This window comes from Drosophila grimshawi, unplaced genomic scaffold, assembly GCF_018153295.1.
Source record: "Drosophila grimshawi isolate 15287-2541.00 unplaced genomic scaffold, ASM1815329v1 contig_44, whole genome shotgun sequence".
Lineage (NCBI taxonomy): Eukaryota > Metazoa > Arthropoda > Insecta > Diptera > Drosophilidae > Drosophila > Drosophila grimshawi.
In genome coordinates, this window is record NW_025063240.1 from 3822611 (window position 1) to 4399326 (window position 576716).

Consider the following 576716-nt stretch of genomic DNA (forward strand, 5'->3'; position numbering starts at 1 on the left):
CAATTAGTAACAACAAATCAAAAACAAACAACAAAAAAAGTAAGAAGCAGAGTTTAAAATATTCAGAGCACATTTGTTTTAAATTTACTGCGGCTTCAATATATCAATGTGTAGCAAAGTTTCAACATTATCAATATACATTATATTTATCTAGTACATAATAATGCACTTTACATTTATGTATATGTATATGTGTTAGGCGTTGCGTTTCTGCCATGAATACAGCGGCCAAAAATCACAAATAGAGTTTTAAATAGCTCAAATAATATAATAAATAACAAAAAAAAAACTAATCAGTATTAATACAAAAAAATGTAACGAACAACATCATCATCAATTACAAACAAGATTTTTGTTTCTCGTAATTGGCATTGCACTGATGCCAGAGTGTAACATCAGCAACAAGCGATTTAACAAAAATACTATTAGCAAAAGGAACAAACAGTTAATAATATAATTGTAATCGCAAGCTTAAATAGGGTAGTCAAAATCCATTTACTGCAAAAACAACCATAAAGAGAAATTTAAAGACAATTCCATATTAATAACCGTAATACAGAACAACCCTACATAAAAGTCAAATAAATATATTATGTGTTAAATGTTGTAAAGCCCCTCTAAAAATCTGAGCTTTATTCAATCTTTTACTGGTTGGGAATGTATGTAGTTAAGTGGGCGAGAGAGGCTTGGCATATATGCTTTTGCTTTTATCAGTGATCTAAATGCGGTGTCCCATTCTCCTGTGCGAATTGAACTGAACAAACAATTTGAAAATCAATATAATCCAATCGACTTGTTTCGAATTATATTTTTGTCTCCAAGTCGGTGTATTATTGTCAAAGGTTTGTGCAACGGATTATTTGCCAGTCACTGCCAACGTTTTATCGTTTTTGTACTAAATGTGTACTGCTTTCATCTTATTTTGACGCACACCATATACGATATTCAACTGCTTGCCGCGAGCAGTAATCATCATGACCGTATGCACTGCTTGCTGACACAGCTTACAATTATTTGAATGAAAACGAACGCTTTTAATAATTCCATTGTTAATATGTTTATTTCAATATTTTCATACGCATTTTGTAAAAGAAAATATATACTTAGAGTGGACGTGTTTCACATTATATAAAAATCAAGTTACGTAAACTCATTAGTGTTTAATTAAGTCGTGTACAATTATTTAACAAAAAGGTTCGGCAAGATCAATTTAGTTGCCAAAAATTCTTGAGTTAAACATTTAAACTAATTTATAAAAACAAGGAAGATGCAAGTATTGTGCTTTACGCCTTAGACGTTAGTGTTTTTTGTTTTTTCTTTTGTTTTCTTGTTAAGTACAAAATAAGGCTAGTGTGGCGTTATTAATATTATTTCGATCTCTTTGAACTGGTGTCTAGTGTAGAAAACAATATAAAAACGAAATACGCTTGGATAACAAACAAATTGAAATTTGAATAAACGTCGATAGCGTATAAGTTCTTATTTAGTTGATACAATTTCTAATAATTCTCATATGCATATTGTACGTTTGTATTTTTATATGTATGTATGTATATATGTATGGATGTGTGTATGTATTGTATATGTAATTTACCTAAACACATTATTCACTTAGCAAAATATGCATTTTATCAATGCTTATAAAAGTTAACATTATTACAGTTACAATTGGCAAGTATAGTTGAAATATTTTTGTTTTGTTTGTAATTCGTTAGAATTGTTAGTACAATAATTCGAGTCGTCAGTGTTTGAGTGTCTTTTTATCTTTACCTAACATCCGTCTTGCAATTATCATTTAGAATTTCGAGTGAGTTAGCTAATCGACATGCGATTAGATATTCGTCTTCATCATTCGCCCGCCAGCTCATCGATGCGACAGCGGACTGCGTGCTCCAATACCTCCAGGCTGCCATAATCCAGTTCCTTGACCAAGCACAATGTGGCAGACAGCAAATTGGAGTTCTGCGAAAAGTGATTCACTGTATATAACTTAATAATCAAGCCGATTCATTAAGTGTTACTCACTCGATTCACGGGCCGTCGATGACAGCCTGCAAAATGATTCATGACTGTAGCCGAAACGTTGCTAACCGAATCACTGTAGCGACCCTCGGGACGTCTTCAATATAGATAAGAGAAAAAGAAGGAAGATTACAAACCCCGTCATGAGCTTATCAAGTGCACTTACCTAGATCGGGGTCGCTCTTCCCCTTCCCATTCGCCACCATTCTCTCGCGCACTTCCATTTCTATAGGCATAACGATCGGGTCCAGTCTCGGGTCCGGCACTGCGACGCTGTGGATAATGCAACTGCATTGTGCTGCCATAGGGATTGTGATGAACCTGGGGTGCCTGATGCTGTTGATGCTCCTCCCATTCGGTCAGATCGGTTTGACTGTGACGATAATGCGCCGGATATGGTTGCCGATCCGTCTGATAGTATTCCTGAATGGGAGACAAAGGAATACCATAATTAAAATGCGTATACATTCTGGCCTTAATTGGGTGTACCGATTTATCTACCGATGCTTACCTTCATCGAGTGTGTGGACATGCTGGGTGGCAGAGGCGTTGGACGCGTCTCTCTGTAGCCAACATTCGGGCTCTCCTGATCGGAGCCCGGCGATTGCTAATCGTTATTTAAGTGTCGGTTAGCGATCGGTGCGTTTATTGGTTTTAGTTGTGGATGCAAGTTTATGGGCAAGGAGCACAAAGAGATCGTTAGTGGTGTTATCAGGCATCTCTTCTTATGAATTATGAATGCTGAGCTTATTGCCATGGGTTCAAACTAAAAAAATGCTGCTCAATAAGTTTAGTCTGAGGCTTCTTGAATACATTATGACCCATTTGATTAGTTTGCTTTTGGTTTCTGAGCTACTTCTGTGGCAATTATGTTTCGTCTCGGTTTGAGTTTCTCTCTTCCCCTTTCTCTCTTTCTCTCTCTTTCTCTCTCTATTGTTCTGTGTTTGCTCAAAGTCAAACGCTGTTGCTGCACGACTTAACCCAGAAACGAAAGCCCCATCCATTAAACTGACAATGGGCCAAGCGGGGCCGAGTTGGAAATGAAGAACCTTAACCATGCCAGTGCCACATCGCGTGACTCGTTCACGCGTAACACGGCGCCCCAAAAGGGCGAAGGGCACAAGGGGCCTGTGGAAAAGGGGTGAGTGCGACTCAAGTGTGACGTGTCCACGCCCAAAAATAAGAACTTGAGGGAGCACTTATGTTCAGAACACACGACCAGCAAAAACTCTATAATAAGGTCTAACAAATACAGATATTTATATACTTTCCCTTATCTTTTTACAAAGTATGGTATTCAAATAACTCCAAGCTATCCAAAATAATATATATATATACTGAACTGACATTTCTCAGATGCTACACAAACATCTACCTACCAATTATCAGCTCTCTACACTTGACATCTTGTTGTGAAATATATCTTCTTCCGTCTTTTATGTGTATCTGCACAAATCTATGCTACCTTTTCCCAACTTGTAATGGGTGTAGGGTATTATTATACAAAGAATATAAGCCAACTAGCTCTACATTGACTAGGCACGGCAATAAGCTCATCATTCCGCATAAAATAAATGCTAAAATGGTTGCTTGATAGTAGTAGTTTGTGAATCTTACATCATATTGATGAATGGAAGTGCGTTGCTCTTTAGTAATGGTGTTATATTTGGGCGATGGCGGATGTGCGGGTTCCTGGGAAATAGTTTAGAATTTGAAAAGCCAAAAAGGAAAAGGGTTAGTGTTAGTTCTCAATTTGGTGAATACATATTTTAATAAATAACCTTTTCTCTGACTACGTATATTTAACTGTGATAGATCCTTAACTAACTGAGCATATACTGATTAGAATTCCTGGGCTAACTTTAGGTTGATAGTTAATAACTATATACAATTCAATAAAGAAATAACATCACCTTTTTAAGTAATTTTCGGTCTATAATATGTCTTTGCTTCAATTAATTATGAATAATCCTTTCTAAACTAGTTTCGTAACTCAATTTGTAGCCAGCTTTTTAGCTAATTAGGAGGTTTCCAGCTAATGTAATAACATACTTTAGTATACAGTCCCAATGCCAATTCTATAATAGGTTATTCCCATTAATAACCAACCCACCCACTCCCTTTTCCCACCAGTCGTGAAACCCAATTAGGGCCAGTCATAAACTGCTGCGCCCTGTTCGCTCGCTGTTCGTTTACCTTTGTGGGTGTTGGGGGCATTGAGTTTTGCAATTGATTGATATATAAATCGCTGACATTATTGGTTAAAGTCGGAGTTCCATCGATGTTATTAGCAAGTGGACTTGCTAATTGTGGCGGCTTGTTAATAATTATTGGGTAAAAGAGACTTGGTTAAATGCGTTAAGGCGTAATTAATGTCTAAATTAAGGGGCGAGTGTGTAATCGACGATTTGGCTTTGGCAAACAATAAAGGAATTCAGTTACCTCTTTCATGGGACTGGAGCTGCTCCTATGCTGCTGCTGCTGCTGCTGTTGTTGTTGTTGTTGCTGCTGTTGTTGTGCTGGCCGATGTGGTTGGTGCTGCTCCGGAGGTGAGTGCTGTGGATAGCTTTGCTGCTGCTGCTGTGGCTGCTGATGTATCTGCTGGGGTGATGTACGCTGCTGTTGCTGTCTTGCCTCATAGGCATCCTCATAGACATCATCCTCGGTCACTTGTGCGCCGCCGCTGCGCAAAGCATCATCGATCTCCTCCTGAGTGACTTCCACATTATCAAGTTTCTTGAGGTTGGGCAATGCGCGTAAAACCATTGCACGATAGCTGTGTTTATCAAAGAGTTGGATGTTAAATGTCCGCTTTTATTTAGCTCTTAGTTCTAAACATCTACTTACTTTGGTCCCACCCGCTCGCAGCATGGGTTCTCTTCCAGCCACAGATATTTAAGCGCTGGCAGATTTTGTAGATAAGCAATTTCATTGATATTTTGTATATTGTTCTTTCTTAAATACAACTCCTGTAGTTTTGTGCAGTCTTCAAAGGGTGCCAAAGTGGAGATTTTGTTGACGCTGCAAAAAGAGCAGGGGCAGTTTTAAATGTCTTATAAATTTACATTATTTTCATTTATATTTGTACTTTTATTTTCAGTTTCAAAAGCTTTTGATTAATTTTATGTAAATATAAACATGTTTTATTGATTTGTTCTATTTAAACAAATAACACATTGATTAGCATTTGATGTAAATTCCAAGCGTATTTATCAATTTCTTTTGAGACCCAACTTCAGAGATTGGGTAGTGGCTTTTCTCAGTGTACCATATTAAGTGACAAAGTGACAAAGCGACGCCCCGGTTAAGTGCCATGAATCATTTTAAAGTTATGCTGCGGCGGCCAAACAAAAGCCACAACAGATTTGGCTGCTGCACGACAGACAGAAAGACAGACAGAAAGACAGACAGGCAGACAGACAGGCAGACAGCCAGAAAGAAAGAGAGTTCATTAACACCAGGAAAGCAAACTTTCTTTGTGGCATTCATAGCATGCGTACCGTTAGGGAACAAGCGGAGATAATGGCATATTAAGCTCTGGGCGAAGCCAGATGGGTAAGTAGTAAGTAAGTAAACAAGTAGCAAGCCAAAACCACATTGTTTATCATTAGTCTAGCTGGTCATGATCGTCTAGGTCAGTTCGCGAAATGTTTATTGTTAGCCATCGCACGGTAATTACAGTGAAACATTGGCAATTTGATGATGGTGCGCGTGCTTTGATTGTTTTTTTAGCTGTTGCCCATGTTCTTGTGGCGGAGATAAGATAGACATTGATAGAGCTCTGTGCAACGTGTCTTTTTTAAGGGTACCTCGGGCAATTGAAGCGACCGCAAGAAAAATGTGTGTATGAGTATAAAAATAAAACCGCAGCAGACGCTTCTATACATAGCAGATCCAATTCCCATACCCGATCGTAAATGGCACACGGGTGCATTGCCATGGCAAGTTTTTGGAGACTATTTATAGGGTTTGAAAGTGGCACAGAATACGCAAATGAAACCAAAGTACCATCAAGCTAAAGTATACACTACTAATATGCATAGTTAGACTCACATTAGAGTTATCAATTCCCCTCAAGGTTAGCAGCACTCGGCTCTCAAGTGGTGAGGGGGAATAATGTTTATGGAAGCCAGCTAAGTGCCAACAGCACGCAATGCAAATCAATACCGAAGTTGTGCTCATAGAAAATTCCCCGAGCATGCAATGAGTAAGACTCGAGACGTGGGCATAAGAACTGATTTATGGATAGCTATAGTCGACTATAGCTGCACAAGCTGACTGACAACCGACCTACGCCTGCCATTGCCTAGCACAACAATTCAAACAACTTTCGACTCCATGGGGAGACCATAAATGGTAAACAAAGCAGGCATAACAGTAACTTTGTTAAGACAGCTCAGCGCAATGAAACAAAAGGGTTTCCTTGTTAACTGCAATCTACAATTGGCCTATAATTGCCCCTTGGTATGCTGTACTTATTCTTAACAATATTCACTGATAATTTTATACAATTTACCAGTAAGTGTGTTAATAATTGAATAGCCTCCCAAGTAGGTTACAACACAAGTTTTTTAAACAAATGAATGCGTGTTTTAAATACATATACAATAAATAGCTCAAGTTTATGTGGATTTAAAATTTTACAAAAGATACGCATTTAGCAAATGTGATTTCAGTTATGGGTTACAATATATTTTTTAAAGACTGTGCAGATTTAAAATCAATAAGTGAGCAAATCTTTTGGCCAGTCAGTTGAAATCTCTGCATGAGCCTTAAAAAATATATAAGCACATCTGTTGGCCACAAGTTTATTTGCTAAGCCTTGCTTTACAGCGCTTATAAGGCAGTGAACATAATAAAAACATTATAGCAACTTGATAAATGTATTTGTTGTTGTGTTGTGCAATATGTTGTCCAGATGACAGGCAGACAGACAGACAGTTGACTTGCAAATCGATCGAAACGACCTTGACAGTCAAAACAATGATGCCTGCCTTAAAAGGCCACAATATGCACAAAGCAGCAAAGCAGCAAAAACGAGGCAAGAAAACTTAAAGATACTTGGCACAATCAGCACCTACATGCAAGCAGCAAGTATCTGTATTATGTGCTATAGTATCTCAATAAGAGCATATTGTATATTGTATCTAGTCTCTTGTATCTGGTATCTTGCAGCAGCAAGTGCGCTCTGCCCCTACGCACGATGCCCCCACGCTATTGCTGGGCTCTCCGGCCACTGGACGCCAGTACAGAAAACCTACAAAGGAAAAAAACGAACACAAAGTTGTTGTTGCCAATTTTGGTGCTCCCACGACTTTTGTTATGTTTTTGTTGTTACTATAGTTGTTGTTGTTGTAGTTATAGTTGTAGTTGTTGCTGCTGCTTTTTGCATTAATTACGCGCTTGAGCGTGCCAAAGTTTTTTCGCTTGCTTGCCTGCGGATGATGAGATGCCGCTGCCACTCGCTGTGCGAATGATGTCATTTGAGCACAAGTATCTTATGGATAGCCACTTATGGCACAAAAAGCTTTCTACATCTCTCACTCTCCTACACACTCGGCGAAGATTTATTAAACGTAGCCGGCGGGTTAATTGAATTTTTGAAATCAATCAAAAACAGAGCTCAGGAAATGAGCGTAAAATTTGCTCTAATCTATTGCCAAATCCAAATCCAAATTGGTAAATTGTACAAATTGTGGAAACTTACCTAAGCGCCAGAACTTCAACACCACGCATGCGTTTGATTATATTGACATCGGTGAGATCACTGCCCCTATAAAGACAAGCGAGAAATATATACAAAGGAATATCAGAAAATATATTTTCGATTATTGCTTTCCATTAATGTTTTCTTAATGGTAATATAATTAGTATCGTTTAGTTTACAGTTCAAAATTGGATATAATGACGAAATCGATCTATGTATAACATAATGGAAAGTTATTTCTATTTGTAATCAATTTGCGAAGCCAGATTCCAAAACTCGTTCTTGTGAACTTGAGTCTAAAATTAAAATCTTCAATATCAAATAAATACATTGATTCAAGGTAATTCATTCTTGAACAAACTGACGCAATATATTGTAATAATATTCTTGATTTATGATTTTTGGAGTTCTGTTTCCTTAAATTTGGAATATTTTTCACTTCGTAGTATAAATATTATTATATATAATATAATCAGCTATTTTTTGTGTTTTTGCTCTGTAAACATGAATAAAAATTAATAGTTTATTTCGTCTTTGACAAATATGATTTGTTTAAAGCTTAAAGATGCCTTTTTTAAAATATGGCTGAGATGCATGTCTTTTGCGGCACTTGAAGCTTTCAAGTGCATCACTAGCATCATTAGCAACACTAGAAAAAAGCTCCAGAGTTCTAAGCCATTTTCCCACTTAACCCCTTCTTAGGAGTCGTGACTCGGCACAGAATGGTGAACGAGAACTGGTTAGGAGCTGGTTGCTAGCTGCTGGCTGCTTCGATTGAGGGATTTGGGTCAGCCAGGCTGCAAGTGAAGTGAAAGCGCACAAGTGGGCAGATCCCCCAGATCATGGGCAATATACAACTATATGATATATGACTATGGCTAGCCTTTCACTGCAATTGATTAGCACAATACATATATATATATATATATATATGTATATATGTTCTCTTAACTTACCAGCAATTTAGTTTTTTAATTAGACTCAGATCCGATTGCTTTGCACGGGCAATCACCATTTCCTCCGTTAGGCGCGACATTCTAACAATTTAATGCTGTTGGCCAAATAACAAAACGTTGTAAGTACAATGCCTGCAAACAGGTGTGTTCCAACTTCAGTTTTTGTTATGAAAACTCTCTCTAGGTAGCTAGGTGTGTGTGTGTGTGTGTGTATGCATGTGTGTATGAGGGCTTGTGTTTAGATCTGAACGTTTTTAGACAGCGAAAGGTGAACAACAAAAGTCCATAGAACATACAACAGGTTACAGCGATAATTGTTGTTATTGAAATCAGTAGCGCGGCGTAGGCGAAGTGCACAATTAACCGTCACCAGTTCCAGCGTTGCGTTCTTTGTATCTTACAGATAGCACAGGTATATATATATATATATATATATATATATATATATATGTGTATATAAAAACCAAAATAAAACCGTGAACAGAAAGCTGGAACTGCGCTGGCGTAACTCACACGGATGACTAAGCGCCTCTTGTTGCTGTTGTTGATGTTGTTGTTATTGTGTTGCAGCGGCTGTTGCTTTTTTAAACTATTGCGCGTTTTTGTTTTTTTGTTTTTGCTGTTGTTGTTTGTTGTTAGCTATTAACGTAATTCACATTTGAAGTTGCTCACTCATCATCTGTCTCACTCTCACTATATCTCATACCTTTTACTAACGTTAATGGTAGTTGTTGTTTTTGGTCGTGGTTTTAGCTGGCCAGACAATATTAAAAATTTGGATTTTCTCGTGTGCATCGATTTTTCCTGTGTTGAATGAAGTTGAAATATAAGTTTATTATATTGTATACATTTACTGTTGTGTCAGTTGTTTGTATTGGACCTCAGTTTTGTTATTTGACACAAGTTTAGACATATTTGTAGTCTCATGGCTTATTTTTACAATGATTTTCTGATTTTTCATGCACAATTTTCCTAGCTGACTTGTACACATGCACACACATACACCACACACTGGCGCGCTCGCTTACAGGTATTCGTATTGTGTGTGGGTCTGAGCGAGATAGCATACGGGCGCGTATTGAACTGGATGTTCGGGTAGCCGAGAGACAGTTTCTGTGATACGTGCGCTCGAAGAGACAGCGCCGCAACGACTGGCGCTTTGGGGCTAAACGGGAGCTTTCATTGTGTTTGTTTACGAATGTCGTGCGAAAGGCAACGGACATTGCCTTGTGTGCGTGCGTGGCAGTGTCAATGGCAGCAATTGCCGTGAACTGCGTTACAGCAATTTCACTCTGTAAGAACCAAGTAAAAAGTCAAAATTTTGCCTTTTTGTTTTGTGTTGGGGTTATTTTTCCTACATTCATATTTTAATTATTTGCTACCGTAAGTAAATTGGAAGCACTGCATTCAATTGGGATAATTAAGTGGTATCGATACATCGATAAAGAACCAACCTGACGATGTTTGCAATGTATCGAATGGTCTGTACATTCAAAGTGTGAATATAATCTTAAAAGCAAATATATAAATCTTCTACCGCTCTCTTTTAGTTATTTGGCTCTCTTTATATTAAATATGATGAGGATTTTGTATGAGCTATTTAGTTACTTTTGAATGGCAAGAATTGTAGTAAATTCGTAGTATGTATTTAATGGTTATTTGTTTATGTGTGATAGAGAATTTATCATTAGTTTCAATAAAATTTAATCTCACGATACTATCGCCATGATCCGCGACTTTTGGGGAATCGATAACAACGCGAAATACTATTTATTCGATTCTAGCGACAGTCGACAGACTGATGACGAACGTGAAAAATCTTCTAAAAATAAATTAACAATATTAAACGACGCATTATAGATGCTGGGCAAATACAAATTGCCAAATATACGTTGTATTTAACCAAATAAACACGCCAAATACAAACAAACGTACATACATACATCAGCAGACAAGTTGTAAGCAAAGTCAACTGAAAACACGTCGCGTCGTTCGCCGTTTCGTGTTGATTTATTTATGAATTAATTTCTCTCTCTATCTCGCGTAGCTGGCTTTGTTCACGATTTGCTCACTCTCGTCGTCGCAGTCGCAGTCGCAGTCATCGTTGTCGTTTTCGCTCGTATGTGTATGGAATTTTGCAGCATTCGTTAGTATTTGTTGCGCCGTGGGACGACAACGACGTCTCCACTTCTTCCTCAAAGAAAAGCAACACAGCCGAACGAAACGCTAGCAATAACCTTGGACATATGAATATTGTGACGGGGTGCAAAGGGAGCAACAACAATTGAGCGTGTCCATTAGAAGTGAAGCTAGAGAGCTGGAGCTGTGCGAGCCGAAGCAAACATCTGGCGAGATAAGGGCGCCAACAGCAACACCATTTACTCTATTTATGTATGTATTGCAAAAACGGCGCAAAATATCTATATATATATATATATATATATATATACATATGTATATCTATGTATATGTATATTGGGCTAGAACGATGAACGTACTCCGATTACGTCATCGTTTGAGCTTATTTGTTGCTTTCTTGTTATTGTATGTCGTTCAAAAATCAAATGATTTTCTTGTTCACTATTCACTATTTGTAGTTATTGGCTCAGTGTGTGTGTGTGTGTGCTGTGCACAGATTGGCAATACGCCTAAAATAGGAAAATCGTCGTCGCATCAAGATGATTCATGTGGGTGAGAACACCTGGAATCTGCGGATACTGATCACAGATCTGCAAGTGGAGAAGACACTTCGTGTTCGTGGCGATCAGCATATTGGTGGCGTCATGTTGCAGCTGGTCGATCCGGAGATGCCCAAGGATTGGTCCGATCATGCACTGTGGTGGCCAGCGAAAAATGTGTGGTTAACGCGCACGCGCTCCACCCTCGACCAGGCAGGCGTCCAATCGGATTCGTTTCTGTACTTCACGCCCATGCACAAAACGTTGCGGGTGCAGATGCCCGATTTGCGTCTACTGGACTACCGTGTCAATTTCTCGATTAAAACGTTTGGCGCTGTGGTCAATCTGTGTAAAGATGCGGACATACGCTATCCGGAGGAGCTGTCGCTGTGCAAACCGGTCGAACAGGAGCATCTCAAGAAGAACTTCTCCAAGCTGCCGCAGAAGATGATACCCGTTGCCGAGGCGAATGGCACCGCATATCTTCAGCCGGCGCCGGACACAAATTCGTTTGTGCCCATGACAAATGCCTACAATGGCAGCAACGGCAGCCTGGACAGATCCCATGGCAATGGCAATCTGTTGTGCGCCCCAGCATCACCATACGCAACGACACCGCGGCGTCCAGCGACAGCGCCTGGCACACCCATCAGTTCACCAACGGGCACATGGCGTCAAAATACAAGCCAAAATGGATATGGCGCCGCCTACGATTCGGGTTCCAGTTTTGGTGATCTGCAGGAGAATCTGGCCGTTTCGGCGCGCTCGCCCAGTCCCGATGTACGTGCTCGGCTCGTGCGGCCCAAGACGCTGGTGCAGAAGGCGCGCCTCAATGTCGGCTGGCTGGACTCGTCGCTGTCCATCATGGAGCAGGGTGTGCGCGAATTTGATACGCTCTGTTTGCGCTTCAAATACTACACGTTCTTCGATCTGAATCCCAAGTACGATCAGGTGCGCATCAATCAGCTGTACGAGCAGGCCAAGTGGTCCATACTCAACGAGGAGCTGGACTGCACCGAGGAGGAGACCCTGATGTTTGCCGCCCTCCAGTTTCAAGTCAATCATCAGACGGACATAAATCCACTTGGCATCGATTCGCCCAATAATACGTCCGGTCAAAGTAATGGCGGCGGTGGAGACGATGACATCGATTCGGCACTCAATGAGCTCCAGATCACGCTGGAGGGCCCAAATTCTGGAGGGGATGCCGGCAACATTACACGCATACCGGAGCTATCCGATTACTTGCGCTTCCTGAAGCCACAGCTGTTCACACTGAAGGGTTACAAGCGTTACTTCTTCACATATCGTGATTTGCATCTGCATCTGTACAAATCGCAGGAGGACTCGCGACGCGGTGCGCCCACCATCAGCATCAATCTGCGCGGCTGCGAGGTCACACCCGATGTGCAATTGGCCCAGGGCAAGTTTGCCATACGACTGGAGGTGCCGCCCGAGGGACGCAACGGACCGAACAGCGAGTTCTGGGTGCGTTGCGAGAACGACGAGCAATATGCCAAATGGATGGCCGCCTGCCGACTGGCCGCCAAGGGACGCTCCCTGGCCGACAGCAGTTACGAGAGCGAGGTGAGCAGCATACGCTCCCTGCTCCAAATGCAGAAGCCCCAGGCTCGAGCAGCACCCCTGAATATCAATCCGCGCAGCGTGGACGCCAACGATTATCTGTCACCCAAAATGCTGCGCAAGTTGTCCAGCAAAGCGGTGCAGCGGATACTGGAGGCGCATGCCAATGTCCGTCAGCTGCAGCTAATGGACGCCAAGTTGAAGTATATCCAGGCCTGGCAATCGCTGCCGGACTTTGGTGTCACGCTCTTCGTCATTAAGTTCGATGGCCACAAGAAGGAGGAGTTGTTGGGTGTGGCACACAATCGCATCATGCGCATGGATCTGAATACCGGTGATCACCTGAAGACCTGGCGCTACAACAATATGAAGGCCTGGAACGTTAATTGGGGCATCAAGTGCATGATGATTCAGTTCCACGATGAGAACGTCGTCTTCTCTTGCCTATCCGCCGACTGTAAGGTGGTCCATGAGTTTATCGGTGGCTACATCTTCATGTCGATGCGCTCCAAAGAAAACAACCAGACGCTCAACGAGGAAATGTTCCACAAATTGACGGGCGGCTGGTCATAAATCCAGATGCAGATGCAGTTGATGATGAGGATGTGTCCTTATCGTCGTCCACCTCTTTCAATCTTAACAAGTGCCAAGCACAAAATGTCGCATGTTTTATAAAACGTATATGAAATAATTAATTTTTCTGTGTGTGTGCCTGTGTGGGTGTGTGTGTGTGTATGCGTATGTAAATGTTATGAGCATTGGATAGCCACCTTGGGATATTCTATTGCCGATCGTTAATATCTAGACTAATATATGTAATGCCTGTAATACCCTGTAATACATAACGAAAACCCAAATTGTGCCTTCAAACGAAACAGTTGTCATTTTACAGTCAAAACTAATAATGTAACAAAAGTTTGTGTGTTAATCGTGTCAATGTGCCTTCGTCGTTATCAGTGTGTTTAATAGTCGATATTTGAAATTGGGTAGCAAAATAATAACTTGTCGAACAGCTAATCAGCATTTTTGTACCACAAACATTTTTTTTATATTATGATTAAACCGGAATCGAGTGGCCTTTCAAAAAGAATGCTTTGCAAAACTAACCAGAAATTTGATATATATATATTGTATATTTATTAAACAAATTAATAAGTCAATAAATTATTTTTATGTTTTTAATGATTGTAAAACAGAATTAAAAAAAAGAATAATAAATAAGAAAGGAATGTTTTACTTTCTGTCGTCAAGCAAATTGAATTGAAATTTGAGATAGCAGCTGGAAACTTGCGATTACTCATTGAGGGGCGTGCTTCAGTCGCAAATTGATGTTGATGTTGCAACAGCGTTTTATAAAGCCAGCTATTGTTATTAATAAATTCAATTGAATTGATAAGCGGAGTCGTCACGCCAAAAGGCAAAGTATTTGCACAGCAGTTGCCATTTAAGTGGATTTACAAATACCATTAAGCGCAAGTATCTTGTTGATTGATGAGTTGTGCATGGTCCGCTGTCAACTGTTGGGGGCAACTTCTCACAGTTCGGTCTGGCGCAAGGTCAGGCAGCCGATGCAAATCTGAAGCTGCAGCAAATTAAACTCAATTAAATGCTGACTGCAGTGTGACTTCAGAGATCAAAAGTTGAAGCAGTTTGCGCGCGCCCAACGGCTCTATTTGAAATGTGAATAATCGAGTAATCGGTCGATTCGCACATCTGGCAGCGCTGACGTGAAAACCGATATACCGCCACAGCTAGTTAGTGTATTTAGTTAAATAGAATCTGGTCAGATTGGAAACATCGCCGCATGATTTCTAGCAGATAATAACAAATTAAAGTATTAATTCCTAACTGAAATGGACGACGAGGAGGATCCCATTGTGGAGGAGATCCCAGTGTTTCTATCGAAGAACCTGCAGGACAATCTCTACCTCTTCCAGTACCCCACAAAAACCGAACTGCCAAATCTGGACGATGCCATCGTCGTCAATTGTTGTGTGAAACCCTTCACACAAGAAGTCAAAGTGGATTTTGGGTTGAACATTGAGTCCAAAAGCTACGATCGTTTCAAGGGCGAACAATTCGCTGTGGCGGCAGATGGCAAGAACACGTATGGCGCTGCCACGCCCAAGGGCGGTGAACGGCCGACGTATAAGCGTGGCGTAATGGATAAACAGGCGTTTACCAGCACCCGATCCCTGACGGACATATCCAAGTATGTGGTGGGCATCTATATGGACAAAGAGATGCATTTGTCGCCGTTGGCGAGCATTGTGCAACTGCGTCCCTCGCTCAACTATTTCGACAAGGAGGACAAACGACGCAAGGCGGAGCAAAAGGCCCAAACCGAGGATGTGGACGATGAGGAAGTGGCTCAGCAGGTCACCGTGAAATTTGCACGTGGTACTGGTGCCGGAGCCGCCGCTGGCAAGAAGACAAAGGAGCAACGCGGCACCTACGATTCATTTATGCAACGCATCTCAGAGGAGCCGTGGTGCGAGACATATTGGCATTCCAGGGATAAACCCATAGCGCAACTGGAACGCCAGAAACTCTTCACCACGAATCATCAAGCGAATCAGTCGCTTTCGCTGCCAGCCGGCGAATATCTAAACAAGCTGCTGCCTCACGACGAGCATGTGCAACAGGTGGACGAGGCGAATGTGCTGCCCGTTTACAACAAGGCAATGCTGAAGACGCTGGCGCTGCTGGATCAGTTGCGTGTGCTGCTCAAGGATGCCCGGATGCTCTCGTTTTCGGATCTATTGAACATCCTCTGCGAGCACGTTGATCCGCATGTGAATGCGGATAAAGTGCTCGCGTTGCTGCCACAAGTGGGAATTCTGCTGCACGGCAACTGGGTGCCCAAGTCGGAGCTGGTCTATCCCGAGAAGATGCTGTCACATGCCAACGGCGTTACGGCGGAACAAATGATACGCGCCCGGGATTATATCGTAAGCCATGAGTTAATGTGAAGTGGTCCACTTATTCATGAGTATTCCTCTCGGTCTTATAGCTTTATAGATTCTCGCGAACGCAGTGCTTGCATCGGAATCAGGTGATGACCGCCACCCAATTGCCGCCGGCGGAGACGTTGGATGTGCTCAGCACCGTGGCGCGGGTGAATACAACAAAACGTTGGGAGCTCCTCCTGCCGCCCGACAAGGAGTTCGAGCAGCGGCATGTGGAGCTGGTGCAGCGACAAGAGTTGCACTGGCGCGCCACGGAGCAGTCCTACAATGAAATGGACTGGGCCAAGGAGACGAAACGGGTTCGCAAGCGTTCCATGCGCAAAAGTGAATCGCAACAATCACAACAATCGACAATGGCTATGCCGCCGCCTGCCCCTCATCTGCCCTCAGAGACGTAGCAGCTCTCACACTTTAAATATAATAAAACAGAAAAATATAATTGATTTACGTTTTGGTTAGTCTTTTCAACAATTTTAAATAATTTAACAGCAGGCGCGATTTCAACACTTGTACTTTAACAGCTGACAATTTATAGCTAGCGCTGGCACTGTCACGATAATCATTGCATTTTACAGTATATTTGATCGGTATTTTTTGTCGAAAGCATTGTGTATATTTGAACTTAGTAGCTACGGTCACATCGCTCGCCGTATTCGTGTATTCGTTTTTGTTGTCCGTGGATCAAGTAGCACGTCGTTCGCGCATGGTATAAATATCCAAAAAAAAATAAAAATAAAAATTGAATTAGTTGTCAAAGAGCAGACGAGACAAGTGCAACAATAAATAATAAATATTTATATTACAAAAGCAATACACATACATATAAATTTAGTGAGAGTGCGTCAAGTGCAGCAGCGAGTGAAGTTCAAATCAAAGCACACTTTTGTCGCTTCAAACTGCGGCGGCGTCGCTTTCGGTCGTGTTTTGTGTTCTTTCGTTCGCCTTTTATTTTTTTTGATATTCAAAGTTGCTGTTGTATTTCATATCTTTCTCTCTCGCGCTGTTCTCTGTCTTCTCGCTGTTGGTCGCGAGTGCGTTTGCGTGGCGCGATGTTCTGTTCAACTCCATAATAATAATATAAGTTCATTCGAGAGTTGCTTTTCACACATTTATTTCAACAATGTCGGAGGCTGAATACAAAACCTTGTCCTCGTCCCCCAAGCGCAGCGAGCCTGACGCCCTGACTGAGATGCAACAACAGCAGCAGCACCAGCACCAACAACTGCAGCAGCAACAGCATCAACAGCAACAACAACACCAGCAGCAACAGCAGCAACAATTGTTGCTGCATCAAACGACACAATCGCTGCTCATGGCCAGCTCGATGCTTTGTCCCGTGTCGGCGCCCGTGCCACTTGCACCACCAGCCGCACCACAAATCAAATTCAATGTTGAGGATTTGCTGCACGAGAACAGTTTGCTGCATGCCAGGATCAAGGAGTTGAGCCTCGAACGTGATCGCCTGCTCTGCGAAGTCTCCAATTTGCGTCTGGAGCTGGACATGTCAGAGCTGAAGCGTTTGCCATTCGATTTGGATGAAGGGTGAGTTCATAACTTGTTTTCTTTGCTTTTTGAGTGGTGGCAGGATTGGGGGGAAGTGGGGAGGGGGGCGCAATGAGTCAACGTGCTGCGTCATGCGTTGTCCTCTCGGCCCAGCTGTCAAATTGGCTGCAGGGCATTAAGGCGCTCGGCTTCTCGTTTTTGCAACCCCATTCATTTAATGTGCATTTCTCGACTCGGCTCTACCTGTGTCCATGTGTGTGTGTGTGCGTCACAGTCATGGCCAAAATAATGCACAAGCTTGCGATCACCTCGCTGAATAATGTATTTCATTTTGAAGTTGTGAAGATATAAGATAAGATAATAATTAATTTGATAGATAACTTCAACACTTTTCTTAACATTTATAAGAATCGATTTACAAGCCTTGGTAGTTATCAAAGTTGATGTGTCTTATCAGCTAACACAGATCAAGATTGTTTCCATTAATTATGCACTGCTTGCTTTATGTTACTACAAATGTATATCAATGCTGTCTACAGGGTATCTCCAAGTTAAGCTTAGTGGGGCACAACACCCATTCTTTTTTTGCAACTCTGACTCACATTTGTTAGTTTTTTTAGCTCACCTTTTACGCTTATCGATCGCAGTCGCAGTCGCATTTGTTTGCTTTGCTCTATGCTACACCTTTGTTCCTTTTGGTTTTTCCCTTATCACACACTCGGCTTGCCAATGCTGATAAGCAGGCACACACACAAAACTATAGCCGATAAGGGTCCCCAACAAAAAAATAAAAAAATAAAAATAAAAATAATCTTCAAAACAAGGAATTTAACAACGGAAATTCAATGGCAAGTTTGGGGCAACTATAACTGCTAATGCTGCCGCTGCTGCTGCTTCTTCTTCTTGCGCTTGTACTTGCGACTAGAGAAGCGCACGGTTTGTGCCAAGGGCGTCACCATGACCCAAAAAAAACAAAAAAACACCGATAAAATACCCAAGTCATATATACGATATACGAAATAAATATTAAGTCTTTTCGTTACTTAAGTAAATCATAATGCGAGTATGATGGGTGTTTCTAAAATTAGAAATATTAATGAGCTATTTGCGAATGAAAAATATGAATAAATCTTAGCATGAATTCCACGAAATCTAAAATTAGAAATAGAACTTATAGATTTCTCAGCAATGGTGCTATATTAAACATTTCGAAATCCAACGGAGCTAAATTTAACTTATAATGATATTTCAATAATTCTTTGATAGAGGAAGTAATGTTTTTTAAAGCTCAGCTAGAAACATAGTGTGTAGTTTGTATTACTTCTATTACGCTATATTTCGATCGGAATAATATTTAACCCTCGACCATATAATAATATTTAAATAAATCTTTAATGGGCGGAGTAAATCTTGTAAAACTCAGATAAAAATTTAAATCCTGGTAAATGAGTTTGTATATATAAAACTATTTGAAATTTAACGAAGGAAAATTTAACTTTCGCCCATATAATAATAAAATATTTCAATTACATCGTCAATCGGCGAAGTGCATTTTTAAAACCTAGCTAAAGACATAAATCCCAGTTACGAGCCTGTTAAAATGCCAATCAACAACTTTTCACCGATTTTCCAGCCGCAAGTGTGTAATTTTAACCGTAACCGCAATCAGTTCATTTAATATATCTTTTATATGTGCATGCATACATAGATAGTTAAATCATTTGTTACGACCTGACTCTCCCCAGCGCTAACTAACTGCTATACACAAATGAAATCAGAGATTACCCGCACTAAATGCAAAGCAAACACGCAAAGTACCCAAAGATAAATTGACACGGAGCCAGCGACACATATCGGCATTGAGATTCATAGATACAAAAACATCTACACATAATTTAGCTACAAACACGGCAACTACAACACCAGAAAGATAGCCAAGTTGTGGGTTAATTGGGTTTGTTTTGCCTTGTGGTCATGCCCAGCGTTGAACCCATTTACGCAAATAAGCGCAAGTGTTGTTCAGTTATCTTTACTAACTGTTGTTTTCTGCTTTTGTTTTTTTTTTTTATTTTTGTTTTTTCTTCTATTTTTCTGTTTTTTTTTTTTTTTTGGCTGCCCGCTTAACCTCCACTTAGCAGCAGCAGCAGCAGCAGCCGAGATCGTCTTGAAAGGTTCTTGTGCAAAATATTTGGCGTTGTTCACCTTCGCTTAAGCATTAAATATACAACAAAAAAATTCTCAAGATGAAAACGTTGAAAATGCGCGGGCAGCTCAAATAAAGTTGTTGTCGTGGTTGTTGCGTTTTGTTGCTGTTGCTTTTTTGGTCAACCAACACAATTCACAATGTCGTTGGCTTTTCGCCTAGTAGTGCCGCTGCCAGTCCAACAACTCATTAGCCAAGTTATCATCAACTAATAAAGCCAGCCAGCAGCTCCGGCTGTGTGTCTGCTATGGAAATGCCTGCATAGAAAGAAAACGAAAAACGAGAAAAGAAAAAGGAAAAAGCAAAACATTTGCCCATTTTCAAATGTCTGCTGAGTGAGATAATTAAGCGACTTGGAGAGTCTATTAATTTTATACGCCCCTTTTAAGCGGCTCATCACGACTATGACAGTGTCGGTGGAGGTGGAGGTGAAGGGGGAAGCACTGCGATTGTGAATGAGCGATAGTTACTAGCACAAAGGGATGGGATGCTGAGCAACGCTCTTATTTTCTCTTGGGTGTGCACTAACTACATACATCAAAGAAAGAGGGAGGAGAAAAAACATATGTACTCAGTAAGTGGGTGAAATTGACACTCAAAAAAGAGTGTCCAAGCACTTTTGTAGCAACTGTGTTTGCAGGAAATTGACCAGCTATAAATACAGCACACTCAATAAAACACTTCACACTGGAAAGTAATCAGAAAAAATGAAAGAGTTAAAAATACAAGTATTATTATGTAGAAATGCAATGCAAGAATGAATAGTTTATTTAATACGCAACTTTTTTTCTACTTTTCTCAGACTGAGTGTTTTTATCGACTTACGTGTTCTATTGCAAAATTCCATGGAATTACTTACTTAAAAAATGTCATATATTAGAATTTTAGATAAGTATTTGCGTACAGTCGCCAATAAAAGTTAGACATATGTATACAATTTTAATGAATAAAATGACTTAAGCAATTGCCAGTAGTTGGAAAAGAACTATAAAATTAAGGTGTGTTCTGAATGATTTGTATATTATCAAATGCATAAAGCTGTCTGCTTTTTTGCCCTTGTAAATATACACTGTTGCTCTTGTTGGGGCTAAAAGTATTTCATAAACAACTCTTTACACGGTTATTTATTTAAATATGCATTGTTCAATAGTAAGTTAATTATACACAGGCAATTTTTAGCCATGAATGTAAATTATATAACTGCACAGCCGTCTGCTCTAATATTATAATAAAAGTGTACTTAAACTTCGGCTCATATATAAATATATATTTATGAAAGAACGAACATTAAATACCCTTGCAGACTGGAGTCAACTTGTCGACATGTAAATTTATATATATGTTTAAGAAACTGATCGATTGTTCCTATGAAATATTTATAGTGATACTCGGGGAGGAATTTGCTAGTAATGTTGATCGAGAATATATATATAATTTATGGTGTGGAAGACGTAACCTTGAATGCATCACAAATTTTACGAATAAATTATATGATACGCTCTGCAGGGTTAAGTGTATTTAAAGTTCGGTTGAGACACGCTTACTATATCCAAAGATAATTTTAGTACTCTCTTCATTTGCATGCAACATGCGTTGTAGTTGCTGATGTTGGTGTCATTGTTGTTGTTGCTAGGGGGCAGACTGTGGCTCCTAATTTCAAAACATGCGTGCTGCAAAAGTTTTTTCTTTAATTATTTCTTTCTGTTGTAATTTTTAATTAAAAGTTATGCTAAATGGACATGCACTGTGCGCTAAAGAGTGGGGGATGGGAGGCGTGGAAAACGGGGTGGGCGGTGTCCAGGCAGCGGTGCTGATCTAAGCGTGCAACAAGCAGGCGGAAGACTGAGTCCCCCCAAAAGCGGTTTAAACTACAGCTCGTAAAAAATATATATAGATATGAATAAATACATATGTGTGTATTTTTTTTACGCATATGATAAACAAAAACTTTTCACATGAGCCGCCAAAGTTTTCAATTGAAAAATGAGATCATCGTGCAACCAGCAGCAAAGAATAATAATTAAAATCACTTGGCTATATCATTTTGATATGTTTAATAAACAATGCCATTGGCGTTCGGAGCTGTTAAAGTTGTTGTTGTTGTTGCTTTTGTTGTTTTGTTTTTTATTCATATTGTTGTTGGCCTTCGCTTCCTATGCGAATTTCACATGGCAAAAGCGCTTTGCCAAACAAAACCAGCAAGCTTAAGTCCTCAGTCTTAGCGGATTAGTTTTCGACTACATAAAGACGCACAATGTAATCAATTTGGTTAAACTCTGTTGCATTTACCATATGTCAGTTTATAGCTCTGACAATGATTGATGGACCATGTAAATTCAACTGTTACACTAACTGTAAAGATTGTAAAAATTGTACATTTTGTTTGTGGCTCGTTATTATTGTTGCCAACTTCCGACTCGTGCTGCGTTTGTTTTCATGTCAGTTCAACGACAACAACAACAACAAAAGCATGCAACATGCCTTTCACGATCATCGGCTAAGTTCTTCAGTCCAGTCGCGCCTGCGCAATGCGTGACCCAAAAATGGCAAAAAGTCCGCGTTAGTTGGCTTTTTGGGCAAATAAAGAAGAACCAAAAATGAACAAAAACAAAAAATAACTGTGGGATTTGCATTTGATTTGATTTCATTATGGAAAAGTATAAACCAGACCAGTTACTTAAACTGCTCGTTATTATGAACCAAAAAACCGTGCCCATAAAGCAGCTAACAGCAAATTTATATGTCTCATCTAAGATAAAGAATAGTCGAAGAGTTGTGAAAATCGCATTAAAACACCAATTTCATAGGTGTTAAAAATGTCATAGTGTTTTAGAGCTGAATTTAAATCATATTAAACAGTGTTTTTAGTGGTGCAGAGTTCACTGTTGGACACCATTTAAACCCACGTTGTTCAATTTGGTGTGGAAACCGTTGACATATATTATAATATAGAAAAAATATAATAACAGAAAAACAAATTATCTTTTTATTAACACACTTTAAAATCAGATGCTCAAGAACTTATTAGTATAATTATTATACAAGCGTTCAATTTGGGTAGAAGAGTGAATGAAGTTGTGCAGAAAACAGGAAATAGAAAGCATTTCCGACACCATAAATTATATATATTCTTGATCAGCATCAAAGTCAAGGCGATTTAGCCATGTCCGCCTGTGTGAAGTACTGAGAACTACAGAACTTAGTTTCGTATTTAACTAACTATCATCTGCAAGGCGATTATATATTTAACAGCTGTGCCTCGACTAGAGCAGCATGATGATGCTAATCTAAAATGAAATTGCTATTTTCATGCTTATATGTACATCATAGAACATCACCCAAGAGCAATGCAAATAAGTCCGAGTTCAACATTAGCATCATCAATTTAAGTCAATATTTGGTAAATCTTATCTACAGATAAGATTAAGTCCATTATCTCTCTGACACGTCCGCAAGCGGAAACTGTGTCTACTAGTTGCTTCCACTAATTCCATAATGCTCGAGTTCTTCACAAGCAGCAAAGTGCTCTCTTATAAGCATATATCGTGACTTGGGTTGTAGGAAACGCTTTAGGAATGTGGCTGGCAACAACTGACAGGCACTTCCGTTTTCTGTTTTCAGTGCTTTTGCAATCATTACCAGCTGCATTTGGTTTGTGGCACTTTTTTTTCTTTGTTTTTTATGTTTCGCCTCTTTGGGGTCATTTGTTAAGGGCGCGCGGATCCGCCCAAAGCCGTCAATCAATTAACAGCGCCAGCCATTAAAATAAAATTCCGAGCAAAAAAGAAAATTTGTTTTCAAACAGCAATTAATAAGATGCATTGACTTATTTTCTTGTTGTTGTAGCTGCTGCTGCGTTTTTTTTTTTTGTAGGAAAAATGAAATTTGTTAAAAAATTATAAAGACATTAAAAAAGAGCAGCGTATTTTGATGAACGGCGAGTGTTGTGTTGGGTTTTTATTGTTGTTGCTGCTGTCATTGTTGTTGCTGCTGTTGTTGTTGCTGTTGTACATTGACCTAAATTGTATGCTTGCTGCCCCTCGAGAGTATCTTTCGAGTATCACGAGTATCTTTTGGTACTTCCTTCGGCTGACTCCACCACGCACTCTCTCCGAGCGAGCAATAGCACGCCCCAATTGCTGCTGGTGCCAAGAAAATGCGTCGTTGCTTAATTTTCACGCACACAACACACGCACTCATACACACACACATACACACTCTCTCGACACCCCAGTGCCGCCTCCGTTCAACACTTTAGCGGTCTTAGAGTGCAGCGACATCATTGGGCGCCTCTTCCCCTTGCCACCAAGCACAATATTCAAATTTAATTTTGTCGAAAATTAAAAGCACGTAAATTTAACAGCTGTGTGTGTGTTGGTGTGTGTGTGCGTGTGTGTGTTGGTGTGTGTGCGTGTGTTTTGGTGTGTGTGCGTGTGTGCGTTTATCTGTGTGTAGGCGCATCAACAACAAACGCTTTGCGATTTATATTTTTAGGTTTTTCTTGTCAGTTTCAATATTTGGGCTTTGTGTCACATGCCAGCAACAGCAACAGCAACAACAAAACTATTGCTCATCACTCATCGCCCGAGGCATTTGGGGCTTGACCTTAGCTCTCTCAGCTGCTGCAGCCTCAGCAGTCTCAAGTTGTGTGGCCGCTGTTGCTGTTGCCGTCGCTGTCCACTCGCCAACGTCAATGCACTTCCCTCTGCGTGCCTCTTCCTCCCTCTCTCTCTGGCATGCCCCGTTGATTGGTGACCAGCAGCGACAGCTAAAAACTCCAAAAAGCGTCGTCGCAACGGCGCCGCTGTGAGCGCATTCAATAAACGCCCACAATAAATACGTATATGAAAATACATATACAAATCCATATAGTATTTACATGTATTTTGTTTTTAAAGCTGCTGCTTATGTCGATTTCATTCATACAAAAGTTTTTAAAAGCGAAACCGACGAAAAGCGTAAAACGAAAACATGCAAATTGAAAGCGAATTTAATTTTTAGACCCAACAAACCGCCAAGTTGGTCAACCAGCAACAACAATAACAACAGCAACAAGAACAGCTAACAAGCCAGCGAAGCGGCCAACCAACCAACCAACCAGAAGATAGCCATTTATGTGGCCCATTAATCGATTGTCAGCAACGTCGTCATACTATATAGCCCGTTTACCGCTCTCCTCGTCTGTCCACTTGTCCACCAGCTGCTGCTGCTGCTGCTGCTGCCCAGCACTGACAACCAGTTGTTGCATACACTAACCGGCAAGTGGGGCATATTGATACAGATGATTAATAGCAACAGAGATACCTCGTAGAAACCTGATAATTATTGTCTGCATTTCACAGCTTGCTGCTTATCAACCATATTCACTTAATCATTACATTTTTTCCTTATTACATAATTTATTTAAATACTTGTGTACATAGAAAATATAATGTGAAAGACTATATTTGTATTAAATGCATTTCGATGAGTGAATCTTTTGTGTTTTATTGTCATATCCAGTTTTATAAAGCATTTGCTTATTGCTTCATTCATTTCAACTTAAGCAAAATCACTTAACTCTTCAACACTATGAATATATTCAAATTTCTTGCCTATCTTGGATTCTCCCAACTCTTCAACGCATTCTGTGGGAATAATTTCCTAATCAGCACAGATTTTTTGAAAGATGAGTCAACAGGTTTTTTTCAAACCCATTTTCTACTCTCCATTTATTTCCCTTGCTCCAATTTAATTGAGAAATTCAATCCATTTTAAAGTGCATTCAAACGTCGTGAGATGCGATTAATTGTGCTTTGATTTCTTGTTACTGTTTGGCTTTTGTTATTTGTGGTCTAAGTTGTGGTTGCAGTTGCAAATGCAGTTTCTACTTAGTAGTTAGTTGCTCGCATTATGACTCTCTTTGGCTGTTTAGAGAGTTGCTTTTGCCTGCCGGACCTCTGATTATATTACTACATACAGCCAGGCACTGTGTGCACTCGGTTTGTGGCTAGAAATCGTCAACGTCATCATTATAGACATCATTATCATTATCGTCAATGAGCTCTCATCGTGTGGCCGTGGGAAGGCAAACAGACTCTCTTGTATCGATTTGGATTCAGTTTTGTCAGGCATCACCCACACCCCAAGTAGGATGTATACATATATATATGTATTGGTATAGTGTGTACATATATACCACACTTTTATAGTTATTGCATGCCTCATTCATTGGCACTTTCATGTAAATCAAGTTACTGTTAATTGCGTCGCAGCGTCGTCTGCAACACCCCCAACGAGACACACCTTTCTCTCTGCCTCTGAGTCTGTGCATTTTAATTACGCCACCCAATTAACATGCTCTCTGCCCCACACTTGGGATGCTGCCGCTGCCGCTGTCGCTGCTGATGCTGCCACTCGACGTGACAAATTGGAGCACAAGCTTCATTTCCAAATACTTTTTTTGACTAGCATTTTAAAGTCTTGATTCGTGTTTGTCATATTAACAGCATGCAACACGTTCTCCGTAACTAAGCCAACAAGCGCCCCCACACACACACACACACACCAGTCTAATGTAAATATATACTTTAGATATATATATATATATACCAAAAACAACATCAAGGCAACAACGCAGATTTTCCTTGTGGCCGCCGCGTCGCATACGCTCTATAAATAGAGTTTAACAAACTGTAAAAGCATTCCACCACATACAAAGAGACGAGCCAGCAACCAGCAACCAGCAACGCACCCAAAAACACTCACACACAACAACAACACACACACAACAACACACACACACATTTATACATTTGGGGATGACGCGTTGATGCAACCAAAAACCGCCTGCGACTGCTGAAGAGTATTCTGTGTGTGTGCGCCCATTTTCACATCTCTCATTCGCTTCACTCAAATTTGCGAATATGATGGAAAATCTCTGCACACTTTTCCCTATTATACCTACAACGAAACGTCATCGTCCTGAATATGCCACAAAGCCCCTGCCCCTGTCCCTGTCCCAGCCCTACTCTTTGTCCTCGTTGCAGCTCCCAGCTGAGTGACTGCAGGGCTCACTGGAGGGCCTCTGACTGAGCATTTGGGTGTGGGATGTTGGGGGGGTTGGCGGGCGTTCACATACATCTTTCCCAGTGGCACAACGCTCTGGTGTATGAGCACACTTATTCTTTCAGTGTACATATATTTGTTTTTCTGTTTTTTTTTTTTTTTTTGCATCTCATTGCACATCTGATAAAAGCTTAAACGCTTGCAGATAAAGTTTGTCATGTTTTCTTAGCCGAGTATGGCAGAAATTTCACTTTCTCAAGCAAATAGCAAAAACTGACTTGGAAAATCAAACTGATCTATTTACACATTTAAAAGTTATCTACATTTTTATGTATCTTTAGATACTTAGGAAACTAAATGTTTAAGCGCTTACAGATTAAGTTTGTCATTGTCATATTTGTATTGGTGAAACTTAACTTTCTTTAGCATATAAAAAAATGACTTAAAAAATCAATCTAATCAATTTACATATACAAAAGTTGGGTTGCGAATTCAATTTTTAATGTATCTTTAGGTACTTAAGAATTAATTTTTATTATTATAGACATTCTAATTTTATTAAACTTGGGTTTCAAAAGTGCCACTTGTTTAAATAGTTTTAATCTTTTAGTTTTTTGTTTGATGATTCTTAGTATTAAACAATCAGTTTTTGTAGGCATTAAAAATCGTTTGTTCATCATAAGAGTGCCGATAAGATTTGTTGTCAAGTGCAAGGCAGATAAGTTAAGGAAGTTAGAGAGATATATGCATGATATAATATGATTTTTGTAAGCATAAAAAACACTTGTGTTTTCTGCATTTTATAGAAAATGTTATTACTTGTGCTGCCTTATTAGAATGTCAATGCTTAACTATTTACAAGCTTTACTACACTATCTTATATAAATGAAATATATATTTATATCTAGACACAGCTTTACACAAGGGTATTTGACATTTTAATATGACATTGCGGCTGTTTTCAAAATGAGTCAAAGACCGTATTTTCAGGCGCCTCCTCCATGCCATATGCATGTTCTCCAGCATGTTCTGCATCATAAAGTGCACTCTGTGCGCTGTTTCAATTCTTCTGCTCCACCCTTCTCTCCTCGCACACCCACTGCTGGTGAGCTCTTTAGCGTTTGCTGACTTTTACACGGATGACAAAGCGGCACAGTGCGAGCATGACCAGGGGGATTTACTTGACTCGACTGGCAGCTGCTCTATTTTCACAACTTTTGTGCAACTGACTGATGGGGATGCATTCTATTCTCCTAGAGTCTCCTAGATTTGCCTCTTGTTCCTTGGTAACGCAACAGCTTCGATTATTTTACATACTTAATTAGCTGGCAACGAACAAAAGACAACTTGGCCAGCTATGATTGCTGTGCAGTCAAATCATCTTAACTCATCTCAAATACACCACTCGGCCAGCTAATAACTTGTCATCTTGCAACGAATGTTTTGACAGCCACAACACAGAGAGAGAGAGAGAGAGACCAAAAATGGAAATTTTGTTTTCAGCTCTGGCATTTGCCCACTCGAAGTTGGTCGTCTCATCCTCTTCCACGCCCTAGTCTGATTGTCTTTATGGCTGCCAGCAGCTCCATTTTCCATTTTCATTTCGAGTTCATTTCGTTGATAATTCTGTGAGATGCGTTGAGGATTCTGCTTTTATTTCTGCTTAGCTGCTGCGCTTTTGTTTACACTTGAGCGCATTGTGTGAGTTTGATGTTATTCCATCTGTCTGCTGTTTGTTTGTTTTTTTGTTTTTGGTTCTGTCTGTCTTTTTATCTAGTTCAAAGTTGGTTGCAAGTTGCATTTTTGATGCACTCTTCTGCGCTGCATTGTCGTGCGGCTAATGCGTTTGACCCATTTCAATGGAGGGGGAGGAAGGGTCGTGCACTCACTGCTGCTAGCTCCCACACTTTGTCAAATTCCCCGCACCCTCTGCCTACCGCACAGTGTAACTTATCCACTTGTCTTGGTCTGCGCTTCAAAAAAAATAAATAAAAAACTAAAATTATTATTATTATTATCCATGAGAAGCGCATTCAATGTTTGAACTTCTTTTTTTTAGCTCTTTTTTCACACAATAATATGCACAGAGAAACGGCTAGAAGTGAGTGAGAAAAGGTAAAGGGAGGAGCTGGTGGGGCAGTGGGTGGCAATGTTTGCGGTGTCGTCTCACAATTACAGTTTGCAGTATGCAGTTGGCAATTACCCGCGCCGCTCACTTCTTGTTATTGTTACTATTGTTGTTGTTGTTGTTGTTTGTGATTAATAAATACTTGTGTCTATATATTTGAAAAGCGCGCTCTAGAATTGGAGTCGAAGGCGAACTCAATGTGGATGTCTCAACGAGAAGAGGAGGGCAACCTCGTCAAGTGGTTGTCGCTGTTGTGGCTGTTGTTGTTGTGGGTGGGTGCATTGCATGCAACGGGGCCATAGAAAGTACACCAAACAGAGGCCTATCCCGCAGACACTCGAGCACGCACAGCTCGTGGCAAGGAGTGCTCCACGAACTTTACAATTCAACACTTTATGGGCTTTGCATGGTCTCGACTAGGTCTCAAACAGGGTTACGACTGGAAATAAGAACTGTACGCCTGGGAATTGTGTGCAAAATGATTTGTTAATGTTGACAACCTGTGTATTATGTGGGCTATCTAAATATATACATATGTGTGCTACAAACCTTAAAAAAAAAGAAATAGAAAAGGCGAAAAATAATTAATTAGTTTAGATACAAATATTATTTGATTTTATTGTTGCAAACAGTTTTGCAATAAAAATAAAACTGCCAAAATTTTGCAACATGCTTGAAGTTTTTTTTTAGCAATTAGCAATAAGCAATAAATAGTTATTGTTTTTCAATAACAAAAATGTATAATTTAATTACCTAATGCCTTATCAAATACAGTGCTTATTGCGACAATGCAATCGTTTGTTTACTGCAACATTTTTATACACACTCTAATAATATATAATAATTAATAAGTGCATCATATAATTTATAAAAAATAAATAGGAATAAATCACGTAAAATATATATAATTTTCAAATAATAAATAACATAATTTCAAATCAAGTCTTATATTTATACACACTTTAATTATAAGTAAATTGCAATACATACAAATAAATCAAGTCTTCATATTATTTACAAATGAGAAATCAAGTCTGATACTCAACTCAAATCAGCTTATTATTGCCAAGAATTAATGTAGATTTGTAATTAATTTCTCTCTGTGTAATTGGCTACAATTGAAGTTGGCAATGCCATGCCGCACACGTTCGCTCTTTCGCTCAGTTGGCTGGCTCGCGCTCAGTTCACCCCAATTTTGGCTGGCAAATAAGGGTGTGCAATAAATTGCCCTTAAGTCTTGTCCTTTTGTCTGTGCAGCATCTTAAGGAGCACTCTAAAGCTGTTTTCCTTTGGCAAGCCCAAGACACACATTCCGGATTCGTTTCGCTCATGTTTATCGCATTACTCGCAACTGTGCGACGGCATTCACATCTACCCTTAAGTAAACGCTCTCTCTCTCTCTCTCTCTCTCACTCCCTCTCTGTCTCTGTCTGAGCCCCCCTTTGCGCTCCAAAACAACAACAATAGCAAAGTGCTCTCTCTCAGTGGCTCTCGGCAATTGTTGTTAATGGTACTCGTACTTTCAATTGTAATGACTTTAATGGACACATAAAACTATTTAGCCAGACAATTGCGATATTAATTAAATGAACTGAAATTACTGCTGCAGTCTGCTGTTGACCTGGCCATAATAAACGGGAGCTGGAGCAGCCGTTGCTGCAGCAGCTGTCCTGCAATGCAGTTGCATTGTTGCAGTTGCAATTGCAAGTCTGCAACTTGAAGAAGCAACCACCGGGGCACAGGCAACTCGAAAAACAACACTCACACACATCTGTCTGTCCCATCTGAGCAAGTCTCTCTCGCTTTCGCTCTCTTTTTATACCCTCTCTCACTGTTCGGAGGGTCGTTGTCACTCTCTCTCTCTCTCTATCTCGCTGTTACTCTCTCATCTGACGCCGCTGTGGCTCTGTCGACGCCTTTAGTAATCCTCAGTAGTCAGTCTCACAATACAGTTAGCCGACGTTAGTTTTTCGCAGACGCTTTTCCGACTAGCAACATTTTTACATATACATATAGATATATATATATATGTATATACATATACATGTGCATACATATGTATATACCGATTAAGAGACCCATGTAGATCTAGTCTGTAGCACTAGTATCGAGTCTAGTTAGTGCATATTTATATATATATATCGCAATTTCGAAGTCGTCGTATCCTTTTTAATCCGTCGCGTGGGGAGCCAGCCCCGTTTTCCTCGTCGTCGTCTTCTTCTTCATTTTTTTTGCAATCGTTTCGCTCGTTCGTTCGTTCATTCGTTGATTCGTTTGTTCGTCCATTCGCCCGCCCCTTCGTCGCCGCGGTCTATGTGTATGTATTCGTTTGTCTGCGGCCAACCCCGGCAATTTCGTCGTCCTCCTTTTGCCCACTGGGCGTTAATAATGTCAGATTTCTTTTACTAACTACATGTATATGTATACATATATAAATATATTTATATATACATACGTGATTATAAATATCGCGAAATTGGCCCGCCGCTGTATACAGACAGAGATATCAAAGTGAACATTGTTTGCCGCTGTCTATTGATTTTTGAACATCATCATCATTATCATCGTAATCATCTCAACCGTTGGGTGCCAAAAGTGTTGTTAAACCGTCCATAATACAAAACTGAACTTAGTTCCACAGTAACCAAAACACCAAAAACAAAAACAACAACAACAACCATTCCGTTTCATTAGACACTGCCCGACACAGCACTGAAGGGCCTCTGTCTGCCTTAACTAGCACAAATCGTGTACTCGCTGCATAAAGAGTATATATATATATATATATATATCTACATACACACATATATACATTATATATCTACAAAATGAGTAGCTACACGGCCGCCCAATACTACAAGACCACCAATATGATTACCTCCAATGAGATCTACTGGTAAGTCTCACTTTACATATATATTCTATTTGTATATTTTTTGGCATTATCCTTTTTGAGAATTGGCCTGGTTGCACTTGTGGGGCATCTGTGCGTGAAAGCACATACGGTACACACCACAAAAACCATGCACACCCCACAACCACCCCTCATCTCCGCTGGTCTCTCTTCGTAGCCGGCAGTTCAAGGTTTCCTCGCCACAGCGAGGCCAATTGTGACGCAAGAGTTGGCCACAATAAGCATTTGAGTGAAGCTGCGGCGGTCGCCTAAGCAAAAATCAATGATATCTCCGTTGTTTCGGGTATTTCCCCTCCCCCTGTTCTGCCTGCGCGTCCACCTCCTGCCCCTCCTCTTGGCGTTGCCCACACATTTAGTTGTTCGCCCACTCCTCCTGAGAGCCCACACACCACGAACTTCATGGCTGGTGGGCTGACAGCAGCAACAAAAGGCAAGCGACGCACTTCAGTCGTCGCCCACACAAATGCACTTTTTGTCTCTGTTCGAATTCGACTCGATTAATCATATAAGTAGGCAACAGTGTTTTCCATTAGCTAATCACTCACTTAACAGCTAAATGTATGCCACGATTTAAATACTCCGCTGACAGCACAAAAGTATGCTATGAATTCATTTGTGGATCGTAAGTGCTGCCACTATCAATCTCAACTTGAAGTCGTTCATTTATTCACCATGGTGCAGCATTTTCTGTGGTTGTACTATAATAAAACCTTGTGCGATATAAATACTAAAAGTATTCATTTTTTATTCAAACAACACTTCAAGTTTTGGCCTATATATAAATTGAGCCTAACATGTAATTTTGTGTGGCAGTTTTTCGACAAGTTTGCTTCATTTGACATTCAATTCAAGCGGAAAGTATTGATTATATTTGCACGAAGCGCTGCTTATAACCCATAACTTTCATCTATCTATGTACGAACATGTATGTATGTATGTATGGATATATGTATTTAATGTGAACAGCATTTATTTTCCAGCTAACAGTTACATAAATGTATATACACAAACCTTGAACTCTGACATTTTCGACACAGCAAAAGAACCCATGACACATGAACATTTTGCAAGTATATATGTATATAAATATATATACATTTTTTCGATAGATATACACGTGTATATTGGTTTATCGCCCACGCTGAGACACGCGCATATAAATTCCAAGATAAACACGTGATTGAATGTACAACAGCTGCCAATAGGTATTCGCTCCAATTGTAGAGGAGGATTATCATGAGAGATAATGCCGCAAGGCACTACAATTTACGAGTAGTGTCTAATTGGTGTACAACATTTCCGCACAAAATAAAAACAATGTAAAATTACTAGCAGTTGGGCCATAAAATGGTCTTTAAACTGGGCCCTAAAAATCGCATTGTATTTATCTATGAAACAATATTGTTAAAGAAAGTCAAAGTAAATGCAAAATGAAATATTTTTTTATTGGCCCACATAATAAATGTAAATAGTAATTTAACTAATCATATCAAATTCCATATTATATAAGTACATTACTTAAAAACAAATTGATAAAAACAAGATTAATTCAATAATTGCGTTGACTTCATTTTCCTTTTAATAAAAAGTTCATTTTTTAATGTGACCCTTACGTTATGGCCATGACTGTTTTTTTCGTTGCTGAAGCTGACAATTATAATAATTATTACCACTTTGTTGTAATTATCATACTCGAAAGACCTCAATACTAACCGTAAATGACATACAAATGAAGCTAAGCGCTCAATTAATATTATTTAAGATTTCTTGACGCAAAGCTATGCATTTTTTTGAAATCTATACCAAAATCATAAACAAAAGCCCAATAAGGAACTGCATGGTCTGCTGCATAGTGTCATAAAAAAAAACCTGAATTACTCAACATCTTGTTAAGTCAAATAAAACCAAACTAGATTTCTTGTTATACAAAAAAATATATATATGATATCATATCAGCTTTTTTGTGGTGTTGCTGATGTATCAATAACGTGATCGCTTCTTCACCTACTCGAACAAATTATAACTCTTAGAGCATTTTGCATATTTACACATCTAAACTATGCAAATAGAAGTTTCCACACACATGTCTATATATAATTTGTACTTAGTAACTAGTTATCATATCTAATCAAATAAAAAGCTCATGGAATTGTATATGATTATATAAATCTGATCTTTAAGACTGGCTGATCTTGAGACTTTGTGCCCTGAAGTAGCCGTTCTTATTTCGAAAGTCATGCCTTTTAAATACGATACGTTCTTCATTTTATTGATATTGTTAACGTGAGATGCAAATATGAAGTTAAACTGTGACTCAAATGATCCACGTGATATTTGCCATTTGTTCACTGTAGATTTCTCTGCTTTTGCTCTCTTCGCTTTTCCCTGTCACTTGCTAATTGCCAGCAGATTGAGTAAATCAATTGATAAAAAAAAAAAAAAAATTAAAAAATGGACATTGATTTTTCAGTATGCGTCTCTTTTAGTAGGCTTCTGGGTTTGTAGGCCTACGCAAATGTGTAAATAAATTCAGAAATTCTACAGCCAAAAACTTGGCGAGCATCCAGAAAGCATCTAAATTAATGTAAAAACCAGTTGAACAAAAAAAAAAAAGAGTTGCCAACCGGCTGACGTCATGTGTGTGTGCGTGTGTGTGTGTGTGTGTGAGTATTTGTGTGCTTGTGGCAAAGAGGGAGTTGTTGCCTCAGTTGGGGCTGCCGGTTACCGGCAGACCAGTTACCAGTTCTTGCAGCAGTGGCCGTTGTCATTGTTGTTGTGATTCTTGTTGCAGTTGTTGTTGTCGTCCTAGTTGTGTGCCAAATTTCTTGAGTTCCAGTTAGTCGGTCGACGCTTTGCTCTTGCTGTGAGTGAGATATGCAAAGTAACGAACTAACTCAATAATGCTTTAGCCTGGCCATGCCCTGTAATCAGCAGACGTCAAAATTGGGTATGCTTTTAATAATAATAGATAGGAAAAGTTATCCGCAAACCTTTTTATTTTGATAAGCCAAAAACCATAAAGTATCTAAAAATACATTTGCAATCTTTAAATTGATAGTCATGTCTAGTAATAATAATAAATTAAGTATGGCCAAATGATATACTGAAAGTGAAATTTATTATGAATTGGGATTTATTTGTTTGGTAAATAAACAATATTTGTTGCATTAAGAATCGTATCTACTTTATTACCATTTACTATTCATTATTACTATTTACCATGCTCGATTCCTGAAGTAAACTTGTAAATGAAATAACGAGTTAAAATTTGTACGCAACTTTACAACTTTTTTGCAGGGCATATGTGATTTGAGCACACAAACACTTTAAGGTTCTTACTTGGATTTTTTCTGTATATTTGGTTGCACAATAGCGGTAATTGTTGGTGTTGTTATTGTTGTTGCTGTGCTGTTGCTGCTGTTGCTTTCTCGACGGAGCGTGCAGTTTGGCATTGTTGTCAGTGATTTGCATTGAATTGGAAGCTGACGAAATGTGCGACATGCTAATGCACTGTTCGCAACTTCCAAATCATTCAAAAGGGTTGCAAATTGCACAAGACTCTCTACAACTCTCAACAAGCACCTAACAAGGTTCATTAGCTTCTGTGGAAAGCTGCGTCATGTTTTGCCAAAAATAGACATAAAACAAAAACAACTAAATTTCACATAATGATGTCCAATTTGGGAACTGATTATGCAAAGCTGACGATTTGTTTTGTCTCACTTGAATTGATGTTGATGTTGAAGTTGATGATGATAATCTCAATCACAAATCTTGGACTCCAGCAGCAGCAGCTGCCTGGCTGGAGATATTCAATTGCTTGAAACAGACACACATATATACGTAGTAAGTAAATAATAGGCTGCTAATCGCTTGTTAACATGCATTTTTTCCAATGAACACTTCAACGCAATTCGATGAGAAAGTAGACACGGCTTATGCTGCACTCTTTCTGCCAGAAGAGGTGTGGTTGGGGGATTGTTGGGGGGTTTGGGGAGGGGCGCCAGCTGGCCCGGCTACGTGATTTAGAGCCTAACGAGCATAGAACCCTTGTGGGCGCACTTTCCCAAAAAGCAAGCAGACAGGCAGCAAAAGCAAGCGAGCAACAACAACAACAACAACAACAGCAATCACATCGTGCCACATGAGAGCCAGCAAACAACAACAGCTACAACATTACATTGTTGCTTAGCCCCCGGCGTACGCTGCTCATTATTATTGTTTTTGTGATTGATGAAGGCAACGCCAGTGGGCAGCCAAAAGCTGCAAATAGCCAGCCAACAAGCCAGCGCACAACATAAGCAGCAGCAGTAGGAGCAGCAGCAACAAGCCACAAGCAACAACAAATATAGCAATCGCTTCATTCATGGCCAAGAAGAAACAAGTGAGGTGTGTGTGTGTCTGTGTGCCGTGAAGTGCAAGTGAAAGTGAAGTTTTTGCCGTGTACTTCATTGGCAACCACAAAATAAAAATTTCCCACTAACATAATTTTCAACAACAGCACAAAAATAAACAACAAAAAAAAAAAGAAAAAATCATTGCCCATTTTCATTTTGTTGTTGCTGATGTTGACTGATGTGATTTACTGCTGCTGCTGCTGCTGCTGTTGCTCTAGCTGCTGTTGATCATCATTGTGGCTGCTCATCTTCATCCGCAGCAGCAGTGTTTGTTACACATTTAATTAATTGCCTGGCCCAGTGAGAGTGAATCTGTTCGTCTCGCAGCATTGTGTTGATCTCTGCTCACCTTGGATCAGCGATGAGGGCACAAGCGTTTGAACCCTATGAGGCACGACTTGTATACTTTGGGCACACAATTAAACCGAAAGGTGTCGCCGAGTTCAGCTCTTATTGCTACAGTGAATCAATTTAGTATATGTGGGTTTTTACTTACTTACCCCTTACTGATGAACTTTGCAGCACAAATATTGTTCGCACATTGATTAAAATGAATGACAGCCAAAAATGTAATAAAGTCTATATCGTGCTACGATAAAAGCACGCAATCGGGCCCTTCTCTAATTTCTGGATAGGCACGCTTCATTAACCAAAGCTGCTTGTCTCGGAGCATTGTCTCAGTGCGCCCAGTGCGTCCATTGCCCATTGTCCATGGCCCAGCGTTCACTTTCTAATCACCAAAGCAACCGTCAACCGTCAACCGTTGCCATCGCCATCGTCATCGTCATGTGGCAGCCATGACCGAATGCAATCAGCGACGGCCACGGGGCAAACACGCAAGTTGAAGGTGGTACCAACCGTACACATGTATATGGTAAGGGAGAAGAGGGTTGCGAGACATAAACAGTAGGAGAGAGAGAGAGAGCCGTGGGGAGCAGCTCTCGCAATCGTTGTTCGCCTTTCGGGGAGGTTTGAAGGTCTTTTAGCCCTATGACATATGCATGCACAGTGTATGTGTACACACACGCACTCGCACACACACACACACATTTATTCATTCATATGTACATATTTTGCCACAAATTGGGTTCAGCAGCCTAAGGTCAAGTCAACAAACAGCAACTTATCAAGTCAGACAGTCAGTAAGCGTAATCGTAATCGCATTGTTAGTAACTACATTCGCGATGTTTACTAATGAAAGCCACAAAACGATTCATATGCGAGCTTAGCCCGGGTAGGGTGGTTCAAGCGATTGTGAAAAGAAAGTATGTGTTGAATGAATGTGATAAGATAAGATTACTAATTATACTATATGGAATTGTGTACTTGTGAACAAGTAGCTAGAATACTAGAAATATAGATAAATCGATACATTTGTGTACTTAATATGGGTACATCAAAAACATCAAAAACATGTATCTAAACACAGATTAGATAACTAAAATGCGATAAACACAACACAAATGTGTTTCACACAATCTTAGAACAATATAAAGTTTGCTGTTTTCATCATAGATACTTCTTCCCCCGGCATTCAATGCGAAATGGATATGACAGCAATTGCATTGAGCTACCCTCGTTCGTATAAAGTTTTTGTTGCTTTTGGTTTGCTTGTCATCAGCGTTGGCAGTTGTTTATTGTTTCATAACAGCTGAGACAAAGTCAGGCAAAAGGTAAATGGGTTTTGTGTACCTTGTGCCTAATGCGTTAATATCATCATCAAGCTTGCAAGCTTTGCTCCAAGATACTATCAGATATACTCACAAGCATATGTATTGTAAGTTTTAGTTTATTATATATATATATGAGAGTTGTGTGTGTATGTGTGTGTGGCGCAGTGGGCACAATTTTTTTTGGGTTTTATGACTTTAGTTTTAACGATGGCAGTGACAACAATGTCCGACAACAACAATAACAACAAGCGAGTTTCAATGAGAAGTCAAAACAGGCCGCAGGCCCGGATATAAATGGTTTGTTGTTCACACACTCAAAAAAACACATACACACACACATGCACACACATACACTACAAAAACACACACACACACGTTGAAAACCATATGCAGAGGAATACTCATCATTGCGCTTAACGCTTGGCTCAGTCCCAGACCCAGTCAGCCATTACGAATCCCATTTTGTTAGTAGCCAGCCGCAAGCGACTAACTACCAAAACTACTACTGCCTCACAGTTTTCGTTTACAGCGGCGGCCATAATGTACTCGCTCGTACGTAGTACGACGTACAGCACATGCATTAAAACAGAGTCAGACAGAGAGCGAAAGAGAGAGAACGTCAGGCAACAGCAGCAACAGCAGCAGAAGCGCCCCCGTTCAGTGCCCGCCCGCCCTTCACAGACATGGGGTCGTGAGTCACCTGAGCGTAACGTAAGCGCAGCTTATTGTTTGCTCATGTGCCTCGTCGTCTCCGTCGGCGTCGTCATCGCGTTGTACTTGTGTGCTCGTTATTATTTTGGCACTCACTCACATTCGTTCATTCGTCTGTTTTGACTCTCCCAGTGCTCTCTCCCAATGCAGTTTTGTTTCACACAGAGCAGAGCAGCTGTTTTGGTAGCTGCCTGTTTACTGCCATTGTGATCGCCTTTCTGGCAATGAGCGTGTGTGAGTGTGTGTGTGTGTCGTTTGCATACACAAATTTCCACCTCTTTTTTTTTGTAAGTGTTTCACAATTGACAATGGAAAGATAGATGTGAGTGTAATTCCATTATAAAGCTCTTAATTGTGACTGTCAAAAAACTGGTGCATTGCAGATGTTTTCAGATGAGTTAAAGCTCAAATAAAAACACTTGTCTTGATTGCTTTCAATTTTGCTTTAAGGCTCAGCCCCATTCTGCCTCCGTATATACGTCAATGATCAGTGTAAATACAGGTGTATGTAGATATGTGTGTGATTGTGTCTGTGTGTGTCAGTGTCTGTTAGCTAGACTGCAAGTGTTTTGATTGTACTCTTCCAATTCTTTTCGGTAGATCAAATGGAAAAGAATAGCTTAAAACAACACCAGAACAGCAGCAGCAGCAGCAGCCGCAACAATAACTGGCACACAAGCTTGCCTATTGGCAATACACACACACCAACACACACACACGAGACTCATTCACTCTCTCCATTCGCTCTCTCACACACACACTCACACACACAAAGATGGAAACCAGCCAGTCGATTGACGGCTTGGAAGCTCGCGCACTTTTGTCTGTTAATTTAGTCTCTCTCAAAGTTTCGTCGAGGCAGGCAGCATAGCAGAGCAAGCAGAGAAAACGTGCGCGCGCTTTTCTGTTCAAAACGAGAGTCGACGTCGCAGTCGCTGCCCGATCGTGCATTTTGTTGTTTAATATTAACTTGGCTCGCTCAGCTCACTCTATGTTTGTGAGTGTTAGTCACAATTTGTTGTTGGCATCCATTATTATTGAATATGGATTGTTGTTGTGGTTGCCACTTTGCATACGCAAAATAAGCAACAAAATTTGAAAATTGGATAACAATTTTTTTTGCAGCGCGCGAATTGATTTGCAAACAAAAGTTTGTGTGCGAAATATGTGAGTGAGTGAGTGAGTGTTGAAAATTGAGAAATAAATCAACAACAAAAACAACTCAATAATATAATAAATTGAAAAAATACACACATATGTGCAGATCACGACTCGACAGCGCGTGTGCCTTCTTCTGCGTCTACTTCTTCTTGTTGTTGTTGTTGCATGTTGTTGTTATTGTTGTAACTCACCAATTTGCTTAAATGTCGTAGTTGTTGTAGCTGCTGTCGAGGCAGGGCCGGTTTATTAATTTGACATCGCCACATAAAACAAAAACCACAACAGCAATGAAAAACCCAACGAGTAACGAATAAAACAAAACGGAAACTATGAAAACAAAAAAAGGCAGCAACTGTATTGCATACAATTTTTTTAATGTAAAAAAATAAAATATAATTAAAGAGAAAATCGCCTTTCTCTGCGCGCGTATCACAAAAACAATAGTGCCGCCAACAACAACAGCAACGAAAAACAGGCAACGACAGCGGGAACAGCAGCAGCAGCAGCAAAAGCCACGGCCACTGCCCCGTTACGTTTCGGCAAGCACACAACCAAAGCGTCCCAAGTGTGTGTGTGTGTGTGTGTAGTTGGGATGTGTGTGTATGTTGTGGACTCGACTGGAAATTTCTGCTACACATTTTTTTAATTGAAATTGTGGGCTAGTGCTGAGAGCATAAGCTTTAGCCCTCCCTTCTCAAATAGAAGCGCGCAGTTAAAATAACAGTCTAGTAATCGCTTAAAAGCTGCGATCAAAAGTCCTTTCGCAAAGCTTAAAATCATGTTAGTCAAAGCTTGCGTTCACATTAAATGAGCTTAACAGCTGATTGCTCCAGCTCAGCTGCAGTTGCAGCTGGTGCCCTGCAGAGAAAGCACAAATTGAAGTCACAGTTACACAGTTAACGGTGTGCTGCGCTTCCCCAAAAACAAACAAAAGCTGCACTCGATATCTGTCTCTCTCTCGCTCTTTCTATCTCTCTCTCTCTCTCTCGCTCTTTCTCTCTCTCTCTCTCTCTCTCTCACGAAGTTTGCAAGGCGATCTGAACTGTTTTTCATGCTGCTTCTGTTACTGCTGCTGCTGCTGCTGCATTGCTTGTGTAACTAACCCCCCCCCCCCCACTTGCCAACCAATTACGCTGCGTCGCGGCCGCAGTCGCAGTTGCGTTGCGTTGTGCAGTTAACGTTGTTGCATATTGTGTTTCCACTTCCTCTTCCGCTCATTTTGGAGCCGCCCGGCTGCAGTTGTTAGACAGAGAGAAAGAGAGAGAGAGAGAGAGTGCAAGCGAAGGAGAGTTGGATTACGTGCGCCGCAACTAATGACACGAAAGTGAATAAAGTGACGACGAGCTGCGAGCTGCGAGCTGCGAGTTGCGAGTTGCGAACAGCAACTGGAAACTGCTGCCCATTGTGAACCCACTTTGACGCCGCCCAACCACAGCGCGCCCAGCTGCATTTATTAAGCTATCTCTCCCTTTCGCTCTTGCGTTAGTGAATGTGTTTAATGTGTGTGTGTGTGTAATAATTATAATTTAACAATTATACAATGCAAGCAACAAAACAACTTGGAACAGATTGCAACTGTTGTTGCTGCTGCAGCAATGTTGTTGCTCGTGCAGTGGAACACCTGTAAAACAAAGGCAGCTCTATCTACAACAACAATGGCAACAACACTATTATAATAACAACTACAACTGCAACAACTTCGCTATTGTCGTGCACTGTGGCGGATGCAGTCAGCTTTAAGCATAACGAAAATTAAGATCAACGACAAACGCTAAAAAACTTGTTCAACAAAAATTGCAATTACAAGTAGAATGTTTCTCAGAAACAAGTTGGCTACAAAATCAACAACTTCTCGATAGTTGTTAAATGAAACAGAAACATATTGGAAGCTTTTTTATGAGTGGGTTTTTCGGGGCAGCGTTCTCACAGTAGAACGACGAGAATTCTGCTTAGAACAAAATCGAACAACAGTTGTTTTGGTTGTAGGCGACTTGTTTTGGCCAATAGCGCCATGACTTGTTGTGGAATCCAAGGCAAGGCTGGCTAACACAGTGGCTTAGGGAGAGAAGTGGTGGGCTAATGGCTTATCGACACAGCGAAATTCGTTGGCTTAAACAGCATTTTCATGTCGTATTGTCGTTCTCAATTCTGGGTAACAGCGGCCAAAATGACGAAACAGTCAGTGACAGTCTCTCAGTCATTATGGGTTTGTCTAGAATTGTAACGAATCCGAGACGTGTTACGCTCTTCATATTAATGATGAAGACATCAGCGATCGTTTTCGCAAAAAAACAAAAAACAACAACATAACAACACAAAAAAAGGCTCTTGAGGTTCTTGAACTTGCCAAAAAATAACAAATAAAGCAAATTTAGAGCTGAAAAGTGTGGGGGATTTCAGCGACTTCTTCGTCTTTTTCCTACGTATTCAATCCGAAATTAGCATAGCGATCTTGATCTTGTCAGCCCGATAAACAAATGAATATTATTTTTCCCTTTCTATGCGCCCATTGTCTACACAATTGGCAATATTCTCACGTAAATTTCCATATGATTTATGGGTCTCCATTAAAGTGGATCAGGTCAGTCCGGCTCGGCTCGGCTCGACTCGGCTGGCTGCCAAAAAGCTTTCTCAGCTGTCAGCTGTCTGGCAAGCTTTTGCCAACAGTTAACGGTTCACATCCCTGTCTCTTATACATGTTTAGTGTATATAGCATGTGTATCTAGTGTGTGTCTGACATATGAATAAACGAATACAATCATTCAATTTGAATATTGTTTACTTGGCACTCACTCGACACTCGGCGGCGACAGAGTTTCATTTATTTTCTAGCTATGCGACTTTTACTTGCGATCACAGCGATCGCTGACCTAAAAAGCTACAAAAGCTGATTGAATGAATGCGCTCCGAGAGAGCCGTGAGATTGCAATTCACTCTCTCGTAAGCTCAAACTATACAAACATTTTGCAAGTGTCACGCAACCCACTTGCTTCATTAGCGATAGTCTCTGTCTCCTTCTCCCTCTATCTCTTTCTCACTCTTTCTCTTTCTCTGTGTCACTGTTGTATTCGCTGTATTTATTACAGTGTTTTTTTTGAAGGGCGTTCGACAAATGCTGGCGAACTTTGTGTTTGTTGGGTTAACAGTGGGTGCGCAATGCGCAAAAAAAGAAAGAAAATCGTTTGGAATGTCTGCTAAAGGTGTTTAACTAATATTATCGCTTAGCGCCAACAAAAGAACGTTATCTACTACGACATGTAGCCAAGAACAAAAAAAAAAAAAAACTGCGAGAGGAAAACAACGAAAATAAATTCCACAACTAAACCAAAGATATAATGGCAAAGAAATCGAAGTATGTGCAAGCAAACAACAAAATTTAAACAAAAATATATGTGCATAAATTAAAACGAAAGCAAGAACAATAAATTCAAATCGAAATATATAACAACAACAACAATAACAACCAACTCAGCAGCAAGAAATCAATTTTGCAAATGAATGAAACGAAAGCAAAACAAAAGCAAAATACACAAACAATACGAAGAAACCAGCAGCAGCAACCACAATCACAATCACAACAACAACAAGGCAAAAACAAACCTACGTAAAGTAAAGGCGAAAGTATAACCACGCCCATTGGCGCTACCGTTCGCCCCACTAAACCACCACGCACCACTCGATATTGTAACTGTGTGTTTCTCGTCTCAAGTGCTTCGAATGTGAAGCAACGCTGTTGTTGCTCTTGGAATCATCATCCACTACGATCATGTCCAAGACAAGTAAAAACAATCACAACAGCCACAGCAACAGCAGCTGCAACAGTAGCAGTCAACACAATAATCGTCGGCATTTGCCAGTGCCGGCGTCTGCCTCCCTCCTCGAGGACAGTGAATCCTTTCTGCAGTACAGCGACAGCGAGAAGAAGCCGCCGCCAATTGTGGTTGTCGTCGGCGATGGCAGGAGTCGTGTGCGTCGCGTGGTACGCACAGCCACGCGGCACGTGACAGTTGTGAGCCTGTCGACGCGCCACAAGGAGACGCAAACGCACACCTCGCACCATGTGACGGCTGTCAGGTAAGGGTCTCAGCAGACAGCAGCAGAAGCAGCGGAAAACACAGTCAACGCTTATCGTTATCTCTGTGCGATTTGGCTCTGCTCATGACTGTATTAATAAGTATTTATGGCTGCTATTTTAATTGGTCTGCATGAAGTGGCTCTAAAACGTTATCTTCGTTTTTAATTCCACTGCATTTCTCTTCATAAGCGCTGACTGCTGTGGAACTTGTTGTGTATTGTATTGTATTTAATTGTAATGTGTGCCAGTTGCTGTGGTATATTTAACTTTAACCGCACACCTTTTGCATAAAAGTAGTGCATACTTTGGGGCTGTGGCAGAAAGTGTTAATGCGCTGTTAATTTGACATCGCTGTTAGCTAACATTGATTTATGTGATACACACGAACTGATAACTCCAGAATGATTTATGAACCAAATAAATTAAAAAATTAAAAGCATTCATTTTTAAATTAAGTGTTTTAAATGTAAGTGATGCGAAACGACCACCCAGCTCAGTTGAAATAGAATCTGTGACAAAAGTTTAATTTTTGTTTCATTTCAGAAAAAAATAAATATAAATATAAAAAAAAAGAAAAATAAATAAGAAGAAAATCTAACAAAATAAAAGGCATATTGATTACCTCTTTTTTTTTACAAAGAAAAAAAACTTTAATCATATTTAGAACTGCGTTCTTTTTTTTTGTGAAGGCGCCCACTTTTGGTGTGAATAAATTTGACAACAAAATCAATTCACGTCTCCCGCAGCGGTTTCCCTGTCACATTGTCTAGCAGCTGTCTGCCTGTATTTTTGTTTGTTGTTTTTGGCTTTTGCTTTTGCTTTTGCTGCACAGTTGTTTGGGGCACACTCCATAAAGCATAAGCCCATCAAAATAACACTAATGTAAAATCAATAACAATTACGGGTGCGCTTTGTGGGTAAAAGGCAACCGCCGCCGACGCCGTTGTCTTCTGCCTGTTCTTCTTCTTATATTACGTGCAGGTCACGCAAGTCGCCAAAGGCCGTCAAAAGACGGACGCAGTCGACACTTGTTGCATATTAAGCAGTCAGCGCGAGGAAGTGGGCGATTGAGAGAACGAGGCAATATCCGACTCTCTGCCACAAAATGTGTTAACTTGTTGGCTCGCGAGCAAAGCGCACTTTCGACACAAGATACAACTCTTGAGTATCCAGCGGATACATCAGATACAGATACAGATACAGCTACAGATATGCCGCGGGCAAACAAACAGCTGGACACATGTGCAACGGCAAACAATTACATGCGACGTGTGGCAGATGTTTTTCTCCTTTTTCTTTTTTTTTTTTTTTTGCTGCTCTTGGACTCAATTTTCAAAGCAGGACTTTTGAGCACTTAAATCGTGGCAGAGTCCGAGGAGAGAGCGAGAGGGGGGAGAATGCGTCAAGTTGCTTAGCTGGCAACAATAACAAGCGGGTTGTTGTTGTTGTTGCTGTCAGGCAACTTCTACCTGCAGCAAGGACAACAACAAACACTGAACAACGCCAGGTGCATTGGGAAACTGGTAAAATACAGAAATGAAAGACGAAGAAAAAAAACAATCGCACACGGATGGTATTTTCCTGTCTATACAAAATCGTATTGTGCATTGCTCCTGCCACTCTGATTATCCTGCGAATCCTGTTTTATTTTTATTCCCCGAGCGCTGCTTGCTAGGTGCAAAATGCAGCTGCTCATTGTTCCGTTGCTGGTCTTTGGGAGTGTAGCAAACTCGTTTATGCCCTAACTTATTGCGTTTGCTTTGGCCATTGGCCAAACAACTTTTTAGGCCACCAACTGAGCCATGATTCGAAAACGTTCGTTCCATGCAGACAGCTATACGAATCGTATAATCGATGATCTAAGCAATGCAATGCAAATCGATTTCTAGTTTGAAATAGATCACACAGATTCTTTGGCTTTGTTCTGAAACTAATATTTATAGCTATAAATCGATTAATCTAGAAAAGTTATCTTTTGTTTATGCGAATTTCAAATGAAGAGAAATTTAAAAAAAAAATGCCTTTGTTAAAAGTATGAATGATTCTTCTTTATGTTGGATCGTTTAAAGCAAATCATAACTGAATAAGAATGAGGAACTTGAACCTAATAAGCATCGTAATATATTTGGATATAAATTAATAATATTTCTTGTTAAATCAAATGTATAAAATCAGATCATTTTTAATATTCAATATTTCTATACAATATTTTTCCAATCAATTATCACAACAATTGTTGCTCAATCAGCGCAATCGATAGCTTCATTAATTACCCCGACAAATTCCGCTGATCTGTCAACAATTTTTTTTCAATACTTATTTCTATTTTGAAAAATCACACTTTCTTCTCTAAGGGAACTCTGTATGTGTATGTTAACGTTGGCTAATCATTTCCTTCAAATTCACTTTACTCTCGAAATCCCTTCCCATGCCATATGGCATTAAGCAGCACTCTGAATCTTTTTTCCCCCCTCATCTCTGCTCTTTCGCCTTTGGTATAATGGATCCTTTTACGCTTAGGATCTGCTCTTTTGTTGTAGTCTGTTCATATTGTCTATGGCTTCGTTAAGGGTAGCAAACAAAACAGATGCATTTATTTTTTCGGATGCGTAGGCAGCTGACACACACACCTACACACACACACACACAAACACAGACACACACACGCACACTCAGACAAAATGAGGTATGCGAAACACGTTTCTCGAGTCGAAATACTTCCTATGCCTTCTTCGATTTTGAGCAGCTTGTCGAGCTCTTTGGGCAGGCGCTCGGTTTAGTTGAAACGCGAACGTTGCTGGGCGACGACGTGATCTTCCGCTTATTCCAAAATGCTTAAGTGCTTCCCGTGCAGTGGCTCGGTCTAACCGACAATCGACAGAAACCGACAAACCAACCAACTACGTGAAAATACAGCGAGCACGAATATCAATTTGAATAATATTAAAATTAACAAACGACTGCTCATAACTGGGTCTCTCTGTGTTTGAGTGTTTTTTCTATTAAGAAACTTAAGATCGTAGAATATTGTCAAGATGATCATTTGCATTTCGGGTTTTATAATTGGCGAAAGGTGGGCATTAAAAAACTGAAAACTAAAAACTACAAATTAAAAACTAAAAACTAAAATTCACAAATGAAAGTCGTGTTTAATAACTGATCCTAATCCTTACTAATTCTACTCTCTCTCTTTGTCTTTGCCCTCTGCTTGCAGCTTTCCCCAGAAGAGCATTGAGCGCAGCGGCTCCACCCAATATGATCTGGCTGGAGCACCGGTGGCTGCCACACACGGCTCCAGCAGCTCGACCACGGACAGCGTCGGTGGTTATGTTTACCTGCAGAATCATTATGCGGCTGGCGGTGTTGGTGGTGGTCATAATAATGCCGCTACCATCAATTATCCCGCACCACAGCATCCACAGATGATCTATCAGATCCAGCAGTATCCCACGTGCCATCAGCAGCAGCAGCAGCAGCAACAACAGCAGCAGCAGCAACACCTGCAACAGCAGCACTATATGCAACTGCAGGCGGCACCAGGGGGCGCTGGCCATTACCATCATCACAATCATCACCTGCTGCACAATCACCATGGGCATCATCATCATCATGGTGGCGCTGTAGTCATTGCTGGCAGTGGCGTCGGCACCGGTGCCGGAGCAGCAGCTGCCGTCGTGTTGCAACAACAGCAGCAGCAGCAGCATCAACAAAACATGCACAAAAAGAACTCCATACGCAACGGTGGCGATGTTCTCAAGCGCACGCGCGCCCAGTCAGCGTAAGTACGACCGATAACAAGTAGAATGTATATATATATATATATATATATATATACACATGGATATATATGTAGAACCGATTTACAGTCGTGCAATCAGTTGTCATACAGTGGAGGCCCAGACTCAGACTGGCAGCCTAATGAGTTTGGACTTTGAACTGCGCCAATTTTGTATATAAGCGTAAAGCATGGCAAACTTCCACCTTTCCCTCGTTAGGCCCCTCTCTGCTGATATCTACTATTCGGTACACTGACGCACGATAACAAATAAAATGTAAATATTTAAGAATATGCCACTGGAGCCCATCAGCTGACAACAGATCTTTATGACGATGTGTGGTGATTCAACAGAAACTACAAACTGCACTTGCGCTCAAGGTGCTCAAGGAATACTTGACAAACAGAGCAAGTTGGAGCATCCTCTGTGCAGCTGTTTCTCTTCGAGATGCACCTGATAAGCGTCTTTCCACTTGTCAGTCACATAACAGTCACATTGTCGGCCGTAATTTTCCCCTGTGTCAAAACTGTTATCTTGCATGCAGACGAATCTCTGCTTCTAATTGCTAAAACTGCTACACTTCACCTGTGGCTTGTTCTTGCTCGCAGACTCACCGAATTCTAGAACAAATAGACAATTAGCTTCTGCGAAGCATATCAGACAATCAATGTTTAAAGTGGTTGGGAATTAACAATGTCAAATTGGCACTTGAAAGAGACATGAATTAGATAGCCTTGTAAGGACAGACGAACTCTCCGACTCCATAAATATATATGTATATATATATGATCAGCTTCATTATCTGAGTCGATATATCACCATCCATCATCATATAGCTGTCATATGAACAATCGGTCCACATCTGGATAGGCTTAGACATACTGATATGATTGAACTACATTAATGTCGAGAAACAGCAATAAAGTAAGCTTAATAATACTTCAAACCCCGTGCTAAAATTGAAATGTAAGCAGATTAACTCCAGTCGAGAAGCGAATGTAAACTTCGGTGTGTCTGAGATGGAAGTGTCTTCTCAGAATCAGACGTCTTTTGTATAAACAGGTCATCAGCAAATATTGTTGTCAAATCTCTGCTGTCACAGATTTTATTAGCCCAATTTGGTCTCTCTGTTTAATCAGAAGTATCTTGATTGTAATCAGATCTAGCTAACTATTAATTAATAGCCAGTCCGATGACTTTCAGTTTCTTTCTATCGTGCGCCAAATTAAAAGTGTGTGGAGGAGGGATGAGGGTGCGACGTTTTTATGGCAATAACCAAATTCTGGTGGCGTCCTCCCCCCGCGTGGGGCAACATTTTAATCAGGTCGATAGCAAACGTTGACGAACTGTATTTCAAAGATACCCGTACAAACAAAATCCAAAAACGACACAGCAGACGCTATCTTATCAGACGGAGCTGCGGGCGAACAACTTGCGCCAGTTATGCGCAAATTTCCAAGCTGTAAAAGCCACGCAGCGGCGTAGTTCCTCTTGTCTACTTCTATTATAATTCTATTCTTTTGTTTTTTGTGAAATTCAGTTAAGTGCAATCTCCTCTCTCTCTCTCTCTCTCTCTCTCTCTGCGTGCGCAGCTACGAGCTATCGCAGGATCTGCTGGACAAACAGATCGAGCTGCTGGAACGCAAATACGGCGGAGTTCGGGCGCGCAATGCGGCGGTCACAATTCAGCGCGCCTTCCGACACTACATGATGGTCAAGAAATTTGCCTCCATTACAGCAATGGCCAAGGCTGAGAAGCGTCTCAGCCGGCGCATGGTCGTCACCGCATCGAGCATGACGCTCGCGGAGGAGAGCGCGAATGCCTCGTTATCATCTGCCTATGGCAGCACCACAGAATCTCAGCTCGAGCAGCAGCAGCAACAGCTGCAGCAGGCGGCTCAGCAGCAGCAGCCACGTGTCACCATTATGGCTGGTCCGCCGGGCGCTGCCTCGCCAGGTCTGTCCAGGACGCCACCGACACGTTCGCTGTCGATGCGCGAGCGTCGCCAACTGGACTGCAGTCCCATACCACGCAGTCAATCGGGTGAGTTGCAGATTGGCAATTGAGTGTGGCATGAGTATTGAGTGTTCCTCAAGAATAGACTCTGTCTACCAAATCAAAGCTAGCATTGTCAGAGAGAAATACAATTTGCTAACAGTTTTGTTTTTGTTGTTTTTATAGGCGCCTCACCCGTCTCCATAACCAGCTCCAACACCTCCATTTCCGGCTTGGCCTCGCATCCGCACGTAAACCTGTTGCATGCCGCCGAGCCGCATTATTACAACACTCAGGCAATGCCCTCGGCAGCGGCATATTACACCAGCTACCATGGATCGCCGCATGAGTTGAGCTATGCCAGCTCGGCGGACACCTCGCTGAATGCGTCGTGGGTGAACACGAGCGGACACTCGCCACACACGCCCTACTATTCGGCGGCACAGATCTATATGCGACCCAAGGGTGGCAGCACAACGCCAACGCCCAGCTGCGGCAGTCAGGGCAGCGGCAGTGGTGGCAGCAGCAGCAAGAAGGTACCACCGGAGGTGCCCAAGCGCACCTCCTCCATCACCGCACAGCAGCAGAGCCAGCTGCTGATGATGCAGCGACAGACGCCGCCGCCACCCTCCCTGCTGCGCACCAATGGACTCTGCAAGACCGCCGAGAATGGCAGCTTGACCTCCGTGCAGAGCTCTGGCTCTGATTCGAGCGTCACGTCAGCGGAGCGGAATATCAACAGTGATCTGGGCTCGGATCGCAGCAACTCGCCACACACGTGGAAACGTGGCACTGCCCTCAATAGCTCACAGCAGTTCTCCACGCATTCGGCGGACTCGACAACTGGCGTTGGTGGAGTCGGCGTTGGCGTTGGTGTCTGCGTCTCTGGCCAAATGCAGGCGGCAGTTGTGGCAGCCACAACTGTTGGCGGTGTGCCGCCAACCGATGATCATGCCGTTTCCTCGCACACCAGCGCCGCACAGTACGAGCAGCACGAGCAGCAGCAGCACGAACAGCAGCAGCTGCAAGCAGCCGCTTCAGCTGTGGGCGTGGCACAGAACTACAAGATGTCGGAGACGATACGGAAGCGTCAGTATCGCGTCGGTCTCAATCTGTTCAACAAGAAGCCGGAGAAGGGCATCACATACTTGATTCGTCGTGGTTTCCTCGAGAATACGCCACAAGGTGTTGCACGCTTCCTGATCACACGCAAGGGACTCTCGCGGCAGATGATCGGCGAGTATCTGGGCAATCTACAGAATCAGTTCAATATGGCGGTGCTGGGCTGCTTTGCCATGGAACTGGATTTGTCTGGGCGACAGGTGGATGTGGCGCTGCGCAAATTCCAGGCCTATTTCCGTATGCCGGGCGAGGCCCAAAAGATTGAGCGACTGATGGAGATCTTCTCGCAGCGCTACTGCGAATGCAATGCAGATATTGTCGGCAGACTGAGATCATCCGATACGGTAAGCAGAACTATTTCAACTATGACTGACTGTATTTACTTAAACCAATCCTCCCCTGAATTCTTTAGATCTTTGTGCTGGCATTTGCCATCATCATGCTGAACACGGATCTGCATACGCCAAATTTGAAGCCGGAGCGTCGCATGCGCGTCGAGGACTTTATCAAGAATTTGCGCGGCATTGATGACTGTCACGATATCGACAAGGATATGCTTAGTGGCATTTTCGAGCGCGTCAAGTCGGATGAATTTAAGCCGGGCAGCGATCACGTCACCCAAGTGATGAAGGTCCAAGCGACCATTGTCGGCAAGAAGCCGAATCTTGCGTTGCCGCATCGTCGCTTGGTCTGCTATTGCCGACTGTATGAAATACCCGATGTGAACAAGAAGGAACGTCCTGGCGTCCATCAGCGTGAGGTGTTCCTGTTCAACGATCTGCTGGTCATCACCAAAATCTTTAGCAAGAAGAAAACATCTGTGACGTACACGTTCCGCAACAGTTTCCCGCTCTGCGGCGCCGTTGTCAGCCTGCTGGACTTGCCCAACTATCCATTCTGCATTCAGCTGTCGCAGAAGGTCGACGGCAAAATTCTAATCACATTCAATGCGCGCAACGAGCACGATCGCTGCAAGTTTGCCGAGGATCTCAAGGAGTCTATCAGTGAAATGGATGAAATGGAATCGCTGCGCATTGAGGCGGAACTGGAGCGTCAGAAATCGGCACGCAATCGCGCCCCAAACAATGCCGATAATCGTGACAGTGGCGTTGCCGATGTGGAGGTGTGTCCTTGTCCCTATCAGCCAGGTGGCACTCAGGCTGCCGGCGAGCAGGCGGCCAACTCGACGGATTCCACACAGCTGAAGCGCAGCGCGCTCAGCAACAGTCTGCTGGACATGCACGAGCAATGTGAGTTTAACTGGGATTAACTGACAAGCTAAATAGTTGCTAACTCTCTATTTATCTTTCCCTATCCAGTTGGCAATGAGAAGCCACAGCGACGTGGCAGCGTTGGCTCCTTGGATAGCGGCATGAGCATCTCATTCCAATCCACAACCACATCGAGTGCATCGCGGGAAAATGCAGCGGCAATTGCAGCTGCCGCCAATGCAGCCAATGCAGCGTCCAAGATCCGTTTCAATCTTCAAGCCACAACCAGCAATGTGTATGCCGCACCTGGAATGCAGGCCTATACGCATGCCAACTTCGTGCAGCAGTCGCAGGCGTCGTATTTGCTGCAGCAACAACAGATGCTGCAACAGCAGCAGCTGGCACAGGCTCAAATGCAGGCTCATGCCCAGGCACAAGCTCAAGCGCAGGCTCAAGCTCAGGCTCAAGCTCAGGCCCAGGCTCAAGCGCAGGCGCAGTCGGGCGCTGTGGTCATGGGACGCATACCAGGACGTGAGCGGAAGGCTTCGCGTTCGGATGACTCGCGCTCCACAGAGGTCTAAAGTTAGGCGCAACATTTGTACATTGAGTTCTGCAGCTAGCGACTAATATATATAAACATATATGATATTTGTATGATCCAAATCGAAACGAACCGAACCGAACCGATCGCCATTTTTTTCAAAAGCACCTAACACCTAACAAAAACAACAAAAAACAGCAGCTCTACATTATGAATTCTTAAAATGTTCCTTCGTTCTCTGCTAATATTATTAATGTATATAAATGACATATTTTGTCGATTAACGCGATTCAAACAAATACGGTTTAAGTAAGTTTTCAAAACTAATTGTACATACTACACATACTACATTTATATATATATACATATATATATATCTATCTAATATCTCTATATCTACATACAAATATGTATTCAAATACCCCCTATGATAAACGCAAACTCGGGCATTGCATAACTCGGGACTGCAGGCAGGTAGCTATGAATACCCTCCCCTTGGCAGTTAATAACATTGCTAGCATTTTTTCTTTTGTATCTAATCCCGTTCAATCGACAAGTACACATACGATATACTTAAAACAGTAGTTCTCTAAAACTAAAACCAACCAACCAAGCCACTACCGATAAGTGCGCGCTTTGTAAATTACATATTTCTTATCCCACAATTATGTTTTTGTTTAACTAAAAAAACGATCGTATATACCGCGTGTGTGTGTATATACCAGGAATATTAACTTAAAAGCAATTAGCTATAATTATTCATATTTATAGAGCCAAAACTACCCAAAACCTAAAATATTAAATAATAATTATAATAAATCGCAAAAGTGTATGGAAAACAAAACACCACAAAAACACACATCTATATATATATATACATAAATATATATGAAAAAAAGCAAAAGACTTAAAAATTTAAATAAATGAAAAGAAATAATACCAATCAACTTTGTATTCTAATTTTAAATCCCATTTAGATACCCTGAACCCATTGAAAATGGCTAAACGAGGATAAAATTGTTTTGTGCAAATGTATGTAACAAACAGAGGGAAGTATCTCTGACCATAAAGTATATATATATTCTTGATCAGGATCAACAGACGAGTCGACATAGCCATGTCCGTCTGTCTCTCAGAGAGCTAGTCTTCAAATGTGGTAAATAAGTTCTCGCAGAATAAGTTTGCTTCATTTTATCGATAACTGCCTTCGTTTCTCGAATATCGATACATTTCGATTGGGGTATATCGTAGCGAGCTCATCCGTCTACAGCATTCTTATTTGTTTCGACAAATTGTAAGTGGAATAAGTGTGATTAAATACGCACATACTCTTAGGCTGAAAAATAAAATCACAGCTCCAATAATCTGTACTCGGACAATGGAGTCATAAAAAAGTTCAAAAAGTCACATTTTACTTGTATAAATTTATATATTTCATATTAGTGATTTCAACTTATTTATATTATTGCTGACTCTACTAATTAAGGCCTTGTACAAAATTATTGTATTTATTGTTGTAGGTGCTAAATTCTATATTCGTAGTAATTTTCTTATAATGTCTGAGTGTGTGTGTGTGTGTGTCTGTGTGTGTTGGGTGTGTATGTCGTATGTATGTATGTATGTATATAGATATAGGGTTGCCTGAACAACATGTTAGTCTAAACAATTATTGCTTTAAGAAAAATATACAAAAACTAAGAGTTCAATTGGAGGGATCTAGACAGAGGTAACGAAGAAGTTTACACAAAATATTTCGGGGAGAAAGGGATAGCTCTCTACTTACAATAAATTGCACTTGCAAACATTTTCAGATGCATTCGGATGATTCGCGAGTGTTATTTTGGGTGCGTCTGGTTTTTGGGATACAAAGTATAAACATTATAATTAAACTAAACATATTTTGGCACTGTAAATTAAAAATTGCTTTCGATACATCAAATAGAAAATTCGTAAGACCAAAAAAAAAAAATAATTGCTGCTAACGGAAACATTCAAAATAATCCCATATTCGTTAGTCGATAATAAATTACAAAGTTTTTTTTTTTGTTGCAAGAATTGTTTCAATTTCAGTTGCTGCTGCTCGTCTAAGGTTTCGTTTTGATTATGCTAAGATGAAGATGAAGCTTCCAAGGGCCAACAGAGCTGCTCTGTTTGGCTGGAGGCGCCTCCACTACTACTGCTCCGCTGATTAGAACTAGACCATGCCAAAGTCGGTGCAAACGGATGGGGCTGTTGTTGCCGTCGCCGGCTGGTTATTCTGTTGCTTCTCCTGTGCCGTGCTGGCCGCCACCGCAGCTGCCGCAGCCGCAGCCATGTTAAGCTCCACTAGCGTATCGATGCTGTTCAGACTGACACCTTGTAGAATCTTGCGCGCCGCAAGCGATGTAAAGTTAAACGATAAATCCGTCAAGCTGGGAAAATTGTAGAGTTCCTCACTGCCAGCGGCGAGAACGGAGCCCATGCCCATGCCATGCTGCTCCAGCGACTCCTTGGTCAGACTTAGCCGCCGATCCATGGCCTCCTTGTCAATGGACTTGTCATTCGTATGATCCTTCAGTGCAAGATTGGGTTCACTGCCCAACGGATTGCTTGATTGCTTGTGCAGCAGATGCGCCAGCGCCAGCTCATCTCCATTCATGTTGCACTTCTGCAGCTGGCAGACAGACTCGTAGCAGAGATTCTTTAGATCGCTGCTGCTGTTCATCAGCTTGTGATTGCTCTGCGACGGCGCCAAATCCTTCGAGTGCTTCTCATAGAAATGCAAATTGCCCACAGAGCCCGCTATCTCAAAGTCCTGCTTGGCCAGGGCAGCCAACTTGAGGGGTTGCTGCTGCTCGGCGTTAGGTGAATTTGGCTGTGATTCATTCTTGAGCACATTGTTCTTGTAGGCAATGCCATTGGCCAGCTGCAGGCAGAGCTTGCGACTGTTGTTCATCGTTGCATCGTTGTTGGTATTCTTGGCATACTTGCCGCCATCATACGAAGGCGTCTCTGTCGCCGTATTCTCTGGCGAGCTCTCGCTGATGAATGAAATGGAATCGCATGTCTCTGAGTTGGCCTCCGTTTCGCTGAGTGGCTGCTCCGGCACGGATTCAGGACGAACTGGCGTCGAGGTGGCCATAGGCACAGGCACTGTTGATGCTGCTGTGGTTGTCTGCTTCGAGAGCGTCTTCTTGATGATCTCACCCTTCTCATTGGTCATCGTTTCATTGTTAATGATGAACACATTCGAGTTCTCCAGCATCTTGCCATTCTCCAGGGTGATCACACTCCGCACAGGCGAGTTCTGCACAAAGATCTTGGTGCTGGGTATGCTTTGTCCGCTGCCATTCGAGCTTGTCGTGACCTGTAATGTTATCGAGTTGCTGCTGCTCGAATTGGGCACATTCCCGTTACTTGGCGGATAGCTAAGCTCCTCCATGATGCGACTGGGCGTGCTCGACCGTTGTCTTTGCGCCTGTGCCTCTGCCACACGCGCTCGCATCGCCTGATGCCGTGGCGTGCCACGCGGCGAACCATTCAACACCAAGATGGAACGTGTGCTGCCACCACTGCCAGTTGTTGTGGTAGTTGTTGTTGTTGTGGGTGCCACCACTGCGGTATTTGTGGAGCATTGCGAGTCGAGACTAGAGTGACCGCTGGTCTTCTGGCTAAAGGACACCTTGCCGCTATCAATGCTGGAGGGTCCACTCGCAAGCATCGATGTCTTGCAGGACTCCAGACTGGATGGTCCACTGCTCTGCAGACTGCGATACGTTGCCTTGTTGTCCATGCAGCCATTGATAATCAATCCATCCGTTTGCCGCTTGGCCGGCGTGACAGACTTCAGCGTGGAGGAGCGCGCCGGCGAGCACTCAAAGATGTGTTTGCCAATCACCGACTTTTGTGCGGTCTTCTGCGGCGTGGGCGTTGCTGCGTGCAGACGCGACAACGTCGCCGACGAATGATTCATTTTGGTGTGATTGACGGCGCTATTGCTGCTGCTGCTGGCCGGTATGGACTGCGTGGAACGAGGTAGCGAGCTACTGCAGTAGACGGGCGAACGGCGGCGTATCGGCGAACAGTCCCTGGAAGATATCAGAAACGTCGACTCGCTGGACATGTGACGGCGATGGCGGCGCGGCAGCGTTGACGATCGTTGACTTAGCTCGGAGCCATCGTAGAACGTCGAATTGGACAGTGTATGTACAGCGGGCATGTCCTGCAACAGGAGCAACAATGAATAGGCATAAGATCAGTGCTGGCAGTAAACTTACGTGATCTGCAGTTTGGGTGCCCACACTATGCAGATGCACGGCACGCGAATTGAACCACTCGGCGGGTGGAAATTGTGCCGAATATGTCTCAATCTGTCGCTGCTTGGCGCGTCCACTGCGTCGGAAAAGCCTCGAGAGCAAAGATCCTTTTTCTGCGATTGCCAAAGAAAAATGTGTTAAGCATTTAAAGTTTGAATTGGCATTGCTTGCTGCTGCCGCTAACTCACTGGGTGATGACGAATCTGTGCTTTGGTATTCCGAGCTGCTGCTGTCCGTCGTGTTGAGCGTTTGGGCATAGGTCTTGGACAGGCTGCGTGTGGAGGCGCAGCGTTGCAGGCGCTTAGATGATCCAAAGAGCCGCAAACTGTGCCGTCGTTCCAAGCTGCGTGGCGTCGGAAATGATGCACTGCGTCGCTTGGCCGCACGCGGATAAATGATCTTGTCATTGGGATTACCTGTACACAAATGCAAATTTACACTTAGTAGTTTAAGGCTGATGTAATTTCGATTTAGAGTTTAAAATTGGAAACGCGATTCTATCACGAAATTCATAAGTAAGTCTTGTATTTAAAAATCGCTTTTTAATATATGTAATTATTTCCAGCTGATTCGGATTAATCAGATCAAAAAAAAAGAATGTGTTTCTATTGGCGAAATTCTAAAGTATTTTATTTGAACATATTTGTTGCCAAACTTTAAAAGACAAACTTATCTTACCACTCTACAACTGCTAAAAATCTTTAAAAGACAGAGACAGAGAGAGAGAGGACTTACCGCCACAGATGACATCAGCCAGATTGGTCTGTATGCATTGATGCGTTAGATCACCATCCCGTTCCGTGGATATTTCGCCGTAGAGCGAATGCAACGCCTCAGCATTGGACATGAGCATTGTACGGGCCTCGGGCGGTATTATGTCGTGCTGCTGCTCCTCCTCAGCCAGCTGGGAGTAGACCAAACTGCCATTTGTGCTGTGACCGCCGTTCAGCTGGTGATGATTGCTACGCGGACGCGAGCGACTGCGACGACGTCTAACAAAGATCAGAGAGTTAAGGAGTTTAAGGTCATGTGCGATGATGTTAAGCAATTAGCTGTTGTTACTTACTCTGGCGTGAAGATGAAGTAACCCTTTGCGGTCTGGTAGATCTTCTGCTCCTGCATCAGCTGCGCCAGCGTATCATAGATGACCTCTGTCGCTGGCGTGGTCATGTGCGGAAATCGAATGCCCAGCTTGCAGCGCACATGCTCAATGGTCGCCGATTGACCCTCGGCTGTTAGGTCCATGATGACGTCACACAGTGCCTCAGGCAGCGGCGTGAACTGTCCCTGAACCGTCGGCGTCACAATGCAATCGTCAATGTCACCTGCAAGATGGCAAAACAAGAGAAGAGACGGTCAGCATATATGGCTAATGATAGTCCGCTCAACAGCCACATTTGGTCAAATAAACTTGCTCGCATTTTTGCCAAGACAAATCAAAGCAAAGCAGCATTGGCAACATTTGGGGTGGCCCACCCGGGCAGTCGGGTGACCGTTTGACCAAACCAAAGCGAATGTTTCAAAAACCAAACTGAAAACCTTGACTGCAAATGGCATTTGGGCATTTTGATGTTACATCTATGAGGTAATTAAACGGAGTGCCACACATGCGACATGCGTCGAGTGGCTGCGCTGGAGGCTGAGGCTGAGGCTGAGTGGTGCGACTAAGTGGTTTGTTCCACTTTTCATGTGGCTGATGCTGTTTTTGACACTGAACTATTGCGCATTCGCTTCAACAAGTGAATGTCTAATGATTTTCCATTTAATTGTAATTTTACTTTTACTTATACTTATCATTTTGGATTTCAGTTGTCAGTTTACAGCTTTCCCAATTGCTTCAATGCAATTGGTGTATTCTTTGTGATTAGCCAATTTGCGTTAGATTAATAAGTTTATATTAAATTAAAAATGTTCTCAATTCAAAATATATATAGCATTTTTATAAGCATCATCTGTTATTAGATTGGCTTCATTTGTCTTCTTTTAGCTTCGTTTTCTTTCATCACAAATTCTTGTCCTCTTATTTATATCCTTTTATGATAAATCAATAATATTTCCAGACATATTCTTCGCAATTTGCCAGACAATTTTCGCCTCTGGATATCTGGATATCTCTTTCGATGTCTCCCAATTAGTCGGTAATCAGTTATCGTTGTGATTACAATATGTTTATCGATCACACCTCGTTGCTGTAAACATTATCTTTCACGTCAACACAACATCATCATTATAATCGTTGAAGGAGCGTCTATTCACAAGCAAACGAAGACAACGATTATCGCCACACCACACAGGCTGCCACTTGTGCGGCACATGATGTTGCAGTCAGTTTGCCAGTAATGCCTAATATGGTATGCGGCAAATAATAATTTATCTATATACTTGTATTTTGTGCAGTGTTCACGCGTCGTATGCTTAATTAAAATGCGCACCCAGCAACAAGAAAAATTGAACAACTCTGTTGTCGCATGGGCTTCAATCTTGTCTACCGCATTGTGGCCAACAATTTGTGGAGGCGCCGCCACAATGCTTCCTACTTGTCAGCTTAACCTCCAAAAAGCAGTCACAAGCAACAACAATAACAACAACAACAGCAATAACTGCAACAACTGCAACAGCATCAACGCCCCCGAAGCAAGCACTAAAATTGCAACTCACTCCAAAAGCAAAGAGAAGGAGTAAGAGATTGAGAAAAAGAGAGAAGGGGAAGGGTAAGTGCTCGTACAGCAAAATGAGACCAAGTGTGTGACGACCTCCATCGTGGTTGCTGTTGTTGTTGTTGTTGTTACTATCGCCGAACTCTATCTCAGTCTGTGGCTCAGCCTCGTGGCAACAACGTCCTTGCGGCAATTGCATAATTTTTCAAGTTTTCACTTTCTGCTGTTGCAATTACAGCTGCCGCTGATGCTGTTGTTGTTATTGTTGTTGTTGTTGTTGTTGTTGCGTATCCGGCAGCAATTTGGCACTGCAGACGCAATATCCAACAGCCGTGTGGGATGTCATCATCGTCAAGGACAATTAGCGCCATTTGACGAGCGACTGCAAAAATCGTTATAAAAAAAAATAAAATACATTTGCCAGTCACCAAATGCTGCTGCTGCTGCTGCTCCTGCAGTAGTGTCCCTCTCCTCTGACCCTGTATCCCCTCCAAAAACCATTTAATACTACGAACAACAACAACAACACACTTGCCACATTTGCACTTTCACATCGCGCACGTCAAACAATTTATTTGAGTTTAATCGTTCACTTTTTGTAGTTACAAATGCATTTGATAAAAAAATAAAAAAGATATAGATTTATATTGCACTCAATCTCAATCTGCAAACTTCAAGGCGCCATAGAAATTGGCTGGCACCACCTCATTGTTGCAGCACCGATGCCTGCCCCAATGGCAATTTATTTGCCTTGGCCTTATCAGCTGGCACATTTTGGATTTTTGCTGTTCATTTGGCAGCGACTCCCTGACCATAAATTGCCGGCACAATAGCCAAATGGGCACTGCACACAAAATATATGCATATATGCATATTAGAAGTATATCATACATCATATCACATGTGCCATTTATAACACACATATACATTTGAGATTGTTTGTTGACTTGGTTGGCGGCCAAACACACTTGCCAGCTGTTGTTTATTTTTAGTTGGCAAGGGTTGCTGGGAAATATATTTTGGTGCCTTGACCTCTACAGCAGGCCAAACAGATGGATGGCTGCTAGAATGAATTGCATAAGCTTCATAAATAAAGCTTCCCTCCAATCAATAGACTTGGCCAAAAAATCTTCTTTACAGATGTTAAATATTAGTTAAAGTCTTGTGTATAGATGTGTGTTTAGACTGTGGCTTGATGCTTCAACTTGTCAGCCATCTAAATTGTATTTTCTTCATTTTAATATACCTTTTTTTATGTAGCAATCATATTTAAACATTAATCAACCTATTGAAAGGCTATAAAACATTGAATTAAAATCTATAACATAAACATTGAACTGGTTTTAGCAGATAATAAATAACAATAGCAATAATAATCATATTCTGTGGCTTACAGTGATAAACTACAAATAAGAAATAGTCGCCTACTATTGCCCTTAGCATACTAAGTCTTAGCAACAATCAAACACAAACCTGAATGCGAACCTTAATATTAGCTTACACATCAACTCGGCATTTATATATTTAGCTAATTTCTAAAAATATAATTTCAATTAAATTTTAATGGAATTTATTTTATAACCTGAACTAATTGGAATTTTCTATTTAGTTTTTAATCTACTTCTTGTGATTGCTTTTCAAAAAGTTTGGCTGCTGAACTCAGTGGGATGTCAAACGGTTTCGTCTCAAATTGATTGTTTGATTGATCGGCCGGCAATGAGGAGTTGTGTTCATGCAAATGATAATCTGTGCCTCGTTGCAGCGCAGTGCAAGGAAAGCAGCGCCAAATGATAATAAATATCGATAGAGAGAGGGAGTTGAAGAGGTGAAAAACGATCGCTGCACTTTCCCACCAACGCGATCTCGTCTCAAAGGCAAACAGCCTGCACCCCCGCACTCCCGCAAGTCCCTCCTGACTCAGTAGTTGTAATGCTGAAGCTGCTCCTCCCTCAATCGCCTCATCCGTCTTAAGTAGAGTGAAAGTGTTGCGTTTTGCCTCAAATTGTAGACGTTGCCTGCCATTGTTGTTGTTGTTTTTGTTTTTGTTGTAGTTTTTTGCTTAAGCTGTTGATCTGTGTTGCTGTCAGTGTTGCAGCTTAGTTGTTGCTATTGCTATTGCTATTGCTATTGCTATTGCTATTGCCGTTAACTTGACTGCACTTTGGTTTATGTTATTGTTGTTGGCATTGCTCTGACTCTGACTCCAACTCCAACTCCAACTCTGACTCTGACTCTGTGGCTGTTGCCCGGCGGACACATATCCTTGTGTTCAATCAAACCAAAGCGACGTCAACGCCGCCGCCGCTGCCGCCGCCGCTGCCGCCGCCGCCGCCGCTTTTGCCGGCTCAGACACTGCAGCGTAGTCAAGTGTTTTGTAGCTTGAAGGTTGCTTCGTCTACCTCCCACAACCGGCCCCCTATCACAGTCACCCCCTCAGTCTGTTCGCTGTCCACCCCTTGTCACGCTGAGCAACATGCGGCAAAACATTTTTAGCGCTTGTAGTTTTTGCCATGCATTTTTATGCAAATGAAAAATGTTTCTTGCGATTTCTATTTTTTTTTCTTTTCTATTTGTTGTTGTTGTTTTGTTGTTGTTGTTGTTTTTGTTTTACTAGCCGATTTGCAGCCTCTGACTTGCGTTGCTGTGGTTGTTGGCCATTATTGTGATGCAATTGCCGCGAGTTACAATAATCTTGATGTATGATTTTTTCTCTCCCTCGCTGCTGCTGCTGCTGTTGCTGTTGTTGTTGTTGTTGACTTGCTTGTATTATTATTAGAAAAAGAAAATACAAAAAATAAAAAATAAAAAAAAGGCAAAAAAGAAACCAAATCGCAAGACATTAAAATAAAAGAGGAAATCTGCGCACCTATCGTGTTGTTGGCACATTTTCGCGTTGTTTTGTTTGATCTCATAACCGCCAGCGATTCGACCAGCAACAACAGCAACAACAACAATGAATCAACAACAACACCAACAACAACAGCAACAACAACAACAGCAACGACCACTGCGGACACCATAAACATTTAAACGCTGTCCATTTCGAAATAATCAATAATTTTTAGCTATCAGTGGCAATTTATTATTTTTTTTCTTGATTTTTTCTCCTCTGGGGGCCGCAATCAATGAAAAGAGAGAAGCAAATAAATTAACACTTCCTTAAACGATAAACGCAAAAGCGCCAAAAAAAAAAAACAAAATGAAAAAAAAAAACCAGCCAACTAAAATCTTGAAATCAACAATTGAGCATCAAAAAGCCGGCTTACAATTGCAATCCATAATTGTCGGTGGGGCATCGTTTGATTTTCGTTTATTAATTTTAATTGCATTAGCCGACAAATGGCAAACGAAGGAGGTGGGGGGAGGTGCCACAAACTACGCCCCGCAGGCGTTTATATGTTTTGGTTATGAAGTGAGCCAACACCGATCAAAATAAAGACAGCAAAAGATGAGGAGAAAGATGAGGAGAAAGAGAGGGAAGCTCTCTCTCCCTCTCTCTCTCTCTCTCTCTCTACCTTTCTCTGTTGGATATTCAAACAGCCAACACTTGATACTTAAGGAATTCTTAGTAAAAGTATTTAAAAGCACACAGAAAACACTTTTAAGCGCGCTTCAAGTCTTAATTAACAATCAAAGCAATGGTACAATAAAATGGCCTAATTTGTCTTCTCTTAAAGGCTTGCTTCAGAAAAGACCTCTGGCTCTTAAGCTTACCGATTTTCTTATCGAACTTCAAGCGATGACCGATTATCATGGATATGCAGAACTTAAGACTGGTTAATGATCTTTGCTCAGAAGCTCACTTTTAGTCATTTGTCATTGGGCAAAAGGGCGTATGCCATCAATCTATGAAAATAGTATCCCATTACTTTGACACGAGATAACACTTTCCACTCTTCCACTCTTTTATGAAAATATTGCTATTCTGTTATCTTGGCATCTTGAATTTGTTCGATTTTTACAATTACTTAAAATGTCGTTTTATCTATTCATTCAATCAATCATGATTGTTCTGGCATAACAACATACTTGATAAAAGTTCGTAGCATCTTTCAAGACTTTTGGCTCTCATAACTTTGTCAAAGCCAAACAGATTTTCAGGTTCAAGGCCATTTAGTCAGGGTTGGTTCTCTTGTACTATTTTCATTGATTTATTAGTCAGAGGGATAGCAACTATAATCGACTCTTAGCAACAGCTGCCAGAGCTTTGCAAGAACTAAGCTTAACTACCAAGTAGCTGTCAAACTGTAAACTGTCAGATTTAGAGATTATAGTTAGTCTTTAAATCTTGGTTCATTCCCAGTTTACAGAAGCTGTCGCCCACACAGCGCCACCTATTGCCTATTACGATCGCAAATGAACAGCGATATTTCTCTATTTGGCCTGGCTTCCACCGCGCCATGACGACGACGACGACGACGACGACATGTAGAGCAGTCGACAGTCGGCAGCCAAAAAATGTCTAGCGGCAAACGACAATCACGATTTTGTGTCTGAAATGTTTTTTGCGCGTTTTCAATTTCCACTTTTTCTTAAAAGGGGAAAAAGGCCACGCAGCAGCAGCAGCAGCAACAGCAACAGCAAGAGCAACAGCAACAGCAAGAGCAGCAGCAACATCAGCGTCCCGCAATTGAAAAGATACGCCTGTCCAAGCAAAATGCATACGACCAATTTTTATATATGCACAAATTTCTTTTGTATGTTGTTAGCAAGGCGACGCTAATTGTTTCCGTCGGTTAATAAAAATATTTCAGGCCAGTTACAAATTGAAACGAAACAGGGGCTGCTGCTGCTGCTGCTGTTTATGCAACGCCTCAGTTTAGCACGACGGAGGCACAACAAAATGCAAATTGACATTTACGTGGTTGCAACACCAACAACAACTATAAACAACAATAACAAACAACAGCAGCCCAATGTTGCTGGCAAATAAGGAGCAACACGACGTCAATGATGGCCAAAATAAGAAAAAAACCAAACAATACTTTTGGCGACACTTTTTGGCTAAAATCTCTTGGCAAGCGCCGCAACCGCCGCCGCCGGCAGTGTTAAAGGTCAATGAGTTTTGTGTTGTGCCGCAAGGCACTGGACCTGAACCTGGAACTAGCGCTGTCGATATTCGTTGCCAAGAAAAAGAAAAACTCCTTGTTTTTTTTATATGCCTGCCTGTTGTGCAATAATGCCAAAAGCAAATGCGAGCAATTTCATATAGAAATGAGCGTTCAGGTTGACACTAGATGATGGCAGATATTGTCTGTCAAAATGGCCAAATGTGGACGGCAAATGCTTTTGTTCCCCTTTCAGAAAACAAAAAAACTGATTGTGTGAAATTTGTTAGCTGGCAATTTGTTTGCAAGACAATGCAAAAAGAAAAAAGATAAAAGAAAAATAAGAAAAAAGATGGGGGCGAGAACACTTTCCCGTCGACTGGCAAAATGCTCTGAAGCGTAACCACTTATAAAAGACTCTGAACAGAAACCCCAAGTCGAAACCGAACCCGAACCCAAACCCGAACCCGTAGACAAACGGGTTGACCTCATTAAAGGCAGTCCGTCAGTCGCAGGCCGCAGCAATCAGCGAGTTGCTAGCTGGCGCAAAAGTCATAGTCACAGTCTGGAGGCGAGAAGAAGAACAACAGCGAAACAACAATAAAATTACAATAATCGCTCTCGAGAGGGTGGCGCGGGAGGTGGAGGAGGAGCGGGAGGAGAATGAAGATGATGATGATGATATGAACTTGCAGTGGGACCAACACAAAGACAATGATGAAACGATAGCGATAGCGTTAATATGAACTCCGCCAAAGACTTGACTTGACTTAACTTGACTGATGAATGGCTGGATGAAGAATTGTACTGAGTATGATGGGTATTTTTTTATATTTTTTTTTGTATATATATTTTTTTGGCGCACTTGGTTGCTCTGGTTACGCTTTGGCGAATTCTTTAACGATTTTGGGTTTGTTAACCTCTTCAATGCGCACTTGGCCTGTTGTTGGCAGCGTGAAATTGACTCATGATTTGAAGAATCAGAGAGTAGAGAATCAGCTTAACGGTATATTGCATTCCCAAAATTAAATGCCAAATTATGATTGTGTGTGTGTGTGTGTTTGTGTGTGTGTATTGTGTGGGAAACGACACATAAAGCTTGCTGGCTGCCTGCAATGGGCAACTGTTTTCGCTCATTTGTTTCGTTAATGGCACAAATATTAAGTTGCCATTAACGGGTCGATCGACGCCAACAATCATTTTGGCCATTGCCATGGCCACATTTCACTTTCAGCGGGTCATCATCTCAACGAGAAATCGTGATGAAATTGATTTGTGGCTTTTAATGTTTGTCGTTTTTTTTTCTTTTGCATTCACAATGATAGTCAACGACAGCTGGCAGCCATACCCCACTCCCCGCCGCAATAGCCACATCATTTTCTCGCTTTCCAGCTATTTTGCATTTTACATTTTGCAACAAAGTAGCAGCAACTTCAAGGAAAGACGCAAAATGATCATTTGTCTGTTTTGCTGTATTTTGATATTCCGCTGTCAAATTGCCAATGTCTGATGCCACATTGTAGCTCCCTACCCGCCCGCCGCTACCCCATCCCGTTTGCATTTGCCACTTTAACACGAAATTGAATTTAATTTCGTTACATTTGTTGTTGTTGTTGCTGTTGTTACTGTTGCTGTCTGTTTCTTTGTTTCTTTTGTTTGGCATGTTTTCTGTCTAATTGAGCGAGAAATTGCCGCTGATTGATCGTTTTGCATGCAATTTGTTATTGCTGCACTTTTGCTGTCAGCTCAATTGATAATTGATAATGAGTAGCAATTAAAATCGCTGATGGTTAACATTGCTGATAAAAACAGTAAGATATAAATATGAATTCTGCTTTGAACTTTCAAATTCCAACTTAAGGACAAAGTTTGCCACTATTTTTTATTAATTTACCTAGTCGAAAATCCCGTTTGAATAGAAGATTAAAGCAGAAAAAGATAAATAACTTAACGTCTCTGCTAGTACAAATCAAAAGCGTATTTAATCATAAAATATACCATATATATTTATAATTTTAAAAAGTTAAAAAAAGTGCGTACTGCAAGAATGTTGCCAGAAACAATATTGTGCAGTGCACTGCTTGCTGCACTGCTTGCCAGCTTGTTTACAAACGGAATTGTCATGTTTATGGTAATTAAAAGCTAATGGGTTCTACGCCATTGCGAGCGTTAATTAACAACATGAAGTTGATGCTGCATGCCACAAGCAAAAATGTGTGGCAGCTATGCCTTGCGCCTCCAGCCACATGTACATCAGCATTGCTTGTTTGTGTAATATATACTATTTCCTCAATTGAATTGCACAGAGAGAGAGAAACCGCCAGGCAAACGCTTTTAACTGTTGTTTTGTGGCGCCCCTTGAGGCAGCCGAATCGAAACTTATTAATTTTGTGAAACGGGTTCGCCAAAAGGCCGACAAAATCTAAGCAACAAACAAGCAGCCAGCCAGCTAGTCAGCAATTGAGGAGCCTCGTTGCCGAGAGATCTCTGGCCGGCCATTTATCAATTCAAGAGCTTGCCATCGATTTTGGTTGGTAGCCGATGGTTCACGACAAGGTTCAAGCAGACTCCATAAACTAGCATTCAACGTCCATCCGTTGCAAGTGTGAAAAGAGGCAAACTGTCCGGCGGAAGGGTGAAATGGGGGAGTTGTGTTGTCGCATTAGGCGTGCAGGTGTCCATTTAATTGACAGCTAACGAGCCACAATGGACACAGTGCCTAAGTGCTGAAATACGCGAACAGAGAGACCCATCAAATTGTGATTAAGTATCCAAGCAAAGAGGCCGCAACTCTGATCTTTCAACTTGCAGCAGTCAATAATCAAAAAAAACACGACTTCAATTGCAATTGATTATCGACTATTTCATTTTGCCAATGCTTGAGATTCAACTCTGGTTCTTGCTCCGAATCAGAGGAGTGCAATGAGCAATAAGAATCATCCGAAGAGGTTTCCTGTGGAATGCTACTTTGCGATAGTTTAAGAATATTTGTTTCATTACTCGGCATCTGCTGTTGTTCAAATAACATTTGAATCATGCTATCCCAATGCACAGTGGAATGCTTGATGTCATTCAATTCGTGGCGTATACAAAGATCTTCGGCGGACACAAAGCTATCCTGCTGTATGCCACTCCCATTTAAGGACGCCAGCTTGATTTTAGGTATGCTGCTACTAGAAGAAGCTTGTTTCTCAAGCTTTATTTGGGTTTTCACTTTCTGCTCGACTTGCTCCATCTTTTTCTGCTCCTGCTGCTTTTCCTTTATAGGCGTACCGCCTAATTTCTTGCCGGTACTCGATTGACCATTGTTCAGGCCCGTAATTATAGATTTCACTGGCGTTAGCATATCATTTCGACCAGCCACCTCACGTTCCGTTTCCATGACAGACATGGGTGAGGGAAAACGTTGACAACTGCCCCATAGCTCTGGCATCTGCAGCTCCGTCTCCAGCTCCCGTTGCGCCAAGGATAAAATGTGCCAGATGGACGCATCCGTTGCCTCATTGCCACATTTTTCATTGTATTTGCGCTGCTCCTCGTACATTAGCCAGCGCAACTCGTTGAGATTCTGCCAGCGCTTGAATTGCTCCCTACGCATCTGGTGTGCCTCCTCCGATTGCTGCACCAACGAATTGCGCTGCTGTAACTCCTCTCGCGACAGTCGCTGCACCTCCTCAGGCAATATATTTAATTGGCGCGACCAGTAAAGCAAACGTTTTGTTTCCAGCTCTCGCGCACGATTTGCAACACCTCTCGGACTATCCTCCAACTTGACGTTCATTGTGGCACAGGATACAATTTTGGGTGTTTTTTTACTTTTAACAACGAATTTGTTCACCTAACAACTTTTAAAATCATGTTTACTACATTTGTGTGTTTGTCAACTTACCCACAGAGCTGATGATGTAGGTGGCCGGCGGCTTGAGGACACTGCGAGCAAAGGCGCCGCGCAGCACCTCCAATGCGCAGGGCTCAGCGGTGACCAGCAGCATTCCTGGTGCCACATGGCCGGCATATTTGAGCGCACGTGTCGCCGCAGTCAGTGGGGCATTCCACCAGCATTGCGCATTCGCGGCAAGGAAATTCTGTAAAGGCCAAAGCAGAAATGGATTAAGTATGGGTTGCTAATAGAGCAATTTGGAGGTGAAGGCAGCAGCTTAGTAGAGCTTAAATGGGTTTCGTTTTGTAAGCTAATTAAATTTAAATTACAAATTTCCTAGATGATGTGAACATGAAAGTAGTGCAGTTATAGGATATCAAAGAGAGCCGCCCAATTATTGCCAGTTATCTAGTATCTGCAAAGTGAAACTCAGCTTCTTGGCTGTTGCTTTCTAGATTAATTATCAAAAATCTAATAAAAGTTTGAAAAAAAAGGTTTAATAGGAAGTATGCAATCAAATTTCAATAAAAACTAAACGAAAAGAAAACAATCAAATTTTGATCTTTACTATACAGCTGTAGGAAGTGGTAATAAAGATGTTATTCGACCGAACAACATTTCCAAAAACCAGAATCGGAAATTAACAATCATCATTCGATGGTAGCTCAATAAAAGTAGGAGAGAATCAATTTCAGTGCAACTTATGTGGAGGCAGCTGCACTAATTGACAAATTGCAGTGCGGCAAGTGGCATAATTGAGTTAAGCCGCCTGCCTGCTGCCTGAGTGCCTGCCCGCCTGGCGGGGCATGCTTAAGCATTATCCATCTGTGGGCGTTGAGCGTATAGCCGTATAAAACCCCAAACCAGTTGGCAGCCGTCAATTAGCTAAGCGGATCGCAGCACGCCCCTGAACAACAACTGAAAACAGACAGCCTACCAGCAACTGCAACATATTTGTTGAGGTGGCGCCACAAAGTCGCTGCATCATTGCCTCAATTGTTGTACTCGTTGATGTTGTTGTTGTGGCGAATGAAATGCCAAATCCTCGACACGTTCTGGCCCATATAATTCCACAGAAAATGGCAGAGTTGCATTTATTTCTTCACTATTTTTTTTTTTACCGCTTTTCTTCTGTGGATTCCCAACACTTTTCAAAAACTTTTTAGCCGCTGGCAACAAATAAATGTCCAATTTGTGCGGTGACAGGAACACTTGAGGCACGTTTCTGATGTAAACATCGACCAGAGATCGAGTAAAAAAAGAAATAAAAAATAAAAATAAAGACACAGGTCTAGGATGTAGTAGTAAAATGGGAACATTGCCATTGGGTGGTAGGGTGTGCAGTCGGGGTGGGGTGGAGTGGAGGTGCCTAGGAAATGCATGTTTAAAGTGCAGTCAAAGGTTCAGCTTAAAGTTTCTCTCTCCATTGAGTTTCACTCAAACATTACCTTTCCGTGTGCTTTTTATAGCTTCATGCTAATGAACATCACCCACTTTTAGATATATATATATATATATATATATATATATATGATTTTGTGGTCGCCGCTGCAATTTGACCTTTTGTGATGGCTCTTTTTCTGTTTTTGTCTCGATGTGGTCACTCCTTGGCTTTGATGTCGCCAGAGCATCGAGAGTAGTGTTATGCAATGTGGACATATAAGACCACTGTCTGTCTGTCTGTCTGTCTTTCGATCAGTCCATCCGAGCCCCTCAACTAATGCATGAGCTGGCGCAAAAATTAACTCGTCATTGCCTGATGCTGGTGTCAGCGCATCCATACACATCTATGTATATGTATATGTATATATGTACATATATACCCTGGTCGACAGTAAATGGGGCGTCTTTGGTTGTCACGCGCCGCCATCGGAGATGACAACGTCCAAGCTGCATTATCTATGCAATCATAAGCCCCACTAACTGAGCTCTGTGCTCACTAATTTCTGCTGCATCATCATCAAAATCATCATTGGAAGACTTGGCGAAGAAGAAGAGGAAGTGGGAGGAGCTGATGGCATCCCAAAATGTTTATGTCCCAGTCGTGTTTCATTTTGAAGCAAAGTTTTTGGTTTTTGGCTTTTCGGAAGTAATGCAAAACTTTTAATAATCGAATTAAAAGTGCACGCCGCTGTATGGAAAGTCTTTAAGCCTCAACTTTGAAGTGACTTTGGCGTTTTCTCAACGCTGCTGTTTGATGGCGCTTTCATTGGACTTTTACTTACTGCCGCCAAGCAATGGAAAACTGAACAACTGAAACTCCCACCAAAAACATAAGAAAAAGTCAACACCAACAACACCAACAACAACTGCAACAACAAATATCAGTAATAATTTGAAATTTGCGACGTGCGGTGGCTTTAAAAAGACAAAACTATCGCCAGAGACACACGGGGCTGAGATGAGTTAAGTTGACTTGAGTGGGTATTGAAGCAGCTGGGGGGAATTGGGGGCGGGGCAGGCGGAGGCGGAGGCGCATGTGACTGAGTGCAGCTGTATCTTTCACTGTGTGTAAAGATAATAGCAATCTACAAACAAATGTGCAGTTAGACAGCAGACACAACACAACACACACAGTTTGAGATCCGGGGACGAGCCTAATAGAGTGAAGATGAAGTATAATAATCCTTGACCTTACCACTAAAAACAATCATCTTGCTGCAGCCACAGAGAAAAATAGTGGAAAAATTCAATAAAGACAACAGTTAGTCGCAAATAGTTTGTAATTTCTTGTGGTTAAATTTAAGTTGCGTTCATTTGATTATAAAATGAGAATTTATCGCTGCATTTGGCAAGTGATGAATGTAAATAAATCCTATTAAGCTAATTAGCTTTAGACTACCAAATATGTGCTACCAAAGATATGTAATTAAAATCAAATTATAATCTTAGTTTTGTCCCAATGTTTTAAGAAATCATAATTATAATTATTAGCATTAGTTATTTCTCATTAAAAGGCCATATCAACATTAGTCGGCGCATTTATATCTGGCACTCTGAAGTTACTAAATTATCTACCAAGATAAATGCCGTCACATTTTTGTTGAACAAAAACAAATCAAGCTTAAAAATATACATTTAAAAACTAATCTTTAAATCAGTTTTGTTTACTTTTTGAAAATAAATCATTAAACTTATTACAAAACATAGCTTTCAACAAGCATCATTAAATTTATATATGTACATACAACGACTATAATTATTTAAGTGACTAATGAGTTTAGCTAGGTTCCTCATTCCAAGAGCTCATTCTTATAATTATAGAACACGCTCAACCCCAGGCATGTATATTGGAGTGGTACTTCTATCTGAGGGCTTCATCATTGTTTATTTGTCTGGTCATTTCATGCCGTGGTCAATGGTTGACGTTGTGTGTTCAGTTTCGGACTGAGCTCGAGGATTGGAGTTGTGTTAAGTCCATAAAACTAAGCGCTTGTCGGAAGCGGCTGCTTGCATAAATATGCCAGCGTACAATTCCAATCAATGCGGCAAACTGATAAGCGTACAAATTGCATATATAGTCCACAGTGGGGCACAAGAGCAACGCCCACTTCAAATAGAACCACCCTTGACTAACCACTGCGAGGTGTGGGGAGGGGTGCTGAGGTGGTTGGGCTGGAATAAGGGAATAAGGGCGTTGGCGGCTTCGTCTTTACAGCGTCTCAGCAATTTGCACTGCACTTAAACTGCCAACTCGATTTGGTCAGTCGGGCGTAGCTCCTTTGAAGCCTTCGGCATTGAGTGTGGTCGTCAGTCGAGGGGTGGGGGGGATTGGGGTTGTTATTGGGTTCTGGAGCAGTTCATTGACCAGAGAAATCTACAGAATCTACTACTTGGCCTGCACATGCGATTTGTTTTATTAGTTTTTGCCCCAGGCAAACTAAAGCAATGTGTTTGTATTGCCAAAACAAATTGCGATGGCAGCTGTTGGCAAAAACTCCTTTCTAGCCAGGATACATAAAAAGTATCTCTGACAGCGTAAACGTTGTTTTTGGCAACCCCTTTTGCTGCCTGCCATCAATTAATAACAAATATCAACTCAACTAAATCCAACTCAATTTAAATCAATGCAACTCAACTCGCTTTAAGCGGGCAACAATCCGTTGAGCTCCATCCACGTTTTCTTCTATTTGGTAGAAACCCACTTGTCTATATCTCAGACTGTCAGTTGTTTGCAAAACTTTTCCGAATTGCAAAACTTCTGCTGGCAAATAAAACGAGAAACTCTACGGAAAAAATACAAATAAAAAAACGAAGAGTAAAAATATCAGCTGCTAAAAATCAGCGCCTCAATTTAAAACCGAAGCGTGAAAAGTCTATTAGGTTGACGCGACGTTCGAAATACTGTGGGAACAATAAAGTCTGTTGCAGTCAGCTCCAATTCCAACCATCTCCCATGCCACGTTTTTAAGCCCCTCCCCTTCCCCCACCCATCCCGCATCGCATCCACTATTGGAGCTGCCACCGCATTGCACCTGCCCCGTTGTGTTCTGGCGCTGCTTTTGAATTTGATTTGTTGTCGTTGTTGTCGCTTCTGTTGGCATTGTTGCCTTAAATTGTAATACCCTTTAAATAAGTACATCAAATATTTGGAAAACCATTGAATAAGAAGACCCATATTGAAGCAGTCTGCGTGTTGATTTTTTTTTAAAAGTTTATCAGGCACTTAGATTGCAATTGAATTGTTATATTTGTGTAATGAATAAAATATTTAAGTTTTGTGTCAGATGAATCTCTATTAAATTTTGACAATAAAAAGGTAAAAATTAAAATTTTTAATGCAATTTTAGCGAGACTTAATACAAGGTATTCCGTAGTCCAGCACTTTCAAGTGGAGCGAGCACTCTTGTTGTAATTGTTGCTGTTGTTATTATTGCAATTGTTATTGTTATTGTTGCCTTTTGTATTTTGGCGTTGATGCGCAGCTGGCACTTGCTGAAATGTCTGGCCGGATTGGCTGTGGGCTCTGTCATTCATAGCAGTTAGTTAAATAGCTGCAGTTACACATATATACCTATATATGTACTTATGTGTCTGTGTCTGAATCTGTATCTGTTTACGTATGTATCTATGGAAGTACCTTTGTGCCTGTATCTGGCATTTAGCACGCAATTTCTATGTGCTATGTGCCGCACTCTGGCTGTCATTCAATCAATCTGGCAATCATGCAATGCATCCAAGTGCTGCTAAGGGCATTAAATATGAAGTAACACCCCAAATTTACCCACATTAGCCATAGAGACTTGACGCGACTAAAATGGTTGCCTTGGTTGTCAACATTTAATGGGAATAGATGAGACTGCTGTCAGAATTTCTAATTGGAATGTAATGCCAGAGAGTACACATACATACTCATCGAAGAAGATAATCTATCTTAACTTAAGACAATTAGCAATATAGTTATTGAGTTTTAATTGAGATGAATGCCGCCTGTAATATCTTAAAATATAAATTAAAATGACTCAACATATACATACGCACGAGAAAAGTCGCAAGATGTACTTTGGCTTATGGCCTTCTCATTGTGATTATGTGATTATGTGCTTAAGAATGTATATTCTGTTTAACTAGTTAAGACATTAAATGGCATTAAGTTGAAAGCTAATTTGTATAGCATTTGTGATAGTAGAACACAAATAAATACTAAGCTAATTTCCAGCAGTTGCAAATCGTTAAACAGCTTTCCACATTTGTAATTATTTAATGATGACTTTATGGCAAGAAGATTATTACGTGGTTGTAAACAGAGAAAGCGACAACGAGTCTATATATAAATGGTAAAAAAAAAACAAAGTAAACAGTATATTCAAGTGCCAGTAAGTTATTCAAATGTGAGTTATAAGCAGAACTGAAAGCGGAGTAAATGAAGTTGAATTTGAACCAGTAAATAAAATACTTGGCAAAATGAAGAGGAAAGCAATTAGATCAAATAGTCGCCAAGCTGATACACTGTAACCATTTAGACATTTTGAGGCGCTACATAGGAGATTATTGTCTTTTTATGGCTAGTAAATTGTATATTCCAATTGTTTTCAGGTTAGTTTATTGACTTTTTGCTCTAACATCCATTTAAAATGCCGCATAAAATATGCCTTTAAAGTCAAATGTCGAAAGTTGCGCCCCACAATTAAATCGAACACAAGCCATAAATAGAGGCATCTTAATTAAGTTTTGGCATTTGCAGAGGGCATGCAAAAAATGTTTCAGCTCTTAACTGTAACAAAACGGTTAACAGATACCACATATGAGCAAATTGAAATGTATATATTTCGCATTTTGTTGCCGGTTGCCCGAAGGGGGCAATTATTGTTGGCGTCGTGACTCGAACTCAAGCAGTTGCCAATGGCCATAGGAGAAACCACACACCCCAACACAGACTGGACGTAATCCAAGACGACCTTGTTGCCGTCTCGGGTTCATCAGTTAGTTAACTTGCATAATCCACAATTGAGAAAATGTGAAGCCCACACACAATTCGCGCTGCTCTCTTTCGTTTTTATTGGACTTGGTTTGTTTAGTTGTGTTTCGATTTGTTTGCCAATCAAATTAGTCACTCAAAGCAATTGCAAATGAAATCGAAATTAATATCAATTAGGCTATAAGGCGCTTGCCAACGCTAACCAATTAAAGCATTCAACTTTAACTCGAGCCAGGCGACAAATATAAATTTACGTTTAAATGTTGCGCCATCGTTAAAATTTCATTTAACTCAATCAGCTCAACTGGGCACTGTGGGGAGAGGGGGCAGATGGGGCAGAGGAGGCAGAGGAGGAGAACAATCAAAGCTCATAACAATTCGAGTTGCCGCGTGCCGATAAATCAATTTGCTTGGCTTGCTTCGCCTTTGCTTTATTTTCATTTTGATTGCACATGAAATTGTATTTGAACAGCTACAGCCCCGGAAAGTTGGAGTCATCGAAGTCAGCCACTGGCAGTGTGTAAAGAGGCAGATAGTGAGAGGGGGCAGTGGGGAGTAGGAGGGAGGGGTGAGTGCTTACACTTAACAAGCTGTCTTTGTGAGTGCCGGTGAATGGCGGCGTTTTGTTATGGGCCAGATCAAGATCGTTACCAACAGAGAGAGAGAAAGACTGCAACTACAACTGCAACCGAAACAGGAACGTTTCATGATGTCGATTATGATGATGTTGTGGTTCTCATTCATTTCTCAGTCTCCACCAGCACCCCACACTCCGAAGGCAAACCAGATTAACTCTAAAATGGTTTATTGTGTGGCCTTCGTTCTAGGCGAATCGCCAACGCATTTCACTTTTCAATTATTTTGTATTGTTTCCACGAACATATTCAGTGCCAAATTTGATGGGTGTTGGCATTGAGTGATTCTCGGAGCAGCCTGTCCGTTCTTCTTTTTGTCTGTATATGACGTCATTTTGCATTTGAAAACTCGTTGCAATCTCTCGCGTTGACCGTAAATAATAGAAACTATAATAAAATATCACGAAATACAAAATAATTTACTCTTAGCTGAAGTCATTTGCGTGTGGCAAACATTAGCAGCTAATACATAAAAAAAAATCAAAATGTAATTGCGAAAAAACAACAAGTAAAAACGGATCAGTTAAGCTTGAAATTGCTTGTTAGTAAAAAAAATACACATCGAGCCTAGGCTTATATTATTCTATTGCCTCATTCACTTAAAACAAAAAAATAAAGAAATTACGCTTTGTACATATTTTTATGATAATTGAAGATAAATGGCTTTTTCAACTTATGGCTGAATATATATTACGCGTTTGCTAATTTACATAAAAGATTATGGAAAACTTACGGATTAGTTTTGTTTAACTAAATTGAGAAATTGTAAAATTTTACTTAAGCTATTTATCATCTAAATACAATTTCGTTTGTGGCTGTCATAAAAACTATTTATTTTAAAAGGCGCGTAACTCTTTTTTTTTCCCAATTTGAATGTTAGCTTTAATTAGATTTCAATAGATTGCATAAGAGCATTAATTTCGTCACACTGATATGCCCATAATTTCTCATCATTCTCTGCCCGGAAGCTACTTCAAACTAACCATTAAAATAAAAATATATCTGTAGGTTTTTGATATGCCCATTAAATCAACTGTCCCTGGGAAACGCCCTTAAAATATAAATACAAGTACTATAAATATATATGTATTTACGAAATAGGGTGCTTTGAGAAGGTAGCAAGAAGTCAACGCAACATTAACTTCTGCCTTGAGACTGGTGACCCTATCGACCCATAACTTCCTACCCCCGTCACTCTAATACGGCCCAGCCCCAGCATAATTCACACTCCATTGCACTGGCACACAATGAATTGGCATTCAAAAGCGAGTTGAGAACTTTATCATGTCTGTTTCAGTGGAACAGTTGCTTCTAAAGAAGTGTTCTTGAACTTTGCTTCAGTCACTTCCTGTTCTCTCACATAATTTTCAATAATTTGTGAGGCATTTCTTCGTCGCTTGCCCCAAATTGGCATTGTTTATTGGCCCTAAATATCAAAAGCATTTTTTGGCCGCTTCCGATTCACATTCAGGGCACGCTTCATACGCTCTGCTCGTCTTATCTCGACAGACGACGAAACACATGAGAAACTCTACAAATCGGAGCCAAAGAAGCACGTAATATTAATTAGCACATACACACACAAACAGAAGTCCAACTGGGCTCTTGATGAAAGCGCGTTGTTGGATTTTGTAATTGATGTGCTTGTTTCTGAGTGAGTGTGTGTGTGTGTGTGTTGGCGTGTGTGTGTTTGCGTGTGTGAGTTTTTCCGTGTGTGTGTGTGAAAATGCATACGGCAACGTACAACTCAAGGGAATTGTTGGTATGCAAAATATGGTTGCAAAAATAAAGTTAAGTAAACAAAAGATAAGAACGCGGCTGCCTTTTTGAAGTGTCGTTGACCAACTCACGAAAATACATTTTTATTAGTCATTGTTATGGCAATTGCACGCCATTAAATTGAATCTTAATGAACAGTAAAACCAACCAAAAATAGTTATATGTGCCGTAAGTAGAAGTTCATCCAATCCAATCTAGTTAAATCGAAATTGCTTTATGTAGTTGAATCTTTCCCATGACGGCATTTAAAAAACACGCCTTGATGCGGTTTAGCCGGTTCGACTTAAATACATAATTTTATTACTCATAGCCAAGTTTTTGAAAGTGTCTATAAAACGAGTTTGTATAAAATAAACAAACGTCGTTTTAAATATGAATATATATATATATATATATATATATCTTATATATTTATATCTTATAGAATCTATGTAGGAGCTAGCTTGATCTTCAATATACGCATTAATTAGCGTACAATCGACATAAATTATACTATTTGTAGGAAGTGCTGCAGGAAAATAGGCTCGACTTGACATTTATTTTGTTTAATTTTACATTTTTATTTTGTCAATTTCATTTGTGCTCATTTGCAGCGCCACATAAATTAATGCTTCAAACTTGAACTTGACTAATGACGTCATTCGGCAATCAAGTTGCAATAAACAATGAACAGAACAACAAAACAACAACATCAATGAAAACTCAGCCACCGAAAAACTGAATTAACATTTCAGACGGAGCAGCGAACAAAACAAAAACAAAAATAAAAAAACAAAATCTAATTTTATATTCCAATTTCTTGTCAACGCCATATTGGCGGAAACTCGAGCTACATAAATACGTGATTTCGACTGCTTTTAGTGCTGCAATTTATAATGAACTGCAGGAATATGAAACCCAGGCGATTTATTTGCCATTGCGCTTATCTATGTTGCAACTTGCAACTGGCAACTTGTGAGCTTATTTTTTTTTAGGTAGCAACTTATTGCCAACTACTTTCAAAGTCATCAATAAAAGTCGACGATAATAATACATAAAAAAAAAGAATGAAAGAAAAGCAGAGCATACACAAACCGACAGACAGACACCAGCTTTTTCTGTGGATAGAGGGAGCAAAGTGCAAGTACAACAAATGGATTCCAAAGTTCTTCTATCCAAGTGCAGTTGCAATTGCAGGCAAATATTTTAGATGTTACTTCTATGGCTGTAGTTGTTATAGTTATTGTTATTGTTGTTGCTGTGCTGTGTGGATTGTCTAGTCTGAAAGACGCCAACAGATTTGCCGTAATTTCAAGTGTAAACTGACAACGTTACAACCTGTACTACTCCATCGTTCCAAGTCATTTGTCGTCATGGGAAGTGGACACAACCCAGAAAAAAAAGCAAAAAAACAAACAAAAAAACAACGCACAACGGCGGCCTTGAAATGTAGTTTCATACATACATAAATACCACTCACCTACACCTAGGAAAATGGATTATGTATTTTTAGCTTATAGCCCGGTATAAATTTAATCACTATTTTTTTTTAATAGCTAAAACATAAATTGTAGGCTTTAGTTAACTCAACTCTTTGGCTGTGGAGGCAATCTTCATCAGCGATCTTTCCTTACTTGGGGCTTTAACCGTTTCAGAATTTTAAGCGCACTCTTGCAGCAAATCTCCGTTTGTAAATCACATTTTATTTTAGTTTTATTGCATGTATATATTTAGGTTTATGTATGTGTACAGTGCCAGGCCTCCCCGTTGCACATTCTCGAACATCCTCACGCACTTTGGGGAGCTAAAGCGCCGCCTGAACTGAACACTGGACACATGGACACATGGACAGTGGATTTTTTTTGTGGCTGTGAACAACTAACTAACTGGCAACTGGTTGTGTCCAGAAACCAGTTCGCAGTTTGCAGTTCTTCTGCTGCTGCTGCTGCTGCTGCTGCTGCTAGCTGACTAACTGGCAAGCAGGCAACAACAATTCGTTCAACTCACCTGAAATATCATATATCCCGAGTCGTACATCCAAAAGTCCTCGGGCGTGTGGCCCGGCTTGCTCAGCTGGATGGCCAGGCAGCGTTGCAGTATGAGGCGGCAGCGCTGCGGACCACCGGGTGACTTGGTGCCCATTGCGTTTGCGATTTTTGTCTAAAAATAACACGAGACGAGGCAAAACGCCGGACAAACTGAAGTTCAAGTTGAAGGAAGACTCGACGAACGGGGCGGCTCAATTCGTTTGTTGTTGTTGTCGATTGGATTTTATTTTTATTTTATTTTTGTTGTTTTGTTTTTGTTTTTGTTGGTATTTTTGTGCGTTCAAAGCTTCATTACAGCGTCACTTTTAATGGTCAACGAAAAACACAAGAGACAGCGAGACAGAGAGAGAGAGAAGAGCTAAAGAATGAAGTAAGAACGAGACTCGTAGTTAACTGTTGGTTGGTTGGTTAGTTGGTTGTTTGGTTGTTTGGTTGCTTGGTCGATTAGTTGTTGATGCTTTTTAGCGTAGTTGTTACATTTTTTATTTGTTTTTTCGCACACTTTTATTTTCGACTTTGTTGCTCTTCACTTTATGGCTTTTACATTGAGTCGGATGAACTTTTGGGCTGGAGCGACGACACATCAACCGCCGCAGCAGCAACAAAAACACGCAACGACAACGACAACAACGAAGCGGCGCACGCGCAACAAGCGAAAGCAACGACGAACGACGAGGTGGACGGAGACGCAGCTAAAAAATAGCGACGGCAAACGAACGACCACAGCGCGAGTGGCAACCGAACGTACCGAGCGACACAAACAAACTGAGCGCCAACTGCTAATGCGACTCTGCTGCTGCCGCCGCTGCTGCTGCTGCTGCTGTTGCTGGTGCTGCTATTGCTGCTTCTCACGGCTGCTGCTGCTGCTGTCGTCGCACAGCACGAGCGCCAACGAAGTGGCAGCGACGCAAGCTGCTTCGGCTGCGCAAGTGGCGTTTGCATTGGCGGGTAGCTTTTTTCGCACACGTTTGGAGAGTCTCGACTTTGAAGTTTTGCCTGCTTGCCTGCCTGCCTGCCTGCCTGCGTTGTGGAGACTTTTGTTGCGGCTTACTGAAATGACAATAATCAAAACGAGAAGCGGCATTAAAACCTTGATTATAAATTCAATTAGGCGAACCAAAAAAAAAAAAAGGAAAGAAAAAATAAATAAATAAATAAATGAATATAAATAATTATAAGCGCGTCGTCTTACTGTCTACAACTGCTCCTAATACGATGTTATTATCATCATCATCATTAGCAATCAAGCTTAACGGTATGGCAAAAAACAAAAAATTTGGCAACTGTTTGGCACAAAAGATATTTGAAACTCTCCCACCGTTCGGTCGTAGCTCATTTCCTGCCCAAATCACCGGATATACTAATGACTATAAATGGGTTAATTAAATCAAAACTTGCAACTTTATGTTCCAGCTATTTTTAAGGGTACTTAGCCTTAGATATACATATTTATATAATATATACCAGAAATGTATTTACGCACACCATTTTCAATTCAAATCAAATTCAATTTGCATGTAAGCAGCTAGGAAGCGCAAGCAGCAGATTACTTATAATTGCGCATACGCCATGTATGACAACTGTCAATCAAAACAACGACTGCGTTTCCAAATGCAAATGAATTTAATCATAAATGGCACACAAAACGAGAAGAAGAAAAAATCGTACGCTGCGTCAGCATTAGAAATTTACATCGACAATTATCAGATTACGAACTTGCGAGATTTTACACGATTATTTGATTCGTGTCGCGTTGCGAGTCTGTCGCTTATCTTTGGCATTTGTCGCACATTCATCTTCCGAATTCGGTCAACGCGCGCGCTTCGCCAGGTCCATAAAAAACAGCCGACAGCCAAGCAGAGGGAGAAATATGGGTATGGAGTGGATGGAAGAGAGAACTTCACTCAGTGGCTGTGGCTGTGGTTGTGCAGTTGTAAAAGGCAAAGGCAAAGGCAGACGCAAAGGCAAAGGCAAAGTCAAAGTCGCAGCCAATTAAATGGCGATGATCTCATCGCCCACGTTTCGTTTCGTGGCACATTTCGATTCTCAGCGCCTTGGCATTTTGGCCAGATCAAGTGTCGTAGTTGTGGTGTAAGTCTGTCTGTCGTTTGGACGTTGGTCGTTGGAGCCTAGCTTTGCCCCGACCCCTTACGCATTTTCCTTTTACTATTTATTTATTATACTTTTATTTGTCGACCCATTAAGAGGCGGCCTTTTGTTAAGAAACACGTTTCTCGAAAAACCGAAGCGAACCCAGCCAAGACAAGCCAACTCAGTTGACCACATTCCATAAGAAAGAGAATTCGCCAGCTGTGTGTGCCGCCTGTGAGTTTCAGCTTTTGTTTATCTCAACATATTCAGTTGTTGTTTCTGTTTGTCTTACAAATCCCAAACATTTAAAATTGGTGAAACCAAACCTAAAAAAAAAAGGTGCTAAAAAAATCTACATCAATTATTACTATTAATAATAAGCTGTCCAACATTGGGATTTGCATATATTTAGCTTTGGAAATGCCAAAGTAATTTTTTCCCCATCTATTTGGCTGTTAGCGCCCCGGGCCCAAGTCCAATCGCTGGCTGAGTCAGTAATTTAATTTGCACATGTCTTCGAGTTGCGCTTGAATTTGAATACGAATTCGAGTCTTAAGAGTTTTCAAGTTGAACAATTGAGGAAATCAACAAAACAATGTCCTTAACTGACCTTCATGGTGCTAAAAATAGAGCCTATACCCAACCGTAACTTAGCTTAAGCGATGATGAAATTATGTTGCGGAAGATCATGAGATCATGGACTTCTATACTTGTAGTTTTTTTGGCCTTGCTAATTTGCCAGCCAACTTTCTATTTAATTCTGTCTATGCCAAAAGCATTTCTGTCCCTGATCTTTGGCTCATTGTCATAAGAATGAAATCAGCATGGTCTACTTTTAATATTGTATGTATAACCCTGATCTGTTATTCAAAATTTGAAGTCTGCTTCTGACAAAAAGTTTTATTGATTTATGCAAAAGCTAAATGAAGTGTTAACTATAACTGAACAGAGCGTTATGTTAACTTAAAGCAAATACAATTTATAATTGATATTGACAAACTATTAACGAGAATTTACAGAGGTTATTTACCCTAAACTCCGCTGGAAGGCCACTCAAATCAAGTTTTGTCTAATATTATTGCTTACGTTATTGGCCAAGCGAAAGCTGATGAATGTTATTCGAATCAGAAATAAGAATCGATTTTATATGGACTATATATTACACCCACTCTCATTAAGCTCCCGCTGATGCTGGAATATTGACAGCTTACTTTCAATTGCGACATCTAGTTAGCGCAAAAATTTAAGAGACAAATAAAACGACACGATCGACTGCTGCGTCGGGGTTGCATGAATGAATCGCTTAATGAAGCGGCGCTGTGGCAATTGTGGACAGGCTGGCTAACTCTGGCCAGGAGCTGGCACTGACTCGCTGTGTGTTGTGGTTGTGGTTGTGGTCAATCGTCAGTCGTTGTCAGCCGTTATCCACCCGCAAAAAAAAAAAAATGAAAAAGAAAAAAACCGTCAAAGTCGCTTCGTTTGCTTTCCCCGCCCGCAATTCGCTCGTCGCTACATAATTCAGTTTTACGGTTCAGCGATGGCGTTCGTTTTGTTTGCCCCACGATCCGGAGAGCCTCGCTGCATGCTAGCCAATTGCAGCAATGTGGCAAAGCAATCGATTTAAGCGCCGCCGCATAAATTGAAGGCGCAACGTTGCTTGCAAACGACTTACTGCTGGCTGCTGCCAAAAGGTTCCTCCAATCTACAACAACATGATGAATTGTTTTTCTTTGTCGAGTTGTTGACTGCCAACTACAGTTGAAGCAGTTGCAGTGCATTGTTGTTGTTGTTGTTGTTACTGTTGCTGCTGCCCCTGCTGCTGTTGCTGCTGTTGATGTGAATGATGAAGTAGGAAAAAATTGCAAATTGTATCAAAAATTTAAATTTTCGCTTTCATTATGCGGTGGTGGTGGCGTCGTTCGCTGAATCCAATCCCTCGTCTGCCACTCAGCGGCGGCATTTGCTAATGGACTGAATGCTACTTGTTGTTGTTGCTGCTGCTGCTGCTGCTGCTGTCGTCGTTGGCTGCTGCCTGCTGCCATTGTTTTTGGTTTATTTCTTCAGCTTTTCCCTATTTTCAATTTTGACAGCCGCGTTTTTCACAAATAATGAGCTGCTTTTGTGTTCGTTCGCCTCCGATAAAACAAAACAAAAAAAAAAAACCAAGTAAAGAAAAGCTAAAGCGTTCAAATAATTTATAGCCTTTGACCACACGTCTGATCCGCGGCAACATGCCTGCCACCGACAGTTAACCGCCAGTTACGCATGCAGTTCATTCTGTAGCAGCAAACAGCTGTTGCACGGCGCGTATACGCAATACTAACACTGCCAATACTACTTGCTACTTGCATTCACTTTCAACTAATTACGTGCATAAATTAAATGCAAAACATGCTTTATTGCAAATATAAATATATATATATATATATATATATATATATATATATATATATATATGTGTGTGTGTGTTGATGTGCAACAAAAGTAAAATGAGGAACACATTCGCAGCTGGAAAAAGACAAAGACAAAGAGACAGCAAGCGAGAGAAAATGAGACTTTGCAGATGCTTGACTAGGAGACTTGAGGAATGCCAAAGATGTTTGGCAAAGCCAAGAAATGACATGCCATGCTCATGCTCAGAGACCCTCTGCTCCGCTGCTTCGCTGCACTCCTGCAGCCCGTGCTTCATTTGCTCCTGCAACATACAACTTCTGCTGCAAACGTGTGGCACAGCCACAGTGGAGACGTCTAAGACAACGACGACGCCGTCTACCAAACGGAGACATTGCGGCAGACGTTGCAATAACAATCACAATCACAACAACAACAACAACAACCACAACCACAACAAATCAAGCAAATTTTGAAATATGCTGTTGAGTCAAAGCTCAGATACTCTTTTAGAAAAGCCGCATTGATTTAATGTACATGCTAATATATATTGAAAGCTTCTTTTAACAAATAAAGCGCATTTCAACAGAAGTGTTTGTTTAATTCAGTTATAAATAAACAATCCTTAATACTAAAATCCTCTTCTTTCCATATATTAACAATTTGAAACTAGGTCATTGCATACAAATTTTTGGTATTCTTTTTATAGAATTTCTTTAGATATGTTTCTAAAAAGAGTTGCTGGAACACTTGCCGCATTTATTTTTAAATTATATACATAAGAAATATTTCATATGCACTAAAATTTTAATAAATTAATTTAATTACCAAGTATAAATTAAACGTCTTTTAAATATATTTGTAAATTTACACATATATAAGTGTAAATACATATATAAATAATAATGAATATCGTTACAATCAGATTATTGATTAAGACAGTTGATTTTTTAATTATATGTATACGTTAAAACATTATGCACTTGAACTACTATTTTAAACATTTATTTTAAGACAGTTGCAACGTAACTGCAACAATTATGACAGCATCGACCTCGCTGCGCTATATATTTATTTAATAATAAATATTAATATTTTAAAGCGAATTTTCGAAAGCGTTTTAAACATTAATCTTGTTAATCCGTAAGAGACATCACATTAATGAATGCAAAGTCAACAAACTGCATGTGAAACGCGTAATACCCCGTATAATGGCAAGGGCAGGCAAACATATGACAGCAACAACAGCAACAACAGCAACAACACCAACACCAATAGCAACAGCAACAATAATAACAACTGCAGCTGCCGCAGGAGCTGTGACAATGCCGTTGATAACAACAACAACTACCCAACAACAAATTGTTGTATATGTGTTGGCTATGCAATTTTTCGTAGCCTCTTCAATTTCAGCATTCTTTTGACCGTCTGCATATTTGCAGTGGTTGCTGATGTGGGCAGCAGCAGTTGATTGCATCGATCGTTTGTGTTTTTGCTGCTGTTCATTGTCGTATGATGCGTATGCGTAATCTGCCCCAATGAATTGCTTTGGCGCATTGTATTTGAGGCATGGCCAATTTGACGCTGTCAGCAGCCAAACAATTTCGGGAAGTTGTTATCAAACATTTTGTGTCAGCTGGTTGTCGCATTTTTGTTATTTGTGTGTCTGCTGTTGTTGTTGCTGCTGCCATTGTTGTTGTTAATGCAATATGAGCAGCGGTTTTCTTGGTCTACCAATGAGCAAATTCATTTAGGCCGTGTATTGCAGTCTTTCTCTCTTACTTGGCTAACATATATCATGTGTATTGCTGCTGTTGTATTTGGTTTTTGGTTTTGTCTGTTGTGTGTGTACGAGTGTGTGTGTGTGTGAGTGTGTGTGTGTGTGTCTGTGTGTGTAGTTGTGTCTTTTCCTTGTCTCGTTTGTCAGACATTTGACAGTTGTTTGTTATTTTTGCACGTTGACTTTTTTTGTTGCCTGTCTGTCTGACTCTGTATGTGTGTATCTGTTATCTGTGTGTGTGTATGTATGTTGGTCTGTGGCATATTTTCCATACCCCTCTGAGTGACTGCTAGTTGCCTAACAGCCGCCCACATCATCAACGCAACCCTCCGCTGGGCCCCCGCTTACCTTGTTTTCGATTTCAATTTTTATGGCAAGTCAAATTTTTGTGATGCTCGTTTCAGTTTTATTTTGTTTTGTTTGTTGCCATTTTGGAGTGTGCAACATTTTCGAGGAAGTTAAAATTTGCATAGAAAAATGGAAATTAACAAGACCATTTGACTGGCTGTCTGCCCCCACCAGCACTTGTTCCCCTCATCCCCTCTCGAAACATCTCTTCTCTGTGTGTTTCCAGTGAGTTCGTCCTGTTTGTACATTTGTCTGTGTCTATATTTAGGCTGGGTAACATGTTTGACCAACTGAACTGACTGAATGAATGACTGACTGCCACAGTTGGTGGAAGTTGCATAGCCTATATCCCCACCACCCGTTCCCCACACCGTCACACACAAACATAAAAAAACACACACAAACTCACACACATCTCTGCAGTGATGTAATCAACGTAATGCATGCGACAAAAATTGCAGCTCGAATTTCAATTTCAAGTCTCGATAGCTGGTAACAAACAAAAACAAAAACAAAAAAAGAAGAAAATAATAAAAGTAAAAAAGAGATCAAAGATCGCAAACGATTGCATCGCATTGCATGCATAATCGAATAATTAATAATTAATATTTAATACAATTTTCCTCTGCTATCTTTCGTGATTGGCAAAAGTTTCACTTGTGTTTACATAAATGCACTTTTATGTTTCTTGCTTTCAGTTTCAAAGTCTATTTCTCACAGTCCTGAGTGACTGTTGTTGTTTTCTCGCACGTGACCTCCAAGGTAAACCTCACGTACAAGGATTTTATGATCAGCCCACACCACTTGCACACTTACATAAAAAAAGACAACATAAACGTATCTTTTGTATCTGTCTTGTGCATCTCGTGTATCTTGTTCATATCTTGGAAAAGTGAAAATTGATGCATACCCAGGCACATAAAGGAAGCGACAGTGAAACCCCTTCCCCACCCCACCCGGCCACCCCCCGGCAAGGCTGAATACACCCCCGCCTCACAACTATTTCCTTATGGATTTTAATTTTTTTTTATAAGTCAGTCACGGAAATTCGCTTAAAGACTTAATGAAAATAAGGCAGGCGCCAAAAGACGTGCGCATCTAGTAAAGAGCAAGGGGGGTGGTGTGTGGGACAGGGAGTGGGGGTGGGGGGGATGCAGCCACATCTATAGATTTAGCGTGACAACAAGATACGAACGTTGCACACGAAAAGATGCCTCACATTGCAATAGCAAATGTTAATTGAGTTTTGTCGCATTTCTGAGAAAAACTCAAGCACATTAAAAGTTATTGAGTTTGTTAATGCCAAATATAAACAACAACCATTGCCATTACAGTGATGTCATAATCCAAAATCTAATGTCTTTGGAATGCCGAATATTAGATACTCTTTCCGAAGTCTCGTAACTAATTTGGTAAGCAGAAAAGGTTTCCATATAAATATATTAGGTTTCAACCGGAGCAATCGTTACGGACAGCTCCGACATCTCCAGCAAAAATTCCGATCTTTCAACTTTTATAGGTATATGTTAAAAATTGATTGTTGTCAATGCGTTACAAACCTCAAGATAAACTTACAATATCCTACGTCAGGGTATACAAAAAAAAAAACTGGCAAATAAAAGCCAACTCTGAAAAGCGGACTCAAAGAGACGCGCCAAAAAGTCAAATTAGTACACGTTAAACACAAAACTAACCAAAGCAAATGCGCCAAATTGAAACACAAACTCAGAGTGAAGTGAATGAAGTAGAAACAGGAGAAGCACCAAATGAACGAACCACAAAGGCGAGAGGCGAGGTGTTGTGAGCGGCAAAGGAGGTGAAGCAGGAGTTGGTTGCACTGATGGAAAATTGGGAGCTTCAGAGAGACGGAGTTGGAGACGAGGAGCTGGCACAACGAATGTCTAAACAGGCTTGGCAGCCAAATGAGCGGAGGCTGTTCAGGCCAGTTGAGCTGGAGGATAGAGGACAGACGAGGTGAGAGGAGGAGAGGGGCAGCTTAAAGTTTGTTGCGGCTGTAGGAGGCAACACTGCTGGCAACTGGCAACTGGCAACAACGGACAGCAAATACAATAATTAGATCACAAACAGACAGCCGACTCAGAGTGCAAAAGCAGCGGGAACGAAACTGACAAGGAGAGGGTACGCCGGACGAAATGACGGACGGACGGACGGTCTATTGGTCAGAGGTGGAGCAGCAGCAGCCAGAAGGAGGAAGTGAAGTGGATGTTAGGAGTAGCTAAACAGGGACCATGCACTTTAGATATTACTCGTTCGTTCTCTGCAGACACAGCAGAGCACAGCAGCAGGGCAGCCAAGTAACTAAGTTGTTAATATTATGAACTTTAGGACAGTGGCTACACTTTGTATGATTAAATACGCTGTAAGCTAAACAGCAATGGGGTATATATGAAGATCATTTTAATGGGGCGAATAAGTAAATACACATTCATATATATATATTTTTAGTTAATATATACATACATATATAAAGTTAATCTTTAGCTTAGTTATAGCGGAACTGGATAAATAATAAAATTATGAATAACTTGTGGAATCGATCTAGAATAAGTGAACCAACGAATAAGAAGAACCCATTGTTGAATCAGTGAGCGGAACTCAAAATAAAGTCATTCTTTGATCACAATTTATTTATATATATACACCAAATTAATATTTTTTTAATTCTACTAGGTTCGAGATACAGATAAAATAAATATTCTTTTTTTCATAGAACTAACTGTTATTTTTCATCTACATCGGCATCTACAGTCAGTTTTTGAACTAATAAAGGAGTTTACTATCGGTCGCATTTGTGCGTATATATCACTATATGGATCTGGACTGTTTCAGAGATCCGCTCAGAAAATATTGAACTTTTTAAGCGTATTTTATAAGTATAAACATATATAAACGAAATATGAGTGGGTTACTTTATAAAGACACCTTTCCTTATCGATCCCTTAACCAATTTTATTATGATTTAAATCATTAAATTGTGCATTAAATTTATTTGTGATTTATTCTAGTCAATAGTCCTTCATCCACTTTAAAGAATCTTTAACTAATTGAAAACCAGCCCTGCCTATCTATAATTCTAATTTTCCCACCCAATTCGCAAATAAAAACATTAGTGAAAATCAGCTTCAACTAGACATTATGATTGTCGAGTGTAGTTAGGCTTTACTGTAGGGTCTTATGACATTCTATAGCCGATTGTGGCAACTATGGGGCCGCAATTTTTGTAAGACAAGCAAGCTGCTTGTTGTGCCTTAAGACATGCAAATCTGTTGCCGAGTTGCCAAGTTGCCAAGTTGCATGTGCAGCAGCTTCCTACAACTGCAGCAACAACAGCATTAACGGCAACAACAACAACAACAACAGACACTTGTGTGTGAAAAACAAAACTCAATTACTCAACAAACATAGTAACCTACTTCATAAAAGCAACAACAATAACAACAATAACAACAAGCGCTGTTAACAACTGCAACAAGCAACAAACAACAAGAAAAGCAACAAATTCATTTTCGCTTTTATATCTTTTTTTCGACACGAAGCGAAAGAGTCCTTCAAGCGTGACAATCACATGAAACAGTTGTAGTTGTTGCTGTTGTTGTTGCTGTGGTTGTTGTTGTTGCTGTTGTTGTTGCTGCTGCTGCTGCTGATTTATAGTTTTCATTTTGCACAGCTTGTGCAGCTTGTTGTATGTTGTAAAAGGAAATGTCAATTCTGTTTGCCCGCTTGCCAAAAACAATGCACGAAACATTTTGCGGCATCGGCGGCCAATGTGTAATGTCGGAGCAGAGGGACAGCAGCATCAGCAGCAGCAGCAGCAGGGGGTGGCAGGTGGGCGTATAGGGCGTTTCTTAATATTGTGTAGGTAAGCGAGCATCCGCTAATGTAAGTCATATAACAAATTTTGCAACTGGATTTCAAATGCGCCAAGCTGCAACAGCTGTGGGAGGAACTGCAGAAAGGCAAGCGAAACAAGGCAAGCAGGGGAAGCAAGGGGAGGTGGGGAGGAGGTTAGGTTACAGTAAGCAATGAGAATGAGAATCAGTTCCTATGCGAAACAAGCATCAAACGGAATCGCCAGCATCTGTCTGCATGCTGGGCACCAGAGGCTTTCTCCTTATGCGGCCAGCGCCAGGCGGTGGCCCAAAACCGGCTGACGGCGACTCCTTCGCGTGCTGGCCAACACTTTGCTCAAATATGTGCCCAAGCCAGTTTTTTTTTTGTGCCTAAATGGCCGCCTTGCCAGAATTTGTTAGCTTAAGAGCTGGGTAACAACAAAAACAGCAAAAACAAAAAAAAAAAGAATACATGAGAAGAAAAAAAAACACACACAAAGCAAGGCGTCCATCGATGGAAGACTGGGCCTGCGAATGGGAATAAGAATGAGAATAAGACGGGACCTGGAAGTCGAACTCAAACCGGGAATGGGAATGGGAATGGGTATGGGAATGGGACAGAGACTGAGACTGAGACAGGCAACGAGACTGAGACTGAGACTGGATCGTGAGTCAGCAGCAAAGCCAAATGCGCAAAAACTAAAAATCAATGTTGATTTATTGGTGGCTTATTAGAATGAGAATGTGCGAAAGAGATAAATGGATAGAGTGTGTCTGTGTGTGTGAGAGAGAGAGCAAGCGAAAGTAGCGAGCAGAGAAAGAGTCATGTTATACCCAGTTCTTGGAAGAATAGGTACTCAAAGAAATTCGCAATAGGCTTTTTTGCGGTAAAGCTCTAAAACATGTATTTCTAATGCCACACTCAGCAAAAAATCAGAGTTAGTTACTTAGATGCCCTTTCGGTGCAGTTAAATAAGTCCAATTTCTTTTGGCCGGAAAGGATTAATAAAGAGATTAGCTGTTTATTTTTCTATTTTATAGATACTATCTTACCAAATATTTATTGTAAAAATTGCTAATTGTAATTGGCAACTTTAAAGCCTAATCATAAATATATATAACAATAACAATGACAATATTCAGTTAATTAATCTTTGAAATATTGTTTGTAATAAGACTTTATTTTTTCTAGATTCCAATCCATTTAAATCACTTTCTAATAGTTTGTAGGCAAGCGTATTAAGCGTTCGTTATTGCCAAGTTATGTCGCTAAACATTCTTGTAGCAGACGCTTGCTGGCCTTTGGTTATGTTTCTTGGAACTCTTTTTGATTCGTATTCAATAACATCGAGAATACACATGTACATATTGTTGAGACGTAGATATTTATGTATTGGCCATGGCAATCTAATATAAAGCACAATAAAAAACTCGAATATTGCTATTTGCAACACGTCAACAACACAACAACACAACAACACAAGCAATACCAATAGCAATAGCAAAAACAACAACAACAACAACAACAGCAATGACAACAACAATCACGCCAAGGCAATGAACGAAACGTGCCAACGGCTGACGATCGCTGATAAGCTGGAACTGTGGCTGGAAAGGAGTGAGACTGAAGCCGGAGTTGGATCTGCGACTGGAGCTGGAACTCGAGTTTGGACTCGCAGCTAAAGTTGGTGGCAAAGAAAGTTTTGTTTTTTTTTTTTAGTTTTCTTCAGGACGAGAGGTTTGGGCTGCTCATGCAGATAACTGTTGAACGCAGGCAGCAGGCGGCAGCAGCAGCAGCAGCAGCAGCAACTCGTGTTGACCATTTTTATGGTTATATTTTTTTGGTTTTTTGCTGACTGCCATTACCAATTAATAGTCGCGGCGAGAAATTTGCATGACCAAAAGGAAAGTGACAAAAATACAAAAGCTGTAGTTACAGTAAAAATCGGCTATAGATTGTAAGCGTCAAACGACGCGATAATTTCTGTCCCAACACTGTCAGCCACAAAAAAAAAAAGCAAAAAAAAACGAAATGCCTAATTGTTATGTATGTATATAGGGTAACGCACGTTGCAAGCTGGGTTTGGGGCAACTATGAGTAGAAGACGTGCAGCAAATTAGATTTTGGCGCCTCGAAAGTGAGAGTGACACCTGTTGCGAGCTGCGTGCGTGAGCTGTGCACTTGGCCAACCAACAAATGTGGCAACTTCATAAGCAGCAGCAGCAGCAGCAGCAACGGCAACAACAACTGTTTGCCGCATCGCCGCTGGCTATTGATCGCTAAGCAAAGATCCGAGACGGGTCGGGTCAGCCGACAGGGTAGAGCTGTCGAGGTGCAGACGAAACGCATTAAGTTTCATATGCCGATCATTATTTTAAATTATGCGCACGAGCGAACGCAACTCAGCGAGGGGACACAGACAGATGAAGGGGCAGCGGAAGCGGGGGGCCAATGAGGCAGCGCATAAGTCGAATGGCATTCAATGGGTTCATTTGCATGGCATGTGAGAAAAAACTGATTTAAGTAAAAAAAAAAAAAAGGTTAAAAAAATACAGATACAAAACAAAACACTTTTGCTTTTCAATTGGTTGATGGATTGCCCCGGCCAACAGTTGATGGTTTCATTACTAGACGCTGAGAGTGAAAGATCAAAGCATTCATATATCGTATTTACCCCCAGTGTAACAGGTGTTGGCAGTGTTAAAAAATTACATTTAATTATAAATATCCACAAGGAAGATGGTAAGAGTTTAAAGAGAAAGACTGAGATACTTTAAGGAGTATATCTGTATAATTTTCAGACTGATGAAGGCAGATGATATGTTCCATAATAAGCTGCGACCACACGCTATGCTCTAACTATATATCTTATATAAGCTATCAAAAGACCTCTGGCGATCTTTATCCATTCGAAACTGAGTCGAGTAAACAAAGTTTACCTCTTGTTGCCACTTTCCCAAATCTCAACAACTTCATCGCTGTGGAATAGCATTACTAAACCGCAAAACACCCACAACTCAGAGAATCCCCCCATAGTTCATTAGAAAACATTTTACACTGATGACACATTAGTGTCAGACGGCGTTATGAGCTAAATTTATTGACGACGCCTAAAAAGAATATTTTCGTGTCAGCGCATGCCAAGTACTCGTTTATTTTCGAGAGAGAGAGATGCAGCAGCCCCCATTTGAGAATGTCACATGCATATTGCTGCAGGCATTTGAGCATTTGAGCATTTGATTTGTGTGCGTATGCCACAAACACAAACGGGAAAGGCACAAGAGAAAGCCCATCAATGGCATGACGAGACACTAATACCCTTGCTGTGTCATTCAAATACAATGTATCAAATAAATCGCATTAAAGAAAATTAACTAGAAAAATTAAAAAAAAAAAACAAAAACAGTGGTTTTTATAAAAGGCAAATAAATATCTAAGAAAATGTTAAGAAAAAATCGATTAATTCAGCTATTTAATTATCTTAAGTTAAAGGAGACAATAGCAATAAAAATCAAATTAAGCTATGATTTCTCACTTCCTCTAATACAAATAAAGCTGTTTTTGTTAATTGAGAGTCTTATGATTATTACGTTTAAATAGTGTGAATAAAATTTAAAAAATGCATCTGCCAAGTTCCATTAAAAAACTGTGTAGAGCTGGCAAAGAAAACGTTTGTCATGCTGCTTATATATAAATATAATTTAGTCTGTCACGGGGTTAAAGATGCCACATTTTGTGCGTTGCAAGCTAGATGAGAATGTGATCAAAACCGCTGGCGGACACAAACTTGCATAAGTCTCAACAAGATCTCAATGTGGGAGGCAAAAAAAATCATTTCGAAATGTTGAAAGCCAAAAAAATACAAAATAACAAAAAGTAAAAAGCGTTGACAACTTTGGCTAACAACAAACAGCGGCAGACGAGAAAAATGTATAGTTAGTGAAATAATAAATTCCATGGGGAATTTATGTGCAGAATTTGGTAAATCGTCGGGCTTCGCTTGACGTGACATAAATTAAGTGGTGTTTGGGTTAGTGGTGCACCGTTTGCTAGTTGGTGGTTGGTGGTCGGTGGTCGGTGGTGCAGCGATGCGATCAACGCCTTCTGATGCAACCGCTCGCGCAAGTTTTTTATGTTTTATATATTAATTATTATAACCATTATAATTATTGCTAATTATTCAACATTTTGTAAAGCGCGTGCAACTAATAGCACTATTTTCTTCCCCCTAGCTCGAGCTCTAGGCGTAATATAGTCGTAGCAAAATGTAGAAAAGTTAACTGAGTAAAAGAGAAAAAAACCATCGATAAGTTTGTGCAGCGATGCGTTCGTCTCTCGATCTCTCGGTTACTGGTGCCTCTGCTGCTGTAATCATTTAATTTAAAATCAGAGTCTTTTGGTTTTTTATGTAATTGCTGCTTAATTACGTGCAATTAAAATGCGACGCATTAAGTCTTAGTTTGAGGCGGGCGGAGTTTTTTTGGTTTTTAGTTTCAATTTCAGTTTCAGTTTCGGTTTCGGTTTCTGTTTCGGTTGTCTTCATGCGTTTAAATGCCGCCATTTTACCAAAAATTATGTATTTCTGTTAAATTTAACGAGCAAACGCCACGTAAACGAGGTCAAGAGCTGACAGGAGCCGCCGCACAGCTTCAATTCATTCATTCATTCGATTCTCCACTTCTAGCCTTGCTTTTTCCATTGCGTAATCATCATCATAATTTGTTGTTGCTGTTGTCCACTTGCTGCACCAACTTCCCAACTGTCCACTTGAAGTGCATTTCAGTTTTTTTATGTTTTAACGTTTTTTTTATCTTCTCCCCAGTTGATCAAGTGCATGCTGCAAAGGTTGAAGACAGCTCCACTTGCATATGCACATAAGTAATTAATGTTTTTTTTATACACTAACAAAAAATATATACAGTAATGGAGAAATTATGTAACCATATTTATAACGTAAAGTTGACTTCTCTAACATAATAACTTGACGGATAATACGATTGGTAAGTAAGAATTAGCCGATTTTTTGAGTGCCTTATGAAAGTAATTTTGATCATGGATTTGTATCCAAATTAGCAATGCATTTAAGTCTGAAAATTTAATTTTTTCTAAAAATACAGCTTCTTTTGAGCCATAAAAACAATTGTGGGCACGAGTCGGAGTTTTCCAAAAAGTTCTTTAATGAAAGTGTATACAAATGTGCAGTCATATTACTTGACTTTCCTCTTATTACGGTTTAAAGTTGTGTTTGTTTTTCACAACTGGCGGGCATTTAAATTGTCTTCAATTGCGCCCATTGCATAATTAAGACAGCACTTCCAACTGGCCACAAAAACTCAGTCTGTCTCTCTGTCCGACTGGTCTGTCTTTCTCGCCCATTTGACTGACTAACTGACTGACAGGCCATCAACATCAACAAAATGCTCAACACCAAACGGACAACTACAACTGCAACGACAACAGCAGCAACAACAACCAGATAGACTGGCGGCTTTCCCGTTGTCTGGGCCGGACTTTGTGTTAATCCGTGGCCGCTTTTCGATGCATCATCGCATAATCAAAGAGCCATAAAAACCAATAATCATTATTAAGCAAAACAAGCCAATTAATGATGCAGCAGCAGAGGCAGCAGCAGAAATAGCAAAAGCCACAACAGTAATTAAATGAAAATAAAACACAAAGATTCGGTCAACTTTAGAGCCAAGCTGTGGAAAAAAATAACAAAACGGGTCTACCCTGGAGAGTTGCAGTCTATGCTTAGTCTGGCAGGAGTAGGCGGGGACGGGGCGCTACGGCAGGGTATCTATAATTGCAGCTGGCCAGCTACACCGTTGCTAATTTTGCCATTTGCGTGCAATAATAAAGCGATAAATTGTGGCCGCAGCCATAACAATAATAACGAAAATAAAACAAAAACCAAACTGAAAACCGGGAAGAATATAAAACTCACAATAGCAATTAAAGATGTAAAATTGGCTTTTAAAATAACTACCGAACTTGCATATCGAGCTGAAATCGTGTATTATGCGCAATATATAATATAACATTTAATAAAATAAGACATTTTGAAATAGCGTATACGCAGCTTGGCAAATGATATTCGATAATCGCGCGTTGATGAATAATAAATAACGAATCAAAGTGCGTCCTTTTAAACAATTTAAAACTTGAATTTGCAGTGAAAGTTGCGCCCAAGTGGTTGTTGTTGGTGTTGTTGTTACAGCTACTGTTCAGTAACAACAACTACAACAACAACAACAACAACAGCAATCACTGCGAAGCGAATTGTAGCCCAACCTAGGGCAATATCGTGTTGCCGATCGTTTGAATTGATAATACAAAAACCAAAAAACCAAAACAACAAAAAAAAAAAACAGAAGAAAAGAAAAGAAAAATAATAAAACTGAGCAGTGGCCGGCGGGGCATTTGGAAAATACTTTTGGCTTTTAATGCGAGCTGCAGGTAACACTTGGGGTCAACGCTAATTGATTTGGAAAGGCTTTTCAGACCGGCTACAAATTGCTATAGTAAGGTCCACACAATTATCAAAATGATACGCCTTAGGTGCGGCACCAAAAATTCAGTTTCCGCAAAGAATCCATTCAAGTTTAATTGGATAATCAACAATATGTTGAACATAATGCTAGGAGAGAAGAAGTTAAAGGCATCGTGTGGGTCAATATCTGTGCTGGATTATAGAATTAAAGTAATTATTAAAAACTTGGCTATCAAATGCCTAATGATATTAATATCTACCTAATGGTGATTAGCTGGAATTTGTTCAACAGTTATTAAATGTTAATCTGTTTGCCATTGAAGCATATAAATATATTTATATATATTAATATGTCTCTGTATCGATTATGGTAATCTTATCAATTTATACTATTCGAATTTAGTATTTGTGAAGAATTCTACACAATAGAGCCATAACCCATTAGCCAATTTGTTATTTGCCATTTCACCAAACCAAAGAAATATCTAAATGATTTGAAAAGTATGCCAATTAGTTGCAGCTAAATGTGGTTGTTTCCCATGGCCACCAATGTGAACCGCTGCACCACCAAACTCGGGAGTAGCCGACTCTTTCACTTGGGTACAAATTCACTGATTTGATGTACATTTCAAATTTGAAATATTTCTCAGTGCGTTTCATTTGAGAGTGTTGTGTTTTTGGCTCTGGCTTTTGACTGGCATTTGAAATTGTCCGGTTGTCCGGCTGTCCGGTTTACCATTTGAAGTGCTGAATTTTTCATGTGCATTTAATTAGTTGAATTATGGCTGTGAAATGTGGCAACGACTGTGGACGGCTGACTGCTGACTGCTGACTGCAGACTGCTACTGAAAAGACAGTGGAGCATAAACCGAAAACAATCTAATAGTAAAAGAAACTAACTGAAAGATAATAAAGTAAACACTTTTGCCATATTATGCGACAACTTTCGCAAAAATAATTTAATAGACTGACCGACGGTCAGTTGACTGCTTGTCTTTGTGTTTTTGTTTTTTTTTTTTGATGGCAATCAATTGGACAATTGTCACCTTTCGAATTTCGTGGAAAGTTGCCACAGCGCTTGCCGGGTTGAGAGGTTAGGGGGTAAGGCCGTATGCAAAATGTTCAGTTGCAAGGACGTGTCAGAAGACACACAAGCGGCATTCCCCCAACACGCCGCAAACACTTGTCGTGCACTAAATTGAGCTTAATTTCAATTTGTGATCTCTGTGGAGTGTGGGGAGCTTCCCCTGTGAGCTAAGCAACCTCCGAGCGCACTAAGCAACAAAAAAATAAAAATAAAACACACAGCATACAAACTGAAATAAAACCGCAGATAAAAATCTTGAGTTTTTTCACAATTTTCCTCCACATTTATCTTATTTTTTTCGTTAGTCTGACGGCAACTTGACCCAGTTACATTTGTTGATGTTTTTCGGTTTTCTCGGCGTTTTATTTTTTTTATTATTTGTTCTTCTACATTGTAATTAGTGACGAGAATTGTTTATAATGAGACTGAAACTGAAACTAAGACTGCAAGGTATTAAAAAAAAAAAAACAAAAAAAAAAAGAACACAATTTTGTGGGTCGCACTTATCCAAATTGCAGGCATAATTAAAAGATTGTCGACATAATTAGCGAAACACTTGAGTACATTATATATAAATGTGTTTGTATATGTGTGTGTGTGTGTTGGACAAGTTTAAAGTTCAAGCTGGCGAGCACAGCTAAGTCATTTAAGTAAGGCGCCAACCATACAGTTTGAAGGACATTCCAAATACCGTTTATGGCTTCGGGTCAACGGTTGGGTTATCTAGTTCGAGTGCGAGTTGAGTCAACAGTATGATGAAGCTAAAGATTCTGGTGTTGCAGCTGCAGCCTACTGATTGCCAGCAACACGCATTTCCGGTTAACGTGAGCTTAAACGCTCTTGGTTGGGGGTTAGGGCCGGGGTGAGGTGGTTTTTTTTCTTCGTTTTTTTTTTTTTGTGGCTTGGGGAGGGGCACCAGTTAATTTAACGGGCACGTGCCCATAGATAAGTCAATGGAAATCTGAGCTCGTTAACTGAAAGTGAGTAAACGAAAGTGAAAACGCAGATATATCAACAAAAGTCTAATCAGTGCAACTAAGTAAGTAAACAAAAAAAGTGGGCAACAAGCAAAGTACACACAAAACAGCAACAACAAGCCACATATCATGCTTAAAACTCTCTTTCTGTGTCATTGACAGACGATGGGTTCGTTTTTACGTACGGCTTTGACTGACTGACAAATGAAAACTCAATTGGCTATCGCAAGACAATCAAAAGACGCGAAACGAAGACGAAGGCAACGATGACAACGAAGCTGCTGTTACTGCTGTTGTAGTTGTTGTAGTTGTTGTTTTTGTTGGTCCCGCGTTGCTGACATCTTTTGTCTACGTAAAACATATGACCGCTTAGACTTTTGTTGATGCATTTGCGGTGTCAGTGCCGTCGTCTACCTCAACGTCATAAGAGGGTCATGTTCACTGACCTATCTGTTGGAGTCCTGAAAGCGTCATCTTGTCTTTTGCCACACAAAATAAAAACAACAATAACAACAACAACGTATAAAAGATGTCGCTGATTGATGGCCAACAAACACCGTGTTATGCCGCCAGGGGGCGCTTTAAACTAGAACAAACGAAATTTGTCAACGCCTACCCCTTTTTGCAACGCCACCCCTCCCGTCGCCAACCCCCCTATCCATCTCCATCCTCCCCACAATGCCTGCCGCTTGCCTGCCTGCCTCAGCTTGTCCAATTAAATGCAAATTTTTTTAGAAATCGTTGCCAGCGGCAACAAGCAACCAAATTCAAAAAGATGCAAATGTCTGTGAAGAGAGAGAGAGAGAGAGAGATTCCCCAAAAAGAGTGTGAGTGAGAGCGAGCGACAGAGAAAGAGGCAGAGGGGGAGGGAGGGATGCGGGAAAGCCCTGGACGACTGAGATCTGCAGCTATAGAGCTGTGGGTCCAGTTGTTGTTCCACTGGGTGACCACCCACATGGACGTTTTTGTTGGCGCTACAAACGTCTCACTTCGCCGAGGCAGTTGCTGAAATTTATGCGCATTTTGATGAAAGCGCCAACATCGTGTGGGCGTAGATGCGATGCACACACAAGAGGTGCTCCCTCGACCAAAGAAAGAAAAAAAGCATTTGTATTTCATTGCTATTGACCGCAGGCGGGAGGGGAGATGGGGTGAAGAGATCTCTTCAATATTTATAACATTTATTGCTTGTCGTCTTTTGGTGCTTAGCGATTTCTCGCATTGGCAACGGCTGTCTTTTGGGCCATTGGAAATTTAAATGTACATTTTATAGGTTATGGCAGAGAGCTGCCAGCGAAAGCAATTTTAGTATTTTGGTATCGCGCTAGAGATTTTTAAGTGCGAACTTGAATTGATTTGCGATTATGCAAGAAGTTTTTTATGTTTCAGTTGGTTTTTGGCAGCACATTTGGAGAGGAGCACGCCATAAAGTATCATTTAGGTAGCTCACATATAAAATACTTCTGTTATGAAAGCAAAAGATGTGATCTAAGCAAGATCGACTAGCGGATACACTAACCCCAAGTCTTTTTCCAGTGTATCTCAAGCGATCTGTATAATTTTTTTTTAAAGAGCTATACAATGTCTTCGTATATGTATACAGTATCGATTAGAAAGATATACATTTAAACTTCTGCTTTTCCTATCTGAAATGGATTTATATAAAGAAACTTTCCGATACCCAATCAGAGCAAAAAAATAGTAATTAAGTCCAAATAAAGGTACAAGTTTAATGCTTGCCAAAAAACTATTAAGTTTTATATTTATGCATATAAATTGGACAAAGCTATGGAGTCAAAAGGTCAATATTTAAATTACTTGAGATTGGGAAACTTTAATTACAAGAAAGACTTATCTAATTTCATTCACATTGAAACTCAATTATTTATTTTAAAAGAAATAACAAAATTTAATATTAATAATGAGCAGCAAGAAGAACGGAGAACAACTTGTAAAGTTGACATAGATTTAAGATTAGTTTGGCTCCAATAATTTTTACAGCTAAGCAGCCTTAGCACAAACTTTGTCTGTCTGCTACACATAGAATTTGGCCAAGAGCTGTGCATGTTGCATTGCCAACAGCAACAGCCAGAGCAACTGCAATAACAACAACAACAAATATCGTTGTTTGCCCTAAGACAGCATCAACATTAAAAACAGACGGCAACAATTTATGAGTAAAGCAAACGAAGTCGAGAGTTGGAGTCGAGAGTTCGGGGAGTTGAAGTTGAAGTCCAAGTCATTGGCTGGCATTGCAGTTTTCGTTGAGCCATAGAAAACTGCTAAATCTTTTGGCTGGTTTTCTGCAAGAGCTTCGTCATCATCATCAGTTTGATCATCATCAGCGTTAAGTAAGTCTTGGTCTTTGGTCTGTTAACTGTAGGGCTTGCCATTGCTAATAATGTGGCTCATTTCAATTGTTCGAAATTAATTTGTTTCCGTTTGTAATTAAATTGCGAACTTAGCTTTTCTCATTGTTTGTTGTGGTTGTTCTTTTAATTTGATTGTTTGTTGTTGTGCAGCAATACAAATCGGGTCAAGCTGCTCAGCTGACCTTAATCGCAACTTGTGCGCAATTTATAGTTTTTTTTTTATGTTTTTGTTTTGAAGTCGCTTGAGTTACCTTCAAAACCAATTCCACTTGGCCCATACAGATAATGTGTTTCTCTACTTGAAGTGTGTGGCAAATCAGCTGCCAGCATTTCTTTCCAAGAGAATGTGAAATCCGATCCAAGTGCGTCCGACTCAATCCACCTAGAGCCTCACCCACCTTCTCATTTGTTGTATTTTTTCTACTTTTATTTGCTGTTGCTGTGGCTGATTTTATTGTAAATTTCTTGTCAATTCATGAACTTTAATTGCCAGTTGTTATGAGCGGCTTAGACAACTGGGCCCATGGCCATACCAAGCTCTAGCTGCAGGCCCAGTGGCGAATATATATGGCTGATATATGGCCTGCGGCAAAGAGTTCACCCTCTCTCTCCCCCCCTCTCGGCTCCGTCTGTCTATTTTTAACTCTTCCTGCCGGGCTGTCTGGTCCAACGATTGATGTGCTTATGCAATGCAACCCTTGCCCCAGTCTATAGTTTTCAGTTTGTGCAAACCTTATCGGCATTATGCGCATCGCTGGCTTTGAAGTTCAGTTTCAGGCACGCAAATATCAAAAAGCAATGCGGGCTTAATAACAAAAACAATTATGAATGTTTGAGGGCGGGTATGCGCAACTGACCAACAGCTTGGCAATAAAAATACAACTTTAGCAAGTGATAATTAAATGTATAATCACGAAAGTAAAATAAATAACGATAGGTAAATATTATCCATTTTTTTTAAACCTATCAAAAGCTTTTAGCACGATTGATGGATAAGATATTGATAAAATACAAAAAAAAAGCAAGTTTGTTACAAAAACAACTGAACAACTAATACTTATTGAAGCTATCCTAAATAAGTGAAAAAACCTAAATTAGTTTTTACATTAAGTGATCTTTGAGGGACAAAGTTCAGCTACAATAAATAACATTTTGCTTAACGCCAAACAGAATAAAGACCAGACAGTACAGGGTATTTAAAACTAAACTATTCAAGCCTGAGACTGCAAATTCTGTCCCCATCCCGCACACCCACAACACAAATGAAAAGTCAACACAACACAAAACAACTGCAGGCGAAGGCGACGCTGAAAATCCGCTTCGAAATGAAATTAAAATTGTTATCATTTTGTCTAATTTTTGCTGCATGCAAAAGGAAAACCAAAGTCCAAAGTCGAGAGCCAAAAGCCGGCAGCAAAACACGCAAAACTAAAGTGCAAAATGTCGCGGTGCGATAAATTGAAACGCCCGGAGCGGAAATGGATGTATGAAGGTCCTTAAGCGACCCCGGGCACTGGCGTCCATGTAGCCAAACCCAATTCCTATATAAAAAAAAAAACGCAACGCGAAACAAAACAAAACTCACTTTTCGAGCGCCAGAAACGAAGTTCAGAGCCCGGAAAAAAGTTCATTTTGCCGCAGTCTAGACAACAAAAATTTACAACTGCAAAGCATGAGGACTGACTGAGGACTGAGCGACCCCATAGAATGGCTAGTAGCTACCCCCTAGTTAGGGTTGAGGTTAAGGTGTGACGTGGCTGCCAAAAAGGACATTAAATCATTCAGCACGTAAAAGCCAGACCCTGGCCGAGGCTCTTCACAACGGTCGAGGCCAGACAAAACAAGGCTAACAATTTCGAGTGTCTATCTAGAAGTATGTGTGTGTCTGTGTGTGTGTGTGTGTGTATCTCTGTGTGTTTATACAAACACATTTGATTGTATATACATGTGTTTGTGTGTGCGCTGCGCCAAATAATAGTAATTTGGCTAATTCAAAAATTGCAGCTATCGACGCGCCGTTATTGTTGTTGTTGCTGCTGCTTCTAGCCATGAACTTGAAATTGGTTTTTGTTTAGTTTTTGCTTCTCTACCGTTTTTCGTTTGCTGACAAAGTGAAAATTAACAAGCATTCTTGTTATTGTTTCTTTTTTTTGGGCTTTAGTTATTATTGCTGCTGTTGCTGCTGTAATAAAAAGCCATTTTCAATGCACCGCACCGCTTATGCCCTTGAAAATCTGCTTAAATTTAACAAATAAAATAAAAAAGCATTTTTTACAAGACAACAAATTGTTTAGCTGATTGTTGCTATGGCAGCCATGTGATATAGTGACACTTGAAGGGTTTATTTTTCAGTCTGTTTGCAACGTGATTAATAAGTAGAGATTAGGCTTGGGGAACTTTGAAAATAATATTAATTGAATGAAAAGATTTATGAAATGGTTAGGAATTGGATCTAGTAAGGTAGACTACAATTGAAACACTGAGCCACCTAAATCCTAAGTAATTTACAAATTATTAGACTTTTACCAAAGTGAACTAGGTATTATGACTTTTACCAAAGTGAACTTAGTATTATGACTTTTAATTATATTGTTATAATAAATAATCAATTTTCTTATATTTCAAATTCTGGTTAAAATTGAACAATAACGTAAAGAACTTGAAAAGTTCATAAGCTTACAAAACTAAACTTCATTCTCAAGTAAATTAATTGAATTGCGAAAATAATTTAATTCGTATACAATGAGGCGTATGAGTAATTTACACACGTTGTACATAAACCATACGCCCAGTTGGCTGGCTAGACAGACAAATAGACAGACAGGTAGAGAGAGGAGGAGAACGAAGCGGAGACCGGACAGCTCAGGCAGTTATAAAGTGTTTTTAATGACCAAATCGCCAGCCAAAGCAAATAATCTTTGTGGCTTTAATTAAAGAGCAAATGCTGCAAGGCAGCAAAAAATTTGCATTACCAAAGAGCCAAACAGAAATTGTGTAATTGAATTGAATGCAGATGCAGATGCAGCAACAGCAGCAGCAGCAGACTGCTTAACAACGCGGAAATGTGGCTGACTAGTCGAGTCACTAACTAAGACAGACTAAGGCAGTTGATTCGATTGAATTATTATGCAATTAGCAATTAGCATAAATTGAATGAAAGAGACTTAAGAATGCCAAAAGCAGCAGCACTCGACTGGGTCAACCATTCATCATCATTCACATAACCAATTGCACAACGGGGTGCGTTGTGTGAGGGGGCCAAGGTAACATTTATCGAGGCATCTGCTCATTTGCTTTGTTTGCCCATTTGACGCAACACACACATACACATTTTGTTTTTTTGTCAGGCAAATAATGAAAATTTGTTTCATTGTTGATATTTGCATTGTGCAATTGAGACCACATGGCACAAGAACACAAGACATGGAACCATCTTCAACTCCAACTCAAGTGGCTGCGATTTCATCATCTATAGATGCGGGCACGAGTCTCAGATTCTTCTCTTCTCCTCTCACATCTCTCTCTCTCTGTCTCTCTCTCTCTGTCTCTCTCTGGTTTGGCATTAAACAATGCTTGAAGAACTTAGCCAACATCTTCTCGAGTGCATTTTATGTGTATGATGTAAATCGTAACAGCAATCGTTGGCTAGCACATCCATAGTTGCATGGCCCAAAGGCGCTGCGTCATGGGCCCATGGTTCTTAGCCAAAGTGAGTTCAAAGTCCAAACCAGCGAGTGTGCTATAAATAGGCAAAGAGCTGCTGGCAAGAAGACATCAGGCAACAGGCAACTGACAAAAAGCGCTGAGGCTCTGTAAGCAATCTGGCTTAATCATGTGAGAAACGTTCAAAGCACCAACTACTAACCAGGCCAAAATCAACAATAAAACCAAAACCAAAAGCAATACTAAACAAAACTGAAAGAAAACAAAACGCAACCTACAACAAAACCCAAAGCAAACTTGCAATAACGTTGCACTCACACTAAAATCAAGTTTTCTGCAAAGCCGATGATGATGATGATGACGACAACAATAATAACAACAACAGTGTTCTGGCCAGGTCTTTCTATATGTATGACTCAACAGACTCAGCATATATTTATGTATGTATGTATGTATGCACAAACAATAATAAACAATAAGAAGAAGAAAAGAGATACACAAGTCGAAGCTGAGATACACTTGAAATTGAAGTACTTTGGTACTTTCGGAAAATATTTGCCAATTTTTAGATAAGCGCTTCAAGATTTGAATTTTGAACAAATTTTACTTAGTTCGTACTCTGTGTTATGCATATAAAAGCACAAATATTATTTTAAATATTTTTGTTCTAGGGTAATAATAATATCTTGCACTATTTAAAAGCTTGTTTGCTTTGGCAACTTTTTAAAAAATACATATTTATTTTAAGTTAAGGTAAAAAGAAGGAATGAAAACAGATAAATATTTTACTTTTAGAAAGAAGTTCAAAGAATTCGCTGATTTGTAAAAAGCAATTTTGTTAAATATATTAATAAAAATGTTTTCATTAACAATTTTATCAATTTAACTTAATATAATAATCCTCTTGATTATATGCTTGCTTGCTTTTCGCTTATTTGCAACTTGAAGTATATTAAAATTAAATAATATAGTTGTTTATTGCTTGGTGATCTCATTTTATAATTTAAATGTGGTTTTTGCTACTTTCAGGTAATTTGTGGAGTTGCTAGCTAACGAAACGTGGCAAGGTGTTTATATTTGAAGTGAGCAACTTGCAACGGGCAACGGGCAACTGGCAACTGGCAACTGGCGAATCTGAGTGGCCGAGGGAGGAAACGGTATTTCCTGGAAATGCGCTGAGTCGAGCTGAACAGCTTTTCGGGCTGGTAAGCCGCCAAAGTTGTGAGTTTTCAGGAGCAGCATCAGGAATGATGTTGATGTTGTTTGTATGAGTGAATCACAGGAAACAGTGTTTGTGTGAATGTGAATAACTTGGGAAATTCCGTTGATGGTTGTGAGAACGAAAGCGAAACAAGCGAAGCGTTGGCAAATATGTACATACGTCTAAAAGGCATAGACCTTTCAGTTGAACCAACCCAACCCAACCCAAACCCAAACACAGCCCTCAGCTAATTAGGCGACTCGCATGAGTTGTGAGAGCGGGCGGCTGGTGAAGAGTGGCTTGCAACAACACACAATGAAAAATCGCCGGTTTCCTGGCCAAAAAAGAAAAAAAAAATCGAGAGGGGAGGAGGGCAAAGAAAATGAAGAAAAACAAACTTGTTCATCTTCAGCTAACGAGCCAGCTTCACTTGTGAAAGAGGGGCTGGGGCGTGTGTGTCTGCGGAAGGTGGACAGGTAAGAGTCAGATAAGTAAGTTGGAAAAACTGAAACTCAACTCAACTCGACTCGAACTGAATGTGTGCTGCAAGTGCAAATGTAACAACAGCTGCTGGAGGTGGGTGTAGGCCGGCAAGACAATAAACAAATAAATTACATGAAAGCGGCTGCCAGTTTTTCTTTTTTATGCGCTGCAAGCAGAAAAATGTGCAACGCTCTCGCTCGTGAGTGAGAGTGTGTGTGAGAGAGAGAGGGGTATAGCGATAATCACAATAAAGCGACACGAAATGTGCAGCAGCAGTGTGGCATCCTCATTAACCCAGACTGCAACGGAGTCGTCTATGCCGCCCCCGCCTCCGCCATCTCCATCTTCCCTCCCGCGGTGCACAGCTCCTGAAAGTGAAAGTCATGGCGCAAATGTGAAACGTACTTCATGCCACCCCGAAGATGGCTGGCAACAAAGTCAAAGTAATTGGCCAGTTGAGCTCATGGGTTAATTAAAACGCCAGCCACGCACTTTTATTTTTAATGTCTCTATAAATCTATGAAGTCTATAGCTCAATATGTATGTAGATATTTGTGCCACCGCAAAAGCCACAAAATCAACAACAACAACAACACCACCAACAACAGCAACATCAACAAAGATGAGACGCATCCGTGAGATGCCTTTGAAATGTTTTGCAAAAAAGAGCAATGCGTTAGATTTGCATTGGATTTTTATTTGTCTTGGCTTGACTTGGCTTGGCTTGAATCACTTTTCACTTCCATCTTCCGCATCAGCTGAGAAAGTGTGTAAATGTGTGTGTGTGTGTGCGTGTGTGTGTATACATGATATATAGAAAGCTGCTCTGAATGAGATTCAATAAATTTGCGAGGCGCTGGCAACCACTTAAAAACTGATAGCTATATTTAAGTCCAGCCAGCAGAGAGTGCAAGGGGACGGACAGCGGATGGAGGGGTGGGGCATATGGCCAGTGGCAAGGCTCTTTTGTGGGTCAGTCGGGCGCGCATCAGGTGTGTACGTCTGTGTGTGTGTTTTAAGAGAGGTGGGCAGTCAATTGGGTCGAAGCGGTTGCCCAGCTCATTACCAGCGTATTGATATATGTATACAACAGCAGCAGCAGCAGTCGCTTCCGCTCGAACCTGCCACTCGAGGCAGCAACATTAGATTGAAATTTAATCAACGACACTTGGCGATGTGAGACAGAGACAATGCAAAAATACACAAATAGCAAAAGATAATAAAACAAGCCGAGAAATATAAAAAAAAATATACAGAAAAAATGAATTGCCACTTGGACACTTGGGCACTTGGCCACTTGGCTGCTTGGCAGCTTGGCTGCTTGGCTGCTTTGCCTGTGCTTGGCCTCGTCACGTGGGCATGACAGTTAACAAACCCTCCTAGACGACGACTCAATAAACTAGGCACTGGCCTATTGACAGAGCACACACACGGCGCACACAGATTGAGATTGTGCAATTGGGTGGGCACAAGAATCTGAGCCAGAGACCCCAGCTGGTCTGGCCTGACAGACCTTGCCAAACGGTAAATGTTATAGTCGCTTATATATAAATATATATATATATATATATAGACATATATATGTATATGTGTGTATGTGTGGGGGTTGGGGAAGGGGTGCTGCAGCTGCCGGTAGGGGTGGGCTGGCTGGCTGGCTGGCTGGCTAACATTACCATAGCCCACATCCACATGAACATAAGTAAGTAGATTTAGAGTACTCGGCATGTAAGTAGTATGCAATAGCTGCATTCTGCATTGACATGCTCTGAATACGGGCCGATTGTTGTGAACGCTGCTTGCTGCTCTAATACCCTGTACATAATTTGCATAAGTGGTGCAGACCTTCTAATGTCAACAAAATGATGAAATTTAAAGAAAAATAAATACCTATTTAGACTTGTTTTCATTTCAAATATTTCTTTTTATTTATGGATTGCGCAACAAATAATACAGGAAGCTGTCAAATAGATTCATTTATACTTGATTTACCATAATATATAAATGGATTTTGAGGATTCAGGCAGCTGTCAGATGCAATAATAAATAGTTGATTTACTGGAAAAATTAAATTGATTTCGAGGATTCAGGAAGCTGTCAAAGGCATTACTACGTTTCTTAGAAAATTTAAATTAATTTCGATTTGGATCCAAAAAGCATTCAAATATTTAATTGTATGGTGTTTTTACGTAATAACACACTTGGAATTTTGTGTTTTCATATCATTATTTAATTCAAATTCGAATCATATATCTTTATTGATATATGTATATATTTCTCTATGAGATATACATCATATAATTTCCTTATTCCGATATCATATTCACAGCTAAGCATAATTCTCTTTGAGCTATAATAATTTTAATCAATCTATTTAAATGTTCATAATTCTATCTCCAACCAGTGAGTTAGCATGCTTAAGGGTATCTTCAAGTCGAGCTTTCTTGCAGCTAGATGCTGCAGCACCTGAGCACTTGCAGCAGCCGCTGTTGCTATTGGCTTGAGAATGGCAATTTGATTTATTGGCTTGTTTTTGCGCTCAGTTTCGGCGACAGCGGCTTAGGTAAATTATGCAACAGACTATAAAATGCAGTCAGTGAAACCAGCCAGCCAGGCGCTATAAATTCTCGAAATGCGTTATTTGGCTCACTGATTTTTCCCACAATTTGCAAACAATAATGAAAAAGGCTTTGGCTGTTGCTAGTGCCGCCTAATTAAATTCAAATCGCTGCAACGAATAAAATGAAAAAACTATAACAAAAACTAAGAAAAAAGCATAGTTTGTTGCATGCCACAAGTGGCCGGCCGGCCGGTAGCGACCAACGACCGATAACAGCGGCACAAAACAACAAAATTGGCAGCAAAAAAGGCAGCCAATTAAGGCCAATTTAGTTGCAGCAACGCCGTGCGGCGACACAAAAAATAATCAGTGGAAAAACGACAGCAACAACAGCTAGAAATATGCACAACTCTGTATGCAAATGAGAGCAGAGCAGGCGAGCACCAACCAAAAGTAACTCAATACTGCCAACAACAAAAACAACAACGATGGCAAAAAATTATGTATGCACAGATATTTGTACAAATTTTCTCATTTTTTTAATGCGTCTCTTGCAGACTGTGAGAAAAATGCCAAGCAGCAATTTTGAGTGTTGTTGTCGTTATTGTTAGCATCGCCATATATGAGATTTTATGCTTATGCAAAATGTGTGTGGCTAAGGGAGAGAGAGAGAGATAGGCGAAGCTTTGATATCGATAACGCGCTGCCTGCAATCGAATGCAATCGAAGCCTTTTGATTAATGTGACCAGGCGTTGACAACAACAGCAAAAACAACTACAAGTGTGTCAGCGTCAAGTGCAGTTGCCGCAGTGAAATCTTTTCTACTTGTTGGTGTTGCTGTTGCTCTTTACAATAACAATTGTTAAATGCGACTGCGCAGCAGGCGGAGCGCAGCTTTGAAGCCTGAAAAACCAACAACAACAACAGCAATAACGGGTCGGTAACGAGCAACGGCCTGAGATTTGTTTTTTTTTTTTGGCATGTAAAAGGCCTCGCGCTGCGCCCATTAAGCTTTAACTCAGACCTAAGGCCGGCAAGTGCCGTGGATGACCTTTTCGTTTTAATTCCAATTCTGACTGTTTCTTTTGTGGTTTTTTTGTTTTGTTTTTTGGTGTGCCCGCAGAGCCGAATCTAATTGTTAGTGCAATCAGCTTAAAAGCAACTCTCAAGTGTTGCAAGGCGCGCAAACTGAGCAGCTCAGTCAGCCTGACGGCATTGTCACGCACTGTTGCTGTTAACAGCAGCCAGAAACGGACATAATCATCATAACAAAATTAACAATCAATTTGGACAAAGCACACACACACAAGCACACCTACGCAGTCGAGATATAAATGATGCTGCAGGTGGCAGCACAGCTTTGGCCTCAACTCGTTTTTGGTCAGAAGAAGCAGTAAAATATTCGCACACACTTGTTCACTTTCTTCTTCAGCTTCTTCGTATGTGTGTGCTTGTGTATGAGAGTCGCTATCATCCCAACAAGCAGCTGAAAGTAACTGTAACTCGTTGCAACTTTAGTTTACCTGTTCAATGGAATATGTGTCGCTTTCAATTGCAATTGTAGTCATCTCGAACTTTAGCCCAAACTCTCTCAAAACATAAACACACTTCGATGCACTTGTAAACAAATGCGCGGCACGTCGCGTCGCGTTCGCATCCAAACAAAAAAAAGCGAACAACACTTGCACAAATATTGGTCCAAAAATATGAGAAAATGTCAAGAAAGGCCCAGCGTTCTATGCAAAATGCATGCGGCACGCGCTGTCAAATGCAGCGCCAAACGAAAGCAACAACAAAATGCGGCGCTCTTTGAAAGATGCGCTTCAATACAGTGTAATCTCCTAAAATGTTATGCTCAAGAAAGCTCTGTTAGCCAGCACTATGTTAAGTGGTATTTCATTTTGGTATTTAATTTGTAAGCTTGCCAGACTATAAAGTGTTAAGGCGCCAAAATAGAATGAACTTTTGAAGACTATTTCACTGCCGTACATACTGTGCCACTGCTTGTTTGCTTTAACTGTGTGGCAATAAGTGAATATCATAAATAAGACAATCGAATTGATAGCTTTTGATTGATTTGCCAATTTGAATTTATGACGTTGTCACCTTGTATAATGGAGAGTGGAGAGTTCTGGCTACATAATTGACAGATGTGGCAACGCCAATGTAACTGAATTTCGCTTCGGCGCAAAGCAGTCGACTTCATCTGAGCTTTATCTTTCGTAGCCAGACATTTTTTCAGCCTTCTGGGAAATTTTGTGAAACGCAAATATGTTAAAGTCGGAGGTGCAACACCAATACTGGATAACCAAAAAGGTTGTGCAGCGCAAGCTGGGCAGCAAGGAGGACAAGCACATCATCTCCTCCGATGCCGAACTAGATGCCAAAATCGAGGTATTCAAATCGATAAGCGACACTAGCACGGAGCTCTGCAAAATCATTGACCAGTACCAGGAGCGTCTCTGCATCCTGTCACAGGAGGAGTGCGTCTTCGGTCGCTTCCTCAAGGAGGCGGGCAAGCGCAGCAAGACAACGGGTGGCAGCATCACAAACGCTGGCAAAGCCATGTCCTTTGCAGGACAACAGAGGATGTGCGTCCGTGTGCCGCTGCTGCGTCTCCAGCACGAGGTCGATGTGTATCGCTGTCGTGCCGTCAAGGATACGGAGCTGACGCTGCAGACGATGGAAAAGGAGCGTACCGAGTATCGGGCGGCTCTGTCATGGATGAAGCACACGGCCAGCCAGGACATGGATCCAGATACAGGCAAGGGACTCGATAAATTTCGCACCGCTCAGGCTCATGTGCGCGCCGCCAAGCACAATTTTGATGGCTACTCCATGGACTCCATACAGAAGGTGCTAACTCAATCTTAGTTCTATATACATTTTATCTGTTAATCCCTCAAATCTCTGCCATAGATTGATCTTCTGGCCGCTGCCCGTTGCAACATGTATTCCCATGCGCTGGTCGCCTATTTGGCGGAGCTGAAAACATTTGCCCAAAAAGCCGCCTCCACATTTCAGACAATTTCCAAGGCGCTGATTGTGAAACCTAAATATGATTTTTGTGTGCTCAAGGAACTGTCCCAGAACGAAGGTGCGGACACCGTTGAAACTCATGAGTCAGCGCCTATTGAGGCTGTCGACAAGGACCAATCGCTGTTCTTTGCGGTATATATTTAACATTATATGGCAAAGATGAAAGATTGCTAGGATTTGTGTTTGTTTTTCTTTTGTGCAGGATGCGTATGAGGATAAGCCGCAGTCCAAGTCTGAGGTGCAGCCACCAGCTGAAGAATCGTCCACGGATGCAATTGATAACTGTGGCGACAATGAGGCGCTGCTTATTGAACTCTCCAAGCATATGGAGGAGGACAGTCCGCTGATTGAGGCGCCGCTGCTCGACTGCAGCAGTGGGAATAACAAATTCTGGTCACGCATGTTCAGCCAGCAACAGCAACAGTCGCCCATTCCAAGCACTCTTCCGCCCGCTGCAGGTGCTCTTGCTGCTGCTCCAATCCAGACCAACAATAAACAGAGCCAGGCGAGCAGCAGCAGTTCAAACAACAATCCCTGGTTGGAGCTGTTTGCCGATCTGGATCCGCTAGCCAATCCACAGGCTTTCGATCTGAAACTGAGCGGCGGACGACGCGTTGCGGAGCAAACATAAAACTGGACATTTGTCGTCGTGGGCAGACTACGAGGTTTCCAGCAAAACAACCACAACAAGAAACAACAACAAACGAAAGGAGTAAATGTCTATCGCTAGTATTAAATAGTTTATAAAATTCCCTTTCCACCATCGATCGCTGAGGCGTTTTTCACGATGTCGATTGGCTTTAGCTTTTTCACTAGTAATCAGTTTGTCAATAAAAATCCATCTTTTGTGTGTTTCAAATGTTTTGCAATCGGCGCCTAAACAAAACAAAACTATCGATAAATGCATATAAAATCGATTGGCATGTAACTTTTCGCTAAACGTTCAAAACTTTTTATAGTTTATTTATTTAAATAAAATGTATATTGGACACAGCAGCTAGGGCAGAGGAGTACGAGGAGGAGGACGAGTAGAAGGAAGAGGAGGAAATGTGGCAACTCATGCAGTGGCAATCATTTAACAGCCGCCTGCGCCTCCTTCTTGGAGTTGACCAGCTCGACGAGCTCCTTGACGCGACGCAAACAATCCTTTTTACTGCGATTCGGTATGCAGGCCGCAATGCAATCCCAGCGATCGGGCGTTGTCGTTGGATACGTTTTAATTGCCTGCTCCAGCAAGGCCTGCTCCTCCTTGGTCCAAGTCTTCGATGCCACACCATTGCTGGTCGGTGCTGGCGTTGTGGGCGTGGCAGCTGCCGCAGCTGCAGCTGGAGTCGCATTACCATTTTGCTTGGATTCTGGCAGCAACGGTTGTTGCTGCGGGTGATGATGATTGCTGCTCGTCAGATGATCGCCACCATTCTGTTTAACATTCTCCTTGGTATCCGCCGGCGCATCGCCGAGCGTAATGTCATTCGTTGTTTGCACCTCCTTCTTTGATCTCTCGAAACTCTGGAACGCTGCATCGTTGGCGTGCGCCTTGAGCGTGCTCTTCGAGTGATCACTGTTCTGCAGCGCCTTCGCCTTGTTGAGCACATCGCGTGCACTGACCGGACTACAGTCGGCACCACAATGTTGATTGATAAACGTGGCAATCACATCCCAGCGTTGCGCTGTTCCAGCGGGAAACAGATTGACCGCTTTGATCAGCAGCTGCACATTCTCATTGCTCCAGAGTTCACCCTTCTTCACCTCTTTAATGGTGGATGAGGAGGCCGCTGATTTGGGCGTGTTATTCATCTGCTGTTTCTTTTGCGCCATATTCAACTCTTCCAGTTGGGCGGCAATCTTTTGATCTGCCGTCTGCATTGCAACCATGAAGGATTCACGGCCCTTCGATTCCATGGCCTTGTTGAGGGATTGCAGTTCGGTTAGGGTGAATGTTTCGCATATCTTTTCGGTGGCCTCCATGTGCTTGAGTTGATCCTTGTCGTTTTTGGCATAGTACTTGCAATCCTTAATCTTGTCGCGCAACGTTTTGCGCTCCTTTTTGAGCACCTTCTTCTGCTGCTCCCGCTCGATGCGTATCTGCTCGATGCGCTTCTGTTCGGCCTTGTCCGCCTTCTCTTTGACCAGCGCCGCCTCGCGCACCGCTCGCTCCTGTTCGGCCTTTTGGGCCTGAGCCGCGTCCATTTTGGCCCGTTTCGCCGCCGCCTTGCGATCCTTCTCCTCCTGCTTGAATCGCTGGATCCGCTTGTCATTGTTGTAGGCCAGATCGACGAGCGCCCGAATGCGCGTCATTTCCTCCTTTTTGCGTTTGATGCGTGCCACTTTGTTCTCCTTCTCGATCCAGCGCCGCTCGTCACGATCCTGCCCCTTCTCCTTGTCCTCCTCGTCCAGGTAGCTGAACTCGCGCCATGACTTGAAATCGTACCAAAAATTGTAGAATCGTTCGACTTCCTCACGTTTGGCGTCCACATCGCCAAATGGCGGCACGCTCGTCTTTTCGCTCCAGCGCGCGTTCAGATTGAAATACTTGTTAAAAGCGTTAAAATAGTCGCTATCAATGTCCGTCTGTGTGGGAAAGGCGTCATCGAATTCCGGATCCACTGAGTCGTAGCTGCGGCGCAGCTTTGAAGTGCCTGCAATTGAACAATAAAAGAAATCATAATAATCGAAGCGAGTGAAATGTGCAAAGTAAATCTTAATTTATGGATCACGTTGCGGAAATGACTATAATTTCGTTATGAAATACGTTGCGAATAAGTATATTATATATTTTTGAACAGCCTCAACAGATGAAATACAATTTAGTGCTGCATTGTTACACAATATCTCATAAAGATTCTACAATCTCCGCCATGCTGAATAGTATTTTGAAAAGTATTTTTCGCGAGCAAAACTTATCCGGGTTTTGGGTTTACCTACCGAGTATTTCGTAGGCCTTTGTTATGCATGTAAAGTAGTCGTCATCGGTGATAACTTCCTCGCCTTTGGCTTTCCGCTTGTCAGGATGATGCTGGAGGACCATTCGTCTGTAGGCACGCCGTATGTCATCATCGCTCGCCTCGTATCTGTGTGTAGGTGTTCATCACAAAAAAAAGAGCATTTAATACACGTGCAACACACACATAGAGAGAAAGAGAGTAAGAGAGAGAGAGAGGCAAAGATATATAGTATAGATTTATATATATAATTTGTTGTTGGTGCATTACCTCAATTTGCCAAGGCCGAGCACGCTGTAATGGTCCTGATCCTTCCACTCTTTGGGATCGAGAGATTTGAGGTAGCTAATATCGACATCTTCGCCAGCGCCCGCCAATTTCTCATCGGAATCGCTGCGCTCGACGCCGCTTGAATCGCCAATTTGGCGGCGTGCATTGAAATATGCGCAGCCAACGCGTTCGATTTTATGACGCACAACCTTCAGTGCTGAACACTCCAATTCTATGCTGTTGGTCATTATGGTTGGGCGCGTGTGTGGCTGCTTGTTTAGCAAGAAACTAGTAATTTTAATTACATAAATCACACTGCACTACCTCGAATTTTGTTTGCAAAACCCGAAAAAATTGTGAAAATTAATTCACTTCACTACCGCATGCTAGGAGCTAAGTGTGGGCAAGCGACATAAAAGGCACAGTCAAGTCAAATTGCGATAGTCAACAATACGCTTTTCAACACTACTTTGTGGCGGCTGGTCGACTGTGAATAAATTAATATTAATAACGAATTATAACGAAATAGCTGACTTTAAAAACTAAGAAATGTCTTTGTAAATTTATGAATTAATGTAGTCTCTTCAAAGAATTATTTTTATATTTTTCGAAAAATGTGTTATTTTTATCGATAGCTTTTGCAAGGTTTCTGGCATTTGGGGAATGTCACTATTTATTTTATATGTGTAGGTTTATATACGTAAAGTAAATAAAGAATGCTGCGAAAAAAGAATCTCTTTGAAACATGAGCAAATCTCAGGAGAGGAGCACAAGCTCCGCTACCTCCACACCCAACAACAACACATCCGACGACCTTCACAATGTCTCCGACACATTCTACACCAGCCAGCGCAAAGGCAGCCACGTATTTCGCGTTCGCCTCGATGCCAGCGGATTCACGCTGCAGCGCGAATCTCCCAGTGGGGTCACCATCAAGGAGCAGACGGTGAAAATATGTGATATTGTCGGTGCACGCTGCATGCGCCTGAAGAAATCACCACGCAGTCTGACCAGATGTGCCTGCGTCAATCCCGGTACTCCGGCAGCAGCTGCGGCCGCTGCCAGCCATCGCAAAACTGGCACACCGAGCAGGTGCAGCACGGCCAGCAAGGAGGATTATGGTGCCTGCGATGGCGGCGATGGTAGCGCCTATCTGTATCTCTTTGCCTATGTGCTGAAGAAGAAGAGCTTGAGGAGCACCCTGCACCGGGAGCGCACTGTGCTGACACTGCGCTTTCGCTCCTTTGACACGTTTGAGGATAATATGCGTGAGGCGGATCGCTGGTATCGTGCCCTGCGCTGGCAGCTCCATCACACGCTGGAGCCCACGTTTGTGGAGCGACTGGATGAGGCACGGCGTCGTCGCATCCTCGTCATGCTCAATCCCAAGTCGGGGTCGGGCAATGCGCGCGAGGTGTTCAACATGCATGTGGCGCCCGTGCTCAACGAGGCTGAGGTGCCCTACGATCTGTACGTAACGAAGCATTCCAACTATGCCATCGAATTTATGGGCAATCGTCGCCTGGATGACTGGTGCACCATTTTGTCCGTGGGCGGCGACGGTCTCTTCCACGAGATTATCAACGGGCTGTTGCGACGCCCGGACTGGTCTCAAGTCCTCGACAGCATTGCACTGGCCATCATACCCTGTGGCTCCGGCAATGGACTGGCCCGTTCCATAGCGCATGGCTACAAGTGAGTGGGTGGAGCATATAATAAATATATGATTAAATATTACAACTGTTGTTAATCCTTCTGTTCATTGCAGTGAACCGTATTTCAGTAATCCTGTTCTGGGTGCCGCACTGACCGCCATCAGCGGACGCAGCTCGCCGTTGGATGTGGTGCGTGTGCAGCTGGAGAGTCGCGTCATGTTCTCGTTCCTCTCCATTGGCTGGGGCCTGATCTCGGATGTGGACATTGAGAGCGAGTGCATACGCATGTTTGGCTATCAGCGCTTCACCATTTGGACGCTTTATCGCCTGGCCAATTTGCGCACGTACAATGGCAAGATTAGCTATCTGCTCGCTGACGAGGCGACGGAGCCGCATGCTGGACACGCTGCGCAGTCGGAGCAGCTGCTAAAGATGCCGTCGAGTCGCAGCTGCAACATGCATATCGATAAGCTGTCCAATGCGACCAGTTATCGCCGCTCCACGGAATATTTGCCGTCTGAATTCGAGGACGTCATCTCACTGGAGACGTCCATAAATCAGTCGTTCCGATCGCGTTGCGACAGTTGGCTATCGGGTGGTTCGCGTCGCAGCTGCTACTATTCCATATCAGAGAGTGTCTATCACAGCTTGGCGGACGAAAGCGAATTCACTCAGCCATCGACGGCAACTGTGACGGGCTTGGAGACGAGCCAGCTGAGCTTTGGGCCGAGCAGCAGTCTGCCAGCGTTGGATGAGCCGTTACCGGCAGCGGACGGCTGGCTGGTGGAGGAGGGTGAATTCGTAATGATGCATGCCGTCTATCAGTCGCATCTGGGCATCGATTGCCATTTTGCGCCCAAGGCGCAATTGAACGATGGCAAAATCTATTTGGTTTTAATACGCGGCGGCATCAGTCGACCGCATCTGTTGAGCTTCCTATACAATATGAGCACGGGCACCCACCTGCCCGAGAAGAACAACGACTATGTGAAGGTGCTCCAGGTACGTGCGTTCCGCTTGGAGCCGCACGACAATCACGGCATCATCACCGTCGATGGCGAACAGATCGAATTTGGTCCACTTCAGGCCGAAATACTTCCAGGCATTTCACGTGTCATGATACCAAAATAGGACGAGGATTGGCCACTGTTTGGGGAGTGTGACAGGGCAAGGCATGAATCTTAAAAGCAACGAACGTACATTCGAGCAATAATTATTAATCACTACTTGGGAATCTCTGCATTTGTATATGTATTTGTCGAGGCAATTCTGTTCTTAGATTGTCTGCGTTTCAAACAAGTTGCATGTTAAATACGTTTTTATTATTATTCCTGCAGTTATGGGCTACAAATGGGTTTATTTTCTTGTTAACATTCATCAATATTATTGTAGTTATTAACACAATATATACACATATATACGAATAAGCCAAAACAATTGTAACTAATATTGTGGAAAAAAAAGAAATAAAATCTCAAAGGGAAATTTGAATGAAATTGTGTTTATTATTTTCAAACGTAATGGCTGTTATTGTTTTGTCAAATTGCTGGCAACCCTGGCCGGGTCCCACACATATTATCGATAACTCAGTTGAAGCGCAGTAGAAAAAAAAAGTTGTGAAAAAACTTAATTGTAGCGAAGAAATTGAGATAGCGCAGCAGATAAGCAACTAATAGTTGTGTCTGAGAAAATAGTAGTGATTCAGAGACGCTAAGAGTATCCCACAAGCAGAAGCTGTTATCGGGCAAGGCCAGCGTCCATAAAATAATCGTGACAATATGTCAGCCGAGGAGCTGGCGCCAATTAACGAGCAGGACTTGAAGGATCTGAAGCAGCGGATGAAATTAATAGCTGAGGCCGATCCCAGCCAGTATCACAATGAGTTCTCGCTGCGACGTTATCTGCGCGCCTTCAAGACCACAGATGACGCATTCCAAGTGAGTCGATATCGTTTTTTCATCTTGACATTGACTTATGCACTGATTGATATAATTGATTTGCCCACTTGCTCAACCAGGCCATATTGAAGACGAACAAGTGGCGTGAATCGTATGGCGTTGCCAAGCTGCATGAGATGGACCGCAGCCAGTTGGATAATAAGGCGCGGCTGTTGCGGCATCGCGACTGCGTTGGCCGTCCCGTCATCTACATTCCGGCCAAGAATCACAGCGCATCGGCCCGTGACATCGATGAGCTGACCCGTTTCATTGTCTACAATCTGGATGAGGCGTGCAAGAAGTGCTTCGAGGAGGTCACCGATCGTCTGTGCATCATCTTCGATCTGGCCGAGTTCAGCACCTCGTGCATGGACTATCAACTGGTGCAGAATTTAATCTGGCTGCTGGGCAAACACTTTCCGGAACGATTGGGCGTCTGTCTAATCATAAATGCCCCCGGAATCTTCTCCACCGTTTGGCCGGCAGTTCGTGTGCTGCTGGACGATAACACCGCGAAGAAGGTGAAGTTCGTTAGTAACGAGGTGGATCTGTGTCAATATGTGATACCGGATATTTTACCAACGGATATGTAAAAACATATATATATATATAAATATTATGACATTCTTTTGTTGCAATTAGTCATAGACAAACATATCTCCATATGAGGCACTCTTGACATTATACACTAAGAGCAGGCAACGTGTACCTACTAGAAACCAGTACCTAATCAGCTGTATTTAATATAGATGCATATATCTATCTATCTATATTTATACATCTAACTATATATATATGTATTTATATATATATATATCTATCGAGGAGGAGGCTTCTGAAAAGCTTTTACAGAGTTTGTACTCCACACACATATATATTGTTTATAAAATGAATGTCTTTAACTTGTAGTTGCGTACGTTGTTTGTAATTGCATTGTGCATATTATGAAATATTTTAGATAAGTATTTATCTATGCATATTATTGTTTATAATATCTATATATATGTGAGTAATCATATTGGTATACGTCTATCTGTATAATAAAGTTGTAAAACACAATCAAATCGCTTTATTTATAGGCAAACGCACTGATAGCGTTGTGCTCCACATTCAGCGTTTTTTTGAATCAGAAATGATAACGACATTAATCAGTGGAATCATAGGTGAAACACATTGACGCCAATCTAAACAATTTGTTTACTTGACATTTTAAATGCTTATCGCGTTTGCGGCAGAACTCGTAGTGCTGCCAGACTGTAAAAGTATATTTAATAAAAGTGTGGCAACTTTAAAATTACCGCAGGGCATGAAGCTGGAGAAGGTGACGCCAAATTCGTGGCAGATGCTGTATATAAATCATATATTTATATATGTACATACTTTTTTCTTTTTTTAGATATTAAAATCGTACAATCAAAAGCATGTAATTTACATAACCTGAAAGTGTGACGTAACAAGTTGTTATTGCTGAAGTGTGCCACAAATTTACAGCACCTATTCACAATCACATTGCATGATGTTCGGCACCAACTGGTTTCGTTATCGAAAACTCGGTCATTTGATAACGAATTAGGAGGCAATCAATATGAAACGAATTTGTAACGATAATAAACGCAGCGCAAGCTCAGTTTGCCAACGATCCCCGTTCCCCAATCAGTGAGCAACGGAGCGTGCGGCGAGCAGCAAAATGACAACAGCTTCTCATATTGCTTCATTGGACGTTGGGACTACTTATTTGCGTTGCTTTGTGCTCGACGAGAACTGTACGGTCAAGGGGTCAGCGGCGTATGCAGTAAGTTAGTCAACTGCCATCACCAATCAAAGTTCAATGTTGTCAATGAATAATGCTTGATGGGCTTTTCTGTAGGTGGAGCTACTAAATCCGCAGCCGGGTTACTTTGAGATCGAGCCCGAAGGTCTTTGGCGCAACATAATCAAGGTGATAACAGAATCGATACGCAGTAAGTACTTAACAAACAAACAAACGCAAATTTCCGATTAAGTTACTAATCCTTATCAATATTTAATGTAGATGCCAGGCTGACACCCGCAGATATTACTTGCCTCACAATTTCGACGCAACGCTGCACGTTTCTCACGTGGAACCATCGGACGAATGAATACTATCATAATTTCATCACATGGAAGGACTTGCGTGCCGATGATCTTGTCGAGCAGTGGAACTCGAGCTGCTCGCTGCGTACAATGAATGGAATCTCGTATGCTTTGTATCTCCTGACAAGGAATGCCCGCTTTCTGGCCGGCAGCGTGCTCAAGCTGATGAATGGTCAGGTGACGGCGAGGCTGCTCCACGAAATCGCTCACAATAAACGCTTGCAGCAGGCGTTGCGTGAGAAGAAGGCACGCTTAGAGCTGCTCGACTCTTGGATATTGCACAAGCTACGCTCCGGCAATGGGCTGAATACGGATGTTGAACATATCACTGATATTACCTCAAGCACTGCCACCGGTCTCTATGATCCGTTCACCTTAAGCTGGTCGCCACTCATGCGCTGGTTGTTTGGCATCGATGTAAGCAGAGAATCAAATACTTATCATTATTAGCTGATCTAAACTCTCGATCTTTCAGTCCAATCTACTGCCACGCGTCGTTCCCAACAGCTATGAGAACTTTGGACACGTGCATCCCGCCGCCTTTGGTCCGGACTGGGGCCAGACGAAGATTCCAATTGCCGCCTCGCTGAGCGATCAGACGGCTGCCATGTGGGGCTCCCAGTGCTTTGCGACGGGCGATGTCAAGGTCACTATGGGCACGGGTGCGTTCCTTAATCTGGTCACCGGTAAGGAGTGTAAGGCCGTCATCAGTGGTATGTATCCATTGGTCGCTTGGCAGCTGAAGCGCAAGAACAAACACCTGGATACCATCTACTGCGTTGAGGGTGCCGCTCATGACTTTGGCACAGTGGTCTCGTGGGCGCAATCCTGTGAGCTGTTCGCGACACCAGCAGATACCTCAGATATAGCCGAATCCGTGCCAGACTCAAATGATGTTTACTTTATGCCTGCATTTAGCGGCCTGGGTGTGAGTTAAATATCGCAATCGAAGCTGTTCCGAATTGTAGAAAGATATAGGACTCGATTGTAATTCACTACTATAAAACTTTAACTATATATCTATTCCGTTAAGGATATACATATATATAACTGTATAACCAGATCTGCAAGTCTGTCTGTTTGAGAATTTTATCTACATTTGGATATTTCCGCTTGATAAGTCTGCCCATTTCCCTAAGATGTATAAAACTCTATTTTCGATACTCCTCACTTTAGAATACTCGTATAATTTAAAGATTATATGCTGCTCCTCTTTTCGTAACTCGGAACATGCTCTCAGCTTTTGCAAACTATTTTTAACCAAAAGAACTCTTCCTTTTAGCCGCCTGTAAATGACCATCGTGCCGCGAGTGGATTTATTGGGATGACGCCGTCCACAACCAAGGCACACATGGTGCGTGCGCTCCTCGAGAGCATCGTGTTTCGAGTGGTGCAGCTCATCGAGAGCGCTCAAAAGGAAACGGGTCAGCAACTAAAAGTAATCAAGTAAGTAACCATCTCTCTCTCTCTCCTTGTGCCCAGCAAGTAATCCCTAATCGATTCCTTCACAGAGTGGATGGCGGCGTGTCTCGCAATGATTTTGTGTGCCAGTTTCTGGCGGATGCCTGCCGTTTGCGGGTGGAGCGTGCCGAGTGCGTCGAGTCGAGCATTATGGGCGCCACTTATCTGGCTGGGTTTAATCATGGCATCTGGCACACACTCGATGATCTCAAGCGTTTCCGTCGTGTGGAGCGCATTTTTGAACCGCAACCAAAGCAATATGAGATCATTGCCAGCCGCATGCAGAAATGGAGCAGTGCAATTGAACGCTTCAGTGGCTGGTACTAAAGATAAGAGAGTATAGATTATTACAGGGCTTGTTTTTGTTATGTTTTGTTTTGTTTTTTATCTTACAATTGTTGTAGTGTATTGAAATTGTTACAATTATATTATCATAAATGTAAACGGGGCAGTGAAACGATTAACTCACGAAACATAAACCCCCAGTCTAAAAACTAAACTGTTTAAAAACTAAACCTTATTCCAAGGGCCAAGATTTGAGGACGGCTTTTCAGTCTCAGTCTCAGTTGAAGCGCTGCTGGAAACTCTGCTGCTGATTGAAGATCATTTGTTGCTGCTGCTGTTGTTGTTGTTGCTGTTGTTGTTGTTGCTGCTGCTGCTGTTGTTGCTGCTGCTGCTGTTGCTGATGATGGAAATCCTGTTGATTGCCCGTGCCAGAGAGACGCACACGTTTCGCATTTGGCTCATTGGGGTTCATTTGTTGTTGCTGCTGCTGTTGTTGTTGCTGCTGCTGCTGTTGTTGTTGCTGTTGCTGCTGTTGTTGTTGCTGCCGCTTGTTATCCGACTTGTCCTCCTGATCGTCATCGGTGAGGAACTCACGCTTGGGATATGGTATGGGACAGCCGGCGAAAACGTCCTGCGTCGGCAGCGGCTCCTCTTGGAAGTACTGATCCTGCATGGCCTGCTCGGAGGTTATGCGCTTGTTGGGATCCATCAGCAACAGCTTCTGCAGCAGATGGAATGCTTTGCTGTCTGGCTTGATCTTGTGCCGTTCCATGTACTTGGCCAGCGAGCAGGCCGAGTAAGTGGATCGCTTGAAGTCCTTGGTGAGCGTGTGGTGTTCAGGCATCTTTTTGATGTCTTCCCAGTCCTTGTCCTGCGGAAAGCCCATCACATTGAAGATGCGATCCAGCTGATCGTGGTGATAGGGATTACTAGTCTTAATATCTTCCTGGCGACAATGGAAGATGGGCTCCGATGTCAGCAGCTCCGCGAAGATGCAGCCAATGGCCCAAATATCAATGGCCTTGGTGTAATGTCGGGCGCCCAGCAGCAGTTCCGGTGCACGATACCAAAAGGTGACCACCACCGGATCCAAGTCGGCCAGCGGCTTCAACGGTGCATTGAACAGACGGGCAAAGCCCATGTCGGCAATCTTAACGCGTCCCCGCTCATTACCATCGCCCATGACCAGTATGTTAGCCGGTTTGAGATCCCGATGCAGCACCCAGTTGCTATGCAGATAATGAATGCCATCGAGGATTTGATAGAGCAGGCTCTTCACCATGCCGCGCGGCACCACCACCTGTTTCTTGGTGGCCTTCGCCGCCCGATGGAACTTAATGATGTGCCAGAGATCGTGCTCAGCGTAGTCAATCAGCAGAAACACCTTCCGATCATTGTGTGACAGAAAGACGCGAATCAGCGTTATCACATTCTGATGTTTCAGCTCGCGCAGCAGGGCGATCTCACGGCAAGCGGACATGGAGAGGCCGGTGCCATCGATCTGCTTCAAAGCGTATTCCTTGCCATCGCTGGGAGAATCAAACACAACAAGAATAATAACAAATTTGGGTGTAGATGTGGCTTGACGCAGCTGAAACTTTGCTTACCTCGTCTCCTTCCACTTGGCTTTGTACACATGGCCGTAGGTGCCGCGGCCCACTTTGCAGCCCTCATAGTTGAAGAGATCCTCCACTTTGGTTCTCTCCATTTGCGTTTTCATCTTAAAATCGTAGTCCATTTTTCCGCAATATAAAAAAACTTTTTAGCATTTATTTGGGTCGCTTAGCCGCACAGCTGTTTGCTAAATTTGCCAAAATGTTATTAGCAGATTGTTAACAGATTCACAATAGTACAGTTGTTGTTTACATTCATCGATATGTTATATCGGTGAGTTTCGTAATTAAATATCGATAGAACAGCTGTCAAACAAAACTGCTTCCAAACAACGTGAGTCCAAGAACTTATCGACGCGCAACATTTGATAATAATAAACATAATAAATGGCTAAGCGAAATATACGTGCAAAGGCCAAGAGTGCCGTGGGAGTTGCAAAGCAGAAGACGCAGGAAGTGCAGGCGAAGTTAAATAAAGCTGCACGCCAGGACAAATTGCTGCACAAGACCCTGACGCCGAAGAAGACGACAACAAAAAAGGAAAAATCAGCCCAAAAGCACAAGAAATTGATAAAGCGTTTTGTCGAGATGAAAAAGGAGTTGAAGGAGGAGCATGCACGCAAGAATCGAGAGAAGACCAAAGTTATTGGCGATTTGAAACCGCTGAGAGACGATTTGCCCTCGCTGGGCGACATCTACAAGCTGGTGAAGAGCCAGAAGAGGGAAAAGATCGGAGAGAGCACTTTGCCAGCAGAATCCGAGCCGCTGAGTGCAAAGGAAAAGATCAAAAAGAAACGCATCGAGTGTGTGAACAAAGTGCAGTCCTTTGAGAGACTGATCAAGGACAAGAAATTCAAACGGAATCCACGCGAAGTGATTGCGAATCACATACGCAACAGGTATCAGGCCATGGAGGAGGACGACATGGAATAGGAATCACTATAAATTAAGGGATTGTAATTTGCACTTTGATTTTATTTATTAAGAGTTATCAGTAATACATATGCATTATGTATAGCTTTATCATTTAACGATATTACACATAAGAATGTAAAATTGTAAGCATTATAAAGTAAGTGGGAGTCAACAGAACGCAAATAGAGAGGTTTTTATAATGTATAAATAAAGCAAATGGAGAACTGTTACTTTGTATTTTTGTTGTTGTTATCTTTAGACTCTACAGAATAGATGCTAATATCATAGCCATAGAGAGCATTTCTTGTAAACTCTTGTTAGTTTTGGATCAGCTTGGTGTTGTTCTTCTTACAGTTTATTTGCACAGCATTTGAAATCTGTGACTTCAGATATTCCTATAGATATATGTATTTATGCATATATGTTATTACTGCTTAAATTCATCGTGTCCAATATTCGGAATCAGACATTTCGAAAATGAAGCTTGTGTATTGTTGGTTTGTTTATTCGAGTGAGATCATTAAAATATTATATGTTTTTCTTGTTATTATTTTAAAGACACACACACTACACGAATTCTCCACTTGCACTAATAGCAAGATTAACATAGTTTTTATCGTGAAATTATTGAATAAGTTACTTCTTCAAATGGCAATTTCTGATGTGTTTATACATATATATATAGATATATTTAAATAAGCTGTAGTTTAGATTTGTACATTGAGCTATTTAAATGTACATTATACATATAGTATATTATTTAATGCGTATGGCTCTCTGTGTTTACGGCGATAAACGGATTTAAACTTAATCAGGGGGTTTCAGTTACATTCATTTATGTCTGTTCTTATTATTAAATATATATCTCGCATCTGTTTACATTTGCTTCAGTAATGTCGTCTTACCACCCAAGCAATTGAGGGACAATTTTTGAATTATTTTTTTTTTTTTTGCCAGCAATATAAAGCTTAAAACTCGACTAAATTTAGGTTACAGTTACAACCTACCGCGTTACAGTGCTTTCGTGATTTGATTGTGATTGTATTATAAGGGGGAGGAGGGGCATAGAGTGGTTTTTCAATTTCCTTTTTCTCTTTTTTTTTTTTGGGTTCTGGTTGAAAGTACATTTACATTAATATAAAGAAAATATATATATGTATTTGTATATAGCTATATCTAGATTTTGCACAATTATGAGTTAGAAACAACAACTTAAACTAGTTTCAAAATCTGTACTACGCGAATTGAACGAACGCCTTACTTATTCAGGAGAAACATCAGTAAACTGCAAAGAGAATTAAGTAACCAATTAGATACACATTGAAATATATAATATAGCTAAACATTACTCACCGGAAATTAATGCCCTTGTTTGCCAGCATTCTATTGCACTCACTAGAGCCTGAAATACCATTGCCATCTGGCAAGGGCAACACATAATAATCGCTTTCAGTGCTCTGTAAATATTTGTAAATTGAAGTGTTAAGTTCTACTTTATATTAGTTGTTCAGTTGGATTTACCGTCTCTGTAAACTCATGCTTGTAGATCTGCGTGGAGACCTTCATGTCCGAGAACGGACCCTTGAGCGCAAAGAAATGTATGCTCATTGGTGTGCTGGTTTTCGTCTTCAGTATCAGTTGATAGGTAATGGTGCGATCGTTCGACTGATGTGGATCGCGTTGGCTGTTATTAATGCGCGCTTTAACGACCCACTGCTGATTGAAGGCCGAGAAGCGAGCGGTCTCGTAGAACAGCTTGTGGACGTACTCATCCGTGCGATACGGTTTCATTTGTAGATCTTTAAAAAAACATACAAGGTTATAGCAAAGTCTTTGACTTTGTTTTGGGGGGTACACAAATTACCGTTGAATATAATTTTCTCGTAGCTGAGCAGATCAATCAATGTGCTAAACATTTTCTTCTCTTCCTTGATCTTGGCATCGTGCGCCTCCAATGCAGCCATTACCTCATAACCAGATTTCTGCGGATGCAAACAGTTGCGTTCGTGCTCGGTTGCTGTGTGATGAGATTGATTGAGATTGATCGTCAGCAGGCTTCCTAAGATTAGATATAAACAGTTACTCCAGCTACTCACTCTCATGAAAGGGTCCACGCCACTGGCAGCCAATGCGATGATATTTGCATTTTGTGGGTCTCTCCTGGCACTCGTGCTGCTCATGGCGCTCCAGCGATTTGTATGGGAACTCCTTGTTGCAAAACTAGATACCGTCAAGGTTATCGGTAAGTTGAGATTTATATAATATACAATTGATTGTTATTTTGGTGTTTCACCTGACACTCGCTGGGCAGCTCAGAGGCTGCCTTCTCCACGGCTAGATTACGGGATGCGGTGCTCTTTGATATTTCCACACGGCAATTGGGGCATGTGGCGATCTGATCGCGTAGGCTGCACATGATCGATAACGAGAAAGAGAAACGAAGAAGAAAAGATAGAATATTATTAAGTTTATCATCGCGACCAGTTAAGATAGTAAATAAAATGAGTTGCGTCAATTCACAGGTAATAATTTCTCAAGTCGTTTAATTTTCGCTTGTTTTTTATTTCATACCGGGCGTCCGCCAGGAGGTGGGTGAAGCAGGCGGCGCACATCAGATGACCACTTTGGCACTGAAATTAAAGAGAGCAGAGTGGAAACAAGAGAGGTTTTAGTGCGGGCGCATGTCACGATTATACTAAGTTGGAAATATGTACGTATATAGGTATATATATGCATTATATAGTAGATGTACTATGTAGTAGAAACTAAATAAAAAAATATATAGTGGAATACAAATAAACCTGCAATTAAAGAAAAAAGAAGAAAAAGTTGCTATTAGTCAAAATACGCCTTTTGCATAGTTGAAAATGTATGAGAAATTTGTCAAATGCTATTTTTAATGGTGGGCTGGGTGGGAAAAGTGGTTGTGAAAAGTGTAACGGATTTTCATTCGATGGGAGCGAAAATATCTGAAATGGATGGAGAGGCTTAGTGGCTGGGTGGACGTTTTTTTTTTTTTTTTAGTTGATTGGTTGTTCCTGTGGGTTGATTGATTATTACTCAGTTCCATATTTTGTTGTTGAAATAAAAACGCTTATTTTGTATTCAGTTTTGAATTTATCAATTTGCACTGTCTGCAAAATTTATTGAAATCATTTTTCTTTTTTCAGTTTTTTTATTTGTATTTTTTTTTTCATTTAATATTTGTACATTTCAAATATATATCAACAGTTTACAGTTACTGCCTCTCTTTGTCGCTAAATTGCTAATGATGTTTCTTTTTTTTATTGTTTTTTTTTTTTATACTTAGCGGTAAGAATTCATTACAATACTTGTGGCTGTGTGTGTGTGTTTGTTGAGTGTATGTGTACGTGTGTGTGTGTGTGTGCTTACAACAGTTTGCTAAGTAGGTAGAAAAGTTTCATTTTAATGTAATTATTAAGTTTACTTAACTAGATTATTCATTAGAAAGAAAGATATAGTTAAGATAGAGAAAGACAGATGTTAAGTCTAAGTCTAAGCATATACTGGACTAGACGTGTGTATTCAGCTCCATGACAAAAATCATAAGATAATCTTTTCTTTTTTCTTTTTTTTTTTTGTGGAAAATAAAAAATTATTTAAAGATTGTGTGTAGATTATGAGAGTGATTGGGAAGCAGTTGAAAACACTTCAGGGAGAGTAAATGATATTTTTCCATTCAATTTGCCGGGTCAGTCGATAAGTAAATAAAAATCCCAAGGCATTAACTGTAAAGGTCAGGCCTGGCATACCCTCTCTGCTGGTAATTTCCATTATACAATCTCTTTTTATATACATACATATATATATATATATATATATATTTTTTTTTGTATTGGCATAGAATGCGGGCGACGGACGCGACGCGACATTTTGTCAATTATCGTCGCTGAAGCGTGATAAAAACGCATTTTTGGGCTGCTGTCTTCTTTCTTGTTGCCTGCTTTTGGATTTTCTATTTACGGAGTGACATGTGCGAGATATGCCCAGAAAAAAAAACACACATACACACAATTACATATATGTTGCTATTCCAGAGATAAGAGCACGTCTGTTATTCATCTTTTGACTTCTTGTGTGCGTGTGTGAGTAGGAAAAAATGTTCTCCCAGATCCCGAAAGATTTTGATTTCGACTTCCATTCCCAATTTCCCCCAATTGTCAGGTTGAATGAACTTCCAAATATTATTCCAGTGTTAGGCGCATTAAGCAAACCAAAAAAAAAAAAAAGCCAATCGCTATTTATGACCTACAGTAAGCGATAGGCAGCAGCTGCGACAATTGTTTAAAACAAACCTCAAAGATGTTTAACTTGTTTTGTATCTGTGTGTGTACATGATGTCAATTCCATTCGATTATTCTTTCGTTCTCTCTATTTGTTACTCACTCGCTTGCTCGCTCAATTTTTGCTGCTCCCCTTTTCGATACGCTCATGCGTTGATAGACATAACAAAACCCAGCTGATGATGTTTTGGTAGGTGTATGTATGTATGCGTGTGTGTGTGTATAAGTAGCTCTGTCAAAAGCAAAGCAGCAGAAAAGCGAACAGTGGCTGATGGAGATACAACAACACCAAGAGCGATAACAACAACGTAGCGTAGGTAAAAGAAAAAACACACTCACGCTAGATTTTACAGGTTTCAGGTATTGGCTGGCTGGCTTAAACTGGTAAAACGAGTTTGTCTTAGATTACAGGTCACTGCAAATAACAACAATAACAACCTGCACTCAACACATATTTTTTTTATAATGCTGCCCTTGCATATATAGCTATATACATACCTGCTTATACACACGTATATATATATAGCCCTGACAGCCGGAGACGAAAAACTTTCAAAGTGCGTAGTTTTTTTTACCCATTTTTCATTTTCTGCCAATTGCCCACAAACAGCTGACTCTGGTACGCTATGCGCTGCGTGTGTGAGTGTGAGCAGGACAATACGAATGTTGAGGAAAAGAACAACTGGCAGCAAAAGCAAAACAATAACAGAGAGCGTGAATATGAATAAACGAGAGTGGAAGACATTTCATATGTATGTGTGTGTGAACTTATTGTGTGTTTTTGTATGTATGCATGTATGTATGTGTGTGTAGAAATGCAAAAATGGCTTTTGTTGAACTAGTCGCCATATACATATTTAAATTATTGAAGTGTATTATTTAGTTCAATACAATTTAATGACGTAGCATGTTTTTGTTGCTGGGTCAAAGCTATGACGCAGTTATATTTATACTCGCGTATGCATGTGTGTTAATTGGGGGATGGGGGCCACAGAAATAGAGAGTATGAAAACGAGCCAGAGAGAGAGTCGTAGACAAGAACGCAGCACAATTGAGAAAAAGGCGAAAAGGCTTAGGAAAGCAAACGTAGAAATCAACAAGAATCCACACATACATTTATATATTTGTATATAAATATTATACACATGTACAAAGATATTACGTAAAGCGTTAGTTGTTAATAAATTGGCACAATTATTTATTAAATGGACAAATAAAGCGCTGCCGAATTAAGCAACGAGTGTATCAATGAATGATAGAAAAAAAAAGAAGTCGTTTTGTTTGTTTGCATGTGTGTTTGTGTGTGTATGGTTTAAAAGCGAATTGAATGAAAGAGGAAACGACTGACAAGCAGCAGACAGACAGACAGACAATTGGACTTTTCAATGACTGCGTGTGTGTGTGTGAACAAAGCAAACAAACATTGAGTTTGCTGCTGCTGTGTTGTTAGCATATTTATTTTTTGATTGCGGGCGGGGCTCGCTTGTTGGAGGGGGTTGCGGATTAGGTGGCGACAACGTTGGGGCGCCGCTGCGGAGGTCGCACGGCCAACAACACAGCAGCTATAAATAGGCCACGAACAAAAAAGAATACATAGTCTCCCATTTCACAATATATATGTATGTAAATAAAGCATTCGTTGCGAAGCATTCGCTATTTTTCTTATATACACACTCAAATACATAAGCATTTGCATATATTAGTGCGTATGTATGTGTATAAAGAATGCACAACGCATATGAAATTTATGACGCAACAGCGGAAAACGTCAGCTTCGCTTTTGCAGCTGAGCAGCTGTAAAGAGAGTGTTACTGTAAATGTAACTGCGCAAATAGTTGTAAGGTGGAGGCAGCGGGGAGTGGCAACTGGGGTGAGCATAGAAATTGAGCAGGGTTGCTTTGGCTGCGTTGTTTCACGTACGTACCTAAAACGCAATAAAAGTGCAGCAACAGCAGCAGCATTTCGAGAACTGCATGCGTGCGAGTGAGTGCGCTATACATACATACTTGGAAAACTGATCGAACGGGCGGGGAATAGTAGATAGTAGAGGGAGGGGGGATTGCTGCAAGTGCCTGGCATTGTCAAAATCAAGGCAAACGTCCAACGTAACCAAAGACAAGGCATTAAATACACCGTTGTTTTGTTTCCTTCTCTCTTTGCTTTTACGTTATAGTTCTCTCGCAAGCGAGGCCAGCTGCTGCCTAACGATGACAAGCTAGGGGGGCAGTGGCTGCTTACAGCTGAGTTTTCGTTTGCTTTTTGCTCGATTTGTTTTGTGTACAGAGATATGTCACGCACCCACACACACACACACGCAGACGCACATACATTTACTTCCTTGTGCACACATATTTATATATTATATATACGCATATAATTAACATTTTTTTATTTGATTTTTTTGGTAGTTCTGCATGCAGCAATCAACTCACCTGATACATGGCCGTTTTGGGCAGATCCAAGCAGACGGCACAGCAGAGTGCTGTGGAAATGCGATAGGCGAGCTTCTCCGTTATTGCGCTTCCAGTTCCAGCTGAGCCACCGCCACCACCACCCGAACTGGAGGGGGAGGAGGCTGCATTTGTATCGAGCATTTGCTTTTTCGCAGGCGGTTCACCGCTGCTCTGCGTATCCAGTGGCACGCCCACTGATGACATGCTGCTGCTGCCTCCGCCCCCAACACCTCCCGAGGTAGAGGTTGAGGCCTGCATTTGCATTTGCATTGTGGTCACCTGGTTGTCGCCCAGCATGGGCAGCGTGGACGAGGGGGGCTGCTGCACCGCCGAACTGGACGATTCTACAGTGGACATTTTTGTTTTTTTTTTTAATCTAATTTTGCGAGTTTTCTTTTTTGCTTTTGGCTTCGACAATATTTCAAATTAAGTTGATTAAAATCGCTTTCTCTCTCTCTCTCTCCAACACATACACACACACACATACAGCTATGCACACTGCACTTTTGCGATTTTTCCTATTCTCACACACACAACTTTCTTTGCTCTCCACTCCCACTTTTTTTTAGAGAAATATTCCGCTGAACGTCCGTTCGTTTGAAATGTTGAAGCTACAATGAGAACTGACAGAAGAGAGGTGTATATAAAATGAGAACAAACTGACAGACACTAACAGAATGTTAAGAAAGTATTTAACAGTATTTTAAAGTTAGGTACAATGGGCAAATCGAGCACAATTGCTTACATTCAATGCAGCACAAAGATCTGCAATAAAGTTATAAATATGAATTTACAAAATTGAAATAGTCTGGTCGAAATGTGGTCGCGCTTAACAAAATTAAATTTTATATGAGATAACGTATTGCATTGCAATATGCGTGTTTGCTGTATTTACTTACTGTCCCTTTCCTAATGTTATACTCAAATTGGCTATGTTAGTGAGGCGATAAGCAGCAGCTGTTTTTGTTTTGGTTTTATTTAATGATTTCAATTTGATATATTTGCAGATTGCAAGAATATATTACACATATCAGCAATTTCTCGTCTGCTTTTCGTCCATTCCCCTCAAAAGACAGATTTTATTCAAACACAAAAGCATACATTTATTCAGCACTTATGTAATCTTATGTATTTTACAAGTAAGGCCGGTCCATGGGCGTCTTTTTGGCCTTCTTGTCGCGTGCTCGGGGGAACCAGCGATGCTTTGTGGTGTGCGTCAGCTTCATCAGCTCCTGGCGGGCAACTTCGGGATGCTTGTTCTTAAATGCACTCATTGCCGATTGCATCGCAGTTTCCTTAATATATTCCGAACTCTGCTTCTCGACAGTATGCGGCAATGGCTTTGTGTGTTCGTAGGGGAACTTGGTCTCTGGATGCCAGGCAACAATTGTTCTGCCATTTCTAGTTACTGCCACACTGTCGACAAGGCTTTGGCCACCCACTGCATTCTTATTTATGGCATTTTTTGTGACATTTGTTGAAAACAAACGACAGACGGAATAGAAACGTGCCGACATCTTAAACAGTGTGACCAACTTTCGTTGATTAACATTTTTCAAATTGTAAATTATCGACAGACAGCCACAAAATGTTAATCGATTGCAAAAACAGCTGTTGTACACGGCACAACAAAGAACGCGCAAACATTTTTAATTAATTTTTACGAAATCTATTTGAAAAGTGCAATTTACTTTGTATATGTCATACTTACTCGATTTGTGCACACAATATATGCATTTTGCAACAAAAACAGGAGCAAGCAACTACGCCAAATGATGCTCCCCAAGTGGGGCTGCGTGTTGCATTTGTTTTGCAAATAAATCTCATGCTTATTTACAAACATTAGTTACAATCGTGTTAACACATGCAAAATGCACAAAAAATATGAGGAGTAACTTCCAAAAAGTACATCATTGACAACGAAAAATAACAGCATTCTGAATAAGCTGAGACTTTAGAATCAGCATAAATTACTTTGTAAGTGCTTACATTCCGACTTGATCTTTAAACTATTACTTATTAATATATCTGGTTAATTAATTAGTGCCTGGCAAAAGAAAGAGAATTCAACTAATATGAGTGGTCGATGCCGTGGACGTGGTCGTGGGAATGCTCGTAGGCGTACCGTACGCAATTCCCCAGAAAGGGATGAGGGAGATGAATTCGATGCTTATGAAGATCCGCTCGATATTGGCATTACCGTGAAGAATGAAGTGATATGCCCCGAAATGTTCCAAACCGAAGATGAAGTTTTTGGTATGGTCGACAGTCAGAATTTGGTTGAGGAACAGCAAAGAATGCAGCAGGCTTATCATCTGGAGGCGGGTTCGACTGATTACCACATTTCCCAACGCCTGAGCAGCCTGGAGCGCAAAATGGATTTCCTGCTTAATATAAATACCAGAATTCTGGCGCGCGTCGATAAAATCTGTGAGAATATGAGGACGGTGACCAAGCCAACAGATTTTCCCGTCAAAACAAAAGAAGGCCTGGAAACGGTCGACGTGAAGATCGCCAATAATATGGATAAATACGTTAGTTGTTTTGTCATGTGTTTTTTCGACACTTATTCAAGAAAATATTTGTTTCGTTTTCTTACACAGATCGAGTTGTTTAAATCTCTTTTAAAGCCAAGCGGTATTATTAAAAACATTGGTCGCATCCTCGACCAGAAACTGCTAATGGAAATGAACTATGCAGGATGCAGTTCAAAAACTGGTCTAAGCAACTATGTCAACTTGAACACTGCTTTATATGGTAAGTAAAATATTCCTCTTGAATTATGCTCAATATGTTAATGTATTTGGCTTTCCACAGAATCTACAAGTACTGAAGGATATACTTTTGATGATTATAAAAGGGATGTTCGCCTGGCTTTTGCGAAAGCAAAAAATCGCGTCTACAAGGCCAAATCGGAGGCAAGAAGGCTGGAAAAAATGAATGAAGATGTCAACGACAGCAAAAGTGAAAAAAAGGTTAAGACCAAAAGTAATGGAATGATATAGTGAATCTTAGGTAGCCAAATGTCTAAGCCTAGTAATCATTATAAGTAATTTTTATTAGTTGTATCAAAATGAACAGACTTGTATGCGTCTCCTATATATATTATATATATTTAATATATTTATGTACATCAATTTCCGCACACTAAACTTATGAACATACAAACATTAATCTAATCGTTTTCTCACTGTTCTTATGTTAGCTCACAAACGTGGGAATTGATATCTCCCATTTATCAAACGATGCAGCTAAAAGCCGTAGAAACATGCGGACGGTGGGCAAACAAAATGATTTTCCCGTCAAAACAATGGAAGCATTGACAGCACTTGACAAGAAGATCGCGAATAATATGCAAAGCTATGTTAGTTGTTAAATCAATTTCCGTACTCAGCTCCAGAAAATGTTTATATATGTTTGTTTTTGTTCCTTATTAACAGATCGAGTTGTTTAGAATACTTTTGTTCCCAAATGGTATTGTTAAAAATATCGGCCTCATTCTCGACGAGGAACTATTTATGGAAATGAACTATGCAGGATACGGTTCGAAAACTGGTCTAAGCAACTATGTAAATTTCAACAATGCTTTATATGGTAAATTATAATTATTGCAATTATTTATTACATTTTACTTGATATGTCAAATTATTCGTTTTTCTACAGAGTCGCTTAGAACGGAAGGATACTCTTTCGATGACTACAAAAAGGATGTCCGAATGGCTTTTGCCAAAGCAAAAAACCGCGTCTACAAAGCCAAATTCGAAGCGAATAGGCTGAAGAAACTGTTTGAAGATAACGATGACAGCTCAAATGACAAAGAGGCGCAAAATAATAGCAATGTAAGGATATTGGGAACATATGCATATATCAATTTATATAATCCGTACATGTTAATTAGTGAATTAGTATGTAAGAACATACAAATATTAATACCTGTAATTTTTCATATTGTGTTTAGCTAAACGTCGAGATCATCGATAATTCCCATTTATCAAAAATTGCTGTTAAGTGCCGTGAAAAGATGAAAACTTTGATAAAGTCAAATGACTTTCCCGTGAAGACTGCGGAAGAGTTGGAAGCGCTTGATGTCAAGGTCGCAAATAATATGGAACAATATGTTAGTAGTTCTATCAATACTTGTATTTTAATTAAGGAAATCATTTTTACGTTTCTTCTCATAATCAGATCGACTTGTTCAAAAATGTTTTAATGCCCAGTGGTATTGTAAAACATATAATTCGCGTCATTGACGTGACTCTGGTTATGGAGATGAACTATGGCGGATTCGGTTCAAAAACTGGCCTAAGCAGCTATACTAACTTGGATAACGCGTTATATAGTAATTAATAATGCGTTTTTTATATAATATTTAATATAAACATATATATTTCGACATTCAACAGGATCTCAGAAGACTGAGGGGTACTCTTTCGATGACTATAAAAAGGATGTTCGCTTGGCCTTTCAAAGAGCCAAAAATCGCGTCTACAAGGCCAAACACGAGGCAAATAGGCTGAAAAAATTAAAAGCAAATAACTATGGAAGTAAAAAAGAGTTCTAAGACAATGTAAATGTAATTATAAAATTAACATTACTTAGCCATATATATATATATATATATATATATGATTCCATATAAGCCGTACACATTACCAATTATTATAAGTCATTAATATTGATGAAGCGGCGTTTTGGGTTGTCTTATGTAAATATATATATTTAATGTATAATCCTCATTGACCTATCATTTTCTCACTGTATTTGTGTTCGTTAATAGTCCTGCATACCAAATGCTTCCATTTATCGTACGAAAGTGAAGGAAAATTTAAATTGTTTTGTGGGACTTAATGCGTTGCTTAACTTGATTGGGGTTAAGTTAATTTAAACTTAGCAATTTGAGGACTTTTAGCTACTTGGCATAGTTGGGTGGGCATTGAATATTTGACATAAGGTGTATGCATTTTACTGAAATGACCATCATTGTGCCAAAGTTCAACATTTCACAGTCACGCAGCTTGACTGCCAGAAGGTCCATTGAAGTTTTGACATTTCAGCTCTTTTGCTGCACGTCTGAAGCTGTTTTCATTCCATTGCGTCACTTGACTGCCAAGCGCTGCTATATATTATTAAGTGCTTCAAATTTATTTTGAATAAACACAAAATGTCAGCGACTTTGGGTCGTCGTCATAGGAGCCTTGCTCTTGCTCTTGCTCAGCCAGTTTCACACTTCACAAGAAGAACGTCTCCTTTTATCGACTATCAGCCGCATTCATTGTTTGCCTGCGGCAAGCGTTTATTTATGTTGTATATTTTTATTTATTTTATTTTATTTTCTTTTCTTTTATTTTGGTCTGGAACCATGTCAACAAGCACTCCAATTCGTAACTATGGCAAATAAAAAATATTTTATTTATTGCGGAGAAGTTGTTATTTTGTATTTTGATTTTTATTTAATTTACATTCTATGGCTCAATTAATTGGCGAGGCGATATGAACCAAAGTGTCCCCAAAAGTTTTAATATGTGGCCATTGCCTTAGGGCTAACATCAAGAGAGCCAACTGAATATCTGTCATTCACATGCCGGTGTCGTCGGTTATGAGCCATAAAAATGGCTCAATGGCACAAAAACACACCGAAAACATTGCCCCGAAACACCCAAACACCGAAATGTCGAAAATTCATTGCGTATACGCACGGTTATCGCTCATATATACAATTTCCATCGCAATTTATTACAATACAAAAAGCCGGAGGGGCCGAAACTATGTCCATGCTGACACGCCCACGTCCGCCTTTTTCGCCATTGATTTAACGCCCTTGCTTTGGGTGGGCGATACATAAAAGGCGGCACACCATTGCTGCAAATTGTCCCCCATTTGTTTTGTCTGATAATGTCTCAATAAAATCTGTAAGGCATCCGTAGGTGTTCACGTATACACACGTATATATATATATATATACATATATATACATGTATATATATATATATGTATATATATATATATATATGCCAGTGTTATAGGTGTGTGTTATTACCAATACGCCTGCTACCTAGTTAAGCTCTCTCTGCATGTATATTGGTCCTCTGCACCGAAACTATTTTGTAATTACTAAAGTTGTTAAATTTAACAACCGTTGTCCCTGCCTTGTATCTACCAAACTCTGTGCATCGCATTTTGTTAGCCATATCGCCACGCTGCCTTTTAATTAAATGGTTTTCATTCATTTCATTATAACTGCAACCAGTTGGTTTTATTTGCCTTACGAGGAGAGAGAAGAAAAAACGGTGGCTGAATTTCTTTTATTTTTTTCTGTTTGTTTTTGTGATGTTCTCGGTAATAATTTAAAGTCCATTTCTCAAATATTTCTTAAAGTTCGAATACTTGATAATAATTTTTATGCGCTGCACTCATGAATAACAAAAAAAAAGTGTATAAATAAATATTGTTTATCAGCATCAAGAACCAATTTGAATATTGCTATAAATTCAGAACTTGTTTATCTGGTTTATATGAACTAGATGTCAATTTAATTTTATTCACCATATCCTTTTGTGACCGTTTTCAGTTACAGTTATTGCAAAATAATGCTGTTTTTATGATTTATATGCTGAAGTGAATCATGGAATATCTTTCATTTGTGTCATATTTTTAGCAACTTAAACCCATTTCTAATTTTCAAATTGTCCGCCGTTTTGCTGTCGTCAAGGACCTCGCTGAGTAATTTATGCATTCGAGTAAAAATAACTGAGCTCGAGCTTGGTTATAAATAAAGTTTTCATTGTCAAGGTTTTGTCGCTCAGCAACTTTTGTGAATTGTGTTAAATTGGACTTTACATATTTGTTATTGTCAGCTACTCCATCTAATTAGTCAGGTAGTCAGCCGAGAATTTTCCATTACCTCTTTAACATTAAGTATGTATTGATTTTGCTTAGAAATTAACTAAAATGGATTGTTGTCTTGTTTTATTGTCTAGACAGATAGGAAAAAAAAGTTTTGTCGAACGGTGCGTATGATTAATTTAGAGTAAATGTAGAGTTATTTAGTGAATATGGGCATACAAAATACGTGACTTGTTCTGCTCTGTCTGTAACGACGCATCGTTAATCGAAAGATATAAATTTAAGCTAATCAATTTATGTCTTTGGACGCCACAAATTGCACATAATCCCTTGTCGAAACAAAAGCAGACACCGAAACATAAACCGCTGCCGAATCAGTAGAAAAAGTAAACAACAAATTACAGATGCATGAGGCAAAAAGTTGTCTCTTTTCAATTTCGATAAAGAGCCGTGCCGATTTGGTCGCCTAAGCCCCCATTCAAATCATGGGCATACTCCCCACATAGTCGTTATACTCAATCGAATGTGTGAAATTTCCTTTTCATAGCTGAATTAAATTCCAATGCGCACGCACTAAAACACACTCAGACTCACCCACACCAACCATACACACACACACACACACACACATATACATATGTGTATGTGCATATCTATGGATATATGCCAATATATACAAGGGCGATTTTAAGCCACTCCAAATGGTGCACAGTGGGTATCCCAATACCAAAAGGCATTGTTTTATATTTTTATTTTAATTACAGCTTCCCATTTTGTAAGAGTGAAATGAATTTAAATTTCAGCTGAAACTGTACCCTACGAAACTTCAGACAAGACAAGAGCAATTTCCATAAACTTATCAAAACTGATGCAATTTAAATGAAAGTTTTATGCAACTTTATTATTTAGATTAAAATATTGCCCCCCAGGATCAAGATCATTAATTTCAGCTATTTAGGCTTTGCTCAATCGTTGACAAATTTTTTGAATAAAATTTGGAAACCAATTTAAAATTCGTAGCTACTGTGCAGGCTTTTGGTTTTGCTACGTTTTTCCTTTGAGTTGTCGTTCAATTTGAATGTCTTTCCCTTCTAATTTCCTTTATCGAATTTACGATTTGTTGGCCATGTCATCAACTCAGCCCAGATATATGTGTGTGACAACAAAAGCAATATGTTTTTCATGTTAGTTTGCATGTTAGGGGTACCCTGCCTTTTTATTTTTAACATTCTCATCTTTCTCTTTCTCTTTTTTTTTTTGTGTTTTACTCGAATTTCAAAATAATGCTGCGTATGTCAGTCGATCGATTGTTGTTTTATCGTCAAGGGTCCGCTTTCAGGCTGACAAATGGAGTTTTCTGAAAAATACATACATCCGCATGAGAAATGTGCCAACTATAACCAAAAAACAAAAATGTCAGAAGCTAAAGGTGACCTACAACCTTTGCTAGCCTTGCCATTGTCGCTGTCCTTTGCGGCCCACGCATTGCCATTTTAAAAGTGCAGATGAAACTGCATCAACTCTTCTTCCCTTTCCATCCCCAACCCCAGCACCCAAACCTACTGTGTGGAAAGCAAATAAGACAGTAGCCAAGTTTACTTGCCAAGCTTATCCGCACACACAAATAGACATAACCACATATACACAACAGTTTTGCGTAAACACGGAATAATACTAACTTCAATGGTGAGCTCAGAACAGCAGCAGCAGCAGCAACAGCAACAATAATAAAATTGCGCATACGACGAGTTGTACGCCAAGTAAGTAAATGGTCACGTTTTGTGTGGAAAATTGTGTGTGCTTGGGTATATATGTATGTGTTTGGGAAATCCGTTCACCTTATAAACAGCTAAGGTAGTTAGTGATAAAGTTATGCAAGTTGGGGTCGCGTCAGCGCAGCTATGATTATTAGAAACTATAATCATAACTCAAATATGTTGAAATGACAGCGGGCGTAATTAGATAATATAGTAATCATAAAGTAGAACTCTAAATGATGTCTACGAAATTTATGCATGGGGTGTGACCTTTATTCCCAAATGCTTTAAGTGCTATGTGCTATAAATATTATGTTGAATGATTTTGATTGTCTGAATATAAACACCATTTTGGTTTAATTCTGAAAAAAATGAATTAAAGTAGGAAAATTATGTAGTTATAATAACAATGAAAGTAATGAAAGATAAGTTCTTGTCATGTAAAGATCGATGAAAACTTTTCAGCAGGCTTTACTCTATAATAATACTTCATTAAAATGTTAGAAAATCGATCTAACAGAAAGTTCCTCAGAACGGGTGAAATCTTTCCAGTGTCTTTGTCAAAACTGCTCCGATTTATAAAAAACCATTTCTTTTTTTCTTATCATGATTTGACCTCTAAAATAATACTATATTTAAGGATCGAAACACTATGCTTACTCGAAATTTATATCAATAATGCTCAACAATGCAACCATAAGACAGTTCCACACACACTCATACACACACTAAATTATATATTTTTAGTGTTAATTTTTGTTGTTTTTTAAGTGCGTGTTTTTTTGTTGGTGCCTGAGAACTTTGCAGCTGTCTTTTTGACTGTATTTTGTTAGTACTTTTGTGGCATGGCTAAGTGACTTGGCTTAAAGTTGCCCGACACTGTGTGGCACGTTGAGTGTCAAAAATAGCTGCTTGAACAGATCTTAGATAGGACTACGGGTATATGCAAATTTTAGTCTTATATAAACGCTATAAAAATTGCGGAAGCAAAGGCGACTTGTGGTGCCTGTGGCAATTTAGTCATAAAAAATATTGCTTCATCTGCTCGCTGGCTGCTTTGCTGGTTTACTGGTTTGCTGGTTGCATGCCACAGAGTATAGCGGATGGCTTTAGCTTTACACGTTTTGACAGGCCACGGCTTTAGTAGCGAAGGGTTGTGGAAAGGGAAGGAAATTCAACTAAGCTGATTGACTTAAGCGTAGCACTTCCTTCCACTCAATAGCTGTTGCCAAAGTTATTGCAAATACAACAAAAGCAATGGCAGTGTCAATGACTTGGTCGCTGAGTCTTTGACTTTTTCCTGGAGGAAGGACGATGGCTAATGGACGATGGTTCGTATCAAAGATGCGCTTAAGTCGATTTCAGTTTTTCTCAATTTCTGAAAGCAAAAGCAAAGCAGTGGCTGGGCTGTCAGTAAACTCAAAGTTCAGTGAAAGTTGGCAGACACTGAGACGCGTGTTTCCGCTTAAAAGTTTGGCGCCCGAGCGGAAACAAATCCCCAGTCAATTGGCTTGTCGAATTTGGCCTGCACTCACTCGACTAATTGCCATTTAATGAGAATGACCATTTGTTAGGTGGCCAGTTGCATTTTTGGCCAAAAGCTGAAAGCCAACATGATAACTAAGTCAAGTGAAATATTGGCAGGAACACAATCGGAAAATAGTACTCCACAAAATTGAATTCTTTAAGCTGGTTCAAAGAAAACAATGCAATCACATGAACATTTTCCAGTGCATTGCCCAAGGGGGGTTGGAAAAGAAAGAAGACTCGCTATAACAGCATCATCATCAGCAATCGCACGAGTGCCACAAACAATGGCCGTAAAGTGAGTAAGAAATTGAACAAGAATTGAAATAAAATCTATTGTAATTGAAATTGAAAAATAAATTTGACAGCCACTATCGTGAGATCAGTGAACAAACTTGGTTTTATTTTAAAAAATTTCCGTTCAACAATGACTTGTGACAAGCAATTACATTTGATTTTATTTGGTGAGTGGCTTCAAGGACTTGGTAAAGCATATAAGAGTATCTAAATAACAAGGATGTTAAGTTCATAATACGATTAGTTTAACCAGATAACTATCGGAAGAAAGAGTTGGCAATCTGTTGCTTTCTTTAGAGTCAAAGGCCAAGTTAAGTTTAAAGAGTTTCTAGCTTTTTATAAAGGATGTCCCCGTTGGTTTGCCTAATACACCTTTTAGAGTTTATTCAGAGGTCGCATAATATTTTTGTAACTAAATTGCTGATTTACTTGATGTGGGTTTGTATTTATGAATGTCTACCTATTTATGTCAATAATTGTAATTGGCATTTGCAGCACCCTTGATAAAGTGCTTTACAACCCGTTCTGACCCTTAAAAGTTTATTTTTTTTATTTTATTTTATTTTTTATTTTTTGTGATAACGGTCGAGTTGATTTCTGTCACATTAAGTTTTAATAAAAATAAACATACAAAAGAAAAGTTTGTCGCACAATTTTTTTGTTTGGTCAAAAAAAAAAAAAAAGAAGAAGAACTTTACAATTTTCACGCTTTCAATATTAAAAATTGTTGAAATACTTATATTTAACGTGAAATGATTTGCGGCAGTGAGTCAATAACTTTTGTCTGCTTCTAAGCAGCTTTGTCCCAGCTTTGAAATGAACTTAAGCTCCAAATGTAAACTCAACTTCCAATGAAAACAATGCGAAATCTTTAAAAATTTTACAAACTGAAAATATCTACTAAAAATCAGTGGAAGCACTGAACCAGAATCAGGCAGCCCAACAACGTTGTCTTGTGTAAGGGGTGTAAAATAATTTTGTGAGTGTTGTGGATTTATTATTTACAATAACTGACAAGCATAAGTCAAATATTTTAGATCGATTTAAGTACAAAAAAAATAAAAACAACAAATTAGGGTATTAAAATTTATAATATGAGACTTACTAGATATTTATCAAAGCTTAAGATCATTGAACTTTCTACTTTATGGTTGGTTTACAAAACGCTTTATACTTGGAGGCCCTAAATGTGGTGCCTCCTGTTTCGGACGTAAAAGGTTTAGCTGAATGCATTAAAATCTTAAGTTCAATGGGCAATATAAGTATTCTTGTTGGGGTCTGTCAAGATGCCAGTGACTCAGTCAAACAGTCAATATAAAGCAGCCAACGAATATTTCAATGCAAGAGTAGTGTATGTTTATACCAATATATATATATATATATATACTCTACACACACAAACATCCACACTCACACACACAGACGGACACGTAAATGAGTTCGTTGAAATAACCCTTTGGAATGGCATATCAGCAGGGTTGCTGGAATTTCATTGCCTGCAGCTTTCATTAGTTCAATGCCAATGTTGTGTTGTGCTTTTGTGTCTTGGAGCATATTGCGCCGCTGCTGGGCCTGAACCCCAACTGGGGGACACTGCCATTTGACATGAGCAGTTCGCCTCTGCTTGATGCTCTGCTGTAGTTTTTGTTCCTGTTTATTTCGTCTTCCTTCTTTTTTTTTTTTAATTTTAAGTGCTTGTCGTCTTTCAATGTCTGGCTGGCTGCGGCTGCTGTGCTTCGTGTTCGCTTGTTCCCTGATTAAATGAGCACCAGGTGATGCGATGCACCATCCAGCACCACCTGCAGTCATGGCAGCGGACTCAAATAGTATGCAAATTAAAAATGTCGTTTTGACATGTTGGCACCAAAGTTATTTGAGCTGCTGTAAACATGAGTTGAACATTTCTTTTGCGGTTGTATAAAGCTTATGCGTTATATTGAATGTTGTACAGCACCAGAGCACCAAAAGGCAAATGCTGCTTAGTTCTCATGCTTGGATATATTATTTATAACCTCGACGATCTCATTATAAAACTACTTGAGTAGAATACTTTTCAAAATTTACCTAGTGTGCGAAATACGTAAGAGATACAAAAACATATTGGCCAGCTTACAACTGGCTTAAATAGAAAATCATGTGAGTTACACAGTTTCAATATGACCAGCACATCTTGTAGCTCTTGGCTAAATTGGCATCGGTTGATTAGCGTCATAACAAAATGCAAATTAATTTGCTGACTGCGAAACGAATGCGCTGCCTCCTTAGGCAAAATGTATTCGCAAAGTGAGTTTTGTTTCCCTATGCCCCTGGATGTATGCAAACTTTCCTAATTATCCGCCCCAATGGCCAATGGCCAAGTGAGTCAGAATGTTTCGTGGAAACTGACCGCCTTTTGCTGATTATCGAAAAACTTTTGCTGTTTAGTATTTTTAGCATTTGCATCTGAGCAAATTCCAAATACAATTTTTTAAATTTAATGTACAACATTTCTTGAGAATAAATGCTTTGAATAGAAGATACATAAGTAAATTTATGGTTGTAGGAGTTTCTTAGATTCATATGTCAAAAGGAAACTTTTCTAAGATTACTTTTAAGAAGTTGTTTTGGACTTAAGATTCTATCAATTCCATTTAATTTCAATCTCAAAACGATTGCATAGTAAACAATGAATTTATTTATAAAGCGGATTTGTATTCGACTTATATTTCAGCTTCCCAATATACATTTTAAATATATACATATATTATATATACATTTTAAATCTTTTGAAGAGATTTCATGCAAGTCCAATAGAATTTAATGGGTTTCATATGTTAAACATTTATTTAAATACTCAGCAACAAAAACGTTGACGATGTGATAGCTTATTCTTGGAAATTTTTCCTTTGGCATTTATTAAAAGTACAACATTTAATATATATCGTTTGAGAGCTCTTGGTGTGGTTAAGCCAGAGGCTAATATATCAGGTACTTGGTCAAATATTTATAGGAATATTTTATGGGTTGCTGTTTTTATGTACAGCCAACTCGTTGGCCAAATAAAGTGTCTTTTATTTATGGCGCAATTAAGTGGCAAATGCATTAGAAATTGCCATTGAGCAGATGGTGTTGCACTTTGGCTATCTAAATAGCCAGAAGAACATTATTGGAAGAGTGCAGAAATGTGCTAAAATTAAAATTAAAAATTAATTCATTTGCAATCGTTAACTCAGCATATATACGACAAAGTATAGTTAAACTGGCCATTTAATTAACTGGCTGTCAGATCATAAGCCTAGTGTAGCCACAACTTTTATATAACTGAGTTGTGCACATAAAATATGTGCTATTAAGCACTGCGCGGCAAAGTTGTACTGGCTGCCAAACAGTTGGCTATAAATTAGACCCTAAAGGGTATTCTATTTTTTAATTACAAGATAAATGCACGAAGCTCATAAATTGTCGGGGTAAGTCACTAAAAAACTTTTACCAATAGTTGCAGTCGCCTCCTTTGGGTGGCGTCCATAAACACGTCATTGCCCAGCAAGCCACCCACTGGCAACAAAAATAATCAACAAATTAGCAGGAGGAGGATGGGGAGGTGATTTTGCTTAGACTGAAGCATCATGTGGCACATGTTCTAAGATGTCTCGTAAATATTTGCAAAGCATTAGATTAACGTGAGGGCTTTTTCGCCACTTAAGTCGCGAAACAAAGCTTCCTAAATTGGGGCTTTGTCAGAAATGTACAAAGACCAACTCTATTCAATTTGGGCACAATTATCTTTTAAATCTGCTGAAAGTGTGAAAGTATGGAATGTGGGTCATTACGAAGTAGATTAAGGCTTAATTAAAGCAGAGAGTTAATATAAATTTAAGTGACATTAATACAAGAAACAGCAGTAAGATTCTTGCTCTGTCAAATGTAGATGAGAAGTGGCAGTAAGATTCATGGTCAACATACTCTGTAAAAAGAAGACAAAGAATATACTTGATTACAAAATGAAGAACGAATTAAGGCGCGGAGGGGCTTTGTATAGGTCTAAATACGCCATTAGTCCATTAACCCCAATATTAAAATATGAATAAATCGTTCTTAATTAAGCAAGAAGCTGTGGAGTGAAAGAAGAAATGATAAAATTATATTGTACAACAGATGCTTACATAACTGAAAATGTGAAATGGCTTCAGCAACTCTACTCTTCATTAAATACTTAAATACCTCGTCACTACTACTACCACCACTACTCTTAAGCCAAGTTTGGTTGTCAAGGTAAAAAGTTGAGCCACGCGCTGCCAATTATGGTTTGGCCCAAAACGAAGTTCAATTCGCCGCAATACTACGCGAATAGCACATATACAATAAGTATAAATATTATATAAGATATTTCAGATTATTGGCGCTTCTTGTTGACACTTGATCATTAATTATATTTGCGCGTGGCGGGGCTTCATTTCCACGCATACACACAAGTCACTGAGTACTCGCGTGCAATCATATAAAAAGCTTCAAAGTTAATTGATTAACGATGGATGGCAGCAGGGACGACGATGAGGGGAGGGATGAGGAACGTTTGCGGTTGCCGGATGTGCGTTGGACTTGAGCGAAAGTTGGGCAACAATTCGCAACAGGAGCACAATTTGCCTTATTAAATTGCCGTTAATACGGTCCTTGGCTAAAACGGCCTCTCGCTAACTAGGTCGGCAATAAGCCTACTAACTTAATCGTATACGCCATGTGGTATGTCGAAACTACTGATTAAGTCCTGTGCGTAGCATGACGTCTTGTTTGCAAAAGTTCTGGCATTTAACACAATTGGTTGTGGCCAGAGCGAAACTGCAACTAGTCTGTTGGCCACGCCCCTAAATCAATGCATACCCCCCATATGCCGTCCACACACTGAGTGTGGCTAAAATGATTTATGACTCGCCGGTGGACACGAATGCAAATGAAAATGGCAACAGCAAATACATACGGAAAACAGCAAACAAATACATAAGCAAATATACACACACATACACATGGAAAACACATACATAGTTGGGTGGAAAAAATTATGAAAAACAGATACGGATATGGATATGGATACGTGACCCAGCCGTATAGCTGGATATGCACTCATTGCACATAAGCGGAAATTACGGCTACAAGTTTGTTTTGACGGCAGTATAAATTTCAGTGATTGACGTTGCGTGGCTACTCTTAATTATAAAATACGAGTGAGTAAACATTAAATATTACTGCGAGAAGTTAAGCGTTAAGAGAGGCCATTCAAACTGTGCCCCCCTTGACACAGATAAACAGTAAACAGATACAAATATGGATACACGTAAGTCCACATCATTTTCCTACATATATATATATAACCCTTGGCCTGGCCTGAGTTGAACCAAACTTATGATATTTAAATAAATTTCTTTAACTATAAGTGGTTTTAAGTGTGGCTTCTCTTTAGTTGCCGTGCTGGCTTCGTGAACTGTTTGACTGAGGCAGTTGTACTATAAAAGGACTTCGTCTGGGGGTTAGATGTTGTCGTCGCTATGATAAAGAAACTTTATACGACTTTATTAAACATATATTTGTTATTTTTAAGATTATTTGCTTCAAAGTGTCGCAAATCTATTTTCCACAACTGACTTTAGATGGCAACACCGCGTTTTTATGAAATGTTCTAAGGTTTCTTCAATTCAAGGAATAAATTACTTTTCGCGGTTTTTCTAGGGTATCTAATATTATAATATATTATAGCAAAAGCGTCAACCACTGTGCAGCACTACATTATAGAATTTCACTATGTCATCCATCATCGTAAGTGTTGCAACCAGATTTCAGTTTAGTTTAAGTGCTCACTTCAAATAAATATTCAACTTTTCCTTAAATGCTTTGCCGTGTATGCTAAAAAATTAACTGCAACGTTCAAGGATTCAAGGCGTTTGCATAAAATACATATGCATTATTTATATACATAATTTGTCCTTGTCGGAATGTCGGCATTGACTTAAATTATGCACTCTTTACTGCTGACACCTTGTCAGCTAAATTTTATCAAAGTAAATAGAACAAGAGCAAATTGCTTCTTGATTAAAAACTTGTTTAGTCAGTTTTAGAAAATCCTTTGAAAAAATGCAAATTCGAAGTTTAGTTGAAAGTGTTGCTATTGTTACCAATTATTTTTTGCATTTAATTGTTTCACTAATTTTTTTTAAGTGAGTTGCTTCTAAACATAATTATGGACTCGATTTTCAATGCCTAAATGCACCAAGATAAAAATGAAGTACATATTTAAATGTTAATCTGGCAGATTTCAGATGTCTGCTGTCCATAGGCCTTTTGTGCCAGTGCGGCTAAGCTGATAAATGGAAAATATGGAGCGTGCACCCTGAAGCAAATGGATTTCTCTTACTCAATGAGCGGCGCCGGAGAAAAAGTGGTTTTCTTTTTTCTTTGTAAGGCAAAATGATTGCTTTTTGGTGTACTCGACTGTGCAGCTGGTAAAGGTAACTGTTCGTATTTCTTGATTTTACTCTGCCAGAGGGTATAGTATTTCTCTCTTGATAAGTGAAATGCTATGACAAGAGTATGCTTATGGATCCGATTGGCTGTCTGCCATTCTGTCGGCTTAAAGGACTTAAATATATGAATCACTTGAGCCGTTGCTTGGCTGTTACATGAATATTTGACATAGAATAAAACGCATTTCTATGGCTCAAGTAAAAACGGGATCAATATCAAGTCAATTACGAATTGCTTTAAGGAAGCGTATTTGATCATCGACATGCTAAACATGTAAATTCTTAGACGGAGTTTGTAAACACTTTGGTATTTATTGCCTGGAAAATATTTTAATTTTGTAAGGAAATTGCAGGCAAAGTGCAATATTGATTGCACACCTCATTGTTGCCATCAGTCAATGTGGTAAATACTCACTCAGATAGATTGTTTTCGCTCGATGGAATACTTGCGCAATTCCAGGCGAAGCCAATCACAGACCTGGCGTCCATTTCATCCATTTACAATCCGCACTTGCCACCGAGACAGCTAATGATGCTATCTGTGCATGATTTATGCGTCGATGTTCGATAATTTAAAGTCGTTGGCATTGTTCTGACTGTTGCCTGCTGCCTGCTGCCTTCTGGCTGTTGTCTGATAAGCAGCAAGTGTCAGAAATGGCACAAGTGGCAACAGCCTCAGCAATCATTTGGGCGTTAAGCTTTAATTTTAATTTTAGCTTGACAAGGACTGTAATTGGTCTTGGCTTGGCTGCAATGCACTAATTAGCATATAAATCAAGTCAGTTTTTCAAGGTATTAATTAGAGTACACAGCGCCAAAGCAGTTAACTTGCTCTTTGCTAACTCAATACAAAAGTTTCGCTTTGTGCCTCATTTCTTAGGGTTGTACGGCTTGTTAAATGGGTGGCTGTGTTTATTGACAACTACGCCTGGTCTGACAAAGTCTAACAAAGTCTGGCAAAATCTGGCCAAGTCTAGCCTGCTTTGGCCTTAAGTAGATTGCCAAAAAAAAAACTCCTTGTACTTTTCTGTACTCTTAATGGGTGAAAAGAGATCTCTTACAAATTGTTAAATTACTTTTTGTTGCATTTCTTATAAACGGATTGGAAATCATGCAAGTGGAAAATAAAAGCGATTCAAGCTCAAAGAAATTAATGTAAAATTCATTAAATACACTTGTTTGACTCTTCACTGCGCACATTCATAGCTTCCTGTATTTATCTGAGAATTGGTTTTATTTTAGTCAATGAAATAGTTGTCTGATAAAAATTATAAATAAAAACAAAAAGGGAAATTTAATTGAACTCAAGTTTTTGCCGTCTAATCCACATCTACGGTCCAAATATACATAGCATACTCTTAAGCTGTTTCAAAAAAATGTTTGCGGTCTCGTGTTTGGCCAAAAGCTTTGCCGCTTAACAAGCTTTCGAAATTGGTCAACTAATTTGCGCCGGAACTTCAATGAGCCGGCATAGCTGACGGCTATTTGACACGAGTAACGCCGTAGTCAAGGAAATCCGCCAAATTGTCGCAGATTTATGCGAATTCCAAAACACAAATAGCCGGTGTACAAACAAGTTTCCATGAATTAATGCCCAGGTACGCTTGGAAAAGTGTCGGATTTTTGGTCACGCTTAGGAGAACAATAACAACAACAACGGAATCATTAGGAACAGCAAAGTCAAATGCCAATTTAATTTAACGCCGCGGGTGTTGACCGCTTGACGCTTACATCCTTCTTGCCTCTCCGGCGGTCTCAAAACGCCGCCTGACGCCATTCCAAATTCGCGACTCTCCTTTTAAGTTGGTAATTTCATTGCGCTCAATTAAAAGTTGCTCCAATGCCACAACTTTGTGTTTCGGTTATTTTTTTTTTTTTTTTTTTTGGCAGTCTTCTTTCTGTTTTCTACTGTCCCAATAAGAAATGTTCAAAGTTTAGTGAATTAAATGCGCCACCGATGACCTTGTGAGCCACTCTCCTGGGCAAAACGACTGTCAACCAAAGCGTCGTCAAGTTGTGCACCGAGGCGTTAAGTAACTTTTTGCAAATGATTTGAACGGATGTTCTAAAAACCTTCTAGAAGTTGAAAAATCTGAATAGAACTTCAGCTTACGCAGATAAATAAGTTTAATTATATTTTGGACATAGTAAAAGGCGTGGCTTTAGTGGTTGGCTTGCGGTTTTGTTGTGCTTCACAACTTGAAAGTGATGCAAAAACTTCTTGCCATTAGTCGAATCATTTGTGGCGAGTTATAAAATGACCTTGGAAGTCGTATTAATTTTGATAGAAGGTGATAAGTATTAAAAGTATTACGCGTAAATCGTTAATCGTTAAGATTATTTTATCTCAAACATAGTTTTCGATGATTTTGCTGTAGTTTCAAAATAAATAATAAAATACATTATATTTCTACTGCTAGTAATACACAAATCAAAGCTGAACTTACTACGAACTATGCTGATACCTGGCATTACAATAAAGAAGGGTGTCTGTCAACTGCTTGCCTTGAACAAGTTTAGTGTGGGGCAATGGCTGAAGACCTTCGATACGATCATCTTTGATGCAGATGGCGTACTGTGGCGCGGGCAGCAGGCAATCGATGGCGCCCCAGACACATTCAATGCTTTACGTGCTATGGGCAAACAGGCATTCATCTGCACAAATACATCGGAAACGTCGCGGGAGAAACTGTGCGCCAAGGCACAAGATCTGGACTTCCTCATAGCCGAGGATGAGGTGATGTCGTCATCAGAGGCATTGGCCCGCTATCTGCAGCAACGCAAGTTTAATCGCAAAGTCTACATCATGGGTGGACAGGGCATCGCCGATGAACTTGAGTGCGTGGGCATTGAGTCTTTGCCACTGGACGAAGGCAAGATGATAGGATCCCAAATGGTTGATTATGTTAAGAATATAACATTGGATCCGCAAGTGGGTGCTGTAGCCGTTGGATTAGACAAGGATTTCGATATGCTTAAGCTCGCGAAAGTCGGCTGCTATTTGATGGATCCAAAGGTGCTCTTCCTGGCTACCAATCGTGATCACTCATTTCCTGTGGCCCCAGGTCACTTCATTCCCGGCTCTGGTGCCATGGTTGCTGCAGTGGAATCGTTGGCTAAACGAGCACCATTCAGCTGTGGCAAGCCAAATACGTTCATCTGTTTGCATCTGCTACGCCAGGGAGTCATCAAGCCGGAACGCACTCTGATGGTGGGCGACACGTAAGCAACTGTGCCTCAACTCTGCCTTCAATTAACACCAAATGTTGCTTTCAGTTTGTACACAGATATTCAGCTTGGGTACAATTGCGGCTTCCAGACACTGCTGGTTGGCACAGGCAACAATAGTCTTCAGGATGTGGCCAAGCTGCAGAGATCCAAGCTGCCTCTGATGTACCAGCAAATACCTGATCTGTATTTGCCCAAACTGTCCGACTTGCTCAAGTTTCTACCCTCCAGAAATTGTTAATCAAGTATTTATAAACATATATATAAGTTGTATATAATATGTGTGTATATATGGTATATAAATACTAAATAAATAATAAAAATAGTTGCATATTTGCGGACTTCACTATTTGATTGTTTAAAAATAAACAATTTTCAAGTTTCATCAAGATAGAAACAGAATGACGAACATGCGGACATGTCTGACTTGACACTAGCTTGTCGTCCTGATCAAGAACAGATAAACTTTGTGGAGGTCGGAAATGCGTCCCTTTAATGTGTTACAAATTTTGTGACGAAATTATAATACCCTCGGCAAGGTTACAGTGAGACAAAGACTGTGGCTTTAGCAAAAAAACGAACTGAAAACATGTTTTGTTTACTCTAAACATTTTCACATGCCATGCCTATACTAAAAATCAACTAACACCGCCAATCTCTGAGAGGTGACTAATTGTTACTCTGTGCTCAGCAGCGTACTTACTTTTTTCACATGCAGAATAATCTAAAAAAAAAAATCAAATACGTTGAATGCTGTTCATAGCTTTTCTCTAAAGTTTTTTGTTTTAAAATAACTTTTTCGTTTATTTACTTTTTAATAATATTTTCATATATACATATATATGTATGTACTTAATATAGTTATCTCCTTCCACTTGTTACATGCATTTGCACAGTTTCACTATTCCTCTGTTTACCAATTTTCAGGGTATAATAATAACAACAACAACAACAACCTTAAGTACTGAGACACTCGAAAAGTATTTGCGGTTTGTAAGCAATGCCGAAGCTGGGCTCTCTGCGCTGGCTTCAGGTAACCGCTTGTTGTTGTTAATTGTGCGTCTCTTTCGCACCAGCATTGCAGCGATGAGCATTGTTGTAATTTGTGCTGAGAGACAACAAAGCACAAGACAACAACGAAGCTCTTTGTCAGCGAAACTAATAAAAAACCGAGCTTCCAAACTGTTCCCATAACCAGTTCCAAGCCAGTGTTCGTGCGGTGGAGACGGTGGAGTAGCATTTTGGGAAGACGGCTGTTGACGCTTGGTTTTTGTTTTCGCAAAATTCATATACAACAAAATTACTAGAAATAAAACATAAAGTGAGTTTCATATTAAAATAAAAAATATATGCCGTTAACTAAATGATAAATAAAGTGATCTAGTTGGAGAAAGATGCAAAGATACCAAAGGATAAGTTGAAAGAGAAACACAATTGCACAACAGACACCAAGTAAATATCAAATTGAAAAAGTTGTTTGCCATGGATATGACAACAACACGAAAAGCAATAACAACAACAATTATAAAACTTAATAACAATTATCAACGGCAAGAGGCCGACCAATTTAAAATTACACAGAAAATATGAATTACAAAATTCAAAAATAATATGGAAATGAAAACTATATGGCATTTACAAATTGATTAAATAAATATTTGTACAAATTAAAATTATTAATTATAACATAAATACATGCGTTATGAAATGCATACATATATGCATATTACAGTTTCAACAGTAAACTCAATAAATCCGCAAGAGCAAAAAAAAAAACCGAAAACAAATGTAAAGGGAAAAGTCAAATCGTTGCAGCATGAAGATCCCAACGGCGCGATACTCTGTTATCAGCGCAAAATAAATTTAAAAAAGAATGTATTCCGGCGGGAAAAACGCATCGGTGAATAAAATTGCAAAAGTGGGCGTAGTTTATAGTTTTAGCTGTCAAGGGTATATTAAATTTGGCGTAGATAGGTTTAATAGTAGTAACAACTGGTGGGCGGTAGTAATTGTGATAGATAAAAGTCAAAGCAAACATCAAACATAGTTCATAAAGTTAGCGGAAAAACCACTTCGCTGTGATAATATAAAACCAAACAGTCAATTAGCTGTTCTTAATCAATACAACAAATGTAGAGCTGCATATTGAAATCAGTTTATTCAATATTTGTTTTTGTTTGTTTGCAGTTTTTGCCGAACTTCCTGCCATTTGCCGAACAGCAAAAAAAAATCCCCGTAATCAGCGCTTTTTGTAGTGCAACAATTCAACTTGTTGATTATTAAATAAACCGTCAAAATTGGTTACCTAACGAAAACCTCGTTTGTGCTAAGGGAAGGCGACCGAGTAAGTCACATTTTTAATAATCCTCCGATTAATTAATTCAATGCAATTAGGTTGTGAATTATATTGTTGATTGATTAATCGCCTGAGGTTTTGAATTTCTCTTTCTCATTAATATCATAGCTATTTTATTTTACATGAAATATCCGATTTTTTTTAATTGCGTTCAAAATTATGATTAAAATTAAGATTTGAGTTGTTGTGAATGAATCTTATCTTATCTACATAATATTTGCATATAAAGTACATTTTAAGATTGCAATCTGAGACAGCCCCAATAATACGAATTCATGACTAGTTTTGCACGTGCTGTTCAAAACAAATTTGCTCGGTTGTATAATGAACATATTTAAGTAATAATAAATGAGGTTTGCTAATTCGTTTGCATTTACATTCGTCAGTAAAAAAATCACTTGAGCTCGTCTGACAACGCCCCATAATTAATAGATAGTTCAATTGCTTGGATGACTTACTGACATCTAAGACACGATTCTACCTAAATAGAAGTACTTACATATATGTAAATGGTTGTTGTTGTTATTCATATGACACGACAAATTTCACATACTAACAGTGTGAGAAAATTATTTAATAACCGCAAATAACAGACACGCTTCAGGGGCACATTTAAATTTTCAAATCAAACTCAAACTGAGATGCCGTTCAGATACGAATAAGTAATACATATGTAAATATATATATATATATTAATGTGTGCGTATATATATATATATGTAGAGGAACATTACGATGCGTCAGAACGTCGCGTAGAGTCTAATTACATATAATTTATGTAGAAGTCGAAGCAAGCAATTAAAATGATTAACATTTACGAGGTTTGCTTTAGAATAGCGCATGTACTTCAATTACCTACCTACCTGATTACTTAAAGTACAACAGCAACAACAGAAAAATAAAAATGAATTTAATTTTATAACTGAGTATTTTTATGACTCGTCGATTTTCGCGCTCCTTCCGATACCGAAACATATTCCCAGCTCACAAATAGATTGGTGAAAAGCTCAATATTTCAAGTTGTTTTTTACACAAAGTAAGCTTTAAAGCAAGTACATCAACTAACAACAACAACAACAACAATAACAACAACAACAACAGTTGTCTAGCGCTTCGCCTTGGTTACGTCAACGACGACAACGTCTAAAAGTGGGTCATGGTTAAGTGTATTTTAGCCCAAGCTGCGATCGTTGCCACAAATGCGCCGTTCATTCACTGTTTACGCATTGCTCGCAACGCTACCGTTTTTGAACACAGCCTAACTGTTGTTAAGACTCTCTTTATCTCATTGAAGCTAGCACATTCCACACTCCACACTCCACATTCCACACTCCACACACCACATTCCAAATTTCACCTCTCACTCCATCTCTCTCTCTCTCTCTCCCTCTCTCGCTCGCTGTATCTCTCTCCCGCACCAGGACGACATGGGGTTTAGTTCGCGCATGGACTGCTGCGGGCAGTTCGTCAAATACAGTTTGTTCATAGCGAACTTTGTGATGTTTGTAAGTATTATCTTGACTTGGCTCTAAAGTAGTGCTCATCTTAGTTCATTATTTGTTCACTCGATTTTTAGGTTGGCGGTGCGATTGTCTTCTGCTTGACGCTCTGGACTCTGGTGGATCGCAGTTTTGTTAATGAGCTGCTGGGCACGAATCTCTTCTCGGGCGCCGTCTATGTCCTGCTGGTCACATCGGTCATCATTTGCCTGGTCTCGTTTTTGGGCTGTGTGGGCGCTGGCAAGGAAGTCAAATGTTTGCTCTTATCGGTAAGTTGTGAAGTGGCAGTGGACTATATTAAGATATATAATATAATTATAATTCTTATTTCTTTAATTGTTATTAACAAGTATTTATTTGAAGTTAAGTTGCAATCGGATTTATTTATTCAAACGCTATCTTAATCAGGCTTATTTAAAAAATGTTAAAGTTTTATGATTTTAGAGATTTTTACATGAGACTTATGGAAATATTAATAACATTATTTTTCAATCATACATTTTCATATATTTGGAAATGCGAATATATATATATAGTATACGCTGTTACCCAGATAATCTTTTCGATATACTCCAGCTTCGGCTTACTTCTTATTCTGTAAATAGGTCAAATACACGCATAATTAGTTTGTTATTTATGAAGATTAGATTTATGTATGTATTGGCATACATAGACATATGTATTTATTATTCGCTGCTTGTCTTAGCAGCACAGGTGTTAACCACATATACATTTACTTACCATCTCCAGTATTTCATCATTGTTGCGTTGGTTTTCGTGACCATGCTAATTGGCGGTGTTTTGGGCTACGTATTTCGTGAGCGAGTGCAGCAGACAATGCGACAGGTAAGTAGCTTATGGTCAGCATTCAAGTAGAGTACTAATCCATGATGGGTGAAATTGTAGGAAATGCGCTCCACAATGGCACTGTACGGAAGTCGACGTGAGATTACACAGGCATGGGATTTGACGCAGGAGCGTTTGCAGTGTTGTGGCGTCGATACCTGGCACGACTGGAATCGTTACGGACCGGTGCCGGAGTCCTGCTGCCAGGAGTTATTTGGCGGACAGCGCAAGGAGTGCACCATCTTTCCCACCATCACGAATCTGTATAATCAGGGCTGCCTCTATGTGACAACCAATTTCATTCGAGATCATGCGGCAGTCATTGGAGGCACATCCATTGGTGTCGCTATACTCATGGTAAATACTCCCCGCTTCAGCTTAGCTAGCCAGTTTCTTGATCTACATGTTTCATCTTACAGATCTTTGGCATGATATTCTCTTGTTTGCTCTTCAATATGATTGAATAGTACCACATTGGAGAGGAGCTGATGCCGCAGGTGGAAAAATGAAAACCATTTTTATATGTATTCCATAATGTTAACTTAAGAGTATTATCCACGTGTATGATATGTGTGTGAGATCTGTTACGCAAAAGTTTTCTGCGTCTTCTGTATTATGTATATAGGCTTATATACTTAAACTTATGTATGTACGATACATCTATACTGTAATGTATGCCAAGTGGTTTGTCAATTTGTACTTGTGCGTACTTTTGTTACATAATATTGTAGTATCTTTTTATACGTTTTGTAATGATGTAAGACCCAAAAATGCAACCTCTATATAAAATTGTTATATTTAAAAGAATACTTGCTAATCTTAATAATAGTAGCTATTAAAAAGTAATCAGTATTTCTATAGAGGGAATTATGAATTTTTAAGGCGATCAAACTAAGGTATTATTCTTGATTTTTTTCGATGGTATTCAACAGTCAAATTTATAATATTATATAGCAGAAGCAGGAACTATAGCATTTGAAAGATATATTTATTAAATTTGATATTTAATGCATTATTCATTTTCATAACTCTCGAGTAAAAATACTTTAAAATCAGACAACCATTTCATACACTAACCTTGCACATTAATTTCTTGTCCGAAACATTTTGAAATTTGCCTGAAGGAATATTTAATGCTTAAGACCCTAAAATATATTTTTTTTGCTTGCTTAAGTGAACGGAAAATATTTCATGTAATATGGCTTTGTGGCTTCAAAAATTTGTAGTGGTTTTGCTGTCTAGGTTGTGTAGACATAAAAATCCAAATTTTCGACTCAGAAATGTTCAATTGTATTTGCTAACGATAGATGATGTTTAAGCATAGCTGTACTCACCTGACCACATTGACCAAGCAACGTGTGCTCCAATGGTTGGGCACCATTGAGACGGTGCTATTCGATGCGGATGGGGTACTCTGGGACAATGACAAACCAATTGCTAGCGCCGTGAATGCCTTCAATACGTTGCGTGCTGCTGGCAAGCGTAACTATATTGTGACTAACAATACGACTGTTTCGTGCGATGGTATTCTGAAAAAGGCCATCAGCCTTGGGCTGGAGACGGATAAGGACCATATTATAAGTGCATCGCTGTCGGTGGCCGACTATTTGGCAAACAAGAAGTTTCAGAAGAAGGTGTTCCTTGTGGGCGAGTCGGGCATTAGTGAGGAACTAGCCAATTTGGACATTTGTTCATTTACTGTTAAGCCGGAGCCAATGAATAAATCGATGAAAGATTTCACTTTGGAATTGAAGCTGGATCCAGATGTCGGGGCCATTGTCGTTGGCAGGGATGATAACTTCAATGTGCCCACACTTATTCGAGCAAATAGCTATCTGCAAAATCGCCGCATTCTTTTTCTGGGCGCTGGCATGGACAAGGGCTATCCTATCGGTGAAAATAGAAGAATGGTTGTTGGTGGAGGACCAATTATAGCCGCGATTAAAACTGTCAGTGAGCGTAAGCCACTTATTCTGGGCAAGCCCAATCCATGGATGCTGAGGCGGCCAATAAGCGCTGGTCTCATTAATCCGGAAACAACGCTCATGATTGGCGATACGTATGTAAAAAGTGGGTCAACTAATAATTTCATTTATTTATTCTTCACTCTTAAAGCATCCAAACTGATATAATGTTTGCCTATAACACTGGATGTCAATCGCTTCTGGTGGGCACGGGGGTCAGCAGCTTGAAAGATGTGGCCAAGATACGGAATAGCGGTAACGACAAAATGATGGTGATGGTACCGGATTTCTATTTGCCCAATCTGGAGCCTATTTCCGAGCACCTTTGTTAGTTCAATTTTTGAATAAACCGGAAAAGGGATGACCTAAACAGTAGGAGTATGCTGCCAAGCTAATCTCGATCCTTTTCAGTTTCCATTTTACCTTGTTAACTAGCATTTCCGCATATAAAAATCAATATTTTGCCAATAGCTGAATCAAAATTCATTCACAGTTTGTCGCCATTCACTTTTCACTTTTCCCTTTATTCTGTTTTTTTATTCTCTTGTCTGAAATGTCTGCCATAATCTTTACTCTGGCTGCGGCGGAATCCTCGTCAAAAGTTAGACAAGTGCAGCCACCGCAGAGCTCGACACATTGTCAACGCAATGAGGGTTGCCTGTGGTGCGGCTGTGGTGCAGCCTCTTTTGCCTCTTATTTCCCACCCATGCACTTAAGCTGCCACTTGCTCTTGCCACTTGCCACGGACAGATGACGCATTTTTTTTCCAAGTGCTGTTTCCCGAAATAGAATCCTTCAATGACCAGTGGCCACTGTTAGCGACATCTGTGCACGGCATTAAAAATATATATGACCCTGCGAAGTGTGTGGAGCACACTTGTTTAGGGTTCCGTTGTCCTTTTTTATACCCTGTATAGGTATGCAGCATGTGTTAAGCCGGTTTATTACCTAACTGTTGGTTGGTGTAACAATTTGGCATTTTATATTGTGTACTCATAAGCAATTCTTTAAGTGCTGGGCTTGCTTAAAGTTTGCTGTTTGCTGTGTTTTTCTAAAATCGATAAACATGATAATTGCTGTAAGGGAAGCACCGAAAGTCTTCTGCTAAAAATTAAAATTATGCAATAAATGTTTAATTATTCACTATTCAAATTAAGAGTGAAAGCTAGCAAATTTGTTAACCGACTTTCAGGAGCAATATATTTAAACTTATGGCTTGACAGTGCATGTCCAAATTCTATTTGGACTTGGAGAGGTTTCCACAATCTCACTGCCATACTTTCCCCAACAGTTAAGCGATTTTCAGAAGTAATCGATATTAATCAAATATTAACAATATAAACACTTGAATAAACCTTTTCTAGTTAAAATTCCTGTCATAGTTCTACAACTTTACTTTTATTTTGTTAAGTTTCTTTCTTCCTTCTGGTTCCTTATAAAAGACTTGCCCTACAATACACGTCTGTTCTCTTAACAAATTTAAGTCTATTTAGCTGCAAAATAAAACAAAAGGAATTTGCGTTATTTAAAGTATACTGCAATCTCTTAACATAATATAAAAATGATGTGAGCTTAAAACAGATTAAGGCCCGAGGGCCCACCAAGATTGCACTCCTATTGCTATTTAGATAGGGTAGAATCATTTCGCTTAATGAAATTTACGATTTGCATTCTATTTTCAACTGTTATTTTGGGCTTGTTTTTTTTTGGCCATTCACGAGCCACATGCCACATACATATCTCGCATTCTGTCATTGTTTGTCTGCCATTGTTTATATTTTGGCTATGGTACATTGGACCCTAAACAAAGCAGCCAGCCATGTGGATGAGACTGTTGCTTGGATGGGCTGAGGGTTGTCGCTGTAATTGCGAGCGCTCAAAACTAATTGTGTACGCAGAGTTGTGGGGGAGTCCAATGCTCAATGTTTGGTGCCCAAGTATAGTTGTACTTATACTCAAACTAATAGCTCGTAGAGCAGCAGCCGCAAGGCAGTTAAGATGTCGATGGTAGATGGCAGATAGGAGACAGGAGGCGCCTGGTGCCACACCCTAGCTGCTACCACACCCTAGCTGCAAGTGTTTGTCGTTTGTGAGAAAGTAGAGTCTTGGGAGTTCACTGGCGTACAAAAGGCGGAAATCGAGTGTGTCCTGTAAATCCTTTGCAGCAGCGTTGACAAGGCTTTTTGTGTGCGTTGAAAACTTGTCTGAAAACTTGTGGAAGACAGCAACCGCGCCACAGCAGCAGTGTAGGACGAACACATGGCCAACATTAATTAAATTTGAAGTTTTGCAGCTTTTGATGGGCATGTAGCTGACAAGAGGCAGCTAATTAATTTGACAGCACCATGACGGGGTCAATAAAGCTACTGCAAGGGCATCACTGACAGCCACTGACAAAGCAGAACTGAATATCGTTTGACAAAGGCTGCTACAACGACAACAACAATAACAGCGACAGCAGCAATATAAACCCATCATCATCATATTTTGGGGGTGCTACGACTGATAATCCGCATGGCATTAAAAACACATCAAACTGTTAAGGCACCGGTGACAAACACACAAAGTCATCAGCACCAAAAATAACTCTACTCTGGTTGGTTTTGTCTGCGGTTGGCTTTGTTGCGTTTCTGCAGCGCCTTCCAAACGACCTCTCACTGTTGACATTATCCAAACTGATTTATTGTCTTTATCACAAAGCCATGGCGACACTCAAATGCGGCTGGCATAATAAATATAATAATAACAAAAAAAATGAGTGAGTGAATTGCTTTTGTCTTTGTTGTCGCAACAATTTTATATCTTTGCTGCAAAATATCATAGCACACTTTTCAGCGTCAAGATATTTACATGTAAACGTGCCAAATTATTAAGCTATGCATAAATTTACCAATTTTAATTAGCTCTGCGTTTAGTAGAATCCTGGCTGCTTCTGCTGCCATCACACGTAACACGTATAATTCAACTTATGCCCGATTATCACATGGCTAAGCGCGACAGCTTTTATTATAGGGTATGTGTTGCTAAGAGGGTATATAGTTTGCTTAAATGAAAGCTTCTGCTAAATTAGTAACAGGGTATTTTGCAGTACATCTGTGGTTGGACATTTTTATGGTTATTATAAGTAAATTCCTTTGTGTCCTGACATTGGAGACATAAACTCTGAACTCTCACCACGTGCTTAGCATAGGCAAATGCGAAAAGCTCTTAAGACCCACCCAGCTCAAGACCCCATCCACCATATCCACCACGCACACCCACATATCAGGTGGTGCTGAGATTTCGACCCAGTTGAGCATATCGCCTTAGCCACGCCCTCTTGTGGGCAGGGCTTATAAATTGAATTGTAAGTGGCCATTAGGAATGCTCATTGGCCATTTCATTCCGCCTACGCTGAGAATAGTCGGCCCCAACTATAACGACTATATTTGCATTTAGTATCTGTCCCAGAAAATAAATGAAAAGCTGATTAGCATATTTTAATATTTTCACAATTTTTTAAATATATTTTTATTTAATTTCTCGAGCAAATTTGAACTTGAGTTTTGGTTTGTATGGTTTTATTTAAAACTAAACTAAGTCTAAGTAAAATTAATATTTAATCTGCACTCTCTTTGTATCCGCCATATATGCTTTGCATTCGTTATATATATATATATATGTATATATAATTATCATATACGAAATATTTACAGAGTCAGTTTTTTTGGTATTTATACAATAGCAATAGTATTGGGAGGTAAGTTGAATAAATTCAATTTATGAACACCTGAAAATGTCTTTTTACTATAGCAAAGTGTGTGTGTTTATGTGTAATTGTTAAATTGAGCTACTTTCAGTTGATTAGAGTTTTTATGAACCCATTTATTCGAATAGTACCTTTTTGCAAAATGAACTTCGTGGCAACTTTATAACTTTTCACTTTCCGACAATTTGACATATTGCAACGTCGACCCAAAGCCCAATCGCAAGAAAGCAGAGCAAAAAAATTATAAATATAAACTGCTTTCGATAACAAAATGAAAAAGTTTTTTTTTTTTTTTTTAAACAAGAATAAAAAGGAAACAAATAAAAAGGAAATGAGAAAAATCATTTATAAAGTTTTCTTAAAAAAAATGCAGTGGAAAGTATATTTAATTAAAAGCCAAAACTTGAAGCCAATAAATAAAAGTTCTTCTTGGCAAACGCATAGCATTAAATTTTTAGGTCAGCTCAGTTTCCCGGACATTAATCTATTGAGTGACCTATAAAAGTTTAGCAGCTTAATTTAGTGCAAAATTGAAACAAACTCAGTTGCTTGAGAAACTGTAATTCGAAAATAAATAATAAGTGGAGGCTTTCCCTTTTTTTTTTGTGTCAATTGAGAGTACAGCAAAATTTCGTATCGAACTTGTTCATGAAGTTTGTATAATCAAATAGATTAATGTTCGGATGGTTGGTTTCATTAATCAAGAATGCTGAAAAAGGTTAAAATGGAAATTTCTACAACGATTTTAATTAAAACTCAATTCGAATCTGTTGCGTAGAATATTTGATATTACGACGTCGTATAGTATCACATATCGAGGACGTACTTGATTTAAGATAGACACTTTCACTATTTATACTAAATATAGCTATATTATACAGTGTTTAGCAATAAATATAGTTACACATTGGGTATGGATGATATACACATATTTTATATTAAGAGTTATAATAGTAGTAAGCCTCTTACTTTGGCTATATTTATCCATCTCAGTCTAGCAACTATTTGCTCAATCTGTGCCTTCTAAAGTCAGTCTTTCATCTAGAAAACTGCTAGCAAAACATATGTGATTATATGTATATAGATATTGATAAATTTGACTATAGACTTTAAAAATAACTCAACAGAGCTGAAAAATAATTTGTATTGAGCTTTTATTTAGAAGGAAAACTGTTTTATTTGGATACGAAACTTTTGCTGTACTTTTATTGTTTAGTTTCAGTTTACTAATAAAAGATTTGATGGAGGATTACTTGGATTAGAGAGAAGAGCGAAAGAGAAAGAGAAAGGTAAAGAGAGAAACACTTAACGCTTATCACAAAGTAACGCGACGCTTGGCGCGCTCAGTTTTATACACTCTAAGCATATATATATATATAGTTATTTACATATATGGATCTGACTAGTTGACATTACTTCATTACTATGTACATGGTGTCGCCTCAAAAGCCCGACGAGGCATGTCCGAGTTTCTTGCCATCCACCGTCCAGTCGTAGCCCAGTGCCGTATTATTGTTCGTTGTCGAATTGCTGGTGGACACGGACCGCTGCATTTCTCGTGGACCCGGATAGTAGACAACCGGACCGGGTGAGGGGGCGCGACTGCGTTTGATCGTGACCAGTCCCGGTGAGCCGTAGACTTGGGTGAGTCGAACGCTGTTCAGTGAGTTGTTGCCGCCGCCCGTGGCAACCAGGTAGGTGGTGGTGGTGCTGGCGGTGCGCTGAGTGCCGTGCCGGGAGAATCGACCGGATGACCGATGGTTCATGGTCCCGTCGCCATTCGAAATGGAGCTCTCGTAGTGTATAAGATCCGGCTGGTCACGACTCAAGCGTCGCTTGAAAAAAATGAGTAAAAAAATGCGCTTGAACTTCTCGCCGAAAATGATATAGATGAGAAAGTTGACGCTGCTATTGGTCGTGATCAGCAGATTCGACACCTTGGTCACCTTGTGATCGACCACACTATAGAATGCCTCCGAAATGTTCAGCACCAGTGGCAAAAAGTTCAGCATAAAGAACACGATGACCACACACAACAGCATCGTGGCCAGTCCAATCTCGCGTCTCTCCGATCTGGACAAACGCTGGCGTTCCCGATTCGCACGCTTCACCTGCCTGTAGATCAGGCAATTGAGTATGGCCACCGTGAGAAAGGGTATGATATAGTTGACAATCAGATAGCACCAGTGTATATAGATATTGATGTAGGTCGGATTGCGTCGCAGTGCCGATGGATGGACGCAGTGCAGCACAATGTCCGTATCGGGCACATGGTACGTCACCTGCATCACCTCCCAGAATCTGGGCATGTTATATGCCAGCGAGAAGCAGACACAAACTATAAAATATATCCGGGCACGTCCATAGGTGCATAGGGCACGCGCTCTCAGCGGATGGCAGACGGCCACATATCGTTCCAGGGTGACGGTGAAGGTCATATAGATGCTAGCCGTTTGTGAAATCATGCCGATGGGAAATATCGCTGGCGATATGAACGGATACACATAGTTGAAGTAGCCAAACAAATGACCGGTGTATGGATAAATTGAGGGTATGCCAAAGAGCAGCATCGAGCTAATAATCAACATTGTGTCGCAGCGTGCCAGCCCCGTGAGCAAATAATTAATACTCGAGCGCATTTGTGGACGTGACAATATAATCATGGTTATCACATTGCCCAGTATGCCCAGGATGCCGACAATGTTCAGCATGACGCCGCATACCCAAAACTCAATGCGATTATCGTCTATCAGCGGATTATAAACATCCTCACAGATGCGCGTCCAATTGCCCATATCATCGATGAGATTCGTTGAATTCTCATTGTGGGTGCCGTTGCCATCGCTGTTCGCCAAGCTGCCGTTGAACAGCAGCCATTCACCCACATCGTAGAGCAGCGGTGACAGTGTGCTGCCCACTGGATCTGTCAGCTCATATCGTTCCGCATCCTCCTCCTGACTTTGCCCCGTCGCACTGGCCAAAAATTGATTCACACTGATGGGCGTATCATATTCGAATTCGAATGCGGCCGGCACGGGTGGTGGCATTACCCCAAGTTCTGGCTGCTCCAAGCGCAGCAGCAGCCTGGCCATTTAAATTATTGACGTCTCTCTACTTTGCACACTTGCGGTTCACCAGCAGAGATCGGTGGAGGCAACACAACAACGACGACGACGACGACGCCGACGACTGTGTGGCATTTAAACACTTATTTCGCAACTTTTGCCGTAACATAAATTGTTGTGGTTGTAGTTATTATTGTTGTTGCAGGGTCACACCTGTGTGTGCACTCACTTGCCACTTGCTACGTCCAGTGTCCTGTTCGTCCTTCGCAGCTGCTTTTTGCAATTCTCGTTATTCGTAATGCCAGTGTGGGCGTGACTTTGACTTTTTGCCGCTTTTTGCTTGCCTTTCCGCTTAATGCTCACACTGGTGGCCAGTGTTGTTAATAGTTTCGTTGTCGCTGCTATTGTTGCTATTGTACTTGTTGCAAGCATGCGTCGTTGACACTTTAAGCTGCAAAAGAGGAAATGAGAAATGAAAAGACTTTAGTACAAGGCTTTTGTTCATGTGGTTCTTGTTGGTCAGGTGACATCTTAGCGCTCAATTCGTGAACAAAACTTTTCGCCCCTAAGTTGCTTATTTGTCCAGCAATCGGCGATAAGGCGCAGAGTGGCCAAAGTTTTGTTTTCTTTTGGCCACCTCTCACAATTTTAATTGCCATTGCCAGCAGAGTAGCGTAACGACTACTTAAATACTTGTATACTAAAAGTAACTACCCGGGATTAAAGTATACTTCTATAACTTTACCAAAACCAAACTGATTATCAAGTTGGAGACCACTTAGGTTATGGTTTGTACTCCTAATTTATTTAATTTAAAAATTGTGTATTTTTTTAAAGTAAGCGTTGCAGGGAGAATATCTTGTTTTCTCTATGTAAATCTCACCCTTGCGAAACCTTTTCCATAATCAACAAAAGTACAGCTGTTAAACAAAGTTTTCTTTTATTTTGCAACAAAGGGTGTGCATTTTTGGAATTTCCATTTGGAAGCTGTCTGAAATGAAATTTGTACATGGATCTCTGCAAAATGCCAGTCCGTTGGCCAGTCAAGCCTAAGTGTTTTATTTATCCAGATTAAAGTTTACTTTTTGTTAAGAAAAAAGTGTAATTGCCCGCACTGAATAAATAAGAATGTTTTGAGACAGCTGTTCGATGCGGCTGTCGTTTTTCATGTCTCATTAAAATTCACTCAATTTCGTTTGGCCAACGAATTTCTAAATGCATTTTAAACATGAGCAAATATTTTGTTTCAACACTTGGTTTTAATTTAAATTAGAAAGTGAATCAATATATTAATAAATTTATAACGATTTATTATTTTTTTTGATTTCCACTTTTGATATTTATAATAAACATTTGCTCGCTTTTATCAATTAATTGTTTATTATGCAAATAAGATAAGATAGATAGATTATGAGTAAATTTATAGATATATAATAAGCATGTGCTCGATTTTATCACTTAATTGTTTATTATATATATATATATACAGTTACCCACAATCTATCTATCCTATCTTCCTTGTCAATTTGTTACCATTGAGACACGATTGCCGGCTGCGAGTGCCAGGAATCTGATACTTCGTCAGGGACTCAGTCTTGCATATGCATATAATCCTATTATGCCACCTTTTCACACATCAATCAAATTATATTGTCCACATTTAAGCCACACAGCTGACACACACTCACCTACTGCCATGTTCGCTTTAATTCAGCCCAGACAGCCCACCAATTAGGCAAACAAATCAACCAAAAACACGCGCATGTAGTATATAAGTAGCCAAGATAACTGTGATCGACTTGCCGATGCCCTGTAGCCATGCCAAAAGTAAACTCCTCTCGCTTATATTTCAATTTCATTATGCGAACATATTAGAACTTCTTTCTTTGTTTTTATACCTTGCCAGATTATATCGTTAGATTTGATTAAATAAATTATCACTAAAAATAAGAAAACATGTCAGTCATATCGACTCTTAGTTTTTTATTGCTGCAGGCTATAAATAAGAACATTACCTACTAAATAAAGCGTGCGCGTCTATTGTATAATCAAATCAATATAACACATGGAAACATATTGAGTTTAATGCTCATTTGCCGGCATGATTTGTGGCTACTGCTCAAAGTAAAAATGAAAATACACAAACAGCTTTGCGCACATTGTGTCATTGTGGTTGTTGTTCGATTGTGGTTGTGGCCGCAGTAAAGCAACAACAATAGCAACAGCAACCACACGGAAAGGAGTGGTGCGCTGTTCAACATGACGTATGCGTGTTTTGCATTAAGCATTTGTTATCCAAACAGCTGCAGTAAATCGGCCGTGTGTCTGACATGTTTCATAGTAGCTGTAACTGTATCCGAAACTAGTGTCTCTTGGGATGTTAAGTGGCCAACGATTTGTAGCAGCCACGTGTTCAGCAGGTGGCATTTGCCACACCGAATCAGAGTGGCTCAAGCTCAAATTCGTCTTCGTATTTCTGCTAAGGCGATTATGGCAATTATATGCTAAAATTGCCCTGTGCGTGTGTGTGGGCTGTGGCCACTGGTTGCTGCGTGTCGGCAATTATAATGTCAATTAATTTTAATGTCTGCGACCCTTTTTACCACTTGGCACTGGACGACTTGCACGTGCCTACACTTCCGAACTTTTTTTTATGACCCATAAAGCACTTGGCCAACCAATTGGTCTGTGTCCAGGCAACCGTGTGGACTGACACCCGTTTGTTTATTGTGACTTTTTGATGACAACTTTCAATTTGTTTGCCCCATGGCCTTTCGCTTTTTTATGCTGCCAGCTAAGAATCAAGAGCAAATTAACAATTTAAGTTTTGAAAGAGATTGTTGAATAGTTTGTATAATTTTGTTTAAAAAAAATCACTTAAATATGATGCAAATTTATACGAGCATCAGGAATTCTTTACTCTCGTTATTTATTAGTGAAAAGCGTAAAGCATAAAAAACACATTGCAAAATAACTCTTGAATCGAACAAACTAATGTTAATTCACTGAAATAATAGATCCACAATTTGAAAGTTTCTATTCATAATGCAGGCAATTCAATGTTTGAATTATTTCAGAGTTGATAAACACACCGAATTGCCCACAAACCTTAATTAAGTTCAGACAATGCAATAAATGCTTGTTGCATATACACAGCATGTCCTTTATATCCTAACATTTGTTAATTAAGTGCCAAATGACAAAACACTGAGGGGATTGGGTTAATGTGTAAAAGCGCTTATAGGGATCGGTGTTGTACAAGGACATGTTTTCGAAAACATTGATAAAATCAATGCGTATTCGGCCCATTAAATCCAATGAAAGTAAGCCTGATAGCTATTACAGAAAATGTTTATTAAAACATGCATTGACAATAGTTCCAATTAATGACAATGAACTTTATTGTTAAGCAAGCAATTTGCATGTAAAAATTGCAGTTGGGAACGTGTCCAGCTACAATTTTCATAACGACTGGGCGAGAAAGGAAAACCAACAACTATGTGGATATTGCATACTTTAGTCGGCTAACGAGGCGACTGCCAGTCTGCATTTCATTTCTCTTCCTCAAAATCAACCTTACCATTTCTCCCAAACACCCTCTACCTCTCTCTCTCTCTGTCTTTCTCTGTTTCTCTTATCTCTCTCTCTCTATATCTCTCTATCTCTGTTCTTCTCACATTGCTGTGTGTGTCGCTGTGAATCTTTTGGCAAGTGCTCTTATATATACTTTGTTGTTGTTATTTTTTTTGTGTCAACTAGCAAGCAGAGACGTGCTCTTTTGGCTCCACTGGGCGTATGCTTAATATTTAAAAATGTGGGATTGCTACTGTTTGCTTGCACTCAATGAAAGCGCCAAACTCAATGCAACACAAATTTTCCACGGCATTAATTTTAAAGCTTCATAAATTATTAACGACGAAAAGGCAGTCCGCATAAACGAATAGCAACAAAAAAAAAAAAAAATGGGACAAACAATGAATGTGCAATTTATGCTATCTTAATGAATTGTAGTTTATTTAGCGGCTTAGCTTCATTGGGTTGTCATGCTGGTTCTATTATATAAAGATTTAGACTGTGTATGCCAAGAATGGTAATTCTCTCATTCAATCGATAATTAAGTTCGATTTGTGGTATACAGCTTAATTGGTAGAATATTATTATTGATGAAGGTTATCTGTTCAATAAAATATAAATGCAGAGAAAATTTAAAGATTCTTTTGCAACTTTAAATATTATAAGCGATTCATTAGCTAAAAATATTGTTGTAAATTTCGAAACCCTGCAATTAGTTCATTTGTAAAATTTCAAAATGCTTGAAGTGCCTGATAAACTCTTAAATAAGTTTCCCTTTCCGGCGGCGCCACTGTGTGTGTGGCGCATGTTTCAGATCGGTTCGGATTTTCTTGAGAATGTTTCTTAAATTTATTTAATTAAAAGCTTAAGTATACTAATTTATGTGCACCGCTGGACAGCTGTAAATGATGTGAGCCCAACGAACTAGGCGACATGGTCTCTGCGTGATTCTATTGTGTTTTCCCCATATGCGAGTCATGTATGTAGTTGGTAGCCAAGTTATCAGCGATTTTGGAGGCAACATTGCCGTTTGCTCTTCTTTACATAATGTTGTCGAGTAATTTATGCATGTATGTGGTATATACGAGCGTGTTGTATAAATGGGCCAGTATAAAATTTATAGCACGCTAAGAGCATGCGACAAATCATATAAATTAAAATAAATACTAATGCTCACACGAGTGAGAGTATAAGTATATTGAACCACAAAATGAAAACAGCAGATAATATAATTATTATTTTTCGGCGTTCGCTTATGAGCAAAACAAAGAAAAAATGAAAAATGAAATAAACGCTTGAAAGAGAGGCAGAAAAACCAAAAAGAAGAAACTCTTGCGATTTATTTTTAGTTGACAGTTTCAAGGCTTTTGCTGTGTGGATTCTCAGCGAAAGCAACGCAAACAAGAAAATTGTGAAAGCAATGCGATGAAAATTCGCATAAGCACATCATGTCTGTCCCAAGTAATTCTTCAATTTACATATTATTAAGCAAACATTTTTAATGAGCACCTCGCAATGCAGATGAGGAATGCAAAGGGATCAGAGAGCACATTTGTTAGAATAGCTGTACGAATTCGCGCAATTTGATTGCTCAATGAGCAGGTGCCCAACGCTGAATGGCCCTCTCCCTCTCCTATATAAGTGTCCTGTACACATAAAGCTGCTGATTTATGCCTGGGTGCTTCTATTATCCTTTTCGGCGCATTGTCTGCGGCCGGCTGCCTACATAGTTACAAGTGTATGAAAGTGTATCTGTCTGCCAAAGCTGTGGTAATGTGTTTTGGGCTACCCATTATGGGCAACGCAGTTATTTTTGAAATGCCTTTTATGTAAATGACTGCTGCATCGTGATATGCGACATAGCATGCAGCGCATACTTAATCATCTTGCCATTAAGTGGCAGGCATCACACAGCGCTACACAGTACCATCCAGCATTACAATTTGCAATGCCAGCACTTAGCCCCAAGGCCACTTTACACATCTCGTGGCTTAAGCCCGCATTTGGCACCAGTCCTCAGTCCTCAGTCCTCAAAGTAACTCAATGTTACCAATGCGAATCCAAGAAAAATATACAAGCTTTTACCTGCAAGTGAGTGCTTATGTGGTTGCTTATAAGTGGTGAATACATGTGTGTGTATTTATATTTACTTATATTTCAATTTGTACACAAAAACTTTATCTGCAGATGAAGTTAACCTTTTCTGAATTTTATTTACATTTTACTTTGCAGATTACAAATGAAATGGCCTAATTCCTTAGATTTAAGACATTACCAAAATAATTTATAGCTGACAGAATTTTATTGTTTTTGTTTGTTGGTTTGGCAAAGTTAGGAAACATTTGGCTTACGCATAGTATGTAAATAAAGCTTGTAACTATTAAAAAGTGCATTAGCTTAATAGTTTTTCATGTTATCTGACCCAACAACTAATTTGAAATATTTTAATTCGGCTTTTACAACTAACTAATTATAGATGAATTAAGCAAATATATCAAGAGTAAGTTTACCTGCAGAGAGAGATTTATAATTCCGTTTATGAAAATATATTGTACAGAGATTAATATTAATACATTTTTGATAGTCACTTTCTCGAAATCAAGTCTCTCACAAATGGAAAATAAATATACTTTCAACCTACTTCAGTTTAATGTAATTTGAAAGTAATTTACCTGCCGCAGCATATTTAATCTGATGAACAGTCGAATCTGGCATAACATAAAAAGAAATTTACTCAATCTAAATGTATAATAGCTTTGTACATTCTTAAAACTTGACACAATATGTTTCTCAAGTTTTAATATCCAATTGCTTGTCGACAATGCTGACACAAAAAACTTTCATTTTGCGTAAAGACTTTTGTTGTTCAAACAACAAAATATAAAAAAAGCCACTTGACATTTTGCATATTAATATATAATTTTTACAAGCGGGTTTTTTAATAGTCTTATTAAGATATGTGCAATTACCTTGGGAATTTAATTTACAATGTGACCGACTGTCTCGTTCTCCTTATCTGAATCAGTTATATCGGCGTTTTTTCTTCCAAACGAATTCCCAGGCGGCAGAGTGTTGACTCATTTGCATATTTTATAAAGAAATATGTCAGCCATGAAAGACAGGGGATGCCATCACTTGCAGGTAATTACCAAGCATCCATATATGGGGAGAATTTTACAAACTGACACAAAACACAAACACATACAAACAAGTGCACATCTACTCTCAGATGCGAATTCTTTTGACGAGATTTCGTTTGGTTGACAAGGCTAATTTGTTGATATGATTTCACGGTTCGAATATGTTTTGTGGATTTCTTTTTCACAGCGAGACACACACATACACACAATACTTCACTGAGTATTTATTTAATTTATTTATAAATTTACGCACTGCTCGTAGACCATTTTTTTTTTTTTTTGCGTTTTATTGCGTATAAGTATTTTAATTTACTTAGAACTTATTTATTGCGTTGCTCGCTTTTATTGCAAGCGATTTGAACTTGTTTTCAACATGTTGCAGCACTCATGCACTTTACACATATTTCACTCCTTTACATCTTTATTGGGCAGCATTTAAAAACTTGTTTAGTTTGCTGTTGTAAACAATTTTGGTTAATTGTCTTTAGTATATTTTGTTTAATTTATGTTTGTCTTGACTAAAGACTATGTGCATATCAACAAAAATATCAGCACTTTATCTCTCTCTCTCTCTCTTTCGCTCTGTGTTACGCACTCTCTTTCTCTTGGTCACTCGGATGGGCTCTTTGTTGTCATCTTGCTCTCCGCTTCGCAAGTGATATTTTTAAACATACACAGCGTTACCGCGAGGTGTACCCACTATGTATATGTTGGATAGGTGTACCCCTGAGGCAGGTCCACGTTGCGCACGAACACGTTGAACGCTGACAGCCAACTGCGCCGCCAGCCAAATTCCGCTAGATTTTCCGGCTGACGTCAAATTGAATTCATATTTTTGATTGCGCATGCGCCATGTTGCCAGGCTCGTGGTCCACTGTTTAGCCAGCTGTTTGGCATTTCATTCATAAATAACATTGGCGCCGCTCTATTACCTTGGTGTGTGTGTGGGTGTGCGCTCGAGTGTTGATGCAACATTGTTGCGCGGCTATTGAAAGACTGTTGACTGTTGGCTGTTGGCTGCCTGTCCCATGCTTATTTTTATGTGAATTGCCATGTGCAATCATAGACTTATTTAAAACGAACGAACCACTGAATGACTACTCCAATAAAATATTTGTACTTGCAATTGCATTTCTACGCACTTTTCCCTCTGGTGCGCTTCCTTCACTTTTAGTGTCGGAAATGCACAACAAGAAGCCAACCCCAACAACGACAATGACAATCATAGAATCGAAATTGAGTTTGCTGTGTGCCTCTGAGGCGGACATTAATTTAATGTTTGTTGTGCACTTTACAGTTTACAGTTTGGGGCCATGTTGTTTTACTTCTTCTGTGAGTTTTCTTTGTAGTATTTCATTTTGCAGTTTCAGTTAATATTTTGAGTAAAATATGACTTAAGGCTCGTTGATTTTCTGCCGAAACTGCTGAAGTCTTAGAACTTAACTTTGTTCCTAAACAATTTAATTGAATTTGTGCATTTATTCTAACTAAAAATGTAATATAAGAGAGATATATGTTGTATGCTAAACTTTCCGCCTTTTCTTTGAAAGGACTTCTTTTTCAATATCCCTGATCAACTTTTGCCACTGTCAAATCCAAAATGTTGACATCTTTATGTGGTCGCTTGCAACTGTTGAAAGCCGACCAAATCCTCAATTTGTTTGCATCAGCAAAACTAAGCCCAATACATGCTGGAGTTCAATTTAAGTTGCTTTGTCGCATTATCAACTTTTCGCATTTTCTTTTTTGCTTTTTGTTTTCTTCCGTTCACCTTTTCAATTTTGTTTGATTTTGTTTTGGTGCTGTTTTAGGCACGCAGCACGAAAAGCCATAGAAACGTTAAAGGACTGAATAATAAATATATATGTACATATAAAAAATGTGTAAATATTAAAACTTCAGACAGATGGAAAACAAATTGATTGTAAACCCTTCTCATTGACAAGCTGAAGACAGAGCCAATGAAATATATTCAGTATAGATTAAAGCAACTTACGGTTTAGGGTATCTTTCAATTATCCTGTTTTCTTAGTTGTCTTTGCCTCACTAGAAACAGTTACACTACATTTTTTAAGTATAAGTATATTTTTATATATCTGACATGAGTGGCGCCTGTCTGTCTGCTATATTATCTTTTCTGAGTGCCCCTTCTGTGGTTAGCTTAAAAACAACTTGAATTGTATTTTTATTAGTTCTTTCTTTATTAGTTCTTCTCGAGCGCATAAATGCTCCATATGAGAGGAATGACAGTTATCTGCATAATGTGGTTATTGTGTATATATTATCTCTGCCTATTTATATTGGCCGATTCAGCATCAGCTGCGGGAAAGTAATATAGTGAAAGTTCTAATTTTATTTCGCCATTGTTCGATACTTTATTTGAGCATTTGATGTTGAAAGTGGTGCTGAAATGAGCGTTGTGGGAATTTAAAAATAATCACCTTGACATTTCCACATGATTTAGCAGACGGGCAACGAATTGAAACTGTTATTTCACGCAATTACACAACACAACGGAGACAAAATCCGAGGCAGCTGGATACGCAGAACACACTGGACACAGTGGACACGCTGTTGCCACCCACGGGCATTGAATTTATTGGCAACTGACCGCAGACCGAAAACTTAATTCACATCCAGTGGCTTTGGCTGCCGGCGAGATTTACGGACGGGTCCCGGTCAAAGTCGCAACTTGAGCTCGTGCAACGCCTGATAAACTAAAATATCTGTCCCCTGGGCACGTGGGGTGGGAGGAGCCCAAGCGGTTGCTACTGATGGCAGCTGCCTGTTCAGCTCTTGTCAGCTGTTGGTCCTTGTTTAAAGAGTGTACATGAAAATTGACTTGATCCCAAATGCAGACAGTCGACTAGCTCAGGCAGTTTGTCAGGCAGCTAAGTAAATGCAATATTTATTATCTTTTGCAATTTCGCATGCCTCAACAATGCTGCTGCAGCATAATGTATACAACAAGTCTACGAACGCTGTGCAATAACTGTCTTTTTTTGAGTTGCGCTCGGGCGACGCGCGTGCCAAATTCAAGTACGAATTTTGGCATTGTCAAGCAAGGAGCCGCAAGAATTGCAATGCATTGAAAATGTGAGTTAAGTTCCTTGCCAAGTATCACAGCCATATGTGGGGGAATATAGATTAAAGCGAGTGTGCTTGCAAGAGTGTGTGTGTGTATGGAACACGAAGAAAAGGCGGGTATGCTTTAATTTTAAGGTAATTTAATGCCATTTATGACATACATATTTCATTATTTCATATTTATAAGACATGAAATTTTATTTGGCCAGAACTGAATAAATATAACAATAGGGTTAGAAAAAATAGCGAATAGTTGTAAATAAAGTACTTGAAAATTAAGAGATATATATTTTTTTGTGGGAATTTTATTACAACAGATATTAATATAATGAATATAATCTTTCTCATCATTTCTCATCTTAAGACACAGCTCTCGCAACCTATTCCGTCAAAGGATGAACTGAGACTATCTTCCTCTCCGTCATCGCATGCGAATCTCGCTCTTCGTCGATCGTCTTCTTTACGCAGATTCTTTGCTCGTCGTTGTTGTCCAAGGATCATCGTTGTTCTTGTTTACGTTCGTCGTTCTTATTGGGATTGCCCGCAGAAGCCACAAGTCAACCCACATATATCTATATACTTAAGTCTGGAGACTAAAGAAGGGCTGAGTGTTTGCTTTATAATGATGATTTATTAATCATAATTTGTGCGCTTCGTCGCTCAGTGGAAATGTGCATGGTGCTGAACACTGACAAATAATTAAAATAGTTGATTAATCGAAGCAGGCGGCGAAGTGACAGGACCTCAATTTATAACATCACAAAGACAACTGCGAGCAGACTTTGAAGTGCTCAAAAAACCGTAATATTTCAATAAATTGCGTTATAAAAAAATCATGTGGACAAGTCTGCAAGAAAGTTACTTAAAGCGCAAAACAAACAGATTGGTTTGTTACTTTTTTTCTTGGTTTGTCTGGCTTATTGCTGTTCGATTGCCACGTGCTTTATCAAAGTCATTCCCCGGCACCGGGTTTGCCTCAGTGACCTTTCCGCTTGGCCAGCTTCTGGATTTTGTTACTGTTTTTATTCTCCTGAGAGTGCCGACTTGTAAATAAATATAAATATATAAATACACACGTAAGCACGAAAACAGAAAAACAAACTTAATATATCAAGAAAAAGTTTGAAGCAGTCCAGAAGAAAAACAATAATCTAATAGATGGCATTACTTGACAATCATAAACAATCAGGCATAATATATAACATATTTGTGGTGAATTAAATCATACGAATCTTAACGATTATATATTATATAGATTTTAGAAACTGGCCAACATTTCCATAAAAGTCCAATTCAATGGAATTTGCGTCATTGGCGTCGTCTGCAAAGTTTTCTTTAGCCATATTTAGTTTTTGGCAGCGGTTTTATCATTCGCTTTATACATAATTTTTATGTATATTGCCTTGCTTGCTTGCTGCGCAAATGTTGAGTATCATAATGAGCAGCCTGCGTTTCCACTGCGATGGCGATGGTGATGGCGATGGCGATGGCGATGGCGATGGCGATGGCGCCTTGACCCAGCCAAATGGGTGCAACCTTAAATCGACCCTATCGAAGACTGTCAAATGCGAACTGGCTTCTGTCTATTGTCTCTGGCCTATTGTCTGTCACATTTATGTGGCTTGGCTTATCAACTGTTAAATGACTGTTTTACGATTTTGGTTGTCTAACAGCCGAGCAAAGGTTTCATTTTGCGTTTTTGTTTCTGACAATGCTGATGCGTCCCTTTGGTTACGCGCTCGACCTTAGTGTGCTAATCAAAAACAGCTTACCACCTTCTTGTGTTGCCTTGTTGCGAAATCCTTTTAGAAAACAGCATAGCAACACAGGCGAGTCGAGCGACGAGCGCAGAGAACAACGCGACTGCGAAGGTGACAGTAGCTTGGAAAATATCGCCGGAAACGGAAGCTTGCAATGTGCAACTGTGTGCTCAGTTTACGTCCTTTAACGACCATCATCACGAAATGGTCATAAATCAGCTACCAGTTTTGACGGAAATTTAAGTCAAGAGCTCAGAGAGTGGCGCATTCGCGAGGCGCTTCTGGATTCTGGCTGTGGAAGTTTTAATAAAATGTACTTATTTATTAAAGGCAGCAAAGAAATACATAAAAAGGTTAAGAACGTTTAAAAAATAAGACATCATATCAAAGAAAAGACTCAATTTAAGTCATAATTTAAAGCTTTCAATTGCTATAGAATCAGCTGAAGACATTTGACTTCACCGGCTCCTTAAATATTCAATATTTTGCAAGCCGTAAATAATATATAGTGTCCTCAATGAGGTCTTCACTCGACAGACTTTAAACAGAAGCCAAATGTTAATACGCCTAATGTGGTCTTACAAAGTGGATAGCTCCATAATTTATATGCAATATGCTTCGGGACATGTGGGCGTGAATTTATAAGCTAAATTATGCATACAAGCTGTGCTCTGTCCCACTCACAAGTCAAATGTTAAACTACGCACAACACAACACAACACAACGCAACACAACTCAACACACACATGCGATGACAACACAGTTCGCATATGTTGTCCAATTCTATTGTTTACCTTCGCTGAAATGTGAAACTGTGATTTGGCGGCCTCGCTAAGGGATCGATGTAAATTACTAAAAGCCCACACAGCAAACAAAGGAAAAAAGTCGCACGTAGACAATTTTCAAACTGCACTACACACACACACACACACACACACACAGATACATTTATTGTATGGTGTTTTGTGCGTTTTTCTTTGGCCTCGACCCTCGGTTGAAGTTGGCTGCGATAAATGTATGAAAATGGTGCACAACGATCCGCTTCCTGACATTTGCATAAAAAAGAATCCAGTGCCAAAAACGGAAACATTTTTTTTTATCGATACATTTTTGACATGCGCTCCGCCTTTTTACAATTATGTGACTGAAATTAAAACAAAAAAAAAAAGAAAATGGTATGTGTCAGACAGAACTGACAGCAGGCTGACGTCAATTTGAAAGCCGGTGTGCGGAAGGACTCCCGTGAGAACTGCGGATTCCGCCTTACATATAAATTACGCTTGTTTCATGTTGAATTAGGCATACATAATGTCAGGCGCCCACCGAGTTAAATGTACGACTACCTCCGCAAATGTGAAAGCAATCAGGTGGGTTGCAGGAGCAACGAGACAACAATATACCAGAGGGCTCTGCCACCAGCAGCAAAAGCAGCAACAGCAGCAGGAGCAGCCACAGCATTTCGTCTTTAAATCAAATCAACAGTACATTAGTCGCGCATTCACACCCAGCTGTTGTGCGGGGGAGGTTGCTGGGGGTGGTTGCGAACAGTGGGCGAAGAAAATACTTAATTACACCCAAGAGGAGGAAGCAACTGTTCGACAGCAAAATGAATGTTGATGAATAAAAGAAACTAATTAGCAATTTGAAATAATTCCCATTTTGTTGCATCATTGTATTTAAAAAGAGCTTATTATGTATTATTAATTAAAAACAAACTTTCTTTTATGAATATTGAATAAATGACTTTACTATTTACTGTTTTGATGCTATTTATGTTTATATATTTATTGGCAAATCTTTTGAATAATGCGTTCCAAGTGTGCTTCGAAATGTTGACTATATCAGAAGTTACTTCTTGCTCTTATCGCCATAGCATTACAGCATTTATTCATTATTCAAAGTAATGGACAGCTGTGATTAGGGAGTCACTTAGTCAGAGCTTATCCTCTTATTTATCGCTTGTATTGTGCCCACTGTATGCATTGCATGAATAAATGGCCTAATGACTTACAAATTGAAATGTATATATACTGTACACACTGTGAATATATATTTACAAAGATTTGGTTACTGTGCGGAAAGGCATCGCTTTGATGTCTATCTGCGGCAGATGTGGCATGCTGTTGCGATTTACAACAGGCTAAGACGGTTCAATATTATTTATTTGCATATACGAATGTTGGCTGAAATGCGATAGCAATATATTGGCCACAATTTGACAGTCAGGTGCTTTGGACAGGGCACAGTTGGCGTGCTGAGCATAAGCATAGGTTACCGGGGCCAAAGCCTTTTGTGCAAAGGTTGCCAAAATGTTAATTGAATTAACTGTTAAAGGCTTAGAAAGGCGCGCGTGCCGAAACTGTGGTTCGTGCCAACAAAATGATACGGGTCGGTGATCCCTACATACCGCCCCCTACAGGGAAAGTGACAATCTGACAGCCACGTGGCTCGTGCCCTAGCTGAAGTGGGCACCACACAGTTCCGGGTGCTCCTCGGGCTCGGTTTTCTCAACCGAAATGCAACGCAGGCTCTCAATCTTGGATACCAGGTCCTGTCGCAGCTGGTCGAAGGGACGCACAAGACGAACGGTCTGGGTATCATCACGTCCCTGGAAAAGCGTCTCACCCTCGAAGTCAACGTAGTTGTGCTTACGGGCGCATAGAAGCGTGCCCAGCAACTTGTCCGAGATGTGGCTATACAGCTAAATGGAAAGTTGGGTCAATGATGGAAAGGATTGCTTGGTATAATGTGGGCAGGCAGCTACCTCGAACAGCTCTCCAAACTTGAGGCTGACCTCTGCCGTTTCATCGGTTGAATCGTTTCCGCCCTTCTCATTGACCAGCTCACAGAGCTGTAGTATTTCCTGCAATGAGAGCACTTGTGCCTGCAGTGCCCGCTGCTCTGAGAGGCTGCCCGCGGGAGCAGTTCCATATTGCTCCTTTTGAATGCTTCGCTTGGGCATATCGCGCACGCTGCAATGGGCGAAAGGATTGATACGCTGCCACTGCATATGCTCCTCCACATGATTATTAAAGAGCGTAATGCGTGATGAAACGCTGTTCCCATCCTAAGCTCAAAAATATGAAGAGTAACACGCATCAATGCTGATAACTAAGACCTACCTCGTGGCTATCCTGTTCTGCCATTTTAAGTCCTACCAAAATTTACTTTTTTTCCTAATAATTTAGAATGATTGATATGTCAAAATCTAACTCTCATTTTGAAATGAAGGTCTACTATGCTGTGGCATATGTGGAGCACAGTTTGCACAACTACTTTTCAAACAAATCAACGCTCTATCAGTGGATAACACATACAGACTTGACTGCAGGTCAGGAGAATAGTCCTGCTCGATAGCCGACTGGCTGAGTTAATGGCACGCATTAGCATCGAATAACAGATAGGCAATTGAAAGGTCAGAAGTCGACCACAGCGTATACCAATTAATTTGCGATTTAGTTAAACTTAAAGCCATATCCTGCGGCAACCATGTGGCAAATGCGGCGGAAACAGTCTGCAAACAAGCGCCATAAATTTTGACCCACAGTGCCGCGCAAGCAGGCGGAAGTATTTCAGCTTAGTAGCGCAGGAAATACAAAACAAATTTCAGAAACCGACTGCACACAGAGTACAGACCAGAATTAATGTAACCAAACAGATGAGGATAAAAGAAACAAAGCAAAACAGGAAAAAAGAACCAATATCTATCCGGAGTTTGTCGCTACTTAAATACTCTAAAAGACGAATAGTCAATAAATGCTCAAATTGAACAGTTGTAGAATCTTTAAAAGTAACTCAAGAGTTTAACTGAAGTAGTAATAAAATTAATAATCATGGAATTCTAGTAATAATTAAAATATTCTTTCTATTAAATAAGAATTGTAAAATTATAAGATTAATTAATTATTAGTATTATCCCTTATGCTGTAGCTATTGGAAGTTCTGAATAGTTCGCAGAGTTATTGACAGCAATAAAAACAAAGATGCAAAAGCTGAAATGGGGCTATTTCAGGCAATTAATTTCTGTTGTGAGCACTGCCCACAAACTGAAACTATGATTATAATGAATTCCTGCTAGTCAATTTCCCTTACACAATATTTGACTGATGTCAAGTGCTTGTCCTTTTTTTCCGAGAAATACACTTAATGTATTTCAAATACTGAGAATTCTGATTTATTGCCATTGCCATGAAGCACACACACTTAACTCAATTTCTTAGTAATTCCACTTGTAAGCTCTGAGATGTTGCTTACTTAGGGTTATACTTTTCTCTCCCTTCCCCACACCCCTCGCTATTTCCTTAAATCTGTTTGCTTTAAGACAATCTTAGGAGCGAAGTGTTGTGCGCAGCTGAACACAAGTGCACCTTTAGGGCGAACATCTGTTCGAATAGTTTAATGGTCAGCTTTTGGGTTTCTGCCAAAGTAAGCATTCCCTCGACAAAGGGTATTTCCAGCGAAGACCCACAGACAACTGTCGGAATTTTTGGTGGCGGAAATAGGGAAATGGCGCCACTTCCGCCAAGCAATAAACATTAATGCGCAATTAAAGCTGGTGTCTGTCGCCTCGACTAACACGGTTTGTTGTGCCGGAGGGTGGGTGCAGTGTCTGTGTTTGATTTCTGGCACTTGGGGTGATTAATATTTGGCGCCTTATATTAGCGTTTAGTAATCTATGGCAAACACATCGATTTAATTATTAATGCATGCTGCTCAAACGGCTTTTGTGTATTTTATGGATATGTGGATTACTATTAGTGTGGCAGTTGCCATGGCTGTAATGTAATGATTAAAAATCATTTGAAGACAAGACAAGAGTGCAGTTCGAGTGCTTGCATAATATCTATTGAAGCTGATTGAAATGTTTACTCGGGACCAGCTGCTAAAGGTTGACAGCTTTCATTTATGCCCGGCTGTCAATTGTGTGTGCTCAGCTTGTTTGCATCTTTCAACAAGGCTTAGTTACGAGTTTGGCTGCCTTCCGTTGGACGAACGGAAGTGCTCTGTACATGCCAAGGAAGCAGCAGGCAGAAGCAGTTCCAGACCCAGTCCCTGAGCAAGTCTAAGTAATATTCCTTGTGCAAGCCGACTCGACTCTATTTCATAGCATGGCTCTTAAATATATATTGAGCTTATACTTATTTACAAGGAGAGCAAAGAACCGCTGCATAATTCAATTTCGAAATGAAATAGCTTTGGTAGTGCATTGGTTGTGTTAGGGTTCACATGTACGGCATTGTGGTGCGACTGTCGCAGTCGAGTTATTTTATGTGCGTTTGGCAATCGGAGCACGTTCCTCAATAAATTTTCGTGCAGTTCAGATGGGGTGCGTCTGATATTGGATATTGGATTTGCGATTTGCTACTTAATTTAGAATATATTTATATTGTGGGTGTGGCCTTGATTGTTTCCCCGTGGTTAACACCTGTTTTCACAATCTGTCTCCAACAAAAAAATAAAAAAAAAAAAGACAAATAAAAAAGTGTCACTGCCTTTAAATCCGTTACAAGCCATCAGCCTGTCCTCGTATTTGGAATGTGTCATTAATAACCTTGGCAACCGATTCGGCTGATTCATTTTGTTGACTTTGTCTTGTCTGGCTCCGTCAAACTTTGAAAAATGAACGCATTTCGCATTCGCATTTTGCATATTGGCCTGGCCAACAGTTTGGTTTGCCGCTCGGACGTTAAACGTTTTATGGTTATCACAGCTGGCAGTTGCACTTTTTCAGCTCCATTTGGCTCTGGTCACAACTGACAATCATCTAATGAGCGCTCTCGCTGTCCACTGACCATAAAAAAAGTCAAATCAAGATCCCTTTGACTATCGACAGGCGATGACCCCACATAAAAATTCCCTTCAGCGAGTACACAGCAAAAAATTACAACAATCAAGCACTTGGAGGTCTGCAAAATTTATGCTATATATATCCTAGAATAGTAGTAATGATTCTACGATTTTCATTAATTTAAAGAGATATATTTTCAGCAATAAAACTATAACAGATCATTTCTTTCATACTTGTATCTCTTTTAATTTTCAGAAAATCTTTCTAAAACTATATTCTTTTGGAAATATTGTTTCTCTTAAGTTTTTCTCTACTCTATAAGCTTAGATTTAAATTCGGCTTAAATTTGTATACCTAGAAGCAATAGAGAGTGCATTTAATCTTCAGCATTCGGTCAGCAACACTTTGAACTTTCTTCTTTTGCTGACGCAGAATAGAGGTCGCTCACTAAAGTGTGCAACAGCAGGCGCATATTTCACACACATGTGTGTGTGTGTGTGTGTGTGTGTGTGCGTGTGTATGTGTGTGTGTGTGGGCAAGTATAAAAAATGGTCGTATGTTGCTTGTCATTGATTTGATTGACACTTTTATTGACACACAGCTTTTGCTTGTTGTTATATTTGCTGTTGGAGCTGTCAAGAGTTTTATGACCTACGCCTTTAAGCCAATATTCTGGTGTAGACCATAAAGATTGTACAATTTGTTGAGTTTATTCCCATATTTTTGGTCATGCATTATTTATTACGCACAAATTGAAAGTTTACCTTTTATTTTCTAAGCGAATGGCTAGCTTGAAATAAAGTCTTACATATTTGTGACTATTAAGTGATGATTATTTCGTTTTTATTACCTTTTGCTTTATTAAGCATCAAAGGATCATTTAATAATAGTAAAAATAATACGTTTGATGTAATAATAATAATAATAATATCATTAAATCCAACATTACTTAGTCTCTGAATACAACCAAATTGTTCTCATTTTCTTTTTGTTATTAAATTCAAACGGTTCGATAATTGTTTTAACGACTAATTTATACTTTTAAAGCCATCTAATATTTATGATTATTATTTAAAACTCAACTACGGTGAAATCAAATACTTTAACTATTTAAAGCAATGCCAAAAGTATTTTGTGTATATTATTTTAGAACTTTGGCAAACTTGTCTGTATTCTTGGCTCTTATCTTGGCCCGCCTAATTGCCAGCTCGGAGTGTGGGGAGGCAAAAGGACCAGCAGCTAATTAAATTTTGTGGCCACCAGTGGTGTTTTTTGGCTGTAAAGTGGCTGTAATAAAATTTCATGGCACTCACACTTTGCCACACTTGCGGCGCCTGCTTTTATGCGTGTCCTTAACAATAAATGTGCTCAATGGAAAAATATGACATTTGTAGCCCTTTGTTTGTATTAATCTGGCACGAAGAATGTGTAATTAATCAGGCTTAATTTTCATTTAATCGCGACCATGATTTGCACGCAACTGCGACATTCGATTGTATCCGTAAAGTTCTGCCATTTAATTCAAATTTTCATGATGTTGCTGGGGCACCACAGCGTGGGCCAAACTGCTTGTCATGCGTCAAAAAAAATAAATAAAAAAATATATTGCCTTGCGTCCTTGGTCTTTGTTTCCCCGAAAATAAAACACACAAAAATAATTCCAATTTAAATATGCATTACATAGCTACCGCCATTTGACATTGTCGGTCCCGTTGTTCGGCTTGTTCCCGTAGCCACTTAATTACCTATTTAAATTCCAACTGTGCCGACCTCAATAGCAATATGGCTCCAAGAAGGCATCTTTGATGTTAGCGTCATGTTGTGCAACGAAAGACGCCAAAATTGTCAATTCTTTTGCAAATAATTGACAAGTCTGAGTGTATCTAACTGCCAGGCATTGTATTCTGATTCATGACAATGCTAATACGTATACCCAGTGCCTGCGAGTCAGATGCGTAGGGTTGATTACACTATTTGTTGCACGACAAATATTTTACTTGAGGCAAAACAACAAGTCAAAACATGTACATACAGTCACTAATCTTGATAAATGTCAGACAGATGGGCGTAACCGACTGATGAATACGCATTACAGTTGACAAAACCTTTCCAGAGCTTTATCAAACTTAAAGTCAGGTCTTTTTAATCATGGTTTGTCCTCTAGAATAATATTACATTTAAATCATCATCATAAAGATGGATGAAAACCTTTCAGAGTCATACCATTCCCTGTTAAAATTATAATCTCTTTAAGAGTGCTTGGATGGTCATGTAAGTGCTTTTTATAGGTCTTTTTGAGTATGGTTTGACATTGTTGCTGCAAAGATAGATTACTTCCAATTAAATAAAAGAATTATATTTGAGTTGACATTGTTTAGTAATTTGCATTAATATAAAGAATGAATAAGCAGGAATATAACCAAAATATCTTCCACAAAACACCTCCTATTTATAAATTTATTCACTTAAATGCTTTACTTTTTAAACAACATTTTTTTAACAATAGCACACTCAATCAATTTAAATAAACAAAGTAAACAATCAGATTTTCAAAAAAGGTTGCAAAATTCAAGAAAATATATAAAAAGCATCCTCAATGCTGATTCTAAAAATGTTTACCCTTTTTTTAGCGTATGTTTTCCTACACAGACTACAATAAATATGAATACATTGCCTGTCATAACAAAAACAGTGTAAAAAAAGAAAATCACATTGAATTTCCCGGAAAGATGTGCGAGTCTTCAATGTATTCGTTTTGCATCTGGAATTCGTTTGCTCTTTGCTGAAATTTGTACAAATTTTCGTTTAATTCCCGAGGCATTGCGTGGCTTGAGTTGATTTATTAAAGTCGGGGTTTCAGAATCAACATTTGCTTTTATGTTTGGCCTACGCACTTTTCGTTACGAATCCATTCTTATGGGTTTTCGCTTTAGGCCATGTGGCAAGTTTTGCTGTTGCTACGCCAGGGTTTGGTTTTCCGACACATTGATTTATCGCGAATTTATGCTAATTGTCGGGCATTTCTTTTCTGGCTAAAAATAGCCAGTGCTAGAGCTCCTTAGTTCTTTTGATTAGCTGCCTCGATTTTAATTTGATGACATTAATTAGCGTTGCCTTTAAATTAATTATAATTAATCAACTTGAATGTCTCGCAGCTTAGCTGCCTAAAAGTGTTATTCTGCAGAAGCTGTTCTTGTTGTTGTTTGCTACGTTGTTCGGGGCGTATGCGTAATATATTATCAACACATCAATTGTGGCGTGTGGAAGCGCTAACAATGGAAAAAGTTTTGAGTGTTAACGCCAGAATCTTAAAGTGAATATTTCATAGAAAAAACAAGAAGAAACTTACACACACACGCCCACAAAACTATTAACAATGGCGTGCTGGAAGCGAAGTAAAACTCTGGTCAGCTTACGAAACGATGACGCGGCCCTTGTTGTTGCTACAAAAATCGGAAACACAGCCACACACACACACACGCACACACACACACACACATCCACAAACAAAACAAAAAACATTGTGTAGTGAAAGACCTTGATGGTCAACATACTAAAGCTCTTACGCTTCAAGTTTATATAAGCTGAAACTTTGGCTTCTGGCATTTTGTGAGCGTCATTGTTCTCACAAGGCGCAGCAGCTGGCGACGCAATGCTCCACGCTCACTTACTCACACCCCTCTGCTATTTCAACCCCTCGCTCTCCCTCTCTCTCCAACCTAGTTGCTTTTGCTGTGCAATGACTAAACTTGAGCTGCAATAATCCATTGGCAAGTGACAATTGATCGAATACAGAGTGCAACATGCACTTTGATAAGATGTCACAAAGCCGACATCGAGAAAGCCGAGACGATAACGTCTTGGCTGCAACAGTAAGCGAAACTCAAAGCTAAACACGAAATGTAATTACAACTATGAAATACAGGACACTTGACCCAGTTCCACACAAGTTCGCTTCAGCTGGGTTGAGGGGGGAGAGCGGTCGGGAATTACTTGCGCACGTTTGAAGCCAACAAAGGCTTCACCCAACTGGTGGAAAAAGGTTGCCGGCGCCTTTTGTGTAAGTCCCTGTGTCTGTGCGGCCAATGAAAATTATTGCATGCCTTGCAATATTCTCAGGCTCTTCGACGACCCAGACATAAAAAGAGGTCAATGTATTTCGTGTAGTTTATTTGCGAATCCTGCAACTACGACCGTTTCACTCTCCACCCTCCGGCTCGGTGTCGCTCGTAAAATCCTTAAGCATACGAGAACCATTTCATGTGCTGAGAATCGGTTGCCTTTGCGTCGGCTTCTGTCACAAATTCAAAGCTCTAAATATAAATTTACGTTACGTGCGAGGGTGTGGAACGCCTCAAGTCATCATAACTTCTGCTTCCAGGCGAGCCAACTTCTTCTATTGCCTCAGTCTCCGCCTAGGGTAACCCCTCCCATAGTTACCAAGCCCACTGTCCATAAATCAAATGTCGCTTTGAAGTTGCAGAATGCTTATGCTCGTTGTTAAGGACATGCGAAGATAAATGAAACTATGTATTTGCTGCTAGGCGAAAGCTAAAACAAAAAACCCACCAAACAACAAAAACAAACAGCAAATAACAAAGTATGCGACGCTGCGAGCTGTAAATGTTCAAATAGGTTTTAGGAATGTGAAGCTGAATATATAAGTTGAATATTAAATATCCTGTAATTGTTCAATGAATATATTGATAAGTGGATACGTAAATAATACGAAATACTTATGATGAAGGTTGATATTCTTATTAAAAATTCAAGGAATGGTTACGAAACCTGAGTAAAGTTCATTTTTTGCAATTCATTTTAAGTTTTAAAATATTTAATTGAGACAGAGTGATAAGTATGAGTTGATGTACCAATACTTGGAATACTGATATAAGCACCAAGTTGCACTGAGTTGCATTCTTAAGTCTTTAATAAATATAAAGCGGATCCAAGCAAAAGTAAGGCATACATTCATAGACATATATGCCCATTTCGCGTACGTACAGGATATAGAAAATTGCCATTACAACTCGATGCACATTGGAGCATAGAACACACACTTTTGCGGCTGTGGATATGGATATGGATATGGAAAGTCGGCAAAGCTGACATTTCTCGTTACACACCATTTGCCTTGGCGCACATTTTCGCACTAGGGGTAAGAGCGATTTGAGGTCTGCAAAATGACTCGACGAAATTGGAGTCGGTCTAGTTTTTGGGTGCCGATTTGTGTCCTACAATTTGCTGGTTTTTGGAATGCGTTTTGCGTTGCTTGGTGATGGTGATGGTTTAAAACGTGACACGGATCATATGCAAAATTCGTTTGGGAAAATGCAAATTTAATGCATAAATTACACATCCAAATGTCTGGCGATAAGGACGGCTCATAATTTTGTGTAACGCTGTCCCGTTATAAGGCAATCAAAGTGGCGGCCAACTGGCACATCAGCTGTAAATTGAATTAACTCAGGCCGCGCCACTACTCTCCACCCCTCCACACACCTAGCACTCGCCGAAAAAGAGACGAAGCATTAAGTAAATTTTGAAAGGAGGCCCAAAAACACATCCTTCACATCCTTATGGCTGCCACTTTATTCCTTTTTCGCTTGCGTGCACAACACCATAATGAACATTCCGAGCAGGATGAAAAGTCAGCCGGGGCAGGCAAGCTGCCACACGGTATGGTATGATAATAAAAACTGTGCCACACTCACACAAATACCAAACTCAAAACACGTGTGATATGCTCAATAGATACAATTACAAAGACGCTGTGTATATGTGTGTGTGAGTGGCAGTGTGTGTGTGTGTGTGTGTATGCATTGCTGTTGTTGTAGCTCAAGTTAATTGTCCCAGTCCTTCGGGTTGCATTGAGTTAATCGAGCCAGTGCGAGTAAATACTCCATTGATGGCGTGTATGCTCTCTGCTCGCATTGTGGAGATAAGTCACGGCACGAGCTATATTGCGCATTGTCATTCTCGCAGTATCACAATATAAAACCCTCCACACACATAACTGACATGTTAATTAAGATTACTTACGGCTGGAAGCAGACAAAGAAACCATATCAACATGCTGCACACAACAAGTGTTTTGGCAACATTAAATGTTGCTTGGCTACATTTGTTTCAGTGCTCGAGCAACACTTATGTGTTTCAGCAACTTTTGTGTCTGGGCAACATTTGAGTGTTTCGACAACATTTTAGTGTTTCGACAACATTTGTGGCTAAGCAAATTTGTTGCGGTTGCCAAAGTTGGCTCCCAAAATTGTTTAATATTTGTTTTAAAGGTATTTTGAATTTTAAACTAAGTTTGTAACAGAGAAAACTTAAAGTTTTATGTAAAAGTGAAAATATCGTATTTAAGCTCTAATAAGCAATAAGCAATAATTAAAAAAATGGTTTATAGATTTAGTTAAAGGTCATCGCATAGTCAAGCAAAATCGGTTTTTAAATTTTCTCTTGGCCTCTTTGACCACAAAATATCAACACTCAAGCTGCTGGCGCGCTGCCATGAGGAAAAATAAGCGTATTGTGGGACAACAAAATAAATCTGCAAATATTTAACGAAAAATCTTTACTCAATTTGTTTCTCGATTTTCTTTCCTCTTCTGTCGTCTGTCGTCTGCAGCAATTTTAGCGTTGCTTTTGTTTTTGCGTTTATTTGCACGCTTTTTCTTTCGTTGCCGGTGCGTTTGTTAATTTCATAAATAATTAGTTGCAATTAGCTCGCTTTTGTGTGTAGCCTAGGTAAGTTGATTGCTTTTGGCCTGACTGCCTGCTCTTGATGTTTATCGAAATGGATTTTCTTAAGTATTACGTTTATTTTGTTATTTTGTTGTTCTCAAACGTAGCTTTGCTTTAATAATAATAATGCAAATCTGTTCCAATTATTATACTTATTTGTTTATATTTATAATAATATCTGAATACATGTTGTTTCAGCCAATGTTTTGCCAGTTTTAGGCCATTTCAATTAGCTGAACCCGAAAAAACACCATTTTCCGTGTAAAATTGAATTTTCTAGTGACACGTTTAAAGTTGTTTTTGATTTTGTTGTTGTTGCTGTGCAGACTGCCATTCTGCTTGAATTGTTCATAAATTTTATGGTAATTGCTTCAGGACATGCCTGCCAGCATATGGCCTAAAGGCGCACGTGTATCTTTTTGGCTTTAAGCTGTTCGCAACTGAAAGTCGGAGACACCAATTAAATTGTAATAGGATTTTGCAAAGAAGTAGCTTACGGCGCTTGGAACTATGCAACAGTTTCCGTGCAGAGTTGATTAAACTTCCACGGGGCCAAAGTTCTTATAACTTGTTGACAAGCAACAGCTAAATTATGGCCTCTTATCTGTGGATGTATGTGTATGTGTGTGTGTGTGTGTGTGCGGTAAATATGCAGTTGCCAATTTACGGGGCTTGTGATTAACATAATTTGTGGACAAGGCATCTGGCGTTGCAACTTTCACATGTTCAGGCAATTAGTTTCATGAGGCTGTGTGTGGCATAATCAGCATTTAATTAATGCCCAACTTATGGCAAAATAAATGACCTTTACTCTGATTTCCATATTAATTGGTAAATTGCTTGCTCGATCACAGGGCTTACGCATACGAGATGACAGGCAGACAGACAACATGACAGACAGAAACAACCGCACGGATGATGCTGAAAATCGTTTTCAATGTGGCTTGCGGCTTCTGCAGTCTCTGTTGGCTTTCCATCCTCATTTTGTTTTGTTTGTTTTTTGTTTTTTGTTTTATTTTTTGCTGGGGTTTTGCCAGCCGCACATTGAGGTCTGTGCTAAGGCGTCAAGTTTCTAAATTCACACACAAGTGCCTTGTCTGAAACATAAATCAGACGAGAGCAAGAGGGGCACAAAAATTGCGCTCCTCATCGCCTGGCTAATGAGGTGGTACAAATAAATTGCAAATTAATATTCAATTATGGGGCAAATCATTGATTCTTGGGACTATGTTGCATTTTACTTTATTTATGTGGCAAAAACATGTTGCCTGCTTTGGCATTCACTCATCAGAGAGGCCAGTCACGTTATGACTTATTATTATGTGGCACATGTCGTATATTTTATGAACTCTGCCTGCCGACGCTTAACTCGTACAAAACTATGGTGACGCCGTCTATCCCAGACAGACAGATAGGCAGACCTACAGAGAGATCCTCATTCATTTTGAATAATTTAATGAGTGTGTTCGTTATATTAAATCCGTCGTGCGACCGCACATTTATCATACACACACACATACACACACACACACACATGCTTCTGGAGTCCTTAACCTTAGCCAGATGCACCGTAGCAGCTTTGCCTTTCTTTGTTGCTGCTGTGGTATTTTAATGCGTTTTTAATTGTTGCCCCACACACACACACACACACACACACACACACACACACACAAACAGCGGAAGTGTCGTTTTAATGGCATACAGTGGCTGTCGGAGCCATTTCCATCGTGTATTTTAAATGTTGTTCATTAAAGTCCAGAAAAATGGAATGTAAGTCCAACCAATGAAATATACTCTTTGCCATACATCAGTCTGTAAATTATAAGCCGAAATAAAAGTAAGAATAAAGAAAAGCGAAATTCAGTCGACAGTTAAGCGAGTTAATTAATTTTAACTACGCCTCCCAAGTATGCATTTGCCGCAAAAGCTGTCGTCGGCGCTGCTTAAAAAATTGTTTCCAAGCTAAATTTTGTTTATGTATTTTCCGCGACATATTTATACGCGTTCGCACGAAAGGCAGTTGGCAAACAAAATTGGCGATAAATCAACTGATAATGTCAGCACATTTAACGACAACAACATGGTGCTAGCTGGTACAATGAGGTCGGGACCTAGAATTGGATTCGGGGTCTGGGTCCGGGTAGATATCATTCGAGTTGCTTGCGGCTGTAAAAGCGACATCAACTTTTGCATTGCTTCAAACCGTAGCGAAACCAAACGAAACGAAACGATTCCGAGCATTGGAAGTGCGCACACAAATCAGCTGCTTGGCAGTTGTCACAAGTTTTGGGTTTTTGGCTTTCGTCAGGCCCCAATCAGTGGACTATTTCCCTTTTGCGTTTGCATAGCAAATTAAGGTGAGGCGTCCGAAAACAAGAATAGGAAATTACCAGACGGCAAACTTTCCCGAAAAGGGGCAACAAATTCTATAATTAAAGCGGGACAACAACCATTTTATTTATAGAAAATTCAAACAAATAATTGCCTATGTAAATACATATTTGACAGAGGGAAATGTGTTGGCGCTATAACCAATAAAATTGTAGAGCCTTGGAATAAGTTATTTTAACTCAGACACCTGGGTTGCATTGTAAAACTATCTAAATAAACCAATGACATTTTCTCTCATACTACTACATTTTAGGCAACTCAATAGGCATTGCTCTCCTTTTCTTTAGTTCCTTGTCTCGGCCTTAGCGGATTTGCTGCTTTGCTCAATGATTGCTAATATTTGTTCAAATGCTGATGCCAAGCTATCCACAAATTCCTTGCCTTGAGCCTGATTCTTATATGAGGTCACAATGGCCCCAGCAAATTCGTTTTGAATCGAGTAGCTGCAAGAAAAGGCAGAAAACAGTTAAAGGTCTGCAGTAATAAATGCGAAAGGATTTGGACTCACCCCACGCCCAGGCCATCCTTGACGACGGGACCAAAGGCACCGGCTACTACAGTGTCGGTGCCCAACGTTGAGGTGCTTATAATGTTATAATTGATGCGCTTATAGGCCTCTGTCTCGAATAGTGCCGGCATCGGTAGCCCCTCCAGCATCGCCGTATGCCTCAAGGAGAACAGGTGACGATCGAAACCCTGTCCCATGGCAGCCTCCTTGGTTAGCTGACCGTGCACAATGCTGCACTTGTCAATCATGGCCCGCAGCTCCACTGCGCTTGGTTGCTTCTGTGATGGCTGCAGCACTGCCTCGCAAAAGGCTTTGGTGGCAATTGTGCAGGGACGCATTGTCTCTGTGCGACCATGACGGAATGCCGATGTGCTGCAGGACTCATAGGTGCCCACATAGCGTTTGAAGGCTTGCCGGTAGGCCAGCTGGAAGGCAAGCTGTATGATGGAGTCAGGACTTAAGCCATGATGCTTACAGGTGCCCTTAGTCAGATGCGGGTACTGCAAATAATTCATATCCAAACTATCCACAATTTCAGCGTTGTGTGCATAGGCTGCTTCGACATCTGCACGTGTCCTGTCATCAATCTCAAAGTTCAAGGGTCGCACATTGCTGGCATCGCCCTCAGCTGGCGTGTGCGGCGAGGTTGCTGACACAAACGGCTGCTTCTGTGTGTCCCAGTACATCTCATTGAAGTAGCGCAGCACAGCGACACCATCGCCCCACGAGTGCTCAAAGTTGACAGCAGCTACTCCATCCGCACTGATCAGCAGCGAAATCGATTTATCAAACCACCTTCCAGTGAATTGTTTTTAGTTAAAATTACTACATTTACGATATGGTTTGTTTCTTTGCACTCACCGATTCGTTGCCTTGCCCGCCAGTTGATGCTTTATTAAGGGCACCTGATCAGCCTCATTGTACATTCCATCCTCTTCGCTGTCCAAACACACACAAAACAGCGCCGCATCCACCTCTCGCTCTAGGAGATCTGCATTCTTTGGATTGCTAACAAAATGTGTCCGCGCTCTTGCCCACTGATCACGCTGTTGCGTTGTCAATACGCCCAGAGGCACGCTGGCGGACTGCTTTTGTGCATCCAGCGCAAGGATGCTCTTAAGACGGCCCAGTATAACGCTGGGACTCTCTATGTAACCACTGCTGTCGAGCACATTCATTGCGTACATGTTACCGCGTCGCATGACCAGTATGTGCTTAGAGTCCGCCGACTGCACCAGCTCATCCTTGCCCAGCTTGGGTAGCCGTGTCGTACCAAACAGCCGACTATATTGACTCATGTCCAGCGGGAAGGCCTTGAATGCATACGAGGCGTACGTGGCAAAGGCCTTGGGCGAGATGGCCATCCAGCGTCGATAGTTGTCCGTGTTCGTCTTCTTGGGATTCATATGATAGACCTCTGGCTCCAGGATGTTAGCCTGTAGCGAGCGCCAGAAGCGCAGCGAACTGATGATCAGATTTGTGGCACGAGTCACCTGTGGCTGATATGCTGGCCGCGTATCGTCACGCATCACTATCAACGGGTTATAGTTGAGCGGCAGTGGCGCCCGATCCGAGAGGTACATATCGAACCAGGGCTGCGAGATGTAGCTGGTGTGTTTGTTGGCTTCATCGCTCTGTTTTAGTCGAGCATGCAACTCCATGCCAACGCCCTGGCGAAACTGGTCGACCACCTGTTGCGTGTCTCGTTGCTCCTCAGCACTGAGTAGGGGCTGGACGGCGGCCAGGAAACGCTCGCATGTCTTCTCCAGCAGTGGTATGGGCAACCTGGGCAGCGAACGTTGAAAATAGAGCGTTGGCAGTTTGGAATTCTGTAGGTACTGATAGTGATTGCCGTGCGTTGTTGTTGTTGTTGCGTATCGTACGCCAGCCAAATTGGTGCCAAAGCGCCATTTATTTACTTTTAGTCTAAACATTATTTGTAGTGAAAGCCGCTTACTGCAAATAAAGCGCACTAAAAGCCAAAGTCCACTAATCCACGCAAACAGCTAACAGCAACAGCAACAATTGCCATATTCATTCATATCAGACTCAGCTGTTTAGTATTTCTTTTGGTATTTATTGCAGATCACAGCTGATCGCACGAGTGAAATGCTATCGATATATCGCATGATTGCCATAAAACAATCGAAATCGCTTTAACCATAATTTAAATTGAAATTCAACTGAAACCGCATCGATTCCGTTTCGTTTCGATTTGATATTCTTTGTTTAAATGAAGCTTAAGCTCACTTTAACCTTTCGAACGGCGACAAACTACAACGATTTATTTGCATTTGCTTAGACGTCTGTCTTCTGTCTGACTGCCGCTTGTTGCTTTTCCGAGGGTTTGGCGACTCGCCCAGTCAAGTGAGCCGTCTGCTTGTGCTATTATTGACTTGGCCAACGGACAAAGAGGGTCGCTCGTTCGTTGTACAGGTGTATTAGATAAATAAACTGCACATAAAAAAAAATTAGAATAACAAATATGCAAATTTGCATAAACATTTTATGCTTTGTCGAATTTAACGAGCCAACCTTGGCATATCGATTTCGTTCACAAATTGGCGTATATGCATATGTATGTGTGTAGTATATTTTTGTATCCCCAATTTTTCGTATTAAGAAATGTGCGCTGGATGCTCTGTTCTACTTTGCTCCCTGTCCAGTCTCACAGTTCCATTAGCATTTGCATAAAATCGAAAATCGCCTTCAACGCACCGGATGCGAACTGCGAACTGCGAGTGCGGATGGGTTGCAGTGTAATTGGCCAAAGTGGAATTGCGTTAATATTTAACAAGCCAAGAAATGTGTAACAGTGTAGCCTGGCAGAGCAGAGGATCTGGCTGCAAAACCCCGGAGCCTTGGGTAAGAAGCGCGAAAATAAGCGCTAAACGACGAAGGCTATGAATTGTAAAGGGCGCTTCGGAACTGGAGTTTGGATGCTTAATTCAGCCACAGGAAGATTAAATGTTAAATTGTTGCAAAAGGACATCGAAAGCGAGGCCATTGAATTGAACCTACCACCAAGCGTTGCCAACTTATTTACATATTCGCTTATACGTGTTTTAAAGCCGTGCGAGTTGTGCGATATAATATGAAATTTTCTGAGAATAAAACATAATTTAATTTTAAGCTGACAGTTGATATTTGCGATTTTGCATTATTAATATGCATTGACACTTGTGCATTCCAAATTAAATTTTCGAGTCAAATTAAATGATAAATCCAATTAATCAAATTAATTGTGATCTGATTTTCCAATATATTGGAGGCAGCTTTTTATTGGAATAAAAAGAAAATGATTTACGAGAAACTTGTGAAATTAATTAATTGAAGAAAGATTTTAATAGTTTCGATCAATATTAAAGAACAACAAAAACATAGATATTAATACTAAAAACCAATTTGAGTTTGAGCTTTCCTACACTTCGAGGGTATTTAGTATTCGTCTCTACTGGTATTGACGCGTAAGCTACCCGACCTTTTTTGCATTTTAATATTCAAATTGGTTTACATTATTAATTGATGCTATTCAGAGACCGTGAGCTGTGGTTATTCATTAAATACTGTGGGAAAGCGGACAGAAATCGTATTAAACAAAGAGTCCCCAGTTCTTGACAGTTTTAAGCACAACTGTCGCCGCCAGCCAGAGTCAAGAGAAAATAACTCGCAGAAAATGTAGCGAAAATATTTGTGAATGGCAAATCAACATTTCTGTTCAGTGTTTGCGCGACACAATAAAACTTTTGTTCCTTTCGGTTGAGCTGGGCGAAACAAATGGGGGGAAAAGGACATAATTTTTCTACACCCCCCAAAAGAATTTCAATGCGGGCATGAAAAAGGTCAAATTGCCAAGGAATCGTGACCAAATATGGGGTAAATACAAACTGTCAGACAATTGTTAGTTTAGTGTTGAACCGTGTGAAAAATAAGTCGATTTCTGTTCTTCCTTTAACAGGCTATTGAGCAAATGTAGGAAATGGCAACAATGGCCACTCTAAACAATAAAGTTGGCTCAGGTGACTCAACTAAACACGAAATATCCATTTCCACCAGTATTCGAATGACAAAAAGGATTTAACTTGGCTAACTTGACTTGCTGGAAGTCACAGATATAAATTTGCATATATGCGTCAGCGAAATACTGTGGGTACAAATAATCGAGAATAGGGAATCGAGGATCTTGAATAACCTACAAAATGGCAAAGTGAACAGCAATTTGCTTATGAAGCTACGTCATCATCAACTTCCTTGAGGATTCGGGCTATGGAGCATGAGTATACATATTATATACATATGGTTCAGTGCACCGCAACGAGATTATAAAGCTAAATCACAAGCGGAGAGAAACAAAAAATTAAATATACAAAGGATGTCGTTGTTCTGTGTGCCTCGGGCATGTCCTGATGCGAATTTCCTTTGTTAGCGTTACAATTTGCGCTGCAGGCATTCGAAAGTCAATTTAAATTTAATTTCTCGGTTGGGGCGTGCATGATAAATAAGTAAAGCCAGCTGCTGGATAGGGCAAAATCAACGCTGCCTCAAGCCAGAGGACGTTTCAGCAGTTGCTTCAAATTTCACTTGGATTTGTGCATGTTCATTTTGATAATTTGAAATGCCAATGCTTAATTATATTATACCCCCCAGTCAATTAAATAATGCAGATAATTGCTTAATTTAATGTACACTGAACTTTCACACACACTTTGCCTAAATTAATTTATGCCCAGTAGACGAAAGCTGCTCAGCAGCGCCGTTAATATACAACAGGTGAGAGAGGGACAGCATAAATAATAATGACAATGTCTGAGTTCAATGTCATCCTATAATCAATACTTGAAGTAGTCTCTGTTACAGAATGCCCTAATAGTACTTTAAAGATTGATGAATGACAAATTGCATTATGTCCAACTGAAGTGTTGAGCACATTGCAACTGAACTTTGACTTGCCCATGAAAAGGTAAACAACATTTTAATGTTTATACATTGGTTGCCATGTCAAGGGTGAAAGCCCGCTAAAGCCCTTGGGTGTGTGTACAGAAACAACAAATGCCAAATCGATGAGGAATTACTGTTTTCTGGTTTTAGCTTTCAATTGAAATAATAACTAATCTATCGGTCTGCTGCCATAAGTGCCCCTTAGATAAGATTATATTGTTCACTGGTCATACAATAGAGCATAAGTTAATGGCAGTTGGCAATTGATTTTTAGATGAACGAAACTTGATATGACTCTTATTGGGAACAAATATATTTGGCTTATAATCCACTTATATTTGCCTAAACGAAAGTACTTAGCATTAATATTAAGTTACTTGGCATAAAGTACTTCTATTTTCAGACACAGAAATTGGTTGAGTGACTGAAAATCTGAATAGGTAATGTAGGTGTTTTTAAGGAAAAGATTCAAATGGCATACGATTAATATTTAATTAAAAATCCAAATTTTTGCTTATCATTAAGCGTTGGCTTATACATATTTTCGAAAATTGCTGACAAATGTGTGTGTGTGCGGGTGTGTGATTTTAAGGAACGTGTGGAAGAGGCTAAATAATCAGCGCCACATCATTTGATGAAAGCCAGACAAATTACCGCTTGCTGTGCTTTGTTGGGCTTGGCTTGGCCCATGGCAGATTGCCGGGGCGTGCCCAGCGAACAGAAAACGGTACAAGAAATAAAAAACACAATATCATTTTTCACAGCGGCAACAGCAGCACCGAAATGAGGCACATTAAATTGCTATAAAGTCATCGTGCAGGAAGTCGCACTGACATGTGAAAGAGGAGTGCTGTGGAGAGATATGGCCAAATAGAGAGAGAGAGAGAGAGATAGAGAGATAGAGAGAGAGGGACATGTAACTTTTGCTTGTTATAAATTCAATTTCTCACGACTGAAGGAGCTCGGGGTCAGCCATGCTCTTAGAAAGCTGAATGTCTGAGCTGGCATGGTCGTAATTACATGAAATTTTAGGGCTAAAAGCAGATTGAAATGTTTTCTTTGTGATTTCATCGTTGTATTTGCTATTATTTTGTTGTGTTCTTTTTTTTTTGCGTGTCAGCGAGCGCTTTGGAAAATTTTATGGCCAACAATTAACAACTTGAGTGGGCCAAAAGTAGGCAACGATTTGCACACGTGCCGTGCTGCCCGCCATTAATCAAGATGGCGTCGGCTGCTGCTACTGCTGCTACTGCTGCTGTTGTTGCAGCAACTATATTCCAACTCTCCTCTCGCGCAGCACTTAAGTTGGCGAACGAGTGTAATGGCCCTTAAATTGCCTGTTACGCGGCAATCGGAATGAAATCCAAATGAAGGGGGAAATGCGAACAAATAAATCAACGCACTACAAAGCAAAAAAACAAAAAAAACAATACGATAACCGTACAAAATGTTTATGACTGTGCGTCAGCATCAACATTCAACATTCAACATTCAACAACAACAACATTGAGCTCGACCATTGCCAAGCTGGCCATTAAAAAGCCAATAAGCACGCGTCATTTGTTTATTGGGTGGCGACGCTTATGTGTTGGTTTTTCATTAAAATTATTATAGCTGCGTTATGCGCATGCAAAAATTTGGCTTATTGAATTATTTTTGCGAATTTTTCATCAGCCATGCGCGTGATAGCCAAATTGAAAATACCAGTGATTGACGTCAAGAGCCTGGCCTAAAACCATTGCTCGAATTTTCGAGGACACGTTGCCATTTTGATGAATTACACAGCTTACGGGATTTATTTGATAGCTCTTTTGAGAGGTAGTTTTTGTATTTCCCTGTGGATAATTGGAAAATGTTCAAAGTGACAGACCGTGAAGTAATCTAAATCTAAATTGAACTCGACTTAATTGACCGCTGATTGAATTTAGATGCGACAAGCAATTGTTTAATTGCAATGCAGTTTCAGAAATTGCTAAACAAAATGCACCTGATTAGTTTTCAAAGAAATGTAAAATGAGTATCCAAAATATATAAAATTAATTTAACATTAAATTCCCATTTTTAAGAAATTTTAAGTAATAAAAAAATATGAAATAGATTACATATATGTGTAAGTAGGATCATGTTTAAAATGTGGCACATTAAGTAAATATTTCCTTATTTACATTTATTTTATTTACATTCTTCAGCTTGAACGCCATAAAGCAGAGATACATATTTACGTAACTAAATGTTTCTTGATGTCTGCCAATATTTGTCAACCAATTTTGTAATGCAATCAGTTTTTCAATTTTTACCTTATTTTTCGTATTTACCAATCGTTACTGTATGCTTTTTGAAACACGATCTGTTTGCAAGCGACGCTCTTCGATTTAATTATATTGATAAAATATTGTTTGCATTTACTATTAAATGAATACAACTTAATTTCCGCAACGACTGGTAAATTGAAAAACGACAACAAATTGAAAAGCCATTGCTGGACACAACAAAAGAAAAAAATGCATCAGAATAAAATAAAGAACATCTCCTGCTTTTTGGAATTACGTATGCAGTCCACCACTGTTCTCGTTGCTTCGTATATTGTATTTTGGGAGAACGTGATTGCCTTTGTCATGCATTAATTTGCATATTTACCTGCTGCAGATGACGGCAGTGCAGATTGTTTGACATCTACAATGTACGAGTATGTTGCACCGAGTCCGCATTCTTGACTTCTACTGACTGCTGCTCCTGAGATTGAAAAGCAGTTGAGGTGCTTTGAATGCAAATTGAATGGCTAGACAGTTGCCACTTGAGTTGACTCGGTTCACTTAAGAAGAAGGCCAACAAGCAAAGTTGTCAGAATGTATGAACACGTCGATTATTAAACGAGTGTTTGAATTGTTGCTTCTCCACTTGCTGATACGGACTAGCCGATAAATGTAATTGGCTTTTGTCTGTATTTGTATTAAATTATTGCTGTCCATTATATCTTAGCGTGGCCGGGCCACATTTGCTGATTAATACTAATTTGCTTAATTGTAATTGTAATGATAATAGTATTTGAATAAGGTTTTATATTCGTCTGCCTAAGGCACTTAATGTGCGCAAAGTAGATACTTACTGCCTGACGAAGCTGTTAGTATTCGGAATGCATGATGGTCATTTATCACCTGCTATGTGATGGCTGCAAGGAAGCAGTTCCGTGAAGATTTAAGAGAAATAATCACGGTTCGTCTGCACACACACATGATACCATTTTAAGACATTTAATATGTGCAAATCGCATGTTTTCCACATCAATAACGTTGTCAAACCTGAACCGATTTTCAAAGGCGTTGCTAAACATTTTTCTTTAAATTTGTACTGGTTTGATTAGATGTCGAATGGAAAGGTCTGTTTAACATAACCTAATAGACTAAAAACATACAGGTACTGAAGCAGAAGATATGTTAAATTCCGTGTAGGAGAGCCGCATTAATAATTGAGTCAAGTACTCCTTGGCCACGGTCTGGGCCGCATTGCACAAGGTTGCCTTACGGCAACTTGCTCGTTGTCTGCATCGCGAAATGTAGCGTGTTTGCATTACGTTCTTGTTAAAGCCAGCTTAAATTACCAATTGAGATGTATATGATGTTCTGTCAGCTTGCCGTATTTGTAGTTGTTGATGTTGTTTTTGGTTCTCTTCTCATTTGCACAGAAAGTGAGCTACAGCAGCAGGAAGCGAAAAGTAAGAGAATTGCGCGGTTCCAGCAGCTTAGTGTTGATTCCCAAGAAACTCAAACTATGCACAGCCGGCTGTAGTTACTATATACATATATTTACTGACACACAAGTATATATAAACACACACAAGCAACACAGAAATAACTGAGGACATCAAATGCCATTTTGCATGAGTAAGTTGAGCGAAATTAAAAACAGAAGAAGCGAATTGCACAAAACTCGCTTAAGAGCCGTGCGTAAAATAAAATGCTACGGCTACGTCCTGGCACAAGGATGAAGTCACAAGGGATATGAAACAGCATTGCGGCGCCAGTAGATTAAAGTGCAGCAAATTTAATTTAGCCACTTGTTTTTGCTATTACAGCAAACGCCATGAAACATGTTAAGCTGTGAATGCTTTAATATAAGTGTGGAGTTGGTATACGTGAACAAATTCCAAAAATTTAAATATTAAATTCATTGTATTATCTGAGCATAAATTTATGTGTGTTATACGAATTAAATATGCAGCCAATCTTTAGTATATACTTATAGTATATATTCAGTGGCTGCATATTTTATGGCATTTACATATTTTCTTCATGTGAAATTTGTAAGTGGCTTCAATTATACTATTACACACTCAACACATTCCGTTGTATTATGTACGCTCACAGCCAACAATTATGGCTTTCGTTTCATAGCTTGGTTTAACATTCGTTTGGCCATTTTCGCTCCATTGTGTTGGCACTCAGTTAGCCAGTTTGCCAGACTTTGCTGCTGGCCCAGCTCTCGGGCATTCGAAAAATGCATACTCACAGTTACATGCACACCCACCCACTCGGATGTGTTGTGTTGTGTTTTGCATGAAGGTTTTGTGGCCAAGAGGATATCCGCATGAAGTGTGCGTAACTGTTAGCTGTTGGTTGTATCTGTGTTTTGGCAGTTGGCCAGTTTTCTTTTTGGAACCCACTTTAAGGCAACTTATATTGCATTCTGGTGGGCGGCTTAAGGGATTTGTGCGTTACTTGCCAGCAGGAAAACCAAACAGGGGCTGACGTAAAATACGATATGGGAAATTTGATTAATTTGATGGAAATAGCATTTGATAAATTCGTGCTGGGAGGGAACTAATAAATTTAGCATTGTATTAGTGAATTTAGCTTGATTATGTACTGAACTGGGGATGGCCACTTAAAATAACAAGTAAAATATCAAAAGTCCTGTGGGACACTGTACTCATTGGTCACTCAGCATAAAGTCAAAAAGGTTGTCCCTGGACACACACACACACAATGTGATGCCCGTTTACATGTACGCCTCTTTGAGTTTGATCAAAGGCAGCAACAACATATTAATTCCATTATGGCCAAGACAATCTGGCTAAAAAGAAGGGCAAAAAGAAAAACGAACGAAGAACAGCAGCCTGTGCTCTGCTGCTGTGCAGAGGCTCGTCAACATTTTTCTAATGCGACACGCAGGCGGATTTGTCAACACACTGCGTATACGCAATATGTTTGTTTGTATATTCTTACTAGTCACTTTTTGCTTTGCTTTCGCATTGTATAAGTAGATGGACATGAACGAATTTGCTACTGATTACGCATCAACTGTCATGGGGTCCGACTCCGTCTGATACACACACTCACACACACAAACTTAACCAAAAAAAAAAAAGAAAAGAAGAAAATGCACAACTTCAGGCTACTTGCAATTCCGGTGGGACAATGCTTCTCAGGGGCAAATAAAATACAAACAATATGTTTGCCATTGTGTGGCAATATGTAGATAGTTTCCGATTACGTGACCACAAATAACAAAATCAGAACTGGCATTGAAGAGATGCATTTAAGATATAAATATAAGCATAGTTATACATCAGACACGAGACGAGTATTTGTTTTATGAAATGTATAAGCTGCTTTTACAAACGCATTGCTTTCAGTTTTGCCTATAATTAAATTGTTTTCATATCTGATTCAACATTATCCTGTTATGTTGAATGCATTTGTTATGCTTAGTTGAGTATGGCAGCAATAATAGTAAAATGTTGCGGCCTATAGCTTTGCCACATATGCATTGCAAAAACATTTATTTTCAATTGTTTGATTATTTAATGAGCCATTTTTCAGGGTATTCCATTACGCACACGCCACATGTCACTCAGTTGTACAAGTGCAATGCCTGTACAGAAAACGCTGAGCACAGCCAAATGACTTTTTAGACATCAAAAGTGGCTTTATGGGCGTAAAGCATGTTAAGGGGGCGTCACATTTTGTGCTTTATGTGTGCGCTCGTGTGCTGGTAATTTATCATGTCATCGTTTTGCTTCTGTTGATAAATGAAAAGTTCGAATTTGTACTGTATTTATTGTCCAGCTAACCTTGAACTTGAAATTTCCTCTTGAATTTATTGGCACAGAAGCTTTAAAATACCAAAGTAAAGCTTTGACTTGTCAGATAAGAAAACGCACAGTTTATTTAAATAGTGTATAAGAGTTATTCGTATTTCAAAAATTCTCGCGATGTCTTGATTGATGTGATACTTTCAGGGATAAATGCATAAAATGAATGGGTTGGATTAATTTGAGTTTCTTTGCGCAGTAACAATTCCCTCCTCAATTTATTCATATTTATCAATATGCTAATTCCATTATTTACTCTTTAACGGACAAAAAGGCGCCATCCCAAGCGAATGGAATAAATAATGTCCGACAACTATTGTTGGACAGCACAATAAAAATCATAATGCAAGAAATATCATAATAATAAATTTTCAAATCAAGCTGCCAAAGTGTAAATAATATGTATACACTCACACACACATACCTAAGCACATCACTTGGACAAGGACATATATACATATAAATATATATGAAAGGCTGTAAAATATTCATGCGCCTCAATAAACTGACAAGCTAAGAAAAGATGTCCACACCGAGAACCAAAACAGAAAAAAAGGAAAGGCAAATGAAAAAAAGCATTTGAAATAAAACGAGAAGGATAAGAAAAAAATAGCAGCACAAAAGAAAACTGCGCCAACGAACAGCGAATATGCATTAAAAGTATTGCAGATACGCGTCCAAGGGCACAGAAGATGGCTAAAACGAGCACCAGTTCCTGGGGAATGAAACTATTCAGCAATTATGGGCGCAGCGCAAATGCCATTTAAAGCATGAAATGGCATAAGATGGCATAAAATGGCAACCACAAGGCCCAAAGTGTCTTTAAGTGCCTTGACGGGATAAATAAATAAAATTGATTGGGCAAGTGCATGACTTTGGCAGGCTGGGGTCACTGGTGTTATCAACGACTCGTTATCATCTGGCAATTTCATTATTTTAATGCGTTAAATGAATTATCAGTTTGTCCAACGACTAGCCAAACACCCAACCAACACCCCGTAGCCCCCATCAAAATTAATGGGCGTGACGACAGACTGCCTGAAGTATTGATTGTCTGGCGAGTGTTTCTGACGGATACAAAAATGCTTAAGTAAAATTCAATGAATTCAAGTGATACTTTTGTTTATTTAACTCGGATGATTTATTTTTTTTGCATTATATTCTGCAATAAAACAAAATATTGCCCACTTGCTCGGATCATCTGCAAATGTGTTGTGTGAAATAATAATTCTTAAGCACATGTGTACATATTTCAAATGACAGCCACTCACCGACACCAGTGTGGGCAGCGACATTTTTGTGAACCAGGATACATCCAGACTAAAGCCAAGATTGGTGCGCATTATCATCATTTTGACCAGCCGTCGAAATTCGCGGCATTCCTCGTACCAAGCACACTCATAGAATGCCATTGGTATGCGCTCGCTCTGTGTTAAAACAAAATGAACAAAAGAGTTGACCAAGTATTATAAATAATAGCGAAAGATGCAAATAACGTACAGCAGTTGAAAAGCTTTGGCCATTATAACAATAGATGACGATTTGATAGCCGCCGGCTGCGAGATACAGAAACATGCGGAGCGCCGTCGTAAAACTTGTGGCCTGTGTTGAGATAAAACAAAAATAGACGCATTTAAAGGACATTGTTAAGGACACAAGTGGGAGATGATCCGTACAATACCAATGCTTATTTGAAATAAAACAAGACCCCAGCAAAAAAGGCTAAGCACAAATTGTACAATTATAATTTGCCTAAAGCTGCTGTTGAGCTCCATGGCATAGCTGTCATAGATAAGGAGAGAAAGATGGATAGTCAGAGAGAGAGAGTGAATGACAGACGTCTTATAGTCTATTGTTTATTAGACTTACGCTGCCACACGTTGATATTGATAGATGCAATTGCGTAGGTACTCAAGTCTACGCTCCTGCGGCACCAACGGTGAAGTGGAGCAGTCAATCATGTAGCTGAGTGTCTTCATAAGACCAATGCCATGCAGGCACAGCACACCGAATAATCCTTCGAAGGCAACTGCACCTGTGAATGCAAAATTCAGTAAGACAATACTTCAGTACACCAATCAATGCAATTTCACACACCCATGCCACAAACATACAGGTTGCAGGTCTCGAGAAACCATGGCAGATAATAGTAGGGATAGGTCATCCAGTTGGGATATAGAGAAGGCAGTGCTAAAATCGAAAACTTGCTATGTGTTTTTCAACTATTATATAATGATGGCTGACTCACGCAGCGTAACCTCAACGTTGTCGTCGGATTCGGATATGAAGCGATAGATAATTACAATCAGAGAGTTGAGAAAGTAGTTCAAACAAATGGCACTGCAACTGAACAGGAAGAACAGCACTTGGCGACGCGTGCTGATCCAGACCTTATTCATGATCTTATCTACATTCTGGCGCAGTTCCTTCGCAATTGGCAGATCTGTAAGGAAAAAATTAGCACTATATACAAATTTCAAATCCAGATCAGCACAGGCAGACCTGCGACAGCTTCGAATAGTTCGCAGCTCTGCAGGAGCTCATGACGACAGGCGCAACGTAGCATGATGTAGAATTTTCGCGGTGCCGTTAGAGTGTATAACATTTTCACAACGGACATAAACGATTGGAATATCGTACTAATGGACTGAAAAAATTAATCAATTTATATGTATGGATTAACATTGCAGACCGGACACTATGTGTAAGCAACCTCTGAAATGCGCGGTATGTCCTTGATGTAGGTTACAATCAGCTGCATGTGGCCGTAGTAAGATGCCAGAGTACTTCCTATAAGCACCAGGCACCACCTATCGAATTAAATAGAAAATCTTAAGATATAAAGAAAACAAAAGATTACGGATGGATTTTTAGTACACACAGCTTCAAAATAAAGTCGTAGCGCGTTGCTTTCTTTAGATTGTAGCCCATAATATAATTGACGTGTATCAACTCTTTGATCCGATGATAGTTGTGCTTCTCCAAAGCTATTGCCTCATTCGGTGAATACATGTTGACTAATCGACAGCTAACTGCTCAAATCAGCCATTTATAAAGTTATTAAAGGGGCGTGGCAATGAATCAGATTAATTATGTAACACTCAACACACCCGAAATAAGGACAGTGCCAGGGTTACGCCCCATTACGTGTGAAGCTGCACTTTAATTATTGAAAAGGTATTGAGTTGGTAATTGCTAATTAGTGCTCTTTATAAATTACCACATTAAAGGTTCTTGTAAAAGGTTGAAAGTCGGAATGTATTTTTGTGCTGAAGCCTGACGACCCTTAAAAGCTCAGTCTTACAAGCTGTATAGCTCAAATCTACTCAAACTTTGAAGAGCTTTAAGCTTTAATCCTGATAACTGCACCAGGAGCAGCTTTTTGTCAAGCAAAAAATCATTAAGCGCTTTGCATTAAAAAACGAATTCTCTTAATTTTGCTCAATGATTTATATATTTTCATGGTATTTCGCTCAATATAGTTTTTAATATGTTTTAATAAATTTGATTTTGCTTTTTGTTTTTTTTTTCAACGATTTTGCTTATGGTTTTTGTAGTGAATGTTATTCACTTTTGCTGATTTACAATCGCCGCTGGCAGGCTACATTAAAATGTACATATCGTTTAGTAAATAATTTTAATTTAATAATTAATATTACATAATAACATTTCGCGTTTGTTGTTGTTGTTCTTGTTGTTGTTGCAGTTCGGCTTATTCAATTTAATTTTAATGCATTTACAGCTGCAGCTCTTTAAAAATAATTTAGAAAAATAGTAACAATTTTAAACCGAAACGATTTTTGTATAAAAATTGCAGTGCCATTTGTTTTAACTTTTATTTGATTTTGTTTTGTTTTTATATATTTAATAAATAAAGACTATTATGATAAACGGCGCGATTTTGAATGTTGTCTGTGTGTGTGTGTGTGTGTGAAACAAATATTTACAAAAGTTATTTTCCTGCTTTATGGCTGTCAATTACAAATTAGATATACGCAATGTGGAATGTGGCCAGTGCTCACCACAATTGTGTAGAAGGTTCTAAACGAATTGCTAACAAAATGTGGTTGCATTAAGCATTTAATTATAATTCTTATGATTTTAATTACATATACATACTTTAAATTGCATTTTTGGCTTTAATTAATTTCGATTTTATTTAATTTATCCATTTCTCTTTGCGTCTTAAGTTGAAAAAGCGGACGTTGAGATTGCTGGCATCTCATAAAAAAACTTTTCCGTGAATTTACAGTGTATGTGTGTTGGTGCATGTGTCACAATGAATGCATGTGTGTGGGTGAATGAATTCGTATTCTTTTACTGATATGTTTCTAAGAGGCTAATTTGCATTTGATTTTTATATCCAATTGTCGCTTTCTATACACCTTCTAAATATTTGTGTTTTTAAATGTTGCTTCGAGAATTACATAGATTTGTTGTTAGGTTTACTGTTAGGACTCGTAAAGATATTTTACAACCGATAGAACCCAACAAAGATCATGTTGGATACATCGAGGCTTCAACTTGGTATTCAACTTATTCGTCTTCTTTCCAAATGATGATTAATTTTAATTAAATTTATTTAAGTTTATTCTTGAATTTAGACAATATCCTGTTTACTTTATGTTTATATCTGTAGGAATAATCTTTAATTATTTAATAAATGCTTGAATTTATTGGTTTAGCATTAAAAATCTGCTTGCATAAAAACTTTAGTTTTAATTTTCGATTGCTGGCCTTGCGATTAGCCTAGAATATTATCAAATGCGTATTTTAGATGCGAATTCAGTTAATTTACCAACGTTTTGAAGGATTTGCAGTTTTAATCAGACCAATCCCAACTATCGATTATCATTACCAATAATATCAATACACACAACATGGAATGTTTCGGGCACAACTTATAGAAGGGACTCACATGAAGACTCACACGAACTTTGGGTTTTTAAATAATTGACTAAAAATATGTTTTTTTTTCATTTTATTTTTTTATGGAAACTCAAGCAAACCAATAATCCACTAGTCTTCGGTGCTCAAATATGTTAAAATATATTGCTTACAGGTATGTGTGTAATTGTAATTGAAAAATAACAAAAACAACGCAGAAAATACCGTTTTGCTCATTTTAATTCTAAGTTCTAAGTAAATGGAACCAGGTGACACGCCTAAATACTTATATGATCTTACATTGAGTAATTTTGTAACTTTTGAAGTACTTGTTTAACTTTCAACTAACACACGGGACGCACACATATAAAAAGCTGAGACTAACGCATAAAATATCACTATGCAATTTCTCGATAAACAAACTAAATCAAATCTCATTCTCATTTAATGTTCAACGTTTACTACTACACCGAAACAAACTCATTAGTCAATTAATTACGTCTAATATGATAGTTACTATATACGGGGTTAAAGTCAAAAATAAAAGCCTCATACGAGTCTGATGTCGATTAGTTTCTAGTCGAATTCTTTTGAAGCTCTGTATTTTTTACAATCGGATTTGATTTGAATTCCTACTGAAGTGCAGCATAAATCGACTTTATACTTGGGGGCCGATACTCATATGAGGTTTCTTTCTGAGTTCCATAACTTACAATTCTGCAGCAGGATAGAGGGGGGAGGAGGTGGAACAAAGCACTAACAAGAAGCCTTTTACCCTTACACATACATATAAACGAACTTTTGCGTAACGATTTTAACTACTTTTGTTTTATGAATTCTCAAACTATTTTAACTGGCATGGTGTATATATAATGTATATGGATCTGTGGTAAATTTCCTATTATCATATAAGTATGTATATAATATATATATATATATATAAAACGGCATAATGTCTTTTGTTGCGAGCTTTCGAATAAAAAATATTACTATTACTCGTATTTAACGTTAAGATGTAAATATGCTGCGAATTGTAATTGCAATATGTGTGTATATATTATTGTATTTGTATTTGTATATTTATGTATGTGTGTATATATATGAATATTATGCTCTTTTGTTGTTGCTTTGGTTTATTTGCTATTTTACTCTACAGTTTAGGCTTTTGTGGTGATTTCGTTTATATGCTGTAAGCTGTAAATAAATGTTGCACTTTAGCACATTAGCTTAGGGTACTATTTACATGTTAAATGTATTCTCTTCTTTTGCTGAATATTTTTGTGTTTGCTGGTAAGGTTAAGTTACGGGATACTTTCACACACAATATGTCTATATTAATTTAATTTTGTACGGCATACGCGGCTTCGCAACAATTTGCATTGATTTGTGTTTTTTTGTTGGTTTTTTTTGTGCTTGGAGTTTTTTTTTGTATTTTTTTTTGGTTTCTAGTTCAAGTTTTCAGTTTCAGTTAGAGTTTTTGTAAAAATATTCAACTTCAACGCTCTTCATCTGCTTTTCAAATTAGACTAGGATACTGTTCATTGCTTTTATATAATTCACATTCCATTTTTGCTAATTTTGCTATCACTTTGAGTTTTTTGTTTGTATTTTGTGTTGGATTCTCCATAGGTTTAGGTTTTAGTGTTTCCTAGTTTTTTTTTCTTTTTTTTTATTTGGTTTATATATAATACAATAACTACTAAGCGCTTTTGGTGTGTTTTGTGGTGTTAACTAATTGCTACGTGGCCCCACCGCCGCCGCCAGCGCTCCCGCTGCCGCCGCCGCCCTCAGCCTTGCCTGACTCCTCAGCATTCTGCGGCTGCAGCAACGCTCTCTGCTCATCGTTGGCCTCGCTCTCGCCTTCAGCATCTGCCTCACCATCGCCATCGGCTTTGTCCTGTGTCTCCGACTGTGTCGCCTCCAACCCTTGAGTCTGTCGCGCTGGCGAGATGAATGTCGTCTCCGAATCTATTGTGTATTTTGGGGACAGAGAGATAACTATTAAAATCGATTTGGTGGATATATGTCAAACAAAGGTGCTACAAAATAATAATAATGCTTTACAGAAAGCTGCGTGTTTGTGTGTGGGAATGTGTGTGTGTGAGTTTGTGTTTTGTATTTAAAGGCCGACTGCTACAGCTTCACATAGATAACGATCAAATTACGACAACAATCGCGAGTGTTTGTGGTTTAAGTTGGTGCAGGACGACGGCTGGCAAAGCAACCAACTTTTTGTTAACTCTAGACTACGACTCGGGTGTACGAGGTGTACAGGAGTGCGGTACTTAGTGCTATATATATGTATATATCTATGTAGTATTCCACGATCCGTTTGCTGGTAGTACATCAAATGTGTGTGTGAATTGTAACTAGCAAATTTGCTCGCCTTGCCTGCATTTGTGAGTCCTTCAGTGTGTGGTACATACATATTATAGTATCTGTGTCTGTGGGTGGTGGGTTATTGTGCGGGCTATTCTGGCTAATCAGGTGTATTCAGAATGCAGCATCGAAGGCGGTAACTTGAGGAAGTTGAGTTGATCGGCGCGTTGATGATAGATATAGCGAGAGAGAATAGAACAGAATTGTTGTTGTTGTTGTTGTTTTGTATGGGTATTCACAGCCAAATGTCTGGATTACTCAGTGACGTACTCAATGAGAGATTTTGCCTTTATCAATTCAAATTACAAACTGAACCTACCCAGACTGCTGTCCCTCGTCTGACTGGCATCGTATCGTCCGTCCGTTGACGTCTGAGCCGCCACCAAGGTGCGCGCGAGGACGGGCTTAACCTGACGCAGTGCCTGCTCCTCGGGATAGCGGGGTGTTTGGAATTTGGTTGGCTTCGATTGCAATGTCGCTGGCCCGGAGCGCTGATGCAGTAAGGTACGATGCCTGAGGGGTGGTGGGGATATAGACTTAGCTAAAACTGAATGAGGTAATTTATTCGGTGAGTAATCGCTGCCAGATTCGCCCTGCAATGCAAAATATGTTAGCTAATAATAATTATCAGTGGATGGATAGATAGATATATATACCATGACGGTGCCATTATCAGACACGCCCGAGCCTGACATATTGTCCGCCAACAGACGCTCACTCTCCGGATCGGACAGCACGCGCGAGATATCAGACTTGTTTTTCAGTATCGACTTGGAGCGTCGGTGGTGCTCCAGATTCGGCGATGCATCAATCGAGTCTATCGATGAGGAATGCTTACTCTCAAATTTGGCTGCAAGATAAAAAGAAAATTGGATAATTGATTGGGTTTTTCTTTTTCATATTTGTATATCTCTTTTTGAATTTAAATTTGTTTAATTTTTTTTCCTCCGATTTTGAAATGGACCCTCTCCATCCCCTATGGATTATTCACCTTTGGCGCCTGCATTTTGTATGCCAAACAAACGCTGGTTAATCAGTTTGGTGGCAGTGGCTAAACTCTTGCCCGGCATAAAGGCCGAGCGCTTCTTTTTGCTGCCCGCGGCGGCAGCGCTGCTTGCACCTGCTCCTCCCGCCGAGCCAGCAGCACCATCTAGACGCACAATGTCTTCGCACAGCTTAGTGTCCTCGAAGCGGGCGCGGGGCTTGCTGGTGCTGCCGCTGCTCGTGCTGGGCCGGATGGCCGTGAAACTTTGCTGGAAACGCGTCTTGCGATGCTTTGGCACTGAGTTCTCGTTCAGGCTGACACGGCTGCCCCGCTCTTGCACATCGAAGTTCTGATAGACTTCATCCAGTGGACTGATGCCCCCGGCAGCCAGATTCCTTAGGGCCGTATCGCCCGAGGCGCTCTTCTTCACCTGAGCGCGCATTGAGAGACCAGAGGTGGAAATTGTGGGCGGGAGGCCCACTATAAAGCCCGTAGAGCTGCTGATGTTGGCGCCGCGGTGGCACGACTCCTTTTCCAACGGATTTATATACAGATTATCCATGTCAATGTCCAGGGCGCAGGCCTCGTCGTTGAAGTCCGCTGTGAGATCGCCCTGCGACAGAAACGGATGCGTCTGGCAACTGGCGTACGTATCCGAGCTGTCGACGCTGGCCAGATCCGCATTGTTGTTGTTGTTGTTGCTGTGGCTGGTGCTGATGCCGCCAGCAAAGTTGCCATTGCCAAACAGCAGCAGCCCATTGGCCACCCCACCAGCGCCCACAGTTGTCGTATTGAAGTTGTTGTTGAAATTGTGATTGAAATTGCTGGCAATGGGCTCCCCGTAACGCTGTGTGGCATCTAGCGGCAGTGCAATGGTCGTCGATGTGGTCGTCCCATACGACGAGGACGTCGACGAAGACTGTGAGATGATGGGCATAATGCTGGCGCTGGTGAAAACTGGCAACAGCACAACATCGCCCGGTGCCGTCAGTTGCAGTGGCTGTGAGGCCACGGCCGGCGATAGTAGACCGAACTGATTGGCCTGACGATTGGCGGCAGCCAAGCGCATCTCCAGACAGATGGGCTTGTGGAAGTCGGAAGTGGGCAGCGAGATGACGCCCTCCGCATCGGTGTACTCCTTGAAGTCCTGCAAGGCAGAGAGTGAGTCGAGGAATGATGAATGTGCTTTAACCAAGCCATAAGCCAGGCCCAGTACCTTAACAGTTTGTTTGTTATTGTTTGCCTTAGGTGCACTTGAAATTGCTGTAAATTTGTTGCTGTTTCTCAAGAGCATTCAACATGCAACTAAAATGCATCGAGTTAAAGTCAAACGTGCTAGATTTTTTAATACAATTTTAATTCGATTGAATTATCAAACACAAAACATTTTAAATACAAATTAATACAAAAAGTATCGAAAAGTTAATAAAATCAAAGAGATCTTTTTACTTACCCAGTTACGGCACATTGCCCGAGTGTTTAACGGTATTTCCAGATCTCAATATATTGAAATAAAATTATACGACTAATTGAAATAATAATTGTATTTTCAAAGTTTTCTTGGCGAGCAATACAAAAAAGAATCGGTAGATAAATAGATAAATAGTGCTAATAAAAAATTGTGCTTAATGTGGAAATCAATAATTGATTACTTTATTTATTGCAGTTTTGTTGTATTGTTTCCATAACATTGTTTCAATTAATTCATTTAAATATTTTTGGTTTGATATTTGTTTATATATTTTGCATTGCTGATAAGCGATTAATTTAAAACTAGTTTTATTAATTATGTGCTTAGTGTAAAAAGAATTGTTTGAAACTCATCTCAAGGCCTTAAGCTAAAACACTCGATAGATAATATATAATAATAGATAATAACACATGCTGCTTTGGTTTTTTTTTTCATATTGTGTGTGGAGTAGAAATAAATTAATTAAATTCTTAGAATTTTCTATGTCTTTCTTTAGCTTTTACGTCACGCACGAAGATAATAATAATAATAATAATAATAATAATAATAATAATTGATTTAATTAAATTTAAACTTTGTGTTTAGAATTAAAGCTAGTTAACGCGTTGGTTGTTGTGATTTCGATAGTAATTTAATTTGGTTTGTAAAGCACATTCAATGTGATTTGCATATCGTTCAGTTGATGTTTTAAATTAATCATTGTGTGTAGCGGGTGTGTGTGTGTGTGTTTGTTTTCTTAGTATTCGTCGTTATTGACCGATTGACAGCCATTGCCAATCAATTTGCCAAGCTCTAAAGAAATAGTTTCTAAACGCTATTCGCACGCAATGGAATACATTCGCCTTGACATCCTGGCAAACCCTTTAAGTAAAAGAAATTAAAAAGAAACAAAGTCAACATAAAATTGCCATATTTCTCTGCGGCATTTGCTCAGCTTTGCACACAAATGAAAACAAAATAGAAAGTATAACAATAATAACACAATACACTTGTTTACACAGTTTTGCACACAGGTCACAGGTGCAGTTTTGCTTTCTTTCTTTTTTTTTTTTACCATCACATTCTTAAAAGAGAATCACAGATAAAAGAGATCGACAGAGCCCTCCTCGATCATGCGCTTGAGTGCCAGGTAATTTTTGGGCGATGGCGGCGGTCGCGCCAACCTCTTCATGCTATACTCCCTGTCGTGAAAGACACAAATGCGATCCTGCAATATTTACGCAGTCCTCTTCAGTAAATGTAAATCGAATACCAAAGGGAGGTACTTGGGATCGGTATACTTGCGAGTACTGATTGGGAATGCAGCAGAGTACGGGGCCTATATTAAGCATGATCTAGCATTTAAATATGAGCTCCAATTGTTGTCCTAATGCTAACTGTTTCAGATTTCACTGTGAATGATTTTGCATTTACTTAGTTAGTTAAGTATTAAAAATCAAACAAAAACATAAACACGTAAAACTGGTGCAGGTGCAGTTAAAATACTCAGATACAGTAGGTGTCAGTATATTAAGAAAAAAGAGCATGCGGACTACACAGAAAGCAGAGATTTCAGAGATTTCAGAGATTCATAGTGACAAGTGTTAGAGGGATTTAAATCGATTGTCTTGGTTGTCGATTTTACCTTGGTTGTGCAGAAGCAGCATTCGAATTCCACTGGCACATCCTGTTCCAGATTGTCCATGCGCTGGTTTTGTAGGTTCTCGAGAGCCACCTGGCGGCGCAACTCGGCCACTTCCTATAAGTATGGTTTAGGGTTTTGGCAAAATGTAAATGCATAAATCGAAATACAACAAAAATACGAATATATGCAGAACATGCAGCATACACTTAAATGAAACTAATTATATAGTTACAAGTTATTTATAAATTAATTAAAATTGTTCATGCACATGCCCAAAAAAATTAAAAATTCCCCTAACAAACTTCAGGCCTAAAATGTGCGTTGCAAGGTGGAAAGCATTTGGTGGAGGCTTGTGAGGCAGTTAGATGATAGTTTAGTTGGTTGATGTTGTGTCCAGGCAACTGTTCGGTCGGGGGAGTCAAAAACTAAGTAAGTTTGAATTGTTTATCAGAGCATATAATCAAGACTTTTCTATTAGCAAGCTAAATAATCTACGCTAAATGTGCTCTCAATGCGCCTAAGCATTCTGCTTTGTACTGGTATGTATTATGTGGCAAGAATTCTTATTTGGAAATACTAAATAATGTTTAAACACTATCCCAGTCGCACTGATTCTCGCCTTACAGGCAGAACTCACTCAACAGCTGTCCATTATGTTGGGCAAACTCACCCACGACAACCAGGATGTGGACGACAATATTGATGATTATTCGAAGCGTCAAGGCCAGTACGACATGAAGAGCTGGGATGAAGCGGGGGACGAGGGTGAGTTGTCCTTGAACAATTGAGTTGCTGTTTATTTCTCAGTTGCAATACTCTACAGCGTTTCAAGGCAGCAGCCCATGCGACTCAGTGCCACAACCCATGTGCAGCAGCACCACCTGTATGCCGCCATATCCCACCACTGCTAGTTGCAATCCGTTGGAGCCAGCAAATCAGAATGTAGGCATGCAGCAGCCACAGCAGCAGCAGCAGCAGCAGCAGCAACAACAACAGCAACAATATCAACAGCAGCAACAGCAATATCCTCAGCAGCAACAATATCCTTCTGGGGCCGATGACTCTGAGACACGGGGCAAGGAGCTGCGCACATTGGTGCAACATTTGTATGTGGCACAGGCACGGGTTCAGCTCGAGGCCACGGAAATACACAAAGCGCAGGCAGTGGCCACATCAGCACAGTCACTGCTCGAGGATTCGGCGAATCATGTGCGCATCATTACCGCCACTCTGCACAATGCACAGCAGGAAGTCGCTGCTGCTGCTATACGGGCACAAATAGCTCAACTGCAGCTGGCGGCGCATGATCAGCTGTTGTTTGCTGCTCGGCAGGATGTGGACGCACTGTCCTCCCAGGTGGTTGGGTTGCAGGCAGCAGAGGGCATTGTGCAGCCCAAATTGACGGTGGATCTGCATGCCCTGCTAGAGAAGCTGCGACAGCCGCTTCAACACTTTGACCGACCCACGCCGGTGCCGATGATTATCACCTTGCCGCCGGGGCCGGCTGGATTAGACGATGTGACTGAGGGTAGTAACAATAAGGGCCTCTTCAAAGAGGAGCAACATGAGCCTGCCACACTCCATATGGACTACACTTAATACTCACTTCTGAATTGTGCGCTACATATATTTTTTATGATTCTATCCGTTCTATATTCTAAATAATTAAAAGCTATACTTGCTTATATGTGTGTATGTATGTAGTTTCACTTGTTTGTGTGTCTTTTCTGTTTGTGGGTTGATGTTGGGTTCATTGTGGATTGTTGATGAACAGAATGCATATATTCTAGGTAGATGCTGCAGTTATTATTTATAAGAAGCAAAATATAAGACGTTAAGAGGAATCAACAGAAAGATACATCTGCACAAACCTAATTAAGCTTTGAGCTCATAGAAAAAATCCATAATGAAGACTTTCAAGTACTTGTTTTACTACTATCCCTCACTTGCTTGCTCAGCTCATGAAGTAAAGGAATTTATTCATTGCACGAATTGCAATTTCCTTTTTAATCATGACTAATCATGCACTTAAGTTTTGAAATACTGAGTCAAATATATATTCTATCCAAGTAAAGAATACATTCCTTGCAAAGCTACGATTTTGGCTAATTTTTTATAAGTTGTAATCTTGGTTCGTTTATACATATTTACATGTGTATATTTATTGAAAGCTTATTATCAATAAATGTAGTTAAATAATTTAATTTAAATTTATTTTAAATTTAAATATATTTAAAATAAAACTTTCTACTATTTAAATTTAATATATTTTTAAGCAATTTTTGATTCGTTACAAAAATAAAGATATTGGCTAAATTTATTTACAATACATGTTTATTTACACTTCAATCAATTGTAAAGTACAAATCTTTATTAACGTTGAATGGCTCGAAGGGTCTAGCTTGTAAGAGCCCACTGCAGCTAACTATCTATGTGAATATGAATAGAGTATAAGGCAAAAGGTAAACAAGACAGAATCAAGAACTGATAAGGAAAACGTATAAAATAAAAATACGAGCACTTATGCAAAATCTCTTAAGCATTCTAGCAGCTGAAATGCACTCATATGGAGAACTTGGAGACATTCTTAAAATGCAAATATAATAGCTCGAATTTCGATCATTTTTTTATTTTTTTGATGTCCAAAGAAAGAGGAAAAAATAAAGTTTAGCAATATATTCAGCCTCTGAAAATCGATCCAGGGAAAATAATTAAATTCGTTTCCATTTTGCATTATACATTAAAGTCGAATTGGATATTTGATAGATAGATTAAAGAGTAGCAGTGGCAAGTAGTATGCATTAGAGTAGAGTAGTTTGAGTTCTTTGTGTATACTTTGAATGTACCTCCTTACTGCGTCCCCGTAAAATCTAAAAGTTGAAATGTGTTGTTGTTATCGAACTTGACAATAGCTAGCTCTTGCATGTAGTATGGTAAGTAAGTAGTTAAGTTTTTAGTTTGCTTTTAGTTTTTTTTTTTCGTTTTTTTTTGCGATTGAGTAATTACATAAAATCAAAAATATGAGTCATGAAGTAAGAAATAACGAGGCCACAAAACTACCAAAATTTTTAACCGATTTGAGACAACTAAAAATCAATTTGAACCTAATTTCACCAGTCCTGGCTTGAAAACAGCTTTTTGCTTTATTAAAGAGTTTTAGAACTAAACGTGTGATGGACAATAATTATATGGCAAGTGTATCGTTTACAATAGTTGAAATATTTAGATCCAGTTAACGGCTTCACATTTACTAATACATAGTTACGATTTAAGAACTTTGAAAACATTAAGATATTCAAGATATACGAGTACTTGGCTTTGGACTACACACTTAGTCGGTACTCCCGCAGTACCAGCCCCAGTTTACCCCAACTTACCCCAGGCGTTATCATCATCTGTATGGGCAATCCCTTCTGATTTGATGCTATGGTCATCGCATCATCCGCTTGCGACGCGGAGGCCGCTCCTCCTGTGTCCTGCCCAGCACTACTGGAGGTTGCCACAGCTGTTGCTGCACTGGATGCTGCCACCATCGCTAGGTTGTTGGCCACTCCTACAGCAGGCAACTGAACAGTTTGTTGAGGCTTCTGTTGCTGCTGTTGTGGCTGCTGTTGCAGTTGCTGTGGCTGCTGTGGCAGCTGCTGCTGCTTTTGGAGCTGCTGCTGCTGAGCCAGGAGCAGCGCCTGCTGCTCGCGCCTGTAGCTCTCCATGGCCATCATTGAGGTCTGCCTGGCATTCGGATTATCGAAGCTATAAGGCGGCACTGCATCCTGCTCAGAGCTGGAGCCTCGACGCTGCATGGAATTGGCAAAAATGTCAGTAAATCTCAGTCAAATTGGGATGTGTTTCTTTTTTTCAAATTTGCAATCAGGATTTTTATGGTTTTTCCAACAGCTGCCAAAAGACAAAACTAAACCCATCGAAATAGGGTTCGACTCAAGGTTTGTGCATTAAATTGGCTGTGCGGCTATAACTACTAGTTTTCTTCAAAATACATATATATTTTCAAAAATATGTCTAACATAATACTTTTCTGTACAAAAATTAGTCGAAGACAACGTTGTAAAATCGATTTTGCCGTCTTTCTCAATAATTAGTAAAATTAATATAAAAAGGTTCATTTGCCATTTAAGTAAAATGCATTTGTGAAGATTTTTACCTTTTATCGATAATGCATTAAAATTGATTAATGGGGTAAATTGAGGATATTTGTTGGTTGATGCTTTATAAATTTTGTGAATGTTGATTTGTAATAATCACTTACGTGCTGCATGTTCGAGTTGCGCAGATTGGCAACGTGCTCATAGTTCTTGTAGCAGCCAGGGCCAGTGGTTGCCGGATTGCGACCGCTGGTGGATTCACCTTCGGTGCTAATGCCATCACCATCAACATCCCCATCCGTTTGGGAGAGATTGTGTCCTGTGGGCGATCCGCGAAGCGCGTGGGTTAAACGGTGCCAATTTTTTAGTGATCGTGTGTGACTTTCGCGCTTTTCTGCATTGCGTGTTTTGTATGTGTGGTGTGTATGTGTGTGTGTGTGTGTGTGTTCGTGGGTGTGCGTATGTGTGAGAGTTGTTTAGTGTGTGTGTGTTGGGAGTGTTTCAGTTTAGGTGGGTTGTTTCATATGTGCATTTATTAGTGTGGATTCATCGCGACACATTTGTGTTGTTTGAAATATGTTGTTGTGATAGTTGTTGTTGTTGTCGTTGGTAGTACGCGCAAAAAGCCATGAATGCATTTTGTCGCCATTTTCAAAAAAAGGGGTTTTCGTTTTTTTTGTTTTTTTTTTTTTAATTATATTGGATGTTTGCATTTGTTTAGCCGTTTTGCAATTGTTTTGTTTTCGCCATGTTTAGAATTTTTTGTTTTATTTATGATTTAGGTTGAGCATTTTCAGATATTCGTTTGTTTTGTTGTTGAGAGCGTAAATGAGACGAAATTCAAATTAAAAGGAATAAAAGAAAGAGATATGCATTTTATGAATGTCGTTATACGATTATGTTAGTATGTTATGGGGTTATGCTATTATTGCTGTTGTTATTGTTGTTAAAACTATTAGTTTTAATGACGACGACAAATAACAACGACGACGACGAAGACGACGACGACGATGATGGTTTAAATGATGACGACCAAAAAACTTTCACTTTAATTAGTATTTTAGTAGTTAGTTACAGTAAAACAACATTGAACGGTCAACAACTGGGAGAGTACAGTACGACGATAATATGTATATATTTATAGATATAGATATGTTTAGAGTGAACTATATGGCTATTTACTGCATGTTTGAAGTTTAAATAATTTGTATATAGATACAATTTAGTAAGCTATTAGTTAGTAGTACTTTATGTGTATGTGTCTGCGGGTGAGTGTCTGTATGAATGTGTGTATATATTTATTGTATTTAAGAACAACATTTAGTTTGATAGTGAGACTAGTAGTAACAAGTAACTGTGGGCTATTTTGAGTAGCTAATTAAATATATTTATGTTAGTTGGCACAACGAAAAACTGCTATGGGAATAAACAGAGATAGCGCCTATCTGCTCAAGATTAACATGGGATAGAGCATAGCAGATAAGCAACAATCAACGAAATACCCAATTAAGTAGTGCTTTATTTGAATAGCAACTGTACTTGTTTTTATTATGTATTGCTAATTGAAAGTAATTTATATACTTCTGCTGTTTGTCTCTCTAACAAATGTGTATTTCTTTCTGGGACCTCAAGTGTTTGATCATATGATAAAAATGAGTGAATGTTAAAATTATAATAATATGTACGATTTTTGATCACTCTCTTTTTTCTTTTCGGGTGAATTGCTCTAACAAAGTCAGTAAAACAAATGTTCGAGACATGACAGGCTCTCATTGCTTAGAAATGTATGTAAGTGCATGTTTATGGTAATTAGTTATTGTAGTATTATAGTTTTGGACAAAATACTGCTGAACAAAATCACATTTCATGGTCATTTACGCAATCTCATGTTTCTGCTATAATGGCAAAAAATGCTTAACGGAAAACAACACAAAAACATGATCAGCAATAATACTCTCACCAAATAAATGTATGGTAAATGAGTAAGCAGATAAGAATTTATCTTGGTGTCCTCTGTTTTTTTTTTTTTTCGTATTTGAAAAATAAAATTATGTATTGAAAATGCTTCAATTGGTTTGGGTTTTGGGAAGCAGTTAAAACTTTTTCCTTGTCATTTCAGGTAAATGAGAAGCTTAAGTTAATTGAGTAACAATTAAATTGTTTACCTTTTCATTGGCTTTATATAGAATAATGATTATTAAGTTTATATTTAAGTTTAAGGCTTGACAAAGGAGCTCTCTTAAAGCAAATCTAAATATATAGATATTGATCAAATATGTATAATTTAAGGCTTCTTGTCAAGCTTTAAACATGTTCGATACAAAAGGGTTTTATAAAATGAAATACAGCGCATTAGGTTTTGGTTTTATTGCTAATTCACATACACACAGAGTTGACGTTTTACAGTAGTTCAGATACAAGATACGAGTACACAGAATGTATGAGTACAGACACAAGTATTTGGGATAAGTACGTGTAATAATAATAATAATAATAATAATAGGTATGTTGTAGTTGTTGTTTTAGTTATTGTTCATACACATGGCTTGAGCATAAGGAGCGTAGAGTTTCTATACGAGTATAGAGTATGTATGTAGATAATAGTTTGATAGATATTTGAGATTAGATGCATGCAGCGTTTTTGCGAGCAGATACAGTTATAGTAAAACTTCACTCTCTGACACTTTGAGTTTGAGTACGAGTATTAACAAAATAAGGAAATGAAAGAGATAGAGAGAGATAGAGACACACACACGGAACGAAAGGTGTTGGGGGGACAAAAGTATAAAAGAGTCTGGAAGTAAAAGGCACGTAAAAGGCTTTCTATGCGCTTGAAGCGCTATGTTATAGATTTATAATCCGATCCGATTACTAAGTAGTAACTGTTAATATGCAATTTCGAACTGTGCACTATGATAGAAATATTTGAACAATATATCAATGCAAATCAAGAGAAATTTAAACTTTTACTTTTACTGAAATCAAAGATAAATGGGGAACAATGTTTTACGGTTAAATTATTAAGTCACTTATTTAGTTTTTCATATATGGGCATTATATATTTGTGTATAACTTCATTGAACTGCTCAGCGCGTTTTTTCTTAGCTTAGATCTACAATTGTTGAACACTTAACAAAATTAAATTTCTGCTCGTGCTTACATGCTCTGCAACTGCTATGGCTAAATAGCCTTACGAGTACACATCGATTTTATAGTTCCATTTTTGGAAAAAAAAACATTAAAACATTTTGTTGCTGCAAACTAAGCGCGTTATGCATTAAATAAGGCAATTTATTTCATTTATTTTCTTAGCTTGTTAGTATTTTCTGTTTTATTTGATTTCTTTTTTTTTTTTTGCTTTTTGTTTGGGCTTTTTGTTCTGACTTTGAATTATGCATTTCTAGGAACATTGCGCCATCATTTGCTAAGTAATAATCTATAAATATATATGTATGTGTATATATGTTTACCTACATACAATTTTGATGTCCACGTTGTGCGTGGAGCACGCTCTCTAAATTATAAACTAAGCTTAGTCTCTTTCAGCTACAACAACTAATTTCATAAATAAGGCTGGTATTTTTTTGCATAAATGTGGCCGGATCATTGAGCACACCTTTATTTTTTGCTGGCCCAGGATCAGTACTACAGCAAGTATATTTATCTGCAATCAATTTTGGAGGGAATCTCATTGTATGCCCTTGTAGGTCTGTCTATGTATTTTGGTTTCTCTTGTCGAATTCATCTATTTGTCTGGCTCGCATTTCTCTTCATAGCTGCAAAATGTTGCCTGCAAGGGAATATAAGCTTCGATGCGCCGAAGATTGCTTTCCATTTTTGACTATTGTGCTCAACAGATGCTTGGGAAGTTTTATATAAGCCTAGTTAATAGCTAAGTATATACTAAATTAAAATTGTGCTTACGCGGATTGTTTTCAACGTTTGGTTTCTCGACGTGTTTTTTTTTTTCTTTGTTGGCGTGCTGTTAGCATTTTTGGAATGGGAACTGTGCATTGGTCCCACACTCCATTCGAGTTTGAGTTCGCCACATACACACAGACGCACGACACCAGCTCACGTTTCCACCACCGGATGCAACCACAGAGGAAACGTCGTAAATTAACATTTATACACACGCAGCGGTGCTTTTCAGGGGCTCTTGAAAGTTTTGCTTACTTTGCAAAGTGTGTAGCAGAAGGAAAATAGTTTGCGATAAAATAAATGTATAAGCTAGCAGCAAAATAAGTTAAGTGGAATCATCAGCAAATTTGAGCAGTTGCGAAACCGAATGATCAGTGTTATCGATATACATACATATTTGAATATCGATACAGCATTTTTTTCTTTCCTTTCTTTTGTTTTTTTTTAACATTCTTTTCTTAGACATTTCAATAATATTTTCAAGTGCTGATGGCATTTATGTAAAGAAAATGCAAATACGACAATTAGCAAAACTTTCAATACAGCGTACAGCATAAAGTCAAGAGCAAAGGAAAACTTCACACGAGCTGCGCACGCGCATAGCTGGCTACAAAACTGTTGGGGCCAACGTTGCGTATGCGCAATGCGAATACTGCTTGGTGTTTAAAAGCAGAGCGGCATATGTGTGTCTATGAGCGTGTTGTGTGTGTACATAAGTGTATGTGGCAGAGTGTTATGATAGGGTGTATCACTGTGTGTGCGTGTTTGTGTGTTTATGGCGCCTAGAAGCAGTTACATATAATCACAACATTTAATTTCGATAGCCTCGCCTAATTCATTTTGATTGGGATTTCTTTTTTCTTTTGTTACTTGCTTATAAATAGCAAGAGGCAAATTGGAAGCCGATGTCTAAAAACTAGCACTAACTATGAACAGTGAACTGGAGGATTACTGGATTACTGGAGTATCTTTGTAGGAAGTACTTGGTTGCTCTCTCTCTCATACACATTTACAATAACAATTCGTTTACAGTTTTTGCATTTTCACATTGCCTATAACTAAGTTGTGTGTATGTTTGTGTGTGTGTGTGTGTGTGTGTGTTTGTGTGTATGTGGCATGTAAGTATGTGGTATGTGTTTTATTTGGTAGATAACAAGTTGCATTGCCTAATTTACATATACAATAACAGTTTTAGCTTTAAGGATACTTTTCGACTAGTAATTATTTTTTAGGCTTAGTGTTACGGGCTCTGCTCTGCATTTGTGGTCTGTTGGTTGGGTATCGGTTGTTGTTGCTGTGGTTGCACGCTCGGCTACCTGCCGCCACCTTTTTGTCGCTCTCTGCTCTGTGCTCGGCTAACGACTGTCCTCGTTGTCGCTGGAGCTGTTCTGCTGCTGGGCGTCGCGCTCCTCTAACAGGCTGCGATTCAGCTCCTGTATGCGAGCGGATAACGCCCGTCGACGGGGCGTGCCGAACGAGGGCAACGGCGGCGGCTCAATCAGTGTATTTTTCTCGCCTGGTTCGATTTTCCGGAATATTTTTGTTATTTTTTTTTTGTTTTGGTTAGAAAGTTGTTTTTGTGATTAGCAACGATAATCAAATTGCAACCAAAGTGCGTCGGTGTGTGTAAGTGTGGTGTGTGTGTTTTGTGAGGGTGTGGCAAGATATTGAGATTTTTGTGATATTGATCGCGTCGAAGTTTTTTTTTTTCATTTTTTTTTTTTGGGTAAATTGGTTCAAGTTAACATTGTGTGTAAAAGTAGAAAAAGAAGAGCAGAGAAAAGAACAAGTTGTAGGTATAAATTGGAGCTTGGTTGGTTCTTCAATTCAGCTCTAAGGATAGACTTATTTTTGGAGTGTTGAGCGTGTTTGTTATTTATGTTTATTTATTTTTTATTTTTTGTTTTTTTTTTTTTGGATTTGGTACACAAATTGATTGGTTTGTTGTTCGTATGCATAAATAACTCTATCCAACAAGGCTTTTTTGGTTCGCTTTTGCTAGTTCATTTGCTAAATTATAAACTACAATTGTCTAATAGGATGATTATAATATATGCATGTATATATATGGTTTATGTAATCAGCACTTGAAAATTCACTAAAATGTACTCAAAAATTGTTTAAAACTTTTTGGTTTTGTTTTTAATATATATTTTTTAATTTTGTTTTTTTTTTTTTTTGTTTTTAATACTGTAGTATAATTCGAAATGGCAACTCTATATTGAACATTCAAATTTGCTATGTATAGTTGTGATATAATAATAGTTTATAAATATGAAAATAAAGCTCAGCATTTAATTTCAATCTTTCAGTCGTACAACAGAACAATTTATGAACAAATTTGTCTCGGCGAAAATGTGAAATAAATTTCCAACTAATTTATGAAGGAAGCAAATTTACGATTAATGCAAACTTAAATTAATAATGCAACCAATTTTAGAGCATGTTCTATATTTTTTGAGTAAGGAATAAAACTAAGACTTATGTCTCATAATATTGGTATCGTTGGCAAATATACAGACTCCTATAACTACGGGGGTTCTTATAAACATATATAAATTTGTTGTCCAATATAAATGTGGGATTGGAAAGCCCAAATATTACAATTTAATCGAGCTACAAGCTACTAAGTATCTGAAAGTCGTTATAATCAAATGACCTAACCTGTGCATTTCGGTTATATTTACAAGAGTGGATTGTAGGAGATGTGAGACTTTAAGAGAAGATAAAAAATATTTAAGTTTGTTGTATAATTATTGTTTAAGCTTGTGTGTTATCTAAATCGGCGGGTATTGCCAAATCTTACGTAAGCGCTAGGCAGGTATCAAAGACTACAACTTGTAAATAGTTGAGTTTGAGCTAAGTTTGAGTTGAGTGATTTATTACTGGATTGATTGCTTGATATACGCAACGTATACGCAATGTTAGTCACCTGGAGCGCTTTGCACATCAAGGGTTTGCCTGCCTATATTGGGGGTGCTTTGTCTTTTACCTTTCGGATGCACAACATTTGTTTGCTTGCCTAAAATTAGATACGAGGGGGAAGTTTACGTAAATGTTTGGCGTTACAAAAATAGCTTGCCTACTTGCAGGCGTGTTTCATTGTATAAATATTTGTCTGTGTGGCGCTGTGTGTCGCTGTGTATCTGTGTATCTGTGGCTGTGTGTGAGTATAGTGTGCTTCTGAGCTTTGTACAAGTGAAATCCCCACTAATTTCTTGTTTAAACGCGATAAGTACAAAAGCATTTCTCTAATTGACCTTTGTGGGAATATGAGAATGTGTATCAAGTGTGTTTAGTGTGTTGGGGGCTTAGTGTTGGCTTTGTAACCGGCGGTGTTTAGTGTCCGTTTTGGGCTTAAGGCGGCTGCTAAATTGAGCAGGTGCCAATTAATGGTAAGGCCTAGAGAGGCTACAGAAACTTAAAAGTAATTCAATTTGCTTAACTATGTTTACAATTGATCGAATTCCATATGTTTACTTAGTATTAACAATAAATTAATTGATTTGCCCGAAAATTTCTATCATTTTACGGCAGTCTATTAAGAGAATTTTATTGAATCGGCTATTTAATACTATTTACACGCCTTCTTTTTTGAAAGTTGAAATAAATGAATTGAATAAAATGGAAAATAAAATGAGAAGCCAACGACATGCAGCATATGAGAAATATATAAGGAATCCAGAAGCGACGTAAAGTTTGTAACAATCAAGCAAACAAAGACATAAATTTGAGATAGATAGTAAGGAAGCATGTACAGCGAGTGGGGAAAAACTAAAGATTGAACGTAACAATAGCATTGCGGGGCAAACAACTACATTCATTACAATGTTAACAACAGTAGTACATATATATATATGTACACTATATAGCATGTTTAGTTCAGGCATATAGAGAGATTGATATATATATATATAGAGAGAGAGAGAGAGTGAGTGAGCTTTGTTGCAACATTCGCACTTACCTGTGTCGACAATCACATCGATGAGATCCATTGATTTGGCGAAGGCATCTTTAAGATTGATATGATGGAAGGAGACAATGCTACCCTCGCGTTTGGCACGATCGAGCGCCTCGCGTCGCTTGAGGGCCTTCTCGCGTCGCATCTGATTCTTATAAAATTCAGCAAAATTGTTAACGATGATGGGAATAGGCAAAGCGATTACCAGAACACCGCATATGCAACACACAGTACCAATAACCTTTCCCAGTGCAGTAGTGGGATAGATGTCCCCGTAGCCAACAGTTGTCATTGTAATACCCGCCCACCAAAATGTTTCCGGTATTGAAACGAATTTTGTATCCTTTTCATCCTTTTCGGCAAAATATGCCAGCGAAGAAAATATGAGAACGCCCATGGCCAGGAACAGCATTAGTAGACCGAGTTCCTTATATGAGTTACGCAGCGTAAAGCCTAACGACTGCAGGCCCGTTGAGTGACGGGCCAGCTTAAGGATTCGCAGGATGCGCATGATGCGGAATACTTGCACCACCCGGCGCACATCCTGGAACTGGTCCGTTGCATTCTTATTCGTTTCCAATAAAAATAACGAAACAAAGTATGGGAGTATTGCCAATAGATCGATTATGTTAAGGCCGCCCTTAAAGAACTTCCACTTGTCCGGTGAGGCGCTAAACCTAAGTATGTACTCTAGGGTAAACCACGTGATACACACGGCCTCAACCATTGCCAATTGCGGATTATCCTGTGGTGTACCATTGTCAATGTGTTGTAGTTGTGGTAGGGTGTTCAACGTCAGGGCTATGGTAGACAGGACTATGAATAGTATGGATATCACTGCGATAACCTGTGAACGGTAAAGAACAATCGAAACTTTGTCGAGACCATCATCAACAACAACATCACAACGATTACATCTATTTAATTAATCAAACATACAAAGTTACAACAATCAGCGCTTGCTTCGCCTTTTCATTATCATTTTGGGTTTTCGTTTCGTTTCGTTACGTTCCGTTTCATTTCATTTCATTTCATATCGTTTCGTTTCATGTTTCACTTGTTGCATTATTCCATTTGTTAATTTCGTGAGGGAATTTGAATCGTTTGATTCAACGTTGTTATATTGATTGAAGCAAACATTTAGTTAGCTGAGAGCAAAACGTTTAGTTTTCTGGGAGAACTTTAAGAACTGGGTCTCTAAAACCGTTTGTAGAGATGTTGTTGATCGTTGGATAACTGGTACTGAATACTTATAAGATGGGTACACTCGTTAATTGGGGTTTCCTGCTGGGTATTAGATGGGTATTTATTATATTTCTCTTTTTGGTGGTACTACTTATTCAAAGGCTGCTGTACTATATGTGAAGTATATCATTTGTAATCCTTCTTTATTCTTATTAAAAACAAAACTAAACAATCAACACAAACATTTAAATAAAGTCAAATTAGGCGTAAATAAAAATAAAATCTCAGGTTTTTGTCATCATAAATCAATCGAATTCTAGAATTCTTTGGAGTTAGTAAGTTGAGCAGTTGTTGAAAGGATAGTTTGAATACATCGAGAGACTAGGAAGTTGAGTAAATGTATTCGAAACATGTCTCGCATTTAAGTGTGGGCGTGTTTCCTTGTCGGCATTGTGTGGTTGAGTGGCTGTGATTTTTGTGGATGTGGTTGTGGTTGGTGGGTGGATTGTTGTTTGTGCGTGTATCGTATGATTGGATAGTGTATCGGGTATTCGGGTGTATTAGCAGTTAGCGCTGTTAGACAGATGCGCTTGTAAGTGGGCTGAGCTAGTTTCCGTGTGTGTGTGTGTGTGACTTTAGTAGTATCATTGTGTGTGTATTGGACGTAAGACATGACGTAACACAAAGTGTAAGACATTTACGCAATTACTAGCTACGCATATATGTAGAGAGAGAAACGAGAAGTAGGCTTTGGCTTCTTGATTGGATCGTTGGCTGGATATACTACAACTTATATGTATGTATAAGTGTTTAAGGGGCAAAGAGGTGGTCTATGTTAAATAAGAGACGCTACCATCGGGTCTGCAGTCGACATTTGTGTAATCAATTTTTCATTTTCATAATCATGAATGGACAAAACGCTTTGTTCTACATCGTATTGTTGTTCGTTTCGCTGTCTGTGTTTTGATTGTTTTCATTTTTGTTTTCTTTTGTTGGAATCGGAGTTTGTATATTAAACGATGAGTATAAACTTAAAATGCCTTTGAGTTAATTGGAAAAGTACACATAGTAAGTATGTTGTATGGCGCTGTGGTAGGTCAAAATGAAATTACGTACTAGCATATTACAAAGAAATTCAATGCATAATAACTTTCGATTCAAACGGGCTAGAAATTACAAGTACTTACACTAATGGGAACCAAATCAATTCAAATCAAAACAAATCAAGATATATTATGTAGAACCATCAAATAATTGCAGTTCATTAAACTAGACAATTAGATTGAGTAAATGCATAAATTATGTACTCGTAATTTTTAGAAATTGTGTGCAATTATTTTGAGGTCATATATAAATGAATGCATTCGAATAGAAACATATAAACAATTTCAAAACTATAGAATTTGTTGTCTTTTTATTATTTAGTTGGTTTTGTAAATATTTCATGTAATTTGCTGAGAACTGCAAATTGCATTTTGTCTAAGTTTAGGGGCGTGGCAGGGGTCTTATCTATTTTGCATTTTGAAGTGGCTAAATGACAAAATGTTTTGGCAGCAATACAATTGCAATTGCAAATTCAATGCCAGAAACAGCCAGTCAAAAAAAGAGAGAGATGGAGACAGAGATAGAGACAGAGAGAGAGAGAGAGAGAGATGGAAGGGGAAGTCTGATTGCCACATTAGGTCACAATTCCATATATTGTATTTGGGTAATGTAAATGTGCGTGTTTGTGTGTGAAACTGACATTTGATTTGGCAGTACAATTTTGGTAGGTGGAAGAAGAGGGGAATTGCGGCTGACACAATATTAAACATGAGGAAACCTTTTAAACAATTGACTAAATTGCTTTTGCTGATTTATTTAAAATGTGTGCAACACAACGCCCGACTACACACACACACACACACACACACAAATGCACAGCTTGATAAACTGCTTGTGTGTGTCTGCGTGTGTGTATGAATGCGCCCATGTATATGTGAATGTGTGTTATGTATGTGTATGTGGTATGTGGTATGTGTGTGGCACAAATTAGCTGTGTCCAGATCTACCATAGTAGGCCACTGTACGCAACCACGCATTTCTCTTTACTTTACTTTCGCCTCAATACGAGCACTATTGCAAGTAAATGAAAATAATTTTGCATGGTACATGGTACGAGAGGGGGAGAAGAGAGAGTAATATATAGATAGAGAGAGAGAGAGAGAGAGAGAAAGGGTCTTCACTTTTTGTTGGCAGGGAACAATGCTAGATTATTATTGAATTTTGGTATATGTAAATGATACAATGCTACAATAAATAGATAGATACAGATAAGTATAATAAGATTGTAGGAAACATACTTAGTTACGCGTTACGCGTTACGAGGAAACCATTACGTAAAGGAAATACATAATTAATAATATGATAATTAAAAATATGATTGTAAACAAGAGGTAAGATATAGTAAGAGATATCATAACATAAAATGAATTCAAAACAGAAAGATAAAGACGAAAGGGTGCTTTCATTTAGCAGCTTTCAAGCACTCGGGCAGTACAAACTATGAGTTGGGTGGTAGAAATTTTACAAAGATATATACTTAACTTTATTTAAAGAGATTTAGAGAGATAAATAGACAAATAGAGATAGTCAGAGTTCGACAAAAAGAGAGACAGACAGAGAGAGAGAGAGAGAGAGAGAGAGAAAGAGAGAGATAGTGTGAGTGTGAGAGAGGGGGCAGCCTACTGATTTATATTCTAATATACACTTTGGCCGCAATCGATTGCAATTTAAGTGGTATTCGATGGACTGTCAAACTTCGGGAAAGTTAATTAAATTTGAATAAAGGTTTTTAGGCAGGTTTAGAGGGGTGGTGGTAGGTCATGTGGGACGCGGGAAGTACTGGGTACAACTTACTACTTGATATGATTTGATTTATGCATGATATATAAATAATTTACTTAGCTAACTTTTGATTTAATTTAACTTATCTTTTGTTTAATTATATTTCTTGTCGATTGAATAGAATGCATTGGAGATGTTTAAAAACAATAAGCTAATTGTACGTGTTCGGGTTGTGCGAATTTTGGAACTGCTACCACTGCTGCTCAGTCATGATTGAGAGGGGGGATTTTTTTTTGTTTTTTGGGGGGGTTGGTATAGGTTGAAAGTAAAACATGATATCGCAATACGCATAATACGCAAGTTGGGCGCAGCTTGAAGACACAATTTGGCTAGTTTGCTATACGCTGACTATAGGGTTGAGTATAAAATATATGGGATTTTTACTAAACAAAAAGAACTAGAAGCACGGCGGATGCTCAGCAGGTGAGCAACAAACAGAGTTAAGCGTTTTGCGTCTAAGAAATAACTCACTACGATTATTGATCAAAAGCCAAAAAAAAAAAAAACCATAATCCAACACACAAAAGCGTCTGAGTTTAAAAAACATAATATGAATATATATATATATTTGAAGAGCACTTAATAACTATTATCTTACAGGCGTAAATTTGAATTAACTTCCCTGTAGTCTTTGGTTAATCCACTTGAATTACAAGACAGGGCGCGATTATGGTACAAAACTCAAATGTGGACTGGAAAATGTGGCAACAAAATGGGGAAAGTAAATCAAAAGACACAAAAGAATAGAATTCGAAATATGTGAGGAGATCAATAAAGGCATGCGGCAGGAAGTCTGTACGAGTATCATAAGTATATATGCAAGACACTTGATATCCGACTTACAGCACTATTTACTATACAAGACAATATATTTACATAGATAAAGTTGGTAAAAACTGGATGGTTAAAAGAAAAAACATTCAATTTTTCAAGTATATTTTGTTTGTTTGTATTAAATTGGAAAGTGCGCATACGCCATGTGGGCATAAACTTTAAATTGTTTATGGTTGTGTGGAAGTTTGTGTATACGTGTGTATTTGTGTGTGTATGTGCAGGTGCAAGGAGGTGAATTTCAATACATAAATGAGCAAGGGCCAAAGTAACGCACCGTGTTGCACTACAAAACTAGCTCACTAGATTTTTTGATCGGGATTGTTGCAATGGACTTATTGGGTTAACGGTGGATTGTCGGTTTGTTTTTTGTTTTTAATGGTTTTCGGGTATCGATATTGTATTCTAGTATTCGGTTTTTGTTGTTTTTACTTATTTTATTATTTTTTTTTTTGGGTTGGGGTGCACGAGTTGGTTCGCATACTTTGTTCGACTTACTAAAAAACAAACAAAATTCGATACAAACTGGCTATAGAAGTCAGTATAACCGACTACGTCATTCTATACTAGGCATTCAAATGCAGCAAATTTGGTGGGTTAATATTTCAAGTTTATTTTTTATGGGATATACATATATAGTTTTTTTTTACGGTTTTCCAAGAACTAAAAATGAAATCAAAAGAGAATGCTGTGAAATTTACTGACTGAATTCAATTTGATGGCTGCCACTGACACTACATCGAAGTTATATATTTATATATATATATATAGGATTTAGAGTGATTTTTTTTTAATATATTAGTTGAAGACATTGAAGCACCGTATACATTGGGTTTGTTTGTGTGTGTGTGTATGTTTGTGTATAAGGGATAGTAGTAGTAGTATATAAGTGTGTTTGTTGAGGCTGATTCAATTGGAGGTATTTAGTATTTGAAGAAGCCAGGAGACCAATAGTTACAACAATCAATGTCAAAGATAAGATAAGATACGTTAAAACACAACAATAAGTTAAAGAAATTTTGGTATGCAATAGACAACAAGACATCAAATACGATTATCGAGAACGTACGATTATATATACGATAGATAAATGGTATATATATATCGTGCCGCAAAGGAAACACAAAAGGGTACACAAAAAAACATCGAGTTGAATTTTGTTGGGTTTTGAGTTTGCGTGTTTTATAAACAAAATATATGTTAGATTTTTTGGTTTTATGTATTCTGTTTTTTTTCTTGTTGTACACGGCAAATGTTTGTCTTGTGAGCGCGTTTTTCTTGCCATCAGTTTTTTGGGTATTTATTGTATTGGTGTTTTAGATTTTCAGTCTCTTTCAACGCGGGTAAAAACTGGAGTAGCTCTGAGTATTTCGAAATACCACTCTTTACTTTTTACTGTCTTTTGTTTTGGTTCTCATATTTATCTTTTTCGTATAAAAAAGGATGTGTTTAGGCGTGGTATTAAAAAGAAATTAAAATATACAAAACTAAAAAGTTATTATTTTTATTTTCCTCTTCTGACTCGGTTAGTAGTTGAAGAAAAATTTAAATAAAAAGTTTAAGTGTACAACTGGCAAAGAGCTCTGGAAATTTTTCATTACCTTTATAAAATGACAAAATCATAAATTTGTTAATATTTTTCCCAAATTCTAATTCGAAAATTACATTGGCTACTATATTAATTTAGAATTAGATCATTTTATTCATTTAAATATGATTTATTTGAACAGTATAAATTTTAATTAGAATTCCAAAATATTTTGAAATTGTTGGTAAGTTATGATTTTGAAAATAATTTAGAATATGAAAAGTAATTTTTATTGAATTTAATTTGCGTAGCCAATGCAAAATATTTAATAGATATTTTTTTAACTGAAAAATAAAAATAAATAATAATACCTAACAACATTAGTTTGTTTTTTCAAAAACAAAAAAGTACATAATGTAAATAAAAAGGAAATAATAATCGAATGAAAAATTATTAGAGATGCACCCAAATATGTTGTAATTATTTCCATTTTCGGTCATTGGCTAAAGCTAAAGCTAACTGAAATTGGGTCAATGGCAACTTATCGGCTGTATAATACAAGCTAAAGCCAAGATTGTGTGTGTGTGTGTGTGTGTATGAGAGTATGTGTCGAGTTATATTTATAGATGTGTTGGTGGGCTAAGTCTAGAGTCTTGATAGCAGGTAGTGGGTATATTACAAGAGCGGGCGGGTCAAGCCAACTGACAGCACAGCAAATGAAAAGCGCCAGCGAGGGGCGCTCGAAGTCTTGTGGATGTTGTGCTGCCAATGGCCAAAAGCTATAGATTTGATTTACGTTCTTAATTACATTTCTTAATTGCACCCTCTATGGAAAATGGAAATGTATTACAACACGTCTTTGGCCACTTCTCCCCAGAGTTCCTTTTCTTTACAATATTTTCGAGGATTTCTACAGCACACCTGCCGCCTGGTCATATCGCTTATTGCCCATTCCCAAACATTGTTACAGGGGTATTTTTTGTTTAGGAGGTAGAAGACATTGGAGATAAACAGAGAGATTACTTCACCATCATCATCAACAATTATGAGATTAAAATATATAATATATATATAGAGTATAAAAAGTTTGTTTTGTATTTATAGATATATGTATGTAAATTTGTTCATTTACTGTGTGTGATTAAAAAAAGATTAGATTAGAAAACGATTAGTAAACAATTTGGTTGTCTTTTTTCCATTTTGCACTTTGTGCGCGATTGCTCATTAATAATAATAATGTAAATGTTGGATCAATTTTAGCGACAAACTCGGTGTCGGTGTCACGTGGCGTCTTGTGTTTAGTGACAGATACTTATACGACTGATTACGAAACAAAACAAAAATACGTAATAATTCATCTGTGATGCCGTAAGGACTAAAAAGGTGGGTAAGTGTAACTCAACAACGAAAAAAAAACATGTAACGAAAATACTCTGGCGTAACCGTCAATGGGACTCTTCGAGAGTGCTCACGTGGCATTCGGTTATGTAGCAAGAACAAGAACAAGAAGAACAAGAACGAGAAGGAGGAGGAGGAGTACGAGAACGCGAACTGAATGTCCGTCCTGTTAGAGTGTGCCCTGTACTTTGTTAGTTGCCCTTGAATGTGACGCTGTTTAAGGCACAAACACAAAAGCAATCGAGTACACTGAACGAAACTTATGAGCTGAGTTACTTGACACAAGTAGTCATAGTTATATAGAAGTATATATATATATATTGTTAAAGATTTGTACAGTGTCACAGTCACAACATTTAACTGTCGCCAAACTCGGAGCACATTCAAATTGGCAACTGCTTCTCAAAATAATCAATTCGCTTCAGTTGCAGTTGCAGTTAATGGCGGCAATCTCTGGCTCTGAATTATGTACAGCGGCAGCAGCAGCAAAAGCTGACTTAACTAGCACTTAAATAACGAACGAAGCAGTATATGTAAAACAGACTGTTTGAAATGGTTATAGAAATATTTACTTAAGTTTATGAGTTACTTTTGTGCAAGCATTTATCAAACGCAAAGCAAATCGGCAAATTGGCAGCTTCGTCGAGTTTTAAAATATGTATACTATATGTATAAAAGTGGTTGTGATATATATGTATATATATATAGAGGCAATTTATGGTACAGCATTTGGGATCTTTTTTTTTTTTTGGGACGGTTTGTTGTTATTTTTACACTATTTTCGTTTTGCTTGGCAGTGAAATTTATATTACAAAGTGCTGCGAATGCCGAGCTAAATGCAATACGATAGTGTAAAAATAATATTCTGAACTGAAAACTGGCACAGAACAAAGAACGAATCAAAAAGAAACTGAGAAATTAGATATACATATATATAAAACAGGAACTGAATGAAAACTTAAGATTGTAATTGTAATGAGAAACTTAGGACGACGAATAGGTAATGGAGTAAAGGTTTATATTTATTTTTAAGTTTTTTGTTTTTTGTTTTTTGATTTTTTTTTTTGCTTACGCTGGACACTTGACATTGACACACACGGTTTACGGATACGGATATATAGTAGTTAGGTAAGTAAAACACATTTAGAGTTAAGGAGGAGCACCAGTTGAGCATGGCAACTGATTGGACTTACCCGAGCCGCAAAACTGGTTGTTGGCTTTTCTAGCAGTTCCCAGAGATACTTTTGGTATTCGGCGCATTTACCTTCGCCGAACTCTTCCTCGTCCCGCTGCCTCAACGATTCGGCCTCCTTGCGCATCTCCTCGTGAACGTTCTCCTTGCGCTGATGGTACTTATGCTGGCAACACGACTCCAGATACAGTTCGTCAACACCCCAATACTCCAGATCATCACTAAACGCAAGCACGCACATCTCATCCACAATGTGCAGTTTCCCGGTGCGATAGAAATTTAATATCGAGCTGAAGCTCTTCGGATGACGATCAAAGAAATACTCGTTGTCGACCAGCGAGTAATCATCGCACAGCTCTATTATCGACTCGTGGGTGGTGCACTCTCGAAGCCGGCCCAGCCGCGTGTGTGGCAGACGTTCCAATGTGCGCCAGAGCACCTCGTGCTTCACACCGCCCACATTGATGGAGACGCGGCTGTTCATCTGCTTCGATTGTGCTATCATGAACGGCTCCGGCGGCGGTATGGAGGACATGGATCTGGAATGTGTCCGCTGCAGTGCGCCGATTGTATTGCTCTGGCTAAAGCCAGCATTTGAACCGGCTCCGGGTGGCAACATGACAACACCGACACCGATGCCAGCACCACCACCGCCGCCGCCACCGCCACCGCCGAGGCTGAGGCTGCCAGTGGGGCCGCCAATGCTGCCACCACCAATGCCGCTGCCGGCTCCCCCACCACCACCACTACCACTGAGTGCAATTTGCTGCTGATGCTGTGCAAGAGTCTGCTGGGAAGTTGTGGGATTTGAATGCGTTGGTGATGTAACTGGGAATGGTGCGTAACGAACTTCCTTGCCAATGGCACCGGTGGTGCTGCCACTGACAGCGCCACTTGTCGACGATCCACCAAGAACACCTGGACCAGCTCCCATGCCGTGTGCAGCAGCTGCTGTGTGCGCTCCTGCTGCTGCGGCGGATGTGCCAGCAGCGCCGATGCCATCAGCATAATCCATGTGGCGACTGTTGAGGATAATAGAGCCGCCGGCAACAGTTGACCCACTGTTATAAGCAGCGCCGCCAGTTGTTGGGACAGTTCCGCCGATGCAACCATATGCACTAGCTCCACCGGTTCCCATCGCTGCTCTCTCCCAATCGACATTACCGCTTGTATCGTAATAGGGCTGATTATCGCCGCCGTCGGCTGTGCCCGCAAGTTGCAGTCCACGCGCAGCTGCCTCGTGTTGCTGATAAAACAGTTCCTGTTGCTGTTGCTGCTGCTGTTGCTGCTGCTGTTGCTGTCTGTGTTGTTGCTTTGACTGTTGCTGTTGTTGTTGCTGTTGTTGTTGTTGTTGTTGACTTTGTTGTTGCTGTTGCTGTTGTTGGCTAGCAGCCTGTCCACCATGCAATTGCCCGACCATTTGTAACACTCCATTATTGGTTTGAAGCGGTGTTGTTTCACCCGTTGCCCAGCGTACCGCCTCACGGTCCCTGTCGCGTTCGCCGACCATAAGTCTGCTGCAGATTTCGTGCCATTTAAGATAAAAAACAGATTTATTGAGTACCCGCCCATCCCGTGTACACTCTGAGAAAAAACATCGTGCTCACACTTACCGCTACATCGCGTCAATTGTTGTCATTACAGCCACTCCACTCCGCACCCAGTTCTCCGCTGTCCTATGTCGCTTAATTGGCTACCTTCTGCCTCCTGGTTGGCTTCGTTTTCTTTTTTTGTTTTTTTGCTGGCTGCTCGTGCTAAATTGATTTCAATTTGTTCAATATCTACAGATCTATAAATTCAACAATTGGCCAGCAATTTCTGCGGTCTGTCGCTGGCACGCTTCCGACAGCTTCTTCTTCGTCTGTGTGTGTTGCTGGCAGCTTTCCGTCTTCATGTCTTTGTATCTATGTATTTGTGTGTGTGTCCGTGTGAGTGTGTATGTGGCGTTGCTGTTTATGCTGGTTGCTGGTTGCTGGTCGTTGTTGTTACTGCTTGCGTGTTTGGGTTATGATCACAGTTTATTTTCTAGGGGTTTGGGCTTAATTGGATTTTTCTGTTTTTAATTCGAACTGGGGCTGGCTTAGGCGAATATTGGCAGCATTTTGTGAGGGGGCGGGGGCTCTAATACGCTATGTGTAGGAGATAGCTGCAAATAGATAGATAATACAAGAAAATGCGATCAGCAAGTATATTATAATATAGTTACAAATAAGCTGATAAGCTCATTAAATATGCATAGACTGTTCAATGCATATTGCAAAGTCTTGTCTTGTCATTGCCACGCCAAATGGACAATTAATCAATAGCTGTTGACAGCTGATAAGATAACTCAACGCTATACAATTTTCATAGCATACTTTTTGGGGCCAACTGTATGCACTTATTCCACACAATTACGCACACACGCACATACACACACATTTGAGCTATTGGTAACGAGGTCAGCGCTTTGTTTGCTTGTTTACCATAGTTAATTTGCAAATGCTGAAGGCTGAACACAAATTCTGAACTTAAATGCCGTCAAACCAAATGCGTTTTAAAAACTCCACATTTGCAAAGCATTCACACAAACTGCTTTTTAGGGGGTGGAGGTTTCGGCAATTGCGAACGATCCAAGTGATTTTTTTGCTTTCATTTGGCTTGGCCTTTGTCTAAATCGCAATTTCTGCCGCATTGTAATCAAATTTGAATTTTTATGCGAAACGGAAGTGCATTGTAATAAACGTATGCACTCGTTTTTGCAAAGTTATATGCACCCTGCCAATTCGCCCCACAAAAATGTTAATTAAACCACTCTCCGCTCTAGATAAAAACCATGCCGCATTGACCTTGATTAGCTCATAAGCTACAATTGCATTTCTATTCGTATTTTGGGTCAGTCAAATGTGCTTCTCAATCAAACGTGGACATATTTATTGCACCTGCAGATGTTGCTTATAATGTAAAAATATATTCGATTTTAAGCGAAAATTCGTTTTTAAGTTCAGCTTGCCTTTGAAAAATAATTAAAATCGTTCGATGTTGGTTGCTGGTCACTAATAAATCTTATTCGATAAATAGTAGAGTATTTCTTAGCCTGCTTTAGAGAGAAAAAAATTATACAGTGCATGCTTACACATCACATTTCACCAATGGCTGATTCACCTGTCACTTGTAAATGAGTATTTCAGTTGAATGGTGCTCGAAATACCTGACATGCGAAGACTAAATCATTTTTATATATACGTATATATTTATGTATGATAAATTATAAAGTTTTGCTTGCATTTTGTTGGGTTAAATTGTTATTTATTAGCAGCCATTCTTACAAAAAGCGCGCACATTTTTGACAACATTTCTGGCATATTTTCAATTTAGATTATAATTATTATTATTATTATTATTATTGTTGTTGGTGTTGTAGTTACTTCAGTCGCGTGTTGTGAAATTTGATGCAATTATTTCTGGCGCGAAATGAACTTAAGCTGCATGCAAATTGTATGGCGTTTTCGAAGTGTTGCCACATGCAACATGTTAACCTATTGCACTCGACTTAAGTGTGCAAGTGTGCGGCATAAGTTAAGTGGCCAACATTCACCTTGGAACCTGTTGAATTGCCTTGAAACGGCCGTCAGCGTAAAATATAAATTGCAATTAATTGCAAGTTACATAATATGGCGAGAAGCTTTTCTTTCACATTTCTTGTTACTTGCTCGTTGTTTTATTTCCTTTGACAGCTCAGTTCATGGCATAAAGTGTGAGAAAATAGCGTTTGAATTTATTACTGCAACGCCCTCACATAAATGAAAGAGATGAGGGACTCATTAGGTCATAAATCTTGGACATCATTTGCCTACCACATATGCACAAATTACAAAATGAAGACTTAATTGCCCATTAATAGTTTGATAATGCCCCCAGAGAGGCATACATATATATATATTTATACATATATATATATATATTTGTAAGCATTGTGTAGCCAGCGTCTCAGGTTACGGTCAGGGCCATTTCATGTAAATCCCTAATGGAGCTGTACCAATAAAAACAATAAACAACGACAACAGCAAGCACAATTTGTGCTGTACAGCTATTAAAAAGCTGTTTAGCAATTTTACGCTTAGCCAATTTGGATGACGAAGCTGAAAATTGCTGTTGTGGGGGGAGGGTTGTGGCGGTTGTTTGATTAATGATTTCTTTGACTTGTGCACTAATTGAAAATGGCCAAGAAATTTAAGGAACCAAAAGAGCACTTCAATTAAAGCTGCAGTCGTGTTAGCTACACAATAATAATGAAAGTGCGTAAAGTTGCTCCATAATTTCAATTAAATTTTGAGAGTTCCAGCTTAAAGATTTTAATGGAATATTCTTGAGATATTGAGAAATTTGTATGAAATCATTCATTCGATGTGTCATAAAATTATAGTACCCATATTTAGACCTTTGTTAAGTGCTTAAGCCGGCACATACGTTGCCATCTAAAAATAGCTATGTACTTGCACTTAATTGGCTCTAGAAAGAACCCTCCTTCATCCGCCAGCTCAATACTCGTTGCTGGACATAAGAAATGGCCATTTTTCAAGTGCCAAAATTCTACTTAGCTGTGAAGAGTGGCGCCCCCAAAAATTCGAACAGAGGCATTTGCATAGCAGAGTGCAGCAATAGCAATAGCAACAATAACAACATGAATAACAACAATTGCAGTGCAAATATGCGAGCACAGGAACAATGGAAAAGCGTGTCAGTGTTGTTCGGCAAATGGAGAACATTTATTGCCGACTTTTAAGGGCCGCCGTTAGACGACGTTGACTAAATTTATGGCGCCATTTTGTTTGGTTGCTGCCTCGAGCAGCAAACATTTCACAAGTCAAGTGCATTTATATATATATTTAAGTTGTTGTTGGCATTGTTTCAGTCTTGGCTTTCAAATGCGTCAGCGCTAACCTCAACACTTCAGTCAGTGCCTCGGGTCATGTACACAATGTATATATACAAGTATGCGTGTGTGTATGTGTGTGTGTGTGTTATGTGCAGCGCCTTGTTTTACCACACGATTCACCCCACCACATCCGGCTACAACCACTTCCGCCTAAGCTCGAGCCGCCAACGCTGCTGCTGCTGCTGCTGCTGACCCTTGTCTGCTGCTGGCGACTGCTCTAATTTAGTTAGCAGCCACGAACAATATTCGAGGAAATTTAGAAAGTCACATACACAGATGCACACAGCCTTTTTATGTGTGTGTGTGTGTGTGTGTGTGTTTAGCACACTTTGAGCCAATTTGTTCACTTTCCATTTCGCAACAATAAAAAAGCGATGTAGTAGAAAATTAAAGTGAGTTACTCTAATATTAATTTGGCTTTTGTTTTGGTTTTTGCGTGCGAACTCGACTTATTGGCCATTGGCATGCAAGCATCTTGACCAACTTCAGCCAACTTGGCCTTGAGAGCTATGCACGTATGTTTGTGTGTGTGTGGGCGATTTCAAAGCGTCTGCTTCAGCTTTATATATTTCTTGTTCTCTCTTCTCTCTCTCTGTCATATGCTACACAATTGTTGCACTCAGCAACATATCTTGCAGGAACACAGTGCGTGTTTGGCCTTTTATTAAGTCACTCAGCGACTTTGCGGTTTTATGAGACCCGCATGGCAAATGCCAGCGCCATGGCGTCATCTCCGCCAAGCAACAGTCTCAGCCTTTGACAGCCCTCATAACAAAATCGATATAAAAACTAAAGCCCGGCAACTAAATGTGTAATTTAGCCAAGCTCATTTACTATGCAATCCATTACAAATTTATAAGCCCCTCAATTTAATCTAAAAAATCATGTAACGAAATAGTATGTAAGGAATTATTTGCCAAATGTTTTTGAGTTGGCTTTCCATGTTGTTTCAGGATAGTTCAAATGACATAATCTACAATAATTGAAATCCACTTAAGATCTGCACAAGAATAAAAATTTAAAATATATTTAAATAAAACGAACTCGAACATTTGAATAATTTCTGTGGATGACCTGCTGTAATTTCTGATCAACTTAAGTGGAAATGCAACTAATTTAATGCGGTCAAATTTAAAAAGCACCTTGGGGTATGCTTTACAAATTGAAGGGACATTGTCGTTGGGGCAACTGCGCAGTTAACGCATAAAACTTATGAAAAATTCATCGACAAAGTGTCTTGGCAGGCCATTGGCCGTTGCCTTGTACAACATTAACAAACGTTAGCTGTTGGCCATAATTCATATATGGCTTATTGATTTTCGATTATGGCCATTGCTCTCTCGGCCTGTTTTGTCTGTCCGTCTGTCTGTCTGTCTGTCTTTTCTGTTCTGCTCAGCTTTGTCTCTGCGTCTGGCTGTTGTCTTGTGCCAACCTGTTTGCTGTGCGTGCATGGCCTAATAAGTTGTAGGCACGCACACACACACAACAAGTTTTATTATATATGAACATAGGTATACTGAAGTTATAATATATATAATGCAGTCGAATTGCTTTTTGTCTCTCGCATTATTTGCTATCATTTTATTTATGTATGTACTGGCTGCTAAATACGCAGCAAGTACATTAATCAAATGACATTCCATCGATCTTTTCCCTCCCTTTATGGTGTCTCTTTCTCTCCCTCTCTCGATGTATCTCTTGTGAAACACCTGATACATTAAATGCCGCATGAAATGTTTCAGCTGCCAGTCGCTGATAATGATAAATGGCTCTCAACATGTCAGACTCCACCACACGGATATTGTTCCCCCATTTCCAACACACCCACCGCATTTGTTTTACACATGTAAGTTCAATGCTGGTCGAATTGATGCATTTATTTATAGGCCCTGCGCATCTATTAATGTACAGCTTATTTATTTGTCTCAGATGACCGCTGATGCTCTTTCGATATAAAATTAAAATAAATAATGATCCGGCGCAGCGGCAGCAAATCACTTAAAATTCCATACACCCCGCTGGCGATGCGAGCATTTTCGCCTGCCTACCAACAAAATTAATTGGCAACTAAAAATAGTTGAGCCTAGAAATTATTATTATTTTTTATTTTTTTTCTGTGCAGCACGAAGCCGTTGAGATTATTCGCGTGCCTGCTCACAGTTAAACAGAAGAAGTTTAACTGGTTATTATTATTATTATTGTTGTTGGCACATGTCTAGCTGGCCTATTAAATGGCAAGAGTTTGACTGGCAAAAATGTAAAAAATATATTGCAATATTTGGTATAATGTCAAACTGTTCGTTTGCTTAATGGCAAACCTGGCAATTTAATTGGAAACAAATTGGCAATTAGCCGCATTTAAAAAGCATACGTTCTCTTGTATTTGGAGAGCACTTCTGCCAGCCATCAGCTTATATTAGTTTACAGTATACCCAGTAAGCGAAGTTAAAAGAGTATACTGAACTTGTGTTTTAAGATTTAGCATTAAATATATCAAAAATATAAATAATCACTCAAGTGAAAATAATAACAATTTAGTTAAGTAGACTTAAGCCTAATTAAATATTTATCTCAATTTTATTTGGTATGCTCGTCAAAGAAAATTGTGCATTGGGTATTCTGCTGATTTGTATAGGCTGGCAGAGTTTTCCACAGCATTCCTTCTCGATTTTTGGCCATTCTTTTTCGGCATTTCCCATTTTTGTTCTGTGGCCGCTGTGCGACTAACAAATTACGCCATTAATTTTTTCCCGATTTGTGGAATGCGAATGCGTTTGAATACAATTTTGCAAAATTTTAGCCGAATTTTTGCTGGCGATGTGCAGGAATGTGAAGGCACGAAGTAAATCTTTGAACTCATAAAAATCGATGAGCACACGCAGCCAATTTGTTTACCCAGCAGACACAAACAATTTGAACCAGTTTATACACAACACACAACAAAGACGTCTTCGTTGTGATCTTTGGGTCTGGCTGTGACGTCATCACGCACACCCTGAGAACTGTGTGACTCTGCTCACGCTCACGCTCTCCTGAATATTCGGCGTGTGTTTATTTGCAATTTGTACATTTGACTTTGGTACTAAATTATTCGATGCGGCTGCCCTATATATATTCATATAAATATATACATATGGATCAGCCGTAGCGTAAATATGGCCTGCTTCTGGCCTTTTGGCACTTGGCCAGCAATAGAAAGCAGGCAGGCAACAATAACAAATTGAAACAATTGCAAAAATTGCCTACTCTGCATCGCTTATATATGTGTCTTGCCATGGGACTGCATGTGATTCGGATATGGGTGAGCGATTTCCTAATGCGTGTGTCTCCAACTGCAACCATGTCAGAGTTTCAACACTTTTCAACCACTTTGGAGTACTGCCTTCTCTGCTGCTTTTCTATGGTAGTCGATGGCGCAATAAGCATGAAAAAACGTTAGGAAAACAGTTGCAGTCAGCGATCTGGAAATCGAACAAGGGACGCACAAAACCGGAAAGAAGACATCGAATACAAAGGCACAAGAATCCGATGCAAAACTGTCACAAACGCGTGAATGAATAATGGATTCAAACAGTGACTAAAAGTGTGTGTATTTTAAAGAGTAATCCAAGCTATTCCTTAAGCATTTAGTTTTAAAATATATAAAATTCTCATCAAATTAGAAAAGGGTTACCGTCCCTCATATAACGAATTTATATATAACATTTAAAACCAACCCATTACTCCATCAGCTTAGTTTCGAATTAATGAATTTCCTTGGAGTTCATTGCATGCCATAAGGCAACAGGAAATTGAAAACCAAATCAAACTAAAATCCCATTTTGCTTAAAACACACATCACGTATACGCAGCAAATAGATGATTCCCCAAAAGCAACACACTCCCATATACACACACATATTCACACACATACACACACACACTCACAAGTACAGCTAATGGAAATGTGAGGCAAGTAGCGTAAAAGTGTTGCGCATATTGCGGGGCTTTAATTTCCTGCAACGGCCTTGAGACAACAAATTGAAATTCATAACAATAATAATGAGGGACAACAAACCCAAAAACGGTTGACTAACTGCCGTGAAAAGAGACCCTAAGGATACATTATTCTTACATATACATTCCGTATATGAAAAGGATCTCAGCGAAATTTTATCAAATGGAAAACAAATGAGCTTACAAATCTGATTGCATTTCTATACTCTGTAAAAGATGGCATGAACAAGGATGTGTTTGTTGTGGCTAACAGCTATCTTAAGGGATTTGCAAACAGAAATTTGAATTAAGAATATTATTTATTTTACCATTTGTAAATATTGCAGAAAACTAAGCATAGTTTGTTTACGAAAATAAAAGAATAAATATTCTCTCAAATATTCTTTGGCTTTCCTTTGTTGCCCAAAAGTGAAAGCAAATAATGCTCTGAATAGTTGAAGACTTGAATCCGTATAGTTGTAAATTAAATAATGCAATATGGAACTAGATATATGCAGATATATAGGTGTGCTGCTGCTGATTTGCATGTAAATGAGTAAAAAACAGATTTACATATTATAAATATCTGACTGTTGCCTGTCTGTGTGTCAGAAGAACCAGGACAACGGCAAGTGTCCTTCAAGCATGTGAAGGCTGTGAGTTTTCTCAGTTGCTTTATTCCAAATATAAAATTAAATCCATTTCACAAAAATATAAAAAAATTCAAATGCGATTAGTGCAGATTTTGTTTTGTACCACTTTTGATACACGCACACACACACACACTGCACACACAGATAAAGAGGCACAAATGTAGATACTTATAATGATACAAAAGCAGTGGGTGAAATTTCGAAACTGGATATATTTGTTCATGGCGAGGTGGGGGGCACGAGGCAATCGTAAAATAAATATAGCAACAAAAGCGCCAAGGCGAAAGGGCCAATAGTAACGACAACAATCAGCAAAACACAACAATAAGAGCACAACACACGACGCATGCACCAAAGAATAAAGCAAATAATATTAATAATAATAAGAATAATTTCTATAACAGTACGCATCTATCTAACCCCTTCTAACCCGTCCACGTTAGCCAATCGCTTTTCTACTGTTCACTGCAACTTGCGATGCTTTTTGTTGGTATTTTGTTGTTTCTGTTGATTTCGGCCGAGTTTTTCCAGTCAACACATTGACACTGAAAGCACGACGAGTTGCTGAGAGTTACGCTCTCTTTTCGAGACACTCTCTCCTTCACTCTCTCTCTCTCTGTCTCTCGCTCTCTCTCTCTTTGCGCAAGTCCTTCCAGGACACGTTTGTGAACACCTTTTGGATTTCAAGTTGTAATTTGTGCTTCAAAAACCTGTCGATCTTATGGCTCCGATAAGCAATTGATAAATGCCAAATTTTTTAGCATTTTAAGGTTTTCTATTTTGGTATTTTTAGGCAGGCGCCTCTTAGCCACCCCAATAGTCCTCAAAGAGCCGGAAAGAAATTCCCCCACTTGAAGTCGGGGGCGGCGGCAGCAGTGCGCAGCTTTAGAGGCGAATGAGCGGCCAAAGCGTACAGCTCAACCAATGACGTCATCAGTCTGCGATACGTACACCTCGTAATGAGGTTGTTAGAAGTTGTACGACATCGGACGACCTACTTTGGGCCAGCCAGCAACGAAGCCGCCTCGTGCGCATGGGAAGTTTTTGGATACTGAATGAAAATCGGGTACAGGATACAACTGTTCCCGCTGTTCTTGTTGTTGTCGCTGGTGGTGGTGGTGCTGCGGCTGCTACTGTGTTAGTTGGCAATTTGTACGCTTTGTGGCATGTTGCACGGTTCGTTCCACTACCGCCGAACACAGCGGTGTGCACCTACACTCAAGTTCGTGTTGTGGTTGTCGTTCTTGTTGCCATTTCGACAGTTGAAGGTGATGCATTGACGAGGCCAGCACCATCACAAGCTGCTGAGACTGGAGCTCCAAGCTTGATGCCTCTTCACCACCGGAGGCTGAGTGCCTGACAGCATTTCAGTGTGTCTGCCTATCTCAGTGATGTGCAACTGTCGTGTTTTTTGTTCTTGTTTTTTTTTTTTCGTTTCCCTTATGGAAGCACACAAGTTGCTAGCTTTCGCTCAAGTTAAAAGATACAGCGAACGCACAAGAATAATATTTTGTAGGAGCTTAAGGAAATAAATTTAAAAATAGCAAATACTATTTATAAAATTAGTCATTTTTTACTTAAGGCTTGAAATGTCTTTAATAAGTGAAAATAAAAAACTTTAATATTGAATTTTATGTGATATTAAAACTACACGTGAGCATCGTCGGTACTGCAAGCACAGGTGTTTAAGGGGCGAAACTTTGCGCATCTCTATTGTATAATTTTCTACTTTGCGCTTGGGTAAGTCTAACAAGAACTTGGACTATGATGAGCTCCTCGCTTCCAGATTTTGCTGTTCAGTCGTTTAACCGCAATGCGAGAGCCTTTCACTCATTGTCTCTAGTAGTTGCCCTTGCCCTAGCCACATTTCTTCCCGCCTCGCCCCCTACCTGCCTGCCGCAGTCCTTTCCTAACCCTGTCCTGATTATATAGTATGGCTTCACCTATGCCCTTTAGGTGGCGCATGGAAATTTTGCCAGGGGCCTATCTAGTTTCTGGTTACATCAGAACGCACATAACTTCAAATTAGCACATGGACGCTACAAATGAAGGCCGTTTCCCGTTATCCGCTGCCATGTGGCCATTGTGCAGCAATCTTTCATTGTTATGACCCAAGTTGATTGTGTTTCTGGCGACTCGAAAGTTGGTCAATGCTTTTGGCCTGTTGTCAGCTCATCGCCTTGGATGGTGTTGGATGGATTAATTACGGCCAGCAGAAGCGTCAGTTTATGCCATTTCAATTAGGCCCGATTACTTTTGTTGTTGCTTCTTAACACATAATCCATTTTGGTCTATTGGCCAACTCTGTCATTTATTTATTAATATTATTTATTTCGATTTTAATTTCGTTTGTTGCTGCTGACGCCGCTCATTGTTGTAACTGTGAGGTCAGTTTGCTTTTGCGGCTTCTATTATTTCTATTATTTTTTATCGTTTCGCTTTTCATTTCGCTCGGCGCCTTTGTTATCTATTATTTATTTCGCCAGCAACAATGAAAGCTCTGAGAATGATACAACTTAATGAGAATGAGATTTATTGTATTGAATTCTCATTTCCTGGCCCGGCTGCGGCATCGGCCGAAAAATGTAATATCTATTGCTATTTTTGGCATCAAGCCGAACAGCAACTACAATATCAATACTGACCCCAGTCAAATGGGAATTTTTATTTTTTGGATTTTGTTTTTATTATTAGTGTTTTTGTTTTTATTCTTATTTTTTTTGGCATTCTTATTTTGTTGGTTTAACACTACGATTTCTATTAAAAATGCGTCTAATTGATTGTCTATTCTGTTTGCTCTTCGTTCATTTTGTTGCCCTTAGCATTTTAGTGTGCCAAGTGTGACGAAATCTATCAAAAGAAAAATAGAGTCCTAATTGAATCTGGTTTCATTATAAGCATTTACAACAACGGCTAATTCATCATTTCTCAGGAGCTTTTTTTTTTTAAATGGTTGCATCAATTAACCTGATTTCTTGACATTTTGGTATTTCGTTATTTGTATATGGTTATTTTAACTGGACATGGACATGACACACCTAATTTTCTCAGTTCATAATTATAGCTGTATATATTTGACAATACTGGCCCAATCTATTCAGTTTCCAGTCCCTGCGTTTGTGACATACAAAAGCAACACATTTTCTGGGCCAATTGCCAAAGTGAAATTCAAAATTGTTTTCCTTTGTTCATTACCAATGGTTGTTCGTCTGGTTGACAAGTCCACTGACAACATAAATGCGCCAACATTTAAATCCCTTAACATCCCACCATCCCCCTATTTGCCGGTCGAACAGTCACAACATGGCCAAATGCGCTCGGTTTTTGTTTTTGAAGTGCCTTCAAATTAACGCGCCTTAGTTGTATGGCAACCGAAGGAGGTCGAGTTGACACGGGGCGCTGAACACTGAAGACGTAGTCCCATGCCTGAAATTTTCGAATGAAATTTTTACCAAACATTTTTCGCAACTTGCCGCCAAACGTAAATACAAAGCAGACTTGCGATCTGCAATTGTGAATGAGTGTGCACAACTGAAAGATACCCGGGATTGGTTAGATGAACAGAAACTTTGATATGCATATGATAAAATTATATCTGTAGCAGTCTAAGCTAAATTATACTTCTTTCAAACACTTCTGCTCATTTTACTTTATTCACAACGACTTTTTCTTCCTCTTCAAGCTGGTGATCACCCCTTGATATCGATTGATATCGATACAGTCTTATTACTATGTCACTAGTAGCCTGTAATTTAAAACTTTTTCTTTTCTTAAGGATTTTGGTTTCAATTTATTTGATTTAATAAGAATAACTATGTTTATTTACCTACTTAATTAAAATGTATTTTACATATACATGTAGATATCTTTTAATTATTTATCATGCTAGTTTCATAAGCGGCTTTATACAGAGTATAATGAATTACATATCAATCACAGCACACTGTCCGCCATTTTTTGTTAATCAATCAAAAACACTTGAAACATTTGCCTCATACTACTTTCAGTCGAGTCATATATATATATATATATGTATGTATATAGTTGCATGGTTTGCTGGGTTACGTGTGGAACAGAAAAAGTTCTGCACAAATTTGGTCGAATTCTGTAAGAAATTTGCACAAAAGTTTTTCAAGTTCGTGGAAAAGTGAAAAATGTTGAGAAATAGCTGAAAATTTACGGAGCAATCAAATGGATATTATTCTTCATTGGAAATATGAGTAAATGGAAAAACGATGAGTAGCGTAAGCATTTGAATCGATTACAAGTGAATCGCAAATTGATATACATTTCTGGGTCAATTTAGAATAACAAAAGCTAGAGCAACATAATAAATAAAGTGCCTTAAGGGGGCAGACAGTGTGGGGCCGAAAAGACACGCGTTCAGTTACAACTACAATTACAAACACGTATAAAAAAAGCAATTCAAAGTCGCCGAATGTTTGTTTTTAGTGGAAATGATGGCTATATAAACTAATTGTATATAGTCGAAGCGAGCCAGTCAGAATTTGTTTACACTTATGCTGCAAATTCGAAATAAACAAAAAGCACATGAAGATGAGAAAGTGCGCACTTATATCCAATGACAGCTGAAGAGCCTTTCAGTATCTCACAGATATTATAATCAAATATGACAGCTTTTCTGGTTCGAGTTGGTTTCTCATCCAGACCTTCGTTACACCCTTCAATATTTGTCTTGCGCGAGTTCAAGCGACAACGTCAAGGTGGCCTTTTCAGTAATGAACCAATTTCTGTGTTTTATTTTTACATTTTTTTGGCTTGGTACATTAACGGGCAGCGTCCGTGGTGGCAGCAATGCTTTATGGACCAGCTGACGACGGTGCTGACATTTCTGCTCTACACATCTCTCTTTCTTTCTGTCTCTCTCTCTCCATATCTCTCTTTTTCTCTCTCTCTCTCTCTCTCTCTCTCTGTGCATGTCTTTTCTTTTTTGTTGTGCTTCACCCACGGCCAAGAGCCCCCTCGACCGCCCTCGGCGCTTCTTTTTGAAGTGCGCGTGCATTTCAGCGAATGATTTTAATTGGCTTTCGGTGAGCATCAACAATTGTTTATGGCCTTTATCATACGCCAACAGCTGATACAAAAACAAAAGAAATAACAAAAAAAAAAAAAAGAAATACACCTTATAAGCAGCATAAGTATACATATACTGGTTGTTGTTCTGCCAACGGAGCGGAAACGCAACTCACAGATACCCATGATTAATTACAATTTGCTGATTCGAATTAAATGAAAAGTTCATAGTGACGTCATGGCTATACATTTGTTTATACTTAAAAATAAAATTCAATGCAAATATTTGGCACTTGATTGTCAGTTCATTTCGGCAAAACATTATCATAACAATTATATATGTACACACACATTTTCTTTCCTAATTTTCTGCCAAGAAATATGAAAAAATCTTTGAAGAAATTGTTCATATATGATTTTCACATTCTAAATATAACATAATAATTGTATGTTCTTAAAAAAAAAGTTTCCTATATATTAATTAACTTAAATACCAAAATGTGAAAGAGTAATGCAATATATCCGATGAATATTTCAGAAAGAATCATATAAAATACACAATTCCCCAGCTATAAGTGACTATAATTATTCTTATTCGTGGGAGATTATTCATTTATTGGCTTCTCGTTGTTCACTTGAGGCAGACAGTTGACAGTGGGGCATAATTATTTTTGGGGGATTAAAAGCCTCGGTATGCAGGGCCATTGTTAGTATTTGCATATGCACATGCATTGCCAGGGCCTTTTAAATTAATTTAATGCACTTGGCAGCTTTAATTGCGCATTACCCGCCATGCCGATAATAAATTTTCGTAGTTGAAGCCATAAATGCCATTTTTACAGCCACTTTTTATTGGCCTGTAATCCTTATCCACATTCTCAGCCTCGTCGTCAGCGCAGACTTCGATGGCTGCATTGCACTTTGGTTTTTGGTATTGTTGTTATTGTGCTTTTCTTTTTAGTATGTTTATGTTTGTGTTTCAGTGTTTGCGGTTGTTCGCCATTTGCCTTCACCCATTATTATTATGTATATGTATCCATGTGTGCAAGAGACTAAAACTACGACAGTAAGGCGGGACAGGTGCCAAGAGGCGGGATCACGACAAACAATCTCCTTTCGCACATATATTCAAAACCACGATGTGCACAGTTTAGTGTGCTAGTGTGCCAATCAACAAAAATTTGTAACACATAATTAAGTTGGAATGTTTACATGGACTTTCCGCCATCAGCGTTAAAGAAATTATGGCAGAGTTGGCCTGCATAACAGTGTATAAACACAGCTGGGTAAACATTTTAAAAGTTTGCAATTTGTTTAATCTAGTATTAAAGTATTCATATTAGCATGTATGTGTGTTAATATTAAATTATAAATTACATTCCCACATCTATTTTTTTATGGTTTATTTTCTTCACTCCTCAAATTATGCCATTTACAATTATGCATTATGCTTATGCATTTCTAAATGGAAATCAATGAAGCCACAACAATGCATAAATGCCACCAGCAGGTGTCTGTCGCACTTAAGAGCCTTATGCTGCCATTTACCTCTTTCTCATTTCATTCTAACGAGGCCCTTGCTCACCGGACCCAATTCGCATTGCACTTGACAACTTGGTGACATTATTTACGAGCTGGAAGCCTAGAGTCCGAACCTCAGGCAGCTTAACCGTAACAGCCGCAAGTGCAACAACAGCAACAGGAACAACAACAACATAACAATAACAATAATGTGTCATAAAACTAATTTATGGTGGTCGGAGGCAACTCTCGCGAAATGCAGCTGCTGTTGACACTGCAGCAAATTTATGTTGCGTATACGCAGCGTGCGCTAAAATTAACAATATGACACAATCACTAACGGAAATAAATTCGCATTCAGGCGGCAATCTTAAATTGCTATGGAGCTAGTTCGGAGCGTGGGCGGGGTGCAGCCACCGTCAGCATAGTCTGAAATAAGTGCAGCTAATAAACATAATGACCTTCTGCGGTGCCTGTGCCAATGCTGCCATGGCGGCCACAGACTTAATGCCACAAAACTTTCCCCATTGGGGCATGTCCGACAGCCACTGTTGCTGCTGTTGCTGCTGGCTTCTTATCAGCTGCTGCTGGCGCTGCTCTGGTTACTGACGTCTCTGCCAGTGGCAGGCGCAATTTTTAAATTAATGACGCCATGGCCAACAGAAATAGGAACCACCAAGCACGTTGCTCGTGCACTTAGCATGCTGCCAGCATTGCTATTGTGGCGGGGAGGAAAGCGTGAAGTGAAAATGTGAAAATGAGTTTTTCCTAGTTGGCAGTCGGCAAAATTAAATTTTTATCTGAAAATATATATACGTTTGGACGTGGGCGCGGGGCTATGCAAAATATATTGCAATAATAAATATAGCGTATACGCATACGTAAATTGTTAGCATGGCGTAGCCGCGACCAACCTGAACATATGTTGGCCATAAACGATTTTCAATGCGATATGGAAAGTAATACTCAAACACACGTTCTTTTTTATATAAAAACATTTATTGTGCGTTTGTGTATAAACAAATCTACATATTTAAACAAATTTCAATTGTTTATACTCAAGTGTCGGCGCTTGCCATTCAGCAATAATATTAATAATAACAACAACAATTTAAAAAATGAGTTTTCAAATCAGATGAATAAACAACCGAAATTACGCATACGCAACGTTGACATTTGAAGCGACGCAAATAAGTAAAGCATACATGTATCACAAGAAAAAAATGTATAAATTTATGTATATTAATAGATGATTGTTGTAAATAATTAAAAACAAAAATGAAGGCAACACACACGCACCCACATCCCACATGAGTAAGAGTTTATTTTGGTGTGCAGCGTTTTTTGAATTTTGCTAAATTATAAATAAAATTCACACACTCAAACAAATCGAGAGAGGTTGGAGTAAGTCCATGGTGCAGTGCAGCCGCAGTTGCCGGCTATTTCAGTTGGCCCACATAGCCATGAGCAGACGCAGCCTTGCGCATCAGCTCTTTTTCTTTCTCTCTTTCTCCCTCTACTTCTCCCTCTCACAATCTCTCACTCACACGCTCTCTTTTGATGTCTCTTTTATGAGCAGTGCGCTCATTGCAAACAAATTCTATTTTAAGGCGTTTGGGAAACCACCTGATAAATGAATAAATGGAAATGCTCGGGCAGACGCCGCAGTCCCAAGAGGCCCCAGCACATCAGACCAGACCCGGCTACATTTAAGTAGATTCCATATATCTGGATAATATATATGGTTTGTTTTGATTTCAGAGTACGCCGTATGCTTAGCTATTTATTTAATAAACGCCTAAAATAAGTTAATTGCATAAATTGCTAACACAGCTATTAGTCTAGTACCATCCAAAATGCCAGGCAGGCATTTAACTTTTGTTGTTGTTGATCTAGTGTTGGCATCTTGCTGCTGCGGTTGTTTAAGAAACAAACATTTCGCTGAGACCATTTCCTGTCTGTGTTTACTTCTGAAGCAATTTTAATTTATATATTTCGAGAAGATCAAGTGAAAAATAACACATACTTTTTTCTATTATTTGAAATAATAATGAGTTCAATACCTTTCTTAAATCGCATAATAATAAGATAATTAGAACTTAATTAAAAGTAAGATGTATTCTTTTTATAATTGTTTACATTTTCTTGGGTTTTCATTCAATAGAGTGGATTTTAATTTGTATGTGACGTTCACAATATTGAACATATTTGAATCGAGTGTTTTAAAAAATGATTACCCAAACGAATTCAAGTATTTAGCATTTAAGAAAAGGTAATAGCTTATCTGAAATGCAAGCACTATAAATACAAGTTTATCTGTAACAAGAAAATGTGGAAATAATATGGAAATATATTTGCCATATTTAAAGCATGGCCATAATCCCAAAATAAATTAAATTAGAAATTAGAATTGGTTGAGCAGATTTGCTGCAACTAAAAACAAAACAAACAATACAGGAATTGTTTTGTTTATATACACAAATTGCTCGGCAAACAATTTTCAAATACCAAATGCGTGATGTATGCAAGTGTATTTCTTAATTTGAAGTTGCTTGGAGTGTAGCTGTCAAATGCAGATACATAAATGATAGCAAGCTGCAAAATGTAGTCTCGAGAGGGGCTGTGCTTATATGAATAGTAATGTGAATAGGATTCAACTTGCACAATGCATTGTGAGCATGCAAATGTCAAGATGTTGCCGGTTCAGTGACGCACTAAAGTTGCACGCCTCGGCCCCGGCTCTAAGAGTGGTTAGAACAATGGGCTGACAAGCTGCAAGGCAAGCGACAACGAATACACTCACTCACACTCACACACACGACATTCGCATACACTCATACATTCGCTTGCATTTTAATTGTTTTTCGCCTCTTGCTTGGCTGCACCCTTTGACGGGGGCCCCCGCACGTACCGAAACGAGATAATCTCCGTCAATTGCTGAGCCGAGCCGAGCTGAGCTGAGCTGAGCTGTGCTGTGCTGGGGCAGGCAATGCCGTAGAATGTCGCAGTCACGCTTTCTCCATTCTCCAGAGGCTCGGCCCTGGCCAGAAGTGCTGCCTACTTGCAGGCGCAACTCATACAAATTGTGAGTGTCCATGTGGGATTACGTTGAATCGCTTGCTATTCACTCTGTGTACGAATGTATGCATGCAACGAATTAGAGGCAGTCGGAGCCAATTCAATTACACTTTGAAGTGAGTGGGTCACATTAAGTCATCGCCCACTGTGGCCAACGTCCACGTCCCCTTTCCCCTTCAGTGTCCTGCCGTGGGCTAATCGATACAACGCTCGGCGGGTTGTCGATGTCGCTTGCAAATGTGCCACAAAATGCCGCAATTGTCAATCAATTGCATGGAAATTATGCCAGCCAGAAGCAGAAGCCGTGGGTCTACGGACTCCACAGTGGGCCCCAAAGGGCGCCCACGCTGATTGACTCACTTACTGTTTTGATGTCGCCTGTCAGTGGCAATCGCCAAAAAGGAATTGAAAAATCGACACAGGATGTGCTCCTGTGTGTGTGTGTATGTATGTGTGCGAGTGTGTGTGTGTGCACAAATAAGACCCACACCCACACACACCCACACACACACCCATCAACGGCAACAGTAACTACAGCCTCTGCTCGAGTTGAGTAAACAAATTTGTGAAAATCTCTCTTGAGCATTAAGTGCTCCATGCTAGACTGAAAGAAGAAAAAAATGTGAAAAGTAAGCAAAATAAAACCACATAGTACACCATGATGATGCTCAGTTGATGGTAAAATGTGATGTGATGAGTGTGATTATACAGCCAATGCTTAACGCTTTAAGTGTGCTTATGACAACAACAACAATAACAACAACAACATCTATACACATACGACCACCTTCGCATTCGCATCCGCTCATGAGCAAATATAAGTTGAGCAAAGGACACACACTCTCCTCCATCCATATATAAAATGAAGTTTATGCGTAAGCTGTTTATAAAGTCGCAAAGATTTCGAAACTTTCAAGATTCTCCAACAATCTTGTTGCTGGTTAATAAATGCAAAACTTAATCAAATTTAAACAAGTTATCAACTACAATTTTCTTTCTAATTTGAATAGTTCACAATATGAAAATATTCCCCAGACCATATCATGAACTGAGATTATAGCCAACTCGCTCAATGCATAAACCCACACAAAAGCGAAAAACTGACAGGCTTTTTTATATGCTACTTAAATTCAATTTTCCCACTTGTCATTTTTCCAACTAATACGCAAGAACAAATGAGCAAACTAAAGTGCCATAATTTTGTAAGAGGATAAAGTTTGTTGGGATTTGTATATGAAAAGTGAAAAATCGCTCAACAAAGAGCAATTAATAAATAAAATTATTAGTATATACAAGTGCAAGAGGAAAAAAATTTATAAGCAAAGCGATTTATCTGTTTTACTTATCCTTATTTATTGTTGAATGAAAAACAAACAAATCATCAACAGCGCCGTGCAAATAAGTCGAATAAAAGAAGTTTCGTATGGCCAGCCGGAAGTTTTTCATCATAAAATTTATGAAATTTATGAAAGTTTACTTAGCTCTGTGTATACCTTGTAAATTATTATGTGGTGATATATGGGAATGATTTTGCTTACGATAAATTATATATTTTTTGCTATAAACAATCGATGTATAAATAAAAAGAAGCCATTTATTTAAAGCGATTTTTGGTTATAGCCTTGTAGTCTCATTTATCACAAGCACAGAGTATCTCGCAGTCATGCCCATTATTTTAAACTTACCGCCAAGAGAAATGGCTTAGCTCTCGCTCACATGCCCAGTGAACATAATTTCATAATTTTTACGACAAGTGCTGTCTGGGATTCAATTTGCTGTATGCTTTGTGGAAGTACTCGCAATTCTGGGTGCCGACGCATATAAAAATTTATTTGTATATTTATGCATCAAATAAATTTAGCAATTTTATTGATTTGCTTGTGATTTCTGAGTGCTGGGTATGGTCTCTTCATGCTGATATCGAAATGATTCCAAATGCGCTACCATTTTATTACTACTAACTTTAAACTTGGTTCGATTTTATAATATTAGCAGGGAAGTGACAAAAGTTGGCGGCAGCTCTTAAGATAATTGAAATTAACAAAAGAAAATGAAACTTAAAAAGTGCTTTTGGCATTCATTTTGGCATAAAGTGCACCCAACCAGCTAACAGAAGCCTCTGCAAGTCCACCCATAAATGGAAGCCAAGTTTCTTTTGAAAATATACAAACTGCAATGGCGAACTCGAGGTTGGTTCAATGAATAGTAAAGAACGATTCCGATTGAGGTGGATTAGAACTGAAATTAATGCGACAACTGTGATCTGTGTGAGGCTCGGAGACTGGGATTGGCGAGAGACATTGAGAGATTGCCACATTATTGACTGTACAGGCTTTATTAATTATTCGAGCAGCACTTCTTGAAGCAGACGTGAATGCGAGTGCACACACAGCAGGCCATCAACTGGGCGGGTGTTCTGCTCAGGAAGCAGCTCGTATCCGTGTCTCTCTCTCTGTCTCCCTGCTCAGCAACCTGCTGTGAGAGCCTTCAGGCAAATATTTATAATACATTTTTAGTATGTACAGTGTTGTCTCACATGCATATGTGCACAACCTGAAAGTGCTTTTTGGTGTTGTTGCAATTTTGTTGTTGGTGCAACGCACACACACTTCCTTTTGGCAACAACTAACAAATGCAGTCAGCCAGTGGCGCATTTTGTCTTTTGCGCTCGTTTTAACATTTCACTTCAAATGCAGCCATATTCTTACATTTCAAGTACGTACGTGTTTCACTATAAAGATGGTATAGTTTGTAGAAAGTACAGTCCAACTACTGGGATATATGATGGAGTGAGCGGAAGTTTTGAAGGTTGCATGAAAGTTTTGTGATTATGTTTTGACTACTTCAGCATTTCAATTTAAATGAACAGCGCGTGATTAAAGTTTGTGTTACTATATATAACCAAATTTTAACATTTCGTCAGTTTTCATAAAAGTATTATTCTGAACTACATTTGTTGAAACAACACCAAAAATTCGAAATATAGTAGCCCATTTTCTTTCGCCTTACATCACGTAGTAGTTGAATTGGTTGTCATAGAGAAGTTCACCTGTAGGTAAAGGCTTTTGCACATCCTTTCGATTGCAACAGCAGTGGCATAAATAAACAAGCAGTGAAGCTTGCAACCATCGTAGAGCTAGTGCTGTTGCTGCCAGCGAAATGGGGCAACAAAGGACAAGCGGCAGATAAAGCCACAGACAAGATGCCCCTGTGGCCATTTCCGAGCCTGAGAAGCGAGTAACGTTCTGTGGATTTTAGTCGCACTTTAAATACAAAACTTAAAAATGCAGAGTGGGCTGGGGTGAGAATCGGGGTGGCGTGAGAATCGGTTGTCTCTGACCTCGTCTCGTGCACGTTTTGGCTTTTGCTCGTTGAACATTTTATTCACCGCGTGCACAGGAGAACATTTTTATTTTCAATTTCCTTAGAAGCTTTGATCTGAGCCAGCACGGCATGTGCACATGGCCATAGTATCAACATGCTGTACGTCTCCTCGTCTCTTCGTCCTTTTTGGAGCCACAGTATGTTGTCGTTGGCAAACTTTGTGACAAGCCGCCCTCCTCCCGCTGCTCGCACACATATTTTTATGTTTGTGTGCAGCTGACAGTAACAAGTTCAACAAAAGCGCCAGCGCTTTTAACTTTATTAAGATATCACAAACATACGCACACTCCCATTGCCACGCCTGTGGAACGCCCACCGGGGCACGCTTCAACAGACTTTTCATATAATTTGCAGCAATGACAAGAAGAAGGGTTTTCCTTAATTGAATTTCAACGCCATTAAAAAAGAATTATACCAGCCTGTTAGGCGAAAGATGCGAGTTCAAAGTTGCGAGCTGCGAGCTGCGAGCTATGAGTTGCTTGCCACAGAGTTGCTTAGATAATTGTAATTATCACAGTCATACTTATTAAGTTCCATTATCATTATTAAACATAATGTTGGTGACACTAATGATGGCTGCTGTAGCCTTGATGGTTCCGCTCAAACCCTCAACGTTCGTTTCCCTCTAGAAAGCTCAACGAGCTGCCAGCAATAACCTCAAGCCAGCTGAGTGTCAGTGCCTGAATGGTTGTGCTGCAAGGGGTTCAGAGTACATGCTGCACAGAATGTGGGGGCAGCGGCAACCACAGGGTGGGGACAAGTTAGGGGTCGCTCATGTTGATGACAACTTGATCTCAAGCAGATTGAATTCAGTGAAGCAAAACTATTATTATAGATGTACAATAATTAAAACTCAGAATAAGAATATAAATTAATATTAAAAAATATTAATAAGAGCACTTTATAATGAAAGTGTAAAGCATAATTGCAAAATTATATACAAAGCATTCGTTTCAGTTGTTGACAACGAACACATAAAAAGCTTCAAATTAAATTTTAAAGAGTAAATCTCTTCCTGAATATATCGGAGTACATAACAAATAAAATAAAATAAAATATGAAACACATATTTAAATGATAAAAAGAGGTCAGAAAACAATAGACAAGTCGAATGTATCTTTATGTATTTGTGAATATATAATAAAGGCCAAATATTTTAAAGTCGAACTGCAGAGAAAAGTTCGGAAAAGGCAGCTTTGTTACCTGTAAGGCAACAAACAGCTTACATAACATTTTCAGGCATCACCTGCAGGTCTCTCAGCAACTGTCACAATTTAATTTTTTTTTTGTGGAAACCTTATCAACGTGACGTGCAAATGTATTCAATTAACGTTTCTCACAGTCTTCTACCCTTTATTTTAATTAAGAAATGTTCACTTTTTCATTTCGTTTTACGTTTCTATCCGCATTTTGTGCTGTCAAAAACTTGCCCCATTCTGCGCCGCCAACCCCTTTGTGGCTGCAGTTTGACAACTTCCACAGCCGTAAGCAATTGCATTTGAACGTTTAAGTGCTGCTCGCTTCGCCACAATTGCTGACCCACAAACAATCATATCTGCACATGGCCAAGAAGAGCAATTATTTGCAAGTAACGGTTTTTTCTTTGTGCTGCCATTTAGCAAAAGTGCTTTGCCACTTGCGATTGTATCTAGTCAAAGTTGCCAAAACAACGGAACCGGAGCACAACCGGATACGGAGCAGGAGACGAAGGCATATCTATGCACAGATGACCAAATAATTAATCTTTTGGGCCACACTTCTGTTTTATGCCTACCGCATTTAGGGCTTAAGATTAATTACATTGTGTATACGACGCGTTTGAGGGCTCGTCCTTTCAAGGCGTGAGCAATTGGCACTCAATTTATTCGTTCTTAAATCTCAACGCAAATAAAGACATAAGCAAGTACGAGTACTATATAAATATGCATATGTGAGTGTGGATTAAAAACATGAGAATTAATAATACATAAACTGAGGCTCAGACTACAAATGCGGCTCCAGCAGTCTGCGGCAGGACAGGACTCAAGCAATGGCAGGCTGTCAGGATTTGGTATGCCGGGTTGGGTGGGCTTTGCCGCTCCAATTGCCCAATTGAAAGAGAAATTTGTGGCGCGCTACCGTTTTCTTGGCAGCAATTTCGTGACCTGCCGGCGACAAACAAGCGCTAAAGGGGCACACGGCACGAAAGTTTTGACGGCTTCTGCATGCCAACACCGCCCACGACTCGTACCACTCTCCCCCTACTGAGCCCAATTGTGTTGCTCGCGCTTTAAGCCAGCTTTGGTAACGCCCACGTAAACAATCCTTTTCTTTTTTGGGGGTTGTGTGGGGTGTCTTCTTCGATTGTGGCATGTGCACCTGCAGAATGCAGAATGAAGAATTGCGAATGCAGAAAGCACTTTGTGGCTCCGCTGTCAGCAACGGTGACTATTGAACTCCCACGCGGAACGAGAACGTCGCATGTGTGCCAAAAAAACAAAAAAGGAATGCGAAACGTGAGCTCGAAACTTGCACAGAGTTGCTGCCATTGATTTTTATCGCACTACATACATAAGTGAAGACGACGCAAGACATGAAAGTCAATAATAAATAAGAAGCATGAATTCGACGGCAGCGATACTATTCTGACTATAGTTGTAGATACAATAGGAATGGGAAATGTTGCGGAGATGTAAAGAGTATATAACTTACGTATTTTCGAAATTTAATGGCATAAAAAATAGTAAATAAAATAGATATTAATTTAGGATAACCAATAAGGAACAGGCATTTATTTTTTAAATGTATTTATTTTATAAATTTTATATCTTTTATAATAAACTAGAGCTATTCATAGTTTTCAAAGCGATTTTCTATTTGTTTCTACTAACCCGTGAAGTTCAGTTAGATATGTATTTATATGCGTGATAATATTTATAGGATATGTATACCTTATACGGCATGTGAATCGAATAATGTCGAATTTGCAATATTAACTGAATTATTCTTGATATTTTATGTAATTTTTAAGTAAAAGCATTTCCCTTAAAGACTCGCAACAATATAAAAAATATAAAATACAATTCCATTATGCTTTTTAATTTATTAGAGAGCATTATAAATTTAAGGAAAATTGAGACACTGCAAAACAGAAACAAGAACAAAGTAAAGAAGACTTTTTGCAAATCATTAAAAGCGCACTCAGATGTGGAATCTAGTGCACATTGTAAATATGGGTATATCTCAGTGGCTAGTAAACCATGACAGGCTACTAAATATATATCTGTTGGCAATATATTGAGCTAGTAGCACATACCTATATATAAAACATATCGTGTAGTTCGGGGCGCTGTCGCTGTTTGTCATATGCACACTCGGCGCCTTGCCAAATATTGATTATGCCTTCAAAAAATGAATGGAAGTGCGCTTCGCTGACTTTGGCTAAGTGGAGAAGGCCGAGACGGAGCGGGTGCTAAAGTTTGCCAACGTATGCGCGTCATCAGGCAAAGGACATCCGGGATAGCTACTGCACAAAGGGACTAAACTAAAACTAAACTATGCATATACTAAAGATAGCCTCAAAATGTCAAGTGACCTGGCACTAGTAAAATCAACTTTGGCCTTTGCCAAGCTAACAACATTAATAGCCCAAATAAGCGCCTCTCCCAGATATGTGTATATCGCAGCTGTCACACTAATGGCGAGACCATCAGCGAATGGCAAAAGTTGTACAGTTTAATGTCGCATGACGCTTAAGAATTATTCGCATTTATCGACAGAGTTTAAAAGTGTTCACAACTTTTTGCGGTGGCTCATTGACTTAAGCTGCCAATCAAAAGAGTTGAATAAGTCAATGTCCCTTGTGATTGACAACCAGCTGCATGATAATTAGTGAGAAACAAATTATTGTATATATATATAAAATATGTGTATGAAAAGCCTATTGGAACTTTAAGAGTACCTTTAGAAATTTTTAATTGCTAGCAAAATAAGTTATTGCTTATTAGATGGAACTAAGTGTTAATGAGCCAACCCGGATTGAATCAAGCATTTATAAGAAGGAAATACATAGTTATTTTGTGGCAATTGTAGTGCATAAGCTTGACATAGACTAAAATTTAAGGTGTATCTCATTGAAGAGCACAAGTTACTTGTAAATGCTCATGTTCAGCTATTTTCAATGCAATGCAACTTAATGGGTGCGGCCCCAAATTGGTTAAGACACCTTTTAGCCACGCCCAATGGCTGACAATGAAATTGCAGAAAGCCGTTAAGAACCGTGCAACATCTTCCTGTCACATTTGTTTACACTGGCATACTGGCTGCAGCAGCAACAGCAGCAGCAGCTTTGTTGTCGTGTCCACTTTTATCACCTGTGAGCTTTTGCTGGGTCTTTGCATTTTATGGCATTGATGGGCGCGCCTTCACTCAAGTTGTCAAGACTCATAAATTTGGACAGCACTCCCTGATTATCAGCAGTAGGATGGCCGCTTCAGCTGATTGCTTATCAGACGCACGTACAAACTGCACAAATAGTCAGAATGGCCAAAACCAGAACGGCTCTAATGCCGTTTGACAACTTACAAATGTGTTTGCTCAGCTCGTGTAATTGTTAACGATAAAGAAAGCGCCAGACAAACAACAAGTATAACAAAAACACAAAAAGTTTATAGGGTGTCTGTTGTACCCCTTCCCAGTGCTAACTGGCACTACTGCTAACTGCCACATGGGGTATTATTTGTTGCTAGTAGCGATGTGAAGTACGTAAAGTACGTAAAGTAGCATGTCAAATTAGAGCGCTAATTGACTCGCAAAGGGGTTGCAAAGGCGTGGGGCCAAAGCAATATGCAAATTTGCCAAAATTAGTCGAAAATATCGATTGAATTAACATAATTTCTTAGCTGCCTAACATTACCCCAGCAACAATTACACACACACACCGCACACCAACACCCCATGTGTACGAGGAAAACACAAAATGTAATATTCGGGCATGCTTATTAAAATTTGCAAGTCAAACGTTGTTTTTGTACACTTACCTGGCTAGAAATACACGCACAGTTGAGTATAGAGTTATATATATATATATATATATATGTGTGTGTATGCAGGTATAATAGGCTATAGTTAACAGTGAGAGTTTTGCTTAGAGTTGGAAACGTCGCTTGATTTTTCAAGCTCACGCACTGAGACGCATTTTCTTGTTTAGCTGCTGTGGCTTACATTTTCCGCTTTTCCAATTTCTTGTCACAGACACACGCGCGCTTTATGTGGCTACAAATAAAAAACATATATGCATATAGATTTCGACATATACTGTATATTTACTCTATACTTTTTCACTTGGTTCAAAATTATTGCACTGGGCACGCACACACACACACATAACAGCACTGGATAGTAGAAGAAGTAGTAGTAAAAAAAACTAACAAAGGAAATAATGGAAGCAAAGGCAAACATTCGGGGAGTTAGTGTCAAATAAAAACTTATTTGGTTTGTCATTTATGATAATGCGTATACGTCCTGCTGGTCACGGGTTTTTCACTATGAAATTTACAGAAGTCACAGGCTCAGTTGTTTCCGTTATTCGCGTTCACGTCGTCCTTTTGTCTGCTTTGCTGTACGCCTATCTGTCTGCGTTTTGCTTGTCTCCCTTTTTCCTATACGAATGTATGTGTGTGTGCCTGTGTCTGTGTGTGTGTGTCTGTGTGTGTGTGTGTGTGAGTTGTGGTGTTGTTCGTGGTACACGCCTTACTTTCAAAGCACATTCAAACGCACACAATAATGAAATATATTTATTTTTTGTTTCGGCATACTTCAAACACTTTCCACTCGTGCTGCACTCAATTTCTAAATTTAATTTGTTGCTAGTTTGGTTGGTTGTCAAAAATTGTTTAATTATTTAGTTTAGATTTGCATTTATAGATGCCATACGAATTGATTTGGTTTGGTTTTGGTTCGGATTCATATTTATCCGCTATGCACAATTTCCAGCACAAGACACTCCAAAGTTTAGCCACGAACTGAGCCAGCCAAGGCGAAACTTCACATCAAGAAGCGAAAAACCGAAAAGCGCACACAAGAAAGGAAAACCGAAACGAGAGGACTTCCTTTCCAATGCCTGCGTACAATCCTTTGTACGAGGACGAAGCGCAAAGTTTACTCGGTGTGCGGAATGTGTTATTTTGGAAGCACTTGAATGTGTTGTTGCCTGGAAGAAGTCTCGCTCTCTCACACACACACACACACACACACACACACACACACACACTCTCTCTCCACCTCTATCTCTTTGGCAGTTACTTGCTCTCTCTATTTCCAACCATATTGCGCTCTCTCTCTCTCTTTCTGTCTCTCTCTCTGTCGGCTGGTGTGCGTGCTGTGGCACTTGCTGCCTGATATTATGCGTGTCCTGCGCTTTACTCTTACACACACTCACACACACACACTCACACACACACACACACGCACTTTCACTGCCTTCTCAATTAGTGTTGATGCAAACTTTGATTGCCAACGGTCTTTTTTGTTAGTCACTCAATTAGAACCGCATTTTGTTTTAAGTATTTCTTTCAATTCGAAATTTATTTGTACACTTTTCAAACAAAACAAAAACACTTTTTAAGAATTTATTTATTGGCCATGCTTATGCTTTTTGTGTGTGTGCGGGCGCACAAAGCGTTAAAAATAGATGCCACAGGCCTCGCCAGCAGCAGCGGCAACGACAACGTCAACATCGACGGCAACTGCGACAGCGACAGCATCAAGTTCAGATAGCGCTGATGGATAGACAGGCAGACAGACAGACAGACGAAAAACGCACCACGGACGCTGCACGAGGCGAGTGGAAGTTGAAACTTTTGACCTTAGTCAAGTGAAAACGTGACAATACACATCTATGTGTATGTATGTGTGTATGTGTGTGTGTGTATGTGTGTATTTGTCTGTGTTCGCCTTGCTGTAAACGGCTTATGCGCCTAATTGGCCAGGCCGCCCTTTTGGGCCAATTTAGTCGAGGCGCCCTGACGAATTATTAATGCAACTGCACGTTGCTCGACTAATGGCCAAAACTACTGACGACCCCTGACTACTAGCTAATTACCGTTTGCTGCATTAATAATAAGTTGTGAGCGTTCTGCGGTTAGTTGCCCTTCGTTTCATTTCGTTTGTTTTAAGAGGCGACGATGTCGCCGCGCCCTGTTTGCTTTGACGCATACTCATGAATTTATGCCCATAACCCCCTTTATCTAACCCCTACCCAGCCGCCACTTTGTTGCCTGCTGCTCAACGCTTTTATGATTATTGCGACGCCGCGTCTGCGTCTGCCCCGTGTTTTTTATTTTTGCGTTTTTCTTCTTTTTTTTTTTTTTTTTGGTTTTCCAAACTGACGCCAGCGACAACATCTGCCCCTCATTTGTGCCCCGAAAGCACCCACATTCCCTGCTCCACCTCCACATCCACCGACTGTTGTCAATCATAAGGCCAACCCTGTGAAGGAGATTTTGTTTTGGTTGCTGCTGCTTAGGCTGCTGTTTGGCAATTTGTTGTGTGTTGTTTGCCTATTTTTCGATTTGTGTGCCATTTATCTACTGTAAGTGGCCGTCTGGAATCGAAATCTGGGTAGGGCCAAAATGAGGGGCGGGAGGTGGGGGAGTGAAAGTTATGTTGCGGATGCTGTGGGCATTATTAATGTGCGGACATTTGATTGCGGGCCCCCATGCACCACTTAGGATTAGACAACACACGCACTACACACACACACACACACACACACATACACAGAATATAGTTTGTGTGTGTCCTTTTGGCTGGTGAAAATCAAGTGAATGCTTGGCAGAACTGTAGAAAAAATCAATGGATTGCCTTTGGCCGCTGTTTTCTGCACTTTTAAACGCGTCACTACAAATTTGTGATTCAACAATAACAAGAACAACAACCACAATATTTTGCAGCTGTGTGTATTTGTGTGTTTGGTTTTCTTGCTATTTTCTTTCATTTTTTTTTTTGCGTGTCCCTCGAGTGCTTTTTGTCGCACTTGATTTATTTGACGCTTTAAGCTTAATTTTACTTTCTATTTATTTATTCTATTTCATGCATTTGTCGAGCATTTTTCAAGAATTTTCTCAGCACATTTCGTTTAATTTTCAATATATTCAATATATATTTATATTATATTTTTTTTGGCAGACTTTTCGCGACACTTTTTACTTGCACTTACACGCATCGGAAACGGCAATGGAAACCGCATCGAATTCGGTTTTCAAGGTAAGAACCAAAGCGGGCTGCATTAACATTAAATCGCTTGCACACACACGTTGTTTGTTTTTTTTTATATATATTTTTTTGTATATTTTTTTTTTTGTTTTTGATATTTGTTGTACTGTGCGTTTTATAGTCGAGAATTTAGTGTGCTCTGCAAAACACGACACGTCCGTTTTCAGCTGTGGCCGTTACTCCACTGAACACCGAACATCGAACACTGAACACTGAACACAGAACACTGAACTGATGATGGCGCTGGCAATGGCGACCACATCAAGTTCTTTTCACAATAGAAAAACTTTTTCTCGCTACTCGCTCTTTTCGCTTTCGTTCTCACACTTTCGTTCACTCTCTCTCTCTCTCTCTCGCGCGCTCTCGCTCTTCCATTCCTCTCTGCCGCTGACTCTGTCTCTGTCGCTGTCAGTCTGTCTGTCTCTTTCAGTGTTTGTCGGTGGCATTGCTTTTGTTGCTGCTGTTGCTGCTCTGAGTGATAAAGCAAAAAGCGAGCCAGACCCATAGAACGCGTTAATTTTCGTCAGCTCCTTCTGCTAGTTAATTTTTTTTTTTTTGTTCCTTTTATTTGTTTCATTCATTGTCAAGTTTTCATATTTTGTTGTTATTTTCCTTCTCTTTGTGTTTTTTTTTTTGTTTCTTGCTGTTTATCACACTGCTATCAGTTAGTAGGAGCTGGCGCATTTTTTTGCCTTTTTCGTGGGTTTTATTATTTATGGTCACTTTGTTGGGGCACGTGACAGTTCATTATAATTTAAAGCATATGGATGTGCTTTCTTTTATATTTGCTTTTTATCGCTTACTTAATATGTGAAGGCATAAAGCATGTGTTTGTGCGTATCTGTGTGTGCTTCTGTCAAAAGAAAAGTTTTTTTTCATTTCCGGCGGCAATGAATATAAATTACAAATCGTATGGACGCATATTGAATTGATGGTTAAGACTAAGCGTCTATATGAGAAAAACTACTAGCTGCTACTTATCGCATTAAATGGGATACTGGGATAAATTCAGCTGTGTAACTTTACTTAGAAATTAAAGTGCTTTATTCATTTTACAAATCGCTTAAAATATAAAAGTGTTCCATTCCCAAATCTATTTATTAAACTTTTATTAAGTTAATCATTTCTGTAATTATGTACTAATTTGACAAACTCTATTAAAATAAAAAAAAAAACTTTATTTTATTGTTAGAAATTAACAACAACAAAAACGGTTTATTTTCAAACATTTTTTAAATTATACGCGTTACATACTTATTTCATAGCAATCAGCTTTTGCACTGAGCAAACTGTTCAAAGCAGAGAACACAACCAACAGCTCCAGCATGACAGCTACCTGACAGACTATGACACGCACTCGTTTTTCATGCGACTTACGTGCGTTTTCCGCTATATCTCTGAATAACATAAAAAGTTATTTGATGTCTCATCAATTAGGCAACAGCTGATAGGTTAGTGCAAAATAAATGATAGTGACACTAACTCGGCGCATACACACATATATCGGACACCATCAATACTGATGCCCAGAGAGACGGCAGTTGATGTTTTCATTAGACAACGACAACGATGACCACGCAATAGGCCAGACAGACAATAGGCCAGACAGTTAGCCGGTTGGCCACTTGGTCACTTGGCCAGTTGCCAAGTCTCTAATTAACAGTTTCGTAATTGAAACTAAGCCTTCGCCGGATAATGGGTTGGGGATGGGAATGGAAATGGGAATGGGGAGAGCGACAGTATGGCCCTACAATGAGTTACGTGTGTTTGCAAATGGTCCCGATAATTTTGGAGAAGGGTTTTTTGATTAATGAGCGCCTTAAGTGATACTGGGCAGCTTGTGCCCCGGACTGAGCATTCAGCTGAGAGAAAAAACAAGCCCAGCTGATGAAGTCACTAATTTGACTTAAAAACGCATTAAAAATCATTTTCGATAAAAACAACCACAGAAAAAAAAAAACTGCTGATCACGCATAGCATCCAATTGGCCAAAGCAACCGTAGTGACCAATTCGCAGGGTTTTTCCGTATTTGTCGACATGCCCGTAGTCGGAGTCACACTCACAATCATAGTCACAGGCCACTTGTCTATTTCTAGCTCTATGTTATGTGAAAGTTTTGCCAAAAACAAAAGTCGCCCAATTTGTAATATAGAGCAACTTTGCTTCAAAGAAATTACCAGTAACTTCTATTAAGATTACCCTATGAACATCGTAAGAAACTAAGGTATAACTTACATGAGCTTATATGCATTACTTACTGAGACGATTTGAAATGCACGCAATAGAAATCATTGTTCAAATCTAGGAATTGATTTTTCAAGGAAATGAGCAAATCAGATCAAATCAAAAGAAATTGTACCCGGATTCTCGACAAAATTCTGAGCATATTCTTCGTATTTCACTAAATTGTTAATACAGCAAGATATTTTACGAATAAATTTTAAATAAATTAATCTTTGGGTCGAAATTCAAATAAAATAAAAATAAAAAGAGTATTTGAAAAAAAGCGTTAATGAATATTGAATCACATCTGTCCAAATAAATTGATTTAAATGGCCATAAGAAAATGCTGATCCTCTGTTTGCAGCCCACCCACAATTATGCGTGGTCTTCAAGCAGTATTAAAAAAAAAAACGAAAACGCCTTTTGCATAAGACAAAGAAGTTGTTGGCTGAGTTGACAGTCAATGTTTGCATTAAAAAAAAGAGCTCTGCCAAAAAAATAAAAATAAAACATAATAAAAAATAAATAAATAAAAACGCCAGAAAAGAGAGAAACAGTGAACAGCAGCATCAAAGCACGCAGAAAACAGATAAAAGCCTGAAATAACCTTCATTGGCCATAAAAATCAAAAGCAACAGCTAACAATGAAATGTGTCTATTGGCCACAAACAAAAGCAGCAACAAACAAATGGCAGTGAGCAAAAAATAAATAACAAATTAACAATTTAAATAAAATCACTTTATTACAGTTTCGCATATTCGCGACAATGTAAAGTGAATAAAAATTGACAATAAATTTTAAAAAGCCATGTTGTTTGAATGGCTGTGCGGGCAGCTAATGAACTTCCGGTCTTTACTTATAGCCAATGCGATGCATACAACCTGATTATGACCAAAAAAAAGATGGGCAAAGCCTTAATATGATGCACAATGAATCACTTTGGCCAAGCGCACCAAAAGTTCATAGGTTGAGCTCCGATCAGAGCTCCGAGCTCAGACCTGATATTCCCTCTTTCTCTCTCATTCGTTCTCCCTCTCTTTCTCTCTCTAACTCTCTCTTTCTCTCTCTACCTCTGTCTCTCTCGCTTGTAGCTGCATATGTTAGCAGTCTAGTAACCGGCATGACGTCTATCGCATATTTGTTGCTGCCGCTGCTGTCGCTGCCGGCGTCATAGACCTCAAGCTCTGCCTCCAATTGAAGCCATGGTTTGGGCCAGCGTGCTCAGTTGGCTACGAGCTGCAGCCGAGATTGGGCTAGCCGCGTGATACGGAGAGACCGCAACCGCAACCGAAACTTAAACTGAAACTAAAATACGAAATACGAAATACAAAACGAAATTTGGGACTTGAAGTCAGTCGCATTGCCTTTCTACGCAAACGTACGTGTTAAGTTTTGTTAATTGGTAGTCGTATTTTCAAGTGATTCGTTTGACGACACATAATCTAACAAAAATCACAACTGGTATCTTGTATCAAAATCAAAAAAAAAAAATAAATAAAATTAATTGAAAAAAGAGAAAACAACAAAAAAAAAATAATAAGTCTGCGAACTGCGTTATAAAGTTACTTCAAGTGCAGTGCGAATTTTGAAAATTGTGCCAAAAATCTGTACAAAATTAAATCATTTCATTGTTTAACTATAGTTGCTCAGTTGTTGTTGCTGTTGATGATCGCAAGTACTGAATGTGTTTTTATTTATAAATAAGCAAGGTGAGTAATAAATTCTTCTTTTTTTTAAATATATATTGTATACAACACATATATGCATATATATTTAATTTGCCCCGTGGCTGTTGACAAATTGAATCGATTCCAAAAGTTAAATAAAACGGGGCAAAAACAACAAGTTGATTTATTATTTTGAACAATTTCGGAAAGTTTGCAGCACATGTAACCAAAATTAAAAAAATAAAATAAAATAAAAACTCACAAATTAAAATAAAATGAAGCCAATGAAATACAAAAACAAAACAAACAGCATGACAACAACAGTAACAATAACAACAAACAAGCAACAATCAAAAAGAAGAAGAAGAAGCAGATGAAGAAGAAAAAAAGCAACAGCCTTGAAAAGTCGTGCTTAATTTCTCAGTTATACTCAAGTATAAAATATATGCTTAAAAAATTATAATGAAGCGATCTTTTGGTATTGGTATCTGGTATTTGGTATGTGGACTTTATATCAGTCCATTGTCTTTCGACAGCCAGCGTCCCAACTATGTGCTCGTGTGTCTGTAAGTGTGTGTGTGTGTGTGTGTGTGTGTGTGTGTGTATCTGTATCTGCGTGTACGTGTGTTGTCAGTGCTGCCAAATTAGTGCCAAATTAAGTTAAATCATTTTTATTGAAGTCCAAATTAATGGGCGAAAGCTTAGCTAATAGAGCTCAGGCGAGTGGGAGGTCAGCCAGCATGGATGCGTTATGAGGTGTGTGTGGAAAAGTTTATCAATTCGCCACGAATCGGTGCCAGAGATTTTAGTTAAACTATTTTAATTACCGCAGTTCATTACAAGATCTTCAGTTATCAAATCTATAAGCTGACAAAAAGGTTAAGAGACGGACGCAACATAAATCTCATCTTAAGTTTGTTATTCCCTCGACAAGGGCATAAATATATGAGCAATTAATCGTTAAGGAGCTTAAAGTTCTCTTTCGGCGAATTCCAAATGAATCTTACTTAAATGAATTAGCTATTAAAAAACAGATAAAAGAAATACATGAATATTAATTTATAAACTTTAATATTATAAACATTAATTTACGTATTTCTTATTTATATATTTACTTTCCACATATATCTTGAACATAATAAATTAACTGATTTTTTAAGTTTATATAAAAACATACATATTTAAAATACTTGTAATACATGACATAAATATTATATGGGGTCATTAGAGGCAGATCTTAGAGAACACAAAAAGTATTTACACAACCAATTTGAAAGCATATTTCGGTCAAAATTAACAATGTGACAATGAACCGTTAAAAATGTGCTAATTGCCAAGCAGAAAACATTTGCGACACATTCAGTACATTTTGGCCATATTGCCAAGTGACTAAATGCCATGCAAATGGCTAAATGTTCAATAAGCCATAAAACATCTTGAACAGCAGTCAAAAATCCAAAAGAGCAACAGACAACAACAACTTAATTTGTGATTTATGAGCTGTTGAACTGGCCGTGGTCTGCGGCGCCTGCGCAACATGGGAAATACCCAAATACGCCATGTGGGTGTAACTATACTATATATACAATGTACAAGAGTCGACTCCATTAGCCGAGTTGCCAATAGAGGCGACAATGTCGCTAAATGGCCCAAATGGACCGATTGGCCCGAATGGCGATGCTGTCAAGCTCATTTGCGCTTTTGAGTTTTATGGGCTTTTGTTATATTGGCGTTGGCTTTTGTGTGTTCGGCAAGTTGATTGATTTATGAAAACGAAAGTGACAGCCTCCATGTTAAGCCAGCCCTGACCATGTGATCCCGGAAATCCTATCAGAGCTACAAGCACACCACATTCCATGTCCAAGGCAGGTGTCTCTCAAAGAACAATTCGCAATGACATGGCTCTTATTCTAATTGTTGTTATTTATCGTTTCTCCGTGTCTAATTGTAGTGATTTTTTACAATGATTATTCTACTACACACATATAATATTCGTATGAAACTATAACACTTGCCTGGCACTGAGATTCCCCTGTCACGAAATCCGGTTTTTGATGGCTTATTGTGTGTGTGCTTTGCTCTTGATTGGAACAGCTTTCAACTTTTATGATTATTATTTCTATTTGCGGTAGCTGTTGAATTCGTAACGGTGATTTATATCTATAGCGAAGTTGGGAGTTAAATTTGGCTAACAACAGCATGTTTAATCAGCTTTTTAGATTTTTAATTAAAATTGTATTGTACGAGTATATTCTATATTAGTATAGCATGCAAGCCACTCTAAATTATTTATTAATTAATTATCACGCATATAAATTGAATTGTAAAACATGCCAAGCTAATTAAGGAAATGCCCAAAATCAACAATAAAAAACATGCAGGCAAATGTAATAAACTGAAAGTCATTTTATTGCAATTTATTAAGCTATTAATTAGCCAGAGCAGTCAAACAAACTTGATCCAGACAACAGATATGACTTAATTGAATCGCCTATTGGAACAAATCAATAAAAAAATACATAAATAAAATTATATAGAAATATATAAAATACTGATTTGTCTACCTTTTGCTGGACCTTCCTAAGTCCATTAATAATATAAAGGGGCATTTAAATCATTGATAACATCGAACTTCGTCACTTTTAACAACCAACAACTGTATCTCTCACAATTGACAGCTACTAAGTAGTATTTAAACCATTAGCAGAAGCAATTGAAATCATTTATAAATATGTGTTAACAGTTGGCAACCATTTAAGATTTGCATTCGTGACGCCCACTCGATGACTTGCCAAGTCACTAATCACCAGCAATTGCAATTGGAATTGCAACTGGGCGGATTGTGGCATTTGGACGTGGCTGGTGGCATTGTGTATCTATTGTTTGAATGGAGTTTATGGTTGCAAGGAGCCTCGCAACTCGTAACATTGTCGCATGCACTTTCACTTCTCGCAAATTTATTTTCGTAATTTACAAAGTGCTCATTGTTGTTGCTGTTGATTTTCTTTCTCAACTGAACTCCTGACAATACCTCCTACTCCACACCTCATAATTAGCGAACTTGTAGGAAGTCTGAAGTCTTAAGAAATAGTTTTGTGTGCTTAAGGTATATGTGTGTGTGAAAAACATTTTGGAGCACTCTGCAATTGTTTACAAAGCAAATGTCTCTAAGTTTTCCACATACAGTTTTCAGCGCAGAGCAGCTAAAAGCTATGCAAATTAAAAGTGACACCGTTTTATGTACATACGCGTAGTTAAATTGCATAATTTCTGGTTGACATTTACTAAGCATTTTCCACACTTTGAGTCAACTTAATGCATCTCATGAATTTTAGACAAATACAATTTTGGAAATGTGCAAAAATAAATAAATAAAAGATAATGGAATGTGGGCAACAATGCCTTAAAAAGTTTTCACATAGATAATTTTTATTTGAAACAAACAAAATTTTATATAACGTTAATTAATCATGGCTTAGTCTTTAGACATTAGCGCATAAATAATAATAAGCAATTTAGTTTATATTACATGTAATAGGGTTTTAGCTTGACTTATTTAAATGAAACGCTTTTCAAACAGAATTCAAACTGGCCAATTCATACACACAAAAACACGCGACACATCTGAATTAATTGTAGATGTTTGAATTGAAGCTAATTGTATGCTGTGTAGGCAAACAGATTGTTTACTTGGCATAATCGAATCGTGCATATTTAAGTGATTTATTGCAATTTCTCCAACGCACTCACTTTCAGCTCATCAGCCAAAACTGACATCACGCCAAACCGTCAAGCTAAAACAAAAAAATAAAAATAAAATAAATCAATTACAAATTCAGCTGAACTGAAGTCTTTTGTGTAAATAATCTGAGGCAACAGAAACGCAAATGCAAATGCAAATCGCCAAAGCCCAACACGACGAATGAATTGACAATGACAAAGAGTATTAAACGTCTCCGTTTCCACAACACTTCTAGTAGTTATAATGGTATTCTCTTTAGCTTTGTGGTGAGTACACAAAACACGGCAACTTTCAATCCATTCATTCATTCACAGTTTAACCATTTATCTATAGATATTAGCTTGTATCTCAGCTGCATTCAGTACGCCGCCATCATGTGGTTTATATGGCGCACCGCCTTGCCAGTTTTTGCCAGCGCCGCCGGGACAGACGCCCAAGTAAGTCTCGTGTTTATAGTCTGATTATGCTATCGATATCATCGACAATACTACAATATGATAAATTTCTTCAACAGCTGTGCCAGGCCCGGCAAAACCTACTGCGAGCACGTCGCCAACTATCCCACGTAAGTTGCCGGCTAATGGCCACAGTGTCAACATAAATAATACACTTAATGTGACCAGCTCCAAGAGAGTTCGAGAAGCAACAACAACAGCAGCAACAACACACAAAAACACATGCAAATGCATTTCAAACAAATGTTTGGCCATAATACATTGTTGGCTTATTGGCTTCAAATCAAATTCAAGACGTAAACTCGTTTTTGCATATACACGCGTGTCTATTGTTAATACCTCAATGGCTTTATAGATGTATACACGTCTGTATATAATACCTGTTACTTGATAGTTGCCAGTTGCCAGTTGCCAGTTGCTGGCTGCTGTTTCCGAGACAACAACGCACATACTCAAAGAAGCAGCATCTTCTGCTGATTCCATTTGCTGGCTTGCTGCTCCACCAGCTGGCCGAGCTCCTTGACCCAATAAACTTGAATTGACAGTTCAAGACACTTTGTCTGTGTGACGACGCACCGAGCGCTTCTCGAATATTTATGAAAGCCTCTATGAATAATTTAGCATTTCTATGCTTTTTGGCTCTCTGGGCATAACAACTATTAGACAAAGTCCGTAACACTTCTAATTGATTAAATTGAGCTGAATCTTGTAGGCATATTTTGTTGAATTCAGCAGAGAGTTTAAAATAATTGGTATACGTAATAAGCATACAAATTATGTGTATGAGGTTAAGGGTCTTTATATTTAAAATTACATTTCCTTTCAGTTTTCCCAGTTTTCTTATTAAAAGTATGCTTCTTACAAGACAGATATTTATGATTCAACTGAAGTATTTTAAGCAGCGTATTTGAGCAACGTTGCCATGCATATAAATCTTTTCCCAAATGCAAATCAATTTGTGTTAGTTTTGTCGTTTTGTTTTCCTGTCTGGTGGAATGGAAACATTTGTGGTGTTACTATTTTTAGACAATTTCTTCGATTTAAATAAAATGTGCGTTAAATGCTAACACTAAGCGCAATAATATTGACGATGATGATAAGGTGGACGGCAACTAAGGCCGCAATTTGGCGCCGTCTCGGCCATTAGGTAGGCATTTTTATGATACCAACGGAATTTTATATTGCATAATTCTAAAACAAAAAAATAACACGCGCAGACACACACAATATCATATGGAAGTTGGGAAAATACATAGTCCGTTTTCACCTTAGGCTGTGTGTGGCACGTGACACGCATGCGATTCAAGCAGATAAGAAGTCAAAGTGTTGAAAACATGAATACGACGACGAGCAATTTATGAATTACTCACAGCTATTGACTCATTCTCTGGCTGCATATAAATTATGATTTAGCGACTCCAAAAGGGGCGTAGGCCAGTTTGTGGCACATGTTTGGGTCTCTCTGTCTGTTCGTTGCTTACATAATTCAATTCCACTTTCCCATGTGGCAACAACTAATCTATTGAATTAAATCTCTTGCATCATCTGCAACAAGACAAGCTCAACTCATTGTCTTTGACTTTCGCAGGTACGTCATCAAGAGTCTCGTACGTAAATGGGGTTACGAGGCATCAGCTCTGCTGGTTGATGAAACCTGGGAGGAATTCTCAGCGGTTGCGTGGACGGACACGCCCGTCTTCTACGATCCCAAGTCCATATTCCCACAGCGTGACTTTTCCAATGGGCAGGACTTTAACGGCTACAGCTATCAGACGCCGTTTGGCGGTGTGCCTCAGCGTAATGGGGCAGGCAACTCTCTCTTTGCGCCCAATCCTACAACAGATGCGCCCACGTGAGTAGCTATATATATATTTACATATATCCATCTCAACAATTCTCAATTCATCCTGCAGCTATCTGCTGTACACCTCAGCGGGTGGTGGTAGGAATCGTCATGGCCAGCGTACGGTCAATCAGCAACCCGGTGGATCGGGTTCATCTCTCTACTACAATGGCCATTCGCCATACAATGCAACGCTTTGGCTGAAGCGTCTGGTGCGTGATCTAAGTCTAAAGCAGAAGGCCGCACAGGCGACACCAGCAAAAATTGAGGCTGACAAGGAGTTGGAGCAGCTAACCGAGCAGGAGAAGGAGCAGAGGGAGCAGGAGAAGGAGCAGCAGAAGCGCAGTGTGCGCGATGTGTCGCTCAACATGGATCTCTTAGATATTGTGGGCGTCAGCGATAACAAAGACGAGATTGGCAAAAAGTCGCGCGTAAAGCGACAAAGTCCGTCGCGTTCATCGCTCTGCGAAACCACGTCGCAATTTATAACGCCACAAGCGGCACTCAATTCGCGTGGCAATTGGATGTTTGTTGTCAACGAGGAGAGAACCGCTCGTCAAATGGTCAAGGCGGAGCTTTGTGCGTAAGTAAATCATTGAAATCGAAATCGCTTAGCGACTCCAGAGTTTTGCGCGCGTTTTTAGTTGGTTTGCTTTCAGAAAGCAGTTCCGGTTTGCGTCTCAGCTAGATATTAAAGCAGACTAATGCTGCTTAAGCAATTCACTGCTTGCGCACTGCTTGCTGTGGATTATCGTTTATTAAGATAAAAAATCATTTAATTTCAGTTCCGGAAACAACATTTTGGAATAGTTACTCAAGGATTTATATTAAATTCTTAATCATTTTTGAGATAGTTTCTTTATTTGTTTTTGCATCTCAACAGTGTTGAACTAAAGAAAATTTTAACTTTTTAAGATAAACCTACTGACATTATTATAAAAAATTTTAATGATTCCAAATACACATTTTGTGCTTGTATTATTATGCAAAATATTTTAAATTCAGTTCAAGTTAGTTATTAGTTAACTACCACCACCAGTTCTGCGCAATTTGACGTTATCAAGCCGTAAGTTATTCCAGATATTAATGGCATAATGACTTGCACTGATTTTCATTAATTAAATTGAGCACAACACTTGCAATCAGAGGCAGCAAAAAATAAACAAAAAAACAACAGCAATCCCCTCTTGCTGCCGCTGTCAACACAGCAGGACAGAGTGAACTCTACAAAGTGTGTTCCCCTTTGCGGCGCTTGGTATTTAGGTATTTAGGGGGCAACCCTAAAACCCAAAACCCAACTGAAAACTCTGGGCACGTGGGCAGAAAAGAAGTGCAAGTACACAAGTATATGGGTATGTTGTGCACGGTTATGTGTGTTGTGTCATAATTGCGGCTAAACGAATTATAACACCCCGAAAACGGCCAAGATTACCCAGCAACATTTTCCCTTCCCTTCTCTTGTCCGATAAAATGCCTCTTTTTTATGCGTGCGCTACTCAAACCTTTCAGCGAGCTGAGTTAAAAAGCGCAAACAGAGGTACAAAAATAGGGTGACGAGACCTTATTGAAGTGCATATACATTAAGTGAGGCAGTGCACAGACAGAGACAGAGAAAGGTGGAACAGAGAGAGACAGAGAGAAAGGGCTGCATTGGGTCTATATCTAACTGCGACTGGGGTCGGTCAATGCGTGCCCTAATTGTGTTTGTCGTTTGTCGCCTGCCTGTCCACCAACCCATAAACAAAGCTCTCTCCTTACCCCAACATTGAACTGCTTCTGCCTGCCCCTTCTAGTGTTGCACGTACTTTGTGTGCAATTTGTTTAACCAAATGAGTAGATGCGGAGCTGCTGCCAGACCCAGGAAGGGCAACAGCTGGAGAGTCACAAGTGCCTCCGGAATACCGTTGCTCAACTCCTTATCAATTACGTACGATTCCCGTTTTAACAAGTTCCTTAAACTTTCAACTTTGCAGCCGGCGCAGATCTTCCTTTTTTGCAGCTTTTTTCTTTTTGTTTTTGGTATTGTTTATTTACGAGCGCAGCCCACAACTAAATTTTGCCCGAGTTGTTGGTTTTGGTGCTGCTGTTTCCGTTCTTTTTTTTTGTGTATTTGTTCTTCTTATTGTTGATAATTTTCCTGACCTGTTTTTCAGCTCAAACACATGCTCGAACCTGTGCGATTTGCCCAATGGATATAACTCCAGGTGCGAGCAGAAGTTCGTACAAAAACGCTTAATTGCGCTGCAGGGCAATGGACAAAATCTTTACACGGACACGTTCTGGTTTCCCAGTTGCTGTGTCTGCACGATAGCCGCAAATTAAGGCAGCAGCAGCGGCAGCAAGAGTAGCAAGCGAGGCAGCATCAGGACCGGAACCGGCTTAATCGACGAAAAGAGATGACAGATAGCGAAAAGAGTGAATGAGAGAGGGAGAGAGAGAGAGAGAGAGAGAGAGAGAGAGAGAGAGAGCGAGCGAACTGTTTCACATCCAAGGAGACCAACGACATTTCAACATTATAATTAATGTCGCGCTGAAATGCGATGATTTTTGCAGCACATAATTGATAACTAAAATTAAAAAAACAACAACAACAAATACACACGCACACGCACACACTTTCATGCACACACACACACACACATACATACACATGTACTGTAGTTTTACATTTAATTTAAAACCAAGTAGCAAAAATATAATGGAAATACTATTCAATAAACGAACGAAATAACTAAAACAGAGTTTTAAATCAGCTTGCAAAAATACTAAACCTTAATTCTCATAAAACAATAAATGAATGCTTGGAATTACTACATTAAGTTCAATTTGTCTTTATGCATTGATAAACTAGTTTAATTTGTGCAATTTGATATTAATAAGAAGCTTAAAGCACATCTTTCACCTTACAAATATTTGGTAATTTATATTTTATTTGTTGCACATTCAAATTTTCACATAAAAGTATTCAATATTCAAAATATCAATTAGTTGATATTGCCCTGAGCAACGAGATTGAAATGTTATGCGGTTATATATTTAATGAAATAGTCGATTGCAGCCCTTTAATAATAATTATCAGGCATCAAATTGTAACACAAAACCAACAGAAAACGTTGCAACGCAGCTGCTGCAATTGGAATTACATTTCATAAATCCAAAAACAATAATCGTAAAATAACATCAGGTGTCACGCGCAAAACGGAACCCAATCGAAGGGGCCCGTCCTGCCAGTCCATCCATATATGGCTGGATGGATGGTCGGATGGATGGATGGATGGTCGGATGGATGGATGGATGGATGGATGGCTGGCATAATTGAAGAGGCTAAATGCATTCGATTGATGGCTACGAGGATATATTATTTTACGCAATAAGCGCACACACAGATGTATCAAAGGGAAACGGATGTATGGACAGTTTAATATATCAGACATATATCATAAGCTCTTCATTTCCAAGTAGTAATATATCAGACATATATCATAAGCTCTTCATTTCCAAGTAGTGCAGTAATTCATAATGTTGTACAATAGGAATTTGAATATCGAGCAAAGGTTGAGTATATATCAAAGCAGCATCCACTTCTTCTCTTATCAATATTCGCAGCAAGTCCATCCAAATGTTCTACTAAGACTTCAATCAAAATTTACCATGTGTTTTTTATCAGATTCTGTAGGATTTCCTTTCAAAATTCCAACTACAAATTGTATATAAAAACCTAGCTGTAGATGGATTCTACAACATAATATAACTCTACTATTTTATCATTATTCATATATTTTCTTTTATAATATAGACTATATAGAATAATTTAGTTTAAGTCCAACCTAGAGTAAATAGCGCTAGCTATTATATACCCTTTAGTTTCGCAGTTGAGTCGATTGTGCAGTGCTTAATAGGCACACAATATACGGACAAGGTGCAACAGCCTCGTACCTCGTACGATTTATACCTGTTGGGAAAATGGCCAAGTGAGAACTTGAAATCGAGTTCAGAACCGGCACAGTCGGACATACCCACCCACTGTGAGCGAGTCCTGTGAGCACCCTGCCTCTATGAGGGTTCATATTGTGCGATGTGTGCGTGCGTGTGTGTGTATGTGTGTGAGTTTTTGCAATGATTAGCATCATGAAATGGAAAACTATTGTTCCAATACGCAGCAGAGCGTCGTGTCGAGCACAACAACAATACAGACTCAGAGCCAGGTAAGGACATTGACAAATCAGGTAATGGATGAGACAAGCAAAGGGATGCGAAGTACGAAAGAACAAAAAACCAAGGAATGTGCAACAATTAAATTGCCAGCGGTCTGAAATGTTAACAAAAAATATATATATTTACATCTATATATATAAATATATATAAATATATTTGCAAATTGGTGACAAAATGCCACAAAACTGAAATCCAAAAAATCCAATCGAAATGTGTGAAATGTGTATGGGAGTCGAAGTTCACATGCAATGCCAAGTCAAATATGAAATTGCTGGCAACGCAGAGCAGAGCAAAGCCGAGCCGAGCTGAGCAGAGCCAACGGTCATCAGCATCAGCTTCCCTGTGTCTCAGTCGCAGTTCAAGTCGAATGAGGAGCAGCTGAAGTTTTGTGCCAAAGCAAAAACAGCTACGACTGCCTGACAACGAGCACACAGAGAGTGAGCAAAGGAAGCAACAAAACAACAGCAACAACAACAGCAACAGCAGCAGCAGCAGCGAGCAATAATAATGCAGCAGCAGCGGCAGCAGGCTGCGCAGTTGACGCTGGCAGCGAACGCAGCCGCTGCGTTGTGTATAAAAATTTAACATCTGCTCCTTTCATGATTTCGGAAAACTCAAAACTCGTACGACAGCAACAACAGCAGCAACAACAACAACAGCAGCAGCAGCAGGGCTGTAATGGAACAAATATAAATGTGTGTTGTGTGTGTTTCTTGTGTGTTTGTGTGTGTGTGTGTGAGTTGTTGTTGTTGCTGCTGGCTGTTAATGCATTTTGGCTTGTGTTACTCGTATTACGTGCATTTGTGCCGTAGTTTCGTAGCTGAAAGATCTCTTCTTTTTTGCAGCAGCAGCAGCAGCAACAATATAGCTGAAGCGCTGCTCACAGGACACACACACACACACACACACACACACGCACACACACCCAGGACCGGATGGGTCCTTGATGACGGGCCGAATGACTCGCGTGCATTCAACTTCAACTTCAGTTATCAGCTCACAGAACTTTTGCTCCTTTTTCTGCTGCTTGCTGCTGCTGCTTGCTGTTTGTGGTAAAGTGTTGCCATTGCCTCCTGCTTATACACTTACCTTCAACAGAGTACCATAACTCAGTTAAGGGTTATACAACACAAGAAAACGCCAAGCTGAAAGCAATTAATTGACTAGTTAAATATGATCAAAATATAGATTTGATTAGCAGTGGTAAATGGATTCAAATTGCCTTTTCCTTCTACTACTTTCTAAGTTACAATAACTCTCAATTTGTGTGCTGCTCAATAAGAGTATTCAATATTCGTCAACCATTGCAGCTCTTCTTTTTGTGCTCAATTTTTCTTCTTTTTTTTTTGCATTTTGCGAAGCTCGCGCGCGTTTCTTTCATTTTTCAAATACTTTGCTGCAACTGTCAGATACTTTCACGTTGTTGTTGCTGCAGTTGCCGCATGCGATGTGAATGTCCTTTGTTGCCTGGTAAAGGACACACATACACTTACAAACCAGCAGCCATAGAGAGAGAGGGACACAGAAGCAGAAAGAGGAGGGCTTGAGTCAGATGCAGAGGCAGAGACAGAGGCAGGGAGTTGCAGTGCTTAAGTAACTTAGTTGCACGCACAACTTGCAGCCAAAAGTTTTGCGAATACTTTTGCAGCGCAATCAAACGGCAAAGTGGCAAAGCCAAATCCAAAGCCAGCCAACAGAGACAGCAACAGAGCCAACAGAGATAGCGTTAGGGAGACCAATACGAAGACAGCAGCAGTTGCAATTGCTGCACAACGTCTCACCTCACCTCACCTCACCCTTATCCCATTTGCCGGCTGCGTATTGTGTTTGTGCAGATGTAACTTTACGAGCATTTTCTTGGCCTCTGTGTATGCGTGCGTGTGTGTGTGTGTGTTTGTGTGTGCCTTCTGTATTTACCTTGTGTGTGATTTTGGTGTGTGTAGGACAGGTCAGTGTTGCCTGTGCGTAGTAGGATAAGAATTTTTTGGGATAAGGGTTACCTTTTACCATTTTTCCATTACGCAATGCAAATAAGCGACAGCGGCTTCAGCCCACTCCACCGTACCCTACCCGTTGCCTACCCTACCCCTGGCTTACTACCCCCTGCCGATTCCCACGCCATTCAACAATGCAACTGTCAAGGTTTTTGCCTGCCTTTTTTATTCGCCAACATGCATAGCGGCAAGCTCCAAGCGCCATTCACTCCCACATGCGATGGCATCAAACGGCATTCTGCCAGCTTAAAACTGCATGGCCGAAAGAGCAGAGAATTCAGCTGAAAAAAAAACGCACACAAGCTCAACTAATAGTTTGGCGAAATACACACACACACGAAAAAACGGAGAAAAAAAGTGAAATGAAATCAACTGACATATAGACCCTATCCAGCCAGCCAGCCAGCCAGCCAGCCAGCTATTGGAATGAGGACTAGTGCCACTGGCAGGACTCCAACTCCAACTCTGATTCTGACTCTGTGTCGAGGAGCTCTTTACAAAAGCTGGTAGCAAAAAAAAAAGTAAAATAAGAAGGCAAATTGTACCGAAAACCCGCAGCAGCAACAACAAGAACAGCAGCCAGTGCAATGCCAGCAAGGATATGGCACACACACACAGACACACACACACACAAATGAACTGTTACGCCCACAAGGTCCAGGCATCAAATAGAAATGAGAACAGCAGCAAAAGCAGCAGCGAAATAAAACCAGAAAATATTCACTCGTATTGCTGTTCTCGTTGTTGCTGTTGCTGTTGCTGCTGTTGCTGTTGCTGTTGCTGTTGCATAGCTCATAGATTGCAAGTTCGCATTGTGCGCGCGAAACTAGGGAAAAAATTTTTTAATTGGAACAACAACTGTACAGGAGACGCGGTGGCAGCAGCAACAACAACAACAACAACAGCGGCAGCAACAACTACAAAAGCGCACTTCAAACGCCGCATGGTCGTGTTTATGTGTCGATTTATACATGTGTGTGTGTGTGTATGTCAGTGGCAGCAGAGGGCAGCATGCAGCTGTTGATGTATACGTATGTGTGTGAGATTGCCTGCCTGCGTGTGTGTGTGTGTGTGTGTCTGTGTACAGGACTTGTTTGAAGCAGGACACCCAACAGCAAGCAACAAACTGGCGCAGCGAACATGCCTGAAAGATGGTATGAGTTGCTGATCAAAGGTTGCAACGCAACATGCCGCAGAGACAAGTCAAAGCAACAGGGTGACACAAGTTAAATGTATTTCAAAAATCGAATACAAAAGTTAATTTAGATATAATTTTAATTGTAATTTTAATTGTATCAGAAAACATTACTTGCAAGCAATGTCAGCTTGCATTGCAATGAATGTTATTCTATTAAAATTGATACATATCAGATATAAATAAGAATTTAAGTTATTAAATTAATACTTTTAATGTCATATTTTTATGTTAAAATGTACTTGTAATTAATTATTATTTAGCAATTTCTAAAGACTACAAAAATAACATTTCTTTAATAATTTTCAAATAAATATCTACACATTTACGTATCCAGTGCTCTGTTTATTTATTTGTTGCATGCTACCAGCAACACGTTGCGGCTCGACAGCGGGCTGCGACTTGTTCTAACTAGCCGTGTGTTGTTGCTTGTTGTGTTTGCTGCTGCCAGCGTCGTCAAACCGATGCGTTGCTGCTGATTCTGCTGCTGCTGCTGCTGTTCGTGCTGCTGCTGTTCGTGCTGCTGGCGTCGGGGTTGGTTTGCCGTTCGCTTGTGCACGGCACAATCAGTTGTTGTGTATCCTTCGAAGGGTGAAAAGTTTCCTAAATACAAAAACTTTTGCACCGCGTTGCCGTCGCTTCGTACGAGCGCCACAGAAACGAGTGCGAGTGTTGCGACTGCTGAGAGTGTTGTGCGTTGTGTGTGCCTCGTGGTTGTTGTGTGAAAGTGTGCAGTGTTGCCGTCGCCAACATCAACCAGCGTCAGCGATTTGTTATTGTTGTTGATTTCGCGCCACGAACAACAATTAAGCAGCCCAAGTTAATATACTTTGATCAAGGATTGCAGTCGCGGATGGGCAAACGAGTTTTCATAATGTGTTACAGCAAAAAACTGGCACCAATGTTGCTAATGTAAATAGTGCCAGCAGCAGCAGCAGCAACAACAGCAACAACAGCAACAGCAACAACAAAAACAACAGCAACTGCAAATGTTTGCACATATTAGCAACAATTTTAATTTCCATGCGACTTCGCATCGTTTCTTTGCGTTAGTTCCCTTTTCGTGTCGCGTTCGCATCTTTCGCGTTTTGTTCGTATTGTAAACAATTTCTCGATTCTCTGACGGCTTTTTCGTTGCGTTCGTTCGCGTTTCGCGGTTTTCTTTCTTAACGCTCTTCGCTGAAGCATCTTCATCTCTTCACTTCCCTTGCGATCCCTTACGATTATCGTCTATATCTATATAGATTATATAAGCATGCTATATAATTTACCAGTGGCAGCAGCAGCTACAACAACAACAACAACAACAACTGCAAATCAATGTCAATGGATTAACAACGGTTTGTATATACTTCCAGACAAATAAATAAATCGAAATCGGCTATCAAATCAGAAGTCAAGTTCGACAAATGTGAAAATTGAATCCTGAAGTATCTCTGTGAATCGTTTTATTTTCATAACCAGAGGAATCAACAATCAAATAACGCTTGCTACTCAAAAATATTTTCATATTTTAAGCTTAGCTGAATGAAAAGTGCTCCCAAAAAAGATCAGTATTCCAATAAATAAAACAAAATATCAGTAATTGATAAATTGGATAACAATATACAAAATACCTGCTTCATTTCAATTTATATTTGAATAAATTTCGATTTATAATTTGATTAGATATTTCTTCGTATTTTTATTTAATTTATATTCTCAACTTGAGGCAACGTCATCTTAAAATCAAAAAGTGATTCCACCGTCGGATTAGATTTCACAATATTTTGCTTAGCTGTGTGTTTTTATTTAGCTTACCTTTTGGACTTTTGTTAATCTTAGAAGAAATATATTTAAATATAATTGATTGCGACAAACGGAATACAGTTAGAAACGTAAATAGAGATAATATTTTTTTTGGCAATTCAAGATCAAATTTCAAAAGTCACCAGCCGACGGCTGCACTTGCCACACAATTTCTGTATTTGCTTCATAGCGCATTAACAGAGCATTTTAAGCAGATTTATTGACGGATTTGATGACGATGCCCCAAAGTGAAAAGAGTCAACAAAATGCAAGCAAAACAACCATGCGAAACAAGAAATAAAATTAAATGAAGGCATAAAATGACAACAGAAACAACAACTGGCAGCAGTCTTCAAGTTGTTTCTTTCCTTTTTTTCTTATTTTGGACATGAAACTGCCGAAAATTGACACAAAACCATTTGAGATGAGTAATGACAATAAACACGCGGCAACAGACGACTCAAATACACACAAGACTTGACGATACACAAATACAAATAGAAATATTGTACAAGAGGCGAGAATGGCAAAACTGTTGCTGGCAGCAACAACAGTAACAACAGCAACAGCAACAACATCAACAACAACAGCAATAAAACGCCTTTTTGCCAGCATCAGAAACGCCGCCAATCCGCTAGATATATTTGTATCTGTGGCGCATATGCGTCGACGTTTGTCAAGCTAAATTAAAAAGCAACTCAAGGCTCTGAAGCACTGAAGCTGCTGTTGCTGCTGCTGTTGCTGCTGCTGTTGCTGTTGCTGCTGCTGCTGAAGAGTTATGCCCATTCCCAGGAACGTGGCAGGCAACAAAAGAACAGTAAGAAAAAGCTCAACACTCACATATACACAGAGAGAGAGAGAGAGAGAGCGAGAGAGAGAGAGAGCGAGAGAGAGAGAATGAGATACAGATACTTGCTGCTCGTAACTAACTAACAGTAACGTGCGTACTTCAAGGCAGCTCAGCAGTTGAGCAGCTCAGCAGGCAGCAGTCACTGAAACTTCAACACACACACACACACACACTCAAAAGCGGGTCTCTTTTGGCGCGCTCAAAACAGAAGCACCAAAAAAAAAAAAAAAGAAAACAAAACAACAAAAAAAAGTAAAAATAAACATCGCACAACAAAAAGCAAAACTGCAAAAGCGAAAGCAAAACACAAGAAACAGAACAACAAGCAGAAGCAGAAAAACTTCAAGTCGAAGTCAGACATCGTAACATGACAGAAGCGGCCCACGCCCCTCATGAAAGAAGGCGAGAAAGAAGAACAGGAGGAGGAGCAAGAGGAGTAAGAGGAGGAGGAGGAGGAGGCTGAAGCGGTAGCTGCCTTGACATGGGCAATAAAGAGAATTTAAAGCGCCATAGAAGCTGACGACGCAAGCAAAGCAAAATAAATAATAAAGTAATACAAATTGAAGCAACATCAACAGCAGCAACAACAGCAGCAACAACAGCAGCAACAACAGCAGCAACAACAGCAGCAACAACGAAGTTCAAGTTCAAGCAACGCATTTTTCTGTATCTTGCAGTTTGTGTATCTTTGGTGCACATGCTGCCGCAATTTGTCTGACCAGAGTAGCACATGTGCCGCCAACTGGACGCGTCCAATGTTGTTGTTGTTGTTGTTATTAATACTGTTGCATCTATTTCTGTTGCAGTTTATGAGTCTTGAATCTTGGAAATGCGGCCACAGCCGCCGCTGCCGACCCCCAATGAATTAACGCGCCACACTAAAAATAAACATAGGCGGCACGCACATTTGTTGCACATACAAAGCCAGTAACTCACACCCACACACCCACGCACACACACACACACACACACACAGAAATTTGTTTCGTTTTCGTTTTCATTCATAAAATAAAAGTAGATGCCAAAAAGCACGCGCAGGTAGCAAAAGGCAGCGTCAAAGGACTCGACAGGCAAATTAAGGCTTTGACCTAGAGAAAAACAAACAACAAACAACACACCCACACACACACACACACACATACACACACTCGTAATAAACACACACGCTATGCCACCCACTCAAACTCATACTCACACACACACACTAAACACACAGCCTGTGCTTGTGTAGCTTTAACGGTAACGTGCGTGACTTTGAAAGTATGCGAGCTAAATGACATACTCGTAAATCTGCAAGAGTGTGCGTGTGTGTGTGTATTATGTGTGTGTGTGTGTGTGTGTAAGTGTAGTCGTTTGGTTTGGCTCCTTTGCATGGCTTCATTGTGGCACACAGCACGTTTCATTTCATTCGCATACTTGCAAACATACTCTGCATACACGAGTCTGAGCCTCGCTGTCTGCCCCCGTTTTGCACTCGCCGCAAGCCTAACTCCGCCTTGCCCCGCCTTGTACTGAATAACTCAATTTACACGTGACACATTGCCAAGTAAATTAACCCATTAGCAGACTCATCATAATTCAGATGTCTTGCATATTGATAGCTCTCAATTTTGATACACAAAATAATATTATAATTTGATCTGATGGAAATACCATACATATATATATAGTGGAGCTAGTCTCGAAAATAGTATTTAGTCTACAGCATTTATTATTATTTATAAATTATACAAATTGTTTAAAAAGTTCTTGCAATTTAAAATGTACTTCTGAAGTGCTGCTAAAAACTTCTTAATAAATATGCTATTTCACAGTTGAGTGGCTAGCAATGTATCTGCAACTTGCAACACAAAAACATAACTAGCCTGCAATAATGCGGACCCCATTGCGCAGTGTTTTGGCATATTGAAAAGTTTGTTTAATTATGTTGCAACACGCAGTCTGCTCGCATACAAGTACAGCTGAATATGTGAATATTTTAATAAATATTTTAGTGCGGGAGCTTGCCAGAAACAATTTTGAACAAATTTCATATGTATATGAGCAAAAGTTGAAAACAAGCGCACAAAAATGTCAGAGTACATATTAAAATATAACATGTTGGGAACATGGGGCGTATGCGCAACATTTGCAATAGCTCTGGATTGGAGCCCGGAGCTCGAAGCTTGTAGTGGCAGCTACACGGCCACTTTGTTGGCTTCTAGAGCATCAGCTTGACAGACAGACAGGCAGACAGACAGGCGGACATACAGACAGCCGGACATACAGACAGCCGGACAGCGGGACAGCCGGACAGAAAAATAGGAGAACAGATGAACAGCAGCGCTGGCAGTCAAATTGGGCAGCAGGAACAGGAGCTGGTATCTGTGCGGAATGAAGATAAACCAAATGACTGCCAGTTGGTGTTGCACTTGTTTTCGCCCCGTTGTCTTGCACAGCTCAAAGTCAGTTGATTTACGCACAGGTAGCACGGGCAACAGAAACAACAGTCATCTTCCTCTGCACAGCTCGGCTCGGCTTGGCTCAGCCCAGCTCAGTTCTGTTCTGTTCACCCTCGCCACGTCATGGCTGAGTTCCCCTATAGTATTTGGTCTATGTTGCACATGCAACGCTTACAAGTTTACGTGTATGTATTTATGTGTGTGTGTAGCCTACTTTATACACCAAATGCAGCTCAGAGTCACCTATATTCGCTGCTGTTGCTGTTGCTGTTGCCATTTTCATTTTTATTTTTATTTCTTTTTTTTTATTTGCCCTTCTGCATTTATTTGAAATGACGCATTGTTTGCAAGCACATTATATAGAAATATATATACACATTATTTATATATACACATAGCATGTATATAACATGTACATCTGTGTGCTGCGTGTTTAATTCGCAGCAAAAATTTGCAAAATGTTGCAAACTGTGCGGCAGCAACAGCAATACAAACACACAAACACACATACAAATTGAAGTGAATTGCGCGCATTGTTCATGGTCTCTTTTTTTGTAAGCCTTACACACACACACACACACACACACAAATGGTTATATATATTTTATTTGTATAGCTGGAACATAAGCGAGCCTCAAAACCAGCGCCAAATTTGCAGACCTTCAAACCGTTCTCTTAGGCTTATCAGCTGTTAGATAAGATATAGAACTTTGAACAGTTACTCGATTATTACTATTATTATATAAACAAGGCGGAAATTGAGGATTAAGCTAGAGCGAGGATGAGAGGGAGAGAGAAGCATTTCCGATTTGAATAACAAAAAGAATCAAACAAAATGTTGACCGTTGCCAAGAAACATGAAATCGCCTTGATTTATCAGCGCTGGGGCAGCAGCTACAACAGCAGAGCCGGCGGCAAGAGGAAGTGCTAATTGTGCACATGTTGCAGGCAACATACACTCTTGCAGACACTCTCACACACACTGGGGCAGCAAACACATTCGCATTGGCCTAATTTTGGAAATCGGGATCTTTATCGCCGCGGCGCAATACTCGTAACTCGTAACCCGCAACTCGTAACTTACAACGCACAACGCGCAACTTGTAGCGTTGCAGCTCCTCTCCGTCTCCGTCTCCGTCTCCGTCTCTCTCCCGCTCTCTGCCCCCTGCCGCACCACCTGCCTGACGAACAATGTAAATATATGAGTCGCAATTGCTGCAGGATGGGCTGGCCAAAGTGGAAACGCGAAACGAAGTCGCATAAAACGGAAAGTGCAGCAAATTGTGGCAGCTGCAACATCAATTTTTTTCCTTCTTTTTTCTTTATATTACTCTTTCGGTTACCTTGCACTGTGCATTCGCTGATCTTAACACTGTGGCAGGTTCGGCTGGCCATTGGCCTTTTACCGTTGCCGCTAATGCGTAGAGTCGACTCTGCCTCTCAAATTTGCAACACGGAAATTGCCAGCGACAGCATAATCAGTCCTTAATTGTTATTTGTCTGACAGCTATAAAATTTTCTTAAAGGCCCTCAAGCAAACTGTCAAACTGTACCTAAAAAAGAAACCAAATATGAAAAAACTATTCAAAAGATATTTAGATATTTTAATAATATTTTTAAAAGTCGAAAACAATCGTCTACTTTATAAAAATATTATTCACAAGAATTCGCTAAGCGCAAAATGCTTTTCAACTTGTGAATTTTCCCAGCAAATATTGCTTACATCTAGTCAGAGTAGACCTTAAAATTTGTATATACTTCAACACCTCAAAAGGCAAAAAAAAAATGATATAAAAAAATAAAAAAAAATAACTTGCGCACACACACAGCCCATTGAACTTTGTGAAGCGCAACGAAATGTTGGCAGGTTTGTAAGAAAAAAGAAGATGCAAAAAGCAAAAAGCAAAAAGTCAAAAGGCAAAAGGCAACGGCAAAGGACGTGCAAAAAAATGTACACCTGTGCCGTTTTTTATGAGAACAAAATACAAAACACAAAAGAGACAAATACAACAACGGCAAAAAAAAAAACAAAGCGAGTAACTGCGAAAAAAATGGCGAAAAAAGCAAGAAAATTACAACAGCGACAGCAAACAGAAAAACGCAGCAAGTGTATTTGTGTGTCTGAGTTTGCGACTGTGTGTGTGTGTGTGTGTGTGTGGGTATGTGTGTGTGCTGCTCTTACAAAGCCAAAGCATAACTTACAAGCAGCAGCAGCAGCAGCCACAACAACAACAGCAACAACAACAAGCAACGGCAATAAAAAGTCAGAAGTGAGTGTCCTTTACATTTTTTGTTGTTGTTTGTTGTTTGTTGTTGCTGCTGCTGCTGCTGGTGCTGCTGGTGCTGCTGTTACTCGCTGCTTCCTGTCAGCGCGGACTTGGTCTTGGCCAACGCTGCTCATTATATAGTCAAAGACCATAATTATGTGTTGAAGTTTGTAGATATTTTAAGTGAGTGAGCGCCAAAGCAGCAAAGAAAGGCAGCAGCATAACGATAATGGTAGCAAAACAGGCAAAGAAGCGGGCAAAAGTGGAAACCAAATAAAGTTCCTTCCAAAGTCATTTAACTTGGCCAGCAATCGGTCTGAGCTAGGATAAAACAAAGCATTCCTCTAGGAATCGTTTTTACAATATCTTTTTCGTGTCCTTTGTGCAAAGAAATTTTATTCAGAGTTTAGCAATTGGCAGCAACATTAACAGTAAGTGTTAAATGTTTAAGACTGTTTGGTTATATCCATTATATAGTCAGCACCGTCAATACTGGCATCAACATTTATAGTCAGTGTTAGCTGTTGTAGACAATTTTCTTATTTGTATTTATATAGTCAATACCTTCATTGAAATATAATAAATAAATCTATTTATGTTTTACTTACAGCTTTTTGACCAAAGGATTTGAGGAAACCAACAACAAACCACATTTTGGCATATGAAATTGAAAATAGAAATTTCACTTTGGAGTATAATCAAAATTTCAACTTGAATTCAAACCAAAAGAAAAACAAAAAAAAATAAAAACAAAAAGAATACAAAAGCAAAAATGCATTAAAATTAAACGAAAAAGAAAATTCAACTAATATATAATAATTAATAATTTTATTTAACATATAACAAATAACGCGATAATGTTTAATTAATTTGTAAGCCAAAACCAACAAACAAACAAACGGAAGACAAAGATTTTTAAATATTAAGCCTAACAAAATAAGTAATATTATATTGCATAACGGGATATAAATCATTTTCAATAAAAACTGCAACTATTTTTTATAAACTTAAACATATTAACAACAATAACAACAGCAAAAAGCAAAAAGCAACAACAAGCAAATCAAATTTTAATGCAAAAACCAGAGTACAAAAAATTCATAACGCATCAATTTACAAAATCAAATACAAAATATCACAAAATATCAACAAGCTAAATATTCAAAATATATACATATATATATATATACAGATATAGTATATATCTATAAGGAAGTAAACAAACAACGCATACAAAATACAAATTTACAAATTACAAATTTACAAATTTTTCTAAAAAACAAAAACAAGTCGAAGTCTGAGACATAGCACAGCAAAACAAATAAAGAATATTGCAAATTAATGTTAAGCAACCAATAAACATATATTGCAAATATAATAAAGAAATCAATTTTATCAAAACAAGAATTCATAGCTGCCGTTTACAAACAACAAGAGAAAGCATCTTCAACCACGAATAAAGTACAAAAATTTTTGAATTTTCAACTTACAAATTAAAAAACAAAAAAGCAAACAATTTAATAGTAGCACTTTTACAAAAACAACAAAAGCAAACGATAAATATAAACAATAACAAATAAACAAACAAATATTTATATAAAACTCATAAAACAAATATTAAGCCTAAGCAACAACAAGTATCAAATATTGTTACAATACAAATTTACATACAAGTTAATAAGCACAAAACACGCAAAACCAGTGAGTTCAAAATACAAATTACAAATTACAAATTACAAATTACAAATTGCGAATACTGCAAAGTTCTGCAACAAAAACAAACGAAGAAAAACTACCTCAAGAGCAGTGAGCGTGTACAAAAACAAACAAAAAATCAACAACCAAATTTTTGAACTAGCAATTTGCTTGTGTTTTTCAAGACAGTGTACAAAATAAATAAAAAAAAAACAATATTGCAACTCTTCAAGCAGCCCAATCAAACAACACACGATCCACACCCCCAACACCCCCAACTCCCCCAGGCAGCGCAGTAGCTTTTAAGCTGCGCAGCCATGCTAGTGTCCGGACTTAAATGGCGTCCACAATAATCACAGCACAGAGCAGCACAGGCGGCCCCGTCGATCCAGCATCGACAGCTAGCAGCGCCAGCAGCAATCCATTGCCAGCAATCACAGCAACAGTTGCCTCCGCTACGGCCGAGCTGCACAATACGCATCTCAATCAGTTGAGCAGTCTCAGTCAGCATTATACGACGCCCTATCACCATCATCATCACTATCAGCAACAGCAACAGCAACTGCAACAGCAGCAGCAGCAACAACTGCAGCAGCAACAGCACCAACATCAGCATCTGCAGCATCAGCAACACTATCAGCAGCAGCAACAACAGCAGCCGTTAACGGAGCCACAACAGTCTCAACACTGGGACTACTATGCACGTCAGCAACCAGTGGCGCCCGCCAACAACAACAACAACAACAACAGCAACAGCAACAACGGCAGCAGCAATACAAACAGCAACAGCAACGTTAACGGCAGCAATAGTAGCGACAACAATAATACAAATGTTGCCACACCTTTGGGCAGCAACAGCAGCAATGCTAATGGCCCTCCTACTGCTGCCAGTGGCCATGCCCACAGTGGCCACGCCCACAGCAATCATCACGTCCATGATACAACAAATGCCGTTGCTGCTGCCGCCGCCGCCGCCGCCGCTGCAGTCACAGTAGGCACCAACGGCAACGGTTCCAACCCCAATTCGAATTCAAACTCCAACGGCAGCTATACACGTCCCTGGGAAATGGAATCCAAGGATAGCGTGCCGCAACAACAACAACACCAACAGCAGCCACAGCAACCGCAGCAGCAACAGCAGCAGCAACAGCAAATTCAGCATCAGCCACACCAGCCGAAGAGCGGCTTTGAGCCCTTCTCAAAGCTGCCCTCATTCCAGAGTCAATTTCACGGCTACAACGATCAATTGCTGCCCGATGGAACACCGATGCCAATGCCAATACCAGCTGCAGCCGCAGCAGCAGCAGCAGCCGCAGCAGCAGCAGCAGCCGCCGCCGCCGCTGCTGCTGGCGCCGGAGCTGGGGCACTGCAAACGGTGGCCATGTCTCCGGCCAGCATCTCAGTCAGTTCGCCGGGCATGATGAGCGTCGGTTCACCGTTGACCCAGTTGCCGGGCATGCAGACGAGCATAACACCGCCATCGGGCAGTTTTACACCGTTGGGTGCACCACCGCCGCCACCGAATGCATTTCATCACATGCACTCGCATCATCGTGGTGCCGCAGCAGCAGCAGCAGCTGCTGCTGGCTATCCTCTGATGCCGGCCGCGACTGCTGCATTTGGTGATCTGCAATTGTATCCGGGCTTTGGGCCTGCATTGGGTAGCAAAAAGGAGGCAGCAGCGGCGGACTATGACTTGCTGACGGGCAGCATGCTGCTCAAGAAGGATGACTTTGATCTCAGTAGCAACAGCAACAGCAACAGCACACATCTGCAGCAGCATCAACAACAACAGCAGTTGCAGCAGCAGCAGCAGCAGTTGCATGCTGGCCTGGGCGTGGCAGTTGGCATGCATACGCCAACATCGTACGATGGCAATAACAGCAACAGTTTTCCACATGCTGCCAGCAGCAGTGGCAGCCATACGCCGCACACAACCCAACCGCTGACGCCGACGCCAACGACAACAACAACAGCAACGACGACACCATTGAAGGCGGAGAAGCTGTTGCAGTCGCCGATAGCGCGGCTGGATGCACGCAAGAAGGAGCGACGGAAACAGCGGCCCAATTCGCTAGAGTCCAGTGCCGAGAGTGAGGCCAGCGGCATGGACGTGGATCCCAGTGGCGGCAATCCCGGACAGGTGGATGCCGTTTCCAGCACGGCCAACTTTAAGAGTCCGCTCAGCGCACTCATGGGCGATAGCAACGATGCAACGAATGCCAATGGATGCGATAAGCAGGTAAGTCATAGATTAACGGGCGTTCCCGGCGATAACTGGCAAACGCTGCGAATAATAGGAACACCTACCATCCATACCATACCACCAATACGAACTCGAACACCAACCCAACCAACATATCAACCAACATCAACACCAACACCAACACCACCACCACCAACACCACCATCACCATCACTCCACCAACAACAAATCCTTCTCTGCTTCCGCCTCTGTTTTGCAGTCGAAAAAGAAGCGCAAACGCTGCGGCGAATGCGTTGGATGCCAGCGCAAGGATAACTGCGGCGAATGTGCCCCATGCCGCAACGACAAGAGCCATCAGATCTGCAAGCAGCGTCGCTGCGAGAAGCTCACCGAGAAAAAGGTAAGTGCAAAACATACACAGATAAGCATACATACATATTTACATGTATGTATTCAACCAGTCAGCGAGTCAGCGAAATCCATTGGGCCATTCCAGTTGGTCATTTGGCCATTCAGCTTATGAGGCAATTCCCAGGCTCCGATTGTGGCCTACGGACAGGGACTGGCTTACGAGCCGCGTTTCTCATTCATTCAAAAAAGTTACTCAATGAAATCGGCGCACACTTGTGCATCTGCTCAATGGCAACAACAAGCATAAGCAACGGTGATGCTGACGCTGATGCTGATGCTGCCTGGCCAATGCACAGTGGTTCAAATTTATCGAAATGTCACTGAAAATCACATTTTTAAAATAGTAAAATGATAAATTGCAAGAGCTTTCCATAAGATGCTTAGGCTTATAAAAGTTATTATGGTAGCTGAAAATAAAACTGATTTCTTTAGCAGAGGAAGCAACTCGTATCGATGATTAATCCTGCTGAGGAGTTTAAATTACTTCACTTATTGTATCTAAAGAAAATATGGGTTAGGATGGTATGGCGTTAGCCAATTTAAGGAAAATATGGATTAGGAAAGATATGGAGATAGCAAAAGCTTGCACACAAATATATTATTTTCATATCTATTTTTTTTCAAAACAAAAAAGCTGAAAATTCGAATAGTATATTAAGAGTCGGAGCCAATTTCATTAATGTGTATTTCATATTTAGTTTAACAATTCCAGCAAATTTGATTACGAAGCGAGCTTATTAAGCAAACTATGATTTATATATGAAAGGACTTTTCTTTAAGGAAACTTGCTTAGTTGCTGTACCACTGTAGATGAGTCCAAGTCGTTTGGGAGTGCAAACTGGTTTTGGTGCTTTTTGCCGCTCGCGGCCAAGACAAGAGTTCGCGCGGTCTTGCGCTCCAGCGGTCAGTCACTCAAGATTTATGTCAGCACAACAGATGTTCCATAGTCGCAGCGAGTGCAAATTAATGCGCCCATCCATTCTCTCTCTTCCTCTCTGTCTCTCTTTCTCTCTGTCCGGCGTCCAAATGCATATAAGCAGCCGCGCTCTGTGCCTGGCCACACATTTAACTAGTAACCTACAAGTTCTCAGTGTGTGTGTGTGTGTGTGTGTGACTAAGTACTTGCATGCAGGCACTTGAGTGCATCTGAAGCAATCGGGTATCCTTAAGCTCACCAGGCTTCCCAGGCTCTAGCAGAAGAAGATGTCTGCGTTTCATTCATTTTCCATTCAGTTTACATTGCGTTTCGAAATCACTTAAGAGCCCAGCCGCAGGCTGCGCATATCCTTTGAGGAAATCAGGTTACACACGCAAACATTCAAGCAAATCTGCGCCGAGGCCAGTTCGATTTTTGGATCTTAAGTGGTTGTTGCTTATGCTGCTTGACAAGTTCATTGGCCGCGCAGACAGGGCAAAGGAGTGTGCAAAGGACTCTGCAAGTTTTTTTTAGACTAACTCTAACTCATAAATTAGATGTTAGATCAATTTTTCTGCAGGTATTTTGCTAACAGAAATTTGACATGAATTTATTATGGGAATTCTGCACATTATATTGCAAAAGGCAAGTAAAAAGCAAAGGAAAACAATAGTTCTTAGCCAAAATCCAAATTAAGGTCATGTCCGCAAACGAAACGCTTCCATTTGGACGCGCTTCGTTCGCTTCAAATGCAAACGTAAAAGTGGAAGCAAAAAAAAAAAAAAAAACAAAAAAAATACAAAAAGACAACAAGTAAGAATAACAACAACAAGAACAGCAACAACAACAACAACAACAGCAAGCAACAGCAATGCCAATATGCCGTATGAAATAAAACAACAATAAAAACGATAATAACGAAACGAGGCAGCAGCAGCAACAACAAAAGAAAAGCAAACGTCGTTCGCAGCCGCTGCCGCCTGCAGGAGCAGATGTTCACAGCTTACACACACACACACACACACACACAGACAGTCAGACAGAGCGACAGACATAAATAAATAAGCGACTGCGAGCAACGTTTTGTCTCGCTGCCACGATCAACGTCGGCAGCGACGCTCGCAGCGGCTGCAAACAGGAAACCGAAAAAAATAACCAAACGAAACGAAACGAAACGAAACGAGCACATTGAAGCAGAGCGCGCAGGCGTGCGCGAGTGCGAGAGCGAGACAGCTGTTCAGATAGTTGTGTGAGAGGGAGAGAGCGGAGACAGCGCGCACGACTGGTCACACAATTAAGAAGGAGGTTGACAGGAGAAGAACGCTGACGGTGACGGCGACGGCGACGGCGACTGCGACTGAGACTCTGAGACTGCGCCAAGCGTCACAAAAGGTTGTCAAACAAGAAAATGGCACGCAAAGAGAGGCAGATCGGTCCGCTGTCCGCTGTTCGCTGTTCGCTTTCCCTGCTGCCCCCCAACGACGACACACATAGATAAAGTTGTAAATTTTGCAGTCGCCGCGACATCAGTTGACATGTCAATACACACAGATACACACACACACACACACACACACACACACACACACACACTGGCACATGCATTCATAAGTTGTAGAAACGATGCATGTTGGTTGGCAGCTCTTCCTTCCGCGCTTGCGACACACAATTGGCGCTTTATTTTATATCTTCCTCTGCTTTATTATCAGCAACATCATCATCAACATTATTATTATTTCTGCTGCTGTCCAACACACACACACACACACACACACACACTGCTACACTACATGTGCCATTTGTTTGGCGGCTACTGCAATAAACAATACGCAAGACACTGGACAACAAACATTTCAATAATTGTTTATATTATTGCATATAAGCCAACCGTCAGTTTAGTCTGTCAATCAGATATTCTCTATATTCTCAGATTGTGTTGAGATTTTATAACATTTATTGATTTATTGTGTCTTAAACTCCAATTATGTTTGATAGTGTAAACTCTCTCGTTTTCAATTTATTATCTCACAGTGTGTTAATACATACAAAATAATATGAATGTCGTCTTGTTTCTGTGGCTTTCGCGGAAGTTCTGCTCTCAGCGTGTCTGGCCACAGCTGGTTTGGTTGCTTGCCAATATATTTGGCACATTGTTGTGATTACATATCGATTGTTGTTGGTTTGTTGGTTGTCGGTTGTCGGTTGTCGGTTGCCGCCGCACGAATCGAATGCGGATCAATGCACTTGTGACTTATTTCTGTGGTATTTATGCAGCTCTTGTAATTCAATATTCAATGCGCCTCTGCTTTGCTGCTGTCAGTTTTCAGTTTTTCAGTTTTGGGTTTTGGGTTTTGGTTTCGTTCTCGTTTTCGTTTTCGTTTTCTGGCCGACCGGGCAGCTGGTCACACTCCAATTGGACCCTGCTCCTTGTCTGGTTTTTACTTTCACAAATCAGGCACGAAAATAAAAAATAAAAAAAATATATATAAATAAAATGCCTCAAGCACAAGTCATTAACTTGGCTATTTGAATAGCGACGTCGCTCGCGTGTCCCGGCTCAAAGCTGAGGCTGCTGCTTCCTGTCGCAGTTCCCTTCTGGCCAGCCTCCTTTGCTTGGCCTTAAATATGCAGTTTTCTTAGGAATTTTCTCATTAAAACGTTTCGTTTTTTTTTCTCCATTTCGCAATTTTATTTTCCTTCATTTTTTTCCTTTTTTTTGCGTTCGTTGTCAAACGACTGGCAAATAAGGCAAATCAACAACAAAAGAGGAAGAGCAAATATTAAAAGGCGTCTGGTCTAAAGTAAAGTCACCAAGAGCCATTCCCTCCCACAGCCAACCAACTCCTCCAACACCCGCCCACCCAAAGGAAGGGCAACCATAGTGGAGAGCTTTGAGTTTGAGTGATTGACTTAATTTTTGCAGGGCTGCAGGGATAAATTCGTATTCGTATTGTCCTTTCCTGTTTGTCACTCCTCGAAGACTCTTTCATTTCACTTTTGTGGCCGCCGGGGTGAACGCTGCCCGTTGGCAACTTCATCAAACTAAATGCACTCGAACTAAACTAACCCTAACTCTAAGCCAGCCATGACAACTTAAAGGTTTCACTTCATGCATACCAAATGTGTGCTGCTTACAAAGTGCATGCGAGCCATGAAAGTATCTCCACAACGTGTGCTGTGAGTGCAATGCTCGCTCCTACTTGAGCACACACACACACACACACACACACACATACGTACACACACATACACACCGTTCGTGACACACTCCCATGCTCTAGAGCACTCATACTCGTCCTCGTCTTCGTCTTCGTCCTCGTCGTCGTCGTCGTCCTCAATGCGGCCTCAGGCCTCCTGGCACACATCCTTGCACACACATTCGCATTTTGGCACGTTGGCTTATAGCCAGCTCCTGGAAAACAGGATAACACACACAAAGTAAGAGCGAGAGGAGAGAGGAGAGACTGGCATACTTGATACTTGAGCAAATGTTGTTGTTGATGATGAGCTTCAGCTTTGGGCTTCATTATCATCGAAGTTTGTGGGTGTGTGTGTGTATACCTTTTGTGTTGTGCAATCTGATATCATGTCGTGGTCTTTCCGTGCTCCTTGCATATCCAGTTGCAGCAACATTGCCCCCCGCCCCTCCCCCACTCTCTCCCTCTGTGGTGCAACGCAGTTTAATTTTATTTTGCCAATTTTTTCACAGTTTTCAGCAATTTTTCCAACAATAATTGACGCTTTTGGCCAGGTGCTAACCGAGGCACGCTCTTCACTGCCGCAATATTGTTTCAATCACTCAATTTGTTGCTGCAACACGCACAGCTGCACACACATACATAAGTCCCGCTCCTCGGGACAGAGAGAGAGTTCATTGCACCAAATGGAAAAGACAAACTCTTGAGTCGCTGCGTCCAGTTGCAGGCTCTCTTTCTCTGTGTGTGTGTGTGTGTGTGCCACAAATCCGATTGAATTTTTGTTTTATTCCCTTTGCGCTCTGCTCCAAATGCATATTCATCTGTCGAATACACACACACACACACACACTCATAGATCGAGGCAACCATCTGCATTTGTTTCTCGCTTGTCTGCACATCTGCTCGCATTGTTCCTTTTATTTTTCCTGTTTTCTTTTCCTGAGCCTCAGCGCTGAGCTGACGTCCTGCTCTAGGATTTAAACCAAACGTGCCGCATATCTGCTGCACTTACTTTACTCCATGCTTTCTATGACATATCTATATATATATATATATATATATGATATATGCATAGTAATATTTGATGCACGCATACTTAAAAGTAAATATTTTCTACATATGTACAAAAATACAACTATAGAAAATATATATAGACAAAACCATTTGTTTGCTTTTTGAGCGGACTTGGCAACTTTTAAGCAGCTTATGCAACAACTGCAGCAACACCCGAGTTTAACATTATTATTATTTTTTGCAAATCTGTGGCTCTTTCTGTTTGCTATTAAATTGAAACTTTAAAACATAAGTGACCAGATTTGCATATATGTATATCATGTGCTTTATTCTCAACTGTTTCCACGATTTTATCATTTTAATGGGCGTGTTTTTTGCTGTTGTTGTTAATGCACATTGCCATGACATCCAATTAGTGGATTTTGTCTTTGATGCCCCACTGCTCCCTTTTTACATTTTATGTTATATTTATATTAAATGAAAATTAGTGTAAATACAATTTAAATATTGTTTATTTTGTATGTGGTTTTCTATCATAATTAAGCTGCTTATTTAATTACAATCAATTTTATTTGTATGCATCTTTTTAATTTATACCTTTCTCTGTTTTTTTTTTTGCAGGAACCCAAAGCCAAGCCCGTATGTATACACATTTTTTATTGAATATCACCATATATTTACTGATCAGAGTTCTGTCCAATTTGCTTATCAGATTTGTAAATGAATAACTGTTAAAATCAACATTAGATAACACAAATATGCTCGAGATAAGAAAGTCGTTTATCAAATTCCAAGAATTTCTTGCAAGTTTTATATATATTATATACCAAAGTGGGAACTTTAAGTGTATTATCAATCATTTATGACTTATAAGCAGATGTTTCTATATAAAGAAAAGTCTGAAGCTTAAAAATATATAATTTTCAATTCAAGAATACGAACTGCTTATGAGCCAAAGGTTTTGTCATATTAGCGAGTAATTTGACCTTGAGAACCGTGTCTGAGGCGTGCGCTTCGTGTTCAAATGGACCCCTATGGAATATTATGCAAATAACACTTTTAGTTTTCCATTGTTTTCAGCAAATGTGTGTATCTGTATCTATGTATCTGTTGGATATTTTGTGTCTATGTATGTGTGCTTGTCCATTCACATTGTGTGGCAGTTTCTCTTCATTTTTTTTATCAGGCGCATAAATTAAATAATAAAACGATTATGTGTGTGTTGGTGCAATTCTATGCTTGAGTGTGTGTGTGTGCGTGTGTGTGTTGTCTGTCTGTCTGTGCAATTGAATGCTTTTAGGTTCTTGCTCTTGTTGTTGTTGTTGTTGTTGTCATTGTAGTTGTTTTTGTATTCATGAAAATGATTTGGTGATGTTGCCGCGACGGCTGCTTATGTGCATGATGGTTGTTGATGGGTTGTGATGCTGCTGTTGCTGTTGCTGCTCTTGCTGCTCTTGCTGCTCTTGCTGCTCTTGCTGCTGCTGGTGGTTGTTGATGACAATAATTCATTGCGCTAGTCGAAACTGTATATACACACGCACACTGTCACATTTATATAAATCTGCGCTGATTATAATGCGTTGTTAAATTTTAATAAATAAATTTTCACATCCTTGTTAAGCGCACATTGAGTGCGACAACAACAGCAGCAGTCTACATCAAAGCGAATAAAAGCTTTGCATTGATTAAAAGCCAACAGCACACTAAATGCAAATGAATGTTACATAATTACTACGCGCCATAAAGACAACGTTGCGTATACTTAATGACGACTTTGCTCGTGCAAACCACAACAAGCGCCAAGGCTAAGTCCAATGTCCAAGACTCTGCGCGCGTATCCTTGCAACTAAGTTAAAGGACAAAAGTGCCGCATTGTCTACACATACACACACACACACACACACATGCACACACACAAGGTGAAACACGCACACAGCACACACATTAACGAGCTGAAAATGCGCCACTGCATTTTCACTTGGCGTAAAAAATTGCAGTGCAAATGATTTTTGCATTTGCTCATTTTAATGACACAAACTGGAAAGAAAGCAAAGGACAGCGAATTAGTGAGAGGGAAAGTGGAAGTGCCGTTAATGAGGAGACAGTACAGGAGGAGAAGGGAGATGGGAGTTTTAGGGAGCAATGCTGAAAATGAGGTTAACAAGCAGCAGCTTGTCATACATATATATATTTATATATATATGTATATATGCAATTAAGCGTGCTTGTTATTATTTATTAATAAACAACAACACACAACAATGGCCAAAAAATAAACAACAAACGCTAATTGCCACAGCAACCGAGCAAGCGAAAGACAGAGACAGAGGCAGAGATAGAGACAGAGATAGACAGATAGATAGAGAACTGACACGCAAATGAGCGAAAATATTATTTCAGTTTGCGACCATGCGTTGCATTTCAAGGATACAGGATAAACACACACACACACACACACACATACACACACACACACACACTCATACACACGCTCGCACACGTTAGCACTTTTAACCCTTTATTTTCTTGCATTTCTATTTTTGAAGTGCATTTCGCCCTGTAAGCGGCGTTTTTTTACTGCCCGTTGGCTCAATTTAAATACCAACGATGCATGGCCAAAACGAACAGGGAAAAACTGGTATAAATACCCTGCAGTTGAAAAAGACACTAAGTAATGCATATCTATTTCAAAAGTTGAAAGAGTTGAAACTTAACCATATCAAAACAGCACTTTCCATAAAAATATATAAAGCATTAAGCATACCAATTGCAAATAAATTCTAGTTTTTCCTTTTGGAAAATGGGCTTTGGAATATGGGCATTTACCAGGTCGCATAGTCTCAATTACATCATTTGTACTTGTTGGCTTTCCACACGCGTGTGTGTGTGTGTGTTTGTGTGCAGCAAGGTGCAATTGCAGCGTATTTTTCAGCTTGACCGATTCGTGGTTGAGAGTGCGACCCTTCGGTCTCTAGCAATGCGGCAACAGAACTCGCACCCCAGCAGCAAAAGCGGCAGCAGCAGCAGCAGCAGCAGTGAAAATGAAACGAAGCGTTTGTCAGCGTTAAACAGCAGAAAAGGGGTTGAATACTACAGTGCACTGCATGTATAAATTATGGGTGTTTTTCTGTTAGTTTAGAGGGTCAGCAGGTTACAGGTAACACAGGTTACAATTACACCAGGCGCCTAATTGCAGCCAAAAACTAAATACCTATTCCCCCCTTCAACTACCCCCCACACTCCACAAACACTTGTACAATTTTTCAACTGCCTCTATTTGTTGCAAAGCGGCTTTAGCATCAAGTCAGCAATACCAGACAACGAAGAGACACAAGCTTACAATATCAATTTGCAACCAAATGGAGTGATTTAGTCGAGGGTTAGACAGAGAAAGAGAGAAAGTGAAAGCGAAAGTTTGACTAGGAGATTACCATGTCAAAAGGTTATTTTAGGGTCTGGTCAAAGATTTGCAGAGTCATAACTTTGTCAAAAGTGACACGATTTTCAAGAACCAGTGTTCTCTAATTATGGATCGATCCCTGGAATAATACTGAATTCAAAGTTGAAAACGCGATTCCGGATCGACATCCATGTTATATACTCACTAAAATGATATACCCTATGTCTGTAGGGCCATAAATGTGTCAAAAGTGATCCGATTTAGAAAACCCTGAGCTACTTAATCATTTTTTGTCCTGTTTATTATATAAAGTCTGAGTTCGGCACCTTCTAAATGGACAAGATGACTAGATGGACGCAACTGTAGCTGATGATCATGAATATATATACCATATGAGGTAGGAGTAGACTGTCTTCTGTTCTTTATATATACCATTTTAGAACTTCATTATACCCAATATAAAAATGAAAGTGAACAAAAAATGACCGAATATAAGAAGGACAAGTAAAAGTTTGCTCACAAAGTGCCTATCAAGCGGTAACAACAACAACTTGCTATATCTTTTGATTGCATTTTGACAACAACAAAAACATCAGCAGCAGCAACAATAAAAACAACAAAACTCTGGCATATTGTTACAAAAACAAAGCCGCACTTTGAAATCGATTTTTGATTATATTTTTTTGTGTTATCATTGCGTTCGCTACATTGTTACGTTGTTGCTTAAATACCCTGTAGCTGCCTTCTGGAGTGAAGATTGCCAGACTTAAGAAATGTGGAAACGTTTTAACCTTGAGCACACCAAAGGCAAACATATGAAATTAGACTATCTCAAGCCTAGTTGCTTTCACTACCCTATAATTTGTTATTAGATTAATATTGAATGAAATTTACAGCACCATGAAATCCCCTCTATTTCTTATATAGTTGGTCCTCTGATATATAGTCTCCCTCTAAGCTAATTTTCTGTTCCAAATGCGTTGACTAAGGCTTGTGAAGGGTATCCCAAGTTCGAGCATTTGCTTAGATCTTTTTGCTGATGCTGTGAGCTCTCGTACCGCAGTAAATTCAATTTAATTTTCTTAAATATTATTTGAGACAATTTCGCATGCATTACGCGTTCAGTTTGGAATACAATTTTTGTATTTCCTGCAAGTATATTTTATCATGTTTACTTTCAATAACTTGACGGGGACAGGAGAGAAGTGGAGCACATTGGCTGTTACTCACGCCAAATTCGATTCCGCGCATGAACCTGACAACAAACAAACAACGGCGACGACACAAAAAAAAAAAAAAAAAATAAGAAAATTCTTGTTGCTTTCCCTATTTATTTTATTTATAGCTGAGAGCCTTTTTTTGCATTTTCCGGCTTTTGTTTGTCGGCGTAAATTGAAAACATAATTGAAACAATAAATTCGATGCTCTCGATGGCGCTGCGAATGGAATAAAAATCTTCGACAGCGAAAGAGTTGCGGGCCATATTTCCGTGGGTTCCAATCAGCGCTCTAAAGTGTTTGGAAAAGTAGGAAATTAGCTCGCCGTACTTTTCCAATACATTTGACGCTACTACCAACTTTTCGATGAAAGCAACAGCAACAGCACCAACAACAACAACAACAAAATCAATTTAATTTTGTCGATTTTTTTTCTCTGTTCTCGTATATTTTTTTGGTGTTTTGACTTGAGTCCAACTAAAAGTTGTGCCCGGATCCTGTTTGGTCCTTGGCTGCTTGGGTGCCGGGCAACACAGTCAAACAAGTCAAGTCATTTACTAAAGTACGAAAGTCCTGGCGTGTATAAACATCCCTTAACTGGCTCTTGGCTGCTGTTGTTGTTGTTGCTGCTGCTGCTGCTGCTGCTGCCGGTGCTGCTGCGTGAGGGTGGTTTAGAGCAAAGAGCACGGGCATAAAAACGAAGAAAGCAGCACAGCAAAAAAGGAAAAATTATAAAGAAATGTTTTCAAAAAGGCAGCAGGAAACCAACGACAGCAACAGCAACAACAACCTGGACATAAAACGCGCTAAAAAATTTCACATCACGTAGCAAACGCTATTTACTTTTTTTGTTTATTGTTGTTGTTGCTGTTGCTGTTGCTGTTGTTGCTGCTGTCCCAAATGCGGTGTTATATAAAAATGCTGCAGTAGAGCAACCATGAGCAGCAGCAGCAGCAGCAGCATCAACAGCAACAGCAGCAGCAGAACTTTCCACTTAGCACGCACCAAATAACACTCTCCAATACACACCCACACACACCCGCACACACCCCACACACGTGCTAACAAACAATTTAGCGCTTGCTGCATCTAGCAGCTCAAAGTTGCAGCTTTACTGCGCTGCAAGTTCTCTAATTGCACTCTCAATACCCGAAGGATACAGCTAGCAATGAGGCTGGCGAAGCAGCAACAACAGCAACAACAAATTTGCCCAAAGGGTCGACTCACACGTACGCATAGAGGAAACCCATTGTTGCTGCTGCTGATGCTGCTGCTGCTGCTGCTGCTGTTGCTGGCCCATCATCAGCTATGCAAACAAATACGCATAAATATGCACACGTCCACACACGCACACACACACACGCACCAACATGCACACACTTGGAAATTCACTCACGCACTCTTTTAATGCAGTAAAAAGAAATGAAGCAAAGCTCCACACGCACAACAGCAAAAGCAACAGCAACAACAGCACAGCAAACAACACACCAACAACACACCAACAACACAGCAACAACACAACATTAACATAGCAACAGCAGCAGCAGCAGCATAAAAGAATTGCTAGATTCCCAAAGCCACATATTATATACCCTACCTCACTATATATAATATCTTATACACATCAGTGAAATTTTCTAGAAATATATTTGAAAAAAGTCAAGGACTGCCAGTCCAGTTATAAGCAGTATTAATTGTTGAGGCAGCTGATCTTGGCTAACAGCAACATTTTCCATACAACTTAACTCTCGACTGATAATATCCATTGACAACTATATGATATATTTGTCTGATTCGAGCCATAACAAAATAAGAACTTTCATTATTGAATGCGTTACACATTTTGAGTAACAATTGTAACAACCTCTGAAAGGGTATTTACATACACGAGGAAGCATGTGCAAATAGGGTAACACACTCCCCAACACACACACACTCCCCCAACACACACACACACACACACACGCACACACACTCCAACAAACGCACCTGGCAGCTTTGAGTCGCTGTTTGAAGCTTTTGCTTACGCATATTGCGTATACGCTAGCGTGCACAGGCTTTGTGAGAACGGGTCGCATTACATTCTTCTTCCTCCATATATTCTACTTCTTTTAAGCACTCAAGCAAGTGCATGACGCACTTCTTTGCATACATGGGGCAATGCGGACTTTTGAGAATTTGCGTCGTCTTCTGCTGCATTTGCCTCGTGCTGCAAATAAGTAGTTGACGCAAATATTTGCATTGCCGGCCGCCGACCCCCTTTTTCAGCTAGTGACACTGGCACCCTAAAATGTGGCTATATATATGTATATATACATTTACATATATATATATATATGTATACATATATATTTATATATATATATCTGATATGTGCTTGACAATACCCCTGTCTGTTGGTTGCATTCTCGGCGAGCTGCCTGCCTGAGTGCATTTTCTATTTCTTGTGCCTCCCCAAACAAGTCGCCAGCTGCTTTGGCGATTGTCGCCTTTGATAAACTGATGCTCTGACTTTCATGTTGTTCTTGTTGGACTTGTTCTCGAGCTACTTTGTCGTTGTTAATTATAAAAATTTTCCATTTTTCGTTTTGGAGGGGACGACGCAGAAATTTTCTAAGCGTCACTCAAAAGTATGCTACACTTTTCAGATGACGCCTTTGCCAACTTTGCCTTATGTATCAGCAGGAAATGCCAAGTATATATACATATACATATACATATATATACTATATGTAAGCTTGTTTGTACAAATTGCAAGCCAGCATTTTACGCTGGGCGGTGGGGGGCGTGGCGTCGCCTGGTGTGGCGTGGCGCACAACAAAAGTTTAAGAAAAAGAAAACTGTGCAAATAAAACTTTTTGCTTTCGTTGCTGCTGTTTCTGTTGCTGTTGCTGTTGCTGCGTTGGCTTCCCTGGTTTGGCAAAAGTCCTTGCCAAGGGTAAATGCAAAACTTACACACACACACACACACACCCATCCAAAATTGAGAGAAGTACGCGTGCTGGCCAAAAGATGTTGCCGGAGCCGCGTCAAAAAAAAAATAAAATGCCAAAGAAACGAGTGCAAATAAAATGGCGAACTGCTGCCAAAAGGGGAGCTTAGCTTTGATTTTTGTGGCAGGGGCGTGTGGCAAGGCTGGGTCGCTGCAGCTGACAGAACGCTTCACTGCACTTGACTATTATTGAAGTTACGCCAGAATCCTTACACACACCCAAACACCAGCAACCGTTGCTCTGAATTGAGTTGCTGCCGTTGCCGTTACCATTGCCATTGCTGTTGTGCTGCTGTTGGGAAACTTTCGCCTTTGGGGCTAGCAAACGCCAGCAATGGCAACGGCAACGCCAGCAACATCTTTTGGACTGGCATCCTTTAGCCATCGTGGCTTCATGGCATCCTCATCGTCCTTTGCATATTTAAGCGCGCGACTCGCTGCCTTGCCACTTTTTGCATTTTTTATGTGTTGGTAGGTCATTGTACGTACAAAAGCCACTTTTACTGAGCAACTGCAGCTGCAGCAGCAACAACAATTACAAAAATATATTTGCAGCAGCTACACAGTTCCGACGACTTTCACATACTCTGTGGTGCTTAGTAGTTTCTTGGAAGCGATGTCGATCTGATGAGGGCATCCAATTTATCTGCATTAATTTGGTTTTTATTGAGTTACGCATGAAATCGCAATTAGACAGAGTTTCTGGTAAATTAAAGAACTTCATTACGGAATACTTTACAAACTGTTTATGGGTAACCTTAACATTAGTCAATTTTAGGAGTGTGAAAAGAGATTAAAATATAAATTTAAATATATCGAAATTCAATTGCATTTGAATGCAATTATATAAAATATAAATAACTCTTCTAGACAGGATATTCGACTAAGAAATCAGAACTTACCTGTCCTGCGTTTATATATTTTATAACTGGCAAATATGAATTTATTCCAGCTATCAGACTGTGGTCAAAACGTTACATGTTCTCTGCCAAATTGTGCACATCCTTTTTAGATTTGATATATTTAAGTATATGCAGCAGCAGCAGCAGCAGCAGCAACTGCAACTGCAACTTTTTCCATTGCAGCTGCTGCTGCCAAATTAAACACAAATTTGTTGGCTCTAAGCGTTGAGTTCTCTGTTTTTCTTTTTTCCCATTTCCCCATTATTTGTTTTTGAATTTTTTATTTTTTTGGTCAGCGTTTTGCGCATTTTCAATGCATTTTAATGGGTGGTTGGTGGTTTTTCCCTCTATCAAATGCAATTTGTAGCTCGCTCCGTCAACTCGAGCGCATTATTTGCATTTCTTGTTGCCGAACCGAATGCGAAAAGTTTCGTATACACTTTGCTTTGCCACTGCATAATTTGAATTGTTGTTCCAATTGCTGTTGCTGTTGCTGGTGTTGTTGTTGTTGTAGTTTAATATGCAATTGAAATGATTTTTTAATTTGTGCGCAAGCTTGACAAATGCATAAATCATCTGTCGGATATCACGCGACAAATTAAAAATTAATGCAACGTCACAGCGCAGCCTACTCCAATAAAAACAACCAGAAAAACTCCAGTTGAATCCCTCCCCCACCCCGAGAAACCAATGCAGCAGTGCTGCAGATTAACCATATATAGATGTTTATGTGTAGGTATAAGAGTACGGGTATTATCTACATTATGCCTACTACTATATGCCACTCTTGCCACGATGCGGCACATTTTTATCGATTTTCCTCGCAGCTCTGGCAAAATGCAGGCATTGAAATAATTTGCAACCCCAAAAACACGCTCAAACCGAGTTTTATTTCATTTTACTTCACTTCTTTCTTTATTTTTATTTTTATTTTCTATTTTTCTTCTTTTTTTTTCTCCACATTGATGTTTTTGCTGCGTGGCACGCACTTTTAGAAAGTACCAGAAACAGTGGAAAAACTGAAAAGCAAAGAAGACACAGCATGAAAGGATAGTGTGCAAGTGTGTGTGTGTGTGTGTGCGGGTGTGTGTGTGTGTGCGAGTGTATGTGGGTTGTGGTTCTACAAAGTAGAAGCATCAGCAGCAGCAACAGAAAAAAAATTCGCAATGAGGGTTGAAAATAAATTGCTTTTAATTTGATTTCAACTCAATTAAATCTACGGAATGGAATTTCAAATTAATTCATTACACTGCCTTGGCACATCCTTGACGCACACATCCTTGCAACAGACAGCGTTCCTTAATACTAATGCACTTTCATTACCAGCAATCATTTGGCCCACAAAATGGCCGAATCTAACAAAAATCTAGACGATGCCAACTAATTAGTTGACTGCAGTATGAGCCAGAAACTCCGGATGGGATTGTGTGCATGCCTCAGGGATATGCCAGGCTTAAAATGCACAGCTGTCGTTAATTGTTGGCTCGCCTTACTGGCTTAATGATGTGGCAAGTCTTTGTGCTCTATCCATTTAATTCCGAATCGGATTTAGTTGGTTGAAAATGAAATATTTCTTAGTTAAATACTTATTGAAATTTGAGACTTCATATTCTGCAGATCACTTTATAAAATCCGTTCTGCTTAAGTTTCATTCACATTTTACTTGGCGGTTTCTAGCCTTGCAGCTCTGCAATCTGTCACTGATGTTGGGCAATCAAAACTCCTTCACACATCTCCCACCTAGCGCCTCATCTCCTCCTTCGGTTGGCATTCAAATTGTGTCACAATGCAGCCGTAAAATGTATTGTCGTAACCCCTTTTTCCGTTTTCATTGGCCTTTGCCGCTACCTCAACAAACAATAAAAATTGCCCCGTTTCCACACAACACCATTATCCGTTCGCCAAACCCCACTCAACCCCTCACCAACCCAAACCAGCTTGAACTTGACCTTGATAAATTTTGAAGTGAGCTTTTTAGCACATATCAAAATGGTTACATCTCAAGGGGGCTCTCGAAGCTTAAGCGAGAGAGAGAGTCTCACGCAGAGGAAGAGGGCAAGGATGAGGATGGCCAGAGCGGGTGGATTGGGGCAGATTGAGTAAGGTAGTTACGCTAAGTGTCGGCATCGCTGTCACCTCTCCAAGCGCTACGCTCCCCAAAAAAGAAAGCGCCTCGCATTGACATTGAAAATTTCGCAACTAAATTGCGTGTAGCAAATCGACGATGACGCATTTACCACCCAACTAACCCTCACACACAAAACCGGGTATATATCTGCAGTATGTAACCGCCTGCATACACAGATATATATATATATATATATATAAACATATATATATAGACAGCATAGGGCTGCAGGGTTGGCTTCAATTACGCTGCAAAATGAGACAAGCAAAAAAAAATAAAAATATAAAAACCCACCCCCAAAACGCACAAGTCAACCCCCGAAATAAAAGAAGCACAGCCGCAATCAAAATGGGATAAGCGAATATATATACATATATATACAATATATATACAATATATATATATATATATGTTTGTGTGTATATACCAGCCAAAATAGAAATGCTGGCTGGCGTCGCAAGCAGCCATGTTTAAGCGTGAATCAGCAGGACTTTTTTTGATTTGCAGCAGGCGCATAATTCAACACCTAACAGCCAGGCAACCCAGCCAGACAGCCCAGCCAGCCAGCAAGTCAGCCATCAAGTCAGCCAGCCAGGCAGTTAGTCATTTAGTCAGTCAGTCACGCAATACACAAGAACTTCAAGGACATTACAACGCCGGCTAATCAACAATTGTCCACGTTTTGGGGCGCTGCCTGCTGTCGCCACGAAAGTGATAATCAAAATAAACAAAGATTAGCATTGCATGTGCTGCCTGCCCCCCTTCTAGCCGCATGCCACCATATTTCCGTCTGTCTATAGGCGAAAAGGTGCGTTTAACCTTGAAAACATTTTGTTGTTGCTCTTAAGGGGAAAGGACATAATGTTTGCCGCTATGAAAATCGATTTTATGCCTAAGTCCTGCGACTGCTCCAGCTGCCTGCCTCGACATCTTCTTCTATTACTTTGCATTCGGGCCCCCATCAGCAAAAGGGTTGTTGCTCTCATTTCGAAAGCCAGGCAATAATTAATATTTTTGGCACATTTAAAACTCAACCGAGCAGCAACAGCAGGTCAAGGTCAAAGCAGCGAGGCTTGCCTAGGCAGTTGAACGAACTCAAGTTAGAGTGACAGTTAGGAGAAGAGAATGTGGCATAAAAGATGCGGCGCAGGAGGGGGCCAAATAAAGGTTTCGCTGTGCAGCGGCACCTAAAGTAGGCAGTCAAAGGCGGCAACAAGTTGGGATTTTTAGCTCAAAGGCGCGCACAGCAAATATATCAAGCGAAGGGTTGCCGAAAGCTACACACAAATACACACACACAATATATATATATATATATATGTATATATATATATAAACACAGAGAGACACGCACATTGGGCCCTGCCCAAAAAGCACTGGCAACTTTTTATGGGGCGCCCATTTGCTCATTATGATGATGACGTCTGTTGTTGTTGCTACTGGGCTTAGCGGAGGGACAGCAGCAGCAGCAACAGCAGCAGCAGCGAAGGGGCGCAGTGTGAGCGGGGCGTGGCAAATGTGTCATAAAAGGCGCAACAGTCTACAGTCTGCATGTGCGGCGCTTTCAGCATTTTGATAGGGCTACTCAACAGCTCCACTTTTTTGTGCTCATTCCGTTTATTTTCTTCTTTTTTTTTCTTCGCTCTCCTGATGGCACCTACCCGAAATCCTCTTGGCCTAGGTCAGGTTCTTAAATTGTGTATGTGCGTGTGGCCTTTGCGGTTTAGCTTTGCTACCTGTTGCACCGTTTTCTTTTTTTGTTGTTTTTTGTCGCCCTCGAGGCTTTTTTAAGCCTGGCCAACAACAATGTACGAGTCCAAATTGCGTCTCATTATTGTTTTGCAGCTGCTATCAAGACGCTTTTTTGTGCTCGGCTCACAATAACAAAAAAAGATATAAGCAACGCAACTAATAGTGGCAATTAAGTCAAGATGCGTTTTCAGTAGTTAACGCTAATAAAGTCAGCAAAAAACAAAGTGGCCAACCGACAAAAGGAAAATGATTTCCAAATTGATTCGGATTCGTCTGCTGCTCATAAACTGTCAGCGCCGGCAACAGGAGCAGCAACAGGAGCAGGAGCAGGAGCAGGAGCCGGAAGCAGCTGCCGACTCCTGATTGCCTCCCGTTATATATGTATGCATATATGTATGCCTACATGTGTGTGTGTGTGGGTGTGTATGTGTGTGTGTGTGCTTGCCTATTTGTGGCCCAATTTCAGGCGACATTTGTAGGTCGTCGGCCTCGTTGCTCGTCGGTTCTTTATACCGTCTTCGTTTAACTTGGTTATGAGTGTGAGTGCGCTGGTTGATGTTGTGTCTGAGCAGAGGTTGACGACATGCCTTTCGACTTCCGGCCGCCATTTTTATTGTCATTAATACAACGTTGTGGGTCCAATAAAAAATACCAATAACAAAAACCAGCAGTTACAACCATGAACTTGGAAACAGATGCATTCTGGAATTTTAAAACTCAAACTGAGAACTTTAAGCTCAGGCTAAGTTATGCATTCTTAAATTAGGAATATGTTTAAAAAAATAAGAAAATATCGAATATTTATGCAGATTTTAGGTATTTATTTTAGTTAAAATTGAAAAGCTGAATTAGCTCAATTAAACTAACAATAAGCAACAGACTAGTTGCATATTAAGAAGATATTTCTTATATCTTATAAAGAATCAACTATAGCATAGCAACATGAGGCATTTAATGTGTATAGGTGTATTAAGGACACCTTTACAAATTACTAACAGCTCGCATTTAATGGGCCTCTTGGTGGTAAGTTCTCTCCAGGACTTGGGCGTCAAAATAAATGAAAATACTTAATATTTGCTTGAGCATTAATTGTAAATGTCTCCCCTTGGGATCGATATCAATGCGCCTCTCTGTCACTCTACACATCTCCCACCGCCCCACCACTTAATCATTGCCATTGAACTCGGTGCTGCTGCTGCTTTTTGTGTTTTTGGGCACAACTGTACCCTGGGAATGCAGCCGCATATCAATTTCGAGAGAAAATCACCTCTTAAACTGTTAGCTTGACTAATTTTAGATCAACCAGCCCCAAGTCCCATATTTCCCATATATGTGTGTGTGTATGTGTGTGTAATGTGCAACCAAAATCCGAGGCGCATGTGACATCGACAAGATGTCGTCGTCGTCGTCGTCGTTGTCGTCATTTTCGAGGGGGCTTCTGCGACTGCGTCTGCGTCTGGAGCCTGAGAATGGAAACTGGGAGCATGGCACGCTTGCAGCTTGCATTAAAATAATTGCTTCCGAAATGACAACGGCTGCTAAAAGTGGATGTCGTTGTGCCCCTGCCGAAGACGAAGAAGCAGCAGATCTTCGTGTTGATGATGTGCTGGCAACATGTGCGCTCCTCTTGCCACTGCTGCTGCTAGCTGCGCGCCTGCGCGTGCCAACATTGTAAACGTTGCCACGGTCTTCAACTGCAACTGCAACTGCTACTGCATCACTGCATCTGCATCTGCATCGGCATCAGCATCGGCATCAGCATCGGCATCAGCATCTGTCGGTTCGTTGCTTATTTACCGTTAAGGCGCAGCCGTCTGTCACTCACGAAAACATTCCAGCAGCACTCCTGCGAAGCATCCACGTCCATTTCCACATAACATTGTATTACCCCCCAACCCTCAACCCCCAACCCCAACCACTCTCCGGGTCCCTCGCCCTAATCTACCCTGCCCCGCAGTTGGAGCTCGTCTGGACGCATATGTCGCGTTCGTCTGGCTGCTGGCTATTTTTAGACTGCCCCGCTGCGCCTGCGCACACAACGCATATGTATTTTTCTGTGTGTATGTATTTTGTTGTGGAGGCGTTTGAAAGATTTTTCACTTACATTTGGATTTTCAATTTTCCGTTTACCGTTGTGCGTTCCCACCACTTTCCTTAATGGTTCCTGTGCGCTTTTCAAAACGCAGCCGCGTCTCAAGACTCTCTGAATTATATTTATGACTGTGCGCCGGAAATAGAAGGCGAGTTCGGTTTCACAAGTACCCGAGAGCTCTATAAGTCTCCATATAAAATATGTGCAGCATTTGTCATGCTTATTGGAATTAACAATGGCTCATCTTACGAGCAGACTTAGAAGAGACACAATTTGACTCGCAGCACATAGTTCATTGACACTTTTGGTGTCTTTTTAATTACATTTACATAAAGTAATCATTTTCAAAGTGAACATCATACTCAATTTACTTATATCTTATTACTTACTTATTTGTATTTCATATATAAATTCCTATTTTAGTTTCTTACTTCAATTTCTCAAAAGTTTCTGCTACAAATAAGCAAGCAGTGCATAAAAATCGCTCGCAAAACGCGTGCAAGCGTAAAGTGTGACCGTGTCTAATTTGTTAACAACTGCTTATGTTAACTGCTTGTGTACTGCTTGTCTGTATATATGTGGCAGCCTTATACTTATGTGGCAGCCACAATACTGCAGTGCACTGCTTGCCTGCATATTCCATCCTCCACTGCATTTCTGCAGTTGCGATTTGGCTGTAGCGATGTTTACTTTGAGCGCGTCTTAAAACGCCTACTGTGAACTGCTTGGTGCATTGCCATTCCACCAAGCAGTATCACAGATGTAGCCACGAATTATGAGTGGCTCTTAACAGCACTGGTTTGTGTCTTGGATAACACAACTTTTATCTGCAATTATCAGGATATTTACTGTGAGAAATAAATATTTTAGAATATTACGCAGCGAAAGATAAAAGAAACCAGGTAGAGAATAACTCTTTATGGAATTAATGACACGTAGTCAGTGAATACTTCATATCAAAAACTTTAACATATACTTAAAAAGAATAATAATAAAAGAATAATATTTACATTTAATACATATATTATAATTAATTTATTTTTATATTTATTTTATTGTATTTGCAGATCGTTTACGGTGCCGACGGTCAACCCGTTCGTCCAGATGCAAAGCGCGGACGCGGCAAGGGCAAGTCAAGTGGCAATGCGAGTGGCGCCGTTGTGAATGCGACAGCCGTTGCCGCTGGCAATGGAACGCCAACAACTGGGGTAAGTGCATCCAACCAAGTGCGTCTAATGCGCCCTCAGCTATTTGATTTTATTGCGGGTCACACTTGCAATCACAACTCACAACTCACTGGCGATGCTAATTAAGTCACGCGACAAAATGGTAGACAGCCTGTCTGCGGTTTAACCGTCCACACAGTCCACAGTCCATGGCCGGCAGACTCGGTGCCCCGAATCGAAGGCTGACTCTGTTGGGAGACCCATTTGGAATGCCACTCGCGGCGAACATTTTCCACGTCATCACGCTGGGGCATCCGCATTGTTTGCGCGGGCAAATGGGCAGCGCTGCTGCCATCTTGCTGCCATATTCCCCCGCCCCCTTGCACCAGTCCTGTAAAAGTTGAGTGCGCAAAAAGGCAAAAGGCAGCAACAGCAGTAGCCGCATAATCCATCCATTCGCCACCAGCAGCCACCACGCGTTGCACGTATCAGACTCGCCGAGTCAGTGGCAAGCTTGCTTGGGTCAACCATTTTACATTCTCACTCTATCTCTCTCTCTCTCTCTGTCTATCTCGCTCTCTCTGTGCTCTGACAGGCAACTTCATCAGCAAAAAAAAATTGGCCCTTAAAAATATGCCGAAATGGAAATACCCTTTCAAACCACGAATTCCAGAAAAATCTCCGTTTATTCGGGCTGTATTCAAAACTCAAATTATACTTATAGACTCCAAAAATGTATAAGTCCGATTATTAACCATTTTGAATAATATTATGGGAAAAGTAAACAAGAAATTTATATTAATCGAGTCAAATTAGGTTTCAATGTTAAGATTCCATACAAACAATGCCTCCAAATTTAAATAACCAAATTTCATATTTCCTATTTTATCTAAAGTTTGAGTTTTACTGTTGAATAACAGATCTCAGTCGAATATAGAAATGTGTACTAAAGAGTGCCAGAGTTGTTGTTGTTTCATTGTATTACAAACTTTATGACACAAGACTAATACTCGCTGCAAGTGTATAACATAAACAAAAAAGGCAGATAAAGTTGCGCTCCCAAAGGCGGGCATTGAAGTAGCAACATACCGCACGTACCAAGACCCAAACAGCGGACCCAGACCAAGACCCAGACCCAGACGCAGACCCAAACCGAGTCGCGTCGAGTCATGGATTGTTTTTGTCGTACAGTTGTTGAATGGAGTGGGAATGGGAAAGAAGGAGGGGACGGGGGAGGGTCTGTCTGCGACTGGGGAATCGGAACGGACCGTTTGGGCAACTGACGTCGCGCTAGACAGAGGCTGACTTTGACCTTAGCCGGTTTGGCTTTGACACGCAACTTCCATAACACTCTGCCTTGCGGGTTGGGTTCGCCCGTCTGTTTTTCCCGCTTTCAAGGTCGTGGCGGTGTAAAAACTTTTCCAATTTAATGCTCATTCACACACACTGCTCGACTACGTCATAAACCCAAGCAGCGCAACAGTTGTGCTCTTAATTTTTAAATCGGTCACATTTCTTTGTTATTAAAATGGCTGATTACAAATCGTTCCACATACGATTAAATGCCTATCAACGACTTCGAGGAACTGACCAGTTTCTTAACAGTTGTCGCCAAGAATAATGAGCTACAAATTAAGCTCGCAGTCCTCGTAATTATGACTAACATTCTAATTACCCCCTGCTTAGAGATCAATTCTATTAAATCCAAAATATAGCAATGTCTGAAACTTTTGCGAGTATTTTATACCTGAGTTTATCTTGGTGAATATATTGGTATGTAGAAAACAATAACACACAGACACTTATATTTCATGTCTATGTGCAACTTGAACATTTTGTAAGGAACAGCTACGAAGCTTGCCACACACACACATAGCGACACTTGTCGCTGCCGCTTTCGCAGTGGTCGTAAAAAGTTAACCAAAAGTTGATAGTCATTCCTGCTGCCGGCTTCATCCTGCTATTGCTGTTGCTGCTGCGGCTGCTGCTGTTGTTGTCCTTCTTCCCCGCTGTTGCTTTAATCTGACGATTTGTCTTGTAAAACGGCAGCGGCAACAGCTGTGTTTATGTCCACATTCGCCCCGTCAATGAAGCGTTGATTATGTCGTCATTGCCACAGTAACACAGACACACACACAGACACACACCCAGTGCTAACTCCCAGCCAGCAACTTGACATTCCTTGGCAAAGGCCATAAAAACGCAGCCAGACAACGACAACGTTGGCAGACAGTCAACAGGCAAGCCATTGGCAAGGCAGCTTGCCACATCCTTAGCAGCCAGAAGTCGTAGCCAAATCACGTTGCTCCATAAAATGGCAATGTGAGCAACAAGTTGCCAAGTGGCTCTGGACTGGCTGCGGTCTCTCTGGTACTTGCCACTTGCCACTTGGCTCTTGGCTTTGACTCTGACTCTGCGTGCCTCTAACGTTTGCGACGCTTGACATTGAAACTGAAGCTGAAAGCGCGACTGCGGCAGCTTCTTTAAGTTTCGCTGCTGCGGTTGCCTTTGAATTTGTCTGAGTCTGTGTCTTGGTCTGGGTCTTGGTCTTGGTCTGGGTCTTGGGTATTTCTTTCAGTCTTGGGTGTCTCGTTGGTTACCTCGTTCTAGCCCCGTTTGCCGCATTTGCGACTGTTGCAAAAGTTTGTCCATGTTCGCCTTTTGTTGCCTGCCTGCTGCTTGCCTGCTGCCTGCCTGCCTGCCTGGATGGCTGGCTGTCTGCCTCTGGGTGACTGGGTGAAAGTGAAGTTTATGTTCGCTTGTCCCAGTGACCAAGAACAACAACTACAGCAGCTGGCAACAGCTGCCGTTTTGACTGCCACCACGTTGCCCCAAAAAATGCAGGTCGCATTCACATTCGCATTGGCAGCCCGTGACCTTCATTGCCTGACAGTTGAAAAAATAACACACACACACCAACACACACACACAAGGCATGAAATAGTCAGCACAAAAGCAGCACACGTTGCCATTTGGGATTTAGCAAGGACAACGCCAAAAAGCGTTGTTTCTCCAACTCTTTGACACCTACACTGTTAGCCAGCCAATCCAGCCAGCCAACCAGCCAGCCAGCCAGCCAGCCAGCCCGCGAACAGCGTGCAACGTGCAACGCGCAACGTCAGCTGCCGCATTCATGTTTGCATGTAGTACTAGTTGCTAGCATTTTTTTTGGCAATGGCTGCGCTACTCTCTGAGGCCATTGTTCATGTCCGTGTCGGCCTTTGTTGGCCAGAGGCCGACCCAATTCCAATCCCAATCCCGGACTCGGTCCACGGTCAATGTCGCATGTTGCCAGCCTGCTGCAACTTGTTGCCCCCGCGTCATGCAATCTGCATATCGTAGATGTATGTAGATGTCCATGTATGTGCATATATATGTGTCTACGTATGTGTAGCTTACTCTTGATGGTCATCGTTTGGTGGCAACACTAGGCAACTAGATATCCCTATTTGTAGTCTGCATTAATTACACAACTTGCAACTGCACTTGTCAAACAAGATATATTAAAAATATGTTTTGCGATTGTTCCATATTATTTATGTAAATATTGTGTTTACTTTTGCAGTATTAAGAAAATTATCTAAAATCAAAATCTGTATCTGCTTTCAACAGTATTATTAATACAAATCGATTACAAATGCTGACATTAATGAATAATTAAACAATTTATGCCCACTCAGGAAATCAGTTAATCCATTTATCTTTATTTACATATAGTAGTAGTTATTATGTTAAACATTTATTTTGAATAATTTCTACCCACTTTTATAGATCGAACTTATTCATTATCCTGCAAGTTTAAGAAATAAACAAATCCGATTAGAAATAATTTGTGTTTGTGTTAAGGTTTCTCTTAAGCAAGATATATTTCCCTTTTTTATTTAAGCGAAGATTGGCAAGTAGATTCTTAACTTGCGACTAGCTTAAATTAAGAGAACACTTTGTCTGGAAAAATATTATAGACTTTCCTTAACTTTGCTGCACTGTGTACGCTCTTGGCACATTTGACGCTGTCGTGCTGCATTTGAGAACCAAATACCCACTCCCACATTCTGCCACCCGATGAAATGAACTGAGTTTTTTGTTGTTGTTATTTTTTGTGCTGCCACATTTGACGACAAAACGAGTCGTGGGGCAACGTGCAATGGGAAACGCGAAACGCGAAACGTTTGCAAACGTTGCGACGCGTCGTTGGCGGCAATTAGTCAACGCACACATGCCACAGCGATGCAATCAGCTGTCACAATGTTTGGACATGCACTGTGCCCCCCTCCCCAGACGGCCCAGTCGGTAACAGTGGCTGTCAGTGGTTGTGTGCGTGTGGTTGTGTGTGACTTTGCCCCACTTGAATGGTAGACGGCGCGGTGCACTTAATGTCTAATTAGGCGCCGCTGAAAAGCCGCTCAACGGGTTGCAGTCCAACTAACTGGCCACACAATGTCAAAGCATGTCCGCAACTTTACCACACCTTGGCCATCAGTCAAAACAAAAAAAAACACACACACACATAAAAAATGGAGATACAAATAAAAAGTAAAAAAGAACCCGCATAAATGGGCAGGCAGGCAGGCCGGCAGCATGGTGAACAAGTTAAGGCGCCACGGCGGCTACCTCAGTAGCCGTTAGCGTCGGCACCACCAACCGTGACAGGGACCACAGACAGTGAGACAACAAGACTGTGATTGCGGCTACCAAACAGCAGCAACAGTGGCAGCAGTGGCAGCAGTGGCAGTTGCCTCAACCGACGACAGGCTGACTCCTACGTGAGCTCGGGCGATGCCATGGCTATGATACTATACCCAAAGAGCTTACATGCGGCTCGTAAAAAAGAGACCCACGGCAGAGCCAGTTAACAGGCAGCTATCCAAAGGCAAGGCTGTCGAGCTGGCAACTTGGCAGCATGCAGACAATTTGTCGTCCAACTGTTTGTCCGTCCTCAGCAACAGCAACAGCAACAACGGCAGCAGCACTTGGCACCACTTGTGATGTCCCAAACCGAAACGTAATCGAGACGTGGCCAAGGGGAAGCTAAAAGGCAGACTTTTGGCACACGCAGCACGTGAGCTGTTCCCAGTTGCCAGTTCCCAGTTGCCAGTTGTTACCAGTTACCAGCTTGTTGCGGTTTATTTATATGAGCGAGCGCTTGAGGGGCGCAGTAACGCTACACTCTGAAAAATATATGCAATGGCAAATAAAAATAATATTTAAATAGCAGTCCTTGGCAGTTGTTGAGTTCCACTTACTAATGAACTTGGCCAACTAAATAACCTGGCTATGGAGTCGCGTCAAAGGCTAGACAATGGATGTAATTAGTTTAGACAACATTAAATTACAAAATCGTTCAAAGTTGGATATTTGTAGCAAATAACATTAATAAATAAAACAAGAAATATTATATAAAATTGATACACAAATCAAGTATTAAGAAAGACAACAAATGTTATTTGAAAAATGTACTTTCATTAAAAATGTAGCAAGTTGCCTTTGCCACCAAAAGTATGTCGATGAGTAACTCATCCTTTTGTCCGAGTGCAGGGACTGCTGCTTGCTAAGTGTGCGATCCATGGCACTTAAGCCGAACAATGAAAGCGGCAGCTAAGGCCACGCAAACTGGCAACTGGCAACTGGCAAACTGGCGAACTGGCAACAGCTGTCGACTGTTTGCTGTTGCTGTTTTGGGGCCACGTCAAAGCGGCCCTCAGGCTGCCAATTGGAAATCTGACCGAGCCAAAAAGCCCGCGCAACAGCAACACCAACAGCAACAGCAGCAGCAGCAGCAACAACAATAACAACTTGCCTTTACGAGGCATCCATTTCAATGTCAAGGCTCTTTTGCGGCTTACTTTGCCTTTACAAGTTCAAGGTCTTCAGACCCGCGGTGCTGACTGGGCCAAGGTCATGCAAAAATAAAAACCTCCGCTTCATCTAATAATAAGCAACGGATACAGCACAGCACAGCACAGAGTAGGAAAAGAATAAAGGTCATTGCGCTTCATTATGTCCGGGGCGGACTTAACCCTTTGCCTTGGGTTCCTGGTCGGGCGTCAGTTCAAAGGACGCCACGCGCACGCACTTGACCCTTTTGATGACGACGAGAGGGAAAAATAAAAAAGAGGCAAACGATTTGTTGTTGCTTCAAATATCCTTGGGCTATTGAAAGGCACAAGGCTGACAGGGCTCATAATGTGCCTGGCTGCCTGACTGCGTGGCTTCACTTCCATTTCCGTTGTGCCCCCAAAAATTGTTTCTATTTTGGATATTTTCTTTTTTTCGGCTTCTCCTCGGTATTCTTTTGGGCTGGCAAAAGTCGTCAACCTTTTGTCAGAGTCAGCGTCCTTTTTTATTTGCGTCTTGTTGTTGTTGTTGCTGTCGCCTTATCAACTGTTGCTACTGCTGCTGAGTCAAGGACCTGTGCCCGCAGCGATATTTTTGCATGTCCTTTTCACAAAAGTTGGTTTTTTCCTTTTTTTTATGTCCGCTAACCCGCTTTGTGTCCGGCTCAGCGCCAACTGGCAGACACGTCTGCCAAATGTCTGAGGCAATCCCAAAGCTTCGATTTCGTCTTTTTGGGGTTCGAAAGCAGTCGGAAAAGGTTTCCCAACATTTTTTGGGGCATTTTCCTTTTGACTAGGACTTACTGACAAAAGTTGATCGACCTTCGTTACAGTTGAGCAAAGTTCAACAGGCTTTTTGCTTCTGCTTCTGCTTCTTATTCGGCATCTTGAATGCTTGCTGCTTTCAATTATTAAATCAATTTCAGTGCGTCTGACATTTAAATTCAATTTAAAACAAAACCATTTTCAGGCGCATTTTTTGTTTTGTGTAATTAATTTTCTTTGCAGTAGCAGCAGCATCAGCAGCAGCAACAAACAATGAAATTTACAACTTTACGCAAGCAAAAACATACACACACACACAGCTTTACACAAAAGCCAAGCACTTCCGCTTCCTGTGCCACACACTCATACACACACACACATATATATATATATATATATACAAGGCAGACAAAATTGCTGCAATAAATTTGAAATTCAATTTAAAATGAACATAAATTGCTTAAACTTTCGAAGCATGTCATTTTTAAAACATTTTTCAACTAACACACACACACACACATTTACAATCCACACATACACACACACATCTATATATAGCCATAAAGCGCATTAAGCGCTTTAAGGCACAAAATGCTGCCATAAAAATTGTTTGCTCGTTAATTTCTTGTGTACTTGTTTTTTTTTATTTACTGTTCCTGCTCTCTCGCTCTCTCTCTCTCTTTCGTTCTCTCTCTTTCGTTCTCGCTCTCTCTCATTCTCTCATTCTGTCCCACTCTCCGCTCGACCTCTTTGTCAGGCTCCATCCATCTTGCTTGTCTTACGCGACTCAGCTCCAACAACCCCCAATGCAGGCCCAACCCCAACCACAACCCCAAGCACAAGCACAAGCACACATAGCTCAGCTGTTGTTGTTGCTGTTGTTGTTGTTGTACATAGCAGCAACTTCAGCTTCGACTTTACACACACATCTACATATATATACGTATGTATACACACACATATATACATACACTTGATAAATGTGCATGGCTGGCACACGCACACACGTACAAGTATACGCCATGTTGTCTATATAGCACATCATACGAGGGTTGCTTAGTAACTACGCTTATTTATTGAAATATTATAATAAATATTATATAAAACGATTGTCAATCGTAGCTAAAGTCTATCCTCAACTTAAGATTCACAATCTTCAATCGAAAGCGTTCTCTTAAAATAACCACAAACTTGATAAGGGTTGTTCATTCCAAAATAAATAAGAATTTGGCGGCTTACATTATTTGCCGCTCTGTTCACTTTTTGAGACGTTTCGTACTTGAAACAAGAATCTATTCTTAACTTGATGTTGTTGTTTCGTTTCTTTTATCTGGGTACTTCACAAGCTGCCCGCACTTATCTGTGAGTCTGTTGGACAAAAAAAAAAAAAAAGTAAGCAAGAAAATGCGACGACGACGATGGCAGCAGTAAAGCTTTTCAATTGCCACCCCCGACCCCAGCATATGAAATGCGCGTCTATAATGCCGTATATAAACACACACACACACACACACACACACACACATATATATTATATACATACATATTTTATATGTATATTTTGTCTGACTGTGTGTGTGTGTGTGGGCGGCTTTGGAGTCGCTTTAATTTTGGCATGCATTAAGTGCGCTCTCGGGGGTTGTTTCCGTTTCGCGTTCAGCTATTTTTATTACTGTTTTTTTTTGTTGTTTTTATTTTGGTTTTGTATTTTGCCACATTTTCATGTGCTTGACTTTAATGTGTGCTCGCTTTAAGCTGAGGCGCAATTTGGCATAGCATACTTTTGAGCGTGGTTCAGTTTGTGTGCTTTGCTTGCTGTCTGCTGCTGCTGCCTGCTGCTGCTGCCTGCTGCTGCTGCTGCCTGCTGCTGCTGCTGCTGATGCCACGCATTTATTTGGCCAGCCAATTTGCAATTTGACTCATTGTGGACGGGTCGTGGACTGGCTGCTGACTCCTTCTCTGGGGAGTTTGCACTAAGCCATTGTTCGTGTGCGCAGCTACAAACACAACACCAACACATCCACACTCACACACCCACACACCCACACACACACACCTACACACTCGCACGAACACGTACGTTGTCTGTGATTAGTTCAACCCTTAAAACATGAAACGGCGCCATTGCATTGGTATTGCTTATACGAAGCGTTGGTCGCTCACTCGGTGTCTGTTGTCTGCTGTTTGTTGTCTGTTGTTGTCTTTGGCAGTCAACTTTTTGCACACACACACACACACACACAGACAAGCAAACACACCCATATGCTGTGCCACTAATTTTCTTTGTTTTTCAATATTTTCTGCGCTTTCGCTCGATCTCTCCGTCTCTCTATCAGTCAGCAGCCACTCGCAAAGATGTTCTTGCTCTTGTTTTTTGGCTGCAATGTCGTCTGTACCCAAACCACATACGTCTGCAGCTGCTCTTAGCCATCCACTTACCACCCACCACACTCGAGACGTCAGCCAAAATGCCAAAACGGTCATAGACATGAACTTTGTCACATTGGAAATGCACAAGATTGTTGTTGTTGTACATAAGTCTGGAATGGATATTCGCTGTTGCTGTCATTATCTCTCTCTCTCTGTCTCACTCTCTCTCTCTATCTCTCGCTGTCTCTCCGTCTCTTTCTGTCTGTGTGTCTGGCTAATGCACATTTGATGGCACTCGCTAATTGCTTGATTGCCAATACGATTTCCCACGCACGCCAGTCTGCAACTTTTAGGAGCAAGAGCCAAGGGCAGCGGGTGGTTGATAACCACAAATGAACATTTGCCGATCTGAAGCGATGCGATAAGCACGAATGGAATTAAACATAAATTATAATTAATAAAGCGAGCAGACTAAAAGGCCGGCTCACGCCAAAAGGGCGTGACAACAAAAAGCGAAAACTACAAAAGCCACAACGAAGAAAACAAAAAGAGCGCAAAGCAAACCAAATATCTATATGCATATATATACATATATATTTATATATAAATGTATGTGTTTATATACATATATATATATATTTATGTATATGGACAATATTTGAGCTGCATTAAATTTCATGTTGGCTCTGCTTCCTTCACTTAGAGCAGCAGCAAAAGCGAACAAAACAGAAGAAGCAGCAGCAGCAGCGGCAGCCAGCAGCAGGAACACATAAATTACAGCAAGCAAAAACAAAGCAAAGCAAGAAGAGCATTCTTAATGCCAAAGTTTAGATACCCTTGCCGACCAGTGTCAAATGGCTAAATTGATTTAAGAACCCGCTCGATTGGCAGCCATATGACATAGATATCTGGCGCTGTTCAGTGGTGAAAGCTTGTTAAACAAAAAGTGATTCATTTAACGCAAACCACTTTTAATTCGAACATCGAGCATTTTTCTGATGGCATCATTTCCACTATGAAACCAGTTATTAATCAAATTACCATTTCAAAAAGTATCAACTTGTGTAGTCATCCACGAGACATAAATAAAATATTGGGTTGAGTTTGATTAGAAATATAACTGCCAAATTTAGCTTTGGAGCTGAGCGACTAGTTTGCATGGACAAATCAAGACCACATATACTTATTGCAGTCAAAGGCAATTTTTTCCAAGCGTTACTCACGTCACGGCAAAGTTAAAGTACTCTCTGCAAGTCCATACCAAAACAGCAGCAAATGAAACAAGGAACAAAACCAAACGAAACAAAACAAAACAGCAAAAAAAAAAAGACAACATGGAAAAATGAAAATGATAAATTGCAAACTGCACATAATTATGCAATTAAAGTTTGACGTTGTATGTTGTACATTGTTGCTGCTGCTGTTGTTGTTCCTGTTGTTTGTTATTATTGCTGTTATTATTATTGCATGGGTTGGGCCCACAAAACTAACTTTGCCTGCAAATAACAGCTGCAGCAGCAACAGAACAAGCTGAATAAGAAACAGCAGAAGCAGCAACAAAAGAGAAAAAAAAAAAGATACAAGAGTCGCTTGGTTTGCTGATTGTTGTTGTCTGCCTGATTGTTTTATGCCCGGCCAATGTAAACAGTAACACCAGCAACAACAGCAACAACAGCAGCAACAGCAGCAAGAGCAGCAACACCAGCCAGCAATCAAGTAACAAAAACAAGACAAAACTCTTGGCAAAGAAATCTATTTGCCAAGGCAATCTGAGACGAAGGCAGCCTTATTAGCACTGAATATGAAGCGTGTGAAAGAAACAACTTGGAAAATACCTGGAATATACTAACTCGAAGATCGTTATCGTTACCGTAATCGAATAGGCGATTAAGTCGTTAATGTAACACTTATAAAAACATGTCAACACTAAGTCGATTTGGCCATGATATATCCGTGTTACCTAAACATTTTTCTATTTATTGTGCAGCGAGGAAAATTGCTTGATTTTGTTCAAGATTAAATTCAAAGCTCTTGCAAATAATTAGGAATATTTTATTAATTTAATTAAATTATATAGCGTGGTGCTAATTATGTCTGCCTGTCGATATATTGTATATGTGGTGTGACTTTGCGTGCAGTTTAAAATCTGCCACGCCCATTGCTTGTACAAAATTGGCCAGCCCTACAATTTTCTGCAATTTGCTGGCCAAATTGGAGTCGGACGACCATGAGGGCTTGGACAGCTGTCGCATAATTGTTGGCGCCCGAGCGACAACCGCTGCTCAATTATGGAAAATAATTTTTTTTTAAATTGTTTGTTCTTATTGTATTTTTAGCACATGCTACAAAAGGGGATTTTCATATAATGGATTTATATAATTTTGGCTTAAATTGTGTTTGTTGTTGGTGTTGTTTGTTTGGGTTCTTGGGGTCTTTTGCTGCTGTTCGACTACTGTTGTTTTATTACATAAATTATTAATTTTAATTTTCTGCATGCATACTTCAGTGCACAGTCAGAGCAAACTATGGCAACACCCACACACGCACAGACAACGCAATTTAAGGGCACGCCCTGCTGCAACACGCCCCAAATCGTCGTGCTCTTGCCCAACATTATCAACATCATCATCATCATCATCATCATCAGCATCATCATCATCAGCATCATCAGGCTGATCATCATTGCTGTTCTTTTGTGTCTGGCAATTAATTTTAAATTGGGCGTGCATACGAAAAATATTCGTAGTTTTCTTCCTTTTCCATTTTACGCGACGGTAATGTGCACTTTATCCATGTATTGGTTACCGCCTCGCCCACTACCAATACACACACATATATATATACAATATATACACACTTATTGTGTGTGTATATTGTGTGTTGATTTTGTCGTGCACTCTCTCGAGGCAAAAGCAAACCGAATGGAAAAGCAAAAAAACCTGAACCCTGTATTAAATGAATTTTGAGCGTTTTTAATTTTTAATGCGCTTGCTTTATGCTGTTCACCTGGTTGTTATTGTTGTTATTGTTGTTGTTGTTCTTGTCATTATGTGCTGTGGTTTTTGCTGTTGTTGTTGTTATTTGCTTGCCTGCATTTTCCGCAAATTTGCATTGCACTTTTGGCTCCAGGGGCGTTGACTAAGACTTCCCATATAAACAGCTCCGTTTGGCCCCCAAGGCAGCATCGTAAGCATCGTCTTGCAATTCATTTAATTAAATTGAGAAAATAAATTGTAATCAAATTAAATTTTCTTTGATTATGTTTTTTTTGTTTAACTATATTTAAAGTTTTTGCATTCTTAATACAAAAAAGTTGTGTATACCATTTAGGCTTACGTAAAGCCAGCACAATTTCGAGCACATCTTTCCTGTTTAAGTTAAAAAGTTAAAGCTGATTATGTGCTCAACAAACTTAATATCCATTCTAATGTTATTTCCAAAGTTCTTGGCTGTCATTTACCGAGTTGCCCCCGTAACGAACACTTAATCATCTTGTTAAGCTAAATGGCAGGCCAGGCAGTTAAGTCAGCTCTCGGTTATTACGTGGAATGCTTCGCAATAACTTTCAATAGTTGCCAAGCTCAATTTAATTGGTTCCATTATGCATATAGCACACCTATACACAACTGATGACTGCTTTTCACATGCTTCTAATATGAATATTTGTGTAGAACATTCCTGCTGATAGTGCAACCCCGCCCCCCCTTCGCAGCTATAGACCTCCCCTCGCGACCCGTCCTTCGCACAATAAACAAACTCGTCGCCTGGCAACTAAGCAGCTACCCAAACCAATAATTCCCAAGCCCCCATTAACTTCCGCATCCATTAGTATGTCGCTCCTCCCTCACCCAACTAGCCCCCTCCCCATACAAAAAGGAGATCCGAGCAACCCTTTTTACAGTCAGAAAACTTTTAAAACCGCCCTTCAACAACTCACACTAAACACATTTCATTTGCTTAAAATTCCAATTCACTTGAAAATTTGAATATTTTGCATATTTTGTGTGTGCGAGAGTGTGTGTGTGTGTGTGTGTGTGTGTGTATCTATGTGTGTGCATGTGTGTATATGTGTGTGTGTGTGCTTGCGCTTAAAATGCCTGCAAAATTTTTTAGATTTCTACAGTTTTTTTTTGCATATTTTTTGCTCTGCAAAAAAACATTAAAGAAAATTGTTTGCGAAAAGACAAAAAAAATAATAATAATAAGAGCAGAAACTGGAAACTCTTTGCGCCAGAAATTCCAGCAGCTAATAATAAAAAATAATAGTAATAAAAAATGCAGATATTTTGTTTTCAAACGAGCGGCCATAAAAATTGTTGCTTGTGCATTTTGGGGGCCGGCTGCGAAGGCAGGTTTATAAATAATTCATACGAACGCGCGTGCACAAGAAATTAGAAAAAACAGACACTGCAAAAAAATAAAAAACAAAAAAAAAAAAAAAACAGGGTATAAGAAAACAAAATAATAAAAATATAAAAACGAAAGAAAAAGAAACCGTGGAGGAAGCTTATTGATTTTCTTACGTGCCACAACTGAGGTGCACAACCCACACGGCCGCCCGAGCACCGGCCAGCCCCTTCCACCTGCCGCTCCCGCGTGTCGCCCGTGCGCCCCACTGCTGTCAATTTGGATTGCTTTAAAAGCAAACGAAGCGGGCAAAAATGTAAAAATAAAGGCAATTTTTATAGCAATTTGCATGAATAAACTATAAAATAAACATATAAATATAAATAATGTGTTGCCACAGATACGAAAGCAACAGCAACAGCAACAACAACAACAACAGCAGTAGCAACAACCACGACAACGACAATAATAATGATAACAACAACAACAAGAACAACAAAATCAACAAAAGCAATGAGTAGAGAAATAACAACAATCGGCAAAGTTTGCAGCAAAGCAAACAAAAGCAAAGCAATAAGAAGAGGAAGCAGCAGGCGAAATAATCGAAGCAGCCATGAGAAAAAACCAACAAAAACAACAGCAACAACAACAACAACAGCAACGAGCACCAACAAAATGGCAGCCATGGAAAGAGGAAGAAAACAAAAATAAATAATGGAAAATGGTTTCTCTTTCTCAATTTCGTTCTCTCTCTCTTTCGCACACACTAGAAAAATAACAAGAAATTGCTGGAAATACAAAGAGAAAATAAAATAAATTGCATCATAATATGTAACAGAAATGTCGAGTGTGTGTGTGTGTGTGTGGGAAAGAGATAGAGCAACTAATGCTATTGCTTCTGCTAACAAGAAGGCGAAGAAGAAGAAGAATAAGGCGAAGAAGAAGAAGCAGATGAATCAGTTAAATTAGAATTTTATGCAAATTTCAAGAAGAAACTGCAGCGTGAGGAGTTGCCAGCTGGTCTTATTTTTCGCCACGGTTGCCAACACAACAGTCAGTCATTCATTAAACAATGCAGCAGACCGCTAATTATCTGACATTAAGCTAACCAAATTTGTAGCCTAAAATTTGACAACCATTTGCCAGGTATTCATTCATAATTGACGTTATGAAATTTATGCGCTAATTAAGTCAAATATTTTCTGGAATTGGTAATGAACTGCATGGCAACAATAACAAGCACACAACTACCTGCTGGCAAAATATCAAATTAGTCGCAGCCAAAAGTCAAACATGGTAACCAACAGACATGACCCGCCACGACCCGGCCCAACTCATGTCAATCTCACAGCTGTGATACGGTTGGAGTCCAGCTTCAAATCCAGCTCAACATATTTTATTTGATTGCAAGCATTAGGCAAATATTGAAAATAAAATAAAATAGCTTATTCAAAGTGCAAAATACATAAAAATAGAGTTTATAAAATTAACAAGACCAGGCCAGTTTTTCTACTCTTTTATTCTATTTCTTGTTTTTAAAGCAAATTGAAGTTTTTGCTCACATGACAACCCTTAAAATATATTTTAGTTTATTGCGATCAGTTTTCCAACTTTTTGAGTTAAACAAACTTCAAACGCACACAAAGAACATCACACACACACACACACACACACAATATTCAAAAGGATGCAGAATAGATGATATAAGTTGAATGATATATGTATATATATACTATATATGTACATATGTAGTCCAAAGAGACATGGTCGTGGCTATAACTGGCCCCCAGATCTCGCTCGATGCAGCATTAAAACTTTGATAATTACATAACTTTTTCAGTATATGTATATAGTAAGTACTTATATACAAACATATATATGAAATATATATATCTGTATATATTTATATATATGAAATCTCACAAATGTTTGCTACACATTTTTGCCACAGCTTTGTCGAAGGCGCATGGTGGAATTGTAGGGGGCATGGCTGCAGGCACAGCCATAATAAATAAACGTAAATTTTGCATGCGGCGAGTTAATGCAAACAGGCACACACTGTGGCTGTGGGGTGACGGCAGAGGGGCAGGGGAGGGGGGGCATGTGTGGCAGCAAAATGTAAAATTAATGCATAAAGTTTACAGCATTCGCAGCAGAAACAGTATCAACAACAAGAGCAGGCAAATAGAAATGAAAAGTCCAAATTCTGCACAGAGAAACGAGAATTCGAGTAAATAATGTTCGTTGATAAAAACGGTTCGGGTTGTTGTAGTTGTTTTTTGTTTTTGTTTTGTTTTTTGGTGTGTGACAAAAGCAAATTTGTGTAATTATTATATGGCCCCTAACAAATTCTAACAGCGGAAGTGATGAAAATGTGATGAGTGTAGCAACACGAACCGGAAACCGGAACTTGCCGAATGAGATTATGCAAATGTCAAGCTCGAAGCCGCCATTGCAAGTCATTCAAATAGATTATGCTTTCAACTATTTGGTGAAATGTGAATTTATGCCACAAAAAAATGCTACATATTTTCATTATAGAAATTGCTTTAAGCGATTTAAGATTTGGTTAAGCAAAGCATTGCTTTAACTGATGTTTTCGCAATTGAAGTTTCTGCATTTGTAGTCATATTCAAATGCAGCTTGCAACATCTGTTTGCACCGTTGTCGGTTTTAATTTGAAAGCTCGATGAGCTGTGCAACATCGTGCGGGTTCTGCGGCTGGGCGGTCTGTCGGGCAGCAACAAGCCAACTCTTTGCGATCAACAGCAACAACAATAGCAATAAAGAACAGGACCTGCTCTTAATGTGTCATTAAAATGGAGCGCTTCTTGTGTGTATGTGTGTGTGTGTGTGTGTGTAGGTGATGCTGTTTGGTCAGTGTCTGCCTTGGAAGCAAACTAAAGCCATAAAAGCAGCAAACCAACAGCAACAACCACAACAAAATATATTACAAAACAAAATGGCCACTTTCGCAGCAGCAGTAGCAAAGACTGACAACAACAAGAACAAAAACTCGACCCACCATTTTATATTGTTATTTTTGCCAGCTTCCCTTTCACACACACACACACACACACACACACACAGCAAAATACAGCTAGAGAATGTTGGCAACATTTTTAATATTGCTGGCCATTTTATTGTTGTTGTTGTTTTCCCATTTCCCATTTTTTTTTTGTTATTTTCTTTTTTCATTTATTATTACATGAGTTTCAATATGTGCGCCACATAATTTAATGACGTTTATCATTATGAACTTTTTGGCAAATGAAGTTTGCCGCATTCCCACTGATAAATTGGCCTCCGCCGCAATCGCAGCTGCAGCTGCAGCAGTTCAAATGTCGCACGCGAAAATACAAAAGATATAAACAGACTTGATGATAATTGAACAGGCACCGAGGCACGGGTACACAGCCCCCCAACTCCAGACCCCAGCTCCATTCAGTACGGTCTCATCAGGCGGCACGTTTTTGCCACACCCACGCCCACACTTATACTACAGACATATGCATGTATATATACATGGAGGCCCCACACCCAGCTGAAACTCTCTCACACACAGTGCGCTTCCTTTGGCAACGTCATTTCCTGTGCCTTCGACAGAGTAGTCCAACTTTTTCATATCGTTTGCAATGCTAACAACAATAAGGCACTTCAAAAACAAAAACTGTATATTCTTTTTGAACAATTTTTTATTATAGAATGGGAATTTTTTGATTAAGAATTTGAAACTCAAAACAAAAAATATGCTTTTAGAACCATAAATAATTTAACCTTAGCAGTTAACTGGCGCTAAAGTAACTCAGAAATGTTTATTGGCGCACATTTTACAATATATCAAAACAAATATTATATTCTTATATATAATATCATTTAAGAGAGAGAGAGAGCACATCGTATTCGACTTAAATAGTTTTATCAATCCAGCCAGTTTTTCACGTTTTTTGTTTTTTCTCTTTCGTTTTAGTGCGCCTTGCAATTTTCATATCATTTAATTAAAATCGCAAATTTCGTACACGTTTTCATTTTCGTTTTCGTTCTTGGCGCATTGCTTGAGTTTTATTTTTATTATTTTTATGGTCGGTAAAAACGCTGCAAAAGTGCAAAAGGCAGAAAATTAAAAATACTTCGACGCCGCCGCCAAACGCAAAATGTGTAAGAATTAAGCAAAAAAAAAAAACAAAACAAAAAAAATAAAAACAAAAAAGGCAAAAATAAAAATAAAAACAGCAAAAGAAAAGAAAAAGAACAGACCCTAAAGAAGACACGCAAACGAATTGAATTGAATTGAAATGGAGTCAAGAGTTGAGTTCTGGTATCAAGTCTGGCTGCAGTGTGGCAAAGGAAGTGTGTGTGAGTGTGTGTGTGTGTGTGAAGGGGGATCGGGGTGCTGGGGGGCGTAACGCCATTAAATTGCGGTTCAGGCGCGGCCCCCTGCTGTTTAAAAACCTTTTTTATAGGCTCGCTCGCTGGCTGGCTCTTTGATTTATTTGTGGGCTTAGAACTTATGCCTGATATCAATTTAAAATTTCGATTGTATCGAATTAAGCAACTTAGTATGCATAAGAAACTCTGCCAAATTATGTAGATAAAACAAAACAAAAAGCATCAAGAAGAAGAAGCAATAAGAAAAATTGCTTTCATTTATATCACACGTAAATTGTGTTTTTTAATTTCATTTTACTTTTAAATCATGTGCCCGCTGCTGCTGTTGTCGCTTCCTCTTTGTTCTTGCTGCTCCTGCTTCTTCTTCTTATTCTTCTGCTACACATTTGTGTATGTGTGTGTGTGTGTGTGTGTGTGTGAGCGAGATGCAAAATGCAAACTAATCAAAAAATTCAATTTCCTTGGAAAATTTAATTTTACTCAGGGAAAATTCAATTGCCAGCTTTTTTCGGTTCGCTCTCTCGCGGCCCCGAACACACGCACACTCACACAAACACACACAGACATACACACACACACACACACATACATAGAGTGTTTTTAGTAATACATTTTGTGCTCAACATTTGGCTTTTTGTGTAGATTTTTGCGCCAACGTTGCCAAAGATAAACATTTTTAATTTTATTATCAACAATTTGCTGTCTTTTGTGCTTTTGCTTGGGCGAGCACTCTCGTTCTCTCTCTCTCTCTCTCTCTCTCTCTCTGTCTCTCCCTCCCGCTCTCTCTGCCTCTCCCTCTTGTTGTCTGTCCCTTTCTTGCTGATGCTGTTTCACTTAATAACTTATTACCTGACACAAATTGGCCTTTGTGTGCTGTTGGCCATTAGACGCTGCTAGCCATTGTCATTTGCGTCCGCAAAGTATGCAGCACATTTTGCATACAATTTAATTAATATTTATGCCATTTTTAATGGCCAAAGAGTTCAGAGAGCCGCAGCTAGTACAAGGCAATTCATTTGCCACTCTGCCAAAAGGTCACGGCCAAAAGTGCGCAAAAGCAACAACAGCAACAACAACAATAACAAGTTAGCCAGCAGACCTGCAGCTGCATTTTATGCTGCCTTTTACAGCCGAGACTCTACACTCGCCTTGACTCTGGCCAGGCAAAACTGGCCACAAACAGCAGCCGCAGCAGCAGCAGCAGCAGCAGCAACAACAACAAACAGCAAACGAAAACAAGTTTTGTGGGACTGGCTTGGGCTCTGGGCGCGATTTAAACATATTTTTAGCCACACACAATTGCATGCATATTAAAAGCAAAAGAAAGAAAAAAAATAACCTAAAATACAAGTCAGAAAAAAAAATCACAGGGGGTTGGCTCATGAAATATTCTGACCCCGGAGCAGTGGTTTGACTGCTCCTTGCCATAGTTACAGGCGGCACAGCTTAGGACTGTGGATCTGACTTTGGTTTTAGCTTTGGCTTTGGCTTTGGCTTTGGCATTGGCTTAGGCGATTTAAGCATTTGATTCGCCGTTCCAGACATGCTTCATTAACTTTCAACATTGCGCATTCCTCATAAAAAGAAAAGGCAATTATATCAAAATGGTAAAGCAAGCGAGTGAAAACTTTTGTATGTGATTTAGTTGACTTTGAATTGAAGCTGAGAATTTTCTTTAAATACGTTTATTATTGTTGTTGATTGTTTGTTGACCTCTTTTTATAATTAAATTATGTTTTTGGCTTTTTTGACTCCAGGTCACAAACTCAGCGTGTGTTCTTAATTTGATTATTTTGCTTTTGGAACTTGCACTTTCAGCTAATCTCATTGAAAATTCAAAGCTATTCAACTTTTTATGCTATCCTTGCCACGTCATCTTTTATTTTTATTCTTATATATTTGAGTGTCGCTTTCAGCCAGTTTCTTTATTTTTAATTTGCCGTATGCTGATCAAGTTCTCATCTGCAACGGAGATTGGAAATAATTAAATGTTGCCATTATGGCGGGCAATAACAATGACAACAAAATGTTCATTAAAAAGGACCAAGGCAAATATTAAAAGTGAAAATGCAATTTATGTGTCCATTGTCTTTACACAACGTCGGCCAACAGCAACAACAACAGCAGCAACAACAACAACAACACAAACAACAATAAGCTTAACGCCTTTTTGTCGTAAATTTCATACAACTTCTTTTTTGCCCATTTTCTTTGCATTCGTTTTTTCAATTTTTCGCACATTTTTCTGTGCCCCGATTGTTGTTGCATGCCCTTTTTAAGCATTTATGTCCTTTTTGTTGCCGGGTTGTAAAATGCACTTAAGCAAGACGGCGGCGTTCAACGTCCAGCCCGCAACGTGCAACGAAGATGCGGCAGCTTCAACTACAGCCTCCAGCGTGTAGGTTGCCGCATTCACAATATTTTGCCCATAACTTTGATTTGCTGTTACCATACCCTGTACAATTTAAATATGCCGAGGTATTCTGCTAAGCTGGGCAGGGCATCAAGGGGAAGATTTATGGGAACGCAACATTGTTAAATACTGGTCAAATTCTACGCTTCAAAATTGGAATTGTAAAATATTAAAAATATATACGAGATGCGTGGTAAATTATGCTGAAAGTCCCGATGCTTTCACAATTGATTTTATAGCTGAAAGAAAGTCGAAACCTTAAGTACATTTTTTATTTTTTAGTAATTTTTAATTAAACACTTTCAAAAATTGTGAGATCAGTCGACATGAAATATATAGACTTTCTTAGAACAAATTGAACTTTTATTTTGTCAGAAGAAAAAAGCGCATTAAATGATTCCTAAGCGAATGAAACTATTTTTAAATTCAAATTGAGCATGTTATTGGAAAAGAAAAGAATTAACATCATATCAAAATATTATTATTATTATTGGGGAAGTTGCACCGCGACCTGTTGGATATATTGTGCCTCCTTCTGAGCCTATAGCTCTTCCATCAGTCCCAGATCCCGTGCGAATGCTAGGATCGCTGTTGGGTTGAGGCATAGAAGAGTATCTATATCAAAATATAGAATTTTCCTTTTCGTTCTCAATCGGTCTCTAGGTTCGATTAGTCTGCAATACTCAAATGCTTGTTATTCCGAATATTATCTTGTACTCAAATTAGCAGCATATTTGGAAGTCCATTCGACCCTGTTGCTGCTTTTCTTGATGGCATCCAAACTCAAGCTCAGCGCCCAGGCTCTGCTTGTTCTTTTTTATTTTTTTTGCTTTTGCTGCAGCCGCCAACGCTGCCGCCGACGTTGCTGCTGCGCTGCTCTGCCTTCTCTTCCTCTGTCTCTCCTTTGCGACGTATGCTTTTTCGCTGCTCGTTTTTTTCAGTCGCCGTCGTCGTCGTCGTCGCTGCCTTGTATACCTTTTAAATATTCGCTGGCGGCCATAAATCATTGGAGGTTATGTTGAATTTTTAGACAATTTTTTATGCATTTAGTTTCTCAGTGTTTCGTTTTTTTCAGTTTTTTTTTTTTTGTTTATTGCCTGCCTTCTTCTCTGCTCCTTTGCCTGTTGTTCATTGGTCTGTTGTTGTCTTTGCTGGCATGATTTGTAGTTTATGGCAGCGTTTCTTCTCCTTTTTCGTTTTTCGTTTTTTTTTTTTCATTTTTGTCTTAATTTTTTTTTGTTTTTGTATGCGCTTCCTTTTGCATTTGGACCAACAGGCAGACAGACATATACATAAATAAAATAGTGGCAAAACTTTCGCATTTTGCTCTTCTACCTACTGTCAACAAGCAGAGAAAAAGAAATAACTGAAATGGAAAAATTAGTTGGTTTCTTTTGCTCGCAGATACAAAAATGAATGCAGAAATGCAAGACAGGCAATTAAAAATGTATAAGAAAAAATAATAAAGAAATAAACTGTGTTTGGTGTGTGCTGAGTTGACTGGCGTTGAATTAGGCGCTTTTAGGAGCCCCCTTTTTTGTTGGCTAATGATTTCTGGCTTTTGCTTTGGTATTGTCTCGGCTGGCCTCTGTGGCTGTGGCAACATTTAATCTTCAATTTGTCTCGCTGTCGCGTTGTTTGGCTGTTTCGCTTTGGCCATTTCCTGTTGGCCATGGCCAAAAGTGTTCAACGGTCCGTGCTGTGTCTAAACAAGCGACGTCACATGCAAATTCAGTTAGCAATTTCGCGCACACCAATGGCGCTCTTGGCCAAACTGTCTGGCCATATTTGGCACATGGCGGCAGAGCAATTGCAACAACAACAACAACAGCCTCCCCCTTGGCCAGACACCAGACTTCAGGGCACCCAGTCTGGTGCTCCAGCCCATCGGCCTCTGCGCTGTGCTTTTGGCCGTGCAAACATTTAAATGCATGAAAGCGAAAGGATTTTGCCAAAGTCCAAAATCAAACAGCAAAAAATTGCGACGCGCGCAAAACACAAAAACGACTGCAACAGCAGTCGAGAGAGTAAGAGTGAGCGAGTGGGAGACAGAGAGAGAGAGAGAGAGAGAGAGAGGGAAGGAACCACAGCAGCCAGACAACTAACGATGGCAGCAACTCGAATTCCAACTGTTACTCCAACTCCAACTCCAACTCCAACTCTCAATCCAAAAACAATAAAAACAAAAACAGCTCTGAGCGTTATTTTTTCCAGTTGACCAGACTGCGTTTTTTTTTGTATACCCTGTAACCTCTAAAAATGGCTAAAAAGGCCATGATGAAATTGTGTAAATGTAAGAAAGAATTGCTGACAACATATTATATATTATTGAACAGCATAGTTGGCCATCTTTTAATATATTTATGGACCATGTGATCTTGGAAGTTGCATCTTTTGCATCGCTATGATAGACTTTCTGAAAAATAATATAGCAATATGTATTGCGAGTTTGGGCTAGTTTAAATAGCTGTCGCTTGTGTATGGTGTTCACTGTACCAGAAAGTCATTATGCTTGGAATATAATTTATAATATTTGGTATATTTCGTTCATTTAATTTTATCAGCTTTCCAAGCAGCTGCTGCTCCAAAGAGCTCACACTCTCTTTACTGCTGCTGATGCTCTCTCGCTGTGTGTGTGTGTGTGTTTCCGCTTGTCGCTTCGCTCGTTATGTAACCCATAAAAACTCGGCAAATGCGACGCCACGGCACGCGCCTAAAAGTATGCTATAATTCAACGCGCACACAAATGTAACTCCCTCTGCCAGCAGCCCCTATCAGCATAGGTGTGTGTGTGTGTGTGTATCGCATATGTGTGCGTCCATAAAAAAATGAAATTATTAAATTTTATGTAGCGTAAATTCTTTATGACGCGTAGAAGAAAGAAGAAAAAAGAAACACAACAGAACAGAACACAACGCATCGCATCGCAACACAGACGACATTTTCTTACACATGAGCAAATTTGAAACAGTTTTCAACTGTGTTGTTGCTGGCTGGCTGGCTGGCTGGCAGCCTTTGCTGCCACTTTGCCATTTTGTTGTGGTTTCTAGTTACACATCAAATATATTGCACTAGCTAAACTCCTACAAAATAAAGCGAAATTAAAAATAAAGAACCAAAAAAGCAGCGCATAAAATTTGTGTTGAAACATTTCCGTCTGACATTGAAAAATGCTCGGTCACGTTTTGGGGGCGAATACGAACAAAAAACAAAAAAAAAAAAACAAAAAACAAAACAAAAAAAACATCTTTTCACCACGTTGATAAATATACATATATTTATTTTTTATTCTGGTTTTGATTGGGTAGTGGATGGGAGAGGGGGTAGGAGCCGGGGGGTGGCGAGGGCAGCAGCAAGTTGCGAGTTGCTTCAACTTCTTATTTTTGCACTGCTCTTTGCAATTTTCATTTATTTATTTATATGCCTTTTTATCCTTTTTGTTGAGCGTCGTTGTTGGTATCGGCATTGTTGGTTGGTCAGCTCGTGACTTTATTGTTGTTGTTGCTGCTGCTGTTGCTGTTGCTGCTGCTATTGTTGTTGGGGACCATTAAAACGACGCAGCATAATGGCAGCAACAGCAAAGAGCAAATGGTAAAAAGAAAAAACAACAACAACCAGCAAGCAAATACAAAAAACACCAACAGCAAGACATAAATTAAACTACCTGTCGCTCCAGTGGCGTGCAGTTCGGTTCCTCTGGCCCCCTCCATCGCTACCCTCCCCTGCCATCATTTCAATCTAAGCCAAAGATAAGCAAAATTAGTTGCATGTATCATAATGTATTTCCTTACTAATGATTCGATCTCGCTTCTCTGTTTCTCTCTCTCTCTCTTTCTCTTTGCAGGTAAGTTATTCCGGTCAATTTAAATCACTGTGTTGTGCTGTTGTTGAGTAAGTAACAAATACTATTCTGTTTGTGGAGCTTATATTTTTGGGTGCGTAGATGCCACTGATTGGTGGCTTATTAAGTTTAACATATTTGCCCCACACGAGTTGCATGCATGCATGTTGCATGGAATTCGCAATGCTTTTTATTATTACATACTTTGCCACAGTGGACTGGACGAAAGGACATTGTTATATGTGCGCTGTGGCGCCGCAGGATATACTGCGCATCCTTACACACGACTGTTAGGCAGAGAGAGAGAGAGAGAGAGCGACATAGAGAAAGAGAAAGAATGGGAGGGGGCGGTGGAAGAGAGAGAGAAAGGCACAATAATGTGCTCGCAAATATGCAAATAACTTTGCAAAATTCGTTATATATCGACAACGACATCGACAGGGTTTTGTTGCATGTATGTATACAGGTGGAGACAAGAGGCAGCCACAGGCCACATTGCAACTCATAAATTGCATTATTCGTATTATGTATTGTTATGCACAGCCATAATGAAACTGATTCGAATAAATCCTATTACAAAATGTATTAAGGACTTTCCTTAAAGCGATACAAAAGCAGTCAAAGCAAAAAAAAATAAACATAGATGAAAATGATGCTAAAATATATAAATGAAATACTTTTTAAATGACATTTTAATAAGTATAACAATGAGCCAAGAGTGAAAGTTGAGTACAGCTAAGCAAATTCAACTGAAAGCTGTCCAAACTAATCTGATTGAAGGAGATACTCAAGCAATAAACTTTAAAATAGTACAAAAAATCGAGTTTGCTAAGCTGTAAACTAGTTTTTCCGAGACTGTTAAATGCAAACGGTTAATAATTAATGAGATTGTTATCTCCATTTAGATCTGATCAGCCATTTTTCATAGCTTAAGAGCAATTAGTCATGCACAACTGCAATCGCAACTGATTTCCCAAATACAGCTGCGAGAGTCTGAACTCTAGAATCTGGAACCAAGACCTTCACATGCAGACTTCTCAAGACTCATTTGCAATTACCCAGCGAAAACTACCCACTCATCAACATGAACATGAGGTAAACATTTGCTCAACCATAACTGAGTTTGCGACTTCGATTGGGTATCGCTTGCAGAAGCAAAACAAATAAATTCCAAAAAATGAGTTATTAATGGCAATCAATCAAAAAAATGGCTAAAACGCTCTAGCAAAAACCGATTGCAGTAAAAATGGCAAAAACAGCAACGAAACGTACAAAAACAAATACGAAATTGGCGCAAGAAGAACAAAAAAAACAACAAAAAAAAACACGCAAAGAATACATAAATTGATTGATTGATTTAATGAATGATTGATTAATGCATTTCTGCTGCAAATTCCGCATACAAAATGCAACAGCAACAACAGCAGCAGCATCAACTTTCAGTGGAAGTTGCAGAGCTCAGAACGTGGCCTTCAGTTTTAGACTTGCAGCCTTCAGCGAATGCCAGACAGGCGCGCGGAGTGGAGAGTGGAATAGCGAGGAGTTGCGAGGAGTTGCGAGGAGCTGTAGCTGATGCTGCTGTCTAGTTATTGGCCCCCATGTGAACGCAAAGGGGCACGGGTGCTGCGCACTGCTGCAGTTATACGAGCTGCAAACTGCTATAAAATGCATTTTCAATTAGGCATAATTCCAGCAGACACACACAAAACTCAAACGGGGCAAATTACGAGGGTCGCCCATTAAATATGTAGTTTGTCTGCAGCCTATCTGCTTTGTGGGAGAATCTCAGCGTAAAACTCCTTTCTGAAATGTACGAATTGAGGTTGAGAAATTATATTTTGTTGTTGATTTTCAATATCTATCCAAATTTTGTTTGCGTGCATTTTATGAATTAGTCGTATTAATCTGATTTAACTGTTAACATATTTGAAATATATATTTCCAAAGAAAATTCAAACTAATGCAAAAAATGCAATATTTGCCTTAGCAAAGTCTTAGCTTTTTAACAAAAATCTACTTAGTTGTAGTAAGTTTATTATGAAAGTTTCCCAGATCCCTGTTAAAAACCCAAGCTATATAGTTTATGACATAATGCACTCTATTGTCTACAATTTAAGCTTCGAAAAATAAATACTTAAAAATTTACTTGTGCTAACAATTCCCCAATGCTGGCTGAGTTTCAACTTTTTTTCAAATCAACTTGAAGTTCTCGCGCCATAAAAAATGCATCAAAATAAATTGCGTAATTAGGAGAAATTTAAAAGCACAACAATAGAGCCAAATGTGGAGAGGGGCTGAGGGAGCAGGAGAGAGATAGAGAGAGAGAGAGCGAGAGGGGAGATAGAGAGAAACGAGTGAGCGAGCAAAACAAAAAAGCAACAGCAAAAACTTGCACAAGGATTTTTAATAACGTGGAAAACACAAGAAAAAAGCAAATATTGATGCAGCCGCAAATTTCAATTAAGAACAGGAAGAAGCAGACAACAACGACGGCGACTACGACGACGACGACGACGACGACGACAACGACGACGGCGACGGCGGCGGCGACGAAGCCAACGTCAACCGCAACGCAGTCGCTGTCGCCGTAACAGCAGCAGCAGCAGTAGCAGCAGCAGCAGCGCAAGAGCGAATGGAAGACAGAGAGCGAGAAAGGTAGACAGAGAGCAAGAGAGAGAGAGAGAGAGAGAAAGGGAGAGGGCGTATGTGTGTGAGAGAGTGAGAGAGAGAGAGAAAGCAAGAGCAGGCAAGTGCCTGTAAAACATTTGATGTAATAAAATAACGTATACGCCAGCGAGCCGCAGAATGAGACGACCAAGACGCAGACGGAGATGGAGACGGAGACGAAAGCAAACCCACCCTTGTCATTACCGATGGCAAGCCGAGCGAGGCACACACACCAGCACCACAAAGCACACACACACACACACACACACGCACACACACACACACACACACACGCACACACACACATGCACAAGAAGAGCAATTTAAGCCGCAGGAATGCAAAGACTGTGGGGAAGGTGGTGCGAGGCGGTCGAGGGTGTAGCACCGGAGTCGCAGCCGGAACAGGAAGGAAGGAAGCAAGGCGAAGCGAAGCGAAATAAAAGGCCAAAAGGGGCGCTGCCGCAGCAATTGATAAAAACAAAAAAGGCCAAAGCAAAAACGAAAATTGAGCGCAAAACAAAAATTCACAGCACACTTGAAGGCGCCGGAGAGGGTATTGGGGGATTGGTGCTATTGTAAAAGTAATAATTATTGCGCGCCATGAAAATCAATGGCGTCTGCAAATTGCTGACAGAACGGAAGTGCCACAGGCAGGCAGGCAGGCAGGCGACAAGCGGCAGGCGACAAGCGGCAGGCGGCAGGCAGCAGAGGCAAGCGAAACGAGAACGAAACAATTTTCGTGCGCAAATTGCCCAAAAAACTGACAACGAAGATGAGATGACGACAACGAAGCAGGACAACAACAAGCAAGGAACAACAAAAACCGTAGCCGAGAACGCGACGCCGTCGAAAAATGGCGCAACAAAAGCGCAAAATCAGGAAAAAGAAAGTCAGGCACAAAGCAAAAGTAGCAAAAATACCGAGCGCAAACTCCGAGCGCGCGAGAAGTCGGCGGCAACTGCAGAAAGCGGAAGTAACGCCAAGCCCCAAAGCCAGAAGGCAGCGCCAAAACGAACTGGCCGATGAAACTAAATGCCAAAGAGAGGCAATGAACGACACAACACACACACACACACACACTCCACACTGTGTGCATGTGTGTGTGTGTGTTGGTGTCTGTCATTGTTGTTGTTGCTGCTGCTCACAATTTGCTACCCTTGGCAGGGCGAAGCACAAATCGCCTGCCACCAGCCCGCCACCCAACCTGACCACGCTTGCTGCTGCCACTGCTGCTGCTGCTGCTGCACGTCTGAGGCATATCGATTTTCTGGCTCGCATATCCTGGCGTTTTGTCCTGGGCGCGTCACAGCCCTAAAGGCCACATGACTTCGCCTGTGTGTGTGTGCGCCAAAAGGCGACTTTCAGCTTGTGTGTTGTTTTTTAGTTTCCTTTTTTTTTTTTGCTTTTTGGGGCGCAGCTATTTTTAGATGCTCCTTGCCCAATGTCAATGAACTAAAGCGCAATGCGTGTGAATAATAATGCTCATCTCTATCATCATCAACAACTACAACAACAACGACGATATCATTGTCAACAACATCAACATCTTTGGCTGCAACAGTCAATTGGAGACCTTTGAAACTTTCATCTTATCCCTCAAACAATTGCATATTGAAAAGGTGTCAGGACTCCATCTGCTCTCTGTTCTTGCTCTCTGAAAGCGGTTGCACTTCGTCACATAGTCTGTAAGAAGACGAAAGCACAGAGTGTGAATGAGTGTAAAAGAAGCTCAGCAGAAAACAATTGGGCAAAAAGAACAAGGGAACAAAATGGGAAAAAGCAAGACGACGACAACCTGAAGGCAGTGGCAAAAGAATTGTTGCAACGAATTGCGCCGCGTGTTCGTCAACTGAAACTTTTGCGCGCAACAACAACTTGAAAGAACTGACACTGAAGAAAATTAAATTAACAAAAGGAGCTTAAGACTTGAGAACTTTTCCCTTTTAGCTAAATGTATTTTATTGGATTATGTGTTGTACACTTTAAACACAAGTTTAATAATATTTGAAGTATGAAATATGAAAGACATTTCTGAGCAGAGCATCGACCTTGCTGATTTTCTGAGAAAAAGCCAGCATTTTTCTTCATATGCTCTTTCGACTAGCTATTCCATGAATCTACTTTTTGTTTCCTATGAATATGTTTTCTTTAGGCTTAAATATGGTTAATAGTAACTTTGAAATCATTTTAAATTCCATTAACTTAATTCTTAAAAGCCCTCTAAAGTCCCAAAACGTTTGTTGCTGGCTATAATTGAATATTATATTTCTGTCTTGTTTAGTCTTAATTAAATGTTAGTTTTGCAAGTAGAAAACTCTTGACTCGCTTGCCTTTCAACAAAGCCATCCAGCCATCAACTGCCACTTCTCTTGGGATTTGCACACCTCTTTCAATATATGAATCACACAAAATGTTGACTTATTTTCATTCGCTCAGTGTGGCAAGTGAGGACAGAACACTCAGCCAGCGAGCTTCTGTGATGATGATGATGATTATGATGGTGATGAGGATGTCAGAGGAGCGCGTGCGAAAGTAAAACGTTTGGCTAAAAGCCTGGCACAAAGGAATTGCCAGCGCTGACTTCCCACTGCGTCTGCTGCTGGGGCTTCAACTCTTCTGGTGCCTTTGGCTTTGGCTTTGGCTTTGGCGTTGGCTTTGCTACTGGGTCTCGGTCTCGGTCTCGTTCTCGGTCTCGTTCTCGGTCTGGGTCTGGGTCTGTGTCTGAAGCTTGACTGCCAGCTGGGCTTCCTGGTGTGTGCCACGGCGGCAACAGCTCAGCTCCTGACTAGCAAAACTGTTTCACGCTTTCCCTTGTTGCCATCAGCGGCAAGCAGACAAGGTTGTTACCAGTATCCGCAACTCTACGTGAGTGCGTGTAAGTGTCTCTCTCTCTGTGTGTGTGTCGGAGAATTTGTGTCTGAAGGTTGACATTATGAACTTGAAAGTTGTATTACGCTGTCGGTGGCGTGTAGAGGGAAACAGACAGAGATAGACAGAGAGAGAGAGCGAGCGAGAGAGGGGCGCGACCACATTTTTATGAATGAATGCATGGCATACGATGACTGACGCCGGCAACAACAGCAACTGTTTCTGCCCGGCTACTCTAGCAACTGCTGCCGTTGTTGCTGCTGTTGTTGTTGTGGCTGCCACACGTTGGTCTCGTGCTCGCATTACGTTTTTATTTTTTGCCAGGGCTTCCCCCAAAGGGCGGGGGCCAATGCCGCAACATCAACGTCTGGCGCGTTGCCGGGGCAACAGTTCCACAGCAGCAGCAACAACAGCACCAACAGCAACGAAAACAAAATCCAAACGCAATTTTTGCGTGCATGCTGCCAGGAAACACTGTGGGGGCAGTTTCAGTTTCCGTTTCGCTCTTTTTTATATACACTACATGTTTTCCTTTCTTTTTTTTTTTTGTGGTGTTTTTTTTGCTTTTCGGCATCAACAAATGTCAGCTGTTCAACGACGTCAACGTCATTACGCATGCAACAACAGCAACAGCAATGGCAACAGCATCAGCAACAACAGTAACAACAGCAGTTAGCTACATAAAAACCCATAAAACGAGGTCAAAACTATCAGTAAACAAAAATTGCTGACCAGTTGCCGCAGTCGCTGCCCGGCTGAATTCACAAAATAAAACACCTGCCTGCCGATTGACTTCGCGTGCAACACCAGCAGCAGCAGCAGCCGCGTCAATGAATGAATGAACTCTCTCGCAAACACTCACACACACACACACTAATACACTCTCACGCACAGACACCCACACGCAGTGCTGCATTTTTTGCACACACACATTACTCATACGCCGCGTGAGACCCTGCAAAAAACTAGCGCCTGCTGATGTCACACGACTTGTCACGAAGTCATAAAATCAATGATTTGCATTTTCTACGTGCTCGACAAGTTGCTCACAAGTTCTGAAAGCTTTCCATCTACAAACTAAGCAGTTAAGATTTTGCTCTATAACTGTCATCAAGTTGTCGTAAAAAGTGAAAATGTCCATCACTAAAGAAAGTAGTTTTAAAATTTCGAAATTGTGCTCTATAAATAAATAAAGGCTTTGAAAGTGTTAGAAGCGCTCGCTCGACTAGTTTAAAAAGTCGTTTGCCTGGCTTAATCAACTAAACTCAGTAAAAGAAATATTTGTAGACATAGTCCAAGCTGAGTAGCCATGAAATAGTTAGTTAAATAAATACGTCGATCAATAAGAATAAATAAATTTGCAAGATAGGTAACAGTTATTCGACTTTGAGGCAGGCTTTATTGGGCATAATTATTCTTTTAATATATCATAAATTCAGTTGCAGATTTTATGTAGATTGGGATTTTTATAAATAACATGAATCACACAATTTTATTAAGGATTTATTAGTTATTCATAGAAAGGCATTAATGTTTTGCTTAAGATCAAACAAATCACGTTGCTAATGGACCCTTAATATAACTAATTGACGTGTCTTAATTATAAGTAAAGATTACACACATAAAAACTTTTATGAATGTGTCACGAAGTCCATGTTAAAAACAAGTTATCATTGAATGCAGTGCGCTTTAATTGGAAGTGAGTGCAGCTCGAATGGAAACCAACAATTATTTGTACACTCAATTAATATGATAAGTTTGGATTAGTTCGAAATATTTCAGAACAGCAACTTTTCAAATTGTCGTGTCTGATAAATCTGTGATTCGTGACTTTGAAATTGCCGACCGCGTTCATCTCTAACTGAGTGTTCCTCGCGACTGCCACATAGAATGCAACCAATCCAGGCAACCAGACCAGGCCAACAACAGAGCTGGCCAGCACGGTTCCTATGACAGCCCAGTTTGCCGCAGAGTCAGTGGCCATTTCACGACATTTGCACTTTTATTTTCAGTTTCAATTCCTCGCTCGCAGTTTGTTTTTGTGTTACTTTTTTTCGATTCTTTTTTTTTTTTTTTGCACGCGTCGCGTAATTTGAATTTTTATGCAGCAACACCAACAACAATGAGAGCATGCCACAAAAGTTTGTCGACCTATATAAACGTGGGATTCTGGCAGCTGCCTGCCGCTGTTTCGACCCCTGCCTTCCCCGCCGCTGCGCTCATCACCGGATCCGCCTCTCGGTTGGATACGTGTAATGCAAGTTCAAAGCAACAACTGCAACTATTTTTAACGTCACGTAGTATTTCGACGTACTCGCAATGCAACAACCTGTTGTACATAGAATCCTGCGGCCAGGATCAGACGAAACTTTTTCATGTTTTTGTTTTCTTTTTTTGTAGCTTCCATTTTATTGCCTTTTTTTTGTATATATATATATTTTTTTGGGTGCAAAACTTGAGGCAGTGAAATGAGAGTGAAAGTCTTTTCAGGCAGAGTTTGGCAAACGCAACTTTTTAATTGCCAGACAATTGACTGGTGAATTGAAGTGTAGCTACGAACAAAAACCACCCCCAACCCCTCAACAACTAACCAACAAGAAGGGGATGCGGAAGAGGGAGATGAAGAAGAAGAAGAAGAAGAAGGTGCGGCACGCGCAGGTTAGACAACAACAGCCAACGGGGAAGGTATGTGCGAATAGGGGTGGGGGGTTGCAAGAGATTATAAGGTGTACCTACACCCCAAATTCTCCAACCCCCGTATATAAGGGTGCTGCCTGGGGTGGGTGGTGGTGGCTTCGTTGCTCGCTTTCCTCGACGCCATCGGGCAGAGAGTTTTCTTTCTTTCACTTTTTTCTTTTTTCTTTTTTTTTTTTGGGTGGCGCCTTTTAACAAACGATAGCAATTTAGAAAGATGCCAGAGGTATGCAAATTTATTGCCGGAAATGTAATTTACAAAATACGCTGCAAGGCAGCCGAGGGGACGCAAGCAGCGACGTCAACGCAGGCAGCGCTGTTTGCTTTTTTGTTTTTGCTGCGTTTGCTCTGCATTTTGTCGAGTTGGGTTGGGTTTTTGGGGGCCATTACAAAATATGCTCTGCTTTTTGGGAGCCAGCTTTGCGTGGAGCCTTGAAACTAAAGCAAATGCCCAAAGACAACAAAAACACAAACAAAAACAAATAAATAAAAAACAATCAAAATCACTTTTGACAGCAATAACTACAACAACAAAAACAACAACAAACGGGTTGAAGGGTGAGCTTACAACGCTTTTTACATCACACAAACAATCAATGCAGCGCATGCGCAATGCCAGAGAGCGAGAGAGGGAGAGAGAGAGAGACAGAGCGAGAGAGCGCAAAGGAGAGCGTAAAAGAGTGCAGAGCGTAAGAGCAGCAGCAGCGGCAGCTAAGAAGAAGAGAGAGCGCTGCAGCGTCGCTTGAAAGTGTGAGGGAGGCACACAAATGCAAGCAGCCCCCAAATAGCAAAACAGCCAAAACAACAACAACAACAGCACAGCGCACAAAATTAGCAACAACAAAGAAATTAAGAAAATTGGCAACGCAGCAGCATAAGAAGAAGAAGAAACAGAAGCAGCAGCAAAAAAAAAAAAAAGAAGACAAGGCAAAAGAAATTAGTTAAAGCAGGCAGCTTATGCAAAATGCGCCAAAGCAGCGGCAGCAGCAGCAACAAGAACAACAACAACAGGCGAGACAACAAAGAAATGAGACGCATTGCTGCTGCTGCTGCTGCTGCGAAGGAAAAAGAGCCAAAAGGCAAAAAGCAAACAGAACGCCAACGCCAAAGTGCAGCGACGGCGACCAAGAAAGTGCTGATGTATGTGTATGTGTGTGAGCGAGTGCACATGTATCTGTGTGTGTGTGCCTGCGTCGGCGGCCTGAAAATATTTTGTATAGATATGTGGCGTCCCCCCTTGGCCCCCTTCCCCATCCACTAGCAATGCATTTGCATTTGCAAATGCCTTTTGCCTTTGCCTGTACTTTCCGCCTCTTGGCAATTTTTATGTTGTTTTTGCTTTTTGCTTTTGCTTTTTGTGGCGGCTGTTCGCGAAATGCGCGCAACAAAAGACGAAACAAAGTGCAAGACGCACATGAGAATAATTGAATTTTATTACATTGTTTGGAGAGGCAAACACACACACACACACACACACACACATGCATACACATATGCAGCGCTGTCTGCCCAAGTTGTGCAAGTGTTTGTGCGAGCGCAGCAACCACCAAGGCTAGGTTGCAGCAGCAGCAACGACAGCGACGTCAGTGCGCGGCAGCAGCAGCGAGCGCCTCCAAGACCAAGAGAATAATGACCCCAAGGCTTCGCTGCTGCTCTTCATTGTTGCTTTTGTTGTTGTTGTTGTTGTTGCTGATGTTCCTGCTGCTGCTGCTGCTGCCGCTGCTTTTATTGACTGCTATTTTATGTGCGGAGAGCGCGCGCTCTTCTCTATATGCATGTGTGTGTGTGTGTGTGAGTGTGTGTATTAGTGTGCTGCTGCAGTTGTGTTGTTGCCAAAGAAGAGCAAGAAGCAGCAGAAGCCGGCATATGCTGCGACTGAGATGGTCCCCCCCCCCCCGCCCCTCACCTTCTCTACCTATTCGCCGCACCCGGGGATCTCTCTCTTTGTTCCTTGCTACTGCTGCTGCTGCTGCTGCATCTCCAGCTCCAGTTCTGAAAAGAGGTCGATGATGGTGGGTGTTGCTCTAGCTTAAGACTTGTGGCAGGACAAGTTGCATGGAGCGGGGGCGTGCGGGTTACAGCTGGTTAGAAGAAGAGCGCTGCTAAAATGGAAATGGCAAAAATTAAACTTATGATGGCTGCTGCTGCTGCTGCTGCTGCTGTAGCGCAAAACAAAAAAAAGCAACAAAAAATAAACAAATGCTAAAAGAAATAAAAGCAAAATAAATAATAAGCCAACAGCTGCGCCGCAAGTTGATGATTTTTCCAGCCGTTGCCGCCGCTGCTGCTGCTGCTGCTATTTGCTCAGTTTTATGAAAATTTTAAAAGCATTTTCTTTTTGCTTCTATCCATTTGCTTTTGTTTTCCTTTTTCGCTATAAAAAAGTAAAACAAAAAAAAAAAAAAAGAAAGAAATAAAGGAAATGCCAAAATGGCTTCGCAAAATAATAATAATAAAAAATAAAATTGCAAAAAGCGCGCAGACACACAGACAACTGAAGTAAAAACAATAATAATAATAAAACAAAATTGAAAATAGTAATGAAGCCACTTTTTTCCAAAACCTCTTCTCACATTGTGTGCGAAACTCTCTGGTGTGCCTGTGTGCCTGTGTGTGTGTGTGTGAGGGGGCGGAAATTGGTTGACAGCAGGGAGTCAGAATGAGGGGGTAGGTTGGGGCGCACTCTCTTTCGCTTAATGAGTGGCATGAAATATTGCCGGCTGAAGTTTCGCAAATGAGTTGCGTAGCTCAAGAGAAACAGAGTGAAAAACAAAAACAGAGAGACAAACACACACACACACACACACACAGACAAACACAGACACACACACACACACCCACATGCATAGCAATGTATGCTGAATTTCTTCGTGCAGCAATTGCAGCTGTTGAAGTCAGTCATCAATTTTACATCAATCCATCAAGCGAGCAAATCCCATTCGATTTTTGGGGGACAACACCTCAAATCTGTCCAATCAATTGAATTGGATTATTGCAATCCATTTGGATTCTCGCTGTTACCAATTCGTTTCCAATTAGCAATATTCTCTCCACTGATTGGCCCGATAATGTGGCCAGATTTGGCTGTCTATTGAATCTAGTTCCACTTAATTTAGTTTCTCATATCGATTCATATCGATTATTATTGCAACGCAAATCGTATTAAACCTATTTAATGGAAATGCCAAATGAATAAATTATAATTCGTTATTAAATTACTACTAATAATTATTTAAAAAAAAGCTTTGCTTGCAAAACAAAATCATTTTCTTCAAATCTGCAATTTTTCTCTCTTTTATAAATTGACATTCTTCTTCTTCTTCTTTGCAGGTAAGTCGTTCAACTGTCAGGCCAATTTGCAATGTGGCCAGATTAGTAAGTAGCTCAAAAGTTATATCCAAAACCCCCTCCCCCCTTCCTACATCTTAAATGATCTGTAAATCTAACGTGACAAATGCCATTCACTATCAGAATGCTCTTTTTCGATATCTCGCTCTCTTTCTCTCCATCTCCATTTGTCTCTCTCTCTCTCTCTCTCTCTCGCTCTCTCAAACACACAAAAACAATTCGTATGAAAAGGTTAAAAGGGAAAATGGAAAAAGACGAAGAAAAAAGAATTAAAAAGAACGCCCGCAAAGAACTAAACGCGACGCATTTCACTGCAAAATATTTTAGCAGTTTGTGGAGCGTGATGGGGGAGGTGGGGTAAGCAGCCCTCTCTTCCTGGCATCGACGTCTCCGGCTGAGCCTTTGTTGCCGTCGAGTTTTTTGTCTTTACGTTGTTGTGGTCGCTGCTGTCTCTGCCTCTGCCTCTGCCGCTGCCGCTGCTGCTGCGTTTTCGTTTTCAGTTTTTTGTGCCTTTTTCGGTTTACCGCAGTTATTTTTTACTACCTTTTTTCGTAGCAACTCAAACACACGCACACACACAGCTGTAACCGTTGTGCTGCGCTGACGTTGACGTCGCAGCCGGTGTTGCTGTTGCTGTTATTGTTGTTTTTTTTCCTTTGGTTATTTCAACAAATGCTCTCACGTTTTTTACTCTCGCGCGCTCTCACACTCTCTCTCTCTCTCACACTCGCTCTCTCTCTCGCTGGCTTCGCAATGGCGGCAAACACGTTTTTTGTTGTTGCCTTTTGCGCTTGCTTCTTCGTCTTTGGCTCTCTGGGCGCTCGCATGCGCTCTCGCAGCGGCAACAGCAACAGCAGCAGCAGCAGCAGCGGCTCCACCACCACACTCACACACACACACACACATACACTCTCACTCACACTCACGGACTCGCTACAAAACAGCACACAAGCAAAAGCAACGCCAATTGCTGTTGCCTGCTTGTCGCTGTCGTCGTCGTCGTCGTCGTCGTCGTCGCCGCCGTCGCCGCCGTTGCCGTTGCCGTCGTCGTCGTCGTCGCTGTCGTTGTCGTTGCCGTCGCCGTACGTGTGTCTGTGTATTGGTGTGTATCTGTATCTTTTACGCTGCCTTACACTCCGCACGTTCAGATTCAGATTCATTCTGTAAACGCGATTCCTCGAGGACGTAACGGTGAAACGTCGGCAACGGCAAGCGCGCTTTCCGACTACTCAACGGTTGCCCAACGGTTACGCAGCAGTTGAGCTTTTGAGTTTTGAGTTTCTTTTGCCTCTCTGTCTGTCTCTCTGTCGCCGCCGCCACCGCCTCCGCTTCGCCCCCCCAGCGCATTGTGTGTGCATTGGTAGTGGTGTTCAATATAAATATACATAAATAGTTGTTGGAGAATTCTCAAAACACACGCGTCAAAATCTTTGCATGCAAATATCGCGTGCTTAATTCCCGCTCTCAGTGTGTGTGTGTGTGTCTGTGTGTGTGAGTCTGTGTGTGTGTGTGTGCCCATGTCGCTGAGTGCGTGCATAAATTCTTTAACTAAAATTGATTGTTTATTTCCGTTGCTGCAACAACAACAGCAGCAGCAGCAGCCGCAGCAGCAACAGCAGCAACAATGTTGCCTATGTGACTCACACGCATACAACAACGAGAGCAGCAACAGCAACAACAACAACATCATCAACAACAACAGGCACAGCTAATAGATAACAAAAAAAAAACAACAACAACAACTAAAGCAACTCGAGCAACTAACGAAAAATTTGGGGCAGTTGCCAATTGAAAAATGTGATTTCGTTATCAGCGCATTATATTCCATTTTATATGCACACAATTACAGTTGTGTGTGTGTGTGTGTAAAGATTGAAAGAAAGAGAAAGAGCGAGAGAAAGAGCGAGAGCAGAAGAGCAGAAGAGCGACGCAATCAAGCGATCGACCCGTGAAATCAACAACACAACAACAACACAGCAACAGCAACAGCAACAACATCAACAAAAAGAAGAAGAAGAAAATTCGCGCGCGCTCAAAAATCGAAAATAGAAATAGAAATTCACAATTTGAAATGAATTGAAAAGAAAATGTTGTGATGTTGAGTGCAACAAGAGCAGCGCAGCAGCAACAAATGTGTGTGACATGAATCTAACAATCGCACCATAAATAACAACAGCAACAAATTTGTGTCTGACAATAGCAACTAACAACAACAACAGCAGCAACAGCAACAGCAAAAACTAACAACCATAGCAATAAATGTGTAAATAAATTCAATAACAATATAATTGTTTAATAGTGTTGTGCGAAAACAAAACAAAACAAAACAAAACAAAAAAATAAACAACAAAATAAAACAAAACAAAAAATCCCAAGTAAATTATAAATAATTATTCTAGTAGTTTAAAAAGGCAACTAAGTAATACTTAAATTCCGTGCAATCTATTTCTAAAATAAAACAACAACAAGAAACAACAGCAAATCACAAGCCGACCAGCGCCATAATAATCGTAAACTATCATTAATTACAGACACTTGTGTATAAAATTAAGAAACTTAAACAGAATCAAAACCGAATCAATTCAAGACTTGACTGAAGAACCCTCGCTCCACCACCCCCCATCATCATAAACATCAGCTTTAACCCAGTAAACGTGATAGGAAAAGTAAGTGGATCCGATTACGAAATGAAATCAATTCAATTCAAATGCATCAATCATTTGCCCCGAGTAATCTCGTTTAATGTTTTTTAACAGCAAAATGAGTATTTTTTATATTTCGAAATCCAAATGAGCTTATGGAACGAATTTTTGATTGATGGCTAGTTTTTTCAATCAGAAATAATGCTACAATAATTATCAGGCAAATCGGCATTTTAAAAAATATGTTGATTAAGTTTCTCAATTATTTTAAATTATATTCCAATCATACAAAATGATTATAAAATTATTCAGAATTATTTCAAATCGCTTTCCAGTTGCATATGTGTGTGTGAATGTTTATTTCTCTCTTGAAAATTGAATTGAATAAATAGTTTTTAGTTATCTCAAGTGCAATTACTAATTGATTTTGCCCAGAAACCCCATCGAAAACTTTTTATATATCTAAGGAAAATGCAAACAAAACCAAATTCAGAGTGAATCGTATAGGAAAAAAATGAACAAGGTTACCATTGAGCAGAATAAAGAATGTTCTATTTTAGAGATTAGATAGAACCAAGAAAAACATAAACAATTTGTGCAATTTGTTAATTAAAAACGCTATCAGCAATAAAAGAAAACAATAAACCGCAAAATACATGCGTAAAAAATTCAACTTCATGGAAACATTTTTATTTATTTTTTTCGCATGAACTTTTGTGGTCGTGACAATGGATCTTGTTTATCTAACCAGAGAGAGATCGAGAGAGGCAAAGAGAGAGAGACAGATATATATATATGTACACATATATATATATATATAGAGAGAGAGAGAAGGTCGCAAGCGGGGGAGGAGGTTCGAGATCAAGCGATTGAAATCGATATCCAGTTCGAGTTCGAGTTCGAGTCGAGAAGATATATAGAGAGAAGAAGAAGAAGAAAAGGAAGGGGAAGAGGAAGAAGCAGAGAAGCAATAACAAAACTGTGGTGCTGCGCTGATTAACCCACTCAGTATTCACATTCTTGCTGTCATTACAGTCGCATTCAAACTTCAATTACTCATGCCGATACAATCAATAAAAGTCACTGTTTGCCAAAAAAAAAAAAATATATATATATATATATATATATATATATATATATATATATCTGTGCGTGCATATAATAAAAAGAAATCCCCATCATATCTTAGCGTAACGAATCGAAAACGAATTGAAATTGAATCGAAATCGAAAAGAAAAAAAGAAAAAACAAAAAAAAATTAAAATTAAAATATCCAAAAAAGAACTTCACGCGCCGGCATTGATTACACTTGCAAAAATCGAAACAGAGACCGCTCGACATACGGCCGACATCCGGGAGAACCTTTTTATGAATATATATATATATATATATTTATACGCATACGTATACGTATTTATATGTATCTATTGAGCTGCGTTTGACGCGTTGCGCTTTTCTATTAATAATTCATTTTTGCACTGAGCGCAAAGCATGCAATGTTTTTTTACATAATTAATTTTTAATGATTTCATTAAGTTGGTAATACGAAAATTAGCTAACGATATATATATACACACATTGTACACATCTCACCTGCAGGCGTTAGTCGAATGATCGCATGCGGCATATGAGGCATGCAACAAATTGTTAGAATAATATAATGCACAATTGCATTGGAGCGATAAATGGGGTTTCTTTCGTGTAAGAATCAGAATCAGAATCAAAAAAAAAAAAAAAACAAAGCAGCAAACAGCAGATGGAAACCAAACTGGTTTTAGGTACTCTTATTATTTTTTCATTTATTCATTTATTGGCATTCCTCGAAGAAAAAGCGGGTTAAAGCCGGTTCATCATCATCATCATTGGGGGACTTAACATTCATAATCGAACCTGTCCGCATATCATTGGCCACATCGAAAACTTTATTCACTTCGAATTGTATTCGAATGATTAACGAAACATAAAATGTGTCTTATAAATCATAATCATTACTTACTTCGTAAAGCAGTCGCTATAGATTTATGTTTAAATAGTGTTGTTTTATTTTTACCGATCATTCGATATCCTACATATATGCAAAACTTTTCCACAAATAAATCTTTATAGCAGAGCTGTGAGATGTAAAATTATTGACTATAAATTAGAAAGGTCGGGTTAATGTCTTTATGTGTTTTATAGTTTCTGATTAGTATAAGTTATGCATTGATTAAATTCGAGTTAATATTCATGATATTTACGATGTGAGGAATAGAGATGTATAATATGGATCCGGCTCCGCTTCGATTAAGCTACTTAGCTACCAATGTCACTTTACAGTCAGCTGCAACTTAGTTATCAATGTTTGCAGAGATTAACGGAAAACATGACAACAAATCCAAATTGCAACAAATTGCTGAACAGCAGCAACAACAACAGCTGCAGTCAGCCATTGCAGCCAATGCGCTCTCCACAGAGAGAGAGAGAGAGAGAGAGAGAGAGAGAATGAGAGAGGGTGCAGTTTGTGGATAGGGGGCTTCGAGGGGGAATCAATTTGATGGGCCTTCTAATGTAAAATAGCAAAATGGCGAGTCGCATAAATTTTGTTACTCAAGCGCGACACATTGCAGCAAGCAGCAGGCGCAACTCAAACTAAAACTAAAACAGAAACAGAAACACAAAACTAAAATGCTCCTAAGAAAAGTCAAAAGAGAACACAAATTCAAATAAACTAAATGCGGCGTGTTAAAATTTTGCAAATACTTTTTTTTTTTTTGCTTTTTGCTTTTCTTTTTGTTTTTACGGCAACGCGTCGCTGACTATGTTGTTGTTGTTACTGCTGTTGTTGTCGTCGCATAGTTTGGCCGGCCCCAAAGGAAACACAGAATGGCAAACATGTGGAAGCCCCGTCCCGCTCACACATGTTTATGTGTGTGTGTGTGTGTGTGCTGTGTGCGAGAGCGAAGCGCAGACAATTAGTTTTATTATGCTTTGTTGCGAGCTTCGCTGAAATGGCACGACATAAAACGCAACAACAACAACAACAGCAACAAGAACAACTACAATAAAGGCAAGAGATAAAATACAGCGCACAAGAAGCAACAACAACAACAACGGCGAAAACAACAAAAACAACACTGATACAATGTATATGTATATATATATATATGTATATGTATAAGTGCTGTACATGGCATATGGATTTATATTATATGTGCATATATATGCATATGTATATGTGTGTGCCTGTGTCTGTGTGCCTGTGCATCTTGAAGATGCATTAAATTCGTGGCCCAACGCCAACAATAACAACAAAAAGTAATGCAACTGAAAATACAGTTCAAATTATGCACACACAGGCAGCGAAGCAAGGTGTGCAATGGCCAGAAGCGTCTGCGGGTGGGGGGGAGGGGTGTATCCATATTAAGGGTACAAGCGCACGCACATAAATATTAATTTATTAGCATTGCGCAAATTTATCTGCGCAATTAAATTTCCGCCACACACACACACACACACACACACACATACATACACCGAAAATTATGTGTGTAGCCGCGACTCAAGTTACGCCAAAATGCAAAAGGATAACGCAGCCATTTGTCTATGCAAGTGTGTGTGTGAGTGCGTGTGTATGTGTGCGTGTGTGTGTGTGTGTGTGTGTGTGTGTGTGCCATAACAAAGATTAATGACCAACAAGGGCTGGCAAGCAACCAACCAACCAACCAACCAACCAAGCAAGCAACCAACCAGGCAGGCAGCCTGGCAACTCTGGGCCGCATTTTGCTCTACTACAACACAAACACACACACACACACACAAACACAACAAAAGGCAATAAAAACATAATAAATTACCATATCAAGTATACGGTATCCATTATTTTTATTTGTATTTTTTTGTTGCCCAGCATTTCCGTGTTAGCCCAGACTCAAGCTGCATACAGTACACGTACCTTGGACATCAAAACTGCAAAAACCGCCCACTGCCGACCACCCTGCGCTGTACCAAGTTTTTACTTGATTTATGCAATTCAATTCATAAAACTTCCTATATTCGTCATGTGCTCTATGTGCCACGCCCAACGCCTTCAATCTCTCTCCTTCTCTCTCTCTCTCCCTCTCGCTGTCTATTTTCTTCAGTTTTTTCTTGCAATTTGTACTTGCATTTCTTGGCAGTTTTTTTGTCTACGTTTTTTATTTGTAATATTTTTTTGTAGCCAACTTTTGCCAAACTGTCATAAATTTTTTGATGCTGCATAAAAAGTTTTGCCACCTAACGTCCAGCCAATTGTTGTTGTTGTTGTTGTTGTTGCTATTGTTGGAGTGCTGCATCTTTGGCCCTATGACAAAGTTTTGGCTTATAAATTCATGCAAAACTTGCGCATATAAATATAACTTTTTACATTCAATGAGCGGGCAACAACAACAATTATGATAAAAATCAAACCAACAAACAAACAAACAAACAAGCAGTAATTAAGTGCACTTTTCTTATTGATTGTATAGCTAAGGAGTATCCTGTGACTAAATTTAGGGTGTGGCTTAACAGAATATTGGCAGATTAAGTTGAATGTTAACCAATCATTATTTCTTTTATATACCCCTTAGATAATTTTACTGGGTATTTTGCATAATGCTCATCTCTCAAGTTCTTATTGAAAAAGCCGCCCTTAACTTTTGGCTTCTTTACCCTCGGCAGCATTTTTATTCAAGGTTCAGGTTCAGATTCAGGTTCAGGTTCTGGTTCCCTCAATCCACACACATATACACACACACACATATACACACACACATACACACACACACACACACACATACATACACAGACGCGCGGTTTTTAATCAAAATTTCTTATCAACCCTTTAGGGTTATAACTCGAACCCTCATTAATCTCTCGTTCGGCTCGTTGTCTATTGTGCAGCTGCTGCCGACAGTTTCTCACAAACATATCTCTACTTCTGTCAGAGATATATCTCAGCCTTGAGCGTTTACAATTTGAATCAGCACGATGTCCTTATGGGAACACAAATGGAGCTGGGTAATAAATTGATATCGGTGCAATATACATATATATATATATATATATATATAGGATATATAACTGTGTGCTGTGTGTTAATCCTCGCATTTGATTACGATTTGCCGAGTTGGCTCACATATTTGGACTTAATTACTTCATTACATTCACAAACATTGCTGCATAAATTGCTGTCGACTTTGGGGCAGGCGGCTTATGCAACTTATTGCATGCGGCAGGCACGCTAGAGCGGGGCAGATGGAGCCACGTAATTGAATCTCGTGTTAAGCTACAAACTACAAATTTTCGTGTTAACTGCCAATGCAAATGTAAATATAAAAAAAAAATTACAAAATTATTTTTACCAAAAATATGCCATTTGAAATTACGAAACTGCTTTCGCGCCTTTTTTTTAATAGTTCGTACAATTTATAAGTACATACATATATATTATTTAAACAAAAACCAACAATACACAATGCTGACAGCTACAGCAACGACAACAACAACAGCAGCAACAAACAGTCAGTTGGTATTTGTAAAGAAAGCTGCAAATAATAAACAAAAGTTTGTACAACAAAAATTGAACGCTTGACATTTGAGCGGAGTGAAGCCGTAAAGATAATTTTTTGTCTTTTTTTTTTTTTTTGTTATTACAAAACAGCAAACGAAAATTGCAAAATCGAATGAGAAAGAAAAATAAAACAGCAATAGCAGCAACAACAACAAGCATGAAATTTATGCATTTTCCGGCATTAAATTAAATTTATACATAAATTAGAGTTTTACTTCGTGCAGATCATTAAAAAAAAAACAAAAATAACATACCCCAAAGACATAGGAAGAGATAGAGAAAAGCCAAAGGCAAAAAGAAAAAAGTGCGAAAAGCAAAGCAACAAAGCAACAACAATTGTTTGTAAAGTTGCTTGCATTGCAGCTGCATTGCATTAAGTTGTTGTTTTTATTGTTGTTGCTGCTGCAAAAAGTTGCATGCAATCGAGCTTATTAGCCAAGCACTTTTCCAAAACAAAAACAAATTGTGCGCCGTGAAATGTGAAAATTGCAATAAACAAATTATACAAATCAATCACAAATATTTCAAATGATACAGTACATGTATTAAACGCCCAAAGATCCATTTAAAAATCCATAATAGTATTCTCTAGAAATTCTACAACAAATGGCAATTAAAAGTCACCGTCAAGTTTCGCTCAATCTCTTTCAAGCAATTTATGAGCATGTTGTTTGTGTGTAATTAATTTTACTTAGTTTTCGCTTGCTTTGGACTATCTACAGACATGTTGTATACATGTGTGTATATGCGAGGCCATGGCAAATGCAATTAGCATATAAATACATTCGTAACCCTGTTGAAAAGCTAAAGCCAACCTACCAACCTACCGCCGCCCCCTTTGAATGTTATGCATAATAAACTACACACACACACACACATACACAAAAAAAAAAGAACAAAAAGCAAACAATGAAAGCGAAACAAGAACTCAACTTGTATATACCCGTACTGAAAGCTATTATATATTAAGATGGGGTGTGATATGATTTGGTATCTCAAATTGTCTCGCAAGTGCTCAAAAGTAGAACTCAACTTGAATATACCCGTTGGATGATATACAATACGATGGGCTGTCACTTGAAATGGTATCTCTAAATAAGATTTAAATTCATATAAATCTGATCTGAATGTTCTTTATATATTTTACTTGCTAACCCATTTCCCTTAGCTAAATTTGGCATTGTTTGAATGCCGTTTAACCTCTTTGGCGGTTCGGGTATTAAGGCGAACAAAATAACAAAACAACGCCAAGTCTCAAGCACTTAACTTGCAATTTTCATTTAGCTGCACTCTAAATAAAAAAAAAAAAGAAATATATTCAATTTGAAATATTTACATAGCAAAAACAAGAAGCAAGAAAACAAGCACAACAGCAAGAAAATAATACGCGTCTTTGACAGTGTCTAAAATTGTGCATACACATTAATTTGGCATGTGAATATTTATTTATTACGCTAAAACTTGGCAAACGTGGCAAAATCTGTGTTTTTCCCCCTCTTGCTTGGCTACATTTTTAGTTATTCTATTTCTAATTTTTTTTTTTTCCCCTTGTTATTTGTTTTTTTGGTATTTGCGAATGCGTCGCCCTTTCGCTGGCTGCTTCTGTTTCAGACATTTTGCTAAAGTTTTTTGATGCATTTTTAGAGCGTGGCTAATTTTACAGCCAAGTGCGTCGATGTGTTGCAAGTGGCGGCAACATGAGTTTCCGCAATGCAACCAAAACTAATTAAAGCATTTCAAAAGTTTTTTTTTTTTAATAAATCAATGTAAGAAGCTTATAAAAATATTAAGATACACAACCACAACCAAATAAAAGCTTAACGAAAGCTAGGCCAAGTTCTGACAGATAAACCCACACACATTAAGTCAACTGGAAATAGTTGAGACTTGTCATTTGACCGCATTGCAACGACAACTATTCCCTTTGCAGAGGGTAATGCGATCTTGTCGTGAAGTAATATATACTCTCAATCAGCCTTAGTTGGTTATATAGCTGTCAAAGTAACTAAGTTGAGTTTTGGTATGATCAACTGAGATATTAAAACATTTTTTTAAACTAAATTTGCTGCTTTATATTAAGCTGTAAAATGAGTATAGCTGGAAACATCGTTCGGCTCTTCGAACTAATTATTAAATTAATGTCTGCGCAGCTGGACTCCAGTCTGCAAGGGTATTTCAACTAAGGCATGCAAAAGTTAACTGGTCTTGATTGCTTTTAATGGAACCAGGTTGGCATATTTTAGATAACAAATATTTAGGTTTATTTTTGCATTTGTTGTTTTTTATTATTGTTGTTGTCGTTGTTGTTGTTTTACACAATGCAGCAAGCTCAAGGAAGCAGCTCGCAATGTATCTTGGCTATCTAACTATGTATCTCACGGACTAGCTGCATATGTGTGACTGTGTGTGTGACTGTGTGTGTGTGTGTGTGTGTGTGTGTGTGTGTGAGGCTATAGAAAGTTGTCACAACCAGTTTGTGGGGCCGATTTTCAAGCGGAGGCCCGCACAAAAACTGTCACGCATAGATTTATGCGCCACGTTTATTATATTTACATTTAATTTAACCTATGAAAAGAAAAGAGATCGTGGCAGTTGCATTTAAATTACCTACGCTAAAAGCACTTACTTACACGCACACACACACACACACACACAGGCAGTATGCCACTATAATCGAAAGAAAACAATTTTCATGTAATCTAGGACATCATCATAAATTACAACAATTTCGAGCGGCATTTTCATTTTGTGGCGTCTTCGTGTGCTTCTTCTTCGCTTTCATTCGCCCATTAAGTGCAAATGCCTATATACAGAGTACATAACTTCCTATACTATAAATACATATATGTATATAAATACAATACTATATATATAGTATACATATATCTTCTGTAAGCGAGGGTAGCAACAGTAGTTACATAGACTCAACTTAACAACTCCGTAAGAGAACCTATTGGTACTTCTGGTGACAGCCCTCGCACCCATTGGTTATACATATATACTGCCAAAGTGGCATGGCCATTAACGACTTGCAAGTAAAGCCATAATAGGTAATTATTTAAAATTTATTACAATGCTTGCGATATTTTCGAATGCCGGCAACTTAAACTTGTTAGCCATTTATAACAGTTAAAGGGCAGGCCATTTAAATTGGCCAAGATGGCCCGACTACATTACAGATAACTTGGTAATGTGTGAACTGAAACCAAACTTTGAAAGTTGCACAATATTGTTGTATGTTGGTTCACTCATTTTGCCACATATAAACAAAATAATTATTTGGCCAATAGTTATCTGGCACGTGCGAGCTTAACTCTGCTCATATTGTTGATAATGAAGTAATTTATTTACTTTTTTTGGGCGATAAAAGAAATTCATGTGTATAATTATAATCTATTTATGGTGCTCATAAATCCATGACACTTATAAATAAATTTCATTATTATTATTATTTTTTTTTTTTTGGTTTATTATCGCCAATCTAAAGAAATCATTCTAGCGAATTATTTTCGCGTTTTTCGTTGCAATTGTGAGTTGCTATATATGAAGATATTATTCCACAGAAAAATATATTTATGAAAGAAGAGTGTGAAAAGTGTATTAGTCATAGTTATATCGGGAGAATTTCTATCGACTCTTAAGCTTCCCCTACTTTAACTTACACGTTCTTCAAAAGTCATCTTTAAATTCTCAAATATTATCATTGGTAAATTACTTTAGTTAATCTCTTCTACTAGTTTTTGATCTATAAAACATCAACCTATTAATAAAGGTACAAGGTCTGATAAGATTAGTTCTTTAATATTTGCACAATCGGTAATTTTCATGACACATCATTATTGGACACATTTCACATTTTTCAGAAGGCATTTTAAAGGGGTTTCTTGCATTTTTTGTGGTTGTTGCACACTCATGTTGTCGTTTTTTGTAGTTGAGTTTTATGCGCCAACTGGGAGTCAGCGTCCTCTGGTTAAACAACTTAATTTCGCTGTCAGTTCTGTGAGCCTTTTAAGCCTTTTTTCTAGGCAATACCTCTTCTAAAGCACACCCAAGCCCCTCCCCCCTACTCTACTAGCAACCCCCCCTCACTCCATGTATCTTGCTCACTCTGGCTGCTTGCAGAGTTTACTTCAGTTTAAGTGCATTTGCTGTCTTTATTTGCACTTTGTATTTATTTTGTTGTTGTTTGCCATTTTTTTTTTTCGTCTTTCTTCACAGCACACTTGGCAAATAGTTGTTGTTAGTGTTGTTGGTGTTGTTGGTGTTGTTGTTGTTGGTCTTACCATTATACACCGACACTTTTTCATATCCTGTCTGGTCTGCTTTGGTCTAGTCAACGGCGAAAAGCCAAACTGACAGCTTGTCTCCGTCACCCGACGCCGTCTTCCCCTCTTACTCTCTCTCTCTCTCTCTCTCTCTCTCTCTCTCGCTCTTTCTCTCTCCCTCTCTATCTTTCTCACTCTCTGTCGTTTTGAGCTCTGCTCAATGTGAGAAATGGGCTTCATGACTTTGCTAAAAACCGAAAAAGCGTGCAAAGCGCAAAGCCAACTATGCAAATACAAGAACAACAATAGCAACAGAAACTGCACAAACAATTGCTAACAAGCAGAACTAAAAACGCTTCTCAGCTCAGCAGAACTTTGGTCTGCAGATGCAGCTACAATGACAGAGAAAAATTCATCCAGATGCAATGAATGTATTTTTGTATGCACATTCGTATCGGCTTGTCACAGTTAGCGACAATTTGTCATCGCTAAAGGTGGCCCTGAACCAGGTCAGGTGTCAGGTGTTCAATGCAACAACGCACACGTTGCCCCCACCCCAAACCCTACCCGCTCACCGCTCCCCGGTCCCCAGGTGAACTTGAGTCGCAAGTATCTGCGACTATCTCAAGCTACTTTAATGCACTTTCAACGCTCAACGTCAATATGTCAAATTGATAACAAAAGAAATAAACCAAAAGCAGCTAGAAAAATGCTTAAATTATTTTTTAAGTGTTTCCTTTTCGCATGGCTTGGCGCTGTTGCCACAGAGATTTCAGGTACATGCCGCAAGCCTTGTTGCTTGTAAAGAGACGATAGCAATGTGAGATTATCCGCTTGTGTTTTGTTGAGATAGAATGTAAATCTACTCTCTGTGTGTGTGTGTCTGTTTATCAGCGGCTTTGCTTAGGTGTTAGCTGATATCCAGGTATGTTCATGCTGGGGACGTTATCTAACACTGTCATCTGTCTGGCAGCCCTGGCATCCGAAATATGCTGCGCCTTTGGCCAGCAGATTGTAATTACTATCAAGATTTACTTGTATAGATGTCGCTTGATATCTTGATAGAAAATATCTTTCTGGTTGGCTTTTCTTTGAGCTAACATTTGATTGTTATTCATATTTATCCTGTCGTAAAACAACACTCATTTCATTAAAGCCATTCAAGTTTTGCATTCGTTTTATTTTTAATAATAACATTTAACGCAATGTTTTCTCACATATCAACGATTCAAGTTATTATATTGGTCTTTCGATTTCTGAACAATCATTTGGTTATGTATCTGCAATGTTATTGCAGCTGCTGCTGAGGCAATCACAAAAAAAATAAAATTAAAAAAGATAAAAAAGCAAACAGCAGGAGACACAAAATTTGACTTTAGACACAACTTCGCTTTGTTCTGAACTTTTCGCTCTGATCTGCTCCTGCACAGCCACAAATATATATACATATAAATGTATGTATATGCATATGTACACGTATATCTATACATAAATGTATCTCGTAGTTGCAGCTTCAGCTACGTTGTATTTTCTGCTTTATGTTGTGCAAATATTGACATTCGTTTATTAAAATTCCAACAGTGAGGCAAAGGCAAAGGCGAAGCCCAAGTCGCTTCTCTGTCGGCATGGGGCACAAGATGTTGGGTGGCAACTTTCGAGTGGAGGTGGTTGAGGTTAAGGAGGGAAGGAGGGAAGGTAGCTACATTTTATGTCATGTTTGCATATGTAAATGTGCCGCCTCTCTTTCACTCAACGAACTTTGTTTGTCGCACTCTCTCTCTCTCTCTCCCACCCTCTCTCTCTATCTCTTTCTATGTGCGCGCTAATATTTGCTTTTAATTTTTGCTTTGTTTAAACTGCAGTTTAATTTTATTTTGCACAAATATTGCCAGCAAATTAGAGACGAAAAGAAATGCAAATTGCTAGCGCTGCAACTAACCAGATACACACACACACACACACACACACACTCGGAAAAGATAGCAGCTACAACCTACAAGAAACGCAGATACATAGCTACAGAGACAGCTACAGAAATAGACACATACATTGCTAAATGCCACATATGGACACATAGTCAATATCAAGCTGCTGTCAAGTTTCAAATTTAATTGACACATTTCTTGTTGTTGCTGCATTTTTGATTTCTTTTTCCTCGACGCAATTACATTTTGAAAACAGCAACAACTAAATTTCCTTTTAATTTGACAACACTAAAAATGAATGAAAACAAATTTAAAAAATAAAAATCTTATTCAAAAATTCAAGAAAACTGGCAAAACAAATATGGGATTTAATTTACGGGCAATCAATGAATGAAAATAAAAACGTGACAATTGCATTTTCAACTGCAATCAAAAACCAAATCAACTTTCAACTCGATGTGCATTTGTGAATGCTTAATTGTGGCCAAGAAATGCATAACCACACGCTGTGAATGCTCGACTCAGAGATACCCTGCACACTTGAATCGCATCAGCTGTTGAGGATGCTCAAGCATATTCAGAAGCTTTCTTTTGAAACAAACTTGTGTATACCCCGTTTGATCAATCACATACTTGAGGGGTATTGAAGAAACTTTTTGCTATTTTGATTAGCCGGTTTTGCATAGTTTTAGCATAGTTGATTTGTGTTAGTATTTATATTTAGATTTCTAATTCCAAATAGACACCAGCACAACAAATAAACTCAATTATGATGATCATAATTTTTTTGTGTGTTCATATTTATAAATATTCAAATTCATGTGACACTTCCGCACTACTCTCCTCAACAACGGCAATAACAAAAAGAATGAAAATTGAATTCATTTCAAGTTTTATTTCATATTTTATTTATATATGAATATTTTTATTGACCAATTCATGTTTGGTTTGGCTGTTCAGTGGCTTTTCTTATGCACTTTTGTGGCAAACAGGAAATGAGAAATAAAAGCGCAACTTTAATTAAACCTTAAAGAGCCGGGCATTTGTATTGTAAATATACTTGAGCACTTGAGAGCGGGGAGAGTGGGGAGCAGCACTCTTCCACTCTCTCTCTCTCCCTCTCTTTCCCTCTCTCTCTCTCTCTTCGTCTTTTGCATTTGAGTAAATGGAGCGAGTGCATTGGAAAAGTTCAAGTCATTGCTTGATTGGCATTTGCTCAGGCCCCAGCAGGAAATCACATTGGAAATGCTCTAACAACCAGAGCATTTACTTTGCCCAGGCTCTTAAGTTATAAAGAAATTGTCTGCACACTTCAGGAGAAGTTCTCAACAAGCAGCAAGATGTTGGAAAAGTGTTTCTTCCCATTAAATATTGTTAAATGGGTATAATAAAATAAATACATTTCAATATTTTATAATGATGAGGATACAATACTTACATGATAACTATAAATTAAGGTCAGTCAAACTTAAAACTTGTTTCAATATTAAATTTCAAGTGAGTTTCGAATTGCTCAATTTCTCCATTTAATCATTGCATTCTACAACGGCGCAATTTCTATTTTAATCCACAAGTTCTTTCTACAAAGCAACTCAATCAAATGGCCAAACATTCATTTCTGTATACAAAAAAAAATCCCATGGATGGTGGCAAGTAAATTGATTTTCTGCATCGCACGGCATCGCAATCTGTACAAATGTGGCTATAAAAAGTGTCCATGACCAACGCCTCGTCGATCGACTCAAGTGCAGCAAATTCGCTGAGGCAGACACCTTTTGGAGGCCAGTGGCGGAGACGCCTCAACTTTGTTTGGAGGCAGAAAAAATCTTTTACGACTGCCGACAGCATCTTCATCTGCTAAGTCAATGCGATTGCTGCTGTTGTTTTTGTTATTGTTGTTGGCACTTTGCAGTCTGTGCTGGGGTCACGTAAAGTCCATTTATTTCAAATTATCTTACCATAATAATGAATTGTCGGCAATTATAGGTATTATCGTTATTTATAGTCGTAAGAGCCCCATGCCAATGCCAATCTTTTCCTGTTGCAGAGGTAGAGAAGTGTCCTCCTCCTCTCACTCTCCATGTTTAGGGGAATGTTTTTAGTAAATGTGTAAATAAGCCCCACTTATGAATGTGAGAAGCTACATTAAAGTGGAATCGCATAAAAATAAATCTAATTAAATGAAATCGTTTAATTTGCCCATAAACAACGGCTTTAAATTTTAATTGCTTGAAAAATGCGTTGCAATAAACCAAATACTACAAGAGCTTGGGACGAGGGGGCAAGTGACAAGTAGCAAGTGACAACGTTGACTCATTTCGTTGAGACTCCGGGGTAATTGGTAACTTCCGCATGGCAGCAGGAGAATGAAAATTAATTAAATGGATCCCCAAAAGCAAACAGTGTGTTTCGAGTCAACATTTTTGGCTGTAATTAAAGGAAACCTTGAAGCCCTCTTACTTAAGACTTCTCACCGAATAAGTAAATAAGCACACAAAATTATTTGCCCCAGATTTTGGCAACAACACCATCGATAACAGTTAACCAACACCAACGTGTTTTTTCGGTTCGGTTATTTTTGGAAATGATGATAAGAAATACGCGCACAATATCTGGTGTGATATGATAGCATTTATATTTGGTTAAACGTATACCTTGCCAGACTCGTGTCTCAAGGTCAATGCAATTTCTATGATATCCTGTTTTTTGCCGTCTTCGCTTGAATGAAGAACTAGAAAACTGAAGCTACCAACCAGACTCCAACACCAGAGAGAGAGAGAGAGAGTCTGAAGTAGCTGTAGCAGTGTGAAGTTCTTCATTCCAAGTAGCTTAATTGTTGCCCTTCTTGTTATCCTTGTTATCACCGCTTAGCTCTTTGCAAATTTCATCCTTATACCGCACGTAGAACGTACCGAGTGCCACACCGGCCGCAAAGAATAGCACTTGATTACATCTCTTACAATTGAGCCGGGCGAGAAGTGAAGGTTTTTGGCAATAACTTCGCATTGCGCCAAATATCTACAAATATGGAAATTGTGAATAATTTTGTATAATAGTCAGACCGGGTCTAAATTTACTGTTAATGTCAAGAATATTTCAGTTTCTCTTCATATTATCGACGATTACATAAAAATCAAAGAAATGCTGACCTAAGAAAATTAAACTTAAAACATAATTCAACAGTTTATTTAGTTTTCCAGAGGAAACAAATAAATAAAACCCTCCATTAAAGATTCGTTTCACAACTGTCTAGTTCGCTCTTCCCATTTATCAGTTAATTACAACCCGGTCATAAACATCCTGAGAATTGAGAAGCTGTCTGCAAAGTCGTTGCCATACGACAAATGAATTGGTTTTCAATAGTAGTATTTGTACATTTATGCGATATGTAAAATAACCGCATATGATTTATGGCTGGCCGTTAAAGTCAAAGAACTGTCTTTTAATGGTCAGCATGTGAATTTTATGGCGCCTCATAAATATGTAGGAACGGAAATAGAACTCATTTCAAAAATACTTTGAAACTGAGAGCCATAAAAATAAGGAAAACCTTCAAGTTGAAATTTAATTTGAAAAAATGTAAAATATTTAAAACAAAAGGGGCAACATTTAATTAACATTAGCCGGGCAGCGTTTAACAGATAAAACACGCTAGCGAAAGGACTGAGAAGCACTGTGAAAGGGGCGGATTTGGAATGGGGATTCGGAATGGGAATGGGAATGAGAATGGGAACAGGAATTAAAATGAGGAATTGAAATCAGCGCAAAGCGAGAGGCAGACATCAGTAGAAATGCTGCATAATGGGGTTAAAGTTAAGCAAACAAAAAAATGTGAAAATAAATAAATAAATAAACCAGAACAAAAACAAGAACAAGCAGCAGGCAAAGGGAAAGGGAATAAAACATAAAACAGACAGAGCAAAATTCAATTCGAGCAACAAACACACAAAATTTCATTTCACAGGGGCAACTGAAATAAAAGCAAACACAACAGAGGAATGAAGAAGAAAAAACGCTGTCGAATTAAAATTAATGTCGAGTTAATCGAGTTTTGTTGTTTTTGTTGTTGTTGTTGGCTGTCGAGGAGCAGCAGTAGGCACATCTTCCAGTTCAGCAGAACAAAGAACACACACACACGCACACACACACACACACACACAAGCATGCACACAAAGTAAAGAAACAGAACAGAATGGAAAAGAAAAGAATTGGAATCTGAAAGCAGTTTGTCTTCTTCCCTTTTCGATTTTTTTCTTCTTTTTTTCTTTTTTTTGCCTGCTACTCTGCTTTGCAGTGCGAGCCTGTTTTTTCTTCTTCTTTTTCACTTCGCTCTTCATTTTTTTCTTTTCTTTAATTTTCCTTCTACACGATTTTTATCGCGCTTCTTGAGTGTTTACCTTGCGTCGCTAACCAGCGACTGCTTCGCAGTCGGCGCAGTCGCGCAGCCTCCGCCAGGCATTGTACTATTTCAAGGATAACAACTAAAAGGCTGCCTATATGTATGTGTGTGTGTAAGTGTGTGTATGAGTGTGTGTGTGTGTGTGTGTGTCTGGCCTCGCTGTGTGTGCCTGTTCCCCGGTTGCCCTTCTACCTGCCTCTGCATGCAGCACTATAAATTGCAATCAATTGATATAATTACGACTTGTGGGGGAGAAAGAGAGAGAGAGAGGGAGGGAAAGAGCAGGGATACGCTGATTGTAACCGAGGGAATTGAGTTGCCTCTCTCCCCCTTCTCAACTCTCTCTCACTCTCCTTTTCTCTCTCGCAGTGCTCTTATGTTTAATTGGGCTATTTAGCTCTGAACTCTGTGGCTCTACTTTAAACATATATGTATATTGATTTAAATGCTGTTTTCCACTTTACTAATGATTACTCTTCGTTCAGTTTCTTTCTTTCTTTCTTGTTGCAGGTAAGTCGCTGTTGGCCTGGTTAACCGTGCATATGTAACCCACTTGGTAACAAACTCCAGACAACTCAATCTTAATTAGGGTTTGCCTATAAGATCGCATAACGCATTGCATTTCAGGTTGCATTGAGTTTTTGCTTTTGCTTTTGTCTCTCTCCGTATCTCGCTCTCTCTCTCTCTCTCTGTCTCTGTCGCCAATTAGCGAAACAACGCAAAGCAAATTAAAAATACAGAAAATAAATACATTTCAGCTCACAGAACATTTCCGCAAAAAGAGAGAAGACAATAAAAGAGCTTGTAAATAAATAAACCGAAACTCGTCGTGTGATTCATGCGTTTACATTTTTAACACGCTTCAACTCACATGGGCCCAGAGAATCCGGAGAGTCGGGGTAAACAGACCCCACTCCCCCAACCCTCAACCCCTAACCCTCATCCCCTCCCTCTCCCTTGGCTACTCCTGCAAGTTCGTTTCGTTTCGAGCCAGATAATGAGGCAAAACTGAAACTGTATGAAATTAAATACAGTGATTAAGTAACTTAATGACGTGGGATATAAGCCAAAGCCAAGCAAAAACAAACTCGTCTCATCTCTATATTGTAGTACATACAATTTATATATACAATATATATATATATATATATAAATTGTGCCGCTTAATTTGATGCTCTCTTAGGCTATATATATATATATATATAGGAGATAAGCCATTAAGATGAGAGTGCCTGTCATTTTGGACACTGAATTGCAGCCTTGGCCATATTGAGATCTTAAATTCCTGATACAACGGAGACTGACCTCAAAATGTATCAGGAATGTGTGTGCTACCTAATCTGTTGTTGCCAGGGAAACAATCATAAGCCTGCCAGTTGAGTCGGCATTGGACCAGAATTCATAATCAAAACCAATTAAAGTAACGGAGGATATTCATATACATACATATATAAAGCTTATAGTCAATGCTCAGTTAATTTATCTTTGCCATAGAATTGTATTTGCAAGCCCAACAAAAAGTATTGGTTAGATTTCATAATAATGCAAAACCGCAAAACTTATTTCTCAATTGTATTCTCTACTCAGAAGAACTTGAAGAGCTCTCCAGAGAATATCAATCAAAATATACTTTTCGATTGTTACATATATAACAAATACTTGTGATATCTGCAATGTGAATATGAGTGTAGCACTTGCTCACAAGATTTTATATACTTGACATCAACATCGAACATTCGACATATGAATAAAAGTTTCTTTGTTCAAGATCTTTCAACATAATGTTTGTTGTTAATGTTGTTGTGGTGCAAAGTTCAGTTGGGGATTGTTGCTTGGGCCTTTGGCAAATTCGTACAGCGAACTTTGCGGTTCAGTGAACCTTTTACTTATTATACTTTACTTTACATTACTTCTATGCTGGCTCATTTGCATTTGTGTTTTAATTCTTGTGCAAGAGGAACAGCGAAAACAGCAACAACATTTTAATGGTGTTTAATTAGAGTCGCTTTGCTTAGCAGAAGCCGCCCAACACCCCCCATCATCCATCCCAGACACTCAACTTCCACAAAATTTAATTATTTTTAATTAAAACTAAGCAGATATTTGCGCCTGTTGCGCTCAATTAATTTTTGGCGAATCGAGAGATTTCATCTATATTTTGTTTTTGTTTTTGTTTTTGTTTTTGCTTTTTCTGAAGTAGCTGAAACCTTAAAAAAGCAATCAAGTATGCACATCAGGTGGAATAGTTGAGCAGCAATGTGAGTTAGCATTATTTTATGCATACACATAATGTACAATATATTATTATTTATATAAACTTAACGATCGTGTCATAAATTATAATTTAATTGGCACTTTATCGAGACAGATATGACCGAAAATTAGATACGAGGCCAACGAAAAAGAAAACCAACTAACAAGCACAAGCTAATGAAATATTCAATCTATATTAAAGATCCAAGTTGGCTGCTTAGCATGGTAAAGTGTTTATTTAACAAATTTGCTTAAGAGAGAAAATGTTTAGCACGTGTTTTAATGAGCGATAAACCGATTTAGAAATGAACAAATTGTTTAAAGTGGGACACGGCTAGAATATTTAAATAGCCGCTGCTCAGTCATTTTTATGATAATCACCGAAAAGAGTATTCATTTTTTATTTTTTTCAAATCACAAAAAATATTCAGAATACCCCTTCATAATAACATGCTGGTAACTAAGTACTTTGGGGCGTGGCTGTTAAGCCCACATTACCATCAGTTCAATGAACCAAAAGTAGGCAACATTATTTTCTAATTATGTGTAGAAAATAATTTAAGCTTAAAACAAACAAAATCAACGAACAGCATTAAAGCAAACACAGCAAGAATTTGAAAAATAAAAATGAGAATCGAGCACAAGCAAATAATCAAGAATATATGTTTATGATCAAGGTGTGGCAGGTGGCTTTAGCTTTAGCTTTTTTATTTCTTTTTTTTTCTTATTATTATTATTATTTTTTATTTTTTTTGGGCCATAATGAAGCCATTGGCATAGGCAAGTCATGAATGAATGAATTCCCTAATGGATATGATGTATGTGTGGCTGAGAATATAGATTTACGAGTGCCTCATAAAACGATTGCTTGACATTTGATTGGCAGGCGCTGTGAGGAGTCGTACTTAACGTATTATTCATATATTTATATCAATGTAGTTGAGAGATCTAACCAGCTGAGCGAAAGAGAGCCAAAAGGCAAATATTAAAACACTTTAAACATGTTTTCATTTCGCTGTTGTTTGCTTTGCTCTTTGCCTCGTTTTACTACAACCAACTACACAACAGCAACAACCCTTTTTCATTTGATATTTGCTGTTGCTGCTGTACAAAAAATTATATTTATTTTTGCATTAAGCACGAGGTCAATTAACCTCATGCCACAGCGCGAGTTCAACAAACGCAAAGCACACACTAACAAATATATATATATGTATATATGTATATATATATTTATATAGATATATATGTATAAAAATTTGAAACTATACACACACACACACACACTTTACATTCACATTAAAAATTGTTGTGACGTTGTTGCCGTCGTTGACATTTTGCACTATTACAAAAAAGGCAGCAGCGGCAACAGCGGACAACACGTCTCGCATTTTTTACAATTGTAAATTGAGTCATTTGACTGTTGTTCTTGTTGTCTGTTGTTGTTGCTGTTGTTGTTGTTGCTTGTAGCTGTTGCTGTTGCTGTTGTTATGCACTTGACAACACACGTCAACAGCGACAGCAACAACAACGGCAACATTGAATGCTCATTCATCAACACTCGCAAAGTTTTATTTATTTTATATTTACTTGGCTGGCACAACATTTGACCCCCTCTCTCCCCCTCATCCACCTCTGTTATCCGCTACCCCTGCTGGTTATCGATACTGTTGCTGTTGTTGCCGTCGGACAAACTCACGTGCTGCTCTTTTTTTTATACATTTGCCGGCAATCCACTTTTTGTTCTCTGTTTTTCGTTGTTGTTATTCTACTCCGATTTAATTTGTTGTTGCCACAATTTCGTGCGCGCCAAAAAAAAAATTGTGTTTTATAAACAACTTTGTTGCCTTGTTGATTTTTGTTAGTTTCGTTGTGTTGTTGGCCAAAAACAAAAACGTTTTGCGTTGCCAAGCAAAACCAAAAGTCTGATGTTGGCTTCATTGCCCACATCGCATGATGGACAGGGGAGATTAGGGAACGAACGTTATTTTGCCACACAGGTGTGCAAAAAATAAATACAAACATTCGCAGATATATTCATATACAGACATTTATAAAATTGTTTACAACGAAAAAAATGCAAATCAATAATTGAATGGAACGAATGCCAAAATGAATGAAGACAAATGATTGAAATTAATAAATACAAATTACAAAATAATAAATTGCCTAAAGATTTCAACATCACAAGATTATAGGCAATATATAAAATTTACATATTTAACCCTTTCAACGGCCAATCTAATTAAATGCCTAGCAGCAATTTAAAAATGCATTTATTTACACATTAATTAGAGCAAAATGAAAAAAGCAAACAGCTGATGTATAATTTTGTGTGGCAGTGTTGGTGGCCGTTAATTGAATGTTATTGGCTGACTTGATCGATGATTTAATTAATGCCCTCATAAATTTGATGGAACTAGAAAACCTAAATACATGCACATACTATTATAATATATGAAGTGTTTATTGTTTATAGACCAACAAAACTTACACACATCAAATGACTAAGCGTTCATATAATCACTTTTCTATGGAAACCAATAAAAAGATAATGCGAATGGGAATACACAGACACCTACTCTCTCAAAATGATTCACACCTGTGCCTGGACAATATGTACTCATATATATTTTGTTTACTCTAACTTTTCTCTTTTAACTATGAATATTCTATTTGCATATATTGTTGAAATCATTGAGAAAATGTAAGCAAAAAACAAACATTAAATAAACTTTAAATTGTGCTGGCAATTTGGTATTTCCGCTTAAAAAAAAACAAGTATTGGATATTTTCCTGCTCTTCGGTGAGTCACAATCCACAAACACAATTACACTGAGTGCAAAATGTTAACGCTGAAATATACAGCAATTAAGAATCGGATCTAAAAGCCAAAGCAAAAATAAGTAGACAGATAAGTTGCAAGTAGAAAGTCGAGCAAAAGCTGCAACAGATTTCCACTTGGCCAGAATAAAAACCCAGAAACTAGTTTATGGCAAAAATAAAACAAATACGCAGCACGTAAAGACAAAAAAGAAAAAAAAAAACTAAAAACAAGTCTGTATAATAATGGCTTCAATTTTTAACCGGCAACAAAGAGATTGTAATAACAAAAAAATGAGTAGAAAATTTGCCCCTAGAACAAGCCGCAACTTAAATACCCTAACACGCAAAGTAATCAATATCCAAAAATGTTTTTTTTTTTTAATAATTCTGCACAATTGTGGCAATAAATAAAATGCATTAATTATTGTGTACCTGTCAGTTTTTACATACGTTGCAAGTTTCATGTCGTAGTCAAGTGAATCTGTGTATATTTACTGACAAAAATATGCATGGCAATTTGGACGACGTTCTTTGACGTGAATTTATGGCAATTTAAGACAAGTTTTTAATTATTTTCTGTTGTTGCTGCTGCTGCTTTTTGTTGTTGTCATTGTTTTTGTTGTTGCTGCTGCCTGGCATAATAATAATTTAAATATGGTAGCGAGCTGAAATGAAGTGGCACAAGCCATTAAATCATCGCGTGCAGCAAAAGGATAACCAACTAGCAGCAGTAACAACAACAACAACAGCAACAACAACAATCACATCATACATTGGCATCGAATCATGTGAATTTGACACAGAAATTGCTGTGCTGCAAATATGTGGGCCAATTTACAATTAAAATGTTAATTATGAAATGTAGTTCACGTTAAACAATATAAATAATGCTACATCATAATAAAGACAAGCAACATTTTTCATTAATACTACTTGCAAAATTCTTTGCTGCTGCTGCTGCTGCTGCTGCTGCTGCTGCTGCTGTAATGTAATTATGCGAGTCTTGTTCTGGTTTGCTGTTGTTGCTGCTGTTGCTGCTTCTTCGTCTGCAATGCAATTTGTATGCAAATGCAAATAAAATCGACAATGCACACTCACAAGCAAACACACACGCATACAGAGAGCACTATTACATCGAACTTTATCACAGATGGAGATATCCACACGCACACATAGGCACACAAACACACGGCTATGGATATAAAAGCAATGATTAGCATAATGGTCTCCTGTTACGGGCTGTAAATATTGCATTTTAGCATAATTGTTTATACTTTTGCAGCTGCTGCCAAATGAATGCAGGCAACGCCTTTAACAACTAACTCAAAAAACCAAAGCCATGCAATTATGGTGTATTATTTGCATGCCACATGCCTAATTAAACGTTAATACATTTATATTTGAAGCCATCCATATTATTATGTGTCTTAATAGAAATTTGATTTACTGCAGCCAATTTGCATATAATGCGCTTTCACATGCATACTAAATAAAGCTTTCAATTTGATTAACAAGCAGCAGCTTTTCAGAGTATTATTTACGGAGAGAACAAGCCCAAAGGAAAAGCCTGAATATATTATTAAAACAGTTTGCAAGTCTTAAGCCAAGAGTATGTGCCAATGCCTAGATTGATAGGCAACTTGCAATAAAGTTGACTTTATTTCTACTTCGAATTATAAAGACAACATTCTTGATTTGAAATGACGCATCTTCAGCTGAAGTTATAATTATTTAATTGAGTTTTTCGCTCGAAATCAGTTGTGCAGTTTTCATTTTAAAAAGTCATTTGATGGATGTGTTTCAACAAGTATGCTCATTAGAATTCCCAACTGAAAATGCCTGACGTTGTTCTTGATGAGTGCAACAACTTTCTATCACTCCATTCACTTATCGTTGTTGTTGCTGTTGCTTTTGCTGTTGCTTTTGTTGCCATTGCTGTTCAAGCAGCTCTCGAATGTTTGTCTGCCAATCGCTTATTGCAACAATGTCTAACTGGCTGTGACGAAGGCAGCAGAGGCAGCAGAGGCAGCAGCAGCAACAACTGAACTGACTCTCGTATACTTAGTTTTTAGCGTTTGCCTGTCATGTTGTGTATGTGTACTCCACGTTTGCCCCTTTGCAAAGTGTCTCCCCCCTGCAAACCCGTTAACCTCTCTCTCTCGCCATTTGGCTTTGTTCGTGTTCATTTTGCAGTTTCCGCGCTGCAACTTTGTAATTAACTTTTGTCACGAAGCTGGCAATGATGGGGATGATGATGAGGATGAGGATTCAACTCATGGGGACAATTTCTTGTGGCTCAATTTCTTGGCTCGGCCATTAAAGCATCAGTGGAAACTTTATTTATTTGTTATATGCAATGCTTAACTTAATATATTATTAACTTTTTCAATTTGCAGCGCACAGTTACTTACTAAGGCCTCAATTAGCAGCGCATTCATTCATTTAGTACAACACACACAGAGACACATCACATAACCTTGACTCTGTTCTACGTAATTACATTTATGCCTTGTGCGCTTTTCGCAATTGACAAATGACATGACATCAATTTTAAAGCACACAGCCAAAGTGATTAGAAAAGAAATATAAGAATTTAAAGTCTAGCAGGCGAGAGCCAGCGAGTGCCAGGAGAAAAGCCAAACAACAGAAGGCATAAGGCGCACATTAAATCAAAGCATGGCGTGCAAAAAGAAAACAACAACAAAAGCAACGAAAACAACAGCAACAACAACAAAAAATGGCCAAGGAATTCGTTAACGACTCCGACATGCCAAAATTAATGGCAATAATTAAAACAGCAACAGCAACAGCAGCAAACAAAAACAACAACAGCAACCAGCACACGAAACAAGAGAAGAGCTCAGCTAACTCAACGTTTGAGTTCGGTCTCAGGACAAAGGCATCAAAGCCAAAATCAAAGAAATACTTTTAGAAAAGGCAGAAAGTGTGAGTTGCTTGGCTAGCGGCTACCCTAGACAAATACTCAAATGCACTGTGCCGCCAAACAAATCTTATTTAATAGAAAACAATGCAGCCAAGTATGTGTTTTTAAAATTGGTCTGCTTTTGAGCAGACAGCCACTCTCACATCTATATACATATTTGTGTTGAGGTTGGAAAAGTTGAAATTCTTGGCTTAAGCTCTGGCATTCCTAGAACTGGTTTCACTTATTCTTGGTCAATATTTAAGGATTTTTAAACCAATCTCAGCTGAGTACAGCTTGCAGTTTTCAACTATATTCTTAACTGGAATTTAGACCTACCTTTTTTTAGCACCTCAATAAATCAGCTATATATTGCTAAAGACTCGATTTGACTCTTCTCAATTTGCACTGACAATTCTGCTTGGCCTCGTAGTTCAATCAGAATGAGTTAATTAAATACAGCACAGAATGTTGCACATTATTTCAATTAGCACCTCATTCAAACAATCCCAGTTGCCAAAGTCCATTAAACGGATAACAGTTTTATATGTGTGTGAAAGCTACATTTTGTTGTTGCCACACACTTTAAATAACGTCATTTAAAGATATGCTGTGCGGCATATGTTTTTCACGCTTTAAACCTGCCCAAAATATACCCAACCAGCACAACCAATTACATGGTATACCAGACGACCAGGTGATGCAGTTGAAAACTAGTTTTCAAATGCCTCGACACAGCACAAAATAAAAGCAACACTTTGCTAAATTATATAACATACAATCTGATGCTGTAGGTGGATGAGTAAAGAGACTTCTCTGGACCGGACATTAATGCAATGAAATGCATTTGGACGAGTGGTAAAAAGCGCAGCTGATTTTCAAATATTTGCACTATTGATTACCAGCCGCATTATAATTTACTGCCCAATGCTGCTGCAATGCTACTCCCCCAGTAAGCAACCCCCCTTCCCATTTCCATTCCCATTCCCATTCCCTTTTCCCTTTTCCCAGTTACGCAGTCAGCAAATATTTTCGTTGCTGCTGCTGCCTTTTTCCAATTTAATTTATCGCAAATATTCAATCAAAATAATGATGTGAGTGAGCCAACGGAAATGGTGCTGACGTTGATGGTTGTATGGTTGGATGAAATGAAAGGATGAAACAGGCCAAGCTTAAAATGCCAGCAAGAGACCAACTAATTGAAGATCAAACCAAGCATACCCTGCAATCAGATCGTAATCAAATTTTTAGCTGCAATCAACTGATTATTTACAGCAGCTCAACATACCCTATACATATATATATATATATATATATATTCATTTTTGTAGGGTATGCTAGAGTGGCAAATTGAATTAGCACTCAGTAGCATTTGCTTGATGGCATTTTCTTGCTTATTTGGTCCATACGGAAAATTTGACTGTACATTTGAGTGGCTTCAACTCTGGGTAGCCAGGAACAGGAACAGGAACAGGAACTGTTTAAAAATGCAAAGCAGCGCAGCGAACAAACGAACAATTGCAGCCTAATTGAAAGCTAAATTGAATAAAAATACATACACACACACACACAGACAGGCACACACACAGACAGGCACACACTTACATAAATATCGACACATGCTAACAAGCTGGAGTAAAGCAGAGCAGAGGATAAAAAGGAGACTGTATGTGGCTCGATCAACACAGCGCACACTCGGCACGTGCAATTACACACACACGCACACACACACACACACCCCACCACCCACTCTGCAGTCAGTAATTTATGTGTGTGTGTGTATGCAAGTAGATAGCCAACCAACAAGCAGCTAGCCAACAATTCAGCCACACAGTGTCCATCCACAAGCAAGAAATTGAAGAGAGCCAGGAGTCTGCTGTGAAAGGCTGGCCAGCCAGTGCCTGCAGGATAATAATGCAAGCATTTTGTACAGGACGCTAGCCAAAGCGGAGATGGTGGTGCACGCCTCGCCTTGTGGGTGAGAAAATTGTGGAAAATGTGCAAAATTAGCATGAATACGAAATACAAGTTAAATATTTGAGCTGCCGCCGGAAGACAGACAGACAGAGTTAGAGAGAGAGCGAGAGATTTGCCGGGGTGAGGAGCTGCCTGCACAATCATAGAAATTGCATACACCATTAAAGCAAATCGGAATGTATACTTTTCTGTCTGGTAAATTGTAACATTTTGCTGCAGCAGCCATTTTGCAAGAGAGGATTTACTTTCAGCTCGAGTTTTAATTGCAACTCGTTTCTACTCAGTGTTGATTCAGTTATGCCATCATCTGTTTTGTGATTAAATCCAGGGAGCAATTGTATTTGTCTGGGATTGCAAAGGACTTCGACTATTACAACCATTTATTGTTAAGGCGATTGTTGAATTATTTCTTTCGAATATGTGCTCTGTGATTCCCGAATCAATTTCTCTCCATATTTCTTGTTTGCCTTACAGCTGACTCATGCAGATAAGGAGGAATATAAACACACATAACGCAGCGAAGAAAACATGATAACTAATATTTGATTTATTTATATTTTATTTACATATCGCTGCATTCAGTTTTCGCTGCTTTTCACCTTGTTCTTCCTCCTTTTTTTATTTATTTATTTATTCGTTATTTGTTGCTCTTGCTTTTGCCTGTTTTTCTCGCTCAACTTATCAGCAGACTTTGACGTTGGGGACATGTAAATAATTTATATGGCATACCCTGTTATGTGTGTAATTTATGACAGGGTACACAACGCACACTCACAAATACTTGGGCTCGAGGTGTTATTATTATGGCATTCTGTCCTCGCTCTTATCAATGTCAGAGAAAGACAGCTAGCTAGAGAGAGAGAGAGGGAGAGAGAGAGTGAGGAAAGGGTGTGTGGTAGATAGACCAGCTTGTTGTTGCTAGCAGTTACATTGCTCAAGATTATTCCAGTCGAACCAATTATTCAAAAACTCACTTATAATTAATAGAAAAGTATCATAAATGCCCTATAAATAGTCTTAAGATAAAATTTTATTTATTTATCTGCGATAATAAGGAATAAAAGGCAGACAAGGCTAATTATCATTTTATGCATTATGAAAGAGTTATCTATAAACCTCGAAACAGCAAATCCAAATATGATCTTCATTAATTTTTTTAATAAAGTATTTATCTTCTCTGCTATCTGGCGCATAATTTACTACCCTGCAAATGTGCCACATTTCCCTGTTGCACCCATATGTACTTACATACATGAGTGCAACTTGGGTATATGCATGCATATGTATATATACTTATATAAGCCATTAGCCTGCTCAGTCGTATGCATTGTGGCGCATCGGCCGCGTCGCTCAAGCCGAACTAAAAATACTTTACTTCACTTTACCTTTTATTTTATTTCGAATTTAATACGAGTATTTTCCTTCTTGCTTATCAGCACAGCGCGCAATTCAATGTAAATAGTAATATACTCACACACACACACACACACACTCGCACACACATAACTAATTGCTGTTTACTCAGCGCGCAATTTTCTTTTCAACGCATTTTCAGTAAAAAAATAAATAAAAACAACAAAAAAAAACTGATGGCAACTTACTTGCACAGGGGGTCAGTGGAGGAGTTGGGTTTCTGTTTAGCCCCTCTTCTGTCTCTTGTCTCTCTGTGTTTGAAGCCGAAGGCCACATCGTTTAGTTCGTTGCACGTTGCAGCTGTTTGTTGCTGTTGTTGTACTCTTAAGATAAGAGGCCACTAATCTCCATCTGTTTCTATCTTTTCGCCTCTTTGCTTTATATTTGTTTGTTTTAACAAGAAATAAATAAAATGCATTGACATAGTAAAAAAAACAACAAAAAAAGAACACACGACAAAAAATTGTAAGGTCTCGAGGGAAAAAACCAACTAAAATAAAGTAAAGTCACCATGGTGCAAACAAGCGACGATCATAAACATTTAATTAACTTTTATGAACTGGGTAAATAGTGGAAAAATGCAGCTTGAAATGTGATTTGACTGGTATACCCTTAGATTTGAGATGATATTTATATCTAGGATAGTCAAACGGGTTTTAGTTTTACAGGGTAGCTTTGTGGTGCAACAATCAATTAAAAAACTATTATTGTGTATTTTTATAATAAATATTCGTTCTTTGACATATTTTAATTACGAATTGAATACATTAACTATCTTGTTAGGGTATTTATCTCTATGTTTTTATGGTTTTTGCCATTTTTATTCAACTATCGCCTTTCGTTGCTGTTGTCATGTTTGCCATGGCCAAAGCAAACACTGTGCAACGTGCAAAAATCTTAATTAATGCCATATATGCCACATACATGCATTGCATCTACGTATACGTATTTATTTTACGTATATTATCATAAGAAAATCTGCACACAAATAATTGGCAATTTTCGAATTTAAATTGCGTGCAAATTTATTTCAATTTTTTTTTATTTATTTCATGTAATTTTTTTTTTATTTAATTTTTTTTTGTGGCACCTGCGACATTGTTTGCATTGCAAATATTTTCAAAAAGCTTTAACATCCCTCCACCCGCCCTCCCCCTTTTGGGAAATACGAGTATATGCACAAAAGGATCGAACTGTGTTTGCTTAAGTTATTTTGTTGCTTTGTCACCAGCTGGGGTCGAGAGTCGAAGAGGCATTTGAATTCCAATTCCTTGTTGGTCCTGTTTGTTTTTGTTGTTGTTGTTGTTGTTGTTACTGTCGTATTTGTATTGTATTACGGGCGCACACACAAACATCCTAACATCCACACACAGCGCTGGCAAATATATTTTACTCATGTGTTAAATATAAATCATATTTTTGCAGGCAATTTGCACAAACGATTTGGTTTGTTGCTGTATGCAAATTGTATGTGTGTACGTGTGTGTGTGTGTGTGCAAAAATGTATTTATTGTCTGCCAAAGTTCTAGAAATTCGAGAAATAAGCCTCTTTAATTGGCCAATCTGAAGCTCTATACAGCTTAGCCAATTTGTGGTTTGCCTTTTGCAATATGCAAAGATAAGAACAGCAATTGAAGCAAAAATTATAAATCAAATTTGAGCTGTGCAATCAAATAATATAATAATCAAAATAAAAAAGCAACCATAAAGATTGGCTAAATAATTGAGAAATAATTATAATCACATCACATGCTCTATCATCAAATATAAGAATTTTATTTGGCTTATCAATTAAATGGAATAAAATTAAATTTAGCTAGTTTGGGACCAAGGCAAGATATAGAATTGCTAATCAGTTTAATATAAATTAAGTATTTGATTTAGATAATATACAGCTGAAAATACACACACTTAAGTGAGATAGTGAAGTGGCAAATTTTATAAATTTGTGAGATATATTTTCTTAAGAGTTTTTTGGGCTGCTTATCAAAGTCAAACTACTTTATCTATATAAATGATATTTAGTTATGTGGAATTTGCTGCTAGACAGCTATCTTTTATTTTAAAATCTATACAAAAGAGTAATATTTTAAATAAAATACAACTAACTTTGTAGCAGCGCTCTCAGTGCGCAAAACGACAAAAAGTCTTTTATAAACATAAATTGTCGCAGCCTTTAATGGCGCGCGCAACATATTTTAGACCAAGCACCAGCAGCAGTAACAGCAACAACGGCAACAACAATAAATGGCAACCGCAGCTGTTGCTGTTGCTGTTTTTCGCTATCGTCGTCGTAGCTGTTGTTGTTACTTGCTGCATTTTTTTTTATTATATATATAGATATATGTATGTGAGTGTGTGTGTGTGTGTGTTTGGCTGCACAAATAAATTGCACATAAATCGCTGGCCACATAAATTTTACATGTTGCCGGCGTGCAGACTCAAAAACAAGTCGAAATTATGTGTCCGCTGCAAGCATAAATTATATAAGCGTTGGCAAAAAGCAAGCGGAGCGATCCAGAGGCAGAATGGGGGGGAGGAGGGTGGACAATGTTACAAAATGTGGCAATTAAAATATTTGCGCGTCTAACAAATTTCCTTAATTAAAAAAATAAAATTATTCAACTAATTGCCGCGAGACTCACACACGCACACAAACAGTAACTAAGTGCAACTGCTCCAAGCTGCATTGCGCAATTAGGGCATAAACGAAAGACAAATAACATAAAGCAGCTGTTGCCATGAAGGTCAAGCCGGAGACACCCACAATAAAGCCACAACAATATCAACAAGCAGAGTAGCAGCAACAGCAACAGTGACAGTGACAGCAACAGCAACAGCGACAGCGAGTGCCATAAATTAATTGCATATAATTTAAAACGCAAGCAACAACAGCAACAGGCACTAAATTGCTCCATAATTTATGCACTCATATATATTTAAGCGCGTTACGGCTATTTTTGTCAATGCCATCCATTAGCTAACTAACAATTTGTGAACAATTTTCTTATATTTTATTTCTCTTGTTTCTTTTTGCAGTCACGAGCCCGTAAAACCTCCACCAAAGCAAATAAACTGAATGCAGCCGCTGGTGCCATTGCAGCCGCATCAGCAACATCACCACGTCTAAGTCCAGTGCCTGCAGCAACACTGTTGCCACAGCAATCGCCAAATACTACAACAGCAACAGTTGCCACAACGGGTGGCAGTTTGCAGCAGCAGCAGCAGTATCAGCAGCAGCAACAGCTACAGCAGCAACTGCTGTCACATCAACAACAGCAACAGCAGCAGCACTATCAACAGCAGCCGCAGCAACAGCAGCACTTTCAGCAACAGCAGCACTTACAGCAGCAGCAACAGCAAACGCAACACCATCAGCAGCAGCAGCAGCAGCACGCACAGCAACAGCAGCAGCAGCAGCAACATCAGCATTTGCATCAGCAGCAGCATCAAATAACCGCACAAATTCAAACCATGAAGGATCAACCGCAACAACCCATGGTAAGTGCAACCACAACATTTTCAATTTCATTTTGCAATTTTCCAATTAAAACACCAATAAGAAGAACAAATAACAACAAAACTGGCAGCGAGCATTGACCTTCATAAACGATTGGCTAGTCAATCAGTTCATTTCGTTTTCCATTCATTGCTAACAGCAAAACAAAAATATCACAAACTTTGTGTGCGTGTGTATTTCGCCTCTCGACAACGTTGCGTATACGTCATTGGCATATCCACTGCAGCTGTGCACACAAACGAACCGAGAAGAGGGACGGACAGGCAGACAGATAGGCAAACCACACACAACTGGTCTCTCTCTCTCTCTCACACACACAGACTCACACATATAGCGATACATAGGCAATACACGCTTCTCATGCAGACTCGTTCATTCATAAACCATTTTTCGATTTTTATCAATGATTGCTAAATGCTTTCAAAAATAAAACACAGACCACACAGCAGCAGTAACAACAACAACAACAACAACAATAGCATCGCAGCTGTCAGCACCAGGTGCCCATACATAACTACGTAGATAGACAAAAATAAAGCCCAAATTTGTACAGCAACGCATAAAAGCAAATACAGTCGCACCCAAGCCCAACCGGTGAAGTCTATAAAACTCGCAAAATAAACAAGCTATTAAAATTGTTGGATATAAATTTATGTTTTATTTGATTTTATTGTGCGTCTGTCGCTGGCAGTTGCCCATTGTTATTCGTGCTATTTGTTTGCATATGTAGAAAATTTCACTTTCATAATTTTTTGATCTCGTAAAATGCAAATAAAATGAAATCGACACAAAAGCGAATACAATTTTGTATTTTGGGTTGTTCCGTGTTTTGTTTGCCAGAAAACCAAAAAAATGTGTAGCATAATTTAAGGCGCGCTAATAAATAACAAACAAACCGCATTAATAGCATTTGGGTCCGTCCCCACAAGCGGAAGTCGCTTATAAATATTTGGCATGTTGTCGGGTCTTTTTTGTGTTTGTGTGTGTTTATTTGTTTGGGGGCTTGGGCCAATTAGTGGGTCGGTAAATTAGGGCGCGGCTAATTTGATTTACGCTCGGCAGCAACAGGAACAGGAAAACAATGCTAAAAGGCAATAGCTAGTTGAAGAAAATTCTACCCTTAAGGGTGCGAAAAAAAAGGGGTGGTTAGAAAACTGCCAAATGCTTGAACTGATCTGTGGAGGGGGTGGTCATTATGTATATATTTAGAGCTTACTCAGCTAAAGTCGAAATAAAAGGAACAATAAAACGAAAGGTGAATTAAAACAAAATGTAATCAATAAGTCAAACTTATTTTTATAGTTTATAGCTGTACGCAATTTAAATAAATGTTGAAATAATGTTGATAGATTGCATAAGCTTATTCGATATATGTATGTCAATTCCCACTGGCTTCACATATTTATGCTTTATTGCCATATATATAAATATATATCGTAAGATAGCTTCCTGTTTCCGTCGTGCTGATTAAATTGAACGCACTTAATTGAAATGTCCAATCAAGTACTCAAACATTTCCGGGAAAAGGCATATTTTAAAGGTTATAACATTTATTTATGGAAACTTTTTTTTATAAAAGAAAACAATTATCACAGAATCAGTCAACAGACTATGTATTGACAACTTGACTTCTGGCATATTGCAGGCACCCATGGCCTTCTATCCGACGTGGCAGGCGGATCCATCGCAGGGCTGGCAGAATCAGTTCATACAGCAAATACCACAGAATACTCCAGCCATCACATCGCTCAACTCGTTGGATTTCCAGACACAGTCCTACGCCTATCCATCAAATGGCTACGTGCAGACGGGTCTCGGCTTCGATCCCAACTACGGTCGCTCACCATACGGTGCTCCGGTCCAACGTTACGACTTCCAGAGCCAACAGCTCTCCAGTGCGCCAATCAATCAAGTGGGTCTCCAAAGTGTTGCCGCTGGCTTTGCGCCCGGCGGCGTTAGTTATGCCGGTCAAGTGTCCACAGCGCCGGCGCCACCTGCAGTCGGTCTGCAGCAGCAGCAGCAACAACAGCAGCAACAGCAGCAGCAACAGCAACATCTTGGTGCTGATCTGAACAAGAGCATGTCGGGAAACGACACGCCTGGATATCCGCGGGTGAGCAGCGTGCCGCCGCGCTCACTCAACTGTAACGGGTATCCAGGCGACTACAGCGGTTCTTCACAGCAACAACAACAACAACAGCAACAACAACAGACGACAACGGCAGCGCCCAGCGCTGCAGCCACACCCACAGCGGTGCCAGTTGCCGCTGGCACTGTGGTGGCCCAACCAGCCGGCTCACCAATGCAAACACAGTCACAAACCGTGCCACCATCACCAACGCGCAGTCTCATTCAGCAGCAGCAGGTTCAACAGGTGCAGCAGCAGCAGCAGCAACAACAGCAGCAGCCACGCCTTGTTTCCCAGTCACCAAACCAAGTGCCGCCCTCGCCCAATGGCAATGGACTGCAGCCATACGGCAGCAGCGTCCAACAGCAGACGCATCCACATCTTGGTTCACCGCCCATGCAGGACTGGAACTGGAGCAACCAACAGCAACAGCAGCAGCAGCAACAGCCGCCGCCTGCTCAGCAGCAACAGCAACAGCATCAGCACGCCAGTGATGGTTATGCGGCGCAGGGTGAACGCTTGCATCTGAATACTCGGATCAAGTCCATGATAATGCGCAAGAGTGACTCCAAGGATGCGCCACCCGATATACAGCTGCAGGGTGCTCCGCCAGTGGCAGCCGCACAGCAGCAGCAACAACAACAGACCGGTCATTTTTTATCGTATAGCCACCATCTCCGGCCCGAGACGGCGCTGAGCGCCAACGGTTCGAGCAGCGTCACACCAACGTCCTTGGGCGTTGCCGAGCCAATCGGAGGTGGTGGCGATCACATCTGGAAGCCGCATCACGCCAACTCATTTAAGAAGCCCAGCGTGGGCGGCAGCAGCAACTATGCCGGCACAGATCATCAGTTGCAGCTGCAACTGCAGCAACACCAACCCGGACAGCACACAACCATCAGTCATGCCGAAGTCGCACCACCGCCCCCACCACAACCCATACAGCAGCAGCAGCAGCAACAGCAGCCGCCGGTGCCTCCCCAGCCGCAGCCGAAGAAGTCGCGCAGTCGCAGCAAGGCGAGTCGTGCTGCAGCCGCTGCTGCAGAGGCAGCTGCTGCCGAAATCGAGAGAGATCGCAATGCCAATGATCCGGGGGGTGGACTAAAAGCGCTGGGCGCACACTATCCGCCACCGCCGGGTAGCAGTCAAGACTACCACGGGCAGTATATTAAAACGGAGCCGGGTCTGATGCCGCCTGGCGGACAGCCCAATAAAATGGAGGGTTACGAGCGGAACTATCAGAACTTTATACAGTATGCGGACTTCTGTCAGAACGATGGTCAAGGTCAGCCAGTGCAACAGCATCAACATCAGCAGGACTATGCTGGCTATCATCACAATTCGGCGTATTATGGCGCCGGAGCAGGCAGCTTCCAGCAGAACTTCCAGCAGAGCTTTGTGCCCGGTTATCAGGCAGCGGCTTATGGCAGTCGCGGGAAGCCACCCTCGAATGCATCGCATCATGGACCACACGGCCATGGGCATGGTGGCAATAGCATGCTTGAGCTGGAAAGGAAACCGGACACGAATAGCATTATACCACTGCCCACCAACTATGAGAAGGATATACCGGCGCATGCGTATCCCATTCCGGCGCATCGTTATGCACTCGGACATGGTGGACCGCCGCCGCCGCCGCCCCACCTCAGTCACCATGGCATGCTGGAGCCGAAACTGGAGGATATGGGCATGCTGGGACATGGACATGGTCATAGTCATGGCTATCCCTATCTGGGCGAAGGTAAGCCAATCAACAATGGCTTCTCGTGTTGTCGCCAAGGCGGCACCCGGCCTCCGACTGCAGAGCATCTAAAGGATGGCACCTGCTTGGGATTGGGCATAACGCCCAAGGAGGAACTACTGGATGAGGATGAGCTCGCTGAAGCGCACAACGGCATCAAGGCCAAGTCGAAGAAGCAGAAACAAGACGAGATACCCGAGATAGTTGTAAAGCATGAGAAAATCAATCCCATGTTCGATACAACGGATCGTCTCGAAAAGGGCAACAAGACGGAAATACCAGAATGCGAATGCTTCCAGTCCGACAAGAATCCACCCGAACCGGGCACCTATTACACACATCTGGGTAAGTTTAATCTAATTATAATCAGATCACATCAAGATCTAACCCAGCTCTCATGTCCACACAGGCACAGCTTCCTCGCTGATGGAGCTAAGACGCGAGTTTGAGGATCGCTGCCAGCTAACGGGTCGTCAGTTGCGCATCGAGAAGATCGTCTACACAGGCAAAGAGGGCAAAACCACGCAGGGCTGCCCCGTGGCTAAGTGGGTGATTCGTCGTGCCGATCCCGAAGAGAAGATACTGGTTGTGGTTAAAAAGCGACCCGGTCACAGGTAAGTCAAAACTATCAACAACCACCTGATAGAAAGTTTGTGCATTATGAATCCTTCACCCATTTAGATGTATTGCCGCTTACATTGTGGTGTGCATGGTGGCCTGGGATGGAGTGCCGCGTCTGGAGGCGGACAATGCCTACAAGAATTTGATACCCAAGCTCAACAAATATGGTTTACCCACCACGCGCCGTTGCGCCACCAATGAGAATCGCACCTGTGCCTGCCAAGGTAAGTTCCCAACTCTCCCCCTCATTGAGTATGACAATATCAGGTGTTGATATTTGTTAATCGATTATATTATCATTTCGTATTTGCAGGTCTGGATCCGGAGACGTCTGGGGCGTCGTACAGCTTTGGATGCAGTTGGTCCATGTACTACAATGGCTGCAAATATGCACGCTCCAAGACTGTGCGCAAGTTTCGGCTGTCTGTGAAGAGTGAAGAGGCAGCGATCGAGGATCACATGAATCTGATAGCGACACTGCTGGCGCCGGTCTTTAAGCAAGTGTGTCCACGCTCCTATGACAATCAGACAAAGTACGAGCATGAGGCATCCGACTGCCGACTGGGCCTGGAGCCGGGTAAACCCTTCTCTGGTGTGACAGCCTGCTTGGACTTTTGTGCGCACTCGCATCGCGATCTGCACAACATGCAGGATGGCTGCACAGTCCATGTGGCACTGTTGAAGCCCGGTAATCGCGATAGCCGCCTGCCCGACGACGAGCAGTTCCATGTCCTGCCGCTCTACACGATGGACGGCACGGACGAGTTCGAGAGCGTCGAGGGGCAGCGCGACAAGCATCGCACCGGTGCCGTGCAAATGCTGGACAAGTGAGTGTAGTGTTGAGTTTTGAGCTACCAGTTGCAGCTCGGCGCCATCAAAACAAGCATTAATCTTTAATCTTGCTTCGCTCATTCCCACATAGATTCCCCTGCGAAGTACGCGTGCGTTCCACGCCGTTGATACCTTGTCGCCGGCATGGCAAAAAGCGTAAAGAGGATGAGCCGGCAACGCCGGATGGCGAGCAGGATGCCGCCGCCGATGGGAGCAGTCAAAGCTCCAGCAATGGTGCCCAGCAAACGCAATCGCAGCAGAGCAGTCCGCCCGCCCTTGCCATCAAGAAGGAGAACGGTACTAGCAACAGCAACAGTAGCAACAGTAACAGTAACAGCAGCAACAGCAAATCAAAGTCCAAGTCAAAGTCGAATAACTCCAGCGCATCCACACCTGGTTCAGCGCCGCCAACGACGCCATCGCCACGTTGCCAGACGCCCGTCACCAACAATCCCAGTCCGGCAGGCAGCGCATTCAGTACGCCGCCAGTCAATCAACACGGCGCCAATCCCAACAACAACAACAACAGCAATGTTGCAGGTGCTGCCGGTGCAGTAGCGCCACCTGGCGCCCAACCCAACCAACTGATGAGCTCCAATTCGAGCCTAATGAACATGGCCACGATGATCGATACGTTCACGGACGCCCAACTGCAATCGAATCAGATCTCTAGCACCGTGCTGGATTCGCCCTATTCCTACGACTACCAGACGGGCTCCTACATTGATTCGCGCAACTACTATGGCAACTGGCCGCCACATGCGATGCAAATGGCTGCTGGTACCGCTGCATTGACGCCGACGACGCCGGCAGCGCCGCTGGTGCAACATACGCATACTGTGACGCCGCCAATAGCAACGGCAGCAGCAGCCGGAGTAGCATCAGCAATTGCACCGATTGCGCCCGTTGCGGCGCCCGCAGCAGCAGTTGCTCCTCCAGCTGGCACCGCTTTGCCGCCCGCCACGCCCATTACAGTGACGCCAACGCCCGCGCAGCATGATGCCAGCAATGGCTATACGCCGAGCTATAACAATCTAACGTCACCAGCATTGAGCGCACAACAACAGCAGCAGCAGCAGCAACAACAACAGCAGCAGCAACAGCAACAGCAGCAGCAACAACAACAGCAACAGCAGCAACAGCAGCAGCAGCAGCAGCAAAGTGGTGTCGACATTTCTGCAGTTGTTGGTGGTGAGCTGAAGAGTCGCGTCAGCGAGGAGAATCCCGACTCGACAACGCTTGTGAATCACTCCTTGGTCGAGAGTAAGTTAACCGCTTTGACAGCCATGCAACCCATGACTAATCTAGCACCACCACTTCATCACCACCATCATCACCATCATCCGCATACGCCAGAGGGTTTCGTCAAGCCAAAGCCACCGCCCAGTGATTATCAGTACTCGCAGTATCCGAACAACTATCAGATGTATCCTCCACCGCCGCCGCCGCCGCATTCGGCATACTCCGCCTACGATGCCTATCAGAATATGAACTACAACTATGGGTATCATCATCAGGCGTACTCACCGTATGGCATGTATCCGCAGCAGACGCCGCCACCGACGCCGCCTCCGCCGTCGCCCAACTGGAATGTCTATGGACATCATCAGAGCTCCGGCGGATATGGACCCACGGCGGGAGCACCAACAGCGACAGGTGGCAGCATGATAGCCACACATGGTAGCATTCCGCCGACAGCAGCAGCGGCTCTTGTCAAACCTGTGTTGCCAACAGCGTTGCCACTGCATCAACAGCAGCAACAACAGCAGCAGCAGCAACAACTACAACAGCAGCAGCAGCATCAACAGCAACAACAGCAGCTGCAGCAGCAACAGTTGCCCGTAACACCGCCACAGACTATTCTGCCAGATTTGAGTAATGGTCAACTGGCTGGGGAACCAATTGTTACGCCCATTGCAGCACCGATAATTGAAGCACCCCCGTTGGGCATCAGCAGCAACAACAGTAATAGCAGCAACAGCAGCGATGCCAACGGCAACACAGCAGCAGCTGCTGCAGCTGCGGCTGCAGCTGTAGCTGGCAGTAATACAACAACAACTGTGGCGCCCGCCAGCACCAATTCGAGTAAAATTGAACCCATCGGTGAGGTGGCCGAAATCAATGAGAACATCGAAGCGTTTCAGGATCCACAAATGGGCGGCGTTGCGATCGCTCTGAATCATGGCAGTGTGCTGATCGAGTGTGCCAAGCATGAGATGCATGCAACGACAGCAGTGCGACGACCAGATCGACATACGCCGACTCGGATGACACTGATCTTCTACCAACATCGCAATTTGAATCGTGCGCGGCACGGCATCGATGAATGGGAGGAGAAGATGCGCGTGAAGAAGATCAACACGGACCTCGACAATAAAGCCAAAGAGGAGCGCGAGCGTCTGCTAAAGAAGGCCGCCGGCGATGATGATGACGATGAGGATATGCATGATGAACAGCTGGCGACGGCGACAGCGGCGACGCCAGCGATGCCCAGCATTAAAAAGGAAAGCAATGGTGGCAATGCCATCAAGAACGGCGCCAGTGGCAGTAAAAAGAAAAAGAGCGATAACAGCAAGAAATCGCAGGCGAACAACAACAATAATAACAATAACAATAACAACAACAACAGCAGCAGCAGTGAGCAGCCAAAAAACGAGAAAGTTGCCCTCCACGCACCAACACTAACAACAACGTCGTGGACAACCCTGTTTCCTATGCACCCATGTGTGGTTACGGGGCCCTATCAGGAGGGCAATAGCAGTCCGACATCGTCCACGACTGGCAGCAACGCCAACAACAACGCCAATGCCAACAACAACAACAACAACTGCAACAACAGCAACAGCAATGCCCCACAGACGCCAACAGCAGCCGGGGGCGTGCCGCAGCCACCGCCGTCGCTGCCCACGCAGCAGCAAACCTGAGCGCCTATCGTCACCAAATGTGTGGTAACTACTACTATTGGTAATAGTCAAAGTAGTTGCTATGGTTGTTATTGCTGTTGTTGTTATAGTTGTCGCTTAGCTCCTCAATTGCTGTTTAGCTCAAAGCTTAAGCCGCAAACGACTGAAATATTCTCACAACAATTATTTTTGTAAAACGCATCCTGATTTCGTGTGCCATACGAGGAGAGGAGGCGGACAGCAGCAGCAGCAGCAACAGCAGCAGCAACAGCAGCAGCAGCAGCGGGTGTCAGTTCCAGTCACCATTCCAGCATGCAGTAATACACTACCAAAACTCCACTACAAACAAGCAAACACACTCACACACACACACACACTCCCTCTCTCACATATGCCTAGTTTATACACTGGAAGAAAGAAAAACAATCAAATGCAGCTAGATACATATATATATATATGTATTTAAAGAAAAACAAAACGAAAAAAAAACAAAACAAATATACTTTAGTTGATTAAGCTATATAAGCAGCTATATTGTTGGCAAATTTCTGTTAAATGAGTTGATAATTTTCCTTAATTTTTGTTCTCTTCTTCTGTTTAAGAAGCAAAACAGCAAACACACTATAAAACAAACAAACAAACAAACTACAGAACAAAACACTAGAATTCAAAAACAACAAATTAATAACTAAAACAAAAAAATACCTAATAAACAAAATGCTAAAGAAATGTTTGCTTGAGTTTCTATCGTGAGCAAAAAAGTAAAAGAAAACAAAATAAAATAAAAACAAATTAAGGTTAACAAAGAAAGCAAGCAAAAGCTAAAAGAAAAACTGTTAGTGGACGGATACTCGTAAAAGATCATTGCCAAAAGTACAAATAAACCAATTTTTTAAAAAGCAAACTAGAAACATCGTAATACAAAAACAAACAAAACAAAAAACGTAAAGAATTTCGCAAACAAGAAAACAAACATAATTAAATAGTTGGTAACAAGTTTTTACAGAGACACACTGAAATAGCACATAAAAAATACCTATTTTAAAATACTTTCTGTTCCCCGTTACTTTTACGAATGCAACAATTTGACTATCTTTTGGGGCTGTTGCATACTTTGCAGCGCCAAGCGAATTCGAATTGTCTGCCAGCAAATGTTGCCATTTTTGGGTGCATTCCGAGCGACTTTCCCATTCGATGATCGCCATTTTGCACGCAATAAAGCTGCATTTGCCACATTTGATTTACCGTTAACTGCAAGTACACTTACAGAATACACCCACACACACACACAAACACACAGAGAGCGTATCAAAGGCAACCAACAATAACATAAAAGTAAAAAAAAAAACAAATAAACAAAAACAAAAGCAAAGAAAAATGAAAAAAAAAACAAATTAATTTTCCATACTAACATATTTTGCATGTAGTTGTATGTGTGTGTCTGGCGATTTGAACGCATCGAGGGGGGCTGGGGTGGGCAGCATTTTAAGCTAAGCATACGTAAAAAGCACATAAGTAAGCATAAAACATAACAAATGAAGCAAAGAGTGAATGGAATGATAGAAGAGCAGCGCGTAAAGCATCAAGACATTTTTTAAACATTATTCATAATTTAAGTTTAAGCAAAACGAAAAACAAAAAAAAACAAAAACAAAATACAAAAATACTACACACATACATATATAAAAATAAAGAGCAAGAGATGAAGTTTTATTTATTTATGCGTGCCCCAACAAAAAAGGCAAAATCCTTTTTTTTATGAAATGTGCTGTAAATGTTAAAGCAAATTCAAAGGAGAAAAATAAAAATGAAAATCCCAAAAAAAAAAGAAAGACTCGAAACCAAGCAAGTATTAAGTACACAAAAACAAACAACTATAAATGAACTAAAGAAATAACATTTTGCTTAATCATTTCACACATGGATTGTTGTAAAAAGCAAACTCAATTAATTTACATCCATCCAAAACAAAAAAAAAAACAAAAACAAAAAACAAAATGGCAGCGCAACTGAATTTCAAATCAAATTAGTTTAAACATAAAAACAAGAAATGAACATTATTTTGCACAAAATGGTTATTAATTAATATATTGTATACTTATGCTTATAATTTGAAATTATGACGATGAAACTGAAACTGAGAAATGTGCAGGAGAATCATTAATGTAAAACGTATGTATGTAAATGTAAGGCAGCGAAGAAGACTTTTGAGCAACAAGAAAAAACATGTTTTGATAAATATTTAAATGTTTATATATATAAATATAAATTATGATAATTGATAATTGATTAAATGATTAACTGATTACGCAAGCCAACAACTATTATAGTTTGTAAATGCTTTTTATATAATTTTCGAAATAAAAGGAAAACCAACTTTTTGCCATTATTAATTTATACACGAGTTTACAATGTGTTTTGAGTTATTTGCGGGGCGCAAGATGAAGAGCATGAAAATGAAAATATATATATATATATATATATATATATATATATATAACATGATATATATTGAGAATATATACTATAAATATTGGCGTATATTAGTTTTAATGAAAAGTCGACTCACAAAATGAGAGAAACACTAGAAACCACTGCACGCAAAAGATCGACAAAAGAATCATTTGCAGGAAGATGTTGAAAAGCATCCGATGCGATGATGATAATGATGATGATACATATTGTAAAACAAAACTGAAACACAAAAAAAAAAATAAAAATAAAATAAACGTATATAAAGAATATGAAGTAAAACATAAAAATTATATTTATTTAAAGTACGCGTATTGAAAGCAACCAGATATTAATATTAAATAAAACGACAAACAAAGTTAAACACGTTGTCAAATTTCATTTATAGTCGGATATTATTTATAAGTACTTAACAACTGACAATTGGAATGTGCGCGATTGCATATTTTGGGCCATATTCTGCTTAAAAACTAGGTACTTATCTATGTATATAAACTACATAAAATACAAAATTAGACTTCACAATTGCGTTTTAAGTACCATGGCAAGTGTCGAGCGGTTTTTTGGTTTTAATACTATTCAAGTTTTAATTCTAAATCTATATTGAAATTGTCAAGCGCTGTTTTATTCACAAAACCAAAGGACCATCTCATATACGAGTTGCTCACGTCGCACTTATTGACCACCAGCTCCTCTGTTGAGGGCAGCAGCTCCATGCAGCGTTTGCCTTCCTTGCCGTGCATGATCAGCTTTGTCTGATAGTCATAGTACCAATATTGATTGCCCTGTTGCCCGTGACAGTCCCACAACCAAACTGGAGCATTCTCTCCCCATATTTGTACGTCCATGCAATCCTTTTTACGGCGCAGCCGCAAGTCACGCTTCCAGCTAAGTGACCAGTACTGCGATCTCTGCGGCCTTACCAGATCATCGGCACAATGGTAAATGCCAAGGCGATTGTGACGACTACGTCCAAGTGTATCGACGCACTTTGTTTGATCACCCAAATTCTGTATGGCGCCGCTGGCATAGTCTGGCGGATCAAAGGGCGGATAGCTCTTCATCAAATCAAAGGCCACATTCTCCATGAACCACTTGAACGATTTGCACTTAAGTTTCGTGCGTATCGCTTTCTGTGCCGTTAAATCACCAGCATCCACACGTTCGTAGATGCCTTCTCCGTTGGCATACAAGTAATTTTTGTATTCATCCATCCAGACCTCTGCAACGCGCTTGTAATTCTGTAAAATAACCATGAATTAGCTCAAATGGATGGATAAACTTATTTGGGCATTACTTTACCTTGTGCAAGTAGTCACCTTTGCGTGGGCTGGGTATACTCTTGCGTGGTCCGCGATAGATGTGACCCACCCGGGAGCAGGGTGCATCGTACATTTCGCCGCCACACATCCAGATCTTGAAACTCAATTCATATTGCTCACCGCCCCAAATGTCGAGGCCCTCATCGTAGCCGCCCAGTTCCCAAAAGAACTCGGCGGAAATTGCAAACAGACCTCCAGCCATGACGGGGCTCTTGAAGGGCTCCGTTGGATGCTTCAGATCCTCCGGCAGCAGTGGTAAACGCTTGTAGAAGAACTGCCAATCGAAACCGCCACGTGCACCCTCGTCCTGTGCCCGATAATTGAAATTGCTGTGATCAATGACATCGATGAACGGACAGACGGCCGCGCGCTTGTTAATCGCAATCGGTTCCAGCAGCGGCGGCAGCCAATTGTAATTTGCCTCGACGTGCGAGTCCAGGAAGATGAGCACATCGGCTGTGGCATTCCGTGCACCCGCCGACCGGGCACCAATTAATCCCGTACGTTGTGGCAAACGCACAACGCGCACCAGCCCAACAGCAAAGTGATTGACAATGTAGTCCTCCAGTTCTTTGTTGAGATAGGCACGATCACTGAAATCATCCACGAGTATAATCTCCTTAAGCAACTCTGGCGGCGATCGGTTTATCAAGCTGTGCACAGAGCGCATTAGCACCGACAAATATTCATCGAAAAAGATGATAACAACCGAGACAGTGGGCAGCTTCCGGAGATACAACTTCTTGCGGCAACTGCAATGCGAAAGACAATGGACAATATTAGCAACATTGTTTAAGCTGTAAGTGTCTAAATCATCACTCACTCTATGTGTCGGATGTCGGGCAAGGAGCGATTCACCGATATCGAATCGGAGAGCAACCCATTGAAGCCATTCTCTATCGAGACTTTTTGTTCGTTTTCACGGACACTCTCATCATCCAGTTTGGCTATTTTACCCTGCTCACCGATGCCCACACGTTGGGCATCCCGTTCCATGGCCGTGTAGTCGTGCCAGTCCCGTTTTTGGAGATCATCAATGGGCGCAGCCATCTGAAGTTCGGAGTTGGATTCATCGCCTTTCTGGAGTTTTGCATCAAACTGCTCAGGTTCGACCTGATTTTGCTCGTCATCTGCAGCTTCTTTCGCTGAGTCTTCCATATCCTGTTCATCAAGAATTTCGTCCTGCTTTCCATGCTGTGGCTCATCAATTTGCGCCTGCGCTTTCATTCTTACAGCATCCTCATATTTCACACGTCGATCGCCAGATCGAAGTGCCGCTGCCCGTGCAGAGTCCTCTGGCTCGATGCCGTGATGCACAGGCCGGTTCGTATATGGAGTGGACGAAATCCAGCTGGTGATCAGCAGGAAGAACAATACCGAGAAGAGGACCAGAACTGCCGTCTTTATCAGCCATTTGACGTTAGGACGTCGCATTCTGTGCGCACAGATTGGCTGTCTCTCCCTATCTTTCTACGATATAATTAAATACGTGTCAAGCAGACTGATTACGATGGCGGCGAAAAACTTCTGCAACTGATACCGACACAGATGCTCATGGGCGCACGCGAGACACGAAAAGGGCAACGTTGCGTATTGTTAGCTCAGCTGCTTGACGTTGGCTCGGTTACTGTTGCGCCGACGTTTTCGACTCGCAATAGTCGTCACAGCCAGCCAAATCGCAACTGAAATATTAGAGAGCAAAAGAACACAGCACATACAGTAAAATGTCACCATATCTTGTTCGGTTAACCCTGAAACTGAAACTAAATAATTACATTTATGTTTTGTTTCTATTTTTAGTCTTAGTTTGTGGCACACTTAAGCAATTCTGCTTACTTGGCAAAAGCTTTGAAACTGTTAAATTATTAGTAAAAGTAACAGAAATTATTTATAGAAATATTATATGTAAATCTCTGTTCTTATTGGTTAGCCATTTTTATTATGTTCTTTGCTGCCAGACCGGGAACAGCGTACTTGCCTCACGTGCAGTTTACAACAATGTAAGACATTGCCAAAAAGTGTTTACTACCGTTCAAATTATAGTGTCAGTCAGGTGTTTAATGTTTAATTTCCCATTAAGTTAGTCACGAAGTGCTTGCAGCTCAGCGCGGGCGTAATTGAGAACTGCAGCGGAACATCACTTCACAAAGGTTCTCAAGAAATGTGTACACGAACACAGGCACACACACACACGTATATTTGCTTGTATCACACAAAGCAATAACAAACAAAACCTTTTGCTGATAAGCTGCACCAACGAAAGTTGAACATGTTGTCTTCAAAAGCAGCTAACTTCCGGCACTAGCAGCGATAGCGAAATAAAAGAACATTGATAAAACACAAACCTTATGTTTAACACAAAAAAATTTATTTTTTTTTAATGTAGTTTTTTTTTTTTTTGCAATAGTAGTTATTATTAAAGTTATTGTTACCTGTCATGTAGCGCCGTCGAATAAACGTCAGCGTTTATTGTTATACGTTTTGAGAAAGTCAAAAAATAATTAGTAACTACTAAATTACAACAAAAATCGCATCCACGTCCACTAAAACCGTTTTCTTCTGTTTGGACTAAGAAATTGCTGCTGCTGCTGCCGCTGCTGCTTCTTAGATGCGAACACTTCTTTTGCCATTCACAGGACTACGCACCGCGGGCAATCAGCTGTTGCGGCAACAAAAAATGACGGTTGGTTTTTTGTTTATTTTTTATTTTAATGCAAATGCCAACTAGATGGCTATCTTAAGCAACTTGAGCACCTCTTCCTTATACTTGGCTATGTTGTACTCGTTCTCGCCCTCATTTATTAACTGCTCCACACTCTCAGCATATCCAGAAGGAGGCGAAACTTTCTCCTCTCTGCTCGCATTCCAATTAAGAATCGCCTCCGCTGAGCGTTTTGCCTGATTCCGTTCGAACAGATATTGCTCCATGTCCGCCTCAGACTTGCTTGCCTCCCAGGGTTCTGTGACAAAGGACTCGTGATAACAAGCAGTCAACAAATATAAGGCATAATCGTAGTTCTGCTTGCGCGTCGGACAGCGATCGGTGACGAAGGTGAGCAGGCCGGTCTCCCGGTCAAATCGCTCGCCTACAAGTCGCAGGAATTTATCCTTGGCATGCGCATCGAACTGGAGATCGGAGAGCTTTAGCGTAATCTTGACGCGACGTGCCTCCGGATTTCGTATGGTAGGCAAACTATGACAATAGTCGCTGGTAACCACTTCCAGGGGAAAGGTGCGCTTCCATTTTGCCTCTGTCTCGAGGCCCTTTGGCCAAGGCGTGCAAAACTTTTTGATTGCCTCGCACTGCTGCCGGATGGCCGGTGGCGTCAGGTGCAAGAAATTTGGTATTTTCATCAGCTCAGCGTTGGCGTACTTAGACGGCGCTGCTGCCCCACGTTCCGTGTAGCCCTGGCGTAGTGGCAGCGGCACACTAGCCGGATGAAAGGATCGGGGTCCCGACCAGACTGCGCTCCAATCCTGATCGACAGCCATGCGTTTTGTGCGTGGCGGCTGCACTGCCTCCTTCTTGAACTCCCGCCGGCGCGCCTGCTGCCTGATCGTGCGTAGATTAAGCACTCGAAACTCTGCAAAAATTCAATGGCTTGAGATTGTTTATTAGTATTATTTTCACTTTTTTTACCCTCATCGTCGTCTTCAGGCTGATGCTGCTGCTGCTGGTTGCTAAAAAGCCGCATACTGCTTTGCACTGCTGCTGCATTGGTGCTGCGTATGCTAGACTCCAGCAAACGTGTTAGATTTGTCGCCATGCTTATTCACACTTAATTTAAGCTGACAAACCACAATTAATTGCCAATTTTTATACAAAACTCGACACTTAAAAGTTTACGTAAACCATGCGCTAGCAAACTGCCATTCACAGTGTTACACATGCACATCAGCTGTTTCGGCATCGATACCAAATAGGAGGCTGCATTGGCTTAATTTCCCACTGAGCAAAGGAGGTGGCATACTTCTGGGAGCACACATGCAATAAGAAATAAGGAAATATAAATTAGTACGTTGAGTAAAAACACATCGATAGTCAGTGCTGGCACCAACGAGATTATCGATAGGGGCACCACTTTTACGCACCAGTAATACATGAAATGCTTGTATCAGTTTGCGAGGGGTGGGGGCTTTATGGGTAGTCATGTATGCAATATGTAAAGATTAATTGCAGTGCAAGGCCAAAGGCAACTCAATCATTTCGACAATATAACAATACACCACAAGTGGCAAAGAGTTGTTCAGATTGATACCGTTATTTGCACAATACTCATTGTTTATTGCTTACCAGCTTATCAGCGAATGACTGGCGAGTGATAAGATGCTGGCAGTCGCTTATGTTTAGCAAGAGAATATTTACAATCGATGGTCTACGCTTAGTTGCTTACAGATCGTCGAACCGTTGACAACGGCGCACTTGTTGCACAGGTACAACTACAACTACAGCTACAGCATTATAAACAACACTGCAACAAAAACAAAATGACAACGACAAACGCAAGTGCGAATGCGAAACGAGTTCTTTCCATCCAAAGTCACGTTGTGCACGGTTATGTAGGCAACAAGGTGGCCACCTATCCCCTCCAGGTGAGTTGTGACTTATATTATTTATTATTTTCATTGTTCATTTAGTCAATATTTACGCTTTAGCTGCTGGGCTTCGATGTGGATCCGTTGAACTCGGTGCAATTCTCTAACCACACCGGCTACAAGTGCTTCAAGGGTCCAGTCTCAACTGAAAAAGAATTGGGTATTGAATATATTCACAGACACAAATTGTGATTGCAGTTTTTATTAACTCTATCGACTCCACTAGCCACCATCTTCGATGGGCTGCAGCAGAACGAGCTGTTGTCTCAGTACTCGCATCTGTTGACGGGTTACATTGGCAATCCGTTGTTCCTCCGCCAGGTGGGCGTCATACTGCAGGAGATGCGCAAGGCGAATCCCAAGTTGATTTTCGTTTGTGATCCCGTCATGGGGGACAACGGCAGCATGTATGTGCCCAAGGAACTGCTGCCCGTGTACCGTGACGAAATCATTCCATTGGCCGACATTATAACGCCCAATCAGTACGAGGTGGAACTGCTCACCGGCAAGGAGGTGCGCAGCGAGGCGGCCGTTTGGGAGGCTATGGATTGGTTCCATCAGCGCAACATCAAAACGGTTGTCATCTCCAGCAGTGATCTGGGGCAGGAGGGCGTTTTGCGCGCCTTCCTCAGCCAGCTGAATGGTCCTCGACTCGCCATCGATATACCCAAGCAGGGCGACAAGGATCTATTCTTCACCGGCACCGGTGATCTGTTCGCCTCCCTCTTTCTAGCCCATAGCCATGGCAACGGCGATGTGACCGCCGCCTTCGAGAAGACAATTGCCACCCTGCAGGCTGTGATCAGGCAGACGGTTAAGTCGCTGCCCACGAACAGTGGACCCGCGCAAGCCTGGGAGCGTGAACTGAAGCTGGTGCAGAGCAAATCCGAAATCGAGCAACCGCAGGTGCTGCTCAAAGCGCAGCGTCTCAACTAGACCACAACAACTGGCACATTTAATCCGACGGACAATAATATGAACAAATTGTTTCTATCTTATCTAAATATATGTAAACTTCAAATGACAGAAATGCCCCTCAATGGGTTTAACCTGATGGATGTGACAGTCTGTGTGCATTGCTGACATCTCAAAAGAATCACTCGGCTGTGGCAAGCCCAGCCACAATATAAAAGCGGGCAACTCTCGTCGAGTAGCCAAACAGTTGACGTCATGCAGTTTTTGTTGTTTGTTATCTTTGCACTCTGCTGGGTGATTGGGGCAATTGCGGGTGATGCACAAAGTGTTGTGGATAGCAAAAAGTATGTGCCACGCTACACACTCCTGGCCGAGAGCAAGAAACAGGACCAGGACTCGAATGCTGCGGCTGTTGCCAGTGAGCAACTGCAACCCTGGCGTCGTTTAGCCTTCACCGGCTTTGGCGGTCCACAAAGTGGATGGCCTGCCTCGGGGCTGTCCGCGTCGCCGACGGCTCTTCTTGGACCAGGCATGCTGCTCTTGGGCGTCAATTTGGGGGCTCTGCTGTACATGCTGCTGGCGCTGCTGGGTCTGGCGCCGCCGCAGCGTCTTGGAGGCGTCTTTAATTCCGGCGACATTTATCGAAACGATAGACAACAGTTGGGTGCTGGCAAGGAGACGGATATGTATTTTTAGAGCTAAGCGCGTTACTTAGAGTAAAAGATCTTACAGAATATATATATATATATGTTTATATGTGGGTTAAATTATATTTATACTGAAGTTAAACTGTTAAAACTGTTCAAATCGTTTCGGGCGGTACAAAATAAACGAAATAAAATAGAAACGCTTTAAATAAATGAAAAGTAATTTATGATTTTTTGACGCGAAACGAAGCGGCTCGATTTATCCTGACTACTGGCGCATCCTTTGCGCCAGATCCAATCGTTCCGGCCAGACGGGAGATCGGCTTTCGCATCGTTGCCGTCGCGCCGGCAAGTGCTATAATAGATAAAAGTAAATTTTATTATTATAAATCGAATAAAGAACATTTCACATCTGCAGCTCACTCTTTGCGATTAGGGCTCGTGGACTTTTCCGCACACAGTTTGTGGTATACTTTAAGTTCTCCTTTTGTATCGCCGCTGCGCAGGTGCGCTGCAATCCTTGCGTCGTAAACTTGCTGGACTTGAGCATAGCTAAAAAACAATAAAGATTGAAGAGAAATTGGTAAGAGGTATTTGGATATGTCTCACCTTGCTTCAGCTTCTCCTTGTTCGCAGAACCGGCGACATTCTGATCAGAAAGCATGTCGGACATCATGCGATGATTGATGGGTCGCGATTTTGTGACTGTCGCCGTCAGTGCTTTGTGCTGGGCGCTTTTGTTGCTGGGAACCACTTGGGTTACGTTCAGATTACATGGTTTCTTAAACATCTGCTGCTGGCTGTCGTCAGTTGGGTCCAAGTCAGAGTCGGAGTCGGTGTCCTCGAAGCTATCCACGCCCAGATGCAGCACAAATTCGCTGTTGGACACTGTGTGCGTGTAGCGACGATCACATTTCCGTTTCCTACCGCTGCTGCTGGCCAGTGTTAATGGCTCCGGCTCGTGCTGCTCGGCGAGCAGTGTATCCAAATCGGTGTCCTGCGTCAAAGTCGCCGTTTCCGCTTCGGTGAAGCGCATCCTGCGCTCCAGCCGCTCATATACACTCTGTATTTCGGGCGTCAGTTTTTGCGTCTCCTCCAGACGACTGTAGAGTTGGTGTAATCCCTCGCAGGCCATGGACAGGGACTTGCGCAAGAGACTGGCATTCTCCGCCTGCTCGTTGTTGATGCCGGTCAAATGATTGCTGTTTATCTGCTGCTTGGACAACTGCACCTCCAAGTCCTTGTTGCTGATGTACAAGTTGAGAATATGCTGGTGTTTCGACTCCTTCACCTCCAGCTTCAATTTCTTCAGGCTGATGCAGGCCACCTCCAGCTTGCTGCGCCACCTTGGCAGCTCATCGGTATATTTCTGATTTCTTACGTTCAATGCGCTTAAATAGTTCGTGAACAGCATATAGTCCTAAACATAAAATTGAGAATTCATTAAGAGATGGTTGGCGCATTTATTTTACATATTTTTTATATTTTTCTTAAATATTTTAGCAATTTCTAATTTAAATTTCAATATTTACAGAAGTAAATATGAAATTAAAAATGTGGCCGAGCTTTTTGCTCGCACAGCGTACTTTTCTTAGAAGCTTTGCAAGTTGGCATTTCTGCTTTGCAGGTTGATTTTTATTAAACGCAAGTTGGCAGCACTGCATTTATTTTACTTGCAAATCGCAATTATTTTTGTTTTAAAAATGCTCGCCAAGACTGGAGTGCATTTACGTGCCATATGCACCAGGCTGACGCCACTGCGTGTGGTGCTTCCAATTAGCCGACAAGTGCTGCAGCAGCAGCAACCACAAGTGAATGCAGCCGCACCTGCTTTGTTTGTGCAACAAACGCGCGATTATGCAAAAGGCAAGGACCGAAAAAAGGAAAAGGGCGCCAAAGGCAAACCCGTCAAGGTGGAGATCAACGAGCAGCAGCTGCGTGAACTGATCAACCTGGATGGCCTCAATGCCCAAATGGAGAAGTCGGTGCTCCAGATGAGAGATGATTTCATTAAGAATCTATCGTTACGCTCTACGAGCGGCGCCATCGACACGCTGCGCATCAAAGTGGACGGCGCTGAGCACGAGCTGCAGCAACTGGCGCAGATATCGCGCAAGAATCCCAAGACGATCGTCATCAACATGATCGCCTTTCCCCAAACGATACCCGATGTGCTGCGTGCCATAGAGAAGAGTGGCATGAATCTGAACCCACAGCAGGACGGCACCACACTCTTCATACCCATACCCAAGGTGACCAAGGAGCATCGCGAGCACCTCTCCAAAAATGCCAAGGCATTGTTCATCAAGCATCGCGACGCCATACGCGACATCCAGAACGCCGAGATACGCAAGTTGAAGAAGCAGACGGACATTGCCAAAGATGATGTGTTTGCCGCTCAGACACAGCTCACCGCCATTGCGGACAAATACATCGGGGAGGCGGACAAACTGCTCGCCAGCAAGCAGAAGGAGCTGCTCGGCGATGCCTGATATCACGAATGCCACAAGACTGATGTTAGATATTGATATTGATATATACATATAGATTTGTTGCTCCGATAAATGTAAGCCACTGCCTATGATGCAATTTACTAAATTTTAAATATAAGCTGAAATTAACGAGGGACTGTCAAGAATAGGAATCTAGAAAGTTATCAACACGGACAGACGGAACATTTACATACATACTATATATAGTCTAATATACATATATTTATTTATAATACTCACATCCTGTAGCAGACGTTGGTCCAGCGTCAACATTTTGCGCAGCTGCTCGAAATCTTTTTTGAGCGTTTGCCGATAACTCAGGCTCTGGACTTTGCTGCGTATCCCAATGACACACTGCTGCAGCTTTATGACACTGGCGTAGACTGCATCGATCTTGCTGTACCATGGCTTCAGCTCCTGCGGATCGTAGCCGTTGTCACTGCCACCGGATCGCTCCAATTGGGCCAACTTGGCCTCAAGTCCCTTGTTGTAGAGCAGGAGACGGTCCTGTTCAGCCATCAGTTCGTTGACCTTCTTCACATAGAACTCCTTGGGCATATTGGACTTGAGCACATTCTGCCGCAGCACGGTTCGTATCTTCTTGGCGCGACTGGCATACTTTAGAGTGTTGTAGGTGTCCTCGTAGGTGAGCGAGCTCATGGACACATTGGCCACCATCAGGGTGCGACAATTGCCGCCCAGTGAGTCTTTCAAGATGCGTGTCAGATTCGAGTCGCGATACGGTATATGCTTGAGGCCATCGGCCAGCTTGTTGATGCAATTGCCCAGCGCCAAGAGGCTCTTGTTGATGCTGGCGCCCTCCTTGAAGCGCATGCCCAGTCCCTTGGTGCTGGAGGCACGTTCGCTGCCCGCCAAATCAATCATAGAGAGCTTCACGCTGCGCTTGTTGCCCGTCTTGCGGTCCGTAATCCGTATGTGCACTTGGAAAATGGCATGTGAACGCGAACTCTCCGAGTTGGCGTCTGTCGGATGCTGGGTGCGATGCGAATTGCCCAACGTGAGCATGCGCAGCAGATCCTCGGCACTGTCGATGGGTGTCAAAACCAATCCACTGACCACCACACCATTCGCATCCTCGCGCAGTTTCAACGGACCTGATTTCGTCAACAGATTCATAACTTGTTCGTTGTACACCTCCAAATAGCTGACGCCCACATCGAATTTGCGTGTCTCCTGTTGCTCCTGGATCTTATCGAAGAGATCACGCATCGTCAGGAAAGTGAGGCCCGGACAATTCTCACTGCCCAGCATTGTGAATGTTTTGCCAGCACCTGTCGCCCCGTACACAAACACCGAGCAATTGTACCTGTTGTTGTTGTTGACATTTATATATATATTTTCAGGTGCATATCCAGCTACTCCGGTTGAACTTACCCATCGAGTACGGCGTCGACCAGCGGCGCTGTGCACTCCATGAACATGTTCTCATTGTTGTGATCCGTGTCGTAGACGCGATCGAATTCCATTGTGAGCTTTTTGTTTGTACGCTTTGAGATATCTCTGTACTGCTGCTTCGCGCCCTGGAAGAAGAACTCGTCGTCGTCCTCATCGGGATCGAACAGCAAGGAGGATGCGTCCATCACTTTTATTATGCACCTCTGATTGTGCTCCCTTTCCCGCTGATTGTAGGGGCGCACGCGCACCACCACTTTTATATTTGTTTGCTCAGTCATATTTTCTTAAACCTGCTGCTTTGTGACACTTTTCGCTTATTGTATTTTTCGTTTTTCTTTTGACTTTTGTTATTTTGTAAAACTAGTACAGCTTAAGTTGATCGTTGCTTGGATTGTTTGAATTTTGCTTTGAGGCGTCTTTCTTTCTTCTTCTTCCCCGCTTTCGATTGAAATGAACTGTATTTGGAGGGTTGCTTAGCGTTCGATAGACTCATCGATAGATTAAATGCGCAAGAGAATGGTCACTCTGATGCCAAGCTTAGATTTCATTTTCATATTGTGGTGACACTGTTTGCGTCGTCTTCTAAATCGCAAATTACAAGTAAAACTAAAGAAATAGAAAATAGCACAAGGGAAAAGAAAAAAAAGAAACACAAATATTAAAATGAGTTCAAAGTTATTATTCGCATGCTCCAAATGTTTTTCTCGGCACCCATACGAAGAACTTTCCTCGGGCCAGCAGCTTTGCAAGGTTAACAAACAAACATAAAAATGCGATTTTAAATCTCTTGAAACAAACACAAAATGCAACAAACAAAAAAACAGCAAACGTTTCAAAGTGTGTATGCATTGTGCCATAAGAAAATGCCGTTTTTGGCTAAACAATAAAAAAAAATGAAGCGACGCTTTCTTGCGAACATTTTTGCTGCGCATTTACAGTGAAAATGAACGGCAAGAGGAAGCACAGTGGTAGCAGCTCTCGCTGTTGCAACCTTGTCTCCATCTCCGGTAGCAAATAGCAAATGTGACTAATCAAATGAAATTTGAATCTTGAATCTACCGTAATTGTGGTGTCCCCGAATTTCAATATCCAATTAAGCCAGACTTTCGACGCCACAAGAAAAGTATAGCAGAGAATCTGCCAGTGTTGACCAATCCAATAAATGTTCGCTTAATTCGGTCAAGGCTGAACTCAAATCTACTCTCAACTAATGCTTCGTTTTCCATTTCCGATTCTCCACAGGTGTGCCGTGGTTCTACCTCAGTAGTTAAATGTACTTACTGCCGCTCGGAATTTCCCTCCGCCTCGTAAGTTAATAAAATTATTGCGATTTATGCATGGCACCGCACTACTCTTACTTTCATTTGCAGCAAGTCACAGAGTGCCTGTAAAAAATGCGAACACTATCTGAGCAAATATGGCAAACCCAACGCCTGCGAGTGCTGCAAGATCGTTGCTGCCTTCGGTAGCTCCAAATGCATGAGGTATGTTTTCCATTTTCTCAATTTAAAAAAAAAAAATTTTTTCTAAAAAAAAAAAACAAAATAAAATTGCACGAGCAACGTGGCAGCCGCTGTAATTTGAATGCACAATATATGAAATGCTCGAATAAACAATTTAAAATTAATTACTCGTAAAACAAACTTTGTATAAATATGTATATGTATATGTGTATGTATTTATATACATATCCTGCCTTGTCCACCCAACTAATTGTGCCTTCAAAATACATTCAAATGAAATGCGCGTTTGCCTTGCCCTTCAGTAGATTTGAAATTCTCTCTCTCTTTGTCTCTTTTCTTGATTTGTTCAAGTTACAAACGAAAACAAAACCAAAGAAAAAAAAAACAAGAATAGAAAACAACGTCTCTTATGAACGCAAAACATTTTTCTCTCTTCTCTTTTCTGCTCCACAACATATGTGTGCCACAAACTTGAAAAATGAACAAAACATTTTAACCAAACCAAATATCACACACTAACTGAACTGCAAATAGATGCGCCAGCTACGAGGCCAAATACGGACCGCCCACACAATGCGACGAGTGCAAGCTGCGATCGGCCTTTGACAGGCGCGACGAGAACAAAAAGGTCAGCGAAATTGCGATGAGAATCCGTCGTCAAGCAAAGCAAAATCCAGTCAACAAACGGATTGCGGCCACTTTTTATATTTCTATTACTACTACATATTATTATAAGATTGTTGATTGTTTGTCAAAGACATGTAAAATGACAGTGACGAGTCTCAAGAGATTATGTGTTGCGTTCATAAGAGAGAGTCTAGGATTTGTTTAACTAAGCCATTATTATTTCTAATATTATTATGTACTTTAAATGCTCATGCTTTACATACACACCGTCTTGCAGGTCAATGGAAAAGTCCTGTGCTGGCTATGTACCTGCGCCTACAAGCGTGCCCTGCTGAAAGCGCAACAGGAGGGCCGAATATCCATGGCCAAGAAGCGACCACACGAAAAGTCCTCGTCGTCGGCGCACAGAGAGAGTCACGCGGCCGTCAAGAAATCGACGCGTGGCGGTGATCTTTCCAAAGGCGCTGGTGGCAATCCCAATGCTGGCAGCGTGACTGCTGTGAGTGGTGCCGGCCTCGATCTGCCCGATAAGATGTCGCGTGGCAATAGCGGGAATGGCACAATTGCGGCACCAGCTGCCATCACAGTGGACACTAACTCATCGGATCACGTGGTGGCCATTACATATCTGAAGGAGCGCATTGCCAGTCTGGAGAAGCGCTTGAATCAAAAAGACAAGGAACTCCTGGAGAAGGACAAACAAGTGAGTCCCTTACACTCAAATCCTCGATGAATTTATTTATAGAAAATACTGCAAATTTCAGTTGACGGAGCTGAAGGGCAAAAACTTTGAGAAGGAGAACGAAATGCGCAATAGACTGAAGGAAGTCGAGCGAATCCATGACATGAAGGTGGATACTTTAAATCGCAAGGTTACCGGCCTCCAGAAGGACTTGGCCGTGATGAAAAAGAGCAACAATAAGAAAGCGGCCAGCGCCAGTAAAGCTGAAAAGGATGCGATCAAACGTGAAAACCTATCGCCCAAAGAAGAGCTCGTCGCTGCTGCGCCCGAGAAGCAAATCAAGCGGGAGTCCGAGCGTGACCTGGACAAGGATGAGAAGAGTCGAGATCGCGACGAGGAGCGCAGCGAGCATGACCGTGGCAGCGTCCATTCACGTTCCGGTTCCAGCAGTCCCTCGTCGAACTGAACGCACATCTAACCCAACGATCATCATTCACAGCTGATACACACACAGACACACACACACATACCACACACTGACACAATTCGATGTGTTGTGCCGTGTGTGTATTTGTTGTAATGATTTTTAGTTTGTCGCTACACACACACACACACAAACACATTTAGATATTACATACTTTCTTTAATTGTAACATAATTATTACAATATTGTTTCATTCTACATTTTTATATGTCATTACTCGCTAATTTCCTTTCCTCAAATTCAAGCTGTTCTCATCTGTTTTGTTCTGCTTTCATGCATGGTATTTCATCGATTAGAAAATGTAATTATATAGGCTCAACTTAAAACAATTGTCTTTAGTTTAATTATTTGCCCAGATGAAAACACACAAAACGAGAGCATTGTTTATAAACTTAAGAATTATATAGAAGTTGGGAACACGAAAACGATTAAAACACAATCTTTTATTCAATGGGATTCAACAATAATAATAACGTTTTAGCGCTCCATTAATGTGGCTTTGGCTTGTGCCCATCCACATAGAAGTTGCGGGTCGCCTTAGGCAGCTCCAGTTCCATTCCTTCCATGCTCTTATCGAGCACTATTTGACAGCCGAGGCGGGAATTCTCTCGCAGAAAGGGTGCCATATCCAGCAGGTCGTCCTCCTTCTCATCGGCTTCACTTAACTTTTCGAGATAGTTGTGCTGCACATACACATGACACGTGGTGCAAGCTAACGATGCCTCACAGGCACCTTCCATTTCGATGCCGTGCCGGTGCGCCAAATACAGCACATTGTCGCCCACTTTTCCTTGCACCTTGATGCGTTTACCGTCCTTGTCCACGTACGTTATGTTAACGCTAAAATGTAGTAGTTTGCAATTGTAGTACTATAGTTATTTACTGAGTTTACGCACGCCAATTACTCACATTTCATCCGGCGATTTGGGATCTTTCCACTCGTATTCTCCATGCTGCAGTACTGAAAACAACCCACAAATAGCAAAGTGAATTTCATAATCTGTACGCATAATTAGCAAATGACATCTGTGCCCGGCACTTCAGGGGGCGGGCCACTTACATTTTGTGGTGTGCAGTCCTTTGCTGACTGTGTTAAGTTGTGGTTTTAAAAATTGCTTGAATATTATTTGACGGGAATTACGCGTATGGCGCAAAAGTAAACAAAACATTTTTAAGGTTACAAAATTACATGCAGCTGTGGGCACCCAAATTATTTAACATTTACTCACATGTTATTAACAGAGCGCACTGGCTTGTGCTTGGCCACAGCTTCCGTTACTAATTCTACAGATGTTTTCAAAATAAAATCAATTTATTTGTTAAATTTAAATGCATACAAATAAAATAATTACATCTGGCGGCGCATTGTGCTATTGATAATCCTTATACGCATTTTTGTGCCCCACTTACACTATCGCTCATCTCTTATCAAAAATCGAGTAAATTTGGCTGCGGCAAAAACCTATCGAATATATTTCAAATTGTGCGGTGTATTTTGCATAGTTTGAAGTTCAACATGTGTGTGTGTATATATATATACATATATTTGTATATGTATATTAGTGTTAAATTCAGGACACAAAAATGGCGACATTTTAGGATGTTAAAAAACATTTATTAGCACTGACACTGGAAGAGTTTTAAATCTAAATGGATTACATTTAAATAAATTAATAAATGGTTAATATGACTTGTTAAATTGTAGCGTGCATAAATTGATTTATTATCTTTGCGGTGCAATGGAATTGAGAGTCTTGGGAAATCACTTTGCAACTGTTGGCAACGCAATTATCGGGAAAATTCACTTTTTGTCGTCGTCAGCTATTTGTTCCTTGTGTCCATTATTCTTGGGCTGCAGAAACAAGTCGGATGGCCCCACATGCTTAATGGGTATAATGCGCTCCAGGCCCTGCTCCTCGACGATGAGGGGCGGCACTGTCACGGTGAGGACACCATCATCGGTCAGGGTCGAGGCAATGCCATCGGCATTGTACTCCTTGGGCAGTGGGTAGCGACGCACAAAGTGACGCGCAACCTGACCGTGCTCATCCTCACGCTCCTCATGCTTGCCTTCGACAACGACGCAGTTGTTGACGAGCTTCACACTCAGCTCAGCTGGCTCAAAGAGGCCCACATCGAGATTCACCTGAAAGTTGCCCTTCTTATCCTTGCCAGCGGCGCTGCTTGCGCCCAGCTCACCGCGATTCTTGTGGGCCACCAGGTGACGAGCGTGTGCCCCCATTTGGGCAATCAAGCCGAGAGTGTGCATATCGAGGGCATCATGGTGGCGAGAGTGCATCCGGCGATACATGCGATTGGGGAACATATCGTGGCCATAGTAAATGGAGTCCGGTGAGTCCAAATTGAGTACAAATGGAATATCTGGCATTTTTTCTACGCACTACAAATTTTCAGAGTCTGTATCTGGTACAAGTTCACTGAACCTAATTGAAAATGCGACCTGGTTTCGATTGGAGTTTTTAGGGTTGATTTACCAAATCGGAACTGGGCTTGTCAACTACAAATAACAATTTAACTTCAATGCCGCGACACAAATGTGAAGTTTTTGCTATCAGTGTCGACTTTTATAGTTGGGCACCAGGAAAAAGCTCTGACAAGATGAGCTTTTCTGGAGCGACACTTGCGAATTTTCTGGAGGCGCCATTGTGAAAATCTTCTCGAAGTTACAAAGGAAGAGCTTTAAGAGCGAGTCAAAAAAAAAAGAGAAAAGAAACAAAAGCCGCAAAAGGTTTGTTTATTCGATACACTTTGCATATATAATAAGCACTTCGTGGCGTTTGTCATAAGAAGACGCTCAAACCGATAACGTTCGCTTTGAAATCTGTGTTTGCATATGTATTAATATGTATGCATGATGAATTATATATATTTGCGTTTGAGTCGAAATCTGATGAGTGGCCGGCGCCGTTGTAGCCAGCGTTCAGCGTTCAGCTTTCGGTGTTTTGCTATTTTGTTTTTTACCACAAAGCAACAAAAATGAAAACCGGCTACAGGTTGAATATCGTTTCCCAGTCTGAGTCCAGTTGCGGTCGCTGTATCTTTATTGTATTTCCAACATGCGGCTGATTAACGTTATAGTCGGCGTCGCTGCCATCGTCTGTGTCGCTCTGCTGTCGCCTATTATAAGTGCGGCAACAACGGCAAATAATGAGCTTAGTGCTGATCTTTCGTCGGCAGGCAAGCGAAGTGAAAGTACAGTTTTGAGCAGTGGTGCGATGGCAACATATGAGCAGGTGAAAGATGTGCCCAATCATCCGGAGATCTATTTGATTGATGTGCGCAATCCAGAGGAGCTGACGGCAACTGGCACCATTCCGGCCAGCATCAATATACCCTGTAAGCAATATCTAAATACTATATATATTTGATTATTTATTTTTATACAATTGAAATTAAATTTTATAGTGCCCAGTTTGGAGTCCGCTCTGCAGGTTGAGCCGGAGGAGTTTGAACAGACCTATGGACGCGCCAAACCAGCAAAGGATGCGAAAATAATATTCACTTGTCGCTCCGGCAGACGTGCCCAGGAGGCCGAAAAAATCGCCAAGGCTGCTGAATTTACCAAGTGAGTTCTGACACACCAAATGACAAATATCTAGATGGATTGTGAAATATATTTATTTTACATTTGACAGCTTGAGTGTCTACCACGGCTCCTGGCTAGAGTGGGCTGAAAAGGAAGGTCTGCCGCAGTGAGATCGATTATACAATTTCCATTTGCACTCGTTGGCCTTTTTATAACTCAATTTCAATCTATTATTTTATTTTACACGAGAAGTACATTGTAGAAAAATGGTTTCGGAATAAATTAAGTCGTTTAAAGCAAGTATACAAAATCTATTGGAAAATTTACTGGGAACAGGATACTGGGATTTATTATCGGAAAAGTTTTTGCAGCTTGTCAAGACTTGTGCCGCTCAATCATCAATTCAAAATCAATGGAAGAGTTTGATGGCAACACATTTAATCTGCCCAAAGGGAATCGTTAACTGATATCGACAGAATACAGGATGCAGTTGCTCAATATCCATCATTATTCACATAAAGTTACCCAAGCGAATAATAAAAACAATTAACTAAATGAAGACTTTTATATTTGCAAAGTTATCCAAATATAAATTTTAATAAATGACTTGTTCTTTCCTAATTGTTTGAATTCTTATCGTATAAAATAGTACTAAATATATTTGTATATAATATATAGAAATGAGATATAAATATTGAGACATATAATAAAACCGACTTTAGAACAAAATAAAGGTAAGTTGCTTATTTTCTTTATTTGTTTAGCACAAAAAATAATTAGAAATCAACTATGATTAAATCAATAAATACAATTGTACTACATATTTCAGATAAATTTAATTAGCTGTTTTGTAAAAAACATATATAAATACTGTATATTATTTAAAGGCTACACTTAAAAACCAGGAAAGCCTCGCTTTTGTAATCAGACTACTTTTTAAGAAAAATAATTAAAACTCAACTATGATTAAATCAATAAATTGAATATACTATAAAGCATTGTAATTAATTTTAATTGACTATGTTTTGTAAAATATATAAATAAATACTAAATAACATTTAAACACTATACTTAAAGGCCACGAAAGCTTTGTTTCTCTAATCAGACTTAAAAAATGTGTATGCAGTCTTTAATACATTTTAACTTCTATTAACAAATATTTTCGGCTCTTGCCCGGGTCCAGTCAGTTAAAATTCTGGCATCATTTTAGGGAACCTTCAATCGAAATCTCAGTTTTGTAGCTGACATGATAAAACTGCGACTATTCGTCATCCAAGATATTGAGTGAATAGCATATCGTGTAGAGCACAACAGCGATGACCACCAGCAGCGTAGGACGAATGCTGAAGATCAGCGAGTACATCATATTATCATAAGATGACAGACAGTCGTTAAATGGTCGCATTTGCCTCCAGCGCTCAGCGCAGAGCTGCAAGATAATAATAATAAGGCAAACAAAGTATTGCATTTCTAAACAAATAATGTATATAGTATATGAAGCATTATCTGTGTTTTATTTATCTTAAGTACCGGTTTTGGTATAAATGTTTCACTTGCGACAGTAGTGGTTGCTTACTGATCTGTTTAAATACAAGGGGAATTTGATATGTTTATATAAATTGCAATTTATCACGCTTTAATGCCGCAACACTTCTGCGCTTTAGGAAATAAGCGAAATATTCTCTTGGGCATGATTCGACTAGTATAGGATATGTATAGAATAAATGCCAGATATTCAAAATAGTTTCGAGCAGTGCAGTTGACAATTTCATCAGCCAGCCAAGTCGAGAGAGAGAGAGAGAGAGCCAGAAAGTTCGCGAGAGATTTGTCTTGGCGTGTAAATAACTGTTTCGCGCGCTCTCTTAACAGTTTAACAAAAACAATCAAGATACACGGAGATTACAATGCGTTCGTTGCCAGTGCTTTTACGTATGACCGAGGAGCTGACAAGGATGCCGCGTGTGTCGCCGTTTCAGGCCTTCTTCCACGAGCCGCTAATGTGGACGGACTTAACGATGCCCCGCAACTGGCTGCAGATGGCACGCCGGCAGGAGCAACAGTTTGTGCCGGGGGCAACAGTGGGCAAACAGGGCTACCAGTTCAGCCTGGATGTGAGTGAATACAAGCCCAACGAACTGACCGTCAAAATGGTGAACAACAGTGTCATAATTGAGGGCAAATCCGAGCAAAAGGAAGATGACCACGGCGGCTACGTCTACCATCAATTTCTGCGTCGCTTTGCTCTGCCCGACGGCTACGAGGCGGATAAGACCACGTCCAGCTTAAGCAGCGACGGCGTACTCACTATCAATGTTCCGAATCCACCAGCAGTCGAGGAAGCGCTCAAGGAGCGATTGGTGCTCATTCAACAAACCGGCCTAGCGGAGCTCAACGTCAAGCCCAACCCACCCCTGGGCGAGCCAGCGGAGGAAACAAAGAAACAAAGTAAAGATTAGATGTGTCCTTTAATAAATACCTAGTTGATTAGCCCGTAGCAATTTAATTTAGCAATACAAATTAGAGATACACAAGAGAGACAAAGCACTTGTATTGTGAATTGTCGCAAGAGATGTTTAAAATTGTTCAGCACTGTACAATAAATACCAAAGAATACGCTAAGCAGCCCTGTTTTTGTTTAAAAAAAACAACAGTTATAGCCTAAATAGATATTTTAGCATACAACAAAAATAGCTAGGAATAATTAAAATATAAAGAAAACTAATATGTGTGTACTTTTCTTTTATAATATAGTTTGTTCCCACCTACCCACACCCCTACCCACACCCCACCATAGCTCTTTACTTTTCTTGAAGACATTCACATTTGAATTGTTAAAAGCGCGGGGCAGATTATAATGTTAATAATACCAAACATCGATGTTTGGAGGTAAATAAAAGATCGATGCCTGAAATATTGTATTTGAGCATACATGAGAAACACATGTTTTGGAAAATTCTGATGGCGTTGCCAGACTTTAGCAAACCCGTAAAACAGCTGATTCATATGTTTTGTATGGTAAACTCGCACTTTACGATTGTGTTATTATTAACTGCAGTTAATAATGCTGGACAAAGTTAAGAATGTTATTGTTGTGCTCTCGGGCAAAGGTGGTGTGGGCAAATCAACAGTTAGCACACAGTTAGCGTTGGCATTGCGCGCAACGGGTCACAAGGTAAACCGACAAATTATAAATGTAACAAATGATTGCATATATTTCTTATTTCTAGGTGGGTCTGCTGGACATAGATCTATGTGGTCCCAGCGTACCATATTTGCTGGGTCTCGAGGGTCGTGACATATTCCAGTGCGACGATGGCTGGGTGCCCATTTATACGGATGAGAGCAAGACGCTGGCCGTGATGTCTATCGGGTTTCTGCTTAAGAATCGCACTGATCCTGTCATTTGGAGAGGGCCCAAGAAAACGATGATGATTAAGCAATTCCTCAGCGACGTTAAATGGGATGAGCTGGACTATCTAATCATTGACACACCGCCCGGAACATCCGATGAGCACATCACCGTTATGGAGTGCTTGCGCGAGGTGCCCTGCAATGGTGCAATTATTGTGACAACGCCACAAGGCGTCGCCTTGGATGATGTCCGCAAGGAGATCACATTTTGCAAAAAGACGGGAATCAAACTGCTGGGCATTGTGGAGAATATGAGCGGGTGAGTGATCGATCAGGTTGCAAATCTACTTGTTGCCTAAAACCTCATTTTTTGGCTATGATTAGAAATACATATATAACATCCGCGTGCCGGAAATGTTGTTTTCTTTTCGTCACAGCGACAATAGCGAAACTTGCTTATTTTGATTTAATGTCGGTCTGTTTTATAGCTTTGTTTGTCCGCATTGCACCGAATGCACTAACATATTCTCCTCGAATGGCGGCGCAGAGCTGGCGAATTTGGCACAGGTGCCACATTTGGGCACGCTGCCCATCGATCCGCGCGTAGGCGTTTTGGCTGGCAGCACCGCATCGGCCTTGGATGAGCTGCCCGATTCCAGCACGGCGCAGATCTTGCGCGGCATTGTCCAGCATTTGGATGCGTTGACGGCGGTGCCAGCGATAGCTTAAGCTTAACCTTAATTCGTAATGATTGAGATAAGACGCATTGTATTCAGTTGGTTTCGTTTATTCTTTATTGCTGTTAACCGAGAAAATTGTGGGCATGAGAGCCCTGATACTAAAAACTTTGGTATATTTGCATTCATTATGTTGTTATTTTTCTTGTGTATCCGTAAATATGTATGTATGAATGTAATTAAAATAGTAAAAATCGCTTAGAAGGAATGTGAAATCAGTGCGTTGTGTGTTTTCTTCTTTTGTTTTTTTTGTTTCTTTACAAAATTATTCAGTTGCCAAGCGCGTTTTGTTTTTTATTTCTTTAGGTGTGCATGTTTTCTTATATCTAAGAATATTTCTAATACGTTCGACTGATTTGTTAGTGTTTTGTTGCCTTAATTGCGTGTTGAATACTATGCTTTTAATGCGACTAAATATAAATTGTTTTACCTAATTGATGATGATTTTCTTTTACTCAGGTTGAAATCAAAAATTTGCCATATTATCACAATGCGTAACTTAATTAAAATATAATAAATATTGTTTTTTTTTGTTTTTTGTTTTTTTTTTTTCGTTAGTTGTTAGTTTTGATGAATTATATGCAAATTTGCAGATTCTTCTGGAGCATTGTTTTTAGGCGAGAGTTATTGATAAACTTTTACAAACAAAAATTAGCATAAAGTTTCAATACCTAATCTAATTATATCGATACAGTCGAACTCCCCTATAATGAACTTCTTGAACTTGACAATAAGGTACTCGTTTTACATTTAGTGCATTTTGATCTACTCATAGTGAATTTCCATAAGTGCATTTTTCTCTGTAATAAACAATATTTTTGCGGATAGAAATCGAGCTCTTATTTTTGAAAAACAGTTTGCACAGTTTTGTATTCATATTTGTGTAGCGAGAAAATAGTAAACAAATTAAAAATGTCGCAGCAAAATAGAATTGCTGTTGAATGAAGATCGACTGTCGATGTATGTGTAATGAAACATGAAATAGATCACTCCAATATGTGTCTTCCAGATGCTTCTGCATTCTTTTTCCCAAATAGGACTGCTCAAACATGGCCTGCGGGCAGATCGGAGGCATTTGTATGCTCGCTGATATTTGACTCCGAGCTCGGCACTGAGGAATATATCGGATTGGGCTTCTTCTTAGGGTAAAAACAATAAACAATAAGTCCTATGATTAGGACAACCAAAGTCACACTCGTAATGATGCCAGCCATCAGCCATATTATTTTCTGATTGGACGGATAAACTTCATCGATATGGTTCCCATTGGCGAAGCGATAATCGGCATCATTGACGTCGGAGTCGCGATGCCAGCTAGTTGATTCCGGCATCTGAACGCCAGGCGCAGAAGTGGCGACCGTCTTTCGATGACCCATGGGTGCAGATGTAGGGCTGATGCTGCTGCTGATGATGTTGATACTGCTGCTGCTGCTGCTGCTATCGATTTCCGTGTTATCCACGTCGGGTTGTGTATTATACTTTGTGCTGCCAGTGGATTCTGTTGGCACTTTAAGTTGTTCGGTCAGCAATTCGGATTCTTCCGAACTGGAACTGGAACTGGAAGTTGTTGAGCCTGTTGTGCTCTCCTCAAACTCAGCATCATCTTCAATGCTTGTGCTGCTGCTGCTGCTACCGATTTCCGTATTATCCACGTTGGGCAGTGTTGTATACTTTGTGCTGCCAGCGGTTTCTTTTGACTCTTTGGGTTGTTCGGTCGGCAATTCGGATTGTTCCGATCTTTCGTTGCTCTCATCCGGCTCGTTCAACAACTGGGAACTGAAAGTTGTTGAGCCTGTTGTGCTCTTCTCAAACTCAGCATCATCTTCAATGTTTGTCCTACTGCCGTTGCTGCTGCTCGGGATTCTTGTGCTTGTTGAGCTTATTGGCACAATTAGTGGATCGTCCAGTGGATGCTCAGCAACTGTTTTCTGTTCATTGCTGTTCAAAATTTCATCACCAACAGGCTCGATTTGTTCCTCCGGAATTGGCTCTACGAAATTTTCATTACTTTCGACTGAGATCTGAGCGCTTGTGGAGCTGCTTTGTAGAATGGCCCCTTCTGTGGTTACACTAGAAGCTGCTGTTGTTGTGGCTGTTGTGGTTGTTGCTGCTGCTGTTGTTGTTGTTGCTGCTGTTGTTGTTGTTGTTGTTGCTGCTGTTGTTGTTGTAGCAGCTGCTGTTGGTGCTGTGGTTTTTGTTGCTGTAGTTGATGCTGTTGTTGTATATGCAGCTGCTGTTGTTGCTGTGGTTTTTGTTACTGTGGTTGTTGCTGCTGTGGTTGTTGTTGCTGTGGTTGTTGATGTTGTGCTTGTTGTTGCTGCTGATGTGGTCGTTGTGTTTTTTATTTTTGTGCTTGTTGTTGCTGTTGTTGTTGATGCACTGGTCTTATCGCTGATATTGTTTATTGGAAGGTTCCAGATAGTTGCTGTCTCTGTGTCTGGGCAAATGGGACAGCATGTGCCAGGCAATTTAATGGCATTCTCGCATTGCGGTTTAATGCAGGCTGTGGTTTGGCATTGATTATGACCATCCTTGCAGATGCACTCCTCGCAACCATCGCCCTGTGTCCAGCTCTCACCATTCGACTTCGACTGATTGTTGAACGTCAGACAGTTGCTGGGTGGAGCCCAATCGCTCCGATTGCACATATACAAGCAGGGGCGTTGGCAACTGTTGCATTTGGTGCAGCTATCTAGCCAAAAGATTGTCCCAATACCCTTAGAACAGGTCGGCTCCTTGCCGCACACGTATTTGGGGCAACAACTACCCGGCTTCTTGTCGTCGCCTGGGCTCACTTCGAGCAGCACTTGACCCATCTTGCAATGGGGCTTTTCGGGGCATTCGTTGCAGCTGCAAGTGTTCGAGCCACAGCACAGCTTCTGGGGATCAATGTCGCTGGTTCCCATACCACGTTCATCTCTGTTATTGTTGTACAGCGACGAGGATGGCACCTCTTCAAAATCGTCGGAGAATATGCTGCTGTCGTCGGGACACTCAGCTGGCTCCGCACACTTGAACGACTTGCATATGTCCACATATGGATCCCGATCTGTAATTAAAGAGGTTGCCAAAGATAAATTAGTTGCTTTCAACTGCATGTTGTCTATCATTGTCTTAGGTTAGTTACTATCCTTATATTGTTATCAAGTATGATTAGTGGGGCCTAGTTAAAAATGCTTGGTAAATGGTTTTAGACTCATCAAGTATTTAAATATCAATATATCAAATCAATATTTAAATAGAGTTTTGAACAAATTCTTTCATGTGAATTGGAAATTGTTTACTAAGTCCTTACCGAGTAAACTTTGGCCATACTTTGTATGATATGTATAAATAAATAAATTTATATTTATATATTTTATTTGTGTTATATCTTCTGCTATGCTGATTGTATTGAATATGACGCCGCATTATTCAATAGGGGGCTTAGGTAAATTTATAAAAATTGCAATTTGATTAGCAATAGATTGTGGAGTGGACGTTTGACGAGAGACCGGCAGAGACAGACAGAAGTATCAAGTGCCAGGGACAGCCCCTTAAATGTATATGTATATGTATAGTATATATAATTTTTGGATACAAAGTACAGAGAGGCACACTCTCGTTTATCGTTTATTTATTGTTATTGATTTTTGACATTTTATCATTGAATTAGTAAATGGGGGAGGTAGGGGGCGTCGCGGGGCCAATGCCAACGAGACCAAGAGAAATGTGAATGTCAGTCAAAAACAGCAAAAGAGAAACAATAAACAACAAAAAAAAATAAGTGACAAATATTTTGTCTTTGATTTTATTTTATTTTTTATTTTTTTGGCAAGAATTTCGATCGATCGATCGATCCGATAGCTCGATCTCTTTTCTTATTGAATCAATAATAGCCAATGTGCCATATCACGCTGTTACAATTGCTATTGTTATTATTATTATTATTAATATAAATAATATTATTCTTCTATTGTACGCCCTTTACAAAATGCGTCGCAATTGATAAGAAACTTTCCTAAATATTTTAGAGGCTATTGTTTATTATTTGAGTTGGTTTTTTGTTTGTTTGTTTTTTTTTTTTTTTATGAAAGCATAACTGAAATTGACGTCATATAACCGCATATAGGTGAAGCGCAACGCATTCAATTGAACATAATTTAAAATAGATATAAGTTACGCTATCAGAGAAGTCTGATCTACAGAGGAATACACACCCATATATATACACACAAACCACACACACACAGATACATCATTTATTACATGCGAACAGTCGTTGAAGGGCGCTCAACACCACAATAGTCACGACACTTTGCGTGATCTATGCGAGATCTAAGTGGAATTCTAGGGCAGATCTCTGATGATATGTGAGTAGGCGAAATCAATCATGCTCCCCAAGATCTGCAGAACGTATAAATTCATTCTGAAACGAATTGCGCTGGAAAAGCGCTGTACGAGTGCAATTTTTTGTGAACGCCTCAGCATTAAAAACTTTGTATGTGCTTTCTTTTTCTTTTTCATTATTTTTTATTTTATTGTATTTTTATTTTCATTTTGCTGTTTGCGGCTGGGTTTGTTGACCCGATTGGTCAGCAGAAAAATGGCAAGATACGCAGTTAAGGCAGTTAAAGTTAAATAAACGCAAACACACAGTCGACACGTCCAAAGGTCTGGCATTCAATGCAAATTAACTAGACACATATCCGTCTTCACAACTGGGTCGACTGCTCTCATTAGCGACTCCGATGCGGGAGGTGGCATCCGCGTTAACGAATCTGCGATATTTCGAATACCACAAGTGCTAATTACGTCACTTTGTATACCCTGTCACAGATAAAAGGAGGGGGTCATAAACTACTGCAAATAATGAAATTGCCAAACAAATAAAAATATGCAATTTATAGAGCTGAGTAGCATAAATCGACTTGGAGCTATTAAAGTAGTGACAAGTGACATGTTATAATTAATTGAGAATCTCAGATTACATTAGTCATTATATAATAAACCTAAAATCTATTTGGCAGGGTATCTGCTTGCGAGGCATACTCTCGTTTCAGAGAGCTTTCTTATTTTTTTGTTAAGCAATACACACTCATATACACATCAGACTACATTAAGCAAACATTTCATATTTCGTTTTTTTTTTTGGTTTCGCTTTTTTTTTTTGTTTTTTTGATTGATCTACAGTCGAAGGTTGCATGCAAAAGTGCAATCCGTTTTCGAGTCTGTTTTCCAGTTTCTAAATGAAATAAGCCAAAAGCGACGTAAACTTCTAGCGTCATCGGCATTTTAAAACAAAATAAATAAATTTTAGTACAATTAGCTGGCTGAATTGTTGACACGCTGCTGCTCTGTCAGCGGCTCATTGCCTGACATGCAAAGTTACTTAAAAGCAGCAAAAGCACAGCAAAAGCAAAAACAAAAACAACACAACTAAAACTGAATACTTAAAACAAGAAGAGGAGGTCGCCGTCGTATCTTAACTACAACATTGTGGTGCGCTGAGGTCGAGAGCAGACACGGGTTGATGTAGCCGTTACAGCCTGTGGTTGACAACAACAACAAAACACAAACAACCAAAACAACAACACAAACAACAACAACAACAGCAACTAACAGCCTGATGGAGTAATTGAAGTTTCAGTCTACAGTTTGCCAACTTTAAAGTCTCACAGCTCAAATATACACTCACTCACCTCAATGCCTAAATGATGCTAGGGTTGTCAAAATATTTTATTTTCCTCACACACACACACACACACATACAAGCGTCAATCACGTTCCGTAAATTTGCTCATAATTATCGTATATTATAATTTGTTTGGGCTTTGTGTCTATTGTGTTCAAATGGCAATTTGCTTGACTTGAAAATCGTTGGTTTGATTTACCACTAATTGAATGTAATAGGTACATTTTGTTTTGGTAGCTGCTGTTGTTTGAAACTACATAATTGAAAACTTTTGATGGCCCACATCGATTCCATGAATTACTGAGCAACGCCAGCATTTCTAGTTCATGAGCAATGAAGTAAACAGACAACAGCTATGGAACAAGCCATATCCTTGGATAATTCCCCCACAAGCTATCTCCTTCTTTGCGCAGTTTGTTTATTCGTTTAAATTGAGATGCGTATTAAATATACGCAAATTGTGTTTATTTGAATTGAAACTGTGTGAATGGAATCGACGAGTGATTGTTGCTAATAATATTCAAGTTCAAGGTGTAATTTTGTATTTTTGACGTTGTGTGTTGCGTTAACCATTAAATTGAATGCGCTTGAAGCGAGATGTATCTCATAGCCTTTCTGCTGTTGCGCAACATGTGTTAGACCAATGTTTGTAATAAGTTTATTTATTACATTTTTCAATCGAAAAAAATCTACGGTGAAAAGTGATAGAAATTTATTAACTTCTGCTGTGCCGAAAAAGTAGCAACGGTTCTTCATTTGTAATTCTTGGAATTCTCTTGATTTTACAAAAAATGATCTTGATTGAAAAATGATTTTGCAAGGTTCTGCTACATATGTGCATATATCAAGTCAGAAATGTGTGGCCTTTGTTTTCAGCAAAGAAATAAATTTGAATAGCAGTCGTCTTCTAACCGGACATTCTCGACAAGAACACGTTGCGTATATAGTAAATTCAATTGTCACTCAGCATTTGATTCGCAATAATTGTGAAACATTTTTATGTTTATTTTTATAAGCAGAGCTCATTTTACTAGGAATTGTAAGAAAACAAACACTGGGAAAGTTTCTTATAGCTGAAGACTCTTCGATCAAGCCGACTTATGCCTGCTATTTGTTTACTTAAAATGTTAAAACTTTCGCCACACTTATTTACTAATGATATGGCAGGCAAGCAAACTGATTACAAAATCCCCCGCAATAAGCAGTCATCGTACGCACACACTCACAATCAGACATTCAGATATACATATATTTATGGGTATGTTGTATGTGTCTGTGTGTGTGTGTGTATGTGATTGATCAATCATAGTTACACACCGCACACGCAGCGTCAAGGTGGCAATGGGAATGATTCTGTTCCGCCTGGCGACCAATTAGTAGTTCGTACCCCCCGATGATATTCCGTATTTATTGTCCTTGACCATTAAAGCATTGTGAGTTGAGCTCTTTTTTTTAATACTTTTTCTATCTGAACCACTCGATTCATACACATTCGTCAGATAGGTGTGTGTCTGGGTGTGTGAGTACGTGTATTTAAGGTTTATTGCGTAAATAAAACATATTTTTCAAGCGTTCAGTCGACAGTTGTATTTAAGCTTATCTTAATTATAGATCAATTATAATATACAAAAGTACATACTTATATAATCGTATAATGGTACGACTAGTAGCCAAAAAAGAATTTTGCGTTATTAATTATGCGTCAAAACAAACGTTGCTACCTTTTTGAGAGAATACCGCACAAGATTCTGAATAACGGCGCACTGTGGTCCAAAAGGTTTGGTTTGCGTTGCCACAAAGCGCAATGGGAACAGAAAAACACGAATTGGTGATCTCAGAGACTTTAAGAGCTAGCGACTAGCTGGAGATAAAGTACTTTGAATAAGTTTATTTCATTTTTCTGATAACTGTCCCGTTAAAAAAGGCAAAGCCTTTCAATTGTTCTGTAATATACCCAGACATATTAATGATCAACTGATAAGAAGCACAGAATTTGTTAACAAAACTACTATCAGACAGCTACCATGTTTTTAAGACCTGGTATCGCCCAGACGAGCTCTCTCGAATGGGTATTCTTGTTCAGAAAAAATGTGAAATAATCTTAAAGAATTGTTGCTTATATTGAAACTTCTTTTAATGTTTAGAAGTCATTAAAATTTATTGCGTTAATTTTTTAATTATTTGTACGGAAAGAGGGCAGAACAATAATTCAGGCATATTGAATATCAATGAGCAATAATTTTTGCAACGAAATACGTTCTACAAGGCCCACTGTGCACACCGTCTCCGATTGCTTTTTGCTATTTTGTATGCCGGTGTTGTGCTCTGAACTTTGGACTGGTAATGTTTAGTTATATTTTGCTCAAATTGCACAATTACAATTAAATTATGAGGCAAAGCGGCGCAAAGCGTCTGATTAATGCCCGTAAATGTGATATATGATCATGCGAACAGATGCGCAATTTTATTATTTAGAGTATCTGTTTATACTGTACTTATTTAGTGGGTGTGGGCTCTGTGTGTATATTGCATTCGTATTATTTTAATGGGCCACTGGGATTAAGCGTATTTCGCATCTTTAGCCAATTTCATGGCAGATGTGACTCTGTCTATACTATATCAAGCTGCAAATATTTATATATATATATATATATATTTTTATATATGTATAAATATATATAAATATATTTATATGTGTGCAAGTATATTTGTAAATACGTATGGAGGCGACCCATTAAAATGCTCTGTTCTGTGCATACTTTTGCCGAGATTATGGTCTAGATTGTCCAGCGGCCAGTGACCTCAATTCTTGATGGCCAACTTAATGTTCGAGCTGACCGAATGATAGGCTAACTTCCCCAACAAGTTATTGATACAGTTGCACACACACAAACACTCATACATTCATATGCGATGATTCATGAGTGTGGGCGAATTTACGCGCGGCCCTTTCAATGAATTAAAATATATATAGCCGGATGGCTTAAGCAAGGCTATTACAAATGAAAATCAAACAAAATGTGAACTCACTCATAAATTCTATTCAAATGTGTTACAGAGCATTTGCTGGTTTTGCACATCAATCTCTTTCACTATTCACAATTATAAATTATGCGTATTTAGTTGCGTCGAGCTGCTGTCTGTTACTGCCTCATCACACATTAGTTGTGTTAATAGTTTGTCACTTCAACAATTAATTAAATCACACCGAAAAAGATTAAAGAACATTTTGCTCGACTTAATAGCGGACATAAATGATTTATGTATATCAGACATGAACATATTGCCATATATGCACATATACAAGATTATGTATACATATGTACACATATACATACGTATCTGGCATGTGCTGGCTCAGCTTTATAAACGATTCATTTCATTGTGCCAACTGTAAGAGATACATATATATATATGTATGTGCAAATGTAAGTGTAATCAATGCCAATAATCAAGCGTAACCAATTCAAGTTTATTATACCCTGTAAACATACAAAATGGACATAAATGTGCTCGTTCAATTGTGTAAACGTGTCTAACAGCAGATAAGTGGATAAGTCACGACCGTTCGTAATCAATCTCTGGCGTTTACAGCTCGAAAAGTGTACTTAACTTTAGGCAAATGTTTAATCATCTGCATATGGGTAAATAATCCAACAGTTCTAGTCAGAAATCAGCTGCTGTACATGTACTTTTACATGACTTTGTTAGACCCCCAAGATATAGCATGCCATTTCCTAGTCTCTAATCGCGCATTTGTACTTGCTGTGCCATTTTATTTCCGATAATACATTTTTAGTAATTTCGTCATATTTTCCATGAAAGAGTTGTTGTTGTTGTTGTTGGTTGTCCACCTTCGCAGATGTTTCAGCGCAACAGGCATTAAAAAAAAAAAAACAAAAATGTGCTCTAGACCGATTCAATTAACTGAGACAGACGCCTGAATACTTGATCGAAATATGTCTGGCAATGACGCATTCGTGAATAATTATGTGCTGCTCTCTATTGTGGCTAAAAAAAAGGTCAAATGACTAATGAAGTTTGGAATGCGCTTCTTCGCTGCGGCGATAAGATATTTTGTTTTGATAAACGCAAAAGCACCGGGCTAAGAATTTGTTACTTAACTGCATATATTGCCTAGATTAGAAAGCTAAAACTGAATAAGGCGTACACTTGCAGTAAGCACAAATAAACCACTTTAGTTAAGAGATGACGTAGTGCTTGGCCGATAATTGTGTTTGGGACCGCACAATATTCGTAACACTTAAAATTGTGAAGAGTAATACTAATGGCAATCAAGTGGAACTCAAGCCCCTTGCTTTCTTTTACTAAAAATAGCCACAGTTAGGAATATAAATAAATATATATATATATATACCAGGGCTTAAGTAGTCAAATACACATATATGCACATTGTTTTTACGATCAGTCTTCTTATATTCAGTAATAAATTTGAAAACAAATCGAAGCATAACTTGCTTGTGTATTACATATACTAAATGGCTCTTGGCAACTTAATCTCAGTTCAAATGAAATTTTTACGACATGTGTTTGTTTTATTTGCTTTTAATTTATTAAAAGCTGACGCAAAACCTTCTTTTAAAATCTATGAATGTCGGCTTTGATTGTTTTATTTCTAGACCGGACATGGTGTCTAACATAATACGTCGATACGAAGAATTGCAATAATAAAAAAAAAAACAAATTTTCAACTACAATTCAAAGGTAGCCTTGAAGATTCACTTTTAAAAAAATTAACAACATAATATACAGATAGTTAACACATTTCTTATAACTGAAGGCAATGGCACAAGCTACGTCAAGGGAGTTGAGTTATTAGTGCGAGTGAGCAATATGGGATGCTCCTCAAATGATTCATTATTCCAAAATTAGAATTGGAAATTCGCGTGAGGACGCATTGGTGCTCAGTCTGGCTCTAGTTATATATGTATATGTCATAAGTATACGGAAATACAATTTTGCAATACAATGCATATCATATCTTATCAAAAAATGCAACAGCTTGACAGATTAATAACATAATTTTGCTATAGGCAAGATAAGGCCTGAATCTGGCTCACATAGTCCACACACACACACACACACACACACACACACACACACACACACACACACACACACAATGACTCACAAAGTGCGAATAGAGACAACTGCATGTGACCAAATATATATTTTAGTATTTTTTGTACAATTGTTAAAGTCGCAATATTAAAACTGTTGGCCTTATAAGGAGATCTGGTGCTGCTGCTGATATGAAGATGCCGCTTAGCTGTTTATTTACAACGCCAACCCGAAATTTTATTATTGTGGAATGTTGTTTAGAGACATATTATCTTAATTATCTTAAGCGACTAACAAAGTCACGGGTATCAGGTGGTAGGTTGGCTGGCTGATTTGCTGCTTGGCTGTTGTTGTTATTGTTTTTGTTGCTTTGTTTGGCGTTACGGCAAATAGTTGGAATTTTTTGCCACAAATATTTAGTTTATAAATTCCAGTACACACACAAGCAGATGTACCTGCACACACACTTCGGGTAGGCAACGACAATTCTACGTACATTGAAATTCATATATACACATACACATATTGTATTCAGCAGTTCTATTAACGGCTAATTGAATTTGTTTCACTTTCCAGCTCGATGCTGGAAATTGAATTTGAAAATGAAAATAGGTATTTTTGATTTTAGCTTTTCCCATTTTGTCAGATTGGCAGCTTTGATGGCCAATTTATTGAATGCATTGAAAGAGCCATCTGCTTAATCTATTATATTTTTGAATAGAGTTTGGAACAATGAATGCCCAAAGCTCATTAACCACTAAGTTATGAGTTAAGGCTTATAAGCCTTATAGAAATATTTGACAGATCGTGGAATTGAATGGGAAATAGAAAGAAAAAATAAAATACAATCAGCCATTAAATTGTGCATCTGTCATATTTATTTTTGCAGAAAGTAGTCTCAAATATGGCTATTTTTTTGCACAAAAAGTGCCACACATATACATATGCAAAAATATGTACGTGTATATAAATAAATGTTTACAAATTTTATAATAATGGGTGAAATGATGTGTGTGGGTTCAACTTTGCTCGACTTTGTTTGATCTGATTTTTTGCAAGACCTTTCGCTTTTGGTTATGAGCATTTCGAATGCGATCGGCTTGCGTTGTTTGCTGTCTGATTTATGAGTCTGGTAAAAACTAAATTTAACTCGCTCAGCCGTCACTTTTACCAGGTTTGCCCCTCTTTTTCGACTTTTCGTCTGTTGGCTAATTGTGGCACATTATGACCTTGTTAGAGCTGACGAAAAAACAAAAAAAAACGAAAACAAATTGATTCGCTTGAGTCAGCCACATTAACTTTGACATTAACTTGTGCCCTATGTAAAGTGTCAACTCCGCAGCTCAGTTGAAGTTGGAGCCTAAACCCGTCCTATGTACTAGTTTTACACCACCTAAATGAAAGTTTTTGGTGGTGGATTATGCAAATGGCTTTCCTTTTTCGTTGGCCTTGGCATATCCCGAGTGCTTGCCTTCTGTGACCCGCTCTATATTGATTGTTTTAGTTTTTGTTTTTTGTTGTTTTTTTGTTTTGGTGTCGCATAAAAATATATTAGTGGACTGTTACGGACTCCTTGGTGACTGCTTCATTTGCGGAAGTCATTTGGTGCCTTTATCATTTATTGATTTTAGCATGGGTTGAGGTGAAAGCCACTGTATACTTAGTTGCCTTCTGTTTGCGTTCGTTATTCACAGTTTCTTGTGAACGATTTCAATTTGTTTCAGCCTATTTTTAAAGGTTGATTTGGTTATTGGACGTAGGCGAAAAGGCAAGAGAGGAAATGTATTTCAATTATAAAATTGTTATCGAATCTGCTGTTAAAATAATATTTTAGTTTTAAATTGAACTATTTCATTTTGGCTTTGCTTTATTGTATTAATTTTTATAAAGTTCCGAATTTCTTTACAATTATATTACCAAAATTGTGATTAAAGCATCTGCGCGAGTAATAATACATTGTGTATTGTCTGCTTAGTGGTAATATTTTTAATAATCAGAACTTCTATCCAATAATATTTACAATATCAATTGATTGAATAGCAATATTTTTTACTTTCCTAAATAAAGTATTCCCTTTTGGCTTTGCGTAATTAGTTTAATTTTTACAAAATTCATAAACATTATACTGTTAATATAACATTTTAATTGATGCTGCTGCTAAAATAATATTGAATATTTACAAATTTCCCAATTTCTTTTGCTTATTAATAATGTTTTGTTTTGCTACAGTACTTAAGCGTTTCGCAGTTTACAAAATTGTGCTTAATTGTTTGCTTTTATTGTATAAACAAATATTTTTCAATGCTCATTATTTAAATTGCTCAATTAATGAGCACTCGGCTTTCAATCGGCTATATATCTGTTTGGGATCGCTGCTTGATTAGCTGTAAAAGTAATTGGGTTAATTCAGCGGCAGCAACTCAATGGCAAGCCATACGTAACAGGTACAACCTACCCCACAGCCCAAACCCAAAAAACCTGCTGTTCAATTGAAATATCTCTCAAGGGCAACTCTCGCTTGAAGTACACATAAACAAATTTTATCATGTTGGGGGGCATGCCCAGCGAACTCAAACAAACAAAAACAATCGAAATTCAAATATATAAAATGAAAATAAACCCACGCACGCTATCTAAATTATCAATGAAATTGTTTCAAAAAGCCACAAAAACCACAACAGCAAAAATATACACAAAACAAAAAAAAAAAAAAAAAAAAAAACAACGAAAAAAAAACCGAAAAAAGAATCAATAACAAAAACATGTGTTTGTAGAGGAAAACAAAACCAAAATATAAACAAAAACAAACGCAATGACAGCAACATTGTGTGGCAGTGTATAATATAATAGTTCGATCTCTATGGCTATATATAGAGAGCCACCTATTCAATAAACGATTTTTGGTATTTCGTGTAGTTCTTGACGTCATGGCTGGGCAGATTGTGTTTGTGACGTCGTTTTGCATATTTAGGTTCTTGGTCTTTTTTTTTGTGGGAATCTCGAGAGTCTCGAGTGCGTAATAAGGTCGCAAATAAATCTATTGGCAGATTGCTCTGGGCGCTATAAAAGCCATAAACAAAACAAAAATGAAATGCTCAAAAAAAAAGAAATAAATAAAAAGAGCAGGCAGTATCAGAGATCATTAAGCATTGGATGAGTCAGTTGATGTGTTTATAAATGAGTTAATTTCTGGACAGAAATGCTGATTTTATTGCCAATTTGGTTGACAAACAAAACACTTGTTATATATTTTTCATATGCTGCAAAAATTTCATCCAATAATTCTCGGACTCACCTGACAATGCGCTCGTCCCATTCTGTGTCGTCGAAAGCAGCAAAAGTGCTACACAAAAAATAGAAAGACCCAAGTGTGCCATTGTTATATATATATATATATATATAAATATATACGGACATATATATAGGGATATATGTATATATATGCGACGTAGTCTCAGTTGTGTAAATTACAAATTGATGATGAGATCCTGAAAGTGTGTAGCTGCAACAGAAAACAAAAATGAGAAAAATATATAAAACAAAATTAGCAAATGTCAGTTGAATTTCAATTTTCATTCGTCAGAGGCGGTTAACTTAAGCGAGGGGGCGGGGCAAGAAAGTGGGTTTACCAGACAGTCCAGTTATGTGTAGTTTGTGGGGCAATTTCTTGCACCACACATAAAGTGTTTTTGTTTTTGTTTTTTATTGCGTCGTAGTAAGGTAAGTGTGTCTGCAAGGTTTTGCTTAAATACCCTGCAACTTTCAGCAATACTGTGTAGGAACCGCTCGACAAACTAATATAAAGAAAAACACAGGATATTGATAACTAACGAACTATTTGCCTTTCTAAAACATTTCTGTAATAATATTGAAAAGAAAATAGTTAACTAAATTACTAAAAATACTTTTTAAATCTGTTGAATTCGTTCCATTTAATGCCTTAGCCTACTCTTGCTTCTAAAATAGATACATTTCTTGCATATACAAAACAATAGTTAAGTCTGGGAAAACCTTAAAAATATACTTCAAATATAATGCACAAATTATGAAATATATATTAAAAGATGGGAAGCCGAAAATTAAAATGAATAACAACAGAAATGATGGTCTTGAAATTGCGCAAAAGGGAAAAATAAAATTGCAATAGAAATCAAAATGAATTATTCAAATTAGCATGTTACTTAATTGTTTTTACAGGGTATTTGATGGCATTGCATTACTGTAGTTGTTGTAGTTATTTGTTAGGTGTTTGGTTTCGGTTTCGGTGTTTTGGTATCCGTGTATTGGTTGGCAACTGTGTTGGTGCTGCCAGCATTGGGTACTGTCGGACTTATCAAGCCAATCAGTTTGGCATATGTTATAGCACCATGATAATGTTATCTTTTTTGTCGAATCGACATATAATACAAAATTATGAACAGACACACGAAGAACACACACACACACACACATATATACACACACTCTCACACACACACATATATATACACACACTCACACACACACACAGAAAAGAGGGAAGAGTAATGGATCTTGAGTGCACGTCGAAGTTTCAAATACACTCGAAGAAAGGAGTTCCCCTCTTTCGAGGAAACTTCTACCGAATTCATGTGAAAAAGATAGAGACAATAATTTTGTATTTATGATTGAAATTATTTGTGGAATGTATTTTTTGGCTATCACGCATACGAATGCATTCCACTTACAATTGAGAAGCGTTGATAAATAAACAAAGTTATTTATTGCAATTTGTTTTGAAATGAACTATTTGTTTGCACTAAAACAGCTTTCAGCAGATTGTTATTATTAAAAACTTTTAGTTGCGTTCAAAATGCCCAGACATTTTTTCTTAATTTTTTTTTTTAAATGAATTCTGGCCAAGTTGTTTCAGTTGAGCTTTCAGCTAGCACTTATATAAAAAAGACCTGCGCAGCAAAATAAAAATGCGACAACAACAACAATAATAATTTTGCAATCAGAGGCAGAGCTGAAAAAAAATGCCGGTCATTGGCAATTTTTTGTAAGTTTTCAACCAACCAACAAACAAAAGAAACTGGAGGAGAAAGACATACAACGGCAGAGGGGCGAAAGAGGGGAAGAGGTGAGAGAGGCTAGAAAAGGCAGCAGATGAAATGACTTCTTGGACGTTTGTATCTTAGTCTTAGTCATAGGCGGTAAACAAATAATAAAAACACACAAGAGAAAGAAAAATGAATGAAAAAATGGCTCCAAATTCCGCAAAACGTCAATTAAACAGTTTGGGTAACAGCATGCAGATTTAGGTAGCAAATAAAGATATATAAATATATTTATGATTTTAACTGTACTTAGCAAATTGCAATGTGAAATTGGGGCAATTCAGTTGATCGGCTGAGTTTTGTTTACCTTTTTTGTTAAATGTGTTTGTTGATTTGCAGTTCGTTTGAAATTATACAAAATTAAAACACATTGTCAATGCATTTATGTTTGTCCATTTTAATGGCAAGAATTTACGGCACTCTATTTCTTTTTAATGCTTTATTTATTTAGCGTTCAATGATAAGCAGAAATAGTTTAATATATTTTTAAATTGTTGCTTTGGTTTTATTAGCAGCGCGCAAATTTTTTGTTTTTTTCTTCTGTCGTTTCTTTCTTATTTTTACTCCGCACACACGACCGTTTCCTTTGCTGGTCAAAGTAGAACTGTTCAGCGCAACAGTAAGCAGTGACTGCAAGAAGAGAGCGCGAGCGAAGAGAGAGATTGAATGCGAGAGAGAGAGAGAGAGAGAGTCTGAGAGTGGTCGCGATCGCTTCGATTTTTTTTTTGGTTTGTTTACAATTATTTTGGGTGGTAAATAAATGTTAACAAATGCGCAGTTGTGCCCATTTCGCTGCGATTAAATTATTTGTTTTGCAAATAATAATGTATTTGCTGCGTATACGCGATATTCATTATTTTTTTTCCTTATTTAATTTTACATACAGCTGCTACAGTGGACAGATTGATGTGTTTTTGCCCTAGTGGCAACGCTACGACCGCTGCTCGCGGGCTTTGCTTGTGCTCAGCAGCCCTGGTCTAGTGCTGTTTAACACATTTGTTTATTCGTATTGCCAGACTGCTGCAAGAAGTACTCCCTTGCTTGCACAAGGGCCAGCCAGGTACTTAATCCAGCGATGTGGCAATTGTGTGATTTTTGGTTTTAGTTTTTGCTACAATTTGCTTTTCAAAAATTACAGTATCTATTATTTAAAATATTTCAAACTGATTTTTGTAATAGTTGTTGTGAATTTTTAGGCGCTGTTGCAGCTGTTATCATACAGAATTGCCATATTTAGTTTTGTAGTGCTTATCGATAGCAATGCCGATAAGTCGACAAGTAGTCGATAAGCGATTCGCATCGGATTGTTTGTCTCTCTCTCTCTCTCTCTCTCTTTCGCTCTTGTGAAATTTTGCGCAGCCATTTGCATGGGTTGAACCGTCTGAATGTCAATTAGCATGTGCTGCCTGCTCATTAACAGTTGCATTGTTACTGTTTTTGCTCTGGTGTTTCTTCTTCAGTTTGCAGTTCCCCTCGCGTGGCAAACACCAGCTAAAGTAAGTAATACATACGTATTTGTGTGTGTGCCCTCTACTTTCCTCAAAGGCAAAAATGCCGCCGCACACACACACACAGGCACGCACACATTTTCGGCAGGCTGCAACCCGTAAATGGTCAACATGCTTTTGGCGGCTTAAATCGCTTGGCCGTCCCCATTTTTGGGGGGCAGCGTTAAATTTTAATTGTGCCTTTCGGGGCGTTGTCGTCGCCCTGCTACAAACGCAACATCCTTCGAACCGAAATAAAGATCTTGGCGGCTAACGCAGCTCATCCTCACTGCAACTGCAACTGCAACTGGGATTCGGATTGGGGACTTGGTACTCGGAACGTGGAACGTGGAGACTGTAGCCTGCCAGCCAAAAGTTGTTTCATGCCAAAAAGGTGTAAGAGGCCAAATAGTATTTGGTTGTTTATGTTGTTACATGCCACGTTGTTGTTGTTGTTGTTGCTGTTGCTGTTGTTGTGTCTTTTGCACCACAAAAATGCTCGCTGGAATTTTACAGTACAGTCAAACAACTTTATTGTAAACTTTGACTCCGGGCAAAACAACAACATAAAGCTAGCTTGGCATAAAATCTTATTTGCTTTTTATTTTTATTATTATTAACTCGATGTATGTTAAAAATGTGTATCTTTTAATGGGCTTCTTTAGATATTGTAAGACACTTTCAGTTACATATTGAAAGTGAAGAAAACTATATAAAACTCTATTTACAGATAAAAAAGCTGACTTGGATCTTAGAGAGTACATAAGAGATCATATATAAGATTAATATATAATAAGAAAATACTTAGACAGAACAGAAATTTCGGAACAGATGCCAAACAATATATATAACTTAAGATAATGCATATTAAAAACAAAGTCAATCCATCAAATAAATATTTTATTCGAAATGTATTAGAGTATTTAAAGAAAAAACGTATTTCATTTATTAAAAGAGGTCTGCAAACCATAAACCATATTTGTACAAGCTTTTTAAATATGTGGCATGTGGCATCATATTCAGGTTGCACTGTATTGGCCAGCACCTGATGTCAACTGTTTTTTTGCTTAGCTGCTTCAGCTGCTGTTGCAGTATCGACAACATCATTCCCATCTGCCTGCTGCATCATCATCCTCTGCATGTATATTTTTTTTGGTTTATTTGATTTTCGTTTTTTTTTTTTTGTGGCTGCTTTGTTGCTGTTAATAGCTGCTGCGGGCCAAATCAATTCCAGGCAGGTTGTAAGCCCGTCGTCTTTGGCTATTTTATTGGTTTGACAATAAAAGTGAGCCAAGTGTTTTGCCTTCAAACTGCGTGCTCTATGGTTGCATACAACAATACATATATATATATATATATGTGTGTCTGTATGTACAACAGCATACCGCACATTATAATTATAATCCATTTTATTTCTTGGCTTTGCTGTGGCAATTCCATCGATCATGCAACACACTCCATACTCCACACACACAGCGCCAAAGCCACATGGGTCACGTGTGTGCGCTGACCTCTGCCTCTGCCAAAGCAGCAGCAACAATAGCAACAACGACAACAACAACAACAGCAGCAGCAGCAGCATTTAATGTTTAAGTTTGCTGCATTGTACGTCAGTCACTTGTGCAACTGTTGTTGTTGTTATTATTGTTGTCGTCTTGACTGCACGCCAAGATGCCAAATATCTAATACGCTTCCACCAAAATGATCAAATTCATGGAATTCGCATAAAGCAGCGACCAGGTCGCAGCCTCTCCTCTACCCTCTACCCTCGACTCTCTTCTCCGCTGCTATTCATCTAGCTTCTCTTTATCCGAGTTGTGCTCCACCCATTTGCATCTGCTGACTCGCTGCGTAAAGCAAACAAAAACCAGCGACAGGTGAATCGGCCGCCCGTCGATTTGCCCCATACGGTCAGGCTGAGGCTGAGGCTGTGGCAGAGGCTGCGGCAGAGACTAGGGGCATGGTAGAGTTGCGGGCAGCATTGCGCATCTCTCCCGACTCGGCTGTGTCTTCTTTGGCGTTCACATGCTGCTCTGGCGAGGTGGGTCAGGGCGGTGCACATCGAATGCACTCAGTTACAGTGGGTTGAAGCGAATTAATCAATATAAATAGATGCGAGGCAGAAAAATTCCACTTTCGTTGCATTTTTTACAAACACATCATTTCACACTTAATTCTTTTATCTTTCAGAAATTAAGTAACATACGAATCAAATTGTTGAGTATAGAAAGCAAGCAAGTGATCTTATTATTATTATTATTATTATTATTATTATTATTATTATTATTATTATTATTATTATTATTATTATTATTATTATTATTATTATTATTATTATTATTATTATTATTATTATTATTATTATTATTATTATTATTATTATTATTATTATTATTATTATTATTATTATTATTATTATTATTATTATTATTATTATTATTATTATTATTATTGATTTATACATTCATTTCAAATAATATTTTTGTTGACTAACTATCGAAATCTATAAATATATCATTATTTTATTTAATACTGGAAACATATTTATTTAATTTTTCTTTCTTTCTAGTTCAGCTTAATTGAACCAAGTTGCCAAAAATTAACCAATTCAATATCGAGTTTTTTTTATAATGGTTAGTTATCTAGATTATTGTACAACTATAATATTTCTAAAAATTAATACTTAAGCTTAATATTTTTTTGGCCGAGTATCACGAGATCTTAAGTCAGTAGGTTAAATTATTATTATAATTATAGGAAATTTCCAACTTAAATGAATGTTCCCAAAAGTATGCTATGATATTTGAAGCGCATATGAGAGTACTACAAATTTAGTAAAGAAGCTTGCTTGATACGAATTTTTAAGTTTGGTTTGTTATCTACTTCTCTGAACTTTAGACATTTTTAGCTTTGATCATTTTATTTCTTAATTCATTAATCGCAATTTGCCTTGCATTAAATCTTTTGTTTTTAAGTTCGAAGAACACATTTTATTTCATTTATATTCTGGATGAAAACTGATGGCAAGAAATTTTATTATTCATATTCTTGAAACAAGAGACGCAATTTTATTTTTAAAATCGATTTTATTTACACTCTTTGTGCATTTTGCAGTAGCTTTCGTACCACTGTGGCGACTGCTGTGTGCGTTTGTGTCTGTGTCGCATCACCCACTTTGGTTGTTGCCTTGTCTCTGACGTGGTCCAAGCACTGTCTTTGCCTCTGCCACTGCCACAGTCTCTGCCTCATCTAATGCAGCGACGGCGGCGGTGACTGTTAAGATCGATCGTCGTTGTGTTTGACCGTTGCTGCTGCTGCTGCTGCTGCTGCTTTGGAGGTGACTTCGACGTTGTCGTTGTCGTTTCGATCGATCGGCTCGGCTGGCCTGGCCTGGCCTGGTCTGGTCTGGTCTGGTGTGGCCTGGGCCGTATCGGGGCCGCCTGTGCCTCGCTGGGCGACCATTACCAGGCTTTGGCCAATTGATGACCAGTTCGATTAGTTGTTGTTGTTGTTGTTGTTGCGGTTGTTTTTGCGTTGTTGTTGTTTGGTGTTTGGTGTTGTCGGCATGGTTACAGCCTTAAAGCCTTTACACCTTCCTTTATTATTTTGCTATTTATTTTGCTGGCTTTTTTTTTTGGTTTTGTGATTTTTTCAATTTTTTTTATTCGGGCTGTGTATTTAAATTGCTTACATAAATTTTTTTTTGCAATAGTTACTTTAATGAAGTTTTTCGTTTGTTTTGTTGTTGTTGCAGCAATATCATAAAATTGTAAATTGGGGAAAATTGTGAACAATTTGTTGGCTCACACACTCGGATGCCACACACACGTACATCTTGTCAATTGTTTATAGTTTTGATGTTGTTTTTGGTTGCTTTTTCTCTCCATAATTTTGGTTTTTTTTTTGTGTTTGCTTAACTTATGACAGTCGGCCATGTGTTTGGTCTGTCTGTCTGTCTGTCTGTCAGTCCGTCCGTCCGTCTGTCTGTCGCATCTGCCCCATAGCATACAACCATTAAATATACCGCAAAGCCTGTGGAGTAGGTCCACTCGTAGCTATGGGCACCACCCATTTGAGGCACTGGAGTTTCATCACGTAACACTAATTAACAGCCAAATAACCTGCGCACTTGTTTGTTGCTTATGCGGATGCCTCCTGAACTCTTCCAGCTATTCATAAATTTATATATAGACTCATACACTAATCTACTCATATACTCATACTCATACCTATTCTCCATTACAAACCGCAGTCATAATTAACTTGCAGTCTCAACCTCTCTCTCTCTCTCTCTCTCTCTCTCTCTCTCTTTTTCTCTCTCCGTCTGCTAAGAGTAAAAGGAGTTTAATTTTCATTTAACTCAGCCAGACAATGTTCAATCTGGGTGTTAACTGTGGTGGTGGTTCTCAGGCTCGAACCGTTGCTGGCCTCCTTACTTGCCGCTTTCTTTCACAAATCATCCAGAAACTTTATATATTTGACATGTTGCGGTCGCTGTTTGTTGTTCTAATTACAAGAATATGTTACCATAGACCGTTTGCTTCTTTAAGTAGTTGTTAACCCCACAAATGTTTCTTATGTTACACCCACCAAAATTTTATTGCCTTTGGGTATATGCCAACGATTGCCCATTTTACTACGCGAATATTTTCTAATGGTGGCAAGCATAAAATTGTTGACTTTTGTATTTATTTGTAATTATATTGCATTTGTTTTATTATTGATAAATATTCATTTCAGTTGAGCTTTTATTTATCTATGTAAAATTGGATATCCTTTTGCTTTTTAACTCACATTTCTTTTTAAGCCATTTGGTTATTCTTCATAAGGTTTTCGATTATTCTTTGATATCTTTAAGCGCACAATTTCTAATTTAAATTAATTAATAAAAATTTGTTTTTGTACTTTTTTCTTTCATCCACAGGCGTGCTTCAATTTGTGAAATCTGAATAGATTTCTGTTTCTCGTAATTTTTACATCAATGCAGAGTATTGTAAGACATAAGACAATGAAATCCGAATGTGTTTTCAAAATAAACTGAGAGGGGAACTCGTTAAGGAGGTTGACTAAGGAGCTCTTAGCATAACAACGATATTTGTTATGAAGGCGTAAAGTGTATGTTAGTTTTCGGCTTGGTGTTCTATATTGCAGAGTAACCTGTGTTTTCTGCGGTACTCTCGCTGGCTTGTAAACTTTTATTGGACGATCGTTGGGTATTTTATGCAGCGCATTGCGCAATGTGCGGCTCGCACAGTGGGGCGCCGACGCGTTTTATGGACAACGCAATTAATTGCTACATTTTCCAAAAGAAAATTATGAACTAACATCAATTAGGACGCGAATAGATGGAGGTGGAGATGGAGATGGAGACGGAGACGGAGGTGGAGGCAATGCCTCTTGTGCCTCTGGCTGGTCAAGAAAAAAACGCTTAATGATTCAGGCTTTTTAATAGGCCATAAAATCGCAAAATCGGTATTGCATCGTTGCATAGCACTGCCCGAACATATTTCACATGTTTTTATTATTTTGGTGAAATTTTATTAACGCATTTTATCGCCGATTTTTGCTATGTTTGTCATTATGCCGTGAGATTTTGTTGCTGCCTGTGCTCTTCATGTTTTTTTGTTTCTGTTTGCCCCCATGCGGTTTTATTTGCCAGCCAACATGCAAAAGTTGAGACATTTATAATTGACAGATGTCAACAAGACGGTTTTTGGCTGGGCCGCTTTTCGATTTGAGTAGAAACAAATGTCGCGACGTGACTTGCTAAAGACTCGGCTCAGAGATCGATGAAACATTGTTGAACCCAAATATGGGCACAGACGATGCCAAAAGTAACGTTAAATCTGCTCAACTCTGTAAACTCAAATAATTCTCAACAGCAATATTCTTAGCAAAAAGAGTACTAGCTACAAGGGCAATAGTTTAGATTTAGATGTGCAGCTTTAATATTACTTGATAGATTTTCTATTAGAAAGCATAATGGCTTCATGTGGTATAAAAAAGAAGACTCTATTTCTCTTAAATCTGCGGCATTCAACAGTTAACCACTATTTAAATATAATTTCAAAGCAACCACTAATAATATATTAGTATCTGATAACCAGTAACATTGTTGTTCGACTGATCAAATTAGCTAAACAATCGTATAATCATCTGTGATCTAATAAATAAACGCTCCTCTTAGTTAATCGGCAATCGGAGCCCAATTTGAAATCTCATTCGCCAGCAGCGTTAATCACCTGCCTTTGGGTTTGACCCAAAAAAAAAAAAATAAAATAAGCACCTAAAGAAAAAATAAATAAACACGAAAAATTATGAGCTCACCTCATAAAAATAACTAACGCCAGAGAAACCCACAAAACAAATCAAAGGGATTTCCATGTGATATCGAGCAGACCAAATTCCAAAAAAAAAAAAACACACACACAGATAAATACAAAATTTGGTTAAAGACGGTGCTTGGCAAGTACCGCAAATCTCTCGGGCTCATCATTTGCATACTTAATTAATTCAACGTAGAAGCAAAACGATATATATGCAACCAAAAAAAAAAAAAAAAGCGAAGGCAACAAAATACACACACTGTGTGTAGTACTCTAATTTGGTTGTCAAAACGGTTTCAGTTTTAAATGTATTCCAAACTGGAAAAAAAAGGCAAAAAACTCTGAAAATTAAATTTTGTTTGGTCGACTAGCGATACAGGCGCCAAATGTTTTGCCTATTTAAAAGTTAATAAAATCATATTATCAAAAAGATTTATTGGTTCAATGGCTGCTAAACAAGCTGAAAAACACGTAATACACCAAATAACCAAAAAACCAACAACAACAAAATGCTATTCTCGAAACTCGAGCGAAAAGTATGCGTCTGATAGATATAAATTTTAATTACTGCGCGACGAGTCGAACGATATTTGAGAGAGCGATATTAGTAGAACAGATCAACATCAAAATCAAATTCCACATACGAGATCGTGTCGCGTAGTTCCCATTGTTGGTGTTGTTGTTGTTGACATGTTTCACTAATTAAGCCAAAATGAGCGCGTGTTGTGGATGTTTTTCCTGCTTTTTGTATTTTTATGTTTTTGTTTTTGTTTTTGTTTCTGGTCTTTGCATGATCTTTAATAATTTTTCGAAAACATTTGTGGCATCTTTTGCTGCCTTGCAACTGATCTGATCTCGGTTTTGACGATATCCCGCAGTGTGAAATATATTTTTGATGAGAATTTATCATTGAGTGTGCGCCAAAGGAGCAGCAACAGCTCCAGCTCCAGCTCAAACTCCAGCTCTCTCAGCTTCAGCCTGAGCTTGGAGCAGGAGGAGGCTGCCTGCCAACACCCTGGCAACCGTTTATAAGTCCCTCGTTTTTCATCGTTGCTGCTTTTGGCCTTCTGTCGATCATAAATTGGTGCAGCCAACCAGTCAGCCACAGGTCTCCAACTCCAACTCCAATTCCGTCGCCGTCTCTGTCTTTAGCAGCTCCTCCTGCTGTCTCCTGTCTGCTGCTGATAAGCATCTAACCCGAACCTGAGCGTGTTGCCATACCGGGTGCTGATTACTTGCTGACTGTCGCCTTGCTTGGCCTTGATGGGGATCATGATTTGATGGCATTGCCCAAGCGATTCACTTCACTTCAGTTCTGTGCCAGCTCAAGTTTAGTTTAGTTGCATGGCGCTAGTTGGTTGCCCACTCAAATTTCATTAGCCTCCTGTGCTACTTATACCAAATACTGAGACTTAATTGCAGTTGATTATTTTGTTTTCGATTGCACACTGCGATAACCGAGTATCTGGTATTTGTGAAATGTATTCTCCTTGATAGTTTACTATACCTATTTTTTTCTCTAAAAATAAAGGCTTTTGAACCACAAGTGTAAAAGAGCATAAGAAAGCTTCCGATTTGTAAAATCTATGTAAAACTCTCTCTCTTCACTCAGTCTGGGATTTAAGTTGAAAAATCGTAGGAAATCTTATTTTTAAATTCCGATCGTTTGAACAAAAGAAATATTTTGACTGATAAAGTGCCATAACTTTGCCAAAAGCTGAACTAAGAAACTATCCCGAATTATCATTATCATTTAAATTGAGTTTTTTTTATCTTGTTTCTCGTTGATTGTATATAAATGTATAACACTTTTAAACAGAAAAAGCCTAAAGTTATCTATTCAACCTAAGCGCTTTTTAATAAATGTTCAACAATTCGCTTAAAGCAACGGAAATATTTTTGCCATTTATGCAATCAACGAGCACTTTGCATTTTAATCAACCCTACCATGTCATTTAGTCATAAATTACACGCTTCACTGCACTAAATCAAGTTATATACTTTGTTTTATTTCGGCTTTCAGTGGCCAGGGGAGCGGAGTGGAGAGCGAGAGCGAGAGGGGGGACATTTATAAACGTAGCTCAACTAAATGCAAATCCAATTAACACTTATTGCGCTTCATTATGCTTAAATGAACATTGGCTAAAATCACGCCCCTAATTGCCAAACCAACAACAACATTTGCGATGCAACTGTTGGCCATGTTTCATTTTGAGCCCAAATTGCAGTCAGGTCATGGCAGATGAGTTTTGCTGTTGCTGCTGTTACTTCTGCTGTTGCTGTTGTTGTTTATACATTTATTTCCATTTTCATATGGAAATGTTGGCTTCTTTATAAATGGTGCGAACTAAGGAAAAGTCGCGTATTTTCCACGCAATATTCTCACACTTTTCCACACACACTCCACGGGCACAACACCTGCTGTTCAGGCAGCGATTTATCAGGTTGCTGCTTAAACGCACATCCATTATCCCGGCACTTGGGATGGGTTTGGGACTTTGGGTTGTGTTTGGGTGTTGGGAGTAGCCGGAGCGCCAAGTTTGGCCCCTAGCTAACTGGCTACTGAAGCTGGCTGGCTGGCTAGCTGGTGGAGCGCCTTGCCCAAGCCCAAGCCAGACCAGGCAAGTCTTGGTTTTTTAAGCCTGTAATTGAACAATTTGTAACAATCATGTGCACAAAATAACGCAACAATTTGGCTTAAATAGTTTTCAATGCAGACGAAAGCGTAGAATTAATGATATCAGTTAAGCTGGTCAAATCGCAGCGATTTGATCCAACAACAGCAAGTAGAACAACAACAAACACAAAATACATTGACCACATTGTCTCATTGAAAAGATTCATTCCATGTGAATAGCATGGGTCATAAATAATAAAGCGAGTAGTGTGAGTTAAGAATACTTCTGGTGTCCATAAACATGAGCTCAATTATAATTTTTGTATTTTTAAAGATATATTTACTTAGTAGAAGTATATAGAATAATGATTTAAGTAAGTTGGCGCTTTAGATATAATATGTAAGCATGATGTAAGCACGGCAAAATATGTATATGATGGCTGTTTTACATTTTTAAAAGTTCATTACAATTTCGTCTGTTGATATTTTTTATTATTTTGCCTACACGTGTTATTAGCCAATATAAATTTCAATTTAAATTATATTTAATCTATTTCTATTAAGCATCCTTCTGATTTTATCTATATATTTGTTTGAATTGCCGAATCGTCGACAAATTAATAATATACATATTTAAACAAATGAATTAACTTTTCGGCTTTCCTTTTCGTTTTTAATGACAAACATAATTGAATTTAGTTTACCCTTTAACAGTAAAGGACACATTTTATAGATATGCACATCTTACTGTATTTATCAAAGGAATATCTCTCTTGAAAATAACTAAAAATTGTCTTACCTAACTTTTCGCATCCGTTGCTGTTATTCAGATGAGTGCAGAGTCTAACTAGGAAATCGCACCACATTTCAATTTGTTAGTGTTTTACATCGGTTCAGCTCGTTCTCCTCCATCTCTGACGCTCTCCACGAATCAGTCGCGAGTCTCTTATATTGTTATATTTAAGAGGGTAATTTGTAAGCCTGTCTAGCGACTGCCTCTTGAATAATTGACAGCGATAAGCAATCGCATTGCGCTGACATGTTTCACGCATTACAAAATCCAATGAGCCTGGCGTTTTGTTGCGTTGCGTTGCGTTGCGTTGCATTGCATTGCACTGCTCTGTGCTGGCCACATTTAGGTTCCCTTCCGAGTCGTGTTTGGTGGGCTCGCTAAAGAGTCTGTCTGTCAACAGGCACACACATACACACACGCACCTACCTCTCTCTGTCGCTCTCTGTCTGTGGCTGTCTGCCTCATTGCTGTTGGCACGCGAATTTCACACCATTTCCAATTACCTCTACACACACACACACATAGAGAGAGGGAGCGAGGAATCTACTGGAGCGAGGAGGCTGGCAGGCACTTGTTGCTTGGCTGCCTATGTAAACACGCTCCACCTACTCGCCAGCCCCTAAAACCATTTTGTGCATTTGATTAATAAAACCTCGCAACGCGCAACAGATGCAACTGAGCTGATAAGAAACGTATACGCTTACAAAGAGTGAGTTGTGGATGGGAGCGGAGGGGAGTGGAGTGTGGCAGGCATTGGTGGTAACGAGAACTCGAACTCGAACTCGAGCTCGAACCAGAACCAGACCAACAACTAAGGCTACAACAGACAACTTCAACATCAACTCCAGCTGCATTCGAGGTGCTCTTCATCTCGACGTCAAGCGCGTTGTGTGTGGAAAGCTAATCTTTCAATTATAGACAATTTGTCAAATGACTTACAGGCAACAGCAACAACAACACCATGTTGTGCCCCAACTCCTCCTCCTCCCCCCACCCCCATTTACGCCGCACACTCTTCGGTTACGTATAGGGTGCAGCCGGGCGAGCGACGATGTCGACAACGGCTGACGTAAACGAAGTCGTCTGCGCTCAATCATAGACCCATTTATAGGCGTCGAATTACAAGAACAAACTAATCGAAATCATTTATCACGTCCAGGGCAGTGCCAGGCTCCACTCGTTTCATGTTCGCTTGCTCCAACGTCCAACGCTTGGCGGTGGGAAGCAGCAGCGGCGGCAAGGGGTGGGGCAGCAATCAGCACCTATTGTCCCAAAGGCGGTCTCCTAGTCTGCGCAGACAAGCGATGGGCTCAGGTTGAGTAATATGATTAATTGGTAAATTATTGGAACTAAAAGGTGGCCCTTTTGTTGTCGTGGTCACTCGTGGGTTGCCAGGCCAACCAAATGGAGTGCACTCCACTGGAGTTACATATCCACTTATCGGAGAGGCAATTCCGCGGGCTTACCACATGAGGGCTGAGCCATGATCGTGGGCGACTTATTTGTCCAGCGGTGACTTTACTTTGAATTCACATTAGTGAAGGAATCAAGCTTGCTAATATATAATCTTGAAATGTACTCTCTTTTAGATTGAAGTTCTTATTATTAACTTCTTTTTCCATCGGCAAATTTACTTTGAATTCTAATTTAGAATCTGAATATGTAATCCGATGGAAGATATTAGTATTTTGTGCGATCTTCTTATTCATAAATTTGCTCAATTGGATTTTTTATGTCCATTCATTATTTAATTAATTAGTTATTTCGCTGATACTACTTAGTAAATAAGTTATAAGAGTCGTTTTCTTTAACATATTTGATTATATAATTATGTCAAATCTGTGTAATTTATGAGTGAAATACTTTGTGAAACACGGAAACATATTTATGATTCCAACATTTATTTAATTGGTATTTGATTTTTCAGTTGATTTTACTTTTACTCTTGCTCTTTCTTCGTGGATTAAGTTTTTATTGGTTCTGATTGCGTGCTCCTTAAACGTATTCCTGCAACTGCCGCATATCAATAAACAATTAATTGCGTACAACTGTTAAGGTTCGGTGCCACTTAAGTACGAATATTTGGCACAGAGAATCTGTCTCAATTAGTTTGGACGTTTAATTATGCATGCGTTGCGCTCAAACAGCTTTATTAAGTCAGCTTGATGCAAATGCAGAGTCAAACGCATATGGCAGCTTCAATTTGGCATCGCATATCAATTTACTGGCTCATTGCAGCGACTGAAAGTCGCGACGTCTTCCAACTCATTCGCGCTTGAGATACCCCCCACTAATTGCTGGCAATTTGTTACATGGCCCAGGTAGGAGCGAACCTCCCGATCCCCAAAAGAAACACAGTTCGAAGGGGCGTTGCCGTAATGAAATTTAATTATGTTGTATATCAAACTTATTTGCATATCAGCCAGAAAGGTTGCTTTAGAGGAGATAACGAGCAGGCAGTCGCTCACCAGCGACTTGAACTTTGAATGAATCTCCTGGATTGGATACTCTTACAGAGAGTAAGGTATATTATGAATGTGAAGTTAAGTCTGATAAAGTAATCAAATAGTTTCGATTGGAACATTGATCTGTAAGACTCGGCAGTATGTTGGTTAGGACTTGATGACTGAACATCTGCAAGGGTATACAGTATTCGGCACTCCAAGTGCAAACTGTTATTTCGTACTTTGTTTCATTTCATTTCCCTTTTGCTGCTGCCACTTAACATTTGGATGCGTGTTTAGTATAGAGACACAGATACTGTATCTCGAACTACAAAATTCATTTTAATTGCCGCAGTGCCAAAAAAATTAGACTTCATGTGCAAAAAAATCTAATTTTATAGTTTTCTATTTGTATTTTTTTCGTGTTTAATTTTTGCGAACCCATTTCCCAGATTTTTAGCTAGTTGTTACCGGTGTCTTAGGCGGAAATAGTTTGTACGCAGCACAACAATAACAATAACAACAATAACAAGAACCAGAACCAGGCATAACTGTGCGTTGACCTTTTTTTCTTACGCAGTGGGATTTGATAAATGTGCAACATTTAGACGCGATTTGGGGCCAAGATAAGTTTATATGTATATGGAATGGTTTTTTTGGGGTTTGCCCAAATGTTGGTACACAACAATTTTCAACTGGCGCTGCTTGTTAAATGTTTGTTTTAAGCATTTTTAATTGCTTTAATTATTTATTGTTTGGTTTCTTGCACCGCTCTGGCTCTGGCGACGGCGCCGTCGTCGTCGTCGTCGTCGTCGTCATCGTCGACGTCGTTAACGCGGCTGGGCGCCAAATGGCCAAAAGACTTAAGCAACGTACTTGGCCATTCGCTCGCAATTTGTACCAAGTTGTGGCTACTTTGTGGCAAACTTAGCAAAACAGTCGCAACAGCTTCACTGCTTGCTGCGCGCAGATTTCAATCAATAAATCAATCAATAATTGTGAAAGCTGCACAGTGTCCAGCGCCAGCCAATGTACCGGCTACAGCTACACATCTACACAGCCACACATCTCCCCAGTACTCCAACTACAGCTCCATCGCTCTCTCAACTGTCCGTCCATCATTCATACGCATATTTCAATTAACATTCATGCGTCGCATTTTCCCGTTTGTTGCGACCAGTCTGGGGTCTGCATCGGTTCGGTTCCCAGCTGACAGCCTTGGTGGAACGGCCTTTATTGATGGCACCACTAAGATCAATTTTTGCGCCTATATAACAATTACATTTTGTCAGCTACGGCTATAGCTGCTAAAACGGTAGCCACAGCCGCAGGGCACTTCAAGCCAACCAGCAGGCCAGCCAGGCAGCCAGCCAGGCAGCCAGCCAGCAAGCCAACCACCCACCTTCAACTGAAAGCCAAACAATGGAGCCCCAACTGTTTCTGCCATACTCTTTGCATATGCGGCAATCACATGTCTTCTGACAAAAACTGACAAAACCCTTTTATGTGATCATAAGTAAACTTTAACTGCCCTTATAAAAGTGGGCATAAAACGTTTCACATCTTGTTTGCTGGGCTTCAGATATATTCTATATTTATTAATATCATATCATATCATACCTTTTCAAGATAATACAAAAATAGATAATGATTAAAAAACGTTTTGCATGTAAATATTTAGTTGCTGATCTTAGCAAAAAGGTGACAATCAGTCAAATAAAAGAAGTTCCTTTTGTTATTTAAATTATTATAAAATATAAGATGTAAATACTATTAGGTGTAGTATTCCTTTAACTATAGTATTCGGTTAGCATACGTAATATATAACGCACACATTTCTGACTTTCTCTCTAAGATAAGGTTGAAACTAAATATATACTTTGAATCTATAATGTAAATAATTGTTCACCATTTATAAAATGTTATATGTTTAATAGTTCCATAAATTATACTCCCTCTCCAATAATTTGCATTTAAAGGGCAAATATTATTCGTCTTTTTGCTTCTGCCAGTGTTTAAATTTTGACATTTTTGTTAAGTCATCAACGCAGACAACGGGATGCTTTTGGGACTTGTTGTTGTTGTTGTGGTTGCTGGTTGCTGGGTTGTTACCTGTGACTGATTAATTTGGCTATTATGGCATTTGGCTTTTTATGCGCACTGCCCCCAAAGATTCAAAGATTCAACTGCCCCACCATGCCAGCTCCCCTCTGTCCCCCGCTGAGTGGCAAACTCCGCCTTTGATCGTTGGCTGCGGCTGCGATCGATTCGTTTCGATCTTCTTCTGCTTGTAGCACGTCAAATATTTTTGTCGGCTACGACTCATAATAGCCCCAGTTAATTGCTAATAGCCAACGGTGCAGATTTCTATGTCAGGCACGTCAATGCGGTTTTTTTTTAAACATTATATTTTGTTGTTGTGTGTGTGTGTGTTTTTTTTTTTTTGTTTAGCTGCTTGTGGTGCTTATTAAAGTTGTTGTTTGGTCTTTGGTCTCGTAAATTTCGAATTTGTAATTTGCGTTCCACGCTCTCCGCCATGCAAATGTGCATGACGTTCGTTTCGGTTACAGTTTGATGATAACAAATTCAGTGACCCAAAAGGGTTTTTCATTACGTACGCCTCATATTTTGAATTTTGGCTTTTTGGTTCCCAGTGTTTAGATTTGAGCTCTGATCTCTTAATTGCTACGCGCATCGAGATTTCTACGCGGTGAAATTTGATGATTTTCTGTTCGTCGTTGCCTAAAAAATCATTTTATTTAAATTTGTTAACGGGGCGCGGCATTAAAATTTCGCTTGCCCCACTCAAGATTTGGCAACGTCTTTAATTAAATCAAGCGAAATAAATATAAAAAATAAATAAGTAAGAAAATGTATACATATAGTTTTATGTATCCGGATTGCAATCGGTAAATGGTAAATTTAAAATCACTTCATTTGTCAGTCGCTCGCCAGGTTGCAATTATCATAAAATTTTATGGCCTGCTCCACTTTATGCACAGCTTCTCCGGCTGCCAAATGTCTGGCAACGCTTAAGCGCTGAAATTATGGCAAGCAAACAATAAAAACGCATAAAGCGCATAATAATCCTGATTTTCCCCTCATTTTTTTTTTTTTTTTTTTGTGGGCCTTTTGCCACAGCGCGTAAATCACGACGGGGCACAAATATTTAGTATTAATATCGTAAATTGTCACAAGTTGGCCCCAATTTGCCCGCCGTGTTATAAATTTTGCATGCCAGCCGTATGGCGGAGAGAAACTGAATGTGAGTGTGATTCAGGGAGCGCTTGGGTTGGGTTTTAGTTTCGATATTCGGTACTCGGAATCGGCTTGTGGGCGTCTTTGTGAATGCGTACGCCATGCGAGCAAATTGAGTTCTAATGGTTATGGATATACATACATTTGCAGCTCTCTCAATATTTCTTCAAGTTTGCGCATTTTCAATTAGACCTCTGAACTCTCGACTCGCCAGCCTCTGCCTCATATCTCTCTCTCTCTCTCCCTCTCACTGTCTATTGGGCTCTCTCTCTCTCTGTCTCGCTGTCAGCTACCATCCTAGAGTCGTCCAGTACCCGGGTTCAAGTTGCAATCGGGGGGATTGGGAACATCGCATTTATAGTGCGTCTGACAAGTTTTATTTTTTTGGTTGGATAGCGATGGGTGGAGGGGGTGTGCCGGGGGAACCGCTTAAACTGCTTGTGTTTCGAATATTTTAATGAAGTCCATTGAAGATTGTGCGAACGAAATTGCATTTATAAGCCGAGCTTAGACTTTTCTTAAGTTTTTATGTTGCTGTCAGTGTTTTTGTGTTGCTGCTGCGGCTGCTGTTGCTGTTGCTGCTCTCTTCTTCTTTCGTTTTTTGTTGTTGTTGTTTTGTGGGGCTGCAACCAGGCGCGCGTTTATTACAACCTAATGAAGTCGAGCCTGCCACTTAACGGTTGTTAGTGGAGGAGGTGGTGCTGTTTTTCCAGCTTTTGTGATTTTCTGTGTGTTTCTGACTATTTTTTATTTTTTGCCTTTCGTTACGCAATTTTCAGCTGGAGCAAATGAAGCGTTAAATTCGGTTGTGGCTTGAGAAAATTACAGATGCTTAAAATGTATCTATCGATATCTTGTTGGCTATATTAATAGGAATAAACAATAGGGTTTGAAATGGTTTTCTTTTGGAATGGAATATACTCCACTTTCTGTAGTGTTTATCAAATAACTACATATTTGTAATCGATAAGCAGCCAATCAGCGACAAGAAATCAATAAGCGATAACTATTTGTTAGCTTCGCATCCATGTAATAATACATATTCCTTAGTAATTTGATTTGATGATACATATTATTAAAATATTCGCTATAATTTACATGCGATGCATAGATTTTGGCACACATGTGCTGCTGCTGCTTCCAAGTTACGATGCTGCAGAATAGTCGGACTGCCGTCTAGACCGATTCCCAGGTTTAGCTGCAGCTCGCTCTCCCTCACCAGGAATCCAAGACATAATAAATAACCGCTGTCATTCATAATGTCAACAGTGCTGCCAACATTTTGCTGTTATCTGCGAGCAATTCTAACAACAACATTGTATGCCAGCCAGCCAGCCAGCCAGGCAGGCCTAGCTGAACTGGGCTTCGACTTTGGCTTTGACTTCGTCTTTTGGCTAAGGCTTTGGCTTACATGGGAACGAGCAGCAGCATCAGCGACAGACAAAGTGGCTGAGGTTGGGGCTGGGTCTGGGTCTGGGACTGGGTCTGGTCATGTGTGTGAGACCTCCACATTGGCCATTCTTTTGGCCGCTGCTGCGTCTGCGCTTTGACATCTTACAGATCAATTCATGATAATCGTTGGGACCACCATGGCCAGCAAACGGCAGAAAACCCACTTTGGGTGGAACGTTCAACGTTCGCATGCTGCAGACCTTTTTACCGGAATTTAACTGTTTTCATTGGAATTGAATTTCCAAGCTGAGAGCCAAGCAAAACGCAAAAAAAAAGAAAAATAAACCAAGCAGCAAGCAGGCGACTCACATGTAATCGATATTTTTCGAGCCAACTCTACGACAACATGAACAAACGACAATGGCAATTTTTTCATCTCAGTTGGTGGGGGGGCAACTGCAAAAAGGGTCAGCCGGGCGAACATGCCACTGTGTTGTGCACCCATTGAAAATTGTGGCAAACGAATTGTTAGAAGTTTATTATTAGACTGTGTGTTGAGTGTTTGTGTGTTGTGCTACTGGTCTTGCCGATTATCATCGGCCATATCGATAACAGCGGCAAATTGTACTCTAAAAATATGCGTAAAATTACAGAATTAATTACAGGCAGGCCGCTGTTGCCGCTCATGTTGCTGATGCAGTTGTTGTTGCTGTTGTTGTTTGTTGCTGTTGCAAAGTCGTTACACGGCTGCAATATGAAATTTATGTGAGATGCGAATGTAAATCATTTCGCTATGCCACGCTTACAACTGCAGCACAGCACAGCAAAGCGCAGCACTTCACTGCCGACTGCAACTCGACAAAAGTCTACAAAACTCAACTTAACTTAACTCAACGGCTCATCGAGCAATGCGCCCTCTAACCCCACATAAATTCAGCAGCCAGCCGAACTGTAGCCATCCAGTTCAGGCACTCTGTGTTCCAGCCAGGGATCAGTTGAAACCGGCATCAGGCACCAAGTAGGCTGGCTGGCTGGCTGACTGGCTGCCTGGCAAAGACAGACAAGTGGCATTCAGCATTCCATTGCCAAGGCACTCGAGAGAGCGGCAGCAGCCCAAAAGCAAATAACAAAAGCTTAGAAGAACGTCAGGGCAGGCATCGAGTGTGAATTGATTTTTATGTTACTCTATAAGCGACCAGGCTACTTAACTTTGTTAGCAGACTTGGCAGCTTGTTGAATTGCACGATGATAAAAGAAAATTGTGGAATATTGATATTTAAATTGATTTAAATTTTCCTTCATTCATTTGTAGAGGTAGAAATGGGAAAGAAATACATATGGCTTAAGGAATTTCGAGAGTTTCTTATTGCATTTTACAAGTTTGTGTTGGAAGATATAATAAAATGTTTGAAAGTTAGCCTCCCAACCTGGTTTATTTATGTATAAATGCTTTTGGAACTATATATAGCAGCTGTTCTTATTATGTGATTTTTTCTATTTCTGCTTGAATATAATGTTCGATGCATAAAGCGTTTTTAATGCAAACATGAAACTTCAGATCTGCGCGGTGTTTAAACTACTTAATTTGGCAAGTTTATTAATGACCGAAACAAAAGCGCGCGTCCGGCTTGTTTTAATCTGCAACTCGGACTCTTCGATAGTGAAAACTATCGATATTTGCTAAAATTACAATGTAGTGTTTACATAAGTGAATAAGATTTAACAGAGTTATGTAAAGTAGCGATAAATTGACAAATTAACAGCTGATCATTCAATATCAGTTGTATTCAAATTAGTTTGACCAAACATATAATATATAATTTTTATTAATATCCATTAAATAATAGCTAATAGATTGATGAAAATGCTTAGATAATTATTGATTCCTGCTCGAATTGAGAATTCTTGATAACAGGCCAGAATTCGATTTCCATCATACTTTTAATTGAAATATTTATATACCTGAAAATGCTATTAAAGGTAACCTTCATAAATTCCATTCTTGAAAAACGCATGCAGCAAGTGTATCTTAGGGTTTGCCATTAGGTAGACAGCTTTTTCCGATCGCTTTTGCCTACGAGTGGAAGTGGAAGGCAGGCAGTCAGCGTAGCTTAACAAACACCAAGTGCACCTGAGGGCCACACTGGGAACTCAAACGGACTACAACTACTGGGCTCACTGGTTGACTTGGTTGGTTGGTTGGCTGCTCAGGATGCAAACGTTCACGTTCACCACGCTTCTCATCTGCATATGTTTCGGCAATTCTGCGCGGCCTGAAAATTATTTGCTGATCGCTCGTTGAACACTCCATCAATTCGTGATTTTTACGAGCGCAATGTCGTCGGCGTATTCGCTCTCTTTCACTCTGATGGCAACATTCGCTTGCCACTCGAGCGCATGCGCAACGAAAGCATCATTTAACGCGCATTTAACATTTGGTTGGGACAGGGACTGGGACTGGGACTGGGTCTGAGCCTCCGGTCTGGGGAGTCATTGTCAGGGCCAGTGTGCGTCTTTTGTTTTTGGCTTTGCTCTCGAAAGTTGCGGCTGGAAACTCTTTTTGCCATCATCCTGTCGGCTTCAGCTACTGAAGTAGCTGCTGTGCTTGGATACTGTGGCAAACAGCCGCAGGCCGCAATCCAGCAACAACAACAACAACAACAAGAACAGCAACAACGACTGTCAGTCATTTGTCCCAGACGCGTCGCGTCGTTCAGTCTGCTGAGCTCCTCATGAGACAGACCGTCTATCTTTATGTAAATTAGTTCAAGTTCGCGAGCATTACGAACGTGACCTTTTCCTGGTTTTCTGACCCCTTTCCCTTAACCCGCTTTAACAGATGGGCCTACGGTAATCATTTCGTGGCATTCTCATTGACATTGGCTTAGTTTTGACTGTGAATTCAAGTGTACCCAGCAAGTAAGCGATGTCCATTGCAAGTGATATGCTTTAAAATAAAATAAAACACATACATTTTAGTTTCATTATAATTATCTTAAGTGGGTTCATTTAGTTCTGGAATAATTGCACATTTATTTTGGTAATCATGCAAGGGTGATCTTAGTTTTATTTATACCCAAAGTGGATTAGAGTATAATTTATGAATAAAATTCAATTCGATCGCTCTTTACGCAATTCATAAAAAGATTGATGGTTACGCCCTTGTTTTTTTTATGTGCAACACTTGATGTTTTTTTTGTATACTTATGTGCAAACAATTATGCTTGGCTTAAACATATTAAATATCTTTATTGTTATCGTGTAAATTATTGCAAATATCGTAAGAGATAAATTATAAATGCCATTAAAATTTCGCTATTCAAGCGAATCAACATAAAAATCTTTTAGACATTTTTTGATTGGCAATTCTTAATACCCTAGTAGAACTTTTTCTGAATTAGAATGACGAGATGAGTTTATATATATAACATAATAGGGAAATTATAATGAAAAACTTTACTGATTATATATTTAACTATGTCTACAATGTGATCAATTTTCTAAAGTTCAGAGTGCCTTATGGAGCCGAAATACAATTTTGCAAGGGTATTTTATCATTGGCACCGCAAACTGCATTTTTTTGTATGTGGTTTTGTTTGGCATTATATAAAGCAACCTGCTATAAAATATAAATAGGTGCGCTTAAGATATATTTTAATGTATTTGGATGGTTGTCTGGCATAACGATTATTAGGTCTTTCGCTTTTAATATGAGTCCGTTGTGAGTAGTTGTTGAGTGCGATTTATGGATGCATTAGCGTCCAGCTGTTTGAATATGCAAAGTGTTTTTGTTGTTTTTTTTAAAACTATTTTCCATTTTTTCTCTATTATTATTGCAGCCATTTTATGACTGGCAAATTTTGGAGCGTATAAAGAAATGGCAATTAGGTGAAACGTTTAATTACCACGCGGTTACAGATAGAGAGGAATATGCGTTGGACTCATTGTGTCTGGCAGAAACAGCAGCGTTTTGTTGTAATATCTGCTTGCCACACAGCCAGCTAGCCGCAAAGAGTAAACCTCTGGCACAACCTGTGCTACAATCTGTTGCCGGTTGGTTGCCTGGTGGCTGGTGTGACTGCCTCATACACATCCTCATCCTGCTGTGGTTGCCGTTGTTGGCCATGGCTTATTGGTGTTGGCGTTGTTGGCCAACTCGCAATGATTTAAAGTGTTGCTTTGCATTACATTTATTGCCAATTGAAATTTGAAGTGCGTGAGAAAGTTGAAATGGGCTCCAAGTCCCGAATACCGTCTATGGCCAGAGGCCGTACCATGGCCCCCTTCTACCACGGAGCATGGCCCGTTTTTGCTGCCTGTTTGCCAGTTTTGCCTCTTAGCCAGTTTGCTAGTTTGGCCTTTGTGCTGCGGGTTAATATGAGCTAAAATTGGCTTTGCTTAGTTTTGTGGTCGCTCGTTTGTGCGCTGTGATTTGATAACATTTTTCAGTCGGAATGGAAAGTTTCTTCTTCTGCTATCTTGTGAGCTCTCTTCGTTTTTTTAAGATATTTTTTCTTGGCTCTGGGTCACTTTTGGGTGCGGCGCGCTGCCGCAAGTCGCATATCTCTCTATGCATGTTTTGCAGTTTGTGTGTTTGAGTTTATTTTACTCCAGCACCATCAATTGATTGAAATGTGTTTATTACAGGTATCTTCGTAAGATTATACGTATAGAACATGTTATTAGATCTCGCTTCAAGTATTCTCGCACATAATGCTAACAAGATGCAATCGAAGAAATATGCATTATTAATATACAGATAATCTGATTGAAATTACGCATTTTGTAGAGTATGCAAAGTTGTCAGTTTTAATTTAAAGTTATAGCAAACAAATTAATGATTTGCGAATTAATGATAGCTTACTAATGTAATATTCATTTAAATTTGTTGTCTTTATTTTATTCTTAATTAAGTAGTAAATACTTTAAGTTGAATGTATTAATTTATTTATCAAATTAATGGGTAAGAAAAGCAGTATGACTAAACATAAATTTTGCCTTTTGAGGGGTTGCGAATATTTTATCAATTTACTTTATCTAAGTCTCAGATATTTAATAATATTACATACTGAAATTGATCTATAAATCTTCGATAGATATAATATTATAATACAATTTTGTTGATGGAATTTTGGTTCATTTCTTACAGTTAAAGAAATTTCCAAGATTCGAAGAACTATTTGCCTTACTTATTGTATAGAAGGGGTGCCTAGAAATGTACATTGTGTATCTATTTGGCCGACGTAGACTCCACCTTCGAAGCAATTGTCGCCAATTAAATGCTTCGATCGTTGCTATCGCCTTTCAATTGATTTGTTTGTAAGTTTGGCGCATAATCAGCTACATAAATTAAAGCAATCATGCGGCTTTTTGGGCGGGCACTTTGACAGCAATAGCAATTCCAAAACAACAACAACATGAAGATCTTGAATGGCGTCTTCAAAAAAAGAGGGAAAAAAACAGACAACTGAAAAGCTTGAAGTCTGTGTCGTAGCTGCTTATAATTTTATCATTAGGCAAAAACAAAAGTTGGTAATGCATGTAAATCGATTGCGAAGTTTGCCAATTGCCAATTGCCAGTTTGTCTGTTGGCATTTAATGGCCATTGTAAATCTTTGAATCGAGCTACTCCAACAGGTGACCGTCTCATTTACAAAAACTAAAATATTTACATACAGTGAAGCCCATATTAAGCGGCCAGCATAAATGGAGCGTATTCATAGAGTGACATGTAATGATTGAGCTGTCAACTTTCAGAGGTTTTAAATTAGTTGATTACAAAATGAAAACTGCAAGCACTTGTTTGCTTGATTAAATTTTTGATGTTGGATCATATTTCATTTGCCTCAAGCTTTCTATAAATCTTATGAATAAAAGCTGTTTAACCTGACCAGTGTCTACTTTATCTGATAACTGCATTTTCTAATATGCACGCCCCGATCTTCATCATCTTATACACATGTCTAAATATAAGACGAACTTTCTGTCTGTCTGTCTGTCTGTCCATCTGTCTGGCTGCTGGTCTGTCCAACTGAGTGAACTGATCGTGTCCTCTCCTCAACTCGCTCAGTTGTCGCTGTTGGCCGCATTGATTGACCAATAAACTTGCAGCTTGATATCAGGTAACGCTGTTAGTTATAGTTTGTTATTGGCTGGCTGCCGCATGGTTGTTCGTATCTGGGGCCCCCTTAAGAATTCGCCAGCTCGCTAACTGAAACTCCTCGCCCCAAAAACAAAAAAAGTGAAACCCGCTTACAGGTTGTCCGTCGACAAGTTGTTGTCGTTGTCGAGTTGCCGTTTGCCGTTTGCCGTTGCTGTTGTCTCTGTTTTGCGGCTGTGCTCTTTACTCAAACGGGGCCGCATCATAATTTCCATTTTGCGGTCAGGTTTCGTCCAATCAGCGCTTTGCACATTAGCAAAAAAAAAGAAAAAAAAATGAGAAAAAAAAAACACATGTTGATTGCATTTAATTTTTGCTGTAGCTTTTGTTGTTGCCGTCGGACAGCTGCAGCAGTTGTTATTATTAGAGTTGTTGTTGTTGTTGTTGGTAGTCTACTGCATTAGTAGATGTAGTTGTTGTTGCTGTTGCTGTTGCTGTTGCCGTTGCCGTTGTTGCTGTTGTCCGCCATTAGCACAGCAGTGTGAAATTCGATATTAGTGCAATTCATTTTCAACAACTAATTTTTAGCCAGAGCCGCTTCGCCATTTCAAGTTAGTTGTTGTTGTTTGTTTGTTTGTTTTTCGGATTCTTTTTTGTTTTGTTTTTTTTTTTGCATTTATACATTTTTGCTTCATTAGTTTGAAAAGATTTTTACGATAGAAATTGTCTTTCTATTGCAATTAGCACATTTTTCGTGTGATTGAAGGCTGCACGTCAGACGAAACGTCGTCAGTCAGAAAATCACATTTCGCCAACCACATACTACATACTACGTATGTATTTGTATTTGTATCTGTATATGTATATGGAAAATTAATTTTACTCAAACGCGTTACGCCCCGTTCATCATAGAGAGCAGCAGGCCGACCTGTTCTCAACTGATTTCTGTGCATTTTTACGACTTGCGCGTTTTTAATTACAACTACTGCCGTAATAGGGTGGCTGCTTCGGGGGTGTGGATTGCGAGGCAGGGAGGTGGGGTGCTGACGTCTCTGTGAATTGCATACTGCGCACAAGTAGGCGCTGAAATGCTTGTCTGCTAATTTCGAGAGTCTCAGTCAAATGCTCAAGGCGTAACGTCATTTTTGTTGGCCATATTGGCTATTTGACTAAGTTCTACTTAACAGTTGAGCCAACTCTGGCCTCCGTAATGAGTTTTGAGCAATACGGATGTAATTTGGCAAAGACTAGCAGCTTTAATGACAATAACTTAACAATTAGCTTCAGGTCAACTCGATTAGTTCACCATTCAGTCACAACTTGAATTACGAAATGTTCAGAAGTATATATATATATATATATATTGATTTTTTCCATACGTGATTTATTTAGCATTTGTTTTCTGGAGGCGAATATCGAGGCTATTTCCTGGCTTGAGAACCAAGGATATTCTCTTCAAATTTCCAGCTTTAAGAGTTTTATTATTGCATCAAATATTCATTTAATCAAAATGGCAAAATATCTGCAATGCCATTTGAAATATTAATAGCCTTGCGCAAAATTCCAGTCAAGATTTCTTGACTTCTACGCAATTATAGCTCTTTTTAGTGTGACATGTTTTGCATTTAACATTTAATCTATTTTAAACATAGGTTTAAAAGAGTCTTATTCAAATTATAAGTAAATTATTTACTAAAGAGCCATTAACTTTTATTACACATGTATCGTATTACCAACTAAATACAGATAAAAGTCACAGCTACCCACAGTTCCAAATGCTTAAATGGTTGAACACTTTTTTAGTTTGGTTAATTATGCCTCCGTCTCCGCCTGCTCCTACTCTATAAGCTCATTTAAAATGCGTTCAGCCCCAAAGCTCACACATCGTAAACAATTCCAAAAATACGTTGTAGCCGAGTGCCGGAGAGGTAATGTTTAAACATAAATTTCCACAAATCAAATCGAGCGCATTTTCTAACACTAATTAGCAACGCCCACATGGTCTGCTAGGCGATAGATTGGCTGTTTTTTTCGAGCCTTCAAAACTAGTTAAAATGGAAAGCGTTCGAGTAAAAAAAAAAATGATACAAACGACTTGAAACCTCAGTCGACGATTAAAGTCGAAAAGTTGAGAAAATGGGCGTTGCTCTACCATAAACAAAATATGAGCTGGAAAAAAAATTAAATCCCCCACCCCAAAAACCTTATGAGAAATGTGTTACAAATTTGAGAACCAAGGAAAAAAAAATACAAAACGAAAAGCAGTGTGCTCAATGTCTAGTTTGAAATCGATTCGTCACGTTTAAAGGGCTTTGGCTCAATGTCGACAGAAGATCCACTTTGGGTTAGGGGTCTTTGGGGTCGGGTCTCAGCGTGTAATTTGCATACATTAAACTACTGTAGACGATCGATGCCAGTTCGTTTCTAAACTTAATCTAAATTTAATTATTGTGACCAACAAATGGATGTCCAAAAAAGAAACGAAACGAAAACGGCAGCGACATAGAAATCTGAATTTTTATTATTTTTTTTCTTGAGATATTTTTTGTTAGTTAATAAATTAATAATCAACAACATAAAAAGCGCTTTTCATATTTCTTTTTAGTTTTTTGGTTTTGGTTTTGGTTTTGTTATTTTTTTTGTAAACGGCGCGCTTTGAACTCATGCTTATATGCATTATGTACATATATTTTCATAATTTATAAACGATTTTACGAGTGGCCCAGCCAAAATTCGGGGTCTTATTTCAAGCTTTTGAATGATTACTGAAGCCCTCGAAGCGCTTCGAACAGTGGAGCAAACAGCGTGCAGAGGGGCATTATGCTGTTGATATAGTTTTTATAGGCGTTTGATAAATTTCTTTACATTTTCTACAACAATTAGCTGCAATCAATAGCTATATTGTTTATACTTTGCCCAAAGGCTACTCTTTTTTTTCCTCCACTTATTGGAAACGTTTTGTAGAAAATTTCAAAGCATTAAAGTTGATCATCGATCGATGCAATCTGCTGTATATAATCACTTTCGTTGTTTTTCCAATTATGAAAGATGAGCTTTGATTAATGCTAAAACAGTTTGAAGTAGGGCAACTGTAGATGGGAGTCGTTTAGGTATTGAATTGAAATTTGGTTTGTTCTCAGGCGTTTTAGTTGTATTTGTTGTAAAGGGGATTTTTTTATAGTACAGTTTAATTTTTATAACAATTACTGAATTACTGAATCGCCAACTTTGACATCTCTTTTACTAACCAAAAACACTTGAGAGCTCTATCAAAAAATTCGCATCGTATTTAACCTTATGTCAGAACGTGCACATCATTTGCCTGAACCCAGGACTTGCATTCAATTGCCGGCAATAACTCAATACAAAAAAAAAGAAGAAGAAAAATAAGAAAACGATTTACGTATAGTACATTTTGTACATGAACTTCTTGAATCTTGTAACTTCGACACACATCAAATTATGCATGCAATGCGACGCGACCCGATCCGATCCGATGCGATGCGATCGGATCGGCAACTTCGACCCGACCTGACCAACTCACTTGACTGACTGTATAATCGTCCGAGACGAGACGCAGATCAATCATAGCTAGCCCGCTAGCCTTTGGCTAATTTAATATGGCTAAAGATCAAACCGTCACACACAAAATGTTCCCGCGAACTTTTCAACTGCACTTGCTGTCAGCTTGTTTGGAACGAAGTCATCCTCAATGGCATCCTCATTGCCCCGGGGCTAGCATAAACAGCCAATAGCATCCAGTGAATATTTATATACATTTATACTCTTTGCCAAAAGTGGCATACTTAAATTTCTCAATCAATATGCTTCCCATACTGTTTATTAACAGGATCCAATGTATATCGTATTGCTGATAGTTGAGTGGCATACAAATCTGTTTGTTTACAATTAAGTCAATTATATTCAATTGTTTTTGAAAATCTTTTGATTGGAATAGCTGCAAGGGTATTGCATTGTCGGCAATTTGAAGTTAGTGGTTCCTTCTTATTTTTGTGCGCTATGCTCTGGCAATTGATTTCAAGCCATTGGCATCGTTTGCAATGAGCTAGGCCGTGCGAATAGGTTTCCGATCATCATAATCATCGGGATGATCATCATTGTGGGTCATTGCTACAAATTTTGAACGTTTGGGTCATAGCCTCATGGGGTAGTCACACGGCCAGTGCCAGATTCTACCTTTCTCATTCACTCTCTGTCGCTGTGTCTCTTTCTCTCTGATCTTGTAATCAGGCGAAACGAATTTGTATATGGGCATGCATGACGTGTGGCCTGATGAGCCGTGGAGCGTGTGCAGAATTCGTGCCCTGGCTTAACCTAACCTAGCGACCAACCCACTCCACCCCACACCAGCGAATGGCAAGTTGCGAATCCAACTGTGACTTCGACTTCAGTTCGATCAACACATCACCGTCATCGAGCTCATCATTATCATCATCATCACATGGGATCACATCGGCACGTCGATGAAATGTTAAAGTTCCAGCAAACAAAATCACGATTGACATGATGCATTTGTTGCTAGTGTTGTTGCTGTTGTTATTGATGCATTCGCATGTGTTGCGATTTTCGTAGGTGCAGAAAATATAATTTCATAATTTTCAATTTCCATGCGCAATCAGCAGGTCAACAAAATTAGCGTGGCCAAAAAAATAAAAAGAAACAACAATGCCAGTAACAATAACAACACTGACCACCTACTGCTGCATTGCAGTGTGATCTTCTGCAATGATCATGGCTCATAGTGTGTTCACTATTTGCATTTTGCACACATCGTTGAGATTTCGCTTTGATTATCGGATTGCATTGCTGCCAAAGTGAGAGGCAAGAGGGCAAAAGTCACATCGAGCGGAAGCTATTTGGTCATGTGAAAATGCCCTTGACTAGCATTCGATATACAAACTAGCAATCGATTTTGCAAACTAGATTTTATGAAATTAATAAATCAATAATTGAGACACGCATTGGTGTTTATTTATATTTAAGATTCAATTATCTCTCACCGATAAGGACAAATCGATAATTATAGAATTATAATAGTTAATTGTATAATTATAGAAACATACAATTTATTATTATTAATGTAGTTTTAACAATTATACTTTTAACTATAAGTATAGGATTTGTTACCAATAATATACGCCATTAAAGTCAATAGTTATCAATAGACAAACTTAAGGTTTATTTTCTTGTAGCTCACTTCTGGGATTAGGCATTTGGATTTCCACTTGGGTTGCATGTTCATTAGCGACCGACCCCATTTTTCTGAACACATCCTCAGCATCACATTGCATGCCCATATAATTACACGCACAAGGATTGTTCTATGGTTCGATTGAAAAAACAACTTTCAGAGGTCGCAACCTAGCAACAGCAGCCAAAACTCATGAAATTCAATGCTTTAAGTAACACACAAGCATCGCTTTGAATTCATTTTTAGCTGCGGGCAGCAGCCAACAACTTTAGTTGTTGTTCTTGTCGCATGTAATTGGCTGTACATTTCGACACCCCGGCGACAACACAGAACAGCTCATGGAACACAATAACAACAACCATCCAACACACAACAATTGCCGTAATGAGCTTACATTACAAACATCGCAAATAAACAACTAAAACAAGTGAGAGCGTTGCATTCGGGCCTAACTGACTGCGAAATACTCTGATACCATATGTAATAGCATCTGATAACAGGTGGGCGTTGCTGAAATCATTTATAGATAAGGTTTCAAGTAATCTTCCCTCCAAGTTTTGTAACTGGATGATGATCTTAATAATCTTCCCTCCAAGTTTTGTAACTGGATGATGATCTTAATAATCTTCCTTCCAAGTTTGCTAACTATAGCTCTTAAATTGCGGGAGCTATAGGATTTTTATCGTTTTTGAAGGATGTTACTAGCAAATTTTATTTTAAATTTGGTGACTCTCGCTTTCAAATTGAGTGAGATAAATCGATTCACACTAACAGGTGTATCGGTTTGGGGAGGCGATCTTTTGCGGATCTTTGGAGGACATTGCCAACAACCTACCAATCAAATTTGGTGATTGTAGCCTTAAAATTTATCGCTTTGCGATTATCGATCTTATTGATTTTCTAGCCTCCTAATGGACGTAGCACTCCAATTTTTACAGTTTGTCTAATACGGGCACAGATCAGGACATGCTCCAAGTTTCCAGTCCCTATCTCTAAGGGTGTCGAAAACAGTTGCGTTCATACAGACAGGCAGATGGAGAGACAGCATGACGGACATTGCACAAAACCAGTATACTATGATACCTTCCGTATCAATGTATAAAAACAGAAATAAGAAAATACAATTCGCATCGGTCAGAGAAATATGAAGAGGCGCTCCCCAAAAACTCAATAGAAAGTGCGATGAGACAACGAATTTTCCGAATCCAAAAATGTCGCTTTCCACGCACGTTCCATGTGTGGCTGTGTTTAATGCGTCTTATTACCTATAAGACAAATCCTAATTATACAATAAATTCCATTTTGCATGCGCTCGTTGCGTTTTCACCAAATGTTTTGGTTCAGCTGCTAGCCTCAGTTGCTCCTCCTGCTGCTGATAAAAATCTCTCGAATTTCTGCCGCGGCTGCAGCTGGGAACTCTGTAGAGTGGACATGGACTGTGAGCTGCTGTGGCGCATCTTGGCGCAATAAAAATAAAACCATAGACTAAACGATAACACAACAGAGGCGCAGCAGCAGGAGAAGAATGAGGAGGAGTCCCTGCTGCTGCTGTTATAGACGAAGGAGGGAGTTTTAGTTGATGTCTAGGCGTGTTTGTCTGCGTTTTCTGTCTTGTAATTGTGTCTTGTTCATTTCGCATATTTAAGCAAACGGCAATTTACAGTTGAATGTTGACTGGTTGTTGCTGAATCTAAAGCTAAAGCCTATGTTAAAGAACAACTTCTCCATCTCTTATTCGTCTCTGTGGTAATTAAAGAGCGTTTGAATTTGTTACTTGTCTACTTGGAATGGATTTTGAAGAAATCATAAGAGCACACTTTGAGAAAAATCTTAATACGACTGCACTTGCTCGAAAATCACAAATATTTTCTTGAATAAGAGATGTTTCGATAACTGATTAAAAAAATATTCAAAATGCAAATGCGCAGTCAAAATTATTTTTCCCATCAGAGCGCAGCATGTATATTATTTTTCCGATGTAAAAGAGAAGCTTGAATAATATATATATATTTATTTGAAGAATACAATATTTTAAAATATTAATTTAATATTAGTTTATAATTGAATTACGCATCTAGAGGTTCGATTTCCTGAGTGTATGCCATTAAAACGAATCAGTGAATATTAGTCTTACACATTTTGATAGGACCATCATAGGTACCCCGTGTCTCTGTGGCATCTCATCTGGTTCTGGTAGCTTGCCACAAATTTTGTGTGTCGCTGCCGAGGTGTTGCTACAGAACATAAAGTCACATAGCTTATGGTGCATTGCTCGTGATTGTGTCAGCTGATGATAATAAAAATGAGACTTGGAGCTCTCTTGTTGGCTATCAGTTGGTCTGCACTCGTGTCTGCTGTTAATTAAATTTAATTAATTGCAATTTATTAAAATGATAATTATGCCAAATATTTACGCAAATCGTTTCATTCAATTGACTAAAATCTTAGCGGCCTTTACTTGTGACATTTATGCACTGAAATTTTAAGTACACATTTGTTGGCTTAAGTTGTAAATAAATGCGTTATTTTTCCTGATTGCTATCGTTTGTCATAATTTGTGTTTAGTTTCTGCCATGGTTTTGGGTTACTCTGTACATAAATCACCCATGCAGATTTTAACGTTAACCAATAAAAAATGCAAGTGTTTTTTTTTTTAAAGTTGAATTGATTTAAAGGTAAAAATTGTGGGCAAAAAAGCAATCAATTTAGCAATGTTATTGTTGCACAAGGTTAGAGGCTAACACTGTAATATTATAGCTAGTTACTTTAGTTTTGAAAACAAAGTAATTCTTGCGTATTATAGAAACCGATGTAGAAGCTCCTAAAGGCTCGTGAATTGTAAGTCATCCTTAAGTCTTGGTATTTGATATTATTTTCCAATATTTTTGAACATCTGAGAAACAGACCTGAAGGAGTTTTACTCCAAACTAGACTATAAAGTAACAATCTTAGATATCTTTTCACAATGTAACCGACTGTGTTATTATATTGTAATTTCCTTGAAAAGAAAATAAGAGAATATAAGTTAAAATACATACTTCGATTTTAAGCCCTTTGATTTCCTTAGATCCGTTTACTTTCCCAAGTTCTTGATTGAAACAAGTCTTTGATTCTCTTTGTTAGCAACAGCTGAATTGATTCGCTGACCTTTAGGGCTTGAGTCTATTCTTTACTAATGATCCCCTTCCAATATAGGTTTATGGTATGACTACCAGTGGCTACTTGCAGCAGCAGCAACAGCAGTTAACGATAGAAGAAACGTTCGCTCTATTTCTGGCACAGGCGCATGCATATGATATGCACTTTAATTTATTCAAAGTCACGTTGCTGGGAACGTATACCAAAAGCGAGTTGTACTTGTTCCTATGCCAATATATAAGTACCTTATGGCCCAAACAGAAGTGCTGAGTGAGTCAGCTAAGTGCATCAATTTCCATTTAACTGTAAGCGATATTTTGCCAAGCAGTCGCAGCAGCAGCTGAAGCAGCGGCAGCGGCAGCAGCAGCAGCAGCAGCAGCAGCTGAAGCAGCGGCAGCGGCAGCAGCAGCAGCAGCTGCCGTTGCTGAAGTCACATCGAAATATTGCCAATATTTGTGCTGTTGTTGTTGATACTGCTGCTGTGCCAAATTGCAAAAGTCAAACTCAGATTGGAGGAACTTGTGCTGACTGACGTTGTCTAAACAAAAGACTCAGGCAACGAACTTGACTAAGGCTGCCTGCTGACTGCTGGCTGTTGCCTGAGCCTGAAGTGTGGGTGACATCTTCAGCAAACACTTGAGGCGTTTGAGCTATTTGCGTTGATTGCCAGGCCAAGCCAGGCCATCCCCAGTCCACAGCATGAGCGTGCGTGATAGATAGATAGAGAGTGAGAGAGAGAACAAGCTAGAGGAGTTTGCCAAAGCAAAGTCTTCATCGAAGTCGTGTTATTGTTGTTGTTATTTTAGTGCTACCGTTGGTTGTTGCTTGTCCACCCCCCGCTGCTGCTGCTCATAGTGTTGTTGATGATGCTTCAGTTTGTTTTGTTTTTGTTGTTGTTTTTGTTTTTGCAACTAGCCGAGACTTTTGTTTATTTTTCTAACACTTCAATTGGCATTCCACACAAAAAGCGAAAATTGCAAAACGTGAGTAGTTTCGAGTTCTAATTTAAAATAATTTTTGTGTTGACGCTTTTGCAATTTTTGTTGTTCGCAAAACGCCCGTTTGCCAATGCCTCTACTATTATATTTTTCTTCTCTCTTCTTTTGATTCTTTTTTTTTTCTGCCATTTCGTAATAGAGTCGTTAAGTGGCCCGTTGCGCTCTTTTTGGTAATTTGATGAACGATTTTTGATAATTTTGCACATTGTTTTGCACGTTTTTGTTGCCGTTTTTTTTTTTTTTTTATTTTGCTCGCTTTGACCCGTGTGACGACTGAAGAATCTTTTAGCCGGGTCTCTGCCAGATTTTTGTTGTTGCTTTTTTCTTTCGCCTTTTGTCTGATTTTAATATCAAGTGCAGGCAAGTGGGTAATTATTGTTGTTGACGCTGCTGCTGTTGCTGGTGATGGAGATGGAGCTGAAGCTGGTGGTGCAGCTAAAAACGTTGACCACTCAACTGTCAATGCTTGAGTGCCCAGTTGCTGTTTGCCCCACCCAACCCAGCCAACCCCCTCACCAATGCATCATCATCTGTGTGTGTTTGCCCATTTGGAGTGCTGCACTTTTCTGGCCAGCCTGTCGAACTTCACCTGTGTGTGATTTGCATATGTGGCCAAGTGAAGCTGCTTCTGTTGGCTGCAAATGCGAATGCTGCCGCTGCTGCTGCTGCTGCTGCTTTGAGTGCCCATGAATAGTCACAAAGCATTAAGCACTTCACTGCGAGCGCAGGTGAGGAGAGTGCGCTGCTGTAGGGGGCGCTCACAATTATCTACACAATATGGCAATCACATATGTAGATATTGCACACACACACAAGCACACACGGCCGCAGCGAAGTCAAGTCAAGTCAAGTCAGCCCCAGTCAGCATATAGCCAACCAGTTGTTCAATCTAGGAAGTGCATGAGTTGCATTTTCCATATGGCCACTGTCCGTCCTGCGGTCTGTAACTGCGACTTCGGCTTCGACTGCGACTGCGACTGCGTTTGCCATTTCCTCATTACTAGCCAGCGAACGGGTCGCAGTCATTGCAGTCATTGCAGTCATCGTCGACGTCGTCGTCGCTGTCGCAGTTCGCTAAAAAGAAATTGAACTTTTTCACACCAGAATCGATTGTAATTGAATGCCTGAGGGCGCTCACCAGAGCCACCAGAGAGGCTCTGCTTAACCATCCGCGCCTATTTCTTTGGCTTTGCCTTTGCCATTTGCCATTGCCTGGCCTAATGCAAATTTTTCTCATTTTGACATTGGAGAATTTTTCAAACGCCAAAAAAAAAACTTTCCCAAAATACTTACCACGTGAGGCAAATGGGGCCAACACACACACATACTCACACACAAACCAAAAGTCCACACCACCAATGGCGTACATTAAATTGCTTTATTTTGGAAGCACCACTCGACTCCACCGGAGCTGTTGATGATCAGCCAAAGCTGATGAGCTGCATCGATTCCAACTTTTGTGTTGTGCGAACACCTGCTGTTAACATTTTCCTATAAATTGAAATTTGAAATAGCCACTTTTGTGCGGACTTGCACCGAAACAAGGCTGAATCAATAACCAAGATACTGATAGAGAGCTCAAAGATCAGAAAGCAGGCGCACAGATGTTCTAACATTAATAATTTTTAGTGTAGACAAACCGTTTAAAACTGTTTTATTGTATTAAGATATTGTTTAGGTAAAGCTGAATTGCGATAGTTATAAAAGAAATATGAATTGCAAAATAAAATAATATAATATATAAATATCATATATAATAATATTGTTTTTTATTTCAATATCTTTTTTAATTCAAACAAAATATTATTTATACATACGTATAAAATCCATTGTTTGAATCGTTTTTAAATTTATTTTTCTGAAATTTTGTTATACTGTGCATCATCAGTGCAAACAGCACAACAAAGTTAAAGTGCTTCCACTTACAGCTCCAAACGTTTTAAGAAACTTCATTAGCTGATTCGTTTTCGCCACAATTCTGCCCTACTAATTTCTCAACAGGCGCCATTTGCTATGCGTAAATTTCTCAAAGGCAAAAAAAATAAATATCTAAGAAACAAAATTCCCATGGCCCCACATAACGCTACATAGCGTAACCAAAATTTATGGCTTACAACGAATCAACATTAAATATTCGAAAAAACCTAAAAAAAAAAATAAGCAAAGTAAATAAAAATGTAAATGATTCATTTGTTGTGCTCGCACAGCAGACAAGAAATCAAAGCAGAGGTGTTTAATTACCAACAAATAAACAAAATGGAAACGATTAATTCAATTCGCCAATTTTGTAACGAACGGCCCCGTTATGGTTAAAACAAAAAATCCAAAACAAAAACAAACCGAAACTGTTTGAAATTGAAGCTAAATTTGTGGTCGATCTTTGTCTGTGGCCCCGCGGGGCAATCAGCACACAGAAAAAATAATATCGAAAAAAAGAAATAGAAATCCCACAATAAAAAAATCAAAAAAAAAAAAAAATCGAAAACACAGTGAGACAAAACACAATAATCAACCTCGAAAAGGTTGTGTGCCATTTATCAAATAATGTGTAACTTGGCCGTTTGCCCAGCTCCAGAAATGGAGATGGAGCTGAATCTCTATCTACGCCTGTGCCTGACTCTGGGCCCTATTTGTGGATGCGGCTGGTGGTGCCCATGGTGTGAGTTTCATTTGCCTTATGATACATGGCGGCGCCCCTCTCTCACACTCACTCACTCACACACTGCCTCCCCCTCTCTCTGTCCCTCAGTCTCCCACTCTATTTGTGAGTCTTGGGTATCGTCCCGCTCTGGGTCAGACATGTGAGTTCAAACTCATCCGTCAAGTGGCTGGTGCTATGGGCTTAATGGATCGACATCGTCTCGGCGTCGACCTGCTCCTCCATTGTACAATAGCATAGGCTAGTTGTGTTTTGGTGTTGTCATTTATCATTTGATTTGGTTTTGATTGCTCGTTGCTCGCCTCGGTTTCAGTCTCGGTCTCGGCCTAATAATTGTTAACAAGTAAAGTCTATTTAAGCCTTGTTCGTGGCTTTGTTGCTGTTGTTGTTGTTTTTATTGCTTTCGCTTTGCTTGTGTTTAATTGGTTCACATGATTTGTAAATTAAACAATTGCGGCGCATGTAACAGCCACAAATTCTAATTGAAAATTGAGCATGTCGGAAACGGTGTGAGCTTTGACAGCTCTGCTCTTTGCCTCTTCCCTCGCCTTGGTCCACTCCCCTTACCAAGTTTCGAAAAGTGGGCAAAATAAACAATTCTTGTCTAATTGGTGTGGATGCTGAGCGTTGCATGCAGTAACTTATTATAATCAATATTATATATGTTGACATTTGTAGTAATAAATATCAAAGCATGCTTGGAAAACTGCACAAAGTCTCTCGATGTCACTCTGTGTACACATATAATATATCATACAGATTTGTTAATAATTATGTAATACTAAATTCAAAAAGTCGAACTTGTAGCTTAGAAATTTTCAGCTTGAAAATAAATATTCATAATTTACTAATATTTTATTAATGCTCGATTTATATCAGTAATTGATTTTTGAGCATTTTGCAATTATATAGTTAAGTACACAACAGAAAAAGTATATGCTAAATTATATATAATTAAATATAAATATAAAAAAGGAAATGTTAAATACAACATTTTATAATAAATAGATATCTGCTGCACGCAAATTGTATTTCTCTTAACTATTTTTAGCATTCAACTTCTTATATAAATAATATACGTAATCAACATTTCTTAAGTTATTGTATTATAGTGTACAAGTTTATTATATACTTTGAATCTAACTAGCTTACTGATCTTGATTTTATTACCATCATTCTTTGCTATAGATCCGCAAAAGACTTGGGTCTTAGCTGAATTATTTTTCTCTGCTGGATAGCGCATTGTTTTCGGCATGCAATCATCTCGTTTAACATTGTAGTTGCGCTAAGCGTCAGTTTGAGTGGATGTTACAGGCAGACTGCCGTCTCTGCTTGTCTCTTATCTGTGCAACGCCTATGGCGCAAATCTCTCTCTACACGCAGCGGTGCCCCCAAGTGGCGACCTCTTGCGACTGCATAAGTTTTTCGCTCATTACAGCGGAAAAACTCGATCCAAAAGATTATAATTGATTAAGATGAATCAGCGTTGCGGTCAAATGTTTGATGGGAATATAAATTGTTTGTGGTTTTGTGTAACGATGCAGTTGTTGGACAGGCAGAAATTCCAAAAAAAAAAAGAAAAAAAAAAACAGTTGGCCCAGCGAAATCAAACGCAACATTTAAAGCTGACTGCGCCGCTGGTGCCGCCTGTTGATGATGCGAATGATGCTTTGGGACTGCACTAGGCTACGCCGAGGGGCAAGCACTGAGAGGAGGCAGTGGGGCAGGTGCTTGGTGTGGCTTTAAAAGTGGAAAAGCATCATCAGCACTATGCCAAAATGCCACTCGGCTGCAAGGCGGTAAATCTAAGCCGTGGTAAATAAATCAATCGCACTGCAAAATTTTCTCTCTCAGCTGCGTTTGATTTTTCTGCTGCTGCTGTTGTACTTGTTGTTATTGTTGCTGCTGCTGCTGCTGAGGCTATTGATGAGCGGCCATCAATATTTGTCTAGTTCGAGTTGGAATGTGGCCCGAGCTTAAGGAGAAAGAGAGAGAAAGACAGAGAGAGAGAGAGAGAGAGAGAGAGAGACGACCGGGAACCAGCGACCTGGGACCCGGCCTAGTGTGAAGTCTTCTTCGTCTTCTGACTTGACTCCGTTTGCTGATTGCGTGTGGCAAACTTCCTGTTTAGACTCTGCCATTCTTTGTGCCCTCTTGGGCCACCCAGTCGAAGACAATATGTTGCACTTTTTTACTGCATATTGGAGATTGAGCTCAAGGTTTGGCCAGCTAATTAAACCCTAGTTGGCACACACACACACACACCTACATCTTCAGTAGCTCCACTTCAACTGCCCACGTTTCGCCCACAGTGCTAACTCCAAAAGGTACAGACACAATCATCATCATTAATAATTTTGCAATCTGATTTGGATAAACTTTAACTGCGATAAGTTTTCAAATTATATAATACTTTATTTGTTTAACATTTGCATTGACTTAATTGACAATTGGACTAAATGACTTGCCCATGGCAACTACTGCAACAACGATGACGTGTTGCACATTGCTCTCTTACCACAACAGACGACGAGAACAACTGCTTAAGGCACCAGCAAAAAGTGCCCAGCCAATTTAAGGTAGAAGTGCAAATGACCTACGAATACCAAAGCAAAACAGGGCCAATACTAATAAAACAAATACCAAAATGTTAATTTAAGTTGTAATAATTTAATTATGTTCAATTTATAGGAATTTAATTTCTTTTCTCTTTAAAAATTGTGTGGAGTCTTATCCACAATTGAAAAGTAGCACCCAAGTTAATTTTAGATTTTACATTTATAATAATAAAAAAGTAATTTACTTGTAAATAAAATATAAAATTTATGATTACTTAAAAAAGCATCGTTTTATTTAGCATTTATCAAAAATATTTCTATAATAAATTGTATATGAAAACATATTATTAACATTAATTAAATGACATTATTTAAAATGAGACAGACTTAAACAAATGCCCGCTTGAAGCTAATGTGCTTTAAAATTCACATTAGCTGCATTGAGTAGAGTATTATAAAGAGCTTGGAGAAATAATAGAATAAGTAACAAGTCTGGCAACTGGCGACGCATGTGGGATGTTAAAGGTGAGGTTACAAGCAGCCAAAACAACAACAGCAGAAACTGAGACCAATTTATAGCCCAAGCCCAGAGTCAGCAGTTGGAGGCAGCTTCACGTTGCTCGCGTTGTTCCCATTCCCATTCCTATTTCCATTCCCAATCCCGTTGCCCCGTTGAGTGTTTCCTTTTTGATTTGTTTTGCTTTTGTGGCAAGCGTCGTGTGCCTTGCCACACATATGGGCACGGCGATGACAAACGAAGCGCCTTAGCTCAGCTCAGCACAGCTCAGCTCCGTTCAGACAGACAGTCAGATAGATAGTTAGACAGATGGACAGACATTTAATTGAAATAAAGAAGTTTAATTTAGCAAAAAGTTGAGGTGTTGCTGCAGTCTGTAACTGAAACCGAGAGCTGCTGCTGCTGCTGCTGTTGCCAGTAGTGGTGGGCTGCGTGGGAACATCTGAACAGATGAGATTAACTTGAGATCGGCTTACGAAAGAAAAGCTCAAGCAACTGCCACTCATAGGTGGCGCCAGCATGTGGGCTAAATGTGTCGCCAACATGCAACGGATTCAAGATGTGCTTGAAGATCGCATTATTACGACACAATTACAAGGCATTGAGGCGCCCCAATCCACCTTGACTCGCCATGGTCTACCTTAGTCCGGTAATTGCAATTGAAGCGCAATCAATTACCTACCGGCTGGTGGTTGCCAGTTGGGCAGTCCGTCTTCCAGTCTGCCAGCCAGCCAGCCAGCTTATAAGTAAAAGTCGTCGTCTTCGCTGGTCAGCGAACACCACCACATGCTGTGCTCCGCTCTGCTCGCTTTGACTCTCGCCAAGATTTACTCGCTCGGGCGCACATAAATGGAGCTCCAGCTCCAGCCAGTTGATTGCGTGCAATTTATTAAGACGCGCTAACAAGACGTGTGAATGACCAAAGCGGAGCAGGTCCCAGAAGCTCTACAGCTGCCACATCGTTGCTTGAGTTGCCTCTAACAACCCCTCCATCTCCCTCTCACCCACTCTGCTGACTGGTGACGGTGCCCCTGGCATTTAATTGCAATGTGGCTCTGCCGGTGGTGCTCTTATCTAAATTTTTTAAAATATATTTTATTGAATCACATTGATTTTGGAATATTTGAATGGTTCACATACAATCACAAAGATTTTTGAAGGTGATAAAAAATCAAGTTAAATCTGCAAAAGTAAAAATATGGTTATGTTATTAAAGTCGATCAATAAGTTGAGAACTTTTTGATTACAAGATTTATTAAAGCAGCTGAATATACCAATGAATTAAATTGAATACCTATTTGAAACGAATTTAACCTTAAATACAATCAAAGTATAATATCTCAGTAAGTAACTTGTAAATTGAATGATTGGAAAGTCTAGTTACGTTCATTGGCTGACCTGTTGTCTCACTTTCTAACACACTTCTTCTATTTAAATAGCATATCTATCTTTAAGCATCTTTCTAAGACTTGTGGTTCAGAATCAGTGTCGTCTCCTGTTACCACGATTCACCCACGCAGGCCCACAGCCTGTTTCGGTATCTCAACCAAGAAGCCCATTACTGTCTCATTCCCGACTCATTCAACTCGTTTAGCATGCTCACCAAACGCTAATCTTCAAGCTGAGTGACTGCCACGCTGGCCACTCAACGATCCGGGGCTTCAAGTCTGGAGCCGACAACGACGACGATGACGATGACGACGACATTGGCGACAGGCCATTGTTTTGACTTATTGCTTGACTTTTCTTACTGCTCAAGCCAGCCAACAAGATTGATCTTTGTGCAAATATATATATATATATATAAATGTATATATATATATTTTTTATTTATTTTTCATTCGATTTGTGCAACGACTCCGTCGGCAAACTGCACTTGTTCGCCTCCGGTTATGGAGCCTGGGCCTAGCCCATGAGTTGTTAAATGTTTAACACGTGATATGACAAATAAATTACATATGATCAACAGATGCAGCGAGGAAACAAACGAAACAACGAACAACGTCTATGACTTAATAAAAGCTTGTAACGATCAATCAGCTTTATGTTGTTGGAGTTGTTCTACATTCATCATCATCATCATCATCTTGTTCTCATAGCCAGACAAAAACAACAACAACACCCAGGATCGATGTGGTTTGCTATTTAAGATTGATCGGCTTGAAAATGCAGACCATAAATTAAGTAAGTAATTTGCTTTGTGGATCAGGCATCGATTATGTAGAGAAAACGTTCGCTTAATTTAGTACAAACTTATTTCTTAACACTTTATCGTCTTATCCAACGAAAATGCTCTTGGGAAATGCTCTTGGGAAACTTTATGCTTTAATTTCTTTTAGTGTTATGTATCTTTTGATACTCAATATCATTTCCAAATAATGGGATTGCAGTTGTAGCCGTATCTATCTTTGGTGTTTATTATTTATGCTTAGTTCTCCTTCAAATTCTTCTATGTTAGCTAAGTGCATTGGGATTATAGAAATCCGTTTTATTTCTATACATTTACGAATTTTTCTCCATACATTTACAAACATCGTAACCCAAGGCTCAATTTAATGTTGTAGTATCTGCTGCTGCCTGCTATCGTGTTTACTCTTCGTGGGCCGCAAACTCTTGATTACTGTGCCAGTTCCCATCCATGCAATTGATGCATATGCTGAATATCGAGCAACAAAATTATAGAGCACTCAGCCGTGCACCACTCTGAATGTAAATGGGGTTTCGGGTTATATTGTTGTTTATAGTTTTTAGAAGATCACTTGCCGCAATAAAACACTTAAAGCTGACGATGCCATTTGGCCTCAAGAGAGACAGAGAGATAAAGAGAGAGGGATAGAAGTTGCAAGTGCCGTCAATAAACGATGCTTTGCATGACGAATAGAAAAGCTAACCCAAAAGTCACGCTAATAGTAAATTGAGCTCACCAACCAAAACTCAACACTCGTATGCTCTATGCAAACACATGCCAACTGACAGGCAGCACAAGGGAGAGGTGTGCAGAAGAGAACACCATGCTACGGTCCAGTCGAAGATTTAATAGCCTTTTCATATAATTATATTAAATAAATAAAGTTTAATAGTAAATAAGCTAATATTTTCAATTAACTGAGTCGTTCACATATTTGGTAGAGTTATCCAAGTATGCATTCATTAAGAGATAGGTAGATATTACAGAGGTACTGTCATCTTAAGGAAAAATATATGTACAACCTGAAGAGTTGTAGGTTGTCAATGTAAGCATTGTAATACTCAATTGGAAGGGTATAAAAACGGAGAAGCTGATATACAGTTCCGCAAGAACGGCGCATTTAAATTGCAATTTTTCATATGCCACAATTGACACCCTCTAGGCACACGTCGACATCGTCGTCATCGTCTTCGTCAGAAAGTTCCCATACATTGGAGGATCGTGTTTGGGCTGTTTGGTGATGTCCAAGTGGTCGACGACGCTGACGACGAAGACGACGTTGCAGTTGATGATAATGATGATGGTAAAGTGGATTAATGTGGCATGAAATGATTTGGTGAAATAATGCAGCAAAGTGAGTGTTGCCCACTGGACACACGGATCGTAGTTATGGTACTCAGATTTTTGGCTTACAAGTCACACGCAGTGGCCCACTCTAACGAGTTTTTATAGCGGCTACCTGTACACAGTTTTCATCTCAGTTTCTGCAGTTTCTGCACAATTTCCATGGCCCGTATGGGTCTCTAGGCATGCAGGGCAGTTCCCATGGCTTGATAACATAATTTGGTGTCTGGTGATGATGCGGCAAAGACTTCATTTACCGCAAAGTGCATGTGGGTTCAGCGTGGCATCTTGGGCAACAAATAAAAACAAAATATTCTTGGCCAACTGGTAGTGCTGCTGGTAGTGCGTGGTGACGTCGCCACATTCACTGTGTGGCTATGTCCAGCGGTTATTACCACTAATAACAAAGCCACACAACACACACATACTGACACACATCATGTAACGGGTCCGTGCTGGCATAGTTCCATCCAATGTTCACTTTTCCACTGCAATTCTTGTTTCTTGATTATCACGGATTTGTCTACGCAGCTTGGACAAACACCTCCCAATTGCCAATTCACTTGCATGGCTCGCTTTCCTTTCTCAAGAATTACATATGTGTGTAGATTAGCATAGATTTTAAGTGCTCTTATGGAAGTTTTGTCTCAGTGTGTAACAATTATCCATTAGTTATCGCAAATACTATAATTTTTAAGGCGAATATAACGCAGCACTTCAGTAATATCCAAAGAAGGATTTGTATAATATATTTTACCTGGAATTAAGGAAAATAAGTTTAGTAAAACAATAAAAGTTGAGTCTTTGGCAAAGTTGAGTCTTTGGCAATTTTAAATATTCATTGTATAAAATATTCATATTGTTCAGATTCTTAAGCTTAATAGATATGTAAAATCAATCCAAAGATCTTATGAGGACATTGTTTATTCGAAGTTGTTATTAATTATTATAAATATACTTATTAAAATTGAAAAGGTTATTTGCACAAAAATATCACTAATATGCTTCGATAAAAAATTCCCACAAATTTAGTTTAATTTGTTTTTAACTTATTTCAGTATTTTGTTGAACTCTTTTCTTAGATTAAATTAAAAACCATTTTTCATGCAGTTTGAAATTTCCTTTTTACATTTTTCACAACTGTTTGCTTTTCATTAAAATTCCACAACGACTTCGTGAGCTGTGCTGGGCAAATCAGCACAACTCCCACACCATTCATTGCCATTCGGGCACCACCACTCACTACCACCATAATGCACTTCGTATTTCGTGCTCTACATAATTCATCATCAATCCACACTGTTGGCAACTGCCAACCGTTGGCGGAGATGTTGGCGATTTCAACAGCAAAAGCGCTTCCTGCGGGCACAAAATAAGCAGACAGGCGAAACATGACAGAGCTGTGGTGCTTAAAGTGTGTGGTGCGGGCCCTTGCCATACTATTTCCAATCAGCAAAAGGCAGCGTCGACAAAATATTGGAGCAATTTTCTATGTAGTCAATGTGGCCGAAATGCATTTGTTGTATGACTTATTTGCCTTGCCTTCGTCTGCATCGTCTGCATCGTCTGCTGAGTAGCATAGTGTAGAGTAGAGTAGAGACAATGTCCAGTTTGTCGGCTCTCGTTTTAGCCTTTTGCACCTACAACTTAACGCCGCCAACAATCGAGGCGATGGGTATCGCTATGCCGTCGCACCTCTTGCCTCTTTTGCCAATTTAACTATGCGCCGTGTTTCGTTTTCGTTTTGTCGTATGTTTCGCCAGATCCAGAGTCAACTTTGGCATGACTTTTCATCGCTGTCGATTGTCGTGATCAATTGAGAGCAATTTATTATGAAATGAGGGTGAATTATATGAATGAGCGTCGAGGTATCTCTTTCGCTCTCGCTCTCGCTCTCCCTTTGCTTATCTCTAGCTGTCTCTCTGTCTCTCTCTCTCTTTCTCTCCCAAGCGTTTCTTCGGCGCGTTAAGCGCCGCACAATTCTTTTGATCTTTTGCAGTCCAGAGATATCTCTCGTAAAAGACCTCATGAAAGATCTGTACATTTTCCAAGTTCGAAGTCCTGATGACTTGTTGCACTTTGCATTCGGTTTGAGTTGTGAGTGTGATTTTTAAAAGTGTTTTACATGGGAAACGACAACGATATCCAACGCCAATCGACCCCCTACCGCCCACCACCACCCCCCCTGTAAAATGCAGAACGATGCGAGAGCCGATCGAGGCTTGAGTTTCACCCGTTGTGTTTGGTTGTTGTTGTAAATTGTCTGTCGACAATTATTTTATTATGCTGTCAACACTTAAATGTAATAATGCCAATAATATTGTTTTATGACAGTCGCAATATCTTTTCTGGAGGCGCATTTTTCGTGTTTCGGATCGATCTAGCTTTTGTTGTAGCTGTTGTTATTGTTGCCTTAAGGCCTTCTTCTGTTGGAAGCCCCTTCTGCGACTGCTCCTCCACGGCTCTTTAATGTCGGTCTAGTTGAGCCTCTCAGCTGCATTTCGGTTTCGTTTAAGTTGGCTTTAGTTTCGTCCAACCGATAGAGGTCAGCCATGATTCGTCTGTCTGAGTTTCTCAGTTCATTCAGCTAGCTCAGGCATACATATAGTTTCTTAGTTGGGCCGGTTGGTGACGGTGGGAATTCTGGTGTTCAGCCATCGTAGCCATGGCACTTAGAATGCTCGCATTTGTTGTCTGTTTTATGGCCTCAACTAGTAATTGGTTCATTAGCCCTGCAGTTGGAACCGTCTAAAAGCAACTGAGGTAGTGGCTAAGCAATTTGATTCTTTGACTTTAGTTGGTTTAGTGTCTGATTTTAAGTAGTTCACAGTTGATTTGATTGCTTTTGCACACCATTGGGAAAAGTTCAAGTGGTTAAGGCCACGTTAACCCATTGGCTGCCTAAAAAAAATCACAAAAGTAAATAAAGACAATTGCTTTTGCAAATCGTATACGTTAGAAACCAGCACTTGAATATGGGAATATTCTTAGCTAGAGTCATAAAAATATACTATTCCTGTTAAAAAATAACCAATTATGTGAACAGGTAGCCAACGCTGTACCACTAAAAGTTTTGCCCCCGTCTTTAATCACAATATTAACTGCAACTGAAATGCCAAAAGTCAAAAAACGTGAGGCTAACAACCTTTAAACAAACCAATTAGAAAATCAACAGCCAAAATAACCAAAAATTAATTAACGTTCAGCTAATTTAGTTGAAGCGCTGCTTAAGTCAGTAACAAAATTGTTTTCACTTGGCTATGCTATTCTTCCTGTATTCATTTATGTCCTAGACCCTGTACTATACTTTGACCCAGTTGGGAATAATACTTTTCAGCCAGTGTTTTTATTTACGAGCAATAATAATTATAATAGTTCGAGTAGCTTTAAGTAAATTTCATAGTGGTGCATAAAGTATACGACCTGGTCGCAGATCTCAGCTTACTTTTTAAATATTTGTTTTTACATAATACTTTTCTTTTATTATTCTATTGAATTGCTTACAATTCTAAAAACCTAAACTGGATTATAAATGGTTTCTTAAATTCAATAAAATATATCATATTAAATCCTTTTGGGGTAAGATCGTTTACAACAAACCAGCATTTAATACACTCATTCTAGTTTGGTGGGTTCATCGGTTCACATTTCCACAGGTCTTTTAGTGCTTGGGTCCGAGGGCATAAGCAGCTTGCCTGAGTGTGTGTGCTGCCAGTTGCTGGATTCTCAGTGGAGTGGTGCAATGTAGGTAAGTAGTCAGAGCTTGAGTCGTAGCCAGAGTCAGAGCGAGAGAGTTCGGGTGGTTCAAGTTTAAGTAACATGCTGCAGAAAGGTGTAAAGTTGGCTTCTGACGGCATAACGGAATTTCTAATCGAATAATTGAGGCTATACTGGTACGGGTGGTACGGGTGGTGCAGTGTATGCAGCACCAATAACTTATTTTGTAGGCTCATTGTGTCAATGCCGTCTATGAGTGGCTATCAACTCATGGCCATCAGAGCTGTTTGCTGGATGCTGTTGAAGTTGAAGTTGCAGTTATTTCGCTTCCATTAATATAATAAATAAATGTTCGTCCGGGCTACGTTTCAAAAGTTGTTGCAATATTGTGTTGCCGTTGTTGCAATGTTGTTGTTGTTGCGGTTGCTTGGCAGTTTGCCGTGCATCATTCAGCCTCATTTCGTGCAGCTTTGAAGTGTCTCTCATGGCATGGAAATGCGCGCGTTCAAACAAAATTGCTTTAAATTAGCTTTTCGGTGCTTTTTGGTGCCGACTGCCGACTGCCGACTGTTGAGTGCAACAAGTGGCCAGTGGCCAGTGGCCAGTGGTTGAGGCACAGGTCTTCATTTGCACTGGATGATGCCACCAAAGCAACAATCCATCAATCCATCCATCCAAGTGCCAGCCAGCCAGTCAGTCGGCCAGCCAGGCAGTCAGTCAGTCGGCCAGCCAGCCAGCCAGTCAACCAGCCAGTCAGTCAGTCAGTCAGTTCAAGTGGCCGGGTCATCATCGGGCACATCTCTGCACGTGTTACTGTTTGCCGCCACTTTCAAAAGGCAGCCGCTTTTCTTTGCGCTTTAGCAAAGTTTATGGCACTGGGCGAATGCAGTTACGGAATGCAGCAACCAAAACGCGTGTGTCTCATATCTCCCTCTCCTGTAGTCTTTCTCTGTCTCTCCCGCGATCTTTCGCTCTATCTGTGCAGCAGCTCGGCATTGTCTGTGCGGCCCATAAAACTCGGCAAATCTGCGTATTTCACATGTCAAGATTTGCAAGGCGCTGGCCGAGCCGAAAGAGTTAAAGAACCGGGGCCAGCCGAACAAGTGCAGACGTTGCCTTGCTTGACAGATTTATGGAATTTACTGCATTTTGCCAGAGCAACAGCAAAATCATCTCCAGCAGCAGCATCAGCATCAGCAGCAGAAACATCAGCAACAACTTGACTGCCTTCTTTCTACTTTTTTTTTTGTTATTGTTTTTGGAGTAATTTTGAGAATGATTTTCTTTGCTTCGGAAATGCTTTGGAGCGGGATCTACCGCAAAGGCGAAACCGTTTGCTGGGAGGTGGAGCACTTGTCCGTTGACTTGGTGGCCCACCAAGCAGCTGTGGAGCAATTAAGAACAATTAACAAGATTTGATGGATTGAAATGCTTGCTCATTCGATTCATTGCAAATGCCTGACATTCCCAAAATATGTAAACTGCATATGTACCAAGAATTTTGACCCACAATCGTTATATCTTTCTGAGTTGTACTTTGCATGGGCAACAGAATAGTTACTTGTTGTGTAACAAGTGGAAGAGTGCAGGGTTCATACTAAACTAAGTTCATTCTTAAACTATTTCCTATAAAGGTCATGTGGGGATAGCTTTAACATATTTGCTTATACATTTTTGCCATATTATGTCCTTAAGATTCAGATACCATCTCAATTTGGAAGTAGGATTGGTCAAATTATATGTCTACTTTTTAATCATACTAATAATACTAATAATATAAAACATAAATGCCAAATATTTATTCTCCAATGTGACTTAATTTTATTAACTTTTACTTATTGTTAGTACTTTGAAAAATAATTACACAATAATAAAATAATAATTATTACTAAATTCAAAATTGATTCAAAACAATGAGCTATTCTATGACCCATCCGCATATTTTTTATATTTGTTGTTTAATGGTCTGTTGTTATATTTATAATACGCGGTCGCTTTTAGTAGCACTTTTTCCACAACTTTGTTAATTGTTTTTCTGTTCTCTTTGTGTTTAGCGCGTGCTTTGTCCCCTCTGCTGGCCGCTGTTCGGTGTTCACCCCACGACCCCCCTTTGGCCATTTAGCGGCACTTGCTTTCAAGAATAATGGCAAGGGTATATACATAAGTACATATATTTATATATGAATATATATGTATATTTAGAAAACCTGCCAAGCTGTAGAAAACAGAGAGGAGGAAAAAAGATCAAATGGCCTGAGGGTCAGAACTGGTAGCAACTTGTGCGCCTCTTCGCCAGATCTGTAACAATTAGTGCTGCTGCCAAAGCAGCTTGGCAAGCAGCTTTGTTTGACTTTTTTCTCTTTATAATTTTTTATTATCATTAAAAACTGCTTATAATTATTTGTAGAACGCGCAGTTTAGGAGACTTTGACTCGCCCTGGCCGCCGATTTGAAAACAATTAAAATTTTTTGAAAATGGTCAAGCCAGCAATTTTGGCCATTAATCAAAATTAATGCCACATGCGCTGCCTGAGGTGTCTTTATGTGAGTGTGGATGTGTGTTTGAGTGTGTGCGCAAAAGCAAACTCCAAAATGTTGGATGAGTTTCCGCATTGATTTGAAGAAGACAACAAAAAGAATCAAGCTGATTGAACCCAGACAAAATCAAAGCAATGCAAATTGTAAAAGAACTTTGCTGCTGTGAAATGTTTTGTATTTTGATTAATGTTTTCCAATTTAAGCACAAATTTTTTGGCACTGAAGCGACTGAATTTTCCGCTGTACCGTTTGTCGAACAAATGTGCTCGCATCAATCATACGCCATGTGTGCCCACGTCCAAAGTGCACTTAATGAACTTTGTGGCGCAGTTAACGCTCATTAAAGTAGCCACCGCCACTAATCATGGAGCCCATGGTCCAAGTTCACCACCAGTTGCTGTAACTACTCGTAGTACAGTTCGGTAGTCGCACTCCCCGAGACTGCCGCTGCTGCTGCTACCAAAAACTTCGACCCGCACCTGCTGGGTGTCTTGATTAATGATCTTTTGCACAAAAGAGGCCCTTTTTTGGATCGGCAATGGCCCGGCGATGTATCTGTTTTTGGTCTTCTGGGCCTCTTCAGAAGTGGGGGTTAATAAACTCTTCTATGCTACATATATGGTAATATGTAGACTTAAGTCGTATGTCTAACTATAACAGTTTCATTAACTGTCTACCACACATTAATTAAAACATTTTCGCCAAGAGCATTGCCCAAAGTGATTGTCCCTCTTTCGTATCTGCTTCAAATTAAACACTCTACAGCAAACTATTGTGTTAAAAGTTTCAATTCTTAAATTGATTATTTTAAACCATATAGAGATAAAATCAATATATTTGTTTTCCAGAGTCTCAAAAAGATGATATTTAATTTATAAAGTTCAAAAATCGATTTAATGTTCATTTTAATTATACAAGAATATCTAAAATTAACGTTTATACTTTTCAATTTTCAGCACATTTGACTTAATTCTAATTTATTTATATTTCTTGGGTTAAACCACTCTCGACTCGAATCATATTGTTAATAGTTTGAGTGCAACATCATGCGTAAATTGATTAACATTATTTTGAAAGAACTTTTCTGAGCTGTAGCAGAGTGTAATGTCTTCGAAGTGGAAACCCATACTTACACGTATTTATGGTAGCTGTGCTCAAAAAGTAATAGCAACATTTTATAAACAACTTATTTCCTTAATTGATTGTTAACAATGATTGCGCCAAGGGGGCCGCACACTTCTTTCACACTGATTCAGCTGCAACATTGTTGTTGTTGTTATTGTTGATGCTGCTGCTTGCTGTTGTATCTATTAACCACGCACTCCATTATTATTTAATAACATATTTCTTAAGTATCTGCCAACCCAGTTCAGAGCACAAAAACGAGGCTGCTGCCTGCCTGGATTGCATCGCCTGCTGCCAGCTCTTTGCTATTGCCAACTCTTGACCATAATTTGATGTTGGGGCCAGGCCACGGACTCAAACTTCGAGTTGGACTCGTCGTCGTCCAAGTGATTGCCACCCCATTAAAAAAACGGCTGCGCCTACTTGTTGCTGTTGTTGTTGTTGTTCTTGTTGCTGTTATTGTTGTTGTTGTTGTTGTCTTGGCTCCTGCCACGATCACTCAATAAGTCTAGACAAAAATGAAGCTGGTGTTGTAGCTGTGATTGTCGCTCTGTGCTTTGCTACGCTCCTCCTCCTCCTCCTCCTTCTCCTTCTCCTTCTCCCGTAATGGATCAGCACGTTTTGTTGGGGCTGTTGCTTTTTGAAAGAGCTCTGACTACTTGATGGTCTATCTACAATGCTACGTCATCAGTGGGGCTGCCATCAAAGCATCATATTTGTTGCATGATTATGTGGTAATTGCGGCTGTCAATAAAACTCCCCCGTTTATTCTTTATAACCCAAAGCATTCTACGCCTATATTTTATATATACCCCCATACACACACCGCACTTCTTCAGGCCAACTGCTGCTGCTGCTGTGCTGTGTGCAGCTCTCTATCTTTAACTATGGCTTTGGGAGTATGGGTTTGGGTTTGGGTTTGGGCTGTGAAGTTTTGGGTTTTGCTTCGTTTTGGGTTGACGGGTTGCCTGGTTTGCTTGGTGTGTGACTGGCTATAAAAACCCGTCCAGACGGTACCGCACTATGATTTACTTTGACAAAGGAGTGACATACAAGTACTTAAGTGATTTCTTTACACCTTTTATGGAGTAGTTAATGTGGCCATGGTATGCGCGCGCCTGGCATTGAGCAAAGTCATGCCATCGGCTCCCACCGCCACCACCACCACCACCACCACCACAAGCAACACGTCAGCGCACCACTAACCCACCGAATCCCCCAACGTTTTGCTATGCTTGTCATTTTGGCACTTAGCGGCATTTAGACTGCGACTTTAGCTACAACTTCACATCTTCACGTCTCCATCTCCATCTCCATCTTCATCTCTATCTACATCTACGTTCTGTGGCTTTTGTTGTTGCCTGCCTCTGAATGCGACTGGTGTGCTGGGAAACGCCTCGAGAATTATTCAGTTTCACCTCCTCCCACTGTTTTCTTTTTCCTTAATCGGGTTTTCTGTTAATGTGATCAATATGTAAATGCTGAGTGCGGCTACTTGATATTTTTGACACAATACTCACATCGTGGTTCCTTTACATTTCTTATCGCTATTTTAATCAAATCATTTAAGGAATTATCATAATTAAAATTGTGACAGCCAACAAGATCAACTGATGTCAATCTGAAAATTCAATCAATACAGTATGGGGTATATTTATTTAAGTGTGTGTTTTTTTAATATAAGACAGTTCAAATTGTATCTTTACATAGATGAAATAAATATGTAATTGGTCCCATTTTAAATTCATTTCCTTATGAGTAAACTTTTCTATCTTTCATTTATTTCCATTGTATAGCATTCTACCACCTGTTTAAACTAAACATTTATCTTCCCTCTCGTTTTCAAAAAATTACAAACTATTTTAGCCCATTTTTGCATTTATTCGCTTATCCCCAATGACTTCCGTTCCATTTGCGTAACTGTTAACCCAGTTAAGATCCACTTTCGTAATACATATATGATCAGTTTAGCCAAGAGTCCAACTGCAAAGGCGTTGGCAAGTGTGGGCGTGTTGATTACAGTGCTCAATATAAGTGCTCGCATATGCTTGTTAAATGCATTAAAAAATAGTCTCGAGGCTTTCAACGCATCATCGTCGTCGTCTGCCTTTTTAAGGTTTGGAGGCCCCAGTTAAGATCAGTTCATTTGCAGTTAGGTGTTAATATTGGCACACAGCACGCTCCCAAACTGGGGCTTGGAGCAGCAGCTTCATGCATCACATGAAGCGTGTAGAGTCGCCGGGTCCAACCTGGGAGTTCCACTAACTGGTGGCGTTGGTGTCATTTCTTGTTGTTGCTGTTGTTGTTGTTAATGCTGTTATTGTCGTAGGTGCGGAAAGTGTTCCAAATGCGCGACAAGAGTTTAGGGTGTAGTCTGTGTGTAGCGTCTGTGTGTGTGGGTAGCAAATAAAAGCGCCAAACACACTTAATGGATTTGGAGCACATAAATGGAGTATTTTGCTATTTATTCGATCCGTTCCAGCGCACTTTCAACTGGTAGCTGGGTGCGTCGCTGTGCTGTTGCTGTCGCTGTTGTCGTCTATGGAAGGCATCTTTTAGCTGGCTTGTTAGCAAAAATGCCGCTGGGTGTTGGCCAATCTTTGCAGATCAAACACTGAAGACTCAAAGACTGCTCCCCGCTCCCTTTCTTCCACTCTCTCTCCCTCTCTCTCTCTCCCTCACTGTTTGTCATTTGCATGCAAATTCGCTGGCTCGGGTGTTGTGTGTGTGCAGTCAAAGTGTCAAACAATGTCAGTGGGAGAATGTGTCTCGCAATTGAAATTTATTTGCACTACTATTCAGAGCTGACAATGCGCGAAAGGGACGCAAACCCCACCAAAAAGAAAAAAAAAGAAAGAAAACACAAAATACGAGCCTCAGCCTCAGTTCGTCTGACTAGATCTCTCGGCGCGTCAACTCGTCAAGCCTTGTCTGCGGCAGGCAATGGCCAAGACTGCACCCAATGAGGCCCAGAGGCAGCTTCTGTCTGTCTTATGGTTACCCTTCGCTCTACCACCCGCCGCCTCTTTGGCCGCCAATTGCTTTGAAAAGGCAGCTAGCCAAGATTCGAGCAAGCTCAGCATTTGCAAAATGTCAATCTGTTGCAGCGCATCAATTCAAGTGTGAAATAAATAGAAACGAATTCAGGTCTTATAGTCTCTCCCATCCTCTCACCCTACCTCTCTGGCCTTACTACCATTCAGTGGAGCATTTGCTATAATTTTCGCGCCATTTACCGTCGACTCCTCGCGTCATCGTCGTCGTTGCGAACTCGTCGCGCCAACTGTCAAGTCAGCAGGCAAAGCGAAATATGTTGAAAGTATTTACAATTACGCAAAGATTGATTGAAATAGATTTCGGATTGATTGGCTCTCTTGGTATGCACATTGACACAGCTGAAACTGAAGCTGATGCTGATGCTGTGGCTGCCTGCTGAGAAAAAGATCCGCACGGAGCTTTGTGTGGGAATTGTTTTCGCTGAACTGCAGTTTGCACTTGCTGACGAGTGCCTGGGGACTGATTTGTTGATAAAAGCAGCAGGCAATCGCATACTTGTCTATTTCTAATTTATGCAGCTCATCAAATTCATTGCCGAATTAAATTGTATTTTGCGAAAAGAAATTAGAACAACGTTATTTAACTAGGTGAAGTCAACTTAACGATAAAACTCCAAAAATGTTCAGTAGTAAAATCACGAAAGAATCCTTTTAAAATAATAGTCCATTAAGCAAATAAATTAAGATTCCAATATCTTGTAGTTCACAGTCAGCTCAATCAATATATATGTAGTGAAAGAAATATTCACAAATATTTGTGATATAAATTGAAGTTCTTTAAAACTTTCATCTCTCTAATTTTTAAATATTTTAAAATAATATTACAACATTTCTTTATATTAAAAACTCAAATCTATGTATCGCAGCAAGAAATATTTGAACATTTTAAAGATTTTTATAATCGTTTATTTTTACGATGTCACACACATAGTAGCTTCGACTTTCTCTAAACCAGCTCACAGCTCTAAATGGTATCCATACAGCATAATTTACAATAAATAACTTTGTATTTGTTGTACGGATGTGACCCGATTTCTCAGGGCTCGTAACGCACCTAGAAACCCATGAAAATGTCCATCAAAGTCGTTTATCTAAATGTTTATTTGTGTTTATTTAATATCAATAATATTTTTCAGTTTTATTCTTTTCATGTTATATCGCACAATTTGCATGTTAAATACAAATACGAGACAAAAAATAGTCTATAATAATAATTTATGCTATACATCTTGGTGCTTTGATTTTATTTATTGTCTATATATAAAGGCTAAAGATATGAATTTGCTAATTGTGACTAATAACTCGTTAACTAAAGCAATCAAATACAGTAGTTTTAAGTTGAAATTCGCTATGTATTGTACAGGCATTCGTATAACCTTTTATTTCTATTAATTACCATTCGAATTTGTAAGCTAAGAAATACTTGAAATATTTATGTATATAATATGCCTATTAAGAAACTTTAGGTATGTATAAATGTATAAGTATATTAGACTATACAAATAACTAAACACGGAGCTTATAAATTAACAATTCCACTACTATATTATGCAAACAATACAGATAAGCTCTCTTGCATAATTTGGCGACAATTTGGGTTAGTCTCGTTTCGATTCGTCTTGTCTTAAATCGAATCGATTCGATTTCATTCCATGTCATCGTCATCGTTCTAAAATACTCGTCCATTTAATTTTGCCTAAGCGAAATGTTTGTTGTATAATGCGTTGCATCTAATTAAGAACTTGACTCGCGCCGTTTTGTTATACTTTTCAGATCTCATATGCTAATTTTGGATATTCGGCGGCACCTTTTGCATATTATTGTCATTTCGCTAGTTGTTTTAAACGATGTGATAATATCTTAAAACAAACAACAAAACGGCACGAATCACAATCTTAACATTGAGCGCACCTGTCGTTGTTGTATTTGGCATAGCGGGAGGAAGGTGAATGGGATTAGGGCAAGGTAGGTTAAGGGTCAATGGTGAATTTTATTTATACTTCAAATAACACTATGCAACAAAAAAGATCAATTAGTCTTGCACTAACCATTTTTGTTGTTGTTGTTTTTTCCTTCTAATTTTAAGTAAAATAAATTAGATTTTACATTTAAATGTATTTGTTATTATTATTTTAATGGTACTTTATTAAATGATAATGTATCATTTAAAAACTGTTTATAATTTCACTATTTTTTTTTTATAATTACAATTTCAATTGGCCTAACTGCAGTTATATTTTAAAGTTTTTCTTCTTCTATTTTTAAAAAACTTGTTGAATCAAAAATTTTGGTTTTTGGGGCTACTGTATGATAAACAAAACTTAAAGATGGTAATCTAACTTTTTACATTATCCAAAAGAAATAAAAAATACTCCTTGGAAATATTCATGTTCATTTCCAAGCATGTTAACTATTTATAAACATACAAAAAAACACTTTTAAAATAATAATCTTGTTTGTCTAACAAAATGATGTTGCATAGTGTTAAGTCCAGCGACTGATTGCCGCTATACTGTGCAGCGTTTAGTGAGGTTATGGTCAAACCTTGGTTGTCAAATCGAGTGCCGTTGAGGTGGCCACTTTAACGGCCAAGTTGGCTGCTGGTGGTGCTGGTGCTGGTGATGGTGAATCCAAGCGCAGACGCTTCGAACCATTCGATTCCTGTATCAGTTCATTCAATTTGCGTTTGATGCTCTCGTTGGCCTCATTATCACTGGTGGTACTACTATTATTATTGTTGTTGTTGTTGTTATTATTGTTGTTGCTATTGTTATTGTTATTATTATTATTGTTATTGTGGTTTTTCTCAACGCTGGTCTTCACCGTTTCCGTGCTGCTAGTATCCTTGAGCTCGACCTGAGCTGATGACTCTACATCCTCGTCCTCTTCATCATTGAGTCCGGCTAACTTAATAAGTTCTGGAGCGGATGATTTATCAGTTGCTGCCTCATTGTCACTGTAGATGTCGGCCTCAGCCTCCTGGCAGCTGCTCTTAATACTGCTGCTACTCCTCGAGCTGGTGCTGCCAGTGGTTTTCATGCTTAAGTCAATGGGATTATCCTGTGCTGCCCCACTTTGCTCTGTCGGCTGCTCCGAGTCGTGCTGCGACTGCTGTTGCTGCTGCTGCTGCTGGGCTGGCGAGCTTGGCGGTGTCATGGATACGACCAAATCCTCCTCATCATCCTCATCCACATCCTGCGGCTCCAGTTCATCCTCACCAACTTTATCGCTGCCAGTGGTTATGGTTGCCTCTCGCTCGTCTTCCTCGTCATCCGGCTCGCCATTGCTCTGCCTGCTCTTCACACGCTCCCGCCCGCTCTCCGAGTTGGGTGTGACCAGCGCCGATATGGAATAATCCTGTTTGCTGTGTGGCGGCAGCTTTGTTGCCAGCGGCGGCGGACTGTGCTGCTGGGACTTAAGCACCGCATCCAAATAGAAACGTTTCGTCAGCTCATCTGCTGCACTCGTCGCCGCAGTTCTGCTGCCATTGGGCAGTAAATGATTGCTGCTGCTATTGTTGTGATTGGGACTCAAGGCCGACTCCTCTTTGTGACCGGCGAAGGGCGTTGCAGTGTGTAGCTGCGGTGCAAAGCGCTGTCCGCTCGCATTGCTGGAGTTGAATAAATGCTGCACTGCAGCTGCGGCCACCGCCGCCTGTTGTTGCTCTGGCGTCGGCTTCAGCAGACCCTGGTGATGCGAATACAGCGCAGGATGATAGCCAGGAAAGAGCAGATGCGAGGGCGGCAAAAACGCTGGCGGTGGCATCACTGGCAATGTACCGAGACCCGGAAATGGCAACGGCAAAAACGGTGCCAGATCCTTGCGCAGTTGCGGCGGCCGTCCAGGCGCTGTGCCGCTGCCCGTTTGTCCGGCATCCCCGGCCGCATTTGGCTTGCTGCTGCCACCACCCAGTTGCAGCAGCGAGTTGCCACGCACACTGCTCACCTCCACCGAGCTGTCAGAGTTGTGCGAGTCCGGTGAGCTGACAGAGGGTGAAGCAACTAGCGCAGGATGCTTAATGCCGCCATAATCCACACTGCCATCCAGTCCCAGCATCATCAGCTCCTCCTTGCTGCGCGGTGGTCCTGCCCCGTACAGACTCGCATAGCCGCCCGTCGCATGCCCCAACATGCCCAGAGCAGCAGCAGCAGCCGCCTGTCCCGGTCCACCCGACATGCCCTTCACACAACCATTTGATACGGATCCAGCTGCGTTCGTCGCTCCGCCAGCCTGCTGGCTGTTGTGGTGTGCGGCCATCGCAGCAACCGCCTGTTGCTGTTGCTCCTGCAGCAGACAGTGGATCTTGAACCAGTTGGAGCGTCGACCGTACCGCGAGCCACTCTTCGACATACCAACCATGAGGCACTTCTTCAGGCGGCAAGCCTTGCAGGCTGTGCGATTCTTTTTGTTGATGATGCATTCGCCGTTATTCTTGCAGTCCGATATAGAAGACAAATTGTTATATGAGCGGCCAAAGAAGGACTGCAAAGAGAGCGGAGTTAAAAATATTGCAATTAGTTTTAGCTTAAGCTCGAAAAAATATGTATTTGCTATAAAAGCATTTTCTATCAACTCCGAACTGGAAAGAATTTGGTTTAATGAAGATTAAAGAAGATTTTCATCAAAAATATAATTATTACAAAATAAACAATTATTTTTATCTGTTATCATCTAAAGAATAATTGATAATCAAGAATGCTGTTGTCTCTTCAGCTTGGAATCTGTTTACCTTAACTTGCAGCAATGTTGGCACTCTACTTCTTCTTCGTTTTATATTGATATATTTGTTTTATCATTGATATACTATAAGTATAAACTAAATTAATATTTACACTCCTTTTTTGCATTCCTCTCACACAGGCTCAATAGACAACTCTTTAATTTCGACACCTACAAAGCGGACACTCAGCTTAAAAGTGTTGTTTGCAAAATTCTTGAACTTCAAGTGTTGTTTCCTGCAGGGTATTTGCTAGCAGCGGAGTCACTCTTTGATTTGCTTAGAAACAAGTTGCGTTGCTTTCTTTTTTGCTAACAATTTCTTTTTGCCTGGCTGTGTATTGTAAATGCAGTTTTATGATCTTTTAGCCATGATGTCATTCAACAAGAATAACTCATTAAATTTTGTGATGATTCATCAATGGCTGCTGGTGTTGGTGGCGTTGATGCTGTGAGCTCGTAAAAGCACTGCCAAAAAAGAAACACAGCGAATCGAAATGCAACAAAAGCACATCCACAGACACATCAACATCCAGCTACACCTACACATTAACCGTTGGCTGGGCCACAATCAATTGCCAACAAAGCAAACAAACAATTTAATTCAATGCGGCACGAAAAAGACTACAACATGTTGCTGTTTGGCTGTTTGGCTGGCGAGCACAGCATGTTGCAAAGGTTATAGGCTGTGCAACACTTATGCCAAGTTGCAATGTTCAACGTAAATCACAGCTCAGCAGAGCTTGCAATCAAGTTGGCGTATGGACAATATACCGACCGACAGACAGACAAACAGACAGACAGACGGAGTAACAAACAGTCGAACAGACAAACAGAGAGTCAGACAACGAGACAGTCATGTCTGTCAGTATTCAGTCAGTTGCAGTTTAAGTTGTTGTTGTTGTTGTTGTCGTCATCGTCGTCGTCGTAGGTGGAGTTTGAGTTGTTGTTGTTGTTGCTGGAGACGCGCAAATTGAACTGCGCATAGAAACAGAAACAATGCGAAAATCCACTTTTAAGGTTAATTGGGCATCAAGATTACTGGGTCGGAAATGGAAATGGAGGATTTTCGTATACGTATACGTATATATATATATGTATGTGTGTGTGTATGTTTATTTTTGTTTTTCTTTCGGTTTCTTTTGCGTTACGTTTTCGTTTTCAGTTTCGTTTGAAAGAGCAGCAGAACCGGACGAACTTACTGTACCCGGCTATTTACAAGCAATTTTGTGCGCCAAGGCGGATTCACTTTTGTTTGTTTTATCGAAATGTTCCCTTGCCTCTCACACTCTGTCTCTATCAATCTTTGTATTCGTATCGTTTATGCCTTTTAGCCTTCTGCTGCTGCATCATCATCGTCGTCATCGTCATCATAATCATGATCATCATCATTGAAGCGACGCGCTTCGTTTCGTTTTTGGGCTTTTGTTTTGCTTTTGGTGGGCGTCAAATTAGCCGGCCCACGCCATGGCGCACAAATCAAATAATGTTGACCCACAAATTGTACGTTAGTTGACCTTTTTCTCCTTGCGCGCACAAACGACGACAAATCTGAAATCCTCACCGCCCCCCGTTGTCCTGCTGCCTGATCTTGAGGCATTTTAAATACTCGTGTTTAAATCAATTATGCATTTTGTGGAGCGCTCTTTTTGTTTAACTTTGACCTTAGCCTGAGGCGTTCTTTGTTGTCGTTTATCTTATTGTTGCTGTTATTGTTGCTGCTGTTGCTTTTGCTGTTGTTGTTGTTGTTGTTGTTGTTGCTCGCTCGGCAGATATCGCTCGTAATGAACTCAACATTCCAGTTTTGGTATGGCACCATTTACTCTACGGCGTTGTCACGATGCGGCTGGCTATTTATTATGGAATGCCAATAGCGATCGATAATTGTTATTCATATTGGCAGGGAGGCGCCGAGTGTCGATTATTGTTACTATTTATATAGAAAACTACTAGTTGCTTAGTCTCCTATATGCTATCCTCTCAGTAAACGAGCAAATACATAACACATCAATTAATTCTAACTATATTCAATACGAAGCATCGACTATCTTAAATTTACTTTATGAATCTCTAGAATAATATTTCATCGAGTTAAAAAGCGGCTTAAATGTCCCAAATTAAATGTTTGCGATTTTACAATCAGTCTGTATTACATACGAAAGGATTTGAATAAACCTCTACTCACCTTGCAACCTTCGCATGTGAATGCTCCAAAATGAAATCCAGCTGCTGGCTCCCCACAGACCTTGCACGTCTGATTCATCTGCAGAGAATGAAAAGAAAAGGAGCACAAAATTATAAAAGACATTAGTTTGCCGTGTTCTATTTCGCCTGTCTCTCATTCTTGCGTGCAATGCAAAAATGAAATGAAAAAAAGAAATAACAAAAAAATAGCAACAATAACAGAAACTAAAGGAAAAGCAATAAATTCATAAAATTTCAATTAAAAGCAACAGCAAATCATGACACGAGCATCTACTTCAAGAGAACTGAGAGCAAGTACGCCGCCAGCGAAATTCACACGCATTAAAAATTAAAATGCAAACACAGTTTGTCATATCGCTAAATTGGTATCACAAGAAAGAAAAGCAAAGGAAAAACCAGCCGCACAAACGAATGGAAATGGAAATGAAAATGGACGATGTAGCTGCACTGCTGCGGTTGCTTGGATGCTGGGCCATAATAAAATATGAAGATGAAATCAAATGAAAAATTGCCCCAGAGCACAGCACAAACAAACATCGTAGCAGGCGAGCAAACAAGCAGCGTGTAGAGCATTTGCATTTATATGGCTTGTTGCCAGTTTGCCAGTTTGCTTGTTGCCTGTTGCCTGTTTCTGTTACTAATCTTGCCTCCTGCTTCCTTTGAACTGTCTGGCGCAATAGACCTTAGCAACTTGTTGCCAAGGTACAAGGTATATATTTGTTTATTTATTGCGAGCGAAATGTTTATCAACAAATTGCCATCATTGTTGTTGTTAGGTCGCTGGCTTTACTGCACTTTATTTGTTTTGGTGTTTGGGGCATTGGGGCCTTAGATCTGCCACGGGCAGCATTACGTTTTTGCCTTGTGCACTTGTGGCTTAAACTGGAGCAAAACTTTTTTGACACGCACACACGCCAACCTGTACAATAAGCCGTGGGAGACTTTGCAACAAAGTTTGTTTGGAGTTCATGAGTCAAGTCATGAGGCATACATGAAAATATATACATATGAAATAGCATCGTTCATTTTGTTCCCTTGACGATTTATAAATGCATAACTAAGAGTTATCGTCAATTTTTCCGATTTTTATCTGAAATCTACACGTGCCTCTAACGTTATTTGGCAATTCAATTCGATTTGAAGAAATTCTGCAATAATTTTCCATAAAATTTACAATTATGAGCAAAGTAACAACTGCAGCTTAAGCATCGTTTGATCTTCTATCTTGAGTAGGTCTCATTATTAAGAAATGCTTTCAGCTGGTTGCAGCAGGTGGCAATACTGCAAGTGGTTGCTGTGTTGCACATGCTTGGCTCGGTTTGGAGGAGGCCATTAAGTGCAGTTCACTTTTTAGTTGGGATTTATGTTTTATAGCTCCAATTGCCCCACTGTCAATTCGCGGCAATAATTTTTCCCATCTGTCCAAACAATTGGCACATTACAAAGTAGAGAAAGCATTCAACACATTCACTTTTGGCCGGTCTCAGTCTCAGCCTTCGGCCCCGCCAACCTACGAACTGTGTGGCAACCTCTCGTTGTTGGGAAGGGGAGCGGAGTAGTGGGAAAAGAAGGTGGCTTAAGGAATGCACCACACCAATTGGCTTAGTTCGCTCAGTTCCTTGGCTGGTTCGGCCTGTAAAACATGCTAATCTGATTTCGTGTTATGTGTTGAGTTTGGCTCCCCAGCCGCTTAAGCCAGCGTCCATTTGTTCCGTCTGGGTAGGAAATAAATTTTGTACGTTTAGGTTTCATAAAGCGTCGTCGGGTCGATGGTTTGCTGTTGTTGTTGCTTGGATTAATCGACAAATAAAAATCACATAAAATAAATTAAAAATTATGAGTTTCAAGTTTCAACAACCTGCGGATTGGCAACAGATTTAGTTTGATTTTAAATCACACAACAAAAAAAAAAAAAAACAAGGAAAATAAAAGAAAACCAAAAACAAAAACAACAAGAAAATCGGATAAAAAAATACAGAACGAATAATAACAAAGTTGCAGAGGCTGCGATCTGTCTGTTCGGCATGAAATTTATGCAGACAATGTGCAATATTAAAAAGCAATAAACATTTATTTTACAACAGACAAGTGACACTAGATACAATGAGATAGAAACAGCATGAGAGAGAAAGAGAGGGACAGAGAACAGAACGTTGTACACTTTCTACTGCGGTTCGTTAGCTTTACATGGGGGATAATCCAGCCTTTGTCTGATTTACACACAACCGATATGTGGCGACCATACATTCGATATGTGCATATATCATACACGATGCTATAGATAGATTATCAAGATTATCAGATGATACTGGCTACCACATTCGTTCGGCTGCCGCTCTCAACTTACTTTTGTGTCGTGTTTGAATTTATTGAAAGTGTCATCTAATGATTTGCGAGTTCTAGTAAATTCTAATTTCCATTTCACCCTAATGCATCCCATCGGAAGCTCAGGTTGATTTAATTGATCTCTGTAAGCACCCGAGAGGTGAATGTTTTAATAAATAGAGAATTATATATTACTCTTTGGCATTTCAACCTTATCAACAATTCGAAGCACAAAAAATATATAAACAAAATTTAAATTTCTGATTCAAATCAATTAACAATTTCTCACAAGCTTAGTTTTTAAATTATCAATTTTGTCACCTTGCTGAATTCTATATTCATGCATAATTAGACTCTAAAATAAAATAATAATAAAAAAAAAAAACACATTATGTGCCACTGTTTAAGCATATCATATTCCATGTTCATATTTATCGTATGACTTCATTATAAATCGCCCATTTGTTCATCTTTTTTAAGCTAACCACTAATTTGGGTACAGGTTTTCTTGAAATTTATTAACCTCGCTTATTGCATAATTCTACAAATCCAAACTGAGCAAAACTAACAACATTTAGTAGCAATTAAGTGAAAGTGTTATGAAATATACACATGAAGCGTACAAATGCTGAAACAATGCACTTTAAATACTTAAGCATACTAAAATATTTTATTTGTATTCCATGCTAATATTTTTGTTTAATATATTTGCTGTGACTAAAATAAATTATGCTTGAGCAACTTGTTAAGCACCACGCTCAGCCCCTGTTGCATATATTGACGAGTTCAGCTACAGCCAATTTATTTGAATTAGTTGGTATATTTTGCGTATAGGTTGTCTAAGTACCCAATACCACAAAATCTAACCAAAAAAATGTGTATATATGGAATGCTGTTTCCAGCATTTTAAGTAATAGATACCCTGTAGAAGTGCGTACATTCAGCTTATATTACAATATATTGCTTTGAAAAGTATCAAAGTTATAAATACAACTTTAAAATTGCAAAATATCAAGCCCATTAAATTGAATTTACATTTATACAATTTTCCATTTCCCTGCCACAAACGCACATCTGCGAATCTATTGAATACCCCTGCGAATCTATTGAATACCCTTGTTATTCGCCTTTTTGACAGGGTACAAAAAATTCAGTTGATTTGATCAGCTCAACACCAATTTCCCGCGTCGTCATCAAAACTGACAGTACAAAAATATATTTTTGGATCTTGTTGATTTTGTGTGTGATTAATTATAGCTGCTGCTGTTTTTTGTTGTTGCTTGTTATTTGTTGTTAACCTTAAGTTGAACAAAAATAGCAAGTAGAATTTTAAATATTTTATGGATTGTGTGATGATGCAATGTTGGGATATATCCAAATTTCAAGCTCATTATAATATAAAATTATTAAAAATAATTCAGTTATGAAAAAAAAATTAAACTAAAGGCACGTTTACTCCAGTTTCATCGCATCGTCTCGCAGTTGAGCTAAGTGCCATTAACGTGGCCGTCGCGTCGTTTTCAGCCAAATAAGCGCAGCACAAAATAAAAAAAATAATAATAATACAAAAAAAATTATGATAATTGCCCTACTTGACCTTGGCAACATGTACAACTGCCACAAATACTTCTCGTAATACCAAATGCGCTGCATGGCAAACAAATTTTGCACATCCACTAAACTCACTAAACTAGGCTCGCGGGTGTACGGGGGAAGGCCCCATAAAAGTCAGCCATGTGCTCGTCTCGCATTGTTTGCATGCAATTATAAAAAACCGCAAGAGCGCAAAAAAAACATAATTTAATTAAAATGAAATCATGCACAAAGCAATTGCCTCGCTTTGTTCATTGTGCGCAAAATGCTCGAAACAAATTGTTCTAGTTTTTGTCTATTTTTTATTCGGTTTTTTAATTTTTTTTATTGTTTTTTATTTAATTTTTTATTCATGACTCGTCGACACTGAAGACGGCCGCACAATGTTGTGTTGGTGTTGCCTTGTAGCAGTGTTGCGAACAACAACAAAAAATATGGCAAAATTATAATCCCATGATTTGCGTAGTGCAATCAAAACTCGGCTTAGCGATCACAGTGGGGAAGTGTGATTTTTTGTTTGTTTAAATGTTAAGTCGCCCAACTAATTGATGCATAGATTTACATTGCAAATTGTGGAGACTTGTTGATCATAATTTTTAACAAAATATTTGTGTGATGTTCTTGAAAAATAGTTGAGTTCAAAAAGTTAAATATAAATTTTTTTTTTCAGTATTTTCATTGATTGCAATTTTGGCAAAGCAAATACACAAATAGCAGATCGTTGTGCTATTCGTTCAACATGTTAAAGATTGTAGAAAACAAGTCGAATAGCTTCAGGCAGCCGACAGCTGTGGCTTCTTCTGATGCTGATGAGTCATGTTTGTAATGCGAACTCGTTTATATCAAAGCGATTTATGTAAACTAAATGGTTCCCCTCCCAGAAATTGTCGAAATTGTTGTATAGCGTGTATGGCATTTGCCCGCTTTGGACATTTGCCCGGTTTGCTTTCTTTTTTCGCGTTACAAATACTTGAGGCATTTTGTCAGCTGCACACGCATCGCATCTCATCGCATTGCGCGCTGTTGCCGGATCTGAGACCTCTCCCAGAACGAGCTTAGTCACGGGCCTGGCCAGCGAGTTGCTAGCTGCGAGTCGCAGCAATTTGTCAAATGCGCATCGCGCTGTCTGCAGTAAAGCAAAACAGCAAATAATAAAAGAAGAATTTATACACATTTTCATGGCCCTTAACGAAACGACAACTTGGCCCTCAGGGAGTGATCAATCATAGACGTAGAGTCTCTGTCTAGAGAATTGCTGTTCTTTTAGCCAGCTTGCGTGCAAATTAGTATTTGTTACACTTTGTGTGCTGAGTTTGGAAAATTTGTAAATTGCGAAAAAAAAAAGTTTTACAAATGATGAAATGTGTGAGCGAGTGTAGTTTCCTTATTTTATCCTTTTCACCTTGGTTGCATTGACGCATTCATCATTCTGTATGAGCTTGCTTCTAGTTTGTCGCCTAAGTCATTCGTTTGATTTGTACTTAGCTAATTGCTGCCGCATACAGTCAAGCGGCTGTCTAAACTACATAAACTAAAACACTATAATTATAAGCTGTGATGATGAAAAGTAAAGTTTTTAATATTTATCGCTTTTCTTATTGTTGTTGTTGCTGCTGTTTCTGCCGCTGCTGTGACTTGAAGCATCATCGTTGCTGTCTCAGTCGCTCACTGCCAGCTCTTCAAGCTGTCAAGCAGGAAATGTTTAGATTTATAATGTGCTCACATGTTGCTGTGCGACTGCGTTCCCTGGCTCTAGCCCACACCCCGTCGCCCTCCCCCTCTGGGGGGCCACCGCTCATCCTTCATACGTTTACTTACTGTCTCTTTGTCATTATAATTAATTTGTAACTATTTTTATGAGCTCATGTGAAATTTAAATGCACTCACACTGTTTGCCTCCATGTCCAGAATGCAACGGACAAGTGGCCAAGTGTCAAGTGCTTGTGCAATTTCCGCTTAAAATTTGTGACCATCCGCCAAACGGTTAAAATTATGCTGAAAAATTGACGGAATACGTTGAGGCCTGAAAATCAGTGTCTAATTTTCAATAGAATACGACAGCGCATATGATTTACCAAGACAAATCTGCAAAGAAATTATTTACCGAGAGACTCAACAACGTGTGGGTCTTTCAACAATCTTGCAAATGCACAATGAATGGGGTACTTTGAATTTATTAGAAAGCTTGAGAGTGAGTCAATTGATAAAGTCAAATCCGTTGGAATGTTTTCTTACAGAAGAAATTTCCGTACTTTGAAAATATTTTTTCTACGAAAGAAAACCTTTCAATTAAATGTTCTCGACATAAATCACTTTGTGAATGTCGCCTATATTTTTTATTTTATTACTATCTTTCATTTATTCAAATTCACAAATCTTGAGCAAGTACTATTTTTTATCTATGTTTGAATTCATCTGGCTTATATTTATTTTGATTGCTGTTCCCATTTTCATTGCTTTTCTCATTTAATAGAGTATTAAACAAGTCGTTCTACAGCATTTTTATGCCGTTACTTGTTATGCAAATGCGTGCACAATGTGTGAGGTTTTCTTCTGAGTATTGTGTGGTGCTGGTGGTGGTGCAACCATTTGGTTGCTTGTGCCTGTTTTGGCTTGAAGCCACACGTTTGCCAAGCTCTGTGGCATTTGTTACAATTTTAAATGTTAGCTTAGGCAAACGAGCAGCAGGCGAAACTGGTGCCAATTGTTGCTACAAGTGTTTGGCTTGACATTTGAGCGCGCGTGCTCGTCTGAACGTGTGTGAGCCCACTAAATATTTCTGGCCAGCAAATTAGACCAGCAATTGACAGGCCGTGTCGCGAGTCCACCTGGCGCCCCCAGGTGAAAAGCTTCAGCTCCAAGCGCAAATATAAAGGGCAAAAAACTTGGCTAACAAATTAGTAAACGCTTTGGAAATTGCATTTAAAGTTGTTTCTGTTTTTTGTTTTTTGTTATTTTTTTTTTTTTTTTGCTGCTGTTGATGTAGTTAATGCTGCTGCTGCAGCTGTGACTTTGAATGCCCGTCCATGATTTGGCATAAACTTGTATATCTGACTTTATCGGCTGTTGGTTGGGGCTGCTGCCTGTTGATTCAATGAGCATTTAACTGCACTAGATGCCAATGACTTGACACATGCGAATCAAAAGGGGCTAAAGACTCAAAGCTCAGCACGTCAAGCTTTTGAGCCAGTCGAACAACACACAGGCAGAGACAGAAAGAGTGAGAGAGACAGAGTGAGAGAGACAGAGTGAGAGAGAGGGACAGAGTGGAGACAAGATTGCCAGACAAACTGATAGACAGCCAGACAGACAGCAGGCTAAATTTACAGCAGCAGCAGGGGGGCCAAAAAAAAAAAAATACTGTGTGTTGGGAGCGTTTCTCATGATTTGTGTGCAATCGCATTTTGTATAATTTTTGTTTCGTGCTTTTTTCTGCTTCTGCTGTTGCTGTTGCTGCAGTTGACGGTCCGACAAACGACAAACGACAGTCAAGTGATGTGAAGTGTCTGCCGCAAATGCGACACGAGCAAACTAATTGTTGACTACTGCATTTTTTTCAATTGAGGAAACTATAGAAAGTTTAACGCAGTAAAGAAAATCTATTTTACAGTTTGATTTTACAAGTGCTTAGGGCAAATAAGTCTTTGGAAATTTGAACTTAAATAAAGTGTTTCTTATTGTAACTCAGCAATTAGTTACTTAACTTCTGATTCTATTTGTTTGGTTGAGTGTTTTATTTACTATCATGTCTACATAATTTTTTATTTTCTATTTATATTAACATAGATTTCTCCCAAACTAGACTTGAATTAGAATCGTTTTTAGCGTTTTGGCAGATAAAATGCATAAGCGACATGACCCACAAATTTGCCACCTTTTCATAAATCACCACGAGCAAAATTCTTCTCAAATATAGCAATTGTTAAGTTGTTGGTGAAATGGTTCCCATAGCGCCTTCATAGGCACATAGTTGCACAAATTGCTTGTTTTCCAAAAAAAAAAGGAAAGCCAAAAAAAAAGCAGCAACCACAACAAGAAGTACAAGCTTGTGCACTGCTCTTATTTAATTGACTTTTGACTCCCGAAATAAGGCGATGGCTGTGGCAAAAAAGTGCAGAAAAGTAGCAGCCAACAACAGCAGCAACAAGAAGATGGCAAAGAAGAAGCAGAAGAAAATGCCAAAAAAGCTCGCACAGATAACAACGAAACAACAAACAAATAAATCGCATGCAACACACACCGAAAAATACCCCAAGAAGACTCAAAGCAACAAACCAGAAAAAAACGAAAAGAGGCAGCCAAAACAAATAAACTAACAAAAAGACAACGACAACAGCAACAACAGCAACAACAGCGACAACAACGACAACACTGGGGTCGCCCAGGCTGGGCAACAGCAACAACATTACCAAATGAACAAAAACAACAACAACAATAACAGATGGAAAAAAGTGCACTGTGCAAGTGCAAATAAAAGAGACGCGGACACATTTACTTATCGCGCCTCTTTAAGCCTGCAACAGTAACTGGCAACTAGCAACAACAACAACAACAACAAGGAACGGTAGCAACACTGCCAGCAAACCACCAACAAAACACATGCAAAACGTTTGCAGAGTCGGCGACGTCAGCAGCGACAGTGACTGCAACTAGTTGACCAACTTCTGCAGCGCGCTCTCGCTGCTTCTAATGATCCAATTCCCACGAGCCGCGACGCTGCCGCCGATGACACTGACTGCAACTGCAACTGCAACTGCTGAAGTGAGGCTGGGGCTGAAACTGAGGCTGAGGCTAAGGCTGAGAAGGCCGAGGCAAAGCAGATGACGACGACAACAACGATGCTCGCCCAATGCAAAAAGTAGAAGGTGGAGGTTGCTGCTGCTGCTGTTGCTGGTGCTGCTGCTGCTGGCATCGCCTGCTTAAACAACTTTCAAAGTTAATAGTCTGCGCCACGGCGAGACAACGTTGGCCATATCCAAAGCACACACACACACACATAGCCAAAAAGCCAGTAGAAACGTAAAGCAGGCAACACCAAAATACCCAGCAGGAGTCACAGCGTTTGCAGCCTCGCCAGCTAGCCGCATGAATCATTTCATTCCCCAAAGAAAGCTGCCCCCTGGCCCTGCGCTGCCCCGCCACGTCCTGGAGCTTTTACTGTTGCCATTTGCTGGTCCTGGTGTAAATGTGCAGCAACATGCTTGTTATTAAGCATTCCTAATCTGAGTGTAGCCAACGGCCACACAGCGCAACACAAAAATTTACGTATACGTAATGCGACTAATTAAAATTGAATTTGTGACTTATTTTTTATTTGTGTGCTTTCGGATTTTTGGCGTGGGAACATGCAAAAATAATTAGAGCTTTGCTTCGATTGATATAACAAGTAATTAAATGGTAATCAGAAAGAAATGCAAAAGCTGCCTTTTAACCCATGGGAATTTGGTTTGGCCCAGTTTTAACAAATGTTGGTTTAAATTAAGACGATTTTCAGCATTAAATCTGAAATGAAAAAGACTACTTAGAAAAAGACTACTTAGCAAGTTGGCAGCTCTATTACAATATTGTCAGTATAAGAAATCAATCCAGCTCATTGAATAAATAATAAACTTGGAGAATTATGTTAGCTCATTTCGCTTCCTTCAAGAGCATTTGTAGACCCCGAAATGATCAGCTATAAACAATTGTTTTCGAATTGGGAACAACATTGAAAAAATATACCAAGAAACATCCCAATCTAGTAGTATTTTCATTGTTGGCCTTTTGCTCTTTGCAAAAAGTTTGCTAATTAAAATGGAATTAAGCTAACGAATATTTTGGGGCGTGGGAAGAGCCAGGTAAATAAGTTTCCAAATGATCCAATGATATAACTGGAACTTTGTTTGAATCTCTTTCAAGACTTTTGTCTCTAATGTTGATTTTGCCGAGCTGCTTTCAATGCCAAAGCCAATGCTTCAATGCTCATCCCTACACGCGTGCAACAACAGTAAAAACAATAATAATATTAAACAAATAAAAAATAAAATTAAAAAAAATAAATACTAACAAAAGCAAATAGTCGCATTTGTTATTAAAAGCGCAATGCGATTTACAAATAACAATGGGTACAATTTGCTCGGCTCATTGCTCAGGTCTATAATGTAAGCGGACATCTGCTGATGCTGTTGCTATATTATATAGTCAGATAGTCAGATAGCCAGATAGATAGGTGAATACTTGTCTCTATGCAATTTATATAAATTTAATTCAATTTGCTGCGCTAAATCGCTTGTGAGTCGTGCAGAGGTCGTCGCATTTGGATTCTCAACTTAACTATTTTCTATAAACATGGCCAGCTGGCCAATTAATTGAATGTTTTGTACTGTTGTTGTACTTTGGTTGTTGCTTTTGTTACTATTGTGGTTGAGAGTCTTGACTCCCAGCTAACCACAATTCTAACAATTTGGCAGCTCATTACCAAACACCACAACGCAAAGTTGCCTCCAATAAACGGCGCGCAACCTTGACCTTAAGGCTAACATTTGCTGCTGCACCATTATTATCATTAACGTCATTACTGGTATTATTAATATTATTATTACTATTATTATGATTATGGATTACAAACCGAAATAATAATAAATTTTGTTACGCTTCTTTGAGGAAAGCTTCTCCACCCACCCATTTTCTTACCCCGCTGACGAAGAAACGGGGCGCAAACAGTTGGCAGTCAACAATCCACGTAATAAAGTGGCAGGGCAACCAGTCGGAACACATTGGCGGCTGGCAAGTGTTGAACTTGAAATCGAAAGCAGCAAAAGCAAAAGCAAAAGCTACAGCAATGGGCCAAGTTAACAACAACAACAAAATTACGATACTTAAATATGATTTGAGCGTGCTGACGAAGCTTGTATGCTCTAGCTAAATGACCTATTATTTTTTTAAAATACATTTCAGATAATACAGCTGAAAGGCATTCTGTCTTTGTTATAGTTTTTTTCTTTCTTGTCAAGAGCAAAGACATTTCCTAATTTTTCCTTATCCTTTCTGTAATCTTTATAATTTTCTAATTTGAAATAGAATATTATTTTTTATGATTCTCTCGTTATGAGTAGGGTTTTTTTTTCTTTTTCACTGTAATTTTTGAAATTAGCTTAAATTAGTATTAGAAAATGTCAAAAAAATAAATAAATAGTATTCCCAAGGTTTGGCTCCGCTGATCTCATATATTTTAATGCCGCTTTTTGCAGAATGATGTGGGAAATCATATAAAAATCTTATGAGTACTTTTTGCCAATGTAAATCAAACTGTGATTTATAGATTTTTTATATACGAGTATATGAAACAACTATTTATTTCTTAGTTGTGCATAGAATAGAAATAATGAAGGTCAATCGAACAAGACTGTTAATGCTTGTAAGCTCTATAAAGCTATAAAAAATATTGATTTAATGTAAGTAGAAGCAACTCTTGCTATATTTGTTATAGTCAAGGCGTGAATAAAACATTCTACTTAGGAATTAGGGATTATTCCTCAACCATCCAGTTTAATATATATTCGAATACTTCGTCTATGCCCCTCTCCTTCTCTCTCTCTCTCTTTTTCTTTCTACCTCTTTCAACGAGCCCGCGATTTAAAAGAAACACCTTCGCCAAGGCCACCCGCCTGCTTTTAACTATGCCCATATAAAAAAGTGTTCGTTATCGAAGCATGGAGTTGAAGTACTTGACAGAGCACTTTAGTGGCCCAGCCCCACACCTCCGCCCCCGTTTTGTCTTATCTTGCAGAGAGCCACGCGCTAATTTGAAAATAATGCGCTCAATCATTTTCACATTTCAGCTTCTCCGGCCGCTTTTCACAAGCATACGCAAAAAGCGAGAGATCAAGTAATATACTTTGGTGAGTTCGCTGCGTTTTGCTTAGCAGTATTTTCAGCTCGGCCCGACACCGTCCCTCTCTAGCATGAGTTAGCTGCGTTGCTGAATTGTCTGTGTAATTACATAATATTGCATAATTTGCAAAGTACTTTGGCTTTGGGATTTATGCTCTGTTAGCTACAGTCGACAGTACGCGAGATTCGAGATTCGAGCACGACGAGTCTCGTATCGGAGGGGTGTGGGCAGGGGGAGTTGCACAGACTTATAGTCAGCACAATGCTGCCTCATTATCGTTTTGCTGACCCGGTCAGTTTTTGTTGTTGTTATATTTGTGGTCTTCTTCGCTTTCGTCTCGTTTCGTCTCGTTTCGTTTCGTTTTCGTTTTCAGTATCAGTGCACAATGTGGTACTTAAATAATAGAAGTTTAATAGCGTTTTGTTTTCGGTACTTTGTCGGTACTTTGCTTTTGACTTGCAAGTAGTTAGTTTGCTGTTTTTTTTCGCCTATTTTTCTTGTTGCTTTTTTGAACTACTAATGCATTCAGCTGTGTAGGATTTTTGTCAAGGTTAGCCAGTTGTTTGTAGCACTAGTTACGGCGGGCGGAAATAATGACTTCTGATGCATGTTTTTGTCTTCTTTTAGCCAAAGCATCATCAGTGCCGAGAGGAAGTGCGCTGTTTTCCAAAACTAGTGTAATTGTTGTGTTGTGTTCTGAAGTTCGTTCAAGTTCGTTGACTAAGTCATTTGTGCAACATTTGTGGTATGTTGCAACGACTTTCAGTTCGCTAATTTCGGGCATTAATCATGCAACAAAATAACGAATAACTGATTACACATGCACCACGCGAGCACAACCCACCAAATCAAAGGAGTTACTTGTTTGGCCAAAAGGCACAAACAAAAACAAAAAATATATATATATATGGAAAAAAAATCCCAAATGATGTCTGCCACAGGATGAGGCTGTATTTTGGGGGCGCCTGAAATGTATCTGCAAATAAATGAAGTTGTCTGTGCTCTCACTCAATTCCCAAAGCCGACGTTGGCTGGCTAGTCAAGTCATCAAGTCTAAGCTCCACTAGCTTCAGGATTGATCATTGATCTTTTGGCACTCGCCAGACACATGTGCCACAGACAACGACTTGCCGTTGTAGTTGGAGGTGGAGTCGGACGCGGAGTCAGAGTCAGAGTCGAGTCAGAGGCTAGAGCCTTGCTGCCTTCACAAAATTATAAATAGTGCAAATGCGTGCAGTGCATCATCATCATTAGTTTTTGGCCAGGCCAATAGACTTGTCTACTCAAAACGAAACGGAACCAAATGAAACGAAAGGCGAGGCAAAGTCGACTTGGTTGCTGCCCTTTAACTTGTCTGGCCAATTATGCAAGACAAATCATCAGCTTGACCAGCAATTGTCTGTCTGTCTTAGCCCGTTTCCGTCCACTTGTTTAATTATTTCAATTTATTTCCGCGGCCTCATGCGCGCTGTAACTTAATTACTGTCCATTTTTTGTTTTTGTTTAGCATATCAAGTTCGTGTCCTAAGTCTTTCGTTTTGTAACAAGCATTTTCTAATTGCAAGTTAATTTCTTGTGGCGAACATAAATTTAACATTCTAATTGAGTTATCAACCGCAACATGTACACCACACGAGTAAAAATTCCAACAAGGAGTCGCACAACAGCAACAACAGCAACAACAGCAGCAGCAGAAACAACAACAACATAAGACGGAACAACTTTTACAGCTCCTCAGAAAACTGGCTACGCATGTGAAAAATTGCAACCGGCTATGGCTACAACCACAAACCAACAAAAATCGCAGGCAACAACAACAACAACAAGCAACACAAACAACTCAAACAGCATTTACAACAATACTGCCGCTGCTGCCGCTGTTAGTTGCTGTAATTACATTTTGTGTGTTTGGAGCGCGGTAAATGCTTTTTGGGCTTTTGCTAATTTGCTGAGTGTGCTTCTGTTTTTTGCATTTCGGCCATGCTTAGCTAGCCATGGCTTTGGCTTATTTATTTTTAGGCATTTATAATCTTCTTTTTTTTTTGTGCGAGAATTTTCCGAACGTGCACATATGCTGACCGAGCCAAGCAGCTCGTAATTAATTTACTTTGTGTGTTCGCAGCAGCCAACAAAATATGAAAAAATCCATTACGCAAATGTTTATGACCAAAATGGTCAGTAACAGCAGCAGGAGCAGCAAGAGCAGCAAGAGTAGCAGCAGCAACAGCAGCAAGTTGCAAATGCAAATAGAAAAGATACCAAAGTTAGAGCTGCAAATGGAGTTGCAGATGAATGCGACGGAGTCGAAGTGCATTTGACTGTAAGCCACCAAGTCAATTCCAAGTCATCTGTCTGTCTGTCCAGTTTGGACCATGCCTCAGGCAGCTTCACACACTCAAGCACACATAACTCAACATTGTAATGCGTTTCTCTGTGCCGGTCAATATGAATTTTCAGTTGATTTTCACCGGTTGTTCAGTTCGTTGCTGAAGTCTTTTGTTTGTCCATACGGCAAACTGTAGAGGGCGTAACAGTTTACATCTATACATTTGATTAGCAACAAAATTAGAGTCCACATGCACAATACTAGATACGATTTAGCCAACAAAGTTGTGTTAGCAATTAAAACGAAGCTTAAGATGCTTCAAACGAATTAAAACAGTTGCCACAACAACTTCATTCTAGCTAATTACAGATTATACTAATGATATTTTAGAGTCTGTTGTTTTTTATGGCAAGCTTACTTCAAGTAGCTGCAAGTACATCTGAATAATAGTTAAGCTTTACACTATTGAGGAGAATCAATGAAGGGTTCTGTATGATATATGCAGCTGTTAGAACAATAATTGGAATCAGCTAAAACGAGAATGAGACTGTCAGATATATGATGCATTCGAATCTTTCAGATCAATTATCTATCGCTCTTATGCTGATTTCATTTTTATATAACTCTGCATAATGCCAGTTGAGCTTTAGTGTTTCCGCTCAATTTGTCTCATAAATAATAATCACAGTTTGTTTTGTTGTTCAAATTACTGAAATCAGACTAATCTTTGGGTAAAGAGCAAATCTCAAAGTCAAAAACCACTAATTTGTTTCTCTTCTTGTTATTGCCTTAATTTTGAATCAAGCATTTAGTTTATCGTCTCACATTTCAACTAATTAACACTAGGACGGACCCGCCTCTTTTGGCAACCTCATTTCTAGGGGGCCGTTGCTGTTGCTGTTACTGCCGTCGACGGTTTTTGTAGTATTCGAAAATCGGCTTAAGATAATAAAAAACGCACTTAAATAAAATTTAATATTCAAATATTGACATTTAGTGCCATGTTAGCAACAACTTACGTTGTTTGAACCCATTCGAAATTTCTGTATAGAAATCTATTTAAAATACGCAGTTTTTGGCATTCGAGACGCTTAATAATATTAACTAATTGATCTGCATTAATTTAAGTTGACATGAAGTCCAAAAAAAAAAACAAAAATTTTTTATATATAAAACAGGTGAAGCGATCGCAGCTGCCGTTTATGAAGATCGAACAGCATTGAGGAGTTTGTTGGTGTGTGTGTGTGTTTGTGTAGTGTGTATTATGATTATTATATTTATTTAGTATGTTTTTTTTCTTTTCTAAAAATTATGACATCATTTAAATATTTTCGCCTCAAGTTGTTGTATAAACTGGTTTAAGCCACTGTTTTTTTTTTCTGTCTTATGATTTGTTTTTTATTATTATGAATTTTTCTCTCCCTCCATAAATGTTGGGTAATTATGCACGGGCTTCCAAAAGCTCATAATTCATAAATTTGTGCGCCCAATTGCGAGATGCGGAAGCGCTTTTGATTTCGTTTTCGATTTTTCGATTTCGAATTTTCCATTGCCGTTTCTTATCAATGATATTAAAAAAAATGGCTGTTTTTTTTTTTTTAATCGTTATCAAAGGCACGCGAAATAATCCAAATTAACTTAGCATTTCATTTGCCATAATATGCATTTTTGGAGCTGTGAGCCCCATAAAAACGTTGTTATCTGATTTTATATCATTTAGCTCGTAAATAAATTTAAAAGTATACCCTGCTACAGGGTATAGACAATCAATACATCTGTCGGATCTTAAACGGATTATTTTTTTCTACAATGATCGATCGAAACTGTCGCTTCTCCATATAATATAATAAATCAAATAAAAAATAATAAATAAAGTTGTTGTTTACATAATCTTGTTTTCTTATAAAGTTAGCTACTTTTAGCTAGAATCAGGTATTAGGCTTAAGATTTGCTTGCTAATTTATACAGATTTAATTTGGTGAATAGGGTATTTAAACTTCGTCACAATGCTGATAAGTTGTCTTTTTTTTGTTTTTTGGTTTTTTGTTTATTTGTTTTTGTTTTCTTCGTGTTGCTTTTGTTCGCTTGCCGCTCTGCATTTATCATGCGTTTTGCTTTTTGTGTTAAAATATGCGACATTTTACGGTTGAGCTTACAGCCAGGCAACCAGACTTGTTATAAATTCCGTATAAATTATATGCTTTGCCTCGGCTTTGGAGCTTAACTTACCGCATATGGATTATCCTGATTCATCATTGCAGATGCCTATATGTTGAGCTGTTGTGCTCCCAAAGTGTGTATGCGTGCTGCAATAGAGGAAAATATACAAATAAACATAGGTAAATTGGATTCTTGATAGTTGAGGCAGTAGCTTATAGATACGCCATGTAATAAGCATAGCTTCAACATTTATTATAATACACAGAAGACATATAAGTGCAAAAGCTCGACTGATCGACTGCTTATTTGCTGTAATTGTTAATTGTAATTGTAATTGTACAGACTCGGACAGCTCGAAATTGAACTCGAAGACTGCGCTGGTGATGGTCAGCGAAGACTCTGAGTCAGTGAGTCAGTCAGTTGGCGGTCCTGGTTACATCTCTTGACTGGGGCAACAGGTGTTTGCATGTTGTTGCTCTTGCCACATTTGCATTTAGTATGTGCACAAGTTAACGTATTTGTACTAAATACTTTCACACTTTGTCTACCCCAACTACCGCCTCAAGTGCAAGTCGAGTGTAATAGGATGTGGCAATTGTTGTCTTCCGGCTTGCCCTCATAAGGATGCTGTTGCATCTGTAGCTTGTTGCAGTTACAGTGTCACAATAACAACGATTGCAACAAACAGCAATGACCTTGATGTGTTAATTTGTCGTGCAGCATCCAGCCAAACCAAACACCTGGCCAACAATACTTCTCTATTCTTGTGATTTACTAAGAAGCTTGCTAGTAATCGGAAGACTTAGGCAACGAACTTGTTACTACTGCGCCCAACAAAATCTATCGAATTTGAGGCGAACTACAAGTCGAATATTACTTCAGATTTTGTTGTTCAATACTTAAAGATACCCTTTATAAAATAATCCTTGGGAATATTTGGTTACGCAGGTGTGAAATCTTTGAAATGTATGCAACTATTTTAGACTAATATTTTTTAAATGTGTTTACTATATATATGCTATCTATATCTGTAGATACATTAGAAATAACACATGTTTTATAAAAACGGTCAGTCAATATTAAACATTCCGGGTGCACATTTGTCTAGGAAAAAAGATTAAATTACTTGAATATACATCAATTTATTTCTCCTATCAAATTTAAAATTATAATTATTTGCTTGTACGGATCAATATAATTTTTTATATATTAAGATGATAGCTTCGTTATCTTCCTCTCTTATCTCGTAACTTTTGGGAACTCTCTAAAAAGTATGCTATGTGATTCAACCAAACTCCACATTTATTCCAACGATTCTTATCAGAGCTCTTTTTCACTTTCTGATGTCTTTATAGAACTTACTTCGAACTGAGCTAATATGCCCACGGTACTTTAATTAATGAGCATTTTAAGTGCATGTTTTGTAGAACACACTATAGAAGACTACAAAGTCATTTGTAATGACTGTGGGGCAATTGTCAATATTTGCGACACATGCAAGCAAGCATCCAAGTCATCGTCTTTGATTACAATTGTGGGCTAGTCGATAGTTCGAAGGTTTTTGTAACAAATTCAAGCAAATAAAGCTTTACACGATATTTACATTATAAAGCAAACATGTACGCGCCTACACAGCTAAAAATCAAATATAAATAAGTAAAGATGCCAAATTATTAGTTGATTGAGAAGCTAAGAGAAGTAAAATAAATCTTTGAGAGCTTGTCTTTAAATTACAAAAATTATTTCGTGAAGAAGTCACAAAGAAAGATTAAGTTTTTAGCCAGAGCTTTTCACAACTTAAGAATAGAAATTTTGTCAGAAATGCAATGATCTCTTCACATATTTCTGTTAGTCACTTTGCATTCAGTTTCGTTCAGTGTATGGGCTTTGGCTTACATTGATTCTGTTATATAGTCGTAAAGTTTATTTGCCTGCCCTTGCCGTTGTCAGTTTTTGTTGGTTGCTGATTTTATGGCCACACTAAAAAGTGCACTGGGTAACAAAACTGAAAACTTTCTCACAGAGTTGCGTATACCAATCGTCAATCGTCACTCCATCCATCAGTTAATCAGTCATTCAGTCAGGTTGTCAAGTTCTGTTGTGCTTTATCTTCCTTGTGGGTCTCGTATTTTTGTTTACTGATTCTGTGCGTTAATGAAATTCACATGTTTGATTTTAATGCCATGCCATCTTTTGGATGTAGGCCTGATGAATGTATCTCAATATTTGGATGAGTACGTTCGATTTGTATCTCTGTGCCCCATCAATCTTCCAATCAAAAGCTATAGCCAGGCTGCGACTCTTCAACTCGTCTTCTGGCTACTCGTGTGTTATGGTTATGTTAATAGCTGATAGTAGCTTTTATTTTTTTATTCTCTTTCGTTTTCTTGAGCTATTAATATTTTTTTTCTAGCTGACCGACTCGCCTGGCAAAATATGAATGGTGCCCACATTTCAAGTTCTATTTAGCGTCGTCATAAAAATTACAATAGGCTAAAGAAAAAATAACATCATACCTTATCAACAAAAAAGAATATATATATATATATATATATATATATATATATAATGCGCCTTTGAACTGTCCGCAAAATGAAGTTGACTTCGGACAGTTTTCTTAATCCCAATTTGAATAAATTCCGTTACGATCCGATCTTTTCCTGTTGAGTTTGTAGTTGATGTTGTTGTTATTGTTGTTGTTCTCGTTTTTATTTGATTTTTTTCACGTACTTCAGCTACAAATTTTTAATAGTGCACTAAAAAGCAGTTTGTTGTTGTTATTTTACTAAAGATTTTTTTTGCGTTGCGGCGAATATCGAACGAAAGATATGATTTAAGTTGTGTACTAGGTGTGCACATTGTGAACTCTCCTCCTCGCTCGTTTATTTCTATTATTATTACTTTTTCACCTTGCGCCAATAAAACGTCACTTGAGCGTAGATCAGTTAAGCAATTGTTGTAGTCGTTGTTGTTTGTCGTTACTAAATTGCACTTGACTTTTAGAACTTTAGACGAGCGTGAAGCTCAGCTTAATAGATATATACGAGCACATATATATATGTATGTGTATATATATATATATGTATATATCAAGATCTTAACTCTAAAACACGCGCTCGTCGTTACGCTCTCTGGATTTGTGTGCGCATACAACACACATTGTGTGTGTGTGTGTGTGTGTAACTTTTCAATTTGCTGCCGTCTAATTAATATAGAACATAGCTGTAAGATGAGTTATATTTGATTTGTGTTCAGTTGTTGTAGGCCACACCTTTATTTGGTGAAAAGGCACTTGGACACGAGCTGGGCAAATGGCGAACAAGCGCGCGCCTCTGTTTCTTTTTGGTTTTTGTAATTGCCTATCATGTGTTGCCCTCTCGCTCTCTCTCTCCCTCTCTCTTTTTCTCTCCCTCTTTCTTCTCTTGTGTGTATGTGTGTGTTTAAGGTGTGAGAAGTAAATCACTGGACGGCACTTTATAACTGTTATTGGGTCACTCACTGGGCAGATTTGCATGAGTCAACCGTTAAGCGATAACAGATCAACGATAAATAGCAATCGAGCATCGATAAAGAAGAACGCACGTTAACGTTAACGTTAAGCCGACGACGAGCAGCGAGCAGCGAGCGTGCGACATGCGACATGCGATCGAGCGTGCGAGCAAGAAGCGCGAGCTATCACTAAAGACTGATGTTAAACAGTTCTGCAAAAATGCTCCGACTACAAAAATGCCGAAGCGCACCTGGTAGCGAGAGCTGCTGCTAACGGCTGCTGCTGCTGCTGCTGCTTGTGCTGCTGCTTGTGCTGACTGGGGAGGCCTCTGCAAAATGCTCACGAGATGCTTTGCAATCAACGAAGTAGTCAACGACAGTCAGGCTTCGGCTTCGGCAGCGGCAGCAGCAGCAACAGCAACAGCAAAAACAGAAACAACAACAACAATGTGAAGAAGCTACTGCTATAAACAAAAACTACAAACTGGTTGTCTCATCAAAAGACAAACAATGCAAAGAAGAAGACGCAAGCAAGCAAGCGCTCTCTAACGGTGCTCGCTGGAAGAGCAAACGCTCGAGAGAGCCAAAGAGAGCCAGAGAGCGATCAAGCTGGCTTTGAGTGACTTTAGCACTTAACAGCGCACTGTTAAGCCTTACACTCACTCACAATATTCGGCTGCGTTGCTCATGTGCGCACTCGCTCTCACTCCATTTTGTATTTGACTCTCTCTCTCTCTCTCTCGGCTGCTGCTGCTCTCTGCGCTAGGCAAGCGTTACGACATTTGATTGGCTCGATTAACACAATCGGAGCACCTGGTTATAAACCAGTATAGCAGCACACACGCGCACACACACACACTCACACAGTGCAGTGCGCTGAGGCAGAAGAGACGGCACGATCGCTTGCTCGCCTTGTCGGTCTATAAATATAAAGAGCAGCTGCGCTGCCTGCTGAGCATTGGCTGAAAAGAGAGCGCCATATAGCGCTGCTGTGCTCGAGTGAACGCGAACTTATTTACTCAATTCATTGACCAATGCAGAGCACAACATACACACAAATGCACACACACATCTACTTCTGCCCATATACAAATGAGACCGTTCATGTTCGGCTGGTCAGTTAGCCAGTTAGCCAGTTAGCCCGCTGTCGCATGTGGGCGTGGTCTATTTATGCAACACAACTGTTGCTATGTATCGATCGATAGTTTAAGCACCCCACCCCCACCCCTCGCCTTCCTCCTCCCATTGGGCGCCACTACTCCCCCTTGGGGTAAATAGTTTTTTGTTTTTCTTTACTTTTTTTTTTTTTTGCATGCACACGAACTGGATTCAATTGCCGTTGGCTGGGGCAACATTCCCTGGCGCAAGTTTGTTAGCTAGCTGGCTGACTTGGCTGACTGCTTAGTTAGTTAGTTAGTTGGCTTTGGGGCTGACTTCCCCATTGCTAACGGTGTTGAATTGACAACTTTGAGCGCCAGCTCACGCCATTTTTTAGCCATTTGCAGTTGTCAAGCTGTCAGAGTATTGATCGTTAAATGCGTTATCTGTTGCCAGACATAAGGTATTTAACGATATTACTTGCATTGTAAACTGCAACAAAAAGAGAAAAACAGCAAAACAGCACAACAGCAAAAATAGAAAAAATGAATTACTTTAAACAGTTAAAAGATATGCAAAATGTATCATAAGCCCCTCGTATTTATCGTCGTATTTGCAGCTAATGAGCTGTTCATGAAAACAATCATTTTAAGGTCGAGTTACAAGCGTGTTTGAAGAGGTTTTGCTTATATCTTGATTGGAGAAAGGAATATAATACTAAAAATACTATTATGTCTTCCATATGACTCCAAATGATAGTTTGTACCCATGTGTTAAGTCTAACATTGGTAAAAACTATCATTTGGTGCTTTATGACGTTAGCTAAATAATCACACATCATTATACAGGATTAAAACATTAAAAAATAGTTGTATAATAAAATGTATTTTATTTTCGCTCAGAGTTACATTGATATTGTGTTGTTCGCTGCTAAAATAATGACAGCACCTTTTAAATGTATAATATGTTTCTAAAACGTGAACAATACAGATGATTTTTAAGTTTAATTTACTCCAAAATTAAATACTGATAATTACTTTTGTTACACATTTAATTTGAAAATAACTGATAATAATCTAAGCTTATTTTCTTATATTTCAATAATATGGGTTTGGTTGGGTTTCACTGCCTGAATGAATCAGGGGATAAACCAATTCTGGCTGGTCCCAAATTCGTTAACTGTGTTAGGCTTGATAAGAAGTGACTTCCTAGTATGGCGCAGCTTTTCCTCGCAAGTGCAGGATAGAAGCACATCCTTTTCATCTCTGCAGCTTCTACAGAAATCATTGAAGGGTGCTTTGAGCCTATTGGCATGAATACTCATTAACCTGTGTTCGGTAATTGCACGAATTACTTCAGATAAGTTTGTGCGACTTCGACTACACAGCTCCTTACTGCGTTTAGTAATTAAATAATATAACTACACATACAATTTCCATTATTCTCTTTCTACTGCTCTTTGTTATGTTTAGCACGTCACTGCTGCTACCTAGAGAATTTTCTTGTTTTCCCTTTACTAAAAGTCAGTTTTCACAATCTTCGTTCATAATGAACATTTTGCAGATGTTCGCCCAATTCTAGATGTTCGCCCAATTCTAGATGTTCGCCCAATTCTGGTTGCATTAGGGGCGTGACGCCAGCAAAACTATCGCTGCTCAAATATCTTGCTATCTGTGGCAGTACAAATAAGTATTATACATTGTGTATTCCCACTAACCGAAAAACTTTACAGAAGTTAATCCAATTTGTCGAGTTTTATGACGGGCAGCCCGCAAAAACCCGCAACTCGTTATCATCTGTTTGTTTTCTATTTTCTAACCCTTTTTCCGGCACGGTGAAAGCAAAAGAAAAGAAAAACAACAACAAAAAAAAAAGTCAAACACTGCGGGCTGTGTTGCAAGTCAACACCCCGCAAAACGAGTGGAAAACTGAGAGAATTCCGGATTGTGAATGCGACTCTCTACTAAAAAGGGGGTGTTTAAACCCATTACGCTACGAGGACTCGACTCGACTCGAGTCGACTCTGTGGAAGAAGCCTGCCGAGTTTCTAGTATGATTTTCAGCGTTGCGGTTGCTCTTGCGGTTGTCCTTTGAGCTACCTTTTTTGGGCTGGACAACACCCGCACACAAAAGGACCCTTCCGATTTGGTTGCCTTTGACAAATTTTCATGCTTTAATTTCTCAACATTTGCATATGAACTATGTTGTGTGTGTGTGATGTGTGTGTGTGTGCTGTGCCCTGATGTGCTGGCTAATCCTTGCTGAGCAACAGATTATCCCTTGCAATTGTTTGCTTGATTTGTTTGTTATGGATGCTCAGGATGCGGCAGCTTCTTCTGCAGAATTACTCTCGCATCCGCATCAACAATGTGGAACGTGGAACTGTGTCTGCGTCTGCGGCTGCGTCAGTTGCTGGGACTCGCCCCTTTTTGGTTACACTTTAATGCGTTCTAATGTATGTGACTTTTGGGCCAGATCCTCAAAAACGCGTCTCAAACACAATTTGCCGCCGCCAGTTGAAGTGACTTGCGAAAATGTTGTTTGCCCATTGTCCTGCATCAATCAGCAATCATCAATCATTCGGCCTGCTCAATATAAATATTTTCGGGCGAAATTAGGTTAAAGGCTTGCCAAAAAAATGAAAAGGAAGAGATATATATGATATATGTAAGGAAAACAGGGTGCCCAAGACAACTGACAACTGAGAGTGCCAAGCAAATCTTTCGGTATTCCGAGTTCCAGTTCTTGAACTTATGTCATGCCAGAAAATAGCTGGAAATGCCTACTCTAAGGCACCGTTCCACTCGTGAGTGTGTGTGTGTGTGTTAGTGTGTGTGTGTGTGTGTGTGTATGTGTGTATACAATAAATTAATTATAAATGCATTAATCACTGCCAAAAACTTTGACAAATACTGACATGAGCGTTCGTCGTTCATTTCATGTCATTTCATTTCGTCTCGTCTCGTCTCGTTTTGTTGTGTTTTGTTTTGTTTCGTTACTTCTCGTCTCGTTTCAATTTGTTTCGTTCTTTGCGCTGCGCGCGCGCCTGAAATGAAAACAAAAATTTAAAACACGTTTTCGCGCTTATTTCTGACTAATTTATGCGTTCGATTTGTCCGTTTGTCTTCCACGCCGAGCTGATCGTTCAGTTATTACACAGTTTCGTCTCGATTATACCCTATAAGCGTTAGTCCACAATTAGTGCTAAGAAGTGTGACAAATACAGTTAGATTTCCATTTCTAATGAGCAAATACAACTGATAATAGGTGGAATGTAAGTTGGAAAACTTTATTTGAATAACAAGTTCAATTAAATGCCAGACTTATTCCATACTAATCGACTTATTCTTTCTTAACAATCCCAATCTGGGATTAATCTTTTTTTCTTACATTAAAAATGTTTTCCCTTCAAAAATCCAGCGTACAGGGTATCTGCTATTCGTGCACAAATTGCTTACTCGTTTCTCGTTGTGCAAAATGCCGCATTTTTTGGTTTCGTTTTTGTTGGTTGGTTATTTTTTCGATTTGGATTTTGATTGAAAGCCTCAGAAATTGATTTCCACCTTGCGGCATTGGATGCTCTTTGGCATGTTTCACATTTGGCAGCTTTGTGCCGTATGCAAATGAGATCGTTGATCTGTTTAGGTATCGATTCGTTTTTGAAGACATGCATGCGTGCCACATAAAACTTGAAACCAAATCATATTTGACCCTTAGGGGTCGCGCATGCCAATAATGTTAACCAATATAGTAAAGACAGAAATGTTAATTTTTCTGCCACGAGAGCATATGAAAAATGTGAACCATTTGATGAAAAAACAGAAAAAAACGTTGTCTATTTTAGTTGGGGGATTTCTATTTGATCAAGTTTCGCTTTATGCTAAGACGGGGTTTGTTAGAAAATTTTCCAGTTCCTTTGGTGGAGCAAATTTGAATTTGATCATATTAATTATGTATTGATGCTCTTGCATTTCAGACATTGACAAATTGATAGATCGGATTTGACTACGGCGCAAACAAATTGCTCCAAAAAAATAGAAGAAATATATATTTATATATATTTATAAAGAAAGACTTTTGATATTTTGTTGTGACACGAATTAACATGCCAAACGATTGGTAGAAAGCTCCGATTATTCCATATTTTATGGCCACAACCGGTTAACTCTTATTCCCCCTCTCTTGACCGATAGAAACTACTGTAAATATTTTGACGAAGCGTCAAGAACAGCTTCCGTGCGCATCTCATCTAAGATGGGAGCCCATTTCCATTTCCATTTCCAATTCCAATTCACTCCTCCTCCTCCTCCGAGTGCTACACAAAAGTTACGCATTGTTGAGTCCAAAATTGGGCGGGTTTTGTGTATGTCATAAAATTGACGCGCTTAAATACCAATTTAACAATTGTTCAACACTCTTCTTTTCATTTTTTGGTCAGTTTTGGGCTTGGGATCTGTGGGAACCTGGGTACCGTTGACATCACACATCTGGTCGACTGTTTCGGACCGATTTCAATGCGTAATTGTAACGTCTTTGTGGTTGTTATTAACACCTAAAGCTGCCCAGCCAAATGGACTATGAAGTTGCCCCCAAAAAGGTGTTTCACCTCGCCGAACCCGTGCAAACAAAGCCAAGCATCTGTTGCTCTCCTTACGTACGGGGCAGTGTATGGAATTTCGTGAATTTATGCATAATGGATGTACATTAAATTCATAACGTCGACAAACTGAGCAAATGAACACACAACAACAGCAACAAATAATATGAAGACTTCACTCAGTGCCTGCCGCCAGCAAATGATGCTGTGAAATAAGTCAAGTTTCAGCTAAGTTCAGTTTGAGTTTGAGTTTGGTTCAGTTTTCAGTTTTCAGTTGTTGTTTTCGGTTTTAGTGGGTCATAAATGGGAAGATTTTTCACAGCTGATTGTGAGAAATGTGAGCGTCTCTGAATGCCGCTCCACTGTGGAGCAGTCCCAATTTCAGAGTCTCATTCTCCTAACTCCCCCCGTTCGGCCTGCCGGGCCTAATTGTGATCTGCGGTACAAGGTGCTGTTTATACCCTTATGCTATGCCATATATGGGGTAATTTAAAGTCTTACTTATCGTTTGGTAGATCTAAAAACTTCCTTGAAGATTTTATTTTTTAAACTTCAAATAATTATAAAGTTAATTACGTTGCTTCTATTTTCACTTCGCATTAAATAGGACATCGAATATTTTCTTTTATTTAATTATTAATATTTTGTATATTTCATCAATTACATGCAAAATTGATTACATTTTCAAAAGCGTGGTATCTCCAAGTCTGTATCGAATTTCTTTCATTGGCCCATTTTGAATTCTCTGTTATGTGAGAAAGTAGCATCGAATGTGGTTTGGGGAGCAATAAAAGTTCATCTCTGAGGACTTTGAGTCTCCTCAGCAGTGGCACCTGCAAGCAATGCTGCTGCTTCGTTGTCTGCGCCAACCTCTCACTCAGTCAATGCCTGCCATAACAGATCAGTCCGAAATGAATCATATGCACCTCCGAGTCGAAGACCATGAATGCCAATTCGACTGGTGCTAGAAAAAGGCGTTTGCTTAACCGATAATAAAACACATGAAAACGCATAAATCAAATGAAAATCTGTTGCTGCAATTCAACTAAAATATGAATTGAATTTTCCCCTCTTACGTACAGATGGGTAAATGCTGAATATTTAGGAAAACCCTACTTGACTGGAAGGATGCCCTGTAGTCAGTTGTAAAGTGTTTATGTCCGCATTCTTGGGAATTGGGTTGTTTGAATTTATTTATTAATGTCTTCAAACAGCTATCATATCATTTTCGAGTTCTCTATAGATAGGCAGATCAGCCCCACTTTCGTTAGTTTATTTCTTTAGCATTTTATTTGCTTCAGGACTTCAGGATAACTTGATCCCACAATTCGCTACAGATTTGTCGGGTCAGAATCAATTTTAAAAAGATGCACATTCTTTGTCATAATTTCTTCTTTATATAAAAAATGCATTTAAATTTGGTAATATTATTTTTATTGATACAGGGTATAAATAGTTTATATATTCATATATGTTTTTTTTTTCTAATTTGAAAGGTCTTTTGAGAAAATATTGTTTTAAATGTGCACAGCGCTGAACTTGACCCAATGATATTTAGTTAGGCATTGCTGCGGCTTGATCTTGGTCTAAGAAAGTGCCACCAGCAGCAGCAGCAGCAGCAGCAGCACCACAAACAGCATCACAACAAGCACCACCAGTTCCCAGCTTGCAGTGGCTGACAAATGACTAAGGTCGTATGCGGCCTTTGTCGAGGGGCGGTTTCAGTTTGGACGGGCGGTAAGAAGGTCGACACTGCCTCTGACTTGACTTGACTTGTCTTGACTTGACTCCGACTTCGACTTCGACTACGACTATGACTACGACTCGACGCGAGTCGACTCGAATCAACTCGACTTAACTTGGGCTTCAGCTGACTCCAAGTCTGCCTCGGATGCATCACACACAGCTGCAAGCTGTGGCTGGGACGTCATCGCTTGACTTTAGCAGGTGTTCCGCCAGACAAAAGATGCACTAAACAACAACAACAACAAAAACAACAACAAATTGAAGCTGTTGATGCGCACGAATTCCGTTTTTAGCTGCAGCTTTTCGCGCGCTGTTTCCATTTTGCTGCAATAAAATTTTAATAAGATTTTTTTTTATTTTTTATTTATTTCTTATACATAGAATATAGAAAATATATACGTGTATGTATTTTGTGTATTGTATGTGCCAGTCAATAAAGCAACGCTGCATCATTAAAATCGTGATGCAGCTCGACCATTGCCTCAACACTTGCCCACTTTGCCGATCGATCGACGGCATCGATGGATGGATCGAGCTCCATTTTTGTATTGGTTTGCATTCTCAACTCCTCCGCATCCTCCGCTGCTTCGGATGGCTTCATCTCTCTAGCCATTTTGCACTACTACCATTGATATTGCTACAATGCTTGAATGCCTTATTGTTTATAGCAAATGCAAATTTGATTTGTTTTTGTTGGTTTGGGTTTAATTTTTTTACGTTCAACGTTAAATGTTGCTAATGACAGTCGCAGTTGCAGTCGCGTTCGTCTTGAAAGAGATTCACTTTTGGGTGTGTCGTTGTGTCTGTTGCAAAAACTTATAATATATAGTCGTATCTATAAATAATAATTGCAAAATCGTAGCTTGATTGGTTTATGCGTGCCAAGTATTGTTGTAATCAGAATTAACGACATTTACTATAAGAAACAGGTGTAAGCTACTTTGAAGTCATCTATTGAGCTAAACATAAGTACATCCGTAAAAAGTAATTGTTTTAATTAAAATTGTATTAAGCTAAGATTTAGTTAGTTACCATGGGCACTAACTATTTCCTTGAAATGTCCTTAACGACCTTAAGTTCCCATAATATTCTCATAGCTGAACTTTTTCTACATTTAATCTACATACAAGAAGTCGCTCACTGTCAGTTAAATGTACTCATCAAATTTTTTAAATATGTCTAAATTACTTTTCGGCTATCACGAAGTTTAAGACATTCCCACAAAATATTTTGGAACCCTTCTTAACCGCATCTACAGGGTATCCGAGGGAAGTTAAGGTTGCTCCTAACTCATACTAAATGATGATGACAGCCTAATTTCAGACATGCTGGGTAATTAAGCGAGACAAGGTTGTGGGCAGGGGATCACTGGATCGCTTGGATCGCATACGATCGATCGATCGATCTTCAGTTTGGTATTTAGGTATTTCGGTAGCCCGTCGAATACGCTGGTGGCCTAATGACTGTATCAATGTTTGTGGCAGCGAGTAAAAGATACAATTTATGTGCATGTTTGTTTGGCGGACACGTTGCACACTTTAAGTACCGTGTGAGTGAGCATGAAATTGCCGCAGGACTCGCAGGATGCCAACTGTGCGCAACATATGTTCTAACTTGGAAATTTCCGGAAAAAACAAAATTAGAGAAAGGTAACAGAAAAAGTATTGAAGCAGAGAGACGACTAATTTTGTTAGTACTACGAGTACTTCTTAATCGCTGGCAGGAAGTTTGAATTGTGTTCTGTGTTTGCAGTCTGCTGGAAAATTGTTGACATGTGACACGACTTAGGCAGCAGCAGCAGAACCAGCAGTGGCAGGCTGCCGACAGGACAGCACCTATTGCACATTTAAATAAGCCTTTTGTTGGCTTTTTGTTGCCATCTTTTGTAAGTGTTTCACAAATCCAGCGACTTTTCTCAGTCTCAGTCTCGGCCGCAGAGCGTTAAGTACACGCACAGCGGCTTAGCCACAGATTGACAGATTGGCCAGTCCATGTTGCTGTTGCTGTTGCTGTTGCTTCTCGGCCAGGTTATGATCCTGGGCAACTCCTAATTACGCGCGTGAGCGCTCTAAATGCAGCAAATAGTCATTTTGGGTGAGGGGGATAGTGTGGAAGTATTGTTGCTTGTTTAGGTCCGACCATTGGTAATTCCAATTGTTATTGTTATTCTCTTTTTGATTTTTATTTAAGCGACGCACACACACACACACACACGACACACGCACTTCTCGCATCGCTCATCCTGCAATGATCTTTGGCTTAGGCAGGTTTGTTTGCATTTTTCTGTAAATCTTTTTTTGGCTCTTCACTTTTTTGGCTTGCATATTCGTTTTTTTTTTTTGTGTTGCTGCTGCTGCTGCCAGTCTGTCGGTTTTAATGATGCCCTTTCTCGACCACGCCCCCACCTGGCCATGGGTTAAGCGTGGGCCCAATGCCTATCATAAATTTCATTTTCAAACGCTTGCAACCCAAGTGTTGAAGTCAGCATTTGATGGGCAAACGGCAACAGCTGTTTGGCTGTCAGGATCAAGGGATGGGCGGGGAGAGCAGGGCGAGCGGCAACTGCATTGTGTGTGGCCAACTAATTGAGTGACCAAGCGTGAGGGTCAACATCACCAGCAACAGCAGCAGCAGCCGCAGTTAAAATACATCTTAATTGGTAATGGTCAGCAAGAAACTAACAAATTTGATGGCTTATCTGGCAGTTGAAATGGTTGAAATACTGAGGCCTATAAATTTGGAGGAGTGTGCAGATTGAATGTAGCACATGATATACGATTTGAGACGACTTTTCAGTAGTTTCTTGTTAGCCCAATTATTATTTTCTAACTTTATTAACTTATTGTAAGCCAATTTATATAAATGTATAAAAAAGTATTTTTAAGACTTAATTAAAATTGTATTTGACTGATCAATTTAATTTTATGAAAAGTAAAAAATATTTATTTGATTGAGTAAATGCATTTCTAAGCACAAAATGGAACCTGTTCAATTTAGTCGCTTCGCATCTTTCTGGAACTTCCAATGACTATTTGAGGTCTTTAGTACTTAAGTGTAGCTCATCAGGTTAGTCATAAGCAATTGGGGAGCAAGTTGTGTAGCTTAATATTTATATGTATAATCCGTAATAGTGCGATCATTATAATAGCATCATCGTTTATTTGCAATCATGCGGCACATTGATTAATAAACTGATTATTCATAAGCCACAAGAGGCTGCTTCTTGTTAATGAGCCGAGCGATGAGTTAAGCCTGCGCTTCTATTCGGTCTTTGGGGTGATAAATTTACGTTTCGTGTGAAGTTTGATAGCTGAGGTCATGCCGTGGATTTATTTCCATAGCTCATATATCATCCGGGCCAACGAGTTATTAACGGGGCGGTAGCTAACACCTGCGTATTAGCTGAATTTCCGCATTGCTAACCCCAAAAATCATAAGGCAAACATCCACAAACAGCCACAAATACAAACACAGACAAAGTCCAGTCACTGCCCCAGACATTGACCCAAAAACAAATCTGATGGAAACGAACTCAATGTACGATCCAATCAGTTATAAGCACGTTATGATATATTTTCTCTTTTTTCCCCCCCCAAATATAATAAATCAAATGTTTTTTGTATATGATGACTTGGCGTGGGAATTGAAAACAGCGAAATAGTTTTAATAATGAAAGGTGAGCAAACAGCATCAGCCAAATCAAAATCAAAAACAAAATACACAAAACAAAAGGTAATCAATTAAATTTCTTATCATTGTGGTGCATCAGTGATTGAAAATGAAATGGGCGCCACACAAAACAGACTAGAATGCAGCTGGATCAACAATTGCTAATCACTGAAATACCCTGTAGCTGAAGATTTAAAATTTACAACAGCGTAGAAATGTTATTTACCGGCTTCTTTTCAAACTTTACATATACCCATTGGGGCTCTGATCAGATCCCTGAGTATTAATATTGAAAGTGATTTTTGGCTTGAATCACGAATTTCTTGTACGCTTTTGGAATTGATTTTTATTTTATTTTTTTTATTGGCATTGCTTGGCAGGAAACGTTTAATATTGGACTAACGAACACTTGAATTGGAAACGAGCTCTTCCAAGTTTGAATGATTGAAAACGCAATTACAAATCATTGACAGTTTGTTGTACTAATTTCAACAGCGAAAGAGACAGAGAGAATGAGATCTAGAAAGGGCCACAGCTGTATGGTAACAGAGAGGAGGACAGAGAGAGAGAGAGAGAGAGAGAGAACGAGAGAGAGAACGAGAGGGAGAGAGAGTGAGAGAGAGGGCTGCTTTGGGCACATCAATCATGTTTACATGCAAGAGAATGCGATCCTGCAGACAATGCAACAAAATTATATTATGTGTTAAAAGTTATGACGGATCATCGAAGGTGTAAAGTGTCTGGAGGGGTAGCATCGACTGCTTTTATTCTATATAAATTTTTTGTTGTTTATTTTTATTTATTTTTTTTTGCACAGCTTGACTTTGAAGCTGTGCTCAACGTTGCCCTCCCTAACGTGCATCCACTTTCCAATCATTACTCATCAGAGTTGACGACGCATTGTTGATGGGATTTCCGCTTTTGAAGGTGTAGCAACAAATGCGAGAAATACGAAAAATACAGAATATCCAAATACAAAAAACGCCCAATCAAAACGAGCCAAACAAAAGGATCGTTCAATATTTTTGATTCCATATTGACAGGCGGGCATACAAATTGCTTGATGATGCGCCCAGACTCTCAGTTAGCCAATCTCTGACTGCTGCTGCTGTTGTTGTTGTTTTTGTTGTTGTTATAAATTAGCTCAAACTGCGGATACACAATGCAACATGGCCATCAATCATTTAAAGCCAAAAAAAAAAAAAAACGAAGCAGTTCAAAGACATTTCGTTGAACAGCCTATAGCGATAAGTATAAGTTCGAATCCAAGTCCGAGTCCCAATCCGAGTTGTTGAATTGGCATCTGGTTTGCTTTAAAATGCCCACTTAGTGTCCAAATATGGCGACGATGAGCAGTTCAAATGTCAGCAAAGAAACTTCAAAACAAGACTTGTTCCAGCTGCATCTTGAAGCCTTCATCTACCAACTCCCCAGCAACATCTTCAGTTGCTAACCTTAATTGACTTTACGCAAGAATCAACCAAAAAAATAAAAAAAAATACTCGAAAATTATCATGCATTGTCTATCGTTTGGCTGTCAAAGCTCAATATCTGTGACTATCAATTGTTTTCACATCTGAGTTATCTTTTTAATTTCGCGCAACGCGCTCCACGCTCCATGCTACATAATTTCAACTTGCAGTTGGCCTGACCCGGGTCAAAGTTGAGAGTGCCATGTGTGTGTGATTCGCTGTTGTTGTTGTTGTTGCTGTTGTTGATGTTGTTGCTGTTGTTGCTATTACTGGACTGTTGCAGGCTCTCAGTCTGAGTGCCCACATTCGCCGGCCATGTGTGTAAGTGTATGTCGCGTGTTTCATTAAGGCGACAAACAACAAACCTCAACAGCAAACCCAGACCAGGCCTCAGATTTCCAGCGATGATCATCGTCGTCGTCGTCGGGCATATTGTGACCTCAAAAATTGCGAAAAAATAACGAACGTGCGGTAAAAGCGTCGCCAAAGCGACACTCTAAAAAATATTGAACTACCATTTGTGTCATTCAAAAAATGCTACTTATTAATATACATTTAACGAAATCCGTTTTTCCTATTAGAAAAATCAAAAATCCAAAAAATAATACAATATAGAGTTGTCCTAAGCACATAAAATCGTACAAATCTAAGTAAGTAAATCGGGACCGTAACAAAAATTGAGAAACAATATCTTTTAAATACTTATCATCGACTGTAAAAATTTCACTTGGATTTCGAATCTAGAAAAAGCAATATAAAGATTAGTTTAAGAAGAAGTCTTGGTGTGCAAAATGTAAGCAGATTCTATATATAGAAAAATCAGCATAAAGAAAAGTTTACTCTTGGTGATCCTCCTTTCGATCATTAAATAGAGAGTATAACACTCTATGTACTATGAACTAATAATAGTACAAATTATTCTGCTCTCATATGATAATCCCTATGTATTAAAAAGTATATTAAAAATAAGATTCTTGGTATTATATTCATAGGCGAGTTTCTCGATAATTTCTCGCGGTGCACACTTACTGCCTCAGATGGAGGCACAACTCTGAGATGGCCTGGCCAAAACGGCCGGGGCAGCCTCCCAGTTTTGTTTTTATTTTTTTTTTATTTTGGCTTGTGTGTTGCGCTGGTAGTTACGATGCGCATTGTAGACGCGATGTGCCACACCTGTTTCATGTTGCAGGCTCTGTGGCTGAGGTTGAGGCTAAAGCTAAGACTTAGACTCCACGGACTGCGGACAGCGGACAGCGCTGCAGAACCAGCCAGCAGAGCTAGCAGCCTTGTGAGAATCTTTTTTTTGCCGTGTGTGTGCACAACAATTTTTTCGGTCTCTAACTGACCTTAGAGCTGTTGATGTTGCTATTGCAGTTGTTCTTGTTGCTGTTGCTGTGGCTGTTGTTGGTAACGCATTTCTTTTACTGCTAGGCGGTGTTGGTGGCTGATAATGATGGACTGTATTAACCGTTAGATGGCTGGCTTTCTGGATGGCTGGCTGGTTGGCTGGTTAACCTGTGCGACAAGCGTTGGCAATCAGTGGACATTTTGATATTTGGTTAGTTTCTTTCTTTTCTTTTTTTGATTTTACTTGGCGAAAAACACATTTTATTCGTTGACTTAACCCTAACGCTTTCACTCTCTGAGTGGCATATAGCTGTCTTCAGTCCCTACGCCAAACAATTTGAACTTGTCAAGGCTAATCAGTTTTCCTTTCATTTAGCCAGACATTTACGACACCGACGTTGATGCATGGCCATGTCAGTGTCTCAACTCAAGCAACGATATCCAATAACAACAACAACAACAGCAACAAACACAAGCAACAACTCGTTGTCGCAATTATCAAAAAGCGCGCAAAGTTTCACACGCGTCCTATCATGCCACATTGTTGGGGCATCTAAGTTGTCCACACATCAGCACTAATTACGGCTCATTATTGTGACCAAAGTGTAACATGTTGTCAGCTGGAGAATACAACAACACAACCAGCTCCAGTGGCGATCAACGACAATCAGCGACAAAGACAATGACAACACACAGCGACGAGTGGCAACAATTACAAGCTGCAACATGCGCGTTGCACTGAACAACAGTAAACCGAAGCGTAGATATCCTTTATGATTCACTTTTCAGTCAATTTAATCTTAGAATTTGTCTCCTTTTCTTATTGGAGAATGGTCCATCCAGAAAGAATGAAAACCAACCAAACCTAATTTTTGATGAATGGATGTTTATTAATATATATTTATATACGTTTTATTTAATCAGTTCTCTAACTTTCATTTTATTAAGTAACTAAAATTTTACTAAATTAACGTATATAAATCTATATCAATGTATAGGTATTATAGCATGTTAACATAATACGGAAATTTAATATTTTAAGATTGTAGATCAAAGAATCTCAACTCGGATTGTAAGTTTAAATGCTCAATAGATCAAAGTCCTTAATTGCAATGCTGCTCACTGCTAACAGAGATTTGATCAGTCCATTCTTATCTTTCTTGTTAAGCCCTAAACATTTGCTGTGTGTGTTATTAACCATTTTTGAGGGACTTTCCCTTTTGCTGTATTACAGGGTGCATGCCTAAGTGATGGGACTCCATTCGCCAGTTGGATGAAGGCGACTCGTGGCGCAGGCAGCGAGATCTGAGGCAGGCATCTAAACACCTGACAGTTGTTGGCGAGTTTTGGTGCTATTACTCGAATGTGACCAACAGACAGTTGGTCAGAGTCGTTGTTGTTGCTGCTGCTGCTGCTGCTGCTGTTGTTGGTTCGTATTTTCGGACGTCTTGGAACGTTTTGTCTGACTAACCATTTTTGGCAATGACGACGACGACGACGACACCCGGTCTGAGATCTAACTAAATTGAAAGTTGCAAAGAGATCGCGCTAAGGTTGCAACACCAAAAAAAAAAAAACAAACAAACGAATAAAAATAAAAAAAAATTGTTTTGCCAGAAATTCTATGGCAAATGCAACACAATGCCATCACAGCCAAAAGTGTCATCTTAACAATTAAATTCTTCAGTTGTAAGGCAACAACTTGAACCTGTTGTTGCTGTTGTTTACGAAACTTATACGACATACACACATTTAACCAAATGTCAATTGAGTTGAGGAGCCCAGAGCCAAGAGCCGGTCTTCAATTAGCTTTAGATACATCCAACGATCGTTGCTTAATGATGATATCGTGGCCTGAGCTAAAAGCCCATTCAAAATCAATCGTGTAAGTGTATGTATCAATTGTGTGATACTCTCACTTGAAGATGTATAAAGTTGTTATTATTTTACATGCGATATACAAAAAATATAAGTAAATAAACACTTGTGAAAATCGTTCAACATTCGAGTGCTGATGAAAATATTGCCAGGGAACCCTTGAAAAATAGATGGTGTAGAAGAGGCTGGAGGAGGAGTAGACGGAGGAGGAGTAGGAAGAGATGTAGTAAAAGACGACGATGACGAAGATGTTGTGGCTGATCGTAAAGTCATCGCTTGTTGCGCCTCGTTCAAAGTTCGTGTCAACATCATCAATTTTGATCAATATGTATTGCCCAGCCATGAGTACTCGAACTCTTACTCCTATTCGTACTCCTATTCGTATTCTGTGTTGTGAGTTTTGAGTTTTGAGCTGCCCTGCCATTTAAACGGTTACGTTTACAGGTTCCACTCGCTCCCAGTTCCACATGCACTCCCACATCCACTTCCACTCCCATTCCCATGGTGCACCATGGTGCCTTTGGGGCCCGATCGTGTTTGCTTCGTCTATGATCGCCATATGATCGCCGACCAAAATATGGTAAATTACAATTATTAGGCATTTGGCTTGTTTGTTTATTGATCGGGCCGTATTGAGGTTATACACTAAATGATACATCGATCGATCCATCGATAGTTCGAATAGAGCGATCGAGTACGCTGATCGTTCAATTGATGATTGCTCGGACACCAAGTGAAAATCGCTGTGTAGAAATCGCTGTCCAAGATGTATGAAAATTGCTGCCTAAATGGTTGGCCATAAGACACGATCATCGCTGTCTTGAATACTTTAGCTAAGCTGATCGCTGATCGCTGATCGTTGCCTGTTGATCACTTTCTTTTGGGCAACGCTGCAAAACCTGATCGGATTGGTGACATGTGTACTTCTGGTGTGGCAGCTGCTGCCTCAACTGCTGACCTAGCTGAAAGCAATTATCATCTTCAGTTCATGATCAATGCTCATGATCAGTGTTCGGTTGCTGTCGGTCGATTCAAGAGCCTGTCCAAGTTCAAGACTAGTTAAGTGACGCCCAAAGGCTAACGCGGGTGGAGGATGTTGCATACGCAAGGGGGGTGAAGAGTAGCGACGACCCTGTTTAAGTTTATAAAAACTCATTATAATGTCTTATAAATGCACTTGTATCAAGTGGGATTTCTTGATTGCCGTACCGTCCACAGTTTCGCTCTACACTGATCCGTTTTGCTCTGCTCTTTTTTTTCGTTTTTGCTGGCTCTCCTCTGTGTCTTTGAAATTCGTTGTTGTTGTTGTTGTTGCTGCTGTTGCAGCAACTGCAGCAAGAGCTTGGGTTTTGAGCTTGGGCTCCCATGCTCCTCAGCGTCATCGTCGGACTTAGACACATAGTTCGCTCAAGATCATAACATGACCTTTTGACTGGCAGTGATTTCTACGCCCACGCGTATAAACCAGACCCAACAGCAACAAGAGAAACAACAACAGCAACAACAATGAGTCTGGTTAACTTTTGCTGTGGCTTTTGTGGTTTATGTATGTTTATGGAAAATGGGTTATGAGATATTTCTTCCTTTTATCTTTGGCCATTTCTATTTGACCATGGGAAATAAACTTTTGTGAGTCAGACTGCCCAGGTAGATGGCCAACTAGGCATACAAAGGCTGTACCCTCTCTTAATCGAGTTGCATTCCTCGACCACAAAATGAAGGACGTTCCGTATTTCACACCTACGCGACTTTTGATCAACTTGAGAATCGAACCCCAAGAGCCAAACTTGTTGCTCCCCAACTAGCAACTCATTTGCATGACTAACTAAAGCAACTAATCAATAACAAAAATTTAACAAGCTGCTCGCCCAATTCCCAACAAAAAATTCACCCTCCGAATATAAGTTTAATATATGCAATGTCTATTTGAGTTAGCCGTTTGGGCATATTTTTAGTATAGAAACCCCCCAAACAAACAGACAGGTTCGCACGCGAACCGCTCCTGACTGCATTAACCCACTGCGCGTGGAGTGCAAAGACTTTTTGCCCCACACACCTTAGCTCCCACAGTCATTGAGGAAGTTTTTCATGCCAATTTTGCTGAGGGTATTTGAATTTTGTGACTAAATACACGATTCAAAACATAATGCAACAGATTTGGAAAATCTTTTAGAGCCAACAGGTTTGGTTCAGAAAAATTGAATTTAGGATTTGATTCATTCCAAAAAAATGGCTATCTAAGTGAAAAGGAAATAATTAAATACTTAGATTATGACACGAAGTCAGTGCTTTTAATTGAGAATAGAGATATTAAAAAATGTTCCAATCTGTTGACGACCGTTGACGAAACGGAAAGGATCTAAATCGAGATATTCCGGTATATTACAATTGATATAAATACAAAAAGAGTATTAAACTGTCTGCAGCACGAATATCGTGCTTCCTTATTTGTTTACACGTGTTGGTTGCCAGGACAACGCTGTCAGGACATTCCAATGCAAAACAAATCGAATTTTGCCTCAGTGTCGCGAGTTTGATGGAATTTTGTTGGCTGTCTTTCATTCAGTGTTTGCCTTAGCCTTGTCCCGTGGTGGTGTCCAAACTAAAGTGTGGTGCGCCGTGACGTCAGCATCGTGTGTGTGCGTGTGTGTTTGTGTCTGTGTCAGCAAGTAGCTGACCCCCAGTTGTGGCAGGTGCAATGAACTAAGTGAACAGACATGATTACGGGGCCGGAAGCAAGACAAACGCATAGATTGCTCGACTTGAAAAAGCAGCAATGGGCTAAGGAACGAGGTGGGTCAACCAATCCACAGCTCCCAAGTGTTGCCATTGCTGAAATGTATGTTATTTTGTTGTTTTTTTCATTCCATTAGAGGAAATTGCTCGCAGAGATGAGATGTTTCATCATCAGCAGACATCGTCGACATCGCACCACAAAATCGAACGCACCTCCATACGCACCTACTACTCCAATCTGGATCTCAGCCAGACCGAATCATCATCGAATCAGACCTCCAGTCATGCCCGCCCACCACCCAATCAGTTGCCCATGCAGTTGATTGCGCGACCACCCGTCGTCCCCTCGGACTATCGCCAAATGCAGCGACAGCGCAGCGAGGATTATATGAATCAGCTGGAGCGCTATATCGATGATCTGGATGTGCATGTGGATGCCGATGCCGAGTTCGAGGATGATGAATTGCTCTACAGGCGCAATCGACGGGGCAGCTATGCCCCCGGAATGTCAGCGCGACAGTTACAGCTGCAGGTTCCGCCGGGACGTTATGTGGAGCTGGTGCCCACATCTCTGCAAACGGCCAAGGGACGCATGCAGCATCCACAGCAGCACCAGCATCCACAGCAGCACCAGCAGCAGCAACGATTGAGAAGTCCTAGTTTGCCCACTATTAAGCAGCGGCAGTATGCGGTAAGGAGACAACAGGAGCAGCAGCAGCAGCAGCAGCAAATAGTCAATGGCAACGTGAAGGCAACAAACATTGATCCCGGCAACGGAGGCAACCTGCCACATCGATTAAACAATTCGATTGGCAATCAGGCGGCAGTCGGTTGCCAGGAAGAAGACACTTCCGGCTATCTGAGCGATACGCCCAAGAATACACACACGCCCGATATTTGGTTTAACGACGCCGCCAGTCAAAATGGGAGCAGCGCCAGCCCAGCTGAGGAGAGCGTTGTCAGCGCTGCAGTTGGCAACGTGAGGCGCTTGAGGCGATCGATACAGGGTACACCCATTAACCTACCCATGCCCCTGCCCCTGCCCCTACCCCTACCCCCACCACAACCCCTACCCCTAGCCACGCCCACGTCCACGGCACCAACGTCGAACTGCAAACAGACATACGCCATGAAAGCAGGACGTGCTCCTGGCCAGCACCACAGTCACAACTATGAGCCAATAGCAGCCGATGGCTACATGGCAGATGGGTGAGTAAATGAGAACAGAACTTGAACTAGTTAGTTAAAAACAAATCGAAATTAGTATACTAGAAAACGATGTAACTTAACTAAACATTGCACAAGAATTCAATTAATAATTTCACACTTTGAGAGAACTAATGCATTTTTCTTGTCATTGACAGCTGTTGTTATTTGCCGGTGCCGTCGACTTCCTCCAACATGAGTCTCAGTCGCGATGTGTCCACATCGAATACGTATCAGGTGCACATTAGCAATACCTCCGAGCAGGGCGATTACTATGTGCACGAGCGGGATCGGGAACGCGCCCGCTGGGCCAACTATAATATGCAGCAGCAGCAGCAGCAGCAACAGCAGCAATTGTTGCAACCGGGCTGGCTAAATCGTGGCATGCACGATCTCAAGGATAGCGAGGACGATGTGCAATCGATGCAATCCTCATCCACCTATTTGAGGGGTCAGAATGCGCCGCTCGACGCACACACGCTGGCCGAGCGCATGGACAAGCGACGCAAGGCATCCGAGTATCACAATGCCATCAAGAAGCAGCTCCACGAACGCGAGCTCATACGCAAATGGGAGCTGGAGCGTCAGCGGCAGGAGGAGCAGCTGGAGGACCAACGCATCCGACGGGAAAATCTAATGGAGCAGGAGCGTTTAGATTACGAGCGACGTCAGCTGCTGGAGCGCGAGGAGGCGGCACGAAAGAAGCAACAGGCGCTGCTGGATGCCATTGCCAAGGCGGAGTTGGCTGCTAAAATAGAGAAGCAAAAGAAGCGTCAGAAACATGTGCCGCCTATAGAGCAGAGTCCCAGTCAGGAGCGGCCAGAGTTGCTCAGGGTGCTCTCAGTCGAGGAGGAAGAGGAGGAGCAACAGCAGCAGCAACAGCCAAAGCAGCATCAACTGAAAGTGGCGGCAGAGCTTAAAGACAAGACAGCGGAGCCAGAGAGTCATACGCCACGTGGAGCTCCACCCGCTTTGCTTACGGAGGAGAAGGTGCTGATTGGGACGCCCATCAATCTGCGTCGCACCATCACCAAACCCATCAAGCAGCCAGCCACTGAGTCGACGGCCAAGAAGACAACTGAGGAGAATAAGGAGAATATGGCGCTGCTGATGCAGCCGGCTACGTTGATTCCACTGCCCGTTACCAGCGATATATTTGGGCTGCAGAATGCCATTGGGAATCTGCAGATAGCCACCTACTTAATGCAGCAGCCACAGATGAAGCCACCCAATAGCATGGAGCAGTGCTATTCCAAGGCAACGATGACCCAACGCACAGACACATCCATCTGCACCGAGGATGGGTATCAAGCGGAGAAGGAGGAGGAGGACGAGCTGCTAATGCAGACGGCCCGCTCGGCCAGTGGCTGCAGCTTCTCACCCGACTCCCTGGAGCCAAACAAACTGGCGCTGATGCCGTTGAAGACACCGCCGCAGCCCAACGATGGAGCGCTGCAAGCAGATGTGGAGACTCAGACGGAGTTGCCGCTTAACTGTGATCTGTGCCTGTTCCATGACAATTTCTACAAGGTGCTGTTGAAGCGTGAGGTGTCCACCACAACCACAACGCAAACATCCAAGTCGCAAACGCAGCCCGCCGAGGAGTCGGCAGCCGAGAAGGATCACGAGACAACGACAACGACCACAACAACGACAACCACTACATTCAAGGCAAAGAGCAAGGACAAGGACAAGGCGAAGAAGAATCTGAGCAAGGACAGCAAGGATGCCAACAAAATGGACGATCGACCTAAGTGGGGCGTCAACCGTCCAGTGGTGCAGTATGTCAAGGCCAGCGATCGGGATCCCTTCTGCCTGCGCAAGAAGAAGAATCACGGCACATCCATTGCGAAGCCGCCACGCTCCCAATCGATGGACTCACGCCTCGACACTGTCGTCACCCTGCCCGAGGATCAGTTGAGTCAGGGCGATGGTGATACGGCCATCATCAGCACTGGCCAGCATGAGGAGGAGGAAGGATTTCTGCTCAAAGCACGCAACGTTTGCACTGAGATTCTGCCCATTAAAACCGACGAAAAGGGTCGCATTTTCCTTAACTTTCGTGAAGCCAGCGCTATTATGAACGAGGATGAGATCAAGGACAAGTTGAGGCAGAAATACTTCAATTTCGGCCGTATTCTGCCCAGACGCAGCTGGGCATCGGCCACGCAGCACGGTCTGCCTTTCAGTGTGACCGCAGCAACAGCTACAGCCCCGCCAGCAACAATTACAGTCGGAGACTTGGCAGATGATTGAAATGAATATTCAAACTATTTGTAATACTAATCCAAGATACTCAAATATATTTCTACCATGTGCACCAACCCAAATAGAACCACAGAACACATTTTCTTTCTAGTATTAAAACAAATGAAATTAAATAATATGAAAGGAAGTTCAGTTCCACTTTAAAGAATAAAGACATTTTGGAGAAATCAGCTTAAGAATCACGAAATAAAGACTATCTATTTAGAAGTAGAAAATGTCTAGAAATTGGAAAGTTCGAAATAAGGCCAATAAAAGCTCGATTGTCCTATTTAAAAACGCCTTTCGTTTACAACACTGATTTAAGCTGCCTCTTCATTAGTTTCAGTGAAAAGCTTTCTCCAGTTGAAAGTATAACGAAGGAATTTTAGAGCTTTTGTTGCTTAATGTTGCGTCTGCGGCGGCAGATTAGCAACATCTATTAGCAACATTGTTGCCAAGTTAACGCTGAAAGCTACAAATCACTAAGATGCTGGCTTATTGTTCATGGCAAGTTAACTCTCTCGCTCTTCCTCTTTGATGGCAGCAGCCTTGTGCAGGTCCAGGTTCACGTTCCAGTCTCAGTCTCAGTCCCAGTCTCAATCCCAATCGCAATCTTAGTGCTGGCTTTTGGTGTTACACTTTCACAGAACTCAAAATGTCGTATTTCACGCAGTTTTACGAGCGTTCGCGTAAATTTATGCGAAAAATCGTAAATAATAAGCTGAAGGCATAGTCCATAGTCTATATGCATATAGCATATATGTATATGGGATAGGGGTATATCCCAACGCCTGCTCCCTGCTACATCTATAGCCAAATTGAATGCGACTGTGGGGCGTTACTGCAGCCAGAGTTGCCAAGTGGGCGCTGCATATTTCTGTTAATTAACGCATTTTGTCCGTTGTGTAATAATGAGATTATTTTTGTTCTGAGTGTGTATGCCCTCTAAGCATCAAATGGGCATCATAGCTAACATTGGTAACATGCTAAATAAAACAAATTTTTAAATATTTATTTAGCTAATACGAATTTCGGGTAAGTGAACTATAGAATTAAATACATATAAAAACTTTTTTATAAGTAAAATATTGTAAATATTTTAATTATTATTCTTTAAGTTTACATCAAGACTCAAATAAATCATAACTAATTTTTAATCAAACTTTATAATATAAAAACAAAGGGTATATAATAGTCGCACACTTTTGAGTAGAGAGCAATCTTACTTTTTAGTATTGTGTATGCCAGATCTCAACATTGAAGCCTGAGGCCCTCAGTTCTGGGGTCTTATTAACAACCGTTGAATTGTCCAACGGACTGTCTTGTGAGTGTCTTTTAACAATGCAAGCGCTGAAGAATTAATAGCATGTGCTAATGCAAGCTCTCTAGCTGCCGAAACGGAGCCAAGGTGCTACCCAACAAGTTCAATGGCTCAATGCCTCGAACCTATTAAGATTGACCTTAGGTTCGTTTTGGGCAGTTCTCCAATGCTTGATTTTGGCCAAACAAAGCGCCCAACATAATGGAGGTGCCTTTGAAAAAGTTCTCATTCGTGTTCTAGTTTCGCAGGCGCAATTTTACGCGATTGCATGTTGCAAGTTGCTAGAAGTTGAATTGAGCCAGAGGCCTCGCAGCATTGCATTTGCAATAGTCCAATGTCATGTGAGTGTGCGAGTGTGTGTGGTGTGTGTGTGTTTGTCAATTGTTTGTTTTGGGCTGCTGGGTTAGGTAGCCTTGAACGTATGCCAAAATAAAAAAACACCTTTTGACTGGTTGATTAATGACGCAACATTAGAAATTCATAAGCATTAGGCGTCGGCTGTATCTACCTAGATTTTCAGTTAGCTTAACCCGTTCTCCAATTGCAATCGACATTTTTGTATTCTATATATTTTGGTTTTTTGGGCTGCTGAACCACAAAAGTGACAGCCAGGCCTAAACAAAAGCATAATTAATGACATTGCGGTGACATAATCGATAGAATTGTTCAAATATAACGCTGAAGTGGCCATTAGGATCTCAAGTTGGTAAATCGATCAAACTGTAACCCAAGAAGTTGCCCAATTTAAGTCGATTTCATCTGTTCCTCTTGTTCAGCAAAGCGTTAAGTGTTCTTTTCTTCTCGTTTTTTTTTTTTGCATGATTAATGATTAATGATCCTAACTGCTTAAGGATACCCAATTGTCTTTTGGCAACGGTAGTTCAAGTAGTTGCACATTTGGCAACTGTTTTCGAATTGTTTAGCCAGAAGATGATCCGTTTGCCTTTAACCATTTGTTTTGACAATTTTCTGTCTACTGACAGTTCAGTGGAGAGATGCGAGTGATTCTCGTGATCCGCTTCTTCTCATTTGTCATTTTCTAAGCGACTGCCCACTGTGGTTAACTGCCTTAGCAGCTGCCACGGAAAACTCTCTGAAAACTGTCTGGAAAACTGTAGTTTGTTGTTTGTTTTTTTCATTTCTTTTGTTTTAATATGCAGACTGCATTTCTAGTTTGATTTTCAGTTAGTTTTCTTTCTCTGCTTTTTTATATTTTTATTTTTGATGGGTCTAGCCCACCAAGCGCAGTTCCCGAGCGGAAATCACATACGACACAACATAAAGCATAAAATTTCATGCACTGATCAATGAATGTCCATAAATTTTGTAACTTTGGTTTTTTTTTTGTATTTTGGTTTCTGCTATGTCTGGTTTATGGTTAATTTATGAATGTCTCGCTTATCATGTGAGTTGAATAATTGAAATTGCATTTTATGAGTTTTCTTCATTTTATAATCTTTATATAGCATTTAATCAATCAATTTGTAACATGCTCAGCTGGCTATTGACCTCTGAGGGGTTTCTCTCTGATCGAACATGAATCTTTTTTGCTCAAAAATGCACTTCATTTGCTGAATATTGAAATGAAACAAATTTTCAAGCAAACTATTCAATTCGCTTTATATGGCCTCTGCCTGGATAAAGCCACCCTCAAATGTGGACTTCCTTTTTTGTTAACAATTAGCCAAGTAGGTATTTAATAACTTCAACGCTGTAGAGCATCAGTTGCATCTGCAGTGAGCAGCTGGCCATTTCGGGCATTGGATCTTTCATGGCCACACTTGATTAATTCCATAAAAGGATTAAAAGTGTCAGCCGTTATTAGATAACTTCCGTACATAATCTAGATATCCTACAGATGAAGTCATCAGTCGGCTCACGGCGTGTCGGATGCTGAGCAGGAAATTGACATTTATCACACATTCATACACACAAAGTACAAAGTACACACATACAAACATATACATATATATATATATATATAAATATCTCGCTTCGGTCGGGTTCTTTGCTGTTCTCTATTCTCCACTTTGAATTTTTTATGGTCTTTTTGCTTTGCTCATTTTTTATTCGCGCACACGTCGACTGCATTGTCTGGACCTTGAAGTCATACAATATTCTGTTCCCGTTTCAATTGCCCTTCTTTACAAACCCCGGGACCTGGTTCCTTTTGCTGAATGCTGAATGCGATTCGAGACAGTCGTCATCATTATCATAATTAATGTGACTTAATCAAGAATAATGTTCGGCAAGTTTCTCTAATCAAGTTGTTAGCGCATAGAGAAAAACTTGACTTGATGCAACCCTTTTTGTCTGAGATTGCGAGCGGAAACCGTTGAAAATGCGGTCAACCGCATACATTATGTACTCTAAGCCAAGGGTTGAAGGTCAGCGTAGACGCGGAGACAAAGGAAATTGAGCCAAACAAACCATTTGCATATTGCAATAAAAATTATATGAATTTTCCTCAAGCGCATGTCCTGCTCAGAGATTTATGTAGCATGCCAAGAAAAAGGCATTAAAACTGTATTTCAAAATGTAAAAAAAAAATGTTAAATGTAGTTTATGGCATTTGCGAGCTGCGCCAAGGGAGTTCTCAAATATTGATAGTCTGTGATATCTGAGCGCTGCAATCCTGCTGGTTCCTACTGGCTACTGGCTACTGGCTACTGGCTACTGGCAACTGACTACTGACTACTGGCTCCTAGCTACCGGCTCCTGGCTACTGGCTCCTGTGTGTGCCTGCTGGCCCTCTTCTCATTATGCGCACATTGTTGTGGTCCATTCGACATTCGCACGAATCGAATATGTGTGTGTGTATGTGTGTGTGTATGTGTGTGCTGGGTGTATGATCTTTATCAGATCTTTTGTACACAATATCTCACTACCAGGAACTAGACATCAGTATTATTTGTTTTTTGGTTGGGACAAGCAGCGAAAACTACTGTGTGTTCTGTTTGCGATGTGTCGCTTTCTGAATTCAGACTTATCGCACATGTTGACACATTAATGTGTCCTTGGCGGTGTGTGCGTGAGGCCAATGCTTGATCCTAATCAGCGTTACTAACAGGAATCGTGTCGAGCCTTACAATGCCTTGCATTAATTTACTATCGCACGATTAATACGATTGTTATGGTTGCAATGCAATGCGGGACACGGGATCAGTTAAGTTGCGCACATCCTTCCCCTGCGATCGAAGCGTGCGATAAGCCGCCAGAGGTGTGAAAAGACTTTGATTGAGTTTTGATAGATATGGTAGCAACTGTACCTACATGACTACATATCTGTAAATACATATAGACTCCCTCTGTTCCCCTCAATTAATTGGCGGGCGTTTCTCGTTTGCCCTCAGCTGCTCAGCTGGGCATAAACAAATCATAACAATTGTTGGTGGAAACCTTAGCTGGCGTCTGGCCAGTAATTTATCATTCAGCCAACTAGATTTCGGCCTCCTAACTCTGACTCTGTTTCTATGGACAGACAATGAGTGCGCTGTCTGTAAGGACCCAGTATATTGTTCTCTCTTTTGTGTATCTTCGGCCTCTCCTACGAAACAGACTCGTAAATGTGACTCACAGTTATCGCCGTCATATAAACATCAGAACAATTTTTTTTATTTGGATGAAATTTTTGTTTCCCAGCCTCGAATGCTCTTGACTTTTTATTGGTGTCCTGATTTCCAACTGTGCTCCCAGTCGAACCTTGTTATTGATTATAAATATAAATGCACACACACACACACACATACATACAAACATATATATTTTGTTCTTCTTTTCGATGCGTTTGTTGTTGTCGTGTTTTTCCACATTTGCCCCGGGGCGTTAATAAAAAATGAATTAGTGCATCAGGATTTCATTTCGTTTCATTTTTTGGATACAGATCTCTGCAATGATTTATTATCAATCGTAAATTGCTGTTGAGTAAAGGCAGGCAGAGGCATCAAAAGAATGTAGATTTTATAGCCCGATAAAAAAAGAACTGTATCTCGAAATGCTTTACCTTTTTTCCTACTCTCTTCAAATGACACGGTTTACGGAGAAGCTGTTAGTTTTACTCAAGTTGTGTAAGTTTTTGTTGAACCGCAAACATGGCTCATAAGCTCACTATCGTGTTTCCTCATTCATATTTGCTTTTCTCGTTTTCCCTCATATTTCCTTAAAAACGTTGGTGAGCGAAGAGTTGTTAACGTTTACTTCCTCACTTAACATATGGAATCGATACAGCAACAGCAGTCGCTAGTCTCTAGTTTAGTCCAAATAACATGAAAATATTATTATTTGTTTTGGTCTTTTGTTTTATTTGTCAAAACCAAATTTTAATAATGTTAATTTGTTGCGTTTCATGGGATTTGAGATTTATGGCCTCGGTCGGTTTCGCTGTAATTATAAGCAAAACCTACCGCACAAGGTGTGGTATCCAATCTCAGCCTGTGGTCCACACTGATCAGTCCAGCCTCCACACTGATCAAGCGTTAAAAGGCGTTAATTGTTTGATATGGTGCCATGGAGTGGGTAATATAGTAATACAGTCAACAAGTCTTTGAAAAAAACTGGGCAAAGGAAGTGTGATAATTCATTTTGGGAATAACGAAGCGCAAAAAATGTACTACAGCGAATTTTAATAGACAAAAGTTGTGGAGAGTTTTGTTCAATATTGAGACATAATAATAAAGAAAAATTAGTTCAACTCAGTTGCTATTCTTGTCAGAAAATGCCTGTTTCTCAAACCGAATCAACATTGCCATCTGTTTGCCCTTCTTATTTATTTAGTGCAGTCTGAATTGTTGGAACTGTTGAGGCCCTGTTCAATTGTGCCATCATTCTTGGCTCATTCCATTTGCCCACCAATTGGTTAAGTATGTCAACTTTAAACTCACTTTCTGGCCGCAGAACCGTTGGATGTCTGTTTTTGTTATTGTTAATTTCAATGAAAATGACTTAACACTAACCCAATGACCCAATAGACAAGTTCTTTACAAGACTTTACATAGAATTTATGTGTGTGTGTGTGTGATTTGGTGTTTTTGTTGTGCACAGTCGTCTGGAGGTAATTATAACGCTAAATCAGCCAAGCCACGACCATTGTTTAGACATAAAATCTTAAGATATGCGCACTTAGATAAACTTGTCGTACAATGGCACCACTAACAATAACAACAACAACAACACCAACCAAGCCAACAACAAACAAAACGTGCATTATAATTATTTTCATAATAAACTTGACAGAATTATAGTTTTTAGCAATTAAATATAAACAAGACAACAACAAAAACAGGCAACAATTATGTGAAAACCCCCGCAGAAGAGACTAAGACCCGGTAAGACCTGCTTCTCTAGACCCTGCTGCATCAGCAAACAAACAGAAAAACAAAATTCGTACAGAAAAAAAAAATATAGAAATTTTTTTCAAAAATAATAATACTAAATGTGCAAACTGTGATGCTGCCATTTCAAGGCTAAAGTTTAAAGAACATGTTCGTGCGGTTCGCTGCCTGTCAATATTGACGATGATGAGTCTGTGCTTGATGCCTTGGTTCCAGCTGAAACTGTTGGTTGGATCCGTTGGATCAGTCGTCGCATAATTAATGACTAACATTCGGCCCAGGCGTAGTCAGAGTCAAAACTCGCGCTTCATCTAACGTTCAAATTTCTATGTGTGATTGATAACTCCACAAATGATGCAAACCTGCTTCAACTTGTTCGCTTTTCGTGTTTGCTTACCTCTATATTTAAATTCGTTTTTTGTGTATACCCTAACCAAAGCGTATTACAATTTTGCATCTCTGACCCAGTAAAGACCATCAACTCTTTGTTAGTACAGCGAAATGCGAACCAGCCTCACAATAGAATTTCCAGCAGACTATAAAGTAAACACAACTATATATTAATATGTGTGCTAGGGTATTGAATCTTCGGTTATCACTCAGAGCTCTCTTCCGTCTTGTTTTCTTTTTATGTCCGGGCACTGCAGGAGTGGCCGCTGCCTAGAGAATCAATCAGCCAAACGAGTACAGCTTGCAAAAATATTCAAATATTCGGCCAAGTCGAGTCAAGTTGATTTGAGTTGAGTTGAGTTGAGACAAGTGCATCCATAAGACAAAAGACTTAAATAGGTGAAAAACTGGCTTGGTGGGAATCAATTTCATTTGTGTGGTCTTCTTTTTTTCTTTCTTTATTTTTGGTACATTTTTTTTTTCTTTTCGTTTTAATTAACAGCTTTACAGCACAACGTTTTCAACGGTGAAACTTTGGGGCGTCCATCCGAACCGCCCATTAACATAAGACGTTCGATTTGCTTGCTAACATCCACTTGCTATCCCCACTGCTGCCCCTACGCTCCTACCGTTCAATATATGGCCACAATAAATGCACAGTGAAAATTAACACGCTTTTCAGTTCACGCTAACTGTATGTGTGTGTATGAGTGAGTGAATGTGTCTACGTCCCTGTGTGTTGTGTGTATGTGTGTGTGTGTTTGTTCAGTTTGAAGTCTCGCATTGGGCAGCCCCTCGTCTATTCATCCAGGCTGAGACCCACCGCCGCGTTTGTCATATGAAATATGCAAATGCATCTCAATCTCAGTTTTGTTTGTCAAATTCATAATATTTTACGGGTGTTAAGTTTATGCGGAAATGTTATAAACGTTTTATGCTTGTGTGAACTAATAATTGCTTATCGATAATTTCCAATGCTCCGTGAAGATTACACATTTTGAAAACACGATACGTATAGAGAACTGGTTGAATAGGCAATCAAATCATTTATTTAGTTCCATTAATTTAGGAATACTGCGCATATTTTTAAGATGCTATAAAAAGTGTGTTAAGTCTATTTGATTTGGAATGTTTTGGTTGAGTTTTTACATATTTATAAGTTTATTGTATTATCAACTATTGCCTTACAAATTATTTACTGCTTAAATTATTTAAATAATTAATAAGTTGTTCATTAAATTAATATAAGCGAATTCCAGTATAATTTGAATTTCGCAATAATATAATATATAAGAGCTGAACAATTGTTCTGAATTAACAATTAGGTAACAAGTTTCAGAGGAATACCCTTAATTGAAATTATCGCTGTCGAATATATGCTCGTCTATAGCTGAGATCCGTTCAAGATATCCTTATTTAATTTTTATCCTTATAAAATATTTTTTTTCCCCACAAATTTCTCTGACAATTCCTTGGTTATATCCCATCCATCCTGTCCACCCATTTAGCCACAACAATAACCAATTCAGCAATTTCTCATGTTTTCAGCATAATAATTTGTGACATAAATTGCCCTTGGTTTGCCCTCCTATTTAACACACATTTGACATGATCTCATACCAATTGGCACAGTTTGCAAAAACTTCCCTTAAAATGTGAACCTTTTGTGATAGTTTTCGATATATTTATGGTATTTTGCGGTTTGGTGACGCCCCTGTTAAACAGTTAACTGTCCTTGCTCCTTGATATGCATAAGGTACTGGACCTGGAATGCTGGAATCGTTAGCATTGTTGGCATTGTTCAGCGCATTTGTCAAGAGTCAAAATATTTATTGAGTTCAACTGTTCTTTTTTTTGTTTTTGTTTTTGGCATGTCCAGGGCTGTACTGGGCCCTGCCCTACCCACAGATGAGACGTGTGCCAAAAAAATTATGCGATACGCTCTGATAAATGGTACGAGCGTAAAATTTTGTCGCTTTTGGCTGATCTAGATAAATGCATTTGAATTTGCATGTTTTATTAAGAAATTTATTAACACACAAACTGGCCCCAGTCCAAGATCAATTCCAACTCCAACCCGAACTCGAACTCCAACTGCTGCTTCGAGTCCAGTTCCAAGGCTCGTTCTGTTTTGGTATTTCAACCTTTTCATTGTCTCGCTGGCTCGTTTCGTTATAAATTATGCACTTAAGTTGAGGGTGTTTTCATTATGTGGATAAAGTTCGACGCTGGGCTCCGCAACGCAGTGCAGAAGGCAAACGTTTTGGCATTTTTATACCCTGGCCAAAAGGGTATTTTATTTTGCACAGACAATGTGGAATGGAATTTATTTTTAAATAAATTTGAAGTATGCAACAAATTAATGTTTTTAATAATCTGGCAAATAATATTATTAAGTTAAAAACAAAATCAAGTTATGCAGAAAACGTTATATTAGACACTTAAACTCTGAATTATATGATGAATTATGATTTATCACAGAATTTTCTTAAGACAATCTTACAACTAGCGTAACTGCATCTTGTATTACTTTTATTTATTTGCAAGGGTATTTATTCTTTGGCCAACCGCGATTGAGTGAATTTTTTTGTGCAGTTGTTGGTTTTGTTGTTATTTCGTGAACTGTCTGGAGTGTCTGGTCCGTCTGTTCTTCATTTTTCAACGCCTGGGATGGTCCAGGGTCCTCATCTGCGTTGGTCGTCGCCGCCCGCCCGCTGTGCGAGTGACACTGACACTTGAGTAGATGTTTTGCGGTTGATAAAATCAAGAGCAAACAAGGCACAGACACTGGAAGTGGAACTGGGTACCCAGTTTTGTATGTTGGGGATCTGTGGCCACAGCGAGGTCCTTTCGCCGCCGATTTTTTTACTAATGGTGTGACAAATTTTAAACAAGTAATTTCTGCATGTTGTTTATGAGCATCGCATCGCATCGATCTGTGTGCGCTCAACGGGAGAGTGAATATTCGTATATTCATGGACTCTGCGATTCAGCTTCGAGTTGAAGTTCATAATAAAATTTATGAGCAATGCAGCGTTTGAGGAGTACAAAGAATGAAAAAAAAAAAATATGAAAATAACAACTCATTGGGCGTTAATTTCATATGAAATTCACTTTGGCTAGCTACGATTATTGAACTCTGTTTAAAAATCTATAACAACTCATCAGGTTTATGATAGTGGCCAGCCGCAACGTCTGAAAGATGCTTATCGCCTGACAATATAACGCTTCATTATAGTAAATCATAATTCTCGTCTAGAGAAGCGGCCACTGCGCCGCATGAGGTGCACAATAACTGGATGCTCAGATCGACGGAGCTGTCTGTGAACCACACTCTAAACTATGAAAAGATATTGTTTGAACGGCGCTGGGCTGACAATGAGTGTGTGGGCCAGTTAACTTTTCTCTTTAGACATAAATGCAGTCGTTTACTACATATTATATTATTATGCACTCTCCGTGGCGCTAGGAAATCCAACTCCAAAAACCAATACAAATTTTCAACTATTATTCTGTGAGCTCGTCTTAGGTCTTCTCAGCGGCATGGATACAGATACAAATACACCAGCTAGAAGATGCCAATCAGTTAGTTGCTAGCTGCAGCTTGTTACCTCCAAAGTTGTTTCGTTTTCATTTATAAATACCCTGTAGCCAAACAAAGGATTTGATAAACATGAGAACTATTAATGCACATATGTATAAGGATATATTTCATAAATTCTTGATCAGACTCATTAGCAATTTCTGTACGTAAATCACTTATTTTGCAACCAGATTAATCTGATTGTTAAATAAAAATACTTCATTTTATTCGTCTACTTTCAAAAAAATGCTTACCAATCAGCACAGAGCTGTTAATAGGGTATCTACCAGTCTTTATGCTCTCGTGCAAGGCAAACTTATTCAGTTTCAGTTTCGTCTCGACTTCGTCGTCTACATTGACGACTTTGTTGATAATTTTGATTTTATTATGTTAATAAAATGTTATGGTTTAAAATGTTCGACATTCAGTCAGTCAGTCAGCCAGCCGTTGGATTCTGCTGCAGCTGTTGCCAGTTGCCAGTTGCCAGTTGCCAGTTGCTGGTTGCCGCTGTGCTCACTCTTATGTGCGTCTGTGCCTCATAACTCATTAGTGACAATATCTCGCCAAGAGTTCTGTGTGGGTTAACTGATTTCGATAATATTCTCGGGTTGCTGCTGCTCTCCGATTCTGTTTGGCTCTCCGTTAATTGGATTAAATATCTGGCCAAGCAATTTTGCAGTAGCCTCAAGCCACATGTCTCCAGTCTCTTCGAGTTTCGACCTCTCCGGGACCACATTTAAAATGATTTCGAAATATGCACATTGATTTGAATCGTTACTGTTCTCTGATGCTGATTCTGTTTCTGATTCTGGTCATTAGGTTTTGTCCGCCGTTTTATAGCCTGTTCGATGGCGCTGTGTTCGCTGTCATGTTAATAGCATTTGTAATATGCATTTTAATTAGTCTGAACGATTTGTGGGGGGTCTGGGAATTAAAACAAAATTCTGATCTGACCAACGTTGTATTTTCATTATGCCTCTCGATGGGACATTTCTTTGTTTAATGATCGTCATTTTTGGTTTAACAGCTTAAATGCTTTGGGCCTAAATTGCTCTCGTTAAAAGTTGTTTGCACTGAAGAATTCATGAGATGGTTAATCTATCAACTTGCTATGCGTGGACGTCAAAATCTGAAGCATCTTACAAACTTAACAAATATCCAAGTGGACTGCCTTTTTTATTGATTAATATTATATTTTCTGTAATTGGTACTCGTTAACATTTTTAAATACTTTTATTTTATAAATATAGATTATAATTATCCAAAAGGCACTTAAACTTGCTTTGCGTCGCTTAACACTCACTAGGATTACGAAATGCTTTGCGGAATTTTATGTTATTTGCTTAGCCCACTGATCGAAAACCTCCTACTCGATATTCAAGGCAAACTTCGATATCGAACTCTGCTCCACAAAAAAAGCAACAAAAAAAAAAAAGAAAAAAGATCGCTGAAACTTAAACATAATGCAATTACTTAAAACTGTACCAAGGCCTGGCGCACAGAGCAGCACAGAGCTCAAAAAGAGGACACGCCCACCGAGACACGGCGGTTACAGCAAAAGGTCGGACTGCGGCTTGAAGTGGAGCCGGAGTCGAAGTCGAAGTCGAAGTTGGATGCGAATCGGTAAGCGCCTTGCTGAATGCTGCATGCTGCCATGGATGGAGGCTGAAACAAAAATCTCTCTCTTAATGTAGATCATCTTGCGGCGCTGAGACGCTCAGCCGCCGATCGATTGATGCACATTGCAGTTGGAGTGGGATGGGGATGCTGGGAAGTGGAAGGGGAAGGGGAACGGGAACGGGACGCGGGAAACGCAGCGGGCATGTGAAATGCATGAATTGCGGCAAAAAGGCCAAAATTAAGTGTATTTTGCTGCAATAAAAGCAACAACAACAGCAACAACAAAGAGGAATAACAAAAACAACAAGAAATTGAATGCTTCGCTTTGCACTCGAGCCAAAAAACCACAAAAAAAAGTGGGTGGAATAATGGGCGGCTATGCGAATTTGCTCAGTGCATGATTATAGCGTAGATTACAAAAAAAAAGTGCGCTGAACAACAACGTACTCCAGTCGGAGGTCTGAGACCCAAACTTGGTCAGAGCCTGCCCGTCTGGGTTTCCTTAATATTCAAAGAGGTCGTCGTGTCGCGGTTACATGAGAGATGCTGTCCAAGATCTGTGCGGCACTCCCCCCGCCCTCTCGCTGCCCCATCCCACATGCTAAGAGAATTATAACACACTCCACACTCGTAGTATAGAATTCCCCCAGTGTAGTGTTTTATAATTGCTTTGTAACCTTTTGCTGTAAAGCAGGCACGCACCCCAATGAAAGTTCTCTATATAGAGATGGACATGGTATTTCAATTGCACTTTGCAGACTTCAAATTATATTCATGAACATCAATCCACAAATTCGAAGTAGAACTCAAAATTGTCCAATTGTTGAATTAATAAGAGTAACCTACTTTAGTCTATAAGTAACTCTAGTTATTATAATTAAAACCTCGTCAGTATTGTATTGTAAAACGTATTTACTTATTTGAAATTAGCCTCCAAATATATGCACGTTGAAGAATTGTCTCTATTGGATTTCTCGGTGTCGATTGTCTTTATAGCTGAAAAACATTTATATTTGTATGTTTTTATTGATTTAGTTCTCGCAGGAGACACGCAATAGTCCAACACACGTTGCCATCACTAGTTCCCAAGTTTCATGTGCCGCACTCTCTTTTGTATGTTACGTAGTACAAATTAATTGCTGCTTTACACGCGTTGGCCAGCAAAATCATTCATCTGCAAGAAACACATGCAAGTACAACACCATGCACTGAGCTAAATGATAGATGCACAAATGTGTGTGCCGAGTCGCAGGCCATTGCTGTATCTATGAGATACGCCACAATTTCTTGCCGTGTGCTTTACTATTACAATTTGGCCACAGACGGCCCAAACGATCCGAGTGGAGACTGCGACTGCGACTGCTGTCTGATCAAGACATTATCGATATGTTTTACGTAGTCGCAGCCAGAGTCAGATGCGGAGCTGGAGTCAGAGCCAGTCGAAGCTCTCCCAGGAGAGAAATCCAATTAGCTGCGCTTGTGGCGGCGGCGGCGTCGGCAACTGCGCTTAGAGGGAGTCGTCTCTGTTTGCTAGACATGCAAAGGACTAGACCCAAAATGGGGGGCTGGACTGGATGTGCAACATGCTGCGGCTTAAGCTTGAGCTTAAAAAAATTCAATTGTTAAACTACGTACTCTGTAGGCTGGCTCAACTCGCTGCTTGGTGGACCCCTGAACGTGGACCAGCTCAAAGTAAGAGATTTAATCGCTGCGGCAGCGTCTGAAAGAGCCGCAGCCAAAGAAAAAACACCGCCACAGAGTCTCCCGACTCTCAGCGACTCTGACTCTGAGGCGCAAAATTATAATTGCAAATTTTGTGCTACGACACACACAATAAACACACGTACACACACTGCTGAATAGTGAGAGTGTGGCGGCATGATAAGCAAACCAGAAGACCAGCTGATAGGCATGAAGAAAAGTTCCATTGGAATCAGCCCAGGCAGCAGCAGCGTGAGCAGCGTTAGCAGCAGCCACAGCAGCCACAGCAGCATCAGCCGCAGCAGAAGTGGCACGCAGTCCACCTAATTGCCCAGTGAACGATGTGACATTAATGCCGCCGCTTTGCATTCATTTTGGGAGCATAATGAGCCACAAGCCAGAGGTCAGACTTGGCCTCAATCGACATGGTTATGCGTGGCAGCTTTAATGAACTGTTAAGGAGTAGTTTGAACAGGAGGCAATTGCATCACGAAAGAGTAATGTTATAATCAGCAATTTAATGTCCTTTCAACAACAGTCAACTTTTTTTCATTTGTGACATATAATATAAAGTGAAAACCTTATTATGAAATTAGATGAATTACCTATTATAGTTAAATTTTGAGATTAATCCGTGTTCAATTTCTAAAAAATTCAGAGTTTAGAAAAGAAAAATACAATTATAAATATTTCATGTATGAATTTGGTTATTCAAACATAGATATCATGATAACTGAAAGAGGCATAAACTCAATTGTGGGTGAACGATCGCAATGAGCATAATAATCGGATCGTTCACATCTCGTTCTCTGGCTGGACAGCAGCCACCGCAAAAGTAACTCGACGACATCTATCAAAGTCAAAATAGAGCGCAGATATCTTTTGCTCGCTAATCCACCCCCATCCCCACCCCCACACACACAGCCCCCATACCCCCACCTGCATCGTTCTCGTTCCATATGCAAATTGGCTGTAACATAGCAGTCACAGAAGGCTCTGCTTTTAGCCAGGCCACATGCACAGATGCCGTCGCATGTGTTGACTTAAGTGCCACACAATTTACTACACTTTTGGCATGACAAACGCATGGCGAACGCATAGAAGTAGCCAAAACGGCAAGCGGGCTAACAAGAGCAGCCACGAGAGGCACCTCGGGGATCAGACTGACGATCCATGGAACCCTGGGAACGACGGCCTGCTGCCGCTCAAACTTGTAAAGAATTGCAGCAATTTTCTTCTTGTTAAGCAAACGTCACAAACAAACCGCCCGCAATTGCAAAAAAAAAACACACACACACACACTGTGGAACAGCTTTTGTCCCTGCCCCTGCCTCGTTTGTTGTTATTGTTGTTGTGGCTGCTTTAGTCGCAGCCAAGACACATTTCGATCACTGTCAAGCTCCTTGCAACACGGTGTCAATATTTTGTGAATTTACGCAGGCTAAAAAGGGATAAGCTCAACTAGCAAAAGCCACAGACAATGAGATACTCTTTAAGGTTCAAAGCTCAAGTGTTACTTGGCTTCACAGTTATTCCATCGAAAATTATGAATTAATTGTCTAACAAGTTAGTCTATTTTGCAGTTGTATTGTAATATCAACTTTACTTAATTTATTTTGTGTAAATTTCATTCTTCTTTTGGGATTTTTAGACTGGTAAGCCTAGGTCAATTAGATTATATATGCATTCTATAACTTCTATAAAACTTTTGATTCCCATGACGCAGGGTATTGGAAGAGCAAATATGTGAATGTCTACCGCCTGGCTGACATTTGTTCTTTATGGGCAGCACTCGGCTACGTTCTGTTCCTGGCCAAAGACATTCGTTTCGGATTGTTGTTTTGCCTGGCTCAAATTTGCATATAATAAGCCGCATCAATAGTGAAACACGTTTCCACTGAGATTCTTCTGTCGCATCGCCTTTTACAGCGAGAGTGTGAGAGAAGAGAGAGAGAGAGAGGAGTGTGACAGAGATGGAGAGAGAGAGAGCGAGAGAGACTAGAGCCGTGACTAGCCTAGCTCAACTGTCATCTGTCAATCCTCGCAGTCTGCGACTTTAATTTTTTGCGATATGTCTCATTTTCATTTGATTTGGCTGGCAGGTTTTCGTTTTGCTGCAGGCCAATGCCAAGAACTATTTGGGCCCAAACGCACGAAGCTGTGCTTGGCATAATTGAGCAGACGGAGACAGAGAGAGAGCGAGACTGGTATAGAAAGAGAGACTGAAAGAGACGACCGCACGTTGACCCAATTCATAATCATGCTTAAACGCCGTCTCTGAACTTTCAACTTGCTCATGGGGCCTGGCGCATAATGCAGATAATCATGTTAATAACAATGGTAATGATGATTAGGCCTCGGACCTGGACCTCAATGCGAATGTTGACTCCAATGATGCTGCCTCTGCTGCTGATGATGGTAGCCTTTCACCGCCACATGAACCTGCCGCTTATGTTATTCATGTTGTTGTTGTTATTGTTGCTGTTGTTGTTGTCCTCGTGTGTCCGCCGCGCTCAGAGCAAACATAATTTTACAATCAGGCTGAATCTCACTCGCTCGCTAGCTAAATCTCTGCCTTCGACTTTTTCGACTTTGCCTTTGACTTTGACTTTGACTCTGACTCGAAATCTTCTTTTGGCGCTTTCACATGACTCATAACAAGCCAAAAGCATTTTGTAAGCAACGCTTAAAATGCAAAAGCACAGCAGAAGCGGCCAAAAGCTACAGCTACAGCTACAGCTACAAATATCATAATCGCGCTCGCCCAAAAAAAATATATCGCTTGTAATTTAGCGAATCTTAAATGCACTTAGCATTGTATTCAAAAAAAATATCCGATTTCAATTGACATTATTTTTTTTTAATTCAATAATTCTAATCAAATTTCAATCTGGCTTTGATTGTGTTCTTTTTTTCTTAGAGAGATGATTTTAATAATACTTTACAACCATGTTCTTAATTTTTTTTATATTATTAATCAGAAGAAAGTCAACAAAATAAATATTTAGAAAAGATTTGTCTTAATAAAGTATTTTATAACATTTTTTATAAGCATTAGCTTGGCATATGGCCTAAGCTTTTTTGTAACACCATTCGAGCTGCAGTCTGATTCATAAAAAGTAGATGACAAAATTGGCTTCTTGTAGTTTTTTCCCTTTTTAAAATTGTCACAAGCTTGAGCAAATCTTAAATATACCCAACACTACGGTGTGTAAAAATCGAAACAGAAATGAAAAAAAAATATAAAAAAATTCTGAATAATTCGTGATCTACAGGCGCAAAAAGAGGGTCACGTTGTTTGGTGCTGTTGCTGCCGATGCTGTTACTGCTGTTACTGGTGCTGCTGCTGCTTCTGCCGCCTGGTACATATTGAGATGAAGATGAAGACGAAGGCGATGACGATGACGATGACTATGCTGTTGGTTGGCCGAGACCAGCGAGTCGCCGCCACGTATGCTTGAGAGTTGGCAAAGTTGGTCTCATCTGTCCAGTTGGTCCGTTGTGTCCGCTCAAAAGCGCACGCTGCACTGCAAACACGATTTCAAAATATTTCGCATAAATAAGTTAGTGTAACACACGAGAGGGAGACAGCGAGCCAAGTCCAAGTCCCAGCCCAACAACCGAAGCGTTGATCACACGTTCACATTATTTGATGATCGCACGATATGAAAAGAAAAAAAAAACAGAAAAAACACACAACAACAGCAGCAGCAGCAAAAACAAAACAAACCAACCAAACTTTTAAGGAAAGCAAAATTCGTAGTAGCTGTTCGCCCAATATTTCCATACACCCAATAGCCACATGATCGTGATAATCCATTATTAATGCCAATCAGCATAGGAAAACCAACAGCAACAACAGTGGCAGCTACTTTCTGCAGTAGCTTCCCATAGCGATTATGATCGTGGCGCCCATTTCCTGTGCACACAAAACTACGAAGCAACAAAAATAGGCAAGGCGAAGGCGGTGCGCACCACCCAAACGGGGCAGGAACCACCCGCTAAACGTAGCGTGCATTGACATGAGCAATTCGTAAGTTTGTCGCCCAGCACCACAACGAAATTTGCATGCAACTAAGTGATCAGCAGCAGCTCACCTGGTGGTCCAATCCACATAGGCATTGCGGTTGTTGTCATTACGGGGTTGCCGTTGCAGTTACAACGTTGCAACTGTTGCAACTGTTCTGCAGGACCTCCCACATGCAACTCGATTGTTTCGTTGCGGTTACTGCTACCGTTTGCCCAGTTGCTTCATCATCCTCAATCGAGTCCCTCTCCTGCTACTGCCTGTCTGTTTTTGGTCTCATAATTGTACGAAATTTAGTTCGCATGCCCTTGCGGTCGCCTTTTGATTTCCTCTCTTGCAGCTCGTCTTTTGTTTTCTTCAACTGCTTGTTCCTCTTTTTTTCTTTGTTTTTTTTTTTTTCTTTTTGCCTTATTGGGCAGAACAATAAATGTTTCGGTTCGGTTTGTGTGTGTTGACTGCCACATTTTGGGCATTCAAATGTGGCAGCAACTTTCGCGAAATGAAAACTTCAATTTTTATCGAGTGCATTGCTCATAATTACCAAAAGCCCAAAAGCAGTCGCAACTCTGACTCTTTTCTCTTGGCTCTGAATTTGCCTCCGCCTCTCACTCCGTCTCCGTCTCTGACTTGAGCTCTTTGGCTGGGGCCAAGCAAGTCGTTGTAGTATGTAGCTGTTGCTTTGGGCCTCGCAAACTGCTGCACTCGATATTCAATTTTGCATTTTACAACAAATGCGTGCCTTACCATATTTAGTTGGCGTGCAAAAATAAGCCAAGTCTCTCAGCGGGCTCAGTGGGGGAACGATTGGCGAGTGGTGAGGGGCAAGTGCAGCTCGTGCATTGTGCTTATCATTTACATAGCTTAGCATTTTGATGACCCAGCCATTTGTGCAACACTGTGCCATAGAGTGGTAGGCTGGCTTGCTGGCTGGCTATCTGGCTGGTAGCTGCTTCAGCAGCAGCAGCAGCAGCAAAAAATTAATTTCAAATTAAATTTATGGCGCCGCAACAACGTCAAGCAAGGAAAGCGTCGCCTATGTGGTGGAGAGCTGCTGCTGCTTCTGCTGGAAATGTGAAGATGTGAGGAGGATGTGTGGAACTGTTGGCCACCGCAGCAGCTTCAAGTGATTTATAACCGTTTGGTGGCTCATACTGCCTGAAAAAAGCTTACCCCCTCGTAAAAGTTCACCGCAGCATCAGAAAGCCAGAGAGTTGAGCTGCCCTGCCACGCATTTGTGACCACTCATCTTCAAGCGAGCTATAAATGTCCAAATGAGTTGCCAGCAAAACCATCAACCATCAGAAGGCACCAACAACACCGCTGCTGCTGACTCTGATGTGCGACGAGTCCATCACAGAATGCAGCAGCATGTTGCCCTGCTGATCTTAATCGTTTTGGAATTGCCTGTATAATAGAACAATTGTCGGAATTAAAGGCCAGGTCGCAGAGATTGGTGCTTTTTTTGTATATATATATATATTTTTTTTGTCAATTTTGGCATAAACGCCCCAAAATGTTCAACAGCATTGGGTCAATAACATTAGCCAACTGCAATGCATCTCAGTTGGGTTAATTGATTGGTAGAAACCTTTGCATCAGTGGCATTAAGTGGAAGCTTATGAAGTTGCAACAGAATGAAGTCAAACACAGATAAATTCTGATTTTTTTAGTCTCCCTAGCAATTATATCCTTACAAGCAATTCAGTAATGTAAAAAGTATAAAGAATCCAAAATTATTGTATCTCACTCAACTTACAACAAGTCAATCCTTTAGACACGCTTACAAATTCCATACTCTTTGATTTTTAGACTAACGTATTCCAAATAGTGAACTTCCTAGCAGGGTATCCGAGCTGTTGCTCGAGCAGCATCAACATCTCTGTTGGCTTGGTCGAGTGACAGATCGAAGCTTGCGAGCTTGCAACTCAGCATGACACTTGCTGCCTGATGCTTTAAGTGAATAATTACTAAAAAAAATGTGTAGAAGGAGAAGAAGCACTGAAACATTGCTAAGCTACATACACACACACACACGTGTGCAAGAAATGATGGCCAGCAATGATGACCAGCCGTTAAGGCCAACAAATCCAGGCCAGATCTGAAGGCAGCTCCAGATGTGTGGCAAGTAATTATAATGGCGAATGACGGGCACAAGGATAGGCAGACACTGCTGCTGCTGGTTGGTGCCGAGCTTGCAACATATTTAACACTCTCTTTTGATAAGGCAAACTAGTACTGGGGAAAAATCAGAGTCGACACATGGTGGTGTCGTCGTTGCATGGTGGTCATTTGCCTTGGGGTGACGACTTTGCAACATGCCTGTTGTATGTTGCCTGTTGGCTGCTGCCGCTTAAGTGATTTGTTCAACGCGCTTTCCCAAGGGAGCACGGGGAGCCGCCTTCGTTAATATCCGTCTGCTTGTCTGAGTGCTGCAATGTGGCTCCGGCTGCGTTTGCCAAGTGCAAACTGTTTAATTGCGGAATAATTGTTTTGCACACATATCCTCGCACCGTTGCAAATGAACCTGCTCAGGCCGTAAAAAGCATATTAAGTGCGAATTAATGACCACAAAAGCCTTGCCAGGCCGCACTCCCTTCTTGGCCTGGCCTGAACTCCACTCAGGACTGCTCAACCCAGCACAACTGGAACTGGACTCGACAAAAAGCGGAGCAAAACCAGAGTGAGAGATAATGGCATAAGTTGTACGCTGCAGTTAAGGCTAAGTCGCCTGCTCCAAGTCCACTCGCAACTTTAGTACAGTCATTTAATTAGTCATTAGTTTTAATGTATTTGTATTACAATTTATAATTATTATTAAGCAAGTTCCATTACCTGAAATTTTGACGCGGCATATTTAGTGCATTCTCTACAGTTTTAATTTCTTGGCTGAAACTTTAAGCATAAGATGTTGACTTGAAATTTTCCTAGATCACTTGTAAGTTTCTTGTCCAAAAAAAATGTTTCCAGTTATCCGACGATATAAATGCAGCAATTTACGGCATTATAAATATTTATTGTTCCATACTCTTATTATCAGTGAATATCCGCAAACTGATTCGCATTGCTGTGCTTTTCTGTGCCCAAATTACATCCAAAGATGCCAGCTACTTAGCTTATCTGGTGTATTGCCCGGTTCCATAATTCCGTTTGAATGTGGCTTGCATCCATTATATTTGTGGCATAAAAGAAATTATCGCGATAAAAACGATTGGTAAGTGTTATTCAAATTTTGCTTATCTAACCAGAAAACTAATTTGTAAATACATTTGAAATTTTGTTTTTGTTGCAATTGAGACAAGATGTATGTTGGGGAGATCTTTAGAGCAGGTTTAACCATTTGACGCATGCATATTTATTAAATACTCGTTTCGAAGACCATTTGCTTAAAAAGACAATCCGTATGGCATTTCTTTAAACGATATCAATTCAAATCGTTGGCTTATTGACTCGTAACAGCTTTTTCTCGAGCGATTCAAAGGCGAGCTTGTTATTTTTTCTATAACAAATTCTTGCATTAATTTCAAATCAATTTTCTTCACAGCTATAGGCCCTTGTCTTTGTATAAAGAGACCCCAATAAGACAACAAACTGAAAACTGCTCCGAAACGAACAAATTTTCGTTCAATCCGTGGCCCAAACAAAAGAACTTCATTGTTTCATCGCGACTGTAAAAGAGATTTATGCGTCCAAGTGAAATCATTTATCATGCTTAATTAAAATTGAAATGTTTAGCTGGCTGACCTCTTCCTCTTCTTCTCGTTGTTTCGACGGATCCCAAATAGGGATGGGGGAGCTACCAAGAGCGGCAGGCAGCTGCCAAGCCTTCTAATGCCAACATTTTCTAACATTTGGTTTCTACACCTTTTCATATTATTTGTTGACACATTGTTACACAAAATGCATTTAACCGGTTTTATTAGCGTACAGCAGGAAGATTCCCCAACGACAAGTATTATAACTTGTTCCATTGTATCCCCAACACTCTCTTATATTCACGTATTTAGCGGTGCGTTTCCAATGCAAAGTGGCAGTTTATCTTTTAATTGTAACAGTTTGTGGCATAAATTAATACACAGCCGATAGCTGTCATAAATCGTTGGACAATAGTCAGAATATATTAATGATATCTGCAGAGATTTGCATTATAAAAGGATTCAATATGCGTTGAGTCGGTTGCAACCGTAGCTCATATTCAGCTTTGTTTGTTCCTACGCTGCTTAAATCAATTATTCATATACATATATAGATACATACACATATACATATTTCTTATCGCCGGTAGCATCGATTTCTATTGTTCTATTCAATTCAAAGCCAATTTAGAACTAGTTCTCACCTAGTAAGAATTTCAAAACCTACTCTTTAATTATATGGATGTACATGGAGATGTTCACTCTATAGGAAATCCCAGAAAAATTGCATCATTTACGTCGCTTGGCACCTTAAGCGATACAATTTTTTCAGTGAATCCTCTATTAGCACCTGTTTCTATAGAATTTAATTGTGAAATCCATCAAATCAATTAGCGAAGTATCCATAATATTATTGTTATTCATTGCTACTCAATTCACAGAAATTTGTCTTAACATTAGGCTACAGTTAAACTATTATACGGTGAACCCATTTACATTTTAATAAACCTAGCCTGATTGAAAACGATCTATGTGCATATTTGTTGCCGTTTCTGTTGATGCAGTTATTAGCTATTATTTCTATACCCATTATAAAAATTATGAAAGGGTATAAAGATTAAATTCCTATGGTGTGTAACATATCCCATAAGGAATTAGACTTTGCCACATAACTGTAATATATAGTTATAAAGAAAATGTTTTAGTCTTTAGATTGCTAATTTTGTTTATTAAAATTATATTGCCGTATGATTTTATGCTACTTATACTTGGATACCAGGTATCTGAAGTCAAACACTTTGACTACTTATTTCACTCCTGCTTGTTGTTATTATTGACAATTATTTGCTATTGTTGTTGTGCAAGGTGTGTTACAGCCAAGCTTCAGTTATTAAATACATTCACATGTGTGTGGAGGGGCGACTCACCAAGTTGGCAAGTTAAAGTTCAATGATGTCATTACGACTAATTCACACCTATGTTTGAGTTCTGAGTATGCGATTGTTTGTTTATTTATGCATAGATACATACATGAATACATATAAAGAATTATATTTTTCGCCAACTGCGATCGCAATCTAAATATGTTTAGCATTTAATAACACCGACATATATAATATTTCACCTACCCGTTGCGCTTAATAACTTTATTTGTCGAAATGGAATTGTTGTAGCCAAAACGACTAACCAGACTGAGAATGTCGACCACCCGTTGCTTTAAAGAATTTCAGTTAATTGATTGCAGCCCAAAATGTATTTGTTAATGCTTGTTAGTAGCTTGGTAGCTGGATTTAACCAATAACAATCAGTTTCTGTTTCGAGCGCGTCGCTGCTAAATAAAATATGAGTTCCACGCAAGTTTCTTGCCTAAGTCTTTTGTTTTGTGACATCTCGAAAACGAAATGTCAATGAATTCTTTGTATGCCACTAGCAGTCAGCTTATGCTAAATCAGTCCAAAACCTGGAGTGTAAGAACTACAATTGTTTCACACCGCGCCAACCCCTTCTGATATTTTTGGTAGGTCTGGTTTGGGGCTCTCTTTTGTGTTCCTGTTGTCATTGGAAATTAACACCCAGACCCGAAAAAAAGTTAATTTAAATCAATGCGCAAAGTCTTGTTGGTTGCCGCTCAACTCGTGCGTTGCTGAAACAAATGCCAATATATATGTTTGCATGTATGACGCCCCCTCCCCACTCCCAACTTGTTTGTTGGGCTCCAAAAAGTGTTAAGTATGCCTTTTATGTTTGGGATCTCTTTGGGTTGTTTGGCTGTTTGCTTAGGCAATCAGTTGTTGATAATTTTTGTTGTTAGTGTCAATTGTTGTTTTGTGTTGCTGTCCGTTGTGTGTTGTGTTGTATTTTTGTTGTGCCTTGTGTCTTGTGTGTGATAATTTGGACACTTCATCGATAAAAGCGCGCAACAAGCGTATCGAATGTGCACAAAGTTAAATGGCTTCTATTTTTATACCTTGCACAGGGTAACACAATTTTGTTATAAAAAGTATAGCACAGATTCTCATATGTGAATTTTTATTAAAACTTCGAGCTATTAAGCTTTAATAATTTAAATTAATTAAAGATATTTTTATTATATTTAATTGAAAATATATTATTATTAATCCTTTATCAACTATCAGAAAAGAGAATATATCTTGTCAAGAGTATTTCGCATTCGGCATTTCAACGATTCCTTTGCTTTCTTTATTTTTGCTTTACGATTTACTTTCTTCCCCTTTGACGCTTGTCGGCGATTGCATTTTAATTATGCCGAAATGACAATAGTCAAGTAACAGGTATTTATTGTTGATAGTTTCAGTTAGCATTTCAGTGAAAAGCTTTTAGCCCTCAATCGCCTGTTGTGTGTGTGGTCCGCTTAGCTGAGCTTTAGATTTGTGCACAAATTATATACATATATGAATTATTTCCCATGATCCATCATCGATGACATTCGCGACGACCTCAAGCAGCATTCAATGATTATTCAGCTCTTTTACACCACCCACAAAATAACACAAGACATCTGCAGCAGCAGCAACAACAACAAAAGCAATTACGGGCAATGTAAGGCCAATCAAGACAACTTGGTCAATGGCTATAATTGCTAGACCAGGTTGTGGTGTTAATGCTTCGACGGGAATTTTCGTTTTCATTTGTGCAACAAACAATAAAAACGTGATTAAAGATGCTATGCAAAGTACTTTAAAAATTTTATATATAGCAAGGGGGTATATTCATTGCTCAATATTTGCTGACAGAAATTAAAAGTAAAGTATTAAAATTAAAGTTAATACGAATCTGTATTATTTATTATTATGATATATATATACAAATATAGAGGCATTGCGACCACTTAAAACTTTCGTAGTTTATGCCAAATACGAGTTGCCTCATTTTTGATTACCCCTCGATTATAGCGTATTTTTTAATCGATCAACTTTCTATATTGTAACTCATGTCATTGAAATGAATCATAAAAGTTGCCTTGCGAATCATTTGGCGCTGCTTTAATGTGGGAAATAAGTCAAGCTATATGGCTTCTCCACGCCCAGCCCGAAAAAAACTCAGCTCCGGTTGTGCTCGTAGTATGGAGGCGTACCCATACTCGAGCTCGTATACAGATTTAGATACAGTTGTCTATTAAAATCGATGTAAGCGAAGTGCACGGTGCATATAATTACAATTACAAAATTTTAAATATTTCTACATGTATTTTCATGCTTCATTTCCTGTGCACAAGCAATGGTCAATGAATGGGCAATGGGAATCAATGGAAAGCTCTTTGCTGCATATTAATTTTGGGCGGCAAAGTGCATGGCGGCCATACCAAATGTTCATTTAATTGACAGGCCAAAAGAATCAAAATTAGCATAAGCGGACAGCATATTTTATTTATTTTAATACAAAATTTTCATTAACCAAACAGAAAGAATGCTCTAGTCCAGACTTTCTAAATACCCAGTGAATTTTACTTTATAACGCATTTTCACAACCCTGTCCAAGTTTTCAGACATTTATAAATATTTATTTATAAAAAGAATTCTAATTTAACTAAGTGAATTAATTTAATCGTAATTACAAATAGTTTTGCAGATAATAAACTTTAAAGATATATCTTTCTCCCTAACACATTCAACTCTTACTCTACCCATTTCTACTTTTCACCCTTTACAGGGTATCAAGAGTCTTTTGGCAACGGTTTATAGTCGGTCTGTTTTTACAGTTACATCAAACAGAATGATTTTTTTAGTTTTCTTTAATGCCGCCCAAAAAGCTTTCGTCTGACACATGTCCCACTGTTTCGACCTGTTCGATCGCCTGTCCCGGTCGGTGAGTTCAATAACTTGGCGTGTGTGTTGTGTTGTGTTATTGTTGTTGTTGTTGTTGTTGTTGCTGTTGTTTCTGTTGCACAAACACACAGTTTGATGAATGCATTTGCCGAACGAACAAGTTTTGCATAATAACCGAAGGCCATAAATGATATGTCTAAAAGTTTCAATAGCACTAAAAATGTGTGTTCTTACGCTGCACATCTCAATTATTGGGCTGTCAGTTGGCTTTCAAATTGGCAGATGCAATCGTTGTAACGAAATTTAACATCGGCATCGATCGCATGTCAATCGGAGAACCTTTGTGCACGGCGCACTGACAGGCGAGCGTATTAATAACGTGACTTTATGAAGTGGTAATGAAGCTATTAGGCCAGCTCGGTGTGTGCCTCGGTTTTGGGCTTGGCTTTGGCCCACAATTTTCAATATTTACGACAGGAAATTGCGCCTTGCATTGAAAATATATACTCAAAAGCTTATGCTCATCAAATTTATTCCAAAATAGTTAGAGGGACCATTTTGTTTTTGTTTTATGTATTTTGTCCATCGAACTTAAACGTTTTACGGCTTTTGAATTATGTTACGAGTCATTGGGAAGTGATAGATTTATGCGATTGCGTGCTGAGCAGAAACTAAAAAAAAAAACGTTAGAAAGCTGTAAAGTTATAAATTGAATATCATATTTTTAGAGCGGAAAGACAATGTTTCCATATTAATTGTTTTTAATTTTCAATGCACCTGCTAAGAAAAACTAATTTGCAGCAACAATGCTTCGACTTAAGAATGTGAATATGCAGAATGCTTAATATACAAATGCCATATAATTTATTTTTAATAAACATGGGAAAAAAACTAAATTATACATTTCAAAAAGCATTAGCATGGGAATACTTTGGGAATAACAAGAGTTAAAAATACGTGCTGGCTGCAAGACCTCATTGAGCACTTAGTAACTGCGAAAATTGTTCTTTTGAATATCTGTTACAATATCTCAAGAATTGGGAAATTCCTAAATTTACTATTTTTCAATTTGCTATCCAACATTCCAATTGATTATTCCGGCTACCAATAAACCACCGCACTCATCAATTGACTATTTCATTGTTTAGCATAAATCTTATTAAAATTGTTGTGGTTTTTCACCTGATCCGTGTGAATGCACAACAAGATCAGATAAGAGACCATGTATGATTAGTTCGATTTTCTATTGAACAGTCAGCGAAGATCTCCCAGCTAATTGACGGAAGTATCAAACGTAATAACTTAATCATTGAATGGTAATCAGTAATTGGCAATCAGCTGCAAATGACATCAGGGCGTGTTCCTGACGAAAGTTCACGAACAAAAATGAGTGTGCAACTGCACTCAATGGATGTTGGGGGGAGGGGGGTGTTTTAGTTGAACCGTCTTGATACGTTTGAAGTTTAGCACTGCAAAAAGTTTATACAGTTATGTCAGCAACTGCAACTGCAACTGAATCACTTGTTTGAATTGGTCTCGGAGAGGAGCTGCGGGGACTCCCTGAGCATAGAGCTCGGGTGATCTGCTGTTTGAACAGCGACCGGTGAAGAGAATGACCGACACTTTTTAATGATCATCGACTGTGTGAGGATTAGGGACTGTCCGTATTTGTTCACCATTAGTATTTGTTATTATTGTTATTACAATGTATTTGAATTGCTCAAGAAGTAAGCTGCGGCCAAAGTGGCTCAAAGTGGCCCAAAGAGCCCCGAAGCGACGAACCACCGCAGCTGCACAGAAATTAGCCAAACTCTAACTGGCAGACAAATGCATTTGGTTCTAGGCAGCGAGCCAGCGAGCAAGCGAGCGACTGACGGCATGCCTCTTGGCCAAGTTAAAAGAAAGCCGCTCTAGCTCTGGGTGTTTGCCCACTCGCCTTAGAGACTCAAGCGAAATATCGAGACGGGGAGAGGAGCGGACAAAAGTGGATTGGTCTGTCTGGCATTGGAGAGAGAGGGGCTTAGGAGGAGCGTACGCGTCATTGTTGTTTACACAATTATTAGGACAACAAGCCGCCGATCGTCGGCAATCTTCGGTTGTTGTTGGTTGTTTGATTGTTGGTTGTTGGTTGTCGGTTTTGCCGCTTGCCGCTGTTTACACTCACCGCTGTAGCTCCTCTGCTTAAGTAACGGACAGTAAAGCCTTTGATTTTATTATGGAGACAGACCACACAACCGCTGTACCAGAACCGAAATCAGAATCAGAAACAGAAACTGAACCCAGACCCAGACCCAGTTCGAGTCGGAGTCGGAGATAACATTGCGCATGGACAGCCAATTAGGGGCAACGGCTTGTTATTGTTCTGTCACGTAATGAGACAGCAATTTAGCACCTGCAGCACCCCTAAGCTATCCCTTATCCTGTTTACTGATCCTGGTGCTTATGCAATTTTGATGAAAGAATAACAGTAGTTGGTAAATGTGATTTATTTTGTACAAATGTTGACCAAATGTGCTCCGTATTCGCATTTACTTGAATCACGACAATCTGCTGACTAATTCTGAATGCTAATGCATGCAATTGTGTCATACTAGAGTCCTGTACCTGTGGAGTCACCGACACACAACGGCAGTTTAGGGGCCAATCTGCCAACATCCACAAACACATATGAATCTTGTAGTGGAGGAGGTAGTACGTGAAGTTCAGAGTCAGAGCTCAGAGCGCACAAATAATCAACAAAATTTATAAATTATTTAACATTGGATGTCTGGTGGTGCACCAACCAAGTCAGAGGTGGATGCCCAGTAACGGGCAACTGGAACATGACCGATATTGTGCGGCTAACAGTTATAGGAGTTAAATGTATATATGTGTATGTATACACGTATGCACGTATGTGTGAATGTACTCCTCTGACGACCGTTCAGCATCATCGATTAATGCCAATGCACATTTAATGCACATATTTGCCGATTTTTTTCTTCTTTTTATTTATTTATTTGCTCGTTTTTTGTCTTCTTTCTCATATATCGTGACGTACGTGCCGCAGTTTCAGTACGGAGACAAAGTTGCATGCCTCGTTCGATGCCTCTGTTGTGATGTCATGTCACAAGGTGATATAACATGGCTGCACTTATTAAACAAGAGTATTATGTTCTGTTCACATATCCGAAATTTCAACACTCTAACTTGATTGCTCTGCAAATGTGTCTGTCATGTTTTATTTCATTTATTAAAACTCTATATTAAAAGCTTTGTGCATATAGCATACGATGGTAGCAGATGAACTTTCTTCAGTCATTTATGAACTTGTTTTCTATATATATATTTATAAAATATACATGCATGGATCCATTTTATAGCCTCATGACTGTGAGACAGCTGAAGATGGATACTATGAAAACTTTGGGAATGCCATACGCAATGGCCAACCTCAAATTGTTGCATAATCGTAGTCAATTTTCATAGAAGATCAGCTATTTAATCAAGCTTGGCCTCAAGATAAATACAGTGATTTAATTCAGACTCAAATTCTAAAGAGTGAATATAAGTGTCCTTTTTTTCAATATCACAAGCGAAACGCTAAATCGGAGTAACTCAATAGCATTCAGGCAGTGTATAACAGAATGATTACCTATGAAATGATATCAGTATATTGATATTTTAAAAACTAGGCCTAGGGCCACTTTCAGAGCATTTGTGGGGTAAAAATTCTAAATACCAATTCAGCTAGAAAGAAACCAATCCAAGCTGAAGTTGTAGACGACGCTCATTCATTTATGGCTAAGTCACGTTGGAATAATTTGTTTTATGTTAATGTTGAGCATGGCGCATTGTAAGCAGTTGGCAGTCTTAGCTTTAGCTACAGTGCCGCCTTCCTATGCAATTCTCAAAATACATGCAATGCAATTGCTACTTTTTCTTTTGCTCGACTCGACTGTGTGTGCTTCTCAATGAATTGGAATTTAATTTGAGTATTTTGCGCAAAATTTCCAAAAGCGACAAAGACGACGACATCGTGGACAATTGATGCCCGGGCTCCCCCGCGCGTTGGATGTCAGATGCAGTTGTTGTTCCTGCTGTTATTGTTGCTGCTGCTATTGCTGCTGTAGTTGTATCTATAGATAGAAAGATATTGTATCTGCGACTATTGCTGCAACTGTTTGCTACAAATGTGGCCCGCACGCAACAATTTGCTACTGGAATTCCTTAAAAACATTGCCAGCCCATTGAAAATGTGCTTGCATGTAAATGGATCCAGCAACTGCTTAATCGTGATTCGGTAGTCGACCGTCGCTACCCGTTACTTGGTTACAGTAGAGCATTATGCTACTAGATAGTCTTCAGTACTCGCTTCTAAGATGTTGTTACTCCCAATTCGAGCTGTGAGTGAAGGGCTAAGTAATAATAATCAACAGCTAAGCGATCCATAATAACTTCATTAGACCCATAACTGCCACTCATTGCAGGAACTCTTCTTAAAGCAATTAAAGGAGAATAGAGACAGAACCCACATAATACACATAAGATGCTCCTAAGCTGTCTAGGTGGCCCCAGCAGTTACTTCCGTTGACGCCCACGTTCTCTGTTCTCTGTTCTTCCACTACTACCTACTACTTATATAAGAGGATTACTCCGACTTTAATGTGATGTGTGACGTGACCATTACGACGCCGGCGGCAAGTGGCAAAATTTCGAAGCCAGAGGCTGTCCGATAACAACAAAAAAATGACTCTAAAAATACATTTAATTCCGGCGGAAATACAAAACCAACACAATTGAGAAGCTGGACAGACGGACACCACACACACACACACACCCACACACACACTAACAATTTGTTTTTGGCATTTTGTTAAACTTATCCCATAATTAGGGTTCAGAATTCGCACGCTCAATTTCAAATTAAAAATTGTAGCAAAATTTTCGAAAGTAAGACATCAATTACGTAGCGCCTAGAATACAGCTGCAGGTAACACACCAACCTGCTCTCTCTCTCTCTCTCTCTCTCTCGCTCTCATTGTTTTTCATTCTTCTGTGTGTGGCCATTTGGGTGACCTTTGACAAATGTGTCCATGATGGATGGATAGAAGTTCAGTTGGTCATCAATCGCTTGATTTCAATTCGCCAAGCGCCAGTTGTGATTAATTGGCGAACCAAATTCATTTCACTGGATACAATAAGAGAGTGTGGGAGAGCCTGAAAATAAGATGAAAAGGGCAATAATATATAGAAGGAGAAGCTGTCGTATATGCTTAAAACTAAAAGAGTTATGAGATCAATCCAAACCGATATTTAAAGGGGAAGCACCAGCTATAGAGATTGTGATCTCTTGCAGAAGAACCAGTTACGTATATTTATGAAGATATTGATATTTATGTATAAGCTAAATTAATAGTATTTCAGAATTGGATCAGGAATTGGTCAGCTTGGTTATTTATCAATATTAATTGGAACCAAAGTCCAATTTATGATGATTTTTTTAGTTACGAATTCTTGATTAACCTGCTAAAAATCGATTTTCACAATTTAGAAGTGTCACGTTAGTCAATTGATTGACCTGCATTTGTGACTGCCAAAAATGTCGCAGTATAAATAAGTCAAGTCGAATAGTCAAGCTATCGATTTCATTACCATAACGAGCTGACAATTGAGCTGAGCGATCGGCACGCATTTTAATATATACTTACGCATCTTATAAATATGTTATGTGCGCTACTTTAGTTGTCATAAGTGTCACAATGTGCTTTGATTTACAACAATAACGGCGTCTATTAAACTTCATAATTGTACCAATAACCAAAAATTGAAGCGACAATTGACAAAAAGGTTTTGCAATCCAATCCCATACCAAAAACCATACCGAATACGAATTCAAGTAGCCACAAGCACAGTTGAAGCCGCATCCACCAGATTCGCCTCATTGGCAAGGCAAAACACGTAGCACAAATAAAATGAAGCACAAATGAGCGGAGCAATCGAGTCGGATATATATAATAGCATATATATGAGGTATATAGTAGTAAGAAATCATATGTCTTACTCTGAGATTTATGCGTATGCCAGCCCCATTTTTGGCGACCTAAGCAAATAGGGGCGCGAATGAGGCCCCAAAGCGACTCACTGATCGTCAGTTGGGTCATTGGCTCTTGTAAGCCACTTCATGTTTTGGCTTTGGACAGCACCAGCAGCATAAGCAGCAGTAGCAGCAGCACCAGCAGCGCCCCAAATCTGGCTCTAAAGTGTTGACCATAAGTATCTCGATTGTTTGTGTATCATAATACAAATACATGCGCCCAAAACGCACGGGGCGCACATACAGTGCGTAAGTACAGTAGAACCAATTATGGATTTTATAAAACAAATGTGGGGCGCATATTGATGAGATCGCTCTATAGTGTAACCCCTTATTCGCTCTCTGTCACCCTCTCTCTTGACTCTCTGACTCTATGCGTACATTCGTTCATCATTTTCATTATACCCTATAGCATTGCGATGGGGTAGCTTAAAAAATATATATTTATAATATATTTAAGGATATTGTAATTAAATTGTAATTAATCACATGGTAGATTCAAAAGACACTGATCACAAGCTAGCATAAAGACACCTAAACTAAAAGTATGGTTTAAGATAGGACTACATATTCGATAACAAAAACAAAGGTAATGAAAAATGTATTATTTAAGCCTTCCTTGTGTGCAACAATACAGGGTAACTCGTAGCTGAGCATTAGCTCCTAGATCAAATTTATTTGTTGGTTTTTTTTTTTTTATTTGGTTATGGCTTGGTGGCCCATAAATTTCCAAATGATTTACTTTAGTTTCGTGTGGAATTATTTGTTGAGGCAACAGAGACGCAGAGCAACAGCGACAACAACACACAGCGGAAATGTGATTAAAAGCATATTTTATATTTAGTTGTGCGCTGATAAACCGCAGTCACTGTTAACGCTTTATAGGCTCCAAAGCTGCGTGCAGGGCATGCAAATGGCCAACAGATGATGAAATGAACAAAAGGTTCTGACAAACAGGCAACCAGGCAACTGGCAAACAGGCAGAGCAGGCAACAGTCAACTCGACCCCCTGCGGCCACTGAGTGTTTATGTCAACTGCACGGCTGATGACAGCCATAATTCTGCTGGCAGGCGAGCAAAAAAAAAAATAAATAAATAAAAAAAGATTCCAATCAGAGTCAGAATCCAGCGACGGAGGCCAGTTTGCCAGCCTTGGTATAAATAAGTGCAAAACGTCAACGCCATGGGCGCAAAACTGTTATCGCCATCGCTTTTTGATTCAAGCTGGTTTGGGTGGGGGGAGGCGATATTTAGTAAGCCAAGTGTCGACATCGACATCGACACTAGACTTGCTATCGAAAATTGCATTCACTTGGTGGTCACGCCACCTAAATGTAACGAAACTCAGCGGAATTGTAGCAACGGAAGCGAGCCACAGATGAGAAGACCTAAACTAAGCAGAGCTAACCAAGTAGCTCCCACGGTAGTAAGTAGCTCCTGCTATTGAGCACCTTTTTGTGGCCAAAAAGGCCAGTGAAATTACGTTTTGGGCCACAGCTTGTTCGAGCTTGTTTCAATTGCGTTGCTCTTGGCTCTTGGCTCTCGGATAGCGTTTCTCAGGCGTTATGGGAAAAGCATCGCACAATGGGGAAAAATGCTTCTAATTTCATTTTGGTCGCTTCCTGCTCCAAATACGTGAATTTAACGCCACACGCAAACATCCAATTAAGTCAATTTGAGTGCGTCTCAAATATCAACACCACAGATGACCGAAACATGTACAAATACATATATCAACAGCAACAACAAACAGTTCACCTACATACACTGAAATAAATTTAAAAATACATTTATTTAATTTATATATACGAAATATAAATAACGTTTGAACCTTAGGTCATCAGATAGATAAATAGATATAGATTGCTTCAAGTGCATATTGATCTTGCACAGTTGCTGACAGTTCACCCACAATGTTTATGAGCAAATTATGCATGGAAATAAATCAATAGGAGTTCATTCAACATTATGCATTACAAATCAGTTGCACACTGCTTTTGTTGTGCAGCGCGCCAACGCAGATCAACAATATTGAAAAATTATTATAGAAAATCGTTAAGCCATATCTGTGGCATATGGGAACACAGATATTGAGATACTGAGTTCAAACGATACACATGTAGCAGCCAGTCAGTGAGTCACTCGCCTGCTGTTGATTTATTTCGCTGTGTGTGTAATGCCAAAGCAGTTGAGGCGTTGAAATTGGGCGCAAATCGAATTGTATCTACGAGATACATACGTGTGAGTATCTATTGGCATTTGCATTGACATCGACTGCTGCAAAATGAAGTTATATGGCCAACTCCCTGCCAAGACCCGGTCCCATAAGTCACCCAGTCCCTGGCAGCAGGCAGCAGGCAACGGGTCTTGGATCTCGGATTTGTTCGCTCGCCCGCTTTAATTAACATATGCTAACAAGTTGGCCCATGCCGCACATTGTCACTTCAAGAGCTGTGCAGCCAGAGTTGAGGTACTTGTGCCACTTGTGCCTTGGGGGTGGGCCTAAGTGGTTTTTAAATTAAATTAATTTAAATGTTGTTCAGCTTTGCATGCAACTCTCGAGCATTAAATTGTAATGAGATCATTGCCATTCAATAAATTTACTCATAAATCTATTTATAAGTGTTATGAACCACAACCCTAACTTAGCACAAAAAAGGGCGTTAAGAGGTGTAATTGCTAGTTGCTGTAAGTAATTGAAGGTTGTAAGTTATTAATAAATCTAGTGCACATCAATCAACTTGTTACCAAATTGTAATGTAGATTCTATATGTATTTATAAATAGCTTTAATTTGATTTTTTTGTTGGTTTAATTAAGCTATAATTGAGTGTACTTTGAATAGCACCAATGGGATACTGATTCAAGTTTCAGATTCTAAATTTAAACCTTATTGTAGTTAAATTTTAAGTACCTTAATTATTTTATTAAAATTCTAAGCTGTGTTTATTTAATATCGAGACCTTGATCTTGCAGTAAAATCCACCCCCACATATGAATTTTAGCTGGTAGCTGCTGTTTGGGTCGAGCCCATTAAACGATGACGTCGTCGCGCTGTCGTCGCCCGCTCCCAATCCCAAGCAGTCCCTACGTGCTACCGTCTAGTTCCGCTTAGAGCTGCCAGTGGCATTAGAAGCTGTAGCTAAAGCTATAGCTGAGGCTACTCTATACACACATCCACACACATCGCGCGATAGATAATAACAGATTTTCTCACGCTTGATATTTCAGGCGGTGAATGACGTTAACAATGTTGCACACAGCAGACTTTGGCCTGGGTGCCGTGGCGGGCAGCTTGTGACGGGGGCAGGTGGCCTGCTTGAGGCATTGCGGGATAGGGAGCGGTGACAGGGGCAGCACATAGCCAGCGGGCGCGTCAGCCGGAAATCATTGCGGTGCAAAACGACGGCTTTAAGTTTAGAAATTACGTGCGATTGCAGGAAAAATATTAATAAGTGAGCTACAAATACGAGTAGAGCCAAGAGCCAAGAGACGTATGTGCATAGCTCAGCTTTGCTAATATGTTTATTGGAACTATAAAATGCAACAGATAATGATTTGCATGATTTGGCAAAACATTCGCAGCATCTCACACCTCAGCTACACACTGCAGGTCACGTAATTATAGCTCAACGGAGGCTGGGCTCAACATCATCTTCGCTAAATTACGATTACTGGTAGTGCAGCGGTGCAGCCGGACACCGGGGTGCGGTGTGCGGTGTGTCCAGGAATTTTGTATGCATTTAAGGCACTTAGTCATGCCCAAGTGATTGCTAAACTAGTGTAGCCAGCCCAAGCGGTTTCCCATTGGGGAATTCCAGCACTAAAATTGAAACAATGGCAAAAATAATCATCTAATAACATTAAAACTGAACTTTAGCTCGATCGTTCGTCGAGCCGGATCTCTCCGGCATTCGATGCAACTACTTAATTGAATGCACTGCAAATGCTCATTTATTAAGTTATTCAAGCGAAATGCCAGCAATGTGTGAAGAGCAATAGATACTTTAATTGGAACTGGTAAATAAGAGAAATCAAGCTGATGACTGAACAGCCACAAGGGGAGTTTAGGCGAGTCCAAAGATCTAATTCAGTCTATCCATTCTAAGAAGTCAAATTTATTTTTTAAATGCCAAAAGATTGATTCAGATTCTTGTAAAAAGGGGATTGTGGACTTCTAATTTAATCACTGGAAAATATGATATTATTGATATATTTATTTTATAAACCATGAAAGAAAATATAATGTGATATATAATTATTTGCTTGCAAGCATTCTTTTGTGACATTATAACTAATCAATGCATAAGAAACTGATTATATTTCCTTTAATTTCCGTTTGTTATTTGTGCCAATTAGCGTGCCCCATAAGGGAAGTGGCTTCTACCATAAATATTTAAATTTCAATCCAACAAAAGCTCTGATTCCCAAGTTTTATTTGGTTACATTTCCCAAAACATTTCCCATAGCATCTGGACAATCCACACGCTAATTTCATATGCATAGCACGCGTTTGTTTAGTAATTTCTATATTTTCATTGACACAGTTTGCTGTCTAGTTTCCAAGTCAATATGAGGACCACACACACACTTTAACCTTACTGGCCGCTCCCACCCGTCTGTAACCTGCTCCCCCCCAACCCCCGCCCACCTCTTGGGGACTGTATACGTCTGTTCACATTTGGCGACTTGATATTCGTTTGTCTTTAGCACATGCATCACAAAAGTATGATTTAGACGTTTATTAAACCCTAAACAATAAAGAGAAGTAGAAAACAACACTGTACGCTGTGTAGACGCATACGCTTTCATATGTGGGAATTCAAATTAGAAGAACATTTGACAAGTTTGTTTACATTTTGGATTGTCGAGTAGTTAACACCTTTCCTTACAGTTCTAACTGAATTTCGAAAACATCTTTGGGTCCCGCAATCATTGACCTCGAAGTGCGGGGGAGTTGAATGAAAGAAAGTGCCTGGCAGAATGTTGCAGAAATCGTTAACCGTTAACCGTTTGCCATAAACATTAGACGCCCTTACACATCCACATTCCACTCTCCCCTCTGGGCCCAAGGCCCATGTACATGAAGTCTACGCACAGACCTGATATAAATTACAATGGCAGCCTACGGAGGAGGCTCGTTGTCGAGATTCGCCCCAAAAGCCAAATTGTTTTTTAAAAGCACCATTTTTATTACGTCTGATAAGTGATCTCGCGACATTTTCAATTTTAATAGGGTCTCCCAGGTGCCCGAAGACTTACAAAGCGACTGCGCCCCCACACAGTTCAGAGCATCAGCAGCAGCAGCAGCAGCCACAGCATCCATATCCACGTCCCAGACTCCTCCATTGAGTGTCCGACTTGGGGATCATTTGTCGCTGCGTTAATAAAATTGCATTGAGTCGCATTTGAAACTGCTTTGGCTGGGATCTCGGGCCCGTTTTGCTTTGGCGGTGGTCACCGTACAGACAAGCCAGCAAACCAGCACCAGACTTTTGCCATTATTAATAATGCCGTGCGATGTGCGCTCTGGTGGCCACTTCCAGCCATCGAAATCAACTACAATTGATAGACTCACAGATGACCTATAAAAGAGAAATCAAATTTCATTGTAATAGGCTTATGAATTTCTCCTGTATTTTATGAATATTCTTTTACTGCCGCATCTGCGAGCTAAAAAGTTACCATTTATTTTACCACTTAGCAATTTTTTATTACTCAACTGCTGTATACTCATTTCTTTTATACAATTAGAATATAATGTACTCAAATTTTGTTATTTAAATAAAGATAATTCCTAGTCAAAACAAGCTTAAAGTCGCAAGATTTTGTTCTATCCCAAAAACTAACCAGCATTTCTATTGGTTGCTTTGGATGCTGGGTATACCGTGAGAGGTCACCTGAAAACATTGCAAATAAAACGGCAACCATTTTTAATATGATTGTATGTCATCTTAAGCCCACCACTTGGCCAGCTTTTGAGCAATGCAATGGTGTCTCTGCCTGCTCTTTGGCCCTCGGCTCTAGGCTCAAAGCCTTGGACATTTAGCTGTGGTCATGTGTTGCCATTCGGATACTCAAATTATCAACATGCTTGGGCATCCGACTCGGCACCGTTCAGTTTCATTGTGCTAGCCAAGCCAGCCGGCTTTGGGTGTCGATGATAATTTTTCATGCGATGAGCGCGCTTCTCGACCCTCTCCACCATCCCGCTTCCCCATGGAATATCAGGTGTGCTGGCCGACACTTCGGCTTATGGCTGGTAAATGGGTTCGTCTAAATACTAGCGAGGCTTGTTTGCCTTGGTGAAAATGGGCGATAATCCGTTTTGACAAATTTGCCTACATGGCCCACAGTGCCAGTTTGGACAGCGGTCAGAGTTCAACTGGAGAAACTTCTTCGTTTTTTTCGTTTTTGCAAACTAACAAGCAAACAATGTCATTGTCCCCAATGTGCTTCCGTTCCGAGTACTATAAAAAAATATGAGCTGAACTGACAGAATTAGCATGCAGCACAAATAACTGAAAAGCAAGCCACATAACGACTAAGAGACAAATCAAAATGCATGCATATGATTACACACAAACACATACACACACATGAGAGACACATGCACACAATCACAATTGAATCGAATCAAGATATCAACATTATGCGTAGGGCTACTGAAATTCTTAATAAAGATAATGTCTGGCCCAAAAGGCAAACGACTGACGAGGGAAAAAACAGGACATCTATCTTTCTTTCTCAATGAGCTCTGGAGTTCTGGGGTTCTGTGGGATACAGTCTCATCACGTACGAAGCGTGAGCAAACTTTAAGTTAGATTAATCGACGTTGACGAGCTGCATGGAAACTGCATTGATTATGTGAGCACACAAATAAAAAGAAAAAATACAGAAACACACTCACAGAAAATTATGAAGTCAGAGAAATGTCAAAACGAAAGGATATGTGCATTTCCTTTAGTGAGTTATGCACCACATCCGGTTAGCTAAATATGATTGGTGGGCCGGGGCCGAAAAATGATTTTGCAGTTGAAATTTATAAGCCATAGCGCAATGCTTAGTATTGATTTATGTTTTCGCACAACTACCACAAAAACGAACAAAAGGAGGAAAAAACGAGAAGAGAAAAAACCTAATTGTTACTTTGGGTGCCCACCTACCGTTTCTGCCTAACAAAAGATGTGCTCACAGCTGTCTGTCTGTCTATGTTTGTGTGTGTGTGTTGACTTCTGGCTTGTTCAACATAAAGACATAACATCGTAAATAGATCACTTGCAGATACATATATCACAGCTCGCACCTACCGATTTCGATCAGGTGACGTTTTGTGTGTGGTCCCTCGCCTGGAACGCCTGGCGCCAGTTTGACAGTTTTTTCCCTTTTTGATTTTGTGGTTTCGCTGTAAGTAGTTCTATGAAAAGCAGTCAAATCAACTGCATGGCCAAACGGAAAAAAACAAAAAACAGCAAGTTCGTTGCCTAAGTCTTTTGTTGTGGTCCCTGTGTGCGCATAATGCGTGTATGTGTTTATTAATTTTCCGCCAAGTATTTTCCGAAAATTATTCCAACCTTGACAGCAAAGCTGCTGAAAATTGTATTGAAGACAACAGAAAAAAAAAATACAAAACATGAAAATTAACCCAGAAAAATATTAAAAATTGTTTTTGTTTTATTTCTATTTTTTTTTTTGTCGAGACATAAACAATAAGACAAAAGAACGGCTCTAAGCTTGATATGTTGTGCGAGTGTGTGTGCTTATCAAGTTTGTCATGCGCATGTGCTTAGGTTCAATGAGTCGAACGGGTAACAAGAAAAACATAAAACACAAAAACAATGCACCCTAGAAGTGTGCCAAGCAAAAAGCGAGCTCTGGCCAAAACTCTAACGATGATTATGATGCAATGACATTTGTCAGCCAAAGCTGAGTTATCAAGGTTGTTTCCTCTGCATTAAATGTATGTATTTTATCAAAAATTGCTGCTGTTGCTGCTGCTGCTGCTCTTAAGGTCACAGCATTCAAGTCAAGCGCCCAATTTCACCTGGTTAAAATGAGGCACACGCCACACTCAGCGATTGACAGACTGTAGCAATTGACGTTGCACTTCATGACTGCCCCCACCCTCCCTCTTAACTTACATTTCCATTACTCTACTCCACTCTACTGCCTACTCCCAGCTGGCAATTATGCCCCCAACTTGGCTATAGTTGGCTGACTTGTGTGATTTTTGTTTTTTCAGTGACACAGAAACTGAAATTGTGCATTGTTCAACTGTCCGTCTGGCTGTCTCTCTATTTGTCTATGTGTTTCTGTGTGTGTATGTGTGTGTTTCTGTTTGTCGTTCGATTCGCTCGCTCGCTCACTCACTTGCTGGCTAATGACTTGCTCCCCATATTTGAAGGTCAAGTTAGGGAAGTTATTGTCGACGCTTCAGTAATTTTGCCCAAAGCTCCACATTGAACATTTATTATTATACAATTAATTGCCTTAAGCCGCTCTCATATCGTATCGTTATTATTTTTATACTTTGTCAAATCTCATTATTAATATCATCAAATTGTTGGA

The 576716-nt window shown here is 39.8% G+C and overlaps 42 protein-coding genes across 64 annotated transcripts; 23 read left to right on the plus strand and 19 right to left on the minus strand.

The window, feature by feature from the left end:
• Window positions 1–1032: 1032 nt before the first annotated feature.
• On the minus strand, window positions 1033–9833 carry LOC6556457 (putative uncharacterized protein DDB_G0291608). 8 transcript variants are annotated; one of them, XM_032741725.2, is made up of 12 exons: window positions 9714–9823; window positions 9392–9489; window positions 8686–8780; window positions 7730–7795; window positions 4870–5043; window positions 4465–4798; window positions 4219–4338; window positions 3640–3714; window positions 2534–2629; window positions 2189–2445; window positions 2026–2119; window positions 1033–1962 (listed from the first exon to the last, which is right to left on the minus strand). In XM_032741725.2, the coding sequence occupies exons 3-12, from the start codon at window positions 8763–8765 to the stop codon at window positions 1849–1851; spliced, it is 1410 nt and encodes a 469-aa protein (XP_032597616.1). In that variant the 5' UTR covers window positions 8766–8780; window positions 9392–9489; window positions 9714–9823; the 3' UTR covers window positions 1033–1848. The 8 variants fall into 8 exon arrangements, with proteins under 8 accessions (XP_032597616.1, XP_032597608.1, XP_001985331.1 ...); XM_032741717.2 differs by having other exon boundaries at window positions 8686–8817; XM_001985295.3 differs by lacking the exon at window positions 9392–9489.
• Window positions 9834–10579: 746 nt separating this feature from the next.
• Window positions 10580–14202, plus strand: LOC6556459 (unc-112-related protein). The gene is made up of 3 exons (XM_001985294.3): window positions 10580–10643; window positions 10733–11076; window positions 11283–14202. Exon 3 carries the CDS (start codon window positions 11364–11366, stop codon window positions 13518–13520), a length of 2157 nt encoding a protein of 718 aa, XP_001985330.1. The 5' UTR covers window positions 10580–10643; window positions 10733–11076; window positions 11283–11363; the 3' UTR covers window positions 13521–14202.
• A 525-nt stretch (window positions 14203–14727) lies between these two features.
• On the plus strand, window positions 14728–16359 carry LOC6556461 (DNA-directed RNA polymerase III subunit RPC5). The gene is made up of 2 exons (XM_001985293.3): window positions 14728–15898; window positions 15961–16359. The coding sequence occupies exons 1-2, from the start codon at window positions 14801–14803 to the stop codon at window positions 16312–16314; spliced, it is 1452 nt and encodes a 483-aa protein (XP_001985329.1). The 5' UTR covers window positions 14728–14800; the 3' UTR covers window positions 16315–16359.
• Window positions 16360–31610: 15251 nt separating this feature from the next.
• LOC6556469 (IQ motif and SEC7 domain-containing protein 1) lies at window positions 31611–53213 on the plus strand. 2 transcript variants are annotated; one of them, XM_032743324.2, is made up of 6 exons: window positions 31611–31693; window positions 46943–47506; window positions 49097–49548; window positions 49687–50966; window positions 51035–51872; window positions 51942–53213. In XM_032743324.2, exons 1-6 carry the CDS (start codon window positions 31626–31628, stop codon window positions 52412–52414), a joined length of 3675 nt encoding a protein of 1224 aa, XP_032599215.1. In that variant the 5' UTR covers window positions 31611–31625; the 3' UTR covers window positions 52415–53213. The 2 variants fall into 2 exon arrangements, with proteins under 2 accessions (XP_032599215.1, XP_032599214.1); XM_032743323.2 differs by lacking the exon at window positions 31611–31693 and adding an exon at window positions 43200–43727.
• Window positions 53214–53855: 642 nt separating this feature from the next.
• Window positions 53856–110071, minus strand: LOC6556473. The gene is made up of 8 exons (XM_001985291.3): window positions 109933–110071; window positions 79073–80163; window positions 68264–68459; window positions 57736–57994; window positions 57405–57661; window positions 56858–57085; window positions 56631–56782; window positions 53856–56575 (listed from the first exon to the last, which is right to left on the minus strand). Exons 2-8 carry the CDS (start codon window positions 79205–79207, stop codon window positions 54569–54571), a joined length of 3234 nt encoding a protein of 1077 aa, XP_001985327.1. The 5' UTR covers window positions 79208–80163; window positions 109933–110071; the 3' UTR covers window positions 53856–54568.
• LOC116804994 lies at window positions 66364–68202 on the minus strand. The gene has a single exon (XM_032734456.2). The coding sequence runs from the start codon at window positions 68153–68155 to the stop codon at window positions 67196–67198; it is 960 nt and encodes a 319-aa protein (XP_032590347.1). The 5' UTR covers window positions 68156–68202; the 3' UTR covers window positions 66364–67195.
• A 565-nt stretch (window positions 110072–110636) lies between the features above and the next one.
• LOC6556474 (islet cell autoantigen 1) lies at window positions 110637–112437 on the plus strand. The gene is made up of 3 exons (XM_001985290.3): window positions 110637–111265; window positions 111329–111580; window positions 111651–112437. The coding sequence occupies exons 1-3, from the start codon at window positions 110681–110683 to the stop codon at window positions 112077–112079; spliced, it is 1266 nt and encodes a 421-aa protein (XP_001985326.1). The 5' UTR covers window positions 110637–110680; the 3' UTR covers window positions 112080–112437.
• On the minus strand, window positions 112374–115087 carry LOC6556480 (dnaJ homolog subfamily C member 2). The gene is made up of 3 exons (XM_001985289.2): window positions 114661–115087; window positions 114374–114519; window positions 112374–114087 (listed from the first exon to the last, which is right to left on the minus strand). The coding sequence occupies exons 1-3, from the start codon at window positions 114906–114908 to the stop codon at window positions 112520–112522; spliced, it is 1962 nt and encodes a 653-aa protein (XP_001985325.1). The 5' UTR covers window positions 114909–115087; the 3' UTR covers window positions 112374–112519.
• Window positions 115088–115322: 235 nt separating this feature from the next.
• LOC6556482 (sphingosine kinase 1) lies at window positions 115323–117806 on the plus strand. Its single transcript, XM_001985288.3, has 2 exons — window positions 115323–116355; window positions 116429–117806. The coding sequence occupies exons 1-2, from the start codon at window positions 115406–115408 to the stop codon at window positions 117444–117446; spliced, it is 1968 nt and encodes a 655-aa protein (XP_001985324.1). The 5' UTR covers window positions 115323–115405; the 3' UTR covers window positions 117447–117806.
• Window positions 117807–117942: 136 nt separating this feature from the next.
• Window positions 117943–119311, plus strand: LOC6556486 (CRAL-TRIO domain-containing protein C3H8.02). Its single transcript, XM_001985287.2, has 2 exons — window positions 117943–118252; window positions 118333–119311. Exons 1-2 carry the CDS (start codon window positions 118094–118096, stop codon window positions 118843–118845), a joined length of 672 nt encoding a protein of 223 aa, XP_001985323.1. The 5' UTR covers window positions 117943–118093; the 3' UTR covers window positions 118846–119311.
• A 484-nt stretch (window positions 119312–119795) lies between these two features.
• On the plus strand, window positions 119796–122327 carry LOC6556489 (putative glycerol kinase 5). The gene is made up of 6 exons (XM_032740254.1): window positions 119796–120044; window positions 120120–120213; window positions 120285–120784; window positions 120843–121295; window positions 121650–121813; window positions 121879–122327. The coding sequence occupies exons 1-6, from the start codon at window positions 119940–119942 to the stop codon at window positions 122153–122155; spliced, it is 1593 nt and encodes a 530-aa protein (XP_032596145.1). The 5' UTR covers window positions 119796–119939; the 3' UTR covers window positions 122156–122327.
• A 52-nt stretch (window positions 122328–122379) lies between these two features.
• LOC6571734 (cyclin-dependent kinase 8) lies at window positions 122380–123895 on the minus strand. The gene is made up of 2 exons (XM_001997875.3): window positions 123721–123895; window positions 122380–123642 (listed from the first exon to the last, which is right to left on the minus strand). The coding sequence occupies exons 1-2, from the start codon at window positions 123849–123851 to the stop codon at window positions 122391–122393; spliced, it is 1383 nt and encodes a 460-aa protein (XP_001997911.1). The 5' UTR covers window positions 123852–123895; the 3' UTR covers window positions 122380–122390.
• Window positions 123896–124069: 174 nt separating this feature from the next.
• LOC6556493 (protein FAM207A) lies at window positions 124070–124878 on the plus strand. Its single transcript, XM_001985284.3, has one exon. The coding sequence runs from the start codon at window positions 124114–124116 to the stop codon at window positions 124657–124659; it is 546 nt and encodes a 181-aa protein (XP_001985320.1). The 5' UTR covers window positions 124070–124113; the 3' UTR covers window positions 124660–124878.
• A 901-nt stretch (window positions 124879–125779) lies between these two features.
• LOC6556494 (cysteine and histidine-rich protein 1 homolog) lies at window positions 125780–132016 on the minus strand. Its single transcript, XM_001985283.3, has 8 exons — window positions 131378–132016; window positions 127213–127271; window positions 126935–127049; window positions 126738–126861; window positions 126506–126658; window positions 126163–126440; window positions 125995–126098; window positions 125780–125926 (listed from the first exon to the last, which is right to left on the minus strand). Exons 1-8 carry the CDS (start codon window positions 131753–131755, stop codon window positions 125899–125901), a joined length of 1239 nt encoding a protein of 412 aa, XP_001985319.1. The 5' UTR covers window positions 131756–132016; the 3' UTR covers window positions 125780–125898.
• A 459-nt stretch (window positions 132017–132475) lies between these two features.
• Window positions 132476–132923, minus strand: LOC6556497 (39S ribosomal protein L42, mitochondrial). Its single transcript, XM_001985282.2, has one exon. The coding sequence runs from the start codon at window positions 132913–132915 to the stop codon at window positions 132532–132534; it is 384 nt and encodes a 127-aa protein (XP_001985318.1). The 5' UTR covers window positions 132916–132923; the 3' UTR covers window positions 132476–132531.
• Window positions 132924–133053: 130 nt separating this feature from the next.
• On the plus strand, window positions 133054–136128 carry LOC6556499. Its single transcript, XM_032742866.1, has 10 exons — window positions 133054–133375; window positions 133443–133932; window positions 134002–134155; window positions 134216–134373; window positions 134604–134762; window positions 134839–134992; window positions 135062–135237; window positions 135357–135515; window positions 135584–135737; window positions 135802–136128. Exons 2-10 carry the CDS (start codon window positions 133474–133476, stop codon window positions 135957–135959), a joined length of 1731 nt encoding a protein of 576 aa, XP_032598757.1. The 5' UTR covers window positions 133054–133375; window positions 133443–133473; the 3' UTR covers window positions 135960–136128.
• Window positions 136129–150737: 14609 nt separating this feature from the next.
• LOC6571330 (glycerol-3-phosphate phosphatase) lies at window positions 150738–151872 on the plus strand. The gene is made up of 2 exons (XM_001997495.2): window positions 150738–151535; window positions 151590–151872. Exons 1-2 carry the CDS (start codon window positions 150769–150771, stop codon window positions 151780–151782), a joined length of 960 nt encoding a protein of 319 aa, XP_001997531.1. The 5' UTR covers window positions 150738–150768; the 3' UTR covers window positions 151783–151872.
• Window positions 151873–152738: 866 nt separating this feature from the next.
• On the plus strand, window positions 152739–157094 carry LOC6556504 (CD151 antigen). Of its 2 annotated transcripts, none has more exons than XM_032742391.2 (7): window positions 152739–152862; window positions 153729–153885; window positions 155319–155402; window positions 155474–155665; window positions 156147–156242; window positions 156303–156599; window positions 156662–157094. In XM_032742391.2, exons 3-7 carry the CDS (start codon window positions 155325–155327, stop codon window positions 156707–156709), a joined length of 711 nt encoding a protein of 236 aa, XP_032598282.1. In that variant the 5' UTR covers window positions 152739–152862; window positions 153729–153885; window positions 155319–155324; the 3' UTR covers window positions 156710–157094. The 2 variants fall into 2 exon arrangements, with proteins under 2 accessions (XP_032598282.1, XP_001985315.1); XM_001985279.2 differs by lacking the exon at window positions 152739–152862 and adding an exon at window positions 152912–152993.
• Window positions 157095–157480: 386 nt separating this feature from the next.
• LOC6556506 (glycerol-3-phosphate phosphatase) lies at window positions 157481–158682 on the plus strand. The gene is made up of 2 exons (XM_001985278.3): window positions 157481–158301; window positions 158358–158682. The coding sequence occupies exons 1-2, from the start codon at window positions 157550–157552 to the stop codon at window positions 158536–158538; spliced, it is 933 nt and encodes a 310-aa protein (XP_001985314.2). The 5' UTR covers window positions 157481–157549; the 3' UTR covers window positions 158539–158682.
• A 3987-nt stretch (window positions 158683–162669) lies between these two features.
• LOC6556507 (FMRFamide receptor) lies at window positions 162670–171923 on the minus strand. Its single transcript, XM_001985277.3, has 2 exons — window positions 171562–171923; window positions 162670–165470 (listed from the first exon to the last, which is right to left on the minus strand). The coding sequence occupies exon 2, from the start codon at window positions 165044–165046 to the stop codon at window positions 163397–163399; it is 1650 nt and encodes a 549-aa protein (XP_001985313.1). The 5' UTR covers window positions 165047–165470; window positions 171562–171923; the 3' UTR covers window positions 162670–163396.
• A 6414-nt stretch (window positions 171924–178337) lies between these two features.
• Window positions 178338–179819, minus strand: LOC6556515 (actin-binding Rho-activating protein). Its single transcript, XM_001985276.2, has 3 exons — window positions 179702–179819; window positions 179344–179646; window positions 178338–179280 (listed from the first exon to the last, which is right to left on the minus strand). The coding sequence occupies exons 1-3, from the start codon at window positions 179723–179725 to the stop codon at window positions 179035–179037; spliced, it is 573 nt and encodes a 190-aa protein (XP_001985312.1). The 5' UTR covers window positions 179726–179819; the 3' UTR covers window positions 178338–179034.
• An 11729-nt stretch (window positions 179820–191548) lies between these two features.
• On the minus strand, window positions 191549–194064 carry LOC6556518 (carnitine O-palmitoyltransferase 2, mitochondrial). Its single transcript, XM_001985275.2, has 3 exons — window positions 192875–194064; window positions 192014–192808; window positions 191549–191948 (listed from the first exon to the last, which is right to left on the minus strand). The coding sequence occupies exons 1-3, from the start codon at window positions 193945–193947 to the stop codon at window positions 191789–191791; spliced, it is 2028 nt and encodes a 675-aa protein (XP_001985311.1). The 5' UTR covers window positions 193948–194064; the 3' UTR covers window positions 191549–191788.
• Window positions 194065–204195: 10131 nt separating this feature from the next.
• Window positions 204196–206054, minus strand: LOC6557369 (odorant receptor 63a; the record flags this gene model as incomplete). Its single annotated transcript, XM_001985274.2, has 10 exons — window positions 205924–206054; window positions 205756–205852; window positions 205545–205689; window positions 205291–205485; window positions 205140–205232; window positions 204912–205077; window positions 204719–204824; window positions 204543–204644; window positions 204314–204469; window positions 204196–204243 (listed from the first exon to the last, which is right to left on the minus strand). Coding segments are annotated over exons 1-10 (1239 nt in total), but the record flags the coding sequence as incomplete, so codon positions are not given.
• Window positions 206055–209348: 3294 nt separating this feature from the next.
• LOC6557156 (potassium voltage-gated channel protein Shab) lies at window positions 209349–266401 on the minus strand. 12 transcript variants are annotated; one of them, XM_032743529.1, is made up of 13 exons: window positions 266151–266401; window positions 262972–263206; window positions 237004–237536; window positions 235392–236907; window positions 226374–227217; window positions 225342–225431; window positions 218653–218882; window positions 217766–218182; window positions 214389–214502; window positions 211300–212440; window positions 210965–211158; window positions 210628–210901; window positions 209349–209897 (listed from the first exon to the last, which is right to left on the minus strand). In XM_032743529.1, the coding sequence occupies exons 4-13, from the start codon at window positions 236898–236900 to the stop codon at window positions 209668–209670; spliced, it is 5043 nt and encodes a 1680-aa protein (XP_032599420.1). In that variant the 5' UTR covers window positions 236901–236907; window positions 237004–237536; window positions 262972–263206; window positions 266151–266401; the 3' UTR covers window positions 209349–209667. The 12 variants fall into 12 exon arrangements, with proteins under 12 accessions (XP_032599420.1, XP_032599421.1, XP_032599422.1 ...); XM_032743530.2 differs by lacking the exon at window positions 266151–266401 and adding an exon at window positions 263749–263904 and having other exon boundaries at window positions 209379–209897; XM_032743531.2 differs by lacking the exon at window positions 262972–263206 and having other exon boundaries at window positions 209379–209897.
• LOC6556611 (putative mediator of RNA polymerase II transcription subunit 12) lies at window positions 214872–216044 on the plus strand. The gene is made up of 3 exons (XM_001985272.3): window positions 214872–214927; window positions 214992–215153; window positions 215212–216044. Exons 1-3 carry the CDS (start codon window positions 214900–214902, stop codon window positions 215985–215987), a joined length of 966 nt encoding a protein of 321 aa, XP_001985308.2. The 5' UTR covers window positions 214872–214899; the 3' UTR covers window positions 215988–216044.
• A 3301-nt stretch (window positions 266402–269702) lies between the features above and the next one.
• LOC6557164 (protein spaetzle 5) lies at window positions 269703–278748 on the plus strand. The gene is made up of 7 exons (XM_001985270.3): window positions 269703–269809; window positions 273855–274106; window positions 274174–274277; window positions 274355–274405; window positions 275884–276147; window positions 276209–276721; window positions 278292–278748. Exons 2-7 carry the CDS (start codon window positions 274032–274034, stop codon window positions 278458–278460), a joined length of 1176 nt encoding a protein of 391 aa, XP_001985306.1. The 5' UTR covers window positions 269703–269809; window positions 273855–274031; the 3' UTR covers window positions 278461–278748.
• Window positions 278749–292749: 14001 nt separating this feature from the next.
• LOC6557193 (DNA N6-methyl adenine demethylase) lies at window positions 292750–395453 on the plus strand. Of its 2 annotated transcripts, XM_043215662.1 has the most exons (11): window positions 292750–293667; window positions 293725–294825; window positions 295049–295189; window positions 300949–300966; window positions 315878–316018; window positions 384744–385205; window positions 386870–389438; window positions 389503–389707; window positions 389775–389938; window positions 390028–390541; window positions 390637–395453. In XM_043215662.1, the coding sequence occupies exons 1-11, from the start codon at window positions 292921–292923 to the stop codon at window positions 393467–393469; spliced, it is 8895 nt and encodes a 2964-aa protein (XP_043071597.1). In that variant the 5' UTR covers window positions 292750–292920; the 3' UTR covers window positions 393470–395453. The 2 variants fall into 2 exon arrangements, with proteins under 2 accessions (XP_043071597.1, XP_043071596.1); XM_043215661.1 differs by lacking the exons at window positions 292750–293667; window positions 293725–294825; window positions 295049–295189; window positions 300949–300966; window positions 315878–316018 and having other exon boundaries at window positions 385108–385205; window positions 390637–391808; window positions 391902–395453.
• A 730-nt stretch (window positions 395454–396183) lies between these two features.
• On the minus strand, window positions 396184–399919 carry LOC6557208 (N-acetylgalactosaminyltransferase 6). Its single transcript, XM_001985268.3, has 4 exons — window positions 399675–399919; window positions 398066–398924; window positions 397223–397994; window positions 396184–397161 (listed from the first exon to the last, which is right to left on the minus strand). Exons 2-4 carry the CDS (start codon window positions 398674–398676, stop codon window positions 396496–396498), a joined length of 2049 nt encoding a protein of 682 aa, XP_001985304.1. The 5' UTR covers window positions 398677–398924; window positions 399675–399919; the 3' UTR covers window positions 396184–396495.
• A 7-nt stretch (window positions 399920–399926) lies between these two features.
• LOC6557212 (28S ribosomal protein S35, mitochondrial) lies at window positions 399927–401121 on the minus strand. The gene is made up of 2 exons (XM_001985267.2): window positions 400883–401121; window positions 399927–400826 (listed from the first exon to the last, which is right to left on the minus strand). The coding sequence occupies exons 1-2, from the start codon at window positions 401007–401009 to the stop codon at window positions 399967–399969; spliced, it is 987 nt and encodes a 328-aa protein (XP_001985303.1). The 5' UTR covers window positions 401010–401121; the 3' UTR covers window positions 399927–399966.
• Window positions 401122–401355: 234 nt separating this feature from the next.
• Window positions 401356–403004, plus strand: LOC6557236 (pyridoxal kinase). The gene is made up of 3 exons (XM_001985266.3): window positions 401356–401835; window positions 401899–401998; window positions 402065–403004. The coding sequence occupies exons 1-3, from the start codon at window positions 401731–401733 to the stop codon at window positions 402772–402774; spliced, it is 915 nt and encodes a 304-aa protein (XP_001985302.1). The 5' UTR covers window positions 401356–401730; the 3' UTR covers window positions 402775–403004.
• Window positions 403005–403008: 4 nt separating this feature from the next.
• Window positions 403009–403449, plus strand: LOC6557250. The gene has a single exon (XM_001985265.3). It carries the CDS (start codon window positions 403009–403011, stop codon window positions 403447–403449), a length of 441 nt encoding a protein of 146 aa, XP_001985301.1.
• Window positions 403414–407730, minus strand: LOC6557284 (kinesin-like protein KIF18A). Its single transcript, XM_001985263.3, has 5 exons — window positions 407288–407730; window positions 406133–407219; window positions 404010–404820; window positions 403824–403952; window positions 403414–403755 (listed from the first exon to the last, which is right to left on the minus strand). Exons 1-5 carry the CDS (start codon window positions 407584–407586, stop codon window positions 403625–403627), a joined length of 2457 nt encoding a protein of 818 aa, XP_001985299.1. The 5' UTR covers window positions 407587–407730; the 3' UTR covers window positions 403414–403624.
• On the plus strand, window positions 405060–406021 carry LOC6557265 (ribosome-recycling factor, mitochondrial). Its single transcript, XM_001985264.2, has one exon. The coding sequence runs from the start codon at window positions 405104–405106 to the stop codon at window positions 405890–405892; it is 789 nt and encodes a 262-aa protein (XP_001985300.1). The 5' UTR covers window positions 405060–405103; the 3' UTR covers window positions 405893–406021.
• Window positions 407731–407847: 117 nt separating the features above from the next.
• On the plus strand, window positions 407848–410998 carry LOC6557294 (protein FAM76A). 2 transcript variants are annotated; one of them, XM_001985262.2, is made up of 6 exons: window positions 407848–408058; window positions 408551–408615; window positions 408679–408792; window positions 409306–409399; window positions 409676–410101; window positions 410163–410998. In XM_001985262.2, exons 1-6 carry the CDS (start codon window positions 407972–407974, stop codon window positions 410544–410546), a joined length of 1170 nt encoding a protein of 389 aa, XP_001985298.1. In that variant the 5' UTR covers window positions 407848–407971; the 3' UTR covers window positions 410547–410998. The 2 variants fall into 2 exon arrangements, with proteins under 2 accessions (XP_001985298.1, XP_032599203.1); XM_032743312.2 differs by lacking the exons at window positions 407848–408058; window positions 408551–408615; window positions 409306–409399 and having other exon boundaries at window positions 408731–408792; window positions 410163–410980.
• Window positions 410993–411791, minus strand: LOC6557322 (adrenodoxin-like protein 1, mitochondrial). The gene is made up of 3 exons (XM_001985261.3): window positions 411625–411791; window positions 411474–411525; window positions 410993–411404 (listed from the first exon to the last, which is right to left on the minus strand). Exons 1-3 carry the CDS (start codon window positions 411731–411733, stop codon window positions 411053–411055), a joined length of 513 nt encoding a protein of 170 aa, XP_001985297.1. The 5' UTR covers window positions 411734–411791; the 3' UTR covers window positions 410993–411052.
• Window positions 411792–412157: 366 nt separating this feature from the next.
• On the minus strand, window positions 412158–413118 carry LOC6557592 (heat shock protein 67B3). The gene has a single exon (XM_001985260.3). The coding sequence runs from the start codon at window positions 412951–412953 to the stop codon at window positions 412366–412368; it is 588 nt and encodes a 195-aa protein (XP_001985296.1). The 5' UTR covers window positions 412954–413118; the 3' UTR covers window positions 412158–412365.
• Window positions 413119–413598: 480 nt separating this feature from the next.
• LOC6557595 (rhodanese domain-containing protein CG4456) lies at window positions 413599–414421 on the plus strand. Its single transcript, XM_001985259.2, has 3 exons — window positions 413599–413921; window positions 413991–414150; window positions 414221–414421. Exons 1-3 carry the CDS (start codon window positions 413642–413644, stop codon window positions 414279–414281), a joined length of 501 nt encoding a protein of 166 aa, XP_001985295.2. The 5' UTR covers window positions 413599–413641; the 3' UTR covers window positions 414282–414421.
• Window positions 414422–415972: 1551 nt separating this feature from the next.
• On the plus strand, window positions 415973–416730 carry LOC6557608 (heat shock protein 22). Its single transcript, XM_001985258.3, has one exon. The coding sequence runs from the start codon at window positions 416016–416018 to the stop codon at window positions 416565–416567; it is 552 nt and encodes a 183-aa protein (XP_001985294.1). The 5' UTR covers window positions 415973–416015; the 3' UTR covers window positions 416568–416730.
• A 355-nt stretch (window positions 416731–417085) lies between these two features.
• On the plus strand, window positions 417086–418327 carry LOC6557614 (cytosolic Fe-S cluster assembly factor NUBP2 homolog). The gene is made up of 3 exons (XM_001985257.2): window positions 417086–417283; window positions 417339–417781; window positions 417951–418327. The coding sequence occupies exons 1-3, from the start codon at window positions 417173–417175 to the stop codon at window positions 418189–418191; spliced, it is 795 nt and encodes a 264-aa protein (XP_001985293.1). The 5' UTR covers window positions 417086–417172; the 3' UTR covers window positions 418192–418327.
• Window positions 418234–434639, minus strand: LOC6557619 (mucin-5AC). Its single transcript, XM_001985256.2, has 3 exons — window positions 434341–434639; window positions 432251–432457; window positions 418234–421248 (listed from the first exon to the last, which is right to left on the minus strand). Exons 2-3 carry the CDS (start codon window positions 432330–432332, stop codon window positions 419243–419245), a joined length of 2088 nt encoding a protein of 695 aa, XP_001985292.1. The 5' UTR covers window positions 432333–432457; window positions 434341–434639; the 3' UTR covers window positions 418234–419242.
• A 55139-nt stretch (window positions 434640–489778) lies between these two features.
• LOC6557628 (knirps-related protein) lies at window positions 489779–510844 on the minus strand. The gene is made up of 3 exons (XM_001985254.3): window positions 510768–510844; window positions 494402–494479; window positions 489779–491982 (listed from the first exon to the last, which is right to left on the minus strand). Exons 1-3 carry the CDS (start codon window positions 510792–510794, stop codon window positions 490039–490041), a joined length of 2049 nt encoding a protein of 682 aa, XP_001985290.1. The 5' UTR covers window positions 510795–510844; the 3' UTR covers window positions 489779–490038.
• A 21775-nt stretch (window positions 510845–532619) lies between these two features.
• Window positions 532620–536256, plus strand: LOC6557643. The gene is made up of 3 exons (XM_001985253.2): window positions 532620–532787; window positions 532868–533939; window positions 534095–536256. Exons 1-3 carry the CDS (start codon window positions 532712–532714, stop codon window positions 536190–536192), a joined length of 3246 nt encoding a protein of 1081 aa, XP_001985289.1. The 5' UTR covers window positions 532620–532711; the 3' UTR covers window positions 536193–536256.
• The last annotated feature ends 40460 nt before the right edge of the window (window positions 536257–576716 follow it).

Bases quoted from the DNA above. Each gene is read 5' to 3' on its own strand.
- LOC6556457 (XM_001985295.3), bottom strand. From the start codon at position 8,765: ATGTCGCGCCTAACGGAGGAAATGGTGATTGCCCGTGCAAAGCAATCG. The intron at 2,446-2,533 runs GTAAGCATCGGT...TCTCCCATTCAG, and splicing joins TGTCCACACACTCGATGAAG to GAATACTATCAGACGGATCG. The intron at 1,963-2,025 runs GTGAGTAACACT...CACTTTTCGCAG, and splicing joins ATCGACGGCCCGTGAATCGA to AACTCCAATTTGCTGTCTGC.
- LOC6556459 (XM_001985294.3), top strand. From the start codon at position 11,364: ATGATTCATGTGGGTGAGAACACCTGGAATCTGCGGATACTGATCACA.
- LOC6556461 (XM_001985293.3), top strand. From the start codon at position 14,801: ATGGACGACGAGGAGGATCCCATTGTGGAGGAGATCCCAGTGTTTCTA. The intron at 15,899-15,960 runs GTAAGCCATGAG...TCGGTCTTATAG, and splicing joins TACGCGCCCGGGATTATATC to CTTTATAGATTCTCGCGAAC.
- LOC6556469 (XM_032743323.2), top strand. From the start codon at position 43,420: ATGTCCAAGACAAGTAAAAACAATCACAACAGCCACAGCAACAGCAGC. The intron at 47,507-49,096 runs GTAAGTACGACC...CTGCGTGCGCAG, and splicing joins CGCACGCGCGCCCAGTCAGC to CTACGAGCTATCGCAGGATC. The intron at 49,549-49,686 runs GTGAGTTGCAGA...TTGTTTTTATAG, and splicing joins CATACCACGCAGTCAATCGG to GCGCCTCACCCGTCTCCATA.
- LOC116804994 (XM_032734456.2), bottom strand. From the start codon at position 68,155: ATGAACGTCAAGTTGGAGGATAGTCCGAGAGGTGTTGCAAATCGTGCG.
- LOC6556473 (XM_001985291.3), bottom strand. From the start codon at position 79,207: ATGGGCACCAAGTCACCCGGTGGTCCGCAGCGCTGCCGCCTCATACTG. The intron at 57,995-68,263 runs GTAAGTTGACAA...GCCATCTTGCAG, and splicing joins CTACATCATCAGCTCTGTGG to GTGACATTGACGATTGCATT. The intron at 56,783-56,857 runs GTGAGTTAGCGG...TGGCAATCGCAG, and splicing joins CACAGATTCGTCATCACCCA to AAAAAGGATCTTTGCTCTCG.
- LOC6556474 (XM_001985290.3), top strand. From the start codon at position 110,681: ATGTTAAAGTCGGAGGTGCAACACCAATACTGGATAACCAAAAAGGTT. The intron at 111,266-111,328 runs GTGCTAACTCAA...TCTCTGCCATAG, and splicing joins CCATGGACTCCATACAGAAG to ATTGATCTTCTGGCCGCTGC. The intron at 111,581-111,650 runs GTATATATTTAA...TCTTTTGTGCAG, and splicing joins ACCAATCGCTGTTCTTTGCG to GATGCGTATGAGGATAAGCC.
- LOC6556480 (XM_001985289.2), bottom strand. From the start codon at position 114,908: ATGACCAACAGCATAGAATTGGAGTGTTCAGCACTGAAGGTTGTGCGT. The intron at 114,520-114,660 runs GTAATGCACCAA...ACCTACACACAG, and splicing joins CTCGGCCTTGGCAAATTGAG to ATACGAGGCGAGCGATGATG. The intron at 114,088-114,373 runs GTAGGTAAACCC...GTTCAATTGCAG, and splicing joins AAAGGCCTACGAAATACTCG to GCACTTCAAAGCTGCGCCGC.
- LOC6556482 (XM_001985288.3), top strand. From the start codon at position 115,406: ATGAGCAAATCTCAGGAGAGGAGCACAAGCTCCGCTACCTCCACACCC. The intron at 116,356-116,428 runs GTGAGTGGGTGG...TGTTCATTGCAG, and splicing joins TCCATAGCGCATGGCTACAA to TGAACCGTATTTCAGTAATC.
- LOC6556486 (XM_001985287.2), top strand. From the start codon at position 118,094: ATGTCAGCCGAGGAGCTGGCGCCAATTAACGAGCAGGACTTGAAGGAT. The intron at 118,253-118,332 runs GTGAGTCGATAT...TTGCTCAACCAG, and splicing joins CCACAGATGACGCATTCCAA to GCCATATTGAAGACGAACAA.
- LOC6556489 (XM_032740254.1), top strand. From the start codon at position 119,940: ATGACAACAGCTTCTCATATTGCTTCATTGGACGTTGGGACTACTTAT. The intron at 120,045-120,119 runs GTAAGTTAGTCA...GCTTTTCTGTAG, and splicing joins AGGGGTCAGCGGCGTATGCA to GTGGAGCTACTAAATCCGCA. The intron at 121,296-121,649 runs GTGAGTTAAATA...TCTTCCTTTTAG, and splicing joins CTGCATTTAGCGGCCTGGGT to CCGCCTGTAAATGACCATCG.
- LOC6571734 (XM_001997875.3), bottom strand. From the start codon at position 123,851: ATGGACTACGATTTTAAGATGAAAACGCAAATGGAGAGAACCAAAGTG. The intron at 123,643-123,720 runs GTAAGCAAAGTT...TGATTCTCCCAG, and splicing joins GCCAAGTGGAAGGAGACGAG to CGATGGCAAGGAATACGCTT.
- LOC6556493 (XM_001985284.3), top strand. From the start codon at position 124,114: ATGGCTAAGCGAAATATACGTGCAAAGGCCAAGAGTGCCGTGGGAGTT.
- LOC6556494 (XM_001985283.3), bottom strand. From the start codon at position 131,755: ATGTCCACTGTAGAATCGTCCAGTTCGGCGGTGCAGCAGCCCCCCTCG. The intron at 127,050-127,212 runs GTATGAAATAAA...GATCATGTGCAG, and splicing joins CACCTCCTGGCGGACGCCCG to CCTACGCGATCAGATCGCCA. The intron at 126,659-126,737 runs GTGAGTAGCTGG...CTCATCACACAG, and splicing joins GCGTGGACCCTTTCATGAGA to CAACCGAGCACGAACGCAAC.
- LOC6556497 (XM_001985282.2), bottom strand. From the start codon at position 132,915: ATGTCGGCACGTTTCTATTCCGTCTGTCGTTTGTTTTCAACAAATGTC.
- LOC6556499 (XM_032742866.1), top strand. From the start codon at position 133,474: ATGAGTGGTCGATGCCGTGGACGTGGTCGTGGGAATGCTCGTAGGCGT. The intron at 134,156-134,215 runs GTAAGTAAAATA...GGCTTTCCACAG, and splicing joins CTTGAACACTGCTTTATATG to AATCTACAAGTACTGAAGGA. The intron at 135,738-135,801 runs GTAATTAATAAT...GACATTCAACAG, and splicing joins CTTGGATAACGCGTTATATA to GATCTCAGAAGACTGAGGGG.
- LOC6571330 (XM_001997495.2), top strand. From the start codon at position 150,769: ATGCTGATACCTGGCATTACAATAAAGAAGGGTGTCTGTCAACTGCTT. The intron at 151,536-151,589 runs GTAAGCAACTGT...TGTTGCTTTCAG, and splicing joins ACTCTGATGGTGGGCGACAC to TTTGTACACAGATATTCAGC.
- LOC6556504 (XM_032742391.2), top strand. From the start codon at position 155,325: ATGGGGTTTAGTTCGCGCATGGACTGCTGCGGGCAGTTCGTCAAATAC. The intron at 155,403-155,473 runs GTAAGTATTATC...CTCGATTTTTAG, and splicing joins TAGCGAACTTTGTGATGTTT to GTTGGCGGTGCGATTGTCTT. The intron at 156,600-156,661 runs GTAAATACTCCC...TTCATCTTACAG, and splicing joins TTGGTGTCGCTATACTCATG to ATCTTTGGCATGATATTCTC.
- LOC6556506 (XM_001985278.3), top strand. From the start codon at position 157,550: ATGATGTTTAAGCATAGCTGTACTCACCTGACCACATTGACCAAGCAA. The intron at 158,302-158,357 runs GTATGTAAAAAG...TCACTCTTAAAG, and splicing joins ACGCTCATGATTGGCGATAC to CATCCAAACTGATATAATGT.
- LOC6556507 (XM_001985277.3), bottom strand. From the start codon at position 165,046: ATGGCCAGGCTGCTGCTGCGCTTGGAGCAGCCAGAACTTGGGGTAATG.
- LOC6556515 (XM_001985276.2), bottom strand. From the start codon at position 179,725: ATGGCAGAACAGGATAGCCACGAG. The intron at 179,647-179,701 runs GTAGGTCTTAGT...TTTTGAGCTTAG, and splicing joins CAGAACAGGATAGCCACGAG to GATGGGAACAGCGTTTCATC. The intron at 179,281-179,343 runs GTAGCTGCCTGC...CTTTCCATTTAG, and splicing joins AGTTTGGAGAGCTGTTCGAG to CTGTATAGCCACATCTCGGA.
- LOC6556518 (XM_001985275.2), bottom strand. From the start codon at position 193,947: ATGTTTAGACTAAAAGTAAATAAATGGCGCTTTGGCACCAATTTGGCT. The intron at 192,809-192,874 runs GTGAGTGCAAAG...ATTCACTGGAAG, and splicing joins GCGGGCAAGGCAACGAATCG to GTGGTTTGATAAATCGATTT. The intron at 191,949-192,013 runs GTGAGTCCAAAT...CTTTTCTTGCAG, and splicing joins AAGGATGGCCTGGGCGTGGG to CTACTCGATTCAAAACGAAT.
- LOC6556611 (XM_001985272.3), top strand. From the start codon at position 214,900: ATGCGCCTAAGCATTCTGCTTTGTACTG. The intron at 214,928-214,991 runs GTATGTATTATG...ACACTATCCCAG, and splicing joins AAGCATTCTGCTTTGTACTG to TCGCACTGATTCTCGCCTTA. The intron at 215,154-215,211 runs GTGAGTTGTCCT...AATACTCTACAG, and splicing joins GGATGAAGCGGGGGACGAGG to CGTTTCAAGGCAGCAGCCCA.
- LOC6557156 (XM_032743529.1), bottom strand. From the start codon at position 236,900: ATGGTCGGCGAACGCGACAGGGACCGTGAGGCGGTACGCTGGGCAACG. The intron at 227,218-235,391 runs GTAAGTCCAATC...TACCGTTCACAG, and splicing joins CAACCAGTTTTGCGGCTCGG to GTTATCGCAGTGATATCCAT. The intron at 218,183-218,652 runs GTAAGTGATTAT...AATTCCATGCAG, and splicing joins GCAACTCGAACATGCAGCAC to CGTCGAGGCTCCAGCTCTGA.
- LOC6557164 (XM_001985270.3), top strand. From the start codon at position 274,032: ATGACAAAGAGTATTAAACGTCTCCGTTTCCACAACACTTCTAGTAGT. The intron at 274,278-274,354 runs GTAAGTCTCGTG...TTTCTTCAACAG, and splicing joins CCGCCGGGACAGACGCCCAA to CTGTGCCAGGCCCGGCAAAA. The intron at 276,148-276,208 runs GTGAGTAGCTAT...TTCATCCTGCAG, and splicing joins CCTACAACAGATGCGCCCAC to CTATCTGCTGTACACCTCAG.
- LOC6557193 (XM_043215662.1), top strand. From the start codon at position 292,921: ATGGCGTCCACAATAATCACAGCACAGAGCAGCACAGGCGGCCCCGTC. The intron at 294,826-295,048 runs GTAAGTCATAGA...TCTGTTTTGCAG, and splicing joins CCAATGGATGCGATAAGCAG to TCGAAAAAGAAGCGCAAACG. The intron at 390,542-390,636 runs GTGAGTGTAGTG...ATTCCCACATAG, and splicing joins GCCGTGCAAATGCTGGACAA to ATTCCCCTGCGAAGTACGCG.
- LOC6557208 (XM_001985268.3), bottom strand. From the start codon at position 398,676: ATGCGACGTCCTAACGTCAAATGGCTGATAAAGACGGCAGTTCTGGTC. The intron at 397,995-398,065 runs GTGAGTGATGAT...TTCGCATTGCAG, and splicing joins CCCGACATCCGACACATAGA to TTGCCGCAAGAAGTTGTATC. The intron at 397,162-397,222 runs GTAAAGTAATGC...GTTATTTTACAG, and splicing joins AAGGTGACTACTTGCACAAG to AATTACAAGCGCGTTGCAGA.
- LOC6557212 (XM_001985267.2), bottom strand. From the start codon at position 401,009: ATGGCGACAAATCTAACACGTTTGCTGGAGTCTAGCATACGCAGCACC. The intron at 400,827-400,882 runs GTAAAAAAAGTG...GAATTTTTGCAG, and splicing joins GCCTGAAGACGACGATGAGG to AGTTTCGAGTGCTTAATCTA.
- LOC6557236 (XM_001985266.3), top strand. From the start codon at position 401,731: ATGACAACGACAAACGCAAGTGCGAATGCGAAACGAGTTCTTTCCATC. The intron at 401,836-401,898 runs GTGAGTTGTGAC...TTTACGCTTTAG, and splicing joins TGGCCACCTATCCCCTCCAG to CTGCTGGGCTTCGATGTGGA. The intron at 401,999-402,064 runs GTATTGAATATA...CGACTCCACTAG, and splicing joins CTCAACTGAAAAAGAATTGG to CCACCATCTTCGATGGGCTG.
- LOC6557250 (XM_001985265.3), top strand. From the start codon at position 403,009: ATGCAGTTTTTGTTGTTTGTTATCTTTGCACTCTGCTGGGTGATTGGG.
- LOC6557265 (XM_001985264.2), top strand. From the start codon at position 405,104: ATGCTCGCCAAGACTGGAGTGCATTTACGTGCCATATGCACCAGGCTG.
- LOC6557284 (XM_001985263.3), bottom strand. From the start codon at position 407,586: ATGACTGAGCAAACAAATATAAAAGTGGTGGTGCGCGTGCGCCCCTAC. The intron at 407,220-407,287 runs GTAAGTTCAACC...CAACAACAACAG, and splicing joins GTCGACGCCGTACTCGATGG to GTACAATTGCTCGGTGTTTG. The intron at 403,953-404,009 runs GTGAGACATATC...ATTGTTTTTTAG, and splicing joins CAAGGAGAAGCTGAAGCAAG to CTATGCTCAAGTCCAGCAAG.
- LOC6557294 (XM_001985262.2), top strand. From the start codon at position 407,972: ATGAGTTCAAAGTTATTATTCGCATGCTCCAAATGTTTTTCTCGGCAC. The intron at 408,059-408,550 runs GTTAACAAACAA...GATTCTCCACAG, and splicing joins CGGGCCAGCAGCTTTGCAAG to GTGTGCCGTGGTTCTACCTC. The intron at 408,616-408,678 runs GTAAGTTAATAA...TTTCATTTGCAG, and splicing joins TCGGAATTTCCCTCCGCCTC to CAAGTCACAGAGTGCCTGTA.
- LOC6557322 (XM_001985261.3), bottom strand. From the start codon at position 411,733: ATGTTTTGTTTACTTTTGCGCCATACGCGTAATTCCCGTCAAATAATA. The intron at 411,526-411,624 runs GTAAGTGGCCCG...GGTTGTTTTCAG, and splicing joins AGGACTGCACACCACAAAAT to TACTGCAGCATGGAGAATAC. The intron at 411,405-411,473 runs GTGAGTAATTGG...ACTACATTTTAG, and splicing joins CCCAAATCGCCGGATGAAAT to CGTTAACATAACGTACGTGG.
- LOC6557592 (XM_001985260.3), bottom strand. From the start codon at position 412,953: ATGCCAGATATTCCATTTGTACTCAATTTGGACTCACCGGACTCCATT.
- LOC6557595 (XM_001985259.2), top strand. From the start codon at position 413,642: ATGCGGCTGATTAACGTTATAGTCGGCGTCGCTGCCATCGTCTGTGTC. The intron at 413,922-413,990 runs GTAAGCAATATC...TAAATTTTATAG, and splicing joins GGCCAGCATCAATATACCCT to TGCCCAGTTTGGAGTCCGCT. The intron at 414,151-414,220 runs GTGAGTTCTGAC...TACATTTGACAG, and splicing joins AAGGCTGCTGAATTTACCAA to CTTGAGTGTCTACCACGGCT.
- LOC6557608 (XM_001985258.3), top strand. From the start codon at position 416,016: ATGCGTTCGTTGCCAGTGCTTTTACGTATGACCGAGGAGCTGACAAGG.
- LOC6557614 (XM_001985257.2), top strand. From the start codon at position 417,173: ATGCTGGACAAAGTTAAGAATGTTATTGTTGTGCTCTCGGGCAAAGGT. The intron at 417,284-417,338 runs GTAAACCGACAA...TCTTATTTCTAG, and splicing joins TGCGCGCAACGGGTCACAAG to GTGGGTCTGCTGGACATAGA. The intron at 417,782-417,950 runs GTGAGTGATCGA...TCTGTTTTATAG, and splicing joins ATTGTGGAGAATATGAGCGG to CTTTGTTTGTCCGCATTGCA.
- LOC6557619 (XM_001985256.2), bottom strand. From the start codon at position 432,332: ATGGCACACTTGGGTCTTTCTATTTTTTGTGTAGCACTTTTGCTGCTT. The intron at 421,249-432,250 runs GTGAGTCCGAGA...CTTTAATTACAG, and splicing joins TGGGACGAGCGCATTGTCAG to ATCGGGATCCATATGTGGAC.
- LOC6557628 (XM_001985254.3), bottom strand. From the start codon at position 510,794: ATGATGAATCAGGATAATCCATATGCG. The intron at 494,480-510,767 runs GTAAGTTAAGCT...CATTCTCTGCAG, and splicing joins ATCAGGATAATCCATATGCG to ATGAATCAGACGTGCAAGGT. The intron at 491,983-494,401 runs GTGAGTAGAGGT...CTCTCTTTGCAG, and splicing joins TCACATGCGAAGGTTGCAAG to TCCTTCTTTGGCCGCTCATA.
- LOC6557643 (XM_001985253.2), top strand. From the start codon at position 532,712: ATGATTACGGGGCCGGAAGCAAGACAAACGCATAGATTGCTCGACTTG. The intron at 532,788-532,867 runs GTGGGTCAACCA...TCATTCCATTAG, and splicing joins GCAATGGGCTAAGGAACGAG to AGGAAATTGCTCGCAGAGAT. The intron at 533,940-534,094 runs GTGAGTAAATGA...TGTCATTGACAG, and splicing joins GATGGCTACATGGCAGATGG to CTGTTGTTATTTGCCGGTGC.